At 26.5% G+C, this 576,716-nt stretch overlaps 18 protein-coding genes and 2 long non-coding RNA genes across 34 annotated transcripts in view; 10 read left to right on the top strand and 10 right to left on the bottom strand.

Annotated features, from left to right (window-relative positions):
- The window catches only part of LOC122504268 (formin-binding protein 4-like), a 12,289-nt gene extending 10,332 nt beyond the window's left edge, over window positions 1-1,957 (bottom strand). Inside the window, exons 1-3 of the mRNA XM_043615298.1 lie at window positions 1,522-1,957; window positions 1,300-1,451; window positions 1,087-1,171 (exon numbers count right to left, since the gene is read on the bottom strand). Coding sequence (XP_043471233.1) covers window positions 1,087-1,171; window positions 1,300-1,451; window positions 1,522-1,597 — 313 coding nt within the window. The 5' untranslated portion in view covers window positions 1,598-1,957. The remainder of the gene's footprint in view (window positions 1-1,086; window positions 1,172-1,299; window positions 1,452-1,521) is intronic.
- A 279-nt stretch (window positions 1,958-2,236) lies between these two features.
- Window positions 2,237-6,451, top strand: LOC122504298 (stomatin-like protein 2, mitochondrial). Its single transcript, XM_043615350.1, has 7 exons — window positions 2,237-2,400; window positions 2,497-2,628; window positions 2,829-2,976; window positions 3,104-3,352; window positions 3,435-3,590; window positions 5,814-6,058; window positions 6,161-6,451. The coding sequence occupies exons 1-7, from the start codon at window positions 2,353-2,355 to the stop codon at window positions 6,353-6,355; spliced, it is 1,173 nt and encodes a 390-aa protein (XP_043471285.1). The 5' UTR covers window positions 2,237-2,352; the 3' UTR covers window positions 6,356-6,451.
- On the bottom strand, window positions 6,362-7,401 carry LOC122504361 (protein KRTCAP2 homolog). The gene is made up of 3 exons (XM_043615439.1): window positions 7,242-7,401; window positions 6,810-7,028; window positions 6,362-6,712 (listed from the first exon to the last, which is right to left on the bottom strand). Exons 1-3 carry the CDS (start codon window positions 7,243-7,245, stop codon window positions 6,540-6,542), a joined length of 396 nt encoding a protein of 131 aa, XP_043471374.1. The 5' UTR covers window positions 7,246-7,401; the 3' UTR covers window positions 6,362-6,539.
- Window positions 7,402-17,878: 10,477 nt separating this feature from the next.
- LOC122504252 (tubby-related protein 4) lies at window positions 17,879-201,620 on the bottom strand. Of its 3 annotated transcripts, none has more exons than XM_043615268.1 (17): window positions 201,395-201,620; window positions 199,530-199,738; window positions 125,444-125,611; window positions 48,656-48,838; window positions 41,489-41,596; window positions 39,161-39,308; window positions 36,185-36,453; window positions 35,736-35,824; window positions 35,072-35,206; window positions 31,897-32,299; window positions 31,454-31,631; window positions 27,808-29,302; window positions 27,555-27,668; window positions 21,493-21,715; window positions 21,106-21,279; window positions 20,573-20,705; window positions 17,879-18,271 (listed from the first exon to the last, which is right to left on the bottom strand). In XM_043615268.1, exons 2-16 carry the CDS (start codon window positions 199,623-199,625, stop codon window positions 20,589-20,591), a joined length of 3,900 nt encoding a protein of 1,299 aa, XP_043471203.1. In that variant the 5' UTR covers window positions 199,626-199,738; window positions 201,395-201,620; the 3' UTR covers window positions 17,879-18,271; window positions 20,573-20,588. The 3 variants fall into 3 exon arrangements, with proteins under 3 accessions (XP_043471203.1, XP_043471219.1, XP_043471210.1); XM_043615284.1 differs by having other exon boundaries at window positions 35,072-35,203; XM_043615275.1 differs by having other exon boundaries at window positions 199,530-199,642.
- Window positions 42,331-71,584, top strand: LOC122504389. Its single transcript, XR_006301831.1, has 3 exons — window positions 42,331-42,454; window positions 54,057-54,198; window positions 71,473-71,584. It is a non-coding gene; the product is annotated as an uncharacterized LOC122504389 (long non-coding RNA).
- A 3,695-nt stretch (window positions 201,621-205,315) lies between the features above and the next one.
- On the bottom strand, window positions 205,316-209,477 carry LOC122504219 (40S ribosomal protein S9). Of its 2 annotated transcripts, XR_006301818.1 has the most exons (5): window positions 209,333-209,477; window positions 208,673-208,905; window positions 206,810-206,996; window positions 206,410-206,569; window positions 205,352-205,556 (listed from the first exon to the last, which is right to left on the bottom strand). XR_006301818.1 is itself a non-coding variant. In XM_043615183.1 (4 exons), the coding sequence occupies exons 2-4, from the start codon at window positions 208,893-208,895 to the stop codon at window positions 205,385-205,387; spliced, it is 582 nt and encodes a 193-aa protein (XP_043471118.1). In that variant the 5' UTR covers window positions 208,896-208,905; window positions 209,333-209,477; the 3' UTR covers window positions 205,316-205,384. The 2 variants fall into 2 exon arrangements, 1 of the variants encoding a protein (XP_043471118.1); XM_043615183.1 differs by lacking the exon at window positions 206,410-206,569 and having other exon boundaries at window positions 205,316-205,556.
- Window positions 209,478-209,640: 163 nt separating this feature from the next.
- On the bottom strand, window positions 209,641-222,892 carry LOC122504179 (PP2C-like domain-containing protein CG9801). Of its 4 annotated transcripts, XR_006301814.1 has the most exons (9): window positions 222,411-222,892; window positions 221,997-222,299; window positions 221,436-221,662; window positions 219,081-219,683; window positions 217,292-217,489; window positions 214,965-215,268; window positions 214,398-214,878; window positions 210,938-211,244; window positions 209,641-210,811 (listed from the first exon to the last, which is right to left on the bottom strand). XR_006301814.1 is itself a non-coding variant. In XM_043615125.1 (8 exons), the coding sequence occupies exons 2-8, from the start codon at window positions 222,164-222,166 to the stop codon at window positions 211,038-211,040; spliced, it is 2,190 nt and encodes a 729-aa protein (XP_043471060.1). In that variant the 5' UTR covers window positions 222,167-222,322; window positions 222,411-222,892; the 3' UTR covers window positions 209,641-211,037. The 4 variants fall into 4 exon arrangements, 3 of the variants coding, with proteins under 3 accessions (XP_043471060.1, XP_043471054.1, XP_043471067.1); XM_043615125.1 differs by having other exon boundaries at window positions 209,641-211,244; window positions 221,997-222,322; XM_043615119.1 differs by having other exon boundaries at window positions 209,641-211,244.
- A 536-nt stretch (window positions 222,893-223,428) lies between these two features.
- LOC122504198 (2-(3-amino-3-carboxypropyl)histidine synthase subunit 2) lies at window positions 223,429-240,946 on the top strand. The gene is made up of 5 exons (XM_043615139.1): window positions 223,429-223,729; window positions 224,040-224,373; window positions 224,451-224,926; window positions 227,188-227,636; window positions 239,590-240,946. The coding sequence occupies exons 1-5, from the start codon at window positions 223,574-223,576 to the stop codon at window positions 239,594-239,596; spliced, it is 1,422 nt and encodes a 473-aa protein (XP_043471074.1). The 5' UTR covers window positions 223,429-223,573; the 3' UTR covers window positions 239,597-240,946.
- On the bottom strand, window positions 227,653-240,180 carry LOC122504204. 3 transcript variants are annotated; one of them, XM_043615160.1, is made up of 7 exons: window positions 240,041-240,180; window positions 238,336-238,374; window positions 232,068-232,317; window positions 231,872-231,967; window positions 231,702-231,794; window positions 229,961-230,180; window positions 227,653-228,713 (listed from the first exon to the last, which is right to left on the bottom strand). In XM_043615160.1, the coding sequence occupies exons 1-7, from the start codon at window positions 240,086-240,088 to the stop codon at window positions 228,467-228,469; spliced, it is 993 nt and encodes a 330-aa protein (XP_043471095.1). In that variant the 5' UTR covers window positions 240,089-240,180; the 3' UTR covers window positions 227,653-228,466. The 3 variants fall into 3 exon arrangements, with proteins under 3 accessions (XP_043471095.1, XP_043471104.1, XP_043471085.1); XM_043615169.1 differs by lacking the exon at window positions 240,041-240,180 and adding an exon at window positions 239,560-239,649; XM_043615150.1 differs by lacking the exon at window positions 240,041-240,180 and adding an exon at window positions 238,970-239,055.
- Window positions 240,947-250,470: 9,524 nt separating the features above from the next.
- Window positions 250,471-470,611, bottom strand: LOC122504100. Of its 6 annotated transcripts, XM_043615006.1 has the most exons (9): window positions 470,470-470,611; window positions 470,253-470,370; window positions 469,588-469,774; window positions 365,860-365,930; window positions 341,012-341,046; window positions 282,673-282,729; window positions 262,809-264,160; window positions 255,292-257,018; window positions 250,471-253,163 (listed from the first exon to the last, which is right to left on the bottom strand). In XM_043615006.1, the coding sequence occupies exons 7-8, from the start codon at window positions 263,712-263,714 to the stop codon at window positions 255,357-255,359; spliced, it is 2,568 nt and encodes an 855-aa protein (XP_043470941.1). In that variant the 5' UTR covers window positions 263,715-264,160; window positions 282,673-282,729; window positions 341,012-341,046; window positions 365,860-365,930; window positions 469,588-469,774; window positions 470,253-470,370; window positions 470,470-470,611; the 3' UTR covers window positions 250,471-253,163; window positions 255,292-255,356. The 6 variants fall into 6 exon arrangements, with proteins under 6 accessions (XP_043470941.1, XP_043470949.1, XP_043470935.1 ...); XM_043615014.1 differs by lacking the exons at window positions 365,860-365,930; window positions 470,470-470,611 and having other exon boundaries at window positions 470,253-470,454; XM_043615000.1 differs by lacking the exons at window positions 365,860-365,930; window positions 469,588-469,774; window positions 470,253-470,370; window positions 470,470-470,611 and adding an exon at window positions 466,637-467,084.
- Window positions 402,531-420,658, top strand: LOC122503806 (axoneme-associated protein mst101(2)-like). Its single transcript, XM_043614516.1, has 3 exons — window positions 402,531-403,521; window positions 418,128-420,570; window positions 420,654-420,658. Exons 1-3 carry the CDS (start codon window positions 403,432-403,434, stop codon window positions 420,656-420,658), a joined length of 2,538 nt encoding a protein of 845 aa, XP_043470451.1. The 5' UTR covers window positions 402,531-403,431.
- LOC122504125 (putative uncharacterized protein DDB_G0282133) lies at window positions 420,787-422,791 on the top strand. The gene has a single exon (XM_043615055.1). It carries the CDS (start codon window positions 420,855-420,857, stop codon window positions 422,772-422,774), a length of 1,920 nt encoding a protein of 639 aa, XP_043470990.1. The 5' UTR covers window positions 420,787-420,854; the 3' UTR covers window positions 422,775-422,791.
- Window positions 422,791-426,270, top strand: LOC122504094. The gene is made up of 2 exons (XM_043614994.1): window positions 422,791-425,746; window positions 426,045-426,270. The coding sequence occupies exons 1-2, from the start codon at window positions 422,989-422,991 to the stop codon at window positions 426,149-426,151; spliced, it is 2,865 nt and encodes a 954-aa protein (XP_043470929.1). The 5' UTR covers window positions 422,791-422,988; the 3' UTR covers window positions 426,152-426,270.
- Window positions 431,345-438,750, top strand: LOC122504158. 2 transcript variants are annotated; one of them, XM_043615093.1, is made up of 4 exons: window positions 431,350-431,546; window positions 433,546-433,681; window positions 436,149-436,244; window positions 438,478-438,750. In XM_043615093.1, the coding sequence occupies exons 2-4, from the start codon at window positions 433,546-433,548 to the stop codon at window positions 438,654-438,656; spliced, it is 411 nt and encodes a 136-aa protein (XP_043471028.1). In that variant the 5' UTR covers window positions 431,350-431,546; the 3' UTR covers window positions 438,657-438,750. The 2 variants fall into 2 exon arrangements, with proteins under 2 accessions (XP_043471035.1, XP_043471028.1); XM_043615100.1 differs by lacking the exon at window positions 436,149-436,244 and having other exon boundaries at window positions 431,345-431,546.
- Window positions 470,592-487,848, bottom strand: LOC122504133 (DNA polymerase interacting tetratricopeptide repeat-containing, protein of 47 kDa). Its single transcript, XM_043615064.1, has 8 exons — window positions 487,710-487,848; window positions 485,142-485,235; window positions 482,934-483,212; window positions 479,889-480,060; window positions 479,400-479,592; window positions 478,973-479,253; window positions 470,881-471,045; window positions 470,592-470,760 (listed from the first exon to the last, which is right to left on the bottom strand). Exons 3-8 carry the CDS (start codon window positions 483,208-483,210, stop codon window positions 470,676-470,678), a joined length of 1,173 nt encoding a protein of 390 aa, XP_043470999.1. The 5' UTR covers window positions 483,211-483,212; window positions 485,142-485,235; window positions 487,710-487,848; the 3' UTR covers window positions 470,592-470,675.
- On the top strand, window positions 485,730-489,879 carry LOC122504138. The gene is made up of 5 exons (XM_043615071.1): window positions 485,730-486,335; window positions 487,718-487,885; window positions 488,281-488,432; window positions 489,236-489,393; window positions 489,718-489,879. The coding sequence occupies exons 1-5, from the start codon at window positions 486,110-486,112 to the stop codon at window positions 489,854-489,856; spliced, it is 843 nt and encodes a 280-aa protein (XP_043471006.1). The 5' UTR covers window positions 485,730-486,109; the 3' UTR covers window positions 489,857-489,879.
- A 3,075-nt stretch (window positions 489,880-492,954) lies between these two features.
- Window positions 492,955-533,108, bottom strand: LOC122504173. The gene is made up of 3 exons (XR_006301811.1): window positions 532,983-533,108; window positions 504,550-504,664; window positions 492,955-493,124 (listed from the first exon to the last, which is right to left on the bottom strand). It is a non-coding gene; the product is annotated as an uncharacterized LOC122504173 (long non-coding RNA).
- Window positions 533,048-544,256, top strand: LOC122504147. Its single transcript, XM_043615081.1, has 4 exons — window positions 533,048-533,270; window positions 540,610-540,798; window positions 542,355-542,490; window positions 543,656-544,256. Exons 1-4 carry the CDS (start codon window positions 533,048-533,050, stop codon window positions 543,792-543,794), a joined length of 687 nt encoding a protein of 228 aa, XP_043471016.1. The 3' UTR covers window positions 543,795-544,256.
- A 10,085-nt stretch (window positions 544,257-554,341) lies between these two features.
- On the bottom strand, window positions 554,342-563,057 carry LOC122503851 (eukaryotic translation initiation factor 3 subunit A). Its single transcript, XM_043614600.1, has 6 exons — window positions 562,859-563,057; window positions 557,810-560,635; window positions 557,676-557,727; window positions 557,454-557,550; window positions 554,756-554,991; window positions 554,342-554,608 (listed from the first exon to the last, which is right to left on the bottom strand). Exons 1-6 carry the CDS (start codon window positions 562,905-562,907, stop codon window positions 554,500-554,502), a joined length of 3,369 nt encoding a protein of 1,122 aa, XP_043470535.1. The 5' UTR covers window positions 562,908-563,057; the 3' UTR covers window positions 554,342-554,499.
- A 386-nt stretch (window positions 563,058-563,443) lies between these two features.
- On the top strand, window positions 563,444-566,527 carry LOC122504071 (DENN domain-containing protein 10-like). The gene is made up of 5 exons (XM_043614966.1): window positions 563,444-563,540; window positions 564,133-564,329; window positions 564,496-564,927; window positions 565,001-565,118; window positions 566,218-566,527. Exons 1-5 carry the CDS (start codon window positions 563,501-563,503, stop codon window positions 566,490-566,492), a joined length of 1,062 nt encoding a protein of 353 aa, XP_043470901.1. The 5' UTR covers window positions 563,444-563,500; the 3' UTR covers window positions 566,493-566,527.
- The last annotated feature ends 10,189 nt before the right edge of the window (window positions 566,528-576,716 follow it).

Below are 576,716 nucleotides of genomic sequence, written 5' to 3'. Positions count from 1 at the left end.
ATATATACATTGAAAATAATTGAATTCCCTCGATGAATTATATTATTCATGAGAATAATTAAATTCCTGACAATTTTTTTTTTATTAAAATTTTTGAAAATAGTTAAAATCTTTTAAGAAATTTTATTAAAATTACATTAAAAATAATTTAATTCCCGTAAAGATTTTTATAAAAATTCTTTTAAATATTTGATTTTCTTGGAAAAATTTTATGAAAATCATGTTTTAAATAATTTAATTCCTGCGAAAATTTTATTATTTATGAAAATAATTAAATTTCTTATCTTATAGAATTTTATTAAAACAATATTCGAAATATTTGAATTTATCTAAAGTAGGTATTTTATTTTAATGAAAATAATTGAATTTCTGTGAAATTTGTATAATTTATGAGAATAATTAAATGTTTGCATGGAATTTTATTAAAATTTTTTTTGTTTTTATTATGATTGAATTCTTTTGGAAAACTTTTCTAAAATAGTACCTAGATATTGCAAATCATTGAATTGAGGAACATTTTTGAAAATAATTGAAATTTTGCCAGAAATTTATTAAAATTTTTGAAAATAATAAGCATTGAATTGAGAAACATTTTTGAAAATAATTGAAAGTTTGACAGAAATCAAATTGCAATCATTTTTGTAACTTCTCCAAAATCCAATTTTTTTTTAGTGATTTTAACTAATATTTTTCTATAAATCCATTATTTTTAATAAGTAACTAATATATATTAATAAATTTAATTAATTTCAGAAGAATTTGAATTATAATTCTTTAAAAATTTAAGTTCTTTGAAATTTCTAATTAAATTCATTCAAAATTCAAATTTTATAATATTATTCATTAAATAATTTTATGATATTTCTTCAAGAGTAAAGTTATTTAAAAAGAAATTATTGTCAGAAAGAGGAAAAATTGAAGTTTTTATATTAGAATTCGTGGTAATTTAATAGTTTATGAGGCAATAGAGAAAGACACCAAATTCAGAATTTTCTTATGAATTCTGAAAATTTAATTTTTCCCAGAATAAAAATCCCTGACTTTTCCCTGACTTTCCTGACTTGTGGAAACCCTGTAAAAACTCACGCATTTCTGGTTGAGTAGAATATGATTTTCCTTTAATATCTTTAGGAAGAACTGCAGGATTTTCAGGCGCAATTGACTGAATTTCCTAGAACAAATAAGAATAAATTAATAATTATATTATTAATTAATTAATATTAATAATTACTAAATTAAGACGTAAACCAAACTAATGTTTTACTAAATGACTAATAATTATAAATTCATCATATCCACCTTTAAAAAATCATTGACTTTATCGTCTAATTTATTTGCTGTTTGTTGAACATCTTCAGTTTCACTGTCTGAATTATATTGTCCTAGTAAACCTTTCAAGGGATTGGAACCATTTTCTCCAGGTACTGAATTAGTGCTTTGTTTATATTTTTCTGTAAATGCAAAAATTTATTGATGTTAAAAAAGGCACATTCAAACTAAATTGAAAAACCAGAAACATACCTTGGGAAAATCTCACTGGAGAATTTGAGTGTTCTCCATCAATGTCCAAGATGGGTCTTCTTTGACGTCTTTTCATAATAAAAAAAACAAACTAAAAGATATATGTACAAATACAAAACCTATGGCTAATTATTCCTTACTCTGCATCACTCAATATAAATAAGACATTTTTTTAATACGAAAAACGTTATCAGAATTCATAAACACTTTTTTCTTTCAATATCTTCAATGTTATCACCATATAAGTCTTGAAAAAATAAATAGAAAAAAATAGAATAAATTAAATATTGAGAACACAAGACTTATATTCTTCATTAAATTAGTTAATTTCTTTCACATAATAAATAAATGTACGGAATTTATACAATTATTCGGAATTATTCACATATATAACCTCAAAAATCATTTTCTTTTTGACACTTCTTTATGTCCTTTATGTGCATTTAGGCAAATTCACAACTGCCGATAATTTTCTTAAATGTATATTCACAAGTTTTGGAATTTGTCCAGTTTATAATTTAAAGCGGTAAATCTAAATTACGTAAATTTTTTATTATTAAATTTTGTGAAAATAATATAAACATTGTTTTATATTTCTGAAAATTAATTATTAAAATAAAAATAATTTACAAATTTGATTTATTTTATAATTTATCTTTAGAGAATATTGTCTATAAAAGGAAATATAAAACGAAAAATATTGCACACAAACAAGAAAGTCAGAGTAATATTGCCGCCTTGAAAAGTGTGAAGTGTTTTATAAAGTGGAGAGAAAAAAATTATAAACAATTGTTAATAAAAATTGTTCAGTGGGATTTCTAAACTAGTAAAATGATTAATAGATCAAGATTATTAGCCCGCAATTTAAATGTCTTAAGGGTAAATATATTTAAATACGTAATGTTCATAAATGTTTAATTTAAATAATAACATAACCTCTAAACACATGTTTTAAATTATTATTTTACTCTGTAGAATTCAGCGGCTATTGGAGATAATGGATTTTTTGCATCATTGGCAAATCCACAATCCGTTTTTAGTTTTCAAGCAAGACACAAAAGTAATACTCCGTTAAATACTGTTGTTATATTCGTTCCTCAACAAGAGGTTTGTTATACACGTTTATATCTTAAAGCGCTTAAAGCTTAGGAATAGCTTTGCTTTTATTATTATTATCATCATCTATTTTCATAAATTACCATTTCGATTATTTATCTATATAATGCATTTATAAGATTTTGAATTATTTTTCAATTTATTTAATATATTCGACTTTTTAAAATGACTTTTCAATTAATAATTTTTAGGCATGGATTGTTGAGCGAATGGGTAAATTTTTTAAAATTTTGGAACCTGGTTTCAATTTATTGATGCCAATTGTTGACAGAGTAAAATATGTTCAAAGTTTGAAAGAATTGGCGATTGATATTCCTAAGCAGAGTGCTGTGACTTCAGGTAAGGAATATTTTTTACATTCAGTTTTAAAGAAAATAAAATTTATTCGATATTAATATTTAAATGTTGTTATATTTAGTATTTTTATTTAATAATTTGTTTATACTTTATTTTATGTCTCTATTAGACAATGTTGAATTGGACATCGATGGAATTTTATATTTACGAGTAAATGATCCATTTTTGGCTTCCTATGGTGTTGAAGACCCTGAATTTGCCATAATACAAATTGCCCAAACCACTATGAGATCGGAATTGGGAAAAATCTCGTTGGATAGAGTTTTTCAAGAAAGAGAAGGACTTAATGTGAATATTGTTGAAAACATTAATAAAGCCAGTCAAGCATGGGGAATCACTTGTTTGAGATACGAAATTCGTTAGTATTTGTATTTTTTTGCAACTATTAATCGCAGAAAATTTGTTTTAAATTATTAATATTTTGTATTTTTTTCTTTCAGGTGATATTAGATTACCGACAAGAATTCGAGATGCGATGCAAATGCAAGTTGAAGCGGAAAGAAAGAAGAGAGCAGCAATTTTAGAATCTGAAGGAGTTAGACAAGCTGAAATCAATATTGCTGAGGGTCAAAGGACATCAAGAATTCTCGTCTCTGGTAATTTTGAATTTCTAATTTAAAAAATTTTTAAATTTAAAAGGTCAGGGACAGTACAGTTGGTAAGGGAAATCAGGGAAAAGACAGAAATTTTTATTAAAAATGATGGAAAAAATTAAATTTTTAAAATTCATAAGAAAATTTTGAATTTTTGTTTCTTTTTTGTTTGCCTCATGAACTATGAAATTCAGTACAAAACCTTCAATGTTTTCTCTTTCTGACAATAATTACTTTTTAAATAACTTAATTCTGGAAGAACTGACATAAAATTATTATTAATTATAAATTATTTAATGAACAATTTTACTTAAATATTTCAAAATTATTTGAATTTTAAAAATGTTGCATATACAATTTTTATAAAAAGATGAACTTCAAAAGGTTTTAATTTGAAATTTTATAAAATTTCCATTTTTAATGAATTTATTTCATTAGAAATTTTAAAGAACTTACATTTTTGAAAAATTTTAATAATTCAAATTCTTCTAAAATTAGTTAAATTTTTTAATATTATATCTAATTAAATATGAAAAATAATGGATTTATATAGAAGAATTTTAGTTAAAAACAATAAAAAAAATTGAATTTTGGGGAAAACGATTACAAACGATTGCAGAAATTAAATTATTTTCAAAAATTTCAATATAACTCTTCGCAAAATTTCAATTATTTTCAAAAATTTTCCTCAATTCAATGATTTTCTATATTTACTATTTTAATAAAATTTTCCAAAATAATTCTATAAAAAAAATTCCCATCAATTCAATTATTTACAAATTTTTTATAAAGTTCTTCGAAATAATTAAATTATTTTCATAAATAATAAAATTTTTTTTAGTAATTATTTTCAAAAATAATAAAATTCTTCTCTGAAATTCAATTGTTTTCAAAAATTTTAATAATTTTTTTGGCAAAATTTCAATTATTTTCAAAACTTGTCTTCAATTCAATGATTTTTAATATTTACTGTTTTAATAAAATTTTCCAGAAGAATTCAATTATTTTCAAAAAGTTAAAAAAAATTCTACGTAAATATTTCATTATTTTCATCAGTAATAAAAATTTCGCAGGAATTCAATTATTTACAAATTTTTTTAAAAAATTTTATCGCAATAATTCAATTATTTTCATAAATAATAAAACTCATTGCAGAATTTCTATTATTTTTAATACAATTTCAATCGAATTTCTCGAAAAATGTAATTATTTGAATAATTGAATTCTCGTAGAATTTTCTAATAAAATATAAAAATTGATTTAGTAAATATTTTTTAAAAATTATTCATTGATCATTATTATAGGGATTCAATTATTTTCATTAATAATAAAATTCATATTCGGAATTCAATTATTTTCATAAACTAATCGCAGCATTTCAATTATTTTTAATACAATTTTAATCAAAATTCCTCGAAAACAGTAATTATTCTTAAAATTTTTATTAAAATTCGTCGAAAGAATTCAATTATTTAAAAATTTGTTGATTCAATTCCTTATAAGAATTTAATTTCAAGAAACATTCAATTATTCAATAAATTATTTATTTTTGTATTTAAATAATTGAATTCTCGTAGAATTTTCTAATAAAAATTGATTTAAAAATGAATTTCAGTTAATATTTTAAATAATAATTGAATATTAAAAGCATTCCTAGCATGAATTTTTAGAAATAATATAATTTTAAAAATGTTTTCAGTAAAATCTTTGAAAATTTGAATCTTTCATACTTTTAACTTATAATTCTGTAGCATTAATTTTTTTAAAAAAGTTTAATTGAATTTTTTTTTAAATTATTTGAATTTTTTATTTTCTAATATATATATTTAATTGGAGAATTTCCGAATAATCGAAATTTTGTAAAATTTAATTGTAAACAAATGGATTTGAAGAGTCTCAAAGAACTTTGTCAAAAATTATTAAAACTAATTGATTTGAAGACAAATTTTTTAGTTAAAAATTCATGAAAATAATAATTGAATTAAAATGATGAAAAGTGATCGATATTTTCTTGTTTTATAATAATATTTTATAAGTTGTTAAATTTCAAAAAACTTTGAATTTGAAATTTTTGAAAATCTTAATTCCTATGGAAAAATAATAATGATTAAATATTTATTTTGAATAAAACTATTGATGTTTTCAATTAATTTTAGAATTAAAGAAATTCGTTAATATTAATGAATAATTTCTAGATTTTTGAAACTTAATGATTATTTTTTTCAGAGGCTCAAAAACAAGAACAAATTAACAAAGCAGACGGTGAAGCAGCCGCTATTCTTGCATTGGCACAATCACGAGCAAAGGGATTAGAAATAATTGCAAATTCCTTAGGTTATAAGGATGGCAAAGATGCAGCTGCATTAACCATTGCAGAACAATATGTTCATGCTTTTGATAAGCTCGCAAGAACAAATAATACTTTAATTTTACCGAGCAACGTTGGAGATGTGTCAAATTTCGTAGGCCAGGTAAGACAAATAAGGAAATAATAGAAATGAAAATAAAGCAATAATAAATATATAATAAATTAATCCCACATATAAAATATTGTTTAATTTGAATATTTTCAGGCCCTGACAATATACAAACACGTGATAAATCAAAAACCCCAGAATCCCCAAAATCCAACGCACATAACAAGTGGACCAGAAAATAAAGTTCCAGTTGGAATTGAATCATCGGACGATAATTATGAATATTTTAGTGACAAAGAAGAGGCCGAGAAACATAAAAAAAAGAATGAAAGGACTCCTGATCATATGTAGTCTGTATTTTCAATAAAATCTTCTTTATTATTCAGTCCTCCTGTTAAAAAAATTATATTTTTCATCAAGTGAAATATAAGTTTAATGTACCTACAATTACTTTGAAATAATTTAATTAATTATTGTAAGTAAATTAGAAATTTCAAATTGGCATTTTTTTTCGCGAATTGCGTAAATTTCAGTTTTATTTCTTCTTTTTCGTATGTACAGGAACTGTCGGTGCAGACGACGAATATGTTTGTTGAGAAATTCGATTAATATAATAGAGTGCAACAATGGAGAAAAGGAAGCATGTTGTTGTCGAAACTCTATGCACTAATCCTGATGCAATTAGCGATGTGATTAAAGAAATGAAAACTGCAATAAAAAAAATTATAGACAAATGATTACAAATTATTATCGAATTTGTTGCATTATAAACAAACATTTGAAAGTTAAATTATAATATACAAACCTTCGGGAAAAAGTTTCATTTGAAATGATTTGCCAAACATAATTGTCTCCAAATTTCCCAATGCGGTCAGTAAAAATATAAAAACTAAGGAACCTATGTAACCACCGAGAACTGTGTGGATTTGAGTTGATGAAAGCCAACTTCTGTACATTTGCATTCCAGAAAAAAGAAGTACGGTAATTATTGCAGATAATGCAAAGGACACTCCACTTGTCACAGCTATTCAAAAAAAGAGGTAAAATATTAATCAAACTTTTATTAACCTATTAATTATTTCAATATTTATTCACAAATATTTTAATTAATAATTTTTTTACAATAAATCTTTTAATGGAAAATATAAACATAGCCGGCATTATTTTTGAGGTTAAGAAAAATAGAGTTAATGTTTTATTGATCCAAGGGCTTTAAACTCAATTTTTATTTACTTACCCATTGTACCTAATTCCTTGAATTTAACAAGAGTTTATTATTATTATATATTATAAAACATGAAGTTTGTTTTGTTTTTTACAAATTATTTATTTTGTCAGCCACGTAAACACAGCTTGTGCTTTATAATTAAAGGTGTTCACACACTGTCAGTTGTCAAATTGTCTAAAGTCAGTTTCACATGTTGTAACTACCGGTGGTGCTGCCTGTATATTCTTTTCATATTTCCCTCCTTTTTCGAATTTCTTGTCCATTAGTCCACCAATCACAGCAGTTTTTAGACCCAGTGACGAAAAGTGGTACTACACCTCACACCCCCACCAGACTTCGTAATCAACGGTTCTTTGCTAAGTTTCCCGTTTGTTTTTTCGGTTTTTTCAACATTTTTAAATTATTTTGAGTTATTTTCTCTATATTAGTTGCCGATTATGACGAATTTGTCAAATTTCTTTTATGAAATATCGGATTTGTCTCAAGGTAATTTTCATAAATTGATTAATTGAAAAACTTGAAAAAGTTCAACATAACCTCAAATTTGTTTGAAACCCATTTTAAATATATATCTTAAATATTAGTTCGAATCATATAGTTTATTTATTAATTAACAATGAATGATTTTGTGAAAAAAAGTGGAATTTATTGCGCTAAATGTGGATGTAACAATTAGGTAGTGCCAAAGAAAAAGAGAAAACAGAAGTTGCTTTGCAATTCTTGCCTTTATTTACAAATGTTCGATATTCATTAATGTATTTGGTAACAAAAGTGTATTGCACATATACAGAATAATCGTTATACCACCGGCGAAAAATGAATAACAATGCCTCCACATAATAAAAACAATACCGATACAATTGGATTCAATTTTCAATGTAAAGTCGCATCGCATTATATATATATATTTTTTTTATACATATATATTTATATCAGTCATAAAATTCACATATAATATATTCGCCATTATTAATCATAGTCTTAATTATATATTTTAGAACAAATTATATCGAGAGAGATCCATCATATTATATAACAAAAAAGATTAATAATTAAACATTTTTTTAGGCCGAACAACTTACGAGAAGCCAGTCACTTGTTTATCATCTCAACTTTTCTTGATCTTTCAGGTTCTATACATGGCTCGAACTAGGTCCGTAAATTTGCTCAAATTCGAAAAAGTCAGTTTTTTTGAAAAAAGGTCTGTAATTTGATTGAAATAGACCGAAAACTTCGTGAATTGTAAGATATATTTTAGAGAATTTTAGAAAAATTCCAAATGATTGCAGAAATTCAATTATTTTCAAAAGTAATCAAATTCTCCGCAGAAATTAAATTATGTTGAATAATTTAAAAAAATTCTCTACAAAATTTCAATTATCTTTATAAATAATAAAATTCTTCTCTAAAATTCAATTATTAAAAAAATTTTTTTTTTAAATTCTTGACAAAATTTCAATTATTTTCATAAATAATAAAACTCCATCGCATAATTTCAATTATTTTTAATACAATTTTAATCGAATTCCTTGAAAAATGTAATTATTAGTAAATATTAAAATTCGTCGAAAGAATGCAATTTATTATTTAAAAATTTGTTGGTAAAATTCTTTATGAGAATTAAAGTTTAAAAAACATACAATTATTCAATAAATTATTTATAATTTTTGTATTTAAATAATTGTATTCTCGTAGAATTATCTAATAAAAATTGATTTAAAAATAAATTTCTGGACAAATTTTAGATAATAATTGAATATAAAAAGCATTCCTAGCATGAATTTTTAGAAATAATTGAGTTTTAAAAAGGTTTCAAATTAAAATCTTTGAAAATCTGAATTTTTCATATTTTTAACTAACAATTCTGTGGAATGAATTTTTTTATTATAACTTTAATTGCGGATTTTTTAAAAATTATTTAAAGTTTTTATTCTTTTAATCTATATATTTAATTGAAAAATTTCCGAATAATTGAAATTTTGTAAAATTGATTTGTAAACAGATGAATTTGAAAATTCTCAAAGAACTTTTTCAAAAACTATTATAAATAATGGATTTTTAGAAGAATTTTAGTTAAAAACATTTTTAAAAAAAATTAATTTTTGAGAAGTTACAAATTATTGCAGAAATTCAATTATTTTCAAAAGTAATAAAGAATCTTCGCAGAAATTTAGTTATGTTCAAAAATAATAAAATTCTTAGGGATTCAATTATTTTCATAAATAATAAAAACTCATCGCAGAATTTCAATTATTTTAAGAAATTTTGATTTAATTCTTTATGAGAATTAAATTTTGAGAAACATTTAATTATACAATAAATTATTTTTTTTGTGTTTAAATAATTGAATTCTCGTAGAATTTTCCAATAAAAATTTATTTAAAAATGAATAATTGAAATTCCGTGACATTGAATATTGTAAACAAATGGATTTGAATATTGTCAAAGATGTTTTTCGAAAATTATTCAAAATAATTGATTTAAAGAAGAATTTTAGTTAAAAATTGTTTAAAATAATAATGGAATTGAAATTCTGAAAATAATTATAATTATGAAAAAATTTAATTTATAGTTTTAAGTAAAATGTGAGAACTCGGACTGGTTAAATTTTTGTCATTGGTCCGTAAATGGTCTGTAATTTTTCACTTTTGGTCCGTAAAGTCCGTATTTTTAAATACTTTCACTGGTTCGAGCCCTTGGATTTCTATTATGAATATTATTTAAAATTTTTCTTTTAATTACAACACTATATTGATACACCATGATTGAAATCAATTATTTTTCTTATAGACCGGCACGGATTTACGGATGACAATCATTTTTTCCTGACGGATTTATTCTTCAAAGCAAAAAGGTTTTTATAAAAATAATTTTTTTTAAATAATTAGAGTAATTTTTAACATTTACCTTTTATTATTCATAGCCGAAAATTTTGTGTTTGATAAATTAAAAAAAAGTGAATTTCAGGCATAAATTTGAAAACAAATAAACAAAAAAAAAACAAAAAAAAAGAAGAAGACGTGAATGAAAATGATTTCTCGAATAGCTATTCGTCTATATAGAATATAGATTTCTTTTAATTTATAAAACTAGAGTTAAAGAATGTAATTTAATTTGCCATTGTAAAAGTAAACAGAGGCCCTGAATCTAGTCAGTAAACTACTGTGGCAGGGCTTCAATTTTTTTGTTTGTTTCTGTTTTTTTTCTATTGTAGCACATTCAGTGTATATACAATGCCTGCAATTTATTTATTCTAAAAATTCACAATATCCATTTTTTACGAGAATGCGACTGTATAAGTCCTTTGCTCGGCAGATATAAAATTAATTTCATAACAATATGAATTATAATAAATAATTGCATCTTACAATAAAATTTTTTTTTCATACTACGATTAAATTTAGAATATGTTGAACTTTTTATTCTAAATTAACTTTAACTAATTTTCGTATTTACATAATATATCATCAATAAAGAACAATTACAAAGCGTATCTGTTATTTTATCAGAGCCAAATAATATTTTATATATATAAAAATTCAATTCAAATATTGCAAACTTTTAGCTATATATAATAATTACTAAATTGCGAAAAACTTAAAAATTTAACATAGAAAAATTAAATTTTGACTCTGATTATACTGCACATAGAGCTTAAAATAATAATGATAATAATATTAATAAACTTCTTTACAGTTTTCAGTAAACAACGACACGACAATTAATGTAGTTTTTCTTATGTTACTTTTTAAAACATATTTCCTTAGATCTGTGAAATTATAACTGACAGTTCAGAGAAGTAATTTCACAGATTTTAATTTTTTTATAGCTGAATATAATATTAAAGCATGAATTTAATTAACAAAAATTCTAAACAATCGCAAATTTACAATATATAGAGGTTGTAATTAGGAATTTTAATAACGCGCAAATAGTCAGTTAATTACTTTATCTATCTTAAATATATAATGTCTTACAATACCGTCAATTCGTGAGCTTGGGTCGCACAGAAAATATTTTCTGCTTTAATATTTAAATGCAAATCAATGCAGAAATCTCTGTTATTTAATTCACTATGAAAAGTCTTCTGTTCGTCTTTAATTTGTTTTAAAAAAGTTTCAATATTTCGAAATTATAATAACTTCAGTAAATCATGATATTTAATAACAATAAGAACTAAAATATCAAACAAATTTTTTATAATAGAAATAGTTAAAAATTTTCCATAATTCAGGCCTCGGATAGTTCAATTTTTTGATTTGTTCTTCGACAATATTTTCAGAAAACGCGACATTTTTTATGAAGCTGAAGTCCGCAACGTTTTTGAAAACGAAAAAATAAAAAATAATTCTTTTTCAAGTAAATTACTTCGATTTTGATAATGTAAAAAATAACAGTGTAGTCAAATATTTCAAAATTTATTTTTCATTTATTTTTCTATAAAGATATAATTAAATTTTCAAAATATATCATTAAAAAGTTTTTAGATAATTGAAATTTTGAAAATTCTATTGAAAATACCTAATTGATTTTTTTAAGTATTTTATTGAAATTTTTAAAACTCAAATTTCGAAAAATTTTAATTGTAAATTTAAAAAATAATTGAATTCTCAAAAATCACAATGAAAAATCAAAATGAAAATGTACTTTTTATATACTTTGTGACAATTTATTGTCTTCATTTTTTTTCACGGTTTCTATTCTTATTTTTTGAGTGTAGTGTAACCGTGTAAAGGTGAGAACCCCATGTGACTTGGAAATTTTTGTTAAATCTGTGAAAATTTTTATCTGAAATTTTTTTTAAACAATTTAATATAAAATCGCGATGAATTGTTTCTCATACAGGGTGTCCAGCTACCTTGAAAACCTTGAAAACCTTGAAAAGTACTTGAATTTTTTTTGCTCCTTGAAAACCTTGAAAAGTACTTGAATTTTATGACAAAACCTTGAAAAATTAAAATTCATAAAAGTGAGATTTATTTTCTTGATGTTTTAAATTGAATTCTCGTCAATATTTCAATTATCTTTATAAATATAAAAATTCTTCACCGAAATTCAATTATATTCAGGTACTTTAATAAAATTCATTGCAAAATACAATTATTTTCATAAATAACAATATCAATCACGAGAATTCAATTATTTTAAAAATTCTTTACATTCTTCTCAAAAATTCAATAATTATTTTAAAAAAATCAAAATGAAAATTTTGATCAACATTTCAATTACTATCTTTATAAATAAATAACAATAATCTTCGACAAAGTTCAATTATTTTGTGGAATTTTAATAAAATTCATTGCAAAATTCAATAATTTTAATATAAATAATAGAATTCATCACAAGAATTCAAATACTTTTAAAAATTTTAATAAAAATCATGGCAAATTTTCAAATTATTTTAAAAAAATGTTCTTTCTTCGATGGTTTTCAATATTCTATTATTTTAATAAAATTTTTACGAAAGAATTTAATTATTAAACCAAAGTTTTTAAAATATTCTTCACAAACTTTCAATTATTTAAAAAAAATTTTTCTACATTTATTCAATTATTTAAAATAGAATTTGCATAAATTTTTTCGCAAAAATCAATTGTTTCAAAATTTGGCATTAAATTCTTCGAAGTAATTCAATTATTATTTTCAAAAGTAATAAAATTCAATTATTTTCAAAAATTTTAATAAACCTCATTGCAAAATTTCAATGTATTTTCAAAAATTTTTCTTAATTTAATAATTTGTGTATCAATTATTTTTAATCGAAATTTCCAAAAGAATTCAATTATTTAAAAACAATTTCAATTGATGTTTCTTAAATCTATGTTCCTTATATTTCTAATATTTTATCAATAAATTGTATTTAAAGTTGTTTATGAATAACTATTGTATGTATGTAGAAATTATAAAATTGTTTATAAGTACTCCCTAAATTTTAATTAGTGGAAATATTTATTAATTTTAATTAGTTACTGACTTTTTGCTTTTTAATTAGTAAATTTCACTAAAAAATTAGTAGAAATGATTATTTATTCGTAAAATTTACTTCTTCAAAAGAAAAAAGTCAGTCACTAAATCAAATTAGTATTTAAATTTAGAGAGTAAGTAAAAATTTACTTGAAATAAACTTATTGAGGAAAACTTATAAACAGAACTTACTCTATTACACTCGATTATAAATAACAAATATTTTGAAAATTAGTACCCTAAAAATGGACCTTGAAAAAAATTATTTTGCACCTTGAAAACCTTGAAAAGTCCTTGAATTTTTTTTAAAGAATCGCTGGACACCCTGTCATACTTTTGTTTTATTTTATATTGGTGTTGAATTAGTGCTCATCGCTAGCTTTGAGTGACTCATATTTCACCTGTTCGTTCGACTGGATACATGTGATAGCTGTTGTATGTGTTTGTAGCAGTTATTATCGTCCTTTGTCTTTTATTACGATGACTTCTCCAGACGAGGAAAGGTGGACTAAACTGTTTGAATCTATTGATTCTTTATCTTCCTCTCTTTCGGACATGAAGAAACAATTTGCGGAACACAATGCCAAGTTGGAAATTATCGAAAATAAATATTCTGACCGGGAAGATAAATTCAAACTTTTTGAAAAGGATATAACTTATTTTAGTGAATCTTTACGAGCGAAGAATATTATTCTCTATAATTTAGACGATTCGAGCGAGATTAACAAAAATTTAATTTCTGTCGTTTGTGAGACTTTTTCTAAGGTTGGATTAAATATTCCCGATCTAGCAATAGCTGATGTTTTTCGTCTTGGCAGTACGCAGGGCAATCGCCCTATTATTGTGAAATTCATCGCAGTCAGATGGGTCAAAATGGTTTTTTCCAAGTTGGTCGAGCTGAGGGCTAATAATTTGAGTATTGCTACACGGAGAGAAGAGTTGCAGTAAATGTGACAGAACGCGTTTAGTAAATCATTTAGTGCACCGGTTAGTGGCGCCAACTGTATGTTTAGTATAATACACTACGACACCTCTCTGTTTAGTAGAATATACTGTTTGCTCAGTGTATCTTACTATCTTACTAAACAGTGCAGTAGATGGCACTGTCTGTACCGTCAGTCCAAACCTAACGATTCTGTTTAGTAGATTTAACTGCCATGTCAGTAGAATCTACTACGCCCTTCTCTCCGTGTAATGATCGTTCCAAAGCTGAGAGGGATCAACGCCGTGTTTTGGTCAACAAAGTCCATGAATTGAAGTTGTCTGGGGTGAAGGCCAGGATAAGAGGGAATAAAATCATTGTTGATAATCAAACAAGTTTGTCACAAGAGGACTCTCTTCAGCGTATCTTAGACAGACCTTCTCCCAAACCTGATACCAATAAAAATGTTCAACAGTCCCTACTCTTTTCCCAAACTCTTGGCCTTAAAGGTGATCTTACTCCTGCTCCGAAGACTGTTAAAACTAGAAAGAAGAGGAAAATTTAAACACCAAAGGAGAAAATTTCTAATTTTATGGATACGCTTGAAAATTTCGCGACACCTGACACACCGAAACTTACCCAGGAAGATTCGAATCTTAAGCGTTTACAGACTGCTAAAAAATTGGATCTGAAGGATGGGAAGTAGCAACCAACCCATGGTCAATCTCCAAGTAGGAGTCGTCTTTTCAGAGAATCTTCTTTTTTGGATAACCCCTCCACTGGTAAAGTCGTTTTTTGGAATGTTCATGGTATTAATAACCTTGGAGACATTAATGGCTTCATCGATTCTCGAGATATCTTATGTTTATGTGAAACGTGGTCGGAATCTGCAACCATTCATCTATTCAATGGCACTCCTTTCAGGTATATTATCTCTCTAGCGAGAAGAACCTACAGTCAGGGACGAGCCAGTGGTGGTTTGGTAATAGCGTTTAACACTGATTTATATAATGTATCGGTAATTTCTTTAGATTTCAATTATATATTTGTTAAAGTCAATCGTTTGTCGTTAGTTGAGTGTTATATTTTGGGTTTAACGTATATTTCTCCAGTTGAGGATCTGGATGTATTTTTAGATAATCTCAATTTAATTCTTATCAATTTGACAAATGATTTTCCAAATACTCCTGTTATTTTGGGGGGAGATTTCAACTGCAGGGTGGCTGATTTAAATCAGCTTAGCCCTGACTTTTTTAATTTTGTAAATTTTTTGGCTCCAGATAGATCTTCCTTCGATAAAGTTGTGAACTCTAAGGGTAAAACGATTACAAATTATTTAGAGGCGCATGATTTTGTTTTGTTGAATGGTCGTACTTTCAGTGATTCGCCTGCGAACTTCACATTGGATGGATTCCGAATGTAAAGATGCTAAAAAAAAGAGTTACTGCGATGTTAAATGATTGTAAGAGAAATAATTTTTCTAATATTTCTAAGGAACTATTTCATATAGAGAAAAAGAATTATAAGAAAATTTTAAAAGTTAAAGAAAAAAATTATATTTCAGCTAGAATCGAAGCAGTTAACAATTGTAAAAATGCGTCTCAGTTTTGGAAGGCCATTAACTCTAGTCGTCCTAAAACTTTTTTAATTTTTGTATTGATGATGCGTCGTGGGTTCAATATCTGGATGACTGTTTCCCGAGTATCCCTTTCCCTTTGGATTGTAAGTTTTTAAATCGCTTTGTTCCCTTGTTAGATGACGAAATTTCAACGTATGAGCTAATGAAGAGTCTTGCCAAATGTAAAAATGGGAAGGCCCCTGGACTTGACGGCATTAATTATAATTTTTTCAAACATTTACCGCAGAATTGGATTCTGTATTTAAACAATCTTTTTAATAATATAATGAAATCCGAAAAAGTCCCTAAGATTTGGGGTCAGCTAACTACTTCAATGCTATTTAAAAAGGGTGATCCAAAAAACCCTGATAATTTCAGGCCGATCACCCTTGTAAATTGTGTGGTTAAAATCTTTACTCAGATTCTATGTGATAGACTTAGACAGTGGACGGAGGAGCACAATCTGATACCGGAGTCTCAGGCTGGGTTTAGAAGCGGTAGAGGTTGTTTAGACAACCTATTCAATCTCTCCGCAATTATTCAGATCCATCTGAGTTCTCCGAGATCGGTTGTGTATGCCGCCTTCATAGATTTCAAAGGGCCTTTCCCATCGGTCTCTCATGTTAAGCTTTGGAACAAATTATATGCCTTGGGACTCAGCTCAAAGTTTATTAATATTTTGAAGAGTTTTTATTCATACGCTCATACATGTATCAAAACTATGCGTGGCTGAAAGTGTTAAAGTCACTCAAGGTGTGTTGCAGGGAGAGGTCCTGAGTCCCTTTTTATTTCTTCTTTTCATTTCTGACATGGAAAAATTTTTTATGGATCCGTATTGCCGTGGACTCTCTATAAGCAAATCAACTGAAGTGCTTATGTTGGGTTATGCGGATGATTATGTGTTATTATCTCATTCGCCCCTTGAATTGCAAAACAAACTTAAAGCACTTAACATGTACTGCGAATCGAATAGCCTGATAGTCAATACCAACAAAACAAAGATTGTGATTTTCACTAATTCCCCCAACTCATGTGCAAATAAATTTAAATCTTTCAAGTTTGGAGATGAGGATATTGAGGTGACAAACGAGTATGTGTATCTTGGTATAACTTTTAATAGATTTAGTTCTTTCACTCCTGCCGCGAGAAGAGCAGTTAGCGCAGCAAATACCGCTGTTGGTTCGGTGCTTAAAACAATACTTCAATCGCCTAAGCTACTTTTTTTGCTCCTTAATTCGATCCAAGGCCTGAGAATTATGCAATTAAATTAAAAAATCAATTCAGTTGATTTAAATATATTAAAAAAATAATTCTAATTCAATTTCCTTATTTTATATTATAGTATTGATAAAAATTAAGAATCATTCGACTATTTTTTGTTTCATGTAAAAATAATAACGTGAACCCATTCTCACTGATTGATCAGACTCGTTCAGTGTAGTTGTAAATGCTTTTTTAGGTCCGATATGACTTTCACTTTAGGCGTATGAAAAATAATTGTCAAAGTGAGATTTTAAGTTTTTTGTTTTTTAAAGATCAGACTCGAGAAGAAGCTTGAGGGTGTTTCAGGCCGGACGTTATTAGATTACAATAACAATATTGTTATTTCCAGACAATGCAGAGAAAGATTTTCTTTTTTATTCATTAATAATGGAACTATAAAGAACAGATTTAAGTTTATTTGGAAATTTTTGTCTTTTACATTTTAAACAGTTCGACTAGTGTTCGAATTTGAAAATATCTAAACTTCTATTTCTTTAGTTTTCTTTTTTTTCATAGAGTTTAAAATCTCTCGATTTCGATTCAAATTTAATTTTTCAAATTCGAGATATTTTGAAGAAATTTTCAATTTTAAGTTATAAGTTATTCAAAGACTTTCATTTTTGATGTTCTGAGCTTCTAATTTCAAAAAGAATTTTTGTTTAATCTTAAAATCAAACTGTATCTGCGTCGTTACTTTAAAAAAATTGGGAATTTTGAATTAGAAAACTCAGTTTTTAATTATAAAGATAATTTTTGGGATATATTTAATATTATCTTTGAAGAATTTAATTATTCTCACATTTTTTTTACAACTAGGACGTCCTGTGTTATTACTTTTGTAAGAATATTGTACAAAAATTTGACTAAAAACTGAACGCGTTTTACTTTTCAACAGCATTACTATATTTTAACTCGACGCATAAACTATACAAAAATCAGCGCTCGAAATCGGGGAAATAAAAAGAAAATGAGAAAATGTACTGGACGGTACTTGGGTGAACGTATATCGTAAACGAAGCATTTTTTTTGTTGAAAATTCTTCTTTTTTTCCAAAAAAATTGTTTATAGTTGTTGTTAAAGAAGAAAATAATACTTTTTTTCGCGCATCATAACACTTGATTTACTTAACAAGATGAGTCTTCAATTCAGAATATTCACCATTTTATCGTTTCACGCCCAATTCTGTTAATAAAATTTTTCAGGAAGTTCCCACGTTGAGTTTTCTAATTTTCTTTATTTGACTAGAACTCGTATTCCAAATTTCGCGTAGACCTGTAAACAGAAAAATTTCTATGTTTTGCCTTTTGATTTGATCAGGGTTGCCACAGGTCAGGGAATTTAGGGAAATTAGGGATTTTTATTAAAAGTACTGGAAAAAATTTAAATTTTAGAATTCATAAGAAAATTCTGAATTTTGGTGTCTTTTTTATTTGCCTCATAAAGTATGAAATTACCACGAATTCTAATACGAAACCTTCAATTTTTTCTATTTCTGACAATAATTTCTTTTTAAATAACTTAATTCTGGAAGAACTGCTATAAAATTATTTTTTATAAATTATTTAATGAACAATTTTACTTAAATATTTCAAAATTATTTGAATTTTAAAAATGTTGCATATACAATTTTTATAAATAGATGAACTTCAATAGGTTTCAATTTGAAATTTTAGAAAATTTTGATTTTGAATGAATTTCATTAGAAATTTTAAAAAACCTACATTTTTGAAAAATTTTAATAATTCAAATTCTTTTGAAATTAGTTAAATTTTTTAATATATAATTAATTATTAAAAATAATGGATTTACAGAAGAATTTTTGTTAAAAACATTTTTAAAAAAAATTTAATTTTGGAAAAGTTACAAATGATTGCAGAAATTCAATTATATTCAAAAGTAATAAAATTCTTCGTAGGAAATTCAATTATGTTCAAAAATTTTTAAAAATTCTTGTCAAAATTTCAATTATCTTTAGGATAAATAATAAAATTCTTCTCCGAAATTCAATTATTTTCAGAAATAATAAAATTTTTCTTAGGAATTTAATTATTTTCATAAATAATACAATTATTTTTACGAATTTAATTATTTATAAATTATTTATAAATATAATAAAACTCAGTGTAGAATTTCAATTATTTTTAATAGAATTTTAGTTGAATTCGTTGAAAAATGTAATTATTCTTAAAAATTTTATTAAAATTTGTCAAAAGAATTCAATTATTTAAAAATGTGTTATTAAAATTCTTTATGAGAATTCAATTTTAAGAAACATTCAATTATTCAATAAATTATTTTCTTTTGTATTTAAATAATTTCCAATAAAAATTGATTAAGTCAATATTTGTAAAAAATTACCTATTTATTGGTAATTTTTTAAAAATATATTATAAGTATAATATATAGTTTTTACCAAGTGATAAATTCATATAAATATAAAAAGTTGATTTAAAAATGAATTTTAGTTAAAATTTTAGATAATAATTGAATATTAAAAGCATTATAGCATTCGTTATAGCATGAATTTTTAGAAATAATTGAATTTTGTAAAGGTAAAAGGTTTAAAATTAAAATCTTTGAGAATTTGAATTTTTTATACTTTTAACAAACAATTCTGTAGAATTAATTTTTTAAAAAAATTTAATTGAATTTTTTAGTTTTTATTTTCTAATATATATTTAATTAAGGGGCTTTCGAATAATCGAAATTTCGTAAAATTTAATTGTAAACAAATGGAATTGAAAATTCTCAAAGAACTTTTTCAAAAATTATTAAGAATAATTGATTTAAAGAAAAATTTTAGTTTAAAAATTCCAAAAAATAATAATTGAATTGAAATGATGAAAATAATTTTGAAAAAGTTACAGTAACAATATTCTTATAATATAAAATAATGATTTTTATTTTTAAATTGTTCGATTTCATAAATAATTTAGTGAGGATCAGAGCTTTTTGTAAAATAGGCTACAGGCCTATTAATACATACTTGGAAATAAAATAAATAAAAAAAATTTTTATTTTTAATTATTCGGTAATTTTTAATTATTATAAGACATGAAGAAATCAATTACTCCGAGTCGAAGACACGGATTGATCGATTTCTTCTTGTTTTGTCATAATATTCTTATAACTTGTTGAATTTCAAAAAAACGTTTTAATTTGAAATTTTTGAAAATCTTAATTCCTTTGGAAAAATAATAATGATTAAATATTTATTTAAAAAAGAAGTTATTTATTCTTTCGAATAATTTTACAATTATAGAACTTCGTAAATAAATGTAGTAGAACATTTTTTGAGTATCTAATAATTTTTAGAGTGAATCAGAATATTCTTTAGGGTCAGGGAAAAAGTGAAAATTTTGTCTGGACATCAGGGTAAAGTCAGGGAAAAGGAAAATTAAATTTTTGTGGCAACCCTGCTGTTGATTATTTTCGTAAAAAAAGGGATTTTTCTTTCATTTTTAACTGAGAAAGGAAAAATCTTCAGTAAATTACTAAAGTAAAAATATTTGCAAATTAAAAAAGGGAAATGGATAAATAAATTTTTGCAAATGTAACAAAAGAAAAACTCACAACTAGGGATTGACGGTTACTTGAGCCGTTGCGTTACGTTCGCCAGGGCAACAGCAAAAGCTTGTAAAGCACTAAAAGGATATTGGAAATCCAATGTGTACGCATTTCCGTCTATTCTTCCAAATTGCATAACCTGCAGGCAAAGAAGATTTATTTAATTTTCTGAAATACAATCTTGTCGATAGAATTTAATTTTTCCAACTTCATTCTCATTTTTACGTTATAATGGTACTCTCACAGCTCCGCTGCTGCCTGCCTGCAAAAGTACAAGAGAAAGAGAGTTAGTGAATTCAAATTTGAATTTATGTACGTTACCAAGACAACTTCTGCAGGCAGCAGCCGAGCTGTGCGAGTACCTTTATCACATGAGAAAGTATTATTTTCAAATTAAGGGAAAAAACAATTTTTTTAATTAAAAACAATTGTGTTAATCGTTAAAACTTAAAATTGATTTTTTATCCCAGAAATTACTTGAATTGGAAATAATAATTTTCTTATATTTCATTTTTTGAAGAAAGGATTAATTTTCGAACCTGTTTTCCTCTGAATTCAATTTGGAAATTCTTCGCACTTTCCTGAGTGACCCGTCCACCAAAATCGAGTTGATAAACTTGACTAGATTCATTCCACATCGGTGCTTTATTATGCATCACTAATTCTCTTCGAACCACTTCCGGTTTCTGTCCTCCTCCAGCTCTTTGTTTCAACTAAATACATAATTCATGAACTATAAATATCTTAATCTGGATTAAGTTAAATTTAATATTATATATATATATATATATATATATATATATATATAAATATATATATATATATATATATATATATATATATATATTGTAATCGTTATTTTCAGCTCGAAATTTTTAATAATGCAAAATTTATTTATAGAAATAATTTTTCAGAATTTTTGAAACCTTTTGACGAAGTTGTGCCTTCTGGAATGTCTCGAGATCTCGATAGCTTCTTGACGTTTCATCTTGGGCTGGACCTTCATCATCTGAACTTTCATTTCGATTTCTTCGACCTCTTCGACTTAATAAAGGACTAGAAAGAAGTCGTCTTCTGATTGGAGAAGCAGAGGCTGGTCTTTTTCCTTTTTTCGAAGGAGCTGGACTACTTGGTGAACTTCTTGGTAACCTTTTTGAAATTCAAAATTTTTTAAAAATTACCTTTTAAATTTATAGTCAAACCTGTTGAAATGCAACTCTGTTTAAAAAAAAAATTTTTTTTGTTTAAAAATGTTCAACAAAAATTATTTTCACTTGATTCCAGAATATTGTAAAAATATTACAAAATTAAATTATAAAATAATTATTTAAAGGATTGTTTACTGTAATAAAATTTAAAAAATCGAGTTGCATTCAGGCAAGTTTCACTGTAAATTTTTTGTATTTTACTTTGAAATAGTCCTTTTTGAATCATATAATTTACATTAGGAAAAAATAATTGAGAAATTTATTCTCCAGAAGTTTTTTCTTAGAAATTTTATTTCCATTGAATATTTGTAAGTTAATTTATTAACTTACTTACTTAATTATTATAGTTTAGTTAATAATAATTATTAATAATTATTTTATTTTAATTAATTTAATGTTTGTAAATATGAGGAAAATTTGATAATTAATTGGACATTTAAATTGAAAAAAATTACGATGTTGAAGTCCACATAGAAAAGAATCTTTTTATATAAATCTATTTTATATATTTTTTTGGCAATTTTTTTTTAGTTAGTAAAAGTTTTGAATTATTATTATAAACTAGCCACACTATCCGCGCGCAAGCGCGCGGAAATGTTGTATGGAACTGCTTATTTTAAACAATTTAAAAAATTTTAAAGAAATAATTATTATTACCTAACAAAGAGATTTAACTAACTAAAGTTCAAATAATTTCACTCAATGGTCTCAATTTAAATAGAATTTACATTACTAGACTTAAACTATGGATAGAACAATTCCAATTAGTATCTGAGTCATCTTTTGCATTGCTTATTTTATAAACCCATTTTAATTTAAATACTTTTTTAAGAAATAATAATTATTACACACTTAAAAAAGTTTTACTTGAAATAGCGATAAGTTTCTCTAGAATAACGAAAGTATTAATTGAAGCACTGAAAAATTTCGCTACTAAAGTGAAATCTGTAGTTTATCCAGCTAAATATTTTTTTCCGTGCATAACGAAAAAAGAATTAAATTAACATCAGATTTTCTAAATTAAAAAAAACGAATTCAAATAGAAATTAATCATTTTAAAACTTAACCAAATTCACCCCAGAAATCACTGAATTCGATAATTTAGAAGAAAGTCAGACAAAAGCAGGGTTCCTATACAGAATCTGGAAATCATGGAAATCATGGAAATGGTATGGAATTTTTAAAAGGCTTCTGGAAATCAGGGAAATCATGGAAAAGGCCTGAAATTTTTAAAAGTTTCTAAATTTTTCAGTTTTCCATTTTTTCTCTTGAATAGAAATTCAAATAATAATAATTAAGCTAAATCCCATAAAAGAGAGGAAAAAATATTGAATTTTAAGAAATTCGGATTTTTGAATTTTTGATAATTTTCGATAATTTTAGATTTTTTACCAAAGAGTCGAGACTATTTAATAAGTAAAGTATTTTCCAAGAGCACAAAAATAATGAAGCTAAATCCCATAAAAGAGAGGAAAAAATGTTGAATTTTAAGAAATTCGGTTTTTTGAATTTTTGATAATTTTAGATTTTATACTAAAGAGTCGAGACTATTTAATAAGTAAATTATTTTCCAAGAGCACAAAAATAATGAAGCTAAATCCCATAAAAGAGAGGAAAAAAGATTGAATTTTAAGAAATTCGGATTTTTGAATTTTTGATAATTATTTTCGATAATTTTAGATTTTTTACCAAAGAGTCGAGACTATTAAATAAGTAAAGTATTTTCCAAGAGCCCAAAAATAATGAAGCTAAATACTATCAAAGAGAAGAAAAACTGTTGAATTTAAAAAAATCGGTTTTTCGAATTTTTGATAAATTTTGATAATTTTAGAATTTTTACCAAAGGGTGGAGACTATTAAATAAGTAAAGTGTTTTTAAAGAGCCCAAGAATATTGAAATTAGATTTAAAATTCCACTGGAATTTCGTAAAAATTTGACCTGGAAATCATCGAAAAGGTATGGAATTTTAAATTCGGATTTCTGTAGGAATCCTGAAAAGGAAGTTCTATTTTGAATTTCTAAAATTTAATGTCAAATTTAACGCATTAGAAACGAATTACAAGTGAATCCGATAAATTTTGTTAAAATGCTATTACTGCCGTTAAACTTTCTTGTTGTACGAAGAAAATTGAATATCGCAAAAATTGTTACATATTTTATACTTTTATTTTAAAAATAATTTAAAAATTAAAAATAATTATGATAACGAAACTTTTAATTATTCTAAAAATTAAAAAAATAATTATTCATTTAGCTTTTTAAACAAAGAATTCCGTATCTTTCGAATTTAACATAACTGCAAATTATTAAATTAATTGAAAATGATAAAGTTAAACAACTTTTAATTTTAATTTCTTTGGAAAACAAAAAATCTGTAGTAAAAATACTAATTATAACTCCCATTAATTATTTAATTACAAGATGTAATATAATATAATGAAGCATCAAATTAAAAAAAATTCTAAATTCGTTTTTAGAAACAACAAAAAAAAAATGCCAGGTAAATTTTAGGCGTACCATAGACCCAAAATTTTAATTCTATATACATTTGTTGTTTAATTAAATTTTTAACTTTATAATTATCATTTACTCGGCAGATATGTGTCCATAATTTAATGTTAACATTATTTAAATATAGAGAAAAGATATTTGATGTAATATATTTTTAATTGAAAAAATTGACAATATATTTTCATTGATTAGTTGAATATTCTATGAATCACGTATTAATTTAAAACATAAAAAAATGTTAAAAGTTTATAAAATTAACATTATATTAAACAATTTTTTTTATGTAATAAAAATTATAAGAAATAAAAATTGTATTAAATTACTATTTTGTAAAATATACTTTGATAATTTAAATTTATGTTGTAGTCTTTAATAATATAGTAATTATTTCTAATAATAATTATATCTGTCAAAAGTTATGAAAAATAAATATTATATTTTTAATAATTACAGTATTTAGAGTTTTGCAAGTTAAAAAATTATTAAAAAGTTAAAAAACTAAATATTCTGTAATTAAGCAATTTATGAAAATAAAATTCAATTGAATGTTATATCAAATAACTTTTTTTAATAATATTGAAATAATGTTAACATTAAATTATATGCATTTAATTAAATTATAAAAAAGTATTTACCTTCAGAATGAATGATAGTTGAAAAGTTAAAAATTGAATTAAACACATAATAATATAAAACATAACCATTGAAACACATCAAAACACATTAAAAAGTTTGACATTAAAAAATATAAAAAATACCAATACTTAACCCACAAAATTTAATTTTCAAAACAAACAAATGAATGCAGATAATTTGCTAACGGAAAGGAAACTTACGATTATTATAATGTATAGTTATTAAATAGTTAAATAGTTATTACCTACAGTTATTAACTGTGGGTTGAGCTATTCGGAACTAAATATTTACGTAGAATCTTATAAATTTTTTTTAAATAATTGATTTTTTTGATTTTTTTTTTTTGAAAAATTTATTCAAATAATAGACATTGAAAATCGTTAAATTGAGGAATATTTTTGAAAATAATTAAAATTTTGCACAGAATTTTATTAAAATTTTTGAAAATAATTTAATTTCAGAGCAGAATTTTATTATTTATAATGATAATTCAAAATTCTGACTAGAACTTTTTAAATATTTAATTATTTTTATAAATTTTAAAAATTTCATCGAAATTCAATTATTTGCCAATTTTTTATAAATTTCTTTCCAATAATTTAATTATTTTCATAAATAATATTGAATTCATTCATCGCAGAATTTCAATTATTTTTAAAACAATTTTAATCGAATGCCTCGAAAAAAGTAATTATTCTTAAAAATGTTATTAAAATTCGTCAAAAGAACTCAATTATTTAAAAATTTGTGTATAAAATTTCTTATGAGAATTCCATTTTAAGCAATATTCAATTATTCAATAAATTATTTATTTTTGTATTTAAATAATTGAATTCCGTAGAATTTTCTAGTAAAAATTGATTTAAAAAATGAATTTTAGTAAAAATTTTAGATAGTAATAATTGAATATTAGAAGCATTACAGCATGAATTTTTAGAAATAATTGAATTTGTGGCATCCGTGATAATTAACATTAAAAGTAAATCGTTTTTGAATAATTTTTCAATAAAAAAGCGTAGATTAAAAGAAAATGATTTAGGAAATTTATTTTAGAACTACATTTCCTCAATATTTTAAGAAATAAAAAATTTTTTATTGGAGACTGAGAATATTCTCAGGGCTCGAAGTAGGTCCGTAAATCCTGAAAAAGTCCGTAACTTTGCTTCAAGTCCGTATATAATTTTGAGAATTTTAGAGAAATTACAAATGATTGCAGAAAGACAATTATTTTTAAAAGTAATAAAATTCTTCGCAAAAATTCAATTATGTTCAACAAATTTTTTAAATTCTCAAAATTTCAATTATCTTTAGAAATATTAAAATTCTTCTCCGAAATTCAATTATTTTCAAATAATCTAAAAAATATTGTCAACATTTCAATTATCTTTATAAATAAATAGCAAAATTCTTCGACAAAATTCAATTATTTTCAAAAATTTTTTAAAAATTCATTCAAAAATTTCAATTATTTTCATAATTAACAATATATTTTAACAATATATTTTCTCATAAACATTGATTTAAAAATATATTTCAGTTAAAATCTTAGATTATAATAATTGAATTGTTTCGAAGAATTTCATTAAAATTTTAAAAATATTTGAATTTTATCGAGACATTTTTTTAAAATTGTCTTAAAAATAATTAAATTTCTACCAAAAAAAAGTTTTATCAAAACTTTTTAAAATGTTTGAATTTCTGCTAAAATTCTGATATTTTTGAAAATAATTGAATTCTTGCGAAGAATTTTATTAAGACTTTTGAAAATAATTTAATCTCTGCAAAGATTTTTATTATCTTACGAAAATATTTAAATTATTGCGAAAAATTTTATTAAAATTTCTGAAAGTAATTGAAGATCTGCTAAGAATTTTGTTATTTTTAATTTATGCCAAGAATTTTTATAAAATTTTTTTAAAATAATTGAATTCCTGTTCATTTTTTATAAGAATTTAATTATTTTTGAAAATGTTAATAAAATTCTTCGCAAGAATTCAATTATTTTCAGAAATAATAAAATTCAATGCAGAATTTCAATTATTTTTAATACAATTTTAATCGAATTTCTCGAAGAATGTAAATTATTCTTAAAAATTTTATTAAAATTCGTTGATAGAATTCAATTATTTGAAAATTTGTTGATAACGATTTTTTATGGGAATTGAATTTTAAGAAACGTTCAATTATTCAATAAATTATTTATTTGCATTTTATTTGTATTAAAATAATTGAATTCTAGTAGAATTTTCTAATAAAAATTGATTTACATTTCATAAAAATGAATTTCAGTTAAAATTTTTGATTTTAGATTATAGATTATATATTATAGGGGGCCGTTCAAAAAATACGTAACGCTATTTTTCGGAAATTTGGACCCCCCCCCTCCCCTCCCCCTTCGTTATGAAAAATTGAATTTCTAGTTTTAAGTAAAATCTTCTCTTATTTGATTCGGACTGATTCTATTTTTGTCAGTTGGTCCGTAAATGGTCCGTAATTTTTCATTTTTGGTCCGTAAAGTCCGCATTTTTAAATACTTTCACTGCTTCGAGCCCTGTATTCTTAATTGTTAGTTTTTTTGTTTAATTTTTAATTTTAATTATATAATGGTTCTTTCGTTTAAGTTTAAAATTACCTTGTTGATGGACGAGGTGACGGTGGCGGTAAAGAATGACTTTCGTCAAAGTCTTTAAGCCTTGCTGCCAATCCATCCAAAGATGAAGCAACCGATCCACTTGCACTCGAAACTCTAAAATTCAAGAATTAAAATTTTTTATTTTTTTAATTATAAGATGAATATTATTGGAAATGAATAATACAAATCGTTTAGAGGAGTTATAAAATATATCGTTTTGAATAGTAATTTTAGGGGTAGGAAATTAATTCACCTGGCAGGAGATGCACAAACTTCCGATTGACCCGATTTTGTCTTCACTTCCAAAGTGTCCATTCTTTTCGTTTGACTTTCTTCCAAGTTTGCAATTGTTTCTTTAACAACAATTTTAGAATCGTTGATATTTTCATTTCCTTCAGAATTCCCATTTCCCTGTGTTTCTTCAGCGTGTTCCGGTAATTTTGGCGGTAAAGATATTTGCTCTGTACTTGGAAATATATCGCTTGAATCGAGACTTCTCGATTTACCACAATTCCTGAGTCGCGGTGGTTTTGCAATTTGTTGGCCAATTTCATTGTGTGCTTTATTTTTTTTCCGCTTCTTTGGCTTCCTCGAAACGAGAATGAGTCTTTTATTTGGCGCATCCTTCCTGAGCATTTTCAAGGCCACGTCACAAGGAACCAATTGAGCGTCAACTAAATCCAAATAACCAACGCTACAACTACGAACTATTGAATCGGCCGAACATAGGGGGCCAATACTCATCACCGTTGGTGTTCGATGAACAACGCGTTGCTGATTGAGACCCTCAAAATCGAGACGCACCTCTTCGTCGATATATTTGCATTCGTCGAATTTTGTCGATTGATTTGCTTTACCGAGAAATTTCAAATAATTTCCATCCTTTCTTTTCGAGTTACATTGACATGGTGTTTGACTCGAATTGCCCGGTGTTTGATGACAACATGTTGGCGAAATTGATCCATTACTGGTGCCAACAATTTTTCCCGAATTATTCACAGTTCCACTGTTTAAACTATTTTTTGAATTCACAAAATTTTGCGAAGCTTGAATTGAACTCGTTCCACCATTGGAGCAACTCGAAGAGCCGTTCAGATAAATTGGTTGATTTATTGTGCTGCTTGTGCTGAGACTGTGTAGAAGTGAATTTTGTGATCGTAAGCCAGATGTTCCGTTAGATAATTGTCCATTTTGGATCGATGTGGAAATAATGGAGTGATTTAATTTCTCGTCATTGATTTTATTGTTTTCCAATTCTTTTTTAATGTTTAAATTTGTTTGCTGATCGGCCAATGCTGTTTTCACTCTTTGAATACTTCCGGTATAATCTGTACTTGGATTCGATGTGGCAATTAAAGTTTGCGTTGGTGCAACGGCATTTTTCGGTGATTGAAGAGTTGGTACATCACAGCATCTTGGGGCATTGTGTCTAGGCGGTGTTCGATAAGTGTTATTCACAGCAACTTTCACATTGTCACAAATGACAATTTCCTGTAGATCTCCATAAGGGAATTCATCCTCATAACTTTCCGCGCGTGCCAATGCTGGTGAAAGTGACTCGTTGGCTAGAAATTGATTCGAAATTTGAGACTTTGGACGATTGGAACTCAGTCTCGTTGCTCGGGGTGTCATCGGAGCAATTGGCGGCGGTTGAACTTCTGTCGAATTTCTCGAAGTGCTTTGTGGTTCCTGAAAAGTTTCTTCCTCATCTTCGGAGAAGAGATTTGGATTAAAACTTGGATCTGGACCTAAAACAATAAGAAAAACAAATTTGAATTCGTGAAAAAAAATTTTAAATTAATGTTTAAACAATGTTTTTTTAACAGGATTGTCACAGGTCAGGGAAAAGTCAGAGAAAAAACTAGAAAAATTCTAGTTTTTAGTGTTAAAAATTATTTTTGAATAACTTAAAATTATTTCCCCTTAAAAAATTTCATACTCACAATGAAATTGAAAACAATAATTTGATTGTTTCTTTTTTCTGTAAATGATCAAATTTATTTTACAAATTAAATTCTAGAATAACTCTCTTAAAGTTATTAATTATAAATAAGTTAGAAAAGATTTTTGTTAAAAACAGTTACAATCTTCAGAATCAATAGAATTTCAAAAGGTTTTAAACTAAAATTGTGGAATATTTCATTTAATATGAAGAAATTAATATTTAATTATCTAAAAATTATTCAAGTTTTAAACACTTTAATATAAAATTCTGAAATTAGGTTTCAGAGAAAATTTTTTTCAATTTTTTATAGAAAGAAAGAAAGAATTGTTTAAAACAATTTTATTTAATTTTATTATCAAATTAATGTAAATTTTGTGAAATTTAATTGAGAATAATTAAATTATTAAAAAATTACATTACAGATTTGTAAAGAAAAGGAATTTTTAAAGAATATAAATTTAATAATATTGGTAAATAATTGAATTAAATATCAAGTTAAAAAAATTTTTGTGAAATTGCATTGAAAATAATTAAATTTGTTTGAAAAATTTCGTTAGAAAGATATTAAAAAAAATTTCAAAGAAATTTAATTTTAAAAATTGGTACATAATTATATATTTAAAAAAAAGTTACAATCGAATGTATTCGTGTTTGTTTATGTAAAAGGCAAAACTAAAAGGTATAAATTGCATTAATAATAATTTTATTTCGAAAGAGTTACAATTAAAATTTTTATTAATTATTAGTTAATTTTTATAAGAATTAAATTAAAATTTCTTTCTAAATTGTAGTTTTGAAAAGTTTTAAATTCTTGGAATTTAAAAAAAATTAGGTTTTTAAAATATTTTAATTCTATTTTTTAAACGTAGTTAAATTTTCATAAAAAAGTAATTGAACATTTTTTAAAAAATTGAAATTATTTAAAATTCTATTAAAAATAATTGAATTCTTTAAAAGGATTAAAGGTTTAAATCAAATTTTTGTTTCCAAAATTAAATTTTTTTAATAATATTGAATTCCTCTTGAATTTTTTTACAGGGATCGGGGTAAAGTCAAAATTCTGTCTCAAAATGAGGATAAAATGTATTAAAATTTTAAATTTGATAAAAAAAATTTTGGTTGCTGAAGTCCAGAAAACTTTGAAAATATTAAAAACATTAAATTCTTCTTGAATTTTTTTTCGTTCATCTTATAAATTTTTAAATCACCACGAATTTTAAAACAAAATCTTTAATTTTTCCTATTTTTGACAATAATGGAACTTTAGAGAATGTGAAATTGAATTTATTTTCGATAATTTAATTCTTGAAGAACTTTCATAAAATTATTATTTAGGTATAAATTATTTATCGAATAATTGTACTTAAAAATTTTTAAAAATAATTGAATTTTGAAAGAGTTACGTTTACAATTTTCATAAATAAATTGAATTTCAGAAGGTTTTTTTTTAAATTTTTGAAAATACCAATTTTTGTGAAAAAATGATAATAATGATTCAATGTATGAAAAAAAAGTTCTTGATACATTCCGAATAATTCTACAATTGAAGATATTCGCAAATAAAATCCAATTTCCATCAAGTTCTAAACTTTAAAATGAACGAAATTTATTAATTTTTTTCCTAAATTCAAGTTTAATTGCAATAATATTGCCTCACGTAATAAAAGAATAAATTCAAAGACTCTAGATGTTTAAATTTTGTATTTGCTTTTCACGACAGTCAGTAATTTTTTAAAATATTTACATTGGCAAAAGATGTCGTTCATTTGAATGTTCAAAACTTGATGTGGATCGTATAAATGTATTAAAAACATTTTCTTGTATATTTAATGATTTTGAGGGTGAATTAGAGTATTCTTTAGGGTCAGGGAAAAAGTTAAAATCCTGTCCGGAAATCAGGGAGAAACAAAAATAATTTGTTGAGACAACTCTGTAAATTGTAAGAGAATATTACCTGCAGGTAAATCGTCCCTAAGCTCTGTTATAACTAAAGTCATTTGTCTCGGTTGCAGGTGCAGTAAAGATGTTCTATAAGTCACTTGACCTAAGTTTGCTGGTATCGAATCCGCTAGACCGTGAATTTTGAACTTCGTGCCCCAGATGTTCGATGTTACTTCGACCAACCTTGCATGCTGGAAATAAATCAGGTAGTAAAAGTCTTTATCAATAAAGATAGTAGTTTGAAATTTTTATTTGTTCTCAAAATATCTGAAATACGATAAAAAGAAATGGAAAGGTTCAAAGTTAGAAATTTTGCATTTTATATAAATTTTTTTATAATAATCGTTTTTAGAAAAATTAAGATTTTTAGGGGACAAAAAAGAATTGGGGTTGAAGGTGAAAAGAATATCTTTTCTTTCTTTCGTTGGAAAAAAAGGAATGAAAGAATAAACTTACTTCGGGCAATGTGTCCACATAAGCAAGATCATCAGTTTCCTCGCAATATTTCTCCTCACGTCTTCTTCTGTTTTTCCGTCTATTTCTTGGTGATCCACATAAATCAGCGGTATCTCTCTCTGTGTCCGATCCATCACTGAACACAGGATATTGAGAAGTGTTGTAATCCAAAAAGTGGCAAGAGCCTTGACTTTGAGGATCGAATATCACAAATTCAGGACGAATTTTACTTGTTCTTCTGCCTTTGAGAAGAGGTACTAGGCCGCCTAAATATTCCAAATAGAGAGTATAACAAGGCGCTGGTTCACCCGCGTGTCTCAACATTGTACAATGTAATCTTCCACCTCCTGGTGGTGGCCTTGAAACAAATCTTCTTAAATCTCTCGGCTCAGGAACGCAACATCTGGGAAAATTATCTTTATCAATCACTTTTTTCTCAACTTTTTCAAAAATTCGAAAATGTCTGAATATTCAAATAGAAATACAGGCTTCGCACTCAACTACTAAAAATTACTATTTACTACTTCAGGGTGGCCGCTGGACCGGGAAACCCAGGAAATGACAGTGAATTTTTATCTTGACCGGGCGTTTTGAAATTTTTAGTTAAAAACACTGATTATTTTGTAAGAAAAAATAGAAATATTTATTTTAAGACTTATTAATTATATTTCATTAAAAAAGATTCAACGATCTTTTACAAAATCGATTTATTTTATCAGAGAATTTTATCAAAAGTTCCGGAAGAATATTCAATTTCTAGAATTTATAAGAAAATTATAAATTTTGTTGTCCAACTTAACAGACTTAAGAAAAAAGAAAATATTAAATTTAATTTTAAATTCTTTCCATTTCTAACAATAATTGAACAAAATACAATTTAGGGGCTGGATGCTATAAGGTGTTACGAGCCATGTTAAGTAAATGGCGCGTAACACTTTATAGCATCCAGACCCTCAATTTTAATTAAATTCGTCAAAAAAATTTGAAAGAGAAAAATTTCACATCCTATTAAAATAGTGAAAAATAAATCAATTTATGAATTTTTTTGCAATAATATTATTACAAAACAAATTTGAATTAGTAAAAATTTGAACTAATTAGAACAAAAGTGATATCAATTTTCAAAAAATTAATTTTTAAATAATAAATAGATAAAGTAAATTTATGAAAATAAATAAAATTATTTTTTCTTAGAAAATAAATTTCTGAAAAAAAACCGTATTTTGCATTAATATCAATTCGTTTTTCTACAATAATTTATAAGTAACTATTTCTATATTTTAGAATGTTAAATTATTGTTACTAATATTAATATAGATTGAATTTCAAAAAGTTTCAAATTAAAGTTTTAGAAAAGTTGAAAATTATAAAAAATTTTAATTAAAAATTCTGAATAAGTTAGTTTTTTGGAATATTTTAGTTAGAATTTCTAGAAAATAATTGCATTGAAATCTTGAAAATAATTTTTAATAAGTTACAGTAGCAATTCTTAGAAATTATTCAAATTTACAGATTTGAAATTTATTGAAATTTTAATACTTGAGAAAAAATACATAACATGATCGGGAATGGACCGGGAAATGACCGTGAATTTTTTTTTATGAAAAAAGTGTCCACCCTGTACTATTTACAATTTGCTACCATTTGGATACTTTTTCTTAGATTTATGACACTAAAAGCTACTTTTTTTCTTTTTTTCAGAATTTTCATTAGGTACTATGAAATTCTCTAATGATTGAGAGAAAAATTATTATTCTCAAAAATTTTGATATAATTCTTTGAAACAATTCAATTATTTTCAGAAATTTTAAGAAAATTTTTCGAAATTCAATATTATTTTCAATATCTACTACTCTTAAATAAAATTTTCTAAAAGAATTCAATTTTTTAAAGATAAAAATGTTGATAAACTTCTTCGCAAACATTCAATTATTTTCACAAATAATCAAATTTCCCTCAGGAATTCAATTATTTAAAATACAATTTTCATATAATTTTTCAAAAAAAATCAATTATTTCAAAAAAAATTTTTTGTTAATCTTTCAAAAAATTAAATTTAAAAATTTAAGTTCAGTTATTTACACAATTCAATTATTTTTTAAAAATTTAATAAAATTCTTCGCAGAAATTAAATTTTTTTCACAAATAATACATTTTATTTATTTCGAATTCAATTATTTAAAAAAAATTGTAATAAAATTCTTCGCGGGAATTAAACTATTTTTAAAAATAATAAGATCTTACACTGGAATACAATTATTTTTAACATAATTTTAAATGAATTCCTTGAAAAAATGCAATTGAGGGGCTGGATGCTAAAATGTGTTACGCGCCATGTTATGTAACTGTGATAATATTAAAATTTTTATTATTAAAAATTATCAATAATTTAAGAAAAAAAAATTTTTTATTTGAAAAAATGTTTGATAAAATTCAACTTAAGAATTCAATTATTTTCACAAATTATAAAATTTTTTACAGGAATTCAATTACATATTGGAAAAAATGAAGAGTTTTATTTATTATTTATTTTATTCTAATATAAAATGAAATTGAAAAATGTTGAGAAAAATTATAGTTTTTTAATCGATGGAAGAAAAATTAATTACTTACACTAAATTAGTAGAAGTGCAATTACATTTTTTGTCTTATTTTCTTTTTTTTCTGTACAATTATTTTCTTCTTTTAATTATTTTTCAAATTAATTTTTTTGTTTTCGTTATTTTTTAAATTGAAATTTGAAAAAGAATTGAATTTTGCAAAAATTTAGTCGTCAAATTTAATTTTTCGATAGCACCTTTTTTACTACTTCTTTTCAGCCTTAAAACTACTTTTTGCTCCTTTTTTAAAAATTAATTATTGAGTGTGAAGCCTTAAATCAGAAAAAAAGAGTTTTATAAAAAAAGTGTAATTTAAAAAAAAATGTTTACATACAGAATCGAAAAGGATTTTAAAATCTTTTCGATTTTGAACAAGTGAAGGGGAAAGGATCGTAAAAATGGTTTGGGAGAATATATTTCGTTTTGAAGAGATATTTTTCAAGTGGAAAAGACCATTTTTCAGAATATACCCGAAACGTGACTGCTTCTCGGTCTCGATATATCGATTTACGGATAAGCAGTATTACTGAGAGAGTTGTAACAGTTGAAAGAGAGGTCCTATATGATTTTCTTACCTTATCGTGCTGGCAAAGAGTGCAGCAACTAGAGCTCTCAGTCTTGGTGGTAATGGTAGTTGTTGCACACTGGATTCTTTAGTAAGGGCCGCCCTTACAGCAAGTCTCGACAAAAGTTGAAGAGAGCCAACTCTTCTGAAAATTATGTATTCACTCATTCTTATAACAGTTTTTTTCTTCTCTTCTCTTAACATTTTTTCTTCTTTTTTTTTAAAGCTCTACTATATGTAGAATATTCAAGGACGCGGAAACTTACTCGTTTGCATTAACTACTCGAAAAAAAAACAAAAGACTCTTTGCCTTCCAAAGAACACCAAGAAAAAACTCTTATGAGGCGAGGTGAAAGAACAGAATCTCGACCTTGCGAAAATTTTTTCACTCGAGAGAAATAAAGATTTTTTTCTATTTCAAACAAAGTTGTATTCAAGTTTAGGGAAAATTTATTTTTTTAAATTTGATAATTTCAATTTGTAAACTCAAATTATAAAATTTTAGCTGATCAAGTTTTAAATTTAATTAAAATTCTTTTTTATTAGTGATTCAATAATCGGTTTGTTTTTTAAAGAAATTTACGGTTATGGAGAAAAAAAGACTAAATTATCGATATTCAATATTTAAGGGCAATTTTTACGTAAAGTATGATGTAAAGTAATTGAAATATTACCTAGACACCCACGCAGCATGAACACGTGCACCAGTTGCTACAAAAAGTCTCCTATCATTATGGCCCCAAGTCAAAGCTGATACTTGACACTGAAATCAATATTTAATGGAAGTTGTAGAGAAAATTACAATCATTAAAAACTTTACAGTTTTAAGCCAAAGAAATTGGAAATGTAAACATAGAACTCAATTGAGAATTTCAAAACGAATTTAAATCAAAGTAAAAACTTAAAAACAAAAAATAATTTTAAATATAAAAATATTCAAAATTAAATTAAATTAAATTAAATTTTAATTTAATTTTTTTAATTAAAAAATGAAACTAATAATATAAATAATTATTAATATTGGATTACTTTATTGATATTAGATTTTTTGTGTTTATTTTTCAGAATTTGATCTTCTTCGTTTTCTACAAATTTCGTTGCGATTTCTTTTATAAGAACTGACCTGTGTGTATGGAATAGCTGTTGAATAAACCAGCATTCCTGTATCTGAGTAAAATTTCAAGAGATTCGTATACACCTGTGGACTAGATTGAAAGACATCGGACTCTTTAATCCCGGCAATTGCCAAGAGCTTTCGTGAATTACTCCATTCTGCGTGTAAAGGCGCTTTTAGACTGGTTTTTATCGTAATGGGCGACACATCATCAAAAGATTTTAACATCACAATATTCCCATCAGCAAGGCAAACAGCTAACACGTAACTTCTTTCATCTAAAATTAATATATCGCGTTAGTCGTTCTATTTTTTTTTTATTTTATTTTTCTTATTACTTTCTCATTAAAAATGAGATGGTCTTCAGGCTTCGCATTCATTAGATTTGTGCCACTAATAGCTCATTTTTTCATTTTTTCTTAAGAATTTGCACTATATACTTTAAATTCGCTAATAGTTGAAATAAAAAATTTATTCTCAAAAATTTTTATAAAAACTCTTTCAAATGGTTCAATTATTTTCAAAATTTTTTCGAAATTCAATTATTTTCAAAATCTACTATTTTAATAAAATTTACCAAAAGAATTCAATTAATTAAAAAATTCTTCGCAAACGTAAATTATTTTTATGAATAATAAAATTTTGACACAAGAATTCAATTATTTTCACAAATAATCAAATTTTTCACAGAAATTCAATTAGGTACATTTTTAGATCTACATTAATAAAATTCATCACAAGAATTCAATTATTTTCACAATTAATAAAATTTTTCATGGAAATTCAATTATTTAAATCCATTTTAATAAAATTCATAGCAAGAATTGAATTATTTTCACATAAATATAATAAAATTTTTCACAGGAATTCAATTATTCGAAAGAATTCCTATAAAATTTGTTACTCGAATTCAATTATTTTCACAAGTAATAAAATTCTCCATAGAATTTCAATTATTTAAAATACGATTTTAAAAGGATTCCTCTAAAAATGCAATTATTCTTAAAAATTTTATTCAAACTCTTCGACAAAATTTATTTTTGTAGTTTAATAATTAAATTCTCGTATAAATTTCTAATAAGAATTGGTTTTAAAAGGAATTGCAGGTCAAATTTTAGATAATTGAATATTAGAATATTAGAATATTAGAAGAAGAAAAAAAAAGAAGCTTAGAATTATGAATTTTTAGAAATAATTACATTTTAAAAGATTTTTAAATTGAAATCTTTGAAAATTTTAACTAGCGTAAAATTAATAACTATTTAAATGTTTACCTATTTTGAAATACTATTAAAGTTTTGAATAATTTTATTTAAAAATTTTAACAAAGAAATGATTGAATTTTGGAAGAATTACAGTTGTAATTTTTAAGAATCTAGTTAAAATTCAAAAAGGTTTTAAATTGAAATCATTTAAAATATTTGAATTCCAGAGAAAAAATAAACAAGTATTTAAATACTAATTTAACAAAAATTATTTAAGTTTTGAATGTAATTTAGTTTGGTTATGAAAAAATAAGTGTTTTGAAAAATTGTAATTAGGGAGTAATTTTCGCTAATAATTTTAAAAGATTAAATTAAATTTACAATTATTTGGAAATTCATACAAATTTAATTGTAATAAATTTTGTATTTTAAAGAATTTAATTTTTTTACTTTTAAAAACTATTTTTTTAATAAAATCGTATTTTTTAAGAGTTTTAAATTAATATGCAGAAAATAATTTAATTTTGCAAAAGTTTAGAATTGAAGTTATTATCAGAATAAGAAAAAAGTAAATATTTTTGATGATTATTAAGAAAAAATCAGGGAAATAAAATACAGAATGAAATTTTTGTGATTTTTGTGAATCATCTAAAACGAGTTTTTTTTAGTTACAGCTATATTGCGACTACTTTTTTAAAATTATTTATTGACTGCGAAGCCTGTTTTTTGTATTTGTGCGTTTTTTTATTTTAGATTTTATATTCGAAAAAATACCTAACTTTTAGTATTTTGAAATGTACAGTAAATTTTACTGAATTTTTACTTTCATGAATTGGAAATTTTTTCTTCTAAATAGTTGATTGTAATCGTTATAAATTTCACTAACGTGAATTTTCATAGAGTAATTATTATACGTATTTATTTTTCCCATTAATTAATTTTATTTCTTCTCTCCCATTCTTTTCACTCATGAATTATAGATTTTCGTGCTTGTAAAATTTGAAAGCACTAATCAATCAAAATAAACGCTTGTGTTATAGGAATAAAATTTTGTATATATATAAATTTTCGAACGTTAATAATTTCTGTCAATACGTGAATAAATCATTTTTTTAGATGAGAAAGAATGTAGTCGGGCATTTTTTTTCATATGACGTTTTTATTACTCGAGAAAATAAAGATAAGCGCATATAACATTGGAGAATAGTTAATTTATTATCAAAAGTTTATAGTTAGGGGAAAAAAAAAATATTTTTTTCGTGCAAAGTTTGAATGATGAACCGCATGGTGTGAGTAATAGCCCGCTGACAGCTTCAAAGTTTTAAGGTCGATTAGTTCACCTCCATTTACTACTTAGAGAAAATCTTCAAACCTAATTAAATGATAGGCCTCTATTTTGCAAGCAAGAAATGTGCCTTACGTGTTAATAAAAGTTTTCTATATTTATATTTCAAAAACTTTTTACTATTATTTCTTTTACTAAAATTAGATTTATTTTTGAAATAATTTATTTTAATTAATAATTAACTTTTTTTATTATATCTTTTAAGAAATAGGTCGCCATTACTCCATATTTGCGTTTCAGACAAAAAAAAATGATTTATCTTTTTTTTTAATTTACAGTATAAGTAAATTTTTTGATTTAATAATTTTAGATTACTTGAATTTTTAATTACTTCTAGAAGTGTCTGTAAAATTTTAATCTATTTTTAAGGGAAAATTTCTTTCATATACTCTAAGAACTTTAGGGTTTGAAATATTAATATTTTTATGCACTTACCAGGACCGTCGTCTTCACCTTCTTCCATTTTAAATTTTTCAGCGCTCCATGCCATGGATGTCACACCAGCTCCTAATTGAACTTCGGAGACCATAGCACCATGCACGTCCATTACTATCAATTGCCCCGCTGTTGTTCCAAAATAGACCTGGTAATATTTTTGAAATATTAATTTTTTAATCTTTTTTTTTTCTTTTTATAATAATTAAAATTTAGGTCTTAAATTAAAATATTGTATTATTGTTATTTTTTATTTATTTCTAATTATTTATCAAATTGAATTACCTATTTAATGAACTAAAAAACTGTTAAAACACTTTTCTAATTTTCTTTTATGTTTCTCAATTAAGTTTCTCCCAATGTAAAAATATTATTGGAAAAGTTTTTAAACCACAAAAACATAGAATTATAGGAAAAGTTTTATAGTTCGTTTATTGTACCTACAGTTTTTTTTATTCGGAAAAAAAGATTATATTTTATTTCTTTCTAAAGAAATTTTGATTAATGAATCTATAATAAAATTTCCGTAAAGATATGTACATATATCAATGAATAGAATTCTATTAAATGATTATGAAATTTATTGTATAAATAATGGCAAGTCATAATATTTTGGTCTAGGGAACCAAAAAAAGAAAGAAAGAAAAAACACGATGTAAACAATATTTACAGTTGACTGTACTTCTCGTATTGTTCAAATAAAAGAATGAGGGTTTTAATCGTATTACGAAAGTCATAAAATTTACTACAAGAGAAATAGTACTAGAATGACTTTTGAAATATTTTACGCGAAACATTAATGGAATGATCAATTGTAAAACATTAAAGTGTAATATCATTGTGATATGAAACGATCTATTCTCAATGACCCCTATTTATCTAGAATGCAGCACAAATGATCCATTATTTTCATTAAAATAGCCAAAGTTCCATTTAAATTCGATTTAATTTCATATGTAAATCAATTTTACGTCTATTTGAATGAAACGTTTATTTGTGCGCGAAAATATTGTAGGTTTCGTCTATTTTTATTCATTCAAAGTTAAGTTTTTTGAAAATTTATTTCATGTTTAGAAATAAAGAAATATATTTCATTCCCAAAAATTTTCTGATTCGCAGAAATATTTTTAAAAATGTCTTTCTTTGAATCAAGAAATGAAATTCAAGATTCAAATCAAGATTTAATAGTAATTTCAAATTTTTGCTAATTCAGATTTATATTTAGATTCAAATTTATAATTTACTTATTCTTTTATACTTTAAATTTTGAAATTATAAGTATTATTTTCCATAATTTTGTGTGAATAGGAGGATTTTTTTAATTTTAGAAGATGATATTTTTGTTAAAAAAAATTTATCCCAATTTTTTTTACTTTTATAAATTCGAATTTAAAATAATTTAATTATTGCACAGAATTGTATTAAAAGTTTTGATAAAAATGAATTGTTTTGAAGAAATTTATGAAAAACATTTGAAAATACATAATTAAATTCTTTCAAGGAATTTTATTAAAATTCTTTACTGAAATTAATTGAATTCTTCTAAAGAATTTTATCTTTTTGAAAATTATTGAATTCTTTTGAAGAATTTTAATAATTATGCCAATAATTGAATTCTTGCGATGAATTTTATTAAAATTTGCAAAATTAATTGAATTTTATCAAAAGAAGTTTTATTGAATTTTATAAAAAATAATTGAATTCTACCCAAGAGTTTTATAACCTATAAAAATAATTCAATTTTAGAGACGAATTTCATTAAAATTTTTGGAAACTATTGAATTGTTTCAAAGAATTTCATTAAAAATTTTGAAAATAATTAAATTCTGTCGAGAAATTCAATTAAAAATGAATTGAAAATAATTAAATTCTAATAAACAAATTTTATGAATATTTATGGAAATAATTGAATTGTTTCAAGGAATATTATTCATATATTTGAAAATATATTAATAATAATAATTAATTAGTTAATAAGTAAATTTTTAAAAAATTTTGAATCTGAAATCATACAAAAATTAACGTTGATAAATAAAATATTTTAAATTTGCATAATAAGAATAAATTAAATACCGCGTTTCGCGGGCGTATAATAATAATAACGAAATTAATAAATGTTAAATAATATATTTAAATATAACAGAAATTATAAATTTTATAAAAATGACAAAAGTTGAACAGGGAATAGAATTCATGTTATCAGAGGGAAAAAATATGGATATAAAAATTGTTTAATACATAAAAGTGAGAATCATTATTTATTAAACTACTATGTGTGTTAAGAATATTAATGATTAATTTGTTATTCTGCTTTCAGATGAATTTTACCTGTTGATCATCAGGTGTCCAAATTCCGCAAGTTATAATCGCTTTGTCATTTAGCATTGATGACCAGTACCTTTGACCAGCGACGCTTCCCACCAAAACAAACCCGTCCTGAAAAAAAAAATATGAACATATTTTTTTTATCTGGAAAAAATGGAGAAAAGTTTTTAAAGTTTCAAAAACTGTAAGTTGATGTTTTATTTACAGAAATCTGAATTCTATTTTTTAAAACTCTTGAATATTATATAATTTTGTCAATATGTTTTGATATTTTATGGTTTCGATTAATATTTTAATAATATGAAATATGAACAATATTTTATGTATGATATTAATAATATTTAAATATATAAAATTAATAATTCTTAAATAATATTTAAAAATTGTCGAGATTCTTGAATTTACTTTTCTGTAATTTCTGGTCTTTTTTGCTCTTTATACTCAAGTCTGATAACTTGGTTTTTCGTGTATTTAATTAAAAAATTAATTTTTCAAGTGGAATATATGTAAAGATAAAAAAGAAATCATAGCGAAGCATGAAAAACTTTCGAACGCTTGAAAAAACTTTGAAAACGTCAAAGCAAAAAGCTTTTTTTCCAACTTTAAGTAGTAGAAGAGTTTATAATCAGACGTGAATGTGGCACCAGCTCGTAAAACAGAAAGAGCATTTCTCTTTAACTGCTAGACTTTTAAATGTTTCTTTTTCTTCTTGTTCTTCTTCTTTTCTCAGATACTCTTAAAAACTTTCTTTTATTTGTCAGGTTTATTTTATTACTTTGTGGTAAATAAATTCCATGTTATATGTTGTACAGTTTAAATTAATTGCTTTTCTGTTTTCTTTACAGGAAAATCTGTAATTATTCTTTCAATACTATAGTTGTTGAAATGGGATTTTACTTTTAAAAAAATGGAAAAATGCCACGCAACGGAAAAATTAAGGTGAATTGGATTTACTTTGCAAACATTTAGGTATTTATAATTACTTTATTACCTGAACAATTTACATTTATTTTCGTTTACTTAATTTTCTGTTTTTATTTACTTTGAATTGGAAAAAATTTCTTCTCGTGAAATCTAATTTAACACGCTTTTGTGTAACAGACAAGCTTTCTAATTAATTGCGAGGGATAATTTAATTTGAAAAACACTTTTGCAATATAATGTGAAACACAAAAGGAACAAAAAGAAACTTTAGTTTGAATGTTAAATTAAACGAGAGTCAGATAAATTAGAAATAATGAGAAAAATTTCACCACTGAAACAAAATAGTTTTTCAAAATTAATTTTTCTCTTTTTCAAATAAATTATTTATGGATCGTCATAGTGAATAGGGTTAATAAAAAATAATCAACTATTCGAAGTATTTTTCGAATATATGTAAAGAATTTGGTTGATTTGAAAAGAATTCGAGAATGAAAGAATAAAAACAGATAGGACTCTGAATTCTAAAGTGTACCTCGAGTCCACACTTGAAAAATGCAAGAGTACTGGCAATGTGTAATTCGATATTAAGTTTCAGGCACTTGAAAATGTCAATTTCGAGGAGCCTTTTGAGAATCATTCTCTACTGACAATAATGCCGGGGGTTCTTCATTTAATGAACATATCAGATTACTTCAAAAAGTCTCCTTTTTTCCCTCAATTGATAAATTCCAATCAAATTGGAAAATTTTTCCAATTAAAATATTTTATTTTAAAAAAATTGTTAAAGAATATCTAATTTGAATTTGATTCAATAATCAAATTCGAAAAATCTCTTATTTAAGGAGATAGAATTTTGATTTTTATATAAATAACTTCGATAACTGAATTTCAAATGTGACAAATGTCGTATAAGTTTCAATAAATTTTGAAATTGTCGAAGAATGAGAATAAGAAGAAGAAAAAAAGAAGAATAACAAAAACCAAATGGTTCGCGCATATCTAAGTAGTGTCAATTTCAAATGCTGGACAAAGTCCAAATTCCAGAAAGGAAGACAATCAATTTTCTTGCTATTCGGATATCTGAGCAGTTTAAAAGTTTTATTCGTTTCGGAATTCAACTCTTGTTTCGAATACAAGAACCAACAAGTTTCTCTTTCTCATCATCAATTTCATTTAAAACCTAACTTCGTGTTTGTTTTCTAGTTAAATTAAATAATAGTTAGTTACAAAAAAAATTCGATTCGATAAATTTTACAAGGCTGAATTTTTTTTTGTAATTATTTTTGTTAAAGTGGTTTAAAATATTATACAGTAACAAGCTTCGGATAGTATCTAAGACTTCCCAGTAAAAAAAAACTAATTCAAATGAATTGAAACGAATTAACATTTTTGGTAGGCTCCAATTCGTATTTGTCACAAAGCGGGATTCACTCAAGCTCTTTGTATATTCAATTGAATTTAATTCAATATGTACCAATTTGTCCAAACGAATTCGCATTCGAAAGAAATGGCCAAGGAATGCATTAAATTCGTGCTAACGAATTGAAAAAAATTAAAGGCTCAAAACTTGTCCAGTGAATTGGTACGGATAGAAGGTTCGGAAGTTCAATACAGTTTCACGAATTCAGGAAAATTGCAACATAGCTCCAATTCGTATTTGTCACAAAGCGGGATTCACGAAAGCTCTTTGTGAATTCTTTTTAATTCATTTCAATTAGTTTTCGTTTACTGGGTTATTCGATTTTTCGACTATTTTTAAAAAATGCGATTTTTTATGACTTATTTTGATAAAATGCGACTTTTTTTTATTTTCTTTCACATGTGGTAATAAAACACCAATTTTTGGTATAAAGTGCAACTTATTTCGATTATAGTTTTTTGCAACTCTTTAGCTCATAAAATAGACTTTTGTCCTCACGGTAAAAAATAAAATTGTCAAATTACAACATTGGGATTAAGTTAAAATTAATTTTGGATAATTATACTTTGGTGATTAAAGGTGCAAAAATAAATAAATAGCTGAAACTCGATTAAACTAAAAAATTACTTTTATTTTGAGAATTTGTTTCGAGAATTATGCTTGTGCTCTGGACGGAAGCGCAAAAGGTTCTGACTAATCTATGCAATTGAGAAAAGGGACTTGTAGAGGTAAAAATGTGACTCACCCTGTACTACCTACGTACAGAGCCCAAAAAGTTTGCAAGTCTCAACGTGCAACGAGTTGAACAACAAGGTAATAAAAAAAAGGGTCTCAGGTATTTACCTGAAAGCGAAAAAGTGTACAAAACTGTTAAAAGTAAGAAACTTAGAAAAGTTTAGAATATCCCGTCCAGAATACAAAAATCACAAAAAATATTAATTTATTATAAACAACAAACATAAAACCTAATGTGTATACATTAATTTGTATGTGTGTGTGTTGTGTATTTGTTTATGAACTATGTTATATATTTATATGCATATATATATATATATATATATATATATATATATATATATATATATATATATATATTATATATTTATAGAATCAATTTAAATTTAACAAAAAATATTAAATTTCATAAATAAATAAACAAATTGTTTTTAATTTTTATGTATGTGTAAGTGTGGGTATGTGAAAACAGTAGCCACAATACTAAATCTTTACTCAGTTCATTTTAATATTTAAAAACGGCTCAGATTCAAAACCCCTTTTGTCTGATTTGACAATTTTTTTTACAGTGCCACATGTTAGAAAAATCATAAAAGTTTGTAAATTTTATTCAAAGTGGTTGAAAAAATATCCAATTTCTAGAAATGGGAGAAAAATTATGATTTTTGGTGTCTTTTGAAAATACTGAAAACCTTAAACTGTCCTTAGAATTTTTTCAACTTAAAATTTTTTAAAAATTACGAAGAGTTACAATTTACAATTCTTATTAAAAAACTGAATATTTATGTAAATATTAATTAAGCTCTCGAATAACATTAAGAAAATTATTAAATATAATTGATTTAGAGAAGAGTTTTAGTTAATAATTCTAGAAAATAAATGATTATTGGAAGAGTTGTAGTAAAAAATTTCAGATTTATATTTCAAAAGGTCATTTAATTAACTTTTAAAAGGTTTCAAATTTTGATTTTTGAGTAGGTATTATTAATTAAAAGTTCTAAAGAACTTAGTTTTTTGAAAAATTTTAATTAAAAACATTTTTGAATATATATTATTTAAATAAAAAACTGTCGAATTATCGAAATTTTGTAATAATGAATTAAAAACTATTGAATTTTAGACCAATTTAAAGTTTTGAAAACTCTGAAGAACTTAATGTTAGAAAAATTTCAATTTTTTAAGTTTTTTTTTAATATTTGAATTCTCGAATAACTTTATGAAAATAGAATTATTTATTTCGAAGGAGAATTTTAGTTCAAAATTCTAGAAAATAATTGAATGTTAAAACAATTATAGTAAAAAATAATTTAAATAATTAAATTACCAAAGGTTTTCAATTAAAATTTTTGAAAATTTAAATTTTAAGTAATTTTAATTCAAAATTCCAAAGAACTTAATTTTTTGAAGAATTTTAATTCAAATTTTTTCTTTTAAAATAGAATTTTTTAATATTGGTATATTATTTAATTTAAAAACTTTGGAATAATCAAAATTTCGTAATTAGCGAAGAGATTTTAATTAAAAATTCTTGAAAGTAATTGGATTTTAGAGAAGTTATAGTAGCAACTTTTAGAAAAAATTAAATAGGTAGCAGAAGGTTTAAAATTTTCAAGATATTGAAAACCACAATATTGATATGCCTATTTAATAATAATATTTAAATGCTTGTTTGGAAAAATGATTAAATTTTAGAATAAATGTAGCTGAAAATTTTACTAAATAATTGCATTTCAAAATAAGAATTACAGTTCCAGTTTTTAAAACTAATCAAATTTTTGTTACTGAAATAGTTTTTTTTGTTATATGAAATTTTATCTTAATTTTTAAAATTAGGAAGTACAGTGCCGCTCAATAACTTTTGCCCACCCTACAGCGATTGAGAGCTGTACAAAAAGTTTTGTATTTTATTTATTATTAAAGATAAAAAGCTCAAAAAGGTCTCTTTTTGAAGCTCTTTTCCTGAGCTTTAACACTGTATAAAATAAAAATTAAAAAAATTAATTTGTTAATGTTTAAAATATGTTATTGCAACATAAAATTTTTCGTTTTTTTTGTTTTTTTTAAAGTGATACAGTTTGTTAGGAAATGGTCGCATTTTAATCCCACATATATTTTCTGAAAGCTAGTTTTATCACCTTTAAAATGCATTTTTTAAAAATTTTATACGATAATTTTTAAGAAAAATATGATTTTTTGTTTAAAAAAATAGCCATTTTTTTCAATTGTTGATAACTCAAAAACGGTTACTTTAGGAAAAAATTTTTAAGAACATAAATTATTCCTTTTTATATGCAGAATTAGAAAAAAAATATTAAAAATTTTTTTTTCAAAAAAATTTTTTTGACTTTTTTTGAAAAAATTTTTTTTTTTCAATTGTCGATAACTCAAAAACGGTTACTTTAGGAAAAAAATTTTTAAGAACATAAATTGTTCCTTTTTATGTGCAGAATTAGAAAAAAAATATTAAAAATTTTTTTGAAAAAAAATTTTTTTGACTTTTTTTTTGAAAAAATTTTTTTTTTCATTTTTTATATTTTTTAGTTTTAATTGTAGAAACGCGCTTTTTACATTCATTACAACAAGCAAGAAAATTTTTCATCGTATTTATTTAATTTTTTTCAATAATTTTAACTCACCAATCATTTAAATAACTTTTGATATAATACTTATTTATTATATTGTTTGTAAACGGATTAAAGGTTCTTAATTACTTCGACGATTGTCATCATAATGTCAGTCTTGTGACAATTGTCATAAATATCGGAAGTCTTTCTCTATATATTTGAAAATACGTATATTTAATTGTATTTCAGAAGAAAATATTTTTTATACATGCAAAGTAAAAATAAAAATAATTTAATTTTCTATAACAATTTTAAACGTGATTTTTTAAAAAATAAATAACATTATTAACGAACTTCAATTATATAAAATAAAACAAGTGCCTGAAAACAATTGTCAACACTTTCACGTTTCATATAGAAATAAATAAAAAATAAATAAAAAATAAATAAAAAATGAAAAAAAAAAATTTTTTCAAAAAAAGTCAAAAAAATTTTTTTTCAAAAAAATTTTTAATATTTTTTTTCTAATTTTGCACATAAAAAGGAACAATTTATGTTCTTAAAAATTTTTTTCCTAAAGTAACCGGTTTTGAGTTATCGACAATTGAAAAAAACATTTTTTTTCAAAAAAAGTCAAAAAAATTTTTTTGAAAAAAAAATTTTTAATATTTTTTTTCTAATTCTGCATATAAAAAGGAATAATTTATGTTCTTAAAAATTTTTTCCTAAAGTAACCGTTTTTGAGTTATCGACAATTGAAAAAAATGGCTATTTTTTTAAACAAAAAATCATATTTTTCTTAAAAATTATCGTATAAAATTTTTAAAAAATGCATTTTAAAGGTGATAAAACTAGCTTTCAGAAAATATATGTGGGATTAAAATGCGACCATTTCCTAACAAACTGTATCACTTTAAAAAAAACAAAAAAAAAAAACGAAAAATTTTATGTTGCAATAACATTTTTTAAACATTAACAAATTAATTTTTTTAATTTTTATTTTATACAGTGTTAAAGCTCAGGAAAAGAGCTTTAAAAAGAGACCTTTTTGAGCTTTTTATCTTTAATAATAAACAAAATACAAAACTTTTTGTACAGTTCTCAATCGCTGTAGGGTGGGCAAAAGTTATTGAGCGGCACTGTATATTTTTTTTTAATATCAAAAACTTATTTGGAAAAAATTGAATTTTACAAAAATTAGGTTTGAAGTTATTATTAGGATATTGGAAACTGATAAAAATTTCTCTAAGAATCAAAGAAAAGTCAGGAAAATAGAAAATAAAATTTTTATTACAACTCTAAATAAAATAAATCACTTTTTCGATTTTTTTTTGTATTTTTAATCCACTACAGTTTTTTTACGCTTTGATGTCGATCCGAGGCCTATTGGCAGTTAAAATTGTTATTTGGTAATAATAAAAATATGGGCACAAATTGCAAAATAATAATTTTTTAAATTTTGTAAAAAATAAATACATGTGAAGTATAAAAACAGTTTTAATATGAATTGAAAAGGAAACTATTTACCCGATAACAAATAAGTGCCATTCTTCCATCATGCGACCAAGAAAAATGAGTGACAGGTGTGCTTCTGTCATTTATTAATTCAATGCTCCATCTTCCCTCGTATTTGATCCATACAAAAATTACTCCCGAACTGTCGCACGAAGCCAATTTTTGATAGGGTTCATTCCATTTCACCAGTATCACCTGCAACAAATTCAAATAAATCCAATTTATTTCAATATTCTAACGCAACAGAAAAAAAATCGATATTTTATTTCACTCGCTGCGCTGGAATATAAATTTCAATTTTCGAATTTGATTATTTAATCAATACTGCACTGAAAAAAAATTTATATTTACTTGATGCAAATAAATCATATTTAAACCAATAATTTCAATATTTGAAGTAAATACAATTTAATTGACTCAAATAGAAATTATTTGATTGAAGTAAATATTTATTTGTTAATAGACAAGTAATCGTTTATCTGAAACAAATAAATTTTTTTCAGTGTATAAATTCAGTTTTCAATTTTTTGTAAAAATTAAATTATTAAGAGAAACTTAAATGCATTAAAATTTCATTTTGAAAATTTGACTAAATCTCGAATTTGATTAAATCGAAATTCAGTTAAATGGAAATTATGGTAAATTCACTTACATTGAAATTCAATTTAGTGGGTAAATTTGACTAAATCGAAATATGATTAAGGTGGGAGGGAAGAAATGTGGAGAAAAAATCTCTGAATTGAAAATTATAATTTTAAAATGATAAATTGTAATAAATTAACAGTCAGATATTACACGCTGCCTTTAATTTTCCATTCATTCGTTTTCAATGGTACTAGAATTTATCATTAAATCTAAATATGGAAATTAACAAGGAAATCAAATTAAGTGGATTAGTCCAAATTAATTGTAATATCAAAACTATGTTACAATCTGAATGAAGTTATCTTTAATAGTAAATTAAATGTCAAATTATAAAAGAAAACAAAAAGTAATTAATTTACTTGACGAATTCAATTAAGTGGATATACGTTGTGAAATTTATTTTTTGACTGACAATATAATATTTAGTTTCCCGCGGGTATAATTCTCAAGATCAACTTGTTCTCCTAGACGTCAGGTATTAATTAAGCTCCGACAGACAAGATTTCTAAAGAGGTTTTTCAGGATATTCAATTCCAGTTTTCCTCTAAAGAATATGAAAAAATTCTCTCGCAGTACTTTATTTTCCAAGTTCCGGTGCAGACGACAAGGAATGCTTTCAAAAAAAAAAAATTTTTTTTTAAATGCAAACAAACAAAGTTCATCGTGCTTCTTACAAAATATAGTCTATCCCCGAGTATATGGGAGAATATAAATTATAAATCCTTATTTCTTTGTCGATATTATCGCTGCATTTTAACCGTGGAAAAGCGCTCTAAGATAACTTTTCATTCATGTTCAACGAAGGTTCTCTTTTTACAAAAGTATACAACTTTATAATACAAGATGAGGAGAAATTATAATTGTACAAGTTTATATTTAGTTCCTCGCAAATTATATTTTGTTTCCCTCAGTCAGCGTAACTTTTGAGATTTCACTTTGTCACTTTTGTTTATACGTGAATTTATTTTCATCTCAGAAATTCATCAGAAGACCAACATTTTTCTTTTGAATAAAAATTAAATGAGTTGGAATTCTTTTCTAAATTGAATATTGTTCAATATAGTGTAAAATTAAAACTATTTTTCTAATAGTATAATTAAAACCATTTCGAATTTTTTTCTGAATAGAATATTCAATTGTGAATACACAATTAAAACTATTTTTTAGTTTCCAGACTCAACAAAGAAAACCGCAAAAGTCATTTTCACATAAAAATTGATAGTGAAAATAACCCTTATCTTTTTCAGAGTTCAGCCTTTTTCAAAATTCACGATACAATTGCATAATTAAAATTATTTTTTCAATATTTTCTGAAAAAATAATACTTTTGTGAAATTTTTGCACAAATTTTTTCTTTTGGAAATATTAATTTTATTTTCAAGTGTGAATATAATCAGTTAATTTAAAGGAAGAAACATAATTAATATTCTAAAGAACATAGTTTTTTTTATAAATTTTCATTTAAATTTCTTTTCAAAAATTAGTTGGATTTTTTTATTAATATTTAATAAGTTAAAAAAAGAAAAACTTAAAAGTAGAAAAAAAAATTAAAGAAAAGTTAAAAAAATTTAAAAACTTTCGAATAATTAAAATTTTGTGATAGTGAATTAATAATGATTTAATTTTAGACGAATCTTAAGTAAATTTTTTTTTTTTTTTATATAAATAATTAAGTTCTGGAATAACTTTATAAAAAGTAATAAAATAATTAATTTAGAGAAGAATTTTAGTTCAAAATTCTATAAAATAATTAAATATTGAAAGAGTTATATGTAGTAAAAAATATTTTAAACAATTTCAAAAGTGTTTCAAAATAAAATTTTTGAATATTTGAATTTGAGTAAATTTGAAGATAAATTCTAATATTTATAATCTCTTTGAGTAATTTTGATAAAATTCTCTAAAAACTTAATTTTTTGAAAGATATTAGTTAAAATTTATTTTAAATTAATTGATTTTTTAGTTATATATATTATTAAATTGAAAAAACTTTTGAAAAATCGAAATTTTATTATATTGAATCCAAGTAATTGAATTTTAGATGAATATTCTCCTTTTTTCTAAAATACTTGAACTCTTGATGAATTTTCCTAAAACTATTAAAAACAATATTAAAATTAAAAATAATAATTAAAAATAAATTATCTAAATAATTAATTTAAAGAAGAACACTGTGTGACAAAATAAAAAAAGTTGCCAGCACTTTTATAGAGACCTAGTACAAGTCGTAGGTCTAGTAAAACTATGAACAATGATGTGTGAGAAATTCCCCCAACACCCCCAAAATTTAATTTTAGGGGCAAAAAACCGTTTTTTGTGTTTTTATGTAGAGAATTATACGTAACTTCCGTAATTTTCAACCGATTTTCAAAATTGTTCTTTTGTTTGAAAGGGGAAAAGCACACCTTTTCAACCGTGTCTTGCTCGTTTAGTCAAAATAAAAATTGACAAAACCGCGGTTGAAAATATTTGCGATTTAACGATTTTCATTACATTTTTTCAACTTTAACGAGCTTTTTAGAATAATATTCGAATTTACACATTTTTTTCATGATAATTTCTTAAAAGTATACTTAATTCTGCGTAAAATGAGCATTTTTTGAAAAAAATGTAATACAAATTGAAGGAGATACGTGAATTTTAAGATTTTAAAATTTTTTCGCTAAATTTACAAATATTTCAATTTTGTTGTGGAATTTACATCAGGGCACTTTAAATTTTGTATTCACTAAATTTAATTAATTAACTGAAACGGCATGCATGTCAAACTTGTTTTTGATAGATTTAAATAAAGACAGAGTCCGTATTTAGAGGGGGTCCGGTTAAATTTTAACTTTTCTATAATTTATATTGTTTAAGTGTGTCAATGTTTTTCAAACATTATTTAGGATTCAAATCTATTCTATAATCTTCAAATAAAGAATAACAGATAATTATTTGACAATTTATATAAGAATGCCTTAAAATTTCGTAAAATATAAATTTGAACTTCTACCACATTTTTTAATTATTTTTTATTGTCGAACTTTTCATATGCTTTTTTCGCAATACTGAACAATTTTATTAATTTTGATAACATAAAATAGATTTGAATCCTAAATAATGTTTGAAAAACATTGACACACTTAAACAATATAAATTATAGAAAAGTTAAAATTTAACCGGACCCCCTCTAAATACGGATTTTGTCTTTATTTAAATCTATCAAAAACAAGTTTGACATGCATGCCGTTTCAGTTAATTAATTAAATTTAGTGAATACAAAATTTAAAGTGCCCTGATGTAAATTCCACAACAAAATTGAAATATTTGTAAATTTAGCGAAAAAATTTTAAAATCTTAAAATTCACGTATCTCCTTCAATTTGTATTACATTTTTTTCAAAAAATGCTCATTTTACGCAGAATTAAGTATACTTTTAAGAAATTATCATGAAAAAAATGTGTAAATTCGAATATTATTCTAAAAAGCTCGTTAAAGTTGAAAAAATGTAATGAAAATCGTTAAATCGCAAATATTTTCAACCGCGGTTTTGTCAATTTTTATTTTGACTAAACGAGCAATACACGGTTGAAAAGGTGTGCTTTTCCCCTTTCAAACAAAAGAACAATTTTGAAAATCAGTTGAAAATTACGGAAGTTACGTATAATTCTCTACATAAAAACACAAAAAACGGTTTCTTGCCCCTAAAATTAAATTTTGGGGGTGTTTGGGAAATTTCAAACATACTACTTTTTTCAGTTTTTCAACACGAACAAGTTAGGATAGGTCCGATTTAAAGTGCCATTTTACTGTCACACAGTGGAATTTTAGTTGAAAATTCTAGAAAATAATTCAATTTTGGAGATATTACAATAGCAATTTTTAGAAATATTTTAATTTCAGAAGGCCTGACCTCGAAATTTAAAATCCTTTTAAATTTCTAGTAATATTATTATTTATTTTATTATTTTATTTCATTATTATTTTTATTATTCTAGTAATATTTAATAATATCTATTACCTATTTAAATACTTATTTTAAACAATTATTGTTAAATTTTTCAATAAATTTAGTTAAAAATTCTAGAAAATAATTAAATTTTAGAAAAGTTACAGTTGTAATTTTTAGAATTAATTAAATTTTTGTTTTTGAAGTAAATTTTATGTTATACAAAATTTTGCTGTAATTTTTAAAATTTATTGTCTTGTTTGAAGAAGAATGTTAAAAAAATTTAAAAATATTATTTGAAAATAATTGAATATAATATTAGATCTTTTTTTTTTTTTTTGCTCAAATTTGTTCATCTTGAACAATGTTATTTCTAAGTGTGATTAATATAATGGAAAAATGCTTCTAAAGTCAATAATGAAAAAAAATCGGAAAAATGTTTAAAAACATAAAAAAAAATAGTTTGAAATTAATTGAATATAATATTAATTAAAACTATTTGGAATTTTATTTTCTGTGATTGGAATATTGTTCAATTGTGAATAATTAAAACTATTTTTTTTAATTCTATAATTAAAAAAAAGTTTTCTGCAATCTTTGACAAAATTTTTTCTTGTTGAACTATTTTATTTCCAAGTGTGAATATAGTTGGTTAATTTAATGGAAAAAGTGCTTTTAAAGTCAATAATGCAATTTTTTTGTGAAAGGTCACTTTTTTAGGATGTATATCTTTAAATCTTCTTTATCAGCACTTCTAAAAGAGTTCATATCAAAAGAAAGTAGAACGTCAAGTTAATACTGCTTGACTGAATCTGTCACGTCCTATTTCTGTTTTAGATATAGTTACTACTTGCACTTACATGATCAAAGTAACAGGAAATGTGGACTTTTTAACCAAGAAAAAAAGGAATTCTCATTGTCATTTGTTTTTGGTCAAAATAAAAATGGAGACGGAAAGTTGTGTCAAGCAGAATAATTGGTGAGTTTTGAAAATTCCTTTTTTTTTTTAATATTCCTAGCATATTAATTTATTATTTTGAAGAAATACGTAATAATGTGGAAACATATTTCTTAAATTGACAAAATTCCTTTTTTTCTTTTTTTTTTCCTTTTTTTTTAATATTCCTAGCATATTAATTTATTATTTTGAAGAAATACGTAACAATGTGGAAACATATTTCTTAAATTGACAAAAATGAAAGAAAAGTTCTACTTTTTAAAAATAAATTTGACTTGGTTTGTATTTATTTTTACATTATCGACTCTCGAGGAGAAAGAGCAAATAGCGTATATACTCGATTAAGAAGTTGTGAATTATTTATCAGATTTTCAGAATTGCAAAATTTAGGTACGTGTTTTAAAAAAAGAAATTAGAAGCGAATATAGTGAATATTTTAATATCAAACAGTTTTCTTAAACTTCCAATGAATTTACTTTTGAAAGTAAGTTAACGTTTTTGTTTCCAATTTTAAACACGAATTCGTCGCTATAATATTGTGGGAAAATTAAATTTCAAATTTTACCAAGACGGTGAAATATGCAGGAAATTAATGCATTTAAATGACGTAATGTAAATGCAATTTTCTATCTAATCAAGTTTAATTTCTGAAAAAAAATTTTCTCATAAAATTTCATTTCTAAAAATTTATAGTTTGATAAAGTTCAATTTCTAACCTCTTTTTTTCTAAAAAAAATTCAATTTCTACTAATGAATCTAAATTTTGCAAAAAAATTCAATTTTCTTTTCTTTATTTGAATAAAATTATACAGCCAGAGTTTAATTTGAAGTTATAGAAATCGTCTTTTCTCATTCGCATGCATCGAATTTTTTAAAAATTTTCATTTTCTAATCCATTTAAATTTCTACCAATGAATTTAAAAATTCCTGATGAAAAATTCAATCTTCAAATATGGAAATCAGTTTTTGACTTTCGCAAGCAACTTGGAAAAAGTCTTGTAATTTTTTTTTATTATAGTAATCAATCAAAATTATTTTGTCAGAATGAAAAATTTTCAAGCACAGTTTTCACTTTTTTTTATAACAAAGAGAAAAGAATAGGAAGTCGTAGAGAACATTTTTTATATAAATATAAATAAATATTTATATTTTATATAATTTTCAGCGACAAGCAAAATGAAAATAAATGTTAGAAAAATTTTTGCACTGTTAAAGAAATTTATTTTATAAATTAAAAGTTTATATTTATAAATTTCTTTTAGACATAAAAAATTGTTAAAAAATATACTTTAGAAATCAAAACTTATTAGAAATTTGTTTTATTTTTAAATTGATTTTATTAGAAAAGACTTGCTTTAGAAAAGAAGGATTAGAAAACATTTTATAGAAAAATTTATCATCTCCCATTCTCCCATTATAATTATTATGAATCTTTTTTTATACCTAAGACAATTTTTTTTATGATTCACGATTGCCACAGGTTAGTAAAACAGAAAAAAGTAATTTTAATTTAAGTAATTTTATTAAAAATTCTAAAAAGATCTAGGGTTTTTAAGAAATTTTAATTTAACTTTTTAAGAGATATGAAATTGAAACTTTGTGAAATCGAATAGAAAATAATTAAATTTGCTTAAGAATTTCATTAGAGATTTTCAAAGGATTTTAATTTAATAATTATCAGTAAATAATTAAATTTTACACAGTCAATTTTTGTGACAATTGTGAATTTGTTGTTAAAAAACTTGTTTTAATATGTTTCATAAAATCCGTTTTTTAAAATACCTAAATAAATAAAAATTAAAAATTTTTGATAAATAATCTTTATAGTTATAAATTTTCCAAAAATCAATCTTTATGTTTAAAAAGTTTTTAAAAAAATAACCTTTATAGTTATTTTTTCAAAATAATTTTTATATTCATAGAATTTTATTTTTTTGTATAAAAATAATCTAATTAATTTATTTACGTGACTTAGAAGAAAGGAAAGAGAAATTGAATTGCAAATTGAATTGCTTTCTTGTTAATTAAAGTTCACATTTATAATTTTGTGAAAAAGATGATTTAAATTCAGTTCGACATTGAGATGAGGGAAAATTAGATAAGTTTTTCTGGTTTATTTTTTTTTCTTTTGCTCTCATTTAATTAATAAGATTTGGGATAAAGATAAATTGAAGTCAAGACAAGGGAAAGTTTTCGCATGTAAAAGATATAAATGATATAGGATATATATTTTTTTTCTTTTTTGATACTATGATGGAAGAGAGTTTTATTTATTATTTCTCTTATTTTTGACCTTCTTTCTCTCCTTTGAATATCTACTTTCATGAGATATATTGTTTAAGACGAAGAAGCTTTTTTCCAGTGCTTTTTTCCTACTTATATATTCATACGTCATTACGCTATACATGCACTTCCATATAAAAATATTATCGAATGTGTAAACCGCGTGAATGGTCGAGTTTTTAAAATATCTCCTTCAGGTTTTATAATACACCTATTTTATTTCCCATATTATCAAAGAAATTATTATTCGACCTCACGCGAGGCCTTTTATCGACTTCTCGTTATATTCTTGTACTTCCTATCTTAATACATTGTTAATTGATCTCAGGTACATAACTTCTTGTGACCTAGACGTTCATCAAACACGATATTAAGAGTACATTTTTTTTCTCCCGCTATTAATTATTATCAAGGATTCCATATTTTTCTTTTTTCTTTCTTTCACTTCTTTTCACAACAACAAATAATCGAAAAAATTTATATCTAACTACTTTTATTTTTACGATTATAGACTTTTACAGGGTTGTCACAGGTTAGGAATTCAGGGAAAAGTCAGGAAAAGTAGGAATTGGTCAGGGAAATGAGGGAAAAGTCAGGAAATTTTATCGAATGTACTGGAAAAAATCAAATTTTTAAAATTCATAAGAAAATTCTCAATTTTGGTGTCTTATCTGTTTGCCTCATAAACTATGAAATTTCCACGAATTCTAATACAAACCTTCAATTTTTCCTATTTCGTGAAATAATTTCTTTTTAAATAACTCAATTCTTGAAGAACTGTCATAAAATTATTGCTTAGAAATTATTTAATGAATAATTTTACTGAAATATTTCAAAATTACTTGAATTCTAAAAGAGTTGCGTTTACAATTTTTCATAAATAGATGAACTTCAAAAGGTTTTAATTTGAAATTTTAGAAAATTTTAATTCTGGATGAATTTAATTAGAAATTTCAAAGAACTTAGATTTTTGAAAAATTTTAATAATCAAAATTCTGCTGAAATTAGTTAAATTTTTTAATATACAATTTAATAAATTATTAAAAATAATTAATTTATAGAAGAATTTTAGTTAAGAACACTAAAAAAATTGAATTTTGGATATCTTTCAAATTATTGCAGAAATTCAATTATTTTCAAAAGTACTCAAATTTATTCTTCCCAGAAATTCAATTATGTTCAAAATATTTTTAAAAATTCTCGTCAAAATTTCAATTATCTTTGTAAATAATAAAACTCTTTTCCCAAATTCAATTATTTTTAAAAATATTAATAAAATTTTTGACAAAATTTCAATTATTTTAAAAAATTTTCCTCAATTCAATGATTTTCAATATTTACTATTTTAATAATGTTTTCCAAAAGAATTCAATTATTTTTAAAGAAATTTTATTAAAATTCTACGCAAACGTTTAATTATTTTTATAAATAATAACATAATTTCACAAGAATTCTATTATTTACAAATTTTTTATATATTTCTTCACAGTCATTCCATTATTTTTATGATTTTGGAGCAGTTGCAGGAGGAATTAAATTAAATATTATTGAATTTCAAAATGCTTAAAGTTTGAAATTTTTGAAAATCCTAATTCTTATATAAAAATACTAGGTAATAATAATCATTAAATATGATTAAATTTAATCCTTGAAAAACTTTCATAAAATTATTTATAAATAATAATAATTTAACAAAGAGTTTTACTTAAAAAAAATAGAATTTTGGAAGAATTGCTTTCGTAATTTTTATGATACTAGCGCCTCCGACGGCCTTCGGCCATCTCCGTTGCTTCCGTTTTATGTTCATTTTTGTTCAATTTTTAAAAGCTTTAACGTTAATTTTTTCAATTTATGTTTTTTTTTTTAATTAAAAAAATTCTATTTTAGTTAAAACATTTTTTTTTTCATGTATAAAATTTTCTTTTTTTTAATTTAATATTTCTTTTTTCATTTCATGTATAAAATTTTCTATTAATTTAAATATGTTATTTTTATTAGTATTAGTAGTATAAGAATAATTTGAATTTTATTACATTTAATTATCATTATTATTATTATTTATTATAATAATATTATTATTTTTAGTAACAATTTATTATAATAAAAATATCATTTTTAGTAACAACAGCAATAATTTTTACTTCAGATTGTTTAATTGTTAATAATTTTTAGACTTTTATATATGGGTCAAATTTTCTCAAAAAAATCAAAGTTGGTCATGGGTCTTTTAATTTTTGTGAAACTTGGTATGAAGGTAGTGTTTTATGACAAAAGATTTTAGAAAAAAAAGATTTAAAAAAATTTTTAAAATTGTGGATTTTACCGGGCATTAAACATCAAAGCACATTTTTTTTAAAAACGAATAACTTTTATCCATTTAGGAGTAGAGATGATTCTATCACTCAGTCGTATTTTAATAAATAGTGAAAATTAACGATCACTTGTAAAAAATCTTTTTTTAATATTTTGTTTTATAATAAATTATAGTTCTGAAGAGGACAGCTGTGCTGCCGAAACGTAAAAAGAATTGAATTTCTTTTATTTTTATTTTCCTTGACTCGGAGTGATCGTTAATTTTCACTATTTATTTTATTCATTTAGTTAGATTTTGTTTATATTTTAGATAATAATAGTTGATTATCTAACAATTTAAAGTGCAGTATTAAAGAAAAAAAATCTAAAATTTGCCTGGAAAAAAAGTCAAAAAAATTTTTATTTCATTTTTTCGGGCATAAGCACCCCTTCGATTTTTTGTAACTATAATATTTGGACTCGTTATCTTCTCCAGAATTTTTTGCAAAAAAGAAATCCCTGGAGACTTTAAAACTAACCGAAATATCGAATTTTTTGTCTCGAGGTGCACAGATATCGATCTCTCGTAAACACGCCTGAGATGTGCACCAAACGTTCTTAAGCTAATATTTTCGCAGTATTTAGAACTATGAATGAGTACTTAAAACCACCAAGTAATTATGAAATTTTATAAAAAATTGTAGGGGGGAGGGGGTTGAAGATTTTGGATAAGTATAAACAGTGAGTTTTATAAAAAATCGTAGCTTTTCTATAATAAAGAAAAAAAATTGTGACCTATATGTTTTTGGTAGGTTTTTTTTTGGTCTTTCAAATAGTGAGAATTTTTTTCTAAATTCAAAATTTAACCCTTTTTTTGAAAATTAAAAATTTTTTTGATTTTTTTTCAAAAAAGCCCCCTTTTTTTTCTTGTACCAAAAGAAAGTTTATGATGTGTAATTTCAATATGTGGAACGAAAAAAATTACGTTTTTTTTGTTTTTGAATTATTAATTAATTAATAAAAATTGAAATATTTTACAATATGAAGTATTTTGATTAAATTGACGTTTTACAAATAAATATTTATAAAAATAAAGATAAAGTGTTAGTTTTTTTTAAATCAAATGTGTATATAATTCTACTTTAAAAAAATATATTCCAGTTGTTTGCAACGATTGTTGAAATAAAATATTCAACACCTTATGCGTGTATCACTAGGGTGGTCCAAAAAACTAAAAGTCAGAATTTTTTTGCTCTCACCACCCAGAATTGAAGTTTATATAGGAAAAAAAAATACCCCTGTTTTTTTTCTTCATAATAAAATAATATTAACCCGTGCCTCAAAGCCTCTCAATTTTCTTATGTATTTTAAATGAGAAAAAAAACATTTCTCCAACACTTGCTCTGAAAGGAGTACTTTTCTTGGTAGAAAAGTGTGGCGAAAGTAGAACTTTTCTCAACTGCTCTGAAGAGCGTGACGAAAGTAAAATTTGGCGTGGCGAAAGTAAATTCAGCGTGGCGAAAGTAAAATTTGGCGTGGCGAAAGTAAATCATGAATTTATTCTTTTTTCTTGTTCTTTGACCGAGATTTATTTTGTATCTAACTTCTTCCCCACTCAAAAAACATTCGTCTTTTATTATATTAAACATAAGCACACGTTAAATTAAAATTATACGAAACTCACGAAGAAACCTTTCCTCGCAAGGCGTTGGAGAAAACGTAGTGCACAACTCGTGGTGAAAGAATGATTTTTCGAGAGTGAAGTTTGCGGCTCGAGCGTAGCGAGAGCAGCAAACTTCACTCTCGAAAAATCACACTTTCGCCACTAGTTGTACAATGTACTATTTTCGTAAATTTAATATAACATCTAGAGAAAATTTTTTTTTCACTCGGTTAAGGATGTTTTTCTTCTAGAGTATTTAAGGAATAAAATCCTTTTACATATTTAACAAATTTTTTATTTTCTATATTTTTTTTTATTTTTGAAAAATTCTCAAAAAAGCAAAAAACGGTAATTTATTATTTTTTATTCGTTATTATAATTTTTTCTCATTGATTGTAATACAATGGTTTTATGAATTTAATATTTGATAGATTCATAAAAGCCAATTGAATTACAATAGATGAGAAAAAATGATAATAAGTAATAAAAAATAATATTATTACCGTTTTTTGAGAATTTTTCAAAACTAAAAAAAAAATAAAAAATATGTTAAATATGTAAAAGGATTTTATTCCTTAAACACTCTAGAAGAAAAGCATCCTTAACCGAGTGAAAAAAAATTTTCTCTAGATTTTATATTAAATTAACGAAAAGTGGTTTTTTTCTCATTTGAAATACATAAGAAATTTGAAAGGCTTTGAGGCACGGGTTAATATTATTTTATTATGAAGAAAAAAAACAGGGGTATTTTTTTTTCCTACAAACTTCAATCCTGGGGGGGGGGGGGGGTGAGAGCAAAAAAATTCCGACTTTTTTTCTTAACGTATTTTTGGACCACCCTAGTGTATCACGCTTGATATTGATATTAAAATAATAAAAAATTATTCAGATAAAAAAAATCATCTCTTCGTACATCAAAAATGTAAAAATTAAAAAAATGTACTTTAGAAAATGTCAAAAAATATTAAGCCGAGAAGTTTAGTTTAAAAAAAAAATTACAAAAAAATTTTTAATTTTTTAAAAAGGGTTAAATTTTGAATTTTTTGAAAAAAATTCTCACTATTTGAAAGAGCAGAAAAAAACCTACCAAAAACATAAATAGGTCACAATTTTTTACATTCTCATCATATGAGAAAGTATTAGTTTTGGTCGAAAATTGACTTTCGCTAATTTCATGAAATCTCGACGTTTTGGGGTCCCCTGAGTCCGAAAAACATGGTCTAAAAAAAGTGTCTGTCTGTAGACACAATGGTGTCCCTACGATAACTCTTGAAAAACTTATTGCATCAACTTGCAACTTTGCATGCACAAAGTTAGTGTTAAAATACAGATCGAGTTCGTTAGCCAGCAATTTTCGTCGAAAACTACGCAAACTACAGTAGTTTCAAAATTTTGAAAATTCAATTTTTTCAAATTTCATTTTTTTTAACTTTATATTACTTTAGATTAGACAAATACAAACAACTTTCCTCTACAACATTTTTTCATAGAAAATTAATTTTTTTTTTTTTAAGTTTTTGGGTCAGGCTAGCTTAACTGGGTTAAAAAAGTTTTATTGATTTTCTAAAATGTTATAACTAAAATATATTCATAAAAGTTTTAACATTTTAGAAAATCAATGAAATTTTTTTAACCCAGTTTGGCTGGTCTGACCCTTTTTTACATTTTAATTTTTGGTCCTATCTTGTTGGAAATGGTTTTTTACATTCTAATCACATGAGGAGGTATTAGATTTGATGAAAAATTGACTTTTTATACCTCAGGTTGAATGAAAATGGCGACCTTTTTTTCCCATGGACAAAAAAAAACAGCTAGTCCCATGCGTTATTTTTGCTCATGGAAAAAAAATGCCGCCATTTTCATAGAAGTCGAACAAGTGAATGAGTTTTACTCCCTGTCGTCTGCTATCTTAAATCGCCACTTTTGTGCCTTTGGAATAAAAAATATCGTAAGTTACACGGGACTTAAAGGCTGCCTTTACGGTACCTTGTTGCTTAATATACTATTTGCTAATTTTATGAAATCTTTGCGTTTTGAGGTGCCCTGAATCCAAGAAACATGGTCTGTCGATTACGTCTGTCTGTCTGTCTGTCCGACGATAACTTTTGAAAAACTTAATTTTTTCAAAAACTTTTTTCGAATTTTTGACTTTTTGTCTCAGCTTAGTGGAGGTGTTTTACTTTTGCTTGTTAAAACGATGGGTAAATATCACATTCACTGTATCCAAATTTACATGTTTTTAATCATACACTTGATATATATTTACAAATCACGTATATAGGGAAAACGGGACATAATGGCTAAGGGGCGGAATGAATAATTGTAATTTATTTAAAAATCGTAAATCGAAATGATTTCACTCCAAAGACAACTTGATGTACTGCAAGTTTCTACAAAGGTTGATTATTTATTATTCAATAACTATTGTAAGAAATATAGTAGAAAATCTGTATTTCACATATGACAGTAACTTTTCAAAATTTTCATTTTTTTATTCTAATTTTTTTAAAATAACTTTAAAAAAGAAACTAAAATCGCGTTTTAAGCTTGAAACATTTTTTGAGGGTCAATTTTAGATTTTTGATTCACACTTACTGTATTGATAAAAATTACAAAATATTTCCTAAGTACCCCTAGGGCGTGTTGGCTAATGCAACACGCTATGTATAACCCGTGTAGGAATTTACCGTGGAAGTGTATGAGAAACTGTCCAGTTGCGCTAGATTCAATCTAGCAACTAGATGGGAAAAATGGACAGGCTTGAACGAGGGATGTAACACTAGCAACGTCAAGATTTTGTACAGTTATTTTGTCTAGTCCTTGTCTAGTAAAATAAATCATTCCTAGCCAGTTCCTGGATATTAAAATAAGCAGTTTCTACATACTGGGAATAATTGTTAGGTTTATAAATAATAGAACAATATTTTTCAACTTTATTCTTTTGTTTGTTTAACTTTTAAACAAACAAAACAGTAATACAAAAGTATTTGTTATTATCACAATTCCTCTTACAATTATTTTTGAAATTAATTGTAACATATTTTGCTACATTGGATTTTATCTTTAAAACACAAACACATTCACTATAAAGATTCGTACTTGTATACCGATAATAAAATTAATTGTATATTATATTGTTGCAATCACAAAAAATTTACTTAAAATTACCAAAGTTTTATTACTTATTATGAACATTATAATATGAAAAACAATCTAGACTATTAATGATGACATCACATGTCCTTTTTCTAATAAATCTTTTTTTCGCTGTAATATATTTAAACTTGTACACTGTCCCTGTTCAAAAATGGAAAACTGAAAACTTTTCACTAGATTTATAAATTTGATTTTATCTTCACAACAAGATAAGTTACAATTGTAGACTCTTGGTTTCTTTTCATCAAGCACTACGTCAAGAACTGATTTCGTCTGCTAACTTAGTAGACTCTCAGAGCCACCTTCTCCACGAACTTGTACTAAATTCTTAAGTCAGCGTCCTAGACAGTGCCCAGCTAATTCTTGGACAACCTGCTATACGAACTTGTACTGAATTTTCAATTCAGTATCCTAGACAAATTTTAGCCAGATTCTAGACTGTCTTCATAGCGATGAAAATAAAGGGGAAAACTGTACATTAACATTTCTGGGCCAGGACAGTTTATTCAGAATAATTTTCCACGACAAATGCTATCTAGCTGTAGTCTATTTCTAGGAAGGCCACGACAAATTTCTACACGGGAAAGAGCAATACCTACGATACCGACGAAGTGTACGTTCATTGTAGAAAAAAAGTAAGCGTAATATAGGGACGTTCGACTTTTTAAAAGAAAGCTGAGGTACTAGAGTAACTTTTCTAGGAGATAAACACTTAATTAAAACAAAAATGTCCGTGTAAATCAACAAAGAGTGAAAAGTTAGCCATTACGCTCCGGTCTACACTACACAAAAACCTTGATACTAATACTTTAAGAATATTTTATCTGCTTCTGCAAATAATATTTCTACTAAGAGTTAGTATAATTAAAAATAACTTCACAATTTAAATCATCAAGACCAAAAATATACATTTAAATCCACTTTATCTCGCAATCATCAGCAAACAAAAACATGTGATGAGAATGTTATCCTTAAAGTCGTAGTAACTTTAAGAAAAAAAAATGTTTTACGAAACATATAATAGGAAACAAGAACAAGAACACAAATAATGCACAACAATTGCAGACCGCCGCAAGCGAAGCGAGCCATTTGAGCGCGAAGCGCGACGTGTGGAATAATCGCCGGAGCGCGAAGCGCGACGATCAATATTCGCGCGCCCCGAGGCGCGCTGAAACTTGCGAGCGAAGCGAGCCCCCGCGCGAAGCGCGGATGAGAATGTGTCCGCGCTTGCGCGGACAGATTTTTTTCTTTATTATAGAAAAGCTACGATTTTTTATAAAACTCACTGTTTGTACTTATCCAAAATCTTCAACCCCCTCCCCCTACAATTTTTTATAAAATTTCATAATTACTTGGTGGTTTTAAGTACTCATTCATAGTTCTAAATACTGTGGAAGGCATTTTTGCAACCTACTGTACACTTGAGAAAATTTGCCCCTTATATATTACATACACATTTTGAGATTCAAAATAGTTTAAAAACAAATTCATAATTGCAAAACTTGATTTTTAAACCTTCCTTTTTTACTAAAAATTAACAAAAAAATATTAGAATGCGAAAATTCACGCTTAAGAACGTTTGGTGCACATCTCAGGCGTGTTTACGAGAGATCGATATCTGTGCACCTCGAGACGATAGTTAGTTTTAAAGTCTCCAGGGATTTTTTTTTTGCAAAAAATTCTGGAGAAGATAACGAATCCAAATATTATAGTTACAAAAAAATCGAAGGGGTGCTTATGCCTGAAAAAATGAAATAAAATTTTTTTTGACTTTTTTCCGGGCAAATTTTGGATTTTTTTTTCTTTAATACTGCACTTTAAATTGTTAGATAATCAACTATTATTACCTAAAATATAAACAAAATCTAACTAAATGGATAAAAGTTATTCGTTTTTCAAAAAAATGTGCTTTAATGTTTAATGCCCGGTAAAATCCACAATTTTGAAAATTTTTAAAAATCTTTTTTTCCTAAAATCTTCTGTCATAAAACACTACCTTTATACCAAGTTTCACAAAAATTGAAAGACCCATGACCAACTTTGATTTTTTTGAGAAAATTTGACCCCATATATATATATATATATATTTGTATTTTATAATTGTGAATAATATTTTTTTTAATTAAAAAAAAATTAATTCAATGATTATATAATATAAAGAATTTATATTTTAAGGCTATGCTTACAATAGATTTCTTTTGTTCTTCTGATGAATTTTATTACAATAAAAATTTTTTACTTTTATTTATATTCTGATATTATGTTCAACACACAATAATAAGGACATAAAAAATGCTACTGTGGACTTGCAACCTCAAAAAGCTGTTTATATTTTGTTGTTTTTTAAATTTAAATTTATAAATAAATGAAAAGTATGCAACGTAAAGTTTTTGCTTTTTGATCAAATAGCGCCTCAGACGGCGTCTTCGTTGCTTCTGTTCCACGTTTATTTTTGTTCAATTTTTAAAATTTCTAATGTTAATTTTTTCAATTTATGTTTTTTTAAATAGAATTCCATTTTACTTAAAATATTTTTTTTATAAGTAATAAAATTTTCTATTAATTTAATTATATTTTTAATTTGAAATTATATGTTATTTATTTTATTTTTTATTTTTAGTAGTAAAATGATAATTTCAATGTTATTACATTTAGTATCATTTTTAGTAACAACAACAATAATAATTTTTACTTCATTTGTTTAAATGTTAATAATTTTTTTAACTCATATATATATTTTTTTGTTTGTATTTTATAATTATAATAATATTTTTTTAATTTCAAAGCAAATTAATGTAAATGACCATAATATACTTTATGTTTTAAGGCTATGCTCACAATAGGATTCTTTTTTTTTCTGCTATAATGGTTGGAGGACTAAAGTCCCAAAACAGAAGTTCCAATGAAAAAAAGTTCGAAAGATTTTAATTTCCAAAGACTGAAAGTTCCAAAAGTTCTTTTTTCTAAAGACCACTAACGAATGCTTTGAATATGTGTTTATCTCAATTGCTCCTCATATATTGGAAATTATATTGGAACTTTTGTCTTTTGATTCCTTTTTATTTTGGACCTTATGTATTTTTTTAGTAATGATATAAAAAATACATCTTTCCACAAATAATTGTTTTATTTATTATTGTTTATTTATTATAAACGTATATAATAAATATGTTTTTTTTTAATATAATTTTAAGCTACTAAAACAACATAAATTCTTTTTGTTTGTGTGGTTAATTATGTCAGTTAGTGAGGTTAGGAACATTTGTTTACAAAGTGTACTACTGAGGCACCCCTGTCCGTCTTTTCCAGAAATTAGTCAGCTTAGTGGTTTGCACTTTAATGTGCAAAAAAGTTCCTCGAGATGGCGCAGTACTCACTACTCGTCAGCAATATTCGTTACCTCATTCATTATTGTATTTGTTGTGTTGAAATCGGTTAGAAATCTCAACTAAATTTTATAAAAAAATGTGAAAGGGTCAGAATTTCTCAAACGGATCACTTTAAAAAAAATAATTTTGTTTTTTATCGAAAATAATTTTTTTTTACTCCTCGTAGAGTAAAAAATAGACCCTGAAAATTTTAGAACAAAAAAAAATTTTTTGTGAATGTTATTAACAATTTAGTTTTTTTGTAGTCTTAAATTAAAAAATTTTTTTCTCGTAAACTATTTGACCGATTTAAAAATTACGATATGGGTTTTCTTCGTCATGAAACAGAGTATTTAAAAATAATTTTGGATTTTAAAAAACTTTATTTTTAATAGTTTTTTATATTAATTGTTTATAAAATGTTAATAACAAATTGTGTTCTGCGCCTCAAAAAAAAAAAAAAAAAATTGCCTAGTATTGCCAACATTCCCCTGAAAACAAAACCGTTTTGAAAAAAAATGTACGTTAATTACGAAAAAAGTTATTAAAAAATAACTGTGGCGGTGAACAGCGATTCATGACTCGCAAACATGGCTCTCATGGCACCTGTGAGGCATTATTCCTGAACTGCCCCAAAAATAAAAAAAAGTTCTTGGATTTCCTTTATACTTTGGAAATATGTTACCCTAGTAGGTACAAGTTACTACACCAATTTACAGGTCCAACCCCCCACCCCAATCAAAAGGGTGGGGGGTTGAAATTTCAGCTTAAACTCGAACATGCATTCTTTAAACATTTGTAGTTTCTACTTAAATTATTCAATTAAAAAAAGTAAGTAGTGTTTTAGAAAGGTTTTTTTGTGTACTTTTAAAATATTTTATTTATATAATAAAAAAAAAATTTTTTTTGCAAAAATTTTTTTAAATAAATAGTTTTTTGCAATTTTGCACTCCAGCGCGATGAACAGTGGGATTTTTTTTCAACTTACTATTGAAAATTGTCTAGAAACTACAAATTTTATCGGATGTTCATGTTCTTGATTTAAAATTACTAAGAAATCCATCAAAGTCGATTTTTGAATTTTTAATTGTTTATTTTTTTCTTGTTACTCAAAAATTTGACAAATTACAATATTTTTAGAAAAAATCATGTTAATTTTTTTATTTTTCTATTACACATGATCGAAATCAATTTAAATTAGTCGAGTATGACCACCGGACAATTAATAAAGCATAATACAATTTATTTAAATTGTTGCAAACAATGTTAATTAACAAATAGATTACTTCGGACCTTCTTCATAAAAAAAATTGGTTTTTTTGCAGACAAGTTTAAATTTATGTCTAATTTAGTAAAAAACTAATTTACAGTTAAAAATTATCATTAATATTAACAATTATATAAACAATAATCAACTTCCTTTTGTATTTGTAAACATTTTCGTCATTTTTTAAACTTTAAATATTTATATCATATGTACATTCTTTCAAAAACTTAAAAAATTTATTTGCTTAAACAATTACATTTGTTATAAACAAATTTTTCATTTTTAAACAAATAAGTAGCTTTTTTCATCAAACAAAATTTTTTCCTTTTTTTATATTTACTATCATAAAAAAGAACTCCTTAATGAAATGGGAATACTATAAATTATTCATTTAATTCTAACGAACATTATAAGTTAACAAATATTTAACTTTGTTCTTTTTTCACAGAAAAAATATATTTATCTATATGCATTTAGATGTAAACTGTTTTAACTGAATAATGGTTTACTTCATTAAAAATATATATATTTCTTAACTTATAATGTTCGTTAGAATTAAATGAATAATTTATAGTATTCCCATTTCATTAAGGAGTTCTTTTTTATGATAGTAAATATAAAAAAAGGAAAAAATTTTGTTTGATGAAAAAAGCTACTTATTTGTTTAAAAATGAAAAATTTGTTTATAACAAATGTAATTGTTTAAGCAAATAAATTTTTTAAGTTTTTGAAAGAATGTACATATGATATAAATATTTAAAGTTTAAAAAATGACGAAAATGTTTACAAATACAAAAGGAAGTTGATTATTGTTTATATAATTGTTAATATTAATGATAATTTTTAACTGTAAATTAGTTTTTTACTAAATTAGACATAAATTTAAACTTGTCTGCAAAAAAACCAATTTTTTTTATGAAGAAGGTCCGAAGTAATCTATTTGTTAATTAACATTGTTTGCAACAATTTAAATAAATTGTATTATGCTTTATTAATTGTCCGGTGGTCATACTCGACTAATTTAAATTGATTTCGATCATGTGTAATAGAAAAATAAAAAAATTAACATGATTTTTTCTAAAAATATTGTAATTTGTCAAATTTTTGAGTAACAAGAAAAAAATAAACAATTAAAAATTCAAAAATCGACTTTGATGGATTTCTTAGTAATTTTAAATCAAGAACATGAACATCCGATAAAATTTGTAGTTTCTAGACAATTTTCAATAGTAAGTTGAAAAAAAATCCCACTGTTCATCGCGCTGGAGTGCAAAATTGCAAAAAACTATTTATTTAAAAAAAATTTTGCAAAAAAAATTTTTTTTTTATTATATAAATAAAATATTTTAAAAGTACACAAAAAAACCTTTCTAAAACACTACTTACTTTTTTTAATTGAATAATTTAAGTAGAAACTACAAATGTTTAAAGAATGCATGTTCGAGTTTAAGCTGAAATTTCAACCCCCCACCCTTTTGATTGGGGTGGGGGGTTGGACCTGTAAATTGGTGTAGTAACTTGTACCTACTAGGGTAACATATTTCCAAAGTATAAAGGAAATCCAAGAACTTTTTTTTATTTTTGGGGCAGTTCAGGAATAATGCCTCACAGGTGCCATGAGAGCCATGTTTGCGAGTCATGAATCGCTGTTCACCGCCACAGTTATTTTTTAATAACTTTTTTCGTAATTAACGTACATTTTTTTTCAAAACGGTTTTGTTTTCAGGGGAATGTTGGCAATACTAGGCAATTTTTTTTTTTTTTTTTTGAGGCGCAGAACACAATTTGTTATTAACATTTTATAAACAATTAATATAAAAAACTATTAAAAATAAAGTTTTTTAAAATCCAAAATTATTTTTAAATACTCTGTTTCATGACGAAGAAAACCCATATCGTAATTTTTAAATCGGTCAAATAGTTTACGAGAAAAAAATTTTTTAATTTAAGACTACAAAAAAACTAAATTGTTAATAACATTCACAAAAAATTTTTTTTTGTTCTAAAATTTTCAGGGTCTATTTTTTACTCTACGAGGAGTAAAAAAAAATTATTTTCGATAAAAAACAAAATTATTTTTTTTAAAGTGATCCGTTTGAGAAATTCTGACCCGAAAGTAAAAAAAGTATTAACATTAAAAACTATTTTAATGTTGTAAAAAGAGCATATTGTTTAAAAAATGAAAATGTTTTTAATAAGTAGCCGGCAAAGCTTGCCTTAGTTTAAAAATTTTAAAAAAAGTTTAAAACTTTTAAATTTTTATTTAATATTATATTTTTTATTCATTGTATACGTTCATGTTTGTTTTTGTCTTGAGTAAAATTTCATCTCAAATAATAAATAAAAAAAATGGATTAAAGTTAACCCCTCCGTCACACACCTAGGGAGGGATTCCCTCTACGGTTTCAGTATTTTTTAAATAACTTTTGTTTTCCTCATTGCAAAATAAAATCAGTTTCTATACCTTTCGACAATTTACTCCTCAACACATTTCTAAAAAAACATTTAGTTTAAACATAATTAATATTTAATTATGAAGCTTCAAAGCCAGAAGAAACTCGAAAAAGTGAGGTTATGTTAAATAAAAAAATCAAGTTTTAAAAACATTTTTTGTTCCACTGTTGGTTGATGACAAAATTATATTATAAATATAATTAAAATAAATTGTTTAATGATTTTTTTGCTTATTTGTTAATGTTACATTATTTTTACATGTCGAGTGGAATTTCTTTGAAGATGTGCATTCGTGTAATTAATTTTTATTTTTGAGACCGAAAATTAATTTGATTAATTTTATAATTTAGAATAATTTACTACATATTTGTAAGTTTGTGTTAAAACTAAATTTTTGTTGATTCCTTTGTTTATGTTGTAATGTTGCTTATTTTACAATGTGGTGAGCGATTCCCTCTGAACGTGTGTAAGATCGGAATATTTTCTCATGTGTGTGACGGAGGGTTAATGCTATTTATATTATCTAAATTTGTTTTCTTTATTTTAAATATACTTTTTTTCTATGACTTTCCTTTAACTTTTATTATAAATCAGTTTATCTGATAATTTAAACGATTTAAACGAAAGTCATCAGTTTATTGTACAACACATTTATGTATTTTCATACTAATTATTCAATTGTTTTATCATCTTTAATGAGTTAAAAATACAATATTATTTCTTATCGTGTATTTTTAACATCACTAACAACAAGATTTCATTATAAAAACAAATAATTTATTCGTTTCTATGATATTTTTCTATTGCTTTAGTGAATTTTGAGCGAGTGTTGAGAACAGCGCCATCACGTGTTACTTTTTGGCACATGAAAACGCAAACCACTAAGCTGACATATTTTTCCTTCAAAATACATAGGAGTCGGACTGGGGTGGCTGAGGTGAATATCTTTCAATATTTTCAAACTATGAATATTTTTATAGAAAAAAGGATATTATAATTATGATATAATTTTTTGTTTGTATTTTTTTATTTTAAAAATGTATAGATTTAAGTTATTTAATTTAATAAGTTAAATTCACTCCAAATTCAAATATTGGCGCACTACTTCGATTCAGCCAATCAGAGAAGTGCACATAATTCGACTTTCGATTTATTTCGACATTTTTAATAAGCCATGTCTTTTTTAAGAAAGGATTAAGTTATTTAATTTAATAAGTTAAATTCACTCCAAATTCAAATATTGGCGCACTACTTCGATTCAGCCAATCAGAGAAGTGCACATAATTCGACTTTCGATTTATTTCGACATTTTTAAGCCATGTCTTTTTTAAGAAAGGAAAACTGAATTTTAAAAGGTCTAAAATTTAAATTTTTTTAAAGTCTTTATTCCTGTGGAAAAATATTAATAATGATTAAAAATTAAAAAAAAAATTATTCATGTTTCGAATAATTTTGCAATTAAAAATATGTAAGATTCGCATTTAAATGTATCAGAAACATTTTCTTATGTATTTAATCATTTTTAGAGTGATATTTTAATAAATATTTAATTAATTATTAAAAATAATGGATTTATAGAAGAATTTTAGTTAAAACATTAAAGGAAATTTAATTTTTGGGAAGTTACAAACGACAGCAAAATATTCAATTATTTTCAAAAGTATTAAAATTCTGCGCAGAAATTCAATTATGTTTGCAAATTTTTAAAAGCTCTTGTTAAAATTTTTATTATAATTATAAATAATGAAATTCTTTTCCAAATTCTTTTCAAAAATTTTAATAAGTTCTAGACAAAGTTTCAATTATTTTTAATACAATTTTAATTGAATTCTTTGAAAAATGTAATTAAAAATTTTATTAAAATTTGTCGAAAGAATTTAATTATGTATTTGAAAATTTGTTGATAAAATTCTTTATGAGAATTCATTTTTAAGAAACATTCAACTATTCAATAAATTATTAATTCTATTTAAATAATTCAATTCTCCTAAAATTTTCTGGAATTAATTTTTTTTTTTTAAATTTAATTTATTTTTTTGAAATTATTTCAAGTTTTTATTTTTTAATATAGGGGATTATAGTCAAGGTCGGACCACCTTTTGACTTTTGATTATAACTTTTTTTTAAAAATGAATTTGGTCAATTGAAGTATATTGTTGGAAAGTCCTGTTTAATAGGAACATTTTTTCTGTATAAAGTAAATTGATTGGTTCTAAAATGAAAAAGTTATACACGGAAAAAAAAAGTTCGAAGATTATTCGGGAACTTCGTTCTTAACTCTTGGATACGGCGGGTAGTTCACAGAGAACTAAAGGTTGCCTCGTTTAAATATGTCATTTACTATTTCTCTACAAATTATAACTATTTCACCACTTCTCGGCAAACTGTTCTTGAAAAAGTCGGGAACTGTTCAAGAAAATCGAAAAGTTAGGCGAATGCAAGAAAAAATGGATTCTGCTTCCCCCCTCCCACTTCCCCTCCTTGACACGTCCGCACACACACACACATTTATCCTTGAAGATCACATACAATTTTTATTTTTTATTAAGTTTCTGAAATAGAAAAAACCATATGAGAGAAAAATCGACGGCGGCTGGAACAGAACTCGCGTACCCGAGGAATAGAAGTCCGGCGTCTTATCCACGTGAGCTAAACAGGAGCGTTAAATACCTCAGCATAAAATAAATATATAAGGCACGCAAGTCTTACTGACGGTGAGACTTGTTGAGACTGGTGCGCACAGTTTCTGCGCACCAAGATTCCTTGACGAGTTCCCGAAAATGTCAGAAACAGTTGCGGCCAGTGCCATGGACTTTACATGAGAAAGAAATGAAAAAAAGACTATTGGACTATTTACAGCGTTTTCTAATACAGTTCCCGAATTTCTTTCAAACATTCATTGATTACCATTGAATGTTCGACTCTAGTTCAGAGCTGTTACCACGTATCCAAGAGTTAGGAAATAATTCCTGAAATATCTTGGAACTTTTTTTTTCCGTGTAGAGATTTAAAAAAAAAATTTGTAGTCCAGGTTGGCCCTTACAGTCAAGGTCGGACCATGTTTGAAATTCAAAGGTCATTACCGTTAAAAAATAAAATAACCTTTTTAGCGTTACACTTTTTAGGGGGGGAGGGGGTCTATGAAAATGTGACTAATTGTGACAAAGGGGGGGTGGGGACCTTTTATTTTGTTATGTCACACTTTATACTCTATTATAATGAGAAAATTGTAATAAATAAAAATATCAAATATATTTTTGTTTTTAAAATATTAAAAAATGTACTAATTATATAAGTAACTTTATTGGGTGTACTTCCGAATAAGGGGGACTTCCGATTTTAATAAAACTTGGTATACCAACGTATTTTGATGCGCTGATTACGAAAATGCACTGAGAAAACATTATACTTAAATGAAACACAAAAATAATGTTAGACGATTTTGTTTAATTGAAATTAGTTTATAAGTTTAATCTCAATATACAGAAAATATCTACTGCATTGATTCAAAAGTATTATTTGTTTGAATAATTATATTTAATTCAAACATATTTTTTGTTACGGTTTAAACAAAAATTATGTTTAAAAATTTTATGTTTGAATCAAACTTAAAAGTTGACTACAGATAATTTAAAATCAATCACAATTTATGTTTGATTTCAATATATAATCTCTTAAACTAAACCAGAAAATATGTTTGAATTAAACTTAAATATGTTTGACTGTATAGCAAAGATATTTTAAGTTTGATTTAAACAAAATTTGTTTGAATCAAATAATTTTTTTTCTCAGTGTGATAATGAAAATTGGCTCAAATTTGATGTTCATGGTGAAAACCATAAAGTTGTGGTTTTTTTGCGTTTAACTCGTTGGATTGGATTAATCATAATTTTTTGTGTTTAAAAATATTTGTAAATTTTTCTCTGCTTTTATATTCTGAAAAATCCAAGGTGGATTCCTCCTTCCTCCTCGAAATAAAAGCAGAAAAAAAATTTACAAATATATTTAAACACAAAAAATTATGGAGGAGGAAGGAGTCATCCACCTTGGGTTTTTCAGAATTAAATAGAAAACAAAAAATATCACAATTATCTCTCCAATCAATTAAATTTTGATAAAAAAAAAATTTCCAACCGAAGGTGAATGACTCCTTTCTCCTTCATATAAAAGCAGAGAAAAATTTACAAATATTTTTAAACACAAAAAAATATGCTTAATCCAATCCAACGAATTATACGCAAAAACCACAATTTTATGGTTTTTTTTTTATAGTTTTCGCCATGAACATCAAATTTGAGCCAATTTTCATTATCATTTTCGTAATCAGCGCATCAAAATACGTTGGTATACCAATTTTTATTGAAATCGGAGGTCCCCCTTATTCGGAAGTAATCCACTTTATTTATGTAAAATTAGATATTGACAGTGATTCATTTTGGAAAAATTTATTAAAGGGGGGTTTACGAATTGTGACGTAATTTAGAGGGAGGGGGTTCCTTCAGATGTTACGTAGTGTGACAAAGGGGGGGAGGGGGTCAAAAATGGGCTAAAATCGTGTGACGTAATTTATGGACGAAGCCACACTTGTTATTCAATAAGAAATTTTACACTGAAGCAATAATAACCTGTTTTTAAATATTTAACATAAATACGACGGCATTAACGACATGATTAACGTGAAAATAGAAATAATTTCTATTTTTGTGATGTAAAAGTAGAAAACAAATAAGTGACGCGAGAAATAATTTTTGTTAAAAAAGAAAATTTTTAAATGGTGAAGAATTCATGTAAAAAGATTTCTGATTAAGGATTTGAACACGAAATTTAATTAAATTCTTTTTCGTGCATTCATGCGAAAGGTGCGGAGAAAAATAAAAAGGTAACTGACCGAAATGATTATTCAGAGGGAAAGTTTATTAAAAAGAAAAAAAATGTCTTGATGGTGAATAAACTATATATGTATATTTTATATTAAAATCATATGATCATAGTCGACTATTATGCATATAGAGTAGTGTTGAAATTGGAAAAATTGTCTGTAGACACTTCTCTCAAATAAAAGGATAATTGTGCAAATACTCGTTTACTGCGGCAAAAATAGGTTGAGCGAAATTACAGCTGGAAGAACATTCTTTTTTCTTTTGTGAAAAAAATTAAAATTTTGTTTGAAAATGATGAAAAAGAATATGTTTGGGAAATTTCCAAGTAATTTTATTTTGGTTATAATTAAGTTGTAGGGGAATAATAAAACGATTACATTCGGATAAGTGGTTTTTAATAAATATATGTATTTAACGTTTTCTAATCTAAATGCTTTTATCAGAGCATTATTATTATTATATTATTATATCATTATCAAATGATGTAATCAACAACAATTTAAAATTCATTTTTCAATTAGATTTGTTACTACATTTTTATGAGTTCTGATAATAACAGAATTGCATTATTACCCTAGGACAATAATGGTCACTTTGTTGACCAGCTGGATTATATAATTAGTTTAAATAGTTGAATTCGAATCGTACTTTAAAACGCATTATTATTTATTTATTCATTTATCTTATTTATCTTCTGGCTTAAGGGGACTTGGAAAAAAATGTTTCATTTTTAAGCGATGCAAATTTAAATAACATTTTTTTTTCTTTTTGAAGCATAATGCAAATTGAAATGGTAATTTTTGATATACAAGTAGTAAAAAAGCGTTTTCGCACAACTTCATTCTGGTAATTCTGCAAATGGCATTTATGTGCTTGGCAATAATTTCTCGAGGTCCTTTATTAATATCCGAATGAGTACTATACATTTGCCTCCGCGAGAGTGAGAGAGAGAGAGAGAGCGAGAGTAAAAGTGGATCTGAATGTTGGGCTTAATAAATTCTTTCTACGAGAGAGAAGTGAAGCTTTCAGCTTCTCTTCCATAATTGAATTCCACAAAATTTAGGATCTTTCACTAGAAAATGCTCGAGTTTAGAAGCATTAAAAAAAAGAAGCATTTTTAGCTTTGAAAAAGAGCTTTTCTACTTATTCTTTTAAGCGCATGAACATTCGCAAAACGTAATATGAGTGCAGTGAGAATATTTGCAAAACTTTTATATTCAGCTCGGTACTTATTTCAATAACATACAAAGTCAAGAATAAGAGAGATTTACTTTTTTTTGATGAAAGAAAAAATTTTTAATTTAGATTAAATGGCACTATGAAATTTGAATCAGTACGTATGCTGTTTATTTTAGGTCTTGTTTTAAATTTATCAGTTAAAATATTCACACCATAAATTGTATAAATTTACATAAGCACTGAAAAAAATTTTTAAATTGAAAAACATGTTATTATGGTAAAAATATTTATTTGCTTCAAATAATTTTTAATTTTGCAATAGTTATTTGTCACAAATAAATACTTACTAACCAGTAGAGAAGTAACTGATTATTTTTAATCAAATAAATTCTTTTCAATACTTTACTGACAGGCCTCAAACTCACGCGAGTATTGATACTTTTTGGTACTTTTTTCTAAGACTAAAAAAATTGAAGACCATAAAAATATGTCAAATTAAAGTATATTGAAAGTTGAAATTCATTTATATTAATTGTCAAACTCTCTAGATACAATAATCTTTTATTATAAATAATTATATAAAATTACTAACATCTTGAGATTCAGTATGGAGATGCTATTCTCCACCTGCGAACGCCAAGGTCACAGCTAGATGTCAGTTCAGTTGATAAAATCAGATTCCTCGCCACCTAGCCGCGACCTTGGCGTTCTCAAGTGCACACAAAAAACCCAGTCTCATTTTTGTTGCATCTCAAAATTAGACTATGTTAAATGCCATAGAACGTGGCGCCACCTAAGAGTCTCATTTTTGTTGCAACTCAAAATGAGTAGCGTACGCTACTCATTTTGAGACTAGGTTTTTTCAGTGTGGAGAAATAAAATTAAACCACCATTTTATCTCTCAAAGACTTTTTTACAATTAAAAAAATATTATTGTGAGAATAATTTAATTTATCTTTACTAAAAAAAATTATCTTTTAAATCTTATGAAAATTTTGATAGGAGTTAAATATAAGTTGTGTTTGAATAAATAGAAATTTGAAAAAATTCTTTTTTATTTTGTTAAGACGTAATTGTGTTTTTAGTGCACATTTATACACGGAGAAACTTTTAATACCACTAATTCTTAAAACTGGTGAGACATTTTAGTATGTTAGGTTAGATTCAAGGGAAAAACGACATAGGTTATAGAAATTGCTATTGAGACTATCAAAAACACTCATTCAGTATATATTTTACAGTTCTTCATAAGGAAACTAACAAAAATTAGTATGTTGTTTTAGAAAGAAAATAATAATTTTTGCAAAGTTGGGAAAGCCATGAATTAAAAAGAAACACAACAAATTAATTGTCTATAGATACTCATAGAGACGATAGTGATACTTGGATCTGATGGTAGATGGCATTAGTGTATGTCACTGTAACTGTAGGTAAATATATTTAACACGACGTAAGAACCTAACCTATATTATTAACGCACACACGCACACGCAAGTAAAGACACGACGATTGGTCACGGAAACCGAAAGATCGCACGATTCGTTAGAAGTACACAGCTGAATCGTCCTTATATATTAAACGAGTGGAAAAATATGTGCCTTCGAGAGAGAGCATTTTTTAAAATAACTTACTAATCAAATTATGTAAATAAGTAAAAGTCGTGAAAAAAATTATGTTATATTGAGGAACAGTTCTTGAATTTAATTTGGCATGAGGAGACAATCACGTTTATTAATAAAAGGTTTTTTTCTTTCATACACGTGTGAATTTCAACTTCGAAAACATTAGGGTTAGTTCGCGACGTCAGGTGATGGACTCGGTGATGCTCGGGCGAAATCGGTTAAGTCCGCCCGCAGTCCTTCCAAAATTGGTATGTTACGTTAGAATGTCTGTTATATATTCTATCTATATGTGGAAAAAAGGTTAGAATTACCGTATTATTTCACAAACAAAAACTAGCATTTTATTCTTTTCTAAAGAAAAATAAGACTATTTCTAATGCAGATAGTAATTTTTGTACACCGAAGGTTGCTTAATATATAACGAACTTATCATATTTTCGTATTAATGTTGAAATTATTAGCACAACGCACGAAAAATCCTCACATTCTAACGTACTTTTAGAATAAAGATAACCAAATATATTTAATATTAGAAGAAAAAGTTTCTCCGTGTAATGTTTTTTATTCAAACATAAAAAATACTTTGTATTCGTAAATAACTATACTATTTTTCTTTTCCTAACTCTCCTCCAGGCCAAAAAAAATTGTCTAATTTGAGGGAAGTGTTCCGGTTGTGGGCACCCTTTTGTTTTTGTCTCATAACATTTGTCCATGTGCATATAGTACAGTCAATCTGGCATTTTTGATGGAAAAAATACCTTACTCGAGATTATTTCATAAATCGTTAGTGGTATATGTGACTAGCTTAAAACCAAAAAGTTGGGACACCCCCCCTTGGGGAAGAAGGGGAAACTCAAAATTTCTTTGGATTCGATTTTGTGCAAAAACCGTAAGTCATACTAAAAAATTTCTCAGACAAAAGTTGTAGAGAACATATTTCTCTACATTTTATCTCATTGGGCCACTACTGTACAACTTAATGTGCGAAAGCTAGAGGGCGCCAAAATTGCTAAGAATCAGTTTTTCCCCTTTTTCGTACCAAAAAAACCATTTTTGCGTTTTGGTGTAAATAGAAAAGTTGTAGAACTCAAAAAAACCTACAAAATTCATATACATAATTTTTTTCCACGTTGCACTCTTTTGGAGTTACAGGCTATTTATTAATTGTTACGTATACACGGAGAAAAATTTTCTGTTAATGATTACAATAGTCGAACAGTACTGCTCGGATATGTGACCACTTTTCGTAATGCCTAAAGTAGCTTCGTTGTAACAATTCTGTAAGTCGAACGTACTCATTAAAAATTTATTTGAAATAAATACGAACTAAATATGAGTTAGCACAAAGTCTATGTGACTGATTACAATAGTCTACGTTAAAAGGAAATCTTGGATTCTATCCACATTTGCAGCAATCTAAGGGAATCAGTGATACAGTCTGTAGTAGTCTTTACAACAGGACTATTGTAAAATAAGGTGACCGCGGCTGCCTTGCCTTCTTATTTTACTATAGTTCTTCGTAAAGACTACTATTGCTATATTTCTGATTACAAATGACTGTTGTAAAGTTAAAAAAGAAAATTTTCAACTAAAATAAAACTTTTTTGTAATTCATGACTTGCGTAAAGTACGTAAGTTACCTAATTAGTGCAATTTACAATAATTCGTCCATTACGTAACTTAAGTTATTTACGTAAGTGCAAATTACGTTATTTACGTAACTTACATTATTTACGTAACTTACATTATTTACGTAACATACATTATTTACGTAACTTATATTTTACGCAACTTACGTAATTAACGTAAATTAACTTACTTATTTGTGTAACTTACTTTTGTTATTTACGTAACTTGCGTAAGTTATGTAACTTACGTAAGTTGTGTAAATTATATAACAATTTATACAGGCAAGAAATCTTTTACCTTCGGTGCGTGTGTTAGAAAAAAAAAATTTCACTATGGAAATGTAATAAAAAATAGACCTTACAATATTAAAGACTAACAATGAACAATAATTGTATTAATTATTGAGAACGAAGTGATTTTTTTACATTTAAAGTGTGTAAGTCTTTCTCGCAAACGGTGAACTTTCATAGCAGTTAGTATATAAGGAAGTTTAAGTCATGTATAAATATGTGTAAATAGCGATCGTTATTATGTTATGCGTTTAGTATTTAAGTTAGATTTATGTACTTAGGGTTTAGTGAAATTGTCTAGTTTAATAATATAATTAATCTTGAAGTGGGTAGTCTTGGAAGAGTGAAATTAATGTGCAATACATGATTAGAAGTCATGAATTACAAAAAAGTTTTATTTTAGTTGAAAATTTTCTTTTTTAACTTTACAACAGTCATTTGTAATCAGAAATATAGCAATAGTAGTCTTTACGAAGAACTATAGTAAAATAAGAAGGCAAGGCAGCCGCGGTCACCTTATTTTACAATAGTCCTGTTGTAAAGACTACTACAGACTGTATCACTGATTCCCTTAGATTGCTGCAAATGTGGATAGAATCCAAGATTTCCTTTTAACGTAGACTATTGTAATCAGTCACATAGACTTTGTGCTAACTCATATTTAGTTCGTATTTATTTCAAATAAATTTTTAATGAGTACGTTCGACTTACAGAATTGTTACAACGAAGCTACTTTAGGCATTACGAAAAGTGGTCACATATCCGAGCAGTACTGTTCGACTATTGTAATCATTAACAGAAAATTTTTCTCCGTGTATACGTAACAATTAATAAATAGCCTGTAACTCCAAAAGAGTGCAACGTGGAAAAAAATTATGTATACAGTACGAAAACCTATCACGTCAGTCATGTCCCATGAGTGGGAGTGAGACAGACTTATGCGATTCCCATACTTTCCTATGACTGACGGATAGCTTTTCTTACTGTATGAATTTTGTAGGTTTTTTTGAGTTCTACAACTTTTCTATTTACACTAAAACGCAAAAATGGTTTTTTTGGTACGAAAAAGGGGAAAAACTGATTCTTAGCAATTTTGGCGCCCTCTAGCTTTCGCACATTAAGTTGTACAGTAGTGGCCCAATGAGATAAAATGTAGAGAAATATGTTCTCTACAACTTTTGTCTGAGAAATTTTTTAGTATGACTTACGGTTTTTGCACAAAATCGAATCCAAAGAAATTTTGAGTTTCCCCTTCTTCCCCAAGGGGGGGTGTCCCAACTTTTTGGTTTTAAGCTAGTCACATATACCACTAACGATTTATGAAATAATCTCGAGTAAGGTATTTTTTCCAAAAAAACGGCTTTTTCAAGCTAGATTGACTGTACCCAGGTGCGAATTTAGGTTGGCCGCTAGAGTTTGAAGGTTGGCCCAAGGTTGGCCTAACTTTGGCAAGCAAAGTTTTGGTTGCCAGAGTTTGGCCAACTTTGGCAAGTACTTGTGCCCACAGTTGGCCCGACTTTGCAAGCCAACCATAAAATGCAGAGTTTAACCAACCGTCGGGCCAACTTTGGCGACAAAGGTTGGCACAACTTATCCAAACGTAGTTTAAAAGACTTTCAGTTTCGGTTGGCCCAACGGTTGGCAAAACTTTGGCAAATGCAGTTTAAATGACTTAAACTTTCTTGGTTGGCCGAACTCTGGGCCACGGTTGGCCCAACGGTTGGCAAAACTTTGGCAAATGCAGTTTAAATGACTTAAACTTTCTTGGTCGGCCGAACTCTGGGCCACGGTTGGCCCGACTGTTGCAGCTTAAATATATATTTTGCGTTATGCACTCCCATGTGAGCGTAGCGTAGTGGTCAGTGTATAAGTCTTCGGTGCGTTAGGTTAGGGGTTCGATCCCAGCGAGCGATAGATATTTTCGAAAATGTATGTATGAGATTGTGTTTAATAATAATAGGTAAAGGTTATATCTGATGTTCCCGCTAATAATAACGTGTTAATTGTTTAAATAATGTAGTTTTTTAATAATTTTTTACCTTTGGCTGTTGAAGTTGGCCAAACTTTGAAAATTGTGGTTGGCCCAACTTACGCATCTAAAGTTGTGCCAACTTTGGCGTCAGTCTTTGGACCAATCATTGAAATGTATAGTTGGCACAACATATGCATTGTAAGTTGGGCCAACTTCCTTATGAGTTGTCGGGCCAACCATCGTCGCCATTAGACGGTCGCCGTTATCATCTGTATGGTTGGCCTAACCTCTGGCACGAGAAGTTGGACCGACTTTGTAAAAGTTGGCCCAACTATGGGCCGACCAAAAAATCGCACCTGGGTACTAATAAATTATACAAATAATACTATATGTGTACGAATTTAAAGCTAGAGGTCTAAGGTGACTGTCAGTGATGGAATTAAATTGATTCCTTTAAATAAAAAAGTTTTATTAGAAATTTAGTGAAATGGAAATTTTTTGACAAAAAAATTTTTGTACCCGGTTGTGGGCACCCTTGAAAAATCCGCTAAAAATGGAAAAATATTAAAGGAAACCAACACAAAGGGGCCGTACACATAATACGTCACGCGTCTAGGGGGTGGGAGGGGGTCTGAGAATTGTGACTAAGTGTGACATGGGGGAGGGGGGGGGGTGAACTCATGTGTTACGTTACAATCTTTTAAATTCAAAGATTATAAGAAATTATATGTGACAATGTCACTTTTTCTAAATAAAACTAGTTAAAAATGCTTTAAACTATTTAATATCTATTATGTTCCTGTTTAACATCTATTGGCATATTATTTATAATATGATAAATAATATATTCTCTTAATTTGAATCAGTTAAAAATCATGGTTTTAACTGACAATCAGTAGTGACTGACTTTTTGCTTCTGAATCAGTTAAAAACAACTGAAAAATTATCCACAAAACACCGAATTTTTTTTAAATATTGTATATTAAAGATTTGCTTGCATAATTCGAAAAATTTACTTGCAAAGTTTATTTTAAAATTGTGTAAAGATTTAAATTTCTCACTCCAATAAATGTCTATCGTCAAATTTTCTTAAAAATATAGCTTGAAACTTTCCTGAACATTTGAATTGCATTTTCGACTATGCTTTCGTGAAAATTTTCCTGAAAATTTAACTTAAATTTTCAGGAAAGTTTCGCGCTAAACATTTATTAAAGTGGGATATTCAAATCTTTACACAATTTTCACTAAACTTTGCATTTAAATATTTCAAAGCTTGCGAGTAAATCTTTAGTAAATTTTTAGGAAAGTTTCGGTGCTATGTAGGTAGTTAAACGTGACTAATTGAATCAATCAAAAACAATTGTATTGAAACATGAGTTATTTTCAACTAATTGTCAGAAAAAAATATTACTATTTGAATTAGTGACTGACTTTTTGCTTCTAAATCAGGTATTTTTAACTAATTCAATAATTTAGAGTGTAAGATATAATATATATTGTTCGATGCATAAAATTTACAGTGAAATTTACGTGTGTGACGTGACGTAAGGGGGAGGGGGGGTTCAAGATATGTGACGAAGTGTAACATAGGGGAAGGGAGGGGTTAAAAATGGTCAAATATCGCGTGACGTATTATGTGTACGGCCCCAAATAAAGAAGAAATGAAAGTTTCTTTATTTTAAGAGACTTTGCCGGGATAAAGAACAAAAATGATGACACGTTTTCACACTATGCTCATCGCTAACAAAAGCATAATGCTAGCATGTGAAGTAGCTGGCCCGCATATCATAACGCACTTCTAATGCACTGAACGACTATATTCATCGCATCTAATAGAGTTTGCGGCTGTCACTTTCCTTGGCAGAAAGTTTAGATAGATGAGACAGTAGTCCACATCATTGTCAGATGGTAGAGCCTCCTTAACATAAAGGTGCCCACAACCGGGAATGACAGTCATTTTTTAAAAAGACCAACACATTTTGTGATGCAGGATTTTATTTAAACACGAAGGTAAATCACGAAATATAATGACAACACTGCAAAAAAAAAAATTAAACCCTTTTTTTCTGAACGAATCTACACCCATATGTTGCTCTTCGAAAACAATACAAAATTACTTTTTTATTTATTTAATGCAAATTTTCTTTGTTATGCTCACAGCTATTACATAAATGCATATATTTGTTTTGTTATCAATACGAAAAGTCCGTATTGTCAACGAACACGACTTGCAATACTTAGATCAGTAAAGTCTGCTTGCCGTCGAAGTTTACGTAGGGGTGCCCACAACCGACGCACTTCCCCTACTTAATAATTAATATTTCAGTAAGTAAATTATTTAATAATTAGGAAAATAATTAACTAATTAAATTAGTTAATAAATCAGGAAATTAAATTAGCTAACTTAAATAGTTAATTTAATTAGACAATTTAAATAGTTTATTTAGTTAATTAAAATAGCTAATTAATTAGTTAATTCAATAATTTTAATGAAGAAATAAACAAAAAAATTAAAACAATTTAATTTTAATTTCTTAAAAAATAAACAAACCGTCAACCGGGGCTATTTTGTGCACCAAATAGCTTTTTTTTGATTCAAAGATTTATTTAAATTCAGAATTAAGAGAATAAAGAAAATCAACTTTTGATATATGTTGTGGACATCCTTCTGAAGGTTTCCTATAAATTTTGCAAAGAAAAAAATTTTTTTGTCTTAGTTATAGTCATTGAAAGTCGTGAACACAATAACTCCCGGGATGGGGCTATTTTGTGCATCGAACTTTGTTTTTCTATAATGTTGCGTAAACAATTTTTTTAATCGTTTCTGTTTCATGAAATCTTTTGTGTATATATTTGAGAGTAAATTAAAAAAAGAATGACCTAGTAAAATTTTTTTTGTAGATATATTATACAAAAAATGTAAAATAAAGCACTAAAATTTTGCTAAAATCTGGATTTACTAAAAATTAACAATCTTTCTTTAAATTGTATATTACGCAGATAGTAAATAAATTTTTTTTCTTTTTTAATATATATTTTATAATAATATACTAATATAATTATAAAATGATCGTTTGAACACTTATAAATAACTTTAAAACATCATTTCAATAGGAGCTTTTTTAATGGTTTTGAATGATATTTTTAAAAAACTTGAAATAAATATTTTTAAGGTTAAATAGATAACAATTTAATATCTAATATGATTTTAAAGTAATTTTAAGAGAAACGGGGGTAATAGTTTTAAAACTAATTTGAAAAACTTATAAATATTAATTAAAGTTCATTTTTTGAGGTTACGTTGTGCACCGGTAGAGCTTTTAATCGTTTTAATGATTTTAATTAACGTATTTACAGTTTTTTGACAGAAAAGTAAGACAAAAATGTATAAAAATGATAAACAGAATCTTCTTTACTTACTAAATAAAATATTTATGAAAAATATTTGATTTTTTTAAGTGCACAAAATAGCCCCATGGAATCCTGGTTTTTCAGTTTTTTCCACTTTTCTCTTAAAATAATGAATAAAAAGTTAGCGCATTACGTATGTATCATCACAACACAATTGAAAACAAATATCTAACACAGTTTATGAGACACATTAAAACTCTAGAAGATCTGGTATAATTTTTCCGAACTTTCAAAATTTTTTAAACAAATTTTCCGTTTTTAGGAATTTTTTTCTCTTAATTGCCAAAGAATTAAATAATAACATTTAGTGCTCTCTATTGTCATGTAATCAAACTTTTATTTTACAAAATAGCAGATTAAAATAATTCATTTTAATAATTTTTTTCATTAAAAAACTCGCGTGCACAAAATAGCCCCCGGATGCACAAAATAGCCCCAGTTGACGGAATTCTTAAAATTCATAAAATTATGAATTGATTTATTAAGTGACTGTGTGTGGAAATAGCGTTTTTACGAATTCGATGCGGTAAAAGATGCAGCAATTGCACGTTTTCTTCTGGCAAGGTTGGCAAATCAATGAAACTTCCGACAAGCCAGTTGTATACTTACAATGGACCTTGAACATTCAACAATGTCAAGGCGTTACCATTTTTGGCACAAGAATAATTTACAATTTATTAACATCTTATCATTGTTTAATACTCTTGTGCTACACTGATTTTCTATTCAGCCGAAGGGATTAAAAAAATGTGTCCTAGAAAAATTAAATCTTTTCAATTCTTTTTCTTTTGGTTTTTATTGATTAGTAAAAATTCTGAAGTTAAAAAGTTTTATTCGAAAATTTATTTCCATTGCAATTTTATGTATATTTTTATTTTAAATGGTTTTGAAAAAAAATAATTTTTAATATTTTAAAAATGTCATTTTTTACAATTAAACGGGAATTTATTGAATAATTATTTATTTAGTTATTTATACTTTTTTAAAATAGAAAACGATTTTTTAAAATTTTATTTTTGAGAAATTATATTACGATCCAAAAACTGACTTTTAACACAAAAAAAAAACTTATATTAATAATAAATTATAAACATCAATTATTATTATTAAAAATGATTTCATATTTTTTTCTAATATATATGCAATAATAATATTTTTCTAATAGTAAATTTAATTAAATTTAAAATAATGAATTTAATTGCTTTGGATACATATACAAAGATATGAAATGCATAAATGTTTCCACAATCTTATTTGACAGTATAGTTGTTTGATGTGAATCCATAAATTTTATTTAACATGAAATTAATTTGCCATAAACTTCATTGCTAATAAAATTCATTTGACATAAATTTCATGTAACACTTGAATTTTGTGGCAAATAAATTTCATGTCAAATGACATGTGTACCAAATTAAATTTATGTTAAATGAAACTTATGTCAAATGGCTTATAGGGGAAATTAAGTTTATGTCAAGTGAGTTTTATACCAAATTAAAATATTGTCAAGTGAATTTTGTGTCAAATAGATTTTATGTTAAATTACATTTACATCAAATTAAATTTAAGTCAAATGAATTTTTTGTCAAAGGAATTTCATGTCAAATAAAATTTATTTATGTCAAATGACTATTATATATCAAATAAGATTTCGGGATTCATGCGTCTCAAAAATATTGAATTACAATTAATAATTAAAATAGTTGTAGAAAATTATTGTTTTTGTAACCAATTGCAATTACAACTAAATTTTTTAATTAATTGTTAATTATATTGTACGTGTTATTCTTTCTATTCTTACAGTTCGAATTTCAAATTCTTAGTAAAGAATTCTTTCTTTATTTTGAAAAAAATTCTTCAATTCGTAAATATTAAAATTCAAATTACGTTACCAGTTATTAAAGTTTTTATTCATTAATTTTAATTTAATATTATTTAAAACTTGTGATATTATTTAGGTAGTAGTCTTAATTTTAAATTGCATTTAATAAGAGGAAAAATAATTTTCTTATCGTTTTTTTCGGTGGCATATATAAATTACGAAAAATTTAAATTTTCTAACGTGCAAAAGTATATAAAAAAGTTTAATTCTAAAGAGTGTCAACACATGTGTGTAAATACACTATAGGTATACATGGAGATAATGTGCACACTATATACTATCAAGTTTACTATTATACACATGACGTTGTGATAATAACCCATTCTTGTATAATTTAAAACAAAAAAATCCAACTCGAAATGTGTGCAAGAAGTAATAACGTAGTTATTCTTTTATCAGAGAAAAGTATCATGAAATATTGATGTTTGTGCGCGCGAGTTATTCTTGTTCAGAGGAAGAAAAAGCATATACACATAAAAAAAAGAGAAGAAAAATAAGAAGAAAAGTAAAGCGTTTATATTCCCTTCTTAGCGAATAGCGAGTATAGATATATTGTCATATATGTGAGAATATTGCAATAGTAGAGTGTATGTATAAGATGGATCGAATCGGAATATATTGAAGACGTTTTTCTATATATCAATATACATATATATAATAAGACTCCTATTTCGAAGCAAGAGTAATCACTCTATTACTCCAATACTTTATTTTTTTTATTTTGCTTTACTAGCGAGAAAAAATATTGAATCAATTTCCCCAGAAAAGTATGAAAATTATTCAATCAAAAACATATGCTTTTGAAATTATAGCTTATTTATTTACAATTTTTTTTATTTTCTTTTTTAAACAAATGTTATTATTGATAATGACTACAATAGTATCTGCAATAGTAATAACAATAATAATACTAATAAAGTAATAATAATAATAATAAAAATAGTAATAAAGAAAGATTTATTTAAAATGAAGAAAACAAGTTGTTCATTTCATGATTATTTAGCTTCCTCAATATAATATGTACCAATCGTTTAATTTTTTATTTTAGAATAATATTTAAAAGTGTTAAGATGAAAATTCAAAAAATACAAAATTTTAATTTTATTGGTGAAGAATAAAAATATTGATTAATTCTATATAAATATTGATAATAAATATATACTTTATATACATGAATCGATTCGTTTTCAAGCCAGGAATACAATTTTGACAAGAATTAATGAAAATTTTAATAAAGAAAAAAGTTATTTCAACAAATACAAAAATCAATTTTTTTCAAAAATTAAAAAATTGCTAAAAAATTTTCTTCCTTTAAGAGGAAGCAAAAAGGGAAATTTCTTCACAAGAAGAATAATAATATCAAAATTATTATATAATACTGTATAATAATGTAGTCAAAAGTTTCTTTTTCCGTTAGCAGATTTATCTGCGCATTAATTTGTTTGTTTTAAAAATTAATTTTTGTAGGTTTTTATAATTTCTAATTAGGGTTACGTACATTTAGTAGGCATATGTATTTTTCTACGTAGAGTCTAGAAAAAATATGTAAAACACAGGGGCCGACACGGACACGAAAAAAAAACGAAAATTCGTGTCGTGCCCGTGCCGTGCCTTGGCACGACACGAAAAACGTTTTGTAATTCGTGCCGTGCCTTGGCACGACACGAATAACGCTTGGTAATTCGTGCCGTGGCTAGGCACGACACAAATAAAATTTTTGAAATGTGTTGTGCCAAGGCACGTTTTAAAGGCACGCATGGAATATTGTGTAGAATCTCAAAAGCAATATTTAAGGCACGACACGATTTAGTAAGTGTAATTCGTGTCATGCATTGGCACGGCACGAATTACAAATCGTACTTCGTGTCGTGCCAAGGCACGGCACGGGCACGACACGAATTTTTCGCGAAAGTCCCTGGTAAAACATGATTAGAATCGATTTTGAAGATTTCAATTAAATTATCTTCTAGAATTTTTAACTAAAATTTTTCTCTAAATGAATTATTTTTTATAATTTTTTGAGAAAGTTCTTATTTCAGAATTCGATTATTGGCAAGCAAAAAAGAAAGTTTATCTAAAATAATTCAAAAATCCACTTATTGTTTTCAATTCAATTTTACAAAATGTCGATTATTCGAAAAGTTTTCAATTCTTCGAGAATTAAATAATTTTTAATAAATTAAATTTCATATTCTGTAAAGTTCAATTATTATTGAGAAAAATTTAAAGATTTGTATATTAAAATTCGTGGTGATTTCAAAGTTTATAAAAAAACAAATTTAAGATGAATTAAATTTTTTCAATATTTTCAATTCTATATTCTAAAAAACTTAAAATTATTCAATTTTATTATTTTTAACAAAAAATCCGTTATTTTCTAAAAATTAAGATATAATTACAATTAAATGAATATTGCCAGTAGGGGTTTGTTTTATTAATTACAGATATTATTTTTAAAAAAGAATTATCAAAAATAACAATTTTTGCAAAATTAAATTTTTCCAATACAAAAATTAAGTTAAACCAGTACCCGTGCAGAAATTTTGGTATGGCGCCGATCAGGCCCTGATAGGGGTAAATATGGCCCTGATCAGGCAATCCGATCCGTGACACACCTGGGACGAAACGCCTAACCTGATCAGGGCCAGATAGGATGATCCCTAGTAGGGCCCTGATCTGGCCCTGATTTGATTTTTTTAAATATTCATTTCTAAAAGTATCAAATTATTTATGCATTTTAATAACAGAAAGATGTTTTCTTTTAAATATTAGTTTTAATATTTATTAATTTTAAACAAACCTACTATGAAAATTAAAACTACAATAATTAAACCTACTAATAATAGAAAAACTATTAAAACCTCTTATAAATAATAATAAAAATAAATTATTAATTAATAAGTAATAATTAATTAGTAATTAATTTATTTGTTAAAACATTACAAATAATAATTATTCTGTATTTATTCTACTTGCATTTAATTTAAAAAAAATACTTTTTGAGTTTATTCAACTTTTTTTTACTAATTTTAACAAACCAAGTTTTTGATTAATTTATTATTACTATTACTATTACTATAATTAATAATTAATAATTCATTATTATTCCTTAAATCTACATTTCGCTTTACATTGTTAACATACATTGTACACAAAAACACTTAAAACTAAGACGGAAAAATATCGCACGCACTGGGAATCGAACCCTAGACCTCGAGGACGCAAGTCGAATACACTAACCGCACAGCCACGCAAGCTTGGGAGTTATTCGACTCAAAGTACCATTTGAATGTTGGGACTGTATTATTTAATAATAAATTAATACATTTAAAGCTATACACTTAATAATTTTAGTAATAATAATAATAATAGTAATATTAATAATAATAATAATAATAATAATAATAACAAAATATTGTGATTTTAAATTATTTATAAAAAAAATTTTCTGAACATATGAAGTATATCTTATTAAAATTGGATTATTTTTACCATCAAAATAAAATAAAATTTTTAAAAGTATTAATTAATTTAATTACATAAATTAATGTAAATACCCTTGCAGAAAAAAGTATAGCCAACCTGATTAGTGGGGCCCAGTTGTGGCCCTGATAAGGCCCTGATGTGAATCTTTTTAATACTTATTTCTCACGCATTAAAAACTTATTTATACATTTTAATAACAAAAAATTGTTTGTTTTTATTTAAAAATATTATTTTAAATAATATAAAATTATTACCTATAGATTTTAATAACAAAAAAATATTTTGTTTTTAAATATGAGTTTAAATAATAATTTTGTATTATTAAAAATAATATTTAAAAACAAAAACTAACAATTTCCTATTATTATTTTAAAATTAAATTTTTTTCCATTATTAAAATAATAAATAATTTTAGACATAAATATTTTAAAAAATCACATCAGGGCCACATCTGGACCCCACTGATCAGGTTGGTTATACTTTTTTCTGCAAGGATATTTACATTAATTTATGTAATTAAATTAATTATTACTTTTAAAAATTTTATTTTGATGGTAAAAATAGTCCAATTTCACTAAAATATTCTGTATATTTTTACAAAATTTTGTTATAAACAGGGGAGACTGGGGCTAAATGTTAAACTCTCAAAAAAATTAAAATTCATTATCTTTCGAACGGAAATAGTTAGAGCATTGCAATTTTGACTATAGAAGGGTCTTACCTTTTCTAAATAAATGTCCGTAGTTGAGTGACATTCTGTTTATTTTTGTGGTGTCCATAACACATTTGTGTTTTGACCGAAGATTTGTAAATTTTTATGTAAAAGAAAATTCCAACTTTTAAGTATATTTTTTGAATTTAATATTCTTAATCACAATTTATTTGGGTACTTTTTTTGTTCCCCTGAAGAAGTACCTTAAGGAATTTGCTAAATATTTTTAGTCAGATTTTGTATATTTGTTGTTAAAGTTAAAAACGCACCCTGGGGCTAAATGTTAAGTGCATTTTTTCCATGTTTTTTTTAAATTTTTCGTGTTTTTATGTTTAAAAATTATTTCTTTGACATTAGGCAACTACTTGGTAAAAAAAGAAGACCACTCTAGTAGGCTAGAAATAGAATTTAACATTTAGCCCCAGCATGGGGCGAAAAGGTAAAAAAACAAAATTTTCAAAAAAGGACAAAACATGTATTTTACGCGAAAATATTAGAAACTTTTTTATTGAAAGTTGTTGAGAACAAGTTACTCTACAATATTGAACTATACATATTATTTGCATCTAAGCGGATTTATTGCCTAGAAAGAAATGTTTTTGCAAAATTTAATATTTAGCCCCAGTCTCCCCTAATTTAAACTCTTTATTTATTGTTAATATTATTAGTTTATCATTATTATTATTGTTGTTATTATTGTTTTGTTACTATGTGTACAGATTTAAGTATATTAATTTATTATTACAAACAAATAATTGAAATATTTAATAATAAATTACATAATTAATGTAGAGCAATGTTTTTAAAAATAGTGAAACATAATTTTGAAAATCAAAAATGAGGTTTTTTCATTAAAAATGGTCATTGTCGATCTATGTAAGATAAATTATAAGAAATATTTATTTCATGTATTTTTATCTTCGAAAGATATAAATTCAAAATTTAAATCCTACGTGGCCCTGATCTGAGCCCTAAGTTTTTCCTGATGTGGGCCTGACCAGAGTTGCCACGTATGGCCCTGATCAGGTTTAGGCGTCAAGTAGGTCAATTTCTGCACGGGTAATAATAAAAGTAATAATAAAACTTATCGGATGCACTTTACAGTCATTTCTAATGACGAATCTGATGTTAAATTTTATTTTTATGTTAAATTCAAAATGGAGCATTCAATTTGACAGACTTTCTTTTAATTAATCGAATTACATTAATTTTTGGGGTCGTTTAGTACTAATTTGACATGAAATTTGGATTCGGAGGTTTTAAAAATTTTCTGAATAACTAGTTTCAAGCGAATTTGGTGAAGTTTTAAAAATATTGATTGCTTTTTGGATTCGCCATTTCGTATTTACAAAATCTGATGTCAGATTTGTAATTAGAATCCTCGAAATTTGTTAAAGAGTATTTCTTAGATAATACTTTGAAGTTAAATATAAATTTAAAATTTGGTTCGAATAAATTTTTTTAAATGAACAAATAACTTTATCTGGAACAGCGATAAGTTTCTCTGGAATAGCAAAAATCTTAATTAAAACCATGAAATATTTTGCTAATATTAGTAAAATAATTTGTAGCTGTTTCAAATTAATTTTTTCTCCATGTAGTTATTTCACAATAATTATTTCTTTAAAAATTATTTGAATTAGTAAAAATGTTTACTAATTTGAATTAGTGACTGACTTTTTGCCTTTGAATTAATAAATTTTACTAATAAATAGTAATTTCTACTAATTTATTAGTAAAATTTACTACTTTAAATGCAAAAGATCTGTTACTAATTCAAATTAGTAAACATTTTTACTAATTCAAATTTAGAGAGTAAAACGTTTCAACAGTGTTCAGAAATATTAGTGCAATACAATATTTCCGCACGGATAAAATTTTGCCGCCCAATGGGAAATGCCAGTGTAGTGCCGATGTTCACCACTGGCTCAGTACTCAGACGATTGTTCGGCGTAGTCTAGCCGAGCCTCGATAATTAGTGCTGGCGCAGTACAGAATTTTTGTTTCGCCAAAGCTTGGACAAGCCACGGCGGCAAGTGCTGGCTGAGTATAGAAAAATTGTTCACAACGCTCTTTGCCAACACTGCTTTTTTGACATAAACTTGAAAAAAATTATAAAAAAAGTTTATGAATGTTTATAAATATAAATTTATTGAAAAAAATTAATATTTTACTTTTCAGTTGTTCATTTTTATTAAATTTAATAATAATAATTTAACATAATTGTCTAATTTCGTAAATAATAAATTATTTAAACAAATTAAAATTATAAACAAAATTTAAACTTTAATCTCAATAATAATTTGGTTCCTATTAAAATACTATTATACTTCTTACTATGAATAAAAAATTATTAAAAAATTACCATGTAATTTAAGAATTACGTCAAATGTTAAATGCAATAAGTAAAGTAATTTAATTTAATTACTAAAAATTTAGTTTTACTTATTTTATTTCATTTTATTATTTCTAACGTATCCCTATTTTTTTTCATCTTTGACTCAACAATTGTATGTCTGAATGATACTGAGATATTAATACTTTACTGTACACATGTGTCGTTAGAATAGTGGTTAGAGCGTTAGTCTGTTAGTCCGTAGGTCGTAGGTTCGATTCCCCTCGTCAGCAATTTTGTTTATTTTCATAGGTTTGCGATATTTCTAGATTCCAATCGTTAGGTACTGAAATATGAAAATCTAATGCACACTTACTGTAATTGTTTATTATTTAATTTTTAAATGTTATAAACAATTTTTTTTTACTTCATTTACTATATCCATTGTTAGTCTCCATCTTTAATACAATTTCTTTAAGAAGAGAAATATTTTATGAATAATAACTAATTAATAATATTATTTACCATTTTGTTGTTAAATTATTTATAATTATTAATTTACGACTAATTAATAACAATACGGCATTTATTGCGGCAATATTCTCAGCCAGCACTGGTCCAGTGCAGCGCCAGCGCTGTCTGACAGCACTGGCAGGCAGTACGTCGCGTCGCCAGCGTTAGACAGCGTTATCATCCTGCTGGTTCCACATATACAAAACGCGCGCGTATCGCGTAGACGCGTAAGCTAGCCTATACGTATAAGTACACCAATGTACATTAAGGGAAGATGCCCATTGTCAGGCAAATAAAAGTTTATTTGGACTGAGGACATTAGATAAAATAGAATTTTTTTACTTTTAAAAATAAAGTGTTAAACCTGGGTTGCAACGCTTTTGCTCATTTCAAATTCTCTGACTTTTCCAGGTTTTCCAGTTTGAAAAACGGAATTTTTCCAGATTTTTAAAACTACATTTATATTTTACAAAATTTTTAATTCTAACCTTTTTGAAATTAAATGGTCAATTCCACGTGAGATTTAAGTCGACCTCTTAAAATCGGCCAAAAATATTTTTTTTCTATTCTGTTTCAAAAAAAAAACAGATACGTATTTTTTTATTTATGTTTAATTGTCCAAATTTTCGAGTTATGAATTTTCGAAAATTTGGATTTTTAATTGTAGACCTATATTCAGTAGCTTATAAGTCCGAATATTGAGTTTAGGAAAAGTTGTCAAAGAATGAAAGTTTTAGTTTCCTTCGACTTTTAAGAAATGTAAACAAAAAATTTTTTTTCAAATTGTTATTGAAAAAAAAATTTTTTTTTATCAACAAATTAATCTTTTTTAACTTTGGGCCGGATTTTTTTTATTTTTTTTTAATTTTTTTGTACCTTATAATATAGACTTATAGAGAAGATTTTCCAAAAAGTCCCAAAATGGGCCTGATGTGTTAAATGAGTTTTAAAATATTTTCAAAAATCAATTGCAAGCATCACAGTGGGATTTTTTTTACATTTAACTTTTTAAAACTGTTTACAGCGTAGACCCTTTTATTTAAAACAAAGAACACTCAAATATATTAAAAATTATACGCTGTAGACAGTTTTAGAAAGTTAATTGTAAAAAAATCCCACTGTGATGATTGCAATTGATTTTTGAAAATATTTTAAAACTCATTTAACACATCAGGCCCATTTCGGGACTTTTTGGAAAATCTTCTCTATATTATAAGGTACAAAAAAATAAATAAAAAAAAATCTGGCCCAAAGTTAAAAAAAATTAATTTGTTGATAAAAAAAAAATTTTTTTTCAATAAAAAATTTGAAAAAAAATTTTTTGTTTACATTTCTTAAAAGTTAAAAGAAAACTAAAACTTTCATTTTTTGACAACTTTTTCCTAAACTCAATATTCGGACTTATAAGCTACTGAATATAGGTCTACAATTAAAAATCCAAATTTTCGAAAATTCATAACTCGAAAATTTGGACAATTAAACATAAATAAAAAAATACGTATCTGTTTTTTTTCGATACAGAATAGAAAAAAAATATTTTTGGCCGATTTTAAGAGGTCGACTTAAATCTCACGTGGAATTGACCAAATATGTTATAAAACATGAAAATATCGATCACTCCGAGTCATCGACTCGGAGCAATCGATATCTTCATGTTTTATAATAATTAAAAATGTTGGACTGATAAAATCATCAATTTATACCTATTATAAGAATATTGTTACTGTAACTTATTCAAAATTACTTTCATTATTTTAATTCAATTATTGTTTTCCACAATTTTTAACTAAAATTCTTCTTTATCTTTAAATTAATTATTATTAATAATTTCTGAAAAATAATTTCTTTCAACATTTTCAAATCCTTTTGTTTACAATTCAATTTTACGAAATTTCATCGATTATTCAGGTATTCGGAAATTCTTCAATCAAATATATATTAGAAAATAAAAACTTGAAATAACTTCAAAAAAATTCAATTCAACTTTTAAAAAAAAATTAAATCTACACAATTTTAAGTTAAAAGTATTAAAAACTCAATCATTCAAAGATTATAATTTGAAAACTTTCCAAAACTCAATTACTATCTAAAGTTTTAACTGAAATTCATATTTGAATCAATTATTATTAAAAAATTCTACGACAATTCAAGTATTTAAATACAAAAAAAAGTAATTTATTGAAGAATTGAATGTTTTTTAAAATTCAACTCTCACACTGAAAAAAATTTGGTCCAAATCTTCAACTACCATTACCTAGTTGAGTGTAAAGGTGTTAAATTAATTACTTTTTTAGTTTTGCTAACAATTTTCGTGTAGATGATTTTACTACTTTTGATGTAGTTAAAGAATATAGTTCAGATGACTAAAAAAAAGTAGTTAAATTACAACAACTACAAAATCTGATTATACCAACTACATTCTTAGTTCTTTTTACTACTTTTCGGTAGTCAATACAACTTTTTAAATTCAGTTGAGGACCTATTGAATCACGCCGAGTAGTTAAAAAGTAGTCAAACCTACTAGAAATTTTTTTCAGTGCATTTAAAGAATTTTATCAACAATTTTTTAAATAGGTAATTAAAATTCTTTTGACTAATTTCAATAAAATTTTTAAGAACAATTTCATTTTTCGAGAAATTAGATTGAAATTGTATTAAAAATAATTGAATCTCTGTAAAAAAATTTCATTGAATTGCGAAAAGTTTTTAAAAATAATTGAAATTTTGTCAAGAATTTTATTAAATTTTTTTTAAATAAGTAATTGAAATATTGCCAAGAATTTTATTAAAATTTTTGAAAATAATTGAATTTTAGAGAAAAATTCTAATATTTTTAAAGTAATTGAAATGTTGACTATAACTTTTATTAAACTTTTGACCTCAACTGAATTTAAAAAGTTGTATTGACTACCGAAAAGTAGTAAAAAGAACTAAGAATGTAGTTGGTATAATCAGATTTTGTAGTTGTTGTAATTTAACTACTTTTTTTTAGTCATCTGAACTATATTCTTTACATCAAAAGTAGTAAAATCATCTACACGAAAATTGTTAGCAAAACTAAAAAAGTAATTAATTTAACACCTTTACACTCAACTAGGTAATGGTAGTTGAAGATTTGGACCAAATTTTTTTCAGTGTGAGAGTTGAATTTTAAAAAACATTCAATTCTTCAATAAATTATTTTTTTTGTATTTAAATACTTGAATTGTCGTAGAATTTTTTAATAATAATTGATTCAAATATGAATTTCAGTTAAAACTTTAGATAGTAATTGAGTTTTGGAAAGTTTTCAAATTATAATCTTTGAATGATTGAGTTTTTTATACTTTTAACTTAAAATTGTGTAGATTTAATTTTTTTGTAAAAGTTGAATTGAATTTTTTTGAAGTTATTTCAAGTTTTTATTTTCTAATATATATTTGATTGAAGAATTTCCGAATACCTGAATAATCGATGAAATTTCGTAAAATTGAATTGTAAACAAAAGGATTTGAAAATGTTGAAAGAAATTTTTCAGAAATTATTAATAATAATTAATTTAAAGATAAAGAAGAATTTTAGTTAAAAATTGTGGAAAACAATAATTGAATTAAAATAATGAAAGTAATTTTGAATAAGTTACAGTAACAATATTCTTATAATAGGTATAAATTGATGATTTTATCAGTCCAACATTTTTAATTATTATAAAACATGAAGATATCGATTGCTCCGAGTCGATGACTCGGAGTGATCGATATTTTCATGTTTTATAACATATATTTAATTTCAAAAAGGTTAGAATTAAAAATTTTGTAAAATATAAATGTAGTTTTAAAAACCTGGAAAAATTCCGTTTTTTAAACTGCAAAACCTGGAAAAGTCAGAGAATTTGAAATGAGCAAAAGCGTGGCAACCCAGGTTTAACACTTTATTTTTAAAAGTAAAAAATTCTATTTTATCTAATGTCCTTAGTCCAAATAAACTTTTATTTGCCTGACAATGGGCATCTTCCTTTAATGTACATTGGTGTACTTATACGTATAGGCTTATAAATATAATACGTATGCGCTAGCTTACGCGTCTACGCGATACGCGCGCGTTTTGTATATGTGGAACCAGCATCCCAGAGTTATGCCATTGCTGTCTGTCAGCGTAGCTGCCAGTACTGCCAGTGCTGGCGCAGTACTCCGCCAGTTGTAAATTTTCCATTGGGCGGTAACGATAAATAATAGTAATACTAATAAAAAGAATAATACTAATAATAATAATGACATTACATAAAAAGTACGTAGTATTTGATAATAAAAAGGAGGAAAGAAAAAGAAAGTAGAGAAGTGAAAAATTTACGAACAAAAGCTGGAAATAGTAAACAATAGTACTTAATATTAAAATCAATAATAATGAAAACTATAAATAATATTTTTATACTATTTATAATTATAAGTATTACATATTATTGTTTTTAATATGTATTAAATAATTTTTATCTACAATTTTATTTTATTTTAATATTTTACTTACAAAAAAAAAGATTTATTTACTTTCATATTGAAAAGATAAAAATGAAAGTTGGAAAATTCATTAACAATAAAGTCTATAGTATACACGTGGAGTTTTCTGTTTTGTAAAGTTCATAAACGTTTAATTGGAAGAAGTAATGGTATTAAAGTCTCAATCAAACTTATAGTTGGACTTGAATGCGGGGATTTTATTGTTCTTGGAACATTTTTTATTCCTTTTTTTATGTCTTATAAATGTACATTTATATATGGAGATAAAAAAATATATGCTTCATATTTCTGAGAAAAATAAATGAAAAAAAGTATAGTTAACACTAGAGAAGAGTCGTAATAGTATATATTCTTTATCACATTTATTTCTTCTATTCTAGGCATTTATTTTTTGTTAGTTATGAACAAATTATTTATAGAGAAAAATATTTTTCTTCCAATTAATTCAAATTGTAAGTAAATAATGCATTCACAGTTTTTCTAAGGATATCAAATTCAAACAAAAAAGTATCAAAACGTTGAATCGATACAATTTTGTTACTTTTTTTTGTCTCAATTTGACATCTTTAGAAAAATTGTATTGCTTGAAAATTCTTCTAAATCTTTGGAATTAAATTTATCACTTTATGTATTCCTTCAATTTACCTTTTGTGTTCGGCACTAACTTGCAATTTTAGATTCAGTATAAATTGTTTTGAAATTTTTTGCAATATTCGAATTTTTGCAGAATATATTTTTCATTATTGCCGGGAAAATTTGAATTTAATAAGAAAAATTAAAATGTTTATGACCATAGAGTTCATCCCTTGATGTGTATATGTATGGAAAATGTAAATTTTATGTGTAACTCTCGTCCTAGATTATAATAATGCAAGTCGCATTATTTACATGTGCCTGGTATAGTACAACTGTTTCAGGCACTTGCGAGTGTTCATTATTCAAATTGAATGGATCCTCTTAAATGTCCCTTTGACAATCACATAACTCAACTCACAACTTTACACCCTGAGTAGCAAATTTGAAATTTTATTTCAAGCGAAATTTCTGTTCCATTTGTTTTACCCAAAGGAGAAATATTATTTTCTTATACATTCATATACTAAGAAAGTTATATTTCTTATACTAAGAAGTTTTAATTTAAATTTGTAATTTTTTATTTAAACGTATATTTGTTACATCTAAAATAATTAATAAAAACTGATTTCAGTTTCAAATTAAATACGGAAACTATTAATTAAGGTAAAAATTATACAAACAACATTAAAATGATTTGCTTCTTAGGGAGCGTTCACAAATTACGTAACATTATAAAGGGGAGGGGGGGGTCTAGCTATTTGTTATGTACAGCAGAAAAAATGGCGCTAATGTATGTAACAGTGTGTTACATGGGGGGAGGAGGGGTCAAAATTTTGAAAAATTAGTGTTACGTAATTTGTGAACGCTCCCTTATTAGGTACCTTTCTTTGGAGCGCGTCACAAATCATTATTCTGAACTTTTTGAAATTTATTAAAAATAATTGATTTAGTGAAAAATTCTAATTATATAAATGACAGAAAGTAATTGAATTTTGGAAGAGTTATCGTAAGAATTTTTAGAAATAATTAAATTATAAAAAGGTTAAAAAATTATAAAATTATAAAAACCAAAAAGGCAAGATCGCTTTTTAATAGGAAATCTTTATCCTATTAATTTTTTAGTCCCTCACTTTATTAGTGTATTATTCAACATTTTCTTCTTTTATCATTTTCTTTTAAAACAACAAGAACTTGAAATTCGTGTCTGTGGAAAATAGACTTATTCTAATAAAAAGTGACGTAAATAAATATTAACTGGAAACTTCTTGTATTATCAGTCGAAATGTAATAAAAGTATTTAGTTGTCAGTAGTAAAAGTCTATTTTCATCAGACATAAATATTTATTTCTTGTAATTTTAAATCGAAATAAAAAAGGCTAAAAAACATTTTTGTTTTCTATTTATATTAAAAGCTTTAAAAATTTGTCTGACTAAAATAAACTACGATTACTACCACTGACATTTACCCACTCCATTTTTAAATAGTCAACAGTTTATTTTTATAAATTCAGAACAGCTTTCTCTGATCAAAACTAAATTTTCCATTAATTATCTAATAAAATTAAAATGTCATATCAAACTATTTTGAAAATGTAGTGTTAGTAGTAAAATTTTATTTCCGTCAAACAGAAGTGACAAACTCTTGTAATTTTATTACTTATTAAAAAACGTAATTAAAATTAAATAAAATTTCATAGCAGATGTGAAGAGTCACCCTTATAAAAAATGCAAATGCAACTCTTACAAAATTCCTTTTAGTGGAATTCACAACGTTTATTAACAGTAATTGAAAGAAAAAAATTTTTTCAAGCGGAAAAGAATAAAAGTTCTTGCTTGAAAAATTTTCTTTCTTAAATCATTGATCAAGAGACTAAGTAAAATATTTTCTAAGGGCAAATTTATAAAAATTTAAGTCGAAACATATTTTTTCTTCTGAATTGTTGCTTATAAATATTGTGAATTTAACCAAACTTACTGCTATAACCAAAATTTAATTATTTTTTCAATCTTTATGTAATAAAATAATAAATATCCCCAAATAATTTATAAATAACAATGTTGTGAATATTTTTCAAGAATTAATTTATTTAAAGGCTTAATTTAAAATTTTTTGTCACTTTAAAGTTTATAAGAAGTGCAAAAAAAATTCAAGAAGAATTAGAAGTTTTTTAAAATTTTTATTAGATGGACATCAAAAACGTCAAGAACTTTAAATTTAAAAATGGCGGATCCAAAATGTCGGAAAAAATAAAAAATTTGAAATTTTTGCGGTCATTTTGAAATATTAAAATTAAACTTCATATTCGTAACTGGAAACCCACAAAAATCCCCGGCGAGTAACGAAATTTCAAGCCAATCCGATTAATTTTTAACTTTTTCGTCAGCCATATTGAATACGCCATTTTTAATTTTAAAAATCTGCCTTCAGATTCATTATCGCAGCGACCCCAGAAATCCCGAGTAACAAGTTTCAAGCAAATCCAAGTGATTTTTAATTTTTAAAAACAAACATGGGATTCGTCATAAGCAACAATGAAAACATTTAAAGTAGATTATGAATTTATTTTTTCTAAGTAATATGTTTTGATTTGCAGTTACAATTGTTTAAGGCAATTAGAAAATAGAAAATAAAATTGCAATTATCTCAAAAACCTGACGTGTAGTTTATTGATTCGAATTTAGCGTTAAAATTTACAGAAGAAATAGGTTTTTGTTGCTCGGGTACAAAACCTTGTATTTTTTTGTTACTTTTAAAATTTGAATTTTCTTTACGATGAGTTTAATTAAGTAGAATCGCTACCGCCCAAAGTGAAAATAAAGAATTGATTGTTATAAAGATTTTCAAAATATTCAAAAACCAGAGCAATTGTAGCATTTTCGTAGCAATTGTAGAATTTAGATATTTTATTTGTGTCAACTGCGCAATGTGTTAAACATTGTCTTCACTATTTTAAAGTTTTATTTATTAGAGAGTAAAAAATTGAAAAAATTAATCTAGAATTTATTGGAGGATAAAAAATTCTCCATTTAAATGAAAAATTGCAAGTTTCTCACTTTTTCAAAACATTAATAATCATAATTATAAAATTTAGAAATATAGCAAAAAAAAAAAAATTGCAATAATTTAAAATAAAATTCTTTTTTGTTTTACTATATATATATACTGTGACATAGAGATTTCATCGCGAGAGGGAAAATTGTCTGCGTGAAAAAGGGTGGTAAAGAAAATATATTGTGTTCGCTGGAGTGAAAAATCGTCGTAAATTATCTTTTCTTTTTCGTGTTTTTGGTCGGGTGTCAAATAAAGGGAATTAGCTACATTAAGGAAAAGGACACGGGCATTATAACGGGAGAGTAGAGACAAAAGGGCGGAAATGAGAGCCACTGGCTTAAAACAGCACTGCGTTCCAGATCGATAACCAACGCTACCCTTAAACTCGGAAATGTGGATTGATATCAACGTAAAACTAAAATGTTCTTTAAATTTTTTATTTTTCCACTCGAGAGAAAATCTCTCGCGTTTTCTTAAAATGAACATGCATGTATGTTTATACCGAGTCTGCATAGTAATATGACATTTGATATTTTACCAAATAATAATTTTAAACTATTATTTGCTTCGAACATAAGAAGTTTATCAAGAAGCCTTTCTATTAATTGAAACCATTCTATTAATTTGCAATATATCTTACAGTTTATTTGCCAATTTTTTTGTTTGTCAGCTCCGGGCAATTATAGTTTCACTCCCTAAAAACTAGGTAAAATTATCGCAAATATTTTCTTTAAATTTTGCATTTTAGAAAAGATTCTGCAAATATAAAGAAAAAAATATAGATTTTTTTCACTTAATAGGAAAATTTTCATAAAAATGAGAACATCTGATTTTTATAATATTTGAAAAACTTATAGAAACAACGTTTTTTTTAATTAACGTTTGCCTACGGTACATTAAAAAAAATTAAGTTTTTTAAAATTTCCTATCTTTTTAATAAAGCTTGAAAATAATTATTTTGGTGATACTTGAACTTAATTTTTTCTAACCTTGTTTCATAATATTCCAACACATCAATTTTTAACGATATTACAAAAATTAATTTTGGTAAGTAATTCATTTATTAATTAATTTATTTGCTAATTTATTTAGTAATTTATTTTAACTGATTGATTTATTATTATATTAATTAAAACAAAAATTATAAAATTGTAAAGATTTTCAAAAAAAGACCCATTTGACTCATTTTGTAAAATAAAGAATTATCGGACAAAATTTTGTTTATTTGTATAACAATAAATAAGAAAGTAGAAATTTTATCTAAGGCTAAAAGTTGAAACCTGAGAGTCATTTTATCGAAAGATAATCTAAAATCAAGATTTCATTTTATATTCTCGCCTTGATATAACCATTGATTTCCTTAAATCCCAAGTCAGTCGCATTTGCAATTTACTCAGACTTTTCTATTCGTCTCTTCTTACACTCTGAGAAGCTTGCATTCAGAGAATCTTTCATGAATTCACATCATCTATCTACAAAAATTCTACACACATATATATTATATATATATATATGTATACGTCGAAGAAACCCCCATTGGTAAAGTTATCCCGATAAATCTCGCAATTTATGAAAAGAGCTTTCACATCTCACGATACGAAACTACAATATACGTAAAGAATTCTTTTTTTTGTCACATTGAAAATAATGAAAATCCCCCTGAAAAATGTATACTGCAAATTGTAGTAAATTAATTTATGTCGTAATCAAAATTTTTTATATTATTTGTTATTTTTTATTATTTTCTTATTATCATTGTTACCACTATTTATTATTAATATTATATTTTACAATATGTTTATAATTGTAATTGTTTTTTAATATTTGATATTTTAAAACCGTTTTTAAAATTATTTTGTAATATAAAAAGGCCTAATTTTTTTATTATTTAGGAATTTTTGTTACAAAATATTAATTTTGTTTAAATTATACTTATAAACTATTTAAATTTTTTTAATGTTATCTGCATTAGTAAGGCGTCCAGAAATTACTGGTTGAAATTAATTTAAATGAATAAAATTTTTTTTTATTTTTGTAATTTTCTACTGTAAAAGTTTAGAAAAACTTTAAAAATACTATATTAATGAAATACAAGAAAAAAACTTCACTTGAAAAGGCAATAACTTTCTCTGGAATTAGGGGAGAGTGTGGCAAAATGGGGTACCTTTTTGAAATTGTCTGTTTACAGAGAACCAAACGAATAAACCGATTCAGCTAAACTTCAGAATTCTTCTTTGTACACTTAGCTTTGAGGAAATTATGATAATAGCGGAGAAAAAAATTTTTGAAAGAACTTATATCATATTTTCTGAGAAAGTGCTAAAATCCCATTTTGCCCCACCCGTGGGGCAAAATGGGGTGGCATCAAATAACTATACACAACATGGAATATTTTTTCAAAATTCATTAAATTCTTGTTGTATGAGATTATAAATACAAACAAAAAGTAGGATTCTTTATTACTATGAAAAAACAAGTAATATTTATTAGAATTTAACAAGAAAACATCGATATTGCAAAATATCGATATATCGATAATGAAACATCAATAGTATAAATGTCTCAAAACAAAAATATCGATTCTTCTGCAGGAAATCTTTAAATATGCATAATATAATGTTTTTAAATAGTTGAATGAAACGGCGTAGCTTCCGGCATGCCCCACACTTAGGTACCCCATTTTTCCCCACCCTGCATATTGAAACAAAATGTAATGTTTCGTACCTATTGTAAACAATTTAACAATCTATTCTATTGGAAATTACTCTAGAATAAGTGCTGAAAAAGATCCCACACTTGCCAAATTAAATGCATTATCCCAAAAAGTTTTGTAAGCACTTTAATTTCGATAAACATTCATATTTTTTTTGATTAAAACTTAAAAGTTGTATAACTTTCAAAACAAAATTTTTTTTGGAGTGTCTTCATAATTAATAACAGTTTCTTATCAACATGAATGATATATGTCAAGGATAAAAAAATTAAAAGTACCTATCATGGAAAAACAGAGGTACCCCATTTGACCCGCCTACCCGATTTTGCCCCACACTCCCCTACAGTTTTAATTGTAACAACTAATAATTTTGCTAAAACAGTGAAATTTTTATCCATACCAGGTGAAGCTTTTTTCCGTGTAGTCTAATTTTATTAAAAATTCGTTATAAATTTTTACTAATTTTAATTAATCGACGATATTTCACTAATTTAAATTTTATATACCTATATTATTTATTTATTTCTGAAAATTATTAATTTCCTAGGAATAATATAATTTATTTGATTCAAATAACCGATTACGTGTCCATTATCAAATAAATATTTACTTGAATCAAGTAATTTTATTCACGTTGAATAAATTGTATTTATGTATATGTGCTTTAATAAAAGAGAAGATATTTTTTTCTTGAAAGAAGTTTAAATTTAGAAAAAAAATTGATTGATAATTAAATTTAATTACATGTTAATTTAAAAGTTTGGACTTATAGCAAAATTGAATATATCCTATATGTATTTAATATTTTAGAAGTATTATTTTTGTTCATTTCTGTAAAATTTATTTTTTTGAAGGTTGACTGGTTCTATAACTCATTTAGAGGTTACCAAAGTGTAATTAAAATTTATGGGATTATTTTCTGCGGCAGGTGCATTAATTTTGGTGTAGGGGAGGGTGGTCCCATACTGACCCCCTAAAGTGCAAAGGCTAAAAATATGCCAAAAATGTGTTTCTTTGACTTCGTCAAAATTTTTTTGAGTAAAGGAACTATTTTTCCATGTTTTCTGATGGTTGCCGAGGTTTCTGATTGTCATTAATAAAAGATCTAAAGAAAAAGCGAAAATTTACGTTTTTAACTTTCTCAAATTGGTGGTCCGAAACCGACCCCCCTATGGTCTGAAATCGACCCCCCATTTTTTTGGGGGAAATCTCAAGAATAATCAGGATATAAAATTCTGATAGTAATTAAAATAAAATTCAACAGTCTGTAATGAACTGTTAAATTATTTTGACTTCATCATTTTTGGACCTTTTTCTGAACAAAAAGGTAAATAAATGAATCATTAGTAACTTTACTCTGAGATTATTTATGTCTTTAAGTTATGTTGACATAGTTAAACTTGAATTAATATGATTACTTTATTTAAATAAATTTTAAGGCCTTTTTTGAAATGATAATAAATATAAATTGTTAAACAGTGTCTAAATTTCCAATATAATTAGCAGCAATGGTTTTGCCTGTTTTAATTTTCGCCCTATTTCTAGTAAAATATATACGAATTTTGTTATTAATTTTTTTCGTTTTTGTACTTAACTGCTTCCAAAGATGTCGAAAAGTACACCTTTTCTTAATTCATATCGCCTTGTCAAGAACATTTTACAACTGACAATGAATAAAATATTTAACCAAAAGAGAATTAAAGAAAAGTAATAAGTGCTGTGATTGCTAGTAAAATATTTTATAAATTCCTAAAAAATAAAAGTAATAATATGCAAAACCTATCCTCACTTCATGTGAACAATAAGGAAGAAGAGAATAAACAATTACATTGTAAAAATATGGGGGTCGGGTTGGGACCACCCCCACTATTTTCACAAAATGTTTTGCCAATCACTTATATCAATCCCGTGCAGAAATTTTGACCGGGGCCAGGTCGGGGCCAGATCGGGACAAACCGGGCCCCGATCTGACAACCCGACCTGGCCCCGGCCTGGTTGAAACACTAAAACCGACCGGGGCCATGGCACTTTGCCCGATCTGGCCGCCCTGTCGGGGCCATGGAATTTCCCCCGATCTTTTCGCTACCTAGGTAGAAATCTAATACTGACTGCATTTTATTATATTAAAGCTCGTTATTTGATTATTAAAGCATGGGGAGTATTTACTTCAATATTAATAATTATTATTAATATTTTTGTAGTAAATAAAATTTTATGAGTGTCATTAAAAATGTAAATAATTATTACAATTGCTTTTATTGAACTAAGTTTTAAAAAAAATATTTTTCTTATTTTCTTTCATTAATTTAGACAGACTATCCTTATTTAAATTAATGCCTAATTTATTATTATTATTATTGTTAATAATTATTTAAACCTATACTTTATGTAACATTATTAAGAATTATACACAAAACACTTAAAACTAAGACGGAAAAATATCGCACGCACGGGGGATCGAACCCTAGACCTCGAGGACGCAAGTCGAATAGACATACCGCATAGCCACGCAAGCTTGGAAGCGACCTCGCTTAAACTTCCTTTTGAATCATGGGACCGTTATATACAGTGTTATCATAATAAATTGACTGTATCACATTTATTTATAGAAAAATTATTAAAAATGTATGTTATATATATATATATATATATATATATATATATATATATATATAAATTAATATGTTTATCATAAAAATATGGTAAAAATTATTAATTTAATTATTTATTCTCTATTATTTATAATTTAACTATTTTTTAAAATAATAAAAAATTTTTTATTATTAATAATTCACAATAATACTAAAAATTATTAATTAATAGTAATTTATTTTTTTGCCTTAAACATGGAATTTCAATTTAAGGGTGAAAAATAAATAAGAGTTTTTAAGAGTTATAAATGTCAAAAATAATATGTTAATATTATAACCACAAATAAATTAAACATTTTAGGCAATATTTTTGGTTATCTTCATGATAACATCGACAAATGGTTCACCCTCGACAATTGGTGCGTTTGTCCTATTGTTTTAAATTAAAGGAGAATAAATTCTTAAGACATCCCTCGATGCCAATTTTTGAGTTTTTAATTGTTTAAAATTTTTATTTTCAAATTTCAATCAAAGTTAACAAATTAACACAATTTTTTAAAAACGGACGTTTATTTTCTTATTCCGTTACTGCACATGCTCTAAATCAGTTCAAATTAATCCAATATTACCAGCAGACAATTAAAAATCCATAAAGTAATATATTTCAATTATTATAAACAACATTAATTAACAAATAGTTAACTTTGATTCCTCTCCAATAAAAAAATTTTTTTTCACATTTTCTTTTTAATTTTAGTTTATTTGTATAATATTTTTCCTTTATGATTAAAAAATAACTTATTTAAATTGTTATAAACAATATTAATTAACAAATAGTTAACTTATGATCCTGTCCAACAAAAAATTTTTGTTACAAATTTTCTTTTTTACTTAGGTTCATTTAAATTTTTGCTTATAATATAACTTATATTTAAATATTTAATATTATATATCCGTGGTCTTTTAACATTATCTAAATAAAAAAGTAAACGTGAAAAAAAAATTTTTTGTGGAAAGGAACAAAAATGAACTATTTGTTAATTAATATTATTTGTAACAATTTAAATAAGTTATTTTTTAAACAAAAAGGACACATATTTTTAAAATTAACTTAAATTAAAAAGTAGACGTGAAAAAAAATTTTTTTTGTGGACAGGAACATAAGTTACATAATTATTTGTTATTTAATATTGTTTATAACAATTTAAATAACTTATTTAATAATCAAAAAGGACAAATATTCTTTAAATGAACTTAAATTAAAAAGAAAAGGTGAAAAAAAAACATTTTTTAGTGGAGAGAAATCAAAGTTAACTATTTGTTAATTAATATTGTTTATAACAATTGATATAAATTGATTTCTATTTTATTGATTGTGATGTGGTGGTCAGAGATCTCGGTGGTCATATTGTATTAATTTGAACTGATTCAGATCATATGCAGCAACGGAATAAGAAAATAAGCCTCCTTTTTTGAAAAATTGTATTAATTTGTTAACTTTGATTGAAAATAAAAATTATAAACAATTAAGAACTAAAAAATTGGCCTTGAGGGATGTCTTAAGAATTTATTCGCCTTTAATTTAAAATAAAGAATACTGAAACTGGTTAAAAATTGTAGGCTGTAGACAGTTTTGAAAAGTAAATTTTAAAAAAAATCCCATTGTGCGCTGTTTGTAGATCCTTGGGCAAGCCCGGCCTGGTCCTGGTCGGGGCCACGAAGTCGGGGCCAGATCATGAAAACCCGACCGGGGCCAGGGCGGTAATCGGGAACAAAAGTGGCGATTTCTGCACGGGATGGAATCAATTTAATTTGAATGTTGTGCGTTGAAGTTAAGGTCATACACAATCAAAATTAATTTCGTAAAAATATTCCTGTATTCAAAAAACACTGTTAGCTCGAATTCCGTATAGGTCAAAAATTAATTTAAACAATGCTAAAATCTAATATTGCTTGAATCTTCAGAATGAAATCAAACGCATTGATAAAACCTGTGGCCCAGTTGTTGGTGTTGTGAAAGTGTTCGACTAATAGTACTGACGAATTTTTTAGTGGTACCATCTTCAAGAAACATAAGGGGGTCGGTATGGGACCACCCTCCCCTATTATTAAATCAGTAGTAAAAGTGCGCTTACGTCAGACATGAAGAAAATCGAACGCGAACGAGTGAAATTAATTTTTTGGTTTTTCTACATTTTCTGTTTATTACCTATATAATTTGATTTTATTAAATTTAAAAAAAGTGTATTTATATTGGAACAAAATTTTTGGTTTAAAAATTTTTTTTTTGGGTTTAAAACAAACATTTATTATTGAATTCCAAAAAATATTCAAAGGTTTCTTGAATATATTTAAGGTTTTTTCTGCTTGAGAATTAAAATTTCTATAATTTGGATTAAAAAAAGGTTTTTTCTTTAAAAAGAAAGAATATTTATTCAAATTAATTTTTTTTTAAATAAAAAAAAAGTTTCTTAAATTTTCTACAAATAAGAAAAACTTTGAGAAGATATAAAGTTTGTTAACTACAAAGAAATTTCTTCTTTTTGGTCAATAAAATTACTTTTGATCCTAAAAAGAATTGCAAATATTTTGAAACTTGAAACTGAAAATTTTTCACCTCTCACGAGAAAATTACTTAAATTTAATGCGAATACGTATAATTTGTTATTTAATAATTTTTAATTTTATGTAAATTTAAATTATTGAAAAGTCCTCTAATTAAAATTAATTAAATATAAAATATATCAATAAAATTATCATTCCTTCAAGTCAAAACTTTTTGACTTGGAGGAATGATAATTTTATTTATATATTTTATAGTATTTCTTAACGAGTGATAAATTCTTGTACTGATTAAAATTAATTAAAATTTTTGCTAATTCTTTAGTAAAATTTTACTATTTAATTTAGTAGTGAAAATTTTAATTTAAATTAATGCACAACTTTTTACTTATTCATATTAATAGCAATATTTACTAACTTTTTTTTAATTTAAAATTATTTACCGTTTTTAAATTTTTTTTAGATCAAGTAAAAAAATAATCTAATTTATTTGCTTAAAAAAAGTAAAAGTAAATTTAAAATAAATAAAACACATTATAAGGGAAATAAAATTATATTTATAAAATAAACGCTTGAAACATTATATACATAGAATAAAATATTATTTCAACAAAAAGCAAAAATAAATTACTTTTGCACAAAGAAAAAAATGTGACTTTGTCACATTTGTTGAAAAATGACTCAATATGAAAGAATAATATTTTTTGAAAATCAATATTTGAAGTATTGTGAAAAGTGACTTTATATAAACTACTTTCAATTTTGTTTTTGACGCTTTCGTAGCATTGACGTTTTGTCATTATTTTTACTTACTTATTTGTTTATACACCCGTCGCAAGCCTACAATCTTGGCTATACAAGTGTTTTAAATTCTCGTTATTATTATTTTTTTTTTATTTGTTTATACACTCGTCTTAAGCCTACAATCTTGGCTATACAAGTGTTTGTTTACATCTCGTAAATTTCTCTTACAAATATTTCTTATATATACATTTCCTTAATACTAAATTTTGCGCCTACAGAGCGACTTGAAAATTAGGAGTACTCGCATTTGCCTGGACCACCCGTCTAATGGGTTTTCTCGCCAGTGGAGAGGGAAACTGTAGAAAACCTCTCCGAGTACAACCGGTTTATCGACAGTCGAATTCTAATGGCGTGTACCGGACAATAATCGACGGTGCATATCATTATACCTCGACGTCAAACCTCCCGCTCAGATTATCTCACGTGCCGGAAAAATACCAAGCCAAATGGGCGCGAACCAAGGGTACTTATACCCTTGGTCCTTAAACGACCGCCAAGCGAGGCATCTATCCGACTGAGCTAATCTGTCGGTTAATTCTCGTTATTATTATTGAATAATGATTAAATATTTTTTTGAGAAAGAAGTTATTGCTGTTTTCGAATAATTTTACAGTTAAGGAGATTTGTAAATAAATGTAATAGAACATTTTTTTGAGTATCTAATCTTTTTTAGAGTGAATCGCAGAATATTTTTTAGGGAAAAAGTCAAAATTTTGTTTGGAAATCAGTGAAAAGTCAGGAAAAAACAAAATTCAATTTTTGTGTCAACTCTGATTAAAATCGAATCATTTTTAAAAAAAATTTTTATAGAAGCTATATGATAAAAAATTTGAATTATATATGCAAGTTGTAGAAACAAATAAATTGTTGTCCCCTTTTTGAGGAAAAAAATTCTCCTTTTCACCTTTTCTTAAGGAAAAAAGGTACTGTGATGCCTGTTATTTTTAATTATGATTATGATAAATAATAATTTTTGTAATACCTACTTGATCGGTGTAAATTTCTGAAATGCTTTTATAAAACATTTTGATACTTTAAAATATAATGACAAAACTCTCGCGTATAGCTTGATTTTGAGTATGAATAGAAAATTGCAGATAAATGCAAAATCAGTATAGACACTTGCGAATAGATGTATAATGTGAATAATTTATGAAATCCTGAAACTTGTATTTGTGTGAGAGAGCGAAAAGAGTGGAGTCCTCCTGTATATAAAGGATCCACAGTGCCGCTATGCTATAGTGCACTACACCCCAAGTCTTTGATTGCGCGAGTGAGGGATTTTCCTCAACAGATAGGTGTGTTTGCCATCCTCTTATTTAGAGACCGGGGACTCTTCTCCCCTTTTCGGATCTAAGCGAGGGTGTTGAGGTTGCAAACTGTCGAGGAGTAAAATTCCATGTGAAAGAGATCCATGAAAGCTAGGGTTGATGGAAAAGAGTAAGGTGCCTGTGTAATCGAAAATATTAAACTGACAACTCTAATAAAGAATTTCACTTTTTACATTCTATTCGACTTCATTTTAAACTTTGCATACCTATATTCATTTTACTATTTTTCATAACTGAGTATTTCTTTATTTTAATATATTTTACTTTCATTTATTTCATATATTATATTATTATATTTTTTATTCAAATTTCATACCGCGTCAATCTCGGGATATTTTTCAAGATTAACTATCCAAAAAAAATGTTATTATTGAATTTATTTTAAATTAATTCTTGAGAAACTTTTACAATTTTAATATTTATAAATTATTTAAAAAATTACTCTAATGTTATAATTTCGTATTTTAACAGAAAAAGATAAATTGAATTTAAAAAATTTTTTTTCATTGAGTTACTGATCCATAAATATTGTGAACTCTACTAAATAAGTGAATTTTGGAAGAGTCGCATTTGCAATTTTTATAAATAATTGAATTTCAGAAGGTTTTAATTTTTAAAAATCATAGTTTTTGTAGAAAAATAATAAGAATCAGTAAATGGGTGATTGTTCTGAAAGTGACATTTTTCATGTCTCGATTAATTTTACAAAATCTACTCTCTAATAATTGTTATTAATTTCCATAGTAAAAATTTAGCACTTACTTTTATATAAAAAAAATTAAACAATTTTATTTATCTGCTTTTATGTAGTAACTAAAATAATTTCATATCCGAAGCCATTTTACGTGTAGTTTTAACACTACTTTTAGTGTTAAAATAACACTTCTTTTTTCCTGTGTTAGCATGTCTCCAATAGGACTTCTATAATATGTTTATACATTAAAAATATCTTAAACAAAACGTTAATGCACATTAAAATAAAGCTGAAAATCTGATGTTTAATTTGCCCATTTATTTGTGAAAAGGAGGCAAATTATTGCCTTTATAAATAATCGAAATTTACATTTTGGTCCGAGTAAAAATTCAATTTCATCTCCGAAGCCTTTTCCTTGAAATGTGGGAGTTTTTCTTTTGTTTTTAGTATTTAGGTACATGTATTATTTTGAAAAAATTAGCCTAAATAATCATCAAATCAGATATTTAAACTAGATTTATATTCTAATCGGACTGAATATATTTGGTATTAAAATATGCAAATTATTATTTTTTAAGTTTTATTTTGGATTACGTGAACGATATTAGCGTATATTTTTAATAGAAAAACTCGCAAATCAAATAAAACTAATCTAATAATGGAGCAACAAAGTCAATCTTCTTCACAGAAGAAGAACTTTAATATTTTTAACAATTAATTTTGCGCAACTGAAAAATTTTACTCTTGAGTATAAAATAAAGTAGTTTCAATAGAAAAAACCATATAATTTAAAAAAAAAATAAATTGAAAAATTGAAGTTCAAAAGTAGCACTTTCAGAAAAATCACACAAATATTTATTAAAAAAGGTTTTTTATTACTTTAAAGTTTAAACAATTGTTAATTGTTGTTTGCTTTTAAAATTTCAAAATGTCAGATGCAACATGGCGGATAAAAAGAGAAAAATCACTCTGATTTGCTTGAAACTTGTTAATTTGGAACCTTTTGGGGTCGCAGATTACGAATCTCAAGTCAGATTTTTAAAATTCAAAATGGTTGACATAGAAGTTAAAAATTAATCAGATTGGCTTGAAATTTTGTTATTCGGTCATTTTTGAGAGTTTCTGGTTATGATTTTAATATTTCAAAATGACCCCAAAAAACCTGTGTTATGTATACTTACCCTAATTTCTCAAATTCAATTATGCCTACAAATATTGTAAATTGAAATTAAAGTTTCAGGGTTTTCATAGATCTGGTAATTCAGGGAGTAAAGTCTGGGAATCAAAGTAAAAATAATCAACGAAATCTTGGAATGGACAGGGGATTTTCTCAAAAGTAGTAAAAAAAGGATTAAATTTCTAAAATTGATAAAAAAATTCAAGTTTTTTATGTCCAGCAAACTTTGAAAATTAAAAAATTTCTAATTCTTCTTGGATTTTTTTTGCTCTTATAAACTTTAAAGTGACAACAAATTTAAAATTAAGACTTTGAATAAATTAATTCTTGAAAAATGTTCCGACAAATATTATTATTTATAAATTATTTAGGGAATAATGTTACATGAAAATTGAAAAATTAATTGAATTTTGGTTGGTTGTAACTTTGAATAAATTCACAACGTTTATAAGCAACAATTCAGAAGAAAAAATATGTTTCAACTGAAATTTTTATAAATTTTTCCTTAAGATTATGTTACTCAGTGGTCACGTGCCCCATATACTTTACTATGGGAAAAACGTTATTATTATAAAAGTTGTGAACCCCACTAAAGAGAATTTTGGAAGAGTTGTATTTGCATTTTTTTTTATAAATAATTGAATTTCAGAAGGTTTTAAATTTAATATTTTTGAAAATCGTAATTTCTGTAGAAATATAATAATTAGTAAATATTTATTTAAAAAGGTTTTTAATGTTATATTTAAATTATAAATGAAAGCTACAAAATTTAAAAACATCCATTCGACTAAAATCGTATTTTGCTACTGAAACAACATATTTAGTGTAAGATCACATCTGCTATGAAATTTTATTTATTATTAATTACGTTTCTTAATAAGTAATAAAATTACAAGAGTTTGTCACTTCTGTTTGACGGAAATAAAATTTTACTACTAACACTAAATTTTCAAAATAGAGTTTGATATCACATTTTAATTTTATTAGATAATTAATTGTCAAATAAAATTGTTTATATTGTGGTCCAAAAGATTTAAAAAAGTTGTTAAAAATCAGCAATTATTACTTTATTTCATCGAATGCATTTTCACTGTGAACACAGCTCATCAGGACTACAGAAAAAATATAAAAAAGTTGTGTAAATAGAAAATACGAATTCAAGAGCAACATTGTGTGTGGATTAGACTTACCACATTGTTCAATGATACAAATTTATAAAAATTTTAAAAATTTAAATTAGAAAAGTTTTTTTAAGGCCAACATAACCTCAAAGTCGAGACCTGTCAAAAAAATGGAATATTAGATAGATCTTGTTCAAACAAGAATCCAGTAAATCCAAACAAATTTTATTCCATTTTTTGACAGGTCTCGACTTTGAGGTTATGTTGGCCTTAAAAAAACTTTTCTAATTTAAATTTTTAAAATTTTTATAAATTTGTATCATTGAACAATGTGGTAAGTCTAATCCACACACAATGTTGCTCTTGAATTCGTATTTTCTATTTACACAACTTTTTTATATTTTTTCTGTAGTCCTGAAAAAAGAAGTGTTATTTTAACACTAAAAGTAGTGTTAAAACTACACGCAACATTTTTAACCGTCACTGTGAGATTTTAACACTACATTGGCGTTAAAATAACAATAGAGTGTGTTAAATTAACACTAGAGGGTGTTAAATTAATATACATTTTTAATGGGGTTAAAATAACACCAAAATTGTGTTAAAACAACACCACCTGAAAACTACACGCAACAAATTTAACACATATTTTTTTCTGTGAACACATGTGTTCACAGTGAAAATGCATTCGATGAAATAAAGTAATAATTGCTGATTTTTAACAACTTTTTTAAATCTTTTGGACCCAAGGCCACAATATAAACAATTTTATTTGACAAAAATTAAGGTCCTGAAAACACTCTACGTTTAGATAATTAATGGAAAATTTAGTTTTGATCAGAGAAAGCTGTTCTGAATTTATAAAAATAAACTGTACACTGTTAAAAAATTGAGAGAGTATAAATGGTAGTGTAGTAGTCGTAGTTGATTTTAGTCAGACAAATTTTAAAAGCTTTTAATATAAATAGAAGAAAAAAATGTTTTTTTGCCCTTTTTTATTTCGCTTTAAAATTACAAGAAATAAACGTTTATGTCTGACGGAAATAGACTTTTACTACTGACAACTAAATACTTTTATTACATTTCGACTGCTGATATTTTCCAGTTAATATTTATGTACGTCACTTTTCATTAGAAAATGTCTATTTTTCACAGACAAAAATTTCAAGTTCTTGTATGTTTTAAAAGAAAATAATAAAAGCAAAAACTGTTAAATAAAGCACTAATATTTAGACTAAAAAATTAAAAGGAGAAAGATTTCCTATCAAAATTTATGTAAAACTGTTGTCTGACTTAAATTGATTTTTACTATAGTGAAACTACATAAATTTTCGATGTCAAACACACATTTTCTTAAATTATAATTAAAGTTGCAGTAATAAACGAATTTTAGTCACAAATTTTGTTGTTTGTAATTTAAATATTTAATGCAAATAAATATTTGACAATAATAACCGCGACTATTTATTGAATATCGATTTAAAGTACCTAATTGATAAGTTGAACTAAACACATTTATTTTCGAAATATGTATCGATTGTGAAAATAATACTTAACAACTACATATTATTTGAGTGGAAAAAGTTTATTTATTATTATTTTTATAAAATAATATATCATTTCCAATCGAACATTTTCTCCTTTAATATAAACTGTCAATTTCAAGTTTCGAGTAGTTCATTTATTTTATGAAACCATATATAACATATATAGAGAAGGAACCCTCGCCTGCATCCTGTTTGATAGTAGAGGGAGATTATCTGTAAAACATACTTTCCTATATATCTATATACAACTATCTAAAAGTGCGATAACCCAACGAGACATTCACTCCGCCCTTTGAAAATTGCCTTGAGAGAAAATTGATGGTTGCTCTAGGTTCTGCAAATCACATTTTAGTCCGGGAAACCTTTCTTTAATCTGGACCAAATTTACCTCTGTAGATTAAAATTACGAAAAATAAAACATATTTTTCTCAAATACCAAAACAGTTTGAACTCAAGAAATTAAATTTTCTTTTGAATTCAAATAATCGATTATTATAATCTATATTTACTGGAATCAAGTTCATTTTTACTTCAATCAAACAATTTTTATTCTAATGAAATGAACTATGTACGAAACATCAATAATAATATTGAAAACATTAATTACTATTGTCAACTAATAAACTAATTAATTTAAGGAATTAACGTTACATGTATTTGATATATTTATTTGACTTAAGTAAATATTTATTAGAGTCAGGTAAATATTTATTTTATTCAAAACAATATCAACTTAATTTAAATAAAAATAATTTATTAAAATAATCGAATATTATAATCAAAAATTTATATTTACTGGAATCAAATTAATGTTTACTTGTAACTGATAAATATTTATTTGAATCAAGTTACTTTTTTAATCAATAATTACTTAAATTATTGTTTCATACACCCAGAAAAAATATGTATTTGACTCAGAGCCTATATTTATTTGTTTCACATACATTTTATTTAGAATAAAAATTGTTCGATTCAAGTAAAAATTTACATAATTCTAGTTGAATCAAATAGATATTTATTTAACTCTGTTAAATAATTTCTTATATCTAATAAATAAAAGTGAAAATAATGATTAAGTATTTAACTTGTATCAAATAAATATTGACATTGATAAAATAAATATTTATCAATCTAAATATTTAATTTACAAACAAATTTTATTCTAATGAAATAAACAATATTCGATTCAATAATTGCTTCGTTCAAAACTATAATACTATTCGATTGATTCAAATGGAAATTATCTTTAATAGAAATAAATATTTATTTGACAATAGTCAAGTATCTATAATCGATTATTTGAATTAACTAAGTATTATTTATTCAGCACATACATTTTTTCAAACTAAATTTCCAAGGAAGCCCTATCTTTTAATTTCCATATTTTTGCACTCTAAACTACTGACACAAAATTTAAGTGATTTCTGCTTTTAATACTAATTCTGATAAAATGATTTGAAGCTCAAATTTTTTTTTTAAACTGATGAGATAAAAAACCCTATTGGAGATTGAATTTCTAAAAGAAACTGGTCAAACGCGCAAATCGTGCTTGAAAAAATAAATAAAAGATAAAAAAAATACTCTTTCTCACTCTAATTCGACTGAGAATACATCTGCTGAGAAAATAAAAAGAATAGAAAAAAAAGAAAAAAAAACTGTTGGAACCATTCCAAATAAAATAATACTCTTAATATATTTTTATAAAAATAATTGTTTCTAAAGAGAAAAAAGCAGGAGAATTTCTTTTCTTCCGTGTTATTTCTTTTCTGTAAAAATCGTCTGAAAAACTTTTTTTTTATAAACATTCCGAGTGAAATAATATATTTGCGAAAATAATAGGGCGTTTCTGTATTGATCTCACGCAGTAGTAAAAGACAGTTTAGTCGCACAAAATATTATGGTGTCATTTCAATTTTTGTATTAGATGTAAAAGACATTTTTTGTCAGACAAAATGCATTTTAGTTAATTAACTATAATAATTTGAATGTTCTTTCATTCATTCACTTTTTCTGTCCCTCACACTCTGAAGTTGTCTTTTGTTTATACGTTTGTTTTTTGTTATCTTTAGATAGATTGTATATAATTATTATTATGTTATTATATAATTATTTTTGTTTCATAATTAATTCAAAATTGTAATGACAAATAGAAATCATCAAAATTTTTTTCACTTCTTTTCATTAAAAGACTAAAATTTTGTTAAATATTATGTTTTGTCAAATTGAAATTATGCATATTTTTTTTCTTTACTTCTAAGCAAAATTAGAAAATTGTTAAACAACTGTACGCAGTAAAAAGAAAATCTTATTTTAAGGCACGAAAGCTGCCTTAAATTAAGATGCAACATTTTTAAGACAGTCAATGTTGAATTTACGCACGTTTTTCGTATCCTTTAACATTATAGCAGACAGTGTTGAATTTAAGGCAGCTCTTAAATTAAGATTTACTTTTTACTGTGTGATTAAGAAATAGAAAATTTATTTATTTTGCATTATTTTTGTTTATGAATCACAATTTTTTTAACAAAATTATTATTTTGTTTTAGAAAAAGAAGAAACATATATATTTGCACAATTTCTATTTTTAATCTTATTTTTTATCATTTTAATTCAATTATTATTTTCTAGAATTTTAAATTATTCACTCAGAAAAAAATTTGTTCGAAACAACCAAATTTTGGTTGAATCAATCAAATAAATGCATTGCTATACAGTCAACCAAACGTTTGTTTGATTCAACCAAAAAATTTCTTCCAATACGTTTATTTGTATTAACCAAATGCTTATTACACTTAACCAAAAAATTTTATTTAATATAACTAAAAAATTTGTTTATTTCAAGAGAAAAGATTTGTTTGATTCAAATAAATAGTTTTAGTAAACGTATTTGGTTCATTTAAATACATATTTTTGTTTACTTAATTTTGTTATTTATTTTCCTCTAATAATAATTGAATTTCCTAATTTAATATTTTCTAGTACATATTATTGGTTAATTTATAATTTATTATATAATTATTGATATTTTAAAATTATACATATAATAAATTATAAATTAACCAATAATATGTATACTAGAAAATATTAAATTAGGAAACTCAAACATTATTAGAGGAAAATAAATAACAATTAAGTAAAATATTATATATGTATTTCTTCATATAAACAAAATTACTTAATTATAAAAAAACATTTGAAATATTACATTAAACATATTATAATTATGATTTTTATACGTGCACTCAGAAAAAAGTTTATTCGAAACAACAAACTGAAAACTTCACAAAACCTTTTTGTAAATATTCTTTTCACTGGTACAAATTAAATATGCAGTAAGTCAATGAACACAATGTATTTAATATTTATTTAACCGATTTAACAAATAAATTTGACGCGAACGCGGACTGTAGACAAGTGAGATCGCCATTTTTAAATTCACACATGTACTTTTTGAGACAAGCAAATATGTTTATTTGACTCAAATAAAATGATTTGGTTGAATCAAACAAATTTGTGTGTTGTGTCGAACAAACTGTATTTAACTAAACAATATTCTCTATTCAAAACACAAATTTGGTTAAATGAAACAAACAACTTCAAATAAAAAATTTCTTTCCAATAACCAAACAAATTTTACGTATTTATTAAAATAAACCAAATTTTTATTTAAATCAACAAAATTGTTTTATCGTGACAAATAAAATAGGTTAATTAAACAGTTTGGTTAAGTGAAATAAACTTTTTCTCTGAGTGTTTTTTATGAAAATAATAAAATTATTAATTTTGAAAATAATAGAATTCATGTGAAATTTTTATTATTTATGAAAATAATTAAATGTTTACATACACTTTTATTAACATTTTTTTTAAATAATTGAATTCGTTTTGGGAAATTTTATTAAAATCTTAGATATTGAAAATTATTTAAATTAAAAAAATTTTTGAAAATAATTGAAAATAGGACAAGAATTTTTTTGACATTTATGAAAATAATTGAACTTTGAAAAAGAATTTTTTTATTTAAAAAGATAATTGGGATTTTTACGACAATTTTTTTCAAATTTTAAACATAGTTGAATTTTATTTTTTTTTTTGAAAATAATTGAATTTCTGCAATTTTAGTCAGACAAAGACGTTTTGAATGATAAATTTTGCGATCAGTAGTCGAAGGCAATTAAAGACAGACTTTCAAGTCGGTGAAACCTTTGCACCTCAAAAGGGTGGGTCTGTTCTGGTCGGACAAAATCACTTCTAGTTCTATTAGCAGTAGTAAATTCCGTTTGAGACTTTGGAAATTAAATTCACTCTGGTTTAATTCTAACTGCAGTAGTGAAATTTGATTTTAGTCAGACAAAATAATAGTCTTCTGTAATTCCTTTATCAGTGGTAATAGACAAATTTAGTTAGACTAAATATTCTAAACTGTCATTCTCAGCATGTTATTCTTTTTATTATTCTTTTTTTAATAGTAATATTCAATTTTAATCAGCCAAGATTTTCAGTATTACTCTCCAACTCTGAATATTTATAAAAAAAAGTTAATATAAAATGACGAAAATTCATCAATAAAAAATGATTTAGTAAAAACTTTTTTTGCAATCAGTGAAATTTTACTGATTGTTAATAGAATTTTACTAACAATAATTGGTAGAACTGGGGGTGGATTATGTAATTTTATTTCTACTTCGAATTTCATTTTCACTTTCATTTTGACAGATTTTTATTTTCACTTTCTATCAAAGTGAAAGTGAAAATAAAAATGAAAGTAAAAATAAAATTCTATTAAAGTGGCAGTGAAAATCGAATCAAAAATGAAAGTGAAAATAAAAATCTATCAAAGTGAAAGTGAAATTGTAAGTCAAAGTGAAAATGAAATTACATAATCGATCCTTTACTAAAAATCGATAAATCAGTTTCACTAATAATTCATTTAGTGTATTAGATAACTAGGAATTTTTGTAAAATTCTACTAAAAATTAATAAGTCAGTGGAATTTGACTATCTATTATTAGTAGTTTACTAATTTAGATGGTCGCTTATGTAATTTCATTTCTACTTTTACTTTCATTTTTACTTTCACTTTGAAAGATTTTTTTCACTTTCATTTTGACAAATTGAAATTGAAAACGAAGATGAAAGAAAAATGTCTTAAAGTAAAAATAATAACCTATTAAAGTGAATGTGGCATTTTCAAAATTTTTGTCTTTTTTTTAAAGTCCTATAACTTTGGTTCTAATTAACCGATTTTGGATTTAAAAAAAAGGATTTCTTTGGTTTTAAGTATATTTTAAGTTAAAATTAATATAAAAAAAAAAAAATTCAAAAAAAATTTTTTTTTGAAATTTTGAAAAATTAAAAATCCGTTTTAGAAAAAACATTATCTTCGATTTTTTTCAAAATTTTACTAAATGTTAGGGCAAATGTGCTTTACATGTCCTGTAAGTTTCATCTTGGGATCTCAAAGGGATTCAGAGTAAAAAAATAAAACGTAACCACATATTACGAACATATGGGGCAAAATTCCTCAACTGCCCAGGTAAAAAAATGAATTTTCTCTAAACTTTGCTAAAATGTTACTATTATTAGTAGAAGTGTAAATATTAATTTTTTTTGAATTTGATAAAATATTTTTTGCGTTATGGAGTTTCAAAATTTTGATTTTTTTGAAAATATATTTTTTTCAATTTAATATATTTGTTGGAAGGTGCTTGTCAATTTTATTATCTTATTTTACAATTCACAAATTTTGTTAGTTTATAACTGAAACGTGAGGTAAAGAAGGAGATTAGGATAAAGTATAAAAGTTATAAAAAAAAGGAAACTTAAGATTGTTAAAATAACAAGACATTTTCACTTATTGTATTCAAAAAGTAAGTGTTAAAACCCAACAGATGTAGTCGCAATTAGAGTTTATTACGGTCAACTTAAGGATCCTGTACCTTGGGTACCTGACTATCTTTGCCAAACGTGAGACTACTTCCCACTCCTTTTTTGTTAATATGGAAACGCCCTCAACAAAGTAATCAACCAATAACATCGACATTTGTAAAACCCCACTACGTTGATTTTTGTAATTTCAAAAATGTATTTTTGCAAGAAAGAAAAAACCAGCAGAACAACTACTGATTCGAATCTGAGAACACTTCTCAGAATTTAATAAAATGTTTATAGTATCAATTCGTGTCTATTTATTTTTTAGCGTGTCTTATTAAGTTAACACACGTGCAAGGATTCTCAATTTGATTGACATTAATCCTTGCCTAAACAACAAGTAAACAATATTGATAAGTAAAATTAATCAAATTTAAAGTATGAATAGTGATTTTTAAAGGGGTTTTCACGGGCTTTAAGCTGGTGATAAAAAAAAAGTTGTTTTCTGTCAATTTGACCTTGAAATTCAAGGTCAAATTCTTAATTTCAATATACAGTAGAACCCGGTTAATACGATCCCGTTTAATACGATTTCCCGCATAAGACGCATTCTTAGTGCGGTCCCTACAGAATCGTATTAACCAAGTTCTACTGTATCTCAAAATCAGTGTTTTTTATTTTTTTGTAACCTATCCCAATCGAAAGCTTACCTTTTTTCATATAGCCATGTAAAAATCAGAGTGGGACCATGGAACTTTTTAAAGAAATTAATTATAAATCATCATTTTCTATGTAAAATAATGATAAATTATTATTTTCCTCAAAAATTCTCATGGTCCCACTCTGATTTTTACATGGCTCATAGAAAAAGGTCACCAGCTTATAGCCCGTGAAAACCCCTTTAAAAATCACTATTCATACTTTAAATTTAATAAATTTTACTTATTAATAATATATTAAATCGGAAAAAAGATATTTTCAAAAAATCAAAATTTTGAAACTCCATAACTCAAAAAATATTTTATCAAATTAAAAAAAATTAATATTTACACTTCTACTAATAATAGTAACATTTTAGCAAAGTTTAGAGAAAATTCATTGTTTTACCTGGGCAGTTGAGGAATTTTGCCCCATATGTTCGTAATTTGTGGTTACGTTTTATTTTTTTACTCTGAATCCCTTTGAGATCCCAAGATGAAACTTACAGGACATGTAAAGCACATTTGCCCTAACATTTAGTAAAATTTTGAAAAAAATCGAAGATGATGTTTTTTCAAAAACGGATTTTTAATTTTTCAAAATTTCAAAAAAAAATTTTTTTTGAATTTTTTTTTTTTATATTAATTTTAACTTAAAATATACTTAAAACCAAAGAAATCCTTTTTTTAAAATCCAAAATCGGTTAATTAGAACCAAAGTTATAGCACTTTCAAAAAAAAGACAAAAATTTTGAAAATGCCATATTTTTGGTACTTTTTAAAATTTTGAAAAAATATTTGGTGAAGTTGTTTATCACTATAAAAGTAATAAATTTACAAAAGTACAGCCAAATTCCAACAAGTCATGAAAATAAGTGTGATGAACTGACGTGGAATCCACCAATTGAAGTCTATTGTAATTAGAAGATTTAAAAGTTTTTGATAATTTTTTAAATTAAAAAAAATGATATTATAATTAAAATTGAAAATTCATAGTTAGTTAATAAAATTTATTTCGCCAATTTAAGAATGATAATAATTTATAATAATAAATAATAATAGTTTTAAGTATATTCGTAAACAAATTATCTCTACACCCTAAGAAAAATTTTATCAAATTTAATTTAATTGAGTTAAATATAAAAGTATAAATTTGTCTCAGAGTTAACTAGGTTATTTATTCATTTTAAATAAAAATATTATTCGATATAAATAAAATTTTTATTTGAACCAAATAAAATTTATTTAAAACAAATAAAAAGTGTAGTTGACTCTGAGTCAAATACATCTTTTCTTGGGTTTTATACTTTATATACAAAACTCCATTTTTAAAAAAAAATTTCTTTTCAAAAATGCCTTAACAAAATGTTAAATTGACTAATAAAAATAAATTAAAGTTCTAAAAATATTTTCTAATATAAAAATAAATTTTCATAAAATTGGTGACAATCGAGTAAAAAATAAATATTTTCCCATTTTTGTCCCCAAAAACGTAAAATTGTAAATATTTCTAAAAAAGGAAAAAATCCACTATTTCATAATTTAAAATGAGTTCCATGCGAGTTATTCTTTTTTATAGCGCAGTATTTATGCAATGTATAGTATGTAATGTATATGTTAGGTAACAAATCTACAAATTTACCTCACTTCTGTGACCTCTGAGGTTATAATTCGCTCGGAGGGGAAGTTCTGTTGCTCTAGTGCGACAATGCGAGGTAGTAAATGTTACTCCGACCAATCCTCGGGCATTACCCGTAGCCAGCCATCCTTCTTGATAGTAATTAGTCCGATTCAGCTTCCATCCTTCGTCCTGTACAAACAAAACAAATAAATTAATTAATTAACTGAAAGAAATAATCCGAAAACTTTTTATTTTCAAATATTTGCTCTTTACCTAGAGAGGAAAATTTGTTTGCCTTGACTAATTTTCCATTCTCTTTTTTTCTCTCTAACAAAAATAAAGTTACACTGTAAAAAAAAATTTATTCGATTTAATTAATTCGAATTATTTGAAACTCGATTTTAAAAAAATATCTATTTGGTTCAAATATTTTTAAAATGAATTTAAAAAATATGTATTTGGTTTAAATCATTTGAATTACACTTGTTTAAAAATTAAATGAATCTATTAAATTAATTTAATTATTTATGTTGAATGCACCGAAAAAAAATGTTTTTAATTTTAGAGAATTCCTCTTCGTTTGCAGCATTTTAACTTCTTACATATATGGGCACTAAAGATTTTCTTTCTAATTGAGAGGATTTTTCTCTTTCATATTTGCTAATAAGTGTCACTTTTTAATAAAGGTGCGTTCAGAACAAAAGAAATAAATAATAATGGTTTTTCTAATATAAATTTGTTTTAATTTTAGAAGAATAACTTCATTTAAAGAAGAAATATTAAAAATAATCTTTTAGTTAAAAAATTGTCAAATAAAGAAAAAAAATCCTCTTTTTTCTCTAAATGAATATTCGTATATATAGGTGATTTTTCTGAAAGTGCTACTTTTGAACTTCAATTTTTCAATTTATTTTTTTTTTTTGAAATTATATGGTTTTTTCTATTGAAACAACTTTACTTTATACTCAAGAGTAAGATTTTTCGGTTGCGCAAAATTAATTGTTAAAAATATTTAAGTTTTTCTTCTTTGAAGAAGATTGACTTTGTTGCTTTATTAGATTAGTTTTATTTGATTCGAGAGTTTTTCTATTAAAAATACTCGCTAATATTGTTCACTTAATCCAAAATAAAATTACACTGCTTAAAAAATAATAATTTGCATATTTTAATACCAAATATATTCAGTTCGATTAAAATATAAATCTAGTTAAAGTATCTGATTTGATTGTTATTTGGGTTAATTTTTTTTTAAATAATGCAGGTAAATACAAAAAACAAAAGAAAAACTCGCATATTTCAAGGAAAAGGCTTCAGAGATGAAAAATACAGTTTTTTCACATTTATTCACATTAGGGCACAATTAAAATATATTTTTTAGTAAAATATACAAATTTTACACCGTACATTGAAAAAAAAATTTATTTGATTCAAATAACCGATTAATTGACTATTATCAATTAAATATTTACTTGAATCAAATAATATTTATTGGAGTCAATTAAATGGAATTTGAACCAATAATTTCAGTATTTGAAGCAAATACCATTTAATTGACTCCAATAAAGATTATTTGATTCAAGTAAATATTAACTTGATAATAGTCAATTAATCGGTTATTTGAATCAAATAAATTTTTTTTTCAGTGTAAGTTTATATTATCATCGAAATATTCCGTTAAATTTACTTGTATATTCAATTATTTAATAAAAAGCAAGGCTTCGGAGATAAAATTGAATTTTTACTCGGGACAATATGTGAAATTTGATTATTTATAAAAGTAATAATTTTCCTCCTTTTTATAAATGATGTATAGGGAAATTAAACATCAGATTCTCAGCTTTATTTTAATGTACATTAAAATTTTGTTTAGGATATTTTTAATGTATATAACTATAAAAATACAAAGTACAATCGCAAATTTATAAAAGTCAAATATATAAAGTAATACATTTTTAGCTTAAAATTTGTTTTTACATATAAATATTGATTTTTCCATCCCCTCAAAAAGTATATTGAATAAAAGTCACTTTCCTCAATCTTGGTGTTATATTTAACTTCTTTTCATATATATATGTATATGAAATAAAGATGCCTTCTTACCATTACAAAGACTTATATATCATTATTTAAGTTGATTGTTAAAGATTTTGATAAATTGGTATTTCTGAATTACGTGTATTATGTCCGGATCTTTATATAAACATTATTATGTAAAGTCTAACATGCACAATATATATTTTCCTAATAGAGTTATTACACAAAGATGCAACACATTTCTTCTCTGTAGCCAGTATATATGTAATGTGGAGTGTAATTTCATTTGTGAAAAGAGCTTTAATCTTCAAATCCAACTTCAATTCTTGGCTTACGTTTTATAAGGATTCTCGAGACCTCTACAAATAGTATATATAATAATAATTTATCTGGAATACTCTGCGTCTAATAAAAATTGACAAAAGGGTAAAGACCCTTTTGTTCCTTTTTATTCTATTTTTTATTTAATAATTTTACAAAAAATCATAAATACATAGGATTGTCGCAGGTCGTATCAGGAAAATCATGGAAAATGAAAATGGTCAGAAAAATTAGGGAAAAGACAGAAAATTTGATTAAAAGTACTAAGAAAATTTTTTAAGTTTCTACAATTGATACGAAAACAATACATAAATAATATTTAAAAATCTTAATAACAATAAATTTTTTTTAAATTCTTATATAGTACACATATTAGTTACAAATTTGTTACAAATAACATATAAACAAAAAGTCATGAAACATTGATGAGTTTGTATATCTTTTTTTTCTAGTTGAATAAAAACTATTCGACAGCAATGGAAAAACGAAGGTAATAATAGAAATTTTTTCACGCGCAATATACATGGAATCCATCAGAATAGAGTCAGGATTATATGTAGCGTTATTTTTTTATGTTGCAGGTATGAAATATTCTAAAACTCATCTCATTCATATATATAAAGACCAAAGTCGCCATTCTCGCCATTCGCCACTATTCGTATTATTAAATTTTTTTTTCTTTTTACTTTCATTTCAGAATTATGTAAGCCATAAAGCAATACTTACGTTAACGCATTCACTTTCTATAATTAAATGTGCATTTTATTATAAAAAACATTATCTTCCGCTTTTTTGTTAATTTACTTTTTCTCTGCGTTTTTTTCAGTTTAACTATCAATTATATGAGTGCAATCATTTATCTACATAGGTGTGACGGACCGTTATTTTCTTCTCTTTCTCTCTTTCTCTGTTTAGAGTATGTATAGGTATATATAGGGAAAAAATTGAAGATAATTAGTACGAAGAGAAACTAAATTGGGGTTGAACTTTTAAGATAAATTATAATCAAAAGAAAAAAGGTTAACTTGTGATTAATGAATTTTTTTCCCAGAGTAATAATTGATTTTAGAAAAAATTGAAAACTCGATTTATTTATAATTGGTTCTTTATTTTTGGTATACGAAAAAATATTACATTTTATGAAATTTTATTTTAGAGTTGACACCAAAATTTAATTTTGTTCTTCTCTGTCTTTTCTCTGGTTTTTAAAGACAGAATTGGGATCTTTTCTCTGATTTTAATAAAGGAAATTTCAAAGTGTGTTTCAGTTGTAAATAAATAAAATAAGTTTTAAAACTAATTAAGAATGCAAAAACGTAAAAAAAAATTTTCTAGAAACATTTAGGCCAGTAAAATTAAAAGTTTCGACAAAATGAATTATCACCTATTATAATAATTTACATACCTAAATCACACAGAAATAATTTTTTAAAAACGAAATTTACAAAAAATAATTTTAAATAATTTAAAAGTCTGTCCTGTTGTATTTAAATATGAGAAACTTGTTTCAGTTAGATTTCGACATTATTAAAATAAAATTTCTTTAAAATAATCATACATTAATTAATTTTCTTAACGAATTAATAAAATTTAATTAACAACAAATAACGATGAAAGTAATTTATGGTAAATTATTATTACATATATCAATGCTTAAACTGAAAAAAATTTCAAATTCTTCTGAAGTTAGTTAAAGTTTTTTATATATATTTATTTAATTAATTATTAAAAATTATGGATTTATAGAAGAATTTTAGTTAAAACAGTTAAAAAATTGAATTTTGAAGAAGTTAGAAATGATTGCAGTAATTCAATAATTATGTTCAAAAATTTTTAAAAGTTCTAGTCAACATTTCAATTATTTTCAAAAAATATCCTCAATTCAATGATTTTCAATATCTACTGTTTTAATAAAATTTTACAAAAGAATTCAATTATTTAAAAAAAGTTTGATAAAATTCTATGCAAACATTAAATTATTTTCATATAGGTATAATAAAAATTACACAGGAATTCAATTATTTACAACTTTTTTTTGTAAATTTCTTCGCAATAATCCAATTATTTTCGTAAATAATACAATTTTTTACAGGCATTCAATTATTATCATAAACAATAATAAAATTCGTTTTAGGAATTCTATTATTTTCAGAAATAATAAAACTCGTCGGAGAATTTCAAATATTTTTAATACAATTTTAATAAATTTCTTCGAAAAATGAAAATGATTCTTAAAAATTTTATTAAAATTTATCGAAAGAATTCAATTATTTAAAAATTTGTTGATAAAATTCTTTATAAAAATTCAATTTTAAAAAACATTTAATTATTCAATAAATTATTTATTTTTGTATTTAAATAATTGAATTCTCGTAGAATTTTAAATAAAACTTAATTTAAAAATGAATTTCATGTAAAATTTTAGATATTAATTGAATAATAATAGCATACACAAACATTTAATTATTTTCATAAATAATAAAAATTTTACAGGAATTCAATTATTTACAAATATTTTATAAATTTCTTTGCAATACTTCAATTATTTTCATAAATAAATTCATGAGAATTCAATTTTAAGAAATATTCAATTATTTAATAAATTATTAATTTTGTATTTACCTAAATAGGGCCATTTGGGGTAAATGTAAACGGAATATCTATTCTTCACCAAAAACATTAGTTTTTTTTGTTAAAAGGTAAAACGGACGGATTTATTTTGCATGAACTTGTTACTAGAGTTCCCTAGAAAAATTTGATGAGGTACAAAAAAATATTGATGCACCTGAATCGCCTAAATTTTCAAATTGGCGGATCCAATATAGCGGATGAACCTAAAAATATTTTTAAAAATTGATCAAATTTAAATTTTTTTTTTTTTTTTTTTGATAAAATTTTTTTTTTTTTGAAGAAGAAGAAGAAGAAGACCTAATTTCCTTTTCTATGTAATTTTACATTGCCAAATTAATGAAATTGTGAAATAGAAGCAAATTTATTCAATTATTTTCTTTTAAAATGTAGTTCAAGTTCTGTTTACATTTACCCCGAGTTTTCGAATTCTCGGGGTAAATGTAAACACTTAATTATTTATTAACTAAATTGACGAAAATCAAAAATCAAAGTCAATTTTTGTTAGGGCATTAATAAGGAAGAATTACATATTTTTGTTTGATTTTAAAATTTATTTTTATGCAAATGCGAGACAAAATACTGAAACAGTAAAATTTTGATTTTCAATCTTTTTTGCATTAAAAAATAACTTACACTATGGCATTGCCAATTGTCAAAATAAAATATTGGCAATACTCAGAACATCTTGTAGGTGAGCTGAGGTAAAAATATTGATGTCGTACTTATTTTTAAATTTGTAAATTTAGCTGAAACATCAACTGTTTACATTTACCCCAAATGACCCTAATTGAATTCTCGTAAAATTTTATAATAAAAGTTGATTTAAAAATGAATTTCAGTTACAATTTTAGATAATAATTGAATATTGAAAGCATTATAGCATGAATTTTTAGAAATAATTGAATTTTGAAAAGGTTTCAAATTAAAATCTTTGAAAATCTTAATTTTTCATACTTTTAACTAACAATTCTGTAGAATTAATTTTTTTGAAAAAGTTTAATTGAATTTTTTAAAAATTATTTGATTGACTGATTTAAAGAAGAACTTTAGTTAAAAAATCTTGAAAATAATAATTGAAATGACGAAAATAAGTCAAAATTTTGTCTGGAAATCAGGGAAAAGTCAGATAAAAAAAATCAAATTTTTGTTGCAAACCTGAAATACTTGATTCAAGCAAATATTTATTTGATAATGGATAAGTAATCGGTTATTTGAATAAAATAATTTTTTTTCAGCGTACAATATAAAAATAAGGAGAAATTATCCAATCTGAAGTACAAAATTAATATTTTCTCGGGAAAAATAATAATAGACAGAAAAGAACTAAGAAGGAATGCGAGGAAAAAATATAGCAAACCTTAAAACAAAGAGTGTTTTAGTAGTTAAAGTGTCGTAAATCACCCCCGTCCATTTTAATAGTGACGAACAGAAAGACATCACATTCCAAACATCTATATATGTCTTTCTCTTTCTCTCTCCTTTTCTCTCTATATATGTATATGTATTGAAAACTTGACGAACAAAGGCTCTCAATAGCTTCGTCTATGAACAATACCCCCGTTTATTTCTGTAAACTTAAAAGCAGTAGAGAAGAGAAAAAACATTCCCAAAAAAAGTGTACGAATCTAACACCGAAGATTTCTTTTGTTCCTTTCATTTATTATCTTTTTTCTCATTGTACGTTTCTTTTTATTCACTGATTATTAGGTTTTTCTGTTGATTAAAATCAAATTTCAGTGACTCGTATTTTTTTTTATTTTTATTTCACATAGAGCTAAAGAACTCTTATTTTTAATTAGAACACGGTGGTATCAATTATCTTATGTAACATGTGTATTTCAACAAAGCTTTGTTTTCCATCGTGAAAGCATTAAACTATCTCTTTATGTGATTTTATAATTTTCTATTAAAAAGTGTATGGTATTAAAATTGAAAATAATTTAACATAAACATAATATATAATTGTTATATTGAAATATAAATTACAAAATATTGTATTATAAATATAAATTTATTTATATATATGAAATGTATGTATATTTGTATATATATATATATATATATACAATTATTATATTAAGTGAAACTGGGATAAAATGGATCAGGAGCGTAATGAATATATTTCATTTTATTCAAAAGGGATACATGATTCCGCTCTTGACTCAAATTAATGTACTTATGGTGAACTTTTTTCTAAAGTTTCATTATTATTCATTCATTATTATCATTGTATAAAGTATTCTCTAGAAAGACTAATTTTAATACTATTGAAAGTAAATGTTTTTGTTTCCTTTTTTTTGATAAATATCAGTTTCAAAAGTAGTTGCAAATGAACAATTAATATCACTTTTTGAGAATGAAATATTTGTCTCTAAAGAACAATAAATGATTATAGTTCTGATAACAAAATATGGCACCTTTGGGTTATTCTAGGTGAAATTTTCATTAAAAAATTATTTTTTGTTTGGAACAATTTTTTTGCATTCTATATGGATTTTTTTAAATTCAACTTCTTTTGAAGCCGTAGAGTTTTAAAAATCGTTTTTCTCTAATACTTTTAGGAGATAAGAAAAAATGTACTATATGAAATTTTTTCCTCTTTCAGAGAAAGTGATGTTTTTTGGCATTAAAATTATATTTGGATTTTTTGAGCTATAGCTGTAATGGTTTATATTATGTATTTCTAAAAGAAAACGAAAAATAAATTAAAAGATAAGACGAAAAGGGTTTTATTTATAATGTAACTGCTTTAAACTTCATGAGCAAAACTCAAAAATCGTAAAATATTTGAAAAAAAAATTTTTGTAATGTTAAAAAGAGACATTTTTTTTATAAATTTTTTTATTTACATCGTTAAATTGTGAGATTCCATTGATTCGCCCACACCTATAGTATATAAAAATGATGGAACTTGGAAGTAGCCAAGAAAGTTTGTGTAATAAATTTTTTTCCTCAAGTTTGTAATAAAAGTTTTGAGCCATTGTGTCCACAAGTTGAATATATATGTAGAGTGTCATTTATAATTCGAGTGGCATGGCGAGATTATTAAAAGTTACTGGACCCTTACTCCCCCTCTCGCATACCGTCGAGTTTTCCACCCTGAAACTTTGAATATGGGAAAACATAAGCTTAAGCAAAGTCTGTATACCGAAAAGTGCCTCGACTCGTATGCCTTCCTTCCTCCCTCTTCTCACATCTCCATATAATTACAAGTATACCTTACAACAAGGGGTCGTAAGATACATAAAGGATGGAAGGAAGAAGTTAGGAAAGACCAAGAGAGACGTAAAATAAATGAGAAAAAAAGAGAGTCAAGAGAAGATGGCCTGAAGCTAGTGAAGTGCTTGCAATGGGGTGGAGGACTAAAGTACAACCCTTATTATTTTTTTTATTATTATTATTACTATTATCACTATTATAACTATTATTATCATTATCATTATTTTCTTATTATTAAACTGGGTTATCACAGGTCAGGGAAAACTATTAAATTTCTAGAATTCAGAATGATACTGATTGGAAAGAGAATTTCACACGGAAAAAAATTTCCTGTGAAAATTACAAGATTTCCTGTGCCATCTATGAACGGCGGTTGTAGTATCCACAAACGGCTGAGTTTGGGAAATACACAAACCAGAATGAGTCTTGTCACAAACTTCAGTTTATGATTCAACAGCTAAACAGTCACGCAGCAGACGAAAAGCAGACGTTCACTTGAATTTTCTTGCGCATGCGTGGATTTCTTGGTGTTATTACAGATTGGTTTGTGGTACACACAAACCAGCTTGTTGGAAACACAAAACTCGCCTGCATAAAGCACAACTTAACCTATTTGTATATTTTACGAAAAATTTTGTGTTTTCTATAAGAAATTTTTTTCCGTGCATGAACTTTCTATTGATATTTTTATTTTTCTCAATTTCGTAGAGAAATTCCTGTTTGAAATCTCAAAACACCCCCCCCCCCCCGGCAATTTTTATGAAAATTATATAAAAATAAAGCTGAACTTTTCATATACTCCACACGGAGAGAAAAAAAAGAGAGCCGTTTGATTTGGCAAGAGAGCGCTGTTTTCCCTTTATAAAGCACAGCAGTAGCGCCGCAAACGTCGAACGGTTATACTTTTTGAGGAGTATCGGTTCTCTTCTCCACACAAATAGAGCCGGTTACTTTCCAAAAAGTGTACCCGCTTTCCGTAAAAAGGAGAACCGTTCTCCCCTCGAGAGTAAGCAGCGTGCTTAACCTCAAGTTGAACGGCTGTTTCGCATTTAACGCAACCGCTCTACCGACAGGTAGAGCCGTTTACTTTTTTTTCTCTCCGTGCAGGGTTACCAATTGTTTTTATTGATTTCGCTCACTGACTGTTGTAGGGATTGGCCAATAGATCTCGCATCTACGCCAATTTCCCATATACACAGTAAAAAGAAAATCTTATTTTAAGGCACGAAAGCTGCCTTAAATTAAGATGCAACATTTTTAAGACAGTCAATGTTGAATTTACGCACGTTTTTCGTATCCTTTAATATTATAGCAGTCAGTGTTGAATTTAAGGCAGCTCTTAAATTAAGATTTACTTTTTACTGTGTAGATCTCTCACAAGTGCAATACGGGCTAGTCTTGTAGCATATATACAAGTTCCGAATTTGCTTCCCCCGTCTAGGGCAGGTCTCTAACTACGTAGCCTTACTGATGAGTCCAAGTAGTGGGGACCGGGACGAAACGATATAAAGTGGTCTTCATACCACACTATGGATGATATACTTTTAAATCTCCATACTGTCATTTGTTCTTTTTCATTTGAGTCAAGCTCACCAGGGTTACCAATTGTTTTTATTGATTGGCCCACACGGAAAAAAAAAGTTCACGAATCTCTCGTGAACTAGTATGTCACTTTTGGATGGGACACAAAATTCTTGAAAATCAACAAACACAGTTCGTCAAAATTTCATCAACTCCTTCACTAGAAACATAGTACGGTTTCCGAACTTTTCGTCAAAGTTAACGAAAAATTCGTGAACTTTTAAAAAATGCTAAAAACAAGAAAAAATAATTTCCAGACACTACTTTTTTATAGTATTTCGCTTTATTTGATAACTTGACGCCTATTACGCACCCAACTACACAGAATACACAATTTTATCGCCATTAAAATTCGTTATTCGCTTCACGGGATTCGAACCTAGTACCTATACCCTATAACATAATATTTCTAACAACTAACCGCCACGGCTAAATCTAGATACACTGTCCTTCGACAAACGAAACGATTAGCTTTGTCTGCTGTAAAACTCAGGACCGTGCAAAGTAGAAAAAGTCCCTTATCGTAACTTTTAATTCATTTTATGAATTATTCGTTTCACAAAGGAAATTAGCAAAGAAAAATATTCACTAAGTAATAAAAAACACTGATTCTAAATAATAACTTTCATCAAAGAATTTTCCCGAATGTAAACACCGATGACACCGACTGAATGATGAATGCTTGATCAGCCATATTTGATGCGCATTACGAACTGCGCATACTACTGACACTCGCGAGTTCACGATTTTTTCGTGAACTTGTACCTCTACTTTTGACGAACTACTCTTCCTTAACAGTTCATCAAAAATTCATTAACTTTGTTTCAGTTTTTCGTTGACGTTCGCCATTTCTAATCAAAAGTGAATGAAAATTTTGAAATTTTGTGTCCCATCCAAAAGTGATATACTAGTTCACGAGAGATTCGTGAACTTTTTTTTTCCGTGCACTATCATTTGTTAAAAAAAACAATTTTTTGTTCGGGTCAAGCACACCAAGTTTACTAATTGTTTCTATTCATTGGTCAACTGACTGTCGTTTGTTTTTGTTCGTTCCAATCAAGTGCTTTAGTGTTAATAATTAATTTTCTTACTTTTACTAAGAGTAAGGTTGACCTTACATTTACTATTCAGGTTTAATTTTAAACAATATTCTCCATATTAGATCCACCATTATGATTGTTAACATTTCAACATTGTCAACCCCAAAAACCCCCAAGTATCAAGTTTAAAGTCAATCCCATTAAATTTTTATTTTTTTTTGTCTGACATATTGGATCCGCCATTTTGAATTTTGCAATTTTGACTTCAGATTTGAATTCAGCGACCCCAAAAAACCCCCGAGTAACAAGTTTCAAGTAAATCCTATTGATTTTTAATTTTTTCGTCTGCTATTTTAAATTCTGCAATTTTGACTTCAGATTCGTAATCAGCGACCCCAAAAACCCCCGAGTAACAAGTTTTAATCTCATCTTTTTTTTATTATCTGTTGGAAGAGTTTTACTAGAACTGAGAATTTGAAATTTTGAGTAATGTGTATTAGTTTCAAAGTTATGATGACTTTAATGCATTCGTGGTACAGCGTATGTAGGTACCACTGGGCGTTAAAGGGTTAAAGCTTGAACCCTCTATTTTACGAAGATATAGCGATATTACTAGCATGTAGCAACAAACTAAATTAGCCGTCAAAAATGATTTTGTTATAACAGTTGTCAAGTATAAAAATTGACTGCCACTGTCAGTAAATAAAACTACTTTGTAAATTGATTGGATTCGCTTAAAATTTGTTACTCAGGGGTTTCTGGGGTCGCTGATTACGAATATGTTGTCAGATTTTGAATATTCAAAATGTCGGATCCAGTATGTCTGACTACTTGTTAAAAATCGATTCAAATTGCCTGAAACTCGTTACTGGAGGGTTATCGAGATCGTTGATTATGAAGTTAACAACAGATTTTTTATTTTTGACGGCTAATTTAGTTTGTCGTTAGCAATATCGCTTTATCTTCTTAAAGTACAGGGTTCAGGCTTTAATTTGACTCATATGATGACAAGTTTCTAGCACGTCGGATTTACCCGGTAGAAATTTTTAAAAACTGTGAAAAACATGATTTTTGGGAATTTTTCCCCACTTTTCTCAAAATCCTGACGTGATGGGGGGTTTTCTCGATTTCAGACAACGAAAATTTTTATATTTTTACAGGCTTGTGTAATTAAACATTTATTTTAAATAAAACTAAAACTATTGAAGTTTTCGAATAATTTTACAATTAAGGAAATTCATAAATAAATGTAATAGAACATTTTTTTGAGTACCTAATCATTTTTACACTGAGAAAAAAGATATGTTTGAATTAAACATATTTTATTATTGAATAAAACGTCATTTTTATTGAATCAAACTTATTATGTAATGTATTGAATCAGAATTATTATGTTTAATTCAAAAATAATTTTTAGTTGACTGTATATTTGATTGAAATTGATATTGTTTTCTCAGTGTAGATTGAATCAGAATATTCTTTAGGGGCAGGAAAAAAGTCAAAATTTTGTCTGGAAATCAGGGAAAAGTCATGAAAAAACAAAATTAAATTTTTGCAGCAACCCTGATGTCATATTCGTAAACTACTATTTGTTAAAAAAATATATTTTGCTTTTGATTGAAGCATCAATTAAGGAGTAATTTCCAGTAATTAAGGAGAAGGTTCTTTTTGGTGTATTATTAATATTACTATATTATAGAATAAGTAATTCCTAGTTGAATAGATAGTGTATTTTGAAGAATTTCAATTAGCCTTGTCAGCTGAATCGTAGAGATCGACATTTTCAAGAGACTCATCTCTGCAACATGAAACAACAGGGTTCGCGGAGTGAGAGGAAATTCTTCGCGGAGAGGCATTCAATTTATCCAAGAACAATAGACCACGTTTTGCATGGTCTCGATAATAACGCTATCGATTCAAGCACACGATCCACATTGAAACTCTCTTTCTCCTTCTCTCTCACTCTGCCTCTATATCACTCGAACAAAATACAGAACTCGACACGATTTATTCAACACACAACATTGTAGAGTATGCACATATATTTTGACCGCATTTACAAATCATTTATTTACACACTGCGTAAAGTTAGTTTCGCAGTTTTTTTCATTTGTAAATGATATTTTTCTTTTTTTTCTACAAACAATGTGGAGAAATTTATTTGTGTTTATTAGTAAATAGTGGGTTTCTTTTCTTTGGAGGGGAAACTTTGTTAAATTAAAATTGACATGGTGAATGAAAAATCAAATTTCAAAGGTGATTTTTAGTGCACACGGAGAAAAATGGAGTTTGAAAAACTGGTAGTCAATATTGAAAAAACTGGACTCAGTCCAATAAAAGTACATTAATTCATTTCCATCATGCATCTTAGGGTATTGCGTATAGTGTATAGAGGGCCTTAGTTCCAAATGTCACTGTAAAGAGCATTGAAACACAGGCGAAGATTATAAGGCGCGCTGCAGTGTGCATAGTAGAGAAACTGGACTCAGTCCCCTACTTCGAAATTTTCACAATAAGGGAACGCAGGCGCGGAACCTGTCAAAATAAATGGCCGACGCGACGCGAAATATATATAAAAAAAACAATAACCAATCATTAAAAAAAAAGAAAAATATGTTAAATGCACTCTTTATATATTCATATTCATTAATTCACAAGTTTTATTCTATTTATTCTTCCCACATCTTCATACTTACAATTAACAACTAAATGCATCGGAAAATCTTACAATCATACGGGATTGAACACCTACCTAACCATACAACTAAATATACGCATAATTATAAATCGCACGCTTTTACATTAAGCCTCTCGGCTACGCAATCGATGGGGGAAATTTCCTATTTAAGAAACATCCCTTACCAATGAAATAAATTAGATCATGCGTGAATTTTACTTTGTAATTAATGTAAGTATGGATGTCAACAATATTCATAATATTGAATAAATAATATTGTCAACTAGTTTAAATTTGATACGGTTATTAGAATTTAATAATAAATAAATAAAAAACATTAATTTTTCCTAACCTTTTTCAAGTTTGACACTCCTCATGGTAAATTTGATTATTCTTTTTTTTCCCTGTACAAAATAGTTAATTGACCTTGAATGAAATGTATAATTAATTATTCTCACAGCAATATTTAATAGTTTAATTAACTTAACTGCACTGCATAATAGTTGAGAGTAGTAAGAGTAAGTGAAACGGTAAGATAAGTGAACGACCATTAGTGTGAGAGAGAGAGAATAACTTGTGGTTTTCGAGTAGGTATTTACTTTATGTGCACGGCGTTCATTTTTCGAAAGAACTGGACTGAGTACTATTTGTTCAATATTCGCTTCTATTATTGACTTGTGTTTTGTACACTGCCGCGTTCTTTTAACAATTACATGAAAAAGTAATTTCTCATTCCAATTTTTTATACTCTTATTCCCTCTTAGACTATATAAACAGTCTTGTTTAAGCTGATGAATGGGATAACTTGTGTTGAGTCCCAAAGTGTTCAGCTATGAAACTTCTAATACTATAGTGTGTACCTGTCACATATTATTCTATAAAGGAGTACTACACTGACTGCATAAATCATTTTTCTATTTTTCTCCGTGTGTGGCTAACTTCTGTTTATTTTTTATTTATTTCTTCCTCACAGGAAGCTTTGTTTTAGTGAAAATTTTCAATTGTGATTTTTTGATTTATGATTCATTTCGGTGTTTTTCGACCTCAGGAACTTGTTTTTAGAAAATTTAGAGTTACAAAAGTTTTAAAAATTGAAAATTTTGGAGAAAGCATAACTTTTTGTATATAATTTTTTATTTAAATCTTAAGAATATTGCATTTTTTTCGTTTTGTTTAATAGTTTTTTAAAGCACATCTCCTATAAACTATTAGCAAATTTCTGGCAAAAATTTAAAAAGTGACTTTTTTTGTTCAAAATGATCTGTAAACCCTCTGAGCAAAAGGATATCCCAGGGATATCCTAGAGATATCTCGCGGGATACTGAGATATCCCAGGGAGATCCCTGGGATATTTGTGACATCTCAGAGATATCCCTGGGATATCCAAATTTCCATCGCATGGGAGTCTTGCGCGGGATATCCAAAGATTCTCCACACGGGATATGCTACGTGAGAAATAGTAATATGTTGAAAAATAATTAGAGCTTTAAAGAGTTGAAAAACCATTACTAAATTATAACCAGAATGAGAAAAAAATTATTTCAAAAATAAAAGATTATTTGACTAATATCAAAGTTATTTTTTTGTGATTTAATAAACATTAGTTGAATTCAATAAAATGTCTTTTTAACGCTAAACATTTATTGTGTGTGGGTTTAAACTAATTTTGGTCAATTCATTTTGTCTATTACTGATAAATATTTATTGGTTAAAGATATTTACAAGAAACTAAAAAAATGTGAAAGTTAAACATATTAAACAGCAACACTTATAATCACATAGTGCAAAACACACGCTTCTAATTTAATGACACGACGCCATGGTCGCCATGACACTCAACAGGGTAGGTCGACGCCTGCGGGTGTAAGATTATATGAGTACATTCATATAAAATTTTATTTCTTCTTGTTTAAAGTGAAAAATATACTGGATTTTCAGTAATTAATCCAGTAATTCATGCAGTATTTGTTTAGAATATAGTTAGAATAAATATTTAAATAATTTAATATATCATCTACCAAAAAAGTAACTAAAAAATCGTACACTTTAAGCTGAATTTATAAATATATAAAAAAAAATCATTTGACCTTCAATTTAGATAAGAGTGTAGTAATCTCATTTGCGAAGAAAATCACATTTGTATATAGTTATACTGTGGGTTCAAGTGAATTGAATAGAGTGACTCAGGTTCGAGACTTGGGGGTTTTGATTGGTAAAGATCTCAATTATAATGAACATATCTCCGAAGTTATCTCTAAATCTTTAAAATCTCTGGGATTTGTAATGAGAAATGCATCTGCTTTTCATAATCTATCAGCGTTAAAAACTTTGTATTTTTCATTGATCAGATCAATAGTAGAGTATGCTATAGTCATTTGGGTACACATATAATATTATAAGATTTGAACGCATTCAGAATAGGTTTCTCCGTTTCATTGAGCGCCAACTTCACATACCATTTGATTTCCATGCTCATGATTACTGCAGCTTGCGTTCTGTGCTCAATATACCAAGGGTTTCTTTAAGATTCCTATATAGTGATTTATCATTTTTGTATAAATTATTTAATGGATTCTTTAATTGTCAGTCACTTATATCACTAATTAATTTACGTGTGCCACTAAGACCTTCTAGGTATTTTTCTTTGATGACCAGGCTTTGTAGAGAAGCAAATGATGTTTATAATGATATTGATTTTTTTGATCGTAACTCTACGAGATTTCACACACTTTTGCGTCAGCTTGTTTTTAGAGATATGTAGTTCACTATTTTAAGTTCAGCTACTTATGTTTCGTTTTTGATAATATTTAGTAATTTTGCTTAGTGCAATAAAATTAGTATTAAGGCGGTGTCAAAGTCGATTGGATTTTTGCATTGAGCTTCAATGGAAAAATCGCATCGACTTTGACACCGCCTTAAGAGTACTTTGTACGAAAGGGCACAGTCCCGTTTACTACTTAAATAAATATATATTTTCCACTTTCGTTAATTTAACGCAACAAATATCTAAACAAACTTTTTCTAATTTAAATGCGTTAAATACAATTTCACAGCTCTTTGACACACACTCTTTGACACTTGGAACGATTGCATTTTGTTTCCTGCGCATGCGCTGACATATCCCACGCGGGATATCCCACGAAAGAAAACTTAGCATATCCCGTGAATATCCCAGGGACATCCAGTGGATGTCCTTGAGATATCTAAATTTCCGTCCCGTGAGATATCTCATGGGATCTCCCTGAGATATCCAAGGGATATCACGGGATGGAAATGGGATATTCGCGGGATATCCCGTGCTGTGAGGGAGGTTTAGCACTTGGCGGGGCTTTTTTACTTATTATTTACAGAGAAAAAAAGTCTGAGACTATCTACATTTTAAAAACAAAATAAATGAAATGTAGCCTACTTTTAAATTTAAAACTAGATTAAGTCAATTTTAGAACTTTAGAATTTTAAAGCTTAGTTTGAAGGCTAAAATGGTTTTAATGAAAGCGTTTGGAATAGAAATATTTTGCACGATTTAAAATTTTTCTTAGAATTCAATTAACATTTACTTGAAACAAATAAATAAATTAGTAGGCTCTGAGGCAAAAAATATATCTTTTCTTTAAGTGTTAAACTTAAGTTTAGTCATCAAAATTACGTTTCAGACAAAAGAATTTTTAATTGTCTTAATCTTGGCGACAGTTGTGAAGGGACAATTTTAGCCAGACAGAATATTTCAACTCCCCCCTCTCTTCTAAGTTCCGCAGTAATTATTCTGTCAGTAGTAACATTAGATTTTAGTCAGACAGGATAATTTGAAACCTTGTAATTGTAATATCAGTAGTAAAACACCATTTGAGTCAGACACAAATATTTAGATGGTGAAATAGTTTCCTGTTCAGTAGTCAAAGTTTGTTGTAGAGAGGCAGAATTTTCAAAATGTTTTAAATTTTATAGAAACTTATAAAAGAAACCTTAAACTTGACAAGTAATTTGGCAATGAGTAGTAACATGCAATAATTGTCGAACAAAATACTTTACAAATTTCGGATTTTACTAAACGTGGTTGAATAAAAGTTTAGTCAGACATGAAGTTTCTTTTAAATTAAACATATGTCATTTAAACAATAATATTCTGCAAGTAAGCTTACCAATTTTATCAATTAAATAAACCCAATTAAATCTTACTTCAAAATAAGAAATTCCTTTTTTCATTGAATATGATAATATCCCGGTAAGAAGGCTTGAATAAAAAGGTATTAAAAATTATTTCATCATCAATAAAAAGACGAAAATTTTAAATACTTCTGAATTCCTTTTTTGTCCGCTAAATTTAATACTTTTATTAAGTCAAATTCTACTATAAAATGAATCCTTTTCAATGCCCAAAGTTTACAATATTAGAATGAATACTTTTTAATCACTTAAAGTGGAATAAATTTGTGATCTATCTAATGCCTTTTAATTCCTTGTAAATCAAATGCTTGCTGGTGACAAAACAAAAATTGACCAATCAAAATCCAAGTTACTTGAGAAAAGAATGAAAAAAGAAAAGAAAATGGCTCTGTTCATTGACAGTTGTAATGTGCTTGACTTTGTAACTGGTGATAAATGGCGTCAACTGCGACTGTCCACGTGCATATAATCGGGTGCAAATTACCAAAGTGCAAATAAAATCCCACATAGCACCGAGAATTTCTCTAAACTAGACAGGATCTCGCCCAGTGAGGTTATAAATATTGCGTGGTAAAAGTCATGGAGAATGTGAGGTTATTTAAATGTCCGTATAATAAGGAAATATTGAATATCAAACTTGAGCAAAAATTTTACTGTGAATAATAACTTGACATGTTCAGGCAATATTGTATCAATGTTGCATGCAATATTCGCCCAATTATTAAATTTTCGTCTGCTAATATAAACTGAGCGATTTCCTGTCAAGTTTCAAGAAATTTTTGGTGCTGTGTGATTTTTATGTAAATCACGTATAATGTAAAACTTTTATTAAAACTTTATTTAATTTTAATTATTACTTTCCTTTATTTCACTTACTCATAAAAAATTGACTTCCTGAGCATCACATTTTCCATTAAATACCTATATTTAAAATTGAATACCTTTCTACACCTAACCTAAAATTATGTGCTTTTTAATTCCTTTCTTATACCTTGGTCCCCTTGGTCAACGTTTATGTGACGATATTAAAGGGAATTAAAAATCTTTTATTTGTATACTTTTATTGGGAATTCGAAACTCAGGACAAAAAAGGAATTAAAAGGAATTCAATTTTTTCAATACTTTTTAATGCAAGCCTTTTTACCGGGATATTTAACACGTATATTTGTTTTACAAATTAAATCGATTATTTTTTTCAAATAATAAAAACTATAAGCTTTTTTAAATCAATGATTTCTTAACAAGTAAATATTATTGTATTGTAACAACAAATGGTTCTTTTCATGAAACGGAATCTCTTTTCTTGATGTTATTTTACTTAACCAAAAAATAAAAACAAAAAATAAACAACTTTTGTTTTGCTTCAAAGTCGTAAAGTAAATATGTACAGACTTTCGTTTTGTATAATAAAAAACATAACTGAACGAAACGAAAATTTCGTGTCGATCCCTGCTTGTAATTATAAAAACAGTAGTAACATACAGTTTTAGTCAGACGAAAAATCACTTAATTTTAGTTTCAGTAATAATAAATGCCTTTAGTCAGACCACTTTATTTTTTTTCAAGATCAGTTGCTATTTTTGTCTGACCAACAATTTTAAACTCCTACGTTTCTATTATCAGTAGTAAAAAATCGCTCCAGTCAGACAATATAAATTAAATTCTAGTAATTCAAACATTAGGATTAGTAAATCACAGCCACCCAGTGAGAAATTTCTCACCGGTCCAATATCGGTCCAATATTGGGAGCCAAGAGACCGATCATCGGTCCAATAAAGGCTCCCAATATTGGACCAATATGGGCTGATGCTTGGGATGTAACGGGTTCGCCAAGCATCGGTTGTTAATATTGGTCCAATATTGGCCGAATATTGGCAACCAAGAGAAAAAAATCTTTTTAAATAAATTTTTTTTAATTAAATAATAATAATAAAAAATTAATGTTTATGATTTTTGTTTAATATATTTATTTGTTTAATTATTTATTTTTAATAATTCATGTAAATAATAAATAATTTATTATTTATAAATTATAATTATTTAAAAATGCAGCAGCTATTAGAAAATAGCATTCTGCAAAAAAATTCTATCATTGAAAAATCAATGATAGGCGAGAGAAATCCGCGTCTTTAAATAGATTCGCAGATGATAGACAAGAGATATCCGCGTCATTAAACGGATTCGCAGATATACTCTGGTTTCGCGACGAATCTCTCGATACTTATATACACTGGAGTCGCCGTGTCAGTTGCGAGAACGGTTACAGCGTCCCTCTTGCGGCAAAGATAAGAATTGTCACGTAAATTGCGGGTATAATAAGGCGGTCGGTAAAGCGATTTAGCAGTTTACGTGACAATTCTTATCTCCGCCGAAAGAGGGACGCTGTAACCGTTCTCGCAACTGACACGGCGACTCCAGTGTATATAAGTATCGAGAGATTCGTCGCGAGACCAGAGTATATCTGCGAATCCGTTTAATGACGCGGATATCTCTTGTCTATCATCTGCGAATCTATTTAAAGACGCGGATTTCTCTCGCCTATCATTGATTTTTCAATGATAGAATTTTTTTGCAGAATGCTATTTTCTAATAGCTGCTGCATTTTTAAATAATTATAATTTATAAATAATAAATTATTTATTATTTACATGAATTATTAAAAATAATTAATTAAACAAATAAATATATTAAACAAAAATTATAAACATTAATTTTTTATTATTATTATTTAATTAAAAAAAATTTATTTAAAAAAATTTTTTTCTCTTGGTTGCCAATATTCGGCCAATATTGGACCAATATTGACAACCGATGATTGGCGATGCCGTTACATCCCAAGCATCAGCCCATATTGGTCCAATATTGGGAGTCAATCGGCGCCCAGCACGGCAACCAATATTGGACCGATATTGGACCGATTAAAGTCTATTGGCAATTTCTCACTGGGCATAGTCAGACAAAAATACATTAAAAATGCATAAGTTACCTTTAAGTAGTTACAGTCAGTTTCTGTCAGACATATAATATTTAAGTATTTATTATTAAAATTTTGCCATCTATAATAAAGCAGGTATGTTTGTTAGTCAGACAAAGTGTCTTAAATAAATTATAATTGATTTTGTTATACTCACTCTCTTCCGCTTGGGATGTTTGTGTTTGCAAACAATACCTGCAAAGGTATAAGCAATAAACACAAACACCCTAAGTTGAAGAGTGAAAACATTTAGAGAGTGTTCAAACACCTATTGTCCCGAATGGCGACAACGCTGTAGGGAAAACCCAAAAGCGTCTGGGTCGTGACGTCGGTCGTTGTACACGTTCGTTTTAGTTTTTCATTAATTATTAACTGAATTTTATTTTTCTTGAATAGGGTAAGTGTGGGTATTCCTGCGAGTGACACAATTATTGCGATTTTTAAAAAATTATTATTTTCATTTTGAAATACACGCCTAATTTTTTCAAAATAATTACAAAAATTATTTTGAATCTTACTTGATAGAATAGCTCATAAAAATGTACATTCCGACAATTATTTATTTATTTATTTAAATTTGAAATATATTATGACAGAATTCTGTGAAATTATCAAATATGTCAGTCATGAATGCATATTAAAAACCGTTGATATTTCCAATATTCACTATAGTATACACGTTTCAGTGTTACTAATCAAAGAAGTACACTTTATTATTTGAAAAATATATTAATTTACCCATATATTATTGATTTTCAATTAATAATACTTAAAACTATATTAGTAGCAGAATTTTTACTGCATGTTAGTATTATTGCGATTTTTAAATACGTTTACTGCGCAACGCATACTAAACATAACCTCTTTTTTGACAACCAGCGCGCTATGCGACACCTGATTTTCTGCAATAATGCTCGCACAATAATTGGTGTTTCCTTGATAAATGTCACAATATTAATCGCGAGTCAACAATAATACATGTGTTGACAATTAGTTTTTAATTTACTTTTTAAATACAAATAAGTAACGAAATTTGATTGAGTTTAATGATTTGGAAAATATAATAATTGAACTTTAATTTGTAATTGAAAAAACTGCATTTTATTTTTTCGTAAACTTAGACGAGCTTCGCAAAGTTAACCTACACTAAAAATTCGCAGAAATACCCACAGTTACCCTATTACTATTATTAAATGCCAATACTTTTATGGGAATTATTGATACTGGTCATGTATCACAACTTTATATCATAATATATACATGTATATATATATATTATTGTTTTTATACTAGTTGTGATTATTAATTGTTAGCAATAATTAATTACTATTAATCATTAGTGTTATATATACATATACGTATATAGGTATATATGTATATAGATATATTAACATTTTATTAATTATAATTATTGAGCGAATAATTCTAAAGTGGTATTAAATTAATGAATAATGCAACAGCATAATATTAGTAAAATTATTAATTAATTATTGTTTTTAACTTTTGATATTATTACTGTTGTATTTTCTTCCTTATTTTATTTATATTATATTAAGGTTGTTAGCATTGTTGCTGTTTTCTTTAGCAGTGATAATGCCATTATTGCTAATAAGATTATTAATAAACATCTTGCTATTATTTAAGGTTTACGCATTGTAGTTTTAAGGATTTAACAGCCGACTTATCGTCGTAGTTTTTATAAATTTAGTTTACATTAAGTTTTTGCACTTTAGTTAAAATATAAGCAAATTTGTAAACCGAGGAAAACCAAAAGGAAAAAAGGGAAGGAGTAAAGTTTGCCCCCACTAGAGAGGGTAAACTGGCATGCTTTCCAAACCATACCGCCTGACTTTCACTGTAAGTACAGTCAGGTCCCCATACTGTTAGATTCCAAACTGTTATGTCCTCAGTAGTGTTATGTTTTTGCATAACCTCCAAATTCAGAAGTGTTAGGTGACGTCACGTTACGTCACTAATTTTCAGGGCCGTATTCTTAAGCCCAAAGAAAAGGGGACATATACTTCTAGGCCAAACTTGAGGTGTATATATTTACGTTCCTAAAAGGTGCGCAGTAGGCATACTTTGAGCACATAACAGAGCTGAGTCTGGAGGAGTGGGAAATTTCTGGAAATGTAACAGTATGGGGACCCGACTGTAGTTAAAACCTTCTGACACACACACACATAATACCGGGTGTAGTCACCTCACTGGCCTAAGGTACGTGAAGTGATCGCACTGGGTACTACACTCCACCCGATAACCTGGGTCAGGATTCTGAACTCTCCCCCCCCCCAAAAAAATCTCAACACTGGCCAGTTGTTACGGGATTACATCCTGGTTCACTCGGTACGTGGAGACGATTTCTGAGGAGGACGATAGTCAGAGGCCAAGAACAAGCAGACTACCTCCCCCTTAACCTTTTCACTGTCCAGTTAATACGGAAGCTCGGCTTCCTGCTTCACTTGGTACGTCGAGACGGTTTTGGAGGACGGCGTCGAGGTTCCTCGGGTGCCACCGTCAGGTCACCCCTCCCCCTCGTGAACTAGACCGCTGGCTCGTCGATACGGGAGTTTTGCTCCTGCTTTCTCGTAGTACGTAGAACAGTTCTCGACCGGGACGCGGCCCTGACGGACAACACTTATCCAGAGGCATTCCCCCCCCTGAACCACTGACTCGTTGATACGGGGCGACGCTCCCTGCTTTCACGTAGTGCGTGGGTTAGTTGGAAAGGAGATGCCTCTAGGTCTAACCATATCATGAATTAAACAAGAGAGACCATGGATCAACCAAATTGACTCCCCCACAGATGACCAACGCTGAAAGACGGGAAAGAAACGAGAGCACCAACCAGCGAGAAAAGAGAAGGCTCCGAGGGTTGAAACTAAAAGCCGATCGGAAAGCTAAGCGGCGTGCGAATTGGCTCGCGAAACAACGTCCTGAGCCCTACGAGCCGACCGAAGGACCAGTACCGGAGGACGATTCTTTCATAGAGGAAGTTGATGCCCTACTCCGAGAGCTCGACCGAACGCCATGCGTAGCTCCTTCACCGCGGCTCCAGCTGACACCCGAGAAGCGACCACCGGCTGCACCACTCCCGGGTGGCTTTTCCAGGAAGCCCCTAACCAACGCCCGGCCCTGCAACGGCAGACCTGTGAATGTGAGCGCTTCACTGTTGCTCGTCTCCCCGTGACGAAGAGAAGTCAACAACCAGCGCAACCGACACCGACGCCACCCGCTCTTACGCCTATAGAGCAACTAGTCCTAGACCCATCTAGACCGCCCCAAGGTCGAATCAAGGCCGGCTCAGAGAGGGCTAGTTGATCTACCAATTCTGGTGGAGGAACCCACACCGAACGAGAACCAGAGACCTCGCCCACTCCTTGGGTACACCATACCCAAGAGAAGTGTTGGGCCAAGGACGGCCCAACATCGAAGATACCGTACTTGAAAATTTATCGCATAATCACAAGTTACGTATTGGGGAACCTGTTTTTTGGGGGTTGGCAGAATATATGATGTTATTTAAGTTCTGACAAATTATTTAACTTCCCCCTCCCCGACCTTCCTTACAAGCATTTCTCCCTCTTTGAACTCGTCACTCTCCTTTACACACAGTGACCTGTATCAATTTAAACAAACACATTATCGTTTCAACTTAAAATTTCATATCTTAACTTGTCAAGTGACAGTAACTCAATTACTATTGAATATTCACCTACTTAATAAGCGATTGCATTTCTCAGTTTTCACCTAAGACGAGAAAATGATATTTTTATTATATAAAAATGTTATTTTTGACATAAATGTATAAATATTTTATATAAGGGGCATTCTTTGTTAAATTTTACCCCATCTGTCCATTTTTAATTTCAACGAAAAAAATCAAAATAAGGCTTAAATTAAAGCTTGGAACCTCTACTTTTATTTGCATGGTGGCCTTTTTTAAAAATTCAAGATTGTTAACTTGTACGTCGTGTTAAAGCAGTCAAAGAGCATAAAAAAATTCTACTTTTTGCTAATAAAATATTAATTTCATAGTAAAAATAGTTTATTTTTTGCACAAAACATACCTCTTTATTCGTACTTTATTTACCCTTATTGACATTTGCGAAATTTCAAAATGGCGAATTCAATATGGCCGAAAAAATATAAATTTTTGTCAATTTTTGCGAAACTTACTATTAAGACGTTATTTGGGTCGCTGATTACGAATCTGATGTCAGTTTTGCAAAATACAAAATTTTTTGTTTGAAAGTTGTTACTCAGTGGTTTTTGAGGTCGCTGATTACGAATCTGAAGTCAATTTTGCAAAATTCAAAATGTCGGATCCAATATGGTGGAATCATTTTTAAAAATCATACCTACTATTTTGCTTAAAACTTGTTTCTGAAGTACTAATAAGACTAACTAAATATCAAGTGCAATTAATAAAAACAGAGCGTAAATGGTTTCAAGCAAAGAAGTACGAATTTTGAAAAATGGATCTGCTATATTGGATCCGCCATTTTGCATTTTGCAAAACTGACTTCAGATTCGTCATCAGCGACCCAAATAACCCCTCAATAGTAAGTTTCGCAAAAATTGACAAAGATTTATATTTTTTCGGCCATATTGTATCCGCCATTTTAAAATTTCGCAAATAAGGGTAAATAAAAATTTCAAAACTATTTAAATTTCGAACATTATTATATATTATATTATTTTTATTACATTATTATTACTTTTACCTTTAGTTGACAAATTTTCTTTTAATCTTTTCCTAATTATAATTTGATTTTCTTTCACCACACGACGGTTTTCCACTTAAAATGTCAGTTTTTATTTATGCTAAAATATTAAATTTTTCCTCCTATAAAAATAGAGATTTTCATGTGATAATGGCGTTTTATCAAATAATTGAATTTTGTCGGACATAACAGAACTTTTACTACTTGAAATTCAATAAATAACAGCCTCTGAACATTTAGTTTTCTACTTTACTGGGAAATATAAATACAATGATAAAATGTTTATTTGATTCAAATAATAGATTACTTTATTATTATCAAATAAATCAAATAACATAAATATGAAATAAATGAAAATTTTTCTTATTATAGTATTAATGATTTTGTTAATCAATTTTCATATTATTTAATATTTATTGTAGAGAAAACAAAAAAAAATGTTTGAAATTATCAGGCAAACAATATTAAAGGGTCTAATTTTCATTGGAAGATAATTTTTTTTCATTGAAAGTAAAGATTTTAATGAAAAAAACATTCTAATTAATAATAATTTTCGTGAAACTCTGATACAATGAAAATATCCTATGGCCGGTTTGCCCCACAGGCCCATTTTGAGAATTAATATTTGTTAAAAAAAAAAAACGCTTTGCAAATTCATCAAAGTTTTTGGTGGTAAATATTCCTCAGAATTTCCTTAAGAAAAAGTTCGAAAAAAGACCTAAAAAAACTAAAAAAAAACTTTTGCTCCCAGCGTTGCACAAACAAAAGTAAAAAATGTCAAATTGAAAAAATAAGGTATACTACACATGGTTGTTCAATTTTTAAGAAAAATAAGAATCCAAAAAGGGTCAGAATATTTTCTGCACCCAGAGAATCTTTGAAAAATTATTGAAATTTGATAAAATCTTTGAAGAAGAATTGAAATTTGATAAAATCTTTAAAAAATAATTGAATTTTGGTAAAATCTTTGAAAAATAATTGAAATTTGGTAAAATCTTTGAAAAATAATTAAAATTTGGTAAAATCTTTGAAAAATAATTGAAATTTGATAAAATCTTTGAAAAACAATTGAAATTTGGTCAAATCTTTGGAAAATAATTGAAATTTAATAAAATAATAAAACAAAAATTTTATTCAACATATTTATTTATTTGAAACATATATTTGAGCTAAATAAAATTTGATTTAAAGCAAATAAAAGTTATTTGAACAAAACAAAAAGTCTAGTTGATTCTGAGCTAAATATACGTATTCTCTGGGTGTGACGATTCACTGAGAAAACTGTTTGGTTCCAGTAACAAAAATTTGGTTGTAGCAACAAAACCTTTTATTTGATATATTTGCAACAAAACTGTTTGGTTGGGCGAACCATATTTTTTGTCCAACTATTGACTTCGCCCAAATGAAATATTTAGTAGGCGCTACAAAAAAATTTGTTAGGCATAATGAATACATTTATTAAGGCCAAAATAATCTACTATTTCAGTCAAAATTGATTAAGTGATTTTGATATTATTGATAGGGGAATGTAGTCAAGGTTGGTCTACTGTCTAGGTAGGCCACTCGCGTTTTTTTGTCAAGTTCACTAGCGCCACCTACGCGCATATTTGTCGAAGCTTGTCTTAGTGAAACCTAACTTTTTGTTCAATTACATTTTCGGAAAATCGAAAATTGTGTTTTCTGTGACGTCGGTACAAAAAAAGCTGAAAAAAAGTTTTGTGCATAATGTGAAAAACCATTAATAAAAGATAAAAAACAAATTGAATCGTCAAGGCAAGTATGCAGAAAATTTGTGGGACTCATGGTTGAAAGATAATCAAAGTAAAAAATCGAATCCCGAAACGTATTTTTTTATGGTTACAACAATTCGCTAATGTTACTTACTGTCAAGGTCGGCCACTATGTGTTTAAAATGCGCAAAGATGAGGACGAGCTACTTCATTTGCAAAAACTGCAATTCTGTATAACTCATAATATAATTGATCATCTTATTAATATTTTTATTTAATTTTATTAATATTTTAGTGCAAAACTTTTTTTTATTTATATTTATTTTTTTATATTGTTTATTGTTATTATTTTGTTATTTCATTAAGTTACAAACTGTAAACAATAAAGAATCAATTTTCCGTAACTCCAAACATGTTATTTTATTTTTTAACGATTAATGCCCTTTGAATTTTAAACATGGCCGACCTTGACTGTAATGGCCAACCTGGACTACAAATTTTTTTTTTTTTAAATCTTTATAACTTTTTCATTTTTAAACCTGTCAATTTACTTTGTACAGAAAAAATGTTCCTATTAAACAGGACTTTCCAACCATATACTTCAATTGTCAAAATTCATTTTTAAAAAAAAGTTATAAACAAAAGTCAAAAAGGTGGCCGACCTAGACTATGTTCCCCTATTAATTCGAATTTCTACTATAGGAAAATTTATTTTGAAAAAATTTCAGTTCTGTTATTGAATTAAAAATTGAAAAATTCTAAATGTCATATAAGATTATTTTTGTGTTTGAAAATAAATCCCTTCAACATAACTTCAAACTAAAAATATGTTTTATCTTTAAAATAAAACTATAATTAAAATTACTGGTTTTTGTTAAATAATAATTATTTTAAAAAATATAAAATTTTTTTTATTTTAAATAACTTTTGAAATAGATAGATAATCCTTTATTGGGCCCTACGGCCTATAACACAATACATGAAAACATATTATATAAAGAATTTGATAAAGTAAAACATTATAAAGTTCCCTTACAACTAATTGTATCCGACCATTCGCTCCTTTAACATTAATTCTACCATTCTTACAAATTTTTTTAAACACTCTACATTGTCCATAGGGCAGTTCCATACGAAAAGCAAATGGTGGATCACCGATTTTTCTTAAAGTTTGTAATTTTGTAGTACTTGGGGTACTAAATAACTGTGCCAAACAGTTTTGCAAAAAAAAAATTTTTTTGCAAGATATGTAGATTTGAAAAATCGGAAATTAAAAAAAATGACTTTTTTTGAGAATTTTTATTTCGAAAACTATTGATTCTACAAAAAAAAGTCATTTATTCAAAATTGTAGAGAAAATGGCAATTTTTTATAATATTAAAAAAAATTAAGGAAAAATTAATTTTTTAATAATTTGTTTAAACAATAATTATTTATTGTTAAAAAAAGCAAAGGACATCAGGGAATTTTCTAGAAAAATTACTTTCTCAAAATTTTAACCTTCCTTAATAACATTTTTGAAATTTGCGCTACGAGTTTTTGTGCGTTGCGCTAACTAAGCAGCGCCTATATCAGTGTATTTTAAAAGATGATATGACCTTTACTGCTCGCCCCTATACATTTATTAATTATATACGTATATATTATTATTATAAACAGTTTAACAATATATTTTCAACTTTTTTATAAACATTATTTTCCTTTTTTAACCCATTAATGCCCATGGGCATTAATCCTGGCATAGGGTCTATAATGATAATTTTTGACGTTAAAAATTTAAAAAAAATTTTTTTTAACAATTTGTTATAAACAAATGAAGAAAAATTGATTTTCATAAAAAACTGATAGCGCCATTCGGTTCGACGCAAAAAACTACTACAAGAACGTATATTACACAATTTTGAAAAAAAGACATATTGTTGTAAAAATGTTATAAACAATTAGCCTGCATTTATACTGTATGAGGTATAAGAATCGTTTTTCAGGTAAAAATTTTGTTTAAAAAATTTTTAACGTCAAAGACTCTCGTAATTAAGCTAATTTTGATAAAAAAAAATTTTTAACTTCAAAAACGATCCTTTTACCTCATACAGTATAAAAGCAGGCTAATTGTATATAACATTTTTACAACAATATGTCTTTTTTTAAAAATTATGTAATAAACGTTCTCGTAGTAGTTTCTTGCGTCGAATCGAATGGCGCTATCAGTTTTTTATGAAAATCAATTTTTCTTTATTTGTTTATGACAAATTGTTAAAAAAAAATATTTTTTTAATTTTTAACGTCAAAAATTATCATTAGACCCTATGCCAGGATCCCAATAGTTACTTTTTATATCTGCGTTCCTGTGCCCATGGGCATTTATGGGTTAAAAAAGGAAAATAATGTTTATAAAAAAGTTGAAAATATATTGTTAAACTGTTTATAATAATAATATATACGTATATAATTAATAAATTAAGGTTCAAATATTGAGAAAATAATTTTTCTAAAAAATTCCATGATGTCCTTTGCTTTTTTTCTTAACAATAAAAAATTATTGTTTAAACAAATTATTGAAAAATTAATTTTTCTTAACTTTTTTTTTAATATTATAAAAAATTGACATTTTCTCTACAATTTTGAATAAATGACTTTTTCTTGTAGAATCAATAGTTTTCGAAATAAAAATTCTCAAAAAAAGACATTTTTTTCAGTTTTCGATTTTTCAAATCTACATATCTTGCAAAAAAATTTTTTTTTTGCAAAACTGTTTGGCACAGTTATTTAGTACCCTAAGTACTACAAAATTACAAACTTTAAGAAAAATCGGTGATCCATCATTTGCTTTTCGTATGGAACTGCGTTCTGGGGTGAAATTTTATCTATGTAGATAAAATTTTACCCCAGAACGCAGATGAACCTGAACTAAAACAATAATCAGGGAAAAAACGCTTCCTGATATAGTTATAACGAGGACAATCAATTAAAAAGTGGGAAAAATTCTTCTAATACAAAAAATGTAGTTTTTAGAATAAAATTTTATTATAATATTTAATTAATAAGGGGCCATCCATAAACCACGTAGCCTCTTGAGGGGGAGGGGGGGGGTCAAGCAATTGACTACGACAAGAGGAAAAAATGGCGCTAATACATGTAATAGCGTACTACATGGGGGAGGGGGGGGGGTCAAAATTCCCAAAAAATGGGGCTACGTGGTTTATGGACGGCCCCTAACCCGAGTCGAAATTTAAGCCCTACTTTCACCCTGAATTTTCAGGGTCTATTGAGTGTTAGGAGTAGTAAAGTAGGGTCTAATTCTAATACGATTAGACCCTACTTTGACTCCCAAAATAGGCGGAAATTTGCCAATCTTCCATTTGGAGAAGCAAAGGAGGGTCTACTTCTAAGAAACCTATACCGTACTTTTAAACCTCGTAGACCCTACTTTCATACTCCTAGACCCTACATTCTAAAAGAAAATTTTGAATTATTTTTTAATGCATTACTTGAAACACTGCAAATGCAAAAAGTACTCCAAATTCATAAATACTGATGTGTTTTATAGCGTCTATATACACTTCGTGTATATAGACGCTATAAAACACATAAAATTCCACTTTTACTCATCCCAAGTGCTTCAATTGAATCTGAGCAAATCTTTAAATTTTTCTTTTTCTAATTGTAGAGTCTAGGAGTATGAAAGTAGGGTCTACGAGGTATAAAAGTACGGTATAGGTTTCTTAGAAGTAGACCCTCCTTTGCTTCTCCAAATGGAAGATTGGCAAATTTCAGCCTATTTTGGGAGTCAAAGTAGGGTCTAATCGTATTAGAATTAGACCCTACTTTACGACTGCTAAACCTGAATAAGCCCTACATTTTCAGAGGCTAAGTAGGGTCTAAATTTCGACTCGGGAATGTACATTGTAGTAATCAAATTGTAGTAATCTCAACAAAAAGTGTTCAACAAAACGATTTTATTAATATTACAATATTATTTTTTTCAGTATTGTTATAAATATATTTTATTGCATTATATTATGTTTTATTGCTTTATTTATACCTATTGTTTACTTTAAATTACATTGGATCATATATATTTTGTATTATATTATATGACATTAAAATATTCTGAAGAGGAAACCCAACGACACGAAAGGCGGTCTCTTATTTATGGACTTAATCGAAATGAAATCTTAGTCTTTGTCTCTAATTTGTAGTAAATAGAGCGTTAATCAGAGGATCAAAATGAGCTTTGACCAGACAAAGTCGGTATATATACTGCTGTACATCCACGACTCAAAGGGAAAGCATGTACTTATATGTATATATAAGGGTACAGGGAAATCTCTTCTGATTATTGCACACCATACGCTATATCACACACTGGAACTGAATGCGATATGCCTCTTGGCACCCCCAGCTAATGTTCTATTTATTCTACGCATTCCCCAGTTTACAAAGGATCAAATCATCCTGAAATTTGGCTATTTCTGTGTAACAATTTCAAACTCTGCACTTTATATTCACGAGCATCGTTATTTACTCTCATCATAAATTTACAAAATTCTAACAATAAGTGGGAAAGTGGGACAAAACTAGCAACGAAATAATAACTCTCCGTTTGCGCAAACACTGTAAAAAAATAATTGTCAAAATTACAACAAATTGGTAGGGGAGAGTGGGGCAAAGGCGCTAGGTTTACATTTATCGATGTATATTTTTTAAATTAAGCAATTAATTTATGCGGTTTTTGTTTTTCATTATTCTAAAACTAATCAACAAGAAATTTTAATAGTTGTTATTTAGTATATTATAATTGTAAATATATTATTTAATGAAATTTAAAAACAATGCAAAAAATGCCTTTGCCCCACATGCTGGGGCAGCGACGTTTTCACTTATATTTCTAAAAGAAAGCATTTATAAGCCTTAAAAAAATTAACAAATGATATTTATATTAGTATAATATTTACGAAACATAAGGTTAACTACATATTATTAAAAGAATTAAACTATTTAAATAGAAATTAAAAACTTTTAGTGATTTTAACCTTATATTGTGAATTAATACATAGAAAATTCGAATATTCAATTGTTTTTAACCAAATTATGTTCAATATTGCCTTTGACCCACATAACAAACTTTTTTTTTACTTTCAATTTAAAATATTAAGATACAAAATTAAACTAAAATACCACGCCAGTTGTGTAGAGAAATATTTAATTTATTTACATGTTACGTTTTTAAAAATTAAATACTTAAACTTGTGTTTTAAAAAATAAAAGTTTGTTCAGTACAATTATCATTTTATTTTTGCAAAACAATTTTTTTGTTATATTTCTTAAAATATTTGATATTTTTAGGTTTTTCTTTTTTTAATCAATTGGTCTGATTGGATTGCAACTTAATTTTTAATACCAATTGGAATAGACAGAAAATAAAGGAGATATTTTAAAAAACGTCTTTGCCCCGCATAGCGCCTTTGCCCCACTCTCCCCTATTAGAGATTAGAATTAATTTTGGGTACAAAAATTCGGTGTTAAAATAACTCGCAACAAATTTTACCCTCGTAGGTGGCGCCAAGTTCTATGTCGTTTAAAATTGGCTATAATTTTACACGCTTTAAAAATCACACCAAAGTTTTTTCTGTGAACGGTTTGGATTTGAAACCACTTTATTCTAATTTTGATAACTTTTTTTACAGTGCAAAACTTCATTTGACGTAAAATTAGTTAAACATTTTAATAATTTTGATTAAGAAAATATCATTTTCTCCTTAAAGTTTGTGCAAAATGAAATTCATGATGAATAAAATCTTTGTCAAATGAAATTTATCTTCAATGGTATTTAACTTAAACCATATTTTTTTAGAATAACTTTCTTTAAACTCCTCCCATTTTGTTGATGGTGAGTCTTAATAATTATGTTAATATTTATCCCAGAGTTAACTATCTGCACAGAAATATAAATAATTCTGTTTATTAAAAAATTAATATCATTTTAGCTTACTGTATTTTGTAATTTGTTAGGGAGTATTCTACTTATATATACGTATGAATCGAGAGCAATTGAAAAATCTGGAACGGATGACAAAATAAGATAAAACAGCAAGAGATAGAAAAAAGGGGGGAAAAGAGGTATAGAGAAAAAAATAGTGCGGAGAATGGCAAGCAGTTAACTACAGGAAATAATGGGACGATAGCAATCGAATTGTGCCTTCGTCGATAAAGCTCTGGAATAATGAAATTTCACCACTTAAATCAATTATCCACTCAGCGAATGAGCGACTTAATTGACTCACTCGGATTCTCCTTGTTACAAATATTGAGTAGTCATAGTCAAAATCTGGTGGTCAGTACGGAACTTCAATTTTTCTTCTCTCGAAAAATTGAAGTTGAAAATGATTTTTTGAATCTAAATGAGCGATTAGTGATAATCACTTATTGAATGAAAAATAATATGAAATATATTTTTCTTGAAATTTCAATCGAATTTTTTAACTAAATTTACTGATTTTAGCTTCAATGAAAATTCCACAAATTACCAAAAAACACTTCTTAGAGGTACAGAAATAATTAAAACAATTTCTTCTTTTAAGTTTTCTGAAACTAAAAATCCGTTTTTTAGTAAAAAAAAAAAAAATGCTCTCAAGTTGGAATAAATTTTTTTGGGTCAGAAAAGAATGTTTAACAAAAAAAAAACTTTTTTCTAACCAAAGAAGATTTTGTTAAAGAAATTAAAGAACTGTTATTTTTTGGAAATTTCAAAATAGTTAATAAAAGTTCCATTAAAAGGAACATATTTCAAAATGAATAATAATTCCTTATAATCACGAGCAGAATGTTTTAATTTCATATAAATTTTGATAATTTAATTAATACAGTCGTATAAGATCGGAAATAAAATTGGTTTATCAGATTACAAGTGATGCCTTTTTAATTATGATAATATATTATATACTTTTCCCAATTCTATATGTATAACTATATATACGACACATGTTTTATGAGAGTCATTATAAAAGGAGAAAAAGATGAAATTCTCTCGGGAAGATTTGGTCTTGGTATATATTCTATTTCAGAAATATGATAACTGAAAGCAATAAAAATTTAATTTCATTTAAAATCCCAATAAATTTTATTAGTAGGTACCATCAAATATTTTACGAGCCATATTGAATTATTCTGGAAAAAAAATTTAAGTGCAACGCAAAACTCAAAAAGTGAAAACTATTATTCTTTCGTCACCCAGGTGCGAATTTAGGTTGGCCGCCAGAGTTTGAAGGTTGGCCCAAGGTTGGCCTAACTTTGGCAAGCAAAGTTTTGGTTGCCAGAGTTTGCCCAACTTTGGCAAGTACTTGTGCCCACAGTTGGCCCGACCTTGCAAGCCAACCATTAAATGCAGAGTTTAACCAACCGTCGGGCCAACTTTGGCGACAAAGGTTGGCACAACTTATCCAAACGTAGTTTAAAAGACTTTCAGTTTCGGTTGGCCGAACTCTGGGCCACGGTTGGCCCAACGGTTGGCAAAACTATGTGAAACGCAGTTTCATTGACTTAAACTTTCTTGGTCGGCCGAACTTTGGGCCACGGTTGGCCCGACGGTGGGCAAAACTTTGTGAAACGCAGTTTAATTGACTTGATTTTTCTTGGTTGGCCGAACTCTGGGCCACGGTTGGCCCGACTGTTGCAGCTTAAATATACATTTTGCGTTATGCACTCCCATGTGAGCGTAGCGTAGTGGTCAGTGTATAAGTCTTCGGTGCGTTAGGTTAGGGGTTCGATCCCAGCGAGCGATAGATATTTTCGAAAATGTATGTATGAGATTGTGATTAATAATAATAGGTAAAGGTTATATCTGATGTTCCCGCTAATAATAACGTGTTAATTGTTTAAATAATGTAGTTTTTTAATAATTTTTTACCTTTGGCTGTTGAAGTTGGCCAAACTTTGAAAATTGTGGTTGGCCCAACTTACGCATCTAAAATTGTGCCAACTTTGGCGTCAGTCTTTGGACCAACCATTGAAATGTATAGTTGGCACAACATATGCATTGTAAGTTGGGCCAACTTCCTTATGAGTTGTCGGGCCAACCATCGTCGCCATTAGACGGCGAACCGTTATCATCTGTATGGTTGGCCCAACCTCTGGCACGAGAAGTTGGACCGACTTTGTAAAAGTTGGCCCAACTATGGGCCGACCAAAAAATCGCACCTGGGCATGTAATCAGAAAAATTTATAGTTGATAGGATCATTTTGTAATTTAATTTTTAAAAAGTTATTTGGTTCGGATATAGTAATAATTTTAGTCAAACAGATATTATTTTACTGCTTATTATACTATAACAGTTATTACTTTCGCCAAATACTAATTTTGGACCCGTATCACTTGAGGTGGAATGCCACAAATACAGCATAATTACAAGTTTACAATTACAAGTTCCTTTCTCTATTAATAATAAAGATAAATAAAAATTGTATTAAAATATTTTTTAAAAAAGTAGGGGAACATAGTCTAGGTCGGCCACCTTTTTGACTTTTGTTTATAACTTTTTTGTAAAAATGAATTTGGACAATTGAAGTATATGGTTGGAAAGTCCTGTTTAATAGGAACATTTTTTCTGTACAAAGTAAATTGACAGGTTTAAAAATGAAAAAGTTATAAAGATTTAAAAAAAAAAAATTTGTAGTCCAGGTTGCCCATTACAGTCAAGGTCGGCCATGTTTAAAATTCAAAGGGCATTAATCTTTAAAAAATAAAATAACATGTTTGGAGTTACGGAAAATTGATTCTTTATTGTTTACAGTTTGTAACTTAATGAAATAACAAAATAATAACAATAAACAATATAAAAAAATAAATATAAATAAAAAAAAGTTTTGCACTAAAATATTAATAAAATTAAATAAAAATATTAATAAGATGATCAATTATATTATGAGTTATACAGAATTGCAGTTTTTGCAAATGAAGTAGCTCGTCCTCAACTTTGCGCATTTTAAACACATAGTGGCCGACCTTGACAGTAAGTAACATTACCGAATTGTTGTAACCATAAAGAAATACGTTTCGGGATTCGATTTTTTACTTTGATTATCTTTCAACCATGAGTCCCACAAATTTTCTGCATACTTGCCTTGACGATTCAATTTGTTTTTTATCTTTTATTAATGGTTTTTCACATTATGCACAAAACTTTTTTTCAGCTTTTTTTGTACCGACGTCACAGAAAACACAATTTTCGATTTTCCGAAAATGTAATTGAACAAAAAGTTAGGTTTCACTAAGACAAGCTTCGACAAATATGCGCGTAGGTGGCGCTAGTGAACTTGACAAAAAAACGCGAGTGGCCTACCTAGACAGTAGGCCAACCTTGACTACATTCCCCTAATTCTTAGAATTTTTTCATTATAATTTTTATCAATAATTTTCATTATATATTTATTATACATAAATTCAAATATCTACAAAAAATAATTGCATTAACATAGTTTTTATAAGATTAATTTTTTTTAAATATTATTAAAGTGTTGGAGAAAATAATTTTTGAAATTTTCAATTAAAATTCTTCAAAAAATTGAATTTAAAAAACTTTTTGTGGTATTTTTTGGACACTCTGTACAGACTTTAAGTTGTTTTTGAATAAATACAAATTTCAATTTTTTTTGTATTGGTTAAAAAAATTGAATTCTTTCATTTATAACATTTTTTATTCACCGAAAAAAAATTATTCTTGTTTTGAGAAGAAAATTCCTCTTCTAAAATCCTCTTAAATTTTATTCTTGAATAAAAATAAATAATCTCATAAATAGAGAATAATCCTTTTAAAATAAGAGGACGTTTTTTGAGCCATATTCAAGAGGAAAATATGCATCAAAATAAGAGGAATCCATTTAAAACAAGAATATTTTTGTCGGCGTTTAAAAATAAAACATACTCATTACTTGTAAATAAATAATGTGCGACTATTTGCAACTATTTCGATCATTTTATGACCCATTTGATACTATTTTCCATTTCTAAATTCAGTCCGTGGTCTGGAATTTTTAAGTCATTTCGTATTCGTATCACATTGGGTCAGTCACAGTGATCGGGTTATAAAAAATAAAATCCAATAGGGTCAACACTTGGGGTAAAGTTTATTTAAATAGAATGTCTATTTTCAAAAAAAACCTTTTTTATGCAATATTTAAATATTTTTATAACATTATTTAATGTATTAGGGTCATTATTGGGGTAAATATAAACAGAATATATCTATTTTCACCAAAAACGTAAACGTAACTGATTTCTTTGATTCAAAGAAAATTCACTTCATATGGAGTGTTTGAAACATATATCATATGATCGTCTAGATTTATTAAGAAAAATTAATTAATTTTTTTTTGAATTGTTTCTTATTTTATTTAATAGTTTTAATATTTTCAACTAAAAAGTTGTAGTTCATATTGAAAGTTAGAAAAAATTTGAGTAGAATATGTAAAAAGCAAAAAAAAAAAAAAAGGAAGAAAAATATGTGTCACATAAATGGGGAAGAAGAAAAATCGCCTATACGTGCATTGAGGAGAGGGAAAAATTGAAGTTTGAAGGACTAATTTGAAGAAATACTTTAGAGACAATGGTGAATTTTGGAAAATATCGAATAAACTGGAAACAATGGGAGCAAGAAGCACCAAATCGAGCATTCAGTATCCACTTGAGACACTAGGCACGATCGTCATCTTGAGGCAGTGTGTAGTACAAAGCTCCCTTTCTAAACTTTCTCCCCCCCCCCCTTATATTCTCTTTTCTCCTTGTATATATACATAGTTGTAGTACACTCACTTTCTCTCTATCCTTTTCCTGGCACTCGGAAAGCACTCCTCTGTGCGAGAGAATACCCTCCCAAAAGTTATTAACTTGGCTAAGCCTTTACAATCCCTCTGCCTTTCCCATGGAAATGTGTACCTTATCTTTCTACTCATCAGCCTAACAGGCAATTTATCTGATTGTAAAATCTATATTTCCTCCGAAAACTAATACAAGATGCTTTGTAATTCAATTATTATTATTAAAAGATAATATTTCATCCCGTTTATATGTAGTCCAAATTTATTATCATTATATTATTGTAATTAGTTTTATGACAAAGTTAATATGTTTTAAACTTAATTACTCCTTGTTCATAAAGTTAATATTTTAATATAAATTCAATTTCAAACTTTATTAGGTATATGCGTATATACCTATGCGAGAGTTTAATTTATTTGAATCTAATAAGTTATAAGTGAAACCATATAATTTGTTTTATAAATTAAATATTCTTTGACTTTCCGAAAAATAAAGTGGAAATAAAACCGCTTTTTTCGATTTTTATTAGAAAGGAACCATTTTTTTATAATCAAATTAATTTTTTCTTTAATTTAGGCGTGACTTAAAAAATACCTTTTTCTTTTAAAACATACTTGCAAAGTCTAAGAAGAATTCGTGTTTTCCTCTTTTAAGAAAAGAATGAGTTCTAAAGTCTATTGTGAGTGGCACTGAAATGCGACGTAAACTTCATGTCTTACAGTGATTTTCTTAAAGAAAAAGAATACATCTGCTTTGAAAGTGCAAGAAAAGAATAAAACGAATATATTTGGATGGTCGGTGGTAATTTTTTCTAAAAAATATTTTCTAATCCGTTTTGCCTAAAAAAATCAATTTCTAATGAAATCTGTTAATTCTAAAAACATTTTTTCTAAAATAAGTTATGATTTCTAATATTTTTATTTTCCTGAAATTTGTAAAATACCACAATTTTGATAAAAGTCCGAAAATTGTTTAAAAAATTCTGTTCTTCTTTGAAAAAAAGAAATAATAATTTTCATAATTTTTATACCAAAATTTCCAAAATTAATGCATTCCATTTCTAAACGAACTATCTTATAAACAATTGCCATTATAAGGCAATTTTTAAATAATTATTTCTCCTATTTATAGAAGTCAAATTTTATTTACTATTATAGTGATTTTAAAAGAAAAATTTCTCAACTTTGTGATGGTAAAATTTTTTTTTTAAATAGAATTTATGAAAAAAATTAAGTTTGAATGTTAACCTTTTGAATATCTCAAAACATGTTGCGTCCGATTTTTTTTTAAACTTACGTCAAAATGAAGCTTAAAAATTCTAGTTTTATTCCCTGTAAACATTATAATGGGCAATTCGGTTGAAATTAAGAAATTAATTAAATTTTACAAGAATTTCGAATAGGTTATAATGTATGTATCGAGCGGAATTTTTTTTTCAAATTTTTACACAGTTTAACCTCTGACATCTATGTAAAATTTAATTAATTTCTTAATTCTAACCGAATTGCCCATTATAATGTTTACAGGAAATAAAACTAGAATTTTTAAGCTTCATTTTGACATAATAAGTTTAAAGAAAATCAGACGCGACATGTTTAGAGATATTCTAAATGTTAACTTTTAAACTTAATTTTGTTCATAAATTCTATTATTTAAAAAAAAAATTGTTATTATCATAAAGTTGAGAAATTTTTCTTTTAAAAACCACTAATATAGTAAATAAAGTTTGACTTCTATAAATAGGAGAAATAATTTTTAAAAATTGCCTTATAATGGCAATTGTTTATAAGGTGGTTCGTTTTGAAATGGAATGCCCCATATTTATAAAACATTTTTTTTGGAAATTTTAAATAGGTAGGGGAGAGTGGGGCAAACCGGACCCCCCTCAATATTTCCGAAATGTCGAAATTGGAAAAAGTGTTGTTTACAAATTTAAAACAACCATGTTTAGTATACCTTATTTTTTCAATCTGACAGTTTTAGCTTGCGTTTGTGCGACGAAGGGAGCAAAAGTTTTTTTTTTTTTAGTTTTTTTCTACACTTTTACGAATGTTTTCTTAAGGAAATTCTGAGGAAATTGTGTAATGTTTCCAAATATTAGGTCTTGGGTTTTGAAGGTACACACCTCAGGAATATTTACCACCAAAAACTTTGATGAATTTGCAAAGCGTTTCTTTTTGACAAACATTTATTCTCAAAATGGGCCTGTGGGGCAAACCGGACCGTTTTCGGTGGGGCGAACCGGCCATAGGATATTTCCATTGAATTAAAGTTTCATAAAAATTATTTTTAAATAAAATGTTTCTTTCATTAAAATATTTACTTACAATGAAAAATAATTGTCTTCCAATGAGAATTGGACCCTTTAATATTGTTTCTCTGATAATGACAAACATTTTTATTTTCTATTAAAAAAAATATTTATTTAATTAAAATTCAATCCCGTATTATTATTTTCATTACTACAACCATTGTTTACATGATTCTTTATGCTTTTTATTATTGTAGATTATGTAAATGCAATATTATAAATAAAAAACCAAACGGTTTGCCCCACTCTCCCCTATATTTAGAAAAAAATCCCTAAAATTTCTATTTAATAAAAATTTGCTCCAACGTTTGAAAATCTGAATTATTTTTTCATCACAAAATCCAATAAATTACAAATAAAAAAAATTTTTTTTATGGGTCAAAATTCCTCAACTGACCAGGTGAAAAAATGAATTTTCTCGAAACTTTTCCAAAATGTTACTATTATTAGTAGAAGTGTAAATATAATTTTTTTTTTTGAATTTGATAAAATATTTTTTGAGTTACGTAGTTGCAAAATTTTGACTGTTTTAAAAATATTTTTTTTTTCGATTTAATGCATTGATAAATAAAATTAATCAAATTAAAAGTGTGAATAGTGATTTTTAAAGGGTTTTTCACGAACTACAAGCTGGTGATGAGAAAAAAGATGTTCACTGTAAAAAAAGAGCGTCTTGGTTTAAGACGTTTACGTGGTCACTTCTAAGACGTTTATAAGCGTCTTATTTGCCTTCTAAAATGCATGTATTTGGAGGTTATGTTTTTCATTTAAGTCGCTCAAATAAGACGCTTATTTACATAAGACGTTTATAAACGTCTAAACGTCTTATTTTGAGACGCCATTTTTTGCAGTGTTTTCATTCAATTTGGCCTTGAAATTCAAGGTCAAATTCTTAATTTCAATATATCTCAAAATCGGTTTTTTCTAAGAGCCATGTAAAAATCAGAGTGGGACTTTGATAATTTTTTAAGAAAATAATTATAAATCATCATTTCCTATATAAAATAATAATAAATTATTATTTTCTTCAAAAATTTTCTAGGTCCCACTATGATTTTTACATGGCTCATAGGAAAAAAGGTAAGCTTTCAATTGGGATAGGTTAGAAAAAAATAAAAAAAAACGATTTCAAGATATGTGACCTGGTCTATGAAAAGGGACCTATACGTGTCAAAAAATCATTTTTTACTTTTTTGTTGATTCGGATAGGGTTTGAAACGCTTTTTAAGATGGTGAAAACCAAAAAATCATAAGTTGATTAGAAGTTGTAAAAAAAAATTTTTAAAGTCAAAAGAAACAAGAGTAAAAATATGAAAAAACTGATTTTTTGTTATTATACAAATTAAAATAACGAAGACGATAATTTTTTATTATTTAGAAAAGTTGACAGTTTCTTTGACAACTGTCAACAGTTAAAATTCAAATTTAATATCATATTCGTAATCAGCGACCTCAAAAACCTTATTACTGTCTTTTTTACAAAAAACGATCATTTTTTAGAAAAGTTGACAGCTGTCAACTGTCAAATTGTCAATTTAACATCATATTTGTAATCAGCGGCCTCGAAAACTCTTACAAACATGTGTCACTTATTTATACTTATTGTTGCTAGATAGAAAACTTAGATTATTTTTTCTATGTTTGGGGAGTTTGTTATTAATTTATATAAACAATTAGTAATAAAAAATTTTCATTACTTGTATGTTTTTTATTTAGATACTGTGATTCACGGTGAAGAAAATAAGCCTAAATTGATTAAAAAATATTAATATTTAAAAAAGTAACAAGGGTTTTTCTAAGTTAAACTTTAACTGCTGTTTTCTCGAAAACTTGATTTCGCACGTAAGGTCCCTTTTCACTGTCCAGGTCACATATATTGAAATTAAGAATTTGACCTTGAATTTCAAGGTCAAATTGAAAAAAAAACAACTTTTTTCTCATCAACATATTGTAGTTCGTGAAAACCCTTAAAAAATCACTATTCACACTTTTAATTTGCTTAATTTTACTTATTAATATATTAAATCGAAAAAATGATATTTTTAAAAAAGTAAAAATTTTGCAACTCCGTAACTCAAAAAATATTTTATCAAATTAAAAAAAAAATTATATTTACACTTCTACAAATAATAGTAAGATTTTGTCAAAGTTTCGAGAAAATTCATTTTTTTTACCTGGACAGTTGAGGAATTTTGCCCCTCATATTAAAAATAATCACCACTATAATTACTCAAATTTGACGTTTAAGAAAATTAATTTGTTTATATACAAGTTTGCTCCCTTTTTAAATAAAAATTATTCCAAAATATTGTTTTGTTTATATTTTTCAAAATTTAAAGAAAAACTAAATTCTTTTTCTATTAGTAAAATTTTTCTTAATTCAATAATTTCAGAGGTAGGTATTTGCCTTCGAAAATAGGCCTTCTTTAAAAAAAACAAAAATTATAAAAATACAGTTTTTCTAATCACATTTTTTCTAAGGATATCAAAATGAAATTGTTGTGGACGCATCGTTTTGATACGTTTTTTATCTCAATTTGATATACTTAGAAAAAATGTGAATTCTACCAGAATAAAAAAAAATATTCTCAATTTATAAAGAATAAGAAAAAAGATACTTTTGAACAAATTTAAAATTTGAATTTAAATCTCTCGTGGACTCAACGACATTGATTATAATCTGAAAATAATTTCTATGGTCATTACGCCATTTTGAATTTAAAAAAGACAAATCAATTTTATTTTTCGTTTATTTTTGTTGATAGGTACATTTAAAGTTATTTTTGATAAATGACTTAATCCTCGATATTTACTCGTTGAAAATATCGAGAGAAATGTTTTTTTCTTTTTATCGTTGACTTGTTAATTTGAGAGCTATAATTAGCCAATGATGGTTGCTAATTATTAGCAATGACGTGGACGGCAAATGACTTTATCAATATAGTCGTCCATTAATAGGTGCTATTAATGTAACATAATTGGCTTTCCTGGCTCCCATTATTGGGCCAGTAATATGCCAATGCAATGGCTTGCATTCCCCAATGTGTGATATTATTGATTTTCACAATATACACCAGCAAGATTTCGTAATTATTTGTCTGACTGTAATTTACTTTAATTACTGCCAGCTACTAGAATTACATAATAATTTCAAACATTTCGGCTGATTAAAACCAGTGTTTTACTACTCGAATTAGAATTAGAATTCACTGAATCGTTTTTGTCTGACTAGCTCGGATTTACTGTAATATTAATAATAATAATAATAATAATAATAATAACAATAATAATAATGATGATGTGCTAGAAATTGTACAATTTAATTTATGTTGTCTGACTAAAGCGACTTATTACTACTGAAAAGTATATACTGGAGCTTGATTGTGATATTTTTTAAAATTTTTAAACGTTCAAACGTAATTTTTTTTCTGTTTCAATATTTTTAAAAATATGAAGCTGAAACTGGCACCCAGTTATCAACACCTATACTTAATTTTGAAAATTAAATTTTAAAGTTAAATATTTTTTATGAATTTGAAACTTGCAACTCATTAACTCTGAATTAGTTAAAAACAACTAATTCTTAGTAAAATTGTGGCTGACTTTTTATTTCAGTAATTAGTAAAAAGTAACTAATTATATTATACTGAAAAAACTTTTTTTAATCCAAAAATATGTATAGCCAACCAAACAAATATTTTTGAATTAAACATATTTTATAATTATTAAACGTAATTATTTTTTAATCAAACTTATTACACATATTCAGTTAAGCATTTATTTTCTTTGGGTTTTTTAACCGATGAAAATAAATTTCTTTGAAACGTGATTTTTTGCACTACTCTTTCATTAAGTTTTTTATTTAAATAAAGTCGATTTTACACTGAAAAAGAGATTATTTGATTCAAATGACCAATTACTTTACTATTGACAATTAAATATTTACTTGAATCAAATAATATTGATTTGAGTTAATTAAATGGTATTTTCTTCAAATACCAAAATTATTGGTTTAAATAGCATTTAATTGATTCAAATAAAAATTATTTGATTTAAGTAAATATTTATTTGATAATAGACAAGTAATCGGTTATTTGAATCATATACTTTTTTTTAGTGCAGTTATAAAAATTCTATCGAAAACCAAAAAATATTTTCTAAAAAGAAATAAATAATTTGCAAATTTTTTTTAAATTTCTCAAAACAAAAAAATTGTTTTTTATGTGCGGAAAAATTGTTCTTAAATTGAAATAATTTTTTTTTTTAGTTATAAACAAGTTTAGAATTTTGAAAATAGTATTTTTTACCCAAATGAAAGTTTCTTGAATATGGGTAGTTCTACAAACGAGGGAATATATGATGTCCAAAGTTGTTTTATACATTAATTTTAGAAAAAATAAAATTATTTTCAATGGGAACTGAAGTGCTTAATGATTACTATTATGCCACAAAACGTTACCCGGTTTCAAAAAATATTTTTTGCAAAAAATAAGCATTCAAGTGCTAAATTCTCAGTTTCCTGGCATGTCCCAATGTGAAAATGAAAGTTAATAAATTATATAAATATTATTTTTAAGCGATTAAATACAAACCCGTGTGGAAAAGTGAGGTGGGCCCACGGTGGGTCCCAGGTGGGCTTCCCAGGTTCTAGGTGGGTCCCAGCAGGGATGGCCCAGGTGGGCGATTCCTTGGCTTGTAACGGTGAATCCAGCCACAGCCCACCTAGGAAAAATCCAGCTGGGGCCCATAGATTTAGTGTTCATTTAAATTAATGAATAAATTGTTTATTAATAACAAATAAGTCGAATTATAAATAAATAACGTTATTATTTAACGATTTTTACTTTTTTTAATGAAATTGTGACCAAAAGCAAATTCATAAATAATGTTAGCATATATGTGGGAATTAATATATATCCTTTCATTTATAAATTAAAAATTTATAAAAAAATTAGAAATTTGTTAATTAAATTATTAAACGGTATATATAATCACTAAATTGCATACTTATACGAATACAATGCAGAAAAATCGGAATAAACGCAAACCTAAGAAACAAATAAAATTTAACGCACGCGGGGATTGAACCTATGACCTACGGACTACTAGACTAACGCCCTAACCACTATACTACGGAGACTAACTACTGAACACCGACGTTTTATTGTCAGTGACTTGTTGATCTGCTGTAATGATTCAATAAAGCACTTACTGATACGAATACACCGTAACAAATAAATAGTTTAATAATAATAATAACAATATTAATAATGTAATAATAAACGATAAATATTCTTAAAATAATATTTATATTATTATGAAAAAAATATATCAATACATTTTTATTAAAAATGTGTTTTTTATTGTTTACAATCATTATAAACATTAATTTGTTGGTCTAAAAAAAAAATTTTTTTTAGTTGTTTGGACTTAGAAATTTTTACTAATTAATTATGTGGACATTACATAAAAAAAATATTGTGAATACATTTTTGTTAAAAACACGTTTTTTCTTAATCTAAGTCATTATAAACATTAATTTTTTGTTGAAAAAAAAATTTTTAGGTTTGGACTTAGAAATTTTTGCTTATATAATTATTGATGTGGGTCCTCAAAAACTGGGAAGCCCAGGTAGGGCCCAGCTCACGCCCACTTACAATATTATTTCGCCTGACCGGAACCCACCGTGAGTGGGTCAATAGACAAACTCTAAAATGCTTCCGTAAAATGTTAACATGTTTGTCAATTGTCAATTCATGTACGAAGATGACCATAATTACATCAAAGTTTTATTATTAAATGTTAAAGAAAAACTAAACTAATTAATAATTTTCACTGTAAACGATTTTTGTTATTATATATAATAAATTTTACTAATGTTATATTGCAGTCGTTATTGTTTAAATAAATAATTGTTGTTAATTAGTAACTCCTGACACTAGCTTCCAGAAAGATGCAGTTTTTTTCTAATTTTGCAATTAACTAATTCGAACCACATGAAATAAAAATAATTTAAGGTTTTAACAATTCAAAAATTGTTTAAACAAATGATTGTTGTTATTTACTAATTTTTGACACAAAGCACCTAAAAAAATGCAGTTTCTTTTTAATTTTACATTTAACTAATCTGAAAAGTATGAAATAACAGTATTTTATGATTTAAACAGTTCAGAAATTGTTTAAACAAATAATTGTTATTGTTTATTAACTTTTGATACAAACAATTCAGAAACTTGCAGTTTCTTTCTAATTTTACAATTACTACTACTCTGATTAACTAATTGCAAAATAAGAAAAAACTTCATTTTTCTAGATGCTATGTGTCAAGAGATAGTAAATAACAACAATTATTTGTTTAAACATTTGATAAATTGTTAAAATTAAAATCATAAAACATCTGAATGATTTACTATTTACATTAGTTAATTGCAAAATTAGGAAAAAACTGCAAGTTTCTAAGTTATGTGTATCAAAAGTTAATAAATAACAACAATAATTTGTTTAAACAATTTCTGAATTGTTAAAACCATAAATTATCTTTATTTTATGTCGTTCGTATTACTTAATTGCAAAATTAGGAAAAAAATTGCAAGTTTCTAAGTTATGTGTATCAAAAGTTAATAAATAACAACAATCATTTGTTTATACAATTTCTGAATTGTTAAAACCATAAATTTTCTTTATTTTATGTCGTTCGTATTAGTTAATTGCAAAATTAGGAAAAAAATTGCAAGTTTCTAAGTTATGTGTATCAAAAGTTAATAAATAACAACAATTATTTGTTTAAACAATTATTAAAATGTATTAAAAACCGTTATACCTTGATGAGTTAATTATTAAATAAATAAATTCAGCTGGAACAACTTTAAAATTTCAATAAAACTAAATGTCTGTTAGTGTAGTACAATAAAAGTTTATAATTATTGACAATAATAAATTGTTTAAAATAATAATGATTATTATTATTATGAATTAATTGTAGAATGATTTATTGTGAATAGTTATATTTAATTTTCAGACTTTTTCTATTATAATGTTAATATTTTTATGAAAATGGGAAGCCCAGGTGGGGCCCAGCTGGCTCCCAGTTTTTAACTGGGCTAACTTGGGCAGATTTCCACACGGGAATTTACACTTGGATAATAATTTCAAATAGTTGTACTTTACAAAGATTAAAATAATTGTTACATTACTTGATATTTTATTTAAAAAATATTATCTTGAATTTTGTCCATCGAATTAATTCTCAGTTTCCTGGCATCATAAAAAACGTTAAAAATATTAAGAATTTTCATTCAGTTTCCTGGCACTTTCTGACAGAATACACATGTGCTTAAGATGTAAAATTTACAATTTTTATTTTTTTGACTGGCCACTTTTAGGTAACTTTGATAATACTTTTAACTTGAATTTAACCTACTTTTTAAAACCTGAACGTAAAAAAAATATTGTTCCAAAATTTTTTTCATTTTCGTCTTTCGTTTGTAGAACTACCCATATATAACAATTCTTCAACGCATAAGCCACGCCTCCAAGGCGATTTCAGGGATGTGTGAAACATATTTATCGCCCCGAAAGACACAATATTCAATGACTTTGGTCCGTTTAAATTACACAGCACTGAGCACCGGCGCGCGCATGCTAGAAATTGAACGACTCGTGAATCGGACACTGATCAGCTGTTGAACGACTGGCGAGTTTGAACGACTCGCGAGAACTCACTGTATTGGCTGATTAAAACCGTATTTTACTACTGGAATTAGAATTTATTGAAACGTTATAGTTTGACTAGCTGAGATTGACTATAACACTGCCCAATGGGAAATGGCCATTAGTCTACCATTGGTGCATTAATGGCCCAATATTGGAAGCCATTGGTTTTCTCTAGGTTTATTATTGGCACCCAATAATGGACCACTAATAGTAAAATCGTGGGATGTCCACGCCGATGCCAATAATTGGCAACCATTAATTGGCACATTATTGGCTGCCATTAAAAAACCAATAATAAAAAAAAAATTTTTTAATAAATTTTATTAAATAATAAATTTATTTATTTAATAATTATTTGATTTATTATTATTATTACACTGTAAAAAAAGGGAGTTAAATTTCAACTCTCCAGGGGATTCTATAAAAGTCGCACCCATTGGGGAGTTAATGCTAGGGGAGTTAAATAAAAAGAGTTAAAACTTCACACCCAAATGCTAACTCCTCAAGGAAAAAATAACTCGCGCGGGTGTTGAATGAAGGGAGTTAGAAATTAACTCTCTTTTGGAGTTGATTTTTAACTCGAAAAATTTCACTCCCAACTCCCGAGTCCGTTAACTCGCTAAATTTTTTACAGTGTATTTATTATTAAAAATATTAATTTTTTTAATTAATTATTTTATAGAAATGGTTATTATTTTCTATCACATCGAAATGTGAATAACCCTTTCGTTCAGAGTCTAAAAATTATTTACCTCACATCCATCAGTGCAAAAATAGGAGAGGACGGGCAGAATAAAATTCCACAAAAATTCGTGAGAATGCTGCCTCCTTATATACTTTTCAAGTTTCATGTTAGTTGCGAGAGAGTTTGAAACAACACCTCCTACGGAGCGTTGAGCGAACTACATACAATTACTTACCGACGCTGCAGAAATTATCATGTAGTAAGCATGTAGTTCACTCCACGCTCCGTAGGAGGTGTTGTTTCAAACTCTCTCGCAACTAACATGAAACTTGAAAAGTATATAAGGAGGCAGCATTCTCAAGAAAATTTGTGGAATTTTATTCTGCCCGTCCTCTCCTATTTTTGCACTGATGGATGTGAGGTAAATCATTTTTAGACTCTGAACGAAAAGGTTATTCACATTTCAATGTGATAGAAAATAATAACCATGTCTATAAAATAATTAATTAAAAAAATTAATATTTTTAATAATAAATAATAATAATAATAAATCAAATAATTATTAAATAAATAAATTTATTATTAATAATAAAAGTTAATAAAAAATTTTTTTTTATTAATGGTTTTTTAATTATTGGCCCAATAATGGGCCAATAATGGTTGCCAATTATTGGCATCGGCGTGGACAACCCACGATTTTACCATTAGTGGTCCATTATTGGGTGCCAATAATGGGACAATAATGGAATGGTGGCTCCCATTATTGGGCCATTAATGCGCCAATGGTCTTTTTCCCATTGGGTGATATATGCTAGAATTTGGAGAATTTATTTTCTGTTGTCTGACGAAAGCGATTTATTACTACTGAAACTAGAATTAAGTGTTTTTTCGTCTGACTAAAACTGTACGTTACTACTGTTTTATAATTACAAGCCAATTTTTATTGTCTGACGAAAATGATAGATTACCACCCACACAGCACATGATATTTCCTAAATATTTCCTGAATATTTCACTGAAAGATTGAAATATTTCAGTGCAACGTTCTTGAAATATTGCTGCAAACAGGAAAATGTCCGCTTATGTGGAAATATTGACGCGAAAGTTGAGAAAATATTTCATTGAAATATTCCTGCAATATTACACATGACTTTTCTGCAATATTGTGAAAATATTTCACAAAATGAAAAAAATCAGTGCACTGATAAAAGAATAACAAGATTTTTTATCTGCTTTGTCTGACTACATCTGTCTTGAACTACTAGTAAAAAATATTTCGCCTTTCTGCATTGAATATTGAAAATAAGAATGAAAAATTAAGACATTTAGTCTCGGACTGTATTTTTATACTACTCTTTAAATCTAAATTAGTAGTTTTCTACTAATGAAAGAGTGCGTAGGGGAGAGTGGGGCAAGACGGGGTAGCGGGTAAGACGGGGTACCGGCCCTATTTAACAAACGAATTAACCAATCGCGATTATATTTTATACATAATACTGCACCGAGACGATACACGGAGAAAAATAGTTAGCTATTTCAGCTAATTTTTAGCTACTTTAGCTAACCTTAATTGCTATTATATGGATAGCAATTATTGTTAGCTAATGCAGCTAATAATTAGCTGAAATTTCTAACTTTTTTTGCTAAAACAGCTAATTATTAGCTGTAATAGCTGAAAATTCGCTATCCATATAATAGCAAACTCATTTTTCTCCGTGATAGTTTCTTGTTTATAAAACCTAAAAGCCATGAGAACAAATCTTTTATCTGTTTTACTAAAAAAACTGTTTTCGACGATTTTCTTGTCATTTTTTCACATTTTTTAGGAGGCGTTTATTATTTAATAATAACAGTTAATGAACTGTATAAATTTTTTTCTAACTGGCAAGGGTTACAAAAGAAGGGAAGCATATGTTTTTTTTTTTTTTAATCGTAAATTGTAGTAATTAACCTTTTTCTTCAATTTCGTAGGTGGGGGCAAGATGGGGTAGGAGAGAGTGGGGCAAGACGGGGTACACAAATTAAGCATAAGAAAAGAGAAATAAGAGAAATTGAGAAAACTACTTAAATCAAGACTGAATAAAATAAAAGTGGCCAAAAAGAAAAAAGTTTGTCAGGTTAAATCATCAATTAGCGATGGTAAAGTGGGTTGTAGGGGGTCGGGGGTGGAAAGGATTTGATTTTGGTAGTCTTTTTTGGTTTGAGCGACCCAAAAAACGTAGGTTTAGACACCGTAATCGACTTTTCGTGAAAATTCGAATTTCGACCCCTCAACCCGGGGTTGTTAAGGGGGTTGTAGGGGGTTGAGGGAGGGAAGAATTTGTTTTTGGTAGTCTTTTTTGGTTTTAGCGACCCAAAAAACATAGGAATAGACAACCTACTCCACTTTTTTTAAAAATGAAATTCCAACCCCCGGGAGCAGATGTAAGGGGGTGGTAGCGGGAAAATGGCCGATGAAAAAAATTTTTCATGGTCATATTCGGTTTCAGCGACCCCAAAAACATGGGGATAGGGGGGTGTAACCTCTGGGTTTTGACTTTTTTATTTTTTTGTGTGCCTGTGTAATTTTCGTTTTTTTGAGCTTTAAACCTTAAGTACCCCGTCTTGCCCCGCACTCTCCCCTATTCGATTACCAATTGAAATAGTAACAGTTTTGACTAATTTTTAGTAATTTTCTACTAATTGCTAGTAGAAAACTACTTATTCATTAGTAAGTCGTATTTTTTACTATTTTCAATTAGTAAACCGCCTTAATACATAAATTAGTAGTTTTTTACTAGCAAATATTAATTTTTTACCAAAAATTAGTCAAAACTGTTACTGATTCAATTAGTATAGTTTTTGTCTGACACAAAACTGGCCTTGACTACTGAAATAATGATTCCCGTGTAGAAATTGCCATGTTATGGCCTACACAATGATCAGAAGATCTGGCCCCTATTTGGGCCATGATTAAATTTCTACACGGGTTATTCTTTTATTTTAAAATTAAAATACTTTCTAAGACTGAATAACTCTCTAAATTTGAATTAGTATAAATATTTTTTATGTTGAATTAGTGACTGACCAAAATTGACTGTGACTACTAAACAAAAAAATTAAAATAAATCATTTTGTTTAGCTAAAAAATCGTCTTTTACTATTACAGAAAAAAATATTAGGGAAAATGTGTCTTGTCTGAGGAAAAAGTATTTATTTGATTACTGAAAGAAAAAATGACGTGAAGTTGACTTCGGTCTGACTAAAGAGGTATTTATCTACTGCTAACAAAAATTTCAAGGATTCAATTATGAATTATGAATTATATTATATATGAATAACTTTTTATAAATAAGGTAAAAGTGATTGAATTTTGAGTCAATTAATGTATTTTTAAATACCCTACAAGATAGTTACAATAATTTAATAGTTAAATAAAAATTTTGAATTAAAAAAGTTGAGAAAATTTCATTTTTCACAATTTTTTTTTTAAATACCAATAATTTCGAAATTTATTATCGAATTAGGTTCAAAAATAGATCAATCGAAGCGGATTAATACTCTACAAGTTGGTAATGATAATTTTAAAGTTACTTCTACGTTTTTCAACAAAATTTTCAAAAAAGTCTTATTTTCCAAAATTTTTGATTTTTAAAAGTTTAATAACTCCGGTTAATATGGACGAAAAATGTTCAATTAGGGCTCAAAAGATGCGTCTAAAAAACTCTACAAAATTATGGAAAAACATCTATGGGTGTCCTAACATTTTTTTAAAGTTATGGGCAAAAAACGTTTTTTTGCAAAATTAAAAATAAAAAAAAATGTAGTTAAACTTTATTAATATATCAAAAAGTACTCTCACTTTATGTCCGCAGGTGAGATCTACAATTTAAAAAAAAATTCAACCCAAAAGCTCTTCATGATTTCGAGATATTTATGAAAATGTGATGTTTACACACACACACACACATACGGAATGACATTTTTTAAAAATGGCATTTTTGAACTCCTGAGGTCAAATAACATAAAGATATGTCAAAAAATCGAACTCGAAAAATTTTGGTATTACAATACTTCCTCTATCAGGAAGTAATAATAATTATAATAAAAGTGATATTAAAAGTAACATATTTCAAAATGAATAATACTTCTGCAATCTCGAGGGACTAAAAGTGGATATAATAATTCCTAACTATTAGATGAATAAAACGTTACTTTACTATACTGGGATTAAAATCTGAATTAGAATTTATTGAAATGTTTTTATCATACCAGCTCATTGTCAGATTGACTACACTAAGAAAACTGGAGTGTTAAATTCGGAGGTTCAAAAAGTGTATGTTTCCTTTGCTTATGAAGAGAGTTAAATAGTCCTTCTAAAATAAATTTTGAATTGGTAATGGAAATCTACTTGTATATTCTCTCCCATTATATCTGAGGGTTAAAAGTTGCGCAGAAAATGTGTACGATCTGATGCGCGCGAAATTATTATTTATTCATTTCGCGCCGGATAAGGAAGGGATTTCTCAAATTGGTTAATTTGTCCCTCTGTTATAAACTCATTTTCCCTCCAAGAGAAATGGCACGAATATCTGTCAATGGTGTATTTGAACATTTAGATTGTTATCCAATAGCTAACTCTCAAATATCAACGATTTGTCCCTCCAGATGTTTAGTCCAATACTCCAGTTTTCTCAGTGTACTATACTAATATACTGGAATTTGAAGAATTTATTTTCTGTCTAACTAAAGCAATTTATTATAATAAGTAGTATACTACTGAAACTTGAATCAAAATTTTTTCATTATTTTTAATTTTTATATACACAGTGAAAACGGTAGGCCTAACTTGTCATTTGACCTAATCACAATTTTACACAGAAAGAAGGTTAAATTTGGAGAGACTCAGTCTGAAAACACATTTGCTGTGAAAAATTTGTGTGATTTTGTCAAATATGGCAAGTTATAGTCATTTGGCCACCACTGCGCGTATATAAAAATTAAAAATTTCAAAATAAATATAGATCCCATCGTTTGCCCACGATCGGACAAGGCTTAAAAATTGTTAATTTAGTGCTAGTTTCTTACAAAAAATTTTGAAAAAAATTGATCGATACATACTTTGTAAAAAATGAAATTTTATTTAAAAAATTTTAAAATCTTATCGTAAATTATTTTAAAACTTTTTAAAAATATTTTTATTAAAAACTACACGGAGAAAAATTTATTCGTACTGATTACAATAGTCTATATTACTGCTCGGATATGTGACCACTTTTTGTTATGATTACTATAGCTGTTGTAAGGAGTACAAACATGAAGGTATCCCTTACAACAGCTATAGTAATCGTTCCTACTAAATTCTTAACACATTACATAGTCTTCGTAATCATTCCAAAAAGTGGTCACATATCCGCGCAGTAATGTAGACTATTGTAATCATTAAAAATAATTTTTCTCCGTGTACGCGTGAAAAGAAAACTTTTCATTATAAAAACGTCTTTTTTGATCAATATTTTTGACCGAGTTATAAGCATTTAAAACAAATTTACGTAAAAAACGTCATTTTTCAAAAATCTGTATCTCCTGAACCGCTTTATGAAAAAATTTGAAAAAAATCAAGGGAGCTCATTTCAAAAAGTACTAAAAGAAAAAAAATGTTTAAAAAAAATTTGAGATGCAAAAGCAAAATAATTTCCGATTTGCCCTGGAATGCCCAAAAAATGAGTCACTAATTCAAATTAATAAACATTTTTACTAATTCCAATTTGGAGAGTTTGACTATAATAATGTAAAAATGTTAAAGGTTTCAATATTCTCTCTGATTGAAACTATGAGATTTGCTACAAAAATTTAAATTAGAATCAATTTTATATGGACTCCTTAAAACTGACATTTAATACTAAAAAAATGTAAGGAAGAATCTGTCTTAAAAGTACTGAAAAAACTGCATGAAACTGAATATTCTGTCTGACTAAAACGGAATTTTTCTACTGATACCATAAGTTTAATTTTCCTATTACCTGAAGTGATGACATTTAAAAGAATTTCAAAATATTAAAAATATATATATTTTTTTAACTGACATTTACTAGGTACTAAAATAACAATTGCATTTGATTTACTTTGTCTAGCTAAGGCAGACTTTAACTACTTGAATATAGATGCAGTGTAAAATATATTTTGTAATGACCATTATTTTTTGTCTACTGTAAAAAATTACCATAAACGAAAAACTTTTCAAATAAAAATAGTCTTTTTCTATTATTAATTATTATTTATTACAATTACTAATTACTAATACAATTAAAAAACAGTTTAGAAATAAAAACTGTTTTGTCTAACCAAACTATTATTTAATACATTTTTAGTAAAATTCGAAAGTTGGCGAACATTTCGTCCAACTACCCGTGCAGAAATCGCCACTTTTGTTCCCGATTACCGCCCTGGCCCCGGTCGGGTTTTCATGATCTGGCCCCGACTTCGTGGCCCCGACCAGGACCAGGCCGGGCTTGCCCAAGGATCTACAAACAGCGCACAATGGGATTTTTTTTAAAATTTACTTTTCAAAACTGTCTACAGCCTACAATTTTTAACCAGTTTCAGTATTCTTTATTTTAAATTAAAGGCGAATAAATTCTTAAGACATCCCTCAAGGCCAATTTTTTAGTTCTTAATTGTTTATAATTTTTATTTTCAATCAAAGTTAACAAATTAATACAATTTTTCAAAAAAGGAGGCTTATTTTCTTATTCCGTTGCTGCATATGATCTGAATCAGTTCAAATTAATACAATATGACCACCGAGATCTCTGACCACCACATCACAATCAATAAAATAGAAATCAATTTATATCAATTGTTATAAACAATATTAATTAACAAATAGTTAACTTTGATTTCTCTCCACTAAAAAATGTTTTTTTTTCACCTTTTCTTTTTAATTTAAGTTCATTTAAAGAATATTTGTCCTTTTTGATTATTAAATAAGTTATTTAAATTGTTATAAACAATATTAAATAACAAATAATTATGTAACTTATGTTCCTGTCCACAAAAAAAATTTTTTTTCACGTCTACTTTTTAATTTAAGTTAATTTTAAAAATATGTGTCCTTTTTGTTTAAAAAATAACTTATTTAAATTGTTACAAATAATATTAATTAACAAATAGTTCATTTTTGTTCCTTTCCACAAAAAATTTTTTTTTCACGTTTACTTTTTTATTTAGATAATGTTAAAAGACCACGGATATATAATATTAAATATTTAAATATAAGTTATATTATAAGCAAAAATTTAAATGAACCTAAGTAAAAAAGAAAATTTGTAACAAAAATTTTTTGTTGGACAGGATCATAAGTTAACTATTTGTTAATTAATATTGTTTATAACAATTTAAATAAGTTATTTTTTAATCATAAAGGAAAAATATTATACAAATAAACTAAAATTAAAAAGAAAATGTGAAAAAAAATTTTTTTATTGGAGAGGAATCAAAGTTAACTATTTGTTAATTAATGTTGTTTATAATAATTGAAATATATTACTTTATGGATTTTTAATTGTCTGCTGGTAATATTGGATTAATTTGAACTGATTTAGAGCATGTGCAGTAACGGAATAAGAAAATAAACGTCCGTTTTTAAAAAATTGTGTTAATTTGTTAACTTTGATTGAAATTTGAAAATAAAAATTTTAAACAATTAAAAACTCAAAAATTGGCATCGAGGGATGTCTTAAGAATTTATTCTCCTTTAATTTAAAACAATAGGACAAACGCACCAATTGTCGAGGGTGAACCATTTGTCGATGTTATCATGAAGATAACCAAAAATATTGCCTAAAATGTTTAATTTATTTGTGGTTATAATATTAACATATTATTTTTGACATTTATAACTCTTAAAAACTCTTATTTATTTTTCACCCTTAAATTGAAATTCCATGTTTAAGGCAAAAAAATAAATTACTATTAATTAATAATTTTTAGTATTATTGTGAATTATTAATAATAAAAAATTTTTTATTATTTTAAAAAATAGTTAAATTATAAATAATAGAGAATAAATAATTAAATTAATAATTTTTACCATATTTTTATGATAAACATATTAATTTATATATATATATATATATATATATATATATATATATATATATATAACATACATTTTTAATAATTTTTCTATAAATAAATATGATACAGTCAATTTATTATGATAACACTGTATATAACGGTCCCATGATTCAAAAGGAAGTTTAAGCGAGGTCGCTTCCAAGCTTGCGTGGCTATGCGGTATGTCTATTCGACTTGCGTCCTCGAGGTCTAGGGTTCGATCCCCCGTGCGTGCGATATTTTTCCGTCTTAGTTTTAAGTGTTTTGTGTATAATTCTTAATAATGTTACATAAAGTATAGGTTTAAATAATTATTAACAATAATAATAATAATAAATTAGGCATTAATTTAAATAAGGATAGTCTGTCTAAATTAATGAAAGAAAATAAGAAAAATATTTTTTTTAAAACTTAGTTCAATAAAAGCAATTGTAATAATTATTTACATTTTTAATGACACTCATAAAATTTTATTTACTACAAAAATATTAATAATAATTATTAATATTGAAGTAAATACTCCCCATGCTTTAATAATCAAATAACGAGCTTTAATATAATAAAATGCAGTCAGTATTAGATTTCTACCTAGGTAGCGAAAAGATCGGGGGAAATTCCATGGCCCCGACAGGGCGGCCAGATCGGGCAAAGTGCCATGGCCCCGGTCGGTTTTAGTGTTTCAACCAGGCCGGGGCCAGGTCGGGTTGTCAGATCGGGGCCCGGTTTGTCCCGATCTGGCCCCGACCTGGCCCCGGTCAAAATTTCTGCACGGGTACAATTGCATGTTACTACTGACTTACAAGCAGTTACTAGTAACGTTTAAATTTTTTTTAAGGTCTTTGAATTTTAACAATTAAAAATTCTGTCTCTTTGAACGTGACTTTGACAACTGAGCAGAAAATTTACCATCTAAATATTTGTGTCTGACTCAAAAGGTATTCTACTACTGAAAATAGAACTTCTACTTACGTTAGAAATACATGGTTTCAAATTATCCAATCTAACAAGAACAAGAGTTTGTATCAGGTCTAACTAAAAGCGTCTTGTACTACTAGTTAAAAATTTACGCAAAATAACAATTTTTTGTCTTTCTACATTGAACACTGAAAATAAGAATTAAAAATTCAAACGTTTATATTTTCAAGCATATTCAAAGTTTTCGAAAATTCTGTATAATTTTTGTCTGACCATGACTACTGAAATAATAATTTTATTATCTGAAAATGAAAAAAAATTTTGATTGTAAATTAAATTAAATTGTGAAGTATTGATTGGCAAACAATTGTCTGACTGAAACTGTACTTTACTACTGATGCACGCAGCTTTTTAGAAACCGAACAGTTTGTCTGACCGAAATTGACTCTGACTACTGTTTCTAGTGCTTCCACGACAATTTTATAGTAATAGGGTAAGAATAAAAATGCGAAAACAAACCATTTTATTTGATTAAAATTGAAAGTTACTGGAACAAACATGGAAAATATGTCATCATCTGACTAAAACTGTCCTTGATTGTGACGAAAATTTTTCAGAATTAAATCTTGTCTCTGATTAGAACCCGAGTCGAAATTTAAACCTCAATCTCTCTAAATCTGAATTAGTAGAAAGTTACTAATGAAATGACGAAAAGTCTTCCACCAAATGATTTAGTAATAATTTTACTAACAAATAGTGAAATTTTACTAATTATTAGTAGATTTTACTAATTGCTTAGTAGAAATCTACTAACAATTAGTAGAACTGTTTTATTAATAGTCGATAAAACTGTTTCACTAATTCATTTAGTGAAAAAGTGACTTTCAATTAGTGGAATTCTACTAAAACATTAGTAAAATATTACTAAAGATTAGTAATATTCTACTAATTGAAAAGGGGAAAAGTCTTCCATGAAAACTACTAAAAATTAGTAAAATTTTATTATTTCTTAGTAGAATTCTATACTAATTCAGATTTAGAGAGAACTTTCACCCTGAATTTTCAGGGTTTGTTGAGTGTTCCCTCTAAATTTGAATAAGCGAAATTTCACTGTTTCACAGCGATAAGTATACAACTGATTCCAAAAAGCGTATATACGCTAATTAATTAGTGAAATTTCACTGATTTTTTAGCGAAATTTCACTAATTCCCAGCGTATATACGCTAATTGGAATCAGTTGTATACTTATCGCTGTTTCAGATTTAGAGAGTTAGGAGTAGTAAAGTAGGGTCTAATTCTAATACAATTAGACCTTACTTTGACTCTCAAAAACCATTTATTTTAAAAAAGGTTTAAATTTGAAATTTTTGAATGTCTTAATTCCTGTGTAAAATCCTGTTCCAAAAATAAGATTAAAAATTGAAATTGTGCAAATATTTTTTTTCTTTTTCTAAAACAAAATAGGGTCAATTGGGGTAAATGTAAACGGAATATCTACGTTTCACCAAAAACATTAGTTTTTTTTGTTAAAAGGTAAAACGGACGGATTTCTTTTGCATGAACTTGTTGCTACACGGAAAAAAACAGTCGCAGAAATTTTCAGCGACTAATCGAAGACTCTCGGATATGAACGAATCTTTTATAGACTTTTAGAAATGTTCTACGATTTTAGCAGAAATTCTCCAAAAAAAGTCGAGGACTTTCTAGAAACCTAGTAGCGGAAAACAGTCTCGGAATTATTCTAACCAGGAAGGAAGAGTAAGGAGACCGAACTTTGCTTCTACAAATGTCAGAGAAATATGCACGAAAAGTGCCAGACTCACCGTGTTCTAGTTGATCACCAATTAAGTCGATCATGCGCATTGAACTAAAGTTCAGTGTTGACTGTTGACATAGATGAAAAGTGTGGTTATGTCAAGGTAAATATTACATAGTTTAAACAGTGTTAATTTTAAAAGCAAATTTATTTATTTGCAATTGTGATATTATTTAGATTTTCAAAATAATTTAATAATATATTCATGAAAAGGGAAAAATTTTGCGAAAATGGTTAAGAAGAATTGTGTTTATAACTAGAGTATATTTACATACCGTAGAAGGATAGAAGAGACTAATGTTTTTACACTCTTTTTCTTTCTTTACATCCTGGCAGACAACACGACATTTTTTAAATAAAATAAATAAATAATTATTAAAACGAAATGTATTGTATAATTATGTATGTATCTCACTAAGACCGGCTAAATGTAAACATTAGATCTTACATCTCACTCGCACAATTTTTACGAGAAACAGAGACACAACACAGCTTATGCGCATGATCAACTTAATTGGAGGTCGACTAGAACGCAGTGAGCCTGGCACTTTTCGTGCATATTTCTCTGAGATTTTTAAAGCGCTTTCTACACAGAGTTCGGTCTCCTTACTCTTCCTTCCTGATTCTAACACTTCATAGAAGGTTTCGTCGACGAGTCGCGGAAAATGGTGCGCACAAAAGTTGCGCGCGTTAAAACCAATAAACACTGTTTTTTTAACATTTTTTTTTAACAATTTATGACAATTGATTGTCAAGATTATTATTATTTTTATTATTCAATGTGTCGATATTAATACATACATTAAAAAATTCTAAATAATTTCCGCGACTGTCAATTAAAAATTAGAACGCTGTAGAGTAAATTCAGGTTTGTAATTTTCCGCGACTGTGGCGGAATCGGTTACATGCACGTGGAGTCTTCATTTTCCTCGACAGTCGCGGAAAGTTTCTTCAAATGTAGTCTATTTCTTCAAAAACTGTGAATATGATTTTTAAAACACTTTCCACTAAATCCGAAAGTCTTCAACAAAGTCGAGGAAAATTTCCGCGACTTATTTTTTCCGTGTAGTGTTCCCTAGAAAAATTTTATGAGGTACAAAGAAATATTGATGCACCTGAATCGCCTAAAACTGACTGTTTACATTTACCCCGAGATTTTGAAATTTTCCTGAAATTCGGGGTAAATGTAAACGGGTGATTCTCCGCGTAACGCACGATTTGGTTTATGAAATTTAAAAAAATTTTTTTTATCGTTATGGTTATTATCAATATATTTTTTTGAAGATAAAGGCTTTAAAAAGAAAAATCCATAGCGGGCCGGAAAAATTATTTATAATTTTTGTTGTAAACAAGTGTAGTAATTAACTAATTCACTGTTTGGACACATTCTGTCAAAAAAAATTTTGCGGTACTGGCCGCCATGGTTGAACCAGTACTGGCATTTGACCGAAATGATAACGCTTTTCAGTACTGGATTGATGTTACTGGCGCAGTACTGGCAGCCAGTACTGATTCAGTACTGGTTTAGTACACGTGTAGAAAAATCTTCTGGCGCTGGCCTGAATTAGCCCAGACCGGTCTATTTGCCAATCTAGTGGAAAATTTATTTAAATTCAATGTTGATATAATAAAAAAAAAATTAATTTATAAACATGTAATAATCCCCAACTTTTAACTTTTAATCAAATTAATGTTTACAACGTAGAATAAACGCAAACCTATAACGAAATAAAAATTTGACACTGCGAGGAATCGAACCCACGACCTACGGACTTCTAGCCTAACACTCTAACCACTACCTTACCGAAGCTACAGGAGAATAAATTTTAATTTTTGACACCTTTTACACTTACAATTAATAAAGAGCGTTTAACTGTGTAATTTAGTTAAATTATTATTTAATTGAACTAAATTCAAAAAAATCAAATTAGTAAATTACCAAATAAATTTCCATAAATTACCTCTAAAATTTTCATAAATTACCATAAATTACCGACATTCAATTTTTTAGGTCTAATTTGTGTTTTACATATTTTAGTAAACTATCGTCAAAATTTTTATAAATTATCTCATAAATTTCCATAAATTACCGCGAAAATTTCCATAAATTACCATAAATTTCCAATGTTAATTTTTTTAGTTCTCGTCTGTGTTTTACATAGTTTTATAAACTATCGTCAAAATGTTTATAGATTACCGCATAAATTTCCATAAATTACCGCAAATTTTCCATAAATGACAGAAATCCAAAATTTTAATGATAATTTTTGCTTTACATATATTTACGAATTATTGCAAAAATTTCTATAAATTTCCATAAATTACAGCAAAAATTTTTAATTGTAACTTATGTGGAACATATTTTTATAAATTATTGCAAAAATTTCTATAAATTACTGCATAAATTTCCATTAATTAGTTCCTAACTTACTATTGTCAGTTTACCGTGTTAGCAATACTGGCACAGTACTGGCGTAGTACTGGTTTGCCAGTGTTGTTTTCACAATACTGGCACAGTACTGGCATAGTACTGGCATACCAGTCTTAAAGGGCAGTACTGGCGTAGTACAGAAATTTTATTGAAGCCAGTACTGAACCAGTATTGGCAAGCCAACTGCTGGCATGCCAGTACTGGTGCAATACTGCGCCTGTTGTGAATACTGGCATTCGACAGAAATTTTTGCTTGGGCAGTTGTGAGACAGTCAATTTTTGTTAACATGCAATAGTTAAAAGCCGATTGGTTTATATAAAAACATTTCTTTTTATATGAGACAACTTTTTCGTGTACGCCGAAGCGGATATATAAACTGTTTTTGTTAAATACCAACACTGTGTGTGATAATCGACTAAAAAGCGTTTTTTCAATAAATGCAAAGTACTTTTTTTCCAAGTTAATTAATTGGAAAAGGTAAATGTAATGCATTTTCTTTTAGTGTTTTCCTTATATTTTGTGATGCAATATTGCATTGTTCCAATCTACGGTTGAAAATAATTTAATTTTCCTTTTTCAAAATAGCGCCAATTTCTAAGTGTGAGACACAGCATATCACCAGTTGTGAGACGGTGTCAACACCCATCTGGGCAGCATAAAAAATACGACTTTGCAGGCATACTATTTAAATGTTGTTTTCATTTTTTTTCTAGTATTTTTGGGCATGTCAAGTGGAAAAAAGTCAATTGATTCAGAAGAAATCAATTTTAATGCTCTTGTTGAAGCTATTAAATTGTGTTTATTTAATAGTCATATTTTGGCGAATAAATATTATTGTATAGTATATATAATAATATATATTATTAATATATTTAATTATTTCTACTAAACATAATGTTTTATGTCAAACTTATTAAATTTTAGCAATTTTTAATGAGTGTCTCACAACTGGAGACATTTTTTTTTTTTGAAAAAAGCGATGTGCTCGGAAAATGTATCGTAAAATTTTTTGAGTTCATCGAAACACTACACTTTCTTTTAATAAAAGTTGCGTATTTCTGTTACCTTTCGAACGGTGTATTTTATTTACAATTTCGTTTACCCGTTTACAATTTACGGGTCAAAAATGAAACCCGTCTCACAACTGGAGGCTCTCCCCTATTATAGCGTAAATCTCATTTAAAAATTATTATTTTGGTAATTTATGGAAATTTTTGCGATAATTTATAAAAATATGTAAAATTTAAATTATTATTAAAAATTTGGATTTTGGTAATTTATGGAAATTTTCGCGGTAATTTATGGCAATTTGTAAGGTAATTTAAAGAAATTTTGTCGGTAATTTTTAAAAATATGCAAAGTAGAAATCGCAATTGAAAATTTTTATTTCGGTAATTTATGGAAATTTTATGCGGTAATTTATAAAAATTTTCGTGGTAATTTATGGAAATTTATTTAAGTAATTTATGGTAAACTTTCCTGAGCTATAGGTTTTTTTATTCCTTATATATGTGACACCATAACACTACATTTGCACTAGGTTCTTCGTAATACGAAGGTCGGTGGAAATTCTGAGGTCGGTGGAAACTCAGGCTGGTGGGAACTTTTTCAACCGACTTTGGATATTTTAATTTTTTGAAAAAAGTATCATTAATTTTCAATCGGTTTAAAGTGGATCTCATTCGTATTGACCAAAACAATATAACTACGCTTTATTTAACCTTTTTTATAAATAATTGTTTAATTTGTGGTAAAATATTTAAGGGTCGGTGGAGGTCGGTGGAGATTATTTTGTGATTCCCTTATCAAATTTCCAACTTAAAATGAGTGAAAAATGAATAAATCAATTAGAACATTGATTCTTTTTCCTGAATTAACTTAAGGAAGTTATTTTTTGTGTTTACAAAAGTAATTTTAAGTTAACATTTGATTTTCATTTAAATAATTTACTGTTTGTTAATAAAATAATTAATAAATTTGCTGTCAAGCATAAACTGAAAAAAGCATATATGAAATGAATTTTTTTAAAAAAATTTTTTTTATTCAACTGTACTAAAGTAGACGATACTAAAATGTCAATAATAATTGTATTTATTATTGCATATTACTAAAATTATTAACTTTTTTTTCTAAACTTCCTGTGGGGACAGGTAAAATTTTGACGCTTTTAGCCTTAAAACCGCTTATTTATGAAAAATTATAATATTAGATATAAAAGTAATTATTGGTTTTTGTTTCTAAACATATAGATAACCTTTTTACGTTGGAATTGTAAAAATATATAAAAATTATTTATTATTTTTCCATTACAACATGAAAAAAACCAAGTTCTGCGCTACGCGGAGAATCACCCAAACACCATTGTAGTTAAGCGAGGTTTAAGAAACAAGTTATTTCAAGTATACTACTGTTTTAAGGGATGGAAAAACTGAAAAAAAATTCTTCGTAGATGTATAGTAAATCAACCAGTCGACTGATAATGTATCATATAAAATAGACAATTAACCATTACAAAATTAGTAATGTAAAAACTTGAATAACTTGAACAAATTTTAATAGATTTTCATTCAACTTGGTAAAAAGAAGTTTTTAAGGTTGCTGAATAAGAATCTAAAATCGAATTTTTAAATTTCAAAATGGGGGATCCAATATGGCGGATGAACCTAAAAATAATATTTTTAAAAATTGATCAAATTTGCTTGAATCTGGCTACTCGGGGGTTTTTGAGGTCGCTGAATACGAATTTCAAGTCAAATTTTAAATTTTCAAAATGGCGGATGAACCTAAAAATATTTTTAAAAATTGATCAAATTTTCAAAAAAAAATTTTTTTTTTTATCAAATTTTTCTTTTCAAAGGGGACCTAATTTTCTTTTCTATGTAATTTTACATTGCCAAATTAATGAAATTGTGAAATAGAAGCAAATTTATTCAATTATTTTCTTTTAAAATGTAGTTCAAGTTCTGTTTACATTTACCCCGAGTTTTCGAATTCTCGGGGTAAATGTAAACACTTAATTATTTATTAACTAAATTGACGAAAATCAAAATCAAAGTCAATTTTTGTTAGGGCATTAATAAGGAAGAATTACATATTTTTGTTTGATTTTTAAATTTATTTTTATGCAAATGCGAGACAAAATACTGAAACAGTAAAATTTTGATTTTCAATCTTTTTTGCATTAAAAAATAACTTACACTATGGCATTGCCAATTGTCAAAATAAAATATTGGCAATACTCAGAAAATCTTGTAGGTGAGCTGAGGTAAAAATATTGACGTCGTACTTATTTTTTAATTTGTAAATTTAGCTGAAACATCTACTGTTTACATTTACCCCTTGTTTACATTTACCCCAAATGACCCTAATAATTTTGTTTAAAAAATTGTGATTCATAAACAAAAATAGTGCAAAATAAATAAATTTTCTTTTTCTTAATCACAGTTGTTTAACAATTTTCTAATTTTGTTTAGAAATATAGAACAAAAATCTGCATAATTTCAATTTGACAAAACATAATATTTAACAAAATTTTAGTCTTTTAATAAAAAGAAGTGAAAAAAATTCTGATGATTTCTATTTGTCATTACAATATTGAATTAATTATATAATAAAAATAATTATATAACATAATAATAATATAATAGGTATGTATACGTAATCTATCTAAAGTTAACAAAAAACAAAAGTATAAACAAAAGACAACTTCAGTGTGTGAGGGACAGAAAAAGTGAATGAATGAAAGAATGAAAGAACATTTAAATTATTATAGTTAATATAGTTAATTCTTATAGTAAGAATATTTCCCACTTAATTTAAGTGGGGAATATCCTTGGCATCTATTTTAGTATATGCGGCATTCCAGGCCAAATCGGAAATTATTTTGCTTTTGCATCTCAAATTTTTTTTAAACATTTTTTTTCTTTTAGTACTCTTTGAAATGAGCTACCTTGATTTTTTTTCAAATTTTTTCATAAAGCGGTTCAGGAGATACAGATTTTTGAATCATGACATTTTTTACGTAAATTTTTTTTAAATGCTTATAACTCGGTTTTGTTTTCACGCGTAGTTTTTAATAAATATATTTTTAAAAAATTTTTAATTAATTTACGATAAGAATTTAAAATTTTTTAAATAAAATTTCATTTTCAACAATGTATGTATCGATCAATTTTTTTCAAAATTTTTTGTAAGAAACTAAAAGAAAAAAAATGTTTAAAAAAAATTTGAGATGCAAAAGCAAAATAATTTCCGATTTGGCCTGGAATGCCCCATATATTCTAAAATTAAGAATATTTTTTTTCAGTGAATTGATATTATTACTTTGTCTGACTAAATTTGACTTTTACTAGTAAAATGAAAATTCTATTTTGAATTATTCAAAATTTAAAAATTGTAAATATTTCGTCTCACTATAATAATGTCTCTCGCTACTTTCAGTGTTTTTAGTGGAGAAAGGACAAAAAAGAACTTATCTTCAACATTTTTTCCTATACTAAAAATAGTACCTGGTCTTTTTTTCCAAAAATTTAGTAGTTTACTAAAAACATTAATGAAAACATGAATTTTTATTACAATTTATAATGAAATATTCTTTTTAAAATTAATATTTTAATACCTATTATATAAATTAAATATTAATTACATTTTATTATATTACATTATATCATAATATTTATAATTATTATAGGTTATTATATTTTTTATTTGTATAAAAAATGTGTTTGGTCCTCTAATTAATTTTGAATTAATATGTCTGGGGCCCGAATGTTATTTTGAAATAGTACGCCCAAAGGAATTTGTGTCAGTCAGTGTGCGGATTTCGAATGGGAATATGCAGTAGACTCTTGATAATTAGTGAGATGTTATTAGTTATTTGGACTCTAATGGACATGAAAATAACTATTTTTAACTCGACCGTGTTTATATGTACATATATACACTTGATAATTAATTCTTATCATTCCTTTTTTATCAAAAGAATATATTTTTAGAAGTTGCAGGAATCGAGTTAATATCATGCAATTTTATACACCAATTATTCAAATGAATATCTTTTTTTACAATCCATTGTTTTTTCGCTCAAAATAAAAATATGTATCTCAAAAGACAATTCCTTTTTTGTTTTTTAAAGTCAAATTAATATTCAGAAGGCATTTTTTTTCTTAAATTCAAAATTTTGTTACAAATTAATAAAAAAAATGGATTTTTATTAGAAATACTTTTATATTTTTTCTTGAGAATAATTAAATTAAAAATTTTTTTATCAAAAGTTTCCTGAATCCCAAGTACTTTCAGTAAATTTTTAATGTGTACCCCAAAAAATTTTTTTGGATTCGAAAACAAAATTTTAATTATTATATGCAAAAAAATGTTCTCTTCATTCAAATGTTTTTTGAACTGAAATTATTTTTTTCTATATTTCAGAATAAAAATTCCACAATCATTAAAATCCGCTTTTTGTTTTAAAAAAAATTATTTCTTAAATCTTTAAAAGTTTTTTTCACGTATCCTTGCATTCAATAAAAATTTCTGGAATACAAAGGAAACTTTTTTTAGATTTAAGAAAACTTTTTTTTTAAACAAGAAGAATATTTATTGAAGTTAATTTTCTTTTATTAAATAAAAAAAAGAAAGTTTCTCAAATTTCGTACGAATAAGAAAAACTTTGAGGCGATAAAAAAGTTTTTTAACTACAAAGAAAATAACTTTTTTTTAATCAACAAAATTACTTTGACCCTAAAAGAACCGCAAATATCTTGAAAATGAAAATTTTCTCAGCTTTCAAGAAAATTACTGCTTCATTCGCATCAAATTTAAAGTAATCTTCTCGCAAAATAATTTCTAATAATTTATTTATATAATTGAATGAAAATAATTTGTATTCGAGTTTTTGTTTTTCAAACAAATAAAATTGAGTGAAAAATAATTTTGTTTTATCCTTTTATTTGACTCAAATAATAATTACTTGTTCAAAATTTTTCTTTTATATAGGTATATTTATTTAAAAAAAATTTTTTAGCATTTCATTTTTCTCCAAAATAAATAGAATTTTTTTACCTGTTTTACAATATAAGTTGTGCACACAGAGAAAAAATACTCTCAGTATAAGAAATAAATATGTACACATAAATTTTATTTAAATCCGATATAATTATTTGCGACAAATAAAATTTTCTTTTCTTTATTTTTTTACTTATAACTCAAATTATTTTTAATTCTATAAAAACATTTCGCTAAATGTGTACTCTCCTTTAAAATAATATTGTAAATAAAATTTAAACTAAAAATTTTCAACTGAAATTAAATTTTACTAAAATTTTTAGTTATAATTTGAACTTAAAAAATTATTTTCTTTGACATTTTTTGAACATTTTTTTTAGAAAGCAAAAGAAACGAACAGTATTTTGAATAGAAACACAAATTTAAAATAATCAATAAAATATAATATTAATAATCGTTGTATTCCGGTAATCTGTTCGCATTTTGAAGTTAGTGGTTGTTTGCTTTTTTGTTTCCTAACTATTTAATAATTTTTCCTTCAAATGTTTTGAATTTTAAAATTAATGTATTGAAAATCATTGAATTCTTGCGATCAATTTTATTAAAAACTTTTAAAATTAATTTTTTTTCGAAGAATTTAATCAAAATTTCTGAAAATAATTAAATTCTCGTAACGAATTTTATTATTTATGAATTAATTAAATTCTTGCGAAAAATTTTATTCAAATTTTTGAAAATAGTTCGATTGCTTTGAAGAATTTCTTAGAATTTTTTTTAAATCATGTGGATTTTTTAAATAATTTTTATTAAAAATTTTGAAAGTAGTGTTACGTCAAAAACAAGAAACCTTTTTAAATATACCTAACGTTCCTCATTTTAAATTAGTTTCATAAATGAATCTAATTTGGGATGAGGATAAGTCAATGAGCCTACTAAATCCCAGTAAAAAAAAACTAATTCAAATGAATTGAAACGAATTAACATTTTTGGTAGGCTCCAATTCGTATTTGTCACAAAGCGGGATTCACTCAAGCTCTTTGTATATTCAATTGAATTTAATTCAATATGTACCAATTTGTCCAAACGAATTCGCATTCGAAAGAAATGGCCAAGGAATGCATTGAATTCGTGCTAACGAATTGAAAAAAATTAAAGGCTCAAAACTTGTCCAGTGAATTGGTACGGATAGAAGGTTCGGAAGTTCAATACAGTTTCACGAATTCAGGAAAATTGCATCATGGCTCCAATTCGTATTTGTCACAAAGCGGGATTCACGAAAGCTCTTTGTGAATTCTTTTTAATTCATTTCAATTAGTTTTCGTTTACTGGGATGTACTGAGAGAATAATTTATTTAAAAACCAACAAGAAAGAAAAGAATTGACAAAATACAATGAGTATAATTGAGTTTAGAAAATCTTACTTTTAAAGAATAACGATTACTGGTGTTGTATGAACTGGTGGTTGTATCTGGTTGTCCGATCTCCAATGGTGTTGAGGGCTAGACGCAATGGGGCCTGTGACAGTTGTCCTTAATGGTTGAGTGTTGATCCTCTTGTTTACACTAATGAGATAGTGTATTGTATTTTGAAAATATCTGCTTTCTTCCAGACAGTTGTCGCCTCTTGAACAAATTTCGATGCTTCGAAATTTGTTATATATGTACTTCGATATAAGATTTGTTGAAACTTGGAACTGCGTTTCAATATTAGACTTTCGTTGATACTTGGGTTTATTTCCAATTTAATATTTTTTTGGAAATTATTAAGTTGTACTTTAAAATACTGATTCGAACTTTCTTTCAAAAATAAAACTTGAAGATGTAATTCACTCGCTGATGATATACTCTTTACACTAGAGCAATACTAGATCGATGTGTTCAGGTTGATTCCCAAAAAATTACTCTCTCTACTGAAGATGTTATGAGGTTGGCTTTCAAATTATTACTCTCTGTCTGAATGAAACTGCTTGCCCTTTTTATATTGAATTTTCATAACTGTAATGATCCCGAAAAATTGTACACGTGCTAAAATTTGTTTCTCCTTGTGCTAGTTAATAGCGAAAGAACCTCTCTATGCATTGTCGATATTTCCTCCGGGAGATTGTACGTATCGCCCTTTCGTTAAGTTTCTCGGCGTTTGTTGTTCACCTAAGCTTCTCGGGGTTTGCTGCTTTTACTTTCTTTCGTCCGGCCTACGTTTTTAGAAAGCTGTCGAATTGTCGCTTCATCGTTATTCTTTTTACATGAGTAATAATATTACTTTCCTTTCTTGGATTGTTACAGTTTCAAAATACATAGTGTACATTTGTACAGTAATCAATATGCAAATAAAATATGACATTAGAATACAATATTAAAATAGAAAAATGTATTAAATATAATACTAAAATAGAAATGTGTATAAATGATAATTACAATATCTTAATAGAGAAATATACTGAATATAAGGCAATAATAAATTAATACTTAGATTATAAGAGTTAGAAAATATATATATAAGGTAAATACAATATGTTACAAGAACACACATACATTATAATTTATAGAGTAATAGGTTACGGACGTAACAGTAGTAGTAACAATTTATGAAGAATATATTTCAAGTTTTTAAAATAATAGGTAATATTTGTTAATTTTATTACAATTTTTGGGAAATAATTAAATTCTTCTTAGAATTTGATCACAACTTTTTAATATATAATCGAATTCATTGAAATTTAATTATTGAATTTTGTTAAAATTTTTTTGAAACAATTCAATTCTTCTCAGAATTTTATTACAATATTTAAAAATAACTGAATTCTTTCGAAGAATTTTATAAAAATTGTAATGAAAATAATTGAATTCCTGCGAAGAAATGTATTATTCATGAAAATAATTCAATTCTTACAAATATTTAATAAAACTTTTCATTGAAAAAATTGTATTAGGTACTATTTTCAAAAATAATTAAATCCTTTTGACAAATTTTATTAAAATTGTATTGGAAATAATTTAATTCGTGGGTAGAATTTTACTATTTATTTACATTTATAAAAATAATTTAATTGTTTTGAAGAATTTTATTAAAATTCTTCGAAAATTGCATTCTTTTGAAGAAATTTAAAAAATTGAATCCTTTGGTAAATTTTTGTATAAAAAATAATATTGAAAATAATTTAATTCCTGCGAAGAATTTTATTATTTATAAAAATAATTTAATTCCTTCGAAGAATTTTAATATTCATCAAAATAATTGAATTCTTAAGAATTTTATTAAAATATTTGAAAATAATAAATTAAAATAATTAATTACCTATGTAGGGTCAATTGGGGTAAATGTAAACGGAATATCTATTCTTCACAAAAAACATTAGTTTTTTTTTTGTTAAAAGGTAAAACGGACGGATTTTTTTTTGGATAAACTTGTTACTAGAGTTCCTTAGAAAAATTTCATGAGGTTCAAAAAAATATTGATGCACCTGAATCGCCTAAAACTGACTGTTTACATTTACCCCGAGATTTTAAAATTTTCCTAAAATTCGGAGTAAATGTAAACACCACTGCGTAGTTAAGCGAGGTTTAAGAAACAAGTTATTTCAAGTATACTACTGTTTTAAGGGATGGAAAAACTGATAAAAATTCTTCGTAGATGTATAGTAAATCAACCAGTCGACGGATAATGTATCATATAAAATAAACAATCAACCATTACAAAATTAGTAATGTAAAAACTTGAATAACTTGAACAAATTTTAATAGATTTTCATTCAACTTGGTAAAAAGAAGTTTTTAAGGTTGCTGAATAAGAATCTAAAATCGAATTTTTAAATTTCAAAATGGTGGATCCAATATGGCGGATGAACCTAAAAATAATATTTTTAAAAATTGATCAAATTTGCTTGAATCTGGCTACTCGGGGGTTTTTGAGGTCGCTGAATACGAATTTCAAGTCAAATTTTAAATTTTCAAAATGGCGGATGAACCTAAAAATATTTTTAAAAAATTGGACAAGTGCGAGTTGTACTCGCACTGCAATGGCGGGTTCCGTACACAAATATTAAAACAATACTTGCAACATTTATCGGTAATTGGTAGAATTAAAATAAACAATTAAAAAAATATATTAAAATCATTTGATAAAAAAGAATAACTAAAAAAATTAAAGTATTGTATATATCTAATATTGTAAACAATAAAAAGCAGAGGAACTATAATTTTGAAAATTTTGTTCCTCTGCTTATTATTGTTTACAATATTAGATATATACAATACTTTAATTTTTTTAGTTATTCTTTTTTATCAAATGATTTTAATATATTTTTTTAATTGTTTATTTTAATTCTACTAATTACCGATAAATGTTGCAAGTATTGTTTTAATATTTGTGTACGGAACCCGCCATTGCAGTGCGTGTACAACTCGCACTTGTCCAATTTTTTTTTATTTTTAGTTAAGAAATTAAAGTCAGAAAACAATCTCTCATTTATTCTCTTAAAATTTCACTCTTCCTTAAAATATTTAATGCCACGTGTTTAAAATAAAAAAAATTAAAAAAAATTTTTTTTTTTGAAAAAAAAATTTAAAAAAAAAATTTTTTTTTTAAAAGTTTCTTAAATAAATTTTTTGTCGTCAGACTGTAATAATACACCAGGATACCAATTTCCAGCTCATCAGGTCAAATAATGTAAAAGTTAGTGAAAACAAATTTTTTTTTTTAACTTTTTAGTTTTTCCTTGACAACGCTATGGCCATCATTACATATCAAGTTCTCTATATTTTTCCTGTAATATTCGAGTAAAAATACACCAGCATGCAAAATTTCAGCTCTCCATGTCGAATAGTTTAGAAGTTAAGGGGGGGGGGGGAATGGTCACTTTTTATGCATTTTTGGCCAAAAATCTTGTTATTTCCTTGACAACGCTATGCCCATCACGTCCAATCACATTCGCTATATTTTTCCTGTAATCTACGAGTGAAAATACATATCTGGACCAAATTTGAGCTCTTTAGGTCAAATAGTTTAGCCGCTAGGGGGGGGGGGACACGATTTGGCTACGGACAACAGAGTCTCACCAATAGGGTTCCGCCGATACACCGTAGGTGTACGGAACCCTAAAAATTGATCAAAGTTAAAAAAAAAATTTTTTTTTTTTAAAGAGGACCTAATTTTCTTTTCTATGTAATTTTACATTGCCAAATTAATGAAATTGTGAAATGGAAGCAAATTTATTCAATTATTTTCTTTTAAAATGTAGTTCAAGTTCTGTTTACATTTACCCCGAGTTTTCGAATTCTCGGGGTAAATGTAAACACTTAATTATTTATTAACTAAATTGACGAAAATCAAAGTCAATTTTTGTTAGGGCATTAATAAGGAAGAATTACATATTTTTGTTTGATTTTTAAATTTATTTTTATGCAAATGCGAGACAAAATACTGAAACAGTAAAATTTTGATTTTCAATCTTTTTTGCATTAAAAAATAACTTACACTATGGCATTGCCAATTGTCAAAATAAAATATTGGCAATGTCAGAACATCTTGTAGGTGAGCTGAGGTAAAAATATTGACGTCGTTTTTTTTTAATTTGTAAATTTAGCTGAAACATGTACTGTTTACATTTACCCCTTGTTTACATTTACCCCAAATGACCCTACTTAATAAGTGGATTTTTTAATTTTGAATCTGAAATTATTAAAAATTAATGTTGATATTTGAAAATAAAAAATTTTGTAATTTGCATAATAATAATAATAAATTGAACACCGCGTTTCGCGAATAACATTTTATATGGTAGTTAAAAATAAATTAAAATTCCAAAAATAGTATTATTTATTACGGCTCGTTTGTATCATAACTTTCTTTAGTTTATAAGGTTATTTTCTTAAGGACATTGTTTGTCCGTTCAAACTTAAATAAATAAAATTTAAAAAAAAATTTAATTAAACGAAATAATTATGTTTCTACAGTTCTGAACCTTCAAATGAACATAATTTATTTATTTCTTGCTCGAATTAAAATTTTATTAAATGCGTTTGTTTCGCACACATAAAAAAATGTGGAGATGGAAATATTTTGTTTTTTTCAAATTTTTCGAAAAATATTTGTACGTTCAAAACTTTTGGATCATAAATATATAGTAAAGTAAAAAAGAAATTTAAAAATGCTTAACAAAAAAAATGAAAAATTTCCTCAATATATATTGAAAATACGTGAAAAGTATGAAGAAGAAAATTTTTACCTCCGGCAATTCATCCGGTACTTTTCCCATCCAGCTGAGGGAAAGAATATTGCAGTCGCACTTCGCATTATTGTTCTTTTCGAAATGCAAATGCATTTTGTTCTACTCACTCCCTGCTTGCCCATTAAACAAATCGTATCAGAAGCCCTCCTTATAATTTTATCACCAAATTGTCGTGTCTTATTCTCAATTTTCTCATTATGTCGACTCTAATGTATATATAAATCTCAGTTTAAAAAATTATGACAAGAAAAAAAGCTAGCGACACCCCCAAACTCGAGACATTATGCGATAGAAAAAATGTCTTCTTCAAATTCTTTAAAATTTACAACAAATATTTTTTATTATTTATTTACAATTACTATAAAGAACACTGTTTATTAAGGTCCTTATATAATTTCTCCCTTTTTTACTCTTAGTTTAGAAATCAGGGTGTCTACTATTTTCGTTTAACAAAATTCCCGGTTATTTCCCGGTTTTTCCCGGCTATATCCTAATTTTTTCCCGGTTTTTTTTTCTTATCAAATGTAAATTTAAATTTGATTTTAAACATAAATAAATCATTAAATTTTCTGAAAATAATGTTTTTTTCAATAATTTTAATTAAAAACTTGGAAAATACTTGAATTAAACAAAGAATTTTTTCAAGTTTTTAAAAATAATCTTGTCTCTTTATAATTATAATTGAAAATTGGATTTTTCAATTTTATTAAAATTACATTGATAATAATTGAACTTCTGCAAAGAATTTTACTATTTATAAAAATAATTGAATCCTTCCAAAAAATGCTATTATTTATGAAAATAATTTAATTTTTGTGAAGAATTTTATTAAAATTTTTGAAAATAATAAGCAGCAATAATTAATTATTTACTTAATATGTAATAAACATTTAATTTGCTCAAGAAATAAATAAATATCATTTATTTGAACATTCAGAAATTTAAAATGATAAAAATTTAAGAGAAGTTCAATAATTATAATTATTAAATAATAATAGAATAGTATAATTTTTAGAAGCAAAAAATTGATTTAAAACTGTAAGAGGGACTTAAAATTTTAAAAATAAAATTATAATTATGGTCACTAACTTCCCTTGATTATTTTCGAAAAATTTAAATAAAATTCTTTAAAAAAATTCAATTATTTTTCAAAAAAAGTAAAAAAATTTCAATGATTTGTTTAGAAAAATTCAATTATCTTGAAACAATAGAATTGAAAAATTACAACAATTTTATTTTTTAGATTTAAAAAAAATTTTGCGAAAGTTCAATTTCATTAAACAATTTTAAGTATGTATATTTTTTAAATTAACTAATAAAAATTTTAATTATTAATCTTCGCAGTAAGAAACATGAATACATTAGAATTTTACTCTTTATAATATTCAATTATTAATAAATTATTAAATTAAAATACTTTGAAAATTCTATTTGTTAAAAAGTTTCTAATGAATTTCTTTAACAAATTTAATTACATATTTTCAGTCGAATTTCGCAATATTTCTATTAACTCCATAATTTTTTAAAAATTTATTTACATAATATATTTGAATTCGTAACTGATTTTTTATCATCAAATTAATTATTTTTAAGTAACTTAAATTTAGAGAACAGTATAAATATCTATAAAAATTGAAATAAAAATTGATTTTTTAAAAACAAATTAAAATAATAAAACTTTTTTAATTTTTGTGAAAAAATTCCCGGTTCGGTATAAAATTCCCGGCTAATTCCCGGTTTTTCCCGGTCAAATAAAATTCCCGGTTATTTCCCGGTTTTCCCGGAATTCCCGGTTAGTAGACACCCTGGAAATACTTATTTTTATCAGGCAGTTGAATGAATTATTTCTTATTATTTCTTACACGTGAATGTAATTCATTATGTTATTTTGAAAAATGTAAATTCTAATGTTGGCATATAAAAAGAAACATATTATTTGTTTCTTGCGCGAGAGTCGCCATTTTGCCGCCGCTTTGACTAGCACTTCATCACATATATAAAGTTTCAGCAAAAAAATTTAAAAAAAAGAAAAATTTGTCTGTCCTATTCTTTTTGGAAAATGAAATTATATCGTTGAGCTTTCTGCGCGACCGAATGTCAGACTGAAAAGCTCGGAGCGTGTCATGAAGCTCACGGAATACAATTTTCCATTGCTCTGCGCCGATTTTATTGATTGTTCCGCAGGATTGCAACGAAATGCCGTCTGACGGAAATCTTCTTTACTACTGATTCGACCCCCTACCCAACATATACACCCATTCTCTGTATTCTAAAGGGTATGTCGTTTGTAATGACGTCATCGAATACCGACCGAATTGAAAATATTCCGAGGGAATTTTCTTTTATGTTAATGAATACAGATCTTCTGCTCAAATCAATACAAGAGAATCCTATAAAAAAGGTTCCATTTTTTTTCTTAAAAATTTATAATTATTAACTTATTTTTTGAGTTACACATTTAGTTGATTTATTGACGAATTCCATATTGATCTTGCTTATTTTTAAAATCAAAAATTTGCAAAACAAAATCATACAGGATTTGAATTTATAAACTAATTATATATTTTAATTTTGTTAACTATTAACATTTTTTTGTGCAGCTGATTTTAATTTATACTTTAGTTCAGGCCTCAGATCGAATTCATACTCTCTATATTTGAATTAGTAAATTTTATTAATAAGTATAGTAATTTCTACTAATTTAATATTAAGATTTACTAATTCAAAAGCAAAAAGTCAGTCACTAATTCAAATTAGTAAACATTTTTACTAATTCAAATTTAGAGAATAAGGCGCAAGAAAAGTCGTTTTAGTCGATTCGAAGTACCAAAAAGTAAAAAAATAAGTCACATTTTATTCTGATTTGTCGAAAAAAATGTGATTTTCTATTTTCACAAAAGTTAAATGTTAAAAGTATTTCTGGAAAAAAGAGGAAACCCTTTTGTCTAGAAATATTTTATTCTGTTATTCAAATAAATATTGACTTTTGAATAAAATAATTTTCATTTAAATCAAATAAATTGTATTTCAACTAATAATTTCAGTATTTAAAGTAGATATGAATTGAACTATTTTATTCATTTAAATAAAAATTATTTGATTCAATGAAATATTTCATTTATAATCAACAAGTAATCTGTTATTTTAATCAAATAAGTTTTTTCGCAGTGAAAGTTTTTGTAAAATTTAATTATTTCCAAACAAATTTTTGATATTTCTTAACATTTTTCTTTAAAAAAGCTCGATTAATTTTCAAACTTTTAATAATATTTTTAAAGACATAAAATTAAATTTAATAATAAAAATTTAATTATTTTTAAAAAGTGCAATTGAGGCCTTGGATCTAATAACTCGCCCGACGCTCGGAGGAACGCGCAACTGCCAGTCAGTGAGCAGTGAGCGCCTCTGGGCCACTCACTGCTACCCGACTGGTATTAGCGCGTGGCTTCGAGCGTCGGGCGAGTTATTGGATCCAAGGCCTCAATTGTATATTAAAATTCAATTATTATAGATTTTTTGACTGTAAGTAATTTAATTCAAAAGTTTAACCATTTTTAAATTAAATACCATCAATTTATTTGTTCCATTTCTAATATCATCCATAATTGAAATTTTCAAACAATTTTTAATTAAAACCATCTGAATTTTTATTATACTTCTATAAATAAATTGATACTGTAACTTATGAAAAATTCAATTATTTTATAGAATTTTAAACTTGAATTTGGCTGTAAATCAATTACCTATTTTGAATTATTAACTTTTTTAATGTTTTTTGAGAATTGAATTTCTCAATTATAAAAAAAGAAAGTTGACTTAAAATTCAATTGTTTTCAATTCAATTTTATGAAATTTCGATTATTCGGAAGTTTTCTAATTAAATAATATATGTTCAAAAATTCAGCAAATTTAAAAAAAAATTTAATTAAAATTTTTTAAGATATTTAAGTTTTTTTAGAATATTACATTTATTTTCTAGATTTTTTTAGTAAAATTCTCCTATAAATCATTTCTTAGTTTTCGAAAAGTTCTTTAAAATTTTAATTACTTAACAAAAAGAAAGTTCATTTAAAATTTGTCAAAAATTATATTTTTTTAATTAAATTTTAAAAAATTTTTATTAGTTGAAAGTTTTTTAATTATTAGAATAGATGTTCAAAAATACAACATATTTTCAATTAAAATTTTTCAAAAAACTAAGTTTTTTAGAATTTATAAAATTAAAATTACTGAATATTCAAATTTTTAAAAATTTTAATTTGACACCTTTTGAAATTGAATAATTTCCAAAAAATTTTGTTTCTACAACTTTTCTAATATTCAATTACCTTATAGAATTTTTAACTAAATTTCTTCTCAGAATAAATTTTTTTTTTAATTTTTAAATAGCTTTTTCAAAGATTTAAATTTAATTAACAAAAAAGTAAGTTCATTAAAATTCATTAGAAATTCAATGGTTTTCAATTTAATAAAATTTATTTGAAAATTTTTAAGTTTCATGTAAAATGTTTGAAAATTTTAATTTTCAGTAACTTTAATTAAAAATCCTAAAGAGCTTCGATTATTAATTTTAATTTACAATTAGATTTAGAGAAGAAACTCTAAATAAATTTTTTTTTAATTTTCAAAAAGTTCAAGATTTTAATTGCTTAAAAGACAAAAAAGCTCACTTAAAAGTTGTCAATAAGTCAATTATTTTGAATTCAATATTACGAAATTTCAATTATTCGCTAAAGTTTTTTTTATTAAATAATAATTATATATTATTTAAAAAACTCTTCTAATATTTAAATTATTTTTTGAATTTTTAAAAAAAATTCATCTCGAAATTAATTATTTTTAATAATGAAAGTTGATCGGGAATTCAATTATTTAAATGAAAAAAATCAATTTTTTTAAATAAAAACTGCGCAATAATTTAAGGTTTTCAGTATGTATTTTCAAAAAACAAAAAATTAGAACTTCTGTCGCATTTCTAAAAATCGGAATTCCTACAAAAGAATTAATTAAAAATTCCAGGTTGATCTTCAGAAAATTCTACCAAGAATTACTGCAAAAAGGAAATAATGAGTCTTTACAGGAAAATATTTGACTATAGTTATTTTTTGTACTATGTCGAAAAGTAACTTTTTATCAAAATAAGGCCTGAAATAGTCATTAGTTTATTCTTTATAATAAAAATTAACATTTTATTTATTTATTGACAAAGTCTACACTAAAAAAAATTTATTTGATTCAAATAACCGATTACTTGTCTATTATCAAATAAATATTTACTTGAATAAAATCATTTTTATTCGAATCAATAATTTCAGTATTTGAAGCAAATACAATTTAACTGATTTAAATAAAAATTATTTAATTCAAGTAAATATTTATTTGATAATAGGTAGACAAATATTTAGTTATTTTAATCAAAATTTTTTTTCAGTTCAATTTGGTCTTGTAATTATTTTTACGACCGAAAATTTTCAAAACAAAATCTCACAAGATTGGAAATTAACTTTTTGTAATACAGTTTATTTGAATTTAAACTAATTAAATTTTAATTTTATTGAAATTTAGAAAAAAAATTTGGCGCAACTGATTTTAATTTAAATTAGATGAATTTCATTTTTGTTGAAATTTAAAAACAACGTATTTTGGTGCAGCAAATTTGAATTTTTAATGTTTGAAATGACTAATTTAAGTGAAGCATTAGTTAAGTATTGATGATTTTTAGAGAAAATCGGCAAATTGGATTTTGGAATAAGATGATTTTTCTTAAATAAGACAAAGTTGAATGTTGTTTTTTTGCAAATTTATTGGATTATTCTAAAATTATAAAGAATTCTCCAATTTCATTGTTTAAATTAATCTTCTTCTTCTTCAGCTGCTGCTCCACCACTTCCCTTGCGCATATTCTTCCTCTTTACACGTCCAGGGCGACCACCACCGAACGGCGATTTCAATGAGAAGTCAATATGCTTCTGAGAATCAAGTCTCACCACGAAAGAAGGTATGTTCACCACTTGTTTCCTCACTCTAAAATAGAAAAAAAAATTTCCATGAATATGCATGTTCAGTTAATTTTTTTAGGTCCAGAAAATTTATTTTTCTCTTTTTCATATTTTGGAATTATATTTATTAATTTTGCCAAAAAGAAAAAATAATTCGAAACTTTCTACTTTAGAATTTCTTCCACTTATTCATTTGAATTCAGTTTTTCGAAATTTATAAAATTAAACATGTAGTAGAATTTTATTAGATTCTTTTGAATTTAATATTTTTTCTTTGGTTTGAAAATAAAAATTGAAATTTTTAAATTTGTCAAATAAATACATTTAGTGAAATACAAATTAATTCAAGAAAGTAATACAAAAGTTACTTTTTTTAAATGTCAATACAAAAATGAAAGAAAAACAAAATTAGACATTTTTGTTTTTAAAAAAACCAACGAAATATAAATTAAATATATAGAAATTTGGTAAAGTAGACAATTCTCTAAATAAAAAATTGCAATAAATGAAAATTATTTTTAAAAACAAATTTTAACTTTTCAAAAAATGTATCATTTCTAAAATATGAAAACCAAGAGAGAAAAAATTTTTAGTTTTAAACAAATTAACGTATTTAATTATAGATTTTTGTCATAATCATAAACGGAAAAGTGGAGTATTTGAAAAAAAATTTTCTTTGTTTCCAATAACTAAAAATTTGATTACAAACACGATGAAAAAGCAACTACCTCCAAGTTTTATATACAGAAATTTTTTTGTAAATTTCTCCCCAATTTTTAATACTCAGAAATGCAATTAAATTGAAAATTTCAATCGGGTAAGAATAATATAAAATAAATTGAACTTAGTCAATAACAAAATATGAAAAATTACTGTACCAAGATCAAAGGGCAACATAAACTCCACACTTGTCAGACGTTAAACTTTTAATGTTTAAGTGGTCTGCCTGAAAAGCATGGACCAATTTTTATTGGTCCAGCAAATTAAACGCTCGATCACCATATTTTTCACGATCAGTATCGCCCTCACGAGCAGTTTCTAAATTATCAAAAAGAATTTTCTTTCAAAATTCATAAAGAAATGGTGAAAATTTTCATAAACTTATTTTCTATAAATGTCTCCTGATTTGAAGTCGAACGAAGAACAATCTTCGTTCGATGATTAACACAGGAATTTACTTTTGCCTTGATGATTAGAAACAATCTACTTGTGATGTAGATATTCCTTGCCCAGTACAACAAGGCAATAAGCAAATTAATTTTGTTATGAAGCACAAACCTAATGTGGCGTTGCCTAATGAGAACACGAGCATGATGAATCGACTTGGCCAAACCAAGTTTGAAAACTTGAGTCTGTAAACGTCTCTCCAAAAAGTCTTCAATCTTTAAACCAAGTACGTAATCGAGCTTCATTCTGGATTCATCCAATACTCCAATGCGTACTAAACGACGAAGTAGCGCATTTCCTGAAAAACATTTTCATTGTTAATTTCTCCAAAGTTTCAGATAAATTCGTTAATTTACTTTTTTTCAAATTTATTCAGATGTTATTCGGTTCAACAAGAATATTCAGACAAGAGGTGTCAGAAAATACAAGTATAAATATCATCACGGTAGAAAATTTATAATAGGGACAAATTTTATCAAAACTATTTTTGCTGTTAAATTTTTTCAATGTAATAATTAAAGTCAGCATAAAATTCAGGGATCACAGTAATTTTTTTCTTACTTTGAATTAGGTGGATTATTTTCTAAAGCTAGGTAACAATAAGATTTTTAAAAATTCACGCTATATGCTTTTAATATTCAATTATAATCAAAAATTGTAATTTAAATTCATTTTTAAATCAATTTTTATTAGAAAATTCTACAAGAATTCAATTATTGAAATACAAAAATAAATAATTTATTGAATAATTTAATGTTTCTTAAAATTTAATACTCATAAAGAACTTTATCAACAATTTTTTAAATAATTGAATTCATCCGGAAAATGTTATTAAAATCGTAGATATAAAAAATCATTGAATTGAGGAAATTTTTTTAAAATAATTTAAATTTTCACGAGAATTTAAAAAAATTTTGAACATAATTGAATTTCTACGAATAATTTTATTAATTTTGAAATTAATTGAATTTCAGCAATCATTATTTGTGATTTCTCCAAAATTCAATCTTTTTTAAGTGTTTTTAACTTAATTCTTTTATAAATCCATTACTTTTAATAATTAATTAAATATACATTAAAAAATTTAATTAATTTTAGATGAATTTAAATTATTAAAATTTTCCAAAAATCAAAGTTTTTTAAAATTTCTAATAAAATTCATTCAAAATTAAATTTTATAAAATTTTAAATTAAAACCTTTTGAAGTTCATCTATTGTTGAAAATTGTAAAGGTAACTCCTTTAAAATTCAATTAACCTTTAAAGTGCTAAGTGTTGGAAAATCACGCTCAGTGCTAACCCCGGTCTGTCAGACCGCTATTCCCTTTTGACAGTTTTTTTAGTCATTTATAATTTTTAAAAGACTACTATTATAAATATTTTTTACTTTTTAACAAAAAAAGTCATTTCTGTATTATGCATTTATTTATTTGATTTATTTTGTAAATGCAGTATATGAGAACTGTCAGTAAAACTAGCTGCGCGTCAAGTTGCGCAGACGTTACTCATGGGAATATACTGGAATATACTTTCACTTAAAGCTAACCCCGGTCTCACAGACCGCTATACTTCAAATATTTATTTATATTAAAAAATTTAACGAATAAAATTTTTTGAAAAAGTTGTCTCCTAACAGATTTTTATAAAATATGAAGCTTCTAAAAAGTTCAAGTTCTTATTATACTTTGAAAAAAAGTTACAAGCAAAGAAAATTTTAATAGCGGTCTGCCAGACCGGCATAGCACTTTAAAGGTTAAGTTTGAAATATTTAATTAAATAAATAAAATTAAGATTCATTTAAATATAAATTAATTAAATACTTTAACAAACTAAAATTGATTAGATTTTTTTGAAAAATTTACAAAATAACTAAAATTGGTGAAAAAATTAAAAAAAAAAAAAAGGATAAAAGGATAAAAGGTGACAGGCTGTGATCCCTGAAAATGAATAATTCAATAAAAAGTGAAAAAAATACCTTCAAAAAGACGCTTTTGATCTTTCTCTTCCAAGGTCAAAAGCTCACGAGCAGCTTTACGGATTTTTGCTAAAGTGTATTTAACTCTCCAAACTTCTCTCTTATTTCGGAGACCATATTCTCCGATAATTCGCAATTCTTGATCAAGACGCGCTTTCTCATAAGGCCTCCTGGGCGTTACATATGTCTTCGAAAAGACAGAAGGTATCCTTCCGTTCACCATTGTTCGTCAACTACAAAAATATTATCAATAAGAATCCGAATTAAAAACAATTTTTTAACACAAAAAAAATAAATTAATTCCATAAAATAGAACTCAGTTGCAGAGATTTAAAAAAAAAACGCCTGACCACGTGGCGACATTTTTTCAATTTCATAGCAAAAATTCATAAATAAATAAAATATAAGGCTTAAAATAATTAATATAATTTTTTAACATTATTCGCAATTAATTACAATTAATCACTTAACTAAAATGACTAAAATTCAATAAAAAGCACGCGAGAAATAATTGTTAGGTTAGAAAACAAAATTTCGTTAAAACAAGGAAAATAAATTATCATTAAATGTAATAATATTTTATAACGATAAAGAACATTGAAAATAGAAAAAGAAAATGAAAAAAAACTAAAAAAAGAACAAACTTCTCATAAAACTTACGCTTATTTCGCGAGACGATGAACCTCCTGCAACGATCACAATGCAAATGGCCGAGAGAGAAATCGTTTTCCGCCTTTCCGGTTCTGTTCAAACGATCGCAGCTCCCTCTACATTTTTCCCGCCAAAAAATCATAATTTTAAACTGAAAAAATTTTTATAAGGAAATTAATTTCCAACTAATATTCATAAATGGATTATTTTATCTAAAAAAAACATCTTTATCTTTTAAGGAAACTTCTAATTTAAAATATATTTTTTCTGAAGCATATCGTTTTAATTTTGTTTTAATAAAAAAATAATCAAAGAACTAATTTTAAGTGGGTTAAAATTTATTTATCAAATATTATATTTTTTTGATCGTATTACATAGATTTTTATTCTAATACATTTTATGCATAAAAAATAGATAATACTAAATACAACAAAATACTACAAAATAAAAAAAAACACAAGATTATAGCACGTGAACAATTTTTCCTGACGAAAAATTAACATTAACAATTTTAAATATTCATCAAGAATTTGTCGAAAAAAATAGTCATTTTTTAAAAATTATTTATCTTTATCGACTTCGTATTTAATATTTCTTTTTTTTTTTTTGCTTTTAATATATTATTTTGATTTGAATTTTTCACCAGGTAAAATTCTATTAGTTATTTCTTTATCAGTTTTTCTCATCGTTCTTAAAGTTAGCATTATTTAATATAAAAACAAAAAAGGAACTTTATATTAATACTACAATATTGGACCAAAGAATTAACCATTTGTAAAATACTTTATATTTTCTGTGAAATCTTCAAATTTCTCTGAATATTCATTTCTTTTCTAGAATCTCATCTAAAAAGTGGAAATCTTTATATAATATATATTGAATTGTGTTGAGCACTATGGCAGTATTAATGAATTTGTTTGTTTTGAAATTGAAGTCTTTATATCACTTTTTAATCAAATCCACAAAGTATTTTGCCTTTGAATATTCTAATTTTGTTCATTGTTTCTTTTGTTGAATCTATCATCAGTGTTATTTTTTTCTCTTTCTACAATATATATTTATATTTCTTCATATATAATTTTTCTTCATTTTTTTTGGCTGTTCTATTGGTTATCTATTCCTGAGAAAAGCGACGAATTCCTACTCTTTTTTAAAATATACTCAATAACCTTTGATTTCTGAATGTTTTTCATTTTATAATCGCACATTAGGCCATTTTTTTAAATTCAAAGGTTCTACAATTTTCACTTTTGTATGAGTAGAATTTATTTTAAAATACACTTAGTCACTAGCGACTTTTTTTTCTCTTCTATTTCCATTTTTTAAACATTTGGAAATATATTTCTAATCTTCAAAAGCCTGCTTTGATTACTATCCATCACAAAATTTTATGCTGTGAATGTATTTCTTTTTTTTTATGAAAAATACATTTTATTTAGCGGGACGTCAATTTATCTCAACTATTATTGAGAATTTAAAAGCCTCAACTATGAGGAAAAATCACGTTGTTAAAAAAATACAATAACAACTAAAATACAAAACTTAACAAATAGAAAAAAAGACTTATTTTTCATTCTAGTGAGAAGGAAAATAAAGTTTTTATAAAAACTTACAAAATCGTAAAGATAGAATTTCTTTTTCTGGCTTTTTCCAAAATGTGGAAGAAAACAAAAACATTTGGGTGAAAAAATATTTGGCGTACGTAACTAATGATTAGTCAAATTTGTAGGATCCGACCATATATGCAACCACAGTGGCGTGATCCAACTTTCCTGGCACCATTGAAATCTTATCTATTGTTTTGCGACGGCGAATTTTTTGCTCCGTTTTTGAGAGCGCAACTAATTCGCCATTCTTTTGTTGTGCGTAGTACAAATCTGTATCCTCCAAAATTCTCCGTTTGGCAGCAGTTATGCGAACCTTGAAAGAAAAAAGTTATTTATTCTTTACTTTAAAAATTTATTTTGTTTTTCCCTGACTTTTACCTGATTTCCAGACAAAATTTTGACTTTTTCCCTGACCCTAAAGAATATTTTGATTCACTCTAAAAATGATTAGATACTAAAAAAAATCTATTGCATTTATTTACGAATTTTTTTAATTGTAAAATTATTTGAAACCATCAATAACTTCATTTCTAAATCAATATTTAATCAATATTATTTTTCCACATAGGAATTAAGATTTAAAAAAATTTTAAATTCAAACCTTTTTGAAATTCAACAACTTGTAAAAGTATAATATATTTTTATTAGAAAATTATACGAGAATTCAATTATTTAAATACAAAAACAAATAATTTATTAAATAATTGAATGTTTCTTAAAATTGAATTTTCATAAAGAATTTTATCAACAAATTTTTAAATTTTTTTTACGAATTTTAATAAAATTCTTAAAAATAATTACGTTTTTTGAGAAATTCGATTAAAATTGTACTAAAAATATTTAAAATTCAGCGATGACTTTTATTGTTTATGAAAATAATTGAATCCCTATAAAAAATTTTTATTACTTATGAAAATAATTGAATTATTGCTACGAAATTTATAAAAAATTTGTAAATAATTGAATTCTTGTGAAACTTTTATTGTTTATGAAAATAATTAAATGTTTGCGTAGAATTTTATTCAAATTTTTTTTAAATAGTTGAATTCTATTGAAAAATTATTGAAAATAATTAAATTCTTGACAAAAATGTTATTAACATTTATGAAAGTAATTGAATTTTATTAAGAATTTCTTTTTAGTTTTTCAGGGTGTCTAGCGAATTATGATTTTCAAATTCCCGGCAAAATCCCGGATTTCCCGGACCTAAAACTAAATTATTCCCGGATTTATTTTTAAGACATTAATGACTATACTATTAAAATTTCATAATTTTTTAAATACAGTGGAAACTGAATTATACGAACTAATTCAGGCAGGATCTGGTTCAGATAATCAAAAGTTCAAATAATAGAAATTGCAATTATTTTTTTTATATTTGTGGATAAATGATTATTTCTGAATTATTTTGCAATACCCAATGGCATTTATGTCTTCTTTTAGATATTTACATTAAAAGTCACTGAGGTTCAACTGCAACAAGTTAAAAATATTAGGATTTATAATTAAACTTTTAATTGAAGACTTTAAAATGTTAAAAATGTATGCAACAATTATATAAATAATAATAATATACGGTCAATTCTACGTCACAAGTATATTTTATTTATAGTATATGGAGTGTATAACTCCTTTTTCATTTTAAGCCAAGTATAATAAAGTAAAGAAAAGTAAAGATTTCCTTCTTCTTCTTCTTCTTCTTCTTTACTTTATATTTTATTTATTCCTTTTAGAAAAAAGGTATACGTATCCTTTATTTTTCTATTCTATAGGGGGACCAAAATATTTTTTGCAAACTATCCTTATTATTTGTAAGTATGTATTAGATAAGTTTTCTAAATTCAATAGTTTTAGAGTTATAGATTTTAGAGTCTACTTTTAAAAATCCAAAAATTTGGTTACCTATAAAAAATGAAAAAATAGATTTACAATAATATATTTTCATCCTAATTGAAAATGTGGACTGAAATTTAACGTGAAATTGCCTATATACTTATAATATATCTTTTTTTCATTTTTGAAAAATATAAGACTGAAGGTAGTTCTCTGGCTTCTACTCTTGTAAAAATTTATTTTCTTCAAATTTTGAGGAAATGTTTCTTTTGGTGCCCTTTAAATGTGGTAAAAATTTCAAAACCCTTTGCGATGCTAAATTTTAACTTATTCAAGTTCAAACTTTCACTTGAAAGTGAAAATTTCCATGCGTTTATGTTAAAAATAAAAAATGTCAACCACAATATCTTGTTTTTTGACATGGCAAAAGGTTTTGAAGTTTCTATCACATTTAAAAGGCATCCGAAGAAATATTTCCTCAAAATTTGAAGAAAATCTATCGAAAATCAATTTTTAAAAGAGTAGCAGCCGGAGAACTACCTTAAATGGAAATTTTTTTATAGATTTTAATGAATTAGAGAAAATTTCCAAAAATTCCCGGATATTTTTTTCAATTCCCGGCAATTTCCCGGTCGAACTAAATTCCCGGCAAATCCCGGGTTTCCCGTTTTTCCCGGACGCTAGACACCCTGATTTTTATAATAATCCTGTTTATTAATAATAATTGTAATTAATAATTTCGTTATTAAATTTTATGACAATTATTAATAGAAAATTAAATTCTTTTAAACAACTATATTAATTTTCATAAATAATTAATTATTTTTGAAGAATTTCTTCAAATTTTTTGAAAACATTGTAGTTTTTTTAAAATAATTGAATTATTTAGAAAGTTTTTTTAAAAGTTTATTGAAAATAATTGAATTTAGGAGAAGAATTTTATTATTTACAAAAATAATTGAAATTTTGACGAGAATTTTCTTAACTTTTTGAACATAATTCATTTTTTGTCGAAAATTTTATTACTTTTGAAAATAACTGAATTTTAGGAATCACTTGTAACTTCTCCAAAATTCAATTTTTTAAGTGTTTTTAACTAAAATTCTTTTATAAATCCGTTATTTTTAATAATTAATTAAATATATATTAATAAATTTAACCAATTATTCAAAAATAATTAAAATTTTTTAAAATTTTTAATTAAATTCACTCAAAAATAACATTTTCTAAAATTTCAAATTAAAACCTTTCGAAGTTCATCTATTTATGAAAATTGTAAACGCAACTCTTCTAAAATTGAATTAATTTTGAAATATTTTTAAGTAAAATTATTCATTAAATAATTTCTAAGTAATAATTTTATGATAGTTCTTCAAGAATTAAGTTAGTTAAAAAGACATTATTGTCAGAAATAGAAAAAATTGAAGGTTTTGTATTAGAATTCGAGATAATTTCATAGTTTATGAGGCAAACCAAAAAGGACACCAAAATTCAGAATTTGATTATGAATTCTAAAAATTTAATTTTCTCCAGTACTTTGAATAAAAATCGCTAATTTCCCTGACTTTTCACTGAATTCCCTGACCTGTGGCAACCCTATATTAAAAAAAATTGAGAAAAATTTGCAATTTACCGAGAAATCCAAAACAAGTTCACATAATCGTTTAGCGCTATTGCAAGGTGGTCCTTTGCCGGAAACTCCTCGTTTCAAAAGATCCTCCATTCTTAATAATGTTAATTCATGCCTCTGGTACGCTTCAACCACGGGCAAATCACTGTGTATTTCACTTTCAGATCTCTGGGGATGATCCACTGATTTGCGTCGACCTTTTTGACGACTCTCCGTTCTGCCTGATCGTTCGGCATTAAAACTGCCACCGTTATTGCTTGGTAAAACGGCAAATTTACCCACCACTGGATCAAAATTATCAGATATTCCATCACTCGTGAGAAAAACGATATCACCTTGCTCCACCTCTGTCATTGACAATGTTAAATTCTTCAGTTCTGGATTGGAACCTGCAACCGGACCCAGAGCGCCAAGAGCGTCACGCATGTCCCGCATGCAATGAATATCTCGACAACCGCGCGTTATTTCTCTCACTCCTGTTTTTCTGTTTACGAAAAATAGAATTAATTAATTCAGAAGTAGAATTATTTTATTTTAAAATAGAATTATGATTTACTAGTAGAGTTTTACCTCGAGTAAACGTAGGCAAGACTGTCTCCCACATTACAAGTGCAGGCAACGTATTTTTTAGAAGAAGAATTAGAACCCGATGCAGTTTTTGGTAGTGGTAAAATAACGCAAACAGTGAGAGTTGTCAGCATGCCTTTTTCCTCGAGAATAAGTGAATGAGCTGCATGGAATGATTGAAGTAAAGCGATGAACACATCTCTTGTCGTTGAGACACCGCTATTTATCGCCGACGAAAAAAGTGCTTTGTTCAAGTACTCAATACTCCCATGAACAGCCGATCTTGCCGCGATACTTGCCTTCGGTCCTATAAATTAATTTTATTAATTAACTTTTCAAATTTTAACAGGGTTGCCACAGACATTTAATTTGTTTTTTCCTGACTTTTCCCTGATTTCCAGACAAAATTCTCACTTTTTCCCTGATCCTAAAAAATATTCTGATTCACTCTAAAAATTATTAGAAACTCAAAAAAATGTTCTATTACATTTATTTACAAATTTCATTAATTGTAAAATTATTCAAAAACATGAATAATTTCTTTTTTAAATAAATATTTAATCATTATTATTTTTCCGTAGGAATTAAAATTCTTCAATACATTCAAATTCAAACCTTTTGTTTCAAAAAAAATTTTATTATTTACAAAAATCCTAATAAAATCCTTCGCAAGAATTCAATTATTTTTAAAAAGTAGTAAATTTTCTCAAAAAAATTCAATTATTTGAAAAAATTGTAATTAAATTCGTTGCAATAATTAAATTATTTTCATAAATAATAAATCGATTATTCGGTAATTCATTTTTTAATCAATTTTTATTGATAAGTTTTATTACATATTTATGAAAATAATTAAAACTTTTCCCAAAAATTTTATTAAAATTTTTCTAAAATAATTGAATTTTAGTGAAGAATTTTATTATTTATAAAAATAATTGAATCCTTGAAAAGAACTTTGTTAAATTTTTTTTAAATAATTGAATTCATGCGACGAATTTTATAAAAATCTTTTTAAATAATTGATATTTTTCGAAAAATTTTATGAAATTTTGTATATTAAATAATTGAACTCATGTGAAAATTTTATTATGTATTTATGAAAATAATTGAATTATTTCAAAGAAATTTATTAACATTTTTTTAAATTATTGAATTCCTGTGAAATTTTAACAAGAATTTTATTCAAGTTTTTTTAAATAATTGAATTCCTGCGACGAATTTTATAAAATTCTTTTTAAATAATTGATATTTTTCGAAAAATTTTTTGAAATTTTTATATTAAATAATTGAATTCCTGTGAAAATTTTATTATTTATAAAAATAATTGATTTATTTCGAAGAAATTTATTAAAAATCTTGTAAATTATTGAATTCCTGTGAAATTTTGCCAAAAATTTTATTAAAGTTTTTAAAAATAATTGAATTTAGTAGAAGAATTGTATTATTTATAAAGATATTTGAAATTTTGACGAGAATTTTTAAAAAATTTTTGAACATAATTGAATTTTGGAGAAGAATTTTATTATTTTTAAAGATATAATTGAAATGATCAGAATTTTTTTTAAATTTTTGAATATAATTGAATTTTTGCGAAAAATTTTATTACTTTTGAAAATAATTGAATTTTTGTAATTATTTGTAACTTTTCCAAAATTCAATTTTTTTTAGTATTTTTAACTAAAATTCTTTTATTAATCTAGTATTTATGAAAATTGTAAAAATGATTCATTAAATAATTTATAAGTCATAATTTTATGATAGTTCTTGTAAAATTAAGTTATTTAAAAAGAAATTATTGTCTGAAATAGAAAAAATTTAAGGTTTTGTATTAAAATTCGTGGTAATTTCATAGTTTACGACGCAAACAAGAAAACATCAAAATTCAGAGTTTTTTCATGAATTTCTAAAATTCAATTTTTTCCAGTACTTTTACTAAAAATCCCTGACTTCCCTGACCAATTTTACTTTCCCTGACTTTTCCCTGAATTCCCTGACCTGTGGCAACCCTGTTTAAATTTAATAGAGTTGCCACAAGAATTTTATTTTTTCCCCTGACTCTTAACTAATTTCATAACAGAATTTTGATTTTTTCCCTGATCTCTATATAAAAAAATTCAAAACAATTTCAATTAACTGTAAAAAAAATAAATTTAACAAACAAAGTGATTTAAAACTTAAATGGTATCTGGTTGATTCGGATAGATCGATAATTTTACTTTCTAATATAATTACAAATTTTGATTTCATTCAAATTTAATTAATTGAATTTAACTTAATTTAAAAATTTTAAATATGTTCGGTACTTTAAAAAAATGGAAAAAATAATTCACCCCAATTGACACCATCGGCCAATGCGAGAATAGCAGCATTTGGTCGAGCGATCATTCCAAAGCAATCAGCAATCGGTTCCCCATTATTACAATCATTGGTGGGATTTTTTTCATAAAGAGTAGTCGCTATTCCGTAAGCCATGTCATGCGAATTAAACCAATCAGACACTCCTGCAATTTCTCCATCAGATGTCATACCTAAAAAAAGCATTCATTAGTTTAATAGAGGAAACATTTTCATTCTTGTCACACTGAAGCAAAGAAAATTTCAATTCTTTTCTAATTACGTCAAATTTCTTCAAATTAAATCAACATCATGCAATATTTCAAAATCAAACCAAAAATACATTTTCCACCTCAATGTAAATTAGAATTAATTCATTTTTACTGCAATAACTAAAAAGAAAATTCGACAGAATAAAAACGGATAATCGATGAAGAATATAGTTTCACAAAAAAAAAAGAACTGAAAAAAATTTGATAGATTATCAAGATTTGATAGATAGATAAAAAAAAAGTTCCACAATAGGATAAAAGTGCAAATTCTCCGAGTTATGAAAAATTGAAGTCCATTATGAACTCTTAGTTCGTAAATTCACGAGCTAAACATGCACGTGCTTGTCTCAAAAAAAAAAAATATATTGAAAGCTATATCTACACAATATCCAATATCAAGTTCAGATAAGTCTATAACTCAAGGTGAATAATAGCCGCAATATAATGCAAATCAAAACTACTGTAAATCATAGATAGACAGTATTACCAGCAGGAAAATATTGTTCAAAACTGAAAATTCAATTTGCAATTGAGATAAAAAAATAAAATATAAAGCGATGACTAGAGTATTTTGCGCACAAATAGGCAAAAATTTACGCAAATAAAATACAAATAAATTTATTAAACTTTGAACTAAATTATTTTACAGGGGATTTTTTTTCACGGCTTCTTTTAGATTACAGACAAAATTTAAAAACTTATCTTTAATGTTGTATTTATTGTTTTTTAATTAAGATAAACTTTTATTTAAATAAAATGTCAATTTACAAAAATTTTTAAATTCTATTTGCTTTTATATTCTATATTCTTTTAATTCTATATTATATCTATTACAAAAACGTTTTCAACACTTATCCATAATTAAATTAAAAAGTTAATTTGATTAGTATTATTATTATTATTATCAATTAATCAATAATTTAAATTTTAATTCATTCAAAATTAAAAATGAAATTTTTTGAAAATCTAATTTAATAGTTAATTAATATACCCATGAAAAATAACTAATTGTAAAAGTAAAAAAATTAATTAAACTAGAAAAGGTCAAAGAGTTTCCATATCTAGATTTCTAGTTTAGTTCTGGAAACCAATTAAACTAAAAAGTCAATTCAATAAATAATGTAATTAAATAATAAAAATGTTAATAATAATTTAAAATTATTATTATTATTATTATTATTATTATTATTATTTGCATTATTTTTATTTTTGATTATTCAAAAAAAAAAATTGAATTAAACTTTCAAAAATTCAGTTTTTTAAAGATATGCTGGCTACCCTGTGTGAATTCAATAAGATTGTCAAAATGTCTAATAAATTTATTTTAATGTTTCAATTAAAAGAAAATTACTTTACGATTAAGAAGGAAATATTTACAATATCGAATATTAAATTCTTAAAAAGCAACTAAAACGCAATGCCCATTTTTGTTTACGATAAATAGCAATCAGAAATTACGAAACAACAGATCTTGAGGCAAGAGACGAAGATCGTATAACACAAATGCGAGCACCTTTATTATTGAATTTTTTAAATGGAGCCGGTGCACTTTTTGATTTTCTAAGAGGATTCATTTCATTGGCAAACTCTGTAGGCGGCGGTATAATATTACATCCCAATTCTCCTTCACTTGAACTATTGAGTGTATCGTTTGACATATTCTGCAACGTAAAATGCACTTCACGCTCACTCAAATTACAGTTCAATCCATCCTTTAATGAATCCTCAACTTTTTGTTCAATTTTTGTTTCGAAATTTTCAATAATCTCCATCGATTGACCCTGTTTTATTTCATCACATTCAAATTGCACATTGTTTCTTGGATAATTAATGTTGTCTTTTAATGTTGTCTCTAAATTAGACGATGTCTTTTGATTATCGACTTGCTCGGAATTATTGCTCAATGAATTATTATGTCTTTCATCTGAATCACTATCGAGATCAAGTGAATTTGGTTTGTACTCTTTAAAATAGATTTTATTTTTTATAAGATTTGTCTGTAAATTCTTTGGTGCTGGCTCATAAAGTTTACCGGCTGCTCGTATCTTCACTCGACTGTTGTCAATCGGATAAATTGAAGTGTCCGCTGTACGTAATGTTCGCCATCGATCGTGGCCTGGGGAAAATATTCGATCCCGTGTTTGTTGTAAACATTTTATTTATTTCATCGATTTATTAAACTCGGTAGTAGAAAATTTTCATTTATATGCAATTATGTACAAAAATTACATTTTATTCTAATTCTAATAATTAAATGGGAAATTAAATTAAAAAATATAAAAAATTTATTTGAATAAAAATTTGGAAAAAAATGTTTTTTTTAAATTCAGTTTAAATCGGAATTATTTTGTGTATGAAAATTTCGAGTGTTTTCATTTTCTTTAGATAAATTATCAATTTTATTATTAATAAACAAATGTGCAGAGAATAGTGACTTATAATTATCGCAGGCCTCGGATCGACTTTAAGGCGCAAAAAAGTCGCTTTAGTCGATTAAAAGTACAAAAAAAGTCGAAAAAATCGTTTACTTTATTCAGTGTTGTCACAAAAATTTTATTTTGATATCCCTGACTTTTCATTAATTTCTAGATTCAATTATTCAAAACTTGAATAATAGTGAAATAAAATTTAAAAAATTTCAATTCCAAACCTACTTTCTATAAATTACAACTATAGTCCTAACAAAAATTCAAGTTTTTACAATAATTGTATATTAAAATAAATATTTTTAAAAAATTAAAAATTTAAAAATTTTTTAACATTTTTTGAAAGATAATAGTTTTTCAATTATATACAATTGAAAAATTTCCAAACCATTGAAATTTAGTAAAATCTATTTGAATTATTGAAAAATATAAAAAAAAAATAATCAAATTTTTGAAGAATTTTAATTATAAATAGGTATGAACATTTATTTCTCCGTAATTTTAATAAGTCTAAAGAAGGAAATTTAAAAAAAATTTAGTTTTTCTTATTTAAGGATAATTAAATCTTAAAAAATTATGATAAAACAATTCTAAGAATTAGTTTTTTAAAAATATTTTAATGTAATTCTTCGAAAATAATTGAATTTATTAAAAGAATTTTTGTATAATTTAAAAAAACTAATTCATTTTTTGAAGAATTTTAGTTAAAAATTTGGAGAATGATTGTTTTCTCCAAAATGTTAAAAATAATTCTAAAAAATTTTAAGGTTATTATTTTTTGTATGTAGGTATTTGAATTTGCTGAAATATGTAATTGATAATATTGAACATAATTGAATTTTAAAAAATTAGAATCAAAAAATTAAAAAAATTAGTTTTTTTTTAAAAATATTTTAATTTAATTTTTAAAAGCCAATTTTTATTTTTAAATTTACACTTGACGATTTTTCATTAAAATTTTTGAAAATTTAATTATTTTCAAAATTTACAATTAAAATTCCTCAACAGTTGATTTTAAAAAATTGGAATAAAATAGTTGAAAGAAATCAATTATTTTCAATTAAATTTGACAAAATTTCAATTATTCAAAATCTTTTTAATTCTATATGTATTTCGAAAATTTAATTAGAAAAATTATTAAAAACTAATTCTTGAAAGATTTGTCTAATTATTTTTCACACTATAAAAATCGAAATAAGTTGCATTTTATTTCTAAAAATGTGGTATTTTGTTGCAATATTTGGAAGAAAAGTCGAAAAAGTAGCAATTTTTAAAAATTAGTCGAAAAAAGACACATTTATTGAGAATAGTCGAAAAAAGTCGAGAAATTAATATTATCCGAGGCCTGTTATCGATATTTCTTTAAGAAGTGAAAAAGAAAAATTTAATTTCACGATATTTGATGGAATAATTATTTTAAAATGTCGTTTAAAATTAATTACCGGATCCGTTTTGGTCGGGTTGGTCCAAGATGTCAATGTAATCCACATCCGGATCACTGATGCTTAAATGTCTTTGTTTTAAATTGACTGTTGTAAGTCCTCGATCAGGACCTGTTATGGCAGCGAATTCTTTCTCATTCTTATCATAATCTCCTAATGGTTTCGTAGGAAGTTCTTCGGGACTCCGACCGTGTATAATCGGTGGACCCTCTTGTTTCTTCTCCAATCTAAACATTTCATTATTTTATAAACAAAATAGTTTTCAAAATCATTGAAAATCAAAGCATTGAAAAATTTCCAAATTTAAAAATTTCAAATACAATATTTGTAAAATTTGTATATTTCAGAATGCATTTTAAAAGATCAAATTAAAAAAAAAATTTTAAAAGAAAAAGAATAAAACGAAAATACATTATATTTCCTGTGAAGCAATTGTCAATTTATGTATCAAATTGTCCTAATAAAAAAATATGAGCACATCGTACGTGACGAACTAAATCAAAACAAGAGAATAAGAATAATCAATCAAAACCATTCTGCCGATTGCTAAATAATACTCACCCATTTAAGTATCGAGAAATAAAGCAACCTCCCACGAGTTCTTGTTGTGTTGTTTTAGGATATTGTAAATTTTGATGGTCCCCTTGGCCGATACTTTCAACAGCAGCTGTCAAATTGCTTATTGATAATTGACGCATAAATCCCACAACTTTTTTTCTTAAACTCGGCATTTTTTTTATTAATCGAAAATATTTTATTCCTCAATTTTTTCTTAAAATAATAACACCAATTGTCTACCTGTGTCTACCCGAGTCGTAATGCGTACAACCAATAAATGACATTTTTTTTTTATTTTTCTGTTATCTGAACATGAAACAAACAAAGAACTTTTTTATTAACCAATATAGAAGTGGAAATTTACCTTAGAATTGATATTTTTTCTTTATTCAATTAGATAGAAGGTGAAATACTTACTATTTTAAAATCGATGATACAAAATTGGTGTTTCTTTTACAAAATAAACAACACACGACAAAGAAAAGAAAACAATGTATTTTACTTTTTTTTGGAGCAAGGCACTACACGCCCGTGACAGTGAATGCTTAAAAATTTGTTGAATAAATTATTCTCCCATGTTTCGAAAGTAAGATAATGTTGTGATTTTATACAGGGACATTTTTTTCCGCCTTTCCTTCACTTCACATGATTATATTATGCATACACTGTACTCATTTATTACGTATTTATTAAGTTAGATTCTTTATAAACACTGGCATTGTTATGTGTGTATGGGTCAATTGTGAACGTGAGGTTATGTGCTTGAAATGTGTGTCAATAATGTATTGACTATATATATACGTACGTGAATATACTTTCATTTCAAAAATACAATATTTTCAATTTAATACACATTTTTATATTAATACTTAAATTGTAATTCCTTTTTCAGATAATAATTATTGTTTACATGATTTACGTTTTTTAAATTAAATAATAATAAAGGAATTACAGAAATTGGTTTTTTAAACCAGGAGTGTATCAATTGGAGTTTGATCCAGCTTCTACAATTGCAAAAATTTATTATTATTTTTGAAGATCGGTTTGGAAAAAAAATATTGTAAATGAAATACTATGAAATATTTAACATATCACTAAATAAATATTTATTAATTTTTATGATTTTTATATTTAAAATTTTTTTTTATAATCATGTAATAGTGAAAGATTATATACGCTCCTGGTGTCGGACATTTTGTTTTTTGTCGTAATTTCAAATCTTTCAATTTTCAAATCGTTGAAAGAATGTTATAATTGGTTATAATTTGAAAAATGAGAAGTTAAAAACAAATTTTGAAAATTGTAAAAAATCAGTTTACAAATAGAAAAGATAGTTTAAATTTTTGGTAAAAAATGAAAATATTTTTTTTAAATCTTCAGTTGGGTATGTGTGGGTTTTACAACCCCGTGAAGAGTTACAAGATTTTCCATTAACTGATATAACCTCAAAATTCCTCTTTCTCGATTGATCGATGTTTATGGAGAAGCGTCATAATTTGCACATGTGCACATTTGTCACATGGTTTTGAAAAAAAAATTCGAAAGAAACGAATTTCAAAAAATTGTGAGAAAAGTTTAAAATGACAGCTTTAGCTTTCAGTAGCAATGAATCGGCAACATTAGAAAGAACTGTTGATGTTGAGGGTGACATTGAAATAACACCAGATGAACTCGTGCCCGAGAAATATGATTTGCAAAAATGTATTACCTGGATTCAGAAACAAAAACTTGAAAGGGTATGTTTATTGTTTATAAAGATAAATTATAAAATTTATTAATTTCTGCTATTTTTTTTAATATTTTCAATTGTTTAATTTTATTGAAAATGAAATACAATTTTCTGTCGATTATTTAGAATAGAAAAACCATAAAAAATGTGACTTCTCCGCCATTCAAGATAGGCGGTCTTGCACGTACAGATCGTACAGATGTCTATAGGGTAGTAGAAAATACTAGAATTCGAATTACGAGAGAAAGAGAGAATGTAAAGGGTGTCTTAAAAAAAAACAGGAGTAGGAAGGTATTTAATTGTTTGTTTATTTGCAGGTGTGTTTACAGTTACCGGACTGTCTTTTGCAAGATTCGTTTCCAATTGCAACGTATTTAGAAGAAGGTTTAGGGCAAAAGGTGTACATTTTAGGTGACACATCCTACGGTAGTTGCTGCATAGACGAAGTAACCGCACAACACGTTGGTGCCGATGGAATAATACACTTTGGACATGCTTGCTTAAGTCCCACAACACGTTTACCTATTTATCACGTCTTACCAAAACAGGAAATTGACGTGCAAGAATTCTGCAAGGAATTCGATCGATTCTTTGAGGATCGTAACAAGGATTTATTATTTTTCTACGACGTATCCTACGCTCATGCAATTGGTAAATTTTACTTTTTGCAAATGTACAACCTTCTTTCAATTAAAAATTTTGTATCTATAGAATCTCTTTCTTTTCAGAAAAAATTTACGAATCTCTTAAAGGAAAATTCAAAAATTTGCTCCTGACAAAACTGAATTGCATTTCAAATGTAGAATATACTGATCGACAAGATGATGAAAACGATATAATTTTAGGCCGAAGTTTCCATAATGACTGTAAAAATGGAGATTATGAAATGTTTTTCTTAGGACCAAGTAGAAAAACTTTAGCTAACTTGGCAATGACAATTCCAGCGAAAAATTGGTATTATTCCAATGGTGGTGGAATTAAACAATTTGAATTTTTCAATACTCCTTGGTTAAAGCGACGAAGATTTCTCGTTGAAAAACTTAAAGATGCAAAAATTGTCGCAATTGTGGTTGCAACATTAGGAATAAAAAATTACTTAAATATAATTACTTCTCTTAAAAGTACGCTGAGAAAAGTCAACAAGAAAACATATACATTATGCGTTGGAAAAATAAATCCGCCAAAACTTGCAAATTTTCCAGAGGTATTGTATTGTTAGCGTTTATTTTTCAATTAAAAATTTTTTTCTTACAGGGTTGCCTCAAGTCAGGGAAGTCAGAGAATTTAGGGAAGAGTCAGGGATTTTTATTAAAAGTACTGGAAAAAATTAAATTTTAAGAATTCATAAAAAATTCTAAATTTTCGTGTATTTTTTGATTAACTCTTAAACCATGCAATTACCAGGAATTCTAATACAAAACCTTCAATTTTTTCAATTTCTGACAAAAATTCCTTTTTAAATAACTTAAATCTTGAACAACTATCATAAAATAAATAAATTATTTAATGAATCATTTTACTTAAATATTTCAAAATTAATTGGATTTCAAAAGAGTTGTGTTTACAATCTTCATAAGTAGATGAATTTCAAAAGATTTTAATTTAAAATTTTATAAAAATTTAATTTTGAATGAATTTAATCAGAAATTTTAAAGAACTTAAATTTTTGAAAATTAATTTTTTATTAATGAATTTAATTATAAATTTTTAGGAATTTTGATTTTTGAAAAATTTTAATTATTCTTGAATAATTGTTCAAATTTATTGATATATATTTAATTAATTATTAAAAATAATGGATTTATAAAAGAATTTAAGTTAAAAACACTTTTAAAAAGAATTGAATTTTAGAGAAGTTACAAACAATTGAAAAAATTCAATTATTTTCAACAATTTAAACAAATTCTCGTAAAAATTTCAATTATCTTTATAAATAATTAAATTCTTATCTGAAATACAATTATTTTCAAAAATTTTAATAAAATTCTTGTCAAAATTTCAATTATTTTAAAAAATTTTCCTTAATTCAATGATTTTTAATCATTAATACAATTTTCCAAAAGAATTCAATTCTCATAAATAATAAAAATTTTACAGGAATAAAATTATTTTCAAAATAATTTTAAAAAAATTTTACGAAAGGATTCAATTATTTATAAAAAATTTTAATAACATTTTTCGAAAGAATTCAATTATTTAATATTTATTTTCAATAAAACTTTCTAAAAAATCCAATTATTTAAAAAAATTGTGATTTATTTCTTTGTAAATTTCAATTATTTTAAAAATTCTCAATTGAAATTATTTAAAAAATAACTGCAATATTTTCAAGAACTTTGAAGAAATTCTTCAAAAAAATTCAATTATTTATGAAAACTAATAAAGTTTAAAAAAATTTAATTTTCTATCAATAATTTTCATAAAATTTAATAACGAAATTTTTAATTACAATTATAAATAAACAGGATTATTTTAAAAACTAAAAAGAAATTATTCTTCATAAAATTCAATTACTTTTAAACATTTTAATAAAATTCTTGGCAAGAAGTAAATTATTGTTAATAATATTATTTGGAAGAATTCAATTATTTTCATAAATAATAAAATGCTTTGCGAGAATTCATTTATTTTCAAAAATTTTTTGATAAATATTTCACAAGAATTCAATTGTTTTCAAAAATTTTATTCAATTTCTTTTTAAGATTTTAATTATTTTCAAAAATTTCCCCGAATTCAATGATTTTCAATTCATAGATAATAAATAATAAAATTTTTACGGGGATTCAATTATTTTCATAAATAATAAAATTCTTTTTAGGAATTCAATTATTTTGATAAATAATAAAACTTATCGCAAAATTTCAATTATTATTATGTAATACAATTTTCATTGAATTCCTAGAAAAATGTAATTATTTTGTAATTTGTTGATAAAATTCTTTATGAGAATTCAATTTTAAGAAACATTCAATAAATTATTTATTTTTGTATTTAAATAATTGAATTCTCGTAGAATTTGCTAATAAAAATTGATTTAAAAATGAATTTAATTTAAAATTTTAGATAATAATTGAACATTAAAAGCATTATAGCATGGATTTTTAAAAATAATTGAGAAGGTTTCAAATTAAAATCTTCGAAAATATGAATTTTTCATACTTTTAACTAATAACTCTGTAGAATTAATTTTCTTTTAATTCCTATGTAAAAATAATAATGATTAAATATTTATTTAAAAAAGAAGTTATTGATGTTTTTGAATAATTTTACAATTAAAAAAATTCGTAAATAATTGTAATGCAACATTTTTTTTTTGAGTATCTAATAATTTTGAGAGTGAATCATAATATTCTTTAGGGTCATGGAAAAAGTAAAAATTTTATCTGGAAATCAGGAAAAAGTCAGGGAAAAACAAAATTGAATTTTTGTGGCAATCCTGTAAAAGATATGAATTATCAATTTCAGATGGACGCATTGGTTGTGATTGCTTGCCCGGAAAGTGAAATATTCGAATCTAGAGACTTTTTAAAGCCACTGTTGTTACCTTACGAGGTAGATTTAGCTTTCAATAGTTCGCGAGAATTTTCGCAAAACTATTGTATGGACTTTAATCAAATATTACCTGGTGGGATGAATTATGTGAATTTTGAAGCATCAGACGAACCGGATATTTCATTGATATCCGGAGGTATTCGTGGCTCTAATCAAGATGAACCTTCTTCATCAGAAATGAATACAATAGCATGTAAATCTGACGGAACAGTGGCAATAGGTAAAGCTGGTGCCAATTTTCTACAAGCAAGAAGCTGGAAGGGTCTTGAACAAAGATTAGGTCAGGACGAGGTCAAATTGTCGGTACAAGGACGAAGTGGAATTCCCGTAAACTATGAAAACGAGCCCATCAATAAAACAACGTGAGTTTTTTTTTAATTTTTATCTCTTTTTATTCATACACAACTGTGTACGTAAAACATTCATTAAAAAAAACATCAACAAGAATCATTTTATCCTGACTGATAAACATTCACTTAAGAAACTTATAAATTATAAAGAACTTAACGTAGAATCGTATCAACTTCTTACAATATTTTCTACAAAATTATGTCTTTAAAAAATGAGATTTCAATTTGAGAGAGAATCATTTTCTAAAATTTAATGAAAATGTCATCAAAACTGTTGTCCGTCGAAAGTTTTTAATGTTTCACAAAAAAAACTTCAATACTCATCTTAAGTATAATGCCGGAGAGTATTAAATAAATGTTTTCAATTGAAATATCTTAAAAATCTATTGTGACTTTCAAACGTTCCTCACGTTCGTTTGGTTTAAATATTATAAATATTGAAAGTATACAGAAATATAATCGACGAGTGTATGTGTATGGGAAATATAGATATAATGGCACAAAATATAAAAATAAATATAAAAAATTGTTAAACAATGAAGAAAATGATCTTAATAAGTTGGACAGAAATTTTGAATTCAAAATTTTGATGAGGGTGAAACATTTCCAATATGGAAATTATAAATACAATATAAAATGCATCTCAATCAAAAATTCAAAAAATGATGCATTTTTTTAATTTTGATGCATTAATTAGTTTTATATGCATTGATATATAATTTTATGCATAACGGTTAATATGTGATGATAATAACAATAATAATATAAATAATCATACGTCCGGCTATGATTTTTCACTAGGTATTTGAAGAATTCGATATATAATGATATATAAATGGTAATCAATAATCTCCATTCACAACATTAACATTCATTGTGATTTTTTGACTTATCAAAATATTTGGTCCTCTAATATGATCGGAATTACTTTGTGAATCCGTTGTTTCGGAAGTAGAATCATTTGATTCTGAGATCGTTGAGACTGCTGTTGGACAATTTCGTTGAACTAAAACTGCATTCATTGCGTTGTCTCTTGTTTCGGAATTAAATTGAGCGAATGGTCGTGTAGGTACAAGTTCGGCTGTTTGCCTGAAAAGAGAAAAAAATATTAGGTTTCAAATTAGAATATCCGATTTTTTTATGAAGTTGGATTTTTTTCTTAAAACGATTTTTATTTTAAAGAACTTCTAAAATTAATAGAATTTTTTATTTCATATTCTCAAATCTATGAAAGTTTTCCTTCACAGAATTTTTAATGTCCAAACATTTTATCCTGAAAATTATTAATAAAATAATTCTTTATAAAGTACCTACATTATTTTATTAACGAAAGTTTTGTTCTATAAAATTTGGATTTTATGTTTTTTTATTATTTATTTTACTTATTTTTACATTACCTATATATATAAATCTATTATCAACCCGAATTTTATTTTTATAGTTTAATTGCTACCCGAAAAATTTTATTTAATCCAATTTTTGTTTAGTAGAATTTTTATTAATAATTGAATTCGTATTTTTTATGCTTTTCCATTCCGAATTGCAGCGAAACTTAATATTTTTAATTCTCTAATTATTGTTTTCTTGTTTGTCACCATTTTTAATTACTTTAAATTTTGCATTTAAATTTTTTACATTTTAAATTTCGAATTAGTTTTGTTTTACAGTGGATAATTTTACATAGAATATTTACAGAACACAAATATTTTGACACGGATTATGAAATTCAATTTTACTTTACATTAATTTTTAATTTTTATTATTTTTTTTAGTTTTTTAAAATCTTTTCAAATAAAATTTCTGATTAATGGAAAATTGTGAAAATAAAAATTCAGCTAAATAAAAATTATATTGAATAAAAATTTTATTAATAAAAAAAAAAATTCAATAACATAGAAACTCAATTAAGTGAAAAATTTGATAAATGAAAATCCTGTTAATTAAGAATTCAATTAATTAAAAATGTTAAGTAAAATTTGGTAAATGAAAATACCGTTAATTAAGAATTCATTTAAATAAAAACTTTGTTTGGTAAGTATTGTATTAAACGGAAATTCAGTTTAATAAAAATTCCATTTTAAATAAAAATGTAATAAAATGAAAATTGAGTTAAAAGAAAATTTAATTTAGTGAAAATTCAGTTAAATGAAAATTCGGTTAAAATGAAAACTTTTTGATATGAAAATGATGTTAATTATAAAGTTTGCTTTATAGAATTTGTTTATGTATAGAAATTTGACCTAATGAATTTTGAAACACTGAAACTTGTGACTTCTTCAATGAAAACTTTAGAAATTGCCGCAAGTGATATACCTCCAAAAGTTATCTTTACTTACTCAGGAGTCCAGGAACTTGGATTAGTGTCCTCCTCTGGCGGTATTGGTTCTGGAGTTAAAACTTGTTCTGGAATCTCCTGAGGTTCATTATAATTAGGATTCGTCTTAATCCAATCTGGACTGTGAAAAGGCGTAGCAGCCACTAATTTATTTTTATCCATATATTTGTCATTATTGTTCATAATGGCAGTGTAGTGTGGTGATCCTTCTTTATAAGACCCTGAAAAGTGAAAAATAATAAGTTAATAACTCTGAACAAATATTCACTAAATTAGAGAAAAATAGAGTAAAGTGATTAATTATGCGAATTGTATTAATTACAGACCTCGGGTCGACATTAAAGCGCAAGAAAAGTCGAAAAAATCGTTTATTTAATTTAGTGTTGTCACAAAAATTTTATTTTGTATTTCCCTGGCCTTTAATAATTTCTACATTCAATTATTTTAAACTTGAATAATTTTGTTAAATAAATGTTTGAATATTACTCATTTGTTTTTCCATGGGAAATAAAATGTAAAAAATTTCAATTTCAAACCTTTTTACCTTTTGCAATTTAATAATTTCTAAAAGTTTCAACTATAACTCTTCCAAAATTCAATTATTTTTTACAATTTTAAACTAAACTTCATCTCTAAATGAATTATTTTTAAAAGTTTCCTAAAAGTTCTTCGCGAATTCAATTATTTATACACAAAATTTCAATTTCTTACAATAATTGTAACTGTAACTTTCCATGCTTTTTTTTAAGTTATTAAAGAATAATATTTTCAAAAAAAAAATTATAATAAAGAAATTCTTAAAATTAATTTTTTAAAAGTATTTAAAAATTAATTATGGAAGATAATAGTTTTTCAATATACAATTTAAAAATTTTCAAACAATTGAAATTTTGTAACATCTTTTACAAATAATTGAATTTTTGAAAAATATACAAAAAAGTCAACTTTTTGAAGAATTACTTTTTTTAAAAATATTATTTATGTAACTTTTCGAAAATCATGGAATTCAAATTTTTGTATAATTTTAAAAAACAACTAATTATGTAATTTTATGAAAAATTTTAATAAAAAATTTTGAGCACGATTGGTTTTTCCAAAATGTTAAAAATAATTCTAAAAAATTTTAGTGTTATTATTTTTTTGTATGTAATTGAATTTTCTGAAATATGTAATTGAAAATAATCAAATTTAAAAGAATTATAATGAAAAAATTCTAAGAATTACATTTTTAAAAAATATTTTAATACAATTTTTAGAAAGCTAATTTTCATATTTAAATTTACATTTGAAGATTTTTCATTAAAATTTTTGAGAATTCAATTATTTTCAAAATTTACAATTAAAATTTTTCAACAGTTGATTTTCAAAAACTTTAATAAATTACATGTTCAAAATCTTTTTAATATTTATTTCGAAAATTTAAGTAGAAAAATTATTCAAAAATAATTTTTGGAAAATTTGACTATCGTTATTTTTCGCACTATAAAAATCGAAATAAGTTGCATTCTATACTAAAAATGTGGTATTTTGTTGCAATATTTGAAAGAAGAGTCGAAATTTTTGAAAATAAGTCGAAAATGTCGCATTTTTTGAAAATAGTTGAAAAAGTCATAATATCCGAGGCCAGTAATTGAATCGATTAATACTTAAAGTTTAAACTTTAAGTATTAGATGGAATTTATAAAAATCTCTTTTACTGTTGTAAGTTGTTTAATATTAAAATTACGTTTTAAAAATTTTACCTGTTTCAAGTGGTGGAGCACTTGGTCCGAAATTGCACATGTTTGTCCAACTATTTTCTTGCCTCATATGAATATCTAATAATTTTTTACAACCTAAAAGGAAAATTAGAAAATGTTAATTTAATTTCGTTTGTATTTCGTCGGTAGAAATCATCTTCTTTTGTACTTACGTTTTTTCATAAAAGTAAATAACAAAATTGCTCCTACTACAATAATTATCAACGATGAATACAACCAGGTGTAAAGTGCTTTAGTGTTGTCAGGTTCTGAACAGAAAAATAATTTTGATTTTAGAATTTCGTTTCAAATTTTTTGTTTTCAAATAATATTTAATTTTCGAATAAATGTATAATATTTTATTCGTACCATCCTCTTTTTGAGCAACGACAGTTTTTGAGCAAACATCTGCTGGCTCCCCAGTTGACAATATTTCCGCCTCATATCCAGAAATGCAAGGCCCACAATTTGAAGGGTGTCGAGCACTTTCTTTACCTTCCAATCGATTATATCTACTGCATATCGTGTAATTTGTGCAACGATGTGAAACATCGTAGCAATATTGTTTTTCCGGACAATCCCTGTCATCATTGCACCTTGATATTGCATTGGCTGAGGCCTAAAAGTCGTAAATTTACAAATTAGCATTAGCGTTCTAATTACTCCCATCAAATTTAACATAATCACACATTTAACAATTTTTTTTTCTTTTAACAAATTAGACAACAACACGATAAAAAAAATTTGAAGATTTATGAATTTTTGTTCATGACAAACTGAAAATTAATTTCAATTTACGTTTAAAAATTGAATCTCAAATTGAAATTCATAAATCTGATTAGCTAAAAAATTAAGTTAAAAGCAAAGTCGAAAAATGAATATACTGCTCATTGCATAACTTTGTAGAAGCAAATCGAGGAAACACTATAAAAAATAAATTTATCGGAATTAATATGTTATAAATTATCAGATTAATTTTTGCAGACATGTATATTGTTTTGCTTTCAGAGATTTATGAAAATGAAAATATTCCAAAATTACATTATCTAGAGTTGCACTTTAGAAAAGCAATGATAAATTAAATTTTGCGACAAAATATTTATGTATACTATATGGCTCTGCTGAATTTATAAATCTCTAAAACGATCAATCGACTATGAATCAAAAATTTTCTCTGTATAAAAATAGAAAGTTTTCTATACCTACGAGTCTAAAAACTACTGTTTTTCCTTCTGGGATACATTATTAAATTGGCAAATTAGTTTCTTATGAGATTTTTTTAAAAATTTTATTCGCAGAGATGAACTTAGTTAAAAATCAAATAATGTGAATTTAAAAAAAATATATATATATATTAAGTATTTATTTTATTTTCTAAACTTACATTGGCTAGAAATTTTTCAAATTTCTTCTTTTTATTGTAAAATTATTAATTAATGAATGAAAGAATTTCTTTCAAACAATTTTTATTAACTTTTATTAACTAAATTATAATTTGTTTCAAAAAGGACTCTTTTTGGATTTTATTTAAATTTCGCCGAATGGAAATAATTTCTTTTCAATCAATCAGGCTGAAGTTCGGGACGTTTTCAGGGATCGCAGTTAATCTCTTTTTTTGATCTAATTTCCTTTTTTTCTCCTTTTTCCCTTTTTTAACCCCTTAAATTTATAAAATTTCCAGAAACACCAAAAATCATACATTTTCTCCTATTTTAATGTAAATTATTTTATAAAAATAATTCAATTTTTCCTCGAACGCAGTACAATCTATCAAAAATTTTTATTTCCAGAGTATATTTTACTATTTTTGAAGTAAATTTTTCTAGTTTTTATAAAAAAAAACTGTCTTAAAAAATATTTAAAGTTATTCTGGAAATAAAAATTTTTTATAGTAAATTTTACCATTTTTTAAGGAAATTTTATCAAGTTAGAAGTAAATTTTACTAATTTTTTACTGCAATTTACATCGGATGTAGTAAAATTCATGGGATTTTAAAACAAAAAAAAATTAATTATAATCTTTCGAAATGTGAAATTTAAGTTTCTAATTTTTGTTAAATATTTTTAACACAAAATATTTTGTTCATTTGAATGTCAAAAATTTGTGGATTATAAATTGATTAAAATATAAAAATCATTTTGTTTAAAATTTGGATAAATTAAAATTCAAATTAGATGAATTTTTATAAATTAAACTGAAATTAATTAAAAACAATATGAATTAGAGAGTTCAAATTATTAAAAATTTTGACGATTTAAATTCAGAGTCAATTAAGATTTTAATCAATGAAAGTTTTAACCATTTAGAATTTAGATTGAGTGAGATAGAAATTAATTAAAAATGTTTAGAAATTAATTTTGAGTTTGAAGCCAAAATAAAATATATCGTCCCAGTAGTTTTTCGTTGACGTTTTTAAAATACGTTCCGAACTTTTCAGCCTCATTTTCAATCAATGAAATTTTAATTAATTCAAATTGACGAGTAGAAATATTTTTTTTCTTTTCGTAAAATTAAACTGCATTATCGAGTTATTATTAATACATTTTAAAACATTTTTAACAGTTTAAGTATTTTTTAAATTGAAAATCAAAACTTGTCAATAAAAAATAATGCGAAAAATTGCCAAGATAAATTTTTTTATTTTCAATTTAAAATCGTAATTAAAGAATTGCATTTCTTTGTATCTAAGGTAAATTTTTGAAAATTCGAAACGAGTTCTTTTCGAAATTTACGGCAGGATTAAATAATTATTCCTTATTCATTAATTATCATTTACTAAATTTACTTAAATATCTAATTTAACTTATATATTATTTAACCAAGTAATTGATTTTTGTCTGTTTGCGATTGAGTAAATGGAAAAAAAAGAAAACAATATAATTGAAATATGCTCATCTCTGACAAAATGATAGCGAATTGATAAAATTTATTTTTAATACACAAACTAAGAAAAAAGAGAGTTAGTTTGTAATTTGCCATTTTAGAAGTGTTATCCTTACCCTTCTTTTTTCTCGCCAAATCTTCCAAATTGATGATTTAATGACAAACACGAGGAAAAATCAATCGTCTTAGAATAAGCACCTTCAGTGCTCCTTCGCTTAACTATAAACATCATATTGTCTACAAACATTATAATTGTCAAGTTTCGACTTTATCGATATATTATTTTTTTTCTGAATAATTTTACAGTATACCCATCAACGCCGATAAAACACGAGACCTGAAGAATGAACAAAAGAAAGTTTATCCTGATTTCGTGTTAATAATTCAAAAAAAAAATTTCCCGATAAAAATTGTCAATTTTCATTATAGATACATATTTACATTTTTTTGCTAGCAACGCGTGAGGTAAAAAATTGTTCCACAATGTTATGAAATGCCATATTGAACTCGAATTTCGAAACTTCACATTTATTTTCATTCATGATTCATATATGCGGAAAAAAATCCCTCTAAAAAAAGTTTGTCCAAATTTTTTCGATTAATAATTATTTTTTCTTATAATTTACAAATTACATTATAATTTACAAAATTCTGAAAAATAATTAAGAATGTTATTAAATTTAGCTGTAAAATCTATTAATAATAATTATTTATCGCTAAAACTATTGTTTAGTCAATGACAGGTACTAAAAAATAATAATATAATCTTATTTAATGGTAGAAAATTTGAACTTTTGTTAATATATTTTTCAGAATGTTTATTTCTCGTAAAAAAATTTTCGTGTAGACACTTTTTTTGGAGGTTTTTTCTCTTGCAATTTCTGTAAATTCACCAATAAACGGTTTATTTACAGAATGTTCGAGCATAAATTAAATCTCACTTTTCAATTAACCTAAATTAACTTTTTATATGAAACGCGTGCAATGCAAATAGGTTTTTGGGTGTAATTTTTTTAATGAAAAATAAAATATTAAATTAAAATGTTAAATAAATTCTGAAAAGTATATTCCGCCTAATTGCGATAAAATCGTTTCATATACAAGTGTAAACTTAAAAGTACATATTTACAAAAAAAAGAAACTATGCACTGACTCTGTTAATGGATATTAATCACTTTTTTATGATTTAATTAAATTCACACAGCAAATATATTAACAAAATTAAAAAATTAATTTTATTAATAAAAATCGTGTGAAATATTCAAATTGTCAATTTATTTTCGAAACACTCGGTATAGTTTATTAAAGTTTAATTTTTTATATATTTCAATTATTGCTTTATTAATTAATTCTTTATGATTTTGTATTAAAATAATTTATAAATTTAAGTTTTTAAGATTTTTCGTCTTTATAATGATCCACAAGTTTTGAATGTTCAAATGAATGAAGTATTTTTTATTAAAAATATTTCTATAAATGACTGACTGTAATAAGAATTAAAAAATTGTATTTAAAAACTTTATTATTCATTTTGTTTAAAGTGGCGCAAAATTATTGTATTAAAAACTCAATTTGAAGAAGAAATAAATAAATTTCGTTCAATTGAATGTTCAGAACTGTAGGGTCATTTTTAATATGCAGTCGATTTGATCGAAAAATATTTAAATAAATTAGAATTAAACTTTATTTATTATTTTGTTTAATTTATTATTTTAAGTAATCAAATTTATTAATTAAACTTAACAGTGTAGTGCAAAATTAAAACTAATGTCGGTTTAAAATTTTAATTTTCTACTATAAATAAGAAAACGTAAAGAACACATTATGTTGAATTTAACTTGAAAAATATCAAATTAATTTCAAATAAAATTAAATATTAAATTTAATATTTAATTAAATGTACAATAAAATTAATTAATTTTTATTAATTTTAACTCATTATTTTTTAGAAGCCAATTGATTTTAGTTTTATCATGTTAATTATTAAAAAGCATAATGTGCCCATCACTGAAGTTAATCATGCAGTCACGGAGAAAAATTTTAAACAATAATAGTGATACATTTGTAAAGACATATATTCGCGAGATTATTTATGTGATGATCATTTTTCGCGATAAGAGCAAAATTGTATTTTGAATAAAAAATACGACAATAAAAAAGATACGAGATATTTGATGTGAATAAAATATAAAAAAAGAGGATTTAGAATTTTCTCTCCGTGTTTATTTATATAGTAAAAGTGTACAAAGATTAAAAGTCGACAAACGAAAAAGAATTTTTAATTGTAATTCCTAGAATAATAAATAACATGTTCTTTTTGCAAAAAAAGAATTGACAGAATTTTTTTAAAAAACTCTTCGTGAGTGTCGTATTTCAATCTTCACTTGTGCAATGGTTATCATTTATTGAAATATGAATCGCAAAAAATATTTCAACTTTCGGTTAAATAGAATACCACCCAATAAGTTCGATGAATAATCCACATCGACTATAGTTTTAAAATTTTCCTTTAGCGAAATTTAATATTCTTTATTCCGAAAAACTAAACGGGAAAAAATTTTGACACGCGGAAAAAATTTCTTCTACAATGGAAAATTTAATTTGAAAATTTTTAATTTCAATCGTCAAAAATTTTTTGTCAAAATGTGGTTTAAACATCTCTATTAAATCTAAATCTTTGAAGCGACAGTAAAAATATTTATGTTTTTTTTTACTTATTTATAGTGAATCACATAAATACTTTTTTATTTTAATCGCTTTTAATTATTTTCTACTGTAAAGAAAAGCACACTGAAAAGTAAAATTTTTAGGTAAATACAGAATATTTTAGTTTATTTGTAAAATATCAAATAAATAGGAAAAAAATGTTTTAAAAATACTCACATAATATATTTTTTATATGGGATATTCGGTAAAATTTGGGATAATAATTATAAATGTTGACGCATCACTTTTTGATGGACCTTCAAATCAATTCTTGATAAAATGCAAAAACATAATTCGTAGAGGTGGCTTTTATATTCGTTTGAATAATAAAATATTACTGAGAGGAACTTTTCTACTCAACAAAGAAATTAAAAATTTTTTTTGAACAAATAAATTTGTGAAATATAAAAACTAAATTATAAAGTAAAAAATTAAAATGTAAAATATTTATTAAATGTTTCTTTGTTTATTTTTATTCAAAACATAACATTTTTTTGATTGATTTAATTCTTTGATTATTATAAATAAATAAAATAAATAAATAAATAGAATTAAAATACGTAAAATTAAAATATTAAATAAATAAATAAATTCTAAATAAAAAAACTCTAAAAAAAATAAATTAAACGAAAAATTAAATTAAAAATCACAGAATAAAATTTTTAACAAGATTTAAAAATCTTTTAAAAGCATCTAAAAGAGATTTGACGAAAAGACACTTTTCGAAGTTATAACTTTTAATTTTTTTTTATCTTTTTTTATTTTTTGGAAAAATTAGAAATGTCGAAGGAAATTATTTTTATGAACAAATACAAAAAATTAAAATTTTTCCTGAATTATGAAAATCATGTAAAAAATATAAATAGATTATAAAAATAAATTTATGGTTTAAAAATCGTGTCAATCGTCAAAATTGTTTTCAAATCAAAAAAATAAATTATCCACCTCTAGATGTAATGCAAAATTATCAAATATACATATTTTAAAATTACAATAATAAAATTATGTAAATAAACATTGTAAGTAATAAAATTAAATCTAACTTACCAATAAGAATAAAATGATACTAAAATATCCAAAAGGTGCCTGTAAACAAAAAGAAACAATATTTTAGTTAATTTGTTTTCTAAAAAAAAGAAAATAATAAACGGATGAAATAAATAATAAATACAAATCAATTAATTGAAATTTACTTCAATTGAATACAAAACGATATAATTATATTAGAAAAAAAAACAAATTAATCATCAAATAAATTCAATAAGGATTCGAAACTTTCTATTTCATATATTCTGTACTTGACCTTGATGATATTGGAAGACCCACACAATTGATAACAACAAGAAAATTTTGAAAACAGATCTCTCACTATCTCGTTTTATATGACTCACAATTTGAGTTTAAGGTAAAAAAAAATTAAAAGAAAATTTATGATTTAATATAACAAAGAGAACAAAGAAGATTACATATGACAAACAAAAGAAAGACTTCAGAAAATTGCGGGAGAATTAGATTCATTTAGTTATCAAATAATGCAATTTTCTATTTCAGTTTTTAAATATTTTTCGAAATTTCAATTAATTATTAACTATTGTTAACAATTGTTAAGAACTGTTAATAATTAATTGAAATTTTATTGTTAAAAATCCACATTTTTGCGATATGTTTATTCGATACGCACATTTGGTCTCAATATTGCATCATCAACGTCAAGCTTGCAGATGTCTATCATTGCACAAAAGATTCTCACTCTGATTGAAGGAAAAAGACCTTATAAATAACTTTTCACTTGATATCAATCTTTTTTCTTTTATTCTGATTCATCCTACCGTGTAAATGATAAATAAACAATTAGTAATCTGAAATAAAAAAGAAATATTTTGTCTGCGAAAATTATTTTACTTTGCCAAAAAGACAATATTTTTTTAAATAAATTTTATAAATTGGGATAAAAATATGCCGTGTTTGCAAAAATAATTTTTGTACAAATTATTCTTGTAGGAATCATTTTTGTAAAAAATTTTCTTGTAGGAATAATTTTTGTAAAAATTGTTTTTACAGAAATTATTTTTGTAAAAATAATCTAAAAATCATTTTTGTAGAAATTATTCCTGTAGGATTTTGAAAAAGATGTTTTTGTAGAAATTATTTTTGCAAAAAATATTTTTTTCCAAAGAGTCGTATAACTATTTTTAATAATTTTCTATTTGATGCTAATTGCTAATAATTATTATATATTAATAAAATTCACTAGACTTCACTTTCACGTACGGGAGAAATAAAAAAATGTTTCATTTTCAGATACTGAAGAGTTTTTGGAGTAAAATGCAGAACAGAGGGGGTACCAATATAGACGACGAAGACAAGCGCGAAAACACAAAAGTTTTATGCAAGTCTCTACAAGTTGGTGCACGCAAAATCCATCTCAAATTACTCCGAAGAATCGAAATATTTCTCGGAAGTTGATTAAATTGCAAAAATAAAGAATAAATATCACCGTGCCTCAATTATAAATGTCTACGGTCTTTTTTTCGATAATGTATTAGTCAAGTGTGAATTCTGAAGAATCGAAACGATGATGACTAAGCGCAAGAGCATCGCTCTCCAGAGAGCAATGGTACCTCGATTTCATATATTGAAAAGAAAAGTTACATATTTAATATATAGGTACAGAAATCGTTTTCGCGAAAGTTCGATATGACCTTGTGAAAGATTATTGAACCGGTGAATCATTGACAAATTTTCAACTTACCATTTTTTCAGTCTTGATGAAAAAGGCACCGGAGATCACACTTAACATTTATATTATGATAATATTTGAAAGGCACGTAGAATGATAAATATTAAGGGCACCAAAGGGAATAAACAATCACTTTTCTGCGAAACTTAAACATTCGCGATTGAAAAATATTATTTTTTGATGAGAAAGGGTGTTTTTCTCTCTTTCAATCTTGTGTTTTATCCTCAAAGTTCACCTGCAGACTATATTGTTAAAGACGTGGTGACTAATCTCGAGAACCAGCGTGCACTAAACGTGTTCAAACCTGCACAGCGAGAGCAAGTGGAAGTGGGGGATCAAAGGAGTTGGGATTCTGTACGCACAGGTTCATGAAGAATGTAGTGGCTGGTTGTGGGCGAGATTTCTTCTTCTGTGTTAGTGAACTGAGTTACAGGCGCGTAGAAGAAGTTTTAAAAACGAGGGACTTTAAAAAACACCTCCTTTCGAAAGCATAACAAAGGTGAAAAATATTTTCACAATTTTCTTCTTCTTACACGATTTTTTTTCTTCAGACCTAATCCTTACTTGGCCATTATTTAATCTTAAAAATCTCAAAATTGTTTCTTAATTTTTAAAATTTACTCTTTTAAAATATTGTTTTTCCTACATTGTTAATGAATTTTTTGGGGAAGTTTTCTGTTTACTATATTAAATCCATAGATGACCTGATTACTTTTCGATTTTTGTATTATCAAAAATTAGTCTTCCTGAATATTAGGGGGGGAAATGGGTTTTCTCTACGTACTACGGCAATTTAGACTTATTTTTACACTTTTTATTCTCTATTTGTACAAGAGTTTAAGTTTCTATTCGTCGTTGTTTGTAAATATGTAATTGGTAAACAAAGAAACTGAATAAATTTTTACAGGGTTTGTATAATTATCGTGGTTGTTAATATTAGTAATTATAGAAGTTTTAAAAAATTATTTATTTTTGATAATTTCTTGGAGAAAAGGGAGAAAAGTAAATTGTAAATAAATAGTACGTTACTGAACACACGTGCGAACGAATGGTGGGATGTGTGTAGTTCTTCGAGAATCATCGAGAATATTCTGAGCACCAATACGCTTACAAGTGACAGACATGCACGAGGTGAATGTCAAATTTAATATTTCCCGCCGCTGCGCTCCATTATCTTTAAATATATCATAATAAACACGTTGTCATTTATGGAAACTTTTATAATATCGATAACTAAATCAATGCTTGGAATAATTTTGCAATAATTTGCACACATTTTGTTACTGTCAAGAGAAAAATATTGCTAGTATTGTTTTTTGTATTTATTTTTTTAATTCTTATACCTTCTCAGGGTTGCCCTAAGTCAGGAAAATCAGGGAAAAGTCTGGGAAAGTAGAATTGATCAGGGAAATTAGGGATTTTTATCAAAAGTACTGGAAAAGACTAAATTTTTAGAATTCATAAGAAAATTCTAAATTATATCATATTCATATCATAATCTTAAAAATTATGTAATGAATAATTTTATTTGAATATTTCAAAATTAATTTAATTTTAAAAGAGTTGCGTCTACAATTTTCATAAATAGATGAACTTCAAAAGGTTGCAATTTGAAATTTTATAAAATTTCAGTTTTTAATGAATTTAATTAAAAAATCTTAAAATTTTGAAAACTTTTAATAATTTTAATTCTTCGTAAATTAATTAAATTTTGTAATATATATTTAATTAATTACCAAAAATAATGGATTTATAGAAGAATTTCAGTTAAAAACTAAAAAAAATTGATGTAATTCTATACGCAAACATTTAATTATTTTCATAAATAATAAAAATTTCACAATTTGTTGATACAATTCTTTATGAGAATTCAATTGAATTCTTATAATTTTTATATAATTATAAAAAGTAATCAATTTATTTTTATATTTAAATAATTGACTTCTCATAGAATTTTCTAATAAAAATTGATTTAAAAGTGAATGTCAGTTAAAATTTTAGATAATAATTGAATATTAAAACCATCAGTAAATTCTTTAGGGTCTGGGAAAAAGTCAAAATTTGACACAAAAAATTGCTGTGGCAACCCTGTTTCTAAAAAAAAATAGTAGCAAAATGTGTCTTTTTTGGAAAAAATATATTATTACCGTAATTTATTATTATTTTCAAATTTTTAATAAAATTACTAGAAAATAAAAATTACAAGTATGAAATTGCAGATTATATTTTTATATAAAATATACGATGAGGTACACCGATATTCTTAACTATATCACCAAAATATTTTAAATATTCCATAAAATTATTTTTATGGTATTTTTGTGAAGAATCCAATAGCTATCAAATAAAATAGATCAAAAAATATTTTGACTCGTTTTGAATTTTTATTTTTCCTAAAAATTGGTAAATTTTTTTAAAACTGTGTGTCAACAAAAACGTTGGTAATTTCAGTTTCATTCAACAATAGTAAAATAGTATATTGTGCAACACTGCAACAAGTACAGAAAGAAGCTGTTTTCCGACGAGTGCAAAGTTTGCTGTCCCGAGCGAAGCGAGGGCAGAAATTTGCACGAAGTCGGAAAATCTTCTTTCGTACGTGTTGCACACAGTACTTTGTGCAACACCTTTTGGTTTTGATAAAAAAAGCTGTTTGGAAACGCTAGTTGACGCCAACATACGTACTGTTTAGCAGGGTTTGGAACGTATGTTACCGCACGTAATATACGTGGTTTTCTACGCGTATATTACTGTAAAAGACAGGTATTCTACAAATAGAAAACAAATACCTATGTATATCACCAAAAAAACCCAAAGTTTAAGAACTTTGCCGCACTAGTGCAGCAAAGTGAGCACTTTACCGCACTAGTGTAGCAAAGTAAGCTCTTTGCCGCACTAGTGCAGCAAAGTACTGTTTTGCGCCTACTTTACAGGCATGCAAAGTATTACTTTCCTTACAGGTGTTGCACAAATCAAATTTTTTTAATGGACAATTTTTTTGTGGATTCAAAAACATAATTATTTTCTACAAAATTTCGCATGGATTTAAAAATCTACCAATTTTTAGGAAAAATAAAAATACAAAAAGTGTCAAAATATTTTCTTTTCTATTTTATTTTATGACCATTAAATTCCTCACAAAAAAATTATACCATGAAAATAATTTTATGGAATATTTAAAATATTTTCTTGATATACAGTGTTTAAAATAAAAATTAATAAAAAATATAGTTAAAAATGTTTTTTCTTAAAAAATAATAAATATTATAAATTATAAAAATTATATTCAGGGTTGCCACAAGTTGGGAAAATCAGGGAAATCTCAGGAAATTGTATCAGAAGTACTGAAGAAATACAAAACCAATAAATATTTCATTCTTCTTAAATTAATTAAAAATTGATTTCTCAAAAAATTTTAATTTAAAAATTATTAAATAATTAAATTTCACAAAGAGTCGGAATCGAATGCATTCCTATGTTTTTTAGTGTAAAAAATCAGCATTTAAGAGTCAAAATTCAATATACAATAATTTATTTTCAAAAAAATTACAATTATCATTAATTAGTTAATTTAAAAAAAATAAATGTGAGATTTGAAGAAAAAATTGAAGTTTCGAAAAATTTTCTTCAAAATTTTGAAATATTTTAGTTTCATTTTTTAGAGATACCTATAGTTTAATTTTTATAAACAAGGAATTGAAAAATTCTGAAGTAATTAAACTTTTCTAAAATTCTATTCAAATTTCTAAAACATATAGGTAAACACTCTTAAAGTTCTGAACCAACTTTTTGTTTGTAAAAATTTTCTTTTTTCATACCTAATTTTTAATTTTAATTTTTTTTTATTTCAAAGTTTTTTTTATAAAGATCAGGGGAAAAGTTCTAATTCTGTCTGAATATCAAGGAACAGTAAGAAGAAAACAAAATATAATTTTTATGGCAACCTTTTTTATTATTTTTAAAATTATTAATAAAATAAAGATAAATGAATATTAAAAATTACAAAAATCACATTATTTTCAAATTTCTAGAACTTTCTTTATTTCTTCAATTTCGAATTTTATTATAAATCGTAAAATATTAAAATAAAGTTGTTAAATAATTAAATGTTAAATGTTAATTAATTAATTAATTAATGTTAAATAATTTATTTATTTACAAAATTAGACAGGATTATAATTCAGATCTTAAAGTTCTGAATATTCAATTGAACAAAATTTATTTATTTCTTTTTCAAAGTCTGTAATTTTAGGTCATTTAAAAAAAATTTTGCAGTATCGAAATGTTTAATTTACATTATTCTTAATTTTTATAGCAGTTATTTACAAATTTTTATTTATTCATTATTTTTTATCATTTTATTATTATTATTATTATTAAAATGATTATTTGTTAATATTATTAATTATTATTTTATTATTATCAATTAATATTTAATTTACATTTTTAGTTTGAATAGTAATCAGCAATTTTGAAAAACATATGAAATATAAACAAAAGATTTCGTTCATTTGAACAATGAGAACTTATGAATCATATATATTATTTTACAACAATAATAACTTGAAACAATTAAAATGCAAAATGATGAGAAAGTAACAATCGTAATAACAATAATAATAATTGTAATGATGGTAATTTTGATTTTTATTTCGTTTCAAAAATTTGCTTTATACGTGAAACAATAAATTTTCCGTATACATAGTTTCTTTCTCTCTGGTAACTCTTTACTTCTTTCATGTTTTATCGTGACGAGAATGGATATTCCCACGATAAAAAATTGAACTGAAAATTCTATTTAAGCATTTAAAGATGCCAATAATTAAATCTGTAAAAGGGAATAAAAACATCTCTTCCTCGTAACCCTGAAAAGGATGAAATCATCACGTACCAAGTGAATATGATTTGGAATTCGGTCAGGGACAAACTGGTTCTATCAACTTTAGGTGTATAAACATAGATGCGATTTCGTAACAAAGTTTGAAAACATACATTAATGCAATGTGTTTCACCGAAAATGCAATTTCGACAAATTTCAACTTTTTTAACTTGAGAAATTCGTTAAAACTTTTGATAACATTTTTCTACTAGGAAAAATATTGTTTTTAGTAAAAATTTATAATTTGCAATATTATTGACAATAGTGCATTTATATTATAAACAATAGACTAAAAAAATGTATTTGCTTCGAATAATCGATTATTTGTCTATTTCCAACTAAATATTTATTTTAAATGTCAAGAAATTTATCAATCCTCCAAGTCAAATAATATTTGACTTGGAGGATTAATAAATTAAAAAGGCAATTGACAATTAATATTATCTTTTACCGAGTGATAAATTCTACTACTTAAATATTTATTTATTTAGATCTAATCCAACAGTTGATAGACAAATTCCCAGATTATAGAAAAAAAACCTTTTTAAGTTTTCAAAATTTCAACAACAAAAATTTACTTGCATCAAATAACTTTTGTTTTAATCAAATAAAGTTTATTTGGACCAATAATTTTATTATTTGAAACAAATATCATTAAATTGACTTAAATAAATTTATTTGATATAAATAAATATTTTTTGTTTGATAATTGCCTCTTCGAATCGTTTATTTGAATCAATAATTTTTCTCAGTGCATAATAAAAAATACAAAAAAATTGTTGTCAGTAAAAAAGAAAAAAAAATATTGTTTTTCAATAAATAAAAATTCAAATTTCCAATCGAAAAAAATTTTGAATTCGCAATTTTATTGAAAATAATAAAATTTCATAAAATTTTGTGTGTAAAATTGAAAATATGAAAGTAATTAATTTTTGGATATTCCTTAATATTATCTAAGAAAAAATAAAATAAATTTCTTCGATATCCTTTTGAGACTGATTTTATTTGATGTTGTTTCAATATTTCAGTCGCATCATTAGGCGCAGATTTTCTTAGAATTGTTCACGCTAAAAATCCGGTATTTCGCTTAAGATATTATATGTATTTTTCAGTTGCCATGCGAGAAAGTAACCAATCTTCTTCTTTACTTTTTGTACTTCATTTTTTATTCTATTATAAACTTCAACTCAATTATATATTCTAGATCTTCATCTGATTTTATCGAGCGAAGAAATTGAGGATCGACGGCTACTTATGTAATTGATGAATCATCAGTCATCGTCCTTTCAGTGACTCGAATATTATTTTTTCTCAAGAATTGTACATTATTTACTCAAATTTGACGCAAATCTACGAATTTCAGTGACTGGTTTTTTTTCAACTTCAACGAAAAGTGAAATGTGAGGTAAAGATCAAAGAAATTGCGAGAACAAGGAAAGAAATTTATTTTTGTTTTATTTTTATTTCTAGAAGTTAAAAGATTAGTTTTTAATTAAAAAAAACATTAAATCCTTAAAAAAAGTAAATACTTTTTTATTAATGCTTGTGAAATTTTGAAATTTAATTTTAAGTTGTATTTCAAGTGAACATTAATTTTCTTTTTTCTTTTTTTTTGAATAATTCAATTCTCAAGGAACCTTCTGAAAGTTATTAAAATTTTGAAGAGAATTTAAGTTAAAAATGTTTTAAATTGTATTTTAAATGAAATTTCTTTTTCTATTTTGAATAATTCAATTCTCAAAGAACTTTTTGAAAATTATTAAAAATAATAGATTTAGAGAAGTATTTTAGTTAAAAATTTAAAAAAATAAATGAATATTAGAAAATAAAATATGATTTATAAATAAATAAATCAAAATAAAATTTATCAAAAATTTAAAATTATTTTTTATTTAATATTTTATTTAATAAAAAAAAATTCAAATTTCAAATTAAATTTCAATTAATTCAAATACAAATTTTACAGATTTGAATTTTAAATAATTTTTATAAAAATTATAAACTTAGTTTTTTGAAAAATTTTCAAATAATTTAAATTTTGCAAAATTAAATTGAGAATAATTAAATTTTATACCTATTTTAAGTGAACTTTCTCTTTTTTTGACAAATTGAATTCTCAGAATTTACTCAAAATTGTTAAATTTTGGAATGAATTAAATTTTATTTTTTAGAAGTATTAAAATTTCTGAATGTTTGAAATTGAAACTTTTAAATAAAAGTTGAACTCATATGGAAAATGTATAAAGATTAAAATATTTATTTAAAAAAATTATTAAAGTTTTGGATAATTGAATTCACAAATTCTGAAAAAATTAAGCTTTTGAAATATTTTAATTAAAATTTTTTGAAGATAATTAAATTTCCAAAAGAATGTAATTAATTTTTAAAAGTGTCAAACAGTTGTAAATTTTGTTGAAATTTAAATTTAAATTTAAAAAATAAAATTTTTGTGACTATCCGGAATAAAATCAACTTTGAATCGACTAAAACGATTTTTTTGCATCTTAAAAAGTCAATTCGTGGCTGTATGATTGTAAAATTTTTCAATCATAATTTTAATATTTAAAAATGTAATTAATTGTTCAAAACTGACAGAGGTAGTATTTTTTAAATTTATTTATTAATTTCTGTGAAATAAGTAATTAATAAATAATTCATTCAAAAAACTATTTTTTTATTTAAACGTTATTAACATTATATTCGTGGAGAGATTTTGAAAATTCTAAAAAGCGTAGAGTTTCACCGAAAACATTTTTAAAATACAAATATAACTCACTTCTAATATGATGAAATATATTTTTGCGAAGATTTATTAAAATCGGAAGATGACTCGAAGAAATCTAATATTTCTTGTGTGGACTGACCCATAAAAATAAAATTCAAGTCCATCTGAATCTGGGGCTTGATTAGCATTTTAAATTAGAATTCTAAAATAATATAACAAAAGAATAATAGACATTTTCAAGAAATAAATATTGTTCCTGACATTCTATTGGAATAATCGGCATTAAAGTTTGAAATTCTAAAGTAATAACAGAATAATAGAGAGAAAGTCGAGTTTACAAGTTATAAATTATTAAGAGCAACCTGATTCCACCATATTTTCAATCAATTATATTTTTATAAATTTTTAGAATAATCACAATAACAATGCGCGGAATATGTTATTATTGTATTTATAAATAAGAAAGTGAACACTTTAGTGAAAATTTGAATAAATTTATTTTTAAAAAACTTGATTAAAAACTATAGTTCGCAGATTCTGTTAATTCTAAAAAATAATTTTAATACTGGTTTGAATATTTGATTTTATTAATTAGACTGATGGAAATTAATATTTAAATTTCATTAAAAAATTATAAATTATATTTTATTACTTAATAGGGTCAATTGGGGTAAATGTAAACGGAATATCTATTTTTCACCAAAAACATTAGTTTTTTTTGTTAAAAGGTAAAACGGACGGATTTTCTTTGCATGAACTTGTTACTAGAGTTCCCTAGAAAAATTTTATGAGGTTCAAAAAAATATTGATGCACCTGAATCGCCTAAAACTGACTGTTTACATTTACCCCGAGATTTTGAAATTTTCCTAAAATTCGGGGTAAATGTAAACACCACTGTAGTTAAGCGAGGTTTAAGAAACAAGTTATTTCAAGTATACTACTGTTTTAAGGGATGGAAAAACTGAAAAAAAATTCTTCGTAGATGTATAGTAAATCAACCAGTTGACTGATAATGTATCATATAAAATAAACAATCAACCATTACAAAATTAGTAATGTAAAAACTTGAATAACTTGAACAAATTTTAATAGATTTTCATTCAACTTGATAAAAAGAAGTTTTTAAGGTTGCTGAATAAGAATCTAAAATCGAATTTTTAAATTTCAAAATGGTGGATCCAATATGGCGGATGAACCTAAAAATAATATTTTTAAAAATTGATCAAATTTGCTTGAATCTGGCTACTAGGGGGTTTTTGAGGTCGCTGAATACGAATTTCAAGTCAAATTTTAAATTTTCAAAATGGCGGATGAACCTAAAAATATTTTTAAAAATTGATCAAAGTTTAAAAAAAATTTTTTTTTTTTTAAAGAGGACCTAATTTCCTTTTCTATGTAATTTTACATTGCCAAATTAATGAAATTGTGAAATAGAAGCAAATTTATTCAATTATTTTCTTTTAAAATGTAGTTCAAGTTCTGTTTACATTTACCCCGAGTTTTCGAATTCTCGGGGTAAATGTAAACACTTAATTATTTATTAACTAAATTGACGAAAATCAAAAATCAAAGTCAGTTTTTGTTAGGCCATTAATAAGGAAGAATTACATATTTTTGTTTGATTTTTAAATTAATTTTTATGCAAATGCGAGACAAGATACTGAAACAGTAAAATTTTGATTTTCAATCTTTTTTGCATTAAAAACTATGGCATTGCCAATTGTCAAAATAAAATATTGGCAATACTCAGAACATCTTGTAGGTGAGCTGAGGTAAAAATATTGACGTCGTACTTATTTTTTAATTTGTAAATTTAGCTGAAACATCTACTGTTTACATTTACCCCTTGTTTACATTTACCCCAAATGACCCTAACTAGTTTGGATATTATTCTAGGTATTTTTTCTATAGATATTACGGTTAAAAATTCAATTTATAAATTATTACAAAACTTATTTCAACTCCTACATTTTTTATTCATTTTCCTGAATATTAAAAAAACTGAATATTATTATTTCCATTTAAAATGAGGTTAAAAAAATAAAAAGAAGGTGAACAAATGAGATTATAAAAATTAATTTTTTATAATAAAAATCCAGGATTAAACCGAATTTTAAAATTAATTAAGTAAATTTTCGATAAATTTCATTAATTGAGGCCTTGGATCGAATAACTCGCCCGACGCTCGAAGGCACGCGCTAATACCAGTCGGGTAGCAGTGAGTGGCCCAGAGGCGCTCACTGCTCACTGACTGGCAGTTGCGCGTTCCTCCGAGCGTCGGGCGAGTTATTGGATCCAAGGCCTCAATTATTAAAATGGGTTAAAAAGAGAAAATTTATAATTATCGAATATAAAAATGAAAAACTAATTAAAAAATAATTATAATAAATATTTAAGTGTTATTTATTCTTCAGTTAGATCAATAATGACCAAAGTACAAGTACAAGTAGATAAAGCATATAAAATTAGTTCTTTTTAATTAAACTACAAATTAGGTAAAGTGTTCTCTTATTTCTATAGAAGAAGGTAAAATTAATCTATTATTAAATAAAAAAATTTATTTTGGTTCTTTATAAACTAAAAATATACTTTAGCAAAAGTCGATGTATTTTTTAATTGTTTATTTGCATTCAATTTATAATCACAATTAATAATTTTTAATTATTTTGAATTCATATTTGCTTCAAAATGATAAATTTTTCAATTTTAAGAACAAAGTATTTGTGATAATAAAAAATCTCAAAAATTACCCTTTAATAATAAATTTGTAATATAAAAATAGAATTTATATTTAAATATAAATATTTTAACAGGTTAGGAGTGAAATATAAAACAAAAGATTTATATATGATTTATATAGTTATTATTTTGTACAGTTATTATACAGTTTTTACAGAGTCCGAATACATAAGCATCTTTTATTTCGTTTATAATAATAATAGCTTATATAAGAGCTATGATTTCTCACTTTTTTCTTTCTTCGTTTTTTTCATATTTTTTTATTAAAAAATTTCTGCGCTTTTAAACTTGCTAAAATCAAACAGAAATGTTTTTACCCTTACAAAGAACTCACATTTGTTCATTTAAGCATTTTTTTTCTCTTCTCTCCTTCTTACGCATTTCTTATTCTAGGCGATGTGTGAAAGATGGAATGTTTATTTTAATAACTTTTTTTTTCTTTCAAAAACTTGAGATAAAAACTTGCATTAATACATGTAAGAAGTACATGACACAATTGTCATATGATATTGAGATATATTTTTTTCCATACAGATCGGGCTTTAAAATCCGATATACTAACATGTTATCATCGCGAGACATCAATAAAAATTCTTTCAAATATCGAAAAATCTTAAGAACAAATTCATATAGTTTTTTTTTTTGTATTTTGTTACGCACTGGAAAATGCGAGGCATTTGTCAGGGACAATAATATCTATTTATGAAAAAACATTTTCATTATGAATTCATAATTGTTACGAATTCGTAATAATAAATTGTGGAAACGGTTATTTGTTATGAAGAATAACTATTGCTAGTACATTAACACAAGTATTAAAGCGCAAGAAAACTAATATTTGACATTCGTGAAATTATTCAATTATAAATGAACATTTCAAAAATCTATTTCACTGTGTGATTATTTAACAATAAGAATATTTCTTTTTTACTGTTGTTCTTAAAAAAACATATACAATTCTTAAACTTTTCAATGGAAAAATTTAAAGAAGAAGTAGAAGAATAAATAAAAAAATAATTCTTTGTATTTGAAAAAAAAATAAATAAATAATAAACATATATCTAGTTAGAGATATAAAAGAAAAAATAAAAATATCCATTTTTAAGAACCACAATAAAGAAAAGGAGAGTACGGAGACAATTATTTCACACTGGCATATTTCAAGAAATTACACTCAAGTTGAACTTAAAAAGTGTCATTAAAGATTTACTCACGAAGAATGTGTGTATGTGTTCGTGTGTGTACTTTATTTACATTGTACATATATAAACATATGCAAGACATAAAATAGTACTGATTGAAAGTAGAAATGCTACTTTGTACCATAGTCTTCAAGTAATGTTTCTAAAAAAAAATGCTGGCCGGTGCTTGAAACTTAAATTAACTCATTGTTCATCCTTTGCACAGTATCATTCATTTTCTCAATACATTTCGTTTCTCTCTCGCTCATTCATACTAATTAAATTAATATTAAATTCGCAAAAGTCTTCAATTCATAAATATAATATCTATTCGAAACGTAACTTAATATATTACAGAATAACTTAGTCTAATTTCGAAAAATGCTAACTAAATCTTATGACTTAATGAGCGATAATTTACTATACTGTACAAAAATGTTTTTCGATTCGACCACAAGCACGATTTTCAATTCGAATACTTATGAAAGATTTGGAATCTTTAATGTCGTGTTTGGACCCCGTTTGGCCAATATCAATATCTAGAAAAAATCACGTACACGTTTTTATGTGAATTTACGTTTCAATTCGTAAATGATGTATATTTTAGTGCAATTCGAAAAGAAGAGTCGTCAGTTTTACTGACTGGATTTTTTTTCTTGACTATCAAATCAAACCCATTTTAAGTACTCGTTGAATTCTTAAAAAAAAAAATCAGCAGAAAACAGGCAAATTTTTTTAGTCACTGGCCATTGCGAGTTTCCACTGAATGAAAATTAAAAAATCTTTTCTTTAGGAAAAATAGTCAAACATATTTTCCATAAAACAAAAATAAAAAAATTGTCAAAGACCTTTCTATGAAATGGTAAAAAAAAGCAATTTTAAATTTCCATATAACAAGAATTACAAAATTATCAAGTTCTAAATCAAAAACCGTTCAATGAACGCTTTACATGAAACATTTTAAGGAAATCAGTCTTGTTCCTCCAGCACGCATAATTATTGGTCGGAAATAGTCAATTTAAATATAATTGCTCGATGTACAACATTTCTCGGCAATTATCTCGAAAATAAAAACGTAATTGCAATAATTAGCGATTACATTATATTAAAATAAATAATAAAAAAAGAAGAAATATACAATTATCTTCTTTCCGAATCGCACTATGACGGATACATTGATTGGATATAAGCATCCTATGGGCTTCAAGAAAAAAAATATAATATATATCCGTATCTCTTATTTCATTACTCGTTAAGAGTAGCATTAAGTACCATACGCCAAGTACAAGATGAAAACTTGAAAACATGACTACCCATAGTGAAGCGGAGATTTCCGATTTTTATATCTTATTTTATAGTTTTTTCTTGACTTTTTCAAAGTCAAAATAAATATCATTTCGATGGACTAAAATTTCTCGTATTTCGTATGAAATATGAGACAAGTAAAAATGTAAGACTTAGTTTATACACAAATTGTATCTTACATTTTTGTTTTCTTTTTCTTTAAATAAAATTTTTTTAATTTTCTTTTCACGTCGCTCATCACGACAGACACACTCGTTCGACTGAATGATGTTGAACCATTTTACACGTGGTGACATTCTTGGTAAACACTGCAACAGAAAGGAAAAAGAAAATTTTTATTTTCATCGATAAACGAGAAACAAAATTTATAAGAATTTTACTTTGATTAAAATTTTATTTACTTTATCCGAATTTTTATTAAACAAAATTATTACTTTTTTACAATCGTATCATGTCAAATATTACTCTCTTTTTAAATTCGTATTTATTTTTAATAGAATTTTTATTTATCTGAATTTTTAAAACTTCATTTTTTTAAAGGAATTTTTTATTTAAGGAAAACTTTTATTTTATAGAATTGTCACATAATAACATTTTTCTTTAATCGAAAATTTACAGTCCAATTTATTTTAATTCGAATTTCTAACAGAATTTTTATTCAATCGAATTTTTTTTAGTAGAATATTAAATTTAATAAAATTTTTCAGTGCTAGAATTTTAATTTTTTTTTAATTTTCGTGCAGTAGAGTTTTTACGTAACAGAGTTTTTCTGTGCAACCAAATTAAAAAATTTTTTAATTTAAAAAAACTAGATTTTTGAGTTTCTGGTGCTTTTAGTTAACAGAATTTTTTTTATTCAAATATGAAAATTTAGTATTTTTTGAAAATCGAAGATTATTAAAATAATTGAAGCAAAAAAGTTAGTTACTGATCGAAACTTGAAATTTAATTTTGATTAAATTTGGTTAAATAGAAATTCTCTTCAGTAAAACTTCTCTGAAATGATAATTACTTCTTAAAAAAAAAATTTTGTTGAGGGAAAATTCTATTAAGTGAAAATTCTTTTAAATAAAAACTCGTTTAAAGAAAAATTCTGTTAAGCAAAAGTTCCATTAAATTAAAATTAATTTACATAAATATTTCCTTAAGTAAAAACTCTGTTAAGCAAAAATTTTGTTAATTAAAAATTCATTTTAAGAAATCAATTTAAAAATTTTTTAAGAAAAAAAGGTATTTTCTAAAATTTGGTGATTTAAATTTCCAACCAATCGAATTTTGTTATAAAAAACTTCCAAGTTCCCAAAATTCCAGATTTTCAAATTTAGTCGAATTTTATAAAGTTGAATTAATATAAAAAAAAATTTTATTTCGTAGTGTTAATAAAATTTCTCTTTAAAACTGTTTTCATTTAATACTTTTTACTTAACACAAAATGAAATTAATTTGTCAAATAAAAATTCATTAAACTAATTAATTTCATTATCTGCTAATTATTTTTATTTTACATTTAAAAATTTTATTTAACGAACTTTAGATATTTTCAGAAAGAAAAGTAGCGGTTAGTTTAGTTTCATATTTAATAGAATTTTGATTAACTCAACGTTTGTATGATAAAATTTGAATTTAACTAGATTTTCATTTATCAATTATACTGTTGAATGAAGAGTTTATTTAATCAAAAGCTGGTTAGATAAAGAATTTGTAAAATAGAGTTAAATAAAAATTCTACAAAATAAATCGAGTAAAGTGAAAGTTCTGTTAGATAAAAATCCATTTTAAGAAAAATTTTTGTAAATCAAAATCCATTATTTATAGAAATATCTGTTAATCAAAAGTTTAGTTAAATGGATTTTTAGTTAACAAAATAATTCTTTAAATTGATTTTTACTTAAGAGAATTTTTTTTCTTTATCAGAAATTTTATTTAACAGAATTTTCTTTCAGTTAATTTTTCATTTATCATAATTTTTTAAAAATAAATTTTCGCTTAACAGAAATTTTCTCTAAATATATTTTTATTTAAAGAAAAATTCTATTCAGTAAAAGTCCAATTGAATAAAAAATAATTTAAATAAAAATTGCCAAAGTGAATATTCTGCTGAGAAATTTGACGCTTAAAAGATTCAGTTACACTGGAATACTGCTATATCGAAACTCTGTTAAACATAAATTCCGTTGAATGAAAATTCTCCTAAATCCATTGAACTTGATTATTCTCTGTATAAAATTTCAATTATAGAACTTCTGTTCAATGAGAGTCGTTCGAATGATAATTCCGTTCAATATAAATTCTCCAGTAATCGGCTAAATTGAAATTGACTCTAAAGGAAAAAAAGAAAATCGATCTAATGAATTTTAGAGAATCACTTATTCGATTTTTCGCGCTCATAAATGTAAACTATGAAATTTTTAAATTAAAAACTGAGAAGATGCTTACCTATCAGACGAGCGACACCAGGAGCAGGGATTAACGGCCGCTAAGACTCCCGCGGCTCTTAACACCTACGTATTATTATACACCTGATGATGCATAGGATGGTGTGCCTGATATTGTCCCTGATTCGGGTGCGAGTGCTGCTGCATCGAGTGATGATGCTGATGTGCATGTTGAACAGCATGCTGATGAGAATGTGAATGTGGCACTGCATTGGGATGCCTTGCATTATATCTAACACTTCCCGCCAGTGAGCTTCCTCTGCCATGTGTGCCGATAATACTCTGCGAGTCGGACATCTCCTCCTCCTCACCGCCAAGGCTGCGAAACCTGACGAATCCATCCTCGGCGACCAGCATCGTTGAGCCCGTGGCCGAGGCCTGCTCGTGCAATCCCGCCTGCGTCGGCGTGTGCCTACCGCGTGTGTCGAGGTTCCTCATTGTCTGCACGCCGTTCCCGTGTCGACTCATTGATCCCCTTCCCTCGTGGGGAAAGTGTCCCATGGTCCCTGATTTTCTAATTGAATGTCTCTCGAATGTGCCGGTGATATTGAGATGCTCCGGCAGAGTATTCAATGGATAACTGTCGTCATAGACTTGTTTTCCAGTTCTCATTGTGTAATTTTGAATGGCCTGATTGGTACTGCATATTGCCGGGTACAGTACGTCGTCCATATTTTCAGTGGACGTTGAACTGCCGCAGGGGAAAAGGGCAAAGCCCGAGTGTGCCGAGTGCTGCTGCAGTTGTTTCTCGCGCAGTGGATACTGCGACAGACTCGAGACCCAAGCCATCAAACCGCACATTGTGAGTTCCAGTAGACGGACGGAAGACTGCCAGCCCCACCAGAGCCAGGAATGATGGTACAGCGTCGACATCTCCTGAACACCGAAGATGCAGTCGAAAAGCTGAACCGATCCCATGAGAATGAACAAGAGAGCAGTCGCTATTGATGTCGTGATTGCGGTATTAAGCGCCATGGCCAAGGGATCGGCCGCTACGTGATTGTTTATACTCTTGTTCGTCGTTATATGAATTTGTGATCGGATCACACGATAGACGTACATGTAGCACAGTCCAAGTACCATGCAGACGATTATGTAGATGCATTGACAGATGAGGGGGAGAATTTTCGCCTCGTCATGGTAGCCGAGCAGTGGACTCGAAATGTGGAGCGAAATGCAGAGGACAACGTGTACAATTGCGTAGGATGCGACTGATGTTGGGGAAAAATATTTATTATTGAATGAAGGCGCTTCCGAGCATCTCGTCATGTAGAGAACAAGAGTCGCGAAAGCCGTAGAGAGCATTGGCGATGGCAGATACATCAGAACTCCGGACAGTGAACTGTGCAATGTACCCGAGAGATTGTTTGCATCGTAGAAGAGATGAAAACACCTTAGAGTGCATACAGTTGTCAGGAGCAAATGCACTGTGAGAAAGTACGATTGTGTGAAGAGATTCGTAGCGTCGTTGAAGCGAACTATTTTATATATCGAATAAAGTGCCATAAGAGTAAAGCTGATAGCGGCGATATAGACGTGAAGTGACCAAGCGATCCTCCAACTTGGATCCAGGGGAAATGGATCCCTGTGTGGTATCACACGATCATCCTCAATTGGTCCTTCCTTCGAAGGATTCGGAGGTTGCGGATGTGGATAAAGTAGTCGTTCTCCATCCACCGTCTCAATATTCTCAGTCTTGAATATATTTTCGTTGTAGTTCTTCTGGTCCTGAAAATAAAAATCAAATTAATACCACGAAAAGAAAAATTATAATAAATAGAATAAAAAAAGGAAAAATCTTCTTTCAAGTTAAGACGAAATGGAAATATTTAACATAATAAAGTTTTCAAGGTCAGGAGCAAAGAGGGTATGAATTATAAATTGAAGAATGGAGCAAAATAAGAGAAGAATCAGAAATCAAAGCAACACTTTTGCATGTGTCGAGAGGAAGAATATTTTTTCTGCATATGTAAAGAAAAGCAAACAAGTAGTTGAGATGGAAATGTGCTAAAATTAGAAACTCGGTATGCTCTAAGGAATATGGACTTATGAAGCACTACGATGAAAGTTTGAAAACAAGTTTTAATACTATGCAGGGTAGACAGAGATTGTCGACACTTTTAACAATCTCCACTTTGTTGACGGTGTAAACTTTTCATCGTTCTAGGATTATTCTCAGATCAAGTTTGAAAAATCATTTGGGAATTGAGCTTAATTTTTGAAATGATATATCCAAAATAACTAATTCATTTTCAGAATTTCCTTTTTCCCACCATTCAAATGAAGCTAATTTTAATAAAGATGTTTCAATTTATAATTAAACTTATTTAAATTACAAAAGTGACTAAAACTCGAATGCTAAATATACAATTGAAACAGGAAATATATATATTAAAGAAATATTAATACACTTTAGAATTACAATTTGACCTAAAATATCCATTTTAAGAAGAAATTTTAACGACAGTGGAGTGGAAATCAATTTGTCAATCTTGACAAATAAGTCATAATAATTTTTCCATATAAATTATTTTTCACTTAAAGAAAAATGATTTTAATCAAAAAAAATATAAATTATTTTTATAATCTCAGAAACAGTGAATTATTTCACGCTTATTAAATTTTTATATAGAAATAAAATTGAGGATTATAATATACTTTCAATTGGAGAATAAATTCAACTAATTGTTCCATTAATTACGATATGAAAAAATGATTAAAATTCAGATTATAAATTTATTGGAAATCAAGTATTTAATGAGCGATTATCAACCAACTTTTCGCAATGGCAAATAAATTTAAGCAATTAAATTTATCCTTTAAAAACAAAACTCATCTATTGAAAATCAATATTTAGAAAAGATTCCACAATTTCTTGTGATAATTCTTAAGAAAACCACATTTAAATGAACTTCTAAAACTTATAAACTTTTAGATAAATAAACTTAATAAGTAGACTTTAATTGACAACGATTTTCAAATATTCTTAACCAATTTCTCAATTATTCGTAACTAGCAAAATCCTACGCGTGCAATGCGCGCGTGAATGATTTAAAGAATTATCACGGTAGCAATCTTCCTATACCTGCTTTCCACAGAAAAAGTTTAATAAATTTAACTTATATTGTTCCATGTTTATAATAGTTATGATTTTTTAAAAAATCTCGGTTTTTCAAATAAATTATTATTTCCACGCCTCAGAAGCCATTTAAAAAATTGCAAGAGGATCCAAGGCGGGGAAAGCAGTAATTTTTATTTTCTGTCACGGACTTTTCAGAAATCCTAGAATATAAAATAAATCATTATTGAAAACAAATCAAAATCACTGCTTTCCCCTCCTTCAATCCTCTTGCAAATTTTTTAACGACTTCTAACATTAAAATAAATAATTAGCAAACGAAAAAAATTGCTTCCAAGGCGTGGAAATTATAATTTAGTTTAAATAGCGGGATTTTTAGAAAATCCGTGAAAAAAATTAAAATTACTACTTTCCTTGCCTTGGATCCTTTGCGATTTTTTTAATGGCTTCTGTTATTAAAATAAATATAATTACCAAGTGAAAAAACATGCCTCTACTCAACTCAAGTTTCAAATGTAATTTTTATACATGTAATTTTCTCATGAAATTCTTCAAACATTTTTTAAGCTCATATAAATGTAATAAAATTCAAACTCAAAAGATTTAAATTATAATTTCTTCAAATATTTTAATTTTCATTCTTATTGTTTCTAATAATGGTTGGCGTATAGTTTTTCTAAATCGTGTTTTCTAAAAAAAATTTTTTTTTAACAAAATTTTAAAATAATCCAGTTAAAAATATCGTAATTAACAAATAGAAATTAAAGATATTTCTTTCCTAAAGATATTTAAAATTTTTTATAAATATATTAACTTTGGAAATTTTGGTGTAAAAATGATGCAAATTATTTTTTTTCAAAGAAGAACAGAATTTTGTTAACAAATTCTGATAAGAAATAGTAATTTTATAATATTTTTTCTTCATTTTCAAAAAGAAACTTATAATTTTGAAAACAGAATTGTGATTAAGAAACAGAAAATATGTAATATAGTTTTTATTTCTTAAACTTAAGTTTTTAACAATTTTCTAATTTTTATCAAAATTATGGAATTTTATAAATTTTAGGAAAATAAACATTAGAAATTATAACTTTTTAGAAAAACTTTTTTCAGAAAACAGATCTAATTAGAAATCGCCCTTTTTAAACAAAAAGGATTAGAAAATACATATTTTTTTAGAAAAAGTGTTCGCCTACCCTAATAATTGTTAGTATTCATCCGAAAAATATATTGAAAACATTGAAATGTTGATAATTGAAGGAAAGAAATTTTTAATAGAATTTATAAGTATTATTTTTTCTTAAATAAATACAAAGTACCCAATTCTGCGTAACAGGAACGGCAAGAGTATTAAAAAATGTAGAAAATACGGGATTTTTTAAAAGTTTATTGAATTATCATTTTAAAGGAGACTGAATTTGCCAAAAGAAATAAAAATACTAAGTTTCAGAATTTCATTAAATTTATAAGAATTTACAAAATGATAATGATTTCTTGAAAAAATTACATGTATTTACCATTTTAAACATCAGTTAAAAACATTCATTATTATAGAAAAACAAAAGACAACACTTTCTGTTCACGGAATAGCAAATTATTATTATGTATTACTTACTACAAATTTAATTATCAGAAATAAGTTACTAAAAAATTAATTATTACTAGATAATTGTCAAATTAAATATTTTAATAGATAATTAATCTATTAAAAAATTTAATTCTAGAGAAAAGAGAAGAAAGTTCACAAATATGTTGACAAATTTTCCATTTGATCGAATTTGCTTTTAGTCAAATTTTCGTTAAACTGAATTGTCACTTAATTGAATTTTTGTCCGAATTTCTAACTAAAGTAAATTTCTAAATTACAGAATTTGCAAATACTTGGTGAAATATTTTTCGAATTTACTACTTGTCAAAAAAATAGTTGACCAAAGTATTTTTTAATCGAAAATTCAAAAATTACGAAATAATTTTTGTTCTTTGATAATTTCCAATTAATCAAAAAATTTATTCAAACAAATGGAAATTCAATAAAATGGAAGTTTTGTCAAAGCAAAAGTTCAGTTAAAGTGCATTTCAGTGAAACGGGAATTCGCTCAATTATTGATTAGCAATGCGGTTCAAAAAAGATCGTCAATTTGATTAAAAGATAATTTTACAATTGTAAAATACCAATGAAATTTTGATTAAATAATAATTCATCTAAACAAAAATTACACCCAATCAAATTTTGTCTTAAAAAATGTCCAAATTCCCGAAATTCCAGATTTTTAAATTTAGTCCAATTTTATAAAGGTGAATTAATATGAGTGAGTTTTTACTTAACACGAAATGAAATGAAATTGTCTAATGAAAATTCATTTAACAAATTAATTTATTTGAAAATTTTATTTAAGGGGATTTGAACCTTGATGACGTCACAGTTTGTGCAAAGCATTAGTTTTAAATCTGTGACGTCATCATGGTTCAAATGCCCTTAACAAACTTTTAATATTTCCAGAATGAAAAGTAGCGGCTGATTTAGTTTTATATTTAATAGAATTTCGCTTATACTCAAAGTTTGAATGATAAAATTTTAGTTTAACTAGATTTTCATTTATCAGTCATGCTGTTGAATATAATAAAAGGTTTTGATACCAATTAAAATTCTAAAAATTTTCATAAAAAAAGAAGCACCCAAATAATTAATTGTTTTAAACAAAAAAATATTTATAAAAAAATTAATTCTTAAATATTTGACTTTTATAATGAAAAAAATTTTCTGTAAATAAATACTAGAAATTATTGTTTTTATGATCAAGAAAATTTCTATGGAATTTTTAATTTTTATTGTATTTGGTAATTTATTAAAATATTAATAAAAAAAATTTTTGCGAAGAATATTATTATTCTTCAAAATAATTGAATTTTTACAATAATTTGTAACTTTTCCAAAATTAAATTTTTTTTTCGTGTTTTTAACTAAAAGTCTTCTACAAATCCATTATTTTTAATAATTTTTGAAAAAGTTCATTGAGAATTTTCAAATTAATTTGATTATAATTCGATTTTACAAAATTTCAATTATTCGTAAATCCTTTAATTAAATATATATATAAGAAAATAAAAACTTGAAATAATTTCAAAAAAAAAAATCCGCAATTAAACTTTCTCACAAAAAATTAATTATTATACCTATATTAATATATTATTATTTTTCCATAAGAATTAAGATTTTCAAAAATTTCAAATTCAAACCTTTTTGAAATTATACAATTATTTTCAGAAAAATTTTTATAAAACATGAAGATATCGATCACTCCGAGTCTTCGACTCGGAGCAATCGTTATCTTCATGTTTTATAATAATAATTAAAGATGACCGACTGATAAAATCATTAAATTAATTATTTTTAATAATTTTTGAAAAATTTTTTTGAAAATTTTCAAATCCTTTTGTTTACAATACAATTTTACGGAATTTCATCGATTATTCGGAAATTCTTCAATTAAATATATATTAGAAAATAAAAACTTGAAATAATTGCAAAAAAGTTCCATTAAACTTTAAAAAAAATTATTTTACAGAATTGTTAGTTAAAAGTATGAAAAATTCAAACTTTCAAAGATTATAATTTCAAACCTTTTCAAAATTCAATTATTTCTAAAAATTCACGCTATAATACTTTCTCTTTAAATTTGAATTAGTAAAAATGTTTACTATTTTGGAATTAGTGACTGACTTTTTACATTTGAGGCCTTGGATCCAATAACTCGCCCGACGCTCGAAGTCACGCGCTAATACCAGTCGGGTAACAGTGAGTCGCCCAGAGGCGCTCACTGCTCACTGACTGGCAGTTGCGCGTTCCTCCGAGCGTCGGGCGAGTTATTGGATCCAAGACCTCATTTGAATTAGTAAATTTTACTATTAAATTAGTAGAAACGACTATTTATTGGTAAAATTTGCTATAATTCAAATGCAAAAAGTCAGTCACTAATTCAAATTAGAAAGCATTTTTACTAATTCAAATTTAGAGTTTAATATTCAATTATTATTTCAAATTTTAATTGAAATTCATTTTTTAATCAATTTTTAATAGAACATTCTACAAGAATCCAATTATTTAAATACAAAATTAAATAATTTATTGAATAATTGAATATTTCTTAAAATTGAATTCTTATAAAGAATTTTATCAATAAATTTTTAAATAATTGAATTGTTTTGACGAATTTAAAAAAAAAATTTAAGAATAATTACATTTTTCGAAGATTTTGATTAAAATTGTATTAAAAATAATTAAAATTCTCCAAATTATATCGTACAATTTACGAACTTTACGGACCTTTTTTTAATAAAAATGACGGACTTTTACGGGATTTACGGACCTAGTTCAAGCCCTGAAAATGGAATGAAAAATGTGACGATAAAATGGAATGAAATGTAAAAAGTAAATTTACCCGATCCATATCATCTTCGTCCTCGTCCTCATCCTGTCGCCTCGTATTCGGCAAATTAAATATGATGGGATTTGTCACGGAATTGGACATGGTTGTTGTCGTTCTAATTGTGCTTGTTGACGTCGTCCTCTCAGTTGTGGAGATTGGCGAGATATTTTGCACTGGACTCTTTGTTGGCAATGGCTTAAGGAGAATTTCTGGAATGTCTTGCTTCCTGCCATTACTTCCCGACAGAATTCTCGAAATACTGGGATAATGTAAAGTGGGCGCAAATTCATTGGAGATATTTCGCCTCTCTGGTTCAGAGGCCTCGTAATTTTTTTGCTCCTTACTTAAATTGTGTGTTTTACTTGTTTTGGTGACGGGGCGCTCGGGAGTTTGCGAGGGACCTTGAACAAGATCCGGAGGTCTTATCGGTATTCTCTCCTGCGCTGGAGTGCCACTCGGCGGCGGCACCGGCCTCCTCTGAATCACGTGGGGATCGTAGTGCGTCCCCCTCAGGGTCGGCTTGTCGGCGAAGGGATTCGAGAGTTCCGGCGGCAATGGGGGTGTGAAGAATGACTTAGACGGCGGTGCGTAGGACGGCTGCTCTCGAAAGACGGGCGAGGGTGTCGCTCGTGACGCCGGACTCCGAACCGACGGCGCTGTCCAGGTCGTCGAGAGTGGCGAGGGCACTGTCGAGAGTGTTGTGCTCGCCGACACCTGAGGCTCGAAGGCGGGGACACTTCGCTTTGTCGTCGCTGAACTGTGCGCTACTTTATTGAATATCGCCGCAATATTTTTCTCAAAGGCTGTACCGTCCAAATTGAACACTGGACTGTTGGGCCCACCGTCGTTTGTACCCAATGCGGAAACCAAGGAGATCAGCACAAATGGCACGAGTGTTCTGAACATTATTAGAGCCATTGGAAAATTGTTTTCGGGAAAGAATTTTCTATTCTTTCATTCCCATTGGATATTCCAGTAGTGTGTAAATTAAGTACTCTCCAACAATTCAAAATTACTACTTAATCAACTATTTTTATCACAAATTTCTTCAAATTTCCTATATCACTAGAATGGATCGATTTATCTTGATTGCACCTAATTCTTCTTTTATTGACGAACTGACCAAAAGTCTTATTATTATTAAAAGCACTGGATTTTTTTCTTGGTTTTCTCTTCCTCGGGAACGGATAGGTGTGCGGAGACTTTAACGCACCAGACCAGCCCAAGTTCATCGAGCTGCAGATATCCGTCCATGAAAGATCCTCTGATCGTTGCGGTTCTCCTTGGTCATTATCTCAGACAATCTTCGATAAGCGATGATCCATTCCTCGCCTTGCCGCAGAATCGATCAAAGGTCCAGATACCTGAAATCGAAATTGAGAATTAGAGAGAGGAAAACGGATTATAATTCAATATAATTTTTTTTCACAACAAAAAGAGAACCTCTTTTGACATTTGGAAAAAGAATTAAAATTTAATTTTCTCTCGCTTTGCAAGACAAATCGTCGTACAAAGCGAGAGGATAAAATTTCAACAGCAAACAAATATTGAATTAATTTTTCATTGAGAGACAATTCTCTTATGAAATTCTTGTCTCAGAGAGCTGGAAGATAAATGATGTTTGATTGAGGTAAGAAAAAAATTCATATTCCCCGTAATTACTCAGAAAAGATTACTTCTCATAATAACTATGAATTGAGTAACATATTCCGTGTAATCGTTTGTCACTGACTGAGTCTCAACTTATATTTCTCTCGACTTTAAAAGGAAAGGAAAAAAAAAGAAAAAAAATTCACGAAATAGCGTGTCGTATCGATTGAAGCGCATTGTAGAGGGGGAAAAAGGTCTCTTCTCCTGGAAAGTAACACCCATCTCCTAGAGTACAATTAATTCATTGAAAACTGATCCAAAGTATCTTCTCTTCCTCGCAGGTAAAGGTATGGCTTCAAAGCGCGAGGGAGTGGCTGCAGGAACTGTATGATTACCCCTCGGGTCCTATGTACACATTACAGCCCTTAAAGTTGTAATTTCAAGTTTTCGACGGTACATATATATAACAGGAAATTGGGTAGACGAAGACGTTAGTTTATGTAGAACTGGAAACAAGAAGAAGCCGCACATGTGACACGTGTTGCGGAGAAAGTTCAGGTCAGGGGAAAAAACGCCATTCTCAAACTCACGTTGGATAAGCACAAGGAAATCCTTTATGCCTGATTTGTTTTTTTCTCTATTTGTGAAAGATGTGAAAGTTAAATCCTTCGGAAAGCATCTTACCATCTTCCACATGCTGGGAATCAAAGCATTTCACTTATAGACTCTCTAAACATTTCTGCCACAAGCAGACTTAATAAAATTGGAAAACAGAACATTTCTCCTGCACGCGTCTACCTTTTTTTTTATTCATCGCATTTTTTTCCCGACTTAATTCAAATTAATTCGTATATTCAAATAAAAAAAAGAATTTCAGAAAAAAGATTCAGAAAATATTTCCATTCTTTTGATACATTCAACTTTTTAATTGGAATAAAAATCCGCAAAATGAACGTCAATATTTTTCTTACTGCTTTCAACTTTTATTTCATTAAAAAATATGCACTGCTTTGCGTATTAAAAAAATCCTTAACTAAGTAAATATTAAATTTACATTCGGAGTAATAATTTTTCAAAATATTTTTACAGAAAACAAATTTATTCACTCTAACGTTCAAAATTTTGAAAGGCAAACTAAAAAATTAAAACAAAATTTTGTTTTGAAAAAATTTTGTCAAAATTTTAATGAAAGGTAAATTAAAAAAATTGAAAGAAAAGTTTTTCATTTGTGGAGAAAATAATAAAACATTGATTCCATGTTTCGTTGTTCAAAAATAATTCATCAGAAAAAAATTAATGGTAAAATATGCGCAGTAATTTTTCGAAATTATTTAAACAGCTAAAAAATTTGTTTATTTTAACGTTCAAAATTTTTAATGAAATGTAAATGAAAAAAAAACTGAAACAATATTTATAGAGAAAATTGTCGGTGAAATAAAATTTTCAAAAGATTAAAACAAAGAAAAAGTTTACAAACAAAGAATTTTCCATTACTTTCAACTAACATTTATTGAATGTATTTTCATTTCAAAATTCAATCAATTGAAAGTGCAAATTATTTAACCGATCGATAATACATAGTTAATTGGTTCAATGAAATTGCCGCATATCTAATTGGAAAAATCATTATTCGATTTCTAACTGTGTTGAAACTAATTAAAATTACAATTGTTGAAATTTACCAATATAAAATAGCTATAAATTTACTAAATACTTATAATTATCATTCACTAATATTTCCTAATCTATTTTTTTATTTTTAAAACTATTTTTATTTTTTTATTACTATTTTTTATTAAATTTTCCTATTTTTTCTGTTCTCGTGTTTTCATTTATTTTATTCTTGATAATTTTGTATTTTTTCCATTTTTTGTGTTTTTATTTATTTCATTTTTATTAATTTTCTATTTTATTTTGACCTTTTGTTCCATTATCTTATTAAATATTGTTTTTTATAATAAAAAAAATTTTTTTTTAATTATACACTCAAATAATTGATTTTTACAATGAAAATATTTCTATAAAAACAAAACAAATACTCAAACGATTGATTTTTATAATACAAAAATTTATAAATAATAAACACTAAAATTTTTGTAAACAAACAAATTTCTGTAAAAAAAATAAATGATTTTTATAAATAAACAAAACAATAACTATAAAACAAATAATTTTTTTTTATAATCAATAAAATTTCCATGAAAAAATAAATAATGATCGAAATTTTTATAATAAAAAAAACAATCAAACGATTGATTCTCATGATACGAAAAAAAATCGATACAATAAAAAAGAAATAAACACTTGAAATGAATCGAAATGATTGTATAATGAAAATATATAAAAGGGCAATTTCCGGGTGTATATAGAGAGAATTTCGTATGAAATATAATCTTTCACTTTGTAATAAATAGTTTGAAAAATATAGTTAGATTTTATAACTTGTTTGCCGGATCGAAATAAATTGAGGAGAGTCTCAAACTGAATAAGTTGCATAAAGAAACTTTCTCGTTGAGATCTCCAAGTAAAGTGAATGAACTAGTTTAGTTTCCGAGGGCAAACTTCCGGATGTTATACTCCAAAATCCAAATGATGTTTTTCACAAAAGTTGTATTTCAATTAGAGCTTCAATGAGACACACCCCCTCCCTCCCCAACCCTTCTTTTACCGAATGGCTTTCAAAGCCAGAGAGAGAGAGACGAGAGAAAATTTACTTGCCTAATACAGTTCAGTGGGTTATTTTAGAAAATTACTGTACTTTAATCTTATTATTATTTTAATCCTTCTTTCCAAATTTTTTGTTAATTTTAATTATTTTTTCAACTCTAAATATTTTTTAAAAAATATTTTAACTCTAAACTTTTCTTTAACTTTACATAATTATATTTTTAAAAATATCTTTCTTAATTTTAAACGTTCATTTTTAAAATATTTAATTTGGTTTAATTCTAAATTTTTTCCTCAATTTTTATGTACATTTGTTTCTTCTTTAAATTGAAATTTGATTACATATTACTTTACAAATGAAAAAAATAAATTATAAAATCTAAGTTCTCAATTTTCGTTGCAATCCGTAAATTTTGAAAATATTTTTGATGAAAAATATATTCCGTTCATCAGAACGTTAAAAACTTGTGGATTCTTTTGAGAATAATTATTAATTCAATTACGAAAGTTGTATTATTAATATAATTGAATTCCCACGAAGAAGTTCTTGATTATTTATGAAAATAAATGAATTCTTGCCAAGAATTTTATTAAATTTTTTGAAAATAATTGAATTGTTTTGAAGAATTTTAATTTTTTGAAAATATTAGAGTTTCTATAATAATTGTAATTTAAAATTTTGAAAGTAATTGAATTTTATTACAATTTTTTTAAAAATAATAATTGAATTATTCCCAGAATTTTAATAACAATTTTGAAAATAATAAATTGAATTCCTAATATAATCAAAAATAAAATTTTATACAAATTGTACTGTAAATAATCGAATTCTTTTCAAGAATTTCCTTCAATTTTTTGTAAATATTAGAGTTTTTTTTAGTAATTTTAATTGAAAATTTTGAAAATAATTGAATTGCTTCAAAAAATTTTATTAAAATTTTAGAAAATAATAAACAATAATATTTGATTATGCAGTATAATGAGTGAATTTTTTTCTGTTCTGTAATTTGCATATAATAATAAATTGAATACCGTGCTTCTTTTTAATTATAAAAGTTCTTTTTCAGTTTTTAATCTTTCTCTTTATTGTAAAATGTCTTTTTTAGAATTTTTAATATTTTGTTTAATTTTTCAGTTCCTTTTTTCTGAAATTAAAAATTTCTTTCCTGTTCAAGTATGTGAAAAGTTAAAAAAATAAAAGAAAATTCAAGTTTAACTAGAACGTATACATATATATTCGTTTCTCGCTTAGAATTTTCTTTCTCGCGCGTTATGTGGCTACATTTTCCATAAAAAGATAACACAGAGTAATGCGTGCAAGAATATAAAAGATTATAAAGCCTTTTTAAAACTTAAATGCTATTTAAAACGATGTTAATTACTGTACGCAACGAGAAATTTTCGCAATATTCACGCTCTTGCGTAAAATATGCTCAACTCACACCATCAGCACAACCTTCTAATCGATTTTTACGCGTAAATACAAAAAAAAAGAGAGGAAAATTCATTGTCACTAAAGTTGACAATTAACATTCAACAAACCTTCACTAAACCAATTTTCTCCCAACAAAATTAAATGTATATTTTTGTTCCTTTTTTTAAAAAAAGCATTATTTCAAGTATATTTAACATTTTTATTTTTTACGCGAGTCATAAACAGTTAAAAACCATTTTTGCTCTTGCCTCCCCAAATATAAAGCATTTTCCTATATATTAAGAGAGAAAAAAATCGTACCCATATTTTGTCATAAATCATAATTTTTTCATGTTTGTATAAAATCACAATAAATTGAAATTTTTACGATATTACCTTGTTAATGCAGAATGGTTGCGGGAAAGGAAGAGGGGTTAAAAAAAGGAAACAAAAATGAATGACGATTTTGAAAATGAAAATAAATTTAGTAATTATTATGATATAAAATGCTTGTCAAAGAATGAACTTGTTGAAAGATCATGGACATGGAGAAAAACTGGTTTTTAATAAACTTTTCAAGCCGTCAAAGAGTCTTTTATAAGGGGATAAAAATCGTATCCCATCTGGTAATGTTCAAAAGACGTTGATGAGCTCATTTCTTGATACTCAACGGACATAAACGCCAATGGCCATAAAACGTAACTGCGCCTTTTTTCATTAGATCGTTTCTTTGAATTTTCCATATAGAAAAAATAAGAAATATTCCCCCATTGTCTTATCCATTGTATTCCATATTTTTCCCTGGCAGCAAATTAAAATTAACTAATTGAAAAAATAATTTTTCAAATATTTCTTTATAAGGGAGAAAAAATAATTCTGTAAAAATTTATTCCATGGATCGACTTTTATCATTAAACTTTGCTTTTCTATTTCCCTGATCTGATTTTTCTCTCATTTTATCAGCAAAATTTTCACTTTTTCCTTTTTTATTAGGGAAAATAACTTTAATTCTAAATTTTTGTATAAAATTCAATTATTTTCAAAATAATTTATAGTAACTTTTTATATTTTTCTTCAAAAAACAGGATTATTTTCCAAAATTTTAATAAGATTCTTTAAAATATAAATTTTTATAGAATGTAACGAAATTTACGATTATTTAAAAAGATTTCAAATAATTATTTTCGGGAATTCAATTATCTTGGAAGAAATTTTCAAAAGATTCAAAAAACTATTCAATTGTTTGAGAATGTTTCAATTCATTTTGGAAATTTAATTATTTAAAAAAAATGTTAACTAAAATATTTTAAATAACTAATTTTTTCAGAATTTCTACAGTTAATTATTCAAAAATTATATAATTTTATTAAATAAATAGTTAAATACTTATTGTTATTTGTTGCTCCACAGGAATTAAAATTTTTAAAATTTCAATTTTTACCTCCTGAAATAATTTAATTATTTCATAAAAAATGAACAAAATTTGATTAGGTATTTCTTCTTAAATTGAAATTAAATTTCTGAATGTAATTTACTTTAAATTAAATTTTTTCTTAATTTATTTTTTTGCAATCAGCAATAATTTATGAAAATATTTTTAATAAAAAATATTTCATTCATTTGAATCTTTAAAACTTGTTGACCATATTATTTCTGAAAATTACAACGTTAATTTTACCAAAATTGAAGGATTTGCTATATTTAGTCTTTTAGAATAGAAAAGAATTTCTAATGAATAATATTGAAAAGTTTAATAATTTTTAATTTAATATTATTAAAATTCTGCGTCAATTGTCCAAAATGTTTATTTTGAAATCTCTTAAAATTTAATTATGACTAAAAATTTGAATTTTTAAAATTTTTTTCGAAAATAATCAATTGAAATATTTTCAAATAATTTGAATTTCGTAAGATTTTCATTGAAAACAATTTTATATTTTTGAAAATTAAAAAAAAAATTTGTTAAATAATTCAGAATTCGAAGAATTTTATTCAAATCTCTAAACAAAATTTTTCTTCTTAAATATTTTAATTCAATATTCTGAAGGTAATTGAATTTTCGAAAATAATTTATTAATTAAAAAATGTGGAAAAATAGCAAATATCGCATAATTTGGTTCGAAATAATTTTTACGTTTTGTAAAATTTAAAAAATATTTTTCAAATAATTCAAGATTCAAAGACTTTTATTCAAAATTCTAATCAAAATTTGTTGTTTAGAATATTTTAATTGAATATTTAAAGATTTAAAGAATTTTAATTGAAAATTGTTTAAATAATTGAATTTTACACGATAAGAGAATAAAAATTGAAGTAATTATATCGAAAGCAGAGAAAATGTTAAATTTCTGTCTAAGAATCAAGGAAAAAGAAAATGAAATTTTTAATAATAATCCTGAAACTGTAAATTCGCAATTTTTACTGCATATTTACACGGACAGATAGACAGACAGACACACTTTATATGTGAGTTATGTATGATGCGATGTATAAAATATACATAAAAATATCCCTAAACATACGTTTGCATGGTCTATATCCATTCATAATGCGCCTCTTTAAAATAACTGGTATTTAGCATTTATTTCACTCATTTTTAAAAGTCCCACGGACGATAAAATGATTCCGGGGTGGTAATAAACGTTAGGCGACAGCTATGGGTGTATGAGTAATAAAAACAACATTCCCTCTCCCCCCCCCCCCCCCACCCTACCATTTTTTTCTGTTTATTAATAATGTAAACTTTTGCAAAAGAGGGATTCTTTATTCTGACTCATTATTATAACCGTTGTGGATGATAAAAATTCTTACTTGATTGTTTACTTGTCAAGAGATTTTTATCCTTTCCTGACAAATTGAATCCATTTTTTTTCTCTTTTCTTTCTTTCTTTCTTGTTTTCCATTTTTATTTTTTATTTTCTCTTCCCCGGGGGAAAATATTTGCTAACATTTTTTTTTCTCTCATAGAGAAAATGTTTGCAAAATATTATTTATTTTTTTTGTAAATAATTTTTAAATATTTTTAAGGTAAAAAAAAAAATTCAAGGACAAAAACAATACGAAAAATAATTTCTAGATTTTTTATTAGATTTGATATTTTTGCCGTTCTCTTGATAAATTTTCATGACTTTTCGCTGATTTCCCTGAGCAATTTTCCATTTTTATACTTTACCCTGACCCGTGGCATAATTCTACAGTTTCATTATTATTTCTCTCATTATTTTTCCATTATCATTGGCGTTGGTGAGTGGGGGAAATATCGCCTATGGGCAATAGGAATTTTCAAAGCGCGTATTTTAAACCGTGGAAAAATTGATTCCCCTCACTGCTATTATTAATTTTCCAATATAGAAGGTCAGCCGTACGTATTATATTCAAACGGTAGGCACACATAGAATCCTTATAAAGTGAAAGGGAGGGAATTTATATTCTACATATATGTGTGAGCGAAATCTTAGTCCATACAGAGAGTTTACCTCAAAAATTATTTACATATCTTCTCGACAAAGGTTCAACAGTAATATTTTATCACGTAATTCTTATTTATTATACACTTTTATATAGCTTTTAAACAAGAATTTACAATTTTATCGTTCCTTTTCTTTTTCACTTTTTGCATTTTGTTTAATAGTTTTTATATACACTGTTGGCTTTTATTGCAAATTTAATTGAAAAAAAAACTATTTATACTTTCACAAATTGAAGTCACCATAATTTGTTATTATCATCATTATTTGTGTAACTAATAATGTTGCAAATAGTCATTTTTTAGAATTAAAATTTGTAATTCTTCCTTTTTTTCTTGAATAGTTTGGAATTTATGATGGCGAATTTTTCTATTTAGCGGCAAATTTCATAATAAATGAAATTTCATAATGTAAAAAATTATATTCAGTGGAAAATTTATTCAGGAAAAATTTTTAATTTTTCATTTTCAATTTTCAATTAAATAAATATTTTCAAAAGTTCAATTAATTTAAAAAAAATTTAAATAACTTTTTCAGAATTTTTAATTAAAATTATAAAAAAATTCAAATTTTTTAAAATGACTTTTTGAATTCTTTTGAAATTCAATTATTTTTAATAAAATTTAAAGAAATTTCAATTACTTCAAAAAACTTCAAATACTTGCTTATAAAAATTCAATTATTTTTAGAAAATAGATCTGAATTATTTTAAAAATTAGATTTTCCAGAATTTAAAATTAAATTTTTCGAAACTTGATTTTCTTAAAAAAAATTGGAATTTAAATAATTTTAAAATTAACTAATTAGTAAGATTAATAATTTTAGATACAATTTGGACTATTTTATGCTGCATTTTACTCTGATATGAATACATTTGATTTTGACAATGTAAAATTTGATTGTTTACTAATTATTAGATTAAAATTCTCTGAAAATTCATTTTTTTTAAATTGAATTAAAATAACGTAATTTGTATGTAGGTAATAGGAATGTTTATTCAGTACAATTTACATTTGATCAAATTTTTGTTTGACAGAAATTTTATTTAACAAAATTTCTATTTAACCGAATTTTTATTAAAATAACAATTTTTTGAAATTAAACTTCTATTTAATCAAATTTTTATTAAACCAAATTTTTAATTAATTGCTTTATCACTCAAAAAAATTTCTACTTTGTCGAATTTTTTATGTTAAAATTATCGAAATACAAATGTTGTCAAACGAAATTTGAGTTAATTTGACAATTTAAAAAATAAAAAATCGGTTAAATGTCAGTTCGCAGATAAATATTTTGTTAAGAAGAAAATTTAGCTGAATAAAAATTATGATAGAATACAGATATGGATAAAAATATTAATAAAAGTTTTCGTAATTAGAATATTTCATTTTGAATTAACAATTAAATTAAATTATTAATTGAATTCAATTAATTTACAATTTATTTTCTTTCAACTTTAATAACTGAGAATATTAATTTTCAACTTTAGAGTTTCGATAAGTGATTTCGAAAACTTCTGCAGACTTTATTTCAAAAAGTTTTTTTTAAAACTTTTTTCTACAATATTTAATATTAATTTTAATATTATTTTCCAAAATATTAGCTATAATAAACTTTCTGCATTTTTGTCTATAATTATTTTTCTAAAAGTGTAATTCAACATAAATTGACCAACCATAAATTTAAATTCAATCGAAAATTTTCGCTGGCTTTCAGTCTCAATTTTTAAGGGATTATTCTGTAATTTTTACCACCCTTAATCGGTGGTTAAACAAAAATTTTCTTAAAATTTCAAACCAAATGATGGATAAATTCTAGAACATGAACAAAACTTTTTTCAATCGAAAATTTTCAGTTGCTTTCAGTTTCAAATTTTAAGGGATTCTTTTGAAATTTTTACCATCACATACAATCAATTGATAAAGAAAAATTTTCTTTAAAATTTCAAACCAAATTATCTCTTTTTACACTGATGGATAAATTTCATATGTTCTAATGAACAAAATCTTTCTCCCACATATGAATATTTTTAAAAATTACTAAGTTTAATAATAAAGAAACAAATTTAACATTTCCAATATTATCAAAATAAACTGTGAAGAAATAAATACTTGAACTATCAGAATTTTAGGGACATTTAGAACTTGCAAAAAAGCTTCAGAAAAATCAAAAAATGAGCAATAGCTCATGAAGCTTTTTGCAAATTCTTCTTATTCAAAATATATTCTCGAAAGTATGAAAAAAGAATTCTCATCTCCAGAAAATCAAGTTTAATATACAAGAGAACGATATCTGCAATAGCAGAGAAAACAAGGACTTCTTTATTACTTTTGAAATGATTGATTCTGATTCGATTGTTCGAAAAGAAATTGAACATATTTACAAGACGATATGAAACTTGTTTGTAAGTATTTAGGAGAGGATATAACGAAATTCAAAACGAACGAAATAGGATTTGCGATAGTTATAACCGAGTTATAACAGTGTCAGAATTCAATTATATGATTATATTTACGTCGATTGTAATCCCTTCTATATTCGCGTTTTCTGTCGAGCTGATTGTGTTCAAGCCGGATGGCGATATATACTACAGAGTTGTAATTGTGCAATCTTGAATGATGTGTATCGCCACAAATAATCGCATAGGAATCTTGGATGCAGCACCTACCTATGTATATACGTATACTTTCACGCGTTCGACGATTTTTAACCCTGGCTTGAGACTCACGATCGAGGATTCTGAATGTCTGTTCACTCTGTGTAAGTTTGTGTCAGTGTATATATTGCCATGAACTCACACACTATATACTTTGTTCACCTATATAGGTGCAGCAGCAGCAGCAGCAACTGCAACAGCACATAAAGGTGATCCTGTGAGAAGAGCATCGCAGCATCTATGTGCTCGATGAAAGGTCGATGGGCATTCGCAAAGTGCTTTCAGCAAGACGCTACATTCAGCACTTGCAATATTGTACGATATTTTTACAACATTCGATTGATTTCTAGCCCATTCCACTCAATCTACAATGTTTGCCTATTATCTTCACGGCATAAGTGTTTCAACTCTTATACACATTTTATACCAGTGATGATGATGATGTGAAATTGCATTTTGCAATATTTTACCAGAAAAAAAATTTATACAATACAATACAATATATATATATATATATATTGTATACTCTATTCTAATAAGTGAAATTTTAATTAAAATAATAGCGTTTTCTCGTGAAATTTAATAGCTTTTTATCAATTTTATTCCCAACTGATCACAAAGTTAATTATATTTTATTCGGAAAAATTATCAGAGACAATTGAAAATAAATATATGAAAAATTTATGTAATTACATTGACCGCATAATTCAATAATTCACATTTTATTTATTTATAACTTATATATATATATAGGTACATAATATAAATAAGTTGAATTAATACAGTGAATTTTCATTTGATAAAAAATTTCTACTTCATCGAATTTCTATCACGAGTTATATTCAGTTCAATGAATTTTTCTTTTGAGAACATTTTTATTTAACGGAATAATTTTTTCGTGTAGAAAAATTATATTCTGTTAAATAAAATTTTATGTTTAAGAATACGCATTTTTCACAGTCTGGCATAGAACTGAAGGATAAATATAATTTAAGATAATTTTCTCAAAATGTGAGAATTTGAAATTATTTTTTAAATTCTTGATAAATATTAATGTAACAATGAGAAAGTGAATGGTTTTTAATTTTCGTTTTTTTGAATCAAAGAAATGAAATGAAATTCATTTGAATCAAATGAACTTTATTTGAATCAAACAATACTCTTTGAACAGAATTAATAATATTTTAAGCAAAAGATTTACTTGCAAGTAAATCTTTTGTTTAAAATATTTTTTAATTCTGTTCAAAGTATGTATATTGTTTGATATTATGTATTTGATTCAATAAAAAAAATTCATTTTACCTAAACAATTTAGTCCAATTAAATAAAATTTAATTAAACCAATTTAAATTTAACTGCATTAAAAAGAATTCATGTGAATGAAATAATTTTTTTTGCAACTAATAAAATTTATCCGAATCAAATAAAACTCGTTTGAACAAAGATGAATTTATTTGAATCAAACAAAATTTACTGGTATATTAAATAAAAATCATTTTATTTTAATCAAAAATTTTATGAATCAAGTAAAAATTTATTTAAATAAAAAAAACTATTAGAATGAAATAAAATTTGTTTTTCGATTAAAAATCAGTTTATTTGAATCAAACAAAATTCATTGTAATATTATCGAAGAATCCTTTGATTTTAATCCAAATTTTTTAAGATCAAATAAATTTCGTTGATATCAAATAAAATTTATTTGAATAAAAAAAATTACTGGAATGAAATAAAATTCGTTTTTAGAATAAAAATAAATTTATTTGAATTAATCCAAATTTTTGAACAAAAATTCGTTTGAATATTAAATAAAAATTATTTGAATTAAATACAACTTTTGAGAAAAATGTAATAGTATCTAATCAAAATAAAATTCGTTGGAATCAAATAAAGTTTATTTTAATTAAAAACAAATTACACTGAAAAACAAATATTAATAATAATAATAATAATAATAATATTAATAATTATTTTAACATATTATAATAATATTAATGTTACTATTAATTATTAATATTTATTATAATTATAAACTTATAACTATTTGTTTGAAATAATCGATTACTTACTTTATTATAATCGATTGTCAAATAAATATTTCCTATTAGAATCAAAATACTTTTATTTAGGTCAATTAAATTGTATTTGAACCAATAATTACAGTATTTAAAGCAATTGCCATTTAATTGATTGAAATTAAAATGATTTGATTCAAGTAAATATTTATTTAATAACATACAAGTATAATCGTTTATTTGAATCAAATAAATTTTTTTTCAGTGTAGTATAAAAAAATTAATTAAATAAACTAAATTTACATTATATTGGTAAATATAGTTTATTTGAATAAAATAAACAAATTTTTCTCTCAGAGTGTAAATAATTATTTATTAACTTGAAAAAAAAATATACAAACAAAATTTTATATTCAGAAATTTAAATTTTGATGTGAACCAAATAAAAATTGATACAATATTAATTTAGCTTCTCTAAAATTTTTAAACAGAAGACTGTCAACTTTTTCAAGTTTTACACTCCTCAGGGTAATTTTAATTATACCTTTCTTTCGTGCAGTATTGTTTTGCTAAAAAATGTTATTTTTTTAATTAAAGTTTTAATTAAAAATTAAATTTTTAAAGTTAATTATAATTAATGAAAAAAATTTTGTTATTACATAGGTACAGTAAATTTTTAAAAAATTAATTTAAAAATTTTTAAAATCCACTACAAAAACAGTCGATTATAAAATTTAGGAGATATAAAAAGGGCGTTTATTGAATGCATGTACGCACATATATTACATAAAACGAACTATAGAAGAATTATGACTCGAGTGTCAACTACTGCTTTTTAACAACATGTTGTGTAATTGCAATAAGTCATGCATGCTACAGATTCCTCCGATAAAAGCTCTGGTAATAACTACATTTACAAAGATCAATGTCATGATTTGATTTTGTCATCAAGCAATATATTTTTTTCTGCCTCCCTTTATCTTGTTCATATTATACATAACGCTTATCTTGTAACTTCACGCATGTGGAGTATATGCGGTATAATACTTGTATATATACTCTTTTAAATCAAGAATTTATTTTTGGTAGAATAATTTGCAAATTAATTAAATTCGCAGTGCATAAAGCATAAAGTGGGTATTAAATTTCGTAATAAAATTTTCCTTCCTTTTTTTTCGCGTAATGGAGTATATTTTATGTTTATTTAGAGTCTTTCATGCTGAAAACATTTTTTACCACTCAGCAGTATGAAATTTGATGTCTGAATAAGCGAAAATATATATATTCCCAACGGAAGTTTGTAAAAATTTCAACAAAAAAAAAAAAGATTTTTTATTAAATTCAGCGAATTTTTTTTTTTTTTAATAGTTCATTGCAATTTTATAACATTTCGTCATGTATGTGTGGTTATTTTTTTTTTTGATGAATTTCACTTTGAAGTCGCGTCCTTGGAAGGACGTCCTCAAAAAGTGTTTTGTCAGAGAGTTACATTTTTTTTTCTTTTTTAACTTTGTTGTATATTCCTTATGCAAGCGCACTACTTTCAGAAGTAATACCCTAAATCCTCAATGTTCAAGAAGGGACAATTCAAGCACATAGTGGATTCTTCAAGCTCTCTTTATATATCCACTTTTAAGAGATAAAAACATCTCGCCAAGTCCGTTATATATAGGCAATTCGACAAATATTCTCAATAGAAGAAAAGAGATTGGTTATTTTCAAATAAAAAAAAAAGAAAATTACTACTCAATAAAATAAATTAAATCCATTCTCTCTTATTTGTTTGTTTGTTTTTTTCATTAAACTAAATTTAATTTGTTTCTCTTTCTTTCTGTTCGTAACAGTATTGAAAAAAATTATATCAGTTGTAAACAATTTACGGCAAGGTTGTAAAAAAAAGGTACACATTTCTTTCTGGAAAACATGAAATGAAAAATTAAAATCAGTTCGGAAATTAAAAATTGAATATCTTGGAAATAAATCAGTTTTCGTTTTGTTTTTTTTCCATTTCAATTTGAAATTATGATTGAAATTGAAAATCGACGCTTTTTGAAATTGTGTTATAATTGTAAAATGGTTGATTCTATTGGTCGTGAAATAAAAAGAAATATTTATAACTTGTTTTGATATTTGTTTTGTTTCGCAAAAAAATGAAAATAGACAATTTTTGATACAGTATGGAAATAAAAATATTTTAAACACTGAGCAATATTTCTGTCCAACAGGATATAAATTATTGATTTAAAAAGTATGGAATTTTATTTTTCAGAAATTGTATTCTTCTTTACAAATACATATTGATTTTTTCTATTTTTATTTTTTTAATGTTCCTAAAGTTTCAAAGGTTCAAATGAACAATAATATTTTTGTTACTTCTTTCAATTTGTATTTTATTATAAAAATTATTTTTTATCAAAAATGTCTCTAGAAAAATTAATTTTTTTCTTCAAATTCAAATTTTATTGCAATAATATTAAATATTAAAAAATAAGTATAATAAAGATTCTAAAGTTCTAATAATTATTTATTTTTATAAAAGTATTTTTTAATTAAGAAAAATTTATTAGAAGAACAAAGTTAAAAAATAAATTTTAAATTTCAAAAATATTTACATTTTGGAAATTTAAAACTTATTTATTTTGGATAAAAGTTTTTCATAATAATAAAATTTTACATTTAAAAATTATAAGTAGTTCATTATGGAAAAACTTCTATAAAAAAAATTGCAAATTGTATATATCAAGAATGAATTTCTTTATGGAAAAATAATAAATGGCTTTTAATAGAAAAGATATTTAATATAAAAATAATATCTATCGAACGTCTCTCTAGAGATTGCGGAGAAACCGCGCAATATTTTTCTTATCCTCAAGTCTTCTTATTCTCGAAAAAGCTTTTACCAAAATTATTCATTCAACATTTTAAATATGCTTTTATGTTCTCATCCTCTCAATCAAGGACGACTTTCAATATTAAAAATGTTTTTCTTATTGCTCAGTTTGACATTTGTCATAATACATATTTTTTTTATTCTTTACATAAAAATAAATAAATAAATAATAAATCCCTTTTCTTTATTTTAAAAAAGAAATAAAGTGAAAATTTTATTTCGTATATTTTTTTCCACTTTTATCAATTTTAATATATTTTCCTTGATACACCACATATTTATTTTTCATTTTACTTGTTTTTGTTTTCAAAGCGCAAGACATTTTAATAAAAAGTAATTAAGTTTTTTCCTTCCGAATATAAACATCTCGTTTTTATTTTAACTTGCTGGAGTTATATGCGGAATACGAATTTAATTTCCCTTTAAAAATTTATTTTTTCACTGAAAAGCATATCGTTTTAAAATGTTTATTTCTTTCTTTTCTTTCGTTTCAATTTCTTGAATATTTTTTCATTTTTTCCTTCAATTTTTCTTTTCACCTATATAGAACAAAGTGTGTCGTTTATAAAAAGAAAGAAAAATTCTTTATTTGTAGAATGTTTTTTTAATTATTAAAAAGTTACTTCCTGCTCTTATTTACAGGGGAGGGGGGATGGGACTTGAGAAAGAAAAAGAAGGAGAACTGATTATAAAATCTGTTCTTAACTATCTCTTGTCTACCCTTAAAAAGTTCTCTACATAACCGAATTGATACTTTATTACAGGTCACTGATCACATTCAAGTAGTCATTTCCTTAATCATTTTGCATATAAATTTAATATAAAAATGATGCTGAAAACCATATGCAAAATTCATGTTTATTGTGCAAACGAAATGAAATAATAAACGAGTTTTAATGACAAATACAATAATTAATTAAATCAGGAAAAGAAATACTTTTATAAATCAACAATCTCGAAAACTATTAATAATTAATTATTATATCTACTTTGTTAATTATTCACCTCTTCTGTATTAAGAAAATTAAATAAGAAATTTATAACGCAATACTTATAAACATAAAAATTATTCTCTTCTTTTACTATAATCTAACTAGAATTTAATCGTATTAATTAATTTTTAAAATTATATTAAAACAGTTTGTTTTGTACGTCAGTATTAATTAAATAAAAAAAAATAAATTCAATTTTTTTAAATTCTATTTTCTATTACAAAATGTTCAACTTTTTCTCTTATTCCAATAATACGTTCAAATTAGTTATTTTCAAATAATTTTTCCATATTTTTTAATATTTTCTACAAAACACGAATTTTTAAAAAATTCTTTCAAATATAAACTTTATTTTAAAAATTTTTACAAAATTTCAAATTGTTTGAAAATTATTGAAAAACTTAATATTTTCAGAATTTGTAAATTCAATTATTCGAAAATTGAATAATTATTTTCTAAACTTTTAAATTGAAAATCATCTTGAGTAATTTATTTTTAAAAATGATAAAAAAATTCTCTGAGAATTCAATTATTTTCTAAAATTCTTCTCTAAATCAATTGTTCAAAAGAAATAATTCAATTTTCAATAAAAATTATAAGTTTTCTTAGTTTTTTAAGTGTTTGTAAGTGAAAAAGAAAATTTAAGGTTTTGAATATTTTCAAAGAACAACAAAAAATAGAATTTTTGTATATAATTTCTATAAAAAAACTAAAACTGTTTTAGAGGGGGATTTTTTACTCTACTTATTATTCACATTATGAAAATCAAAATAAGTGTCACTTTATACCAAAAAAATGATATTTTCTCGTAACATGTGGGAAAAAATTGCATTTTTTGAAAATAGTCGAGAAAGTAATAGTATCCGAAGCTTGATTGTATCAATTATAAACTATAATATACATAATAATAAAATATAGATAGAAAAACATTTTAAAAAGTTGTAATTTTTAATTTAAAAAAATAAAAAAATTTCATGGAAAAAATAAATTACAGTTTATACATCTTTTATAATATTCTAAGAATCTATTGAATTTATAATCAAATTCTTTCTATATACATACAGGCGGAATGGAATATCCAAGGGAAAAAATATGCGCTTCGATCCCCCTCAAGAAAAAAAAATAGCATCGATAAGGGATTTTAAATATTTGATTTATAATATAAAAATAAAAAAGAAAAGAAAAATAATAAAAGGAAAAAGAAAAACGTGCGTAATTGAAGATTTAATTATGCTCACGGTAAAAAGACGATATTGTGTGTATAGGAAAAGGATGTTCAGAACCAGGATCGTTTTCTCGTTTAACACCCCGACGGTAAAAGAGGGATAGAGAGAGATAGAGAGATAGAGAGAACACCTATAGGGACTATGGAGATTGCTCGTCCAAGAATGCAGTAATCAACATTCCCTCCGCAAACTTTGGTTTGCTATCTTGATAGTGCACTAGTAATAGTATACCCAAGTATCCCACCCGAAACTCCTTCCCTTTTGAGTTTCTGTTTCGAGTGTCGACAGAGGGAGAACCCTCTTTCGCTATTTATCACTTCGCAAAAGGAAAAACCAAAATTTATATTATTCACCTTTAAATCCGCAAAACTTTCAACACTTCCTCTCTTTCTCTCTCCTCTATACATATACCTGCAGTTTGAAAAAAAAGCGCGAGCGCAATCTAATCGAAACCGCAAGAATCTTTTCCCACAGAATGAAACCATCCATAGCGCAATATTATTGTAAAAGAAAAATCGTAAATGTTCAATTAAAAGAGAATCATTTCATTTGATTAAAAAACTTTTATATTCAATTTAATTCCATTAAAACTTTATATTCAAATTAAATTAAAAAGTAAAATTAAATTTTCAAGTTTTTATACTATTCAAGTTTTTTTTTACTATATTTGCATAAAAATATTCATCATTTTTTTATTTTAACGCAGAAAGTGTATTAAATTTTATTACACACACAAAAAATTGTACACAAAAACCGATTACTTTATGATTCTCTTTTTTTGACCCCCTCGATTTTTGCATACTAATTAATATATAATCATAAAAAAAATGTCCAAGTCTCCAAATTACGGGACATATTTTCATTTTATAATATCATAATATGTATGAAGAGTTTGTACATTTCGTCTATATAATGATCATAAAATTACTCATAAGTAATTAAAGTTTAATTAAACTCACCTAGCGGTGGCTTTCGGGAATGAGACTCCATCAGATTTATTCATAGAACGTTAGAGTCTGAAATTAAAAAAGAAAGCCATTAAAGCAGAGTGCAAATACAGATAATTTACTAGTAATTATAAATTACGAAACACTCATCAAAATTATTTAAATTTTCATTTTCTTTTATATATATCATCATTTTTAATAAATAAATTTATAATCATATTTATAATTTAAAATCGCATCAAAAATAATTTTAGTCGAGAAAATATTGGGGTGAGGAAGAGGGAAAAAGGAAATAGGAAAATGAAAAGAAAAAATGAAAACTCTTTAAAATGAAGCAAACAGAAAGAGTAGAAAATAAAAGGAAGAAATTTAATGTAAAAGAAGGAAGAGAATAGTATAAATGAAAAAAGATTTTCTTAAAACAAAAAGAGCGAAAAATTTAAAAGAGCAAGAGAAAAATGTAGAGAAAAATGTAGAGAAAAAATGTAAAGAATTATTAAAAAAACAGAAAAATTTCATATAAAAATAATTATAACAAAAAATTACAATTATTTATTTATTTTGAAAATTAACGGGACAGGTCTTTTTTTATTATAAAAAGTAAAATAAAAAAATGGATAGAAGGGGAAAAATTATTTCAAACAAAAAAATAAGAAAACATAAAAAAGGCTTTTGGAACACAAAAAATTGCATAAAAGCCAACAAATTACAAAAAAAAAAAAAATGAAGAGTAAAAAGTAAATGAAAGAACTTTGTTAAACAAAAAAGAACAATAAAAAATTAAAAGAAAGAAAAATAAAATAAAAAATTAATGTAACAAAACTAACATAAAAGCATAAGAAGATAAAAGAAAAACAAGAAAAGAAATAATTAAAAAACAAATAAATTAATTAATTATTTTAAAATAAGTGGAAGAAATTATTGTATAGTAAAATAAACTAAAATAATAGAGAAAAACTGAAAATTAAGAGCAAAAAATAAAGAATAAAAAACACAAGAAAATAAAAATTAATAATTAAAGAAAAATAAACTTTTTTAAATTAAAAATTAAAAAAAGCAGAAAAAACAGAAAATTAAAAAAGTAAATAAAAAATTTTCATAAAAAAGAGAAAGAAATAAACAAAATTATTTTAAAAATTACAAAAATATAAGTACAAAAAATGAAAAATTGAAAATAATAAAGATAGAAAAAGACAAATAAGTTGACAACTTTTAAAAACTGAAATAAAAAGAACAAAAAAAAAACAAAATTGAAGAACAAAAAAAACGGAAAATGTGAAAAATAAAAGTAGAAAAAAACAAAACAAAATGTAAAAAAGTGGAAAAAACAAGAAAATGAAAACAAAAAAAGGAGAAATAAAAACCAAAATAAAAAGAAGTAAAAAAAAATAAAAATAAGAAAATAAAAAAAGTGAAAATAATAAAAAAACAAGAAAGTCAAAAAAGAAAAAGTGGAAATAAAAAACATGAAAATAAAAAGAAGTAAAGATAAATAAAAAAATTGGACAAGTGCGAGTTGTACTCGCACTGCAATGGCGGGTTCCGTACACAAATATTAAAACAATTGCAACATTTATCGGTAATTGATAAAATTAAAATAGCAATTAAAAAAATATATTAAAATCATTTGATAAGAAGAAATAACTAAAAAAAATTAAAGTATTGTATATATCTAATATTGTAAACAATAATAAGCAGAGGAACAAAATTTTCAAAATTATAGTTCCTCTGCTTATTATTGTTTACAATATTAGATATACAATACTTTAATTTTTTTTAGTTATTTTTTTTATCAAATGATTTTAATATATTTTTTTAATTGTTTATTTTAATTCTATCAATTACCGATAAATGTTGCAAGTGTTGTTTTAATATTTGTGTACGGAACCCGCCATTGCAGTGCGAGTACAACTCGCACTTGTCCAATTTTTTTTTTTTTTAGTTAAGAAATTAAAGTCAGAAAACAATCTCTCATTTATTCTCTTAAAATTTCACTCTCTTTTCCTTAAAATATTTAATGCCACGTGTTTAAACTAAAAAAAATTAAAAAAAATTTTTTTTTTTTGAAAAAAAAAGTAAAAAAAAATTTTTTTTGATTTTTTTTTCAAAAAGTTTCTTAAATAAATTTTTTGTCGTCAGACTGTAATAATACACTAGGATACCAATTTTCAGCTCATTAGGTCAAATAATGTAAAAGTTAGGAAAAAAAAATTTTTTTTTTTAAATTTTTTAGTTATTCCTTGACAACGCTATGGCCATCATTACATATCAAGTTCTCTATATTTTTCCTGTAATATTCGAGTAAAAATACACCAGCATGCAAAATTTCAGCTCTCCATGTCGAATAGTTTAGAAGTTAAGGGGGGGGGAATGGTCACTTTTTATGCATTTTTGGCCAAAAATCTTGTTATTTCCTTGACAACGCTATGCCCATCACGTCCAATCACATTCGCTATATTTTTCCTGTAATCTACGAGTGAAAATACATATCTGGACCAAATTTGAGCTCTTTAGGTCAAATAGTTTAGCCGCTAGGGGGGGGGGGACACGATTTGGCTACGGACAACAGAGTCTCACCAATAGGGTTCCGCCGATACACCGTAGGTGTACGGAACCCTAAAAAGGAAATAAAAACAAAAAAGGGAAGTAAAAAATAAGAAAATTAAAAAAATTAAACTTTAAACGAATAAAAAAGTAAAAATATTAAAAGAACATCAAAAAAAGAAAAAGTAGAAATAAAGAATAAGAAAATCAAAAAGGAAAAATTAGAAAAAAACAAGAAAATAAGAAAAGTAAAAGGAATAAAAGATGAGAAAATATAAAAAAGTAAAAATACTAAAAATCAAGAAAATAAAAAACGGAAAAGTAAACAAAAAAGAAGAAGAAACAGAAAAAAACATGGAAATAAACAAATAGAAGACAAAATTTTTAAAGAAGCAGATAAAGTAAAAATGAATAATTAAATTTCTATAGATATCAATTGAACTAAAAAGTGAAGAATTCAAAAAAAAGAAACTCTGAAGGAATAAGAAAAGCATTTTTAGGGAGAAAAGATTAAAAGCCATGATATGACAGAAAATATTGTCCGCTAAAGAGTCAAAATGGAGTCAAAATGGAGTCAAAATATAGCCATAAATCATAATGTCAATATATCAGTATACAATTTTTCCACGATATTTATGGTGGAGAGTTATGACTATTTTGTGTATTAAGAAGCGACTTAATATTTTGATGAACAAAAGTTTTCCCGATCTTTCATGATTCACATTCTCCGACGGTCCACGAGGCTTTTGTCCTCTCCCTCTATTTTTTTTCATCTACTCAAGACCCTTGGGTCTCTCTTCCATAGGTGAATTCAAAGCACAAAGAGCACGCGATGGTTTCTCTCTGGCGCTGCCTTAAGATTCACGTACAAAGTGCATACACACACAGACACAGACACACGACACACGTGTGTTGACCTGCCACTCTGCTTTTTATATGCTGTATAAAATTTTTTTTCTCCACGTACATAGGCGCCCCTAAATAAGGTTTCGTTATAGATCCTAATTCGGGATTTAACTCCATTCGTCTATTGCCTGACCTTTCAGCGACGTTAATTTTTCTATATCAACTACGTCATCTAGGGGTAGAAGAAAAAGAAGAAAAAGAAGAAGGGAAAATATTATATACAGGTTTCCAACAGACAATAGGGTTATTTGAATGGGTGCGATTTCAAAGATGGGAAGAAGCAAGGAATCTATTATTTCTCTCATGTGGCATAAATACATATATATATATATATATGAAGACATCGAGAGTTGAGGAGAGAGATGAAATTGCCCGGAAATCGGATCTTTTAGCTGGCAAATAAAATTAAAGGGATATTAAGACCGCTTTATACCTTTATAAATACGTGTATATTCTGTATATTCAAATAATAAAATATTTATCCTCAGGGTGAAAGTCGAATTTTGTTTCCTATCTTATTTTCACAACACAAAAATAGAAAAATTTACTTCTTATTAATTCATTCATTTATTAAAGTTTAGTTAATTTATTAACTATAGTTTAATTAATTTACTTACTTGTAGTTAATTTTAGTCAATTTTAGTTCAATTATTTCACTAATTAAATATATATTATAATATATTACAACTCAGGAAAAAATTCTTTGATTAATATTAAAAATTCCACTAGAGAAATTCCACTAAAATATAATGAATTCTATTAAAGAATAAAAAAATTCTATTTTATTCATAAAAAGTAGTATTTCTAAAATTTATTTCAGTAATAATTGCTTATGAATAGAAAATTGTATTTAGGGGGCTACGTTGTTTTAGTAATTAAGTCATTTTGATATACTAAAAATATGTATGAAAATTAGTGGAAAAATAAATATGAAAAAAAAAAAATAAAAAAAATCTATGGGAAACAAGTAGTAAAAGAATTATTATATTGAAAAAAATAGTAAAAAGTCTATGGGAAAAATAGGGAAAAGGTATATCTATGAAAAAAATAATGTAAACAAAAAATAGAAATCAACCATAATATATGCAAAATAGAGAATGTTTCATCTTTACCTCTTGACACGTTCGTGAAAACATTGATACATAGAAAGATTGCGTGACAGAAACTATTCATTTCAGTATATAACATAAATGTGACTTTGCAAATATGATAATTTGTTTAGAGACATCGTCTTCACTCGCACTATATACACATATATATATATACATATTCAAATACATTGAAAAGGAAAATAGAGAGCACGCGATTTCGTGGTTGAATGTGTCACGCGATACTCATTTAGAGAAAGCGTCGTAATTGCTCATGTCAATTATTTGTGCACGAGTCAACTCTAAGGCGACGAGAATGATACTTGGCAAAAGGGGGAGGGAGAGAGAGAGAGAGAGAGAGAGTGAGACAGATTCACGTTGATTGTCATTAGCTTCGTTACACAATATTGGATAAAAGCACAGATTTCATCTTCTAACAATTTCTCCAATTTGTTACAAATTTTTTTCTTTAATTATTATTTTCAACAATTTTTGTTTCGTTGTATTTTTATTGTCATATTAATTGGAACCACCATTATTTGCAAGTTTTTTTTTGGGAGAAATTCACTCCGTAATTGTCATTTAAGGTAGTTTTATTTGTCATTTGCAAAATGTCAAACATTTTTTTTTTGTTTCGGATAACTCACAATAGAATTCGGGAAAAATTTCCCAAGGTTTAAAATTTGTTGAAATTGTGAAATAAATGTTTATAAAATATCTAGGGAGATTTGAACCTTTGTCTTTTATTTGATAAGTGTCTTAATGCTCGCGGCTATCATCCACTAAATTTGAAAAAATTTGACAGAATTTGTACGTAATTGAATTTTTAAATAGCAAATTTCTTAAAGCGAAAAAGTTTATGCTTAAAATGTGGTAAATAAAAATTTGAGATATAAAAATTGTTTGAAGCAAATAATAAAATCTTTCTCACCAGTGTCAATAATAATTAAAAACATATATATCCATTGACGCACTTACTTCTCGTAACTACCGCAACTGATTCCAACTTTTTTGCGGAAGTGTTCCAGAAACACAGAATATAATTCTTCTTCTTTTTCTGCTAATCCAACAAGCGCATACATATACAATAAAACAACACTCAACTTTTTTTCCCCCCCAACATTTGCGATCAAGTTTTCCAACTAAAAAAGAAAGCGTATATAACCTACTCTGCTATTGACTGAACCCGTATATACATCGGAAGCGTGACATCAAGACAAGGAAGCAATTCCGTAAATACGCACGTCCTATAGAAATCGATTACAGTTAGAGCAAAAGTAAAGACGTTATGTTGTGTGTATGTCTCCATACGAGGTCGACGTACGACAAGAGTAAAACTTGCGTGACTAAAAAATTGTCTACACTCCTTTAACTCTAACCTTTTTGATATGTAAATGATCACAAAAGTCAAACCTATCGCACATCAATATATGTATATTTAAACGATTTCTTCTGAAATTGCAAAATATTTTCTCGAAAAAGTCTTTCCACTATATACACACACATAGCACCAAAGAGACTAAAAATCGAAGGCAAAAAAAAGAAAACGAAGAGCGTAAACCTATTTGGTCCTGAAACGACGCGACGTCCCAGGGGACTGATGAGAGGCAAACCCCGGGCCCTCCCAGACTGAAATTCCAGGTGCCTATTTCTAGAATGGACGGATCGTTTTATCGTGTCCGACGTTTTTGTGTTTGCTCACTTGGAATCGCGCCAATTTCTCCGTCAGACACCGACCAACTTATATCTATCTATCTCTCTTCCTCTTTCTCTCTCCCCACGTCTATACGCATTATTCACATGCATATTTTACCGAAGCATTAGGATACACATGTGCATGTTTAACAAAAGCCTTCGGTGTAAAGTGGAAGCACTTTAAAAAAAAACCTGCCCCGCCCTTAGAGTTTACTTTTTTTCCCCCAAAAAAAAGAAAAAAAAAATTTTCATATGTTCACACGTATATATGATAATTACCCCCATATACAGAAATTTCGTGGTGCGATGAGCAATTTCAAGATAATGAGAAGCGAACATCGATGTATTCATTCGAAATTAATGGGGCCGCTCTGTTGATTGAACATCCAATATTTCGAAACACCTTTCTAAACAATTCCCCCAAAATTGACAGTTGATTAATTGCAACAATTTTCTGGCTACTTTGACAGGCTATTTATCATAATATACAATCTTTCGAGATTTTTTTCTCTTTATTCACGATTTGTACAACTTTATAAATCTTGATTTTTTCCATCATAAAAAAAGGTAATCTTTCCTCACCTCTCCTACAGCGTCATCATGATGACATACATAAAAAAAGCCAAGTGCATATGTCTCCTCATACCAAAGAGTTTTTCCCATTTTTGTGTTCCATCAAGCGTTAATCGATCGTCATACCAGATTTCAAATCGAACGCTCTACGCTGTACAAGAGGAGAAAAGAGAAAAAAAAGGAACACACGTCGTATATAGTTGGAGAAGAAGATAGCTATGGATAGATAGATGGAAAAAGGAGAGGAGCATATACAAGACTAAATGATAAAAAAAAGTGAGAGAGAGTTGTATATAGGCAATCCGCTAAACTCTAGGTATGGTCGTTAATGCACCAACCAACGGTGAACTGAAAACCGGAGATAATCGTAAAAGTGATACTATTGTAGGCTTTTAGTGAATGAGGCGTTTAATGCATCTCCATAAACGCATGAAACTGCTATTAGTGGTCAACATTTTCAACTTTTATAACAACATCATGTAATTCATTTCTGTCATCATCATCAGCATCATCATCACTGATTTCTAAATCTCTACTTGCGCCATATTTCACTTCTGCAATTTTATTATTTACTTTTTTGCTCCTTTTTCAGAAAGGAAAATTTGTGGTAACACAAATTTTTCTTTCTGAAAAAGGAGCAAGTACAAAAAAGATAAAAGAGTATGACTAAAATGACTAAAAGGGTAAAAAGAGAAAAAAGGACTTTTAAAAAATAACAATTGAAGCAATTCCGAAAATCGACTTTTCTTCTCTTTTATGTCAAAGCCGACGAATCTGAGAATGTTAGCCGCACGAAATTGAATCATTTCCGAATGTTGAAATTTTTTGATACAGTGATGTTCTGTATCGACAGGAATTTCTATATTTCTTGACATTTTTCTCTTCTGTAGTCAACCTGCATTATTTGGTTACACATCACGAATATCCATTAGGTGCAGTAATTCTTTTTGTGGTCAAATACTTTTACTGGATGACAATCAAAAATAGCAATGAGACAATTTTCCATCACTGTCGTTATACATTCTGCTTTTTTCAATGGAACTTTCTGGAATAAACGAGTTGTTGACTTAAATTATTCTGGATCTTGAAGTAGAATTTGTAGAAATCAGACAATTTATAGCCAAATTTTTGAAAACTAAATGAATAAATTCAGAGGATGTGGAACAAGAGGCAAAATTTAGAGAAGTAGACAGAAGAAGCATTAATTTGAGGAATAAGTAAGCTGTCACAAATTGTGGATCTTTAGAGAGAATTTTGAGTATTAAAATAAATTTTTGTGGAATGAAGAAATTTAGATGATGTGGAAGCAACAAGATGCACAAGTTGCTGTCTATATTTGTATAATTAAAAACCATCTTTAATGATTGTTTTTAATTGCATCTTGTGCATCTTGTTGTTGCTTCCACATCTAAATTTCTTCAATCATCTGATTTCTACAAATTCCACTTCGAGATTAAGAATAATTTAAGTCAACAACTCGCTTATTCCATAAAGTAGAAGCAAAAACAAGATGCAAAATAGAAGAAGCATCAATTTGGAAATAAATGTGTTGCCGTCTCAAATTGTGGACCTTGAGAAAGAATTCACAAAACAATAAAAATTATTTCTGGACAAACTTCTGAAGAATAAATAAACACATTCAGATGCTGTGGGAACAAGAACAAGCTGTAAAATTTAGAGAAGAAGAAGTACTAATTTGTCGACTAACTGAATTGTCTGAAATTGCAAATTTTTGAAAAGAATGACACAATTTAGATGATGCGGAAGCAAAAAACCTGATGCAAAATTTAAAATAGCTGGAAGAAGCATTAATTTTTTAAAGCAGTGAACATTAGTTCGAATTGTGCATCTGAAAAAAGAATTCATAAAACTGAAAGAACAAATGTTGGCAAAATAAATAAATTCACACGATGTGGAAACAAGAAACAAGATGTAAAGTTTACAAAAGAAGAAGTATTAAGTAGTGTGTGAAATAAGTGAACTACTCTCTTAAATTATGAATCAGGAACAGAATTTATAGAATCTAAATGAAATGTAGCTGAATTTTTGAAAGAAATACCGCACACAATTGAGATGCTGCAGGAGCAATAACAAGATGCAAAATTTACCAAAGAATAAGAACCATTAATTTCTCGTCTGCTTTAAATTGTGAATACTGAATTTATAAATTATTGATAGCATCGGAAATGACATAGGAAAATGTTGAAAAAGTAAATACACTGTTCACATCTAGACGATACGTAGGAAGGAACATTGTTATTTCGCGCAGAGACACGGATGTGTGAAGGAAAGAAAAAGAAAAACGGATCCTACGGATGTTGCTGCTGCTGCACTAGCTTGTATTATGCAGTAGAAAATGTTTCGAAAGCCGATATTGATCTTGCATAACCTTTAACCGTTTAGCACCCAAAGCCGAGGTTACTAACTCGATGGTTGTGGTTTTGCATCGAAATTCTCTCCTTCATCAGCTTTTCTCTCTCTCTCTCTCTCGCTCACTCTCTCACACCCCGAATTCAACTTTCCACCGATCGTTGACATTTGTTGACAAACCTTGTTTTAGTCTTGGTGTCCCTCTGTATATGTATACAGGTACACAGGAAGTACAACCACGCCACTACAAAGTTACATTGCACAACATTCGGTAAATGAAATGACGACAGGAAAGGTTAGGAGGATATTTAACTTTGTGCATTTTCGATTAAAGTTGATGATTTTCTATTTACTTGTAAAGCACTTTCAAAAAGTATATAAACCCTCAAATCCCAAACAAACACAATTACAAAAGTTTTTTTTTACCTTCCTTTTAAAAAAAAGAAAAAAAATTTTATTGTCAAAAATATCTTTATATTCTCTCTATTTACTACAAAAGACAGATATGTTGAAAAATATTTTTTACATCTGGAATAAATAGAATGCAAATAATCATACAAATACTGGAAATGTAGCTTGCTTTCTAAAAGAAGATTCTCACTAAAATTCAAAGTGCTGCATCTACAAGATTTATGCTACAAAACTTGAGGAAAAATGAAATATAGTCATCAAAGCGACACGAATGAAATCCAACGTTGTTGAAATAGCAGATTTCTCATGATGAATGACGGTTAAAACACGATTTCACCGCTTATAGAGTGAATCGAATTCATATACATTGCACAATTTTTGATCAATACTCTATTTCTGTTTGAAAATTAAAAATCAGAATCAAAAGAGAGAGGGAGAAATTAAACAGATTTTGCATATCGGGAAAAAGATTCTCATATCATGTTTAATACATATGGTTAATGCATAACATGAATCATATAACACATTTAATACAAACATTGTTTCTATATACATGCATATATACGGTGGAATATTCTGAATAGACTATAAGTTATATAAATGCGAATAATGAGGAATGTTTTCAAGTAAATCTTCTTTAGCACCTGGGCATATATAAAACCGAGTGTGCGATAATGTTGCGCATCTGAAATTCCGGTTATCGATCTAACGGACTTAGGCAATGGTATGCAACGTAAGGTTGCATCGGAGGTTGCGTTCGATGCGAGACGTGCCTACAACTTGTTCAAGGAAAGGTCAAAAGGTATATTTTCTCTCTGCTTAGCGTTTCAGATGTAGCATGAACGCGCTAGGTATATATTCTATGGTCCGTTATTTCTCCAAATGAGGCGAGAGGAACTATGTTCGTTTGATAGAAAACTTGCCTGGCGTATAAAGCACATGAATTTCAATTAGTATTCACCTAATTTACCCAAAGGAAATTTGTTCTAATGAGCCAAAAGTATAAAAGACAACACTGATGAATTATTATTATTTCCTCCACACATAAAAACTTATCCAAAAAAACAATTTTTCAGATAATGATAATGATACTCCTGCCAGTTTATCCATTAAAAGAAAAAAAACTCAGATATTTCAAAACTTTCTCGAATCATTATAATTTTTCCCTTATTTTTAATTGGTTCTCATCTTTTTACTCTTTGTATATGTAAAATAAACTTTCCACTTGAGAAAATTTGTATTTTGTCTGCCGATGTTTTAGCAATTCGAATGAGGTATATATTTTGCTATGAAAATTCCCCGCTCTTCACCATAATCTATTTTGATGTTCTCAAAATTTGAACCGTTGAGATAGGTCTTCGTTCCTGGTCGTTGATACAGTAATGTATTCTATTGCTGTTTTAACAATAAAATGGCAAATTATCCCGTGAAGAGGAACGCGGAAATTCCAGTGGCGAGTGGAGCGAGAAAATTACTTTGGATATCGAGGCTGTGATTCGCTTTAGAATTTCTCAGAATGATAAAGTATGAATACCTGAAAGGCGCAAGTTCGAACGGAAAACTATTTTGAAGAAAATACAACAGGAAAAAAAAGGCAAACCATCAAACGGAAGAATTCACATAATGTCAAATCATTCAACGGATTATGAACAAAAGAGGTATTAGTTTTAAAAAAGAAAATTGAAAAAGGAGATAAATTTTTAATAAATCAAAAATAGTGGTCCTTTTTATTACTGTTGTTTCAAATACTTTTAAATTTACATGGTTGCAATATGCAGAGTAGACGATTTGCATATCGTAAGGGACGTAGTAAGGTGAGTCAGCATTCCTAATTAAGGGTACCCTCAGATTCCATTAATGAATGGAAAATGAGATGAATTCAATTTAGTGTCTTCGTTTCATTAAATATTCCTCGGAAGCTGGTTTACATCTTAAATAACCTCGAGAATAGGAAAAACTTCCATCTTCCTTTTTCCTTCAACAAAATTCAATTCCTAAACTTCCCCAATTTTCCAAACAGTTAAATTTTGATTCTCAATATTTGTTTAATATTCAACCTTAATTAGTATTCATATTAAATAATTATTCACAATAATTAATTATTCTCCCTTCGTTATTACAATAATGTGCCCCATAGAGCAGAAAATGTTACACGGAAACTAATATTTCCACAATCGAACATTTCCCTCCATCGAGAGAAGATCCAGATGAATTTTTCAAGGTGTAGAAAAAAATATAAAATTCAAGATCGAATAATGGGGTGTGGGAGAGAGGCGGGCAGGATTCTGTGCATTGCAAAGTGAACACGTCCGACTGAGACGATCGCCTAACACTAACGAACCTTACTCCGTCTGATAATAATAAGGCTAATGTACGAAAGAAAGGAATTCGCTGGGTATATCAAAAAAAAGAAAAGAAAAGAAAAAAAGAGAGAGAAAAAGCAAAAATCCCAACTAACGAGCACCGTCCCTAGAATTCTGTTTTAGAAAATAAAAAAAGAAAAAATCAACTGGGAACCTTTCCAAGGAACAAATTATCATAATATCAGCTGCTGCTCCTGCTCTTTTTCGGTTGCGTACATCATCAATAAACATTAAACTAACACTTTCTCGCGAAGAGAGAAATTATAAATTGTAAATTATTCCAAATTTTATCGCACAAAAGCATTTAACGCATTTAAGTGTATATCTCATCTCACACACAAATGAGAGTACGACCGTATTAAACTTCACTGAACTCGAAAGCAACATTCAAAGTTGAAATCGAGTAAAAGGTATTAAAAAAAGAACGCAAAAAAACAAAGAGATGAATAAGCCACTGAAATAATTACAGTGCCCAAGAGCAACAAGATAATTACCTTCTATTAAAGTTATTCCAGTAATTAATGATTCCGTAATAAGTTGTCATCTGTCTATATACTTGTTTTGCATTTCTTTCTCTCCTTTTTGCAAACTCATCCCTTTCTCTCTTTCTCTCTTTCTCTCTCAATATATAATTTCCAATTGAACATCCATTATACAATAAAAATCATATTTATTAATAATTGAGTAAAATATTTCATTATTAAATGATAAAAATTTATAATTAACGTATACATTAAAACAAAAAGGGAAATTATTTTTAATTCAATGATCTGAATAATTAAATATTTTATGAATTCATAATAAGGATCGATAATTAAAATGTTTATATATTGAAACTAGACTTAATCCATCAAAGGGAAATTTAATCAAACGGGATAATTCACTATTTTAGAGCACTGTGGTGGTTTTATAATTCATTGTTTAAAATCAAGTTAAAAATAAATTATTTCTAAAAGGCTTGCAAACCAAAATTTTCAATTAATAATATCTTCTGTATAATATTTATGTAGATATAGATTATAAATATTTTAAAAAAAGAAAAACGTAAGAAATTTTGTTATTCCATTTTTACTTTCAGTTGTAAATAATCTTTAATTTTTTATTATTAGTGCTATAAATTAATTAATTTAAGACAATAATTGGGTATTAATGGCAATAATTATTTTTTTTCACAATCGAAAAATCGATTTCCAGAGGAAATAATAATAATAATGCAAATAAAAAAAAATTTAAGTGTCAGGCATAACTATAGATGTACCTGAACTAAAAACTAAAATTTACTTCGGAATCAGTATATAAATATAAGAAACAATGCTCTTATTTTAATACCAAATACAGTGTATAAATGTGTCTTATTTTAAGCCTGATTTTAGTTTAAAAAATCACATTACTCCAAAAATTGGCTTAATTTTTAATTAGGAAACTGACTTAATTATTCATTATTATTATTTATAAAGTTGTGTTAGTTTTACTGTAAGTTCAAAAATGGGTTGAAATCAAGAAGAAACTCACTTTAGCTGGATAATAAAACTAAGTTTTAAAACATTTACAGCTTAAAAGTATTTTATTCTAAAATTCAACCCATTTTTGGACGCAAAATCAAAATAATTGAGTATAGGTCTTAAAATCAGTTTTTGAAATCGGAAATTCAAGATTTAGTTCTTACAGTGTACTTAATAGATAATTAATAGTATTATAAATTTATTAATGAATTTTTTTTAATTACTCTCTAGATTAAAAATTATGTAAAACGTCTACTGATTTGTAGTCATAACAATTTTTAGTAAATTTTTCATAATTTTCCACTACTAAAACCACAGTTTCTCTAAGGATATCAAATTGAGGGAAAACACGTATCAAATTGTTGCAATGCAAAAATTTTTTGTCTCGATTTGATATCCTTAGAAAAATTGTAACTTATAATAAAAAAAATTAAAAATTTTTGATAAATGATTCAATTAGTGAAATTTGACTTAAAATTCGTAGTTGATTATTTACTAAAAATTAGTTGTTTTCTACTTATAATATGGAGAAAAAAAGTTCACAGAAATTTACAGAACCTTCTGGACTGGAAGATGCAGACATTCTAAAGTTTATCCTTTATTATTCACCACATTTTACAGAAATGTCTGTATCCGTTATTCGAGAACTTTCTGTAAAATTCGCTTAATTTTTTTCTGTGTAGATATTTTTTTTACTAATTTCTTAAGTAAAGAGACACTCAACACTTTATTAGCAATTAGTTATTTGTCACCTTAAAATCACCTTAAAATAAAAACTAGCTTCACACTTAAAATTCACTGAATTTCTAACTAAATTTTAAAAGATTTAATTTTCACTGATTCTGAAACGAATTTGTTGATATAGACACTTGCTAATAGAATTTTCTCTCGATTGATGAAAGTAATGAATGGGAGAATAATAAACAAAGGAAATGAAATAAAATTAAAAATAGAAATCTGTAAAATGAACTTTACGTAATTGATGACAGTAATCCATTATTTGACACACGTTATACTTATGTTGTATCTCACCTCATAACTTTCCTTTTTCTTCTATTATTATAAACACGTGTTACAATACCACATACGAAAGAAAATGACTGCGAAGAGTAACTCCCATTTTCAAGGTATAATAATATGAATTTAGACGTAAGTCGAAAGGAAAGCATGTCGTGAGTTTGTGATCTAACTGGTAATGAGATTACGGAACCCTATTTTCGCGTGACTCGAAAATGCCACTATACACACTACTAACATTGTACTGATGTCCCATTCCCTCTTTCTCTCATCCTGAAAGAACGACGACAACAACGACACAACAACGACAACGACGACGTCTACGACTAAAAACGACGCGCGCGTTCGAATCAGCGGTTCTCAATGCCCTCAATTGCACGGGAAATTTAGGGTCATAGGTTGTCTCTTCTATCGAGGGTAGAAAGTCAACATCTTTTCAATGCACTCGCTCTCTAGCTCGCCCACGCCATCTTTCAAACTAATCTACCAGCTATAAATTCACCGTACCCCCACTGTTAAAACACTGATTTCCGAAAGGCGAAACATTAAATAACCTTCATTCCTTAAAGTTGATATTTAGAAAAAAAAAAGAAAAAGGGAAATGTAATAAATTAAAAACGTGAGTATATTTCAAGCACGGAAAAAAAATACAGAAAACCTTTTAAATACTTCCGACGACCACGAAGAGGAATTTAAAAACAATAAATTACTGTATGGGAGAAAATTTCACAAAATGCATCCGATAATAATTGTAATAATTACACTAATTAATTTATATTAAAAATCATTAAATTACTCAATATCAAAAGCCGAATTTTGCAGTAGTGTAATTATTTTGATATTATTTACACCAATTATAATTATTATTATTATTATTATTATCAATTACAACACAAATGATTTAAAAGTATCAAATTACTACAGGGGGCAACTTAATAATGGTATCACTTTGATACTTTAGAATAAACAGTATTTCAATTTGATTTAAATTAATTTAATTTTATATTCACTTGATTTTATAATTTTTATTTCAGTCAATTAAGTCAATTTTTCTAATTTTTCAAATTGAGACAAAAAACGAATAAAAAAAGTTGCGAACTTTTTTGATTCGTTTTTTGTCTCAATTTGAAAAATTAGAAAAATTGACGTGGCATTTGCTTCAAATACTGAAATTATTGGTTCAAATACAATTTATTTGACTCAAATAAAAATTATTTGATTCAAGTAAATATTTATTTGATAATAGACAAGTAATCGGTTATTTATGAATCAAATAGATTTTTTTCAGTATAAAGAGTATCAAATAAATTTTTTTAATTAGATTTTCAAAAATAATTAATTAAAACAAAGCCAAATATCATAAAATTGCATTGCAAATAACTGAACTTTTTAAATGAAGTTTTTTCAGATCTAAATAATTTCATTTTTGAAGAATTTTATTTTTGGATCTATAAATGAGTGAATTGTAAGAAAAATTCAAATTATTTATTATCTAAAAATATAATTGAAATTTGTAAGAGTTACAATCAAAGTTTGATTGAAATTTTTAAGTTTTGAAATAATTTAAGTTTATATAAGAATGTTATTCAATTTGAAAATTTAGGTTGTTCAAAAACCTTACCTCTTCTAATTTAAATATTTTTATAATAAATTAATTGTAATTAAAATGTTTTCTAATTCAAAAATTAGAATTATAATTTAATTAGTATAAAAATTATAATTGTAATTAAATTAGTGTAAAAATTATAATTACAATTTAATTAATATAAAAATTAATAATATTTATCTCTTTTCTCCTTCTGACATTATGATCACTTATCAATAATTTCTTTATAAAAAAAAGTAATTTTTATCACGCAATATTTTTTTAAGTAAATGACTCGTAATTATTGTGACATTTCAAAATCAGATCAAATAAACATTAGTCGAAATGAAAGAAAAAAATGAAAAAGTAGAAATAACATTCACGTATTTTAATAATTCTGATGTCAATTATTCCTAACTACGGCAATTAATAATTATGACAATTATCTATAATAACCATGTAATAACCATTAGTAAAATTAATAAATTAATAATTAATGAATAATCGAATAATTATTATATGTGTTATTATTATGTTTATACTTTTATACACTTTACTGTTAATATTGACGTAATAATTTGTATAAATATAACGAATAATATATTAATAAAATAATAAGTAGGTACTTTTTGTTCTAAGTTATTTAATAAATATTTAATAATTAAATAATTAATAATAATTTTTTTAATAGTACATTAGTCCAAATATTGACTTAATTTTAGTTTAATAAACTAATTTCAAGGCCTCATATTGCAAAACTTGTGTTTTAATTTCAAATAGATATTTAATTTGAGAAAAACAGGAATAAACTGTAATATAAGTGCTTCAAAATTTTGTGTACAAGGAATAAATTTTTAGTCAATAAATAAATACCTATAGGTACTGAATTATTATTGCGTAATATTAATAGTAAATAATTAAGATATTAATTAACTAAAATAATAAGTACCAAGTTAAATATAATAAATAATCCCGTGTGGAAAAATATTGTGGCAGTCTAGAGTCCAATGATTTCCCGATTAGCAATCATCGAGTCCGTCTAATTCTAGACGGTCCATCAAGTCCCGAATCAGTGACTTAACAGATGGGCTTATTAGAAAAAATCTAAGTCAAATATGTCCGCCTAGTACGGTGTTACAAAGACCGTCTAGATTTGGTCTAGGATTTTATATGCGCATGCGTCGATGTATGCCCAGCTGTTAATCATCATGGCGCCTAATGGCGTCGCGTCGTTTGGCGTCGTTAGATCAGTCAGCGTATGGTGCATTTTCTTTGTGAATTTTAGTATTCGTTGTGGTTTCTGTTTTATGTGAATAATAATGTGCTATGTTGTTGCTGTTTTCTGTATAATTTAATTTTAAATGTGCACTGAAAAAATAGATTTTGATGTGTTTCTATGTGTTTGACTAGTCGGCTGAAGCTAGCAGTCGTACTCAGCATCAATGTTTAGGCGTCATCTACAAATATGCCTCTCCTTCAAATTTAGTAATACTTAATGATTTAAAAAAACCATCGAATATTGTTATTTGAGAATAAATATACACTAAATAGCAAATTAAGGGCCGATTTCACCAACACCGATTAAAAGTTAATCAATGATTAAATCCTCAATTAACCAATCAGAAGCCTTTAAACTGTCTTTAATCATTGATTAACTTTTAATCGGAAGTTGGTGAAACTGGCTCTTAGTAAGTTTTTATTTATTAATTTCATTAATTAGTGGTTGACGCCTAAAGATTGGTGCTGAGTACGACTGCTAGTTTCATCCGGCTGTTTTGATTTGCAGTAAATTTTATTTTACAAAAAGACTACTATATCTCCAATGCCAAAGATTGGGAGGGACACAAAGCCTTTCGCTTAAAGAAAGTTGAAGTGAAAAATACAGAAAATTAAAATATTTTTTTATACTTTTTATGTTAAAAAAAGTCATCAAAATTGTTTCAAATATAATTAAGTTTTATCATTCTAAGAATAGTTGTCATAACATATAATGAGAAATTTTTAATAGACGTAGATTAGAATTTACTAGCACTGCTGATCAGACCAGAAACGCTGGTCTATTCTAGACGATAGCGTGGAAGTTTCGTTTCAATTCTGAACAGCCGCTCGACAAGACCGCCTGCCCTGGGTCTAGAAAGACGTTAGACAGTCTCTTAAGCGCTTGGTCAGCGCCCTAAAATTTTTCCACACGGGATTAAGAAGAGAATAATAATTGATAAGTAATTAACAATTAGTAATAATTAACAAGTTAATAATAATTGATGAGTTAATAAAAATCAACAAGCTAATAAAAACTAACAAGTTTATAATAATTTACGAATTATTTAAAAAAAAACGTTTAAAAAATTGGTAATAATTAACAAATTATTCGCAAACTAAAAAAAAATAATTGGACAATATGAATTAGTTTGCAAATTTCCAGAAAACTTCCTTATATTATGATAAACAAATGTCTCACTGAAAGTTTTTTCAACTTTGAAATTCCCCACAGACTTTTTTCGTCAAAGGTAAGAAAACCCTATTACCGACCGTTCACTATTTACAATTAATTGTTATTAACAAATTAATGATTTTTCAAATTTTTTTTATTTCGTAGTCTTCTATGTACCCTAATAAGTGTGCATACCAAATATTAAGTGATTTCATTAATATTTGTCAAAGATACGACGATTTATGTTTCAAAATTTAATTAAATTGGTAAAAAAATTTTTTTAGTTTTTTCCATTTATTATCTACAGTTTTTATCGTATAAAAAAAGTCAAAGGAAAAAAAGATGCGCATTTCTGTTTTCTACAAGGAAGTAAATTTTAAAAATCAAAATTTCGAATTTCGATTTTTTGAACATTTTGGGTCGCTTGACTAGCAATAGCGTGTGCAGTGGAGCAGCTTCTTCCCGGCTCCTCAATTGGACAATATTTAACAAAAATTTTGTTAAAAACTGCAATATCCGTAAAATGGAATTCGCTAACTTAATTTAATGAAATAAGTTAAGTATGAAAATTAGAAAGCATTAAACTTACATGAAGTTGATAAACGTCAATTATTTCAAACATAATTCACTTAATTCACTAATCGTCGTACTTAAAAGCAAAAAATTAATAATTCTTTTACTACTACAACGTTTAAATTCTCAATCTAATTTATTTCTCCTTTGAATTATTTTTTTTCCTCTTCTTTTTATTCAATAACGAAAAGAAAACGCAAAAAAAATTGTTCGTTGATTTTAAATTAGAAACAAAATTCATAATAATGTTCATTAAAAAAAAATGTATATTTTCAATCGCGATATTCTTTAAACACGCGTTTAAGATAATAAAGTAGTTGCTGCATGACTTTTTATGCTCCACGGAAATGAAGTCAATAAAGACGATAGTTAGTCCGGGAAAAAATTTCCATTACTACTGGAATTACGAACGCCTAGGGAAATAATATACGAGAAGAACGCGCTCGCATTTTCTCTCCAGAGCGAACAAATTACAACGAATACTGTTAATTTCACTATGACTTTGTAAGGAGCTTGAACGAATCGAGGCTGATGTCTAATTTGCTACAATTGTTGGCCGTTTTTTATTGTTGTAAAAAAAATGGACAATCTCTCTCCATTTATGGAAAACTGTTCCACCTCCCCTCCCTTTTCTCTTTCATTCCTCATTGTTTTACTTTATTTAAGTAATAAAACTTTGAGTGTCTCATTAGGGGAATTAGTCAACCCAGAGAAGTGAAATTAACCTTTTAACGAAAAGAGAAATGTTTGCAAATAATTTTCACCAATAATATTTCTCGATTTGCTTATATAAAGGAGAGAATTTTTCCGCAGTTATTCCTTTTACACGTTTCAATATATATTGTATATTTAGGTTCAATTTCAAAAATGTACAGAGTAAAAATATTTTCTCTCTTTTAATGAAAAATTCTCTTTTTCGAATTAAAAAAAAAAAGGAAATCGATTGTTGGGAGGAATTTCTGGCAGTACTTTTTTTTCTTAAAATAGGTGAAAAGGTTAATTATTTTCCAAAATAGGTAAAAAGAAGGTCACAAAAAAATCATATTATAGAGTAAAGTAATAATATGCAATCACAATTTTTCTAAGGATATCAAATTGAAACAAAAAACGTATTAAAACGTTGAATATCAACAAATTTGATACGTTTTTTTTGCCTTAATTTGATATCTTTAGAAAAACTGTGAAAAAAATGAATTTATGTATATCCATTTTCTTAAAGTTTCAAACATGCAAATAAACGACAATTTTTTGATACTTCTTTCAAATTTGGATTTTATTATAAAAATTAATTTTTTCGAAAATAAATATTAGTATTTAACAAAATAATTCTTCGATTCATACACTAGATTAAGATTTCTATTATTAAAATATTTTATGAAAAAAACTAAGATAAAATAAAAATTAGTTTGATTGGCATTTCGATTTTTAAAATGAGGAATAAGTTATTAACCTAAGTCGCTGAATATTCAAATGAATGAAATTTATTTTTTTCCTTTTCAAATTAAAAAAAAAAAACAATGTGTAACTTTTAAAATTACAAATTTTTAAATATTACGTTTTTTTCAAATATTACGAATTAATTTAAAAAATTGATTGTCTTAATAATATATTTTTATGAATAATTGGTATACAATAATTGGGGTACAGTTTTTCTAAAATGCATTTTTCTAATTTCTTATTTTCTAAAATTGTTTTTTCAAATAAAGGTGAATTTCTAAAAATTTTTTACAATGACGATCATTTTTTACATTTTTCTACATCATTTTTCAATTTTTTTCTATTAATTAAAAAAAAAATTTAGAAATCAAAACTTTTTAGAAATTTAAAAATAAATTTTAGATATCAAAACTTGTTAGAAATTTTTTTTAAAAATCAGAACTTGTTAGAATAATTTATCAAATTTTGTTAATATATATTAATATATATATATATATATATATATATATAAAAAATACACAAACAACAGTTTCAAATGAATGAATGTGAAAATTATTAAAATTTAAAATTTATATTGTTTAAAGTTTGAATACATTGAAATTCAAATCAACTGAATTTGATGTTTCTAAAGTTTGGAACGTTCAAATGAACGACAATATTTCAACTTTTTTTAATTTATGTTTTTTTACAAAAAAATGATCTTTTATGTTAAAAAACTAAATCTTAACTAAGTTAATATAATAATTTTTATTATTTTTCTTTTTTGGATAGTAATATTTTCAAAAATATTTAAACAGAAAAAAAATTTCGTTCACTTGAACATTTATAGAACTTCAGGAAAACGAATTTGATAAATCGTTAAAAAAATAATTCAAAAAAGGTGAATTCAAAAAATTTTGTTAAACTACAAAGATAAGATGAATTATAGAATTTAAAAAATAAATAATTTTGACGACTTAAATTCAAAGTCAATCAAATTTTTAATTTCGCTTTAATTTTAATAGATTAGAATCAAAATTTATTTAAATATAAAATTAAAAATTTGTAGAAATAAGTTTTGATTGATAAATTAACAAAATAGGTGGAAATTAACAGAATAGGTGAAATTGGTGCCGAAATTTAAAAAAGGTGAAAAGGCGAGTCTAAATTAAAAATAAAATCCGAATGTTTTGAATGAAAATACTAAAATAGTTGCACAATATCCAAATATGTACTAAAGATGAATAAGACAAATATTAAATCTTATGATGTATATTTGAAAATTAAAAAAAGTTTGTTTTACCTTATGTAAATATTAATACAGAAACGAAGACCTTTGTTCTACAGAGAAAGAGAGAGACTTTTTGAGAAATTAAGGTTCATTCCATAGGAGTTAATTATTAAAAAGGTTTTTGTTCCTTGAAAGAAATTGTCATAAGAAGTTGTAAGTAGAAATGATGATGAAAAAGACCGTTAAGCATGAAAAAGGTAGATTTTGAAACATCTCCATTTTTTTGTCGACCTTCTGAGAAATGTTCAACTTTTTTCATTCTTCTCTTCTTCTTCTTTTTTTTTGCCGTTGAACTAATGAGTAATGAAGAAAACTATCCACTGCAACGCACTGACTTCAAAGATTTTTTTTAAGGAAAAAAAAAGGGAACCCGTTAAACAGAAGTCGTAGGTTTTTTGTCTACATAAAAAAGGATGACTAACCAAAAAATTTGGTATGTATCAATTGGTGACATTAGTGTGGATTTTAGAATTCAGTTGTTAGTTTCTTAGACATTTGTATCTTCCGGAAATAAGTCGTCTTATTTTTTAATGGTTTTTTTTCTTCCTTTTTGGTATAATTTTTTGTCAAGGTCAACACACTTTATGTACACAGCGACATCGTTTGCAATTTGGAGGGATCAGGAAGAGAGCACAAAAGAGTGGGGACAATACTGTTGACAGCGGGTGGTACCGGTAATTTTCGGAAATTATTATGGAATCAGCAGGACATTAACGGTATAGTTGTATAAGTTTAAGGAAGAGGAGGGAACTTGGAGACAAACAGATACACAATTTTTGGGACGTGATTTATTGAGGAACGTTATTTGACAGTTTTGGATATTTCTCGACTGGTCCTTGAACTGCCGGAGTTAGGAGAGAGAATGTCTTGTTTAGGCCAACAGTAAATGAGGATAGTTTCCTTCCTTGAAAGCGGAAAGAAAACCAGACCCTTCTTCTTGTGTTATGTGCACATCTTTTTCTTGAAAAAGCGTAACTTAACGCATTTGGAAACAATAAAAATCTATTAGAAGGCCTCGTAACATTTTACAAGGTATTAGTTTAAGGAAGTACTGGTCTAAGTTGCCTTAAGCTTTTAAGAAGTGTTTGATTAGCGTGAAGGTCGGTTTTGCAACTCGTGATTCTCAGTGGTGAACGGTATTTATTACTCTCAAGTTAACTTTACCCAACTCAATCATCATCGGGGCATATCGAATCGAGACCACCTCAAAGGTGCACAAGACAAACGGAATTTCAGGTGCCAAATAAAAAAAGCGTTAAAAAAGAAAAAACCCTTAAAATCTATCGAAATTCCACCCTCTTCATATCTTCTTTATATACACAAAAAAGCATATATACAAATAATAGCAAAATTTTTAGTTGCAGTTAACACTTTCGCCATTCCAGATGTTCCTACCAATTTCAAAAATTCCCTCTGGAAATTTTATTCCACCTTTCAAATTGTAGTCACTTTTTTCGAAAATATTTCAAGCAATAAAAAATTGTTTTGTAAACTTGTTAATTTTACCCCCGCGAAAAAAAAGAAAAACTAGCGAAAAAAAATAACAGTAAACCGATATGAATGGGGAAAATTTACAACGACTCACGGAAATAAAAGAATAATTGCGAAACGCAGTAGGAGAAAAAAAGAAGAGTAGTAAAAAGGACGTTTAATTTTGTGCAAGTTTAATCGCATTCATGAAAGTATGCTGATGACATTTTCTATTGTCAATCTGGAAAATTTAGAGACCAATTAAAACGTTACCTTTTCAAAGGGAGGGCACCACACTCGTTTGTTCAAATGCGTGAGCAATCAAAATTCCCAAACCGACCATTGAACATTGTTGTTAATTTATCAAATGATACTTTAACAAAACACTTCAATATTTATTGTAAAAATAAAAAAAGGAAAAAAATAATGAAAGTAAAAAAGAACAAAAAAAAAATAGAAAAACAGAAAAACATTCAATAAACTAAATTGAAATTAGTCTACCATAAAAGTTAATTATTGGATTTTTTCTATCAATATAAAACATTAAATTACTTCATAAAATAAAATATAATTAAGAAAACAAATTAGAAAACGCAAAGGGGCGCTTTTCTTTATATCCCATATACTTGCAAAATAAATAAGAGAAAGTTCTCAGAAAAATTTTAAATAAAAAGTAATATTAAAAATAATAAATAAAATTTCAAAATTACTATAAAAAATAATAACCAATATTCTAATTGTTAGTATAATTACGCTAATTTTCTTCTACATAAATTTCTTTAACAAAATTACTTATAATTAGTTTAAAAAAATAACTAATTTTTAGTATAAAAATAACCGTAAGACAGTTAAACTTGATTATTTAGTTAATAAAAATTTTTGGTTTTGAATTTTTAGTATTTAGTTTTAGTTATGATAAATAACAAACAAATATCTACATGCTTACTGTAGAAATATTAATAGTTATTAATAAAATTTTCAATTTTTAAAAATTAAAATTTTATCTACAATTGAATAAATGACTGAATTTTTGCTTTTTTAGTTAAAAATTACTAATAATAAAGTAAAACCATTTTTAACACACATATTAGTAAAATTTAGCTAATTTAAAAGCTTTTGTCAGTTACTAATTCAAATTATTGTTAATATGTTTTAACCATTGTTATTTATTTCATTCTTATTATTTTATTTATTATTTGTTTAGAAAGTAGAGAGAACTTTTCACTATAATTTAGATTTACAGTATAGTTCAGATTTACAGTGACGAAGAATAAAAATAAATAAAAAATATGAACAGAGTTAGAAATAAAAAATAATTCAGCATAATTTAAAAAAAGTAGGTAAAAATATAAAAAAATGGAAATAAAAAAAAAGAGTGGAAATAAAAAAAAGGTTAAAAAAATAATAAATATAAAACTATAAATAAGAAGTGAAAGATAAAAAAATTCCTAGAAATAAAAAAGGCTAAATAATAATAAATATAAAACCATAAATAGGCAGAAGTGAAAAATAAACATATTTAAAAAAAACAGTAGAAGTAAAATAGTGGGTAAAAGAATAAAAAATGGGTAAAAGTAGAAAAAGGTGAAAATAGAAAAGAGAGTAAATAAAAAATTTAAAGAAACTAAAAATTAAATAGATGGCAATAAAGAAATGCTAAATAAATAAATAAATAAGAGAAAAATAACCATAGAGTTAAGTGAATAAAAGCAAAAATAAAATAATGGCATGCAAACTAAAAAATCTTATTATTTACCGAAGAAATCATTTTCAAACAGTAAATTTTTTTTCTTCCTTCTTTCCTTCTTAACTACTTTATACTCTTTTTTTAAAATATAAAGAAAACCGTTGAGTGACCATTTTTTTTCACTGTTCATGTAATCTTCATTCTGTAAATTTCTTTGGCACATTTGTCTGTCACTCCTTTTTATGGCCAGACCCATAATTTTCGTTACGGTTCTCTCGTTAATACTCTTGAAGAGCGTTTTCAATGCAATTGTGAATTTTGTTCGCAAGATTTATACATATACTACTTCTCTTTAAAATACATACAGATCCATCTGGCATTTTTGAATCGATATGATAAAAAGGATTCATATAAATACATTACCGGAAATATTTCCTCCTTTATATTTTATGATAAAGATAAAGAAACGAAAAAACAAAGGAATTTAAGAAACAAAAAAAAACATTCTATTTTAATTTCCCCTCATCGCATCGTTTCCATGTGAATACGTCTTTGAAGAGCAATTTTTTCCCATGGTGGAAAATTGAATCCCTAATCCTCGGATGAGAGTGAATAATTGATGCGGTTAATTTATTTTTTCATCGAGAAAATAATAATTACGGATGTTTACTTTCTAAAGGAGGAAAAAAAAATGAAAAGTTAAAGCACTCTATAATGAAACTTCTAAAATGACATGGAATGAAATTTGACTCATTTATACGACCACCCGTTTTTATATCTACGCTCTTTCGAATATAGAAAAAGAGAGTCATACAAATATTGGCTTTTTTTGCCTCCTATCTCTCTTACTCTACTTTTTTTTCTCTCTTCTACCCTTCTCGGTATTTCTTTCCATAACCGTTTTCGAACCCGGTGAAAAACCTTTTTACAAGCACCAAAAAGAAAAGTAGGTTAAAAAAAAGAATATATAGAATTTCATATCCAATAAGCTCAATATAGTCTCACACACACACATTATATATCTCCAATTTTTGTCACTTTTGTTGATAAAAATTTCCTGATGAAAATATAAAAACGGATCAAAAAGCATAACTAGTATTTAAAAGCCCGGGGGTTTTTTTTCTAAAAAAAAAGGAGAAAGAAAAAAAGCCACGTGATGTCGCTGTACTTGACGTATTTATAGCATTGCTTGCATTCCGTAGTAAATTATAGCCGTCCTAACAATGTGTATTGTTCTTATTTATTGGAAGCGTTTCACCCGACTTTGTATAGCTATATAATACAAATTTTCAATATATATACCTAGAAATTGGCTGCAATTGCACAATTACATTAATAAAAGGAAAAAAATAATTAAAAAAACGCTAAACGGTAATTAAGGACTTTTAACATCAAAAAGATTTTCAATTTTTCCTCAAATAGGGTCATCGACTGGGGTAAATGCAAACGGAATTACTAATTGTAAGTTTCACCAATAACGTCAGTTTTCTCTCTCTAATCGCAATGCTTTCCGTTTTCTTTTCAATTACGTTGTTATTACACTTTTCTGGAATAATTTTCGAGGAGTGGTAAAAAAAAATACAGATAACATTAAATCGCAAAGAACTGAAATTATGGGTAAACGACTCAAAAAAGAAATGAATTTTATTTTTAAGACCAAAAAGCAAATTTTTAATGAAAAGAAAATTACTATTTTGCAGGCAAGCAAATATTTTTTTGAATTCAAATAAATGATTTTTGGTTAAGTGAGAAATAAATTCTTGTATAATTGTAAATATTTTTTTTATAAGTGAATTCTATCAACAAATTTTGTTAAACATTTTAAAAATAATTAAATTCCATTAAGAAATTGTATGTATTCAAATTATATTAAAAATAATTGAATTTTTCAAAAAAATATTATATCGTATAAAATTAATTGAATTCTTTTAGTAAATTTTTTTGAAATAGTAAATAAAGAAAATTATTGAATTTCGAAAAATTTTTGAAATCAATTAAATTTCTACGAAGAATTTTATTAACAAATTTTTGAAAATAATTTAATTCATTTTTATAGAATTTTAATACAATTTTTAGAATAATTGAATTTTTCGAGGAATTTATTAAAAATAATTAAAATCCTGCGATGAGTTTTATTATTTATAAAAATAATTGCATTCCTGAGAAGAATTTAATTATTTATTAAAATATTTGAATTCTTGCGAAGAATTTTATAAAAATATTTTTAAATAAATGTTATGAAAATTGGGTTTTAAATAATTAAATTCATGTGAAAATTTTATTATTTATAAATACTTATAATTGAATGTTTGCAAAGAATTAAAAAAATTTTTTTTTAAATATTGAATTCTTTTGGGAAATGTTTTATGAAAATAGTAGTAATTTTTTTATTACAACTATTAGTAAAAGTTGTAAAAGAAAGTAGTCGTCACTTTTGTTGTCACAGAAATTGTCATAATTCTCAAAAATAGAAAAAAATAGGTTTTAGTGTCACAAATATAAAAAAAAAGAATCCAAATAGTAGCAAATCGTAAAAAAAAGTAGTAAATAGTAAATTTTAGTGGATGAGTTCGAAGCCTGCAAATGAATTTTAATTATTAAATTGAACCAAACTTTTATTTGAGTCAACAAAATTGTTTTATAGTAACAAATAAAATGGGTTAATTCAACAGTTGGATAAACATTTTCCTTGAGTAAATTTGTACCTATTATTATTTGTATGATTACCCCCTTGTTTGCATTTACCCCACCTGACCCTAGTCCTTTGTTAATGTACATCGAGAATTATTATTAAAAGTAAAAGTTTTTGATTTAGAGGCAATTCTCCAGTCTCGGATTTTTTCACATCGCTATTTAATGGCAATCGCCTCTTTAGTTTCTAAGTGATAATGATGGTTTTGACATTCTTATGGCCTCAGAGAAAAGCGGAGAATGAAAGAGACAGAGAGGGTGAGAGAGAGACCAAACAAAGTTGGAAGTGACGACGATCTTTCGTAGATCGTTTCGAAACCAAACTTTCTGCAGCGTTCGACTTATATGTCACCAGGAAAGTTTTTAAATTCCCAGGATACTTCAATTTCCATTTATTTCAGAAACTGAAGAGTCAACTGAAATTATGAAAATCCATGAAGAGAAAAGAATGTGGAATGAAGAAAACAAAAAAGAAGAAGAAGAAAAAACCCAATAACTCCTTTTATTTGCACAAATTGCTTATTTCAAAAATTCCACTATAAAAAGAGAGAGAGAAAATTGTAAAATTTTCCCTACTCACAAAGCATTGCAATGAATATTTAATCAACTAGCATTGCAATATTCCGAAAATTAAGATATACTATGTGCGTTGAAAATGAGAGAAAAAATGATTGATGAATTTTCGAAATGGGAGAAGAATTTTAAAACCATAAAGAGAAGAAAAAAAGCTGTCTTTTTAGAGAGGGGGGGGGGGGGAGGGAATGAAAAACGATCAATCAGGAAATGGTACGTTTCAAGTCCAGAGGATTGTGTAACGTGATCCGGTCTAACAAATACGACAGCGCGGGTTAAGGAGAGGGAAAAAAAACACATTCGAAAGATGCAGTAAATCCAATTTATCTCAAAATGAAAGTCCCTCTTGTAAGTTCTTGACATTTACTACAAAAGTCACTCTATCCAAGAAGGAAAAAAAAGAAGAAGAAGAAAAAAAGGAAACCTTTATTTTCACTGTATAGAAAAAAAAATTCCTCCACAATCAACAATTATGAAATTCAAGAATTATTTCCGCCACTTGAGGGTTAAAATTGCTTCAGTTCCCAATATGTGTGCAACACCACCCCTAATGTCAAACAACATATTCCCCGGCAATGTGATTTCTAACCCAGCAAATCAAGCGAATATAATCAAGCAAATTTTAAATCCATTCGTCAATGAAGCGCACATTTCATCCCTCTTCAAAAAAGAGCCAATCAATTTTGTTTAAAAAAAATGTCGAAATTTTGAAGACGAGGAAATTTTAGAGCTGTTGTTGAAAATTTCAAGGATTTCTTCCGAAAAAACCTAATTCAAATCCATGATTTGACTTTTAAAAATTCCATAAAAATTTCATTTCAATGTATATTTACTTACGAAATAAACTCGACAGGAAAGTATGTAGTTTAACTCACCTGAAACAAAAAGAAAAGAAATTATTTTATATTAGAATTATTAACAAAAAAATTAAAACAAAAATAATTGATACTAAATAATTAAATTACTATTATTAATCAATATTAAATAATAATTCATAAAATTATATACTTTTAACATAAAATAATGATTTTATCATTCTGAGTCAAAGATTTAAAGTTCAAATTTTCAAAGATTTCAATTTAAAACCTTTTGAAAATTCAATTATTTCTAAAAATCCACGCCATGTAATGATCGTGATTTTAATTGCCAAAAGAATAGCTCGCCGGATGGAGTCCGGGTATTAATTTTAGTTAAATTTAGTAATTTAATCTAAAACTTAGTTTGGCGTATAATGCCATCTATAATTTTAGTAACTAGTTAATGTAGGTTTGTGTTCCTGGATGTAAGGTGTAGTCATTGATAAGGCATAATTTAAACCTTCGCTTTTAATATTCAATTATTATCTAAAATTTTAACTGAAATTCATTTTTAAATCAATATTTATTAGAAAATTCTACGAGAATTCAATTATTTAAGTACAAACATAAATATTTTATTAAATAATTAAATGTTTCTTAAAATTAAATTTCCATAAAGAATTTTATCAATTTTAATTTATTTTTTTATAATTTTGGAAAATAATTGAATTTGGAAGAGTAATTTTATTTTTATCAACAAAATTCTTTAAATAAATTAATTCTCTTGAAAAATTTTAATAAAATTTTTAATCATAATTTCATTTTTCGCGAAATTTAATGAAAATTGTACCTATTAAAAATAATTGAAATTCTGCCAAGAATTTCAATTATAATTTTGGAAAATAATTGAATTTGGAAGAGGAATTTTATTTTTTATAAAGATAATTGAAATTTTGACGAGAATTTTTGTAGATTTGTATCAAATAAATATCGATTTGCACCAAACAATTTTAAGACGACTTGAATAAACATTTTTATTCACACCAAATGTTTGTTCTACTCAAATAAACTGTTATGTGAATCGATAATAATATTTCTATTTGAAACAAATACAACTCTCTTTACTCAAATAATAATTATTTCTTCCAAAGAAATAGTATTTCGAATATTTTCAAGTAATTCGATTATTAGAATCGGATAAATTTTTCTGAAATTAATTATTTATTCTTTTACGTTCGAGAATTAGTTATAAAACAAGAACATTCAAACAATGATTTTTGTAAATTTTTGAAGATAATTGGATTTCTGCGAAGAATTATAATACTTTTGAAAATAATTGAATTCTTGAGACGAATCTGATTATAATTTCTCTTTAAATAATTGAATTCTTTTGTGAAATTTTATTGAAATAGTAAACATTGAAAATAATTGAATGTTGACAAATTTTTTAAATTAATTAAATTTCTACAAAGAATTTTATGAAAATTAGTTTGAAAAAAATTTTAAAGAATTTCATTATTTATGAAAATAATCCAATTTTTAGAAGAAATTTTATTAAAAATGTTTTGAAAATAATACTAAAATTGTAATAAATAAATTGTAGCAAAAGTTTTTAAAATAATTGAATTTCTTTGCTGAATTTTAATAAAATTTTTAAGAATAATTACATTTTTCGAGGAATTCCATTAAAATTGTATTAAAAATTAAAAATAATTGAAAGTCTGCGATGAATTTTATTATGTATTTATGAAAATAATTGAATCCCTGTAAAAACGTTATTATTTATGAAAATCATTGAATAATAATTTATGACAATAATTTGTAAATAATCATGGTTGCCACAAAATAATAAATGTAAAATTCCAGTTTTTTTAAATTTCCAAATACCAGAAACCATACCCTTTTCTAAATTTCATACCTTTTCCAGGTTTTCCAGGATTTCCAGGCTCTGTGGCAACCATATTTATTAATTATAATTCTAAAATTAATTATAAGTATTAATTTATAAATTCATGAATTATAATTTCTAATATCAGAGTGATTTTTTCATGTAATCAGTTAAAAAGGGGATAGAAAGGGGTTCAGGTAAATAACGGGACTATAACTGTGATCCCTGAAGCTCTCCTAATTGAAAATTTACTAAAATAAAAAATAAGAATTCTGTAGATAAGAAATCAATAAAGTAAGAAGTCTGGTTAATTTAAAATCGCATTTAAACACAAATTCGAAATAATATAAAATCCATAAAACTAAAATTCTGTCAAATGCATCCCACGATTTCTGGGTTCTGTAGAAACCCTGAAAATTCGTTGTTGTTGGCGTTGTTGGTGTTGTAATAAGAAGAGAGGGAATAATTTGAAGCGTGTGAAGATTTATGTAACTCGTAACAGTATTTAAAGTTTAAACACAAGAAGAGAATATCTTATTAATTGTTTAGCTAAAGACAAAGACTTGTTGTACCATCAGGCAAGAGTCTGGCAAAGTTGCATATGGCTTGGACACATAAAGCAAAGTCCTGTGCTCTTTGGGAAGATTCGAAATCTGCCTCGGGCACGAGGTCTTATTTACTTTGCGTTACGTATCCCATCCTCCTTCGCGGTACAGCTTCATCCATGCGTTAAATTCCTCCAGGGGATTGTCCCCCTTGTCCCTCTCTTCACCTCGCTAGCTGCCTGACTCGGCTAGCTAACTTCTCAGCCAACTTAACCTTATCTTCGATACTCGAGCCGACGAGAGAGAAAGAGAGAAAAAAGGGAGAAAAATACACTTGGCTTTTATTTTCTCGGTGAGAAAAACTACCCTCGACAACCACCAAAAAATTCCCCTATGCAGTCTGATTAATGTACAATTCTCCCGAGTCCACAAGTTCCTTCGCAAAATTTTGATTGATTAAACACGCTTATACATAAAATTTCATTTCTACTATCATTAACTCACAGTTAGTTTGCCATCTAAATATTTTTCATCATCTCTAAATCTGAATAAGTGAAATATTTAACTTATTCAACTCTCTGATGCATACTAAATTTTTAATTTTTCAAAAACTCAATTTTCAATTCAATTTCACTATTGCACAAAATAAATTTTCAGGGTTCCCACAAAAATTTAATTTTCTTTTTCCCTCATTTCCATCAGACAAAATTTTCATTTTTTCCCTGATCCTAAAGAATATTCTGATTCACTCTCAAAATTATTAGATACTCAGAAAAATGTTCTATTATATTTACTTACGAATTTCTTAAATTGTAAAACTATTCAAAATCATCAATAATTTCATTTTTAAATAAATATTTAAAAAGAAATTATTATTTTTAATAACAAATGTTCCGTTCATTCGAATATTCAAATCTTGTGGATCATAAAAAAGTCAGAAAAGAATTGATTCAAAATCAGTTAATAATTAATATTAACTGATTTAAAATTTGACGAGACTATAATTTTCAGTAAAGCATAACTGATTGTTAGTTAGAAAAATGACTGATATTGCAGTAAATTTTTATAAACTAATTCAATTACTTACAATATAATCTGCTAATGAAATATTCCTAATACAGTAAATTCTACCACAAAGGTTTAATTTCTTCTTTTGTCATCATTCACATAATAAAAAAAGTGGGACTTCAGATTTCCAAATTCATTTTCTTAATGATAATTAGTCACTTTTTTCTAACAGTCACTTTTTTATTGATAATTAATTATTTTTTATCCCACATGCACAAAAATGGCGCTTTTAGATAGCTGACGACAGGGAGTAAAATCACTCATTTGTTCGACCATGTATGAAAATGGCGTCCATTTTCTCCCTTGGGCAAACATAACCGCTGATCCCATGTGTTATTTTTGCCCAAGGGAGAAAAAGGCCGCCATTTTCATATAAGTCGAACAAGTGAATGACTTTTATTCCCTGTCGTCTGCTATCTGAAATCGCCACTTTTGTGCATTAGGAATAAAAAATATCGTAAGTAACATGGGAATAAAGGCAGCCATTTGTTTACGATGATTTTTGTGACACTCGTTCCGGTCTCGGGGCGCCCTCGACCTCCACTCGTGTCACAAAAATCACCGTAAACAAATGGCTGCCTTTATACCCTTGTTAATATACTATTCTACTGTTTTTAGAAGCAAAAAGTTGTCCTAAATTTTACTGCTGACAATTAATTATTATTATCGATTGGTTCAAATTAAGCGAGTGGAATTTGCTAAATTGTTTCATTAAAAACAAAATTTTTTACTCACACATTGCTTACCTAATTTTTATCAAATATTTATTAACAGCCAATAAATTTGCACGGAAAACTTTGCACTACCTGAATAAATAATTGTACCAAAGAAATATTTGTAGGTATCAAATAAATATCGATTTGCACCAAACAATTTTTAGACCACTTGAATAAACATTTTTATTCACACCAAATGTTTGTTCTACTCAAATAAACTGTTATGTGAATCGATAATAATATTTCTATTTGAAACAAATACAACTCTCTTGACTAAATAATAATAATATAATATAATAATTAAATAATAATTATTTCTTCCAAGGAAATATTTTTTCGAATATTTTCAAGTAATCCGAATATTAGAATCGGAAAAATTTTTCTGAAATTAATTATTTAATCTTTTACGTTCGAGAATTTGTTATAAAACAAGAACATTCAAACAATGATTTTAATAATCTAAACTTATTATTTTTACAATAATTAAAAATATTAATGAAAAATAATAGTTAAAAATCATAATTATGAATAATAATTAGAAATAATAATTAAAAATCAGAATTAAAAAAAATGTTAAAATAATATTATATTAAAAGTAATAAAAATATTCCCCTTTTTTTCTTATGTTCAACCTATCACACACTGTAATAATACTTAACTCACATTTCCGTTTGACATTAATTTCGTTAATTTATTAATCCACTGAATCATTAACTACTATCAGATATATTTTTATTGCTAACTATTGATTTACATTATCACACATATTGAAATATGTATTTATACATTCGTGTACTGTATTACGTATTCATTTATTTTATTGCGCGCATTCATATTTTATTAGGCATTCATTTCATTTATTATGAATTCCATTTCTTTTGTTGTGTGTGTATATTCATTTTCTTTTGCTGGAGCATTTATTTCGTTTATTTATCTAGTTACATATATATATATATATATATATATAATATTCTCTCTTTCTTTTGCACTATACGCATTTCTCTCCTCTGTACTATTACTACTGATTATTCCCTTCTTTCCTGTATATATTTATTTAGTTCCCTTATTATTTTTTTCCCTGGTTTTCCTTTTGCTTTTTTATCATTTCCCATTTCTTTCTCTTACATAATTTTATATTATACGTACGTTTAACTTCTGTATTTTATTCCAATATTTATGTACAACTTCGTAATTTATTTATACACATTATCCTTTTGAAAAGATATTGAACGACTTAAATATTTATGTAAGAGAAATATTTAAACTGTGTATAATTGTATTTATACTCGTAAATAAACAATTATTAATGATTTCTATACTGTCGCTTCATTTATATGGTTTCGGTGTTTTTATCGACATTTTCATTTGCTCTTCTTTTTTTTTTAACAAAAATTAAACTTCTCTCTCGAAAATATTAAATTTTCTCCAAATAATATATCAACATTTATATATCCATGTAAAAATTACATTAAAAAGGAAACAAAATTATATTATTATAATTAATTCAAAATTTATCCATTAAAATTTAATTTTAAATTCAAATATTTTCCAGGTTTGAAATATTAATCCAGTGCTTGCAGAAAGTAAAAATGTAGATAAGAAGATTTTCTCCAATTTTTATGACAATCTTATATTCAACATTTTTAAATTAATTTAGACACGCTTTCTCTAAAGCTTCAAGTATTTTTTCTAAATTCTGATATCCAGAAATCGACATTTACGTCTCTTTAAATAACTAAATTATTAAGAAGGCTATGCATTAAAATTAATAAAAAAATGAATGTGTAATTATATTAAAGAAATTTCCAATCATCTCATTTTCTATGACATAAAATTTACAAATTTCATATAAATTCACCGAATAATATTATTATAGAATATGGAAGAAATCTTTATGATATTGATTAATCACGTCTCATTAAACACTTATCTATTATAGCGAAGAAAAAGAAGACGAAGAGATTTGAGACAATAATTACTCGAGTGCAATTCAAGTAGAAAAAACACAAAGTATTATTAGTGAATACATCAATCATTAGAAGACAATCAAACAATCAGATAAGTGCAATTTTTTTACTTGATTTGATTGATTATTTTATCGTTATTTTATACATTAGTAGAGAGAGAGGTTCTGTTCGAACCTTCATAGAGAACAGACGTGTTTTTATTTTGCTGACGAATTATACGTTTTTCTTGTCTGTATCGGTATACACAAAAACGGCAAATTTGGAACCGGCTTTTTTCTGATTTTCTTGTTATTCCCATTTTTTTATAATCATCTAAAATATGGATGAGGATTTAAAAAGTGTCATATCCCAGTTGTCCAAAGAAATCCGTTCTTTAACGGATTCACATAAGCAACTTAGACAGGATGTGCAAAATTCATGCAAAGTATCTTCAGAAATTGCTGAAAATTTCTCCACTCTATCTAACAAAGTTGCAAAGATTGAAAAGGGAATGCAGTTCTCTGACCGTGGGGAAAGAGCAAAAAACATTTTAATTTTTAATCTTGCCGATGAAGAGGAGAGCAATAGTAATCTGCTACATACAATAGTGAAAGTGTTTGAAAGAGCTGGTTTAATAGTCCCTGATATTGCCATAACCGATGTGTTTAGACTTGGTAAGAACAAAGGCAAACGTCCAGTCATGGTCAAATTCATTGGTGTGCGTTGGGTTAAATTGATATTCACAAAAATAACAGAGTTTCGTAAACACGATATTGTAATTGTCAATGATAGATCCCCGCAAGAGAGAGAAAAAAGAAGAGAGCTGATGAATTATGTCAAACTTTTAAAGGATAATGGAATTCAAGCCTCAATTAAAAAATCATCCATCTTTGTCAATGAAGAGGAGTTGCAAATTAAGGAAGTGGAGGCTCTTCTGATGAAAAAACACAAAGATCTAGCTAAATCTAAACAACTAATGAAATCGAATCCTGATCCAAATACTCCGAGTAAAAACGGCAAAAGAACCCGTTCTCCAAGATGTAATACACAAGAGAATACACCGAATAAACGAATAACTCAATTTATAAAATATTCTCAGGAAACATCGAAGACATCGGACAGCGATGGAAGACCAGGCATTTCAATGGAATAGCAGGAACTCACATCCCCCCCAGATGCTTCAAAGTGTCCCCTCCTCAGTCTCTATCCATCAGTGAATAAATTACGTCGATTAGATACCAGAATTATTTTCTGGAATATTCATGGTTTTAAAAATTTGAGTGATATTCTTGTTTCTTTGCATAAGAGTGACATTTTGTGTATTTGCGAAACCTGGTTGGAGTGCATGAGTTTTGGTTCTGCAATATTTAACAATTATAGTGTCTTCTTCTCGCCGGCTATTAAGGATGCAGTTAAAGGCAGGGCTAAGGGTGGAATTATAATTGCGCTCAATAAGGATTATTTTACTGCTCAATTGTTATATTCTGCTCCTGAGTTTCTTGTGATCAAGGTAAATTCACAGTCATTTTTGTTTATTTTATGTGCAATCTACGTCTCCCCAAATGTGGATGTTAAGAAATTTTTAAACGATTTTAGTATCACCATTGATTCAATGCGCATGTCTTATGTAAATGTTCCTATTTTTATTGGAGGAGACTTCAATTGCAGAATTGCAAATTTTAATAATCTCGACGAACATATGTTTATTGAAAATGGCTTTTTCTCGGCCGAAAGAAAATCTCTAGATACCTTTGTTGATAATAGAGGAAAATTATTAGTTGATTTTATGGAAAGTAACGAATTCTTTGCTTGCAATGGTAGATCAATTAATGATACTCCGGCTCAATTTACTTTCAAGGGGTCAATGGGAAAAAGTGTTAATGACTTAGTATGGTGCTCATTTGTTGGTTTGGATTATTTAAAAGACTTTAAAGTGTTAAATTTGCATACATTGTCGGATCATTTCCCGGTCGCATTAACCTTATGTGACTCAGATTTTGTTATGTTAAATAACTATGAGCAAGAAGTGAGCAATAAATTTATTTTTGATAAATCCTTGTCGAATGAGTTCACAAACTTGTTAAGATGGAGGGATGAAGTCGCACTTGTAGGAGACGATATAGAACGCATGAACTTTAATATGATCTCTGCAATAAAAAATGTTGCCGTTGAACTAAAAATGAAAAAAACATGTACAAATTCACCGAGAATTATAATTAAAAATAAGCCTTGGTTTGATTGGGAGTGTCAGGAGGCAAAGAAAAGGGTTATTAATAGTTACCATAATTGTAAATTAGAACACTTTAGTAATGATAGTTTCGGTCGTTATGTGTCTGACAAATCATTTTATAAAGGTTTAATAGAAAATAAAAAATGGGCATACGAGAAGCAAATGACTGATAAATTAGCTGATGCGCGTAATTCGTCGGATTTTTGGGCTTTAGTCAAACCAATTCGATCTAAATCATCTAATACAAATATTGTTAGTATAGAAAAATGGTACGATTATCTTGTTGAATCTTTTCCATATGCTGTACCGTCGAGCGATTCTATTGCGCAAATCTCGGAACCTATGCTTGATAAAAAAATAACATATGAAGAGATTTTAACTAGCTTGAAAAAGTGCAAAGAGGCAAAAGCTTCTGGCGATGATGGCATTAATTATAGTTTTTATAAAAGATTCTCAGAAAATTGGGTAGTATATTTGGAAACATTTTTTAATAAAATTTTGGAAGAAGAAAGAATACCGAAGGATTGGGGGAAATTAACGATGTGTATGATATATAAAAAGGGTGATCCGAGTGCAGCGAATAACTATAGACCGATATCCCTTGTAAACTGTATTGCAAAAATATTTACGCAGATTTTATATACCAGGCTATGCAATTGGGTAATTATGAAAAAAGTCATTCCCGAATTCCAGTCTGGTTTCAGAGCTGGTAGGGGGTGTATTGACAATTTATTTACTCTTCTTGCTTGCATTCAAATCCACTTGAGACATCCGGGGGCAGTAGTTTATGCTGCCTTCATTGATTTCAAAAGTGCTTTTCCCTCAATATCACATGACTTACTTTGGTTAAAGCTACAGAAAATTGGATTAAGTTCTAAAATGATAAATATAATTAAAAATTTTTATGAAAATTCTTATGCTAAAATTAAAAGTAATAATAAGTTTACAAAATTTGTTAAAGTAACTCAGGGGATATTGCAGGGAGAAGTCTTAAGCTCTTTAATGTTTTCAATATTTATTAGTGACTTGGAACAATTTTTAATAGAGAATGGTTGCAGAGGTTTATCGGTCACTAGTATTGTAGAAATTCTCGTTTTGGCATACGCAGATGATTTGGTGCTGCTCTCGGATACTCCCATTGAACTCTCAAAAAAGCTAGAAGCCTTGCGTCTCTATTGTCGTGAAAATAAATTAAATGTAAATGTCGATAAAACAAAAATAGTTGTTTTTTGCAAAGGTAATAATAATAATGCTAAAAAGTTTAAGTCCTTTAAATTTGGCAAAGAAACAATAGAAGTTGTAAATGAGTATGTATACTTAGGAGTAACTATTGATTCTAATTTAAACTTTTTGACGGCAATGAGAAAATTTGTCAGCACAGCAAAATCTGCGATAGGAGCGTCAATGCGTGTAATTTATGGTACAAAGGCTGACTCATGGGTGACGTATACGAAGCTATTTGATGGTTTAGTAAAAAGTATTCTTTTTTATGCTGTCGAAATTTGGGGCACAAATCATGTCGAGGATATTGAGAAAATCCAGCTTTTATTTTTTAAACAATTATTATTTTTACCTCGAAATACACCAAATTACGCTGTTCGATTAGAAGCGGGTAGATTGCCATTGTCGTGTGATATAATGAGAAGAACATTAGCCTGGGTTAATAAGATATATGAAATGGATAATTCTCGGTATCCCAAGCAGTGTCTTCTTCGTATCATGGAATTGGCCCGGTTTGAACATACGCCGGATAGAGAGTTGAATTGGTATGGTTGTTTGAAACGTCTTTGTATGAGGGGATGTTCGGCTGAATCAGAGAATTTCTCTTCTTTGCAAAACATAATTAACAATAAAGACTTGATTTTGGAAAATTATAAACAGTCTATGCTGGAACGTGATCTTTTAGCAAGAAGTGAATCTAAAAGTTTATCGATATGGCCGTATCTACCCTTACAGGATGGTACTCAGTCATATCTTTACAGAAGATTTAATCTAAGCATAAAAAGAACGTTTGCCCAAATTAGATTGAGTAACGGATATTCTAAAAGTATCTCAATAAGTAAAGTAAAATACAATCTACCGACGGCCGAACATTGTCTCTACTGTGACGAACTAAGTGATAGTTTTCATCATTTTCTTGTCGACTGTCCAAAATTTTATGAAAGCAGAAAATACTATTTTCCGGAGCTTCTAGAGTGCGACACCCATGTGTCATTCTGGATGAATGTTTTGTCGACGGATGATGTTAAGACAATAAAAAAATTTGTTGAAATGATAACAGTTATGCTTGCTATGCGAGACTGAGAGTTTCTGTCTGATTTTAATTTTTAATTTATGTTTATATATTTTGTTAATAAAGCGCGGAATTATGTTTGAAATGTTAAAATGGAGATGAAATTTGTAATATATATATGTATACTTTTCTTGTAAAATGGACTGTACTTAGTCTGCAATAAATTATTATTATTATTATTATTATTAGTAGAGAGAGAGAGAGAGAGAGAGAGAGAGAGAGAGAGAGAGAGAGAGAGAGAGAGAGAGAGAGAGAGAGAGAGAGAGAGAGAGAGAGAGAGAGAGAGAGAGAGAGAGAGAGAGAGAGAGAGAGAGAGAGAGACATTCCCACACAGACGGCTTTTTTCAATGGAACACGCGATGAGTCATCAATGACTACACTTGGGAGTTAATGCGCGCCGAAGCAGTTACATCTCTAGAAATTGTTTTTTGATACAAACTATTAATTATATTTTTTTTCCAGCACACATTCGAAAATGGTTAAAAAAAAGTATTTTTGTGTCAAGTCTCAGAATTCTACAAGAGAGGGAGAGAGAGAAAAAATTCCGGTTGTTAATGACTTCTTTGGTGAAACCATTTAATCATACTTCGAGACATGAATTAGTTAACGAAACTTATTTTGATTGCCTAAGATGATTGTTTGCAAAAATTGACTTTATAATTTGGTATATCATACTTCTTGAAATTGGAACCATTAAACAACCATTAAGGAAATATATCCTCAAATAGTGATCCTGGCTAATTTCAAAAATTGGTGTAGGAAAATTAAAAAGAAATAATGATGATGATGATGATGAAGAAGCAATATAAAAAATTAGAAATGGACAAGTAGGAATAGTTGACGATGTGTCATTGACAGTTTGACTTTAGGGGAAGTCGGGCATTAATGTAGGTGGATATTGGTTCGATTACTCAGTCTAGAGATTCGCAATCGACATTCTCTTCCTTTCGCCAATCGTTCTCGGTACCGTTCGAACCATGCCGTATCTTCCCTTTGCCTACCCTTTCTCCCCTCACCTTCTTCATCTCTTTATCCATTATTTCTTCCCCATCCCGTTTCCCCAGGGCCGTCTTTTGCCCATGGGATTATCGTGCCACGGCTCTGAGGCCTCGTAAAATCTTCAATTCCATCCTAGACAATAGGACGCGTCGATGCCTCCTCCAAATCGAAATCAACTCCCCGGGAAAAATGAAATTCGATCAGCTGCAGATCACCCACTCGATCTTCCTACTAAGCTATTTCGAATTTTACTCCCAATCCCGTTTGATATTAACACATTTCCCTTAATGTGTTTATTTTTTCTTTTTTTTTTTAATAAATATTCAGTTATATTCCGTTCCCTGCAGAACACGTGCTGAGGCTTTGAATATATTCACGCTGGGGCTTTTAGTTGTCGAAAAGAGTCTTTTCGAACTGAAATTGTATCAGAAATCGCAAGGAAAGCGATTTCTACCAGACCTATATGTTCGGATTAGGTCGAAAAGCTTCAAATTTGCATAAAAATGATGTTTTAACCGAGAAACGATCAAGTTCGGACTGAAATCGAGCTCCGTTCAATGACCCCAACACAAATATCTACCGAAATTGATTTCAACAAACCAAAATTGTATTAAAAATTACTAGATATTTAAGAGGACCCATGTCGAGACAAAGTCAGAAAAAACTTAAATCTGTAAGAAAAAGAAACTTGGTCTTGGTTTAATGATCCCAACAATGATATTTATCAAAATCCATTCGCGAGTTGCGTCATCAAATCAAAATTGCATGAAAAATTACCAGTACATCGATTTTTGTAGGACCCAACTTGGGACATAGTCGGGAAACTTTAAATCTGGATGAAACAAGGACCCCAATCGAAAACTTATCAAAATTGTCCGATCTTGAGCGGGTCCCGATCAGAAAACTCGTTTCATCTAAATTTGACCTCTTTCCAATCAGATTCTGGCCTGTTTCTGACCTGGACCCACTCAATTGGTTAAATTGAGCAGCAAAAGAACTGCCACATCTGTTTCAAATACAATTCTCCTCCTTACTTTAGTTTCTAATACTTTTTCCAATGTTAAATATTCTTCTGAATATTCATCATCTTAATAATCTTCCTCTTTTTCTTTTTTAACTCCCACTTTTTAATAACCTAATTCTTAGTACCATAATTCTCATTACCCTAATTTTTAATGTCTTAATTCCAAATGATCCTAGTTCTTAATTATCTCCGTCCTAAGTGATCATAGTTCTTAGTTATCATGTTTCTGTTACAATTACAGTTAATTTGTTTTGCCGCTGTAGTTCAGTAATTCTTGGTTGAAAATTTGAAATTTTGGTGAAACTTGGCAAAAGTTGATCGAAATGAGAAAAATTAATAACACGCGGTAAAAAGCAAACGGGATTGAGATAAAGAATTAATGATTATAATTAAGTGAATATATATTCGAGAGGAGCAAGATGCAATTTTTGAAGAGTTGAGATATTAGAGATATTTAGAGGCAGTTTGAAAACCTCGGAGAGGTCAAAGACGGCCCTGCAGACCCTCATACAATCTCCTCTTTCACCTCTTTCGATCACTGTTCCACTAAGAGCCCTTATCCCTCTTTTCTCCTTTCTCTCTCTCTCTCTCTCTCTCGCTCACTTCTTTTTTTGCCCCAACCGCATTCTCTCTTGAGTCTCCTCCACTAATCAAAAGTTCTCCTCCTACGTTCCAAAGCAGCGCGTTGCAAGATGCCCCTGAGATTCGCATGTTCTCTTGTCTCTCCAACCTTTTTCTCTCTCTCCCTCTTTCTCTCTTTATCACGTCGCAGCCAAAGGGAACGCGAAACGATTCTCGTTTAGCGAGCATTAATCGATTAATCGAATTAGCGGCGATTTTTATCAGTGCCCTCTTGTAAATTTATACGTCTAACGATCGATAAATAAAAAACAAAAAAAAAAGAAAGAAACGAACAAAACCTTTTTACCTGCATCAGAATAAAAATGCGAAAAAAAACATAATTAAATTTCTAATTCGAATCTCGAGGGAAAAAGTTTCACTAATGTTAATTAATGGAATTTAATCTCAAAACATTTTCGGAATTGTTCAAATGACTCAATATTGAATATCAATATCGACCATATCAGTTAGAAAGACAAAAAAGGCTCTCTATCGCATTCTAAGAAGTGTTCATTCTTGAAAATGAATGTTTCAAGTCATCCTTAGCTGGATAGATTAGTCAGATCCCTAATCTAGTTATAGAAGAGGCTGTAAATCAACTGATCAATAAGCGCAATAAACCTTGGCACTATTAATTCCATTCTATTTTATTACTTTATTATTGTATGTTTGATTTTCATTTCAAAAATTATTATTTTACTGAAATTAACTTCTTTTCAATTAATTTTATTACTAACGTTGGAGCAGAAAAATTGTGGCATTCTCATCTATCACACACCCATTTTTGCTTGAAAAATGTTCAACAAAACAAACCTTCTTTTATATTAGATATATATATATATATGCGGTGCAAGAGTATCATTTTCTAAATATTTTATCTCCACACAGAATTTTTCTCTTTTGGACAATATTTTTCTAGATTAAAAATTGTACGCAAGAGTAAACGATAGAGAAAAGAAATAGAGAGGGAAAAATTGTCTCATAAAGTTGCATAAAAATTATTTAAATTCCACTTATTACTGCTTTTCTCTCTCTTTTTTTCCCTCGCTCTCTCCCTCAACTTTCAATCTCGAGAAGAACACACAAAGGACGTTTGTTCTTGCAATCTAAATGCCGACTTGAAACAGTTCTCGACTGTTTTTTGTTGATAGAAAAAAACTCATTAGCAATTCTTTCAGAGATGCGGATTCACTGGCGAGAGGAATGCAAATGTATTAAGATAAATCGCGAGCACGTAGATTAATTAATTGAATTTTGAGAGTATTGCCTGCAGCGCGAAGAAGGCGATCTTGAAGGAGAAAGAGAGAGATAGAGGCCAGAGGTCAATCGTCTCTCCCTTCTATGCAACATCCCCTCTCCTATCTCTTGGCATTTCTCTCTCTCAGCGACCTCAACTCTCCACGTTAATGTCGCCACTATGAACCTTTGCACAATGAACAAAGGGAATCAGTCGTCAGGCAATCGTGAATTTATCCTTGAAACCAAAACTAAGCAGTTAATCGATATCAGCTTCAGTCAACTGTGATATCGGAAGATTAAAATCACTCAATCTTATCGAAAACAATCACAGGAAATCACCCCAGCTTTTCCCAAGGGGAAAGTTGGCTTCTGCATGTGTGTCTGTGTGCAAGTTATCGCGCGCATCTGATCGAGAGATTGACTTATTTGATAAGGTGTTTTTCATCTGAAAACATGGCACGCAGAATAATCAATGAGGTGTGCGAAAAAAGAAAGAAAACCACCATGACGCGCCATTAAATCGTGTTTGTGTATTTATATTGAAAGATCTTTTTCATCATTACGCAAACAATTTAGATTTTATTCTATAGCTATTATATTACATCGTTTACATGTATTGTAATTCGGCTATAACAATTAGAATATATTGTTATAATCGTTTACAGGTCGGAAATTATTATATTATAGCGTCGTACACATGTACATATAGTTTTAATGAACCTGCAGCACAAAATCCAATTATAACATAATTACGAAATTACATTAAATACGAACTGTTGATGTACGTATAGTGTAGAATTACTCTACGAAAAAGGAATTTCAATTGTTTAATTCAAATTTAATTCGTCATTTGTTGACCAAAATTTAAGACACCTAATTTCTTCCTTTCCTCTGTTATATTAAAACAGAAGATAATTTACTAATCTTACTGGAAATAAATTTACTAATTTAACTTTTAATTAATTTACTAATTGCACTCTCTAAATCTGGATTAGTAGAAAATTACAATAACAGAAAAACAGTGAACTAATTGATCCTTTTCTAATTATAGTAAAAAATAAATAATATTATTATTAGAAAACAACTAATGCAGTAGTCAAATCTGACTAATTATTTATAAAGAAATTATTAAAATATTTCGTAAAAATAAAACAAATTTTTTAGTCATTTGACATAACCAGAAAACAAAATTAACTAATGAATTAGCCTTTTCTGATTAAAAATTTGAGTAGAGGAGAACGGGGTGAGGCAGCCAATTGCTTCTTATTTCTACATAATTTTTTCAAATCGTGCGCTATTGATAATTTTGACTGCTTATGGTAGTTTACTTTAGTTGCTTACAGATGGGCATTATTGCTGCAGCAGTTTAGCAATGACAGTATCATTTATGAAAACAGACTTTTGGATGTAACTTTTCTAAAAGTTATTTTGGTGATTTTAGTTAATATAGTTACACGAATAAAATTCTTGTAAAGTGATTTTTAATGCAGAATTTAGTGCTGAAGACGATGGTGTTAATGGAATTGCGATATCTTTAATATTACGGGTTTTGTGGATGTTTTCTTAAAAAAGTACTCGTGGGGTTAGGCAGCCAACGCTAAATTTTTCGTCTTTTTGTGTTGATTTTATTGGTTCTTCTAAATGTTTTCTCTTTTTTTCCTACTCCAATACATTTTAAACTCAACATTGAATTTTTTAAACCATTTTTTTAAAATAACAAATTTATATTTCCTTAAAATGTTAAATTGAATTTAATTAATGTTATTATTATAATATTATTTAAATGTAAATTTTTGAATTTTACTAACAAAATAAAAGTAAGTTAAGGACACCTACCTTGTTATGTTTCACTAATTGTAACTTTAAGTTATGTTTTTTTAACTATTAAAATAGTTGGCCGCCTCACCCCACGTTTTTTCAAATATGCCAAAATGTGGTCCTTTGGGAAAAGGGTTGTAGAAATTTTTAAGTGCAACCTACGTCAAAATGTTCTATGGCGATTTTTTAGCCAGTAAGACAAGCTTTCTAACGCGATATTAAAATTGAAAAAACCTATTTAAATAACTGCCTCGCAAACCAAAATGTGCCATCTTGGCTGCCTCGCCCCGTTCTCCTCTACTGTTACTAATTCATTTAATAAACGAACCATTATTGTTGAATTTGTTAAAAGTGACTAATTTTGATTTAGAGGGAACTCAAAATAAATTTACTAATTTTTCTAAAAATTAATTAAATTTTATTAGAAAGTAATTTACCAATATTGTACTGATAAAAAAATTACTAATTTTATCTAAAAGTAAATTCACTAATTTTACTTTTAGTTGATTTACTAATTATACTGATAATAAATTTTCTATTTTTACTGAATATTAATCTACTAATTTTACTTTAAGTTTAGTTACTAATTTTTCTGAAAACTAAATGTCTTATTTTACTGAAAATTAATTTATTAATAATTACACTGAAAATAAATTTTGTAATTTTACTAAAAATTAAATTACCAGTTGTACTGGACATTAATTTACTAATTGTACTGAAAAAATGTACTAATTTTACTAAAAATTTCCTTTCGGTCGTAGTTAAATTTACCCTAAAAATAGTACAAATAAAAATCTAAAATATATGAAGCGTGAAATGTGTAGAAATTACAAAAAAATTCAAATTCCCTATACAAATAGTAAAAGTTGCTTTTATTCGATTTTCCCTGTAGACAGAAAAAAAAAAATTTAAATCTTTCAAACAATCGACTATTGTTAAATAAATATTCACTTGGAAAAAACAAATTTTTTTTATTCAAATAAAACAACGTTCGAACCAATAGTCTCTCAATCAAATACAATATTTTTATTTATTCAAAAAAAAAGATGAATAAATAATTAAATAAATACAAATTATTTCAAACCTCTAATAAATATATATTTTTTCGATAATAATTTTAGTCAAATAATATTTCCGTGAAAATATTTTTATCATTTAATACCACAATTTTTAATTCTTAATAAAAGAATAAATATCATGAATTTTTTAATTATTGAAATGTAAACGAAATAAAAGCTGATAAAATGTGGAAATAGTTTTTTTTTGAAATGATTTTTCTTTGTAGGTTGCAATATTTAATTCATTAAAAGCATAAAAATACGTTTTTGAAATAAATTTATCAGTTTTTGTTCCATTTCTTCTAAAATATGCATATGAAAGCTCAATTTTTTAAATTTTCCTCGAAATTAATTTTATCAATTAATGAAAAAAAAATGAAGAATAAAAAAAATTCATTTTCAAATAATCATACATTGGCCAAAAATCATAAATATTTAAACAAAACTGTGAGAAAAGTTTTTTTTATAAAATAGAACTTAATACACACATTGAGAAATAGCTTAATTGATTGAAATAATCTGTAACTTGACTATTATATCAAATAAATTAATTTATTACAATAATTTTTATTTCATTCTTAAAAGAGCACTTTTACCATTTAAAATCAATGCTGAAAGTGCCCTTTTAAGATGCGGAGCCTCAATTTACTTACTAAATAAATGAATAAATCAAAAATTTTATTTCAAACCGTAGACTTAATTTGAAAATTATAGTATCAAAATTGTCATAAAAAGTTAAAAAAATAACTTTTGAAGAATAATGTTTAACTCTTCTACTTGAGAACGCCAAGATCACCACTAGATGGCGCGGCATCTAGTTTTGTCAACTCTTCTGACATCTAACGGTGACCTCGGCGTTCTCAAGTGGAGAGTAGCATCTTCATATTGAATCTCAAGATGTTCGTCAATATTTATAATTCTTTAATTATTTCTAATCAAATTTAGAGAAAATAATTATTTACGAAATATTTCCTCCATTTTACCACAAAGTAAGCGAAATATCACTGATTTTCAATGAAAGTATCTTACCATAGTCTGAACTAAAATTTCCACGACAGTTTAAAATTTTAAAGAATAGTTTGTTTATTCTCCTGGTAAGAAAAGTTTTCCAACTTCTTTTTTTTTGTTAATATTATAATAACAATACCATCCAATCAGAGCAAAAGTGCGTAAAAAAGTTTAGCCGACACTCTCTCTCGTTCTCTCGTGTACCTTCGAAAAACCGGTTAAAATACCCGGCGAATTGCGCCGAATGGAAGAAAGAGAGAGAGAGAGAGGAGTAGGGTAATAACGGGAACAATTATAGAGACTCGTTAAGGACGCTTCTTGTTGAAATAATTTTTCGCAATCAGACATAATTTTTCGAGAGCAAAAGAATAAACATTCTTATAAAACCGGGCGCACATTGCACCATCGATCGTGATGTATAACATTAACTTATGTATATAGATATACAAAAAAAGCTTCTGAATAAAACGCAACACTTTTATTCGCGAGACAGCTCTCTGACAGTTTTCAACCTAAGGTTTCGTTATAATGTAAAAGCCCCGGATGATAAATCGATGAAGTACGTATCCATTATTATGCTATCGTGTCTATATATCCGCTTCTTGTAAAAGAGAATGTAACTTAAAACTCCATCGATGTCATTGAGTCATCGACGATTTTTTTTCTTATTTTTTTTAATACATTCCGCATTACAAAAAGAAAGACGAAAAAAAATTATTTCCAAATTCTAACTCATTTATCTTATGTAAATATGAATTGGAAAAAAAATGTTTCTCCAGTGTGGCGCGTACATTGGGAAAGATTGAAATCTCGTTGATTTTTGATTATCCATTTGAAATTTGTCTATTTAATTATGTTTCTAAAGGTTTCATATATGTGGTGCATGCACTGCAAAAACAAGTGTCTCATTTTGAGACGTTTTGTCCCATATTTGAAACACATAAGATGTCTTAGTCCACATATTTGAAACAGATATGTAATGTGTCTCATTTTAAGACGTTTCAAAGTGTCTTACACATTTAGCAATGCATTTTGAGACACGAAATGTGTTTCGAGTATCAGTCTCACACTAAGAAGTCGTTTTACGTGTCTTATACGCATTGAGTTACCTTTAATGTCTTAAAATGAGACACGAGATGAAAGTAAATGTCTCAGTATAAAACAGATTTTGTATCTCAATGGTTTAAACACTTAAAGCAACTCATTTTAAGACACGAGTGAGATACCAGTTTTTGCAGTGTGAATTTACATTTCTTGATTATCAATTATTTTCATGGTCGTTTTATAATTTTTGTTCTTGAAGAATTTTCTGTCATTCACTTTTTTCGAAAATGACAAAATTATAAAATAAATGTAAATATTGTAGAACACTTTTTTCACTAATTTGAATTAGCGCCTTTTTGTCTTTGAATCTCACTATTCAGTAAAAAATATTTTTTTGTACAAAGTTTAATTCCTAAAATTTGACTTTCTAACAATTTTTCATTAATTAAATGTATTGTATTCCTGAAATAGGTGTTACGGAACGGCATGGAAATAAAATAAAATTGGAAGCTAGTCACCAGAAATATCTTATGTTACATAACATAATAAGAAAAATATAACAAATTAATAAAATCAACATAAAATGTCACCAAAAAAATTAATATTTAGTTAAAAGAAAACAAAGTTATTAATAATAAAATGGTGAATCTCGTTCATCTAATTTAATTAATTGTTAAAAATTTACTATTTCTTCGAGCGGCAAAAGAAATAGTTGTGAGATCTTGTTAGGTTTTAAGGAGTTAAAACTACACCTTATTGTTGTTTTAGGGAAATTTTGAAGGAAAATAAGAATTTATTTTTATACACTTATTTATTTTTAACACTTGAGAATTTGATTTGATACAATAGTTGCGTTTAAATATTTTAAATGATTGAACGGTATGTTCAAGAGAAATGGTCCTTGGCTCTTAACTTAAACAATATTATTCCGAGGATTTATACTTGTTAAAAGAAAATGCGTTTTCAGCCAAATAATTGGACTGCTAGAATCTTTAGGTCGAACCTCAAGGAAAAAAATATGTTCAAGAAAAGAACCAATTTCCAAATCCCTGAACAGTGACCGAAAAAGAACTGACTTAAAGATGCTGGACGACGCTCCGGGTACCCGCGTCGTTCGTTCCCACTCTCCGAGGAATTTGCGAAAATTTTAGGAAGTGGAAAAATTTTGGAAAAAGGGGAATTAAGGATTTTTATTTGCTAAGAAATAAATAGAGTAACGCCCAAAAACTAAAAAATTTCTGGTCGTAGTCCACGTGGACCAGGTATAATTTTTATACCAGGAAGGTGCAACAATTAGCAAACATGTGCTTGCGGGGGGGGGGGGGATCTGCGACCCTAGGACCAGACGAATTGCATTTTATTGCAGGGCTCAACTCTTGTCCTTTTTAATAATTTTATTGCACTCTTCCTTTAAAATTCTACACTGAGAGACCTTTGGGTCAGCAGCAGACTTTCGATAGGCTGCTACTGACCATTTTAGTGGAACGCTACAGGACAATACTTTTAGGTTGATGCGGTACAATTTTGGGCGCGTGACAGTCCAAAAGTTGTTCAGCTGCAAACCAAAGGCGGCATCCCCACTACTTCGGTGAGCTGCTCACCAACATTTTGGACTGTCACGCGCCCAAAATTGTACCGCAGCGCACTAAAACCATAGTGGAGCTGCTATCTCATACATTATTCCGCTGCAGTCCCAAAGGTCTCTCAGTGTATCTATTGCTAGATGTTATTTTAAGGATAAAAATCCAAAAAAAAAATTGGTTTGACACTATTTCCAGTTCGAGGGCTCACTCCTTTATTGTAACTTAGATTTATAATTTTTGGAATGTTAGTACATTGAGAAAAAAGAGGAATTCCCGCAAATGATCTCAAACAAAATGAAACTGAAGTTACCAACGTTGATTCAAAGAAAAACTTAAAAAAAAATTTTCTCAGGATACAAATTTTCCTTGTATATTTTTAACCCAAGTAAACCCTCCAAACCCTAAAATAAAAAAACGTGGGAAAAGCAGTGATTTTTATTCTATTTTTTTGAATTTTTTCCAAAAATCACGAAATTTTAAATAAATTCATAGTTCCTCGACCTGGTAGTCATTTTTTTCTTTTGATAATTGTTTATTTTAATATTAGACGCTATTTAAAAAAAATTTTATACGTTTCCAAATCGGGGAAAACAGTAATTTTGGTTTTTTTTGTCACGGATTTTTGGAAAATCCGAGCATTTCAAGTAATTTAATAATTCCTTGCCTGGGTAGTTACTTTTTTCTTTTGATAATTGTTTATTTTATTATTACACGTTATTTAAAAAAAATTTTAAGTAATTCCAAGTCGGGGAAAGCAGTGATTTTGAATTTTTTTGTGTCACGAATTTTCCAAAAATTCCGAAATTTCATTTAAATTCATAATTCTTCGCCTCGGTAGTCACTTTTTTCTTTTGATAATTGTTTATTTTGACATTAGACGTTATTTTAAAAAAATTTCAAGTGATTCCAAGTCGGGGAAAACAGTGATATTTATTTTTTTTGTCGAATTTTTTACAAAAATCCTAGAATTTCATTAAAAAAATCAAAATCACTGCTTTCCCCGACTTGGAACTACTTGGAATTTTTTTTAAATGGCACACGACATTAGAATAAACAATTATCAAAAGAAAAAGATGACTACCGAGGCAAGGAATTATAAATTTAATTGAAATTTCGTGATTTTTGGAAAAAATTTGCCAAAAAAAAATAAAAATCACTTTTTTTCCCACGTTTTTTTTTATTTTAGGTTTTGGAGAGTTTACTTGGGTTAAAAATATACCAGAAAAATTTATATCCTGAGAAAATTTTTTTTTAAGTTTTTCGTTGAATCAACGTTGGTAACTTCAGATTCATCAAACAAATGAGAGGAAAAACCCGAGGAACCAGATTGTCGTTCGTGCATCCTTTTGTATAAAATTGTAAAATTATAATATTGAGAACGATGTGAAATTTGAATTAACAAAAATATAAAATTGTTGAAATTAATTAAATGGTTAATAATTAAATTAAAATACATTCACAACATACATCCATACAAGACAATACAAATAGATTTAGAAGCATGATTAAATTAAAATTGAAAGTTAAAATGGGATATTCTGCATCCTACTGTTCCTATGATATTAATCAAGAAGAAAATTTGACACCTTGACATCTTGGGGCGTCACATAGGAAACGTTCAAATGAACGCAAACTTATAAAAAATTTACGATCCTAAAGTTCCGAACGTTCGACTGAACGAAATTTATTTATTTCTTCTTCAAATTAAATTCTATTGGAATAATTTTGAGTCAATATTAAACAATTGTTTATAAAGTTTCTATAAATGTAAAATTGAAGTTATTAATTTTTCTTCTAATCAGAAATTTATGAAAATATTTTTAATAAAAAATTATTTTTGTTCATTTGAACGTTCAAAACTTGTGGAATTTAAAAATTTATATTATTTTTTTAAATTAAACTCTCAAATTAATTCTTTTTTTAAATTAAATTGAATTGAATTGTAAAAGTCGAATTAAAAAAATTACCAGAAATTAGCAAACATTTTTACTAATTTCAATTATTGGACGACTTTTTACTAATTTAGATTTAGAAAGTAGGTAGGTGAACAATTTCTACAAATTGATATTTTACTGGAAAAAAAGTTTAGAAATTGATTTTAATTAGCAAACCTTTTTTTGAGAAATTGAACTTGATTAGATGAAAAAAATGTAGAAAAAACAAAAATTAGAAATTTACTTTAGAAATTAAATTCAACTTCAATTCCTAAAATAAAAAAAATATAGAAAAATTTTATTTTAGAGAAACCAATCGTTAAAATTTACTAATAAATGAGTTCTTAAACATTTTCCTTCTACTCAGAAAAATTAAAATAAAAAACAATTAGTAAAATGAAACTGATTCAAATTAATGAGAATTTGTACTATATCTAATGCGTAGATAATAATAATTGTATTCTACTTTTCCTAGATAATGAAAGTTTAGAAAGAGTTTTCTGTTTCTAATATTAATGATAATAAAAATAGTAATAACCTAATAATAATAAATAATAATAGTAAAATTTAAAAAAATAAACATAATAATGATAATAAATATAATAATAATAATGAAAAAATAATAATAAAAATAAAAAATAATAAACATAAAAATCGAACTTTGCGACAGAAGGAAAAATGGTTAAATTTCTTCTAATTAGTGCAATAAAACTGCAAACGAGTTTCCTCTAACAGTTAGAAAACAATAATAAAAAATAATGATAAAATTTAAAGATTTTTTTTAATTTTCTCTCTTTATTTTTTTGCTAATACATAACTGAAATTTGAATGTTAAATATTAGAATTGTAAATTATAGCCAATAGCGATAATTATAGGTATATAAAATGCATTTAAAAAAAGCAAAAATTTGTATGTAATAATGTTAATAATAAAAATATGTGGATATTAAATGAGAGAAGAAGAACCGTTTGAATTGCATGAATTAAAATTCAAATTTCATTGAATTATGAATGAAATTATCGAATGAGAGAAAGAGGTGTATCATGTGTATGAAAATTCGTTGGTGGGAATAACCATTTGGAGTATAATATAAAATATATATTGCTATTCTGTTAGATGGAATAATCGTTTTATTACTTTTTAGAGAGAGAGGTGGGTCTATATTTAAATAGTTTCACCAGCTCATAAAAACGCTTGTGAATAGGCCACTTTCAAATCACTTCAAACCAAAATTGACTTTTTTTTTTTTGAAGCACACTATAAACTTTTATAGATTTTAAATTTGACGACTTATTGAAAGGGAAAGTTGAGTTTTACTTTTTTTTCTTTCTTTTTCTCCCTCTATTTCCAGTATAACAATTCCGATTTATGTAAAATCGCATCTCAATTTCAGAATCTTTAATCTTACATATCAGGCATTTTATATCTACTGTTCATCTTTTTTCCCTCGTTTTTTCCCACTGATTCTTGGAATTTGAAAGGTTTGTATCAAATCTGGTATGACGAGGAGGATGGTAGTTTCGAGTTTCAACTGTTTCGAAGAAGTAATCTGAAACTCAACAATCGTTGTGAGAGAGAAGAAGAAGAGGAAGAAGAGGAAGAAGAAGAAGAAGAGAAGAGAGTAAAGGATCAATGAAGCGCAGAAGTAACCAACTCGACTTAAGAGGCTCAATTATGCTCGACTCCACTAAATTTAGTGCATTACTCCTGGAGATGGTCCAAACTTACAATTGAATCGATAAGTCTACAGTATGTACTACTTCTCCGCAAGTTTGTACCTCTTACTGTTAGTAGAGTGGAAATTATTTTCAATCAGCGGTTAATATCTCTTCCAGTTTACTAACATTAAATTTTCCGGCTCAAGATAGAGAAAATATTTGAAATAGTACGTAAAAGAAAAATGTCTTAACTATAGGTGGATGGGGAATGAAATACTGCGCACATCTTCACAAAAACAAAAGTTCTCTGTCTCGTAGATCATCCAAATTTCGATTTTTCTTTTCATTTACAAGGAAGACCTTCAAATTTTTTATTTACTTGCTATCCAGTTTACTACTTCAAAATTTCTTCCAATTTTAACATTAATTTTCTATTTTGAATTTCTATTTTTTAATTTTTATCAACTAGTAATCAAGGTGGTTACAAAATCTTATTTTTAAAATTCTCTGCTGTTCCCCTGAATAATTTTTCTTTTTTCTGTCAAAAAATTTTTGAATTATTTAAAAATCTGCAATGTTGATTAAAAATTTTTTAAGATAATTACATAAGATAATTAAAATTTTGTTTAAAAATTTAAAGTTTTAAATCTACAATTATAGTAATACATAATAGAATAACAATATACACAGAGTTAATTAACAAGATTTAAAAACATTGATAAAATATAAAATAATTATACAAATTTCTTTTTGTCATTATTTATTCTGAAATCAATTCAAATTAGAATCATATTATTCATTTTAATTTTTATTTGAAAATAGTTATTTAATTATTTACTAGAAACCGTTTTAAAACATCTTTTAAACAAAAATTTTTGGAAAAATATTTTTTCTTATCCTGATAACTTAAATTCTATATAAATTTTTATGAAATTCAATTATTTTCCAAACTTTTAGTTAGAATTCTTCAAAAATTCAATTATTTCAAAAAAAAAATAAATAATTGATAGAATAATTATTTCTTAAAATTAAATTCTTATAAAGAATTTTATCAAAATTTTTGAAAATAATTGATTTCTTTCGAGGAATTCAATTATAAAATTGTATTTTATAAATAATTAACATCCTGTGAAGAATTTTATTATTTATAAAAATAATTAAATTCTTGCATCGAATTTTATTAATTTTTTTTTAAATAATTGAATTTTTTAAAAATCATTTTATGAAAATTTCTAAGAATAATCCAATTATTTCGAATAATTTTATTAGAATTGTATTAAAATAATTTAATTCTTGCGAAAGATTTTCTAAAAATTTTTGAAATTGAATTGAATTGTTTCAAAAGGATTTTCTAAAATTTTTAAAAAATCTTTCGCAAGAATTCAATTACTTTCACAAATAATAAAATTTTTCGCTGAAATTAAAATATTTTCAATATCTACTATTTTAATAAAATTTCTCAAAAGAATTCAATTACTTTAGAATAAAATTAATCAAATTCAATTACTATCATAAATAATAAAATTTTCATATAGAAATTCAATTATTTGAAATACATTAAGAAGAAAGAAGCTATCAATTATCCGAATCAAATTTTTACTAAATAAATTAAATATCTTAAATAAATCTCTATAAGCTCTTAGATTTCATATGTATCGACAGCACAGCTGCCCGAATACAGAAACCTGCTTAATCTGAAAAATATTTTCGAAATTAATAAATAATTTCAAAATTATCAAAGAACTCAGAAAAAGACGGTAGCATGGTGGGATACGAGCCCACGACCTTTCTATTGCCGGTAGACTGCTCTGACCACTGAGCTACATGCACCCCGAGATTCTCCGAATTCTTTGACATATACTATCCCTTCCTACGTTATTTTAATGATAACGCAGGAAGTTTCTTAAAGATGGTAAGCCTAGTATTTCAATTCATAGGCAATTATAATAATTATAGAAATACACTTTTCAAGAAAATTTCAAGAAGGAAATTATGTATTAAAATTAAGAATAATTTTTTATTTAAAATATTAGCAGATTTAAATTTCTGTATTTAAAAAAAAAGAAAAAAGTATCTTTTAGTGTCACAAATTTAAAAACATTATCCAAATAGTAACTAATTGTAAAAAACCGGACAAGTGCGAGTAGAACTCGTACTAAAACCGAGGGTTCCGTACCCTCGTTTAAAACTTCTAATTTTTTGCTGAAAAAATATAAAGATCAACTCCAATATTTTTCGCTGAATTTTTTCTGTAATCCACAGGTGGGAAAAATTAAATAACCAATTTTCATCTCTTCAGATAAAAAACTGTGAGATAAAAAAATATGAAGATCAAATCCAATCATGTTCGCTATATTTTTCCTAAAATCTACACACGAAAATACATAAAATAAGCAAAACTGCAGTCCAATAGGCCAAGAATTGTGAAAAACAAGGGGGGGGGGGTACACACTTTTTTTTTAAAACGAAATTTTTTTTAGTTTTTCGCAAAAAAAAAATATGAAGATGAATTCCGATAATTTTTTCTGTATGTTTATTGAAATCTACACGAAAAAATAAATAAAAATGTATAACGCTAGTCCACTAGATTAAGAATTAAGAGAACCAGCAAGGGTTAAAGAATTTTCGAGCTTGCAAAAAGAGATTTTAGTTTTTTGATGAAAACACAATGAAAATAAATTCTAATCACTTCCGCTATATTTTTCCTGTAATCTATGCGTAAAAACGAATAAGTATGCCAAATTTCAGCTCTTTAGATAAAAAACTATAGGCGCCAGGGAGGGGGGGGGAACATGAATTTTGTTCGAAATTTTCAAAATTTTCGAGTTTTTTGTTGAAAACACTATGAAGATCAATACCAAATATGTTCGCTATATTTTTCCTGTAATCCATTTTTTAAAATACATATGCATACCAATAATTTTCATCTTTCTAGGTAAAAAACTGTGAGCTCTAGGGGGGGGTACATGCCTTTTTTTGCGAAAAGCGGACAAAATTTGATGTTTTTCGCGGAAAACTCTATGAAGTTCAATCCCAATCACGTTCGCTATATTTTTCGTGTAATCTACGCGTGAAAATACATATGTGACGCGACACGAGAAAAGGGACCTATCGCCGCAAAAGAGAATTTTACAGGGAGAGCGTTTAAAGCGACGCCATGCGCAGAAAACCCGTGTATTTACGCGTACATGCTTAACTTTCGGGCTTTATATTATTAACACTATTTAAGTTTTTCAACTTTTGATTTTTTCACGTGAAAGAGCAAAGAATAATCTGTCGAATAGCACCATAATCTCAAAATCGATTTTTTTAACGACAGGTCCCTTTTATCGTGTCGCGTCACATATGTGTACCAATTTTTAGCTCTCTAGATGAAAAACTGTGAGCGCTAGGGAAGGGTACATGGTCATTTTCCGTAACCGTTTTAATAGGGTTCCTACCGGGTACGGAACCCTAAAAAAGTACTAATAAATAGTAGGTTTTAGTACCTAGATGAGTGCGAAGCCCTTTTTTTTAAAATGAAGAAAATTTATATATTTATCAAATTAATAATTAATTAATAATTAACCAAGTATAAATAGTACAGTAGACAATGTGGAAAGAATTTTCGAATTCTCAAAAAAAGATTGTTCCAAATTTACATTTCTAACGTTTTTCATTAATTTTCCAGAGACAAAAATACACTCTGAATCTTTTTTTTTCATTTTTGTGTATAAAAATATAAATAACAGAGAAATGGATTAAAAGTATATTTTTGTGATGCAAACTTGAAGAGCGAGTGTAATGCCAGAAAAAAGTTTAGTTTTTTTTGTTATTTTTTAGTCGGAGCCTTTTGTTATTAAGATAGAGCGAGTGTTTCCGACGTTCAGGGTTTTGAGGTCGTATTAATGTTTTCCTTGAAATGAAAACGTTCTCCTGACTAGACGTAGTGAAAATGATAAGAGTAAGGACATAAGAATGGTGGTGGTTTGAGTGAACGTCTATTATCATATTGTTACCTTGTTCACTGACAAAAATACGATGGGGGCGAGAGCACTAATATACCCACACTTAAAACACAAACACAGGAGTAAAACGCTTTCATCCCCTATACAATAAAAAGGAAATGGCTGAGGAAAGTGGGCCTCGACGTTTCCAGCGAGTCGACGTAAAAAGAATAGAGCGAGACAGAGAGATCTGTGTGCTACGTCAAAAACCTTAATAACGAAAGAGATTGCGGTCGACACAGCTTGGCTTTGGAAAAACAGACATTTCAAAATGATTCACCATTACTGCAAACGCGAAACATTTTACCACCTTTGAGAACGAGAGAGAGAGCGAGAGAGACAGGAAAAAAATAGATGAAAATCTCGCCAACGGCGTTTAACCCTCTTTAAAGGAAATCCAATGAAAATTGCAGTCTGAAAAATTTGCTGAGAGAGCGAAGGAAAAATTTTTATTTCACTTCTATACCCGACTTATGGGATTCTTAGGACGAAAAATCCCTGATATGGCCACGTGTAATAATAATAATCCCAGTATCATTTATGATAGGTGTAAAAATAAACCCGCACTTCTTTTCAAAGAATTTAGTTTACGAGTGAAGTTTATATGGAAAATTGCTCGCGAACAATGATAAGAACACCGGTGAGAAATGTTAGCGAATAAAGAGGATATTAAATATAGAAAAAAGGAGAAAAAATTTCTTCAACTTACCAATGCAAAACGATGTGATAAAAGAATACTGACATCTGTAACAAAATAATCAAATTATTAGAAAAAAAAATATTTCCGCGGTAATATTTTATTTTATTTTAGACGATTGTCACAAAAAATTGATACTTTTTCCTGATTTTCCAGACAATTTTTTATTTCCCCTAATTTCAATATAACTTTAATTTCAACTCTTATCGTAAAATTCAATTATCTTCAAAATTTTCAATACAACTTCTTTAAAAATTCGTTTTGCTTGAAAAATGATAAAATCTTCCAAAATATTATACTTTTTCAATAAAATCTCACAAAATTTTCATTGTTCGGACATTTTTAAATTAATTATTTTCGAGAATTCAAGCAATTTCAATTTTTCAAAGGATTGAATTAAAAGTTTAAAAAAATTTTCATGTTTAGAATTTTTTAAAAAATTCCTCTAAAAATAAAATTTAAAGTATTTAATAAAACTTCGAAATATTAAATTCTTTTCAATAAAAAATTTCGAAATTCCAACTATTTGAGAATTTTTAATTAATTATTTTCGAGAACTCAATTACTTTATTGGAGTCAATTAAATGGTATTGGCTTCAAATACTGAAATTATTGTTTCAAATACCATTCAATAGACTCCAATAAATATTATTTGATTCAAGTGAATATTTAATTGATAAATAATAGTCGCGCCCATTTGGCTTGGTATTTTTCCGGCACGTAAGATAATCTGAGCGGGAGGTTTGACGTCGAAGTATAATGATGTGCACCGTCGATTATTGTCCGGTACACACCATTAGAATTCGACTGTCGATAAACCGGTTGTACTCAGAGAGGTTTTCTACAGTTTCCCTCTTCTCTGGCGAGAAAACCCATTAGACGGGTGGTCCAGGCAAATGCGAGTACTCCTAATTTTCAAGTCGCTCTGTAGGCGCAAAAATTTAGTATTAAGAAATGTTTGTAAGGAATGTTCTACGGTTGTAAAAACACTTGTATAGCCAAGATTGTAGGCTTAAGACGGGTGTATAAACAAATAAATAAAAAAATAAATTTTTTCTAAGTGTAATAAAACAAGTTAATTTTTTTATTTTGAACAAATCTTTTCGAATCTACGTTACATGCAAATAAATAATAAAAAAAAAAAATATATATATATATGTTACGGTCAATGTCCGGAATCGGGCAATGTCGACAATGCCCGGGCATTGTCGACATTGCCCAAAATCACTGGGCATTGTCGACAATGCCCATACATTTTCAATAATATTCAGCAAAGTGTGTTAATGCCCGGGCAATGACGACAGTGCCCGGGCATTGTTGACATTGCCCATTCATTTTTGGGCAATGTTGTTTACATTAAGGATTAAATTAATTATACTATTAAAATCAGACTTTTAAAGTATTAAATCATTGGTAAAAATGGCCAGTGACAACGTGAGTGATATTTTTTTGTTAATAGAGCATTAATATTGGGGTTATTTATTAGTTCTAAGTTTTATAATTTATTTAAAAAAATTCAAAACATCACATTTTATAACCATATAGTTAATAATTTAACGATTTAAAATTTATAACATTAAATTATTGGAATAAGTAAATAAATTGACTGAAATATTTGAAACTGCAATAATTGGTACATGTCTTTTCACAAAATGGGACAATTAGAGTAAGCGTTTACAAATTGGTACTCTAACATTTTTCCATAAAAACACAATATTTTACTATATTTTGACAATAAAACTTCATTTAAAGTTATATTTGCTTTAAAAATTGATAATGGTAATTATAAACAAATTATTGTAAACAAATAAAAACTATTCTCTATATTTATATTATTATTCGTGAGAGCAATTATTACAAAATGTGAGACTCAATCTATTGTAAACGAAATAATATTACAATTTACGAGACATTTTATTTATAACTAGTCGGTACATTTCGATTAAAATGAATTTAAATTAAATTAAAAAATTAATTATTGACATTGCCCAAACTGGACCGGGCATTGTCGACATTGCCCGAAAAAACTTCATAATATAAATTATTTCGGACATTGACCGAAATTGATGGTCATTGTCGACAATGCCCAGTGGTTGTGGGCAATGTCGATAATGCCCGGGCATTGTCAGACATTGCCCGATTCCGGACATTGACCGTAACATATATAACTAATGTCAGAAAGTCAAATTGTAACCCTTCCAAAATATAAATATTTTTAGATCCGTTTTGAATTTCATCTTTGTTGCCCTTATAACCCTAATTATTGTGACTGTCTTCAAAAATTTGATTATTTTCAAAATTTTCAATAAAATTCTTAAAATATTCAATTATTTTCAATAAATCTTTAAAAAAATTTAATTATTCGAAATTTTTTAAAATAAATATATTAAAAAATTCAACTTTCATCATGAATTTCAAATTTTCAAAAATTTTAATTAGAAAACTTCTGACATTTAATTACCTATTTTTAAAAATTGCAACTGTAACTCTTCCAGAATTTAATTATTTTCTAAAATTTTGAACTAAAATTTGTTCACTAAATGAATTATTTTTAAAATTCAATTTTGTAATTTTTAACTAAAATTTGCACTAAATCAATTATTTTTTGTAATTTAAAAAATTAAACTAATTTCTAGAAATGAAATTGAAAATTTTTCGGTAAATCAATTATTATTGTAGATTTAAAACTTTAATTAATTTCTAGAATTTGTAACTAAACTATTTTTTCTAATTTATATTATTTTTAGTAATTCTGCAACTTCAATTTAACTACAGTTTCTTTCTAAACTAATTATTTTAAAATAATTTCACTAAAATTTGTGAAAATATCAATTTTTTTTCTAAAATTTTTTCACTAAATCAATTATTTTTAACAAGTTAAAAAATCAATTAAAATTTACAATTTTAACGAAAATTTTCACTAATTTTTAAATATTAAAGAATTGAATGGTTCTAAAATTTTGTAATTAAAATTTTTCGCAACATTAATTTTTTTTAATAATTTTGAAACTTCAATTATTTTCCAGAATTTTTAACTACAATTCTTATTTAAATCAATTATTTTTAAATAATTAAGCGAAAAATTTATCGAGAATCGAATTATTGAAAAATAAAATTGATTTAAAATTTGTCTAAAATTCAATTATTTTTCCTCACATTTTATTTGATGAAGTTCCATGATTTTTCCCTGAATTTCCCGACTAAATTTCTCTGACCTTTGTCAACTCGATCTGAATAATGATCTGAACATTTAATTGGATGAAATTATTTGTTTTATGACTGAATGTATTAATTAATAAATTAATAAAAACACTGATAATAATAAAATTAATAAATTGAATAAAAAACATAGATATTATAAAAGACTAATATTGTTAATATAAATATTTTCTCCTAATTACAATAAAAAAAAGAAAAACTTCACAATTTTATTTTTAAGTGATGCAATATTATACAATAAAATTTTAATTTGAGAAAAATGACAAAATTCAACTTGAACTTTGAAAACAGGGAAATTTTTAATATTCAAAATCATTGTTATCAAATTAGTTTTCCTTCAAACCTTATTCATAAAACTTTTCCCAACACAATGAAACTTTCTCTCTTGTCAAAGTGTCTGATTAAAAATTCCTCCACAGATAAATAATACTCAATGAATAATAAATGATATTGACGCATTAACAAACATTTATGTTATGCAAAAGATGTTTCTTTTTCCTCTGAATTTAAATAACACAAAAACGACAATTTACCAGGTGATAAATTAAAATTCTTACAAGTAGTACAATAGGTAGGAAATCATTTGCATAACGTGAAAATAAAAATAATATTGAAATCAATGAAATTGAGTTAATATCATATATTTTTCAAGTGACTCTTTTTTCTTAACTTGAAACGATAAATTATTAAAATGACCACGCTACTTGGCGAGTCGGTTGTGACAGGAGATTAACAAAGCCTGTGTAAATATAGTGTCGAGAAATGTTTGTCGGACTCGAGATAAAGCGAGAGTCATCAGAAATCGATGACGGGGGATAAGAGAAGCTTGAGAAAAGAAAGAAAAGAAGAAGAGGAAAAAAAAAGTTCGTTGGCCTTGAAGGACAACGAAATTTATTAGACCGAACAGAGTCGGAAGAGAGTCGCTCTCTGACCAACGCGGACCGCGTGTGGAAAAAGAGGTAAATTTCATTCTTTTTCTCTCCCTCACTGAATTTTGTAAGAGCGAGATAGACTCTTACAAAATTTAAACTGTGTGGTCAATTCAAAAGCGAGTTGTAATTTGAGAAACACTGCGTTGGATCAATGTCTCTCGCTCGAAGATACATCAATCTTTCAAGTCGGTTCGAATTGGTATTTATGAGCGCCAGGTATAGCTGGAGTAGATAAATGACATCCAATAGGTGACTATAGTAGATAGACTGTCGGTCAGAAAGTTAGGTTTCAAGTCCTTCTCTGTTTTTTTTCTTTTTTCTTTTCTTTTTTTTTTATTAAACCCGAAGAAATGAGGTCGCAAGTTCAAGCGACATGGACACAAATCTTTTTCTTTTTAAATTAAGACTCACGTCACACTTACGCATAGCGCCGCCACCGCAGCATAGCATCTGATTGAGATTTATTATTCTCTGTCTACATTCCACTAATTCATTTATACAAATTTCAATCACTGAGAACAAAAAGAAGAGGAAAAAAACTGGATCGCTAGATGATATCACTCTCCAGTGTTATTTACATTTAATACCAGCAAATGAAACTGAATCCAAATATTTGTTGTTTCATTTTCAAATAATTTGTCATGACTTAATATTTTAATATTAAAACAATTATTGTTTATAATAGGTACAATATAATTGAGTTGAAATAATCCATTTAAATCCGAATTGGGGGAAAGCAAATAACTAATAAAATTCACATTTACTATTTTTTGCAGTGAAATATTATATAAATAAAGTAATAAATGAAAAATAAATAAATTCTATTCTAAATTAAATTTTCAATTGATTCAAGTTATAATTAACAAACTTTTTACTTAAAAGAAACGTAATCTAATCGAATAAAATTCTGTCTAATAAATATTCTAACTAATAATTTTTATGGGATATTCATGCACCCCTTTTCAATTCTTAATTCCAATGACGTATCATTCTGCCCCCAATCGACATAATAAGTAATTTTTCACTAAGACTTGAGTAAAAAATTTAAAACTACCAAATAAAAATAGTAAAGTTTCTCCAAAAATTAGTGTAAATTTTTACAGTTTACATTCGTAAACGACTTTTTACTAATTCTGATTTAGAGTAGGTAAGAAATTCAAATCTTTTTCTTTTTCATTTTTCTAAAGTTTCGAACATTCAAATGAACGACAATATTTTTTACATCTTTCAAGTTGTATTTTTTAACAAAAAATTATTTTGTATATTTAAAAAAATGCATTCTTAACTAAGTAAATGTTAATAATTATAATTATTTTTTTTTGTCATATTTTTTAAAACTATGTAAAAAAAATTTTCATTTATTTAAACGTTCAAAACTTTAGAAAAATTTTTTTTTACAACCTAAAGTTTCAGCGTACAATAATGACTAAAAATTTGTAAAAATTCTGATCGTAATGCAATGTGCAGCTTACTTTTTACAAATATTCATATTTAGAGATATAAATTTATCGAAGAAAATAAATTAATATAACTAACAACATTTATAAATTAAATTTTTTTCTCTATGCGATTGAATATTTTATTCCAGAATTTCATTGATTAATTAAAAATCATTCATATACAGGAGTGGAACACTTTTAATTACAAATTAATTTTATTATTCAATTTTCATTTCAATATTTATATACAGGAAAGAATTTTATCCACAAATATTTAAATAATTGAATTCCTTTGACGAATTTTAATAAAATTTTTAAGATTAAAATTGTATTAACAAAAATTTGAATTCTGCGATGAGTTTTATATTTATGAAAATAATTGAATTATTGCGAAAAAATAATTTAATTCCTGTGAAATTTCTATTATTTATGAAAATAATTAAATATTTGCGTAGAATTTTATTAACATTTTCTTAAAATAATTCAATGAGGAAAGCCTTTCAAAATAATTGAAATTTTGCCAAGAAATTTATTAAAATTTTTGAAAATAATTGAATTTTTAAGAAGAATTATTTTATTATTTATATAGTTTATAAGGCAAACAAAAAAGACATCAAAATTCAGAATTTTCTTATGAATTCTAAAAATTAAATTTTTTCCAGTACTTTTAATAAAAATCTCTGACTTTTCCCTGATTACCTTGACCAATTCTACATTCCCTGAATTACCTGATTTCCCTGACATGTGGCAACCCTGATAATAAAATTTACTCCATAGAAATATAGCAAAAGTTGATAGAAAAATACGTAGATTTTTTCCATACAGTTCAGACTGTATTTTACAAATAACAAGAGTTACTTCAATATTTTTTTCGTTTATATAAAAAGAGATTGAATTTTGATTAATGAAATCAATTAACTGCAAGTTTCATAAACAAATAAACGTGAAAACTATGACGAGCCAAAGAATTAAAAACCACTTTTTGTAAATATCACTTTACAGGATATTTTACGATAATTCCCACATGAAGAAACATTGCGCAATTTATTTTTTTCCCTCAAATTAGTTTGAACAATATTGAAAGGACCAATACATAAAATATCAAGAGGGAGAGAGAGAGAGAGAGAGAGAGAGAGAGAGAGAGAGAGAGAGAGAGAGAGAGAGAGAGAGAGAGAGAGAGAGAGAGAGAGAGAGAGAGAGAGAGAGAGAGAGAGAGAGAGAGAGAGAGAGAGAGAGTAGCAGCTGCTGCAAAAGAGGGTTATTGTTGCAATCATTGCAATGTCGTTATTGTTATTGCAACGGTAATTATTATTACAATTGTTTTGTTACTAGTCGTACTGTCGATGGCGATCGAATACGTGTATACATATATATACGTGCAATATAGGTATACAAGTTTAAAAGAACCAAGAGCGGATGAGAGTAAAACGGCATATGGCAGGCACAGAAGCAGCCAGGCATCACTCAAGGTCTGCCTTTTATTCGTCCTGCACCATTTTAGAAAACACTCCTCGAGTTTAGGGGTCTTCGAAAAACGAAAAGAGAATAAACCGGGGAGAGGGGACTACATAGCTTTTATGCACGATTAGCATTTATCATTTGGTCTATATACGTAGGCGCGCATTTTTTCTGATTCATATCACTTCATCAACAAAAAAAACCACCTTTTATTCCAATGTCAATGCCACGCGAGTAAACACCGAAGGGCTTGTTCGAAAAAATTTCCAACCTATATTCACGCGGGATGACTCTCAAATTTTATTCAACTAATCATTTCATATTTAAAAAACATATTTAAAAAAACAGTTAAGTTCCCTGTATGTCAATGCTCCTTAAAGAAAATAATTTTTAAAGAATAATAAAAGATATAAAAATTTTTAAAAATAATCTTCAAAAAATAAATAAATAAACGAAACATAAAAAAATCAGAAGCGCTATGAACAAAAGATATTTGGAAGCAAAGTCTCATTTTTTGCATCAGACAATCCAAGGCCCGTTAAATCCTTTTTTTAGAAGTAAAGATAAGCTTTTTAGCAAGAAAAAAGAAAGTGTTTTCGATCAATGTTTCGACGGGGATTTTATGTAAATTCCGCAAGTTTAACGCGCCTAAACTAAAAGAAAACTTGGAAGGGAAACTTTATTTTCATTGTCAGTACAATACCGGGGAGGTAAACAATGAGATAAACCGGTTTTCTCAATTACAGTGGGGAACACAAACTTTTCCAACGAAACAGAAAACAAAAAAAAAAGAAAAAAAAATCAGGAACGCTATGAACAAAAGTTGCAAGCAGTCAATGAGGCGCATCGCTTTAATATCGTATGCAGTTTTTCGTGAAGAACAACTTTAAAACGGGAATTGCGGGCATATCCATATTTTCCCTATTTATCAGTCGAGAGAAGCATTTTTACTACTGTACTTCATTTCCTCTTTTTTTTTGCTGTTGCTGCTATTAGTAGATCCTAGCCAAGAGTACACTTAAAATTCTATAATTTAACAATCGCACAAGTATTCTTTGAAATTTATATCCTTCCTTTCCAAGAAATATCATTATTTCTTTTATTATACAAAAAAAAAAGAATAAGAAGAAAAAGCAAAAGAAATAATTATTTAATAGAAAAATAATTTAGCATTCATGTATCGTTTTATCTATCGCATAAAAATAAATTTCTAATGCGCAAATATATAAATGCTGGAGGATTTTTGGCTTTGAGTTTCATTCAACTTTTTTTGTTTTCCTTTCCTTTCTTTTTATTTTGGAGGTCGTGATCGGAATTTTTATTGAAATTTTCTAGTCTCGCGCTCGTCGAGACAGGAAATTTGTGGACACGGTAATAGAGAAAAAGAGAGAGAGAAAGAGAGAATTACATGTATATATGTGTGATGAAAAGGTGAGGTCCGTGAAACAGAGAAAAGAGATGAGACAACATGCCTCTTGAATTTATTCCGTCTGCTATAAACGTGAGTCGACGAACGAATGGGGCCCTTAATTCGTGAGCAGAATGGACACTCTTTTTCTCATCTTCGTTGGTGAACATGTCTGCCAGTAACAATGTCATATGCACAAGTGAATAATAATAAACGTGCGTGACGCATCAAAAGTCACTGATCAGTATACCCGACATTGCTCAAAAAGCTCGATTATTATACCGACACACACACACACACACACACACACACACACACACACATGTATACGGAATCATCCACCGCAAAGGTGATGCCACAAAAATATAAATTAAGCAAATAAAAACCATCAGCGAACGCAAAGAATTTCTTTAATTCCCCTTTGTTATCGTAGCGGAGAGCGAACCTTTTCCACACACTCGCTCTTTCCTTCTCTCTTGACTTTAACACACGATGTGTCAGCAAAAAGGATTTAAAACTCACTCTATAGCTTTGAAAATTGATGAAGACTTGATTTGTTAGGGTTAGACATTTTTTTATTTCTCCTCTCTTTCAAATGCGAGGATTATAATAAAGAAGAATCTTGCAAACGTCTAAACATTTTCCTATTACAAATCTCTCAAACCTGTCGTCATGTTAGTTTTCAGACTTTGTGATGACAAAAGAAATTTTTTTTTCCTCTTTTTGGATGTAAATTAATCCAATAGAAATTTAAACAAAAAAAAGAAAAGGTGGAATTCAAAATAGCTTCTTTCAGAATGCTACAGAGTCATCATTCTAAATCAGTTAAAATAACTTCAACAATTAAAATATAAGTGAGAAATGATCGATTTGTGTTTTAGTTTTTACTATTCTTTAGATAGAAATTAAAAATTTGAAAAATATTTTCATTCACAGACATTCTGAGGATATAAAAACGAGACAAAAAACGTATCAAAATTGTTGCGTTGTAACGTTTGTATGTAATTTCAAATATAATAATAAATAAATACTTTTGTTGTTTCAATTTTATATCCTAGAGAAAAAATGTGATTCTATACGTAGTTTAAAATTTTAACCCTCGGAGCTGACAATTTTTTTTCTCATTTTAATATTCAAAGTATTTAAAGTATTTTTAAATATTTAAATTACGATGAAGAGTTCTGCTAGAATACGAAAATGTTTTTCGAAAGTTAATCGGAACTTAAAGTAGGTCTCACGGACCCATAGTGCAGTTTTTGCTCCAGAAATCAAAAATGCTACAATTTTGCTTTTTGAATACACAATTTAAAGTATATAGAAACTTCTACAATGCAAAAAGAATACTAAAAATATTTTTTAGTTTTCCAAAAAATAGACTATCTCTACACTGTAAAAACAGTGTCTCAATGTAAGACGTTTCTGTCCCCACTTTTGAAACATTTGAGGTGTTTTACCTTAGTAATTTTGAGGTAAAACACCTCAAATGTTTCAAAAGTGGGGACAAAACGTCTTACATTGAGACACTTATTTTTACAGTGTATTTTCGTCTATTCAATATCTTTTAAAAACTTTTACTTTTCTTTTTAATGTAAATTCAAATTGTAAAGACCTTTTCTACAACGTTTGAAGAATATTAAACATATTAAATTTGCAGAGATCAACTATTGAAGAATTTTTAGTTCGGTCTCACAGACTCAGACTGCTCCTTGTGTTCCAAAAAATAACCATTTTTTTCTATATTAAAATATTTTGCATAAAAAATTAAAAATTAAACTTGTTCTTCGAAAACATCAGAAGAAACATCTTCTTAAGTTCTTAAAAAATATTGAAATTGAAATAATTATTCGAAAAATTTTGTAAAAACTGATAAACTTTATAATAAAGAGACAAACATGAATTTTATAATTAACTAAAAACGAAGTTCAGAATAAGAAGAAGAAGAAGAATGTTTTCGAGTCTATTTTTAATAAGACAATTTGACTACAATTCTCGGTCTAAATAAAATTTGTTTTAAAGTCAACTTTAGTGAGCAAGGAAACAGTAATGAAGTAATTCGAGGAAGAACTATTAACGCGACTAGCTTCTTCGACTTGTTAAACAAACATTCATAATCTAAACTTCCTGAGTGCATACAAAGACGAATTTATTTCTGACATGGGGTTCACTTCCGACATATTAATAAGACACACGAGAGAATTAAATTGACATAGAGCAACTATGACATGCGTCTGTATATATACGTGCATTAAAGCTACTTTATAATACGCACATCTGACCGCAAGAGTGTATTAAAAAAAAGCAGCGCCTGCTTTTTTTGTGCACGTCTCCTTGTTTGCAATTAAGACCATCCGGTCACATTTTTGCCCGCATTCCCGACATTTTCAGGAAATAATGAATTATATCCTGATTTGTTGGCAGAAGCAAGAGAGAGAGAGATTGAATTTTCGTTTATTAAAAACGGCAGCAAAGCAATGAAATACCACGTACATGCTAGTGAAAAGGAAAAAGGAGAGAGAGAGAGAGAAACTAAAAGTGGTTTGGGGGATTTTTCCTTTGTTTATTCGATTTCTGAGGCGGGCGACAGATGTGGCATTACATATGCACTACTAATAACGTGACGAATAGCATTGCTCCTAACGAATGTGGTTCGCGTGAGGTCATTGAGCAATCACAGAAGCATGAACTCGTTGAGAGTGGAGAAAAAAACGAGAAGAGAATAAGGGCTTGTTCAAAAATAAAGAAATAAGAATTTGAAGCATCTTTGCTCTAGAGGAAAATGTTCCCATATACGTTTCAAAAATAAAAAGAGGGAGGGTGTCAACAGGTTGCCTCCACAAATCGAAAACGCAAAATACATTTTCCGAAATGCAACCAATGTGGGTAATTCCAATGCTGCATAATGAAAGGAATATAAGCGAAAGTGTTGACAATGTCATTACAATAATCCTCTGGCTGACTTATGCTCTTTCATTAACGGGATATAGTGTGGAGCACGATCGGAATTTTTTATTTACGACCTCGTTTTTCCCTGGGTTCGTAAGGCCATGTGAAAACCACAACTTGGAAAAAGAACCGTAGAAATGCAAAGCAGAAATGCTCCCGGTGGGTATGTACTACATCAGTTTGTTTTAAGATTCAAATGCTAATGCATTCGGCGCATCCGTACGGAATGCAAATGCGTTCGTTTCGCACGCAGACATAAAGGGTGACCTGCACTGCATTAGATTCGTTTCTAATAAGATTTGCATTACTCTCAACGGGGGTCGCGCGTTTACAAAATTTATTTATGACGATTTCTTCCCTCATCACTGATTTAAAAAGAGGGACACACACACTCACAAACAAGATGAGACTCCTTTAAATTTAAAATACTCCAAATCCCCTTAGGCCGATTTTGAAATTTTCCACTAACAACAAACTTGGCTATTTTTAAATCTATCCCCTTATTTGAGACATAGTTTTTGAACACAATTTCAGGACTCGCGTCGACTTTAGAGTACAGAAAATGTCACTTTAGTTGATTTACAAATTACAACACAAGTTGAGATAAAAACGATTTTTTATTTTTAGTAAATTTCATTATAACCCGTGTAGAAATTTAACCATGGCCCAAATCAGGGCCAGATCTTTTGATCATTGTGTAGGCCATAACATGGCAATTTCTACACGGGGATTACTAAAAATTCTATTTTTATTGTCCACTGTTATTAAACATTAAATAAATTTTATTAATTCCTTATTAACGGACCTCGGATAATATGTACAACTTTTTGGACTTTTGTAGACTATTTTCACAAATTTTTACTAATCACACAAAATTTATTTGATTCAAATACACGATTACTTGTCTATTATCAAATAAATATTTACTTGAATCGAACAATTTTTATTTATCCAATTAAATTGTACTTCAATCAATAATTTCAGCATTTGAAGCAAATACCATTTAATCAATTTAAATTTATTTAAATTTTAATAATTTAAAAATTATTTGATTCAAGTAAATATTTATTTGATAGTAGACAAGTAATTGGTTCTTTGAATATAATAGTTTTTTTCAATGCAAACAAGCCATTTTTAAAATTTATTTTCAAAAAGTGCGACATTTTCAACTTTTCTTCCTAATATTGCAAAAAAATACCACTTTTTCGGTAGTAATATGCAACTCATTTCAATTTTCATAGTTTGGAAAATAAATTTAAACAAATGTAATTAAAAAATTGAAAATTACTTTTTAAATAATTTTTTAAGATAATTAAATTAAAATTTTTTCTAATACTTGAAATTTTGTAAAATTTTATTAAAAATAATCTATTTTCAAGAGTATTTCAATAATAATTTTTTCAAAATCAAAATCTGAAGAATTTTAATTACAAATTTTAAAAATGATTGAATTCTCAAAAGTTTGAATAAAAAATCTTCGAATGAAAATTTGTAAATGAAAATGAATGAAAGTTAGCTTCTAAAAATTATACCTATTAAAAATTAAAATATTTTCTTTTAAAAGTAATTCTTAGAATTTTCTGCAAAATAATTTTTTAAAATTAAATTATTATCAATATTTTCTTTTATAAATTATTATTGTTAAAATTTTTAATTAAAGATTTTAATTCTTAGTAGAGGAGGGATATTTTTAAAAATGATCAGGGCATTTATTTCATATTTTTTAAGTATGATTAATAGAAATTATTCCAATTCAGAATTTTGGGAAAGTTAACTTTTTAAATAAAACGAAAATTTTCAATTATTTTTTTAAAATATTGTCCACGGTGAATTGTTGAGTTCAATATGATAAAGAAAGTTTTGAGTTAGAGAAGTTTTTAAAGTTTAAAGTAACAAACATTTCAAAAAGTGTAACTCAAAAATAAATTTTCAAGTTACAATTTTTACCATCACTTTAAAGGAGGGTAATTTAACTTTAAAAAAAACAGAAAAAATTTGAAGCTAATAAAAATGCCTTGGCAAAGAAATAAAATACATTTTCGGATACAAAAAAAATTTTTTTAAATAAAAAAGTACTATTGGAATTTAAAAATTTAATATTTCATTTCATAAATGTCGAAATAAAAAGCATTTTATACAAGAAAATGTCAAATTTGATAACATTTCAATTGTTAAAAACAGTAGAAAAAAGCCGATTCGAAGCCTGTTATTTTTAAACATAATCTTTAAAAAGTAAAGTTTTACAACAAACTCTTAAAGATTTCTTTTTTCCAGGGATGATGAAATATTGCCAAGGAAATTACGAAAGCATTAAACATGTTATAAAACTCTCTTGTAAGATTTTTTTTACCCTCCTCTCTTATATTTTTAAATCCCTCAAGTTCCATTTGCAAACTCATTTGGTTTTTGCGAGTGAGTTGAATGTTTCTAATCATTTCAAAGGATTTGTTGATGATGAAATTAAAAAAAGGGGAAAAATTCTTTTCCGCATGAATTTTAGGACTTTAACTTCTGGAAGAGAGCGAGAGAGCAGTCAGACCAAATGCAACTCCTCAAAGAAAGCTCATTTCGAGTCACTTCATTTCCCTAGCAGAAGAAAAACGAAGATTATTATTCTTACAGTAATTTCCGTCTACTCGTGTCTTCTTTTCCTTCTCTCTTTCTCACTCGTATTCGCCCCAGTTTGCATAATCGTATATTACTTCCGAAAGCTCCGGAGGGGTTGCTGCTATTGACAACTCAGCACAAGATTTCAAAAGAACAAAGTGGGAAGATCAAAGCAAACTTTCAAGCATATCACTGTTCACTGATAATTTCTCTGATACGACTTTCCTCGTCGTCTTCGTCATCTTCGTCAACATCTTTGATCAGAATTTAAAATCAAATGTGACATCGTGTCAAAAAAAAATCACAAATAACTCTTTCTTCCTATAAAAACAATTTCTCAGATTTCTTCAATCCGTTTTCAATAATAAAACTTTTCCCCCTCATACATTTTTCATTCAGTTAAATCATTTTTAGCAGAATACAAGTGGCAATAAACATTGTTGCAATTTATAAAAGATCGCATCATAAATTTTTAACTTTTGAAAATATGAAATTTATATATTTATTTCCCAAGCTTACAAAAGTATTTAAATTAGAAATTCAGATTTTATTGCTTACGGACTCAATATATATCTTTTTCCGTAACTTCTGAATATTCTGAGCACGCAAAAAACATAACTTCCTCTTTTTTTTTTATCTTTATTACGATTTTCATCGTCCTTGATTATCAAGATCGTATAAGTAGAAAGGATGTAAACCACTTGTCAGAGTCTCTTTTCTTTTTATCAGATCAAAAAATACGTGTACAAAAAAAATGTATAAGCAAAAAAATATGTAATCAAACTTGAAAATCGTGAAACGATAAAGCCAATTATTGACGGATTTGATTGTTAAAGTAAAAGTGTGCTTTATAAAAGTCAATACCTATTAAAATATAACTCACATATGAAGTATTGATTAGTTCTCGTTTTTCAACTGCACTTTTTTTTCATTTTTATTCTTTTGTAATATTGACACTTGTACTCGTTTCCAATGCTTTGAACAACAGAGATGAATGTGACGGAGAGAGAGGAAGCGACCACCCGCGATTTGTTTACACTGTAAACTATACTCCCGTATCGTATGTTTTCAGTTAATTTACACCATTTTTCCTCCATATGTAACTTTCCTTGATATTCTTCCAATTTTTCAATTAAACTATAAACGTCAAATAAAAAAACAGGTTCTTATTTTTCTTTCGAAAAACATTTGTTTTGAAAAATTCCTTTTCCTTTTGTTCGCCGCTACCCTCTTTCATACACATAATTTTTGAAAAAAATGTTTCCGATTGTAAAAAAATTTTTTTTCATCACTCGTGCGTAGATGAGATTAAGGAAAAGGAAGTGTTACTCCATAAAAATGAAATATTTGCGATTTGTATTTCGAAAAGAATGCAACCAACGATGTTAGCATAGATTCATCATGGCTATTAAGAAGAGAGCGTGAAAAATTGCTCGTTGGAAAAAAAGACTATTTCTTGCGAAAGCAATTTACATAATCGTCAGGAAAGTAAAGCGATATATAGAGTGTATTTTCCTCCCAAGTGGACAATCTAAACCACAATATTTAATCAAGAATCAATAATGCAAACAAGGCTCTATATGAAAACGAGCACATTTTTCTTTCTCCTCTTTGTGTATTACTTTCTTTCTCTTTCACTCCACACTGATTACGAATCTAAGAAATGAAAATTAACCAACCATGTTAGGATAGGAGAGAAAATTGTTGTGTGAAGTAAAACAGAAAGCATTTTGGAATAATTGTCCTTTATGCAATCCATTAGTCGTAGTGGCAAAAATTATACACAGAAACTTTTGAATCGCTAAAAATGAAGTTCTCAAACTTTTAGATGAGATTATTTCAAAGGAGGACTTTAATCTAAATTCTCCATTTCTAGTGTTTGCGCAAAAATTTCTGTTTTCAGAAAGTATATAGATGGAGCAGCACTTTGTCAAAATTTCATATTAAATGTAAGAAAATATTTTATTCTGCACTGAAAAAAAAATTTATTTGATTCAAATAACCGATTAATTGACTATTATCAAGTTAATATTTACTTGAATCAAGTAATATTTATTGGAGTCAATTAAGTGGTATTTGCTTCAAATACTGAAATTATTGGTTCAAATACCATTTAATTGACTCCAATAAATATTATTTGATTCAAGTAAATATTTACTTGATAATAATAGTCAATTAATCGGTTATTTGAATCAAATAAATTTTTTTTTCAGTGTGAAAAATAAAAGAACTTTCTTGTAATTATACTGAACAACCTATAGAAGTATTTTTGGTTTTTTATAGAAAGCCCCAAAAAAACATTTGCAAACACTATAGGAAAATAAATTACCAGAAAAAACAAAATTACCCAACATTGGGAATTTCTGCGCATTTTTGTCGATTTTTACTTTAGTCGGAAAGTAAAGTTTACCAAAAAGTCATTATGTATGTACTCCCGGGTAGTGATATTTACTCTAGAAAAATAAAACATTCACGAAAAAAATATAACGTAACTTTTACTGTATTTACAAAAAGAACCCAAAATTTCTCGAGTTTCTGCGGATTTTTAGTAATTTTTACTATATAATGGATTTTTTAAAAGCTATTCAATAAAATTGTTTGAAAATTCAATTTTGAAGAATTTTAATTGCAAATTTTAAAAACAATTTATTGAATTCTCAGAAGTTTTAATAAAAAATCTTGAAATGAAAATTCTTATAACTTTTAATAATTTTTAAAAACTCAATTACCTTTAAAACAAGTAAATTAAAGTTTTCGAAAAATCTACCTTTTTAAACTTTATCGTTAAAATTTTAGAGAAATCAAATATTTTTAAACAACAAATTTTAAGAATATTTTTATTAAAATTTTTTTATTTAAAAATTAATTATATTGATTCAATCAATTATATATATTGAAAGTTGATTGGTTAGAAAAGAATAAGTCTAAATCTGGCTTCATGCTTAAAAACATGGTAATGAGTGCTGATTCGTTTTCAAATTATTAATAATAATAATTTTATTGGTTTTTAGTAGAAAATTACGAATTTAACATTAGATAACTAAATTTAATAGTTGACAACTACTGCTCCAGATTTAGAGAATACTATTTTCCCAGAGTGCCCGCAGAAAAATATACTCCGGAAACATATAGTAAAAGTTTCCACAAAAAAATAAAAGTCCAAAAACTCTCAATAGTTTAGATTTTACTTTGCAAAATCAGTAAAAGTTTCTCTTCTCTTCAGCTACAAAAGGTTTTATAAGAGAAAGAAATCCACTATAATCGGAGCTTAAGAATTGAAAAAAGTATTAATTTATGAGTTTCGATTTTCTATTAATTGAAAATTGAAAAAAGATAATAAAGATGATGGCCATTATGAGGAAATGGCATTGTGTGGCTGAGGTCTTTTGTTCGAGGACTTGAAGTTTATATATACCTATATACATAGTATATACAAAATCGCCATCGGTTGCTTTCGGTATATACACACACACATATAGTGGAAGCACGTTAAACGGAGGAGCGAGCGATCGGTATGAGGGAGAATATCGGGGGATGACGTGCAGCAGTGAACGGCTGGCGTTTTGATGCATTAGGTGTCTAATCTTTACCTCCCAGAAAGTGATATCTAGCGTGGTTAATGCGAGGCAAGTTTTCCTTTGCCGCAAAAGAGAGAGAGAGAGAGAGAGAGAGAGAGAGAGAGAGAGAGAGAGAGACGACAGCAGAAAAATTTTTCCCCAAACGACCTGGCAACAATGGTGACCAGCTGTCGTCGAGTCAGGTCAAGATGCGAAAGAGATTGTTGTATATAAGTTTCCCTTACACCGCACACACTCTGTTTCTTCTCTCTACCTTAAGAAATACATTTTTTCCAATATATACCAATAAACCAAAAACCAGCAGTTGACCCACACGTGGCATCCTTACCTGATATAACCATGTATATCGAATTTTTTGCTTCGTTATGGAATAATAAAAGGAAGCACGCTTTTCTTCCCGAAAAAAGAAAGAATCGAAAAAAATTCTCATCTTTTGGAATTATGATAAAAAATGATGTTACGCTTTTATAATGATATATGACGAAATGTCAATTCTCTCTTTTCATCCATTCTAGATTTTCACTACATGCATATAATGTTAATAAGTATTTGTATTCTAAATTTTGTCACCTTTTCTAAAAACTTCATTTTTCAATCAAAAAAGAAAACTCAGCGACAAAATTTTTGATCGAACTTTGAGGGATAATTTCCATCACTTGTCATGTATATTGTGTGATCGATTCAGTGTTTAATTAAGTAGAGAATTTTAAACTAGGTCGACAAGATATATACACATTGCGCGCTCTCTTTTCAAAAAAAAGAATGAAATAAACCTTGTGAAATCGAGTTCTCTCTGATAATTCGATTGACAAAGCGAATTATAAATTTTAAAACAAGTTTTCTTGCTTATTATCTAATTATGTGTAAACTTGTCACGAAGCTCCATAAATTATTATTAATTTTTAAGAAACAAAAAAATTATCTACATCTCCTATTGCTAATTATTATTTTTTAAAATAAATTACACACTTGATATCAAATTATATGAATATAATCTCACATTCATCTGGTATTTTATTACCTAATTTGTATTTCTTTCCTAGTCACCTTTCTTGCGCATCAATTATTACTTTAATTTCATAATATAAATATTTTAATGTTATTAAGATTCCTGAAGTTAGCGTCGATGACGCTCAGCGCCAAAAACTGTTTTTTAGAGATAAGAATAGGGGAGAGTGGGGCAAGACGGGGTACTTAAGGTTTAAAGCTCAAAAAAACGAAAATTATCGAATATATACTTTATTATTTTTTTTAATTATCATCTTTGGGAATCAGTCTTTCGTAAAAAAGACGTACAAAGGCCATCTGTTTCTTAAAAAGCTTATAATTAATAATATTGAAAAAATTGCAAATCTCCCCATCTTACCCCACCGGCGGGTAAGATGGGGTACTAACAAAAAACAACATTTTCACTTGTCAAGAGTTTCGAAATTTATCAGGACACTATTTCAGCATCAAATTTTGAAAAAAATTATTTTTTGTTTATCAGTAAAAAAATGTTTTGATGCTTAGTGTCGACGCTAACTTCACGAAACTTGTTAACAATAGAAATAATGAAAACGGTCCTAAAATAATAATAATAAATATACTAAAAAATAATAACAAATCTTCAATATTTAAACACTTTGACAAATATTCTTTTAAATGTACTAAAATTAACTCAAACGAAATTTCTTCTTCAAATTCAAATTTATAATTATATAATGTTACGTCACTTATCAAAAAAATAAATCATAAAGTCCAAAGTATTCAATTTATCTTCCTTAGCTTTTTAATTACCATCAGTGATTTTCCCTAAATATTTATAACGACAGGAGCAATAATTTATAAAAAGTTCAGAATTTATATATATGCAGATCAGTAAAAATTCAAATAAAAAATAGTTTCGTAAAATTTCAACGCAAAAATATCGTTGACATTTTTTTTTCTTTCATTTTAAATGAAATTTTTTTCTGTCACAAAGAATTCGATATATAGAAATAAAAGAGGAAATAATTTCGAATGGATATCTCGTCCCCCTCTGTAATTTTGTATATATATACAAAATGTAATTAACATCAGGTGTCATCCTGCGACTTCATAACGACTTCGTGATCACATTATAATCACATTATGAAAACGGTAAAGAAAATTATTTTTAGTTCCCAAAAATTGGTTTAAAAGACTGGTTCTCAAGCCAAAAGAAATAACCTACTTTTAAGAACTACTTTTAAGCAATACAAAAAATTCAAGAGAGTTTTGCCTTTAAACTCTGTTATTTTTGCTCGCGACTTCCCGTGTGGAAAAATATTGTGGCAGTCTAGAGTCCAATGATTTCCCGATTAGCAATCATCAAGTCCGTCTAATTCTAGACGGTCCATCAAGTCCCGAATCAGTGACTTAACAGATGGGCTTATTAGAAAAAATCTAAGTCAAATATGTCCGCCTAGTACGGTGTTATTAAGACCGTCTAGATTTGGTCTAGGATGTTATATGCGCATGCGTCGATGTATGCCCAGCTGTTAAGTAACATGGCCTGATATGCCTCTCCTTCAAATTTAGTAATACTTAATGATTTAAAAAACCATCGAATATTGTTATTTGAGAATCAATATCCACTAAATAGCAAATTTAGTAAGTTTTTATTTATTAATTTCATTAATTAGTGGTTGACGCCTAAAGATTGGTGCTGAGTACGACTGCTAGTTTCATCCGGCTGTTTTGATTTGCAGTAAATTTTATTTTACAAAAAGACTACTATATCTCCAATGCCAAAGATTGGGAGGGACACAAAAAGCCATACGCTTAAAGAAAGTTGAAGTGAAAAATACAGAAAATTAAAATATTTTTTTATACTTTTTATGATAAAAAGAAGTCATCAAAATTATTTCAAATATACTTAAGTTTTATCATTCTAAGAATAGTTGTCATAACATATAATGAGAAATTTTGAATAGACGTAGATTAGAATTTACTAGCACTGCTGATCAGACCAGAAACGCTGGTCTATTCTAGACGATAGCGTGGAAGTTTCGTTTCAAATCTGAACAGCCGCTCGACAAGACCGTCTGCCCTGGGTCTAGAAAGACGTTAGACAGTCTATTAGGCGCTTGGTTAGCGCCCTAAAATTTTTCCACACGGGTTATATATAAAAAGAGGTAAACTTTTACACTCAAAAGTTTATACTTATTCTAAAACCCAGTGTATACTCCATCTTAGAATATTTAAATTTCATCTTAATACAGCAAACTAAAGTATGAAAAATTTATTTCTTTTGATAAATTGTCGGTTGCATCAGTTAACATTATTTACCATTATTATAATTTTAAATTTTTTTATAATTTCAAAAAAATAAAATTATTTAATATTTTAAAACTATTATTTATTTAATATTTATTGTTATTTATCTTAGGGAAACATAGTCGAGGTCGGCCCACTTTTTGACTTTTGTTTATAACTTTTTTTTAAAAATGAATTTTGACAATTAAAGTATATGGTTGGAAAGTCCTGTTTAATAGGAACATCTTTTCTTTATAAAATAAATTGATTGGTTTTAAAATAAAAAAGTTATAAAGATTTAGAAAAAAAAAATTTGTAGTCCAGGTTGGTCCTGGACCAAAGGGCATTAATCGTTAAAAAATAAAATAACATGTTTGGAGTTACGGAAAATTGATTCTTTATTATTTACAGTTTGTAACTTGATGAAATAACAAAATAATAAAAATAGACAATATAAAAAAATAAATATAAAAAAAAAAATTTTGCACTGAAATATTAATAAAATTAAATAAAAATATTAATAAGATGATCAATTATAATATGAGTTATTCAGAATTGCAGTTTTTGCAAATGAAGTAGCTCGTCGTCATCTTTGCGCATTTTAAACACAAAGTGGCCGACCTTGACAGTAAGTAACATTACCGAATTGTTGTAACCATAAAGAAATACGTTTCGGGATTCGATTTTTTACTTTGCTTTTCTTTCCACCATGAGTCCCACAAATTTTCTGCATACTTGCCTTGACGATTCAATTTGTTTTTTATCTTTTATTAATGGTTTTTCACATGATGCACAAAACTTTTTTTGAGCTTTTTTTGTACCGACGTCACAGAAAACACAATTTTCGATTTTCCGAAAATGTAATTGAACAAAAAGTTAGGTTTCACTAAGACAAGCTTCGACAAAAATGCGCGTAGGTGGCGCTAGTGAACTTGACAAAAAAACGCGAATGGCCTACCTAGACAGTGGTCCAACCTCGACTATATTCCCCTACTATTAACTATGTATTATTATTGCTATTATTAATATTAGTCTAATAATAAATAATTTAACTAATGAAATAGAATCGATTTGTTCATTAAATGGGTAAATGAACGTTTTTTGTAGCAGTGGTAATAGTACATTTCAGTCAGACTAAAATACATACTCTAACTTCCATTATAAGTAGTGCAAGTTTATTTTAGTCAGACTTCGCTAAATTGGTATATTATCATTACTATTATTATTGCTAAAACTATCAATATTATTACTATTACTATTACTAGTACTATTAATATTATTACTATTATCATTATTATTATTATTATTTTTTTTTTTTTTTTGCTTAGGGACTTTTGGGAAATCTGCCTACAGATACCTTGGATTCCGCACTCCAAGGTTATGTGGGGTTGGTAAAATGAAACAAAAGGAAATATTAAAAAAAAAGATTATTATAAATCCTATTAATATTATTACTATGTGTAAAAAATTGTCCAACTAAAGCTTCGGCTTTGCTTTGAAGCCTCCTTGACCTAAGGCAATTTTATTATGAATAATTTATTACCAGGGTTGCCACAAAAATGTAATTTTGTTTTCCACTGATTTCAAGACAAAATTTTTTACTTTTTTCCCAAACCTATAGAATATTCTAATACACTCTAAAAACGATTTGATACACAAAATTTTACATTTATTTATAAATTGAAAAACTTCTGAAATTCAACTAATTTTAGTAAAATTCAAATAAACTTCAATACAATTGAATTCAATAAAATTTCAATAAAAATTTTAAATGCAACTTTTTCAAATTTTGAATTATTTTTCGAATTTTGAAGTAAAATTATATGACTTATAATGACTAATAAATGATTTATAAACAATAATTTTAGAAAATAAGCTCTTCGAGAATTAAATTATTAAAAATAAATTTAATGGTATTTTGTCTAAAGTTCAATATAACTATTGTCGGAAATATAAAAAAAATTCAAGGTCTTGTTTTAAAATTCTTGTTGATTTAAACGTTTTTAAGGTAACCAAAAAGTTCTAGAAGTATTAAATATGTTTTGTTCTCCGGATTTAAAAATCCTCTCGGTGACAGGGCATTGAGGTGAATAAGATAAAAAATGCGACCTCTTTGCTGCTGCACTTACTCTCTCATTTGAAAGAGTTTGAATTTATTAAAATATAAAAATACTTTTAGTTTTTGCGTGCGATCAGTAAGACGATTGCTTGTCGAAAGAGTAATGAAGCGAGGGAAAATTCCCCCACATTCCGGACAGATAACGCGGGAGAAATATTTCTCGAATACATTTTGGCGCGTTTCAGCACAATAAGAGGACTGTTGGTAAATATCATTAATTGAAAACGTAGATCTTTACATAATCATTTTTCCAACTGATAGAAAATCCTCCAACCTGCTATGCCGGCAAAATTGAAATAATTTTCTTTTTATAAAAAATAAATTAAGCAAATCGAACAAAATATTTTTAGGGGAGAGTCTCCAGTTGTGAGACACGCAGTTGTGAGACAGTAAATTTTTTTTAACATGCAATATTAAAAAGCCGATTGGTTTATATAAAAACATTTCTTTTTATATGAGCCAACTTTTTCGTGTACGCCGAAGCGGATATATAAACTGTTTTTGTTAAATACCAACACTGTGTGTGATAATCGACTAAAAAGCGTTTTTTCAATAAATGCAAAGTACTTTTTTTCCAAGTTAATTAATTGGAAAAGGTAAATGTAATGCATTTTCTTTTAGTGTTTTCCTTATATTTTGTGATGCAATATTGCATTGTTCCAATCTACGGTTGAAAATAATTTAATTTTCCTTTTTCAAAATAGCGCCAATTTCTGGGTGTGAGACACAGCATATCACCAGTTGTGAGACGGTGTCAACACCCATCTGGGCAGCATAAAAAATACGACTTTGCAGGCATACTATTTAAATGTTGTTTTGATTTTTTTTCTAGTATTTTTGGGCATGTCAAGTGGAAAAAAGTCAATTGATTCAGAAGAAATCAATTTTAATGCTCTTGTTGAAGCTATTAAATTGTGTTTATTTGATAGTCATATTTTGGCGAATAAATATTATTATATAGTATATAATAATATATATTATTAATATATTTAATTATTTCTACTAAACATAACGTTTTATGTCAAACTTATTAAATTTTAGCAATTTTTAATGAGTGTCTCACAACTGGAGACATTTTTTTTTTTTGAAAAAAGCGATGTGCTCGGAAAATGTATCGTAAAATTTTTTGAGTTCATCGAAACACTATACTTTCTTTTAATAAAAGTTGCGTATTTCTGTTACCTTTCGAAAGGTGCATTTTATTTACAATTTCGTTTACCCGTTTACAATTTACGGGTCAAAAATGAAACTCGTCTCACAACTGGAGACTCTCCCCTACTATTTTCAAAGATCTCTGGAAATCAAAAAAAGAAAAATTCTTTTATAGAAATTTTGATAATTTTCTAGAAATTCTAATAAAATTTCATAACTTTTCCTGATTTTCTTGATCAGTTTTACTATTTTTAACATTCCTGATTTCCCTAACTTGTGGCAACACTGATTACTATTATTAATGTTATTATTACACAATGTTAATATTTTTATTAATATTAATATTCATATTAATTTAAATATTTTAATTATACCCAGAGAAAAATTTTATCTAAATTAAATTTAATTTATTTAAGTTAAATAAAAGTTCATTTGTCTCAGTGCTTTTTAAATTATTTGTTTTAAATACAAACTTTATTCGATAGTTGAAAAAAATTATTTGAAACAAATAAAAAGTTTAATAGGCTCTGGAGTCAAATATACCCTTTTTCGGGTGTAATATTAATATGTTTATTAAAACTCTCCTTACAATATATGTTGATTAATATTAATAATTTTATGAACATTTTTAATAATAATGCTTTAAATAATATTAATATTAGCATTTTTAAAACCATGAATATTTTGAATAATATTGTACGAAAAGTTCCATTTCTTTATAGAATTTAATAAAGTCATAAAATTTACCTTAAACGGTGAAAACATATATTGAACGGGCGACAGAAAAGATAGAAGCAGATGTTCAAAGTAGAACTCACCTGTAACATAAATAGAAAATATTTCCATTATAGAAAATCCCCAATAGAATGAATGTCAGCAATGTATGTTTAAATATTGAATGATAAAAGTTAGTACAAGTTAGTACAAGTTAGTAAAACTAGAAAATTGTATGCTATAAGTGTCCTACAATTTGATATGATGCCTCTTGTTCTTTTTTTAGGAAATTATAACGTTATAATATACATCTAGTTGAGGAAGTTGGTTCACGGACAGTGGGTCCATTAGCGTTGAATCTCCCCTAATTTGGGAGAGCGAGTATGTATAAGAAGCGGTTTCTCACCTTTAAATATGTACACTTCCGTTCCACTTCTTCAAAAGCAAATATACATGAGAAAATCATATATACACTAGTTATACACAGTAAGAGAATGCCGAGGGCATAAAAAATGTCATTAAAGCATGTAGTACGTAAATTTGATATTGATATAACATTTCAAACAACTACATGATTATATATCCTTTACTGGTACGGAATGTTGATTTTTCTCATATATTATATATATATTAAACTAAAATGGTAATGGTTTTTGAAAGCTATTAGGAGGATCGTTCTCGTATAGGGTAGACAGTATAATAGGGGGAGAATTTTCGTAGGAGAGATTTCGTGGAAGTGGCTTAGGCAGACAGGCAAACATATATGTATATAGACACATACTATAAAGTAATAGTGTGTTAAACGCGGGTTAAAGTTGCCGCTGCGTGCAAGTAAAAGCAGGAAATGGCGTCGAAGGAAAAACGCCGGTTGGCTGATTCATGATGGAATCTAAATCAGCAAATGTAGCACTACAACGTTCTGACTCTCTGGAATTTAATTTCAGTTTAACTGACTTTTTTTAACGTCAACAATTTGGACACATCGTAAGTCAAGTGAGCTCTCTCGTAGAGAGAAGAAGAATGTATAAACGTAGAATAATGGACATTCGGGAACCCCAGAAAGTTATGGTTGTGGCTTGCTGTCGCCGGGTGGCGCATTGTAGGCTAAATAAACACAATTCGGGCAACATTGCACCACAAGGATTTCATGGAAGAACACCCAGTAACTTTCCTTCAGTTTCTGTTTCAACCTATACCAGGATTGCCACCAAAATTTTATTTTTTTCCCTTCATTTCCAGACGGAATTTTCACTTTTTCCTCAACCTAAAGAATTTTCTGCTTCACTCTAAAAATTATTAGATACTCAGGGCTAGAACTAGGTCCGTAAATCCCGTAAAAGTCCGTAAAAGCCTGTTTTTCTTAAAAACGTCCGTAAAGTCCGTAAACTGTACAATATAATTTGGATAATTTTAGAGAAATTACAAATGAATGTAGGAATTCAATTATTTTCAAAAGTAATAAAATTCTTCACAAAAATTCAATTATGCTAAAAAATTTTTAAAAATTCTCGTCAAAATTTCAATTATTTTTAAAAATAATTAAATTTTTCTCCGAAATATCAATTATTTTCAAAAATCTTAATAAAATTCTTGGCAAAATTTCAATTATTTTCAAAAAATTTTCCTCAATTCAATGATTTTTAATAAGTACCTGCTATTCTAATAAAATTTTCTAAAATAATTCAATTATTTGAAACAAAATTTAATAAAATTCAACACAAACCTTTAATTATTTTCAAAAAATAATAATCACAGGAATTTCATTATTTACAAATTTTTTTATAAATTTCTTCGCAATCATTCAATTATTTTCATATAAATAATAAAATTTTTACAGGGATTCAATTATTTTGGTAAATAATAAAATTCTTATTAGTAAGTAATTAAATTAATTTGATAAATAATAAAACTCATTGCAGAATTTCAATTATTTTAATACAATTTTAATCAAATTCCTCGAAAAAATGTAATTATTCTTAAAAATTTTATTAAAATTCGTCAAAAGAATTCAATTATTTAAAAATTTATTGATACAATTCTTTATAAGAATTTAATTTTAAGAAAGATGCAATTATTCAATAAATTGTTTTTTTATATTTAAATAATTGAATTCTAGTAAAATTTTCTCATAAAAATTGATTTAAAAATGGATTTCAGTTAAAATTTTATATTATAATTGAATATTAAAAGCATTAGAGCGTAAATTTTTAGAAATAATTGAATTTGAAAAAGGTTTCAGATTAAAATTTTTTAAAATTTGAATTTTTCATATTTTTAACTAACAATTCTGTGGAATTAATTTTTTTGAGAAAGTTTAATTGAGGATTTTTTTATATTTTTTAATATAGGGTCATTTGGGGTAAATGTAAACAAGGGGTAAATGTAAACAGTAGATGTTTCAGCTAAATTTACAAATTAAAAAATAAGTACGACGTCAATATTTTTACCTCAGCTCACCTACAAGATGTTCTGAGTATTGCCAATATTTTATTTTGACAATTGGCAATGCCATAGTGTAAGTTATTTTTTAATGCAAAAAAGATTGAAAATCAAAATTTTACTGTTTTAGTATTTTGTCTCGCATTTGAATAAAAATAAATTTAAAAATCAAACAAAAATATGTAATTCTTCCTTATTAATGCCCTACCAAAAATTGACTTTGATTTTCGTCAATTTAGTTAATAAATAATTAAGTGTTTACATTTACCCCGAGAATTCGAAAACTCGGGGTAAATGTAAACAGAACTTGAACTACATTTTAAAAGAAAATAATTGAATAAATTTGCTTCTATTTCACAATTTCATTAATTTGGCAATGTAAATATTACATAGAAAAGGAAATTAGGTCCTCTTTGAAAAAAAAAATTTAATAATAAAAAAAAAATTGTTTTTTGAAAATTTGATCAATTTTTAAAAATATGTTAGGTTCATCCGCCATTTTGAAAATTTAAAATTTGACTTGAAATTCGTATTCAGCGACCTCAAAAACCCCCTAGTAGCCAGATTCAAGCAAATTTGATCAATTTTTAAAAATATTATTTTTAGGTTCATCCGCCATATTGGATCCACCATTTTGAATTTTAAAAATTCGATTTTAGATTTTTATTCAGCAACCTTAAAAACTTCTTTTTATCAAGTTGAATGAAAATCTATTTTCAAATTTGTTCAAGTTATTCAAGTTTTTACATTACTAATTTTGTAATGGTTGATTGTTTATTTTATATGATACATTATCCGTCAACTGGTTGATTTACTATACATCTACGAAGAATTTTTTTTTTAGTTTTTCCATCCCTTAAAACAGTAGTATACTTGAAATAACTTGTTTCTTAAACCTCGCTTAACTACAGTGGTGTTTACATTTACCCCGAATTTTAGGAAAATTTCAAAATCTCGGGGTAAATGTAAACAGTCAGTTTAAGGCGATTCAGGTGCATCAATATTTTTTTGTACCTCATCAAATTTTTCTAGGGAACTCTAGTAACAAGTTCATGCAAAAGAAATCCGTCCGTTTTACCTTTTAACAAAAAATAAACTAATGTTTTTCGTGAAAGATAGATATTCCGTTTACATTTACCCCAATTGACCCTAATATATTTAATGGAACAATTTATGAATAATTGAAATTTCGTATAATTGAATATTGTAAAGAAATTGGTTTGAAAATTGTAAAAGAACTTTTTCGAAAATTATTAAAAATAATCGATTTTAAGAAGAATTTTAGTAAAAAATTCTTGAAACTAATATTTGAATTGATAATGATTTTATCACTCGATCATCTTTAATTATTATAAAAAATTAAATTTATAGTTTCAAGTAAAATGTTCTCTTATTTGACTCGGACTGGTTATATTTTTGTCAGCAATTTGTCCGTAAAGTCCGTATTTTTAAATTTAGTATATTACCACCCTTAAAATAAGAATGTATTCGAAGCATTTAGTATAATATATTTAAGAGTATTTACTAAATATTAAGAATATTTTATTCAGTGATATGTTCAGTGATATATGTTCTAATACATATCAAATATCAATATTCTAATACATATTTATTAATTGTAAAATTATTGGTAAACAATTAATTAACAGATAATAATTTTATGATAGATCTTCAAGAATTTAAGTTACTTTATGAGGCCAACAAAAAAGTCACCAAAATTCTAAATTTTCTTATGAATTCTAAAAATTTAATTTTTTTCCAGTAATTTTGTTAAAATTTCCTGACTTTTTCCTGAATTCCCTGACCTGTGGCAACAATGTTCTAAACAAAAATTCCCTCTTTTCTATAATTTCTCTGGAAATTCACAATATTGAATTTTCATCTTTTCCCAAAGGAAATATCGAAAGATAAAAATGCAGGTGAATTCTCGAGATACACAAAAAAAAAGGGAATGATACATTTTTCAAAACACAGTATCGTATTATTAAAACGTATTTGCAACGCTATTAAAGATATACGTGCATGTTTATATTTTAATATCAACTTTATATTTCCATACACAGTTTAATTGCAGCAATGTTCTACATTTTTCCGTATCTTTAAAAAACCTTTATTTCCCCACAAAACAACTCTAAATATACATTTCATGTTTGCAATTTTAAACTTTTTTTTTATGATTCCCTCCAGGAACACACATGTCATATAAATAATGAAACATTTTCAAAAAACGGTCTGTGTATATTTTTTTTAAATCTTTCATTTTTGCAGCATCTGTTTTCTTATATACATATATATATATAAAGAAACCTGAGTCTTTGAGAGAAACGAAGCTCCCATAAGAATGTTAAACTTCCCTTGATAGAATCCAGATAACGCCTGTATTTATAAATTTAGAAACACACAAAGCTGACATTTGAGAGTACGGAATGCTCATAAGTGAGAAACATCCAAAGCGTTAATTTCGCTCAAAGTTTTAAATTCATTTTAGTGAAACAGAATATGCACACTGTGCGAGAGACTTTTTTCCCCGTCATCTTTCTTTTTTATTTGGACACGGATTAATTTCACCGCAAAGATGTAATTTTTTTCTAAATAGAGAAAAATATTTTGGGTACCCTGTATAATCTGTATAATACATATGTTCACAAAATGTACACATTATAAAAATCAATAAAAATGGAATATTAAGTAAAGCATCAATCAAATGTTCCCCTCCTGTTTTTCTCCGACAATCGCTCTTTTCACATAACGCTTTTCCCACAATCATATATATGAACCAATGATTGTGAAATAACTATCAAAAAAAGCTAAATTTCCAATGCAGTCGACCTTTTTCATATGAACCAAAAAAAAACAGATCAGGGTGTCTACTGAGAATATCATTCATAGTTTCAGGACATTTCTAGAACGAAAATTTAACACACTTTATTTTTTTAACATTTTGTATTTTCTCCAAACTTTTCTTCTCCTTAAAATTAATAACAATAATTGGAAGATTTTTACAGTTATTTTTTACATTATAAAAATCAAAATAATTTGCATTTAATACCAAAAAATTAGTATTTTGTTTGAAATGTTTTGAAATTTATTTTATTATTTCATTTATTCCCTTGTCTAAAAATTTGAACTCTGAGTTTAAAAAACTATTTTAAAGTAAAACAGACACTTTACAACCTACACTGACAATAAATTTTATTTGATTCAAACAACCATTAGCAAAAAAATATTTACTTGAATCAAATGTTTATTTAATTCACATAAATTGTAATTGAACGCATAATTTCAGTACTTGAAGAAAATATCATTTAATTAACTTATACAAAAATTATTATTATTATACAAATAAATACAATAAATATAAAATATAAATAATTGCCCCCAAAAAACGTGACACCATTTGTGAACATTTATCAATCAGTGGATGTGATTTAAAAAAAATCTATGTAAAGAAAAAATATTTCAAACGTCTAAATAATAAGAACATAATATGAAATTTCAGGACGCATTTACAAGTTTTCAGTTATTCCAGAACAGTATTAAAAATTCAAGCAGTTTTCCACCCTGCTGATTGATTAGTTTTCCGAAAATGTTGATATTTTTCGTTTTTAAATGGTAACAAGTGAGAATAATAATAATAATTTTTAGTTTGACAATGTCTCTATATAGAGAAACGTCCGCGCTTGATTATACTTTGAGAGAAAGAGATTTGTGTTGTGTATTTTTTTCCTATCCTTTTGCGAACGTTTTTCAAGAGTGTCTCTGTCTGGTGGTTCGTAGCAATTAAACTGTGAAGTGTGTAAAGTAGCGAAAGAGGAAATGACCGGTTAACGCGGTCGCCGATTTAATTACTGAAAAAGTAATTGAATCGTCGGTGAGCGAAACGTTGTAAGTGACAACAAAATGAACAAACACAAATGCCGCTGACTTTTGTGAAATAAAAGTAATTGAGGTGATTATTGGTTTTCTTTCTTGTTTTAATTAAAAATTTACTTTGACGGATAGACATTGTTGCATATTTATCAAAAGAAAACCACTAATTATTCTCAATTCATTTTTCGCATTTTTTGCACAATCATACCACCATCAATAATGCATATTTTTTGTTTGAAAAAAAGAAACTGATTTATATTGAATCCAGCTTTTTTACGAATAAATATATGAAAAAAAAGAAAAAAATCCACGTGATTTTAAAAGGCGATTTTTCTATTATTTAATTTTCATAAGGGGTTCACATTGTGCATGTGTGTGACGCAACCGATTTTACTCTTTCTCTCGGATTCAAATTCTCGTCGTAAAAACTTGAAAAGGTGTCATTCTCTCGTGAAAAAAAAGAACTGTACGTTCGATTACTTTTCCCAGTGGTGTATTTCCCGAGTTTCAAAGCGCTCTGTATTTATTTTACGCTCGCTTGCGCGACTTTGATCGAGTCGCAAAGTAGATGTCGCAAGGGACGATGTTAGTAAAATAATCGACTTTTTAACTTTATTCGCACAAAAAAAGAGAGAAAGCAAAAAAACATTGTTTTCATTGTTAACTGCTTCATTTCACGAACACTATCGTCCATTAAATGGAAATTATTAAGCACAATTTTACTGCATTAAGCCACATTACCGAATTATTAATAAAATAGAAAATATCAATCAGGAGTCAATTTATCAGAATAATAATGATAAATTGATGCAGTCTGCAACTTTTAGTTTTCAAGATTACTTTTATACGAAACGTCATGTCCCGTATAATGTTGAATAAATAATTTTAATCATAATAATAGATACTAATAATAATACTAATGAATATTATTAATTCAACAATAATTAATAATTTCAGTTTGCGTACGAAATGTACATGTATAACTTGCGACAGAATAAACATTTCGTTAGAAGAATTAATTCAAATCCACCTCGTCCATTTAGCACAATACAAGGCTTAACTAAATCCAGTTTCATTATTCAATAATCGGATGACCGATTTCAATTGCAAATTACGTATACGATTTGATGCCATAGAAATTGAATAATTAATGTTTCAATATACATTCTCTTGTGATGTTTGAATTTTCGAACGTATTCGTCAAATAATTCTTCCTTCCTTTCCTTTCGTTAATTTAAGCGCATAATACGCATCATTTATTATCACTGCAAAAGTTTCTTAATTGTTTTTCAAAAAAAGAAGGAAAAAAAGTAACTTTCATCAATTCTGTTTGTTCATTTAAGAGAAACGCAAACAGAATATTTCCAGGAGAAATTCCCGTAAAGCCCATCCTTTCCCCCTTTTTGGTTTTACTATCAAAGAAACTCGTGGAATGATAAACAAATCGGACTTGGTGTTTGTGTTATGTGTCCACGATCCTTTTAGAACTCGATTTCGAACATTTCGGAAAACGCTTTAGAAATCGTTGGACCAAGTTTAAACTTATTTTGCAACGAGTGTCAGTATAGTACTTGCGCCAGATAGTGGATACCACACATATACACACATATATATATGTGTGTACATTAACTTTAACTTAAAATGTATAAAAATTTATTACCACGACGTTAGAACTTTTCTGGGTATTCCAGTTATTGCGTTATATTCGTAATGCTCTTATATGAACGCGCTTCGTGCCAAGAATTTATATCTTAAACTCGAGAGAGAGGGAGAGAATAACGCAGATCACGCGTTATATTTTTTCCCTTTTTTGACATTTTTTTCCTTTTTTGTTTTCTTTTTCCTTTTAGGTCCGCAAAAGGATTAGATGAAACCTATGTTTCGTAACCAGTTTTCTTCGCCTTTATGAATCCTCCTAAAAGTAATGTAATTCTAAAGGGTTACTGTGTCTCTTGTTAAAGTCAAGTCAGAGGGATATAAACTTGTTTCACTTTACTGTTCTCTTTTATTATGAGATTGTAGAAAACTTGCTTCTTTTTCCTATTCCACAAAATTTACCCAATTTCTAATGTTTCATAAAATATTACCATTTTTATATAAAAATTGTAAACTATTCGTAAAATTATTCATTCAAATTTTCTTTTTCCAAAACTGAACATGTCGATTTAGAGAAATTTCGCAAGTTATCGTCTGATAAATTCTTGAGGTTACAAATTTCAAGAGGAACCAGTGAATTTTTAAAAAATTGTCCAACATATTAGATCTGACATTTTGAATTTTTTTAAATTTTACTTTATACTCATATTCAACGATACCAAAAACTCAACAACAAAAAATTCCATCTAAATTTAAAAAAAAAATTTAAAAAGTTGACCGACATATAAAAAATATGGGAAAACAGTAGGTAATCACCAGATGACTTACTGAAGTCGATTACAAAAAAACTAAAAACGTAAAAAAGACATTCTAAAACGAAGACCAATTTAAAACAAATTTATAATAAAAATTAAAAGAAAAAACTTCCACATTTACCCCAGATGTTCCATAATTACCCCAGATGACAACACTTCCTTGTTATGATAACAGCATTAAAATATTTCACTATCAACGAAATAAAACCGTAAAATCTTTCATTCGAACACAATTTTGAACCATTTTTCACTATTATTATTATGATTTAAACAGTTTTTATTAATTATTTTTATTACTCATTTTTGAAATGTTTTGAAAAATAAATAAGTTTTTAATGGATTAGTTTAAATTTGTAAAAAGAAAAGGGGCGGTATAATTTAAAAGGCGGAGAGAAGAGAATAAATGCTGGTTTATTTGGACAATAATGAATTTTACGAGTCCAAGAAGGTAGTAAAACAAACTATTACATTTTCCAACAACTAGCTCTATATTTTTGTTTCCACTACGTTTTAAAATCTTAATCTAAATTAAGATCGAGCGAAACTCGTTCCACTTCCTTGAGAGGAGATGGCAATATAAATTATGGCAGGTATTATCGACATTAGCTTCTCATCAGTCAGAAAGAGGTGGGTAAAAAAAAAGAAAGAGAAGTGAGATCACGGCTCGAGCCAAAGTCAAGTTTTTTATAATTAGTTACTTCCAACTTTTACTATATATACATTTATGACCAGTCAAATGTATCATATCCACAGATATAAATAATTCATTTCTAACACTATCCGGGTAAAAGATAGACCAAACAGAAAATATCAGTTGGAAAAAAAGTCTATAGATATATTTATTATCTCCACATTCTCTCTCTCTCTCTCTCTCTCTTTCTCTACTTTTTTTCTCCTCTGATCTTTAATTATGTGATATCGACATTTGAAAAACAGAAAGCACTCTATGATCTAATTGATATTTCCTCCACTAAGTGAACAATAAATAAACGAATCATCAATTTATTTTCCCTGTTCAATATTTACTCTTTTTTGGGAAAATACATTTGTAAATTTTATCGAGAAAAATATTCATAGATTCATATAGTGATATTGGCAAACACAAAATAAAGTAAATACAGAGAAAAGCCATTACTTTCAGTTTCTATATTAGTTGTCCACATACTATTGTGTTTAATTATCAGAACGTGAAATAAAAAGAACTTTTGTGGGACAATTGTGACAATGGTATATTGGTTCGATTTTTTACCATTTAGTTCAGGTGAGAATAAAAGAGGAGTTTCTTAATGTCTCGACATATAGACGAAGTGAGATATTTGTTATTGGATGAGTGGAAATGAAAGGATCTTTCAGTAAGTGTAGTTGGGAATAAAAGGGCAGATGGATGTACCCGGTAGTACAAAGCAGCATTAAGATTGGGTGTGCAGCCGGAAGGTAATCTTGTGGGCCTCGGAGATTGCAAAATTCCCCGACACCCCTTATATACAGACAGGTAGGTATCTAATCGAGTGAAGAAGAGAATGAAGCATTTCTCGTTTCCCGACGCTCAAGTAAAGAACGAGGCGAGGTGAAACCGATTTTGAACGGATCAAACAGCGTTCATCTGTTACGAACCGACACTTTACGAACCCCACTATGTATACAGCATTTTATGCAAGTATATTTATCTTAGAGCATAAAATATGCAAGTACGATTGTGGAAAATGTAACAAAAATTCTACACATACATGTAAATTTGCAATGAGCGGGAATATGCGAGACAAGGGCGAGATGATTTAATACGGAGAAAGGATTCTCCCGTGACTGCGGCATTTACTTGAGATGATTTCCAGATCCCTGATCGCTCGAGCAAAGATAATCCCACGAACAAGCAAACGGGTGCTTTTAAACAAAGGAGGCGACCGCTCAACCATGATCGAAGTTCGTCACGGTACGTGATCGTATCTTGCCGATCGGTCTTTATTCGCCCTTACGACCATAACTCTCTGGGATCCACCCGGAGTCACGATAATCATCGGTCAATGGTGTAGGTGTATTCTTTCAATACACATTACCTGTATATAACTCTCCCCCACACACTATCACTATTTCCAGGGCAAAAAAGAAATTCGCTTTTTTATCTCTCACCTTTCCACTTTATATCGAGGGAAAGGTTATATTCTGCCTGGCAGCCGCACCACTTATTTCAAGCATCTATCGAAACTTTATGACTTCACGACTCCCAATATATTTTTATAGACTATATAAATACTAAACAACCATTCAGTAGTTTATAACTTTCTGATGTAGTCTTTTTTCACCTTCCTCCCCCTTTTACATTTTATCCAATATGTGATTTTCATTACCATTGAAAACAGTTGTTCCGATAAATGTTAATATCGCAATTTTTATCAGAATAAATAAATATCAAAATGACTTATAAAATTCTATAATGGAATGTAAATAGAGTTGACATTATACTTTACTAGTTGAAGATTTCTGTTAAAATATATTTCACCCGTGAAAACGTATTTATTTCCAGATGTTTAATGTAATCGCAAATATGCAGAACTTACATTCTGAGTGGCGTAATCTCTTAATCCCAAAAGTGTCACACAGAATGTTGTTAAAGTTTGAAACTTCCGATTTCCAAGTCCTTGATATAAACTCCACCATATAGTTAAGTAAAATTCCAAGTAATTTCCAAGCTTCAAATTAAGTTTACGATCAGTAGGATTTTCAGGAAAACTTTTATTTCTTGATTTACGATTCGGCACTTTAAAAATCTAATACCCTCTCATGTGATGAGAATTTGAAGATAGAAAGTCATTTCCAATACTGACTGCGCTAAAAACTCTATTCTGATCCTCCTACTTTTCAGTTTCAATTTCACCATCTATTGGCAAATTCACCTCTTGAATTAAAACAAATGCAAAATTTTGTTACTTCATCCAAAATGCTTTGTTCCTTTAGCCGAAACTTTTTTAACTGAACGGAACAAATTTCCGCCTATCTGACGTTACTGTTAATTACTGCTCTAATGAAAAATGAAACTACGAAACCAAAAATTTATCATTATGAAAAAAATATTGGGTTAAGTATTAGAATAAGTATTAAAAGAACTACTGCATTAAAAATTGGATTAAGTCCTGGAGGCAGTATTTTAATAAATAATGGATTAAGTAATTGAACAAGTACTACATGAAACATTGGATTAAGTACTAAAAGAAGTACTGCATTAAATATTGGATTATGTACTGCAAGAAGAATTTAAATAATCAAGTAATGGAATAAAGAATGAAAGAGTAGTACTTAATTTATCAAATAATGATAAGAACTTGATGCACTCTAAGTAATTATGAATGCGCATTATTTAAAAACTAAATGCATTGAGAGAAGTTAAACAGATTTATTGCAGAGTTGAATTATAAAAGTAATTTAGCAGATTCGAACTAAAATGTCTAATACCTACTCCAGTGTACTAATTTTGGTATTTAGTCCAGTAATTAAGTAATATAGTAGTCAAACAAAAACTGTATACTTTTTGCCACTAGTGTTGCGTGTCGAACGATTCTTGATCGATAAATTCGAGCATATCATCAAAATTACAATTAAAACAATAGAAAATTATACGGTTTCGTCCCACTTTTTTATTGGTGAAAAAACTAATGAAATCTTTTTGTTCGACATGCATCACAATTTTTCATATACATAGTTTGATTTAGTACTTTTATCAGTGCTTAATCCGGTACTCTTATCATTTTTGTAATTTTAGCATTCTGTACCTACTTTTAGCAGCACATAATCCAGAACTTAATCAAATACTTATTTCATTACGTTCCACTATTTATTTCAGCTCTTATTCTGGAACTGAATTCAGTATTTCTTTCTTTACTGAAATTAATTTTGCATCCAATACATTTTTCACAAGAGGAAGGCCAGACAGTTGCTAGTCATCCATTTGGCACGTCTATCGAGACAGCAGACGTCAAGTTTTGTGCAACTGACACACGAGACGTACATTCGTCCGCAGGATGCTCATCTGTTGTTTCTGATTTGGCACGTCAGGTATCATGAACAAAAAGCAAAACCAAATCTACTCCATACTACTATTGTCAAGTGTAGCAGAAGTGCTAAAATTTGTGCTGATTTCATCATTTTCCAAGTGCTTGTGTGGATAACAAATTTTAGAAGCTTGTACACATCAATAATATGTAAATTACCTACAACGATAATCAAAAATTCCAACATGGAAACTAAATTAAAATCATATTTCTGTTGTGAAACTTGGTATACACAATGTACGATCAAGAGCGACAACAATAAATATCATAATTAATGAACGTGAGCCAAAGACCTCTCCCATAAATATACATTGTGATATCTAAAAATGACGATCGCCTTTGATCGGGTTCAAGACAAGGTCTTTTAACGTTGACGAGGCATAAATCAAGACGCCTAACGAGTCGAGAGTCTCGAGCGCTGCAGGCAAAATGGGAACCTGAGTCTTAACTATATACACAAAATATCTACATACATACACACATACACTCAGCAGTGGGAATATAAACCCATGATGTAGGAGAAATATACATACACATACACACAATTTCTCTTGTATTTTGAATTTGAGTACCGACTCGAAAGCTAGTCACGAACCCGTCAAAATTTCTAACGCCGGTACTTAACTCGACTTCAAAGCTCGACACTTTCACACCTTGCAAAGCAGATGCTATGTGGGAAGTAGCAGAAAGAAGAAAACGAAAAGAAGAAAAAGAAATGAGAAAAAAAGGTAGAATTAAAATTGGCAGTGACGCGCCTCATTGCTCACAAGTTTGCGTTGAAAGACAAAGAGAAAAAAAATTTCTTTTCAACAGCTGCTCGCGGAAATCAGCTTGTTTAGATAATACACGTAACGAATATAAACCTATACTCAATGATGCATTCCATATGTGAGCAAACGATAAACAAGCCTTTGACACTACCGATGAATTTTGTGTCTCTTGATTTCAAAATGAAATCGCACCTGGTTGCTCGCTTGGTATTTAATTTAATTCACAGATAATGATCAGTCGTGGGAATCGTACAATCATTTATATTCCTTGATGACTACGTAACTTGTAGGTCCTCCCAAGGTATTGATCTTTTTTATTTTAGATATTCTCTCTCTTTCTCAGGTGAATCGTGTTTTTTTCTACCAACTTCTTGTATTCTCTTTTAGTATATCTTTTTCTCTCCTTTTTTTCCACCTTTACTTAAGGCCAAAAATGCGACGACTCGAAAAAAAGTAACTCTCCCAATAAAGATTCTGTGAAATAATTACCAAAATTGGTTTTGCTTCTGCGAAAAAAAAGAGAAGGAGAAGCAATTGTGAAATTATCTAATTAGAAGCAATAAAGAGCGCGAAGATCATTAAAGGATTTCCGTTAGTTTTGGGTCGTTGTTTGCGCCCCAAAAATATTGTATACACAAAATTTGGGGTGTCCTGGAATTTTTCAGTTGGACAGTTTGAAAGAGTCGAAGCTAAAGCAAACAGGTATTTGCCAAAGATACTTAGGGCACTTTCTCTCCTGATTTTACAGAGAGAGAATTCAACTCTCTGAGGAATGTTTGAAGCATTCAAAACCTTTATTTAGGGTATACAAAATTATTTAGTGGTTGAAGAAGAATTCGGGTGCAAAGAGAAAGCCGCAAACCTCAAAAAAAAGAAGGAAAAAATCTCTTGGGACCAATTTCCACGCCTCTCTGCTTGGATTTTCCTCTCTGTTTGAAAATTAACTAACCACCTACGAAACCACTAAATGTACAAATTCACTCTTTGTCTCTGAGTTCTAACAAATGGGTTTTCATTTCAATGGTTTTCTGTTTCACTATGGATTTTTGTAATTGAACACTACACAGTGCATTCCGCTCTGGTTATTTTACAAAACATCCAACACCCTCGAAATAAAAAAAAAAGTTTATACATTGAAAAAAAGGTTACTCAAAGAAATTGTTAATCCAAATAAATGAAAAATTTATATATAAATATAAAGGTTTCGTTGGGTTTTGAAAATTTAACTCAATAATAACTGAAATTTAGCTTTAGCCGATTCATTGGATCAAATATATCCTTTGTTTTTACTGGTTGAATTCAGACGAATAAACAAGTTCATGCGCTTCAATCAACGAAGCGCTTAACTTAGTTAACCCATGCCCGACCTACACAGCAAATGATCGGGCAGTTGGTACAACAAAACGTTTCACTCGCAATTAAACTAACAGGGAGTGCCGAGAGACGAAGCTATTTTTCACGGTCAAAGACTAGGCAATTCTTTTTAAATTTCTCTCAGTTGTTCCTATAATTGTAAAAATCGTAGCACTCTATTCAAGTCACTTGTATACGAGTCGATACACCTTGAACGAATCTATAGCTTTTGAATTAGAAATGAAACAAGTTTAGCAGAAGCACTGCAACAGTTGTACAATCAATTGTCCGGAACTTGACAATTAAAAGCGTGGATTTCATTCAAAAAAAGGCCATGAAAATACTTCACCGTTTATTTTTAATCAAGCTTAATTTATTAACGTGCACAAAAATAGTAGATAGTAGTAGCAAATAGCAAATATACATATAGCGAAAAAAATTATCTTTTTCTCAAATTAATTGTTTTTTTTCTCTCACTGTCAATTTGTCGAAAGGAAATTCAATTGGGAAAAATTAATAATCACCTTATCTCTCGACAAAAGTGGAAACACTTAAATTATAAACTTATGTTTTTAAACTCTCGTAAATCTAAAGTGCAATTAAATAAAAACTCTCATTTTAGCGTTCAGAACTTGAAGCATCTAAGAGAACCTCTGGTAAAGGCCATAACGGAATTTATAGATTGTACGGAGTACTGCTTCTTTCACGAACCGGTCAGAACACCATAAATGGGCCCGATTTGCCGGTCTGTGCGGATAAGGTACAGAAAAACCAAGACCCCGACTACTATTTTCCCTCAGTTTTATAATTTAAAAAAAAGAAACTACAACAAATACCACTTTTTCCCGAATGGAATGCGTATCAACATTCTAAGAGCGATTGGTGTTCAATAACATATCTTAATGTTACGACATTTAAACACAGGAGTTGAGCAAATTATACAGTTCTTCACTTCAAAGATGCGCGTTTTTCATAAATACTAATTCATTTCTCAACACCTTTATAACTTTTTCTTCATAGTCTCTTAAAAGTCGACAAATGAAATTTTAAATGTTTCTAAAGTTCTGAACGTTCAATTTATTAAACGAAATTTATTTATTTTTCATCAAATTAACATTCAGAATATTTCATATCAATTATTTGTTTTCAAATGACAATGAAAAACTTGTTAATAAATTTATCAAATATAAATTTCTAAAAGGATTTTATTGATCACTCGTAGTAGTTGCAATCTAATTTTGCTGGAAATACGTTCGGATATTTTAACCAAGCATTTCATTAATAAACGTATTTGTGTTTCTATAAAAAGTTTATTGCATCTAAATCGGTACAACAAAACAGTTTCTTTAGTATGACGAAATAATTTTTTTTTCTATCACAAAATCTGTTTACGGTTAAGGTATAGATATTTTATCAAAAATATTTAAATTGAAAAATTTTGAATTTTCAACTTTTATATTTTATAAAATATGTGCCAAAAATATTTTCAACATAGTAGAGTAATTTGGGATGAAATAAAACAGCACACAAAAACAAAAATTCTGAAACCGTGTCAAAAATCAAGTTTGAAAGTCAACAAAGTTGAAGGCTAACAATTTTTCAAACAAACTTTGAACAGAACCCACAATTTATTTACACATCCAACGAAAAATACGCATTTGACATTTCAAAACAAACAATTGACATCTAACGTTGCAGTATGATGCAAATATTTTAATCTCTTTTTCGAATTAATTTGATCCACAACGCTTTTTGATACCCCTAGGTTAACTCTTTCATTTACGAAGAGCATTTTTGAAAATAAAATTAAAGAACGATTATCATTTCCGCTATTAAACGCGAGGAGTGTTCGATAATTGTCCCATTACCATGGGCATTGAGGGGCGCAACACGAAAAAGGGAAGTGTAATGTCACGGCAATGAAATACAAGAATTTCCGCTTCGATTTTAAAATGCGAAGAAGAGATAATTTAAATAAACCAATAAATTGATGGTTTGTAATAGGCACATGGCTGCGAATGGAAAGAGATTACACAAGGCTGATGAATTTTGACGATAAATCTCACAGTTATTAACGAATCGGATGATTAATCTCTATCCTATATCGGAAAGTTTAATCCATCATAAAGTTGATAGATACTGATTATCTTCAATTGTTCCTTAGGAGGAAAGAGAGTTTGAGAATCACGAAACAAATATTTATCTATTGTTGACAAACGTGTATTGTTTTCGTGAAAGATGTGTTGATGATAAAAAACGATTGCAGCTGAGTAAACTGTCAACGCGATGTTTCCCTTTAATTAGGAAAATACTTTTTGCGGCAGTTAAGTGTATGTAGCCGTTTAAGAGCAACTAGATCTTGGCGATTATCTCTTTTGCAAGATTCGCTGGTTACGGTGTTCTTTATGGAGTGGTTCTCATACTCTCATGCCTACAATTACTGAATGAGCTGCAGCAACATTATTACTTTGCGAGATCCTCAGTCCAAATCGGACGTGCGGCTGGTTGCGAAGCCAACAGTCTAACTCACTAGGTACTTTATATAGCCATGCCGAATACCGCAAGGAATTGCGTTATACTTGACTCTCTATACACTTCTCACACACATACAACTACTCAATAACCTCGCTACCTCAACTTTTCACATTAACATTAATATTTCAAATTTCCAAGATTCGTGTCGTGTCGTCGCGTCGTCGCCTTTCAATCCAATAATACCTGTTCCAGATTATTTCCACCCTACTAGGTGGAGAGCCATTTATATCAATCTGCAAGCGTGTGCGACATTCGGCATTTATGAACATTATGATAATCCGAGAGCATTGCGATGAGAGCTCTCATAATTTAGATTGACGCACATTATACAAATTGATTTTATCGCACCCATGTCATCATTTCTCACAAAACCCTTTTACTGATACGAAAAAGAATTTCTCTCTCTCTCTCTCTCTCTCTCTCTCTCTAAAATTCACAACAAATACCTTTTGGATAGGTAATACCATTCAGATATGCGATACTGTTTAGACAACAAATACTATTTAGATAATTAAATTTAGATAATTGGATTTAGACACGACTAAAATTCTCTAAATACCGGAATTGATCAAAATTTAATATGTAATTCGATACATAAAGAAAGCAATTTAAAAAAGTTGAAATTGTTCTGTAGTTACAAGAGTGATTAATGCTCCATTCATGGCGCATCTGAAAGGCAATATTTGAACTGCTGGTAAAATGTCAGAAACAGAAGACGCCAAACAATTCCAAACCCTACCCCCCTGATATCAATAGCATTTCGAGCACATCATGATCAGATTCCGATATTTCGACAAATGTCCTGCTTTGGGCATTATCTATGGTACCTTCATACATATATGTATATGTGGTAAAACAGGAAGGCGATTATTGGTGTATATTCGATATCGGTATCGAACATCGATATCTAATTTCGCTACAACCGCAGTTATGAAGTAGTTTCTACTTGTGTACATAGTACATTCTCATTTCAATTCTTAATAGTCTTTGGGGGCAATGCAATGCCACTTAAACCAAGAGACGAAAAGGATTTTCAGTTCACAGGAGTCATTTCCATTCGGCTTGGATTTGCGGAAAGCTTGGAAAACAATTGACTATAGTTGAAAAGAGAGAGAGAGAGAGAGAGAGAGAGAGAGAGAGAGAGGAGAGGGTCGTCGGTGGTTGAAGAGATGTACAGTGCGTTGTAACCGCAACCGAGGTAAAATTGCAGCTATAGCACTGCAAGTGCAACTCTGTCGCCGCTTTGCTGTTAATAATTGAAAATCCGTTTTGCAATTTTCATGATTATTTCACAGAGAAAGGCCATATTACTTAATGAAAACTGAAATTACGTTCTTAATTATACTAACGTGAAAATAGTTGTAAACTATTTCATTTACAAATCAGTCCCAATTGACACTTTTTCTCCTTTAACAAAAAGGTATTATTGAAACAAAAATAGATATACTATTTTTGTTTCAATATATTGATTTCGTTTTATTGAAATTCAGGAACAAAATTTGATTCATATGAACTGTATTTACGGATGAAAGTAGATTTAAATTGTATTCAGAAAATGAAATTTTAATAAAGGAAATATATATTGGTATTATGTGTGTACATATCTAATATTCCGATCAAATTTTGACGCTTTCAATTCAGCTCTGGGGGATTAAGTGGCTATCAGAGAGGGTCAGTCACCAGAGCAGATGTAATCTCAGAAAATCCTTAAAATGGAATAAAAGTCTTCCTTTTTTTCATGGTGAGATATTCACACATTCGGATGATTAAGTGATTAAATCTGGTGGCAAAACAGTAAACTCGTGCGGTCTTGGCGTGTTATTCGTATGTAAGCCGAGTTAATGCCGGGATTCTGCTCTTTATTGAAAAAGAACCCTAAGCTAGAAAGACGTCGTCCGGCTAATCACAATAGTGCAGAGCTTCCTACCTACATTCCACACGTTTTACCTGCCACTACTAGTCTTTTGCTCTCTATTTTTTTCTCTCTATCTGTCTTCCCCCATGCCACCTTGGTCGACCCTTTTATAAACGATGTATTATGTACGAACAGTGATGTCGAGAGCCATACGGCGAAGGTGGATGGTAAAGTCGTCCCGAGAATCGGCCTCGCTACGATTTCACGACAGCTTTCAGGCAAGACTTCCACTTTAGCTGCTTCTAAGACCGAAGTGAAAAGAAAAAATAAAACCGACAGTGAGAAACTTGTACAAGTATATATTAGACGTATGTTGGTCAAGGCATTAAAAGTTAAGACCTAATGAAGTTTTAGAGGATAAACTAAAGTGACATATAACGAGGGGGGAGTTACGATCCTATACACTCAATACTTTTCTTCTATACACTATAGCTATATCTATATTGCTATATCCATATGTTGATGTACTTGAAGATACGAACGTTCAATGAACGAAAAAGCCCGCGCCATGCGATCACTCTAATACAGGCCGGAACATGGAGAAGACCGTGAGTAAGGGGAAACAGGTAACAGGCCCCACCATACCAACATATAGGCTTGTGAAGCAGGCCGAGGAGCGGGGAGAAAGAAGGACAGCCCGCAAGGTGATGTCCCCACTCTTTCCCCTTACTCGCTGACTGCTCCCATGTGCAGGCCTGAAATTTACTACTAAAACAATTGTATTATTATAATTATACTTTTTATAAGAAGCACTGTCCACAACACCTAAAAACTGCAAATAATTTTTTTTTAATTTCTAAAATTACAGTGACTATACTTAAACGGTGAAAAAGCTTTTTTCTCACAGTTTCATATCAGAACTCCGAAACCAAAGAAGTCAAAGAAGACCGGCTGCAAATTAAAAATTTTATAATAACAATTTGTTTATTAATTTATAAAGAAAACAAAAAAAATTTGAGAACCTTCGGCGAGATCAAAATTTTGAGAATTTTCAAAAAAAATGCTCCTGAACATTAAAATCTCAATTTTGTCAATTTTCTAAATTAAAAAAGCCAAAGAACACTGGTTAGAAATTAAAAATTTTGTATAAACAATTTGTTTATTTTGTTATAAAGAATACAAAAAAAATTTGAGAACCTTCGGCGAGGTCAAAATTTTGAGAATTTACAAAAAAACTAATCCTGAACGGTAAAAACTCAATTTTGTCATTTTCAAAATTAAAAAAGTCAAAGAACACCGGCTGGAAATTGAAAATTTTGTATAAACAATTTGTTTATTTATTTATAAAAAAAAAGAAAAAAATTATTAGAACCTTAGCAAAAGTTTATAACCTATAATGAACGGTGAAAAAGGTATTTTGTCACAGTTTCATCAAAATTTCAAAGCCAAAAAAGTCACAGAACACCGGCTGGAAATTAAAAATTTTGCATAAACAATTTGTTTATTTATTTATAAAGAAGACAAAAAAAATTTGAGAACCTTCGGCAAGGTCAAAATTTTGAGAATTTTCAAAAAAACTGGTCCTGAACGGTAAAAACTCAATTTTGTCAATTTTCAAAATTAAAAAAAGTCAAAGAACACCGGCTGCAAATTAAAAATTTTGTTATAAAAATTTGTTTATTTATTTATAAAGAATACAAAAAAAATTTGAGAACCTTCGGCGAGGTCAAAATTTTGAGAATTTTCAAAAAAACTGGTCCTGAACATTAAAATTTCAATTTTGTCAATTTTCAAAATTAAAAAAGTCAAAGAACACCGGCTGCAAATTAAAAATTTTGTATAAACAATTTGTTTATTTTGTTATAATGAATACAAAAAAAATTTGAGAACCTTCGGCGAGGTCAAAATTTTGAGATTTCTCAAAAAAACTGCTCCTGAACGGTAAAAACTCAATTTTGTCAATTTTCAAAATTAAAAAAGCCAAAGAACACCGGCTGGAAATTAAAAATTTTGTATAAACAATTTGTTTATTTTGTTATAATAAATACAAAAAAAATTTGAGAACCTTCGGCGAGGTCAAAATTTTGAGAATTTTCAAAAAACTGGTCCTGAACGGTAAAAACTCAATTTTGTCAATTTTCAAAATTAAAAAAGTCAAAGAACACCGGCTGGAAATTAAAAATTTTGTATAAACAATTTGTTTATTTTGTTATAAAGAATAGAAAAAAAATTTGAGAACCTTCGGCGAGGTCAAATTTTTGAGAATTTTCAAAAAAACTGCTCCTGAACATTAAAATCTCAATTTTGTCAATTTTCAAAATTAAAAAAGTAAAAGAACACCGGCTGGAAATTGAAAATTTTGTATAAACAATTTGTTTATTTATTTATAAAGAAAACGAAAAAAATTATTAGAACCTTAGCAAAAGTTCATAACCTATAATGAACGGTGAAAAAGGTATTTAGTCACCGTTTCATATCAAAATTTCAAAGCCAAAAAAGTCACAAAACACCGGCTGGATATTAAAAATTTTGTAATAATAATTTGTTTATTTGTTTATAAAGAAAACAAAAAAAATTTGACAACCTTCGGCGAGGTCAAAATTTTGAGAATTTTCAAAAAAACTGGTCCTGAACATTAAAATTTCAATTTTGTCAATTTTCAAAATTAAAAAAGTCAAAGATCACCGGCTGGAAATTAAAAATTTTGTATAAACAATTTGTTTATTTATTTATAAAGAAAACAAGAAAAATTTGACAACCTTCGGCGAGGTCAAAATTTTGAGAATTTTCAAAAAAACTGGTCCTGAACGGTAAAAACTCAATTTTGTCAATTTTCAAAATTAAAAAAGTCAAAGAACACCGGCTGGAAATTAAAAATTTTGTATAAACAATTTGTTTATTTTGTTATAAAGAATAGAAAAAAAATTTGACAACCTTCGGCGAGGTCAAAATTTTGAGATTTCTCAAAAAAACTGGTCCTGAACGGTAAAAACTCAATTTTGTCAATTTTCAAAATTAAAAAAGTCTTAGAAGACCGGCTGTAAATTAAAAATTTTGTAATAAAAATTTGTTTATTTATTTATAAAGAATACAAAAAAAATTATTAGAACCTTAGCAAAAGATCATAACCTATAATGAACGGTGAAAAAGCTATTTTCTCACCGTTTCATATCAAAACTTCAAAGCCAAAAAAGTCAAAGAACACCGGCTGGAAATTAAAAATTTTGCATAAACAATTTGTTTATTTATTTATGAAGAAGACAAAAAAAAATTTGAGAACCTTCGGCGAGGTCAAAATTTTGAGAATTTTCAAAAAAACTGGTCCTGAACATTAAAATCTCAATTTTGTCAATTTTCAAAATTGAAAAAGTCAAAGAACACCGGCTGGAAATTAAAAATTTTGTATAAACAATTTGTTTATTTTGTTATAAAGAATACAAAAAAAATTTGAGAACCTTCGGCAAGGTCAAAATTTTGAGAATTTTCAAAAAAACTGGTCCTGAACATTAAAATCTCAATTTTGTCAATTTTCAAAATTAAAAAAGTCAAAGAAGACCGGCTGGAAATTGAAAATTTTTTATAAACAATTTGTTTATTTATTTATAAAGAATACGAAAAAAATTATTAGAACCTTAGCAAAAGTTCATAACCTATAATGAACGGTGAAAAAGTTATTTTCTCACCGTTTCATATCAAAATGTCAAAGCCAAAAAAGTCAAAGAACACCGGCTGGAAATTAAAAATTTTGCATAAACAATTTGTTTATTTATTTATAAAGAAAACAAAAAAAATTTGAGAACCTTCGGCGAGGTCAAAATTTTGAGAATTTTCGAAAACACTGCTTCTGAGCGGTAAAAATTAAATTTGTCAATTTTCAAAATTGAAAAAGTCAAAGAAAATCGGCTGGAAATTAAAAATTTTGTAATAACAATTTATTTACTTACTTATAAAGAATAAAAAAAAATTATTATAATCTTTGCAAAAGTACATAACCTATAATGAACGATGAAGAAGCTATTTTCTCACCGTTTCATATCAAAACTTCAAAACCAAAAAAGTCAAAGAAGACCGGCTGGGAGTTAAAAATCTTGTATTAACAATTTGTTTATTTTGTTATAAAGAATACAAAAAAAAATTGAGAACCTTCGGTGAGGTCAAAATTTTGAGTATTTTCAAAAAAACTGGTCCTGAACAGTAAAAACTGAAATTTTGTCAATTTTCAAAATTAGAAAAGTCAAAGGAGACCGGCTGGAAATTAAAAATTTTGTATAAAAAATTTGTTTATTTACTTATAAAGAATACAAAAAAAATTATTATAACCTTTGCAAAAGTTCATAACCTATAATGAACAGTGAAGAAGCTTTTTTCTCACCGTTTCATATAAAAACTTCAAAATCAAAAAAGTCAAAGAAGACCGGCTGGGAGTTAAAAATCTTGTATTAACAATATGTTTATTTACTTATAAAAAATACAAATAAAATAGTGTTGACCTTTGCAAAGTGCATTAACTTGTAATGAATGGTGACAACGCAAAAGTCTCTCTCTCGCACTAATGAGCTATGGCGAGCGATTTTCTTTTAGACGAGAAACTTGTTCTTATTGTATGCTTGGCGACGAAATTTTGTCCCCGGGTATTTCCTTACTCTACTCTCTATACAGAGCCCCGTTTTTCTACGACGACAATTCTTTTTTCTCGATTTTGTTTTTTCTGTTGTTAATACAAAATTTTTAATTTCCAGCCAGTCTTCTTTGACTTTTTTAGTTTTGGAATTTGTCCGATTTTAGTTTTTACCGTTCGGAACAATTTTTTTGTTGTAAATTCTCAAAATTTTTACTTCAGCGAAGGTTCTAACAATTTTTTTGTATTCTTTAAGGCTGAAGAAACTACTGGTTTGTACAAAAGTTTTTATTTACAGTTGGTCTTCTTAAACTTTTTTGGTTTTGCAATTTTTATATAAAATGGTGAGAAAATAGCGTTTTCACTGTTTCAGTATGGTTACTGTAATTTTAGAATTTTAGAATTTCAAAAAAAATTGTTTTTTCAGTTATTAAGTTTTGGGAACCGTGCTTCCCATATAGAAAACAAAATAATATTGTGTTTTTAGTCGTAAAATTTCAGGCCTGCACACAGGAGCTGTCAGCAAGTAAGGGTAAAGGAGTGGCAGACATCACCTTGCTGGTGAGGAGAGCCAGCAAGGTGATTTGTCACTCGGCCTGCCGCACAAGCCAATATGGTGGCATGGTAGGGTTTGATACTCTTTTCCCCTTACACGCTAAGTGCTCCCTTGTGCAAGCCTAAAAATTTTACTACTAAAAACCACTATATTACATATTTACAATAAGAAGCACTGTCCCCAACACCTAATAATTATCTTCAAAACCAAAAAAGTCAAAGATGACAGGCTGAAAATTAAAAATATTGTATAAACAATTTGTTTATTTAGTTACAAAGAATACAAAAAAAAAATGTTAGAACCTTTGCAAAAGTTCATAACCTATAATGAACGGTGAAGAAGCTATTTTCTCACCGTTTCATCCCAATGGGAAATTTACAACTGGCGTAGTACTGCGCCAGCACTGGCAGCACTGGCGGCAAGGCTGAGAGCCAGCACTGGCATAACTCTGGGATGATAACGCCGTCCGGCGCTGCCGAAGTACTGTCTGTCAGTGCTGCCAGACAGCGCTGGCGCAGCACTGGACCAGTGCTGGCTGAGAATATTGCCGCAATAAATGCCGTATTGTTATTAATTAGTCGTAAATTAATAATTATAAATAATTTAACAACAAAATGGTAAATAATATTAATAAATAGTTATTATTCATAAAATATTTCTCTTCTTAAAGAAATTGTATTAAAGACGGAGACTAACAATATGGATATAGTAAATGAAGTAGAAAAAAATTGTTTATAACATTTAAAAATTAAATAATAAACAATTACAGTAAGTGTGCATTAGATTTTCATATTTTAGTACCTAACGATTGGAATCTAGAAATATCGCAAACCTATGAAAATAAACAAAATTGCTGACGAGGGGAATCGAACCTACGACCTACGGCCTAACAGACTAACGCTCTAACCACTATGCTAACGACACATGTGTACAGAAAAGTATTAATATCTCGGTATCATTCAGACATACAATTATTGAGTCAAAGATGAGAAAAAAATAGGGATACGTTAGAAATAATAAATTGAAATAAAATAAATTAAACTAAATTTTTAAAAATTAAATTACTTTACTTATTGCATTTAACATTTTACGTAATTCTTAAATTACGTGGTAATTTTTTAATAATTTTTTATTCATAGTAAGAAGTATAATAGTATTTTAATAGGAACCAAATTATTATTGAGATTAAAGTTTAAATTTTGTTTATAATTTTAATTTGTTTAAATAATTTATTATTTACAAAATTAGACAATTATGTTAAATTATTATTATTATTATTAAATTTAATAAAAATAAAAAATGAACAACTGAAAAGTAAAGTATTAATTTTTTTCAATAAATTTATATTTATAAACATTCATAAACTTTTTTTATAATTTTTTTCAAGTTTATGTCAAAAAAGCAATGTTGGCAAAGAGCGTTGTGAACAATTTTTCTATACTCAGCCAGCACTTGCCGCCGAGCCTTGTCCAAGCTTTGGCGAAACAAAAATTCTGTACTGCGCCAGCACTAATTGTCGAGGCTCGGCTAGACTACGCCGAACAATCGTCTGAGTACTAAGCCAGTGGTGAGCATCGGCACTACACTGGCATTTCCCATTGGGATATCAAAATTTTAAAACCAAAAAAATCAAAGAAGACCAGCTCTAAATAAAAATTTTGTTATTTATTTAATTTTAATTACATTAATTAATTTATTAATTTTAATTAATTTAATTATTTAATGTAATTAAATTAATTAATTTAATTTTAATTTTTTTTAATTTGTTTACGAAAAAAAGGAAGAAATTTCGAAAAAGTTAATAACCTACTATAACTTCTAACCCAAAAAAGTCAAAGAAAACCGGCTGGAAATAAACATTTTTTATTAACAATTCTTTTTTAGTTAGAAAGAATTCAAAAAAAAATTGTTATAACGTTCGCGAAATCCAAAAAACTTTTTATTTTTCTAAAATTCTGTCAAAATTTCCAAATTCTGATCCACCATAATTTTAATTTTTTTAAAAAATCTGGCGAAAATAGATTTTATTTTGCGAGTCATCTTTTCATTTTCGTTTTGTGCTTAGGCGACAGGTAATGCTGCAATGCTTTAAATCCCTTGGTGACCCGAGCGTTGTCGAACGAACCCGAAGTTAATTTCCGCGAACTTGTGCTTTTGTTCCTGTTGGGTCTTAGTTCGGGTGCGTTCGGCTAAGCTCGGTTCACTTAAAGATTTGTAGCCGTTATGTATTGCTCAGCACAAGAAACGTAAATCGAAAAAGGGACAACGAAATGATATTTCGGTTTACAAACATCGGTTGGGGGGCGCATGATTATTCCCCAAATTTCAATTTCCTAATGTTAAAAACATCGAAATTTTATCATCAAAACTTTATTTCGCATAATTTTCAGTTTTTGAAATTTCATTCAACATAATTTTTAATTTATCGATTTATTCTTTATTCTATTATTCAAATAGTCGAATTGTTATTTAATATAATTTTTAATATTTTGAAAATTTTTTTGACATACATTTTGTTTTTCCGAATGACTATTCGTCATAATTATTAGTCCTCCGAGTTGCCATTTGACATAATTTTCAAACCTTCGAAATATTACATTACATAACTTTCATTTATCGAAATTTTATTTGTCATAATGTTCATTTACTAGAATTATCAAGTGAAATAAAACGCATTTACTCGAATTCTCATGAGACATAACCTTTAAATCTACGAAATGTCATTTTTCAGAAATTGTAATTTATAGAAATTTTATTTTTCATAATTTTCATTTATTCGAATACCCATTTAACATAAAATTTATTTGTCCGAAATTCCAGTTGACATAATTTTTAAACATCCGAATTACTTTTTAACCTATAATGCAAGTCACAGAAATTTCATTTGTCCTAAAATAATAATCAAATTTTCAAATATTTTTCTCATTTCTATTGTTATTTTAGGAAAAGTGAAATTTCTGTTACTTGCATTATAGGTTAAAAAGTAATTCGGATGTTTGAAAATTATGTCAAATGGAATTTCGGACAAATAAATTTTATGTTAAATGGTTATTCTAATAAATAAAAATTATGACAAATAAAATTTCTATTAATTAAAATTTCTGAAATATGACATTTCATAGATTTAAAGGTTATGTCTCACGAGAATTCGAGTAAATGCGTTTTATGTCACTTGACAATTCGAGTAAATGAACATTATTGCTCTGGCCATAAGTTTACCGGGCCGCTTCCTAAAGTGGGGCAGTGAGAGTGATAGAGACAGTTTAACTCCCCACTCTATTAGTTCTTATGAAATTTCATAAAATTTAATTTTTTTTTAACTTTTTGTCAATATATTTATAGTTTGGTACAATCGAAAATTGTCATGTTCTTTTTATGCATTTGTTTCTTCTAATTGAATACTTTGGTAGTTTTATTTCAAAATCTGACGATTAGTTATCATATAAAAAATTATTAAACAATGTTGAATACATGCATTGGGCGTTCCCTCCATGCAAAACGTATGAACTTTGAATTCATTTTTTTAAGCTTTGAAACGGTCAAAATTAATGACATTTGTCTCATTCTGTAGATAAATACTTCAGGAATAAGTATACAAAATTTGAAAAAAATCTGACGAAAACAATTTTACGCGACTAATACCTTAAGCCTTAAACAATTTCATATAAAAACTTCAAAATAAAAAAAATAAAAGATTACCATCAGCTGAAATTAAAAATTTTGTATAAAAAACGATAAAAAATTTGTTTTTTTAGTTATAAAGAAGACAAAAAAAGTTGTAAGAACCTTCGGTAAGGTAAAAAATTTTAGAATTTAAAAAAAAAATGGTCCTGAACTGTAAAAACTCTAATTTGTCAAATTTCAAAGCCAAAAAAAAACAGAGAAGACCGGCTGGAAATTAAAAAATTTTGCATTAACAATTTTTTTAATTAGTTATAAATAAGACAAAAAAAATTATTGGAACCTTCGCTAAGCTAAAAATTTTGAGAATTTTCGAAACAAATGATTATGAATGGGGCCGTCTATAAACTACGTCACGCCTTAGAGGGGGGGGGGTGGAATTTATTTTTTGTGACGTTCTATAGAAAAAATGGCGCTAAAGCATGTAAAATTTGTGACGTGGGTAGGGGGGGGGGGTGGAAAAATTATGCAAAATCGTGTGACGTAGTTTATGGACGGCCCCAATGGTAAATACTCCAATTTGCCAATTTTTTAAACCACAAAAGTCAAAGAAGACTGACTGGAAATTAAAACTTTTGTATAAAAAATTTGTTTATTTAGTTATAAAGAAGACAAACAAAAGTGTTAGAACCTTTGCAGAAGTTAATAATCTATAATGAACGGTCAAAACAATATTTTTTACCTTTTCATATCAAAACTTCAAAGCCAAAAAAATCAAAGTAGATCGGCAGGAAATTAAAAATTATGATTTTTGATTTAAATAAATGTGATTCAAATAATTCAAGTTATTTGAAGCAAATAAATATTTATTAGATCCAAATAAAAAATACTTGAATCAAATAAATATTTTTCAAATAATTTAAATTAATTAAATCAAATTATTTTTTTTCAGTGTACGCAAAAAACTTTAAAGTATTTTTTAAAATAACAAAAAAATTTATTAATAAAAACTTTATGACAGAGAATGTAACTTAATGACGAAATCTCGAAGCCTTAGGGGAAAAGGATATGTTTTCCAAAAATTTGACAATATACATATAGTTGTGAAAATTGCTATTTTTTCAAACTTCAAATCAATAAAACTAATAAAAATTCATATTTTATTTGGGAATAACGTAATGAAAATTTGTTTGTTTCTTGACGAAAAATAAAAAAAATTGTAAGACCGTTCGGCAACATCAAAAATTCTTAAATTTTTTAAAAGACGGTAAAAAGTAGTAAAATGGATATTTATTTTAAATATCAAGTCAGAAAATATATTAAAAGTATAGATTTTATTTTATAAAAAAGTTGAATAAAATTGTTTGTTTATTGATTAAAAAAAATTGTGAGATCGTTCGGAAAAACAAAAAAAACCTCAAATTTTTCCAAAAATCGTTCAAAAGTTGTAAGAATGGATATTTTTGATGCACAAAAAAATATTTCAAAAATGTGCACAGGGTCTATTCGCCTCCAAATTCTATTTTACTTTTTAAGAAACATTTTATTAAAATTTTTGATGATCAAGTTTTTATAAATTGTAAGTAATGAACAATTTTAAAATTATAGATAATTTGAAAATGAATATTATAAAAATTATCACTCAAAAATTGAATTAAAATGCGAGGAATATATTTCATTTGGATTTTTTTTTATTTTCGTTCCGTGCTCAGGCGACAGGCAATCCAGCGAGGCTTTAAATCCTTCGGTGTGCCGAGCTTTGTCGAACGCACCCGAAGTTGGTATTCTACACAATTCACTCAACGTCGTTCGCTCTCTCCGCGAACTTGTGTTTGTGGCTATTGGGTCCTAGCTCGTGTGCGTTCGTCAAAGCTCGGTTCACCTTGAGATTTAAAGCGTCGCCTCAATGTATGCCCGCCACAGCATACACTGTAAAAAAATGAAGTTAAATTTTAACTCCCCAGGGGATTCTATAAAAGTCGCACCTATTTTGGAGTTATTGACAGGGGAGTTGTATAAAGAGAGTTAAAACTTTACACCTTAATGCTAACTCCCCAATGAATAAATAACTCGTACGAATGTTGATGAAAGGAATTAGCAAATTAAATCTCTTTTGGAGTTTATTTTTAACTCGAAAAATTCCACTCCCAACTCCCGAGTCCGTTAACTTCCTAATTTCTTTACAGTGTATTAGTGGGAGATAAAGACTTATGCGTTTTCACCGTTTATTATAGGTTATTTACCTTTACGAAGGTACTAACAATTTTTTGGTATAATTTACAAATAAATAAACAATTTATTAATGCAGAATTTTTAAATTAAATCCGGTCTTTTATGAAAGTTGACAAAATAAAGTTTTCACCGTTCAGGACAAGTTTTTTTGAAACAGTTTAAAATTTTTAACTTTTGCAAAGGTTCTTACTATTTTTTTGTATTCTTTATAACTAAATAAACAAATAAATTTTCGAAAATAGAGTAATTAAAAAAATATTATATTGCATTTTTTTAAGAAACAGTTTTTCGGAATTTTCGAATTAAATTATTCAAAACTTCAATACTTTTTGTTAAACAAAAATTTAAAAACTTACTCTTATTAATTTTTCACAAGAATTAAAATTTAAAATAATTTCAATGAAAAACCGTATGAAATTTAGATATTTCTCAAAATTTCACATGTAATTCCTCCCAAATTCAATTATTTTTTTTTTAATTTAAAAGAAAAAAATTGAAAATACAAATTTTTACCACTTTTCAGAACGAAATTTTCTAGGAATGACTCGTATAATGATTCGGTACAAAATTCTTTCAGAAAAGCATTGGAAAATTATTTAAAAAAATTTTTCAGCATTTATTACATGTGGAATTACTACCGAAATAATAGCGACATTTTTACAAGAAATTATTTCTGAAATATTGACTAAGAATTATCTAGAATTTTGTACAAAATTCGTTCTGAAAAGTGGTAGGAAATTATTTTAATAAAATTTTTAGCAATTATTACGATTCCTATAAGAATTTTACTAGAAATTCCCGTAGATTTTACGGCCTAAATTCTACTTGAATTTTTGTATGAATTTTTTTTTAATTGTGGTTCTTTTTTTTTTAATGTAATTTGGCGAAAAAATTTCATTATTTCCACACATATTTCTATGGGTATTTAACACAGATTACGTACTAATTTGTTTAAGAAAAAGATTTTTGTTATTTTTACTTTCAATTTTTAGTTTCACAAAACTTTCAAAGAAAAAAATAGGTTGTCAACCTTGGTAAAAATTTCGGACTAATTCCGGATTAAATACGGACAGATTAGTACGGATTAGTCCGAAAATTATACGAAAAAGGTCCGAAAATGATCCGCGCTAGTCTGATATCAATCCGAACGAAAACCTGAATCCGAAAACACTCCGGAGTAATCCTGAATGTCTACGAATTCAGTCCGTAATTAGTCCGCAACAATCAGAATTTATGACCGGTGAAGAATTTTTCTAAAATAAGTACGGAATTATCCGATATCAATATGTAAAGAATACGGAATCAGTCCGTAACAAACCGAATTTAATCTAGTTAAAAAAACTTAATCCGCAAAATGTCCGGAGCAGTCCGAACTCTGTAAGCTAGAAATCAGGTATTAGTCCGCAACAATTTGAAATTAAATGCGGCAAAATCCTATTCCGAAACAAATACGAAACAATATGTAAACAATATGTATGCTAAGAATCGAGTAATAGGCGGTCTCCCGAATCATATTATATCCCTGGTAAAAATGTCGGACTAATCCGAATTAAATCCGGCATATTAGTGTGGATTAGTCCGATAATTGTACGGAAATGATCTGTGTTAATCTATCTATAGTCTGGAATAATCTTAAATGTCTGATTTAAGTCCGTAATTATTACGCAACAATCCGAAATTATGTCCGTCAAAAAACTCATCTAAAATAAATACGAAATAATCCGAAATCAGTATGTAAAGAATACGAAATCAGTCTGCAATATTCAGAATTTAATCCAGTTAAAAGATTTAATCCGAAACAAGTATGGAACAATACGAAATCTGTATGCAAAGAATTCGGTAATAGTCAGCGTCAATCTGAATAATATCCGATCAAAACACCCCAGTCCGAAAATAAGTCTTATTATTATAAGAATTTGTTAATATATACAATCCACAGACAGTTCAATACAATCCATATTCAATCCAATTCAAAGACTTAATCCGGAATGATTTTAGAACAAAAACCTGTCCATAAGCAGACTGTTTCGGATTAGCTGCGGATTCACTGGTTAAACCAACCGGATTACTTCTGTATTTACTAGTTGCATATGATCTGACTAACTGCAGACTAAACCGGACTAATTACGGATTCAATAGTGATAAAAAACGGTATTGATTTCAAACTTAATTCATGGTGAAAAAACTCCACAATAAACCGCATTGTTGCGGACAAATTCCGGATTAGTCTGAAATCGGTCCCAGTTTTTATTCAGGGTATTTACTTACGGTAAATAAAATATTTAATTCTGCAGTCATAATTTGTTTTTACAAATTGGACTGGTTGCTCTATTATCAGAGCAGTTCAGCAGTTTTTTAGCCACGAAAAACATTTGGGATGATTGGATCCAATGCATCGGATAATAGAGCAACCAGTCCAATTGTCCAAATGCCGTTTGGACAATTGAGCAGACGGCTTGCTCAATTGTCCAAAATGCTATATCAAAAAATCCTTTTTTACTGGGGTTAGATAGGTGTAGGTTCGAATCCCCAAGCGTTAGAAATTTTAAGTTAATGTAAACAAAATTGCGATAGGTAAATCGAAAAATATGTTGAATGTACCATAAAGTAATAATAATTAATATGTCTAACTTGTATAATTATTTTTTATTAATATTCACTAAATTGTTCGGACTAATTTTTGATTGCTTCAGACTAATTCCGGATTCACTAGTTAAAATTAACTGATATTAATTTCGGACTTCATCGGACCAACTCCGTATTCACTAGTTGTTCACAAACCGTATAGAGTTCGGATTTTTCCGGATTAATTTCGGGTGACAAAAACCTGACCATAAACCGCATTGTTTCGGACAAATTTCGGATTAGTCCGAAATCTGTCCGGTTTTTTAACCAGGGAACTGGTCCTTGAAGTCCTGAAATTCCTGGAAATGTCCTGAAATTTAAAAAAATGTCCTGAAATGTCCTTAAATGTCCTGGAACTTTTGTCCTTGAATTTTCCATATTTTGCTCTTCAATATTCAATAATTTAAAAATTTTACTCAAATTTAAAAAAATAATTTTTTTGATCCATCAAAAAATCATTTCAATTTGTCATTTGATTAAAGAAACTGGTATCTACACACGGAGAGAGAATATATATTAAATTTTGTAAAAATATTTTCAAATTTAGGAAAAAGTGCGACAAAGCGAAATTTTGATATAAAAAATACTAAACTTTAAAAAAACTTACTTGAAATTTAGTATAATTATATCAAATATCAAGAATATTAATTAAATTCTAATATAACTTTAATAAATTTCAACAAAACTTTTTTAAAGTTTAGTATTTTTTATATCAAAATTTCGCTTTGTCGCACTTTTTCCCCAATTTGAAAATATTTTTACAAAATTTAATATATATTCTCTCTCCGTGCAATATTGATTTTTAACTCTTTCTATAATAAAATAAATATTTTTGTTTAAGTATAGGTTAATTTAAATTATGTTAATCGTAATATGAAATAATATTATACACAGGGTTGCCACAAAATTTAAATTTTTTTTCCCCTGACTTTTCCCTAATTTCTAGACAAAATTTTCACTTCTTCCCTGACCCTGAAGAACATTAATAACTTATTTTTTAAATAAATATTTAATCATTATTATTTTTCTATAGGAATTAAAATTCTAAAATTCAATAACTTCTGAGAATATTATTATAAAATATGAAGAAATCGATCACTCTGAGTCGAATAAATTCAAGATGACAAATTAATAATATCAAGATTCGCGGTAGAGAATCGCCGCCAAGTAAAAAACAAAAACCGCGAATATATATTCTCGAAATATCGGCTATTTTTCGATAAAATTGAATAACTCGAGTAAATCTTAACCGATTTGGCTCATTCTTTTTTTGTTGGATAAAGAATCAAAAAAGAAAGAATTCTGTCAAGTTTATTTGAATATTTTTGATACTTTTATAGAATTTAAGCTAGGAAAACCGAAAAATTATCGATTTTTTGAGATTTAGACAAACGTGGAGCGTAAACTCCTAAATGGATTTCTAAAATATTTTAGAATATTATTAATTAGGTTAAAATCTCGATATACATTTCAGGAAATTTTAATATACTTCGTATTTTTTGAAAAATTTGGATTTTTCTCAAAAAAATGGAATATTTTGACATTTAGACAAACGCAGAGAGCAAACTTCTAAACGGAAGTGCAAAATATTCTATAATATCATTGATTGGGTTAAAATATCGATATATATTTCAGGAAATTTTAATACACTTCGTATTTTTTGAAAAATTTTGATTTTTCTTAAAAAAAATAAAATTTTTTGATATTTAGACAAACGTAGAGACTAAACTTTTTAGTGCATTTAAATTTCCTACAATATATATCAAGATTATACTCCAATCAATAATATTCTAGAATATTTTACAAATCTGTTAAGTAATTTAGTCTCTACGTTTGTCTAAATGTCGAAAAATTCAATTTTTTATAGAAAAATAAAAATATTTTAATAAATACGAAGTGTATTTAAATTTCTTGCAATATATATCGAAATTTTAACCCAATTAACAATAATCTAGAATATTTTATATATCCGTTTAGAAGTTTAGTCTCTGCGTTTGTCTAAATGTCAAAAAATTCATTTTTTTAAGAAAAATCCGAATATTTCAAAAAATACAAAGTCTATTAAAATTTCCTGCAATATATATCCAGATTCTAATCCAATCAATAATATTCTAAAATATTTTACATATCCGTTTAGAAGTTTAGTCTCTGCGTTTGTCTAAATATCAAAAAATTTTATTTTTTTAGAAAAATTCAAATATTGAAATATTTATATTTTTCTTTAAAAAATTGGATTTGACATCTAGATAAATGTAAAGCCTAAACTACTAAACAGTTTTATAAAAGACCCTAGAATTTAATTATGATGCAAAAAGTATTTCAATGCCAACAAAAACATCTTTGATGCAAAAATTTCCGCCAAGTAAAAATTTTGGAAATGTCGAAATAATTAGTGAAATAAAAATTTACCAAGTAAAATTTGTAACGAATGTACCTATTCAATTGTATTCAATTGTAACAAATGTAGAATTTAATTTAATTATTAACATAATCAGCTAATGAAATCCAATTGTTCGTCTTAATAAAAAATTTCTATTTGAAGCAATTTTAAGATCTTGGCGTCAATACTTTCATTAATTATAAGTTATAAACATTATTGACGCCAAGATCTTAAAATTGCTTCAAATAGAAAATTTTTATTAAGACGAACAATTATATTTCATTAGCTGATTATGTTAATAATTAAATTAAATTCCACATTTGTTACAATTGAATACAATTGAATACATTCGTTACAAATTTTACTTGGTAAATTTTTATTTCACTAATTATTTCGACATTTCCAAAATTTTTACTTGGCGGAAATTTTTGCATCAAAGATGTTTTTGTTGGCATCATTATTTTATTTCATAAGAATATTCTAACTAAAAATTCAAATTTTCAAAGATTTTAATTTTAACCCTTTTCCAAATTCAATTATTTCTAAAAATTCACGCTATAATGTTTTTAGTATTCAATTATAATTTGAAATTTTAAGTGAAATTCATTTTTTAATCAATTTTAATTAAAAAATTTCCCGAGAATTCAATTATTTAAATACAAAAATAAATAATTTATTCAGTAATTGCATATTTTTTAAATTTGAATTTTTATGAAGAATTCTATCAAAGTTTTTAATAACAATTGAATCCTTTCGGCGAATTTAAACAAAAATTGTAAGAATAATTGCAATTTTCTATCATTTTATTTAAAATTGAATTCTTGCAACGAATTTTATTAAAAATCTTTTTAAAGAATTGAATTCATGTAAATAATTTTATTTGTAAAAATAATTGAATTTCAGAGAAAAATATTATTATTTATGAAAATAATTAATTTCTTGTGAAGAATTTTATTCAAATTTTTTTAAACAATTGAATTTTTTCAGAACTTTTAAAAACTTTTTAAAAATAATTAAATTTCATTAAAAAATTGAAAACAATTGAAATCTGACAAAGAGTTAAAAAAAATTTGTTTAAATAATTAAATGCCATTTGACATAATTTTCAAACCTTCAAAATATATGAAGCTGAAGTCCGCAACGTTTTTAAATACGAAAAATTAAAAAAGAAATTTTTTCCAAGTTAAATTCATCTCTAATTTTCATGTGCCTAAATTTTTAAGAAATTAATTGTTACTTAAGATAAAATAATTAAAAACTAACATGATTTATAATGAAAAATAAAAAACCGTCCCATTATTTTTCGTTTTAAATTATAAATTATATTGAATGAAATTTCGAAAACTGATAAGAGTTTTGATGTTTTGAACATTAGGAAATTGAAATTTGGGGAATAAGCATGCGCCCCGCGCCTACTACGTATGCTGACGTGGGCCCAAGCTGCGCAAATACTAACATAGCGTTTGCGCAGCTTGGGCCACTTTGGCGCAGCGTCTCCATATTTCGGCCACTCCGATTCTGACGCTTACAGAGGTGACACATTTTGAGAATCAGGATTATTCTTTCATATATTTTCATTAAAGAAATATATAAATAAGCGCGAAATAAATCAAGAACACTTTGCAATCGTTATTATAACAGACTGTGGTGTTTTTGTTAATCAATTTTCTTTAAAAAAAATTTATTTTTTAAAATCACAAAAAACACATTGTGTAAATTGCAAAGTTACAGTGTTTTTGTGCATATTTTATTAATTTTGGTGTTTTTAGTAATTACTTTCTTTAATAAACTTTCTTTTAAGAAACAATTTTACTTTTTAAAATCACAAAAAACACTTTGTGTAAATATTGCAAGACTACAGTGTTTTTGTGCATATTATTTTAACTCTAGTGTTTTTAGTAATTACTTTCTTTAATAAACTTTCTTTTAAGAAACAATTTTACTTTTTAAAATCACAAAAAACACTTTGTGTAAATATTGCAAGACTACAGTGTTTTTGTGCATATTATTTTAACTCTAGTGTTTTTAGTAATTACTTTCTTTAATAAACTTTCTTTTAAGAAACAATTTTACTTTTTAAAACCACAAAAAACACTTTGTGTAAATTACCAGACTACAGTGTTTTTGTGCATATTTTATTAATTTTGGTGTTTTTAGTAATTACTTTCTTTAATAAACTTTCTTTTAAGAAACAATTTTACTTTTTAAAACCACAAAAAACAGTTAATGTAAATTTCAAGACTACAGTGTTTTTGTGTGTATTGTTTTAATTTTGATTATCAATTTTCGAAATTGTGATGGATCGAGAGTGCAAAATAACTAGAGCTTTGCAGGAAGTGCTGTCTTCTTCCTCGGGAAACGAGAGCATTCGTTGCATTTCAACGAAAGTAAGTACTACAAATTAATCCTTAATAATTTCGTTTGCAATTTATTTGAATATCCCAATCTCTCAGTCAGTCACTCTCTTACATACTTATTCACTGATTCGTTCATGCATTCAACCTCTCACACATTCTTTCAATCACTCTTTCTCTCACTCCTTATCACTAAAACTACTTTCTTGATTAGATTCACTCAAGTTAAAAACATATTAACATACACACGTAAATAATAATTAAGGGTGCAATCCCATGGCACTGTTTTGCGTTGCGTTTTGTAACTAGGACATGAGTGTGAGAGAGATGAAGATATAGGTTCGCTATATTTGCACTCATGGCCTAGTTACAAAACGCAACGCAAAACGCTGCCATGGGACTCCAGCCTGAGGCCGCAGTCCCATGGCACCGTTTTGCGTTGCGTTTTGTAACTAGGCCATGAGTGCAAATAGAGCAAACATATATCTGTATCTCTCTCACACTCATTGCCTAGTTACAAAACGCAACGCAAAACGCTATCATGGGACTCCAGCCTGACTCATTATCTAATGGGAAATCCACACTTCGATCTAAGATGCTATAGGCTGTTTCCAGAATAGATAGACGCAAAGCTGGCGCAAACGCATTCCCATTTGGTTAATGCTGATTCCACACTTACCCAGTCGCTCCGCTTTTCCGTGGCGGTTTGCGTGAGATAGAAAAAGACAGAGACTATCTCTATCTTTTTCTGTCTCACGCAAAGCGCCACAGAAAAGCGGAGCGACTGGATAAGTGTGGAATCAGTATGCGTCTATCTATTCTGGAAACAGCCATAAACGAGACGCTTTTTCGTGACGCACTACCGTCGGAAATTACTGACACCTGACCAAAAACATACCAATCTTTAAATCACCATTTCTATATAAAAAAATGTAAGAAAATTAACAAATATACCGTTTGATTTTAGTAAATTACACAAAGATTCTAGCAAACAAACATTTTTTTTAAAACAATTAAAAAATAAAAATTTGTGTGACAATTTTTTAAACTTTTGAATATTTTTTAAAAAATTCAGATAAAATTTGAAACTTAAATAGATGTCATCATTTAAGTCTTATCTTTAATTTAAGATTAAAAAAGTTAAAAAAATCTTTCTCGATTTACGAGATATCATTATAAACGGCCGTGTATTTTCAGTCAAAAAACGTACATAATTAAATAATTCAATGCATTTGTCCAAAAACATGCTCTGACATTTTTAATATCTCGCGAACCGAATAAGATTTAACTTTTTTGGTCTTAAATTTAAGATGAGACTTGAATGGTGACATCTATTAAAGTTTCAAATTTCGTTTGTAATTTTTAAAAAATATGCAGAAGTTAACAAAATCATAAAAAAAATTTTTCATTTTTTTTTAATTTGTCTACCACTAGAATCTTTGTGTAATTTATTAAAACTTTCAAATGTATATCATTTAATGTAGAATTTTATAAGCTTTAGGATGGTATATTTATTCATTTTCTCCCTTTTTTAAAAAAAATTATGATGATTTTCTACAGTAGTTTAGATATGAGTCACTTTACACCAGAAAGGGTAAAATACGAATACGGGTGTATTCGGCTCTTATCCTCTCGGGTGTAAAGTGACTCATAGTTAACTATAGGAAGCGTCACAATAAAATGCCCCGCTAAGTCTCTTAGATCAAAGTATGGATTTGCCACCAATATGACGGTTACAGCTCGGCTGCCTGTCTGTGGGCTGACGGCGTCAGGAGGACACATTGAGTGTGAGCGAGAAAGAGAATTCAAATTTTTGTTACCGATCACACTCATACTTTCTCCTTACCCTCTTTGCCCGCAGGCAGGTAGCCGAGCTGAGATTGGATTTTTACATTGAGTTTCTTTCTCTTTTATTATTCAACGCAATCATTTAAACATTGCATCAAGTTGTCTCTACACACTGAAAGAAATGATTCCGGTATGTTAGGAATTTGGTTATGTTTATGAATTTCTGTCAAGTTTTGAGAAACCAAATTTTGATTTTACCTCAATAGTTACACTCTAAAAAATTTCGTTGTTAATTTACAACGTCGGACGTTGGAAATAATTTGCTTCACGTCCAACGTAGTAAGTTTACAAGCTGCTAGTACGTATTAAAACATAATCTGAATGCAATTTAACACGCTGATTGTAAAATTGCATTAAAGTTATGTTTTAATACGTATTAGCAGCTTGTAAACTTACTACGTTGGACGTGAAGCAAATTATTTCCAACGTCAGACGTTGTAAATTAACAACGAAATTTTTTAGAGTGTACACGGAAAGAAATCTGGTAAAATAATATCATTTGAGAAGCCGATAGAGTTTTAGGATCAATAGTCCAATAGAATTTAACCATCTAACGCGACTAATATTAATATGAAAACATGAAAATATTCTAAAAGAGCTGCGATAGAAAGAAAGCAAAAGCCAGTTGTAAAATTTCCATCTATTTGATGTGAAAAATGCTCGTAGGCCTTATTACAGTTTCAGCAGAAGTCACCTGTTACTATTCCATCGGCCACCACTATTTTTCAGGCCGAGTTTGTACAACACAAACTAACCTTTATACATATACCTGCATGGACACATACATACAAGCAATACACTAGATGGCACGGCAATACGGCGGGGCATTGCTTGTGTGTATGTGTTCATGCAGGTATATAAAGGTTAGTTTGTGTTGTACAAACTCGGCCTGAAAAATAGTGGTGGCCGATGGAATAGTAACAGGTGACTTGTGCTGAAACTGTAATAAGGCCTACGAGCCTTTTTTACATCAAATAGATGGAAATTTTACAACTGGCTTTTGCTTTATTTCTATCTGAAGCTCTTTTAGAATATTTTCATGTTTTCATATTAATATTAGTCGCGTTAGATGGTTAAATTCTATTGGACTATTGATCCTAAAACTCTATCGGTTTCTCAAATGATATTATTTTACCAGATTTCTTTCCGTGTAGGGGAGACCGGGGTTACTTGGCGCAGGGGTTGCTTGGCGCACTCGAGTTTTTTCAAAAATTTTGAGTTGAATAATTTTTTCTCTCCACTCAAGTTCAAGTACTTAATGAACTCTAAGTTTGTACAAAGTTTCATTTTTATTCATTAATTATTGTGGCGTATAGATTAAAATAATTGATTTTGGTACTCGAAAGTAAATTTTTGACCTCCTCATTTTTTTGTTATATCTTTTTAGGAAATGATTTAAAATAAAGCTCAAATATCAAGTTTTGAGCTCTGACTATTTGTTTTCTAGGGATAATAAAGAATCTTTGATTTTTATTAATGTTATTAATAAAAACTTTATAAATATATAAAAAGTACCTCCGGGGTTACTTGGCGCGGTTTGGCTGGGGTTACATTTGCTTTAGAAAATGGTTTAGTTATATACCATAAAAGATCTCAAATGTTAAAATTTTATAAATTATTATTTCTTTATTAAAAATATAATTATTTTGTTTAAAAATTTTAGTGAAGGGTGCGTTTTTTAAAAATTCATAGCATATATTTTATAAAAGTTTTCTATATTTTTACGAATACACAAAAAATGTTCTTAATTGTAATTAAATATGATCCTTTTTTAATTTTTTTTATTGTAAAATGACAGTAAAAATCTTATTTTACTATATCATATAATATTTCAACTTTAAATCGTATAATTTAATTAATTTCAGTCATGCGCCAGGCAACCCCGGGTGGTGCGCCAAGCAACCCCGGCCCGGGGTTGCTTGGCGCACTTTACTTTGAATAAAGTGGTATAAAAAAAAACTATCAAATAGATTGCAATTTTTTTTTGTTTTAAATTGAAGTTAAGATGTTACAGTAAGTTTTCCGTGCAATAGGAATTTAAAAAAAGCAAAAATGTTTTAGTTAAACAACAAAGAGTAAAAAGTGCGCCAAGTAACCCCAAGTAACCCCGGCCACAAATATTTTATTTTATTTTTCCCTGACTTTTCCCTGATTTCCAGACAAAATTTTCACTTTTTCCCTGACCCTAAAGAATATTCTGATTCACTCTAAAAATTATTAGATAATCAAAAAAATGTTCTATTACATTTATTTACAAATTTCCTTAATGTAAAATTATTCGAAAACATCAATAACTTCTTTCTAAAATTAATATTTAATCATTATTATTTTTCTGTAGGAATTAAAATTCTTCGAAACATTCAAATTCAAACTTTTTCGAAATTCTACAACTTTTAAGAAAATTATTAAAAAACATGAAGACGGCGATCACTTCGAGTCTTCGACTCGGAGTGATCGCCTTCTTCATGTTTTTTAATAATTTAAATCATAAAATTTTTTAAAATAAGTTAATTATTTACAAAAATTCTAAAAAAATCCTTCGCAAGAATTCAATTAATTTTACAAACAGTACAATTTCACAAAAAAATTCAATTATTTAAAAAAAATGTAATTGGACCTTAATTTTAATCAAAAAACAGTATTTGGAAAAAATGTAATAAAATTCGTTACAATAATTCAATTATTTTCATAAATAATAATAAATCGATTATTCGTTAATTCATATTTAAATCAATTTTTATTAGAAAATTCTAGAAAAATTCAATTATTTAAATAAATAAACAAATAATTTATTGAATAATTAAATGTTTGTTGAAACTGAATTCTCATAAAGAATTTTATCAATAAATTTTTAAATAGTTGAATACATTTGACAAGTTTTAATAAAATTTTTAAGAATAATTACATTTATCGAGGAATTTGATTAAAATATTGTATAAAAAATAATTAAAATTCTGCGATGAGTTTTATTATTTATCAAAATAATTAAAATTTTCATAAAATAATTCAATGTCGGGGAAGAATTTTATTATTTATAAAGATGCTTGGAATTTTAACAAGATTTTTTTTTTAATTTTTGAATATAATTGGATTTTTGGGAAGAATTTTATTACTTTTGACTTTTGTATTTTAAATAATTGAATTCCTGCGTGAAAATTTTATTACTTATGAAAATAATTGAATTATTTCAAAGAAATTTATTAAATATTGAATAATTGAATTCCTGTGGAATTTTGACAAGAATTTTATTAAAATTTTTTAAAATAATTTAATTTCGATGAAGAATTTTATTATTTATAAAGAATTAAGGATAATTGAAATTTTGACGAGAATTTTTTTAAAATTTTTGAACATAATTGAAATTCTGCGAAGAATTTTTGTATTTTTTGAAAATAATTGAATTTCTGGAATCATTTGTAACTTTTCAAAAATTCAATTTTTTTTTAGTTTTTTTTAATATAATTCTTCTATTAATCTAGTATTTATGAAAATTGTAAAAATTATTCATTAAATAATTTATAAGTCATAATTTTATGATATTTTTTGAAAAATTAAGTTATTTAAAAAGAAATTATTGTCAGAAATTGAAAAAATTGAAAGTTTTGTATTAAAATTCGAGGTAATTTCATAGTTTAAGAGGCAAAAAGGAAAAAAAATTCAGAGTTTTCTCATGAATTTTAAAAATTCAATTTTTTCCAGTACTTTTAGTAAAAATCCCTGACTTTTCCCTGACTTCCATGACCAATTTTACTTTCCCTGACTTTTCCCTGACCGGTGGCAACCCTGTTAACGTACACGCACCTCTTTTTTGAGCAAACGAAACTAATGTCAAATCTGGTTAAGAGGTTAGTGCGCTTTAGGAATTTTCGACTAGTTCTAATGGTATGGTTGAAATACCCTAACTATTGGGCTGTTTCTATTCCAGCAATACTATATGGGTAATATAACCTAAATTATGCCTGTACCTTCAATATTTCTCTTTTAGTGCATACTACAAGAAAAAAGTGAGAAACGTGAAACGCAAACGCGAGGAAAATATGTCATCTTTCTGCGTTTTGCTTCTGCGTATAGCGTTTTTTCTTCGCAATGCAGATGCACCTTCTGCTGCATCTATATGGCAAAGGTAACGCAAGACGCACAAAAATACCATACATTTTTAGCGCGTTTTTCGTTGCTCGACGCAAACGCGAAAAATTTACATGTATTTTTCTCGAATTTAGCGTCTACCAGGGTGGCCACATGTCAGTAAAGTCAGGGAAATGTCAGGAAAAAAAATTTTTGTCAGTAAAATCAGGGAAATGTTAGGAAAATTTTTTTTGTCAGGGCAATTAACCCTTAAACCGCACACTGCCGAATCCATCCTTAAACCGCACACTGGGTGTGCGACACCCGGGGACTTTTATTTTTTTTTCTCTAAGCTGGAATAGGATATTATCTTTTGGAAAAATTATCTTATATAGCTCAGTACATCTATTTTAAAGGAAAATAGGTTTCATAATGATTTATTTAATTTTAATAATTAAAAAAGAGTTTTTTAAAACTACTGAAATTACCTAAAACCAAGAACTAGGTGTCAGATAAGCAGAAATTTTTTTCCGACAAAATCATAAAGTTATCGAATACACAAAGACACTTGGCAGACTAATGTCACTCATGAAACATAAATTTAAGTTCAAAATGTACCGTCCAACACATGTTCAATTTTTTGCTCTAAACAAAAAAATTTTTGCCAGGGAAATTCGTTGTTATGTCAGTAAAATGTCAGGGAAATTGATAAAGTCAATCTTGCGGCCATCCTGGTCTACGTCGCGCATTTATCAATTTTTTTCCGCAATGTAGAGGCAGCACTACATAGCGAAAAAAATAATAATCGGGCGACGCAGACGCGAAACGCGAAGAATGTCCATGTTTTTTTTCGCGTCTGCGTCTCGCGTTTATCACTTTTTTTCGCTATGTAGTTACAGCTTTAGGCACGGGAGCAGCTTCAGAGCGCAAAGCAAGGAGAACTGACCCCCCACCATGCAGGCGCTTCCCCTTTCCAAATTTATCTTTCTTCTAGCTAATAAGCCAATATAAGGCGTTTTATTTTCAATACAAAACCTATAGTTCTTTTTGGCAATATTTTTAAAATTATTTAATAATATTAAATATGAATAATTTTGCTAATGTTTCGTTTACTTTTATTTATGACAACATTTTTAAAACTACTTTTTTGTAATAGGGTAAGTGTGGGTATTTCTGCGAATTTTTAGTGTAGGTTAACTTTGCGAAGCTCGTCTAAGTTTACAGGGTGTCTAGCGTCCGGGAAAAACGGGAAAACCGGGAATTTAGTTCGACCGGGAAAAAACCGGGAAATTGCCGGGAATTGAAAAAAATATCCGTGAATTTTTAGAAAGTTTCGCGAATTCATTAAAATCTATAAAAAAAAATTTCAATTTAAGGTAGTTCTCCGGCTGCTACTCCTTTAAAAATTGATTTTCGATAGATTTTCTTCAAATTTTGAGGAAATATTTCTTCAGGTGCCCTTTAAATGTGGTAAAAACTTTAAAACTTTTGCCATGTCAAAAAATGAGATATTGTGGTTGACCCTTTTTATTTTTAACATAATCGCATGCAAAAGTGAAAGTTTGAACTTGAATAAGTAAAAATTTAGCATCGCAAAGGGTTTTGAAATTTTTACCACATTTAAAGGGCACTCGAAGAAAAATTTCCTCAAAATTTGAAGAAAATAAATTTTTACAAGAGTAGTTAAATTCACGTTAAATTTCAGTCCACATTTTCAATTAGGATGAAAATATATTACTGTCAATTTATTTTTGCATTTTTTATAGGTAACCAATTTTTTGTATTTTTAAAAGTAGACTTATTTTCAATTATCTATAACTCTAAAACTATTGAATTTAGAAAACTTATCTAATACATACTTTACAAATAATAAGGATAGTTTGCAAAAAATATTTTTTCTAACACACGCACGGAAAGTACATCATTTCTTACCTGTGTAGAGGGTGGAAAGTATGTCTTTTCCGACGAGAGGGAGGGAATGTTACTTTACCTCCCTCTGACGTCATAACGGGGAGAGAAAAGTATACTTTACCTCCCCGTGACGTCATAGCGGGGAGAGCAAAGTACTTTACCTCCCTGTTGTCCAAAATCACATGTAATATATTTGTTTTTTAATTTGTTTAAATTGTTAAATTGTTGTTTATTGTTATTGTTATTGTTAAAATTGTTAATTTTTACTAATTAACCATTTTAAAAAATTATACTATTATTATAATAAACTTTCGGTTGAAAACACTATTGTTGTTAAAAGTTTTTATGAAGTGGTTGTACTTTCCGTTTACGTGTGTTAGAAAAAATAGTATGTGCACCACGGGAGGAAAATGATTTCCACTCGTGTGTTTACAGTTCTCGTCTTCGCTCGCAGCACTCGCTACGCCTCGAACTGCAAATCCACCCTCGTGGAAATCTTCTATTTTCCTCCCTAGATGCACAATATACTATTGGTCCCCTATAGAATAGAAAAATGAAGTATACGTATACCTTTTTTCTAAACTTAATAAATAAAAAATACTTGTGACGTAGAATTGACCGTATATTATTATTATTTATATAATTGTTGCATAAGTTTTTAACACTTTAAAGTCTTAAATTGAAAATTTAAATATAAATCCTAATGATTTTTAATTTATTGCAGTTGAATCTCAGTGACTTTTAATGTAAATATCTAAAAGAAGACATAAATGCCATTCGATACTGCAAAACAATTCCAAAACAAGCATTTATCCACAAATATAAACGAAAATAATTGCAATTTCTATTATCCGAACTTTCGATTATCTGAATCAGATCCTGCCTGAATTAGTTCGGATAATTCAGTTTCCACTGTATTTAAAAAATCATGAAATTTTATAATAGTATAGTTATTAATGTCTTAAAAATAAATCCGGGAATAATTTGGTTTTTGGTCCGGGAAATCCGGGATTTTGCCGGGAATTTAAAAATTATAATTCGCTAGACACCCTGAAGTTTACGAAAAAATGAAATGCAGTTTTTTCAATTACAAATTAAAGTTCAATTATTATATTTTCCAAATCATTAAACTCAATCAAATTTCGTTACTTATTTGTAGTTAAAAAAGTAAATTCAAAACTAATTGTCAACACATGTATTATTGTTGACTCGCGAGTAATATTGTGTGACATTTATGAAGGAAACACCAATTATTGTGCGAGCATTATTTCAGAAAATCAGGTGTCGCATAACGCGCTGGTTGTCAAAAAAGAGGTTATGTTTAGTATGCGTTGCGCAGTAAACGTATTTAAAAATCGCAATAATACTAACATGCAGTAAAAATTCTGCTACTAATATAGTTTTAAGTATTATTAATTGAAAATCAATAATAGATGGGTAAATAAATATATTTTTCAAATATTAAAGTGTACTTCTTTGATTAGTAACACTGAAACGTGTATACTATATTGAATATTGAAAATATCAACGGTTTTTAATATGTATTTATGACTGCCATATTTGATAATTTCACAGAATTCTGTCATAATATGTGGACGTCCACATGAAAAGGGCCCATATTGTCGGTTCTAGTTTTCGAGATAATCGCAATTTAGTAATTTTTGAGCAAATTCTTAATTTTTTTTTTATTTTTTATTATCAATCTACATGTTTTGACAAGTTGAATCATGCGGTTTTCATTAATTTATCGATAATTTAACTGTTTGATTTCATTGGTTCTTTAGAAAAATGAAAAGGGCCCATTTTGTCGGTCATTTGCAAAAGTAATCCGTATTTTAGAAATGGAGGTGTGGAAAAATTTAAAACCTCTTGATTTTTCATCTTTAAGATGTCCTGGATTGTCAAAATGAATGATTGTAATTGTCGAAATGAAAATTTGGATATTGCGTCAATTTTTTCATAGTAGAGACTGTCAAAAAATTTAAATAAGTTTAATTTACATTCTTTTTCTTCAAATGACACAATAAAATTGTACCTAATCATTAATCTTGTAAAAAAATTGGTTTTTTAATAGAAAAACTGTCACTTTTAGAAAAGAGCCCATATTGTCGGTTTTCCGTATTTTCAAAATTAAGAGGGGGGGATGGTTTTAAAAATTTAAAACCTGTTGGTTTTTTATCTCCAGAATCGTCTCAACAGCGAGAGAAGTCACTTTCGCCACCTAGCGGTGAAAGTATAGGAGCGACAGTAATCTTTAACATTACTAAGGAAACCATGTGGAATACCACGTAGGATTCCATGTGGTTTCCTACGTGGGGATTTACATGGGATTTTACTTAGGAATTCATTTGGGAATTTATTTCTACTTAAATTCCTAAGTAAAATCCCATGTAAATCCCCACGTAGGAAACCACATGGAATCCTACGTGGTATTCCACATGGTTTCCTTAGTAATGTTAAAGATTACTGTCGCTCCTATACTTTCACCGCTAGGTGGCGAAAGTGACTTCTCTCGCTGTTGAGACGATTCTGGAAGTATATAAAAGCTGAGAACCTGTAGCAGAGAGGACGTGTTTCAAATGATCGTTTTTTTACTTTTTTAATGACTTGTAACACTAATACTATTTGTTATTTAATTTTTTATTAAATAATTTTTAATCCTTTGAAAATTTCTTCATTGGATCTTTAATAAAATACTATGTGATATCTCATATTAAATCCTAGGTGAAATCTTGCATGAAATCCTATGTCAATTCCCATATAAAATCCTATGTGAAATCCCTTGTACAATTCCAAGTGGATTCCCATGTAGGGATATTCAATAAGGCGGATAATGTTTTTCACATGGGATTTGGTTTAGGATTTGACATGGAAAAATAATTATAAATAAATGATACTGTTTTTCACTTGGGGATTGACTTGGGAAAATAATTATAAATAAATGATACTGTTTTTCACATGGGATTCGGTTTAGGATTTGACTGGGAAAAACATGTGGGATTTGATATGGTTTTATGCATAGATGAACTGTTCAAATTCCCCATGTCTATTCCTAACTAAAATCCTGTCTCAATTTCCCATATGGTTTGACATAGGATCCCAAGTGGTTTCCCATGTGGTTTCCCATATGGGGATTTTCAATAGGGTGGAAATAGCATGGGAATTGAAAAAGAGTATGGAAAGCCTGGAAATGGCATGGCATGGAATTTGAACGAATTTCTGGAATTTTTCGGGTTAATAAAAGATATTAAGAAAAATTTCATTCAGCATGTTATTTTTCTTTAAAAATGTTAACATGCAATTTTATATACCAAATAACAAAATTTTTCACAAATTGTGAGAAATGATTTTGCACTAATAACTACTTTTTAATTAGCGAGAAATATAAAAGAAAATATATTTTCATCGAGGTCAATTTCTAGACGCAATTCAACTGCAAATTATTTATTAGTTAAGTTAAATATTCACATTACACATAATAGTATATAGGGATATGTATAGCAGACAGCAAAAACTTCAATGTTTTAATTACGGCTGATTCTTCTGAAAGTGACATTTTTGATATCTCAATTAATTTTATAAAATCTACTCTCTAATAATATTATTAACTATTTTCATAGTAAAAATTTAGCACTTAGTTATCATTAAAAATATAACAATTTTATTTAAGTGAATTTATGCAATAGCTAAAATAATTTCATCTACAAAGTCTTTTTTAAAAATGTCTCCAATAGGACTTCTATAAGAAAACTAGATTTTTATGGTTATTTTCCAAACTCTTAGAAATTTTTTAAAAATAGTGCCAGAAAATATAATTTTTTTTATCATTATGTGCATTTAAAAATTTTTTTGATCTCCGTCTTACATGTGATAAAAATGTTTAAATTTTGCCTTCAGTTTAACTTAAAATTACTTCACGATGATTAATAATGTTTTTATACTTTAAAAATATTCTAAAAAAAATGTGAATGCACATTAAAATAAAGTTAATTGTTTGATGTTTAATTTTTCTATATATTATTTATAAAAAAGAGGAATATTATTGCTTTTATAAATATTCAAATTTTACATATTGGCCCGAGTAAAATTCAAAATAGAAAGACTTTAATATTTTCAAATTAATTTTGCGAACTTTTAATAATTTAATTTAATTAAATTAATTAAATTAAATAATTTAATAAAAAAAAAAATTTATATTTATATTAAATATAAATTTAATTAATTAATTAATTAAAATAAAAAATTAAAAAAAAATTAAAAAATTAAATTAAATTAAATAAATAAAAAAAATAAATAAAAAAAATAAAAAAAATAAATAAATAATAATAAATAATATAATATAATAATAATATAATAATAATAATATAATATAATATAATATAATATAATATAATATAATATAATATAATAGAATATAATATTATTATATATAATAATAAATTTTATTTTAATAAATAAATTAAATTATTAAATTTAATTTAATTAATTTTTTTTTTATTTTATATTTTATTTATATTTTTTTTTAATAATTTAATTTAATTAAATTAATTTAATTTTTTTTTTTTTAATTTTTAATTTTGCAACTTAAATTCTTACTTTTGAGTATGTATGAAATAAAGTAGATTCAATAGAAAAAACTACCTATATTATTTAAAAAAAATGAATTGAAAAATCGAATATCAAAAGTATATTACTTTCAGAAAAATAAACATAAGAATGCATTGTTTTGTAAAATACTTGTTTTTGCATCACAAATAATTCCTAAATTTTTAACTGGAATTTTTAATATTTTTAACCTGGAAAAAGCCTGAAATTTTGAAATCTAGATTTTGTGGCAACCATGTAATGCACTGAAGGAAAAATATGGAAAGTACAGACATAATTTAGGTTATATTACTCATATAGTATTGCTGGAATAGAAACAGCCCAACAGTTATAGGGTATTTCAACCATACCATTAAAACTCGACGAAAATTTGTAAAGTACACTAACCTTTTAACCAGATTTGACATTAGTTTTGTTCGTTCAGAAAATAGGTGCGTGTGATTCTGACATATATATTACAAATTATAGGTTAAGTGTTCATCATCTTTAAATTTCTCATTTAACCTAACTATTGAGGTAAAAACAACATTTGGTTTCTCAAAACTTGACAGAAATTCATAAACATAACCAAATTCCTATCATACCAAAAACATTTCTTTCAGTGTGCATATTATCTAGATGTTACGGTTTAATATCTCAGATATATCATTTTTTTATATATTATTTATAAATAAATAATAATAATTTATTTATTTTTTTTATTATTTAAAATTTTTTTTTAAGATATATTATTTTCTCTCCAAATGATACGGTAGATGATATGTTTCATAAATTTTATAAACCTTATAATACCAAGTGCATTATTTTTTTTTGTAAAATTTCTCATTATAATTGAATATAAAAATTAAAGACATAATAACAAGGGTTTTTAAAAAAATTATTTCAATCATTTTTTTAAATTATAGTTTTTTAAAATTTAGTAAAATTCATGTACAAATTCTACAAAATCAATTACTTAGCTAATCTATTGCACACTTATTCAGTCAGTTGTTTACTTACCTCAGAAGTTAATAAGATACTTATTGTTAGAAAAATAGACACCTATTCGCTAATACATTCGATCTCTCACGCACTCACACATTTAATCAATCAGTAAGTTTACAAGTCACTTATTCTGTAAATTAACTTCACACTTACGTAACTCACTAATGTATTAACTCATTAATTCATTAAACTCAGACACTTTCTCATATTATTAAAAAGTCACTTATTCATCAATGCATTCACTGACATACCCGTGTAGAAATTTCCTTATTTCTCCCTGCCTCTAGTGTGGCCTCCACTAGATTTCAACTAAAATCTATAATATATAAAAAGAAATCGGGTCCCTATAAAATTCTACTTAAATAATAATTTTGATTACGAAAACTAATTTTATTATGGATTAAAATTATTTAAATAAGAGTGAATAAAGAAATTTTTTAACCTAACACGACTTAAATACTTTTAATTATTGTTTATTATTATAATTAAATATTAATTTATTGTTAAATATATTAGTAACCAAATTCTTATATAATGAAAACATAAATAACCTTAGAAATTGAGGACATTTTTTTTAATGCTTGCTGGTTACCCTTCTGAATAATTTATAAAAGAAATGAATAATTTTATAATAAATCGGTAAAACTAAGAAATAATAATTTTTAGAAGCTATAGAAGTAAACTAAAACTTTTAATTGAAACCCCACCTAAACGACCTTCAAAAACAGCTAGAAACTAACTATTTTTTCTAGTTCGGAATCTTTTTCAGACGTGGTAAGCTAATGAATTCACCAACAATACCCTATCACCATTTCTACACGGGTATTCAATGAAGCCGAAAAAAATGTTTATAGACAAATTATTTCTCAATATTAATATTTTGTTTAATTTCTTGTTGCATGAAATTAGTACAATATTAACATAATTTTGCTTAAATGTTCTCCATAAAGTTTCATTTTTTAACATTATCGAAGTTTTTTTTTAAATTTGTTTGTATTATACTATTTCTAAAAAACATTTTTTTTCTATTACTAATGTTTTTTATCATAATTATTTATGCGATAAATTTGTTTATTCGTTTTCCTTTTAATCAAAATTTAAGTAAAATTTTTATGTAAACACGTTTATTAAACATTACTTTTTTGCAGGTAGCTAAAATATTAAAAGTCAAGCGTAATGACAGTTTTATAAGTAAGATAACAAATTTACGAAATATTTTATTGCAGAAAAATATTCAAGCTGAGGTATGCATGCAAATAAAAAGCAGCAATCATGAAAAATTTGAAAAGACATTTGATGTAAGTAAGTGTAATGAAGAATTAACCGAAACAGATACAGGCGAAAAGAAAAAAATCGATAATAAATTACCAGAAGAGAAAGAAGTCGATAATAAAACATCCGAGAAGAAAGAAGTCAAAAACAAATCAGCCGAAAAGAAAAATGCCGCAAATAAGGCTGTTGAAAATAAGTCAGTCATAAAGAAAAAATTCGAAAACAAAACAGCCGAAAAGAAAGAAGTCGAAAACAAAACAGCCGAAAATGAAAAAGTCGAAAATAAGTCTGCTAAAAAGAAAGATGTGGAAAACAAAACAGCTGAAAAGAAAAATGTCGAAAATAAAACAGCCGAAAATGAAAAAGTCGAAAGTAAGTCAGCTAAAAAGAAAGATGTCGAAAACGAAATAGCCGAAAATGAAAAAGTCGAAAGAAAGTCAGCCAAAAAGAAAGATGTCGAAGACAAAACAGCCAAAAAGAATGAAGTCAAAAATGAAAAAGTTGAAAACAAAACAGCCGAAAATGAAACATCCGAAAAGAAAGAAGTCGAAAACAAAACAGCAGAAAAGAAAAAAGTGGAAAATGAAAAAGTTGTGAACAAAACAGCCGAAAATGAAAAAGTCGAAAGTAAGTCAGCCAAAAAGAAAGATGTCGAAAACGAAATAGCCGAAAATGAAAAAGTCGAAAGAAAGTCAGCCAAAAAGAAAGATGTCGAAAAGATAACAGCCGAAAATGAAAAAGTCGAAAATAAGTCTGCTAAAAAGAAAGATGTCGAAAACAAAACAGCCGAAAAGAAAAATGTCGAAAATAAAACAGCCGAAAATGAAAAAATCGAAAGTAAGTCAGCTAAAAAGAAAGATGTCGAAGACAAAACAGCCAAAAAGAATGAAGTCGAAAATGAAAAAGTTGAAAACAAAACAACCGAAAATGAAACAGCCGAAAAGAAAGAAGTCGAAAACAAAACAGCAGAAAAGAAAAAAGTCGAAAATGAAAAAGTTGTAAACAAAACAGCCGAAAATGAAAAAGTCGAAAGTAAGTCAGCCAAAAAGAAAGATGTCGAAAACGAAATAGCCGAAAATGAAAAAGTCGAAAGAAAGTCAGCCAAAAAGAAAGATGTCGAAGACAAAACAGCCAAAAAGAATGAAGTCAAAAATGAAAAAGTTGAAAACAAAACAGCCGAAAATGAAACATCCGAAAAGAAAGAAGTCGAAAACAAAACAGCCGAAAATGAAAAAGTCGAAAATAAGTCTGCTAAAAAGAAAGATGTGGAAAACAAAACAGCTGAAAAGAAAAATGTCGAAAATAAAACAGCCGAAAATGAAAAAGTCGAAAGTAAGTCAGCTAAAAAGAAAGATGTCGAAAACGAAATAGCCGAAAATGAAAAAGTCGAAAGAAAGTCAGCCAAAAAGAAAGATGTCGAAGACAAAACAGCCAAAAAGAATGAAGTCAAAAATGAAAAAGTTGAAAACAAAACAGCCGAAAATGAAACATCCGAAAAGAAAGAAGTCGAAAACAAAACAGCAGAAAAGAAAAAAGTGGAAAATGAAAAAGTTGTGAACAAAACAGCCGAAAATGAAAAAGTCGAAAGTAAGTCAGCCAAAAAGAAAGATGTCGAAAACGAAATAGCCGAAAATGAAAAAGTCGAAAGAAAGTCTGCTAAAAAGAAAGATGTGGAAAACAAAACAGCTGAAAAGAAAAATGTCGAAAATAAAACAGCCGAAAATGAAAAAGTCGAAAGTAAGTCAGCTAAAAAGAAAGATGTCGAAAACGAAATAGCCGAAAATGAAAAAGTCGAAAGAAAGTCAGCCAAAAAGAAAGATGTCGAAGACAAAACAGCCAAAAAGAATGAAGTCAAAAATGAAAAAGTTGAAAACAAAACAGCCGAAAATGAAACATCCGAAAAGAAAGAAGTCGAAAACAAAACAGCAGAAAAGAAAAAAGTGGAAAATGAAAAAGTTGTGAACAAAACAGCCGAAAATGAAAAAGTCGAAAGTAAGTCAGCCAAAAAGAAAGATGTCGAAAACGAAATAGCCGAAAATGAAAAAGTCGAAAGAAAGTCAGCCAAAAAGAAAGATGTCGAAAAGATAACAGCCGAAAATGAAAAAGTCGAAAATAAGTCTGCTAAAAAGAAAGATGTCGAAAACAAAACAGCCGAAAAGAAAAATGTCGAAAATAAAACAGCCGAAAATGAAAAAATCGAAAGTAAGTCAGCTAAAAAGAAAGATGTCGAAGACAAAACAGCCAAAAAGAATGAAGTCGAAAATGAAAAAGTTGAAAACAAAACAACCGAAAATGAAACAGCCGAAAAGAAAGAAGTCGAAAACAAAACAGCAGAAAAGAAAAAAGTCGAAAATGAAAAAGTTGTAAACAAAACAGCCGAAAATGAAAAAATTGAAAGTAAGTCAGCCAAAAAGAAAGATGTCGAAAACGAAATAGCCGAAAATGAAAAAGTCAAAAACAAAATAACCGAAAATTACAAGTCTAAAAATAAGTCAGCCGAAAAGAAAGAAGTCGAAAATAAAAAACTGGAAAATAAAGTCGACAAAAAATATGTTGAAACTAAAACATTTAAAAATAAAGAAATCGAAAATAAATCACCCAAAAAGAGAAAAGTTAACAAAAAAACAGCCGAAAATGAAACTGCCGATCACAAAAATATCGAAAACAAAAAAGTTGAAAATATGTCAGCCGACATAAAGAAAGTCGAGAAAGTAGAAACAAAAGTAAAAGAAAAAATTGAAATTGAAGAGGAAAGAAGAAACAGTGATGCTGAAATGTACAAATTGGAAAATAATATTAAATATAAATTACGAATATCAAACGGAGATGGAAATTGTTTGTTCAGAAGTGTATCATACGCTCTTTATGACAATGAAGAAAGGCATGTAGAAATAAGATCAGAAATTGTAGATCACATAACAGAAAATTGGGCACAGATGAACGAAATAATAAACGGATATAGAGTTTCCGCTGAAGTAAAGAGTAACGAAAAGCCAAAAGAGCCGTACAATAATGCTGGAGAATATGCCGAACAAATGAAAACAGATGGAGAATATGGCACTGATATAGAAATATCTCAAATTCCTGATATTTACAAAAGGCGTGTTAACTTATATCAATTAAAAAATGATGAAACTGCATCAAAGAAAAATGAAATTGAAGGACGTCAACTTAATCTAATGTGGACTATAAATTCATCCAGCGAAAATTTAGTTGCCAAAGAAGATATAAATTTGTTATTTTCTAATAGTCGAAATAATGGTCACTTTGACAATTTAAAAATAATTCCGAAACAAAAAATATACGAAATGAAAATAGTCGAAAATAAAAAAGTCAAAAATATAGAAGTTGAAAATAAATCATCCACAAAGGAAAAAGTCGAAAAGAAAACAGCCGAAAAGAAAAAAGTCAAAAATAAGTCTGCTGTAAAGAAAGAAGTTAAAAATGACTTAGTTGATAACAAATTAGCTGAAAATAATAAATGTAGAAAAAATAAGAAAGTAAATGAAAATAACAGTCAAACATTAAAAATTGAAATGATAAATATTAAAAATGAAATTATTAACACTGATCACGTTAACAAATTTAAAACAATTTTGAAACAAGATGAAAGTGAAAATACATTAGTACCAGTAGAAGATTTAAATCATCTTAAAGAAGAGAAGTTATCAAAAGAATTAACGGTTAATTGTCACCCAATATGTAATAAGAGAAAATTTATTAACATTGAAAACGATGAAAATAATACAGATGAAATGAAAAAGATTAAAATGAATAATAACGAAAAGAAGTGCATTGAAGGGGAAAATGAAACAATAATTAGTGAAAATGACAAATGCATTGAAGGGGAAAATGAAACCATAATTAGTAAAAATGAAAATGACAAAAATGAAACAGTTGAACTTAAAAGTTATAAAGATGAAATTAATGATATAAAAATTGATGAAAATAAAGAAGCAAGAAATGTAGATATAATATTTTTAAATGAACGAAATGATACTAATTTTGGTAGTGTGGAAATGGTATTGAATAATAATGAACATAAAAAAGATGCAATTAAAAATGAATATGAACCGACTAACTGTAATGATTTGAATGAAATTGAAAATAGTAAACTTCAATCTGAATTGACACATGATGAAAATGCCAAAAATACAAATAAAGCAGACAATAATGAAGAAGTTTTGAACGATATATATGAATTTGAAAGTGAAAAAGAAACTGAAAAAATAGAGTCTTTTCATGAATATTTACGAGATACTAACACTACATCAACTGAAAAGAAATTTATAGAAGAAAATTTTAGCATTAACAACAAAATGTCAAGACAGTGTACAAATGATAAATTGTATTTTAATAATGTCGTGCAATTAAGTAAAAATGTAATTAGATGCAAAAAAGAAGTTTCTGAACTTAGTAGTGATGTTAGTTATAGTGCCATAGATAGTAAAGTAACAGTTATTGGAGAAGGAAATGTAAAAATTGAATGTAATACGAAAAAAGAAACCAGCAATGTTCAGAATATTGAAAATGAAATAAAAAAAAAAATATATTCTAAAACTGTTAGGCAGTATAAAAAAAATATTATTGTCAAAAACTAATTCTGATATTTCTGATTATAGTAGTGAGTACATCAGTAGCGATAATAATAGTTCGGATATTGAAATAGAAAACGACTCGAAAAGTAGCTGTGAAGATAATAATAGTACAAGCAAAAGGAATAAGGAAAAGAAAATTTTAAAAAATGAAGATGTTAAATGTGAAAAAGATAAAAATAAATTAAAATATCCATATGAATATGGACAGGCATATTTTATGACACAAAAAGTGGCTGACGGTGACAAGATAGACTTTAGCACACTTAGATATGAAATTCATGTAATATCAGTTAATAAATTTCAATGTACATGCCCATTAAGATTTTATGGCGGTATTAGACCAAATGAAGGAAGTCACTTTGTTGGATACGCTTCATGCCCGCATCCAAATTGTGGTAGAAAATTTAGATTTGATATATTTGAAATAGATTCAAGTATTATATCAGTTACAATGTATGCAAATGAAACAAGAGCTAAAAATCACAATACATCAGCATTGATTCCATATTTACAAGTACGAGGACCAAAACGAACAGCAGTTAGGACATTATTGAAGTATAGCAAAGCCAGAAAAGTTCATTTAGAAAATAATGCACAATGCGATGTATCATTAGCAAAAGATGGAAATGTGGGTTTAGCAATGAAGATGCATGTTGTTAATAAAATAAAATCAGAATTAAGAATCGAAGATAAACTGGAATGCAAATCACGCGATATTAATGATATTGCACAATATTGGATTGATCAACATAAATTAAAAAATCCAGCCGTGAGATTATTTCAATTACCATTGAAAATTTTAATTTGGGTAAAAGACCAGTTACAGGCTTTTATTGATGGCAAAGGAAAAATAGTTCATTTTGATTCAACGAAAGCAATGTGTAGAAAAATCGAACATGTAGATACTAAAATGATTATGTATTATACTTTAGTATGGAGAGGTCGTGAATCAACTATTCCTTTATTGGAATCAATTTCGGATAATCATGATATTCCATCTGTTGAAATAACTTTAAAATTATACAAAAACTTCGTACATAAGACAATTAATTATTGGCCACCATTTAAAGCAGTAGTTCTAGATTGGAGTTGGGTGTTTATGAATAGCTTTTTATTTGAATGGAACGAAGGAATGACTATGACAGAATATTTAGAGGAGACTTATGCTATATTGACAAGAAAAAAATTGAAACGGTCAGATCTTATAGTTCTACTATCTTGCAATGCCCATATTATAAGAAGATTTCTAAAAGTATTAAAGAAAGAATTAAACCTAAGCGAATCGCAAATAAAGTTTTTATTAGAATGTTTTGCACAATTAATATTATGTAGAACATTAGACGAACTAAGTTTAACTTTTGAGCAAATATTGAATGTAACGCTCGAAAAAGACGAAGAAAAAGCTAATGACAGTCTAATTTACCTATCTGGAATGAATAAGAAAAAAAAGGAAGTTATTGACAAAATGATGGAAAATGTACTAGATGATGAAGAATTAGATGAAATGAATGAAAACTTTCTTGACATGCATAAAAATTCAAAAACTATTTGTGAAAGAAGCCCATTTTACGAACATTTTTGGAAAATATTAATGCGTAAAGAAAATAATCTATTAACAAATAGTGATGAAGATATTACTAATGATTATTACGTAATAGAATTTGGTCGATATGTAGTTAAAACATTTTTATCATATGCACCATTAATTGGAGCTTTAATGATACCGTTTGTGGACGACAGTGTTTCACGTGTTAGTAACGCATTTGCTGAATCGTATATAAATACGTACAAGCATACAATACTTCAACTTCCAAAAGACAATGCTATTGGAGAAATAGTAAGAGAAGTAGTAAAATATAATAAAGGATTAATTGTAGAAGAGATATTAGATATACATGCTAAAAGCACGATAGCAGTTCAAAAAAGACCACATTACCCAGAGGCTGCCTCAAATCCGTTTGAAATTGAAAAATGGGGAAGAAGTAAAAAGGAAATAGAAAAGCAAAGTGTGAAACCAAGAAAACATACATGTTATGAAGGCAGAGAACTTGTGAGTATTGGCCAAAAAATTGTCAACAGAAGAAATAATTTAAAGAATAAAAATAAAAGAAATTCAAGAATTCAAAAGAGAAATACTAAACCAAAACAAATAAAAAATTCAAACTTATCTGCCAAAATGAAATTAAAAGGTTTTAACATTTTAAAACCCAAGAAAGTAGTAGAAAAAAATAATAAAAATATAAATGAGAAGGTTATAAAACAGGAGAAAGAAAAGTTATTGTTAGAAAACGTAGATAATTTCACAATTGAATATAGAAATGAAGATTTATTGTCAGAAAATGTAGATAATTCTGAAATTGAATATGAAAAAGAAGAACAATTGAATATCAGTGATGCAAATACATGTACGATTGAAAATGACAATGAAAAATTGAACAAAGATAATGAAACAATACTTAGGAAAACACATGAAATAAAAAATAATATAGATATTTTACCAAACGGACTTATAAATAGTGTATGGCATTATGTAACATCGTCCTCTGAAAGTATAAAAATTGGTATATACGAACCAAATACAAATATAACGCTTGTTTTGAAGGAATTTCAAATGTCAGCAAAACAATTTTCACCAGTTGTCCGTAAGTTACAATGGATAGATTCCACAATTGTAGACTGTTTTACAACAACACATATGAACTCATGGACAAACAAGGAAGTAACTTACATGCCAACAGATATTGCAAATAAAGCTATCGGCAGTTATGCTACAGTAAGAAAAAGTCCACTATCGGAATTGTATACAATAAAGACTCCAATTAACAAAATATTACTTATGCCTTACATGTTCGACGGACATTGCAGTCTGTTATGTGTAGACACAAGAAATTATATATATACATTATTAGATCCATACGAAAATTCAATTGATGAAGGAAGAGCCATAAAAGAGTTCAAAAATTACATAAATTCATGTAAGCATGAAAGTACTTTAAGCTTCTTAAAAAAAATTAATTTTGAAGAAAAAATTGAAATGAATAGACCGTTTCAATCAAAAACAGATACAAGTAATTGTGCTATATACGTAATGTATTATATATACTGCATCGCCAATAATATATCATTTAATAAAGAATTTAATCCGGAAAAATATAGAAAACATGTTGCTAAAACTTTAATATTACAATCAAAAGATATAAAAGACAGATGTATGTACTGCTTTAGTAAAACACATCTAAAAATGATAATGAAAACATGTTGTGTTTGCAATAGATGGATACATGCCAACTGCTACGCAAAAGGAAAAAAAAATACAGAGGATGAAGAAGATCGCAGTTTGCCAACATTTAAAAGAAAAAGAAAAAATATTGGGACAATAAATGATGAAACAATAAATAGAAATTTCGCAAAAAGTAAAGAACCATTCGAATGCAAACTTTGTTCTAGAATTAGTGACGTTAAAAGAATAAAATTAAGTGATTAAAATATCTTTATCAAAATGATACATTAAACAAGTTGTAAAACAAATCATTTAAAAAACATGATACAAATTTATTAATAAGATGAGGAAATAATTCGAAAAATTAATTTGTTAATTGTTATACGTAATTACAATAATATCAAATATAAGATGAAAAATAATATATAAAAAAGCATAACAATGTATCTGTTGAACGCAATTTTAAAACATTTCAAATCTATTATACATTTAAGAAAAATAAAGAAAATGTATTACATGTTGTTAAAAAAAGTTGTTTACAATAATAAATAAGAAAACAATGCATTTCAAAGACCATTTTCCAACCTTCTCGCGGTGAAATGCGTAAGTAGGCTATACGCATAGCCGAAACCAATGGAAAATGGCAAGAAATAAATAAATAATAAATAAAGAAATAAATAAAATTACTATGCAATCAAATAAAGTGATCACTTAGTCTTTTCATTACTCTAATTACTGCCATTAAGCTTTAAAAAATAATTTTTTTTGCAGAAGGATATACTATTTTTTAAATTCTAAATGAATAAATAAACAAATATGAATTTTTTTCATGGATTTTCATCGCTTCAAAGCTTGAAAAAATATCTGTTTTTAAAGTTTTTTGAAAAAATTTTTTTCTGACAAACTTTCTTATTATTTTTTTATTCTGCATAAAAAAATAAACAAATTTACTGCACTGAGAAAATTTTGGGGACAATGCTGCTCCGGTAGGTGACACTACTGCGTTAAATCAAGAGCTGGAGCGCAACTTTACCTACGATTCGCAGCCGCCCGGAAAAAAAGTAAGAAACTGTTCTCATGGACTTTACTCCGTGCTCATGGAACTGATCCTTACCTTTCCAAAGTCAGAATCAGCCCCGTGAGGAGTACATGCTGCCTTTTGCGGAGCGGCTGCGAATCGTGGACAGAGAGTGCCAGCGACTCTTATGAAATTCCGCAGCGTCCCCAAAATTTTCTCAGTGTGTAGATAATTTTTAAATAAAATATAGACATCATAAATTTTTTCATGTTCGAATTTTTTAAAAAAAAATACTGTTTATTACTTTGAAATTTGAAAAATGGAGATTTTACTGTTAAGGACCAGTTATTTTGACAAAGTCTAAAATTTTCAAGTTTTTCGAAGGTATACTTACAATTCTTTTAATTCTTTATAACTGAATTAAGAAATTGTTAATACAACATTTCGAAATAAAACTGGATTTTCTTTGATTTTTTTGGCATACAAGTGTGAGAAAATAGCGTTTTTACCGACTGCAGGTGTTCGAATACAGATTGTGGCAATACGAATTTTACTTAGCGCGATCAGTGTAATTTGTGCAAGAGCGCAAAACCTGTGGGAATGGGAGGTGGTGGAGGAGTTCACGGTGGAAGAGGTGGCGGTGGCGGATTCCGAGGAGGAGATCGCGGAGGTCGTAGAGATATGGGCGGAAGAGGTGGTGACCGAGGTGATCGTGGAGGAGACCGAGGAGGTCGCGAAAGCTGCAGAGGAAATGTACACAGAAGCTGAAGAGGTACAATGAGAGGCACATTAGGAGAAAGATATCGCGATCGTCAACGACCCTATTAACTCTCCACGAATAAAGATAATGCAGTCGCGTAAAATTTTGTATAGCATGTATGTTTTTGAAATGACACAAACATGTACGGTGTTTTTTGTGTTTAATTGAAAAAATGTTTGTACTTGCAATATTAATTGACTAGTGTAAAAACAATCATTAAATAATTTTTAAAGTCTTAACAGTAAATTTTTTAATTTTTGATTTTTTAAAAGTTTTGTCAGTCATTGTCATCAAATACGAATTAAATTAAAATACGACTGTTAACGTAAATAATATTTGACAAATTAGTTGGATTAAGTTTGGAAAATAATTTGAAAGATATGTCTCAAAATCAGCATTATTATGTTGTGTAATATTTTTCAAAACTAGATTTGAACACTTAGCTGTGTAAAAAAAATATCTACAAATAAACAATTTAATACAAAATTTTGAAATAAAATCCGACATTCGTAGTTTTTTTCAGATTTAAATTTTGAGAAAATAGCGTTTTCATCATTCATTATGATTTTTTACCTTTTCAAAGTTCCTGACCATTTTTTTTCTATTTCTTGTAATTGAATAAATAATTTACTAATACAAAAGTTTGAAATAAAACTTAGTCTTATTTGTCTTTTCTTGAATTTAATTTAGAAAAAAATGATTTCACAGTTTTCGGACCGTTTTTTGAAAAATCGCATATTAAATATAAAATATAAACTTTTAATTGTTTTTTATTCTAAGTTTGAATAATAGCCATTTTCACAAATTTTGTCCGTTTTTTGGAAAAATATAATTATTGAATTAAGCATAATTATCTAAACAAATAATATTTTTGAATCAAAGCAGCAAATATTTTCTGTATTTTGGAATTAAGCTTACAAAATAATTTTAATTAAACAACATTACTCAAATTTATTTTTCTTTTTGAATTAAGTATAATGTTTTCTCAGTGAAGTAAAATTCTTTGCAGAAATTCAATAAAAAATTTTAAAAAATAAAAAAAAACTCTTTAAAATTTCAATTATCTATAGAAATAATTAAATTCTTCGCAAAATTTAAATAAAATTATTTGCAAAATTACAATTATTTTCAAAAATTTTTCTCAAATCTAAAATTTTCAATAATAAGTTTTTGTCACAAATCTTTAATTTTGTTTCTTCCAGACTTTTCCCTGATTTCCAGACAAAATTTTCATTCTTTCCTTGACCCTGAAGAACATCAATGACTTCTTTTTTTTTAGGAAGCGTTCATAAATGATGGCACGTAATTTTTCGGAATTTTAAACCCCCCCCCCCCCCCCGTCACGCAATTTCTCATGTAAAAATACATTGTGTCACGTTTAGTAGAAACTCCCTCCTACCCCAAAAAACGTGACATAATAAATTTAAGATGACAAAGTGATAAAATCATTATTTTATATAATAAGAATATTGCAACTGCAAATTAAAATTTTCAAATATTTCAATTGGAACCCTTTTCAAAATTCGTTTATTTCTAGAAATTCACTCAATAAATCGTCTAATATTCAATTATTATCTAAAATTTTATCTGAAATTCATATTTTAATAAATTGTTATTCGATAATTCAATTATTTACATATTAAAACTAAATAATGTATTCGATAATAGAATATTTCTGAAAATTAAATTTTTATGAAGAATTTTATCAAAAGTTTAAAAAATAATTGGATTCTTTCGGTGTATTTAAAAAAAAGTTTAAAATATAATATACCAACAGTTTTGAACGTTGAAATGAAGGACGATATTGTTATTGCTTTTTTAATTTTTATTTCATTTATAAAAATTTGTTTTGTATAATTTAAAACCTAATTTTTAACTAAATTTAATGTTCAATTAAAAATATTTTTCATCTAAATTTAGTCATTTTTAAAAATATTGGAGCATAAAAAAATATTTTGTTCCTTTAAACGTTCATAAATGTAGGAAAATCTCAACAAGGTTATAGTAGTTGAATATTTGGACCAAATTTTTTTCAGTGTATTGAAAATAATTGAACGGTATAGAAAATTGTATTAAAATTGAAATTTTATTAACTAAATATTGTAAAGAATTTGGTTAACATTTGTTTAAATAATAGAATTTTTAAAATAATTTTATTTAAATATTTCGAATTAATTAAATTTTTCAGAAATATTTTTTTCAATTCTCTGAATATATTTGAATTCTTTAGAGAAATTTTATTCAAAAAATAAAATTATTAAATTGTTGCGAAGAAATATATAAAAAATTTGTATGTATTTGAATTTCTGTGAATTTGTAATCAAAATTTTGTTTAAATAAAAAAATTTGTAAAATTTTATTAAAATAATATATATTAAAAAAAATTGAAAAAAGGCAAACTTTTGAAATGTTGTCAAGAATTTTATTACATTTTTTGAAAATAATTGAATTTTTGAGAAAAATTTTATAATTTATAGAAATAATTAAAATTTTGACAAAAGTTTAAAAAAAACTTTTGGAAATAATTTAATTTATACGAAGAAGTTCATCACTTTTGAAAATAATTAAATTTCTCTAATCATTTGTTCTTAAAATTGATATTTTAATTCATTAAAAATTGATATTTTTTAAAATTTCAAATTGAAACCTTTGAAGTTCATCTATTTATGAAGATTGTAAATGCAACTCTTAAGAAATACTCTTAAAAAAATATAAAAAAATATAAAAAAATAAAAACAAAAAAAAAATTAAATAAATAATAAAATCCTCTTTAAAATTTTTAAATTTCTTAGTAAAATTATTCATTAAATAATTTATTTTATTATATAGTTGCTCAAGATTTATGTTGTTTAGAAAGAAATTATTGGCAGAAATAGAAAAAATTGAAAGGTTTGTATTAGAATTCTGGTCAATTTCATAGTTTATGAGGCAAACAAAAAAAAAATTCAGAATGTTCTTATAAATTCTAAAAATTTAATTTTTTCTAGTACTCTTAATAAAAATTCCTAACTTTTCCCTGATTTCCCTGACCAATTCTAATTTTGCTGACTTTTCCCTGAATTCACTAACTTGTGGCAACCCTGAATATCTACTATTTTAATAAAATTTTTCAAAACAATTTATAATATTAAAAACATTATAGCATGAATTTTTATAAATAATTAAATTTTTAAAAGGTTTAAAATAAAAATCTTTCAAAATTTGAATTATTCATCCTTTTAAATGATAATTCTGTAGAATTAATTGTTTTGAAATAATTTGATTTATTTTTTTAATTACATCAATTATTTATTTTTTACATTTTTATTTAAAAAATTTCAAAACAATCAAAATTTCTTAAAATTTAATTATTAAGAAATGGACGATAAATAATTGATAAATAAATTTTTTTGAAGGTTTTAATAAAATTTTTGAAAAAATACTTTTATTTTTTGATGAATTTACTTAAAATTGTATAAAAAATAATTGAAATCCTGTCAAAAATTTTATTATTAATGAAATAATTTAAAATGATTAACAGAATTTGTTCAATTCCATTATTAAAATACTAAAAATATCTGTATGCAGATTAATATTTTCGCTTATAAGACTCTTATTTAGAATATTTCGAAATAAAATTTAATTAAAATTGTATAAGAACAGATAATATTTATTATTTGTCACCTTCAAGTAAGTTACTGACGGTCACTGAAATCGTCGACTGAGGTTTGGTTTATTCCAGAAGTTAGTAATCTCCAATAGTTGTAGAGAGGAAGACGTGTGAAATTAAATTGAAAAGTAAGTACATTTATTTAAATTCTAAAATTATTTCCACAGTAGTTTTTGAAAAATAATAAATATAAAAAAATTATTAAATGTTTTATAAATATAAAAATAATTAAAAAAATAATATATTTCTTTTAATAAAAATTTTTTTTTTCAAAAATAGTATAATTATTTTTCATAAATAAAATTATTATCAAAAATAATTTTTTTAAAACTTTATTGAATTTTTCCGAAGAATTTTATAACTTATGAAATCAATTGAATTTTTGCGTAGAATTTTATTTAATTTTTTCTAATTTGGGAAAATATATATAAATATTAGATACAAAAAAAAAAATTAAATATCGATAAATTTTTTTGTTAAATAATATTCCATTCTTGATAAGAATTTAATAAAAATGAATAATTGATGTTTTTCTAAAAAATTTATGAATTATTATATTTTAAGTAATTGGATTCTTATAAAAATGTATTATTTCTCTTAATAATTAAATTTTTACAAAGAATTATTGTATAAAATGTTTTTTAAATAATTGAACTTTTTTAGAAAATTTTTATCTAATTAATAAATATTGAAAAAATTGAAGTTTAAAAAACTTTTTAAATTAATAATTGTGAATCGTTGAAAAAATTTAATTTAAATTTGTTGCATTGTTTCTAATAATTTTATTTGGATGTTAAAGATTAACAGGGTTGCAACAAATATTTAATTTTATTTTCCCCTGATTTTCCCTGACCCAAAAATATATTCTGATTCACTCTAAAAATTATTAGATACTCAAAAAATGTTCCATTACATTTATTTACAAATTTCTATAATTTTAAAATTATTCAAAAAAATCAATAACTTCTTTTTTAAATAAATATTTAATCATTATTATTATTGTTCTGTAGAAATTAAAATTTTTTAAACATTCAAGTTCAAACATTTTGGAAATTCAACAACTTATAAGATAATAATTTCAATTACCATAAAATTCGTTGCAATAATTAAATTATTTTCATAAATAATAAATCGATTATTCGGTAATTCATTTTTAAATCAATTTTTATTAGAAAATTCTAATAGAATTCAATTATTTAAATACAAAAGTAAATAATTTTCAAATAATTGAATGTTTGTTAAAATTGAATTCTCATAAAGAATTTTACCAACCTGACTTCCCTGACCTGTGCCAACCCTGATTAAATTTAAAAAAACAATTTAATTATACATAATATAAAAATAATTATACATCTTACAAAAATTTTATTGTACTTTAAAAAAAATTAAATTTCTTTTAATAATTATCTATTAATAAATTGAAAATATTCGGAACATTTAAAAAAAGTTAACAGAATATTAAAAACAATTAAATTATTTCTTTAAATTCTTTTCAAAACAATTTGCATAAAATTATCTAATGTTTATTAAAATTATTATTTTTATGAATGATAAAATTTTCAAAGAAATTAAATTATTTCCAAATACTTTAATCAGATTCTTTATCAAGTTTTATTTTATTATATTTTTTATATTTATTTATTTTTATTATTTAAATTTTATAATATTCATATTTTTACTTAAATAATTGAATTTTCACAGAAGTTTCTAATAAAAATTGATTTGAAATTGAAAATCAGTAAAAATTTTATGTGTAGGTATATTGAATTTTATCCTAAATTTCATTGAAATGAATATTAAAAAATAAATAAATTAAACAAGATTTTTAAATTTAAAATATTTAAAAATTATTATATATTATATATTATTATATTATATATATTATTATATATTATATTATTATTATATATTATTATTTTTATTTTGCGTAATTTTAAGGGCATTTGAACCTTGATGACGTTTCAATTTGTGCAAAGCATGTGTGACGTCATCAAGGTTCAAATGCCCTTAATAACATTAAAATATTTATCTTAAAAAATGGATTATATTTTTAAAAAGCTATTATTATTTATAAAATAAATGTATTATAAACCTTGTAATTATTAAAAATTAAATTTTTTTAAATAGATGAGCGATCAAGAATCCCACAATTCATCTTCAGAAGATGCAAAGACTCTAGAAATAAAAAGGCTAAAAAGAGAATTAAAAATTCTAAAAAAGCAGAATGCTGCAAAGCAAAGCGAGAATACTTCAAGCGATGAAGGTAAAACTGTTACTTAATTTCATTTTTAAATAATCAAAGAGAAAACGACTTATTTCATTCAAACATATTTTATTTGAATCAAACTTAGAAAATCTTTGATACACAGTCAAGCATATTTAAGTTTAATTGAAACATATATGAGGCATTTTACGTGAAATGTCCTAAGTTAAAAATTCAACTTCTTGAAAAAATTTGAAACTCGAGGAATTTGTTGTTCTATTAAGTAGAAATGTGACCCAAAAAATATTTTTGATTTTTTCGAAAAATTGGAGAGGGTAGAGGGGGGTCAATTTGACCAATTTTGCCAACATCGGCAACTTTGTGAATTTTTTCTGAACGTACTTGTAATGGGAAAAATTTTTTAGAATATGTTTCTGAAAGGTTTTTTCGTCCTCTTTCCAATGGTGTATTTTATTTTTTAATATTTTGAAAAATTACCCTAATTTTTGATAATTTATATTTAATTTTCAATTTCCCAAAAATCGGTCCGTTTTTTTTGAAAATAAATTATTGCAAACGAAAGCTGAGGTTTTTTCCTATCGGCATGTAAATTTTCAGAATGCCCTTTTTTTTTTGTTTTTGAGTTATTGAATTTCAAAGAATAAATTGCGGCGCGCAGCGTCGCGGTTGCACTGAGCCGCGTGGCAACCCATGGCAAACGGCGTGAGACGAGGCGCCCGGGACGCCGCGCGCCGCAATTTATTCTTTGAAATTCAATAACTCAAAAACAAAAAAAAGGGCATTCTGAAAATTTACATGCCGATAGGAAAAAACCTCAGCTTTCGTTTGCAATAATTTATTTTCAAAAAAAACGGACCGATTTTTGGGAAATTGAAAATTAAATATAAATTATCAAAAATTAGGGTAAATTTTTAAAATATTAAAAAATAAAATACACCATTGGAAAGAGGACGAAAAAACCTTTCAGAAACATATTCTAAAAAATTTTTCCCATTACAAGTACGTTCAGAAAAAATTCACAAAGTTGCCGATGTTGGCAAAATTGGTCAAATTGACCCCCCTCTACCCTCTCCAATTTTTCGAAAAAATCAAAAATATTTTTTGGGTCACATTTCTACTTGATAGAACAACAAATTCCTCGAGTTTCAAATTTTTTCAAGAAGTTGAATTTTCAACTTAGGACATTTCACGTAAAATGCCTCATATTTGGTTTATTTAAAGAAATAATATATTTAATTCATACATAAGTTATGGTTGATTTTAAATTATTTATAATCAACTTTTAAGTTTGATTCAAACATAAAATTTTTAAATATAATTTTTGTTGAAATTAAAACACAAAATATATTTTATTTAAGCATAATTATTCAAACAAATAATATTTTTGAATCAAAGCAGTAAATATTTTCTATATATTTTGGGATTAAGATTACAAACTACTCTCTAAATCTGAATAAGTGAAAAAAAATAATTATTTATTTAATAAAAAATTATTAAAATTTGAAAAATTTAAAATAACGGGCCATTCTAGTATCACGTAAGCATATTTTTGAGGATTTTAGACACACCCTCCCCCCTCATAGTTTTTTATATCCAGTAGCGCCATTTTTTCGATTGTAGGACAAAAGTTCCAGTTTAAAAGTTCCAAACCAGAAGTTCCAATCCAAAAGTTCCAATATACAAAATGTCCAATTTAAAAAAGTTCCAAAGTAGAAAAGTTCCAAAATAATAATTTCCAATATAAATAATTTCCAAATATGAAAATATCAAAGTACACAAGTACAAAAGTAAGCTTTCGATCTGCATTAATTTTTTCACAATTTCACTCCAAAGTTAGAAGCTTTGGCAAAAAAAGTACAAAAGAAATCAAATCTAAAGAACTTTTCTTAAAATTAATCAAATTCGTTTGACACTCGTTACTTTGGAGTCGTTTTTCTCGAAATCTTTTTTTCGAACCGTAGGTCTCTTTTAACTTTCCCTGGCACATATTTAAAAATAAATATAAAAATTTAATATATATATAAATAAATAATGCAAATATTTATAATAAATAATAAAATAATAAAAAAATAATTAAAAGGTTAAATTAAATTAAGAAAATTAAAAGGTTATATTATAGCTACATGTAAACAAAATATTAGAATGCAGTAAATACAAAAAAAAGTTTTTAAACTCGTAGTTTGAATTTTACAAAAAATGTTGGACATTTTGATATTTAGAAATAAAAATAATTGGAACTTTTGGCTTTTGGAAGAAAGAATTATTGGAACTTTTGGACTTTGGAACAAATAATTATTGGAACTTTTGGCCTTTGGAACAAAGAATTATTGGAACTTTTTTTCTCTGGAACATTTTTTTTGGAACTTTTGTCCTCCAACCATTTTTTCTAATGGATGTAAGCAATAGCTAGACCCCCCTCCCCCTTAAATGCTTACGTAATACTTGAACGGTCCCTAAATTTTTAATCCAAAACAATTTTTAAATAATATATAACAATAATTTACAGATGACGCCGCCAAAATAAAAAAGATCAATAAGAAGACGTCTCCAATAAAAAAAACGTCTCCAATAAAAAGAAAAAAAAAATTGGAATTAATTGAAAGTAATTATGTTTGCAAATTTGAAAATAATTTTAAAATATTAATATTATCAGGGTTGCCACAGGTTAGGCAAGTCAGGGAAGTCAGGGAAAATCCGGCTAAAGCTAGCAGTCGCGCTCAGCACCCTCCCATAGATTTTTTTTAGTAAATTTGAAATAAAAAAAATTTGAGGGGTAAGAAAACGTTGCAACTTTAGAAAATTGTAGTTTATACATCAGTGATGAATTTTTAAAAATTAAACAAACAAAATTGTTATAAACAATAGCCAGCACCTAGTTTTGTAAACAAATTGCCTATGGGAGGGTGCTGAACGCGACTGCTAGCTTCAGCCGGCTGGGAAAAGTCAGGGATTTTCACTAAAAGTACTGGAAAAAATTGAATTTTTAAAATTCATGAAAAAACTCTGAATTTTTTTCCTTTTTGCCTCGTAAATTATGAAATTACCTCGAATTTTAATACAAAACCTTCAATTTCTGACAATAATAATTTCTTTTTAAATAACTTAATTTTTCAAAAACTATCATAAAATTATGACTTACAAATTATTTTATAAATAATTTTTACAATTTTCATAAATACTAGATTAATAGAAGAATTTCAGTTAAAAATACTAAAAAAAATTGGATTTTGGAAAAGTTACAAATGATTACAGAAATTCAATTATTTTCAAAAGTTACAAAAATTCTTCGCAAAATTTCAATTATGTTCAAAAATTAAAAAAAAAAATCTCGTCAAGATTTCAATTATCTTTATAAATAATAAAATTCTTCATCGAAATTCAATTATTTTTAAAAATTTTAATAAAATTCTTGTCAAAATTCCACAGGAATTGAATTATTCAATATTTAATAAATTTCTTTGAAATAATTCAATTATTTTCATAATAGTAATAAAATTTTCACAGGAATTAAATTATTTAAAATACAAAATTTCATAAAATTTTTCGAAAAATATCAATTACATAAAAAGATTTTTATAAAATATTTTCATAAATTCAATTATTTTTATAAATAATAAAATTCTTCACCGAAATTAAATTATTCTTATAAACTTGAATAAAATTCGTTGTAAGAATTCAATTATTTATATAAATAATAAAATTTGTCTCTGACATTTAATTATTTTATGAAAATTTTAATTATTTATTTAATTATTATTTTTATGAATTATTTTTTATATAATTTTTTAATCAAATTCCTCGATAAATGTAATTATTCTTAAAAATTTTATTAAAATTTGTCAAACGAATTCAATTATTTAAAATTTAATTGATATAATATTCTTTATTAGAATTCAATTTTAACAAACATTAAATTATTCAATAAATTATTTATTTTGTACAATTTAAATAATTGAATTTTTTTGAATTTTCTAATAAAAGATGATTTAAAAATGAATAAACGAATAATCGATTTATTATTATTTATAAAAAAAATTGAATTATTGCAACGAATTTTATTACATTTTTTTTAAATAATTCAATTTTTTTGTGAAATTGTACTTCTTGTAAAAATAATTGAATTCTTGCGAAGGATTTTTTAAGGATTTTTGTAAATAATTAACTTATTTTAAAAAATTTTATGGCAATTTAAATTATTACAAAACATGAAGAAGACGATCACACCGAGTCTTCTTCATGTTTTGTAATAATATTCTTATAAGTTGTTAAATTTAAAAAAGGTTTAAATTTGAATATTTTGAAGAATTTTTATTCCTACTGAAAAATAATAATGATTAAATATTTATTTAAGAAAGAAGTTATTGATGTTTTTAATTAATTTTACGTTTGAAGAAATTCCTAAATAAATGTAATAGAACATTTTTTCTGGATATCTAATAATTTTTAGAGTGAATCAGAATATTCTTTAGGGTCAGGGAAAAAATGTGAAATTTTTTTATGGAAATCAGGGAAAAGTCAGAGAAAAATAAAATTAAATATTTGTGACAACCCTGATTATATTATGATTATTATTTATTTAACATTTAAAAATTAATAATAATACACTAAAAAAGGGGCGCGTTGCAGCACATTTTGGAGTAATGTTGCGCGACTCAATCCTGTGTTCTGCTAGACACTTACAGGGCATGCAACATTCCCCAAAAAGCGTATAATACACTTTAAATACAGCTCGCTTCGACTCAGGGGAATAATAATAATAATAATAATAATAATAATAATAATAATAATAATAATAATAATAATAATAATAATAATAATTAAATTTTGTTTTTCAGAGTTAAACAGATACGAAGCGGAAAAAGAAGACGCCTTCAATGAGGTAAAAATTGTCGGCGCAAAAATCATTGAATTGAAAAAAGAAATAAGCACACTCTACAATAAAAAAAAAAATCTATGGGAAAGGGGGACTTATTTAAAAAAAAAAATTTCTAATATTGAACATGAACTTTATTGAATTAGAAATTGTAAATAAAAATTTTTTGTGCATTATTTTAAACAGAAAAAATTATATTTTTTTATGTAAAGAAAATTTTTAAATGATGGAAATATTTTGCTCAAATTATTAAAAATGGCTTTAAAAGTCAAAATAAAAATATTATTTAATAACAAGAAAAAAAAATTTGAGCATTAAATGCTTAAAAAAATTAAGATTAAACCTTTAAAAATATGTAACTTCAATGAGATTAAAAAAACCTTTTTTAATTTAAATTATCAAGTTAAAAGTATAATATAATAAATTAAAAAATAACAAATCAATTATCAATTTTTAATTGAATACAAATTTTATAAAAGCAAAATATTTCTACCATTTTAATTTTCATACGTAATACACAAAAAATTTTTATTTTTTAATATGGATTAAAACATTGTAAGAAAAATTTAATGTAAAAGTAATAATTTTTATTTATAAATAAATAATTTATTCAATATAATTTAATGTTTCTTAAAACTGTACTAAAAATAATTGAAACTATGCGATGAGTTTTATTAATATTAATAGGGAAATAATTGAATTCCTATTAAAAAGAATTTTATTAATAATAAAAATAATTGAATTATTGTGAAGAAATGTATAATAAATTTATAAATAATTGAATTCCAGTAGAATTTTTAATATCTTTATAAAAATAATTAAATGTTTGCGCAGAATGTTGTTATTAATTAAAAAAATTTTTAACAAAATTCCACGCGAACATTTAATTATTTTTTTGGAAAATTTTATTAAAATGTTAATAAAATTTTGAAGCGCAATTTTATTATTTATAAAGATAATTGAAATTTTGACAAGATTTTTTAACAATTGTTTAACATAATTGAATTTTTAGGACAAATTTGATCACTTTAAAAAATAATTGAATATCTGATATTATTTTTAACTTTTCTAAAAAAAATTTAATTATTTTAGTGTTTTAAACTAAAATTCATATTTAAATATATTTTTTATTCATATTTAATAATTAATTAAATACAATTAAATTTGTAATAAAAATATAATTGCAATTTTGCGTTAATTTTTTTTATTTCTCGAAAATATAAATACTTTAAAATTTCAAATGTAATTAAAAATTAAAATTTTATAAAATTTAGTATTAAAACTTTTTGAAGTTCGCCTACACACTAAAAACAGTCTTACTTTCAGCCTATTATCAAGGCTGTTTTTAAGATGTAAACGGAGTCAGACCCGTTAAACAAGGACAGATTAATGTGAAATACATGGGCTGAATTTAAGGTGTAAACGGAGTTATACTTTCTTTTTCCTGTCCATTTATAAAAAACATAAACGACACTCTTTTAAAATTGAATTAAAAAAAAGTTATATAAATTTAAAAATTTTAACATTACATTGACTATACTGACTATACTAAGACTATAAGGGCGAGTTTCTCGTCTAAAATAAAAACGTCCGCCATAGCTCATTAGTGCGAGAGAGAGACTTCTAGGTTCTCACCATTTCGCACAAGATATTGCACTTTGCAAAAATCCTCACAATTTTTTTTGTATTCTCTATAACTAAATAAAGAAATTATTAATACAAAATTTTTGATTTCCAGCCGGTCTTCTTTGACTTTTTTGGCTATGAAGTTTTGATATGAAACGGTGAGAAAATACACGGAAAAAAAGAAATTAGCTGCAGCAGTAAACAAATCTTTGCTGTAAAATCTCTGAAAATTAGCTACCACAGCTAAGAAGTTTGCAGTGGCAGCGAACATGTTAGCTGTGACAGCAAACGTTAATAAAAATTTAGTCGAGTTTGCTGTCATAGCGAAATTGTTTGATCTCACAGCGAACTTGTTCGCTGTCCCTATTTCAACGAACAAGGTTTGCTGTGGCAGCAAAATGTTCGCTGCCACAGCAAACCATTTCTATGCGTGTAGCTTTTTCACCGTTCATTATAGGTTATAAAGTTTTGCAATGGTTCTAATAATTTTTTTGTATTGTTTATAAGTAAGTAAACAAATTTTTTATACAAAATTTTTAATTTCCAGCCGGTATTCTTTGACTTTTTTAATTTTGAAAATTGACAAAATTGAGTTTTTACCGTTCAGGAGCAGTTTTTTTGAGAAATCTCAAAATTTTGACCTCGCCGAAGGTTCTCAAATTTTTTTTGTATTCATTATAACAAAATAAACAAATTGTTTATACAAAATTTTTAATTTCCAGCCGGTGTTCTTTGGCTTTTTTAATTTTGAAAATTGACAAAATTGAGTTTTTACCGTTCAGGAGCAGTTTTTTTGAGAAATCTCAAAATTTTGACCTCGCCGAAGGTTCTCAAATTTTTTTTGTATTCTTTATAAAAAAATAAACAAATTTTTATAACAAAATTTTTAATTTGCAGCCGGTGTTCTTTGACTTTTTTGGCTTTGAAGTTTTGATATGAAACGGTAAGAAAATAGCTTTTTCACCGTTCATTATAGGTTATGATCTTTTGCTAAGGTTCTAATAATTTTTTTTGTATTCTTTATAAATAAATAAACAAATTTTTATTACAAAATTTTTAATTTCCAGCCGGTCTTCTTTGACTTTTTTTATTTTGAAAATTGACAAAATTGAGTTTTTACCGTTCAGGACCAGTTTTTTTGAGAAATCTCAAAATTTTTACCTCGCCGAAGGTTCTCAAATTTTTTTTGTATTCATTATAACAAAATAAACAAATTGTTTATACAAAATTTTTAATTTCCAGCCGGTGTTCTTTGGCTTTTTTGGCTTTGAAAATTGACAAATTTGAGTTTTTAACGTTCAGGACCAGTTTTTTTGAAAATTCTCAAAATTTTGACCTCGCCAAAGGTTCTCAAATTTTTTTTGTATTCTTTATAAATAAATAAAGTTTTATAACAAAATTTTTAATTTGCAGCCGGTGTTCTTTGGCTTTTTTAATTTTGAAAATTGACAAAATTGAGTTTTTACCGTTCAGGACCAGTTTTTTGAAAATTCTCAAAATTTTGACCTCGCCGAAGGTTCTCAAATTTTTTTTGTTTTCTTTATAAATAAATAAACAAATTGTTTATGCAAAATTTTTAATTACCAGCCGGTGTTCTTTGACTTTTTTGGCTTTTAAGTTTTGATATGAAACGGTGAGAAAATAGCTTTTTCACCGTTCATTATAGGTTATGATCTTTTGCTAAGGTTCTAATAATTTTTTTTGTATTCTTTATAAATAAATAAACAAATTTTTATTACAAAATTTTTAATTTCCAGCCGGTGTTCTTTGGCTTTTTTAATTTTGAAAATTGACAAAATTGAGTTTTTACCGTTCAGGACCAGTTTTTTGAAAATTCTCAAAATTTTGACCTCGCCGAAGGTTCTCAAATTTTTTTTGTATTCATTATAACAAAATAAACAAATTGTTTATACAAAATTTTTAATTTCCAGCCGGTGTTCTTTGGCTTTTTTAATTTTGAAAATTGACAAAATTGAGTTTTTACCGTTCAGGAGCAGTTTTTTTGAGAAATCTCAAAATTTTGACCTCGCCGAAGGTTCTCAAATTTTTTTTCTATTCTTTATAAAAAAATAAACAAATTTTTATAACAAAATTTTTAATTTGCAGCCGGTGTTCTTTGACTTTTTTGGCTTTGAAGTTTTGATATGAAACGGTAAGAAAATAGCTTTTTCACCGTTCATTATAGGTTATGATCTTTTGCTAAGGTTCTAATAATTTTTTTTGTATTCTTTATAAATAAATAAACAAATTTTTATTACAAAATTTTTAATTTCCAGCCGGTCTTCTTTGACTTTTTTTATTTTGAAAATTGACAAAATTGAGTTTTTACCGTTCAGGACCAGTTTTTTTGAGAAATCTCAAAATTTTTACCTCGCCGAAGGTTCTCAAATTTTTTTTGTATTCATTATAACAAAATAAACAAATTGTTTATACAAAATTTTTAATTTCCAGCCGGTGTTCTTTGGCTTTTTTGGCTTTGAAAATTGACAAATTTGAGTTTTTAACGTTCAGGACCAGTTTTTTTGAAAATTCTCAAAATTTTGACCTCGCCAAAGGTTCTCAAATTTTTTTTGTATTCTTTATAAATAAATAAACAAAGTTTTATAACAAAATTTTTAATTTGCAGCCGGTGTTCTTTGGCTTTTTTAATTTTGAAAATTGACAAAATTGAGTTTTTACCGTTCAGGACCAGTTTTTTGAAAATTCTCAAAATTTTGACCTCGCCGAAGGTTCTCAAATTTTTTTTGTTTTCTTTATAAATAAATAAACAAATTGTTTATGCAAAATTTTTAATTACCAGCCGGTGTTCTTTGACTTTTTTGGCTTTTAAGTTTTGATATGAAACGGTGAGAAAATAGCTTTTTCACCGTTCATTATAGGTTATGATCTTTTGCTAAGGTTCTAATAATTTTTTTTGTATTCTTTATAAATAAATAAACAAATTTTTATTACAAAATTTTTAATTTCCAGCCGGTGTTCTTTGGCTTTTTTAATTTTGAAAATTGACAAAATTGAGTTTTTACCGTTCAGGACCAATTTTTTGAAAATTCTCAAAATTTTGACCTCGCCGAAGGTTCTCAAATTTTTTTTGTATTCATTATAACAAAATAAACAAATTGTTTATACAAAATTTTTAATTTCCAGCCGGTGTTCTTTGGCTTTTTTAATTTTGAAAATTGACAAAATTGAGTTTTTACCGTTCAGGAGCAGTTTTTTTGAGAAATCTCAAAATTTTGACCTCGCCGAAGGTTCTCAAATTTTTTTTCTATTCTTTATAACAAAATAAACAAATTGTTTATACAAAATTTTTAATTTCCAGCCGGTGTTCATTGACTTTTTTAATTTTGAAAATTGACAAAATTGAGTTTTTACCGTTCAGGACCAATTTTTTGAAAATTCTCAAAATTTTGACCTCGCCGAAGGTTCTCAAATTTTTTTTGTATTTATTATAACAAAATAAACAAATTGTTTATACAAAATTTTTAATTTCCAGCCGGTGTTCTTTGGCTTTTTTAATTTTGAAAATTGACAAAATTGAGTTTTTACCGTTCAGGAGCAGTTTTTTTGAGAAATCTCAAAATTTTGACCTCGCCGAAGGTTCTCAAATTTTTTTTGTTTTCTTTATGAATAAATAAACAAATTGTTTATGCAAAATTTTTAATTACCAGCCGGTGTTCTTTGACTTTTTTGGCTTTGACATTTTGATATGAAACGGTGAGAAAATAACTTTTTCACCGTTCATTATAGGTTATGAACTTTTGCTAAGGTTCTTATAATTTTTTTCGTATTCTTTATAAATAAATAAACAAATTGTTTATACAAAATTTTCAATTTCCAGCCGGTCTTCTTTGACTTTTTTAATTTTGAAAATTGACAAAATTGAGTTTTTACCGTTCAGGACCAGTTTTTTTGAAAATTCTCAAAATTTTGACCTCGCCGAAGTTTGTCAAATTTTTTTTGTTTTCTTTATAAATAAATAAACAAATTGTTTATGCAAAATTTTTAATTACCAGCCGGTGTTCTTTGACTTTTTGTTTTGTTTTGATATGAAACTGTGAGAAAATAGCTTTTTCACCGTTCATTATAGGTTATGATCTTTTGCTAAGGTTCTAATAATTTTTTTTGTATTCTTTATAAATAAATAAACAAATTTTTATTACAAAATTTTTAATTTCCAGCCGGTGTTCTTTGGCTTTTTTAATTTTGAAAATTGACAAAATTGAGTTTTTACCGTTCAGGACCAGTTTTTTGAAAATTCTCAAAATTTTGACCTCGCCGAAGGTTCTCAAATTTTTTTTGTATTCATTATAACAAAATAAACAAATTGTTTATACAAAATTTTTAATTTCCAGCCGGTGTTCTTTGACTTTTTTAATTTTGAAAATTGACAAAATTGAGTTTTTACCGTTCAGGACCAGTTTTTTGAAAATTCTCAAAATTTTGACCTCGCCGAAGGTTCTCAAATTTTTTTTGTTTTCTTTATAAATAAATAAACAAATTGTGTTCTTTGACTTTTTTTAATTTTGAAAATTGACAAAATTGAGTTTTTACCGTTCAGGACCAGTTTTTTTGAAAATTCTCAAAATTTTGACCTCGCCGAAGGTTCTCAAATTTTTTTTGTATTCATTATAACAAAATAAACAAATTGTTTATACAAAATTTTTAATTTCCAGCCGGTGTTCTTTGACTTTTTAATTTTGAAAATTGACAAAATTGAAATTTTAATGTTCAGGACCAGTTTTTTTGAAAATTCTTAAAATTTTGACTTCGCCGAAGTTTCTAATAATTTTTTTTATTCTTTGTAGCAAAGTAAACAAATTGTTAATACAATATTTTTAATTCCCAGGCGGTCTTCTTTGATTTTTTTGGTTTCGAAGTTTTATATCTGAAGCCGTGAGAATATAGCGTTTTCACCTTTTCAGTATACTTACTGTAATTTTAGAATTTTTAAATTTCTAAAAAAAATTTGTTTTTGCAGTTATTATGTGTTGTGGACAGTGCTTCTTATAAAAAATATAATTATAATAATATAATTGTTTTAGTAGTAAATTTCAGGCCTGCACATGGGAGCAGTCAGCGAGTAAGGGGAAAGAGTGGGGACATCACCTTGCGGGCTGTCCTTCTTTCTCCCCGCTCCTCGGCCTGCTTCACAAGCCTATATGTTGGTATGGTGGGGCCTGTTACCTGTTTCCCCTTACTCACGGTCTTCTCCATGTTCCGGACTGTATTAGAGTGATCGCATGGCGCGGGTTTTTTCGTTCATTGAACGTTCGTATCTTCAAGTACATATATGTTGTAAATTCTATACGATGATACACGTTACGACAGAAATTCGTCCTAAATAAATACTGATGAGTGATGAGATGTCTGATTAGATCAACTTTCAAAGAGTGTAAAAACAGTTTTTTAAACCCAGAGAGAAGAAAAAGCATCTTGACGTTCTTCTCCATTTTTTTTAACGTGCGGCTTTAGTTAATGTAGATTAGGGTGGTCTCGAAAGCTTAACTTCTTTTGCAATCATCTTTACCGCTTCTTTGAGGTTACTCTTATTTTTCCTTTACTGGAATAAAATATGAGTGCGTCTTGCATTATGGATGAAAGTGTGCACCTCATTTTAGGGTGGAATATGAATTCCTCATCATCGTCTTTTGAATTTATTAATACGTTTTTCAAAGTCTAAAAACAGAGGTGAGGAGAAGACTGAAGAGATTGCCAGTCTGTGCTCCTTTCATTATTGTAATTATCGACAGTTTATACTAAACAGAATGACTTATCTATTTTTTGACGCCGGCGAAAATTTTATAATCTCTCTCTCTCACTCTCGGTCTTCAATTTTAATACGCTGTACTGGCCGTGCGACAACGCCTGCCATTCATTATACATTCTACGTTGGAAAACTACCCACGTGTGTTACCTGTGTGCGTGTCAAAGAGTTAAGCGACCCTACCCTCAGCGTATAAATTAGTTTCACTCAAGAGGAATATTTTCCTTTTTCAAAATATTAAAACAAGAAAAGTTAAATTTAATTAATAACCTTTCAGACATCGAACTAAATTTTACTAAACAGAAAAAAAGAACCCTTTTCAATATTATTTCTATTAAGATAATTAATTGCACTCGTCAAGTACTTTAAACCCGTGAATGCTTTCATCTTTTTTTTAATAACATAAAAAGAAATGAGGCTATTTGAAACTTCATATTTTCATCGTTATATAACATTAAAATCCTATTGAAAGAGTTCACTGTGATGAATGTACTTTAAGAGTTGTTGTGTGCGCCTGAAATGGTTCCCCATATCTCTCCCTCGTTAGTACTCGATATGAAACCGTCCAGTCATTTTCCTTCTAACCTCTAATTAAAATGTCATAAACGATGAGAATTACGATCGTGCACTGCGTGTCGGAAAAAGATGAGTGGCAATGTACGATACGGACCTTATTCATATTTTTAAAACTGACAGATCCCTACAAGTTTATTCGAAAAAGCTTTTTGTGACTCTTTCTCTCTCTTTCCCTCTCTTCTGGCAAACGATAAGAAAACCTAAAACAACTGCTACATTATTTCTTATTTCAAAAAGGAGGGAGGGTGGAAAAAAAACTTTCAACTACTCATAAAAGTTTCAAGTTTTACGATGAAGAAGAAAATACATGAAAAATATTTCAAACTATATATATATATATTGAATTATTCCGTAAAATGCTAAGTTACTTTTTTGTGGGAATAATTTTTAATTTGGAAATTTTGATCAAAGAAAAAGAAATGTACGCCTCAGACTGAATTTTAAAATAAAAAATAGTATCGAAAAATAAATAATTTCAAATTTGTATTTATTCAAACAACAAATTTATGTCCCTTATGTTTTCGACGTTCAAATAAACGGCATTATTTGTTTTCCTTCGAACTCAAATTTTATTGTAAAAATATTACATCACGTATTAATAAAATAAATTATATACATTCAAAATGTTAAATTTTGTTTTTTGCCTTTTACTGCTGCTGTCAATAATTTTTGAAAATATTTAATTTAACAAAACAAAATTCGTTCATTTCAACGTTCAGAACTCACAAATATTTAAATCGCGTATTATAAAAAATAAAAATCTAAAACTGAAACCCACATAATTTACGAAATTAAATTTTAATAACTTTATTTAATTTACGAATTTTTATTTCACTATTCAAATTTTTAATTAACATTTTTATTTGCAATTTCTACTAGCATAAATATAAAAATATAAGAATTAATAATTCGGTTAAGTTTCTGAATTATTAATCGAATTCAGAAAAAAATTCTTAAAAATAAAATAATAGATGTTGGATCTACTTTAATTTTATTTTAATATTGTTATTTAGCTTTAAATACGAAATTATGAGTCTGAAATCCGCATTATTTTTAAAAATGAAATGTGAACAAAGAATTATAGCTTATGTTTACATCCGATTTAAATATATTATTTTTAAATAAGAAGCTTTTTAAATAAGAATTTAAAACATTAAAGTCCCTAAATTTTTAAAAGCCCAAATTTGAAAAAATAGTTTTCGACGCTGAGCTAAAAAAAGTGTCGAAAAGTGTCGAGTCCGAAGCCTGAAAATGTAATTAATTCTTGAAGAATTCAACAAACAGGTTGTTTCCTAATACAGTAGTCAAATTGAAATATTTTACATAATTCTACTCTTTCCTCTTACAGACATATTTAATTTCTACTCATTGTTCTACTCTCTCTTTTTTAATAATCTTTGTCTTTACACAAGTATATAAAATTTCCTCCATCATGTGAATTTCTTTCTATCCAAATATAATCTCTCCACTGAAATATAAATCTCCTTTCTCGGCCACCTTCATTAAGCAACCGTTACATTAATTCTCGTTGAGTACAAAAGTGAACGATAAAAAGCCTGGATTAATTTCCCTTTTTCGTCGTGATTCCGACAGACCTGCATTCTCAGTATATGAATATAAGTTATAATAAAACCCCCCGGACCAAAAAAAGTGCTTCATGTGGGGTATTTATTATACACGAGGACTCAATTCACAAGTGATTTTGCCACCTTGTACAAATACGCCATTTAACAAAAAAGTCGATAGCAAAAAAAAAAAGAAAAAAAACGGACAAGAGTAGAGAAACTAACCCATTCAATAGTCACGGACACTGTTATTTAAGCTAGTCTATTAGCATCCTCGACACGTTTGTCGCAGGTGGATTATGTGTTCGAGTACAAGTGTATTTCAGTAGTGCTATTGCAATGTAAGGTGGCTATAGGAACAATTTCCACAATCTATTTACCGTCTGAAAGGGACTTAATCGGCCAGAGCGTTGCACTTGCGCGAGATTGATCGAGAAATCGTGAGAAAAAAGAACACCGGAATGGTGTAATGCCATCGTTTTAAGACTATAGTCTCGTGACTAATTGCGCAATTACAGCAAAAGAAAAAAAAGGAAACGAAATACCGCTCAGTTGTGAAAAAAAAACTTCGTGACCATTGTCATAATGCAATAGCATTGTGGTATAGAAAAAGGAGTATTTAAATAAAATTAGGTCTTTCCGAAATTTATAAATTACACGCTTCTTTGGAGACAATATAGCCGGGTGTGTGCACTATTTCCGAGACATATTACGAAAGAGGGTTGTGTACCCCAATAAAAGTAGTGGTCAAAAATTTTACACGCCAACACACTCTTGCTTGTTCACTTCACCTCTTTGAAAGTTGATAATTACCACACCGGCAAGGTATTTTTACCAAAGAAAGTAATTAAGGTCCCTCTGTTCTTTATCCACACTATAGAAAATTTTCGGAAAGTTTAAAAACTCTCTTTTTACTTTCCGGGCGTATTTTCTTTTGGACATTATTAAAGAGGCTAATTATAAATTAAATATAGAAGAAATCGCAGCATCTGTTTATATAAAGGAAAGGATGGAAAGTCGCGCGGTAAAGTTATTTAGCATTGCGTTGAGAGGCTGCAATATATAGGATTCAGGCTTTCACCTAATTGAACGCACGTCGAAGCAGATGCTCTTCCGCCACGATTTTACACTAATGGAACATCTGCTTACGGCTTTACGTCCAAAATTGCGCCTCGCATTACCTTCAACAACATGGAAAACTTTCCTCCACCTCCTTCTCCCCATCGCATCGCAAGTGCGCGAATCCTATAAAGCAATAACATTGAAATCAGGCGAATTACCGTTATATTCACGTATATTAAATATCAACGGGAATAACGTAACTCTCGCACACACAGTAGTAGGAATCGTAAAAAAAGTTACCTTTTCCTCGTGCTATTTCGTGCAACAGCAGCAGCAGCCCACCCAACGCCAAGCGCAGATGCATCCCTATTGCATTATTGAAAGCAGCCACTTTCGAACTCTCGTAAACTTTCTTTAAATCTTGACTGCTCGATCGATTCTTTGCACTTTTGCGGGGGTATAACATCGAAAAATTGTAAAATAAATCTACGTTTTCTTTTACAAAGTTTAAAGAGACGTCAACCTGTCGCTATATTGACGATAATATCGATGAAATGTGCATTTTCATGCTATGTTGTCCGTCTTAAAAACTTTACCCCCAAAGCCTCTCCCTCTCTTCTCGTCAAACTAGATATATTAAGCTGATGTCTCGCAAACTTTTTTAGGTAAAATAAACAGTTCAATTAAGGGAAAGAAAAATGAATTCTCAAACTTATATAACAACGAAAAGGAAACGAAAAAAAGTTAATATCTAAGATGCTTCGCTTAATATTAAGTATAACACTATGCGACTTGGAAAAACTTTACAGTAAGAGGAAAATTTCCAGAACAAAAAATCTTAATTCAAGTTGCAAATATTCACGGACAAAAAAGTATAAAGTAACTTTTACTATTTAAATCGCCCATGAGCATTTCAACTTTCTATAATAGCAAGTTTTACAATTTCCAAAGGAATTTCTTTTACTTCTTTTTACTTTTTTTTTTTACTTTTTTCAAAAAAGCAAATGTTGCAATTGGAAAAATATATAAATTTTAGAAATTAGTGTAAAAGTAGCTAAAGTTATCTTTTTCCAATAAAAATAGCCTTAATTTCAAGACTAATTCAACTTATTCTCAGATTTAAAGACTCAAGACTATCTTAACACTGAATTTCAACTACTTTGTAAAAGTTCAGTTTTAAATATTTAATCTTCTCATTTACAATTTTAACATTTTTTAATAAGAAGTTTAATGTATTTAAATTAGAAAAATTCAGACGTAGCTTAAAAGAAACGAAAAAAGTATAAATTAACTGCTACTACTTACAAAGTAAAATCTAAAATTTTTTAATTTCTTTCGCTTTTCTCCTTTCCTGTACCTTTTACAATTTCAAACGTAAATTTTGCTTAGTTTTACTAAAACTTGTCTCAGAAATAGTAAAACATGTCATTTGGAATGCGAAAAAATTTCAGACATCTTAGAATTTACTGTAAAAGTATTCGCTTTTTCCTTGGAAAAAAAATCTCAATTTCAATACTAATTCAACTTCAGACTTAAATTAAGACTCAAGACTATCTTAACATTGAATTTTAACTACTTTGTAAAATTCAGTTTTAAATATTTAATCTCCTCATTTGAAATTTAAAAATTTTTTAATAAGAAGCTAAATGCATTTAAATTAGAGAAATACAGACGTAGCTTAAAAGAAACGAAAAAAGTATAAATTAACTGCTACTACTTACAAAGTAAAATCTAAAATGTCTGGATTTTTTGGACATTTTTCCTTTTCAGCATCATTTACAATTTTAATAGTAAATTTCATTATAATTTTTACTAAAATTTATCTACAATTATTAATCATTTTTGTAATAAATTGAATAATTGTTACACCGAAAAAAATGCCTAGGACCCGTATACCAGGAATTGACTAGGTTTCCTAGTTACGAGAGAAACCAACTATAGAATCCTAGTCAAAGTAATAAAATTCAAGCATAGTTAAAGTGACCAGGAAAATTAGTAGATGCAATAAGGAAAAAATAGTCAAATTGACTAGGATAATAATATTAGATTTACACTGTGTATCATAATTATTTGAAATTCTTAATCAAATTCTTATTATCCAATAAAAGAGAAAAAGTAAATATAATTAAAAAAAATAATTAATTATTTTATTAAACATATTTTTATATTTGACTTTGTATTTATATACCTTAGAATTAATTTAAACTTATGAAATAAATATTTGACGCAGGGGGGACGCGAACACCTGAACCTAACGAATACGCACTTTGAAACCCGGAACGATAACCACTACACTAAACACGACTTGGTATTTTAATTTTTTAATAGACACTAGATTTTCGAGTCAAAATACAATACTTAATCAGATGATGTTTTATACATTTCGAGTACACAATTTTATACACTTGTCAAAAACTATTTATTTTTAATTATTTATGACATTCAAATGAAAATAAATTTAAATACACAAATTATTGCAAAGGTAAATTTTCAAACACACTGCGCGATTAAAATAGTAAAAATGTTGTCACCACGTGCGTAAAAATTTCGACGATTTATATTGAAACCTAACCAAAAAAGTCTGAAAGAATTGACTAATATAATTTATTAAATAGTTTACTTTATTCTAAAACATGGACTATCTATATTTCCAGAGGTTCCGAGAAACCAGCAATTTTGATGTATGTAAGAACTCCATTTTATGTACAAAAAATAGACGCGAGTAATGATAAAAAATCGTTTTACGAAATCACGATAAATGACGCGAAAGATATAGAGGTAAACACTGTCAGAACAGAAACAGATGCGTGCGCATTATGGAAATAGGCAAAATTACTAAAATCCTAGTCAATTTGACTAGGATTTGCAGGGTTGTTTTTGCCAGGCTTGAATTTGTTGAATCAACCTAGCGATCCTAACCATAATGATTAGGAATCCTTATTACTTTTACTAGATTAAGATTAACTATAGGGTCATAGTTAATAATACCATCGAGATTTTTTTCGGTGTAGCATTTACTAAATTTATTACCAAAAATGTAAAAATTACAATTGAAAATGTGCTAAAATTTCAGAAAGTTTAAAATTTTACTCTTTAGTAGAAGTTACTATATTTGCTTCTTAATTCTAAAAATTCAAACGTAGCTTTAAAATAAGATTTTCAATTTTCTCTTCATAAAAAATCGAACTGAGAAAAAAAAAGTTGAAATTGAAGATTCATTCTTTTTATTTTCTATTAAAAACAGTATTAATTTTTAGTGCAAGTGTGAACATTTTTATTTTCAACAAAATGAGTCATTAAATGAATCATTTACATTGAAATTACCATTTTTTCTTTTTTCTTTATTCAAAACAAATAAAGTCCGCACAGTTTCACTGAAAAGTGTTTCACAAAACCAATTGTTCTCTAAATTTAAAAAAGAAATATTATACATTCAGACTAGCTCTCTTTTTTCTCAACTGTAGGTTGCTGCGTAGGGTACGCCCTGTTTGATTTCACACAGCTAAATTTTAAGTTTGACTTTCATAATAACATTTATTCTTTGTCTATTTAATGTCTTAACAAAACAAATATTTTGCTTTTGGCTCTTTTAGAATCGTGCGAAAGCAAATATCTTCTGTTTTTTTTTGTCTTTAAAAAATGTTCAGAGATTGAAAATTTTCTTCAATGATTTTTAATGTTTATTTTTATTCTCTTGAAAGGTAATTTTTTTTCGTGAAAATTTTAACAGACAAAAAATTACAAACATTCTTTTTTTATCTCTTTCCTTTCTACGATTCACAATCTAAGACAATTCTATTCCGTTCAAACGCAAGATATGAAGAGGGTGTCTACTAATTTCCTTCGAGCAAATTCACCCGCTTATTTCGCGGTTCCTTCCCCCTTAATAAAATTACACTTTTATTCAATTGTTGTTTATAACCCAAAAATTAAAACGTTTCATTTCCAGACGGTTAAACGAATTAAAAATTAAAGGGGTAAAACTTTATTTTTAATCTTTACGGCAATAAATTACGTGCAATATAAAAATGTTATTTGTAATTGCAAACTTTTAACACAATTACAAAAGAATTGAGATCAATTTTTATAATACAGTCTTCTGTTCTAAAAAAAAACTAATAAATATTCATATAAAAGAAATTCAAAAGTTTAAATTAAAATTTGTAATGAAAAGGTTAATTAAACAATTAGACCGAATCTAAACGTTTGAAAAAGAAAATCCCCGATTCGACATTAAAATTCCCGTTAATTTCCGGTCAGTACCCCACAGATTCATGAAAAAAAGACGAAACTAAAAGTCATGCTTATAATTTAAACATGACTTTAAAATTTTCAAAAAAAAAATCTATATAGCCTTAAAGAAAATAAATCTCAAAATATCAAAACATTTCAGAATAACTCACAACATCTGCAAATTATAAAGACTTACAAAAAAAGCAAAAATTTGAATCACTATTTTTTAACTGTCATTGTGACTTTAAAAATTCAATTCACACATAGTTTGTAACGTTTATAATCAACGATTTAGAGCAAAGAATATTTTTCTACTAAAATTTTTATAAATTGAAGTTCATATTTTAGTTTTCGAATTAATAATTTAGTCATCAAAAATTTGTAAATAAAAAAAGTATTGCTCTCTAAATTTGAATTAGTGATATTTGTTGGTTTTTGTAAAAAAATTATTTATCAAAAATCAATCTTACTTAGAAATGTAATATAAGATCGTATAAGTTTTCTTTTTAAACTGTTTATATCATGAGGCGACAGGACGGCGGACGGCTATCAAATTTTGTAAACCGTTTTTGAACAAAGACTATATTGCATTAGTATTAGGCTTATGTGAGTCAGTTTTGTCTGGTCCTTTGATTTTCATATTATACTTATTAGTCTTAACCGATCAAGCGTAGAGTAAAGATTACATGCATCTTCCAAGTGCGAATTCAATAAAAGCAGAAATTAAGATATAATATTGTTTCTTATTTTATTTTATACCCATAATCCTAAAAATTTTAACTAATTTGAATTAGTGAGTGATTTAGTGCTTTTAAATTAGTGAATTTTACTAATAAATAGTAATTCCTACTAATTTATTAGTAAAATGTACAAATAATTTCTGTAAAGTTTTGAACGTTTAAATGAAAGTATATATTTTTTGTTTAAATTTTTTCAATAATTATAGGTTCTGAAATGGAAAATAAAGTAAATAAAAAATTTACTTAGTTAAGAATTAATTTCTCTAATATACAAGGTAATTTTTTTGAATGAAGTATAAATTAAAAAGGAGTAACAATTAAAGTAATAACTTTTTCTTTTTTTAGGGGACATTTGATAAATAATTTAGCAAGTAGGTAAGTAACTAAAATAACCAAAATTTGAAAAAAAATTAATATATATCGTTTTCGATTTCAAAAATGTTGCAAATATCAGACGAATTTTTTTTTCTTTCAATCCTTGTAAACTTACTGACGTCAAAAATCGAAAATTAATTTTCCCGCTACTTTGCAATTTCGAAAATTTGCATTTTAATTATAAAAATAATAGTGCAGTAATTTAAAAAAATATTACAAGCAGACAAGTGTGAAGAGAACAAAGATCATAATAAATTTTTAACAATAAGAATGTTAAGATGATGCTGTTCATATCTTTTTGAGAACACATACATCGTCTCCTCATTCATGAGGAATGTAACTCTCACACACACTGTCTGGGGAAATCTCGTTATTCCGTCGCTTTTTTCAGTTTGTAAAGGGGAAGAAAAAAATTGTGATATACATTTTCTCACAGAGAAAAATTTACATCTTTTCTTTTATAGTGAATAATTTTTAGCTTTGGCCAAAAAGAAAATGATTGCAACACCGCGTTTCATGTACAGTTCAATTTTCTGGAAGGGATATCATGAAATAAAAATAAATTCAAATTCACTGCGTGGGAAAAAGTAATCTATAAGGGAAACGGTGACTCTTTCAAAAATGTTGTGCGGAAATAATGACCCGGATCTATTCTCAAGACAGTAATATAGAAGCATTTTTTTCTCTAAAAAATTTCAATCCCTGTAATTCTCTCCACAGGAGATAAAATTGATGAAAAATCATAAACAAAAAAAAATGTGTTTTTTTATCATATAGACAAGTGAAAGAAAAATTCTTACGATGTCGTAAAAAAATGGTTCGATACATGTGGAAAATATATGGTGTGTGTTCTCGATAAAGATGAAAAAAGTTTTCAGACTATTAAAAATGAAATCGCGTGTTGAAATTCGAAAATTTTCTATACTTTTAGACGCAGTTTGTCCATTAAGAATAATTCCCATGGTATTTATTTGTATCACGCTTTTGAGATAGCTCTCGCATGTATATTTAAAAGCCAGTTAATGGCGATCCCTGAGAGACTAGCTTAAATGGCAAACAGGCAAACGACTGTATGCCATTGAAATATCCGTTTTCTTCTCCTCTTCGTTGGTCGTTGTATGTAAGGAGTAAGGTAAGGTACGTGGCCTAACCCCGCGAGAAGAGAAGAGAGCTGCTTCAGGATGAATAAGAAAATAAAAGGACCGTAGATGAGGTGCAAGGTGGTGTGTACAGTATAGGAAGAAGGCGCGCACTCTCTTCACTGCCGGTTTAAAGGTGGACGTAAGGAAAGATGCACCGACGGAATCGAACAAGGCGAGAGTAAGAAAGAGAGAGAGAGAGAGAGAGAGGCAGAGAAAGAGAGATCAACAGAAAATACCTTGTTAGACAAAGATCGAAAGAATATCCCTGTGCAAGTGAGAGGACTAAGAAAGAGGCAAGATCCAACGTTGCCACATGCTCTCACCAAATTTCCAAGCCAGTTGAAATAAAGGGCGCTTTGTCGACAATATAATGCACACACACTCTCCAAAAAAAAAGTTCCATCGTTTCCTAAAAACTTAAATACAGAGGACACGATAGGAAATGACCTGGGCCAAAAAAATAAAAACCCTCTCAAGATAATCATCAGTTTACTCAAGGACACAAATAGAAGAACCATTTTCTGCACGATTCGACTACAGGGATATATACCTAACTACCTCAAAACTCATAACTATCTTAATTCTCCCTTCCTCTATAATCCTAGAAACCCCCCCAATAAAAGGAACCCTAAACGTAACAACACAAAGGGCAAGGATAAGACAATATTACCTCGCAGATAATTCGATCCTAATCTAACTTTAATCTTCCAATCATCTCAGATATTAGTTCATAACACCTTAAAATTCCATTAAATTCAGCCATCAGAATAAAATTTATTTTGAATAACCGAATTTTTATTTTATCAATAAAATAATCAACTCAATATTTTGATATTTCTGAAATTCACTTTGTACATTTTTACCAGACGATGTTCCTAAAGTTCGTTTAAATGAATTATTTCTTCTTCAAATTTTATTACGATAATTTTGCATTCTGTATTAAAAGAATTAATAATAGTTTCTAAATGTTAAATTTAAAAGTCCCTGGAGTTAGCGACGATGCTCAAAAACAGTTATTTAGGGTGAGTGAATTTTGGTGAATTGAAAAACCACTTTTTTTTAATCTAAAACCTTTGATTCATTTTTTTCGATTTCGTGAAAAACAATTGTTTTCGATGCTCTGCGACGTCGCAAACTTTAGTATCCTAAATTTTTTATTTTTGTTTCAATTAATACTTTATGAAAATATTTTTAATGAAAAATATTTCCTTCATTTGAACGTTAAAAACTTGCAGATCATGTATAAATACACTCGCTTTAAAGAGGGCAAAATCAGCATTAATTTGAGACCACGGAGAATATTATTTTTCAGAGTTATGGCATTTTATAGAAGATGATGAGACTAAAGTCCGCAACGTTTTTAAAAACGAAAAATCAAAATGAATTTTTATTTCAAGTTAACAGCATTTGACTGTTATAGATCTTCAATGTTAATTTTTCGAACATTTTTTCTTTTAATATATTCACTGTAAAAAATAATTCTTGTTTTAAGCCTAATTTTTACTAAAATAACTTCACTGAGAAAACATTATACTTAATTCCAATAGAAAAATAATTTTAAGTGATTTTATTTAATTGAAATTAGTTTGTAAGCTTAATCCCAGTATATAGAAAATATCTACTGCTTTGATTCAAAAATACTATTTGTTTGAATAATTATGTTTAATTCAACCATATTTTCTGTTTCGATTTAAAGAAAAATTATATTTAAAAATTTTATGTTTGATTCAAACTTAAAAGTTGATTATAAATCATTTAAAATCAACCTTAACTTATGTTTGAATTAAATATATTATTTCTTTAAATGAACCAAAAAATATGTTTGAATTTAACTTAAATATATTTGACTGTTTAGCAAAGATATTTTATGTTTGATTTAAACAAAATATGTTTGAATCAAATAAATCGTTTTCTCAGTGTTAATTAGTCCAAATATTTACTAAATTTCCGATTTAGTTTATTAAAACTTTGGATCTCACTGCCCTTCCTCATTATAATATTTTTGAGTTGTTCACAAAAAATAGCTAAATTTATTGAATATTTTAAGAGAAAAATGGTCGAAAAATTAACATTAAATCTCGCATTAAATTTATAACAATGGCAAGCTGTTAATTATTAATCTCCAATTATAATTTTTCCAAATTTTTAAGAAATTAATTTACCTACAAATAATAAAAATTTGAACCCGAAGTAATAAAGTTCCTCTCTAAATATAGTGAAAATCTATTTAGAAGAAAATATAATTTTCTATTTCAAATTTTATAAATTTATATTTGAAAAATGTTTTAAATAGTTTCCTCTCTACATCTGAATTAGTTAAAATCGATCCACTAATTTACAATAGAAAGAATTTTGAATAATCTATTGTCATTTCTCTCACCAAAATTTTAGTAAAAAAATTGTAACTACTAAACAAAATAGGTGAGGTAGTAGTAGTTTAGTAAAATATTCTTAATAACAAATTATTAATTAGTGGCTCAATTTTCACAAATTCCATATATTAGGGGAGAGTCTCCAGTTGTGAGACGGGTTTTATTTTTGACCCGTAAATTGTAAACGGGTAAACGAAATTGTAAATAAAATACACCGTTCGAAAGGTAACAGAAATACGCAACTTTTATTAAAAGAAAGTATAGTGTTTCGATGAACTCAAAAAATTTTACGATACATTTTCCGAGCACATCGCTTTTTTCAAAAAAAAAAATGTCTCCAGTTGTGAGACACTCATTAAAAATTGCTAAAATTTAATAAGTTTGACATAAAACATTATGTTTAGTAGAAATAATTAAATATATTAATAATATATATTATTATATACTATATAATAATATTTATTCGCCAAAATATGACTATCAAATAAACACAATTTAATAGCTTCAACAAGAGCATTAAAATTGATTTCTTCTGAATCAATTGACTTTTTTCCACTTGACATGCCCAAAAATACTAGAAAAAAGAATCAAAACAACATTTAAATAGTATGCCTGCAAAGTCGTATTTTTTATGCTGCCCAGATGGGTATTGACACCGTCTCACAACTGGTGATATGCTATGTCTCACACCCAGAAATTGGCGCTATTTTGAAAAAGGAAAATTAAATTATTTTCAACCGTAGATTGGAACAATGCAATATTGCATCACAAAATATAAGGAAAACACTAAAAGAAAATGCATTACATTTACCTTTTCCAATTAATTAACTTGGAAAAAAAGTACTTTGCATTTAATGAAAAAACGCTTTTTAGTCGATTATCACACACAGTGTTGGTATTTAACAAAAACAGTTTATATATCCGCTTCGGCGTACACGAAAAAGTTGGCTCATATAAAAAGAAATGTTTTTATATAAACCAATCGGCTTTTTAATATTGCATGTTAAAAAAAATTGACTGTCTCACATCACAACTGGAGGTGTCTCACACCTAGAGACTCTCCCCTAACAATAATCCGATTGTCAAAATAACAATCTTTTTCTTTGTGTATTTTTCAATTAGTGAAATTCCATTAAAATTAGTAAAACTTCACTAACAATTGAGGAGCTGGATCGAAGAACCGGCTCTTCGCTCGGACCGCTAGCGCTAATATCAGTCGGGTGGCAGTGAGCGCCTCTGGGCCACTCACTCCTACCCGACTGGTATTAGCGCGTGCGGTCCGAGCGAAGAGCCGGTTCTTCGATCCAGCTCCTCAATTAGTAATAATTAACTAATCAAAAAGGGGAAAAGTCCATGAAAATTAATAATAATTAGTAAAATTTTACTATTTGTAAGTAGAATTCTACTATAATTTAGATTTACAGAGTTTGCTGACAAAAAATAATTTTTTCTTCCATTCATTGATCATAAATGTTGTAAACTTTAAAAACGTAAAAATATGTAAACAGAATAAGAAATTTCTATTTATTTGAACGTTCAATATTTAAGGGAAACCGACGCTCCATTTATGTGACAACATCAAGGATATAAATATTATTATTTATTATATATTTATTATCAAGTGAATTTTTCTTTGAATCAACAAAACCTACGTTTTATTGCACCAAATAAAAATAAAATGAAATAGATTAATTTATAACAGTTTTGATGAAATCAACAGTTATAAGTGAAATAAGCTTTTTCCCTGAATGATGAAAAAAGGGCAAACACTTTTTTTCTCGTAAAGTCTATATACAATAAGACGGAATAAACAACAAATTCTTTTCCAAACAATCTTTATCTCACGTAGGCTAAAAGAAACATTTTTCCATTTACGCCACTGTTATAAGAATATTTCCAAGACTTGTGGAAAAAAACTTGCCATCGTCGGTGTTTCTATGAAAGCCTTGGTGAGATAATGACACTTAACCTCATTTTCAACCCAAAAGTGCTTATATTTTGTTTCTGATTCTTATGTTATGATAAAAGAAGAATGCCCTCATCGGAATTTATTCGCTCCCATAGAAAACATTTAACTTTCAATTACAAAACGTGAATTAAAAAGGAACCACTTGATGAAAATAAATATTGATAAAATAAACTTAAAATCAAGAGAAGACACTTGAATAATATAATCTTCTTTTCATCTTTTCCTTCTATTCAATTCAAACACAGAGCACACACACACACACATTTTATTATAAATTAATTCAGCAAGAAACAAATGATCAAAGAGGCAAAGAAGCTTTTCCGTTTGTTATGGAAAAGAGGGGAAGGAAGTCTGCTTATATTCCAGCAAGACAGAGATCTGCACTCTTGCTTCCACGAATCCTGATATGCATTTTAATTTTAGATTTTCATCTTTATCATATATGAAAATTCTCGGCTTTAGTAGTCTTGTCAAAAATCTCATTTTCGTAATATTTGTGTGCAAGAAAAAAAAAGAGAAATAAATGTAATAAGAGTTAAGAGAGGTGGATAAGAAATAGTTATGCAATAAAAAAATGATTCGAAAATAGAACCATCTGTTCAAAAAAAGAAGGGTTGAGTGCACCATCCACTGACATTTTCATAGATTAAGGGCTTAATAAAATCCTAAAGCTTTTCCTCATCACTGAACACCCCTCTCTCTCTCTCTCTTTCAATGTTGGCAGCTAATCAACCGAATTTCACACTATCTGACTCCAAGTTAATGGATTATTTGATATTTTCTTTTAATGTCACTATATAACCCTATTTAAACATCATGTTTCTGTATCACAAAAAAAGGCTATTGCGGCTTTCTTTAAATTCCTTTGCACACAGTAAATCCTTTTTTTTCCTTTCAAAAAGTGATTTCCAACACTTTATTTTTAATTCATTTTATCTATTCCTTCGAATAATTTTTTTTCTCTATTTGATCTTCAAATTTTATTTCACGTTCAAATTTTACCTTTAAATTGAAAAATTTCAAGAACACACAAGAAAAACCGAGAGAAATAAAAAATAAATCTTTGTTGAAATTCTTTCAGTATATACTTCAAAGTTTTAAGATAGAAGCTATAAAAAAAAGAAATGATAAAACTCCATTTTTAGATATATTGAAAGTAATTTAACATACAAGGAGTCAATTTTTCTCCACAAAATCGTTTAGGAGCTATCGTTTAGTATTGGCATTTATCTTTCAAAACAATTTTAGAAAAATGTGAAGCTTTCCCTCGAAATTTATAGTATATTCTTTTTTTATATATTGACTCTTTTCTTTTTATTATCATTGCGCGTTATACATTAAAATTTTATTTGAATTCGATTGACATTAATTTGAAAAATTTATCACGTGCTGAAAAAATTGTAACAAAGTGAATTTTTTAACAAGAAAAAAATACGAAATAAAAAATACTATCACACTTATCTCAAATAAAACTTCAAACATTATTTACTATGAAAAGAATATTAAAAATTAATTAAAAAATTTCAAACAAACAAAAAATAGCGGTAGCTTTAGTTTTATTATTAGTGAATAAAAACTTTAATTAAAAGTACAAGAATTTTTCTTTATAAATAATAGAAAAAAAATGAAGGAATATATTAAAAAATTCTTTTCCATAATTTAGAGAAGAATCACCGACAAACAATCGGAACAAAAGTTAATCCACTTTCATATATATTTTCGTTTATATTTAAATACAAAGATTTGAATACAAAAGAAAATTACATTTTCAAAAGTGTTACACTAAAAGTGTGAACAATCAAATTTTCAACATTATTTTGAACAATCGGCAATTTAATTAAATTAAAATTTTAATTAAATGTAAATTATTTTGAATTTAAATCGAAAATACAATTTTTCCAACACTTGGAAATCAGATTTAGATAATCATCTTAAAAAGTGTAGATAAGAATCTCTAAAAATTTGACAACTATTCTTCAAAATGTCAGAAAATTTTCATATCTCTCAACTTTCAATATTAATGAATTTTTAATTATAAACTTCTAATTAAATTATTATATCTCCATTTTATTACAATATAATTATAATAATTGCAACTTTATTGAATTTTACATATTCTACATTTTCTGAAAGTTGAAATTAAACAAATAGAATTTTAATGTAAATATTTTCAAACCGCACTGACTGCAATAAATATTAAAAATTAATTAAATATAGATTGAAACTATAAATTATTACATTTTCTCATAAAACGAATAGGAATTACTTGTTTTAATACATGACAATATTATTATAATAAATAAAATTAGATTGTAGATAATAAAAAGTCCCAAAGATTTCTAATATTAATTATTTATTTTATGAATAAAATAATTATTTATACTTTTAAATATTAACATATTTTAATAAAAAGAACTTTATACTTTTATTGTTAAAATAATATTTAAATATTACAATGGAATAAAAACTTTTTAAACACAAAAATATTAATTCAGACATTTTAAATTATTTGTCCATTCTTCTTTTTATTGTATGAATCAATTTAATTCTCCGAATCAGTGTATGAAGAGAATTTCAAAAAATAAACACAATATGTAACTTTTAAGAAATGAGACCTTTTAAATTTGTTTTCATTCAAGCCATACACAGGAACAGACATGAAACAACCAGAATCATATATAGATTCACCAAAACTCGATCAATTTCAAAAGTTGCTGAGTTAGTCTATAACCAACTTTCGCGACTGATAATGGATATCCCGCGATTATCGGCATCCACGAGTTTGAAAACTCGTTCACGTGAAACCTATAGATATATATACACAAACATATCATCTCTAGTTTTCCCCGTTTGATGTGAAAATAATATCGAGAGATTTGATGTTAACCATCAAAAAAACCTTGATTAAAACTCCATTAAAATGGAATCAAAAAAATTACAAACAAAACAAATTTTGCATTTTCAAAAGCTTTTTACGCCTTTGGGGAAATATGATGATAAATGCAGATATTCAGGAGGGATAAAAAATTAAAATAATGAAAAGGGAAAAAATAAATTATTCAAACACTTTTATAATGAATAATTTTTAATTAATATTTTTCAAACAATATTTTTCAAATATTAATCTGCATATGTAGTGTATTTAAGTATTAAATTAATACACATTATAAGCGTATTATAATTAATAAATTATTTAGTGTTTGTTCTCTAGTTACAAACAATTACAATAATTTAATTAATCAGGGTTGCCACAAAAATTAAATTTTGTTTTCCCTGACTTTTCCCTGATTTCCAGAAAAAATTTTGTCTCTTTTTCCCTGGCTCTAAAGAATATTCTGATTCAAGTTTTCATAGATTTTAATTTGAAACATTTTCAGAATTCAATTATTTATAAAAATTCACGCTATAATGCATTTAATATTCAATTATTATCTAAAATTCATTTTTAAATAAATATTTATTAAAAATATTCTACGATAGTTCAATTATTCAAATACAAAAATAAATAATGTACTGAATAATTTAATGATTAAAGGGTATATCACCCGATTATATATTTAAATAAATAAATGATTCTTAAAATTTAATTAAAATTCTAAAAAAAGAATTTTACCAACAAATTTTTAAATAATAATTCAATTCTTTTGACGAATTTCAATAAAATTTTAAAGAACAATTACATTTTTCAAAGAATTTGATTAAAATTGTATAAAAAATAATTTACATTCTGCAATGAGTTTTAATTATTTATAAAAATAATAATTCAATTCCTACACGGAGAGAAGAATCTAGCTTTAATAGTATGACACTACCTGCGTGGACCCATGGTTTTTGGGTATGAATTCATGAGTCGACTGAATTCATGCGTTTGAAGCATGACTATAGTCATGCGAAATTAGTATAGGTAGTGTCATACTATTAAAGTTAGATTTTTCTCTCCGTGTAAAAAGAATTTTATTTATTATGAAAATAATTGAATCCCTGTAAAAAAATGTTACTATTTATTAAAATAATCGAATTATTACGAAGAAATTTATAAAAAATATGTAAATTAAATTTCTTGAAAATAATTGAATTTTAGAGAAACATTTTATTATTTATAAAGATAATTGAAATATTGACGAGGATTTAAAAAAAAAATTTTGAAAATAATTGAATTTTAGAGAAAAATTTTATTATTTATATATAAAGATAATTGAAATTTTGACGAGAATTTAAAAATATTTTGAATATAATTGAATTTATGCGAAGATTACTTTTAAAAATAATTGCATTTCTGCAATTATTTGTAACATCTACAAAATTCAATTTTTTTTGGTGTTTTTAAATAAAATTCTTTTATAAATCCACTATTTTTAATAATTAATTAAATATATATTAAAAAATTTAACTAATATCAGAAGAATTTGAATTATTAAAATTTTTAAAAACTCTAAATTCTTTAAAATAACTATTTAAATTTAATCAAAATTGAAATTTTATAAAATTTCAAATTAAAACCTTTTGCAGTTCTTTTATTTATGAAAATTGTAAACGCAACTTTTTTAAAATTCAATTAATTTTGAAATATTTAAGTAAAATTATTGGTTAAATAATTTATAAATAATAATTTTATGATAATTCTTGAAGAATTAAGTTATTTAAAAAGACATTAAAATTATTGTCAGAAATAGAAAAAATTGAAGATTTTGTATAAGAATTCATAGTAATTTCAGTTTATGAGGCAAACAAAAAAGACGAAAATTCAGAATATTCTTATGAATTATAAAAATTTAATTTTTTCCAGTACTTTTAATAAAAATTCCTGACTTTCCCCTGAATTCCCTGAACTGTGGCAAGCCCGCTAGTTACGAAAAATTAATTTTGAAATAACATTTTTTTATTTAAACATATTCAACAATGTGTAGTTTAATTTATTTGTTATTTAATTGTAGAAGAGAATAATTTTTTCTTTTCAGTAAATACAAGAATATTGAAATTTCTCAACAATTATTTCATCAAGAGAGTTAAATTTGGCCTAAAGAACCTTCAATCTTTCAACAGAGTATTTAAACATTTTTTTTCTGCCCCCGTTGTCTCATATATTACCAGAGAGTTTTAAAAAAAACGAGAGAGAAAAGAATATTCAGAAAACATCTGATATTGCGTATAAAACTTTCGATTTTCGGAAATCAACTGGCAATGAGAAATGTGTGTGAGATAAATCGATCGTCTTTCTATATAAAAAGGAGAAGAGAGGTAAAAAAAAGGAAGAAGTATCGACGTTAATTTTGGTTTACGCAATCAGCCATTTACGAATATCACGCGTCCTGATGGCGCTTTGCGTTGACTCCAATTATCGAAAGATCGCGCCGGTCAGTGTGATTACATTTCGGCCTGACTTTCGCTGTTAATTAAGTCTGATATATGAAGTCAGTGAGAAGAGCGCAAGGGAAAACGATCAGAGTCGCAAACTCTTGAGAGCAATCAATTTCACAGACTGTTAGGGCCGATTGCATCGCCTTTGCACTCAGAGAAATGTTGCGCGCCGCGGTTGTATTTCGAAAAGTCACTCTCTTAATTAATCGATTCATTTCATAATTTAAAGTGCGTCTGCTCACTCATTAATTAAGTTTTGCACTAATTTATTTGCGAAACCGCACATCTTTCTTCAATTGACAAAAACTACTAATTCTTATTGTCTACTTTTTTCTTACTTTCATTCACCCGCAGGTGCACACTCTTTCGCATGCTAATCGAGATCCTTTGTTAACACCAAATCTAATAATTCAATTTCTCCCGAGGTTTTAACTATTCAGAAAATTTCCCAAAAAGAAAAACTATTAACAATTATTAAACACTTACCCTTTTATGTACTTTATTTTTCATTCTAACTCTATTAATTTTTAACTAAATTTACTTTCAACAAAAACTTGGACGATTAGAAACTTCAACACCAAAAAAGAAGCAAAGTTTGTTTCAAATTATTCTTTACTGAAGAGTTAGTTAATGCCGTTGGGTTGGGGAAGTATAATATAGTTAGTGAAAAGTTTGAGTAAAACTGTTTTGAAATTGTACTTCTTACAAATATCTGATTAACATTCTTGAATTTTAGATTTACTAAGTGAAAAGTTGTCAAAACTTTAAGGTTATGTCCTTTCTGGAGTTATTACTATTTTCGCAAAGAACAAACTTTTAACATTCTCTCTTTTTTTTGTTGCGTAAAGCACAATAAACTGTAATATAGAGTAAAGTAAATAAAATAAAACAAAACTTTTCATTAACGAACCATAATTTATACTGAGTTTGAAAGAAACTACTATACTCCAATTATCAAGTTTCCAGAGAGAAAGGATTTATTAATGAAAACACGTTATATCTAAAAGCGCAACTGTCAAAACCAGTTTACTTCCTACCTCATGTCACATTACTGATAATTCTCGACAAATCCATCCGTCATTTAAATGACATTATGACCAAACCCTTCCTAATTAATTAGGAGTAACTTCCACTTGCAATGTTTATATGAATTTTATAATTCATTTCAAACAAAACAATCGTTTCGATTTAGGCCAACTTTATGAATGAAACACAGTGACAATAGAGAATAAAAACAAAAGTAAAGCTGTCAAACGCCGCATATGATACACAAACCACCCCCCAACAAACATTGACACTTTGCACTATTATTTTTGAATGAAACATGAACGACACTCACCGATTAAAAGCACCGTAAGATGACTGTTGATACATCGATTAAATGGCAAGAGGTTAATAAATCCATAAAAATTAGTTGAATGAAACAAAGGCCTGGGCGTTTGAAGATCCTGCGATGCACGCTTGAAAATGGCTGGCACACATAGGAAACACCGCAAACACTTTGTGATGCACGCACAAACACCGGTTTTAATTTTAAATTTATAAAAAAACACGTCTCAAACACTTTGGATTTAAAAAAAAAATTTCAATGCCTCACTCAATGTACAAGCACTAGATTGACAAAATGTTACGGGCAAGTCAATTCGCCCTCAACTAACATGATACGGCGGCCATTACCGTACATTCGGGTTGGCAGCGAAAGCGTGTTTTTACTTCTCCGATCAACCAACACTCACACTCTACAAGATCGTTGAAGCGACTGACGAAGATTCTCTCAAATTCGGAGTACATCGCCATCTTGCGGGTGAGTCGAGAGGAGAATAGACGAAAGGACACGAAACTACTTCGGACAACTTCGCTGGCAGGAGCGTATTAAAAAGGAGCGCCACCCCCTTTTTTATAATGTCAATTTTACGCTATTTTCCCGAATGGAAAAAGGATTTTTAACAGCAGTTAAGAATGAAATGACCTGTTTTCATAGATTCGCGATAGCTAATCAATCGTTAAATTGAGAGTCTGTAAAAATGACATTTTCTTTATCGAATAATACATCTATGAATGGCGGTACTTTATTTGCCCTTTAAACGATAATTGACCGATTGGAATCTTTTTTTTATTTCAACTTTTTGAAATTGGTATTTAAAATCTAGTTATTTTCAAATAAAATACAGGGACACTATTTTATTATTTACTTCTAACTAAAATAATTTACCTCCCGGTTGAAATTTTCTCTAAATTCTCACATCACTGGATATTATTAAACTTTTAATTATAATTTCAATTCATACTTTGTTAATTAATCAAACAATATTCGGATTATTTGTTATTTGAAAAATTGCTTTTTTGAGGGAGAAATAACTCTCTCTCATTTAATTTAAAATAATAAAACTATTTTTCAAATTTGCATAATAATATTCATATTGCAAATTATTGGCCAATATTGAAGAATACAAATATTTATTATAAAATATTTGTAATTCTTGCAAATAATGAAATAATATTTTTAAAAATATTTTGAAATTCATAATTTGAAATATTTCAATGTATGTTTTGTTATTTGTTTCGAAATGTTTGAAAATACCTATTGTAAAAAATTGTATAAAAGAATAATAATTATGAATAATTAATAATATTTACAAATACATATTTGAAAAGTGTAATATTATAAAAGTAGAAATGATTTTAAGTAAAGCAGATAATTTCCGAATGAGAATTGATTTTTTCATTTCTTCTACAAAATTATTATTTGAATTTTATATTTTTACAATATTCTACGTCTGAGTGATAATTCTTGTCAAATCAATATAAATAAATTATAAATAAATAAAGTTTCATTATGAGAAGTTCTATTGTATTATAATTTAAAAATGAAAAAATTTTAGAAATTACTTTTAGACTATTGTTTCAAAAATTAAGAGAAATTAAAAATTTCTAAAAATATGAAACACTTTTTTTTCTCTATGTAAAAAGATATAAATATTTTTATAAACTACTTGCATTACTTGAAAATATTCCAAGAGAAGAAATTCCAACATTGGTGAAGTTCACAACGTTTATGATAAACAAATTAGGAGGAAAAATATTTATCTAATCAAATTTTTATATTTCGCATAAAATTTTTTTTTCTGAATTCGTTTGTTGAATTATTTTAAAAAGATAAATTTTGTTTTTTTAATTAAAAATATTTTTCTCATTTATCGTTGTTTATAAACGTGAACTTTAAAGATGTGAATTTCTCTAAAATTTTGAACGCTCGAATGAACGAAAAATTTCTATTTTCTACTTATTTATTAAATATTTTAATAACATTTTTCCAAAGAATTCAATTATTTTAAAACTTTTTAATAAAAATCTTCAAATAAATTCTATTATTTTCAATACAATTTTAATTAAATTTCTTTCAAGAATTAAATTTATTATTTTGAAACAATTTATTAAATTTCTTTCAAAAATTCAATTATTTTCATAAATAATAAAATTCTTCGCATGAATAATTTAATTACATTTCAATTATAGTACAATTACAATTAAAATAAAATTTCTCCAAATAATTCAATTACTTTAAAAAAATTTAATAACATTTTTGGAATGAATTAAATTATTTAAAAAATTTTGATAATATTCTTTATAAGAATTCAATTAGTTTCATAAATAATAAAATTCTTCGCACGAATTCAATTATTTTCAAAAATTTTAATTTATGGAAAGAATTAAATTATACTTCTAAAAATTTTCATTTAAAGTTATTAAAAAAGCTCCATTATTTTCAAAAAAAAATTCATTAAAATTCTTTAAAACAATTCAATTATTTTAAAAATTTTTAATAAAATTCACCACAAGAATTCAATTATTTTCAAAAATTTTGATAAAATTCTTAGCATGACTTCAATGATTTTCAATAAAATAATGGTAAAATTCAAAACATTTAAAAAGGAAAATTATTTAAAAAGTTAGAAAACATAAAAGCAATATAACGTCTATTGATATAGATTAATTAAATTAAATAAAATATTTTTTTACAAATTGAATTTAAATGAAAAAAAAAAAATAAAAAAGGAAAATACAAATAAAAATATTGTCGTTTATTTGAACGTTCAAAACTTTAAGAACTTGAGAAGAATTAGAAAAATTGTATATCATTTTTAAAAAATACTATTGATAACATAAAGTTGAAAATAAATTACTGTCATTGTTTAAATGTATTTGCAAATATTATACTTTAAGTAAATATTAATTCTTCCAGGGAATAATTTTTCTTATTAATAATTGTTAGTATCTTGTGCTACTTACCGATAATTATTCCATGGAATTTTCTTCTAAATGATCTTTTACTTGTTACTAATTAATTTCTTCTAAACGATATTTTAAGATTATGTTATGTATTTATGCGCCGTATAGAATTGTATCACAACTATTGACGTATTTATCTCTATTTTGAATTCATACCCATGAAATCCGATTATGTAATTTAAGTTTCCTGAAACAGTACAACGCATGCTATGTAAGGGATAATTAAATTCTATAACAATAATATTGGAATTGTTAACATTTCGCGTAACTATATTTACAGTTAATATTATCATTTAAATTTAGTTTTCTCCCTAGAAAGCGCAAATTGTCACATTGTGCAAGTTAATTCTAAATTAAACATCAACAAACTAATTTTAAAAAATAGTTTCCAACAATTAGAATTTTAGAATTAAAAATAATTTCAAAAATTGTTTATTGAGAAAATAATTTCAAAAACTGTTTATTTATTAAAAAAATAATTTAAAATAATAATAATAATTTTATTAAAAAATAATCTAAAACCCCGTTTATTAGAAAATAATTTAAAAAATGATTTTTCACGAAAATTCACAAAAATATTTGCCAACAATTTAAATACCGTACGAAAAAGAGACAGGAATTTGCAAATTAAAGAGCAAGTTCCTACGCCCCTGAAATCAACTCACCCTTGCGAAACGTGCACTCCCTGATGTTACTGGTAACACCACTACAATATTTCTTTGTTGGTGTTTACCATATTATTACTCGGTTTCCTCTTTGTCACGTTTTTCTTTAGGATATCCTCTTCATGGATGGACAAACAATTGAACAGAAATTATTACATTTCATACATTTGGAAATTAATCAAATAACTAATAATGTACTTATCGAAAATATGTTTACCAAATAATATTTATCGACAAACGTGTTAATTATCCCGCAAATTCAATGCTTCCTGTTTAAAATATTACTCCTGTCAAATCAACTGACCAAAATTAATTTTGTTGGTATTTATATAACACATATTGAAATTTGTGCTTTTTTTATTATATTATTAGATTAAAATATTGTCTTTCAGTAGAAAATTTAAAAAAAAAAAACGTCACTTTTTAATAGTTGGATAAGAGTTTCTTTTCAGCTTCACTGTTTGCGAGTAAGACTAAAAATGACGGGGTTCCTCCTTGAACGATGAACCTTGAATTAAATTTATTATTATTATTATTATGATTATTATTATTATTGATATTATTTTTATTATTAGTGTTATATATTATTTTTTAAATAAATGTTTGCATATCGAAAAAAATTATTTACCTTTCATTTTGTAAAATTTCACACAAAGTTTTATGTATATCAACTTTGTTTATATTCATTTTATTATGTCCCTCGAAGTAGACATTAACACTTCTAACATTGTACTTTTTATCTCCATCCCATGGAGGAGGAATTTCAAAAAGTTCCTCAAGATGTTCTTCGAATCTAGGAAAATATTTTCAATTTTACATCATACGTTTAGTAGAGATAAATTTCTCATATCAATGAAATATGAGAAATTTATCTCTACGTGAAAGTTTAGTTTCATATTAGTTATTTGTATATTAAAAGAAAATTGGAAAAGTGAAAAAATAAAAGAAAAATGAGGAGCAAGTTCTCAAAAACAGATAAAACCAATATTTCTTATTTTGAGAAATTGAAACAAATGAAATTTCTCACATAACCATTTTCAGTTAATCTTAAGATAATTTTTTTTAATAATTTACTTCTATAACAAAATTTTTATATTTAAAATGTTTTATCTTTAATTAAACTTTATTAATAAACTAAAAACTAAGTGATTAATTGAAAGTTTTTTGTTTTTGTTTTTGTTTTTTTTTGAAGAACCAAAAGTCGAAAAGTTTTTAAATTGAAAATTCTTTGTTAATATACATTTTTTTTAATTCAACAGTGACAGATCGGTTTGTGAGGTCCTTAAAGTATTAAAATTTATGTTTACATATTTAAATTTTTTTAAAATGTATTTATCAGCTTTAGGAAACTTGCTCCCCAGGTGCGAATTTTGGTCGGCCGCCAGAGTTGGCAGGTCGGGCCCAGGTCGGCCCATCTATGGCTGCCAATAGGTCGGCAGCCAAAGTCGGGCCGACTTTGGTTACTGTTTCCACCCAAGTTTGGGCCGACTATGGGTGCCAAAGTTTAGAGAACCTAATTTTAGTTGGTCGGGCCGACTCTGGCCTGAGTCGGGCCGACGGTCGGTAAAACTATGGCAGCCAGAGTTTAAAGAACCTAATTTTAGTTGGTCGGGCCGACTCTGGCCTGAGTCGGGCCGATGGTCGGTAAAACTATGGCAGCCAGAGTTTAGAGAACCTAATTTTAGTTGGTCGGGCCGACTCTGGCCTGAGTCGGGCCGATGGTCGGTAAAACTATGGCAGCCAGAGTTTAGAGAACCTAATTTTAGTTGGTCGGGCCGACTCTGGCCTGAGTCGGGCCGATGGTCGGCTAAAGTATGGCAGCCAGAGTTTAAAAAGGTTAATTTCTGTTGGTCGGGCCGACTTTGGCCTGAGTCGGGCCGATGGTGGGTTAAACTATGGCAGCCAGAGTTTAAAAAACCTAATTTCAATTGGTCGGGCCGACTCTGGCCTGAGTCGGGCCGACGGTCGGTAAAACTATGGCAGCCAGAGTGCAAAAAACCTAATTTCACTTGGTCGGGCCGACTCTGGCCTGAGTCGGGCCGACGGTCGGTAAAACTATGGCAGCCAGAGTTTAGAGAACCTAATTTTAGTTGGTCGGGCCGACTCTGGCCTGAGTCGGGCCGACGGTCGGTAAAACTATGGCAGCCAGAGTTTAAAGAACCTAATTTTAGTTGGTCGGGCCGACTCTGGCCTGAGTCGGGCCGATGGTCGGTAAAACTATGGCAGCCAGAGTTTAGAGAACCTAATTTTAGTTGGTCGGGCCGACTCTGGCCTGAGTCGGGCCGATGGTCGGCTAAAGTATGGCAGCCAGAGTTTAAAAAGGTTAATTTCTGTTGGTCGGGCCGACTTTGGCCTGAGTCGGGCCGATGGTGGGTTAAACTATGGCAGCCAGAGTTTAAAAAACCTAATTTCAATTGGTCGGGCCGACTCTGGCCTGAGTCGGGCCGACGGTCGGTAAAACTATGGCAGCCAGAGTGCAAAAAACCTAATTTCACTTGGTCGGGCCGACTCTGGCCTGAGTCGGGCCGACGGTCGGTAAAACTATGGCAGCCAGAGTTTAGAGAACCTAATTTTAGTTGGTCGGGCCGACTCTGGCCTGAGTCGGGCCGATGGTGGGTTAAACTATGGCAGCCAGAGTTTAAAAAACCTAATTTCAATTGGTCGGGCCGACGGTCGGTAAAACTATGGCAGCCAGAGTGCAAAAAACCTAATTTCACTTGGTCGGGCCGACTTTGGCCAGAGTCGGGCCGATGGTCAGTTTGAAGTTGCAGCTTATAAAATCATTTTTGTTCTTAGGCTTTCATGTAAGCGTAGCGTAATGGTTAGCGTGTTAGACTTCGGTGCGTTAGGTTGCGAGTTCGATTCCTGCGAGCGTTAGAAATTTTAATTTGTATTTATGTGTAAGATTGCGTTTAGTGTTAAGATGTATACAATAAACAAATAAATAATGAATAATAATAATTAATAATAATAATAAATAATTAATAATTTTTTGCAATCGGTCGGCCGACTTTTGGCTGCCAAGGTCGGCACGACCAAGGTTGCCAAAGTGAATCCGACCTTCTTTCTCATGGTCGGCAAAGCTTTGGCACCCCTGGTCGGCCCGACTTTGGCAACCATAGTCGGCACGACCATGTCAGCCACTGGACGGCGGGTGTTACAATTCGCTAGTTCGGCCGACCTTTGGCTGCCAAGGTCGGCACGACCATGGTTGCCAAAGTCAAGCCGACATTCTTTCACATGGTTGGCAAAACTTTGGCACCCCTGGTCGGTCCGACTTTGGCAGCCATAGTCGGCCCGACCATGTCAGCCACTGGACGGCGGGTGTTACAATTCGCTAGTTCGGCCGACCTTTGGTTGCCAAGGTCGGCACGACTATCCACTAGGTCGGCGCGACCATGGCCCGACCAACTTTTCGCACCTGGGTCCTCAAATGTTGCTCTTTTTGAATTTTTTAGGCTTCGAATCGACTTAAACGCGCAAAAAAAGGCACTTTAGTGTTTAGTCGATTAAAAATATAAAAAAGTCGTTTATTTAATTCAGTGTTATCTCAAAAATGTTATTTTGTATTTCCCTGACCTTTCATTGATTTCTAAATTCAATTATTCAAAACTTGAATAAATTTGATAAATAAATATTAAAATACTTATTTGTTTTTCCACGGAAAATAAAATTTTTTAAATTTCAATTTGAAATATAGGTACTGAATTAAAAAATTTCTAAAAATTATAACTATAACCCTTCAAAAATTCAATTATTTTCTACAATTTGTAACTAAACTTCGTCTCTAAATCAATTATTTTTAATAATTTTCGGAAAGTTCTTCGAGAATTCAATTATTTAAATACAAGAATTCAATTTTTTATAATAAGTGTAACTGTAGCTGCTCCTGTTTTTTAAAAGTTATTACACCCTAAAAAAAGTAATATAATTAATGATGAAAAGTTCATTACTTATATTAATTAATATATTTATTTGCTGATTGACTTGATTTGAATTCAATATTTTTGACATTTGAACAAAAAAAAATTTTTCTGTTTTATTATTAACCACCAAAGAATAAAAATATATTCTACATTCAAGTGGAATACTTTTGTTTTGAGAGGAAAAATTGAGAGGATATTAGAAGAGGATTTTTCCTCTAATTGTGAGATTACTTTTTTTCAGGGTGTAAGGTATATAATATTTTTAAAGAATTATAATAAAGAAATTCTTAAAATTAATTTTTTAAAAATATTTTTAACTAATTTTTGAAAGCTGTAACAGTTTTCAATTGTATACAATTGAAAAATTTCCAAATAATTGAGATCTCAAATAAGTAATTGATTTTTTGAAAAATATAAAAAAATAATCAAATTTTTCAAGCATTTTAATATTATAAATATGAACATGATTTCTCTCCTAAATTTTAATGACTCTAAAAAAGTAAATTTAAAAAATTTTAATTTACTTTGTTCAAAATTAATTGAATCTTAAAAAAATATCATAAAACAATAGTTATTGAAAAATTTTGAATTATTGTATAATTTAAGATAACTAATTATTTTTTTGAAGAATTTTAATTAAAAACTTTAAACATGATTGTTTTCTCCAAAATGGGAAAAATAATTCTGAAAAATTTTAATGTTATTATTTTTTGTATCTATTTGAATTTTTGGAAATATGTACATTATTTGAAAATATTGGAAATAATTTAATTTGAAAAAAAAGAATAAAAAAATTCTAAGAATTACTTTTTTCAACAATATTTAAATATAATTATTATTTTTAAATTTACACTTTCAGATTTATCATTAAAATTTTTGAGAATTCATTTTCTTTCAAACTTTACAATTATAATTCTTGAAAAGTTGATTTTCAAAAATTGTATACAATTAAAAAGATTTTGAACAATTAATTTTGTAAAATTGAATTGAAAATAATTTTTTAATTATTGCATTAATCTATATTAATAAAATCAGACTTTTGTCTGTACATTGCATGAAATTAATTTTTTCTAGCATAATTTATTTATTTGAACAACGGAGAATCCAAAAATGGTAATAGAAAATTTCCTGTCTGTATGTATGTATGTATGTTTGTATGTGTGTATGTATGTATGTATGTATGTCCGCAAAATTTTGTTCGCGTATAACTTGAAAACGTCTTGGCCGATTGAAGTAAAATTTGGCAATCTTTCAGGTATTGGTCTAACTTAAAATATTAGCTATATTTGATGAAAAAATATTGAGCTGAACAAAAGTTATGAATTTTTCAAAAAATTCAAAAAAAAAATTTTTTTCAATTTTTGCAGATTGGGATAAATTTTTTAATTTATTAATAATATAAATGATTTTAAAGATATATAAAAATAAATTGAATAAAAAATAATATTGATATGAAAAAAAATTATGAATTTTCCAAAAAATTCAAATTTTTTTTTAAATTTTGACAGATTGCTGTAAATTAATCAGTTATGACTTTTGTAAGATATATATAAGCAATAAATTTGCAGATTTTAAATATATTAATTAGAACGGGAGGTATTCAATTTTTTCAAAAAATTAAAAAAATGGAAGATTTCCAAATTTTATATTTTTTAATGTATATTTTTTAAACTTTCTGTAATTAAATATTTTTATTGTTTATACTCCTGCCCTATTGGCCTTACGCACTTCGACAAGAGTCCCCGAGAAATACTTTTTTGGATTAAGCATAACCATTCTACTTTAGAAATTTTCTATATATTAACCTAATTTGCGTCTACAGCCGACTTTATTAGGAGTACTCAATTGCAAAAATTTCGAAAATATTAAAAATGGAGATTCTTATGATAAAATTGATACTGCATGAATTCAAGAATATGTGATACGATACTTGCATTATGCTACTGGGAAAAAACTTAGATAGTAAAAAGTTTGGTTATTTTAATTCTAGATTTAACTTTTAGGGATGTTTTGAGCATTGTAAAGGCAAAAGTTAAACAGGGTGTCTATTATTATTTTTGTTTAACAAACTATCCGGTTTTTCCCAGCTTTGTCCAAATTTTTCCAGGTGTATCTTTTCTCATCAAATATAAATTTTCTTGATAAGAATTAACAATAAATAAAACTACAAATGGCTACAAAAATTCACTTATTTTATGAAAATACTCTTCGACGGGTTTTTGTTTTAACTAATACAGTGGAACCTCGATTATCCGAACTATCCTAGGTAAGGGCGGGTTCGGATAATAGAGGTTTTAATGATTTTCATAATTAAAGTAAAAAAATTGGACAGTTGAACTATATATATTTAATTTAATACATTTTTTAAAGATATATAAGTATATTTTATATGTAAATATATATATTAATTTATAATAATAAATTAATAAAACAGAGAATTCATGATTTTTTATAAGATTTTTTTGGCATAAATTTCGTTATTTTGCTTTGAAAGATGCTAAAAATGTCCCGCGAAAATAAGAATGATAAAAAAAAAAGAAAATAAATGTTAAGATTCGGAAAGTCAAGAAAAAGTTCGGATATAATGATTTTTGGTTCGGATAATAGAGGGTTCAGATAACAGAGGTTCGGATAATCGAGGTTCCACTGTACTTTTAACAGGGGTTCTACCAACTGGAAAAAACGGGAAATATGCAGGAATTTAATTTAATCGGGAAAACTGTGAATTCAGCCTGCAATATAGGTCTTATTTTAGATTTTAGCAATTATGATACAATTAGTTCGAATTTGACTTCACTATAACTCCAAAAATTGGTGGAAATTTTGGATTAACTTATAATACAATAAAAAAAAAGTAAAAAAATAAATAAAATAAAAAAATAAATAAATAAAATAAATAAAAAATAAATAAATAAATAAATAATAAATAAAAAGTCAATCACTGATTTAAAATAGTAATATTTTTCTAATGAAATAGTTAATGGTAGCTAAATATTATTTTTTCCGGTCAAGTTAAATTCCCCGCTATTTCCCATTTTTCGAGACTGGTATACACACTATTGAATGTATTTGTAGAAACTACCCAAGTAGAAATGTCCGGAGTTAGGACGGAGTTAAACACCGACATGGTACTGACTCAGTACTGACCGTCGGTACTGACTTTCGGAACCCGATCAGTACTGGGAGTATACTGACTCCAAAACCGAATCAGTACTATGTCGGAGTTAGAAAAGTTCTAAAATCAGTACTGGCAGAAAACTGGCTTAACACTAAATCAGTACTGCGAAGGAGTTAAAAAAACAATCAAAATTTGTTATAATGTAATTAAACATTGAACATCGTTTGATTTATTAACAATTAAAATATTTGCAAAGATTTGTAAAAACATTATTCATCAACAATAATATCAAACATTTTATTAATTTATTATTAACTAATAGATATATTTTAATAATATAATAATAAATTATTATTAATTAATTATTTTTAGAATTATTACGTATTATTAATAATAAAAAAAATTTTATTTTTTAAAGCTGTATATATATTTTTATTTATTTATTTAACAAAAATTTTTCTTAAATAAATTTTTTTTTATTATTATTTTAATAAATAATTAGATTATAAATAATAAATAAATAATTATATTAATAATTTTTACCATATTATTATGATATATCTATTAATTACTACATAATGACTTGATAAAATGTATATAAAGATATATGTATAATAATTTTTCTTGAAATAAATATAATATGCAGTGGATTTATTATTAAAGCACTGTATATATCGGTCCCACAATTCAAAAGGAAGTTTATGCGAGATAACTCCCGAGCTTGCGTGGCTATGCGGTATGTGTATTCGACTTGCGTCCTCGAGGTCTAGGGTTCGGTCCCCCGTGCGTGCGATATTTTTCCGTCTTAGTTTTAAGTGTTTTGTGTATAATTCTTAACAGTGTTACATAAAGTATAAGTTTAAATAATTAATAACCAGTAATAATAATAATTTAGTCATTAATTTAAATAAATAATGAAAAAATAAGAAAAATATTTTTTTAAAACTTATTTTAATAAAAGGAATTCTAATAATTAATTAATAATAATTAATACTAATAATAATTATTAGTATTCAATAAATTACTCCCCATGCTTTAATAATTAAATAAGGAGCTTATACTGACCGCCGGTAAAAATCAGTACTGGACAGCGTTACCAGCCAGGGTTTTCCCAGTACTGACTTAGTACTGGAGTCAGTACTGCAATACTGGCAGTCAGTACAAGATCAGTACTATGCCAGTATTACATTTCTACTTGGGTAAAACCCTTCGAAGACGGGTACGACAGCTAGTTATGAATATCGCAATTGATAAAGTTTGAATTCAGTAACAATATTTATTTCGGTAAAAATATTTTCGGTATAATATCATTCAGTAACAAATTTTTCGGGAAAATTAATTCGGGGGAAAAAAAAAGCATTCGGTAAAAAATTTTTCGTGAAATTTGACATTCGGTAGAATTGATTCGTGGAAATGACCGGGAATCAAAATTTTGAAACACAAAGTCTTTCAGTATAGTTATTTTTCGCATTATAAAAATCGAAATAATTTGCATTTTACACTAAAAATATGGTATTTTGTCGCAATGTTTTGAAGAAAAGTCGAAGTCGCAATTTTTTGTAAATAAGTCGAAAAACGTCTCATTGTTTGAAAATAGTCGAAAAAGTCCTAATATTCGAGGCCTTATTTTTTTTTTAAATAACGTATTATATTTAATTAAAAACAAATTAACTTACGTAGAATCTTCATGAAAATTTTGAATAAAATCAGTTTGAAATACTTCTGGATAGAGAATCATAACTGGCCAAATTAATTTCTTATTGTCATCCAAATGAACAACATTTTGAGCAATTTGTGGAATTTGTGGTTCTAAATCTTTTAAATTTACGATTCCTTTGCCCTTCGTCGTATGCAATTTAATATTTCTACTGGCAATAATTTCTAGAACTTTATCTTCCTGTTTTTCAATTTTCTTCTCCTTGAGTTTCTCTTTTCGCAAATCTCTCTCCCATTGTTTCTATAAATATTTCATTCTTTTATCAGTAATCATTTAAAATCGTTAGAAAAATTGTATTTAAATGTGTATTTAAAAAAAGGTAGTAAAATAAACATTATAGAAGCTATTGAATAATATATATAAATAGCTACTGATTACATATTTACCTTATCTCTTAAAGCCTGCGATTTAAGATCAATAATTGATTTATCATTTGGAGATTCCTTCAAAATTTGATCACAAAATTCAACACATTGTGAGAAATCTTTAACTTTAAGATAACAGTGCGCAGCTCTGTTCAAAGCTTTTGCATATTGTGGTTTTAATTTTAAAGCTTGTTTACAGTCATTTAAACTTGATCTAAATAAAGTAAATAAATAATTAATATTTTTAATACAAGTCAAATAATTTTATTCCAAAGAAGCAGAATGTGTTCTATTTGAAATTTTTTATTTAACTAATTATTATTTTTCTATAATTATACTTTTATTATAATTCTTAATTTTTAAAAAACTATAAATACTATTATACTAAATTAATCTGTAAAATAAATAAAAAATTAACAATAGTCCACAAACTCTGGATCGAAATATATTGTATTGATTCGTGAATAATATAATATAGTAAAAAACTTTTATAAATTATTATAACTTTACCGATAATTTTCTAACATAAAGTTTGCAGCTGCTCTATTATTGTAAAGTTGAGCCATTAAATCTGTGTCTTTACATTTTGTTTTAATGCCTTCAGTATAGGAAAGAATAGATAAGCGATATTTCTTATACTTGTAATTAAAATTTCCATCTTCTTTATAATTATTAGCTAATTCTATAAATAAAAATCGATAAAATGAGTAAACAATAAATAAATATCTTAGAATAAATAAAAATGGGAAGAAGAAAAAATTTAATCTAAACTACGGCAGGGATCACAGTATTTTTTTTTATTTAAAATAGATAAAAAGGTCTTATATTTTAATAGTTTATTTCTTATTGTACTCATTTAGACTTTTAAGGCTGTAAGAGATGTAAAACATTATTTGTAGCATCAAGAAATAAATTCTATTCTATATAAAAAGGTGAATTATTTTCTCAAAATAGGTGCCAAAAAAAGTGACAAAAAAATTACATATAAAATAAAAAACTAGTACTTATTGAAATGATTAATACCATTTCAATTTTAATGCGAATTAATGAATTAATAAAAATTAATAATAATTAAAATTTCAATTAAAATTGAAATTAGATTCTTCGAAATATAGATCAAGTTATGACTCTAAGGTTATGAAAATTCAAATTAACAAAATTTCTTTATTTCTCTTTCAAATTTAAATTTTATTATAATATTGCTTCAGGTTTAAAAAATTAAAATTTTAAACTTTGGAAATGTTAAAATTAAGTTTTTTATTTCAAAAGTTTTTGAAAATATTTATATCGAATTTCAAAATTATTTTCATTATTTCAATTAAATTATTATTACACTGTTAGTTAAATGTATGAAAAATTCAGATTTTCAAAGATTTTAAATTGAAACCTTTTAAAAATTCCATTATTTCTAAAAATTCATGCAATAATGCTTTTAATATTCAATTATTATCTATAATATTAACTGAAATTCACTTTTAAATCAATTTTTATTAGAAAATTTTACGAGAATTCAATTATTTGAAAAGAAAAATAAACAATTTTATTAAATAATTGAATGTTTCTCAATAATTGAATTCTTTCGACGAATTTTAATAAATTTTTTAAGAATAATTACATTTTTCGAAGAATTTGATTAAAAATAATTGAAATTCTGCAATGAGTTTAATCATTGCAGTTGCGGTCCAAAAGGACCGATTTTGCAATTATTTGTAACTTCTCCATTTCAGGCTTCGAAGTCTAGTAGCAGGTCAAAAAAAGTGTGAAAAAGTAGCATTTTGGAAGAAAAAAGTGTCCTCTAAATTGAAAAAAAGTAGCAAAAAGCCAGCATATTAAAAGTGAAGTAAAATTAGTTTTTTAAGTAAGAAAATTAAGTGAATATATGTTGTTGTCCAAAAAATTGAAAGAAAAAAATACTAAAAATAGGAATTCACAAAATTTTTTTTAAATTTTGATTTATAAACATAAAACATGAAAATATAATAGCTTTTTTGTCGATATTTTACATTAGAAAGTTTTATTTACATAATGAAATGTAATTGTTAATAATACTTAAATGAGATCTTTCATAAGAATTTGTTTTTTAATAACAGGCTCATAATTTTGAGAAGTTAAACTGACACCTTCTTTCTCCTTATTATTTTTTAAAAAACTATCAATAACTTTTTATCAGCCATCTAATTTTTAAAAATGAAACGTAAACATTTTTTAGTAATTTACTAATAACAACTATCAAAATGAAAAAAATGGATTGTTTTTAGTCATATAAATTTTTTAAATTTTAGAATCCACATAGCCATAATTTTGTACAATAATAAATTATGAGCAATTTAATTCCAATAAAAAAATTATAATTTTTCTTCTAGATAGATCTTAAATCTTTATAAATGATTTTTTTATTATTGAACAACCGACTTAAAACACTGTATTATTGAAAATACAATTAATATTTTTAAATTTGACATAAAGTTTGTAAACATAATATAATAAATAATCACGTTAAATAAATATTATTTTGGATTTTTAATCAAACAATTTATATAACCAAAAGAATTAAGTTTTCATTCTTAATTGATTTTTTCTATACTTGATGAAACTTTTATAAAGTCAAAAAAGGTATTACTATTAAATTATATAGTGAAAAATGAAAAATTTAGTTTTTAATTTTTTTAAGAAGCTTAAAGAATAATAAAATTAGATACGAAAAATTCGAAACGTTAAAAAGTTGTAATTTAATAAACATCCACTATTAGTAATTATTATAATATATTATAATCACGCGTCCAATAATAAATTTAATTCATTTGGCGGTTTTTTTGAAATCTACGAAATTCACCAAAAAAACTAAAATTCTTGAATTCTGTAAATTTTTTTTACCTTTTTTGGAAAAAAGTAGCATTTAGTATCTTTTTGACAAAATAAGTAGCAAAAAGTAGGCTTGACCAAAAAAAGTGTCAAAAAAGTGGAAAAGTGTGTCACTTCGAAGCCTGCCATTTTTAAAGTGTTTTTAACTATAATTCTTCTACAAATCTATTATTTTTAAAAATTAATTAAATATATATTAAAAAATTTAACTAACTAATTAAATTTGTTCAGAAACTAAACTTTTGATTAAAATTATTGGGGAATAAATTTAGAAAATGGGTGAACGGAGAGAAATCTGTTAGGATTAATGCTCGAAACTTTTCATATACTTTTTCCATAGATTCTTTGATGCTAAAATCCTAACAGAGAGCCTATTTATTGCTCGAGTCCGCCTGAATATTAGGCGGAGTCGACTGATATTCAGGCGGACCTCTTATACTTTTCGCTAGTAAGTGCTTATGCTATTATTCATAACCTCTACTCTATGCATTATTCGCAACAGATTTCTCTCCGTGTGGAAATTAACGAAATAAGTGAAATAGGTGAGAAAATTAAAAAAAGCGAGTCTGTGATTCTTGCTACAGTGATAAATTGAAAAAAATGAAATTTAATTAATTAAATAAATTAAATAAGTAATGTAGTCGTTAATAATTATTTCTTTTAATTGTTTGCAAAGAAAACAATGTCACACACCTTCGGCAGTATTTTCTTCTGTACTATATTTAAGTTGCTGTAAGCCTTCCATTAATGGTGAAAGCTCCTCTCCTGGACCAGGAGTATTTTTCATAAAAAATGGATGTTTCTCCATTTCTTCTTGCCACCGATCTTCCGGCCATCCTTCAGTATACTGTTTCTTTTCTAAACTATCTATATATTCGTCTAATTCGGCATCTAATTTTGCAGCAAGTTCCAAACGCTCAGCGTCAGTATACACTTTTTTAGTTGGTTTTTCATTCTCACTTTCTGCCATTTCTTAAATTTTTGTTTTATAAACGTGTTAAAATTTTCTCTACCTATCATAATTTTAGGCATCACAGTACCTTTTTCCTCAAAAAAGGTGAAAAGGGGAATTTTTTATACAACTTGCATACATAATTCTAATTTTTTATCGTATAGCTTCCATAAAATTTTTTTAAAATTCTAGTAAACTTAAAAAAAAATTATTTTACAGAAATTTTTAGTTAAAAATATGAAAAATTCAGATTGTCCAAGATTTCAATTTAAATCTTATTCAAAATTCAATTATTTCTCAAAATTGACGCTATAATGATTTGAATATTCAATTATAGGTAATCGAAAATTTTAACTGAATAATCCATTTTTAAATTAATTTTTATCAAAAAATTCTACTAGAATTCAATTATTTAAATAAAAAATAAAGAATTTATATTGAATAATTGAATATTTCTTAATATTGAATTCTCATAAAGAATTTTATCAACAAAATTTTAAATAAATGAATTCTTTCGACGAATTTTAATAAAATTTTTAAAAATAATTACATTTTTCGTGGTATTTGATTGAAATTGTACTAAAAATAATTGAAATTCTGCGATGAGTTTGATTATTTATGAAAATAATGGAATTATTGCGAAGAAATTTATAAAAAATTTGTAAATAATAGAATTCTTGTGAAATTATGTTATTATTTATAAAAATAATTAAACGTTTGCGTAGAATTTTAATAAAATTTATTTAAAAATAATTGAATTCTTTTGGAAAATTTTATTAAAATAGTAGATATTGAATGTAATTGAATTTAGGAAAATTTTTGCAAATAATTGAAATTTTGCCAAGAATTTTATTAAAATTTTTGAAAATAATTTAATTTCGGAGAAGAATTTTATTATTTACATATAAAGATAATTGAAATTTTGACGAGAATTTCTTTAAATTTTTGAATATATTTGAATTTTATTATTTTTGAAAATAATTGAATTTTTGCAATTATTTGAAACTTCTCCAAAATTAAAATTTTGTTTAGTGTTTTTAACCAAAATTCCTCGATAAATTCATTATTTTTAATAATTAATTAAATATATATAATATTAAGAAATTTAACTAATTTCAGAATTATTTAAAGTTTGAAAATTTTTACAAAAATGTAAGTTCTTTAGAATTTCTAATAAAATTCATTCAAAATTGAAATTTTATAAAATTTGAAGTTAAAATCCTTTCAAGTTCATCTATTTATGAAAATTGTGGACGAAACTATTTTAAAATTCAATTAATTTTGAAATGTATAAATAAAATTATTCATTAAATAATTTCTAAGTTATAATTTTATGATAGTTCTTCAAGAATTAAGTTATTTAAAAAGAAGTTATTGTCAGAAATGGGAAAAGGGACAAAAGGGGACCAACTGTGATGCCTGTAATTTAGAAAAAATTATTTTCTTCTATTTTACTGCGACGTTTTTATGACTAATAACTAATGAGTTTAGAAAAAAAATATTTGTACTATATTTGACTATATAAAAATACTTTTCCTATTGTCAGAAACAATTGTTTTTTCCCGTTTTTACAAAACAATCGAAATCCACTTGTTGTCAATGTCAATTGCTTCACGTGTTTTTTATCCATGCTTGCGAGGTAAAAGAAAGCGAACACGTGACATTGAAAAATACACATTGTTGACGTGAAATATTATTTAAGAAATAATTTTGCAACAGTGGTTTAAGAAATCTAGTTAGAATTATGTGGTACAAGGTTATTAACTGTTTTTACAATAATTTTTTCAAAATAAATTTGACATAACCTATAAATTTTTACGATCATTGAAAACAGCGCGATTTTGCTTAAGTGAATGGAAACACTTAACGAATTTATAATTTTATTAATCCTTGTAATTTCCAGGTGGAAAATATTATAAAATTGTTATTAAAAATGGTAAAAAACTTACTTTTCGATGATTCTGCAACGTATTGTTGACAATTCTCGAATTCTATTTCTCTCTCAGCCAACTTCAACTAAACAAAAGCAGTGCTGCCATCCGACTGAAACAGAGAAAAACAAAGTTTGATTTCGATCGCGCCAACTTAACCCGCGTAAATTCAAATTTTAAATAGAAACTTTTTCTAATATTTCCAAATCTTTTGTTTCCAGATTTATTTAAATCTATATCTACATAAGTAAAAATTTTACGTTTTTATTATAATTTCTATCATCTCTTATTTATCTTCTCACTCACAGAATTCTAATTTTAGTAATTAAATTAAAATAATGATAAAAAATAAAATATTTTGCAAAATATTGCGAATCGCCTGTCCCGTTAATATTCAAATAAATAAATATGTAAAATACTATAAAAATAGAATTTTAGAAAAACAAAATAGTGGGAGTAATTTTTTAATCTTAGTTTGATTAATTTTTTGTTTTTAAAAAATTGATACACTTATATAAACTTTTCACAAAGTTCTACAATTATTAATCTTATCAGTAGGAAATATGTCTTTGTATGTAGGTTTCAAGTAGATTAGACACTTTCCAATGATTATTAAACTGATAAAAACTTTATCATCGGAAGGTCTATCCAGGAATTAATTTTCAAGTTTAGTTCATGAATTCAGAAATGAGAATGAACATTTTGTATTAAAGTGCTTATTCTAAAGTTTCATAAATAAATAAATAAACGAAATATAAATAAATAAACAAATAAATAAAAAATGAATAAACAAAACATAAACAAATAAAAAAAATTAACTAATAATATTAATAATAATAATAATTAAAATTTTTCTAATAGAAAAAATAGTTAAATGAATTGAATGTTTGGAAAATGTACTAATTTTGGATTTTATAATTGAATGTGTCATTTATAGAAAGTGAAAATTTGTTAGTTTAAAGAAAAAGTTCCTAAATATAAAAAAAATGAAAAAAAGAAAGAGAGTTATCTTTATTCAAGTTGCAGCTGGTTTGTCCATTTTAGCCCTGGTTGTTGTTTGCTTATCCCTGGGGACAAATGAGTGGATCACAGGATCGGCCTCTGTCAGCAATACTTCATTAGATATTCAAGACTCGGAAATCAATCATGGATTATTTACAGGCACCCTTATAAGAAAGCCTGTTTCCACTCCAATATTCTACGATATTTACAGTAAGCAAGAAAATCGTTTTATACTTTCAAAATAAAACCTTTACTTATTCATTAATTAATTAACTTGTCATTAATAATTAATTATACTCTCAAGCATATAATGGATTGAAAATTTATGTTAATTCGATTCAAAGAAACAATATCATTTTAAAGTTAATTAAATAATACTGAAAATAGTCATGCAAAAAATGTGCATTATTTACAATATTTTTTAATCTCTTATTATTTTTATTAATATTTTTTATTTTTTTCATTATTATTGTTTTTATTATTATTCTCATAGTTATGAATTTTTCATTATTATTATTATTATTCTCATGATTATATTAATTTTTTATTACTAGCAATATTCTGGGTTCCAACAAAAATTATTTCATTTTTCTCTGATTTTATTTATTGCTATTATTAGTACTTTCTGATTTCCAGACAGAATTTCGAATTTTTTCATGAACATAAAAATATTCTAATTCACTCTAAATTAAATAAGAAAATATTTCTAATACATTTATTTGTGATTATTTTCCATTGTAAAATTATTCGAAATATCAAAAACAAAATTTTAATGAATTATTAAAATTATTATTATTATTATTATTATTATTATTATTATTATTATTATTATTATTATTATTATTATTTAAATTTTAATGATCATTATTATTAGTTTTCCACAAAAATTAAGAAATTGCAAACGCAAATTTAATTATTTTTTGAATTTTTAATTCTCCGAAAGTTCTGAACGTTCAAATGAACGAAAATTTATTTCTTTTTTCAAATTCAAATTTTTATTACAATAATTTGTGTCGCGTGTAAAAAAAATAATTTATAAGTTTCCAAATGTTAAATTTTCATTTTTAATTTTTTTTTACAATCAATAATCTTTGGAAATATTTTTAATAAAAAATATTTCGTTCATTTCAACATTTAAAACTTGTTGATGATAAACAATTTTTCTGTGAATATTTTATAAATAATATTGAGAAAGGTTTTCAAGAATTAAATTACATAAAATAAATTCAATTTCATATTCTACAAAAATGCATTTATTGTTATAAGTAGAAAAATGTAAGCTTTTATATTAAAATTCGTGGTGATTTCAAAATTTATAAGGTAAACAAAAAAGAATTCAAGGAGAATTAAATATTTTTAATATTTTCAAAGGTTTCTGATCACCAAACGCCAGAATTTTTGTATCAATTCTTAAAGTTTAATACTTTTTCCAGTAATCTGTATAAAATTCCCTAAATTATCCCTGATTTCCCTGACCTGTGGCAATCCTGAATATTCTTGTTTCACTGCTAATTATTTTAATATTTTTCATTGAGAATAAAATCTAAAAACTCAATAAATAATAAAAATGAAATATTTGCTTACTATTTAAGTTTCGTGTATTTGGGGATCGAATAAGTGTGCTTGGAGCTGCAGATCAAATGCGAAATCCAGAGAAGAGGAGGTAGAATCACTTCTTAATGGCGAAAATCCAGAATTTTCGTGTTTGTCAACAGGAAAAAATTTGATGAGTTCAGTTTCTACAAGAAAAAGTGAAAATGGTTAGTAAAATAATTAAAAATCGAATAATTTTAACAAACTTTAAAAAAAAAAAATTAAAAAACAATTTGGGAAAAATTTCTTTATAAAAAGCAACTTTTAAAAAAAAAATTTACCGTTTTCGCTCAAAGAATAAAAGTTTATTGTAAAAATAAAAAGATAGACAATTAATAGAATATAAAAAAGTAAAAGTAAAAGGGAAACAAAATGTACTAAATAAAAAAATGGATCAATTAAATTTTTAATTTGTTCCGTAAATTATTAATCTTTTTTTAATTGGAAACAAGATGAAAAAAATTGTTATCTTTTGAGAAATAAACTATTTATGCAGAAGTTATATTTAAAATAATAATTCAACCTTCAATCGACGGAATTAAAAACCCTTATGCTTTTGCAGATACGAGAAATTCTATAGTTTTTGTGAATGCGGGTGCTTGGCTTTGTACCACTATTCTAATGATTCTACAGCTTGTCGCCGTGACAGGAATGTGTGCTCTTTTAATTTTAAATTCATTTAAAAGTCCTGCAGAGACATTTCTCAATATTTACGTGAGTTAATTTCCCACATATTTTCATTTTTGCAGAAAAAAATATTCTCAAAATAACATAAAAAAATTCAATAAAAATTCTTTATAATTTAAATTAATAAATAAAAAATGCATCTAAAAATATATATATATATATATATATATTAGTAATAAAAAAATTCCGAAAGTTCGCATTTGAAATAGAAAAAAATTTAAAAAAACAGAAAAACGTAATAGAAAAATAAAAATAAAAAAGTAAAAAAAGAGGAATTAAAAATTAAATGAAAAAATGTACATCAAGAAAAATTTATTACTTTCAAGAGAAATGAAAAAGTGCTTTTGAAAAAAATTGAAATTGACTTAGAAAAAAATTCTTGAGTTTTTAATTCAATACAAAGAAATGAAATTAAAAGATTCACTTAAAAAAATAAAACAAACATATTATTAAATAATAAAAAAAAACCCCATAAAGTCGAGATTTGGGATAAGAACTTAGAATAAAATGTAATAAAAAAAAATGAAAATGAGGAATTTAAAATTAAAATTCAAAATTAACTGAAAAAAATGTATCAAGAAAGAATACAAAAGAGAAATGAGAAAATAATTTTTGAAGAAAATGAAAATTCACTGTTTTATGCATAGTGGAAATAAATTCTCATTTTCTTTTGAAAATTTTCAAGGAACAGGTGAATATTGGCACAGAAATAAATATCTGGCGATGCAATTAGATTTAAATACAATTAAAAATAATTGTAATTATACCTATAACTCGTAGTTTAAAAGCTAATCATAATGTAAGTGGTGTAATAAAGGAATTCCTTGCAGGGTATTTACCTGGTAGCTTGCCTCGCTATTGGGCTCAATTTAACCAGCCTAATAATTTATGGTTGTCATTATAGCTTCGTAACGTCGTACAACATAGCTATTCGCGATACTATCACTGGAGAATACACTTCTAGTGCCTATTTAGGATACTCGTATTGGTAAGTGCAAGATTATAATCAGTTCGATTATTCCTTTAAGCGTTATCTACATTTTTCACCTCCTCTTCAATCGGGAGATGCGCACAATAATCGATTTTCTAATCAACATTCTTTTTTCATCTAGTTTAATTGCTCCGTCTTCTATTTCTTCCATTTTTTCCAAAAAAATTTTCTTTACATTACTTTACACTTTTTCTTCTTAAAAACATTTTTTTTATAGTTCTTCTCCATATTATAACTATAGATCTTGATGAAAACTCTTTTACTTTTGTCCCAAATATAGTATGGGCATTATAATTTATTAACTAATTAATTTTTATATAGGATTCAACTACTTCCGTTGTTCCTGTATGGAATATGCATCGGATTACTTTTATGGCGTGAGAGAATTGTAAACCGTGAACCCTTAGGAACAAAGATCAATATCGAAAATGCGGCTGATTCAACTCTAGTCCTCTTTTAATATACTTAATATATTTAATATAATATATCGAAGATTTTTTTCAATTCTTTTCCCTTAATTTCAATTCTATCGACTTTTTTCTATTTCATTTTTGACCATTTTATTAATTGAGGAATCAACGTTTAGTGATTTTAGAACTTGGAAAGACTTCTTCTATGCCTGAAACAAATATTTTAATTTAATTATTTTTTTGTATGAAATTTGCTAATAGAAAATGTTTTTTTCTTCTACTGATTTCAAATTTTAAAGAAAAGTTTATTTTTTATGAGCAGGGTTGCCACAAAAATCTAATTTTGTTTTTCCCTAAACTTTTCCCTGATTACCAGACGAAATTTTGACTTTTTCCCTGATTTCTAGAATTTTTAAGTAAAATTCTTCTTTAAATCAATTATTTACAATAATTTAAAAAAAAATTCTGAAAATTTTCAAATCCATTTGTTTACAATTCAATTTTACGAAATTTCATCGATTATTTATTCGCAAATTCTTTATATATTTAGAAAATAAAAACTTCAAATAACTTAAAAAAAAATTCAATTAAACTTTCTCAAAGAAATTAATTCTACAGAATTATTAGTTAAAAGTATGAAAAATTAATAATAATTAATAATTAATAATTAATTAATTATTAATTAATAATTAATATAAATTTAAAATTTTACCAGGAAAATCATTTTTAAATCAATTTTTATTAAAAAATTCGACGAGAATTCAATTATTTTAATACAAAAATAAATAATTTATTTAATAATTAAATGTTTCTTAAAATTGAATTCTCATAAAGAATTTTGCCAACAAATTTTAAAATAGTTCAATTCCTTCAAGGAATTTTAATAAAAATTTAAGAATAATTACATTTTTCGAGGAATTCGATTAAATTGTATTAAAAATAATTGAAAATCTGTGTTGAGTTTTATTATTTATGAAAATAATTTAATTCCTAAAAATTGTTTTCATCATTTCAATTGACTTATTATTTTCTAGAATATTTTAACCAAAATTCTTCTTTAAATCAATTATTTTTAATAATTTTTAATAAAGTTCTTTGAGAATTTTCAAATCCATATTTTTACAATTCAATTACATATACGAAATTTCGATTATTCGAAAATTCTTCAATTAAATACATATATTTGAAAATAAAAACTTCAAATAATTTTAAGAAAATTCTAGTAAACTTAAAAAAAAATTTATTCTACAGAATTGTTAGTTAAAAGTATGAAAAACTCAAATTTTCTAAGATTTTAATTTGAAACCTTTTCAAAATCAATTATTTATAAAAATTCACGCTATAATGCTTTTGATATTCTATATTATTATCTAAAATTTTACCAGAAATTAATTTTTAAATCAATTTTTATTACAAAATTCTATGAGACAATTATTTAAATACAAAAAGAAATAATTTATTGAATAATTGAATGATTCTTAAAATTTATTTCTCATAAAGAATTTTGTCAACAAATTTTTAAATAACTCAGTTCTTTTGACGAATTTTAATAAAATTTTTAAGAATAATTTCAATTTTTCAAGGAATTCGATTAAAATTGTATTAAAAAATTTTTAAATAATTGAAATTCTGCCATGAGTTGTATTATTTATGAAAATAATTGAATGTTTGCGTAGAATTTTATAAAAATTTTACTGAAATAATTAAATCCTTTCGAAAAATTTTATTAAAATAGTAGATATTGAAAATCATTGAATTGAGGAAAATTTTTGAAAATAATTAAAATTTTGCCAAGAATTTTATTAAAATTTTTGAAAATAATTGTATCTCGGAGAAGAATTTTATTATGTATTTTTAAAGATAACTGAACATTTTTAGAATTTTTTTAACATAATTGAAAAATTGAAATTTTATAAAATTTAAAATTAAAACATTTTGAAGTTCATCTATTTACAAAAATTGTAAACGCAACTGTTTTAAAATTGAATTAATTTTGAAATATTAAGGTAAAAATATTCATTAAGTAATTTATAATTAATAATTTTATGATAGTTTTTCAAGAATTAAGTTATTTAAAAAGAAATTATTGTCAGTAATAGAAAAAATTCAAGGTTTTATATTAGAATTCGAGTAATTTCATAGTTTATGAGGCAAACAAAACAGACACCGAAATTCAAAATTTTCTTATGAATTCTGAAAATTTAATTTTTTCAGCACTTTTAATCAAAATCCCTGACTTTTTGCTGACCAATTCTATTTTCCATGACTTCCCTGACTTAAATTGTGGCAACCCTGCGATGAGATAAGTTTAATCCTTTAAATGAAAAATCTTAAAAATTTTCATTCTCATAGAATTTAGTAAAAAATTTTGATTCTAATGTGATTTTTAATTAAAAATTTCTGTTTGTAAAATATTTTGCACGTCATCGTCGTCGTCAAGTCGCACTAGGTTTGATATATTAAATATAAAAAAGAATCCACCTTTCGCAGATTCCTTCAAAAATTGTCCATTTTCCAAATGAGTCATCTCGATGAATATGATGTAAATTTTCCAAAAAATCCATTTTCTTTTATAAAGAAAAAATGCAAGGAAGGTGGATATATTTTATTCTCGATTGGTGCTGCCACCTGTAACACCTGTCTTTGGCAGGTGAAGGTTTTTCAGATAAACCAATATGTGTGTGTGTCCGTGAAGCCACAGGATCAACCAACCCGAGCAGTGAGTCGAGTTCGAGGAGTGAAACCGTTCTTCTTTCCAGCCTCAACTAGCTCAGTGTCTGTTAAACCTTCCGCGCACCTCAACTCACCTGGTGAACCTGCGCAAAAGATCATCATATATAGTAAAACTTAAGTGTTCCAGAAACTCTCTGGTGTCCTCTTAAATCAGCGGGTCGTCAATTTTTGAATTGTGCCGGTTTACTAAAGGAAAAAAAAGAAGAAGACGACGAAAAAGAAAAGAAAGTAAATACATACCATCTGAGACTCGTTTCCAAAGGACTTCAAACAGGAGTTTATAGTGTCCCAGAAAATAAGGATTGGCCACAAAAGTGCAAACTACGGAAGTCGATCCAGATTCTTCAGAGGGTATACGCCAAGAGTTACTGGAGATAAAGAAAAGGATGCTGAAGCAATGCAGGTAAAAAAAAGATCCACTATTCTCTTTAGATCCAATATTATATTGACTTTGCGGACTTGAAAGTTTTCTTCATTTTTCTTTTTTTTATGTAACTACACATATATATCTTATTTATTCTGGACCTGTGACGCAAGAGAAATATTTTCCCCTGCATTCTTTTTGAAAAAGAAATTCCAAATATTCTGGAAAAAAAATTCAACACAAATATTAATATTTTCTCTTTGATGATGTAAGCAGAAATTATTAAATTCGAATTAACGGATTTTTTATTTTAAATATTTGAAGGACATTTTATCTAAAATATTTTTTCTATCCGTTTATTAATACTATAAAAAGATATTTTTAAGTATTTAACTTGTAATAAACTATTTTAGAGTAAATTAAATTAAACAAAGGGGAATGGAGTACAAAAAGAGAAAAAATTAAAATTTATAAAGACTAATTAGATTAAAATTGAATTACACAAATAAAAAATAAACTAAAATGCAAAAAACTCAGATATTGCGATTTAAAATCGTACAAATGTTCTATTACGAAATTAAACAATAAAACAAAAGTAAAAATTAATAATTACCAAGAAAAATAATATAATCGTACAATTAAAATTAAATAAACAATTTGTAAAATTGAATATAGAATATATATTTAATTTTACAATTAATTAATAATTAATTAAATATATAATATTGTAGAATTAAACATATAATTAAAAAGTTAAATCACTAATCGGGTCTAATTAGAAAGAGTTAAAAGATAATTAGACACAATGGTGCTTTAAGACCTTTTGAGTCTTTCGCAATGGATCCGATTTCATTAAAAAAAAAAAAAAAAACCAGATCAAAACTATAATAATCAAAATTTATGAAAGTTGCTTTCAAACTCTTCAAATAATAAGCAATATTAAAGGGAAAATAGTGGGCGAATAAAATTAATAAATTATTATAAAAATAGGTAAATTTGTAATTTCATATTCGAGTTCCGCTATGCGCTCTGAAAAGGAAGAGGATTGGCCTTCGTTTAAATCGTTGGTTCATCCGTTATACCAATAATAAAAATAAAAAATAAAAGATTATTTTTATCAGGAAAATTTTTTTTTTTATAACTTTTCTCTTAACTTTCTCATGATTAGTATTTAAAATTATTCAATATTTTTCTCGATACCAATAATACAATGTTGTAAAATTGAGATAAAATTTTTTTTTCTCCTTTTTTTCGTAAACGAAGCACCTAGTAAATCTTGCGTGAAATTAGGATCGAAGAATGAACTATATATGTATATAATTTTATATTGGACTTCTGTGTCAGTTTCGTATTATTTTTCCCCATAATATCGAATTTTTAGAATTTATTTTAATAAAGTGTTTATTAGAACCAATAGGTATTTATTGGAATTTTTTAGAATAATTATTATTTTCTAATAAAGATATAAAATAATAATGTACTTGAAATAATTGGCTGTATACAATTTTATATACAACAAATTTTTTTTACAATTTTTATACAAAAAAATAATTCCGTTCGAATAAACGAAATATTTTTTATTAAAATAAAATTTTTTGATAGTATCTCAAAAATTATTGTTATAAAGATTTATATTAAAGAAGAAGAAATAAATTTCGTTCATTTAAACTTTAGGAACATATAAGATTCAAATTACCCATTATGTCTATTATTAACCCCTTCACAGTGTTTAACGTCTATAGAGGCCAAAATAATTCATGCCCCCAGTGTGTATGACCGCTATAGCGGCATCGAAAAAAAAGATATATAAAAGTTAACGAATATTGCTAAAAATGTCTACTCGGGGGCTTTCGGGGTCGCTGAATCCAAATCCGTTATTGAAAATTTTAAATTCAAAATGGCGGCTTCAAAATGGCGACCAAAATTTTTTTTAAGTTTACGAATTTGGCTGAAAATACTCATTCGGTTGTTTTTGAGGTCTCTAAATCCAAATATTTAGTCAAAAATTTAAAATTCAAAATGGCGGCTCCAAAATGGCGACCAAAAAAATTTAAAAGTTTACGGATTTGACTAAAAATGTTTATTTGAGGGTTTTTGGGGGCGCTGAATTCGAATATTTGGTTAAATTTTTTAAATTCAAAATGGTGGGTTCAAAATGGCGACCAAAAATTTTTTTAAGTTTACGAATTTGGCTGAAAATGCTTATTCGGGGGTTTTTGAGGTCTCTAAATCCAAATATTTAATCAAAAATTCAAAATTCAAAATGGCGGCTCCAAAATGGCGACCAAAAAAAATTTAAAGTTCTCAAATTAGTTCTTAAAACTTAAAGCAGAGGAATTAATATGTCCGATGTTTTAAAACATTGTGAAATACTCAAAATCGATCTATATTAAAAAATTTAATAATAGTAATTAAATTAAATAGTTCGTGACTCCGGATTCGACTAAGAGCGGTGTTTTAAATAGTTTGTGTAAATATATATAAATATAAAAATATAATATAATATATGTAAAATATATTATACATATATAAAAATATAAAAATATAAACCCCAAAAGACTCAAATAACTATTTATAACCACATTCGTAAACTTTTAAATTTTTAGTTGACATCTTGAAGTCGCCATTTCGAATTATAAAATTTTAACCCAATATTCTAATTCAGTGTCTCCAAAAACCCCCAAATGCTCATTTCTAGCCAAATCCAAAAACTTTAAAATTTTTTCGGTCGCCATTTTGAATTTTAAAACTTTAACCAGATATTCAAAATCAGCGACCCGAAAAACCCCCCAAATGAGCATTTTTAGTCAAATCAGAAAACTTTTAAATTTTTAAAGCCGCCATTTTGAAGCCGCCATTTTGAATTTTTTAATTTTAACCAAATATCCGAAATCAGCGACCCCAAAAACCCCCAAGTGAGTATTTTTAGTCAAATACAAAAACTTTTAAATTTTTAAGCCGCCATTTTGAATTTTTAAATTTTGATCAAATATTCGGATTCAGCAACCCCGAAAACATAAAACATAATAATATCAAGTAATAAAAAAAAAATTTTTTTTTGCACATTTGTGGCACGAAAAGCTTATTTTGACTACACTGCTAAGGGGTTAAATGAATATTTACGTGAATTTAATAATTTTTAATTGTAAATCAAATAAATTGTATTTGAACCAATAATTTCAGTATTTCGAGCAAATACTATTTAATTGACTTAAATAAAGATTATTCGCCATACATAAATATTTAAGGGCATTTGAACCATTATGACGTCACAATTTGTTCAAAGCATTTGTTCTAAAAATGTGACGTCATAATGTTTCAAATTCCCGTAATAATAGAAAAGTTCAAATTGAATCAAGTAAATTTTTTGTTTTTCATCTGAATTTTTGATTTATTAAAAAAATGTTTTTTAGATTAAAAAAATTATAATCGGTTCTTTGATAAGGACCTTCAGTTTCAGTACTTAAAGTAAATAATATTTAATTGACTTAAAAATTATTTCATACAAATAAATATTTATTTTATGAATAAACAAGTGATCGTTTATTTGAGTCAAATAATTTTTTTTCAGTGTATTTAGAAACATTTAAATATTCACTGAAAAAAAGTTTTATTTGATTCAACTAACCGATTATTTGTCTATTATCAAATAAATATTTACTTGAATTAAATAATTTTTATTTTAATCAAATAAATTATATTTGAATCAATCGAAAAAAATAAAATAATTTCAGTATTCAAACTAATATAAAAATTGACAGTAAACCAAATTAAGAATAAAAAATAAAAACAAATTTAAAATGAAAATATTGAAACACACAAGATTACAATTAATTATGAATTAGATAAGAATTTAAAAATGATGTAAAAATTCAATTATGACTCTATAATAAAATAAATCTTGAGAAAAGAATATAAATTCCTCTGAATAATTGCATATTGCTTAAGTTTTAATTTATAATATGAAGCGCTTTTATTTTTTTGGCAAGATTTTGGAGTCAGAATCTAAAATAATTACAAAAAAGATAAATAAATAAATCTGACAAATAAGGATAAGAACACTGAAAAAAAATTTTCAGTAAAATTTGAGTCCTAATTTTATTAATAATATAATTGAGTATTTTATTTAGATAATTAACTAAATAAAATACCTACATATTTAAGTCATTGAAAATCAATGACTTAAATAAACGATTAATTGAATCAAATAACTTTTATTTAAGTAGGAAATTTTTTCAAAAAAATTTTTTTTTTAAAACAATTTAATTATTATTATTGAATAAATTATTGTATAAAAAATTTGTTTACGTATTCTAATAATTAAATATTTAAATATTATGAAAAAATGTTTATATTTATTTATGTTTATATCAAAATATATTAAAGATTTTTTAAAAAGTATTTAGATAGGTATTGTATAAAAAAGTTGTTTAAATATTTAAATATTGTGAAAAAAAATTTAGATATTGTATGAAAAATGTTTTCAAATATTTAAATATTGTATAAAAAATGTCTCCTTTGAAATTATTATACTGGAATTAAGTGACCCAATTTCCACTGAATCTAATTTTAAATTATTTTAAAAATATGTTAAACATTAAAAATAAGAAATATTGAGTTCTTGAAAACGTGAGAATGTGAAGAATTCAAAACAAGAATGTTGAGATTTAGAAACGAGAAATATTATTTAAATATTTCTTATCGTATACATATATGTGATAGAAAAACCCGTTCGACCAGATAAATACGAATGAATTAATTGCACTTGCACTTTAGTAGGTTTTTGTGCTGATAAATGAAAATAAATTGTAAATAAACCTAACAATGACATAATTAACAATCAGAGGAAAAGTGATTTCTGTGAAGAAGAGACTACAATATAATAAATATAACTTCATTGTTAATTATTGCGTCAAGAATGACACAGATATTATTAATTGAAAATTTAATATATTTCGCTACTTAAATAGATTTCCACGAGGGAATTGTCTACACTGTGTGGTTTACTTTTGTCATTCTATATAATATATACGTATAGGTATAGAATGGCAAAAGCAGCAGGCAAAAGTTTTTGAAACAAAAGACGATGCCGATTATGACCCAGTTTTATACAGTCAATGGTCACGCGCGTCTATAAGAGAGAAAATTTTGTTATAATAATAATATATACATGTGTACATCTGCAAGAGAAGAAATGACTATGTGTATATATACTAGAAACGAGTTGCATCACGCGAATCAGAAGCGAACGAACCCGCAATCCTACCATTCGAACCGGTTATTCTGTTAAAAATTCAGATTCATTCTCACATCATCTTCGTTCGATAGGAGATTGTTTTTTTTTCTCTGAGAGGAAGAAAAATAGTTTTACTTGCCTCATTTCCCATAATATGAGTCATTCATTGAATTACATGTTAATCTAGTGTGTAATTATACTAAATTTGTATTGTAAATAAAAAAATACAAAAAAAATTCATTATTTGAGATTTTAAATCTCTTTCTGGACAATTAGGCCGAAAATAAATACTTCCTTTACGAGCAAACAATATATATAATTATATTTATTAATGACTTTTCTACCTTCTATTCACTGGGGCAAAAAATATATTAACAAATAAATATTGACTAGAATCAAATAATTTTTATTTAAATCAAATTAAATTGTATATTAACCAATAATTTGAGTATTTGAGGAAAATAACATATAATTGACTTAAATAAAAATTGTTCCATAAAAATAAATATTTATTTTTTTATAATGGACAAGTTGAACTTGAATTACATAAATTTATTTTTCAGTGTCAAAGAGAAAAAAATTTAGAGCAGGCAAATTTTTTTCTTTAATAAATTGAAGGAAATATTCTTTTAAATGGTACAATTTATTTGTGTGCCTGTTGTCAAATAAACATTTACTTAAAGCAAATAATTTTTAATGAAATCAAATCAGGATAAATTACATTTAAATCAATAATTGAGAATTCGGATCAAAAAATTGTTTTTAATTTTTTATAACTCGAAATTCTTGACCTATAATTAAAAATTGAATTTAGAATTTCAATTTCTTGTAAGCATTTTGTATTTATATAACAGATCAGAAAAGTGTTCCTTCAAAGTTATGATTTATATACTTTTAATTTTTGAATTATTGGATAATAATTTTTAACTTAAGAAAAAATTGTAACCAGTTCTTTTATATCAGGACCCTCAATTTATCATTGAACTTGAATCAAATAAATTTATTATTCAGTGCAAAGAGAACAAAAGTCAAAAGCAGGCAAATTTTTTTTTCATTTTAGTAAATTGATGGAATTTTTCATTTAAAGGATATAATTTATTTATTTAGCTGTTGTCAAACAAATATTTATTTGAAATAAGTCATTCTTATTTTAAATTAAATAAATTATATTTGAATCAATAACTGTGAGAATTCAGATCAAAAAACCGGTTATAATTTTTTATAACTCGAAATTCTTGACCTTTAATTAAAAATTGAATTTAGAATTTCAATTTCTTATGAGGATTTTGTATTTATATAAAAGATCAGAAAAGTGTTCCTTCAAAATTGTGATTTACATAAATACTTTTAATTTTTGATTTACTGCATGGATAATGATTTTTAACTTATAAGAAAAAATTGTAACCGGTTTTTTGAACAGGACCCTCAAGTTCAGAATTTGAAGAAAACTAACATTTAAATTATACTTTATTATTTTATTTATTATTTATATATTTATTATTATTTTTATTATTACTTTATTATTTATACTCTTTCATTTTTGATTTATTTGATGATTTCTATAGCTTAAAAAAATAATAACTGATTATAGAACCCTCAATTTCAGTATTTGAAGTAAATAATATTTAATTGCTTTAAATAATAATTATTTAAATTAAAATTATTTGATACAAATAAATATCTATTTGATAATAAACAAGTAATCGTTTATTTGAATCAAATAAAATTTTTTTTAGTGCTGAATATTCTTTTATAATACTTTTTTCTAAAAACTGCTTTTTAAAACAAAAATTCATCTCATCTGGTTCGCCTAGTATTTACATTTTTTTTTCTTGTCCTGAAATGATTTAAAAAAGGCATTTTTCATTGCTTGTTGTTTTTTATAAATAAATATTTTATTTTACTATAAATTAGTAAATAAGAAAATAAATAGATTAATAAATTAATAAATAAAATTAGAGAAATAATTAATAAATACTTTTAAATTTCCTTTCAATATTTTCGAAAACAAATTTTTAGAGACCATTATTTGATTCTAGTTTGCTTAGTAACCAAATTTAGAGATATTTTTTTTCTTGACCTGAAATGATTTAAAAAAGCATTTTTTATATAGTTTGATATTTTTAAATTAACTTTTTTTCAGCAAAAGCTGGTTATATAAAAAATATAAGAGATCGATATAATAACTTTTTAATATAAATTCCTTATAATCTTGGAATTTTCTCCCTTTTATAAAGAAATATTTTATTTTACTATTAAGTACTTTTAAATTTTCCTTTCAATATTTTCGAACAAATTTTTTTACGCTTCCTATACATTTCTATAAATTGTGATTTCATGTCGAGTGACCGAGGTGAAAAATGTGAATTTTACTTGAAAGGTCTATTTGATGTTTCTTTTTTTTTTGCTTTTTCACTGCGCTGTGTTAAGAATATTTTGTAACATTAGTTAGGTACGAAAGGTTTTTTCCAATATAAAGAGATTAATTAATTTTTTTTCACCGTTAATGAAAGAAATTTAGAAAGAAAATGATCTTGAAAAATGAAGGTCATAAATTGGATTTTTTTGTATTAAACAAAAGAGAAGAACGCTTTTTTTCGAAGACTGGAAATTTTTTCAAAATTCAATAATAAAAATGAATTTAAAGTTTTAAGATCTGCAACAATACAACGAGTATGAAATTACTTCAAAATTTTAAAAATCCAAGACCAAGTTTTTTCAGTCCCTCTAGAAAAAAGTCTTAAATTTCGTTAATAATTTTTCTTTTCCTCGAAAAATGTAATTCACTAAAATTATTAATTTTTCAAATTAAATGAACTATAATTTTTTGATATTAATACTACTACCTACAGATAAATATTTCACCAGAAAACCAAAAAATTAAAACACAAACTATTTTTTTCTGAATAAATAATTTAAAAATAGAAAAAGTATGAAGAATTTTTGAAGTTTTTTAACAAAAGTCTTTAATATGAAAAGAAGTAAAGAAAACTCAAGTTCGACAGTTTACTTCCTCCCACTAAAAATATTATTATTATTACTATTATTATTTTCATTATTACTATTCTTATTTTTACTATTTTTATTTTTAATATTACTATTATTACAGGGATCACAGTACCTTTTTTCTTTAATTATTAATATAAATGGAAAGGTGAATTATTTTCCAAAATAGGTGACAAAAACATGACAATAATATTTCATCAAAAAATTAAAGTAAAAAGTAAATTTTGGATAAATTGAATTATTTATAAAAATTAAGCTAATATGATTTTTCAGCATTTCTGAGCTTTTATTTATATTTTTTATATTGTAAATTCAACCATTTCTGGAATATACTACAATAAAAAAATTAATCGAAAGAGGAAAAAGAGTTCAAAGGGAAGAAATTGACAAAAAAGGTAAAATAGGTCACAAAATTTGAAGTTGGTGAAAAAAGGTGAATAGGTGACAAACTGTGATCCCGAATATTATTCATATGAATAATTATTAGTATTAATAATAATAATACAGGGCTCGAACCAGTGAAAGTATTTCAAAATACGGACTTTACGGACCAATTGCTGACAAAAATATAACCAGTCAGATCGATTTCTTCATGTTTTATAATAATTGAAGATAACCCAGTGATAAAATTATTATTTTCAAGAATTTTTAACTAAAATTCTTCTTAAAATCGATTATTTTTAATAATTTTTTAAACGTTCTTTGACAATTTTCATTTCCATTTATTTACAATATTCAATTTTACGAAATTTCAATTATTCGTAAATTCTTCAATTATATATATATATATATATAGGGTAAGTGCGGGTATAGTCGGACAGTACTAGTAGTCGGACACTTTCATGTTTTTTGGCAAATAAATAATAATGCATTGTGATATTTACTTAAAAAAATATACTGGACGAATGTGTAAAGTCTATATTTTATGAAATTAGTGTTATTTTACAAAATAATTAAACAATAAATATTTTATTTAATATTTTAAAAATCGTGGTGTCCGACTATAGATACAACCATTTTCGAGTAGCGCAATGAGTAGCACAAAGTTTTGCTAATAATTAATCATAAATTTTAAAACTTATACGATTTAAATATTATATTAATAACTTCTAGTATGGTTTAATTCCATTTTCCAGCCGATAGCAATTAAAAAATGATCTGTTTTACTTTATAAATCCAAAATATCTGACAGATGTCCGACTATAGAAACAAGGAAAAAAAGTGTCCGACTACTAAAGCATTCGTAATTTTTCATTAAAATGTTTATATTTTATTAAATACTCAAGTATTTGTAACAAATTTACATGATTTTTAATCCTGAAGAACTCATTTAATTGATAATGTGCTTATAAACACAGTAGATATTTGCTATTTCAAGAAAAAAAGCATAATATAAGATCGTATCCTTAAGTGTCCGACTACTAGTGCATTTACCCTATATATATATATATATATATATATATATATATATATATATATATATATATATATATATATATATATTAGAAAATAAAAACTCAAAATAATATAAAAAAAAATACGCGATTAAACTTTCTCAAAAAAAAATTAATCCCACAGAATTGTTAGTTAAAAATATGAAAAATTCAAATTTTCAAAGATTTTAATCTGAAACCTTTTCAAAATTCAATTATTTTTAAAAATGTATGCTCTAATGCTTTTAATATTTAATTATAATCTAAATTTTTAACTGAAATCCATTTTTAAATTAATTTTTATTAGAAAATTCAACCAGAATTCAATTATTTAAATACAAAAAAGAACAATTTATTGAATAATTGCATGTTTCTTAAAATTGAATTGTCATAAAGAATTGTATCAATAAATTTTTAAATAATTGAATTCTTTTGACGAATTTTAATAAAAATTTTAAGAATAATTACATTTTTCGAGGAATTCAATTGAAATTGTATTAAAAATAATTGAAATTCTGCAATGAGTTTTATTATTTATAAAAATAATTGAATCTCTAAGAAGAATTTTATTATTTACGAAAATATTTGAATCCCTGTGAAAATTTTATTACTTATGAAAATAATTGAATGATTGCGAAGAGATTTATAAAAAAATTTGTAAATAATGAAATTTTTATTATTTTTTGAAAATAATTTTATTGAATTTCTATAATCATTTGTAATTTCTCTAAAATACAATTTACGGACTTTACGGATCTTTTTTCAAAAAACGGACTTTTACGGGATTTACGGACCTAGTTCGAGCCCTGTAATAATAATAATAATTAATTAATAATAAATTTGAATTAAAAACTCTTTCTATAGTTATTTTTAATTTGTTGAAGAGCCCCGTTTGTTTTAAAACCATGAAACCATGAAAGCAATATCGATATAAAATATTCATGGAGATTCTCGAAGAAACTGTAATTTTTTTTATTTGAAACAATAATGGCGCATTGTTTGTTGTTTCATGATAACGAAAGAATGAATATTAATTCTGAGAATTATTATTTATATTTTACTGGAAAGTATCACAGACATGAGAGTCCGTCTTTTATAGAATATTATATGTGGTTTGTTGAGTTTAATTTTTCGCAGGAATGTCATGGAACGGAGGTCGAATGGAAGAATGTTGTACAACATACATAGTAAACTTGCATGTCAAGAAAGAGAAAATCTGGTGCTCGCAGTCTGATACTTTTCAAGTATGTATATACATGTATATAAACCAACAGTGAGATGAAGTCTATGGAGAGTCTTTTAAAGATCGTTTTGCGACGGTCAAAGCATCAAAACAGATTTCTTTTTGTAGTGTGTCTATATAGATGTATATATACCCGCACACAACAGCACTCGGTTTTCTTCATCTTCTTTTCCTGATTCACGGTTCACAGACTCAAAGACCGACATTGTGTTCATTTGCCACATCTCGCAATCGAAAAAAGAAATAAATAAATTAACAAGAAAAAAAGACTTAAAGTCTTAAAGTTTTTGCTTATAAATCATGAAATCATGTTTTTTTTGTGTCTCTCAGCAATGAATTGCGTTATTCTCGATAAAAAATTAAATATTTAAATTAATTTCCAATGCGAAGGGGACCGAAATGATATACATTAAAAGAAAATTGTTCTCAATGAAATAAAATTTCCGGTTTATCAAGACTTTAATTTAGGAGCTCAAAGAAACCATTAATCAAAAAAGGGAACGTTTTTGAAAAGTGAATTAATTAATTTGGCGCATTATGTTAGCTAGACATTTGGTGATTATTTTTTATTAGAGAATGAGAGAGGACATTTGGGCTGTTACAAGCCAAATGTTCACTTTTTGTTTTTTATAGGCCCTTTACATTCGACACCTGTCTGCATGTTTCCATGCGTCGTTGAACAGAGGAAGTCGTGAGAATTGCAGAAATATACTAATTTCAGTGCTCACCCCGTGTTCTCTACTTTTCCTTCAACTTCCGGTATCTGTAGTTGTATAAATCACAGGAGGAATAATTCGCCACATTCCAGACTTTATATATAAATCCAACGAATATACTTCTTTTCTGCAAAAAAAAAAAAAAATTCAATTTAACATGAATAATCAAGAAAAAAGAATCTCTCTTCATCAACTTCATGACGGGAAGCTAAATGCAAAATTTTAAATTAATTTCATTCTAATTATTTAATTTATAATTAAGTAGCTATAGAGAAGAATTTCGGCAAACAGTTTTTTTTAAATAGTTCCAGAAAAATCTATCAATAATTAACAATAAGCAAAAATAAAAGAATAAACGAAAATAAGAAACAATAATAAACGAAATCATTATTCAACATTTGTCGGTAATAAGCAAAATGTAACAAACTAAAAATTTTAACTAATAAAAAACAAAAAATTGAAATCTAACAAATTAATAATTCAATTATTTATTTATTTATTTTTTATTTATTGTTTATAATAAAATCCTTCGCAACAATTCAATTATTTTCATAAATAATAAAATTCTTCACAGGATTTCAATTATTTAAAAAAATTAATACAATTTGTTGCAAGAATTCAATCATTTTCATAAATAATAAAATACTTCACAGGATTTCAATTATTTAAAAAAAAAATGTAATAAAAATTCGTTGCGAGAATTTCGATTATTTGAAAATTCATCAATTAAATATTTTAAAATTAAAAATAACTTAAAATAATTTCAAAAAAAAAGTTCAAATAAACTTTTTCAAAAAAATTATTTCTACAGAATTATTAGTGTTAAAAGTATGAAAAATTCAAATTTCCAAATATTTTGAGACCTTTTCAAAATTCAATAATTATTTCTCAAAATTCACGCTTTTATGCTTTTAATATTCAATATTATAATCTAAAATTTTAACTAAAATTAATTTCTAAATCAAGTTTTATTAAAAAATTATACGAGAATTAAATTATTACATATAAATACAAATTTAAATACAAAAATAAATAATTTATTAAATAATTGAATGTTTCTAAAATTGAATTCTCGTAAAGAATTTTATATCAACAAATTTTTAAATAATTGAAGTTTATCGACGAATTTTAATAAAAATAGAATTGAAATTATAATCAAACAAAATTTAACATATTCGACAGAATTACTAATTAAAAGTATTAAAAATTCAGATTTGCAAAGATTTTCATTTAAAAGCATTTTAAAAATTCAATTATTTTTGTAGTTTTTACTAAAATTCTTCTCTAAATCAATTATTTTTAATTAATTAAATAAATATATTAAAAAATTCAACTAATTTGAAAAGAATTTTATTTAGAAATTTTAAAAAACTAATATTTTAAAAATTTCTAATTAAATTCATTCTAAATTCAAATTTTCTAACTAAAAATTTCAAATTGAATCCTTTTGAAATTCAATTATTTATGAAAATTATAAACGCATTCTTAGAAAATTCAATTATTTTTGAAATTTTTAAATTCATTAAATAATTTATAAGTAATATCGATTTGATAGTTCTTCAAGAATTAAACTGTTTAAAATAAATTATTGTCAAAAAAAGGAAAAATTTAAGGTTTTGTATGTATGCATTAAAATTCTTGTCAATTTTAAAGTTTTAAGGCAAACAAAAAAGACACGAAAATTCAGAATTTTATTATAAATTCTATAAAAATTTAATTTTTTTCCAACTCTTAATAAAATTCTCTGACTTTTCCCTAAAATTTTAACTAACAAAAAACAAAAAAAAAAAAAAAAAACAAACAAAATCTAACAAAAATTAATAATAAACGAAATGAATAATTCAACATTTGTCGGTAACGATAAACATTCTCTTCAGTTATGAAATAAAACTAAAAGCATTTATTTACTAATTAACTTAATACTATTGTTTATTATTCAAACAAGTTCATTAATTGAAGAATTAATTATAAAATAAATAATTAAAGAGATAAAATTACAGAGATTAAATAATTGGAAATTCAATCACCAATATTATGTACTAATTGGAGACTAATTTATTTTGTACAACTGATGTTGGAAAAAGTTAAATATGTTAAGGTTTTGAATTCTTTTTTTTCAATTTATAGAAATGCTTCAATCAATTTTTATCGTGAAAAACTAGTGACGACTTTTCATTGTAACAATTAAAGTCGATTTTTTCGTTCTCCCTTTAATGTTAGTTATTAAAAAAAATATTTTAATTGCCTTCGTGAGCGCGAGAAAACAAAACCCTTGTATATGTATATACAACGCACATGGAGAATTTAAAAGTAAAATAAGGAATGGTAGAGTTGAAAGTAGCATCTGGCAATTTTAATGAGACAAGAGGCGTTAAAATCTGACAAATAATTAAAATTGCACTTGAATAAAGTGACTCTTCGCTTTAAGTTGAAACTTTACTCAAACGAGAGATTTAATTAGAAATTTAATACTGTCAAAGATCAGGGAAATGAAATTTCATTTTCAGCTCCTCCATCAAGTTGTAAATTAACTCAAGAATTTTCGACGAAAACTACTCTTTTCGTTTGACATTAATTTCAGTTTATATCCGAATTGTCAAATGATTCATTATTATTATTGAATAATTATAATAATTTTTACATTGTGTAATAATCATTTTTATATAATAAATAATAAATGTAAAAATAAATTAATAACTAAAAATTAATGGATTTTTTTAACTGAAATTTTTTCTGATTAGTAATTTATGAAAATGTCAATAAAAAAAGAATATACTTATATCTTTTTTCAATATCAATTAAATTAAAAAGTTTGAAGAAAAAGTATTTCGAAATTTATAGAAACTATACTATAAGTGCAATATTCTTTTAAGATGATTGAGAGTTGGGAGAAAGAGTAGAGAAAAAGAAATTAAAGTGCGCATTTAACTGGAGGGCTATTTGAGAAAATTACACACTTAGATCGTCTAATGTCTTTTCTTTCTTTTAATATAAAGATGCGTGTGTAAATTCCATCAAATGGTTCAATGAACGGGATTAAATGAATGGTTTTCAGAAGCTGCACGCAATGATCTGTTATTAGTTGAATAGGTTCATTTTCATAGTTGGAGTTTATGAAAAAGAAAAAGAAAAGAAAAACAAAATTCTCCCCTACTTTAGTGAATTGATATAATGTATATATTTACATGATTTGTTGTGACCCCCACAATTCTAATCTACTTTCCCAGAAACTGATCAGATTCCAGCTCTTAAGTGGGCATATGTCATTGAAAAATAATTTCCTCCCACGTTACATCTGCCTTTTGCCTTTTTAACACCCGCAAAGAACCATGTTTTTCATTACAAAATTAAATTCTCAAATTTTTCATTATAATTTACAAAGAAAAATAAAAAAATAATTATTAATTTAATAATTATAATTTATTACAGAAAAATGATGAATGGATTCTAATAACATGTCTTTAATCTACTTCAAAGTGCAAGAAAAGTCATTTTAGTTGATTCAAAGTACAAAAAAGAGGAAAAAGTCGTTTATTTTATTCAAAATTGTCATAAAAATTTAATTTTTATTTCCCTGTCTTTTTCCTTATTTTCAGAAATTTTTTAACTTTTTCTCTTAATCAGGGTTGCCGAGAGGGTTGCCATAAAAATGTAATCTTGTTTCTCTCTGACTCTAAAGAATATTCTGACATTGACTCTGTAGCGTTCTCTACAATATTTTTATATAATTTTCAAATATTTTTAATGAAATAATGAAATAGGAATTTTCTACACTTATTCTACTTTTTCGCAATTCAGGTTTAACGCTTAGGTCTTGTCTGGCCCTTTTCTTTGTGTCTAATGAGTTTTTAACGTTCTAGCTTTGTCATGCCCCTAAGTCCGACTCTCTGTCTCCAACTTTACCTTTGAATTACGTGTTTAGAATGAATCTTTACGTCATATTAGTCTAGACATAGAAATGCATTTTTAATTACTTTTAATAGGTTTTTAATGTACTTTCTTGTATAAGAAGCATCGATCTTCTGTGTAAAGTTCAGTTCAATTTTGAGAGCATTTCAACAAGCACCTACGTTAACGAGAAATTCCGCGAGTAAATTCGTATCTTTTATTTCGTGATCGAAACCTTAACATTTCACTATCTTTCATATTTTGTGTATGTAATTTTGTTATTGATTAAATAAATGTTGTTATTAATTTGAGAAATTAATTGTGTCACACAATCCTAACAATCCCACAAATTGGTGACCCCGACGTGATCGTGAATTATTTTTCGTGGGACAAAGTGACAATTAACTGACATCAAGGCGACCATCAAGTGCCAACAAAGTGACAACCAAGTGAAAACAAAGTGCCAATTAAGTGACAACAAAGCGACCATCAAGTGACAATTAAGTGATAAAAAGTGACAACAAAGTGACAATCAAGTGATACGAAAATAGTCGACAAAGTGAAAAATTTACTCGTGACACTGAGACTTTGTGACAATTTTTTTTTATTTTTTGACATTCTATTTTATTTTTTGACATTCATTTTTTTTTTAATAAGTCAAAATGACAAATGTTACAGTGGGCAACGAAACTATCGAAAGAATAGCAGTTAAAGTGCCAATATTCATGCCTGAGGATCCTGAATTGTGGTTTTTGTTGCTCGAAAGTAGTTTTGATGCAGCTGGAATTACTCAGGATGCAACAAAATTCGGTCACGCGCTCAGTGCTTTAGACCCGCGATATTCCGTGGAAATCCGTGACGTGTTGCTCAAACCGAAAGCTGAGCGGACTTTTGAACTTCTCAAAAAGGAACTCATCAGCCGAATGGGAACTTCACAGGAACAAAACACGCGACGTCTCCTGGAAAACGAACCTCTCGGTGACAGAAAACCAACGCAGTTTTTACGCCATCTTCGCAACCTGGCGGGAAGTAATTTCCCCGATGATGTTTTGCAGACCCTTTGGCTCGGCCGTTTACCAAAACACATGCAGGCCATGCTTGCAGCACACAGGGACCTTCCCTTGGACAAACGAGCTGAGATCGCCGACTCTGTCGCGGAAGCTTACGGAAGCTTGTGCAACGTTGCGGAAACACGTACAGCTGTTTCGGCCGCAACAACAAGTTCCACTACGGGAACATCGTTTGAGGCCCGGTTTGCCAGCCTTGAACAGTCTCTCGCGCTAGTGCTCCAGAAGTTTGCCTCCTTGGAAGTGAACCAAGTGTCGCGAGGACGAGATCGCTCTCACTCAAGATCACAATTTCGATCTCGATCACACTCTCGAAATCGACATCAACGATCCAGTGATATGTGTTGGTATCATTGGAAATTCGGGAAAGACGCTAAAAAATGTGAGAAACCTTGCAAATTCTCTAGTGCGGAAAACGAGTCGGGAAGTCGTTAATGTCGGCCAACGACATCTCTCCCGGTAAATCGCGCCGACTATTTTTAACAGACGAATCTTCAAGGATAAGGTTCCTCGTCGACACAGGTGCTGATCTGTGTGTCTTTCCGCGTGTGCAACTTCCTCAACCTCGTGAGAAATCAACTTACGAACTTTTCGCGGCTAACGGGACACTTATCGCAACTTACGGAACGCAAATTTTAAATTTAAATTTTGGTTTGCGTCGCCAATTTACATGGAGATTTGTCGTCGCCGACGTGGAAAAACCGATCATCGGTGCTGACTTCCTGGCACATTACGGACTCCTGGTGGACCTGCAGAAACAACGGCTTCTCGACCAAGTCACTCATCTTACCTCCCAGGGCGAGGTGATTGAGTGCGAGGTTTCCAGCATCAAGACCATCACTGGGTCATCACGTTTCCACGAGCTTCTGCAGCGGTTCTCGGAAATAACTCGTCCGGAGGGAACAACTCGGACTGTCCAGCACTCAACGAGACATCACATCCTGACAACTCCTGGACCACCTGTGGCGCAAAAGCCACGACGACTTGCTCCCGACAAACTGAAAATTGCCAAGGCTGACTTCGCTACATTGGTCAAGCTGGGGATTGCTCAACCATCGAAGGCTTCCTGGTCATCACCACTGCACATGGTCCCGAAGAAGGGGGACGAGTGGAGGCCGTGTGGCGACTATCGTGCTCTCAACGCGAGGACCTTCCCTGATAGGTATCCGATGAGGCACATCCAGGACTTCTCACATGCTCTACGTGGTAAGACCATATTTTCCACCATAGATCTTGTTCGAGCCTTCAACCAGATCCCGGTCGCCGAGGAGGATATCCCGAAGACAGCCATCACCACACCTTTTGGACTCTTCGAGTTCAAATTCATGACCTTTGGTTTGCGGAATGCTGCGCAGACGTTCCAACGCTTCATGGACGAAGTGCTCCAGGGTTTGGACTTCTGCTACGTATACATCGACGACATCCTGATAGCATCTGCGACACCTGAGCAACATCTGGGACACCTGGAGATCATCTTCGAGAGACTGAAGAAGTACGGAGTGATCGTCAACCCAGCCAAATGCGTATTTGGCCAACCTGAAGTTAAATTCCTTGGGTACTTGGTCTCAGCTGCAGGAACCAAGCCCCTGCCAGACAAGGTTGATGCCATCCGTGCCTACACTCGCCCGGAAACAGTTAAGCAGCTCCGTAAGTTCCTTGGAATGATTAACTTTTATAGACGTTTCCTTCCAAATGCAGCCAAGGTCCAGGCGCCGCTCAACAATCTGCTGCAGGGGAACCTAAAAGGAAAAGCTCCAGTTACCTGGACTCCAGACTCCATCAAGGCGTTTGAAGCTAGCAAAGAGAGTCTCGCTGAGGCAACCTTGCTTGCTCATCCTGATGCTGATGCACCACTGGCCATCTTCTGCGACGCCTCCGACTTCGCTGTAGGAGCCTCCTTACAACAACTGGTCGATGGCAGCTGGCAGCCCTTGAACTTCTTCTCCAAGAAGTTGAGTCCTGCTGAGACGAAGTATGGAGCGTATGACCGTGAGCTCCTGGTGATCTACTTGGCCATCAAACAATTCCGACATATGGTCGAAGGACGATCATTCACCATCTACACTGATCACAAGCCCATCACCTATGCGTTCCAGAAGAAGAATGATCAGTGTTCTCCACGTCAGTTTCGCCATCTGGAATTCATCAGTCAATTCTCAACCGACATCCGTCACATCTCAGGAGAGGACAATGTTGTAGCAGATGCTCTGTCACGCATCTCTACAATTGAAACAATCCTGGACTACGATGCCCTAGCAGCCGCTCAGCGTGACGACATGGAGCTAAAGACAATCCTGGAAGATGCAGAATCTTCCCTACAACTGAAGCTGATCCGGATTCCTGATGCAGATGTCTCGATTTTCTGTGACGTATCCACTAGGTCAGCACGACCCTACATCACAGAAAAATTCCGGAAAGCAGCCTTCAACACCATCCACAACCTCTCTCATCCTGGAGTTAAATCTACGGTCAAGCTCGTAACACAGCGTTACGTATGGCCGTCGATTAAATCTGATTGCAGGAATTGGGCTCGCAGCTGTATCAACTGTCAAAAGTCGAAAGTCTCACGCCATGTCCTATCTCCAATAGGCAACTTCTCACCACCGTCATCACGATTCGAGCATGTCCACCTGGACATCGTCATCATGCCATCATCTGAGGGACATCGTTACTGCCTCACCATGGTTGACCGATTCACTAGGTGGCCTGAAGCAGTACCAATGGAAAATCAGGAAGCTGAAACTGTTGCTCGAGCATTCTACAACACCTGGGTTTCTCGATTTGGAACTCCGCTGAGGATCACCACCGATCAAGGTCGTCAGTTTGAGTCGTACTTATTTAAACAACTAAATCGTTTATTAGGTACAACTCATCTTCGCACGACTGCTTATCATCCATCTGCCAATGGAATGGTAGAACGACTACACCGTCAGCTGAAAGCAGCAATCATGTGCCATCAAACCAACCGATGGACGGAAGTGCTACCAACTGTGCTGCTTGGAATTAGAGCAGCTTGGAAGGACGACATCGAAGCAACATCAGCTGACTTAGTGTATGGTCAGTCTCTTCGCCTCCCTGGTGAATTCCTGGGGGACAACAACAGCAGCGACTTCGACAACTCTCTCGTTCCAGCTGATTTTGTTGTGGGTCTTCAACAACAGCTACGGAACATCAAGCCTACTGGAGGATCTCGCCATGGAGTTAGGAGGACTTTTGTCTTCAAGGACCTTGCGACAACTGAGCAAGTCCTGGTAAGACACGATTCTCCTAAGCAACCACTTCAGCAGCCCTACGACGGTCCCTACAAGGTCATCAGAAGGTTCGAGAAAACCTTCCTCGTCAACATCAACGGTCGTGACGTTAATATCTCGATAGACCGTCTGAAACCAGCTTATATTTTGGCTGGTGATCCTGAGGCCAACATCCAATCATCTCCCGATACCAGCAGCCAGGAGGCTGCACCCACGGAGCAGTTACCACCACCAGAACGAGAGGAAGTTTTGGTACCACACTCTACAAGATCTGGAAGACGTGTACGCTTCCCTGACCGCCTGCAAGGTGGTTTCTCATAATCGTTAACCACTAGCAGGGGGGTACTGTAGCGTTCTCTACAATATTTTTATATAATTTTCAAATATTTTTAATGAAATAATGAAATAGGAATTTTCTACACTTATTCTACTTTTTCGCAATTCAGGTTTAACGCTTAGGTCTTGTCTGGCCCTTTTCTTTGTGTCTAATGAGTTTTTAACGTTCTAGCTTTGTCATGCCCCTAAGTCCGACTCTCTGTCTCCAACTTTACCTTTGAATTACGTGTTTAGAATGAATCTTTACGTCATATTAGTCTAGACATAGAAATGCATTTTTAATTACTTTTAATAGGTTTTTAATGTACTTTCTTGTATAAGAAGCATCGATCTTCTGTGTAAAGTTCAGTTCAATTTTGAGAGCATTTCAACAAGCACCTACGTTAACGAGAAATTCCGCGAGTAAATTCGTATCTTTTATTTCGTGATCGAAACCTTAACATTTCACTATCTTTCATATTTTGTGTATGTAATTTTGTTATTGATTAAATAAATGTTGTTATTAATTTGAGAAATTAATTGTGTCACACAATCCTAACAATCCCACAACTCTAAAAATGATTAGATACTCAAAAAAAAGGATCTATTACATTTATTTACGCATTTCTTTAATTTTAAAATTAACTTCTTTTTTAAATAAATATTTAATCATTATTATTTTTCCATATATAGGAATTAAGATTTTCAAAAATTTCAAATTCAAACCTTTTTGAAATTCAAAAACTTATAAGAATATTATTATAAAACATGAAGAAAGCGATTCCTTCATGTTTTATAATTATTTTAGAAAGGAAAAATGACCGAATGATAAAATCATTATGTTATATTATAAGGATATTATTACTGTAACTTCTTCAAAAATTATTTTTATCATTTCAATTCAATTATTATTTTCTAGAATTTTTAACTAAAATTCTTCTTTAAATTAATTATTTTTAATAATTTTTGAAAAAGTTCTTTGAGAATTTTCAAATGCATTTGTTTACAATTGAATTTTACACGAAATTTCTATTATTCGAAAATTCTTCAATTAAATATCCTATTAAAAATAAAAAAATAAAATAAAAATAAAAACTTCAAATAATTTAAAAAAAAATGCAATTAAACTTTTTCGAAAAAAATTAATTCTACAGAACTGGCCATCTCACTTGTCTACAATCCGCGTTCGCGTCAAATTTATTAGTTAAATCGGTAAATCAAAGAAAAAAATTATAAGTGTCGGTTAAATAAATATTAAATACATTGTGTTCATTGACTTACTGCATATTTAATTTGTAGGGGAGAGTCTCCAGTTGTGAGACGGGTTTTATTTTTGACCCGTAAATTGTAAACGGGTAAACGAAATTGTAAATAAAATACACTGTTCGAAAGGTAACAGAAATACGCAACTTTTATTAAAAGAAAGTATAGTGTTTCGATGAACTCAAAAAATTTTACGATACATTTTCCGAGCACATCGCTTTTGTCAAAAAAAAAAAAATGTCTCCAGTTGTGAGACACTCATTAAAAATTGCTAAAATTTAATAAGTTTGACATAAAACGTTATGTTTAGTAGAAATAATTAAATATATTAATAATATATATTATTATATACTAAATAATAATATTTATTCGACAAAATATGACTACCAAATAAACACAATTTAATAGCTTCAACAAGAGCATTAAAATTGATTTCTTCTGAATCAATTGACTTTTTTCCACTTGACAAGCCCAAAAATACTAGAAAAAAAATCAAAACAACATTTAAATAGTATGCCTGCAAAGTCGTATTTTTTTTGCTGCCCAGATGGGTGTTGACACCGTCTCACAACTGGTGATATGCTGTGCCTCACACCCAGAAATTGGCGCTATTTTGAAAAAGGAAAATTAAATTATTTTCAACCGTAGATTGGAACAATGCAATATTGCATCACAAAATATAAGGAAAACACTAAAAGAAAATGCATTACATTTACCTTTTCCAATTAATTAACTTGGAAAAAAAGTACTTTGCATTTATTGAAAAAACGCTTTTTAGTCGATTATCACACACAGTGTTGGTATTTAACAAAAACAGTTTATATATCTGCTTCGGCGTACACGAAAAAGTTGGCTCATATAAAAAGAAATGTTTTTATATAAACCAATCGGCTTTTTAATATTGCATGTTAAAAAAAATTGACTGTCTCACATCACAACTGGAGGTGTCTCACAACTGGAGACTCTCCCCTACCAGTGAGAAGAATATTTACAAAAAGGTTTTGTGAAGTTTTCAGTTGGTTGTTTCGAATAAACTTTTTTCTGAGTGCACGTATAAAAATCATATACAGTAAACCCTCGTTAACACGAACTTGAAGGGACCGAAAAATTAGCAGTTCGTGTTAAAATAATTCGTGTTAACGAGGCATTCATAATAAATAACATAAAGTACCATAATTAATAATTTTGCTTTTAGGTCGATATTCGATTGTTTTCTTTCACTCATAGCAATGTAAACACTATTTTTTGTATTATTTGACGGAAATACGTTTTCATACTAATTGATCAAACGATTAATAGAATTATTACATTATCAAAAATATTTTAAGGGGTGAAAAAATATTTGGAACAAAGAACTCGAAGTGTGATGGTACCAATTTTTACGCGTTAACCGAGCTAAGAACGAAATGAGGACCGCAAAAACTGTTCGAGTTTCGTGTTAACCGGGTTTCGTGTTAACCGAGGAAGTCACTATACAGTTTATATGCATCTCTGCCGGGACCGCAATTTTTGTTCGTGTTAAGAGAGAATTCGTGTTAACCGAGTACGCGTTAACGAGGGTTTATTACTGTAATATGTTTAATGTAATATTTCAAATGTTTTTTTATAATTAAGTAATTTTGTTTATATGAAGAAATACATATATAATATTTTACTTAATTGTTATTTATTTTCCTCTAATAATGTTTGAGTTTCCTAATTTAATATTTTCTAGTATACATATTATTGGTTAATTTATAATTTATTATATGTATAATTTTAAAATATCAATAATTATATAATAAATTATAAATTAACCAATAATATGTACTAGAAAATATTAAATTAGGAAATTCAATTATTATTAGAGGAAAATAAATAACAAAATTAAGTAAACAAAAATATGTATTTAAATGAACCAAATACGTTTACTAAAACTATTTATTTGAATCAAACAAATCTTTTCTCTTAAAATAAACAAATTTTTTAGTTATATTAAATAAATACTTTTGGTTAAGTGCAATAACCATTTGGTTAATACAAATAAACGTATTAGAAGAAATTTTTTAGTTGAATCAAACAAACGTTTGGTTGACTGTATAGCAATGCATTTATTTGGTTGATTCAACCAAAATTTGGTTGTTTCGAACAAATTTTTTTCTGAGTGTAAAAGTTGTATTTTTCTGCAATATGTAGAAAAAAAATCGAAAAAAGTATCATTTTTTGAAAAAAAAAGTTGAAAAAATCGAACTATCCAAGGTCTGAACTTTGCAAGCAACAGTTAAGCTGATTTAAAATAATCATTAATAATAATATTGTTATAATTCAATGATAATTATTATTTAATAATAATAATAATTTATTATAGGAAAATAATAAAACGAATACATTTGGACAAGTGGTTTGTAATATAAATCTGCTCCAATGTTTCAAAATCTAAATAATTTCGTACGGATCGTTTTATTATTTTCCAGCAATTTAAATATAATCAACTCGAACTCTCGAACGTTAAAGATAGGGGAACATAGTCTAGGTCGGCCACCTTTTTGACTTTTGTTTATAACTTTTTTTTAAAAATGAATTTGGACAATTGAAGTATATGGTTGGAAAGTCCTGTTTAATAGGAACATTTTTTCTGTACAAAGTAAATTGACAGGTTTAAAAATGAAAAAGTTATAAAGATTTAAAAAAAAAAAAATTTGTAGTCCAGGTTGGCCATTACAGTCAAGGTCGGCCATGTTTAAAATTCAAAGGGCATTAATCTTTAAAAAATAAAATAACATGTTTGGAGTTACGGAAAATTGATTCTTTATTGTTTACAGTTTGTAACTTAATGAAATAACAAAATAATAACAATAAACAATATAAAAAAATAAATATAAATAAAAAAAAGTTTTGCACTAAAATATTAATAAAATTAAATAAAAATATTAATAAGATGATCAATTATATTATGAGTTATACAGAATTGCAGTTTTTGCAAATGAAGTAGCTCGTCCTCATCTTTGCGCATTTTAAACACATAGTGGCCGACCTTGACAGTAAGTAACATTACCGAATTGTTGTAACCATAAAGAAATACGTTTCGGGATTCGATTTTTTACTTTGTTTTCCTTTCAACCATGAGTCCCACAAATTTTCTGCATACTTGCTTTCACGATTCAATTTGTTTTTTATCTTTTATTAATGGTTTTTCACATTATGCACAAAACTTTTTTTGAGCTTTTTTTGTACCGACGTCACAGAAAACACAATTTTCGATTTTCCGAAAATGTAATTGAACAAAAAGTTAGGTTTCACTAAGACAAGCTTCGACAAAAATGCGCGTAGGTGGCGCTAGTGAACTTGACAAAAAAACGCGAGTGGCCTACCTAGACAGTAGGCCAACCTTGACTACATTCCCCTATATTTAATGATTTTTTATTAACAATAATAATAATTTATTTATTAATATTATTACTAGCGTCATATTCCTCGCTCGCTAACGCTCGCTCGGAAGACATTTTACTTATTTATTTCCACTTACATAAATTTTTATTGTTATACATTATTATTATAATATTTAATTTTTATTATTTATTTAATAGCATCTTTATTGTTAAATTATTATATATATATAACTATAATTTATTTATTTATTTAAGTGCCAACGAACTTACAAAAATATAATTATATACAGGCAAACCTCGCTACGGCGGACTTCTATACGGCGGAAACTCGCCAGGTAGAAGTAGAAGGGATTATATCAGTGAGAGTTGTGACTGTGTGAGTGCCATGAAATTCAGGGCCGAAAAGTTTCGAATTGTAATTTTTATATGGATGTTCTTTTATTTAAATTATTTAATTTATATTTGATTTATAATTTTTGTTTATTTTGTGATATATTTTATATATATTATAAAAAATAAACATGAAAAATAATAAAATAAGTAGAATTTCAAATCAAAGTAATTTTTAAAAAATAATTATATTTAAAATTCATCGCAAAAATTAAATTAATTTTTATAAATAATAAAATTCTCCTGAGGAATTCAATTATTTTCAATACAATTTTAATAAACTTTAAAAATCAAAAATTTAAAATTACGTATTAACAGACACGATTATTTTAAAAAGTTGAAAAAATTCTTCGTATAGGGGAAAGTGGGGCAAAACAGACCCCCTAACGGTTTTTTAAATCTTGTGACTAAACGAATCAACCGATTTCATTTTTCGACGGCTTGTTTAAAAGATCATTTAATTGCGCAACTTTTTCCCAGAGACACATATACTTTATCGTTTTATTATAAAAGTTTTTGGAGACAAAAATTTTGTTTGGAAATATTACAATGTAAAACAAACATTAATTTAATTTTTATAATTCTTAAATTTTAAAATTTTTATTAGTTCCAATGTTTAAATGTTTTTGTTGCGCATTTGAAAAAATCTTTTTTATCAGAAAAAAGTATTAAAATACATTTTCGGTTGTATTTCAACTTATTTGTTTTTATTTATTTGATTTAAGTAAATATTTACTTGAGGGCAGTTCCATACGAAAAGCAAATGGTGGATCACCGATTTTTCTTAAATTTGGTAATTTTGTAGTATTTGGGATACTAAATAATTATGCCAAACAGTTTTTCAAAAAAAAATTTTTTTTGAAAGATATTTAGATTTGAAAAATTGGAAACTGAAAAAAATGACTTTTTTAAGAATTTTTATTTCGAAAACTATTGATTCTACGAGAAAAAGTCATTTATTCAAAATTGTAGAGAAAATGTCAATTTTTTATAATATTAAAAAAAATGTTAAGAAAAATTAAATTTTCAATAATTTGTTTAAACAATAATTTTTTATTGTTAAAAAAATATGCTAAGGACATCATGGAATTTCCTAAAAAAATTATTCTCACAAAATTTAAACCTTCCTTAATAAGTGGTTAAATTTTTAAAAACGTGCTTTTTGATGTTTTTGAGAAAAAAATTTTTGAAGTTTGCGCTACGAGTTTTTGTGCGTTGAGCTAACTAAGCAGCACCTATTATATCAGTGTATTTTAAAAGATGATATGATCTTTACTGCTCGCCCCTATACATTTATTAATTATATACGTATATATTATTATTATAAACAGTTTAACAATATATTTTTAACTTTTTTATAAACATTATTTTCCTTTTTTAACCCATTAATGCCCATATGGGCACAGGAACGCAGATATAAAAAAAGTAATTATTGGGATCCTAGCATGGGGTCTAATGATATTTTTTGACGTTAAAAATTTTGTTTAAAAAAATTTTTTTAAACAATTTGATATAAACAAATGAAGAAAAATTGATTTTCCTAAAAAACTGATAGCGCCATTCGATAAAATATTAATTTTTAGTATCAAATAAATAGTTATTTGTATCAAATTCGAATTATTTAAGTTCAAATGAATGGAATAATTGGATCTAATAAATATTGCTTTAAATCAATTAGGAAAATTACTTGATTCAGTAATGCATGGATTTTAATTCAAATAAATATTTATTTGCATCAATAAAATAATTTTTTTAAAATAACTAAATATTTATGGGACACTCCGCACGTCAACACGGACAGAGCTCTAAACAAAAATTGCTTTGATAGATTTAAACGTTCTAGGGCTTAAAAGATTTCTACATTCATGTACTTTAAGATGGCGATGGGCGTTTTTTGCAAATTTTCATTTCCGATGCCAATAGAGCTGTCAAAAGTCAAAAGGTCCAAAAATCTCAAAATACTTTTATGAATTAAAATCAAAAAACGAGGTAAATTATTCTGTAACTCATTCTTTAACAGTTTTTTAAGGTCCCCGAATATAAATCTAAAGTTTTTTTTTTAAATCTAAAATGTCGGATCCAATATGGCGGACAAAATTCAAATTTTATCAGATTCGATTAAAACGTGTTACTCGGGGGCTTTTGGGGTCGCAGATTATGAATATGAAGTTACTTCGTAGAAATTGAAAATGATGAATCCAATATGGTGGACAAATTTTTAAATTTGATCAGATTTAATTAAAAAGTGTTACTCGGGGGTTTTTAGCGTATCTGATAACGAATTTGAAGTCACTTTTAAGAAATTCTAGCTTCATACTGTTCTATGTATAATGTAAACAATTTGTTATTATTACAAAAAACAAACTTTAAGCGAAATGTATCAAAATTGAACATTTTTTTCAGTCATATGGGATCCGCTATTTTCAATTTTTAAATTGTGATTGCAGATTCATAATCAGATATACCTTAAAAACCCCCCGAGTAACACGTTTTAATTATATCTGATCAAATTAAAAAAAAATTTCCACCTTAGGGACCATCCATAAACCACGTAGCTCCGATTTTTGAACTTTTCGACCCCTCCCCTCCCCCACGTAGCTTAACGTAGCATATTACCGAACCCCCTCCCCCCCTACCTAATGGAACGTAGCTTTTTTCTTTTTTTATGAATATTAAATTCTCTTTTCTAAAAATAATCAATAAAATCGTATTGAAACATAGTAAACAATATTAAATGTTTTTAAATCACAGTTTATTTTTTTCTTTGACAAGTAAGAGTTTGATACAAGACTAATTCTTAATTTTAATCGATATTTTTGTATATATATGTATATTTTTCATCACTATATATTTTATCAATATATGTGGACGTCCACATGAAAAGGGCCTATATTGTCGGTTCTAGTTTTCGAGATAATCACAATTTAGTAATTTTGGAGCAAAATCTTAATTTTTAAAAATTTTTTATTATCAATCTACATGTTTTGACAAGTCGAATCATGCGGTTTTCATTAATTTATCGATAATTTAACTGTTTGATTTCATTGGTTCTTTAGAAAATTGAAAAGGGCCCATTTTGGCGGTCATTTGCAAAATTAATCCGTATTTTAAAAATAGAGGTGTGGAAAAAATTTAAAACCTCTTGATTTTTCATCTTTAAGGTGTCCTGGACTGTAAACAATTCTTATCTGAATAACTTCCCAGAAGAACCAGAGATATTGATGTTAGAGTCTTTTTTTCGTAATTGTCGAAATGAAAATTTGAATATTACGTTAATTTTTTCATAATAGAAACTGTCAAAAATTTTTAAATAAGTTTAATATCTATCCTTTTTCTTCAAATGACACAATTAAATTGTACCTAATAATTAATCTTGTTAAAAAATGGTTCTTTAATAGAAAAACTGTCCTTTTTAGAAAAAAAAAGTTTTTCGTATTTTCAAAATTAAGAGGGGGGGATGGTTTTAAAAATTTAAAACCTGTTGGTTTTTTATCTTCAAGGTAACCGTTTTTCTCGAAATGAGGTTTTTGGCGTTTTAAACTTTTAAATTCGTAACTCAGCGAATTTTTAACCAAAAAAGTTCTAAGACCACTCAAAATTTTCCAACTTTTGCCAGGAATACGCCCATATAGATAACTCCAATAGTGTTAAAATGGGCCCTTTTCATGTGGACGTCCACATATATTTCTCGACTTGACTTTCGAGCTGCCCGCGTAATTTCAAAAAAATGTATGTCAAATAAAAATACAAAGCTACGTTGCTCAGACTAAAAAACCCTCCCTCCCCCCATGTGGTCTAACGTAGCACATTACCGAACCCCCTCCCCCCCCAAAAAACAGGCTACGTGGTTTATGGATGGTCCCTTATTGGATCCGCCATTTTTATTTCTAAAAAGTGATTTCATATTTGTAATCTGTGGCCCCGTAAGCTTCCGAGTAACACGCTTTAAGGAAATCGGATCAAATTTGAAAATTTTTTCCGTTATTTTAAATTTTGAATTTTTTAAAAGTGACTTCAGATTCGTAATCAGCGACCCTAAAGGTACACTCTCACCTCTACTGCCTGCCTGCCTGCGCAGGCAGGCGCCATAAGAGTGAGAGAGAAAAAACATTTAATTTGAATTTTCTGACTCTCTTACTCTTATGTGTTACCATGTCAACCTGCAGGCAGGCAGGCAGGCAGTAGGAGCTGTGCTAGCGCCTTAAAAACCCCCGAGTAACAAGTTTTAATCGAATCTGTTTAAATTTGAATTTTGTCCGCCATATTGGATCCGCTATTTTGAATTTAAAAGAAAACTTTAGATTTATATTCGGGGACCCTAAAAACTGTTAAAGAATGAGTTACAATAGTAGATTGTGCAACTTGTGGAGAACAAGGGCGATTTCTCGCGAGCTCGAAGTTTGCTGCGCAAGCGTAGCGCGCGCAGCAATCGAGCGAGCGAAAATCGCTGTTCTCCACAAGTTGCACATACTATTTTGTCCAACAACTGCAAAAAATTTTTTTTATGAATAATAAATTTAAACTATTAATTTTTCAAAATTTTAAGTTGAATTTACTCTTTATTTATCGAAATCAAAATATTACAATGATGTTATAGCAATAACTGAGAGTGAAACAAAATCTAATTTTGAAAAAAATTTTGAAAAAAAATCTGAAAATTGAAAAAAAAATTTTTTCAAAAATGAATGTCTTGAAAGTGTCCCCAAAGATCCCCAGAGTGTCCTCAAAATTCTGTTTCTAAAATGTTCTAATTCTAATATAAAATAAAAAATCGATTAATCAATTTCTCATTCCACCACCAGTGGGGAAATGACTTCATTTCTCCACTGGTCAAACCACCAGTGGGGAAATGTACTACATTCCTCCATTGGTGCCTAGCGTACAATAGTTCTATTTCCACGAAGGCGTTGGACAAAATAATTTACCTTGTTTTTTGCTTATAATTCATAAAAGTATTTTGAGATTTTTGGACCTTTTGACTTTTGACAGCTCTATTGGCATCGGAAATGAAAATTTGCAAAAAACGCCCATCGGCATCTTAAAGTACATGAATGTAGAAATCTTTTAAGCCCTAGAACGTTTAAATCCATCAAAGCAATTTTTGGTTAGAGCTCTGTCCGTGTTGAGGTGGAATTTCCCTTATTTATATAAAAAAAAAATTCAAAATGGTGGATCCAATATGTCGGACAAAATTTTTAAATTTCAAACAAATATTATAAACAAAAAAAACAAAGAACAGAAAGTGTAATGTAAAACCTTTGCAGCCTCTACGCGGCACATTCTGGGGTCATAATTCGTTTTATCAGCTAATGCAAAGGATATAGAATAGAGTACAAAATTTGATAAAAATCGGGATGAATTAAAAAAATTACGTCCCCTATTTTGAATTCATTATTTTTTATTTTGAAAGATAAATTTAAATTCAGCGACCCAAAATACCCCTAGATACTGAAATTGATAAAAATCCAAATGAATTTTAAAAATTATGTCCACTATTTTGAATTTTTAAAAATGAAGGTCAAATTTGAATTCAGCGACCTGAAAAACCCTTAGGTACTGAAATTGATAAAAGTCCAAATGAATTTCAAAAATTATGTCCGCCATTTTGAATTTTTTAAAATTAAGGTCAAATTCGAATTCACCGACTCCAAAAACCCTTAAATGACTTAAATTAAAAATAAATTTTCATAAATTTTACTTGTTTTTAAATTGTTATATATTATTTAAAAATAATAAATAATAATTTATTTATTACTTAATTTAGGATCATTGAAATCAATAGTGTGTTGATAATGATATAAAACAATTTATTTTATAATTTACATAAGAAATTGCATTTATTTTGCGCTAAGAAGTTTACTACCCAACGGTCGTTAACAGGCAACGGGTTAACAGAAAAATAATTTTTAAAATTCAAACATATTTTTTTACTAAATTTTCTTGAAAACTCTACATCATATCATGTTTTATATTTTTTGAAGGATAGTTTTTTGTACAAAAAAATTATTTCAAATTGAAATTTTTGTGTATAACTTTGCCGACCTTTGGACATTTTGGGCTTTGGAAATTTTGTATTGTAGAAAAATAAATTTTAGATTGTGTGTGGATTAAAAAATTGAATTTTGAAGTTCTGAATGTTCTTCGCATGCTTTATAGTGATAGACCACTACTGCGCATGCGTAATAGTGATAGAACACTACTGCTCATGCGTGATAGTAATAGAACACTACTGCTCATGCGTTATAGGCTGTTTTCGGCACTCGCCCCGAGTTAACTCCGGGTTAATGGTGATTAGTTAGGCCAACAGAATGTTTTTGACGATTGGATAATATTTAACTCGGGTTTAACCCTGGGTGAGTGCCGAAAACAGCCATTGTGATAGAACACTACTGCGCATGCGTGATACAGATAGAACACTACTGCGCATGTCTGACATTGGTAGAACACTACTGCTCATGTATGACATTGACAGAACACTACTGCGCATGTCTGACATTGGTAGAACACTACTGCGCATGTCTGACATTGACAGAACACTACTGCGCATGCGTGATACTGACAGAACACTACTGCGCATGCGTGATACTGACAGAACACTACTGCGCATGCGTATCTGTATGTACAATGAGTATATTTATATACGACACTGAATAAATGATAAAAGTCGAACAACCGAACGATGAAGTACGAAAATACACGAACGACGGACGACAAAACGACGACGAATATGTTAATATTATAGGAGATTATTAATATATAAAAATAATATTTATAATACACTCGAATCTTGATATAACGAGTCTCGATATAATGAGCTCTTGATACAACGAACTGTCAACTCTCGTTACAACGAGAAATATTTCTCCTCTTTTATCCCCACTATTTGAAAACATTTGAGCATCGTTTTTTTCATATGACATTAATTACAGTTACTTAACTTCACACAAATAAATTGTTTAAGAGTGGGGCCCCCTCACGCAGTCGTTATATCGAGATTTTCGGATCCCTCACTTCTCGTTATATCAAGATTCGAGTGTAATAATAAGAAAAATAAATTATTGAGACTCATTCGGTTTAAAGTATAATTTATTCTTCACATTGAAACACCACATGTGTGGAACGTAGACATAAAATTTGTCGACGCTACGCGTTGGCACCAATTTATCATCAGGACTATAAAAAAAAGTTAATTAATAACAATCACTATCTAAATTATAAAAAGAGAATTTATTTCGAAATTCGTCACAAAAAATGCTTATCTAAAACAACAGATAAATGGAATGAACTCCCTTCTTCACAAATGTTAAATTTCCTTTCAATTAAAAAGAAAACAAAAAATAAAGTGAATATTTAGAAAGAAATTAAAATTACAATTGTAATTAAATGCTTTTTCTTTTTAATTTCACATTATTTTTATTATTATCTCAATTTTCTAGGTTTCTCTTTTAATAATTGTAGAATTAATTATAATTACTATATTAATTTTTTTAAAGCTGACAATACTTCCAAATGTGATGTTTCATTGTGAAAAAAAATTTGAATTATGAATTTAATTTAAAAATCTGAATGTTTAACAGTAAGAAATATTTGTTTTAATTTTTATTAAAATTTATAATTTATGATCAAACGGAAAGCTCAGTAGGAGTTCGAAAGAAACTGAAAGTTTAATGAATGCTCTAATAGTTTGAAGAAACGACTTTTTCTGTGACAAATTATGGGATATCTAGTGTGACAAAATTTTCTTGGAGACAGTGTTGTTGATTATATCTTAATTTGAAGCATTTCACTTGTCTCATAAATCTGAATGCAACCATATGTGTTCACTAGATGAGAAATGGAGCAGATCTATCTTGTGTCTTCTGTTGCTAATTACTTTCTGCAAATAAATCAGCTTTATAATATTTTATTCCTCCTTTTTTTCTTCTACTCTTTTTTTCTTTGCAATTTATAAGCCCCGTATATAACTCAAGTTACTTTGCGTAAGAAGTATTTTGTAAAATGAGACTTTATAATCTCGTCAAAGTCGGTTTTAAGAGAAAAATCCAATTGATACAAGTGCGTAAAAGTACCAATGAAGTTCGCACCTACTTAATTTTTTTCGATAGAAAATACTACTTTTTTAAATAAAAATCGAGTAAAAAAATAAAGTAAAAGCAACAATGTCCCGCAACGAAATGAAAAATGAAACATATCTTGAATTTTGAGAAGTTGAAATTAAATACGTTTAATTCCTATAATTGAAACTAAATATCTCAACTGGTATTTCTGTGGTTTAATATTTTATAGAAAATACTGAAATACGGACAACGCGAGAGGTACGAAATTACGCAAATATCCATTCGTATATTTTTAATATTCCGATAAAAGTTAAAGAGAAATAGAGGTAAAGATTATTATAGAAAGAAAGAATTTCTTTTAGAAAATTTTCCAGAAAAATGAACTCTGACCTTTGAGTAATAGAGGAACCTATCAGTAAAAACATAAAAAAAAACCTATAAAAACATTCAAGGGAAGTTTTTAACTCTCTCTTTTGGAATTTAATTACTTTGCATGCAATTTGGATTCTCTTATACTATTTTTTACAATACGATTGTCACTCTCTGCAAATTTAATTATTTACCATAATAATTAAATTAAATTTCTTTGAATATTCAATTTTCTGTAAATCTTTAATGAAATTTCTTAACAAAATTTACTTATTTTCAATTCAATTACACAAAATTTCTATTTAATTATTTTTATAATTCTTTAATAAAGTCTTTTTTTAAAATTCCATTATCTTTAAAAAAATTAAACTGAAATTACTCAGAAAAATAATTTTTCAGAGTTCCAAATAAAATTATTCAAAAATTAAATAAATTTTGTAACTATAATAATTAATTAATATTAATTTCTTCAAAACAATTGAAATTTTTAAATATTTTAGTTTAAAATCTTCTGAAATTCAATTATTTTTGAAAGGTAAAGAAAGAAAAAAAGATTTTGTAATATTATAATTAATAACTTTAAGGAAAGTTATTCTGAATTATTTACTGAAATAAAAAATCAAAGTATAGTTGTAAAATTCAATCTGATTCTAATGTTCTTAAGGTAAAGAAAATTCAAAAAGAATTCAACATCTTTAAGAATTTCAAAAATGCTTTTAGACACTCAGGCTTCGCACTCAGTACGTATAATTTAAAAAAAGTAGCTTTAAAAGTTAAACAGATAACAAAAAAATAGCTATCGAAAAATTTAATTTTCTCGTCTAAAAAAACTCCATAAAAAATATCCACTTTTTTATCTTATTTATGAGATTAATTCTAATTTTTTGTAAAATTCAATTATTTTTCAAATGTTTAATTAGAATTCTTCAAAAATACAATTATATTTAAAAATATAATTTTTAAAAGTAAAAAAAAATTCAGAATTCAAATATTTAAATATAAAAACCAATAATTAAATGAATAATTAATTACTTCTTAGAATTGAATTCTTATAATGAATTGTATCAAAATTTTTGAAAATAATTATTGAATTCTTTTAAAGAATTTAAAAAACAAAATTGGACGAAAATAATTGCATCTTTCGAAGAATACATTATTTTAAAAATGTATTAAAAATAATTGAAATCTTGCGAAGAATTTTATTTATAAAAATTATTGAATTTTATAAGAATTTTTTTGAATAGTTGAATTTCTGTGAAAAATTTATTAATTGTGAAAATTGTTGAATTTCTGTGAAAAATTTATTATTTGTAAAAATAATTGAATTTTTGTGAAAAATTTATTATTTGTGAAAATAATTGAATTTTTGTGAAAAATTTATTATTTGTGAAAATAATTGAATTTCTAAGAAAAATTTATTATTTGTGAAAATAATTGAATTTCTGTGAAAAATTTATTATTTGTAAAAATAATAATTGAATTTCTATGAAAAATGTATTATTTGTGAAAATAATTGAATTTTTTAGAAGAGTTGTTTATTAAAATTTTTTAAATGATTAGATTGCTTTGAGAAATTTAATTACAATTGTATTGAAAATATTGAAATTCTTCTAAACAATTTTTACCAAAAAATTATTAAAAATAATTGATTTACCTTCGAGAAATTCAATAAAAATGTTTTTAAATAATTGAATTATTCCGAAAACTTTTATTACAATGAAAAATATTAAAAATAATAATTCAAATCCTGCGAAGAATTCTATTATTTGTAATAATCATTGAATCCTTGCGAAAAATTACATTAACATTATTGAAAATAATTTAATTCTTTTAAAGAATTTTTCTAAAATGTTTTGAATTGTTTTTAACAATTTTTTTATTCAATTATCATCCTATTTAATGTAGTTCAAATTCTCAAAAAGAAAAAAAAGACAATATTAGTTTTTAGTATCACAAATCTAAAAAAAGTATCAAATCGTAAGAAAAGTAGTAAAATAGTAGATTTTAGTAGATTAGTGCGAAATCAGGAGGCAAAAAACCAGAATTTTTGTATAGTAATTCCAGATGTTTACTATTTGTGATAAAATTTCTGACATTTCCTTTATTTTTCTGAGCTGTGGCAACGCTGCTAATGGGATTCGTTTGCTAAAACAAATTTGAATAACTAATATTCATCATCTCTAATGTAATTCTTTAACAAATTTAATTACTTTTAATACAATTAGGTATACACAAAATTTCTATTTAATTATTTTTTGATAATTCTTCAATAATTTAAAAAAAAAAATTGTATTATCTTTAAAAAATAAAAATAAAAACCTATGAAAAAATTAATTTTTTCAGAATTTTAAATAAAATGATTCAAATATTAAATAATTTCTTAATTAAACATTTAATTCATTTAATTGAATTATTAATTATAGGAATTAATAGAAATAGGAATAAAGTTTTTTATAAAATTTTCCAGAGAAATGAACTCTGACCTTTGAGTAATAAGAAACTATTAGTAAAAATAATATAACGAATCTCGTAAATAATCGGCATGTATTGCAAAAGTACTTTCACAAAGATAATTTGCATTTGAAAACAGTGTCATCTTGTTCATAGCCAGCGATAATACGTAAGCCTAGTTCTATTTTGTGCAAGTTGTAAACACACAGGTGTATGAGAGAAGTATGTATATACACGCGACTGAAAATCAAGTCAGTCGGGTCAAGTAATAGTAAGCGCAAGTAGAGAAGGAAGAAAAGAGTCGGGATGAGAAAATGAGAATAAAAAAAAGAAATAAACCGGAATGCTGATACAAGCCGACTGTAAGCAAGAGCGAGGTGACGAGGTCCAGTGAATGCCGTTAGGCTGTATCACTGTATAATATGCGTATAGTATACTTGCTTCCAGCCGGAGAGGTCTGGGTCTGGGAAAACGTGATTGTCGCTCCCATGAGAAATAGAAACTAGCCATGTGAAGCGAAACATACCAAATGTTTCGAGACGAATCGCAGAAACAAGCAAGACATGTTCAATTTTAAATCCCCCCCTCGACATTTCGTTGAAACATCCCTCCCTTTTCATGTAACAAAATTCTTATGTTTCACTTTTCTTTTTTTCAATTTCCAAACTTGTCTCATTTTATTGTCAAAGGGGCGATTACTGACGACAAGGAGTTGAATTCATTTCTTCTATTCATTTAAATAATTTAATCAATTAAATTAAAAAGAAATAAAAATTTTTTAATTGTTTCCCTTGATTGACAGGCGAAATTTTGACTTTTTCCCTGATCAGTATAACTCTTTAATTTCGCCCCTGAAAAAAGCAAGTTATTTTACTTTTAGATTAAAATCCTATAAAAACTCGATTATGTACCTATTTAAAAATTGTAATCAAATTTATTAATATAATTCTTTTTTACAAAATCAACTATATTCCAAAGATTCAGTTAAAATTTTCAGAAAACTTTTTTTTGGATTTTTAATAAAATTGTTTAAAGTAAATTATTTTTGAACTTTTTAATTTAAAATCTATTTAAATATAACTAATGTCAAAACTTCAATTATAACTCTTCCAAAATATTATTATTTTTAGATCAGTGAAGTAAAGCTTAATCAAAATTAGCATTAATTTCAATTTCAATAGATTACAATTTATTTTAATCAATATCTCAAGTAATTAAAATTAAAATTTAATACCAATTCAAATTTATTGAAATTTTTACAGAGATTGAATTTTGGATAGAATTAAAATTTGAATAAATTACATTTTAAGTATGCCATCCAAATTTTGATAAATTGAATTGTGAATTAATTAAAATACTGAATAATTAGAATAAAAATTAATTTACATTTCTATCAATTAAAACGTTAATTACGAAATAAATCAAAGTAATTTAAATTATAAGATTCATTAAAATTTCGACTAATTAATTTTTAAAACGAAATTTTAAATTAAAATTCCAGTTTTCTAAAGTTTCTACAATTTTTTTTCTAAAGTTTCTAAAATAAAAGGTTAAATGAAGAAAATATATTTTCCATTCGAATGTTTTGGAAAAAATTAGAAAAAAAAAATTAGAATTTTCGTAATATTTGTAGAAATTTGATACTTTTGATAAATTTTCCTGATTTTTCCTCTGATTACCTACTATTTATTAAATAATTATAATATTATTATTATTATTATTTATTTTTATTTTTATTATAATACCAACATTTTTCGAGTTCGATTTTTTGACATATCTTTATGTTATTTGACCTTAGGAGTCCAAAAAGTTTTTTTAGACGCATCTTTTGAGCCCTAATTGAACATTTTTCGTCCATATTAACCAAAGATATTAAACTTTTAAAAATAAAAAATTTTGGAAATAAGACTTTTTTGAAAATTTTGTTGAAAAATGTAGAAGTAACTTTAAAATTATCGTTACCAACTTGTAGAGCATTAAAAAACGCTTCGATTGACCTATTTTTGAACCTAATTTGATAATAAATTTCGAAATTATTGGTATTTTAAAAACCAAAAACTGTGGAAAATGACATTTTCTCAACTTTTTTGTTTGAAAATTTTTGTTTAACTATTATAACTATCTTGTAGGGTATTTAAAAATACATTAATTGACCCAAGATTCAGTCACTTTTACCATATTTATAAAAAGTTATTCATATATTTTTATTATTATTATCTCTATGAGGAAGCAAAGTGTTCATGAAATGAACACCAAAATTATAAAACAAAATATACAACTTGGCAGCGGTTTTTCAAATATTTTCGAGAAAATTGCAAATCGTGAATAATGAGGTAAACTTTTCGTTCATAATTAAACAATATTACCTATAAAAGCAATTATAATTAATGCATAATTGTACAAATAATTGCTTAACCTAATTACATTGAATTTTAAAAGACCGCAAATTTCTAGATTTTAATAATTTAATTTATTGTTATACATATCCAAACGAATTTTCAGTTTTTATTGGCCAAAATTATTAGTTATTTTTGAAATCATAATAAAATTTCACAACTAATAATGATTCGACGAAAATAAAAATTTTTGAAAATGGAAACTTTTGTTGAATAGAAATGAAAATTAAAAATTTTTTAATATGTAAATTCCATTCAATAAAAATATTCTAATTTATAAAATTCGACTAAATTGAAATTCTACAAGAAAAATTCGGTAGAAATTCGAAAAGTACTAAAAAGCTTTAAAAACTGAAAATTCGAATTACTTTTAAGAAACGTCTCATTTCGAATAAATTACTTCTGAAATCACTTTTGAAGTCACAAGTATTTCCAAAAATTTTTAATTTTTTCTAAATTATAGAATTAAAACTAATTTTCTAAATATTACCTATATAAATTTAATTTTATTGAATATAAGTAAGAGTTGAAATTGAATAAAAAGAAACAAAATTTTAGAAATACCTATTTATAAAGAGTGATAGAAACTTGGAATATATTTTCTTTTTCAATTTCGAGCCTCACTAATTTTGTTTTATTAAAACAACGGAAAGAAAAATTGAAATGGAAGATTAAAGAATTTTATTCCAAGGGTCAAATTAAATCCCAGATATAGAGCTGAAATTGAGATCGAAATTTCTGGCGCTGGGATATAATCTCAACTCAATGAATCGGAAGAAAAATTGAGATCGAATGTCTTCAATATATCAAATTGCTTTTAAGGAAATGATTTTTGAAATCTCTATCCTTTTTTTTTTCTTTTTAAATTTTTAGGGACGATCACGAAGTCGAGTATGCTTCAGTGATTTGAATTGGAAAGAGCGTGGTAGAAGGGGACGTCACTGGCAGACTTTATTCTCAAAACGTGGAAGGGAATTCACGAAAAACGGCGAACCTTTACGGCACCTATTATCATCCGAGCTCATACGCTTGCAGCCAGGGTCCACCGAGCATTTACAACGGCTACCAGACGAATGGTTACATACCACATTTACAGGAGGATTATCGACCTATATACTTTTACGTGGCCCAGCCCTATACGATACCCTATACTTTTGCCAAAAGACCAAGACCATCCCCTTTACAAAAGCCAAGAAAAGCAAAAACTCACTGTCGCGTCAAGTTCTCCAAGAAGTTAAATACAGCGGAATTCGATCAGAAAGTAAAGCAAGGTGAATTCTCAAAGAGTCTCAATCAGGCACACTTTGCACAATCTCAGGGCCAAGGTAAATATTCCATTTCTCTGCCACAAGAGAAATTATAATATTTATAAACTTGTTGAATACGACATTTTCTTTATTAACTAAATAACGAGAGAGAGAGGATATTTTCCAACCATTCCTTATAAATTACGAAGATTGTTTGCTTTTATATTAACTAATGAATATATATATATATATCGATTTTCCTTTCACTATTTACGCAAAAAGATTTTTTTTCAACTTTCATGTTTATCTATCAAACTAGTTTATCAATAGATATAAAAATTTCAAATTTAATTTTCTCAATGTATTTTTTTTTATTTACTTACCCCATTTTTTTCCAGTAATTACTACGAACTTTTCGAAAACTGAATCAGTTGCGAGTGATCCTAGAATGACGTCCATGTTTCGAAGGGGCACCATATTTGCGACGTTCTTCCTCTCTTTAATTAGCGGGGGATTATTGTGTGGTGCGCTGGTAACACAACACTGGATTGAAGCCAAACCATGGATACCTGACGGACCCAAAAATAGTGCTGGAAAAATTCATTTTGGATTATTGAATGGCACTAAAGAGCTCAATTATGGTTATGGATGGAGGACACATCATTTCTCTGGTAAATTCAAAATTAATTCTTATTGGAAAAATAGTAAATTGAATTTTATAAGGACAAATTTATATTCAGCAACATTTTATAGAATGAAAATTTAATATTGTAATCAATTTTCAACTTGTAAAATTTTACTGTATCGTATTTTTTTAATGCAGAGTTTTTATAGTAGAGATATTTATAGCAAAGTAAATTATAACCAATTAATTATAAATTCAATAGAATGTATATTTAAGTTCTCATCAAGCAAAATATCTATTATAATCAGAGTTGCCATAAGAATTTATTTTTCTTTTCCCCTGACTTTTTACTTATTTCCAGATAGAATTTTGACTTTTTCCTGATCCCTATGAAAACAAATTCAAGAAAAGTTCAATTATAAAAAACAGGGTTTTCACAGGTCAGAGAAATCAGGAAAAATGAAATTGTACAGGAAAATCAAGCAATTTTATCAAAAATATATTTTATTGGTATATTTGGAATCCTTGATGCCTAAAACAAATAATTATGTGCGAAATTTAAAGTTCTGAGCAATGTACAGACAAAAGTCTGATTTTATATATATATATAGATACTAGAAAAATATCAAATCTCTAGAGTTAATACAAAAATCTTGGTTTTTGATGTACAAAAATATTTTTGAAAAACTTTAATTCTTTATGTTATTTTTCGCCTCAAAAACTTCTCATAATTACAATGAATTTTAAGACGATACCTCGATTTCTTCTCATTTCTGTAAATAAACTTTAAATACTTGAATTTTAAAATAACTATTTTAAGAAATTTCTTAAAAGTTCTTAATTATAATTAACTTAGAAATCATTACAGTTAAAAACAGTTGCAATTTTTAAATAAGTAATTCAATTTCAGAAGGTCTTAAATTAAGAATTTTGAAAATATCAATTACTGTGAAAAAAGTAATAATAATTAAATACTTATTTAAAAAATTATTTAAGTTTGAAATACTTTTGTTTAAATATCTAAAAAGAATGATAATATTTGAGAAATTTTAATTTTAAAGACATACAATTGAAATTTTGTGAAATCGAGTGGAAAATAAATTTTGTTAAATAATTTCATTAGAGATCTTTTAAAAAACTTGAATTTTCAAAGAATTTCAATTTAATAATTAGTAAATACTTAAATTTTACAGAGTCACAATTAAATGTATTTACATTAGTGTAAAAGTCACAGCTTCTATGTTCCATCTAAAATTATTAATTTTTAAAATATTTTAGATTAAATTTTCTTTTTAAAATTCTGATCAATTAGGTTTTTAAAATATTTCAGTTTTACTTTTTAAAGACAAATGAATTTTAATAAACAAGAATTAGAAATTTTCTGAAATAGTTGAACTTTTCTAAAACGTTATTAAAAATAATTGAATTTTATAAGAGTTGAGTTTACAATTTTTGTAAATAATTTAATTTCAAAAAAATTTGAATTGAAATTTTAGAAAATTTCCATATTAAATAATTTTAATGGAAAATTCTGAAAAAGTTAGTTTTTTGAAAAGTTATCTTTCAAACATTTTTGAAATTGAATGAATTTTTGTAAATTAGGTTACTAATCTATTAAATTAAAAATTTTTGAAAATTCGATTATTTTTAAACTTCAATGAAATCCTTTAGATCAAAGTATTGTTGTAAAATTCATTGTGATTCAAATGTTTGTAAAGTAAACTAAAAATGTAAGAAGATTTCGAGCTCTTTAACTATTTCAAAAATATTTTTGTCACCAAAAACCAGAATTTTTGTAATAATTCTAAATTTTTGTTATATTTCCCATATTTTTGATAATATTTCAAACCATTTCCCTGATTCCTCTGAGCTGTGACAACCCTGCAAATGGGATTTTTTTTGCAAAAACAAATTTGAATGACTATTTTTAATTTACAAAATACTTATAATGTAATGGCTTTTTTAAACTGAAACAATTTTAAATCTATTTAAAAGAATAAATTTATTTTAAAGTTTATGATCAACGTTACAGAAAAAAACTAATACCTTCTCATGTGATGAGAAAGTAATAATTTTTCTATTCAATTTTTTGTTTTTAGAACTATTCTATTCTGTTTTTGTCTGAAAAAAGTAGTTTCTTGATCAACAATTTTAAAAAGAACAAAAACTGTAAATAAAACATATACATACAGTGTTTTCCGCATAAACGTTTTTTTTCTTTCAGTTGTTGATCATAAACATTGTGTATTTCGTCGCTGAGGAAAATATTCAAATTCCATTGAAATTTTTTACTCGAAGGTTTCTGGGCTCACTAAACACAAATTCTTTAGTGATTTACAAAAATAAAAAAAATACAGATTTACAAAATTCGAAAAGCAGATCCAATTTAGTCAATCAATAAAATAAATAAGTTAATAAAATGAAATTGAAAAAAAATGAAGGCAAAAATTTTATTAAAAATATGTATAGAATTTCGAAGATCAGAAAATTTATAGTCAAATTCAAATTGTTTTAAACAAAAATTCCCTTAAGAAAAGTTGTTTAATTAAAAGTACTACCTACGTAGAAATTACTTGGATTAAAAATTAAGTTACAAACAATTTCTACTAGATAAATTTTTGATTATAAGCAAATTCTGATAGAAAATTCGGCCTTACAAAACTTTCCACTCATTGATATTTGAAACATTTTTTGAAATTCTGCTAAGAACTTAAAATATTCTATGTATATTTATTGTTTCAGGGTGGATACAAATTCTCTTTTTCAAAATTCCCTGATTTTTTCTTAACTAATTTTTTTTATCGTGATTAAAAAATTTTTAAATTACTTAAAATGCAGCATTGCAGATTAAAAATTTTATATTGTTTTTCAAGTAACAATTTAATTCATAAAGGAAACTATAAAATAATTAAAATTTTGTTTAAAACTTTTATTATAAAAAACAAACATCCACACTTTGTGGTTTCTTTCGATTAAAATTCTCTGACTTTTCCCTCAGTGTTGCCACAAGAATTTAATTTTGTTTCCCCTGATTTTTAGACAGATCACAGAATTTAGACTTCTTCCCAGACTCTATAATGAATATTCTAATTCACTTTAAAAATCATTAGATATGCAAGAAAATGTTTCTAATACATTTATTTTTAAATTTCTTGAAAATTGTAAAATTATTCAAAAAATCATCAATTTTTTAAAAATAAATATTTAATTAGAATTATTTTTTTACAAGAAAATTCAATTTCACATTCTTTAAAATTCAATTATTTTTTGAATTTTGAAGTAAAATTAATCTTTAAATAATTTATAAATAATAAATTATTTAAAGTTGATCAAGAATTTAGTTATATAAAATTATTTTCATAAGCAGAATAAATTTAATGTTTCATTATTAAAATTCGAGACGATTTTAAAGTTTATAAAGTGAATTAATAATAAAAATATTTATTATTTTTATTATTTTCTTCTTATTATAATTTAAAAATGGACATATTCTTTGTTTGATGAAATAAAAGGGGGAAATTATTTTTCCGGTAATATTAACTAGATGTGAAAGAGTATAAAAGTAGATAGTTAAAAGAAGATAAGTGTTCATCAGATAAAAGGGGAAAAATAAAAAAAGATCCTCCGCGAGTAGAAAAGAGAATTGCGAGTAAAATTTTTTTAAATTGGAGCTTTACGAAACTATGATATACGTACTGCGTGATACTGCATTCCAGGATTCGTTAGTCTCCTCGTTAGGAACAAGTTTGGCTGCGTAGACTTGTTGAAGAGTTTTTACTATGTTCAAGCATGCGTCTCCAAACCAGTTTAAATACAACTCGCACGTGTTATAAAATAGTCCTCCATGACATAACAAACCAGAGATATTTTACCTACAAATAAAAATAAAATTAACAGAATCTAATTGATATATTTCATTTAAATTCATATTATTTACATCTGTAATAATATAATCAGTAATAAACTAAATATCAGTAAATTGAAAATAGAATAATTATTATCATCATAAGTTTTCTTATAAAACACACTGAGAGAGATTTTGAGATTTTGTACAATTTTTGAAGGGATTTTTACAGATCCTTAAATCATAAAATAGATTTACCTTGTGGATTGTTGTCGTTTCCTCGCGTATCTCTTTCATTGGGGTAGGTCATACGTGTGACACTGTTTCGGTGAGACGAGGGGGCGGAATTCCCATAATAAGTACGAATCACGTTCTCGACGTAAGGCCGAGGATATTGTTGTCATCTGTCACGAGTTGTATCTACCTGAGGTATTGCTGTATGCATAATTCAAACAGCAAGTACATAATTCCTTCACCGTGACTTCTCTGTAAATATAATATTGATATTTTAGTAAACTTCTCTCAAATTAGTGTCATCATTTTTCAAAAAATACTCCCTTAATGATTAAATACGAAAAAGAGACGATCAACAATAAAAAAAATATTTCAGCATTTTTTTTTTGACAAACTAAAAAAAAAAGATTTTAGCTTTTCTACTGAAAAAATTAAATGATAAATTATAAATACACAAGAAAAAATACACAAGAATAATAAGGACAAAAAAAACGAAACTACACAAAAATGTTAATTTTCTATTATAGTATTTTTTGTCAAAAGAGTTAAAATTTCATTACCTATGTTAAATTTGATGAATTCTGATGGAACAGTGTAAATTAGTCAACTTGTAATTTATTAAAGAAAATACAGAGTTGACACAAACATTTAATTTTGTTTTTTTCTGACTTTTCGCTGATTTCCAGACAAAATTTTGACTTTTTCCCTGACCCTAAAGAATATTCTGATTCACTGGAAACATGATTAGATACTCAAAAAAATGTTCTATTACATTTATATATACGAATTTCCATAATTGTAAAATTATTCTAAAACAACAATAAATTCATTTTTAAATAAATATTTAATCATTATTATTTTTCCATGGGAACTAAGATTTTCAAAATTTCTAATTCTAATATTTATAAGAATACTTAATATTATAAAATATGAAGATATTTAATTATATAATAATTAAAGGTGACCAAGTGGAAAAAATCAGTATTTTATATTATAATATAAGAATATTGTTACTGTAACTTTTTCAAAATTATTTCCATCATTTCAATTCAATTATTATTTCCAAAAAATTTTAACTAAAATTATTCTTCTTTAAATTCATTATAATATTTAGTAATTTTTTATAAAGTTCTTTTGAGAAGGTTCAAATTAATTTGTTTACAATTCAATTTTACGAAATTTCGATTATTCGTAAATTCTACAATTAAATATACATTAGAAAATAAACAAGTTGTTCATTTCATGATCATTAAGCTTCCTCAATATAATATATACCAATCGTTTAATTTTTTATTTTAGAATAATTATTTTAAAGTGTTAAGATAAAATTTCAAAAAATACAAAATTTCAATTTTTTGTGAAAAATTAAAATATTTATTAATTCTACAAATTTGGATAAAATATATACTTTATATACATGAATCGATTCGTTTTTATGTCAGGTATGCAATTTTGCCAAGAATTAATAAAAATTTTAATATAGAAAAAAGTTATTTCAAAAAATCCAAAAATTAATTTTTTCAAAAATTAAAAAATTGTTAAAAAAAAAATTTTTTTTAGATATTTTTTAAAATCCTTCTGTCTGATTTTTGGTATTCGTGACCGTAATACACCTACAAAATTTTATCAAAATCCGTCAAGACGTGTAAGAGAAAATTTGTCCACAAGAATCGGTGACATACACACACACACACATACATCCGGACACTTGTTCCTCTCGACGAATTATATATACTACACTTGAAAATTTGTAAAAATAATTGATTCTAAAAAATTCGGAAATCGACATCACTATAAGGCTTCCTTTAAGAGGAAGCAAAACTTGAAATAATTTTAAAAAATTTCGATTTAGCTTTTTGAAAAAAATTATTTCCAGGAATTTTTAATTAAAAGTATGAAAAATTCAAATTTTCGAAGATTTTAATTTGTAACCATTACAAAATTCAGTATTATTTCTAAAAATTGCAATTTTTAGTAACTTCTCCAAAATTCAATTATTATCTAAAATTTTAACTGAAATTAATTTTTAAATCAATTTTTAATAGAAAATTCTACGAGAATTTAATTATTTAAATAAAAACAGATAATTTATTGAATAATTTTAATGTTTCTTAAAATTGAATTCTTGTACATAATTTTATCAACAAATTTTTAAATAATTGAATTCTTTTGACGAATTTTAAAGAATAATTACATTTTTCGTGGAATTCAATTGAAATTGTATAAAAAATAATTAAAATTCTGCAATGAGTTTTATTATCTATGAAAATACATAATTGAATTAGGTATTGCGAAGAATTTTATAAAAAATTTTCAAAAAATTGATTTTTTTAAAAAAAATTTATGGAAAATAATTAAATTCTTGTGATGAATATTGTTATTTACGAAAATAATTGACTTCCTCCGAATGATTTTATTATTATTTATGAAAATAATTAAATCCCTGAAAAGAATTTTAAAATTTATGAAAATAATTGAATTACTGCGAAGAATTTAATGTCAAATTTTAAAACATTTGATTTTATCGAAAAAATTTATGCAAATTCTATTTTAAATAATTGAATTCCTGTGAAATTTTAATTTTTTTTGGAAAATAATTGAATGTTCGTGTAGAGTATTATCAAAATTTTTGTTTAATAATTTAATTCTTTTGGGAAATTTTATAAAAATAGAATATTAAAAATCATTGAATTAAGAAAAATTTTTGAAAATAATTGAAATTTTGCTATGAATTTTACTAAAATTCCTGAAAATAATTGAATTTTGCTATTCATTTATAAAGATAATTGAAATGTTGACAATTTTTTTTAGATTTTTTGAAAATAATTGAATTTCTGCGAAGAATTTTAATATTTATTAAGATTGATTTCTTTCAAATGGCGTTGAATGTTTTTAAATTGAAACTAATTTGAAAAGAATTGAAATTAAAATTTTTCGAAAAAATACTTAATTAGATGATTTATAAGTAATAACTTCATGGAAGTTCTTCAATAGAATTTATTAAGTTATTTAAAATAAATTATTATCAGAAATAGAAAAAATTGAAGGTTTTTTTAGAATTTGTGGTAATTTCATAGTTTATGAGGCAAACAAAAAGACAGAAAAATTCATAATTTTTTTATAAATTCTAAACATTTAATTTTTTCCAGTATTTTTAATAAAAATCCCTGAATTTTTCCCTGATTTCCCTGACCTGTGGCAACCCTGAAATAAATTAGAAAATTAGAATACGATTCTGGTTGGCCACTGAAAAAATGAATTTATTTGTAGAATAAAAATGTTAAATTCTTGTTGAATTCTTTTTTAGTTTCCAAACTAATTGAACAAGATCCATTGGTAATGTCATGGGGCTTGTGGTTTGGAACTTTGGTGACAACATGTGCAGCCTTGTTAGCTGCAGCACTTGCCGCACTTTTGGCTGTCTTAAACACGGCCACAACACCGAGAAGTAAAATATTTTCCGTACCCGGCATTTATTTTATCAACATTTTGGCACGTAAGTAACTTAAATTCTGCAAAAAAATAATAAATATTATTTTTACGATTCCTGTAAAAATAGAAAATTAATAAAAGAAGAGAGAAAGAACACTAAATGAAATGAATTAGAAATAAACATTCTATATTGCAAATTTTTTTTTAACATTCAAAGGAAAAGAAAATTAATTTAAAGGAATTCGAGTTTCATTAGAAAAAATATACTGTTATAATTAGTAGCTCGTAAAATAAGTGCATTTTATAACATTAAGTTGGAATCAAGTGCGTGAAATTGAATATTTAAGATTTAAGACGATCATTACGTGAGGATAGCACAGCATTATATACAGCGAAATAAGGAAGTAAGAGATAATTTATCACATTCGTCTATCTAAAAACAGATTTTACTCATTGAATTTCTTTTTTTATTATGCCAATCATTTAAATGTACTAATCAACTCTCGACGTTAATTAAAAATACTAATGATTCACAGACTTCTTTATAAAGAAAAAAGAGAAATAGATAATCAATCTATTGACAGATAATATTCCATAAAGCTTAATTTATAAGAGCACTTTTAATTAGATAAAAGTTCTTAATATAATAATATGTGACCTGGTCTATGAAAAGGGACCTTACGTGTCAAAAAATCATTTTTTACTTTTTTGTTGATTCGGATAGGGTTTGAAACGCTCTTTAAGATGGTGAAAACCAAAAAATCATAAGTTGATTAGAAGTTTAAAAAAAAATTTTAAGTTAAAAGAAACAAGAGTAAAAATACGAAAAAACTGATTTTTTGTTATTATACAAATTAAAATAACGAAGACGATAATTTTTTATTATTTAGAAAAGTTGACAGTTTCTTTGACAACTGTCAACAGTTAAAATTCAAATTTTATATCTTATTCGTAATTAGCGACCTCAAAAACCTTTTTTTATAAAAAACGATCACTTTTTAGAGAAGTTGACAGCTGTCAACTGTCAAATTGTCAATTTAACATCATATTCGTAATCAGCGGCCTCGGTAACCCTTACAAACATGTGTCACTTATTTATACTTATTGTTGCTAGTTAGAAAACTTAGATTATTTTTTCTATGTTTGGGGAGTTTGTTATTAATTTATATAAACAATTATTAAAAAAAAAAATTTCATTACTTGTATGTTATTTATTTAGATACTGTGATTCACGGTGAAGAAAATAAGCCTAAATTGATTAAAAAATATTAATATTTAAAAAAGTTACAAGGGTTTTTCTAAGTTAAACTTTAACTGCTGTTTTCTCGAAAACTTGTTTTCGCACGTAAGGTCCCTTTTCACTGTCCAGGTCACATATAGTATTTCATAATATTTTCTTTTGTCCGTGATTTCAATTATTGGAAAAATGTCCTTAAAGAGTAAATATTAAAAGATATTGACAAATATAAATTAATTAAACAGTAAAATAAATTCGAAACGAAAAATTCAAACTAGAGCAATAAATTGTTTTATGAAAAACAAATATTAATATTTTATATACACTTTCTTATTTATTAAAATTACTGATTTTATTCTACTTTTGTCTTCTTCTATTTTCAGTATTATTATGCGCCGCCAGTAATGGCACATGGTTGGCACAATATTACACAAAATTGTATGGAAACGTATTGCCGAAGGAAAATATAAACGAAAAATGGACCAGTGAAGGATCTGCTGAATTCGGTTATTCATTCTGGTAAGAGAAAATTAACAAAAACGGAAAAAATAAAAAACTGTTAATTAAAAAATAACAATAGAACCATAAAAAAAGATATGAAAAAATTCATTTATAATTTTTCCGAAAATTCAAAACAAAAGTTTTCAATTTGTTTTTTTTTTTTTTTAATGAACTGTTGTTACACACAAAGTAAACTGAAAATATTGAAAAAACTTTTAATTTAGGAAAAATAAAATAATTAAACGAACTGTAAATTAAAATTGTATGGAAACAATTAAAATTATTAAAACAATCCATTACTGTAATCAAAAGAATTAAAATGATCAAATAAAACTCGAACATTCGCTTACAATTTTTAAAATTATGAAAATATTTAAATTCTGAAAAACACAAATATTTTAATTATTTCCATATAAAAAGCCTTAAAAAGAACCTGAAAACAAAAAAGAACTGAAGAGGTTAATTAAAAATTAAACTAAATAAAAAGAATTTAAATTCATAAAAATTAAATAAAATATGGAAACTTATTTTCATATTTAATTTTTCAAATATAAATAAAAAACGAAAACAAAAGTTTCCTTTCTTTTTTATTTAACGAATTAACAAAACAAAATATTAATAATTTGAATTATGGTTATTAATTTATGAAGCTGAAATTTTTAAAAACGGAAAATCAAAAATGAATGTTTTTTAAGTCAAATTTATCTTTAATTTTCATGTGTGTTAATTTTTGGGAAATTAAATGTTACTTAACATTACTTAATTGCTCAAAAATATCTTGAATTAATTTGTAAAAATGTTGCGGACTTCGGCCTTATATTAATTTTAAAAAATTAAAATTTTAAATAACTTAAACTTAAAACTTAGTGACAAAAATTAATATATAAAGCAGGGACCGACACGAACATGAAAAAACACGAAAATTCGTATCCGTGTCGTGTCTTGACACGAATTTTTCGTGAAAACCCCTGATATAAAGTCTGAAAATATTGAAAAATTAAAATTAACAATTAAAAGTTTACTTTCAATTTTAAAAATGAATAAATTATTTCCATTTCTGATTTTTAAGAAAGAAATTAAAGTTTTCAATTTTATATTGAAAATTTATTTTTAAATTGCCTCCTTGCCTTCTGAAAAATAATAGAAAGTGAATATAAATTAAAATAATAAATTATCTTTTCAGGTTTGTCGTATCTGCCGGTGTTGTGCATCTCATTAGCATTGCTTTGATCGGTTGGGGATCTGGAAAAAACAAGAGCGATCGCCTGGAACCGATTCCTCCTCTAGAAGAAAAGACTGCAGCAGCCATAATGCTATACTAATTTTTTTTTAATCCCCCAAGACTATCGTCGTTTTTTTTTACAAAAACGTTAATAATAATATTAATATGTCTCTAATCCGATATTTTTTATATAAAAAGAAAGAAAAAATATTTTCACAAGAACTTTACGAATTCATCAAAAATGAAAATTTAATTTAATTCATCTAATTAAACAGACAAGTAAAGTGCTATTATACGTGGATAAATGGTAAAAATTAAGAATAAAAATCAACATACATATTTAATGAGTAGTTAAGTAAATTAGCATAACGCTAATTAAATTGCAGTTTCATAGAAGAATTCGCTAAGTTTGTCGTGGAAAAATAAATTTTAATAAAAATGTGCCTCTTCCTTAGTTTATAAAACTAAATGTAAATAGAAAATGTGTGGAAGATTTTTTTTTTATATTCTTATTTATTACATGACAGACTTATAGGTCGTACAAATACAGTATTCATACGTACCATTGTGTTTTTATTTCGTATGCCTTTTTATACCCCAAAATTAAAAAAGAAAGATCTAGTATCTTATTTCTATTAAAGAAAAAAATAACGCACGTCTTTTTCAAACATTACTATTCTTTTAAAGATAATTCACCGCAGCGGGTAATAAATATCCAAGATTTTCAAGTTTTAAATTATCATCTTCTTTGTAAAGTTAAATTATGTTTATTTACGTACTAATTATAATAATTTACTAATAGCATAAACATAACTTGAAAAATTTTTCTTAATTTCTTATTCGTAACTATACTTGTAAAAATGACAAGAATATTATTATAAATTAATCAAATCATTTAGTAGAATAATAGTAAAAAGGACTAATAATTTTTTTGCTGTTTTTAATTAAATATCTTTATGATTAATTAAAAACAGCAATAAAACTGATACAATTTTAAAAATTAAGTTAATTTAATTCTGAAAAACCAACCACAGGTGAATTACTTTAAGAGAAACACTAATGAGAAATCTTATTTTAGTTACAAAAAATGCAAAAAATCTAATATCGAGTGCTTTTCAATTATTTTTAAGCATATAATATAAGAATTGAAATTTACGTTGCTTAATTTTTACCGCACACATAATCATTCATTTGCAATTCGTAACATTGTAAAATTTTACAAAAAAACAATTGCAATATTTTCTCTAATATTAAAAATCTATGGATGGTAAAATATCCAAGTATTTCGTACACTTGAAAACAGAAATAGTAAATTTTTCCTTTGAACTCCCTCCACATTTTTTATTAATTGATATTTACAATGCATTTTCTTTTTATCAAGTGAAAAATACATTATAATAATCGTAAGTTTCCTTTCCGTTAGCAAATTTTCTGCATTCATTTGTTTGTTTTGAAAATTAATTTTTGTGGATTATTGTCATTTTTTATTTTTATTTAATGTCAAACTTTTTAACGGTTAGGTGCCTATGTAGAATTTACAAGACGCATTCCTGTTCTCCATATTTAGTTCTATATACAATTTATTGTATTGAATTAAATTTTTAATTAACTAAATAATGTTATCATTTAGTCTAAAGGTAGGTGTCCATAATTTAATATTACCATTATTTTAATATATTGTTAAAAGATATTTGATCAAATTTATTTTAATTCATTTTTATTTTTACTTCTAGATATCCTATGTATAAAATTATTAGTTATTAATTTTAAATAATTATTTTTATAATTTGTATAAAAATCTATTTATAAATTTGTATAATTTTTAACTTGCAAAATTGTAAGTAATATATCTAATTATTAAAAATACAATATTTATATTTCATTATTTTTATGAAATTTAATTAATATTTGTATATTTATATCCTCGAAATATTATTTTACTTAATAGTAATTTAATAAAAGTTTTATTGCATAGAATTATTATCTAATGTTTATTTTATAAACTTTTAAAATGTCTTAATTTTAAAGTCACCAAATACGTGATTCATAGAATAATCCACAAATCAATGAAAATCTATTGTTAATTTTTTCAATTAAAAATAAATTATATCAAAAATCTATTCTCAATATTTAAATAATGTCAATATTAAGTCTATGACAAAAATTCCATTACATATTTTTTATTTTCCTGACTTTTTCCTAATTTTTATCCAAAATATTTAAGTTTTTCTTATCCTGCTAATAAATTGAATTCCTGCAATGAATTTTAATACTCATGAAAGAATTTAACTAATATTTATAAAAATAATGTCATTCTTGAGAAGAATTTTATAAAATTTTTTAAATAATTGATTTCTTTCGACTAATTTTATGCAAATTCTAATTTAAATAATTGAATTCCTGAGAAATTTTTATTATTCATGAAAAAATTTTTAAAATAACTGAATTCTGTTTGGAAATTTTATGAAAATAGTATATATTGAAAATCATTGAATTGTGAAAAGTTTGTAAAAATAATTAAACTTTACAAAGAATTTTATTAAAATTTTTTACAATAAATTTACAATAAATTTTAAAATAATGGAATTTCCAAGAAGAAATTTATTACTTTTGAGCAATTCCATGTGAAGTGATCGACGATTTTTGGACATTGTTAGCAATTTTCTTGAAACTTTTTTTCCTTGTAGCTATAAGGATAAGATATGATAAAGTGAAGGCGATTTTGAAAATTTCGAAAAAATTTTGAAAATATTCAAATTTAAAAATTTATGTACTAATTTTTTAAAATTAAGATAACTCCAGTTGTTTTCAATATTTTTTCAAAATTTTTTTTTTCAATTTCTCAGTAGTATAACTAGTACTTTTTAAATAAATTTTTTAGAAACAAAAATTTTTAGAAATTATTAAAAATTTTTTTTTAAATTTTTTGAAAAACACCCCCCCTCCGATTTTTTTTATAATGATAGCCAAAAGTAATAAGAAAATTTTCGTAAAAGTTTTATAATGGGATCGCGATAACTTTTCGAGAAATCAACGAAAAAGTCTATGGCGCCCCGTTGAGACTGACGCGCTCACGTACGTATGTCCAAGAAGTTGGCAACGCCATTTCATTTTTTCTCATCAAAATTTTGATAAAACTAAAAAACGAAAATTGTGCTACACTTAGAAAACGATAACAAATATTGTGCTGAAAAAAAATTAAAATATTTTTTAAAAATTAAAAAAAATTTCTTATTATACTTCAATTTTTTTGAATATTTTTCCAAAAATCAAAATTTTGAAAAAATAAATTTTGTGCTGAATTGTTCTCAGCGAGGACAATAAAAAAAGTGTATAAGAGTTTTTGAAAAAGTTAATAATTATTCAAGAAAATCATATTTTTTGAGTCTAAAATTTTTTGAATATTTTTCAAAAATCATAATTTTGAAAAAATAAATTTTGTGCTGAATTGTGCTCGGCGAGCACAATAAAAAAGTCTAAAAAACAATTTTACAACAGTTTTACAACAGCTCTATCTCATTCATTGCAATGAATAGAATTGTTTTAATTAAATTACTATTTTAGCTATATATGTGATTTTAATATTATGTACCTGCATACTTCTAAAAAAATAGTAGCCCACAATTCCCTGAATGCTTCATTTTACAAAAAGCTTTGTATTATTTTTTTATTTAAATTTCATGCAAATTTTTTTTGGAGTCGAAGTAAAAGAAAAAGAAACAATATATATTAAAAATTTTTTTAACTAGGCAATTCTTTTAAATTCTTGTAAAAACTTGAACGCCCAAAATAAATATTTTATTGCAATTTTCAGTTGGTTGTTGTTTATGACTTATAGGTAATTGGGAAATACTGTAAAGTTATAAAATGCTAATGAAAAATTTACTTTTGACAAACAAAAGAAAATAAAAAAATTGGATGATCAAAAATTTTTAAAAATTGTTAAATAATGGAGGTGACCCACAATTCCCCAATTTCCTCTATGATTATTCTCAAACAATTCTTCAACTTTTTGAAACATTGTTTTGAGACTGTATTATTGTGCTCACGAGCACAATTCGGGACAAATTTTATTTTTCCAAACTTTTGATTTTTCAAAAAGGTTCAAAAAGTGTGATTTTTTTAAATAATTATTAACTTGTACAATTGTTCTTAGACTTTTTTATTGTCCTCGCTGAGAACAATTCAGCACAAATTTTATTTTTTCAAAATTTTGATTTTTGAAAAATGTTCAAAAAAATTGAAGTATAATAAGAAATTTTTTTTAATTTTTAAAAAATATTTTAATTTTTTTCCACAATTTTCGTTTTTTAGTTTTATCAAAATTTTGATGAGAAAAAATGAAATGGCGTTGCCAACTTCTTGGACATACGTACGTGAGTGCGTCAGTCTCAACGGGGCGCCATAGACTTTTTCGTTGATTTCTCGAAAAGTTATCGCGATCCCATTATAAAACTTTTACGAAAATTTTCTTATTACTTTTGGCTATCATTATAAAAAAAATAAAAAAAATCGGAGGGGGGGTGTTTTTCAAAAAATTTAAAAAAAAATTTTTTTTTGAAAAATTTTTAATAATTTCTAAAAATTTTTGTTTCTAAAAAATTTATTTAAAAAGTACTAGTTATTCAAAATTTTTTCGAAATTTTCAAAATCGCCTTCACTTTATCATATCTTATCCTTATAGCTACAAGGAAAAAAAGTTTCAAGAAAATTGCTAACAATGTCCAAAAATCGTCGATCACTTCACATGGAATTGCTCTTTTAAAAATAATTGAATTATTGTGATGAATATTGTTATTTATCAAAATAATTGAATTTTGCAAAGAATTTTATTAAAATACCTCAAAATAAATTAACTTTTGGGAATAATCTTCTTATTTATCGATATAATTGAATACTTTTGATGAATTATTTATAATAATAATTGAGTAGTTGTTAAGAATTTTATTAAAATTTTCAAAAATAATTTAATTCCTTTGAGAAATTTTATTATTTTTGGAAATAATTGAATTATTGCGGAAAAGTTTATTAAAATGTTTAAAAAGAATTGGATTTTTGTGCAAAATTTTGTTATTTTTAAAAGTAATTGAATTCTTCATAAGAATTTTATGAACATTGTTTTAAATGATTGATTTTTTCGATATATAATAAATATTATGAAAATCTTATTAGTTTAAATAATTGAATTCTTGTGGAAAACTTTATTTTTGAAAATAACTAACAGTTATGTTAGTTTCGAAAGATACGGAATTCTTTGTTTAAAAAGCTAAGTGCTAAGTAAATAATTATTTTTTCAATTTTTAGAATAATTAAAATTTTCGTAATCAAAATTATTTTTAAAATTAACTATAATAATCGTCGTATTCAGTCCATTCTGTCCAGTCTGTCCACACTTGAAGTTAGACTATTGTGCATGCTTTTGTTTTTTTGATATATTCTGATAGATAATATTATACGTCATTATTTTTTCACTAATTTTTTAATTTAATAATATTATTTTTATTTCTCAAATAATTCAAAAATATTTTTATTAATTTAAAAAAGTTATTAATGTTATTATATTATTCATTATTTCCTTTGTTTCTAAAAAATAAATCTTGCAAAATATTTTCTTTTTTTTTTATGAAAAACTTAATTACTTGACAAAATTTTGACTTCTTCCCTAACCCTAAAGAAAATTCTGATACACTCTAAAAATAATTAGACACTCAAAAAATGTTCTATTACATTTATTTAGCAATTTCTGAAATTATTTAAAAAAAACATCAATAACTTCTTTTCTAAATAAATTTTAATCATTATTATTTTCTCACAGGAATAAATTATTTTTAATAATTTTTGAAAAAATTTCTTTGACAATTTTAAAATCCATTTGTTTACAAATCAATTTTACGAAATTTAAATTATTCAGAAATTCTTCAATTAAATACGAATTAAAAAATAAACACTTCAAATAATTTCAGGATAAAATTCAATTAAACTTTTTTAATATAATTAATTCTACAGAATTGTTAGTTATAAGTATGAAAAATACAAATTTTTAAAGAATTTGATTTGAAACCATTTTAAAATTTAATTATTTCTTAAAATTCATGCTATAATGCTTTTAATAATCAATTATTATGTAAAACTTTAACTGAAATTCATTTTGAAATAAATTTTTATTAGATAATTCAATAATTTAAATGCAAAAATAAATAATTTATTTAATACCGTAAGTGAGGCTAAATTCGCTCATGTAGGGTAAATTCGCTCAACCGATGTCTATTTTTTAAAATTCGATTTAACATACTTTTTAGACAGAAATATTTAAGATTTACAATTGTTTTGGTTAATATAAATGCTAAACTTTAATTTAAAATTTATTTGCAGCAAATTCATTGGTAACTTTCAGTAGAAATTATATTTAAAACACAAGTGAATAATTTTCATATTGAACAAGTAGTATGAAAAAGTAGGGAATAAAGCTTTACTTCAAAATTTTTAAGTTGAATACTTCTGAACATTACATTTCCTGTATCTCCAACATGATTTTCATAAAGCACAAAAATTTAAGCAATAAACAGATTCTGCAAAAAATCAATTAAAAAAAAAAATTCAAATTTGTTGTGTAAATTCGCTCAGGAAATAAGTCTACAAAAAAGATGTTTGGGCCTGGATATTTTAAGTATGTTAATTACTTTAATTTATAATTCGATTTTTTTAAATAATAGTACTCTTATAACTGAAAATTAAACGATTTAAAACGGTTTAAGCACTAAACTGTCAAACTTAACCTTGTTTTTTATGGTTATGAGTACGTTTGATTGAATGATTGAATCTAATTACTTATTGATAAAACAATATTAAATATTTATTCCAATAACTTTGTATATTGTTCTTAATTTTTTTCTTTATTGATTCTAAAGAATATTTAGTTTCATTTTTGCAGATTATAATATATTTTGCCAGAATAATAATGGTGAGCGAATTTACCCATCATTTAAAGGTAAAGTCGCTCACAAAAAACGGCTTATAAATAATTTTCTGCAACATATTTTAATTTCTTTATGCAGTAATAGGAAACATAAAGGATTAAAGATTATATATTTTCAGTACCAATGTTTATTTTCATCGTTTCCCGAAGTTATTTAAAAAAGAATTGAAAAATTGAGCGAATTTAGCCTCACTTACGGTATTTAAAATTTCTTAAAATTGAAGTCTCATAAAGAATTTTATTAAAACATTTTTAAATCATTGATTTTTTTTAACGATTTTTCATAAAATTTTTAAGAACAATTACATTTTTCGATGAATTTGATTAAAATTGTATTAAAAATAATTTAAACTCTGCCATGAGTTTTATTTATGAAAATAATTGAATTCCTAAAAGAAATTTTATTATTTATAAAAATAATTAAATTATTGCGAAGAAATTTATAAAAATATTGTAAATAATAGATTTCTTATTAAATTTTTTAAAAATAATTGACATTTTGACGAGAATATTAAAAAATTCTTGAACATAATTGAATTTCTGCGAAAAATTTTATTACTTTTGAAAATAATTGCATTTATGCAATTAGTTATAAATTTTCAAAAATTCAATTTATTATTGGGAGGCTTAAAAATGAATTTTGTGCAAAGTTAGCAAAGCATTCAAAATTTTTGCTCACAAATTTTTTTTAGTTTTTCTGTTATTTGTAACAGGAATTTGTCGTAAATTACTGAAGTAACATTTCAAAAAACTTTAACTAATTCATTTTTTCACCCCGAGTCAACAACCTGACTCGGGGTGATCGATAATTTCAACTCTATTATTTAATTAATTCATTTTTTGAAGGCACAAGTAAGGCACTTATATAATTTTATGCAAAGTTAGCAAAGTAGTGATAAATTTTGTAAATTTTAATTTTTAACGAAATTTATTTTTCTTACTAATCGAAAAAGTAGACATAATTTGATAATTTCTATTTTATAATCATAATTTTCGCACAAAATTTTGTTTTTTTTTAAATATTTGAATTCATTTTTGTGATTACACATGTGTAATCCCGTTTTTATTGTTTATGGCTGCGTCTACAATAAAAAAAAATAATGTGTAATTTGTAGTGTAATGTGTATTGTTTTTGGCATTGACAACTGTCAGGGGCAGTTACACTATACATTACACAATTTTCTACACATTATTTTTTCTGTTGTAGACGCAGCCTATAGGCATTATTATTAATTATCTATTGATACTAAGAGAAACTACACGCGCGCGTTTGTTTAGCTGTTACATATTACAATAATTTAAAAAGATAACATTTTTGTAATTTTTCATAAATTTTTCGAAGAATTTTTTATTGAAATTTTGTAAAGATAATTTTATTTCTTTTGAGTAATAATAATAATAATAATAAATTAAATACTTCATTTGGCGGGCGTGACAGTTGCTACTTATTTATATTACTTAATAAAACAATTTTAAATACAAATTTCATAAAATTCAATTATTTCTTTAATTTTTAAATAAAAAATTATTCCCAAATAATTCATAAAAAAAAAATTTTTTCTCGACAGTTTTTCAATAATTAAATTATTTAAAAAAAATCAATTTTAAATCTGTAAAGACGAATTATTGTTAAAAACAGGAAAAGTTTGAAATAAATAAAATCTTTTCAACGCTGAAGAATAACATTCAGAATTTTCTTATGAATTCTTGAAATTGAATATTATTCCAGCACCTATGACAAAATTATCTGCCTTTTTTCTGATTTTCCTGAATAAATTTAGAAAAATAGTGATTTTGTGAAGGATTCTTCTGAATAATGGAATTTTTTAATGTTAATGACATGAAAATAATATTATTTAATTTTGACTAGAAAACTATTAGAAACAAAATAACAAAACAAATAAGTAATTAATTGTAATTAAATGTAATTTATTTTTGATAATTAATAAGTCAAAAATACTGTAATAAACATATCTTCCATTATCGTCTCATTGGCAATCACGCTTTTCTATGAACAATAGTCAACCTTAAAATATAACATGTTTAACGGAATAAAAATTTAAGTCTTATTCTCATGTGACATGTAATTTAAAAATTACATTATTGTTATATATGTTAAAAGTGAAATAAGAAACTTCACGCGCGCTTTAGCGCGCATTATTTGTGCTAGTAAAAGTATAAAATATATAACAATTTTTGCGAGATTCAATTTTACTACAATTGTACTACAAGAAAGTTTAACAGCAGTAATAGTATTTTAACAAAATTTATCGGATTCACTTGAAATTTGTTTCTAATGCGTTAAATTTAACATTAAATTTTAGAAATTCAAAATAGAGCTTCCATTGTATGACTTTCTTCTAATTTATCGGATTCAGTGATTTCTGGGGTGAATTTGGTAAAGTTTTGAGATAATAATTAATTTCTATGTTGAATTCGTTATTTTGACTTTAGAAAATCTGATGTTAATTTAATTTTTTTTTTCGTTATGTACGACAAAAAATGTTTACCAGGCTAAACTACAGATTTCACCTTATTATTAGCGAAATTTTTCAGTGCTTCAATTAATACTTCCGCTATTCTAGAGAAACTTATCGCTGTTTCAACTAAAACTTTGTTTAGTGTGTTATTATTATTATTTCTTTAAAAAGTATTTAAATTAAAATGGCTTTACATTGTTTAAAATAAGCAATGCAAAAGATAAAATTCGCTCAAAAAATAATTTTTCACCTCCTGCTGATTATCGGCTGTGGATATTTTTTTTATTAATTGTGAATTAAATTCATTTTTATGAACCAGATATTAATTGGAATTATTCTAGCCATAGTTTAGGTCCAGTAATGTAAATTCGAATTTGTTAAATTTTTCTTGTAAACTTTGAAGTTTCAAAATAATATTAAATGAAAATTTAATTCTCTATAATTGTTAACTTCTTCCACCTTTAATTAGTTACATCTTTTTGTTAGGTAATAATAATTATTTCTATAAAAAAATTTTAAAATGAAATGGTTTCAAATTGTTTAAAATAAGCAGTTCCATACAACATTCCCGCGCGCTTGCGCGCGGATTGTTTGGCTAGTATTAATAATTTGCAAATAAACGCGAACTATGAGGAAAAAAAGTGTATGAAAAGATTAAAAATTTTATAGATACAAGAGAACTTTATTGACAAGAAAGTTTCCAGCTCCCTTGAATATCAAAGTTTATTTTATTTTTCATTTCTGTGAAGATAGTTTAATTAGTTTCTAACTATAGACTGCATTTTTGCTAGATTTACGTGAGTAGCATGCAGTGCCTTTATAACTTCTGAAAAATCCATCAAATCCCAAGAGACTTGATTTAACAGAAAAAACGCAAATCGTCGATAGACTGTTTGACGAACATTTACACAGGCGTATAGTAAAAAAAATTATATTAATTGTATCTTTGATTTAAAATTTCGATTTTTTTCTGTTTCCTTCAAATTCTAATTTCATAAAATTCCAATGAGAGAAAGAAAAAAAAAGCAGGAAACATTTTCAAATTAAAGATACTATTTTTCTTTTGTTGTCAATTGATCAAAAACATTTTCTTTAGTGTAAATTTGTAATATTATACATTATTTTGAATCATTCGTTTTTTTTTATTGCTTTGAAGAATAAAAAATAAAAAATTCTCGATAAAATCAAAATCAAAATTTTCTAAAAGTGTAAATAAAGGAAATAAAAATTATTAGAACATACCAAATGTATCGAAAATTTCAAAGTACTCCTCTGTTCGTTCATTCATTCATTCTTCCACGTAAAACAATAATAATCAACTTTTGAATAATTCGTATGCAGATTTTATTTTAACGACGAAGAACTGTTGACCAACCGTCATCATCCTCGGGTGCTCGGTTTTCCTTTCTTTCGTCGCGACCTTGTTGTTTTTCATCTGCATTGTCAAAATCGTCTTGACTAAAAAGAAAAATACAATTCATTTAATTAAAGAAAACAGTTGTAAATTTTTTCAATAAATGAAGAAAAATAATTCATTATTTTTTGACAAAGTCTGAAATACACAAAAATTTAATTTTTGAGTTTAATGGAGAATGAGATATTTACCGGTCATCTCGCTTCGAGTCTCTTGTATTGTCTTTCGCGGATCTCCAACTTCCGCCACCGCCACCGCCGCCACCGCTTCGCGATGATTCTTCAAAATTACGACGATCATTTCGTGGACGTTCATCTCTATTGTCACGATCCACATTTCTTGGACGTTCTTCACGATCATCCATTCTTCCACGTGGTGGCATTTCACGATTTGATGGACGATTATCGCGCCATGAACCGCCGCTAGACTAATATTAAATTAATTACTAATTTTTACTATGGTTTTTAATTTCGTTTTCTTTCAATTACAACATAATCATTGCAATCATTGCAATTTTTCAATAAAACATCAGCAATAGTAAAAAAACAAAAATTAATCTATTAAAATCCTTTTTTTTCGTTCAAATGAAAGAAAAATTTTTATTAAAAATATTTTCATAAATTATTGATTGCAATAAAAAATTACATTTTACATTTAGAAACTTTATAAATAATTATTTCCTTATAATGATAAGATAAAAAAGCTTTCGTTCATTTGAACGTTCCGAACTTTAGGATTATATAATTAAATAATTGTAATTTTTTTATCAAAGATTAAAGCTTAAATAGCTTAAAATTTGAATCGATTTTTCTGTAACTTTGGGATTTCGAAGTTCTTGTTCAGAATGTAAATATCTTAGTTACATAAAAATCGACTGTGAGCCAAAACTAATGTAAATCCTGCAGCGTTCTTTGTTTTGAAGAATTAAGATTAAATCAGAATTAAAATGAATGTAAATTTTGATTGATTATTTATAATTGAATCTTGAATTTCGAAAAAAGTCTAACTCTAATTGTTAATTTAAAATTAGGAATGTTACAAAAATGTCTTTTTAAGCTAATGAATTGTTTTTTACAAATCCTGCATTTTTTTGATGTATTTGACATTGTGAATTCAACAGCTTTTGAAATAAATTACATCTAAAATTTAATCAAAATAGGTGATCAAATTTCAAATAGATAAAAAAAAGGTGAATAGGTGACGACAAATTGTGATCCCCGCAAAAACAAGACTTTTGTTCTTTTTTAAATCATAAAACAAAAAAATGAATGATTTTGAATTATTTTCTTAAAATTAGAATTATAAAATTCTGAAAATATAAAATTAGAATTAAAACATTATAAAATTATTATAAAATTATATTATTATATTATATTATTATATTTTATTATTATTATTTTATTATTATTTTTATATTATTATATTATTATATTATTATTATTTTTATAAAATTATTATAAAATTTTTAAATTCAAAAATTCTATTTATAAAAACTAAAACACTTAACAATTGTTTTTCAGATTATATTCCAATCAATATTTTAATAACAGGCCTCAGATAGACTTCAAGGCGCAAAAAAGTCGCTTTAGTCGATTAAAAATAGAAAAAAAGTCCAAAAAATCGTTTATTTAATTCAGTGTTATCACAAAAATTTTATTTTGTATTTCCCTGAACTTTCACTGATTTCTAAATTCAATTTTTCGAAACTTGAGTACTTTTGTTTAATAAATATTTAAATACTTTTTATTTGTTTTTCAACGGGAAATAAAATTTTTTAAATTTCAATTTGAAATCTTCTGAAATTTAAAATTTCTAAAAATTATAATTATTTTCTACGATTTGTAATTAAACTTCGTCTCTAAATCAATTAATTTTAATAGCTTTTCGAAAGTTCTTTGAGAATTCAATTATTTTCTACAATTTTTAATTAAACTTCATCTCTAAATCAATTCTGCCGTCCTGATGAATGCAAGTACCGGCTTTCTTCATCAGGACGGCAGAATTAATTTGAACAATTTTCCGAAAGTTCTTTGCGAATTCAATTATTTAAATACAAAAATCCAATTTTTTTCTAATAATTGTAACTGCAACTGTTCATGTTATATAAAAAATTCTTTAAATTAATTTTTGAAAAATATTTTGAAAGATAATAATTTTTCAATTATTGAAAAATTTCCAAACAATTATTGAAATTTGGTAAAACCCTTTAAATATAATTGAATTTTTGAAAAATATAAAAAAATAATAAAATTTTTGAAGAATTTTAATTAAAAATATGAACATGATTTTTCCAAAAGTTTAATAAGTAAGTCTAAAAAACTAAATTTAAAAAAATTTTAATTTACTTTGTTCGAAGATAATAATTGAATCTTAAAAACCTATGATAATACAATTCTAAGAATTACTTCTTTAAAAAATATTTTGATATCATTTTTAGAAGCTAATTTTCATTAATTTTCATTACTTAATTTACACTTGAAAATTTTTCATTAAAATTTTTGTGAATTCAATTATTTTCAAAATTTGCGATTAAAATTCTTCAAAAGTTGATTTCAAAAAATTGTAATAAAATACTTTAAAAAAATCAATTATTTTCAATTAAATTTTACAAAATTTCAATTATTCAAACATTTTTTAATTATATATTTAAAAAATTTAATTATCTTACAAAAATTATTCAAAAATAATTTTTGAAACATTTGTCTAGTTATTTTTTACACTAAAATAATCGAAATAAGTTGCATTTTATATTTAAAAAGTGCTATTTTGCTGCAATATTTGCAAAAAAAGTCGAAATAGTTTAATTTTTTTTAAAATAGTGGAAAAAAGTCGTAATATCTGAGGCCTGCAATAATTGTACTTAAAAATTAATTTGAAAGTTACATTTACCAATTTGCTTAAGTCTCTCTTTTGGAAGCGTTTCTCGCCATCATCACGCGAAGAATTATCCCTTCTGTCATCGTCATCTCGATTTTCCCGCCTAGGTCTGTAATTTTATTCAGTTAAAATGATAGCAAAGATAATTCAATTGTTTCAGTAATTAATTTAATTTTTTTAAATTACACTTATCGAGTATATTATTTATAATTATATAGATTAAAAATATCTTACCCATTATCATCATTATCTTTTGGAGCTGAAGATGCCGATCGCCAGGATTCCACTGTAGAGAAAAAATTTGTTTTAAATATAAATTAAGTAAATGAGGCAAAATTCGTTAAATATGGAGAGAAAAAGAAAATTACTTGATCTGGTGTCACTTCTTTCTTGTTTGTCATTTCTGTCACGATCGCTTCTGTCGCGATCACTTCTGTCGCGATCAATTCTATCACGATCGCTTCTGTCGCGATCACTTCTCTCGCGATCGGTTCTGTCACGATCGCTTCTGTCACGATCACTTCTTTCGAATCTACTGCCACTACTTCTCCAAACTTCTGGTTTTTCTCTCATACTCTCTCTTTCCTTTTGTTTTTGCTCCTCTAGTTTTCGCTCAATCTCCTCGTTCTTAGCTTTGGCGATTTCTGCAATTTGATTCAATTTCGCCAATCTTTCGGCTTCAATGGCTTCTTTCTCTTCACGTTGTTTTCTTTCCTCTTCCTCTCTCTGTGCTCGTTCCTCCTCCAATCGTTTTCTCTCTTCCTCCTCTCTGATTCTTAATTCCTCTTGTCGTTTACGTTCCGCAGCCTCTTCGCGTTCCTTCTCCCATTGAGCTTTTCTCTCTGCCTTCCTTTGAACCTTACGTTCCAATAATTTTCTAGCGCGAGCTTCATTTAATTTCTTTTCAAATTCACGTAATTTCTCATGATAAATACTGCTTCGTTCGGCGAGAATCTTCTCCAAGAATATATCATGATCTTCTTTCATTCTTGCCATACGTTCTTTCGTAGCGACAGCTTGTTGACGTTCCTCAATGGCAATTTGAATTCTCTCTTGCTCTTGTTGTTCCCATCTTTGTTTCGCCAATTCCAATTTATCTTCCATGGCCTTCTTTAGAAGGGGAATTTCCTCAATTCGTTTGGCACGCTCCAAATAATCGACCTTCTTCTCTTGTGATTTTAATTTTTGTTGCATTTCCCTACGCTCCTTTTGTAATTCCTCGGCTTCGCGAGCTGCAATTTGTTCGGCGTCTAATTTCTTTATTTCATCTTCATCAAGCTTTTTGAGGACCTTCTGACCGTGACTTGTTTGTGAAATCTGTTGCATTTTCTCCTTAAGATGGCGATCCTTTATTTGTTGAATTTCACTTTGATGTCGTTTACGTTCCCTCTCCTCGCGCTCTTGCTCGAGACGTTTTTGCTCAGCAAGCATTAATGCTCGTTGTGCCTCCTCCTGTCGTCTTAATTCCTCTTCCTCACGTACTGTATTAATATGTTCAATATATTCTTTACGCTCTTCGATAATTTTATGTCTTCCCAAAATTATCTTATGCTCGTCGTTTTTGGTTTCGTGGTAATAATTCACCATTGCGTTGCGCAACTTCTCACGCTCTTGTTTCTTTTTATTGGGATTGATAACATTGATGGAACGATGCAGCACCTTGGCCATGTTAACCAATTGGCAGCGAATTTGTTCAGACGGCATTGCCTGCAAAATTGGACCATCTGGATGATCCTCCCTTTGAGCCTCGGACAAATCAACGCCAAAGTGAATGGAAGTCATTCGATGATCGATTCTAATTTGCATGTCATTGTAGCGAACACAATCGACAAGAAGGCGTTCCAAATGAAAGTCGGTGGTGAATTTGGCGAGTTCCAATAAACGAGAAAGTTGAATTGTTTGATAAACTTGCGAGACTTGATGAACGAGACGAACGAGTGTGACGTCTTGAAGTGCGGGAACATATTGAGCCAAGGGATTGGTCTCATCGGCCTGTAGAGTTTGAATGACTGAGTCAACACGACCGCAGAGCTCGAGGGGATGAAATTCAACTTCCAACCAAGAGTGTAAGTTTTGCAATTGTGGGGAAACAAGATTGATGACATTTAGACGAACGATATCTTTCAAAAGAGAGACACGCGTGGGTGGTTGATTGAGACCCAGGAGAACTGCAAGTTTCTGAGCTTTCTCTTGTGGACTCTTGTCAGTCTCGATGAAGCGATCAAATTCGGGATGAGCAGAAGGCAAAGGAATCGATAGAGCGGCAAGTAAAACACGATTAGCAAGACGTTGTTGTTCCTCTGAGGACATATTCTTCTTCATGTCGCGTGACAATTGTAAAAGTTTCAATAAAGCCGCAGCGTGGAATAAATAATTGCCAGCTTTCCAAAAGACCATGGCAAGTTTTTGGTAATAATTCGCCATTGTCTTTGGGACTGGCATTTTCTTTGAGAGATTCATAAGACCGTGAATATCTTCAATTGCCTTGTAGGCTTCCTGCCAAAGTTCCATTTGAATTGCCGAATCGAGTTGATTTAAACGTGTCTCGAGATTAAGTTGTTGTGTTTCAGCCTTATTTATTGACACATTTGACACAAGTTGGGGGAGTTTGCAAATATCCTCCAAATGTTTGCGCAATTTCTCGCAGAGTTTACGGAATTCAGTCTTACGATTATACTCGAGACAGAATTGAAAAGCCATGCGCGCAATATCGTGATAGAGCGTCTCGACGTGAGCATTTGTTCTTAATAATTCTAAACATTGGCAGTAGGATTCCCAGAGAAATTTCACCCATGGTGTTAAAATGGTGCGATCACTTCGATCCTGCGCGTCTTCGCCACTCACTGCTGAGAGTAATATACTTTCGGGTGTTGCGAGATTATCAAGGTCGTCAATATCTATAACGGCTTGTTGACTTTGCTTTCGTGCCGCATCAGTTTTTTCCTCAGCCATACGGAGATAACCACGAATTACATTTTCTAAACTTCCAACATTTACAGATTGAAACATGTTCCGATATTGAAACAGACCCTCCTTGGCAATATGGGATTTTTTCAATTCCACACAAAGATCCAGATATTTGAACATAATCGGTTCGAGAACCGATTCGGACCAGCTGTATGTCCATTTTTTATTCCGGAAGACTTCTTGAAGAGTGTCTAAAGCTCTTGCCGGTTTACCGACTTCGATGAATTCTAAAAAAAACGAAAAAAGTTATTTTATAATCAAATTGAAATAATAATTACTATAGTAAAAATAACAGACTTCGTACCAGATAATTAATTTTAAGAAAGTAACAAAAAGTATCTTTAAGACTGGAAAAAAGTAATAAAAAAGTCGCTATCGAAAAATTAAATTTGAAATGATTTCAAGGTAAATCCTTTTTGAAATTTAATTATTTCTAAACATTATAACTGTAGTTCTTAAAAAATTCAATCTTTTTTTTAAATCTTTAAATAAAATTATTCAAACTTCAATTCTTTTACTTCAAAATAAAAATTTAAACATTATTATTTATTAGTATTACCAGAATAAAAATTTTCAAATATTTCAATTTAAAAATTTATTGAAATTTAATTATTTCTACAAATTTATACTAAAACACTTCTAATATTCAATTATTATCTAAAATTTGTACTGAAATTGAATTTTAAATCAATTCTTATTCGAAAGTTCGACGACAATTCAATTATTTAAATACAAAAATAAATAAACTATTGAATAATTAAATATTTCTTAAAATTAAATACTTATATTTTTCAATTATTTATAAAAATGTTGATAAAGTTCTTTAACTTTGTCAAAATTTTTATAAATAATTAAATTCTTTCGAACAATTTTAAGGAAATTTTCAAGAATAATTGCTTTTTTCGAAGAATTTATTTAAAATTGTATTAAAAATAATTGTAATTTAATTAAACTAATTAAATAATTGAATTCCTGTGAAAATTTTATTATTAATGAAAATTTTAGACAAAAAATAAAATTTGTAAAAATATAAATACAACTGTTTCGAAGAAAATTTAAGTTCGTAGGAGGTATTTTATTAAAATTGTACTCAAAATAATTGAATTCTTCTAAAGAGTTTATTACAATTTTGAAAAATATGTGAATTCTATCAACAAATTTTTGTTAAACTTTTTAAAAATATGTAATTAAATTCCATTAAGAAATTTGATTCAAATTCTTTTGAAAATAATTGAATTTTTCCAAAGAATTTTATAACTTACGAAAGTAATTGAATTCCTGCTACGAATTTTATTAACATCTATTTTTAAACAATTGAATTCTTTTTGGGAATATTATTCAAATAGTTAATCTTGAAAATCATTGAATTTCGAACATTTTTTGAAATTAATTAAATTTCTACAAAGAATTCTATTAAAATTGTTTAAAAATAATTGAATTATTACGAAGAATTTTATTAAAATTTTTGAAAATAATTAAGTTCAAAATTTAATTAAAAATGTATTAAAAATAATTATTAAATTCTAATAAACAATTAATTATATCAAAATTTTTAAAAATAATTGAATTCTTATGAAGTATAATAAAATTTTTTTAAAATAGGTAGTAGCAAATCGTAAAAAAAGTAGTAAATAGTAGGTTTTAGTAAATGAGTACGAAGCCTGAAATAAATGTTTTTTAGTTTCTTTAAAAAGTAATAAATAAATTAACAAGTTTTCTAACCTCAATTGTCTTTGAAATATTTAATAAAATTTCAAATCCTCAGACCGAATAAAATTTAAAATATCTGCTTATCTTCAAATATTTGCATTACATATATCAAATAACTAAGTCAATAAAAAACAATTTAGTTAATAAAACTGATTTTAGTAAATATTAGTAAGTCAAATAAATCACTAGTATAAAATAGTACACTACATAATGTAAAATATCAAATTTCAATTCAAATAAGAACGGAAATGCATTGCAATTTTATTTTATTTTTCTAACTCTCACTCTAAGCTTTTATTTGCTTTTTCATGAATTCCTTCTACAATTACTTTCAATGCATATCAATGAGAACAAAAATGATAACGTTAGTAGAAAAATAGTAAATTGTCTAATACAAAGAAGGAAAAAAAACATAAAAATTTTATCGTATTCGATTTTTGAATACATATTTTATTCTAGAAAATAATGATGTACGAGGCATATGTTTGCTGTTAACGTTTACCTTGATCAAATGCCAAAACTTATGAGTTAAATTTAATTGTAATTAAGCAATTTGCTAAATAAATTAGGTCAAAAAAGGATCACTCCATTTCTTAAATAAAGCAGAAATAATAGTTTTAGAAGAAAAACATAGGAAATATTGAATAAGTCTTAAAGTGCAAATGGGGTCGGGCTACTTGTGTAAAAAGAATTTTCAGCCATGTTGTATTATTGTCATGTGGTGTAAAGGTTGGACTTACCATTTGCCCTTTTCAGGGCGTTTTCGGGTCTTTGCCCATATCTTGCCATTGCGTCAAAATAGTGGAATCACTGTTTTTGCATTAACAACACTAGGAAGCCCAAAAAATGCACTATAAAATCAGAATTTATCAATTTTCTGACAGTATAAGTATACCGCGTGTACCGGATGAAAGGCAGACACTAAATAAAAATGGCTGACCGAGTCGTAAACGTGAGTCAAATCAGTATAAGTTTACAAAGAAGTTGACAATTATTACAATAGCTGGATATTTTAAATAGCTATGGAAATCTTAAAATTATTAAAATTACTACTAATGACGTGTAGAAAATGATAATTTGTTTTTTTTTAATTGAAAATTAGTCTTATGCAAAATTCATACGTTGAATGCAAAGATGTCCAAATGAAGTTAAAAAATAACTTAATTTATAAAATGTCTCATATTTAGCTCATGTGTCATTATTTAGAAATGTAAATTTTAACATGAAAAATATAAATTATTTTTTAATTTCTCAAAATTGTTGTAAACATTTTATTCTTTTTTAAAAAATATACAACTTGTCCAATTAAAGACTAGTGTGGATTGGACTTTAATGTTCGAAGTAAACGCCCCCAATGGTCACGTGATCAAATTTATTTCAAAATGGCGCCTCTCACTGAATTGATATCTTGTGCATTATTAGGTAAAATTTTTAATAATTTAAATGTTTAAACACTTAATAAATTATTAATTTAAAGTTAACAATATTGTAAAACGACTTTTTAGTTTTACCAAAGTCCAAGTGGTAAGAATGAATACTTTATTTAAACATGCATATACAAGTGTCACTTTTTGTTTTGATTTTTTAGTCGCTTTTTGTTTACATTTTAAACTTTTATGTTATGTTTAAATATTTTCGATTAAATTTACTATCAAGTTAACATTAATCAGTAAAAATAGTGATAATATTGATTTCATATTAATCGTCAGATAGTATCTTACTTTATAGGTTATAACCTCAAAATCTAATGCCTGTAGAATAATATTTGTATGACATAAATATATAATTAGTTTATTTATTATTAAATTATAAATAGATATTTTAAATCTTTTTCTGGGTCTTAGTTTTATTAAATAGTTCGTTTTCAAATTATATAACTGTTTTACATAAATTAAAACCTAAAGTTGTTTGACAGTATGTTGATTTTAAATTGAATTGTTATTTTTAGCAACAAATGGAATATTTTTATTCTTTACTATTGAAAGAATATAATTATTGTTTTTTATTTTTTCAGAAAAAGACTGCAATGGTGCTAATTTATTTACTTGGGGATATCCGGCAGTAACAGAGTCGCAAAAAACAATCGTTACCAGAAAATATAATTTACAATCAGAAAAAAGTAATGGACTTTCTTTTGTATTCTCAAGGCATCAAAATGAATGGTTTTATATTTATTGCAGCGATATTCTTGAGTCTAATACACTACCCAAGGTTAGTGAAAATCTAAAATTAAAGTTTCATTTTATAATTTTAATTTACATGCATCCATGTAATCCATTCATTCTTCTAAAATTTTATTCTTTGCTTAAAATCATTTAAATGTATTTATACAAACAAATGTAGATAATTTTGTATAAATTGTTTTTCGTTTTCGTAGGTGAAACAAGTAGCAACTGTCATTTTTAGTAGAGAATTTCATCCGCAAAAATATGAAATTCTTTGTCGCGTTTTAAGTAAAACTTACTGTAAAACAGGAAGTCCTGTTGAGGTTTTTAAAATTTACATACTCGTTTATACGACAGGCTCATGTAATTTCTCAGAAAATGGTAGTTTTATTTCTGATGAATTTAATACAAATTTGTCTAAATTAAATACCAACGTAAGGGAATTGATAAAGACATTTGAACTTGAGACAATACTTATTTATACTGCTCTTTTACTTAAAAAGAAAATTATAGTTTATCATCATAGTGTCGAACAGTTATTAAAATGGATACAAACGTTTCCTGCTTTAATGACACATCATCGAGTTTCACTTTATCTTCGACCCTGGGTTGATTTAGTTGAAGATGAACTTTTAGAATTAAAAGTAAGTGAATAGAATTCTAAAAAATAACAATAATGGAAATAATAATCATGAACAATTTTTTAATATTTTATAGAGCCATCAATATTATGTGATGGGATGCACTGATAGTTCAATTTCGTCGAAAACAGAATTGTACGATTTGCTTGTAAATCTGCCAGCGAGAGAAATTACAGTTGCTAATCATGCTAAAGGTAAAAAAAACAAATTATTGTCCATTCAATAAATATTTATTTTTCTATTATTAATAATAAAAGTTAGTATTATTTTTGACAAATGTATTTTTAAATCTTAATTTCAAAAATTTTTAATTTTTATTTCAAAAATTGGAAAAATTTTCTTTCAATTCATTATTAGGATGGCGACATGTCAGTAAAGTCAATAAAGTCAGGGAAGTGTCAGGAAAAAAAATTTTTTTGTCAGGGAAATTTAGAAAATTCAGATTTTTTTCGACTTATTTTTAAAAATTGCGACTTTTTCGACTTTTTTTCCAAAATATTGCAAAAATATATATTTTTTTTTCATTCATAATTCATTTCGACGTTGATAGTGCAAAAAATAACTAGAAAAAATATTTCAGAAATTACTTTTGAATCATTTTTTTATTTTAATTTTTGAAATATACAATTAAAAAGATTTAATGAATAATTAAAATTTTGTAAAATTTAATTGAAAATAATGAATTTTTTTCAAGTATTTTGTTAAAATTTTTGAAAATCAACTTTTGAAGAATTTTAATTGCAAATTTTCAAAATAATTTAATTATCCAAAATTTGAATAAAAAATCTTTAAACGTAAATTTAAAAATGAAAATTAATGAAAATTAGCATCTAATTTTTTAAAATTTAGTATTATCAATACTTTCAATTATATATTTCCGAAAATTCATACATCCAAAAAATAATAACATTATTTAAATTATTCTAAAAAATTTAATTTTCGTATTTAAATAATTGAATTCTCGAAGAACTTTCTGAAAATTATTTAAAATAATTGATTTAGAGATAAAGTTTAGTTGGAAATTATAGAAAATAATTGAATTTAGGAAAGGTTATAGTTGTAATTTTTAGAAATTATTAAATTTCATAAATATCACTCGTTTACCGTAAACTTTCATATTTTCCTGTAAAAAAATTTTGTCAGGGAAAATAATTGTTAGTAAATTGTCAGTGAAATGTCAGGGAAATTGATAAACTGAAACTTGTGACCACCCTGAATTATTGAAATATTTTTTTATCAGATTATTTGAAATATAGGTCAATCTGTTATTAATAATTTAAAAATAATTTTCAGAAAGTCTGACAATGACGAAAACTCACAAAGAAATTGCACTCTTTTTGGTGCAACTAAGTGAAAATCAAACATATAGTGAAGCTCAAATAATAACCGAAATTGCGGATAAGACACGAGATCTTCTCAGTCAATTGACGTCGATTGCAAAATCGGAGACAAAGGAAAAGAAAAAAACAATAAGTGCTCGAATTATAAAAGAAAAAAATTTAGCAGCAGCAGTAGAAAATTTTCTTATTAATTTAGCTATTGCTGAAAATTTTGTAATTGTACAGTAAGTACTGACACAAATAAAATTAATGACGGAAACATTTTTTATTTAAAAAAAAATCTTTATTTATTGATTAATTCTTGTTAAAGTTTAAAATTTTTATAATCGAATTTATAATTTTATCATTTTCTTTTTAGAATGAAAAAAAACAATACATTTCACGAATTTTATCATTTTTAATACTTAATAATTTATTCTATACAATGTACAGTGCTAAATATGTAAATAAATATTTTTTACAAATTTTCTTGTTTTATTATTCATAATCTAACTTTAATATAGATTTATTTTAAATACTTTTTATTATTTAAAAAATTGTTAAATTTTTTTATACCAATGTCCATAAAAATTGAATAAAATGCAATATTATAAAATACATTATATTTAGTCATTACTTGTACATTTTTTCAATATTGTTTATTAGAAGCAAACAATTAATAAAAGTGTTTGCATCCTTTGTAAGTAATTAAATAATTTTTTACGTAAAAATATTTGGTAAATTTACGAATTTGTTTTTTATGAATTTAATTTTTATAGTAGTTAAAAAAATTATTAAATTTAATTAATTATTTAATTGTTAAAATTATTTTAGAAATTGTAAAATTGTTATATTTATAATATATGTATTTAAATTTTTCCTTACGTTCATAATTTTACTATTAATTATTATTTTAGATTTTTTACCAAAGAGTCGAGACTATTAAATAAGTAAGGGAAGTGTTCCGGTTGTGGGCACCCTTTTGTTTTTGCCTCATAACATTTGTCCATGTGCATATTATACAAATATATGTGTACGAATTTAAAGCTAGAGGTCTAAGGTGACTGTCAGTGAAGGAATTAAATTGATTCCTTTAAATAAAAAAGTTTTATTAGAAATTTAGTGAAATGGGAATTTTTTGACAAAAAAAATTTTCTACCCGGTTGTGGGCACCTTTGAAAAATCCGCTAAAAATGGAAAAATATTAAAGGAAACCAACACAAATAAAGAAGAAATGAAAGTTTCTTTATTTTAAGAGAATTTGCTGGGATAAAGAACAAAAATGATGACACGTTTTCACACTATGCTCATAGCTAACAAAAGCATAATGCTTGCATGTGAAGTAGCTAGTACTCATAACATAACGCACTTCTAATGCACTGAACGACTATATTCATCGCATTTAATGGAGTTTGCGGCTGTCACTTTCCTTGGCAGAAAGTTTAGACAGATGAGACAGTAGTCCTCATCATTGTCAGATGGTAGAGCCTCCTTAACATAAAGGTGCCCACAACCGGGAATGACAGTCATTTTTTAAAAAGACCAACACATTTTGTGATGCAGGATTTTGGTTAAACACGAAGGTAAATCACAAAATATAATAACAACACTGCAAAAAAAAAATTAAACCCTTTTTTTCTGAACGAATCTACACCCATATGTTGCTCTTCGAAAACAATACAAAATTACTTTTTTATTTATTTAATGCAAATTTTCTTTATTATGCTCACAGCTATTACACAAATGCATATATTTGTTTCGTTATCAATACGAAAAGTCCGTATTGTCAACGAACACGACTTGCAATACTTAGATCAGTAAAATCTGCTTGCCGTCGAAGTTTACGTAGGGGTGCCCACAACCGGAGGGTGCCCACAACCGGCGCACTTCCCCTAAAGTATTTCTCAAAAGAGCACAAAAATAATGAAGTTAAATCCCATAAAAGAGAAGAAAAAATGTTGAATTTTAAGAAATTCGGATTTTTACAGGGTGTCTACAACACCTGGAAAACCTGGAAAACCGGGAAATGTCAGGGAAATTAAAAATGTTCTGGAAAACCTGGAAATGTCAGGGAATTTTTTCGAAAGTCAGGGAATTTTTTTCATCAAGACTTGAAATACTCTTGAACAATATTTTTAAAGCCCACAATTAGTTTTACAAATTTTTAGTAAAAAATATTCAAAAATTTTTTTAAATTCTGGTAAAAATTTCTATTATCTTTATAAATAATAAAATTCTTCTCCGAAATTCTATTATTTTCAAAAATTTTAACAAAATTCTTGGCAAAATTTCAATTATTTTCAAAAATGTTCCTCATTTCAATGTTTTTCAATGTCTACTATTTTAATAAAATTTTTCCAAAACAATCTAATTATTTAAAAAAATTTTAATTATTTTCATAAAATAATAAACATTTAACATGAATTCAATTATTTACAAATTCAATACTATTTTAAATCAATTAATCGAAAAATTCAATTATTTTCAAAAATAAAGTTTTCCAGAAGAATCCAATTATTTAAAATAAAATTTTCATAATATTTCTTACATTTCGAAAAAATTAATTATTTAAAGCAATTTTTATAAAATTCTTATGAAGAATTCCATTATTTTCAAAAATAATAAAATTTTTCACAATAATTTAATTCTTTTTAAACATTTTAATAAAAATTTTTGCAATAACTCAATTATTTTCATAAATAATAAAAATCATCAAAGAATTTCAATTATTTTTAATACAATTTTAATCGAATTCTTCGAAAAATGTAATTATTCTTTAAAATTTTATTGAAATTCGTCATCAATTTAAAAATTTGTTGGTACAATTCTTTATGAGAATTAAATTTTAAGAAACATTCAATAATTCAATAATTTATTTATTTTTGTTTTCAAATACAGTACGGTCGCGTTAATCCGACATTTGCTTTGCACGAAAATGTCGAATTAGCGATTTGTCCGGATTACCGAGTACTTAAACAAACCTCTGTAGTTCGGACAAATTTTTCAACATATACTCTGTAATCCGACATTTAGACTTGTATATCCATAGTTATAATCTTTATATAATCATTCTTTATTTCAATTTGTTTATTTGAGCACTACATATTTATATAAAATGAGTAAATAACAATTGAATTGTTTTATATAATAAAATATTAATATATAAATCGATAAATACTAGCAAGTGTAATTATTTTAACATATTGAGGTTTTCCGTCGCGCCCCCCACTTATCTTAGGTGGGGGAAAACGGTCATCTTGATTGTTGTCGGATTACAAGGAGTGTCGGATTAACCAGGTGTCGGATTAGCGCGACCGTACTGTAATTGAATTCTAATAAAAATGAATTTCAGTTAAAATTTTAGATAATAATTGAATATTAAAAGCCGTATAGCGTGTAGTTTTATAATTAATTGCATTTTTTTAATTGAAGTTTTTATTTTCGAATATATATTGAATTGAAGAATTTACGAATAATTGAGATTTCGTAACAGTGATTTAAAGATGAATTTTAGTTAAAAATTGTTGAAAACAATAATTGAATTGATAATGATTTTATCACTCGATCATCTTTAATTATTAGAAAACATGAAGAAATCTATCACTCCGAGTCGAAGACTTGGAGTTATTGATATCTTCATGTTTTATAGTTGTGAAAAATTTAATTTAATAATTTTAAGTAAAATGTTCTCTTATTTGACTCGGACTGCTGATATTTTTGTTCGTAAATGGTTCGTTTTCATTTTTGGTCCGTAAAGTACATATTTTTAAATACTGTGTCACTGGTTCGAGCCCTGATAATTTTTTTAAAAATGTTCATTTTATATTCATAATTTATAACGTTGGTGACGTTTCCAATAATTTAAAAGAAAAAATAATTTTCTATTCAAACTTTTGTCTTCATAAAACTTTTACAATATTTCTTGAACAAAAAGTTAAAAAAGGATAATTTTGTAAACGTAACATATATTGTTTTCTGAGTGAAAAACAGTTTCTTTCTTAAAAAAAGTTGATGACAAACGTTGTAAATACTTCTCCCACGTCATTTAAAAGTGTTATCAAATAAAATTTAAGCAATGTATTTTTTATTATGTCGATTCTTAAAACCTGGAAAAAAATTTTAGAAGGCCTGGAAAACCTGGAAATGTCAGGGAAATTTTTTTCAGATTAGTTGTAGACACCCTGTTTTTGAATTTTTGATAATTTTCGACAATTTTAGATTTTTTACCAACGAGTCGAGACTATTTAATAAGTAAAGTATTTTCCAAGAGCCCAAAAATAATAAAGCTAAATACCATCAAAGAGAAGAAAAACTGTTGAATTTTAAAAAAATCGGTTTTTCGAATTTTTGATAAATTTTGATAATTTTAGAATTTTTACCAAAGGGTGGAGACTATTAAATAAGTAAAGTGTTTTTAAAGTGCCCAAAAATATTAAAATTAGATTTAAAATTCCACTGGAATTTCGTAAAAATTTGACCTAAAAATCATCGAAAAGGTATGGAATTTTAAATTCGGATTTCTGTCTGCTCGTTTACCGCGGCATTTATCACAGCGATGGATAAAGGTACACTCTCACCTCACTGCCTGCCTGCGCAGGCAGGCGCCATAAGAGTGAGAGAGAAAAAACATTTAATTTGAATTTTTTGACTCTCTTACTCTTATGTGTTACCATGTCAACCTGCAGGCAGGCAGGCAGTAGGAGCTGTGCTAGCGCCTTGACGCGGCAAACGAGCAGACGGCGCACGGCGCAACAAAAAATTCAAAATCTCCGGTTGTAATTGGAAATACAAATTTTTTTTTCGGGAATATAAAGATGTAGGTTTAATGTATCTTACACTGAGAAAACTGGAGTGTCAAATTCGGAGGTTCAAAAAGTGTATGTTTCCTTTGCTTGTGAAGAGAGTTAAATAGTTCTTCTAAAATAAATTTTGAATTGATAATGGAAATCTACTTGTATATTCTCTCCCATTATATCTGAGGGTTAAAAGTTGCGCAGAAAATGTGTACGATCTGATGCGCGCGAAATTATTTTTCTGACATTTTATGTATTTAATTTAAGGGTTAGGTTGCCATATTTATTCATTTCACGCCGGATAAGGAAGGGATTTCTCAAGATGGTTAATTTGTCCCTCTGTTATAAACTCATTTTCCCTCCAAGAGAAATGGCACGAATATCTGTCAATGGTGTATTTGAACATTTAGGGCCAGTTTCACCAAACTAGTTCAAGCACTGAACTCGTTCAAAGTATGAGTTGAACGAGATCAAGTCTCTGCGTACGTTTCACCATCTACTTAACCACGTTCAACTCGGTTGAACTAAGTTTATATTTTAATCGCTGAATTTTGTCGGTTTAAGCAGAGTTGACCGCGTTCAACTTGCCGAACTCTCCCGAAGCGCAGTGCGAACTTTTACGATTTGTTGATTTTCTTAAGGGACCACTACCTATAGGTATAAAAAATTAATTAACATTCAGTGTATTATTTACTTAACAAAATAAGTGGAATCATTATATATACAAAGCATTCTATCCTAAACTGACCCACTATCAAAACAATATTGCATGTAGATGCTTTGTTTCAACAGATTTAACTTTATTAAATGTAAATTAAATTTAAAAAATATAAAGAAAGAAGGATTTTAACAAAAGAAAAATAAATCTGACAAATGTTTAGAAATATTCATATAAAAGCCTTTACAAATTTTAAATGGTCATTTAATTGACATTCGTATTGAAATTTACAAATCTGATCTACTACACCACAATCACAAAATATGTATGCACTATTATGTTATTAAATTAAGAAAATATAAAAAAGGACTTTAAAAAAAGTTTGGCTCTCTCTGTCTAATTTTGCTTTCAACAAAAAATTTAAATTTTGTAATTTTTGAAATAACTTTTTTCTTTATTAAAATTTTCATTTACTCTTGTCAAAATTGTATTTCTGCCATGAAAACGAATCGATTCATGTATATAAAGTATATATTTTATCAATATTTATAAAATTAATCGGACGATATTTTTATTTTTAACAAAAAATTCAAATTTTGTATTTTTTGAAATTTTTTTAAATACTTTTAAATAATTATTCTAGAATAAGAAATTAAGCAATTGGTATATATTATATTGTGGAAGCTAAATGATCATGAAAAGAACAACTTGTTTTTTACTCCACTACTCATTTTTTATTAAGGTTTTAATTTAAAATAATAGATATTAAGCTCAAAAGAACCTATGCGACATTTATATTTTAGGTTAGTTCAGTTGTTTATTTACATTCCGTGGTTAGATTTAAGCGCCATAACCACTAGGAAATTCTAGGGAATGTAGATTAACTAAACGCGTTCATTTTAAACTGGGATTAGGCTGGTGAAACGCACTAGCGGTTAACTCTGACGATCAAGAGTTGAACGAGTTCAGTTGAACCAAGCTTAACCGCCAGTTGGTGAAACTGGCCCTTAGGGCCAGTTTCACCAAACTAGTTCAAGCACTGAACTCGTTCAAAGTATGAGTTGAACGAGATCAAGTCTCTGCGTACGTTTCACCATCTACTTAACCACGTTCAACTCGGTTGAATTAAGTTTATATTTTAATCGCTGAATTTTGTCGGTTTAAGCAGAGTTGACCGCGTTCAACTTGCCGAACTCTCCCGAAGCGCAGTGCGAACTTTTACGATTTGTTGATTTTCTTAAGGGACCACTACCTATAGGTATAAAAAATTAATTAACATTCAGTGTATTATTTACTTAACAAAATAAGTGGAATCATTATATATACAAAGCATTCTATCCTAAACTGACCCACTATCAAAACAATATTGCATGTAGATGCTTTGTTTCAACAGATTTAACTTTATTAAATGTAAATTAAATTAAAAAAATATAAAGAAAGAAGGATTTTATCAAAAGAAAAATAAATCTGACAAATGTTTAGAAATATTCATATAAAAGCCTTTACAAATTTTAAATGGTCATTTAATTGACATTCGTATTGAAATTTACAAATCTGATCTACTACACCACAATCACAAAATATGTATGCACTATTATGTTATTAAATTAAGAAAATATAAAAAAGGACTTTAAAAAAAGTTTGGCTCTCTCTGTCTAATTTTGCTTTCAACAAAAAATTTAAATTTTGTAATTTTTGAAATAACTTTTTTCTTTATTAAAATTTTCATTTACTCTTGTCAAAATTGTATTTCTGCCATGAAAACGAATCGATTCATGTATATAAAGTATATATTTTATCAATATTTATAAAATTAATCGAACGATATTTTTATTTTTAACAAAAAATTCAAATTTTGTATTTTTTGAAATTTTTTTAAATACTTTTAAATAATTATTCTAGAATAAGAAATTAAGCAATTGGTATATATTATATTGTGGAAGCTAAATGATCATGAAAAGAACAACTTGTTTTTTACTCCACTACTCATTTTTTATTAAGGTTTTAATTTAAAATAATAGATATTAAGCTCAAAAGAACCTATGCGACATTTATATTTTAGGTTAGTTCAGTTGTTTATTTACATTCTGTGGTTAGGGTTAGATTTAAGCGCCATAACCACTAGGAAATTCTAGGGAATGTAGATTAACTAAACGCGTTCATTTTAAACTGGGATTAGGCTGGTGAAACGCACTAGCGGTTAACTCTGACGATCAAGAGCGGTATTCATAGTCGATACCTTAGATAAATATACTAGATGCGGCGAGGCGTTAGTTTAGGCACATGAATCCAGGGTGGCGTTAGTGTAGATCATGTGCCCACATGTGCCCTTCGTGTGCCTCTTATAATCGGACCAATCGGATTACTTCGTCAATCTTCGGTCTATTAAAGGCGGAAATGTTTGAAAATACTAACAAAGCGATCATTTCTCATTCAAATTTAAGATTAAAATTGTATACAATTTATAAAAAAAATTGTTGTTTTTCTTAACTATATATAATTAATTATAGTAAATTAAATTCTTTTATTTCGTTGTATATTTAAATGTGTGAATCCGGGAAAAAATAATGTTTTCGTGATCGCGTTCTCATCGTTCTCATTTAAAAAGAAATAAGAAAAGAATATTTTCAGTCAGGGTTTTTTGGTAAATATAGAGAAACGGTTTGATATCACGGTCTCATTTTGAGAGGATAAAATTTTGCGAGAAAATTATTTTATTAACGATCTCACTTTTGCCAAAAATCCAACTTTTGTTATTTTGTTTTTCAATATTTATTTCAAAAATTACTTGCAAATTCCGAGAATATTCTTTATCATCATGAATTCCCCTAATTATCATGATAAATCGGAACTAAGTATCTCTAATTATTTAGGAGTGAGATATGAAACGCGGGAAAACACTTTTTGGGGGCGATTTTTCCAAACAAATGTTTTTAAACATTTCTCAATCAACAATTTTCAAAAGAAAAATTTTACATTTTACATTGATTTAATTGATCGGTCAATTAATCGGTTATTTGAATCAAATACATTTTTTTCAGTGTAAAATTTTTTCAGACAGAAAATATTTGTTTAAAAATTTAAAAATTTTTGCATTATAGAAATTTTATTATCGTTTATTATAAAGTATTCCTCATTTTTCAAACTTTATGTATTTTTTTAGCCTTTCCTATTCTATTAAACAAAATTTTTAAATTAAAATTCAGAAATCTAAATGATTTCCTCTTCAGGAAGTCTATCCAAAAAAATATACAAAATTAAAATAATAATAAAAATTATATACATGATTAAAATAAAAATAATTTAACAATAAATAAATAAAATAAAAATTAATGGATAATTATCTTACCAAAAAAAAAATATAATTAAAATAGATGAAGACTTAAATTTTTATGCCCTGACGATGGAGTAGAGTCTCGAGTAAAAGAAAATTATAAAAAAATTAATATTCATCAAATAAATTTAAAAATAATTGAAAAAAATTGTTTAAATTTAAAATTGTGAAAAATAATAATCAATAATAAATTTAGTAAAAAGTTAATAACAAATTAAAAATTAATTAATAAAAAAAATTAAAATTTATGAAACATTAAAAATACAATTATGAAAATTAATAATAAATAAAAATAATAAATAGCACATGCAAAATAAATAATAAAATACCATAAATAAATAAATAAATAACGGTTCACAATACAATAATTCATAATAAAATAAATTAATAAAATAAAAATATGTAATTTCTCAAATTAAGTAAAAATATAGCTACGTATTTCAAACTGCAACGTCAAATTTAAAACTGAGCTCCAAACTCTATCGAGTCATTACATTATAATGAACATTATAATTATCTATTGATTTTTATTTTATTTATTTTTAAATTATTTTTATTATTATTATTTATTTTTTTGCCTAGGGAATTTTGGGAAATCTGCCTACAGATACCTTGGATTCTACACTCCAAGGTTATGTGGGGTTATTTAACTAATTAAAAAAATTAATTAATAATTAATTTAATAATTAAATAAATTATTTTAATAATACATTTAATAACTAAATTAATTAATTTAATTAATAATTAAAAAATTTTGTTTCAATTAAAAAACTAATTAATAACTTTTTATTATATAAAGGAAATTAATTACAATTAATAATCAAAATATTTTATTTTATTTATAAGAAAGTTAATTAAAAATAATAATTAGGTTTTTTTATTTTCAATTAAAAGTTCTTTATTTTTAAAAATTTTATTTTAAAAAATTGATTTATTAGTTTTTATTGAAAAACACGTTGTTTTCAAAAAAAAAAGTAGTGATATTGGCGAGAAATGAAATTCTAGCCTTTCACGACTCAAAAAACGCGATTTCCAAGCGATATCCTTGGAAACGGCGAAAAGTTGAAGAGGGCAGCACTAACATACACTGAAAATTTAGTATGCTATATATATCGGTAGTCCCCACCATCGACCCTCGCCGCATCTAGTATATTTATCTAAGGGTGAAGTCCCATTGAACCGTTTTGCGTTGCGTTTTGCAACTAGGCCATGAGTGCAAATATAGACAACATATATCTGTATCTCTCTCACACTCATGGCCTAGTTACAAAACGCAACGCAAAACGCTATCATGGGACTCCAGCCTAAGGGGCCAGTTTCACCAACTGGCGGTTAAGCTTGGTTCAACTGAACTCGTTCAACTCTTGGGGCGGTATTCATAGTCCCGACTTAAGCAAGGACTTAAGCTTTGCTTGATCAAGTCGGTCTTATTCGAATGAGTCGAGCTTAAGACCATATGTATTCATAGTCAAAAATAAGCAACTGCTTGGTAAAGGAAATGCACCTTAAGAATTGCTTGACCAAGCAAATGCTTAAGATGATCTTATTGAGCGTTCGGCTTTTTCCGTCAATATTCTCTTGTATCTACCAATAAGCGATGGTAGATAGCTTATATTCATTAGAAAAAATGACGCTAATGCACATAAAATATCTTATAATGGAGAGGAGGGGGGTAAAAAAAACTTAAA

This window comes from Leptopilina heterotoma, unplaced genomic scaffold, assembly GCF_015476425.1.
Source record: "Leptopilina heterotoma isolate Lh14 unplaced genomic scaffold, ASM1547642v1 Lhet_11, whole genome shotgun sequence".
In the NCBI taxonomy this organism is placed as follows: domain Eukaryota; kingdom Metazoa; phylum Arthropoda; class Insecta; order Hymenoptera; family Figitidae; genus Leptopilina; species Leptopilina heterotoma.
This window is presented reverse-complemented; position numbering and strand designations above follow the sequence as displayed.

What these genes read in the sequence shown, in the direction of transcription:
- LOC122504179 (XM_043615125.1), bottom strand. Translation starts at nt 222,166, where the DNA reads ATGCCGAGTTTAAGAAAAAAAGTTGTGGGATTTATGCGTCAATTATCA. An exon ending in ATTTCTCGATACTTAAATGG is followed by an intron (nt 221,663 to 221,996) that starts GTGAGTATTATT and finishes TGAAATGTTTAG; the next exon opens with ATTGGAGAAGAAACAAGAGG. An exon ending in AACTTGTTTTGGATTTCTCG is followed by an intron (nt 211,245 to 214,397) that starts GTAAATTGCAAA and finishes TTTTCTTTCAAG; the next exon opens with GTTCGCATAACTGCTGCCAA.
- LOC122504361 (XM_043615439.1), bottom strand. An exon ending in AATGAAACTTTTTCCCGAAG is followed by an intron (nt 6,713 to 6,809) that starts GTTTGTATATTA and finishes TTTTTATTGCAG; the next exon opens with TTTTCATTTCTTTAATCACA.
- LOC122504158 (XM_043615093.1), top strand. Translation starts at nt 433,546, where the DNA reads ATGAGCGATCAAGAATCCCACAATTCATCTTCAGAAGATGCAAAGACT. An exon ending in GAATACTTCAAGCGATGAAG is followed by an intron (nt 433,682 to 436,148) that starts GTAAAACTGTTA and finishes AATAATTTACAG; the next exon opens with ATGACGCCGCCAAAATAAAA. An exon ending in AAAATTGGAATTAATTGAAA is followed by an intron (nt 436,245 to 438,477) that starts GTAATTATGTTT and finishes TTTGTTTTTCAG; the next exon opens with AGTTAAACAGATACGAAGCG.
- LOC122504252 (XM_043615268.1), bottom strand. Translation starts at nt 199,625, where the DNA reads ATGCATTTGCATTTCGAAAAGAACAATAATGCGAAGTGCGACTGCAAT. An exon ending in CTCTTTGCCAGCACGATAAG is followed by an intron (nt 32,300 to 35,071) that starts GTAAGAAAATCA and finishes TAATTTTCCCAG; the next exon opens with ATGTTGCGTTCCTGAGCCGA. An exon ending in TTGAATTCAGAGGAAAACAG is followed by an intron (nt 20,706 to 21,105) that starts GTTCGAAAATTA and finishes CTTTGCCTGCAG; the next exon opens with GTTATGCAATTTGGAAGAAT.
- LOC122504133 (XM_043615064.1), bottom strand. Translation starts at nt 483,210, where the DNA reads ATGGCAGAAAGTGAGAATGAAAAACCAACTAAAAAAGTGTATACTGAC. An exon ending in TTTATGTTAGAAAATTATCG is followed by an intron (nt 479,593 to 479,888) that starts GTAAAGTTATAA and finishes TACTTTATTTAG; the next exon opens with ATCAAGTTTAAATGACTGTA. An exon ending in CGCAGGCTTTAAGAGATAAG is followed by an intron (nt 479,254 to 479,399) that starts GTAAATATGTAA and finishes AAATATTTATAG; the next exon opens with AAACAATGGGAGAGAGATTT.
- LOC122504138 (XM_043615071.1), top strand. Translation starts at nt 486,110, where the DNA reads ATGAAAAAAAGAAAGAGAGTTATCTTTATTCAAGTTGCAGCTGGTTTG. An exon ending in AATATTCTACGATATTTACA is followed by an intron (nt 486,336 to 487,717) that starts GTAAGCAAGAAA and finishes TTACTATTTAAG; the next exon opens with TTTCGTGTATTTGGGGATCG. An exon ending in AGACATTTCTCAATATTTAC is followed by an intron (nt 488,433 to 489,235) that starts GTGAGTTAATTT and finishes AATTCCTTGCAG; the next exon opens with GGTATTTACCTGGTAGCTTG.
- LOC122504219 (XM_043615183.1), bottom strand. Translation starts at nt 208,895, where the DNA reads ATGGTGAACGGAAGGATACCTTCTGTCTTTTCGAAGACATATGTAACG. An exon ending in TCAAAAGCGTCTTTTTGAAG is followed by an intron (nt 206,997 to 208,672) that starts GTATTTTTTTCA and finishes AATGTTTTTCAG; the next exon opens with GAAATGCGCTACTTCGTCGT. An exon ending in ATTAGGCAACGCCACATTAG is followed by an intron (nt 205,557 to 206,809) that starts GTTTGTGCTTCA and finishes TTTCTATTTTAG; the next exon opens with AGTGAGGAAACAAGTGGTGA.
- LOC122504147 (XM_043615081.1), top strand. Translation starts at nt 533,048, where the DNA reads ATGACGTCCATGTTTCGAAGGGGCACCATATTTGCGACGTTCTTCCTC. An exon ending in GAGGACACATCATTTCTCTG is followed by an intron (nt 533,271 to 540,609) that starts GTAAATTCAAAA and finishes ATTCTTTTTTAG; the next exon opens with TTTCCAAACTAATTGAACAA. An exon ending in TTTTATCAACATTTTGGCAC is followed by an intron (nt 540,799 to 542,354) that starts GTAAGTAACTTA and finishes TTCTATTTTCAG; the next exon opens with TATTATTATGCGCCGCCAGT.
- LOC122504198 (XM_043615139.1), top strand. Translation starts at nt 223,574, where the DNA reads ATGACAGCTTTAGCTTTCAGTAGCAATGAATCGGCAACATTAGAAAGA. An exon ending in AGAAACAAAAACTTGAAAGG is followed by an intron (nt 223,730 to 224,039) that starts GTATGTTTATTG and finishes GTTTATTTGCAG; the next exon opens with GTGTGTTTACAGTTACCGGA. An exon ending in ATCCTACGCTCATGCAATTG is followed by an intron (nt 224,374 to 224,450) that starts GTAAATTTTACT and finishes CTTTCTTTTCAG; the next exon opens with AAAAAATTTACGAATCTCTT.
- LOC122503806 (XM_043614516.1), top strand. Translation starts at nt 403,432, where the DNA reads ATGGATCGAGAGTGCAAAATAACTAGAGCTTTGCAGGAAGTGCTGTCT. An exon ending in TTCGTTGCATTTCAACGAAA is followed by an intron (nt 403,522 to 418,127) that starts GTAAGTACTACA and finishes ATTTTATTGCAG; the next exon opens with AAAAATATTCAAGCTGAGGT.
- LOC122504100 (XM_043615006.1), bottom strand. Translation starts at nt 263,714, where the DNA reads ATGGCTCTAATAATGTTCAGAACACTCGTGCCATTTGTGCTGATCTCC. An exon ending in ACGAAGATGATATGGATCGG is followed by an intron (nt 257,019 to 262,808) that starts GTAAATTTACTT and finishes TTTTATTTTCAG; the next exon opens with GACCAGAAGAACTACAACGA.
- LOC122504071 (XM_043614966.1), top strand. Translation starts at nt 563,501, where the DNA reads ATGGCGCCTCTCACTGAATTGATATCTTGTGCATTATTAG. An exon ending in AGTCTAATACACTACCCAAG is followed by an intron (nt 564,330 to 564,495) that starts GTTAGTGAAAAT and finishes TCGTTTTCGTAG; the next exon opens with GTGAAACAAGTAGCAACTGT. An exon ending in AGTTGCTAATCATGCTAAAG is followed by an intron (nt 565,119 to 566,217) that starts GTAAAAAAAACA and finishes AATAATTTTCAG; the next exon opens with AAAGTCTGACAATGACGAAA.
- LOC122503851 (XM_043614600.1), bottom strand. Translation starts at nt 562,907, where the DNA reads ATGGCAAGATATGGGCAAAGACCCGAAAACGCCCTGAAAAGGGCAAAT. An exon ending in CGCCCTGAAAAGGGCAAATG is followed by an intron (nt 560,636 to 562,858) that starts GTAAGTCCAACC and finishes CGTTTTTTTTAG; the next exon opens with AATTCATCGAAGTCGGTAAA. An exon ending in AAAGATAATGATGATAATGG is followed by an intron (nt 557,551 to 557,675) that starts GTAAGATATTTT and finishes ATAAAATTACAG; the next exon opens with ACCTAGGCGGGAAAATCGAG.
- LOC122504204 (XM_043615150.1), bottom strand. Translation starts at nt 239,020, where the DNA reads ATGATAGACATCTGCAAGCTTGACGTTGATGATGCAATATTGAGACCA. An exon ending in GTATCATTTTATTCTTATTG is followed by an intron (nt 232,318 to 238,335) that starts GTAAGTTAGATT and finishes TACGACTTTTAG; the next exon opens with GCCTCAGCCAATGCAATATC. An exon ending in CGTTGCTCAAAAAGAGGATG is followed by an intron (nt 231,968 to 232,067) that starts GTACGAATAAAA and finishes TTTTCTGTTCAG; the next exon opens with AACCTGACAACACTAAAGCA.
- LOC122504298 (XM_043615350.1), top strand. Translation starts at nt 2,353, where the DNA reads ATGATTAATAGATCAAGATTATTAGCCCGCAATTTAAATGTCTTAAGG. An exon ending in GCAGAGTGCTGTGACTTCAG is followed by an intron (nt 2,977 to 3,103) that starts GTAAGGAATATT and finishes TGTCTCTATTAG; the next exon opens with ACAATGTTGAATTGGACATC. An exon ending in TGTCAAATTTCGTAGGCCAG is followed by an intron (nt 6,059 to 6,160) that starts GTAAGACAAATA and finishes GAATATTTTCAG; the next exon opens with GCCCTGACAATATACAAACA.
- LOC122504125 (XM_043615055.1), top strand. Translation starts at nt 420,855, where the DNA reads ATGTCAGCCGACATAAAGAAAGTCGAGAAAGTAGAAACAAAAGTAAAA.
- LOC122504094 (XM_043614994.1), top strand. Translation starts at nt 422,989, where the DNA reads ATGACACAAAAAGTGGCTGACGGTGACAAGATAGACTTTAGCACACTT. An exon ending in CAAAAATTACATAAATTCAT is followed by an intron (nt 425,747 to 426,044) that starts GTAAGCATGAAA and finishes TGTTTGCAATAG; the next exon opens with ATGGATACATGCCAACTGCT.